At 41.4% G+C, this 516817-nt stretch overlaps 1 protein-coding gene, 1 non-coding gene and 1 pseudogene across 6 annotated transcripts; all 3 read left to right on the top strand.

The window, feature by feature from the left end:
- Positions 1 to 143362: 143362 nt before the first annotated feature.
- LOC126091958 (uncharacterized) lies at positions 143363 to 492731 on the top strand. Of its 5 annotated transcripts, none has more exons than XM_049907299.1 (14): positions 143363 to 143482; positions 266365 to 266532; positions 267699 to 267938; positions 269837 to 269932; positions 428748 to 428897; positions 431156 to 431251; positions 447962 to 448039; positions 449008 to 449333; positions 452005 to 452103; positions 463201 to 463313; positions 467284 to 467432; positions 467606 to 467850; positions 474417 to 474577; positions 492244 to 492731. In XM_049907299.1, the coding sequence occupies exons 2-13, from the start codon at positions 266395 to 266397 to the stop codon at positions 474562 to 474564; spliced, it is 1878 nt and encodes a 625-aa protein (XP_049763256.1). In that variant the 5' UTR covers positions 143363 to 143482; positions 266365 to 266394; the 3' UTR covers positions 474565 to 474577; positions 492244 to 492731. The 5 variants fall into 5 exon arrangements, with proteins under 5 accessions (XP_049763256.1, XP_049763255.1, XP_049763257.1 ...); XM_049907298.1 differs by lacking the exon at positions 143363 to 143482 and adding an exon at positions 265252 to 265396; XM_049907300.1 differs by lacking the exon at positions 143363 to 143482 and adding an exon at positions 265252 to 265492 and having other exon boundaries at positions 467293 to 467432.
- LOC126092645 (uncharacterized) lies at positions 260556 to 263293 on the top strand (annotated as a pseudogene).
- On the top strand, positions 274804 to 274876 carry Trnaa-cgc (transfer RNA alanine (anticodon CGC)). The gene has a single exon. It is a non-coding gene; the product is annotated as a tRNA-Ala (tRNA).
- Positions 492732 to 516817: the final 24086 nt, after the last annotated feature.

Below are 516817 nucleotides of genomic sequence, written 5' to 3'. Positions count from 1 at the left end.
AAATTTTAATTTATATTGAGGAAGCCAGAAAATAATAAATTACTTCCAATAATTAAAAGCTAAAAAGTAAGATGTATCCACATCGGAGATCGCAAGTTCTGTATACCGCTTGGTGTGCGCACTAAGTGGTCCCACAACTTTAAGAAGATAAAACACTCTGACAGTTACAGTGTCCACTAGCACAATAAAGAGTGCTTCACAAAGCTAGGATGTCAACACTTGGATGTAGATTATGATGCCTAAGTTAATGAAAATTGCAGATTCAATATTTGACTCCGTTTACAAAAATTTAATTGCAACTGTTCCAAACAACCTTGAAGCATAAAATATGAATTCATTTTCATAACAAAAGAAAGTGAGGCTCTCATACCAAGTTTGTTGACCAGTCTGTTTCTGTTGTGTTGCACATGTCGTATAGGATGTTACACAATCCATATTGTTGCTTTGACAGTAACTTCCTATTCAACATTTAACAGAACACCACCTATTGATTTGTTGTAGCCTTCAAATCAAACATTGGTGTGGTGCATCCTTTGCAAGCCACAGTCTCTCTCAATAATTACTGCAACGTACATCTGTTTGAACTTGGTTACTGTATCCATTTCCTAGTCACGTTCTACAGTTTTTACCACTCTTACTTCCTTCCAATACTAAATTGATGGTTACTTAATGTTTCAGAATGTGTGCTGTCAACTGATCCCTTCTTTCAGTCAAGTTATGCTATAAATTCTTTTATCCCCATTCTATTTAGTACATCCTAATTAAATTAAGTGACCTACTCGTCTAATTTTCAGCACTGTTTTTTGACACCATATTTCAAAACCTATTTTTTCTCTTCTGAGCTGCTTATCATCCATGTTTCAGTTCCATACAAGGCCACACTCCAGACAAATACCTTCAGAAAAGATTTGATAACAAATTTATATTCGATGTCAACAAATTTCTCTTCACGAATGCTTTTCTTGCCATTTCCAGTCTACATTTTACATCCTCTCCAGTTCCACCATGGGCAGTTGTTTTACTGACCCAGCAACAAAACTCATCTACTATTTTTAACATCTTATTTCCAAATACACTGAAGTGCCAAAGAAACTGGTATAAGCATGCGTATTGAAATACAGAGATATGTAAATAGGCAGAATAAGGCGCTTCGGTCAGCAATGCCTATATAAGACAGCAAGTGTCTGGCGCAGTTATTACATTGGTTACTGCTGCTCCATTGACAGGTTATCAAGATTTAAGTGAGTTTGAATGTGGTGTCATAGTCAGCACGAGTGATGGGACACAGCATTTCCAAGGTAGTGATGAAGTGGGGATTTTCCCGTATGACCTTTTTACAAATGTACCGTGAATATCATGAATCCGGTAAAACATCAAAGCTGTGGCCGGAAAATGTCTTGCAAGAATGGGACCAACGACGTCTGAAGGGAATCATTGAATGTGACAGAAGTGCAACCCTTCTGCAAGTTGTTACAGATTTCAATGCTGGGCCATCACCAAGTGTCAGGATGTGAAACGTCATTGATATGGGCTTTTGGAGTTGAAGGCCTGGTCATATATCCTTGATGACTGCATGATACAAAGCTTTACACCTCCTGTCAGCACCGACATTGGGCTGTTGATGACTGGAAACATGTTGCCTGATCGTCAGAGTCATTTCAAATTGTATCAAGAGGGTGGATGTATATGGGTATGGAGACAACCTCGTGAATCCATTGGACCCTGCATATCAGCAGGGGACTGTTCAAGCTGGTGGAGGCTTTGTAATGGTGTGGGGTGTGTGCAGTTTGAGTGATATGAGACTCCTGATAGGTCTAGATATGACTCTTGATAGGTGACACAACCGTAAGTGTCCTGTCTGATCAGGACTTCTATTCATCTCCATTGTGCATTCCGACAGACTTGGACAATTCCAGCAGGACAATGCAACTCCCCACATACCCAGAATTGCTACAGAGTGGCTCCAGGAACACTCTTCTGAGTTTAAACGTTTCTGCACCAGACATTCTGTTCAGAAGAGAGCTCCAACCCCTTGTACTCGTGGATTTATGGACAGCCGTGCAAGATTCATGGTGTCAATTCCCTCCAGCACTACTTCAGACATTAGTCGAGTCCATGCCACATTGTGTTGCGACACTTCTGCATGCTCATGGGGACCCTTCATGATATAAGACAGGTGCACCAGTTTTATCTCTTCAGTGTATAATTACCTCAGCATCACCAGATTTAACTCAACTACATTTCATTACCCTTGTTTTGATTTTGTTGAGGTTCATCAGATATCCTGTCAAGCCTGTCCATTCCAGTCAACTGCTCTTCCAAGTCCTTTGCTGTCTCTGACAGAATTACATTGTAAGTGGCAGATATCAAAGTTTATTTCTTCTTCCTGAACTTTAATCCTATTTCTATATTCTTCTTTGATTTCCTTTACTGCTCACTCACTGTACAGACTGAATATCTGGGATGGGCTATGGTCCTGTTCTCCCCCATCTTAACCAGTCATATCATTTCCATCATCTCTTGCAACAACTGTCTGGTTACTGTACAAGTTGTAAATAACCTTTTGCTCCTTGTACTTTACCTCTGCTACCTACTTAATTTCTAAGAGTGTATTCTAATCAACATTGTCAAAAGCTTTTTCTAAGTATACAAATGCTCTAGATGTAGGTTTGCCATTCCTTAACCTATCTTCCAAGAGAATTTATTGGGTCAGTATTGTCACATATTCCTACATTTATCCAGAACCCAAACTAATCTTCCCTGAGGCTGTCTTATACCTGCTTCTTCATTGTGCCGTAAATACTTTTTGTCGATATTTTGCAACCATGATTTGTTGAACTGTGGGTTTGTTGATATTCACAGTTGCTTTCTTTGGAATTATTACATTCTTCTTGAAGTGTGGGGGTATTTTGCCTGTCTCGTACGTATTCTACATCCACATGCATACTCCGCAAATCACCATACGGTGTGTGGCGGTGGGTACCTCGTACCACAACTAGCATCTTCTCTCCCTGTTCCACTCCCAAACAGAATGAGGGAAAAATGACTGCCTATATGCCTCTATACGAGCCCTAATCTCTCTTATCTTATCTTTGTGGTCTTTCCGCAAAATGTAAGTTGGTGGCAGTAAAATTGTACTGCATTCAGCCTCAAATGCTAGTTCTCTAAATTTCCTCAGTAGCGATTCACGAAAAGAACGCCTCCTTTCCTACAGAGACTCCCACCCGAGTTCCTGAAGCATTTCCGTAACACTCGCGTGATGATCAAACCTACCAGTAACAAATCTAGCAGCCCGCCTCTGAATTGCTTCTATGTCCTCCCTCAATCCGACCTGATAGGGATCCCAAACACTCGAGCAGTTCTCAAGAATAGGTCGTATTAGTGTTTTATAAGCGGTCTCCTTTACAGGTGAACCACATCTTCCCAAAATTCTACCAATGAACCGAAGACAACTATCCACCTTCCCCACAACTGCCATTAAATGCTTGTCCCTCTTCATATCATTCTGCAATGTTACGCCCAAATATTTAATTGACGTGACTGTGTCAAGTGTTACACTACTAATGGAGTATTCAAACATTACAGGATTCTTTTTCCTATTCATCTGCAGCAATTTACAGTTGTCTAAATTTTGAGTTAGCTGCCATTCTTTACACCAATCACAAATCCTGTCCAAGTCATCTTGTATCCTCCTACAGTCACTCAACGACGACACCCTCCCATACACCACAGCATCATCAGCAAACAGCCGCACATTGCTATCCACCCTATCCAAAAGATCATTTATGTATGAATATAATAGAGGGAAACATTCCACGTGGGAAAAATATACCTAAAAACAAAGATGATGAGACTTACCAAACAAAAGCGCTGGCAGGTCGATAGACACACAAAATTCAAGCTTTCGCAACAAACAGTTGCTTCGTCAGGAAAGAGGGAAGGAGAGGGAAAGACGAAAGGATTTGAGTTTTAAGGGAGAGGGTAAGGAGTCATTCCAATCCCGGGAGCGGAAAGACTTACCTTAGGGGAAAAAAGGACAGGTATACACTCGCGCGCGCGCACACACACACACATATCCATCCGCACATACACAGACACAAGCAGACATTTGTAAAGGCAATTGCCTCCGACTAATATAGCATGATCCGGGTACTTCTGCGATTCAGAATGTAGACTCCCTTTGAATGATACTAGAACTGTCACGGTGGAACCTGGTGGCCGGTAATAACACCCCACAATTAACTTTATTTCCTGTAGCCCTGTTAAACGTGTCCAGATAACTTCACAATCACACTTTACTTTGACCTCAGTAGACACAATATTCTTGTCAACTGCAATGAAGACACCACCTCCTACGGTGTCTAATCTGTCTTTCCGATACACGTTCCAACCCTCACTAAATATTTCAGAACTTCCTATCCCAGGGTTCAGCCAGTTCTCAGTCCCGAGAATAATTTGCACGCCACACACTCCCTGGAGGGCAGTAAATTCAGGAACTTTATTCCAAACACACTGGAAATTTACTGCTAATATCTTGATAGCTGAAGTGTCTTTATACTGAGCGCGTCCTGACTTCCCTGCCTGCAGGTCGACCGGTGAGTGTTCATCAGGACACCTCGCACTACTGCCTAGCCTAAAAAAAAAAACCATGTACACGCCACAAGTATTCTGCTACTAAGTGGGGTAGTTTTGTCTTGGCTGGTACTCCCAAGGGTATCAGTATTTCTGAAGGAAATGCCATCTACACCTGGAGCATTGTTTCCATTTAGGTTTTTAGTGATGTGTCAGATTCTTCTCAGAGCATCATATCTCCCACATCTTCGTCTACTTTCTCTTCTGTTTCTAAAATATTGCCTTCATATTTGTTTACCTTGTATTGCCCCTCTGTATACTTGTACCATTTTCAGTTTTTGCTTCTTTGCTTGGTACTGGTTTCCAAAAAAAGTCTTAAGTTCTTGATATTAATGCAACTGCTTCTCTTTTCTTCAAGGGCCTCTAATTTTCCTGTAGGTAAGATCTATCTTTCACCAAGTGATACATGCTTCTATATCCTTACATTTGCCCTTTAGCCATTTTGCACTTTTCTGTCAACCTCATTTTTAGGTGTTTGTATTCCCTTTTGCATGTTTTTATCTCTTGTGATATCCAAGGATTTGCACTAGGCCTTGTCTTTTTACTTATGTGATCCCCTTCTGTCTTCACTATTTCATCTCTCAAAGCTAGTCATTCATCTTCTACTGTATTCCTTTCCCCTTCTTCAGTCATTTGTTGGCTAATGACCTCTGCTTCTTTCAGCTTATCCAGGTTCTGTTCTCCTCAATTTCCTGCCTTCAGAGTTTATACCTGTCCCAGGAAATGTCTTACAGCTTAAAATTATGTTTCGAAATCTTTGTCTTACCATTATATAATAAGTCTGAAACTTTCCAGTGTCTTCAGATCTTGTCATGTAAATCTTCTTTCATGATCTTAAACAAAGTGTAAGCAATTATTAAATTATGCTCTGTGAAAATGTCAACCGTGTGGATTCCTCCTTCAGTCCTTTCCCCAGTCCGTATTTTCCCACTATTCTTCCTTTTCCAGCTATCGAATTCCAGCCCCCCATCAGAATTAAATTTTCCTCTCCCTTATCTATCGGAATAATTTCTTTTATCTTGTCATAACATGTATTCAATATCTTCATCATAAACTTGTGCTACTGTGGTGGGTGTTGGCTTTGTGTCTGTCTTGGCTCTGATAATGCGTTCACTATGTGCTGTTCATTGTAGCTTACCTGCATGCAGTTTTTAATTCATTATTAGACCTACTCCTGAATGACCCTTATGTATTTTTGTATGTATAACCCTGCGCTCATCTGACCAGAAGCTTTGTTTCTCATTCAAGCCAACAAACTTCACTAATTTGCACTACACCTGACTTCAACCTATCTATTTCTCTTTCTAAGTTTTCTAACCTACGTGCTGAATTAAGGGATCTAACCTCCCATGCTTCAACCCATAGAATGCCAGTTTTATTTTTCCAGATGACGACATCCTCCTTAGTATGCCCCACCTGGAGACCCAAATGAGGAACTTTCTACCCGACAGGATGCCGTCATCATTTAATCATACAGTAGAGCTCCATGTCTTGAGGATAAAGATAGCTGTAGTCTCTCCTGGTTTTCAGCCATACCAGCAGAGCAAGGCCATGTTGTGTGGTGTTACAAAGCCAGAACAGTCAATCACTGAGATTGCTGCCCCTGCAACTATTGAGAAGGCTGCTGCCCCTCTTCAGGAACTGTTTGTTTGGTCTTTCCAAAGATACCCCTATGTTATGGGTGCACCTACAGTACAGAGATCTGTGTCAGTGAGGTATGCAAGCCACCCCACCTCAACAAGTCCCAGGTTTCATGTGGGCTGGTCCATTGACTGGAATGATTTGTAATAACCATATGTTCTTCATTTGCCCCCAAAAAATTGGTTATTTTGTAGCATAGATATGTATGAGAGAGTGTTTAAGAACACTGTTAGATTCTCTTTTCTCCTAGCATTATACAGTGATCTCATCCATGATATATAATACAATTATTATCATTAATTTACATGTACAATAATTTAAAAATTAGCTTTTTTGGTTTCCTGATAACTCTTTTTGTCACAATTATTGAAATTATAGTAAAATGGCAGGGACAGAACAAATACCTCAAGTTGAAGAAAGTAGAAAACCAAAGGACTCTTGAGAGAATTTCTTTCACATAATTCAGTGCCTCTGTCATCAACCCTTATGGAAGTTTTAGACTAGTAAGAGGTTTGCTCTAGTGCAGTTAAAATTAGCTGTGTTGTCTTTGTATAGTAGTTATTCTGGATTCCAAAACTATCACAAATAGGTGCAGCATAATTGGTTTTGTCATCTATGTAGATAAACAATATTGGCATTACTATCATTTGCGCAGCTAGTAAGCTGAGGACTGGAACTCAGAAGTGCAAACATTGACTGGGAATGTATGTACATCATGTCCTTAATTTTTGTGTTTAGTCCAGGGTGAATGTTACATTGTATAGCAATCGTAGGAGGAGTGTTTGAATGAGGTTTAATATCTGTGGTGCCTGTTCTGAAACATATATGTATAAAATGTACTTTAAGTAAAGTAAAACTTCTTGCTAGATGGCAGCAGTAGTAGACAATTGGTTCAAATTTCCATCCACCAATCGTAATTCAGGCTTTCTGTAAATCAAGTAAGGTAAATGTTTGGGTGCCTCCACTGGAAAGGTTAAAAAACTGCACACCCTAAGGTGACCGCACGGGTGGTCTTAAAACCATTGTGGCTGCTATAACTTAAGGTTTATTTGATGCAGTTCTCCAATCATACTTTTATCAATCTACCATTCTCCTGTATCAACACATCTGCTGTTGTTCTTATTTTAAATCCATTCAGAACTGCACCTAATAGGAATTTTCATGACTCAATTGTGGTGTCGAGGTTTATATTTTTAAATGTTAGCAGTTCCTTCTTTTCATAGAATGCCCTTTTGCCTTGTGCAGTCCTTGCTCCTGATTCTTCTTTCATTTCACCCTCTTTGGGATACACAGGATCAATCATTTCTTTGCGCGTTGTTCTTTTCTTAGGGCCCAGTATTTCTTCATTCTTCCTGATCTTCTTTTCCTCTCTTCTTCCGAAATGCAGGGTTTGGACTTTTGTGTAGATTTGTCTTGGAACTTTATGTTTTCATCTTTAGTAATTAATTTAGCTGTTCGATCAATAAGTGAATTTTCTGAAACCTTTAATTCTATGAGGTCTTTCTCAGTTTCTTTAAACCAGTTGGGAATTGCTACTGATATCTATATTGGTGCTTTTTCTTCTCCTTCCCCATCCCAAGATGGCAAAATTTGCCCATTTCATTAGGAGTGTATTGACCAAGTTTAATATGTATGTTTTACACTTACTACACACACATCTTCATTAGCCTTCTTTTTTCCTGATGTGATTACTACAGCTGTCAGCTAGCATACATTATGTTCCATAGTCAAATCATGAAGGAGAGCATTCAGGGGTGTGGAATGAATTGAGTAATATATTAACAGTAAGAAGTAAACACTGCAGGCTGTTTATGTAAATTGTGACTATTGCTGATTCATTCACAGTAATATTAAGGGAACTGCTTCTGAATCATCTTATGAAAATACAGGGTGATTCCATGTCACATGGTCTAGTTTTATGCTGATAATGTCGGCATTGTGCACCTGTAAGCTCCATGGTCTAGTTTTAGAGATGTCCTCCCCCCCCCCGCCCCTTAATATTTTGTATTTTGTGTGGAAGATGGTTAAATTATGAAAGGGATATATACATATTTTAGCCCTCAACTTTCTATACTTTTTCATTAGCAGTCCCTTAAATGACAGGTGAAAGAATCTCACAGTGACATTTCATAAATATTGACCAAGTATGAAATGCTGTACTTCAGTGAATAATTGTGTTAAAGCTGCAAAATGGTTGAAAAATTTGTATTGTGTGCACACTGTAAGTTTTATGCTATTTAATTCACTTTAACATCCAAGTTTCATTCGAAGTCGTGAATAAATTTTGTCACAACAAAATTTCTCCTAAATATTTGTGATTTGAGCTTGTCACATAATTGATTTAGCAAGCCCTTATTTTGTAGTTTTTTTGTCTAATAGCTGTGTACAAAAAAATGTAAATTTTATGACTTTTGCTTAATAGTTATTCAGATATATGGCTGAAGCTAGCCAAAAAATCATTTTATCTCAGAATGTTCAGTCATGAATTTACATTTATCTTCTTCATAAAGCCATTTTCCTGACAAAATCTTTACCTCAGCGAATATCATGCTGTAATCCATTTTCAAAGTAGAATTCCTCACTCGAGAGGGGGAATCAAGTGTGACTCAGATGGGTAAAAATTATATTTAAACTGTCACATAATACTATCTAACAAATTTGCTTCTCTTACAGCTGCATCGGATGATTTGAGTTGTCTTGGAGCTGTTTAAATCAAATTTAATTGACCCTTCAACTTTTAAGACAGTAAACTCTAACAGAACTCAAATTACTATTAAGATTTTCACATACTTCCATTTTGAGGTCTTCATCAGATAAACCTGAAACTGTAGCAGAAGCCAATTCAAATAGACTAGGCAAACTGCTGAGGGAAAAATGAATGACTGCCTTATAAACAAAATTTTATTTTTCATTCTCATGTGAGTAAAAACTAATTTTGAACTATTTTGAAGTTATCAGATGATACTTGATCATGTTTACATAATACCTCATGATTGCTCCTGTCCTGACCTGTCTATCAGCTTGTTCATTGCCACTAATTCCTGAGTGACCAGGGACCCACATCAGGTTTACCCTGTTTCTTTCCTCTAGTCTCCCAAGAACTTCATGCCATTCTGCAACTATATTTGCTGCTGTTTGAATAAATGTAAATGCTACGATTCTTGTAACATATGCGCAAATTCCCCTCCACACACATTCTGATGTGAATATTTCCACCTGGAATACTGTGCCAACTCCCCTAGAGAGACTGCTCTGTCTAGTCTGGCCTGTACCATATCTCCCCAGCCTAGCCTCTTCATCTGTTTTCAACCCATCAGTAAACCAAACCAACTCTCCTAACAGTGTCTTGGTTCATTGTTCCACTACTCCCTTTTTCCAGTTGTTACACTGAAATGTTTATTGAAGCAGCTGGAACATATTTCCCTGACCATTCCTATATTTCCTTTTTTCATAATACTGGTGTGAGATTCACTATATTGGTGTGAGATACTGGGATATCCTAAGAGAATCCAGTTATTTCCTCCATTGTAATGCAAAGATGTAATGGGGAAATGTCCAGTGTTGTCTCCATTCCAGCAGTGGGTGTGCTGCTAATTCTACCTGTAATGCCTAAGCAGGACAATTTCTGCACCTTGCCAAGCTCCATAGTGGCCATCTTCTGTTCTACTTTATTCCACCATACAGCCCATAAGTTATCATAGGTCATCTTACAGCAGTGTACCTCCAGTACATACTCCTAGGTTTTAGACCTCCATTTTTACCATGGGTCCTTGTAGTGCTCATAAGAGTGCTTTTTGCCTTGGAACATATGTTCTTTATATGAGGGGCACATGACAGTTTTGCATCCTGGATTATTCCTAGAGGCTTCACTACCCACTCTGTTGGCACAGTTTCATCGAGGGGCTTGAGATTGCAGTAAGTGTGCTGGATTTGCTTCCTCATAAACGGTACAACAACAGTTTTCTTGGGACTAAGCCTTATATCATGTTTTCTGCACTAGTTTTCCACAATGTCTAGTGCACATTGTGCCGTTGTTCTACTAGTATTAGCAACTTTGCCAAGTATCACTGTGACTAAATCATCTGTGTATCCTTGGCAGAAGTAGCCCCTAGTATACTCTTCAATGAGCTCATTCACTGCTAGGTTCCACAGTAGTGGGGTAAGTCCCCTCCTTGTGGACATCCCCTGGTAGTGCTGATCAACATTTTTCTCATTTATCTTAGTGACTTCTGCCTTTCTTCTACTTAGCACGGTCTTAATCCTACTGCATATGGTGGTTTCAATGCTGTGCTCTTCTGCAGCTCTAGCCATGGTGTTCAATGGTCATATTATTAAAAGTCCCCACGATATCTAGGAAAATGCATAGCCATTTCCTGAAAGTGTAGAGCTTTTTCTACCTCCATAACAAGTTGGTGAAGCGTTGCTTCACATGATTTATCTGGATGATATGCACATTGGTTTCCACGTAGAGAAACCAGGATTACCCCCTAACATGCACACTAACCATTTTTTCTAAGGTCTATAGAACCTTGTATCACTACTAGTCTTTTCCTTTCCTGTTCCACTCACAAATAGAGCAAGGGAAAAACAAGTGTCTGTGCCTCTGTACGAGCCCTGATTTCTCTTGTCTTCACAGTCCTCACATGAAATGTGTGTTGGCAGCAGTATAATCATTCTTCAGTAAACTTCAAATGCCACCTCTCTGAATTTTCTCAATAATTTTTCAGAAAAAGGACAACATCTTCTCTCCAGGGATTCCCATTTGAGTTCATGAAGAATCTCTGTAACACTTGCGTGATGATCAAATCTCCTGGTAGCAGCACATTTTTTAATTGTTTTGATGTTCTCCTTTAATCCAGCGTGCTGAGGATCCCAAATATTCTAACAATACTCGAGAAATGATCACATTGGTGTTCTATATGTGGTCTCCTTACAGATGAACTGCACCTTCCTAGAAATCGCCCAATAAACTGAAGTCAACCATTTACCTTCCATAGATTCAGATTCTTAATTGGTCATTCAGCATTATTACATGCAATAGACTTCGTCAGTTCACTTAACCTATAGTTTTACAAAATAAATTTTTACATATTTAAGTTGATATTGGGCATTTATAAAAATTCTTCTAATGTATAGAATGGATTAGTTAACAAGAAGTTATTTACATTTTCTTTGAATAATTTGTCAGGCTCGATTGATGCATTCTTAGACAGTTTGTTATATATTTTAATTGCCATATACTTATGGCTATTGTTAGTTTTAGCTAATCTATTTTGTGGCAACAGCAGAGAAGTACAGGTTCTTGTATAGTAGTCATGCCTTTGATTTGTTACACTTAAATTAGGTAGTTCAGCAAGTATGTAGTTAACACTGTCAAGAATATATAAATTAATAAGTGTTAAAATTCTATATTTAATGAACAATGGTTTACAATCTGTCCTATTATCTACCTTAGCCATTACTCTGGTTGCTTTCTTCTGGATCACCATAATTTCATTTATTTTTCTGCTGTTTCCCCAGAGTATTAACCCATACCTTAAAACAGATTGAAAAAAGGCAAAGTATGCTGTCCTTACGTACTTAAATGTCACACAACACATCAGTCTCTTCAACAAATATGTAACTCTTGACAACCTAATCACTATGTGATCAACATGAGAGTTCCATTTTAGACTGTTGTCAAGTATGATACCTAAAAACTTTGCCTTTTGTTTTTATATTTTTGTAGTCTTCGGTAGATTGAACCACATATTCTGGGTCTTTTACTCATTCAATAGTAGACCATTTGCATTAAACCATGATATTGCATTTTCTTTTGCCAATTTCATACCACTTACAATTTTATCAAATGCATGGTTTACAGATAGAAAAGTTGTATCATCTGCATACGTATACATCTTTACATCTATATTTCCTGGTAAGTCATTTATGTGTACAAGGAAGAGAAGTGGTCCTAATTTAGATCCCTGTGGCACTCCGTGTTGAACCTCGAGTATGTTTGACGGACGACTTCCTGAACTCACCACCTGTTTCCTTTTATTGAGGTATGATTTGATAAGTTTTAAAGTTTTATCACATATTCTATAGCACTCAAGTTTAGAGAGCAAAAGTGAGTGGTCAACACAGTCAAAGGCTTTGCTCAGATCACATAAGGTTACCTGTGTGTGAGCATGGTCCTCAAATGCTGCTAAAATGTCTCTGACTAAGAGGTCTGTGGCATGAATTGCTGACCTTTTCTGTAACCAAATTGTGATGCACTTAACATATCATTTAGTTCTACGTGCTCATACATTATGCCTTCGAAGACTTTTCCTAGTACTGGAATTAGTGATATTGGTCTGTAGTTTGCAGGATCTGATTTGATACCCTTCTTAAAGACTGGAGTCACCTTGTATGGTTTGAGAGGATCAGGAAAAATTCCTAATGATGATCTGGCCCTATTATGATTTAAGTTTGCACTCTTAAGATAATCTATATATGTTACATTGGGTTTACTGATCAACTTTTTGATATCACAAGCTCAGCTTACAAAATATTTGTTGAATGTATCTGTTGGTATTGGAACTGTCTTGTCAAAGTTTCTGACTTCACCTGTAACATTACTAATTACTGACCAGGCTGTTTTGCATTGGTTTTTACTAATTTTTATGAGATTTGTGTTGTATCTTTGTTTTGTCAATTGTAACTCTTTCTTATACAGTTTCTTAGTGTTTTTTTCGAGATCCTTAATTTCATTATAATTATTTACTTTGCCAAGGTGCTTCAACAGCAGCAGCTTATTTTTTAGAGTCTCCAGTTCTTTGGTGTACCACAATTTACCCTTTATTGTATTATGATATTTCTTTTGAACAAGATGGGCTTTTAAAGTACCTATTAAGTAATTGTGGAATGTTTCATAGACTGTTTGGGCACTGGAATCACAGTTTTCAAATAATTTGTCCCAGTTAGTTATGCTCAGTTGGTGTGTTAGTTTTCTGAGATTGTTCGTTTTTTTTTTTTTTTTTTTTTTTTTTGTTAATATTAAGGTTTTGTTAACTTTTGTGCAGCCTTGCTCTCATCCCCTTTTATAAAATGTCTTAACTCTACTGTTAACATGGAGTGGTCTCAGAACACAAACTCCTTTAGCTTGGTGGAGTACATATCATGAGCACAGTTGACAATATGATGGAAATTGTGCTGCCTTAGCATATTCAGTAACTTATTTACACTGGGTTTGTTACATGTTACATCAAAGCTTGAATTAAAGTCTCCCCCAATAACAGTAACATATTGTTTCCACTTTGTTATGTAGCAGAGTACACTGTCTAAATTATCTAAAAAAGTTTTATCATCTGAGTCAGGGGAATGGTAGATACATACTATGATAAGTTTCATTATATCACATATGATCCCGGTAATTTCAAAGTGTTTCTCTACACATATTCAACTAAGATCTAGTGCTCTACACTCTATTTCATTTGAAACATAGATAACAGTACCACTATTACGGTACTGAGATGTGCGAAAACTGTTTCCATGTTTATAACCTTCTGGTACGTAGTATTGTATTTGTTCTGGTTTAAGCCAATGTTCAGATAGACATAAGAAAGAATACTTATTCTGTGGCAATGACTCCTCGAGAATTTCAGCTTTACTTTCAAGAACCTCAATGTTTAAAAATAGATGTTGCTGTGACTTATCTGTGAGTTAGCAGGCTGGTTTTTCACTTTTTTTTTCTTGGCTTGAAACCATAAATTATCACTGAATGGCACAGGTGTATTTTTCCTTTGGCTCCTCCATAAGCATTGCTGTGTTGCTGCTCCAGTTATTGTTGGTTCTGGTAGTGCTGCTGCTGTTCTTGTTGCTGTTGCTGTTGCTGTTGTTGCTGCTTCTGATGATAATGATGGTGCTGCTGCTATTTCACTTATTTCTGGTGTTTGTTGTTCCACAACTGCTGTGCCTTTCTGTGAATTGTTAACATTTGGGGTGTTCACTTGCATTAATAAAATTTCACATTTGTCTTGGAGAGGTGTAGCTTCACTGAAAGCAGTTTTCACATTTGAGTCTCCAGGTAAAACACACTTCCTGTCCATGAGAGGTATGACTTTTCTGTCGTCACACTGCACATTTGAGATTTTATTTACTAGTTCTAAAATTTTTGTTACTATTATGTTTTTTTCCCCAAGTTCATTTAGACGAGAACCATGTGTTGTGTGAAATGTTTTCCCTAAATTGCTGATGTTCACAAATGTTACATTTTCAAACTGCTTGCAAATATTTTGCATCTCTTTATTTTCAGTTTCAATTTCTTTATTTACACAGGACCATTCTATCAGGTAGTAATGGTGTGCCACTGAAAAACCGATAACATTTGTTCCTCTCAGCTCATACAGTTTTCTTTTTAGTGAGATATACTACCATCCTTAACTGCTGATTCCATTTCATAACACTTTGCAACACTACACCTAGATATTTAAGTGATGTGACAAGCAGCACACTGTTAATGCTATATTGGAACACTATGGAATTGTTTTTCCTATTCATGTGCATTGACATATGTTTAGAGCAATCTGCCATTCGTCATGCCGACTAGAAATTTTGTCTAAGCCATTTCTACCATCTTACAGTCACTCTTCACAGACACTTTTCTGTACACCACAGTATCATCAGCAGACAGCTACAAATTGCCACTCACCCCGTCGCATCAGGTCATTTGTTTGTATGGAAAATAAGAGTGCTCCTATTACACTTTTCTGGGGTACACTCGACCGTACCCATGTCTGTGATGAACACTCACCATTGAGGATGATGTACTGGATTCTATTACTTAAGAAGTATTTGAGCCACTCGCATATCTAGGAACCTAGTCCACATTCGTGTAACACTCTACAGTGGGTCACCATGTCAAATACTTTCTGGAAGTCTAGGAATATGGAATTTGCCAGTTGCCATTCATCCATGGTTTGCTGGATATCATGAGAAAACAGCAAGCTTAGTTTTGCACAAGTGATGCTTTCTAAATCTGTGATGATTTGTGGACAGAAACTTTTCCATATCAAGGAAATTTATTATATTCAATCTTGAAATATGTTCAAGAATTCTGCAACAAACTGATGTTAAGGATACTCGTCTGTAATTTTGCAGGTCCATTCTTTTATCTTGCTTATATATAGGAGACATCTGCACTTTTTCCATTCACTTGGGACTTTGTGCAGGGCAAGAGATTCATGATAAATGCAGGTTAAGTAAGAGGCCAAAGCCAAGTATCATCTGATGATGAATTTGTAAGAAGTCAAAACTATTAGTTGTAGCAAAATTTGTTGCGATTTTTCATGAGAGTTCAAATACAAATTGTTTCGATCTGAATTATGCTTGCTGTTTTATTAGTATATTTATTTTCTTAATGTGATAATCTTTGCAGAGATTCAAATTTTGTCAGGAAAATGACATTATGATGAAGATAAACTGCAGGTCCATTCCATGCCAGAATGACTCAACAACAATTCCTTTTATTTGGGAGAAAAGTCTGAAACATTCTGCAATGTTTCTTTGGAACTGAAACATCCAAATTGCTAAAAGTACATTTTGGCACAACATACTCGCTTGCTATAACCAACAGATTTTCAAAACAACAAGTGACCTGTGAAAATAAAATTTGTATAATTATTTTAACAGTAGATTACTTTTTCTTGTAACAGATGGTTAAAAATGTTGTAAAATTACATATAAATTCTATTGTTTCATTTTTCATTCAAGGAATATCAAATTTATGCGTGCATTTAGTGCTTTCCATAAAACATACTGATGAAAAAAAATCACAACACCAAAAAATAAGTAATGTAGAGCAATGAAATTTCAGGATACATTTGTGTAGGTAACATATTTAAGTGATTAACATTGCAAGATCACAGGTTAATTTAAGCACACGACAAGCCATTGCAAATGTGAAATGCTGGTACATTAACAACCGGTGTAACTACAAAGCATGCAAATATGCATGCATTGTGTTGTACAGGTGCTGTACATCAGTTTATGGGATGGAGTTCCATACCAGCTGCAGTTGGTTGGTCAATACAGGGACAGTTAACACTGTTTGTGGATGACACTGGAGTGTCGACTGAAGATGTCCCATGTGCTCAATTGGAGACAGATCTGTTGACCGAGCAGGCCAAGGCTCTGTAGAACATGTTGGGTTACAACTGCAGTATGTGGGTGGGTGTTATCCTGCTGGAAAAGAACCCCTGGAATGCTGTTCCTGAATGGCAGCACTACAGGTTAAATCACCAGACTGACATATGAATTTGCAGTCAGGATGCATAGGATAACCAAGAGAGTGCTCCTGCTGTCATACAAAATTGCGCCCCAGACCATAACTCCAGGCGTAGGTCCAGTGTGTCTAGCACACAGCCAAGTTGCTTGTGGGCCCTCAACTGGCCGCCTCCTGCTAATCAACACCCAACCATCACTGGCAATGAGGCAGAACCAGCTTTCATCAGAAAACACAACAGACCTCCATCCTACCCTCCCATGAGCCCTCCCTTGACACCGTTCAAGTCACAAATGGCAGTGGTTTGGGGTCAGTGGCATGAATGCTACAGGGCATCTGGGTCAGAGCTGTCCTTGAAAAGTAACTGATTTGTAACAGTCCATTGTGTTACTGTGTGCTAACTGCTGCTGCAGAGGCAGTACAATGCACCAGAGCCGTATGTTAAACACACTGGTCTTCCCTCTCGGTAGTGCCACATGACCATCCAGAGCCCGGTCTTCTTGTGACCGTACATTCTAGTGACCATCACTGACAGCAGTCGTGTACAGTGGCCACATTTCTGCCAAGTCTTTCTGTGATATCACAGAAAAAACATCCAGCTTTTGTAGCCCTATTACACGACCTCATTCAAACTCAGTGAGGTGTTGATAATTGGGTCTTTGTCACCTTAAAGGCATTCGTGACAAGCAACAACTCGCCATCTCCAATCTGAAAGGTAACTGTTGTTCATGACTGTTACAGCATGTTTGTAAAGTGATCCTGATCTACATCTTTGTAGCGGCACTACTAGTGCCATTTTTCTGTGACATGTGAAATCTGAAGAGACACCATCTTTCAGATAAGAAAAGTTCCTACCAAATTTCTTGCACAACTCCTTCTTGGTGTTGCAATTTTTCCCCCTTCCACCCTTCCATCAGTGTAGTGCCATTTTATAACACAATGCTCCTGAACAGAGCTTCTCATGAATAATTTACTGGATATTTGTTTGACTTTTTGGGAAAAAATTGATAATGGTAGTGGAAATTTGATACTTTGTAGAGAAAAGAATGCTCTTTTAATTGGTGGTTAATGCAAGTAAGGCTAATGCATTCTTTAGAGGTACAAGGATTTAATGGTCACTTATTCTTATGATAAAAAGGATCGGGGTGTGTGGGGATATGGTATAGGAAATCTGATTGCAGACTAGGTCTGGAGGGATAGTGTCCGTTTGTGAAGGCCTTTGTGAGACCTTCAACATACTAAGAAAGGGAGTTCTTGTCACTGCAGATACACTGTCCCTGGTTGGCCAGCCTGTATGTGAGGAATTTTTCAGTGTGGAAGTGATGGCACCTGTGAAAATGTGTGTACTGTTGGTGGAACCACTGAACTACTTTTTTTTTGTCAGGGCTTTGCTTATTGATCATCATGCCCTGAAATGAGGCATACCCTATCCAAGATCCTTCTCACTACTCCTAAAGTGGTGTTCCTTTGGCCACCCAACCTCCACAACATCCTAGTCCATCCCTGTGTCACTCCCACTCCCAACTCCTTGCCACAGGGATCATATGCTCATGGTAGACTCGGGTACCAGACCAATCCACCCACACAGCACTTCCTATTCCAGTATTGTCACAAGCTTATTCTACCCCATCAAACACTGAGTCGCCATTGAAAGCAGCCATGTCATATAGCAGATCTACTGCAATCATTGCACAGCTCTTCATCTTTTTGACTACCAACCAGCTGTCCATCAGGTTGGATGGCCGACCACCACAAAACTGTGGCCAAGAGCAAAGTGGACCACCCGTGGCACAACATGCGATTGAATATAAACATACTTGATTTCAGTGGCTGCTCCACAACCTTGGCTATCTGGATCCCCCCTCTACCATCAACTTTACTGAACTGTGCATATGGGAGTTACCCTTATAACACATTCTCCACTCCCAAAATCATCTGGGCCACAACGTACGATAATCTTCTGCCCCCCACCCCTCGCCCCACTCTCCCCACAGTTTCCAGCACCGCTCCCTGCCAACATATTCACCAGTCTTTTCCCCTTCTCTGCTCCTCTTCTTTTCCATTCCCCATTTGCCCCCCCCCCCTTCTTCCTCCCCCACAGTTTCCTCACACTGAGGCTGTTTGTCCTGTCACCTAGCCATGGCACGCTCCGCCAGGCGACACTTGACGCTCTTCCTCCACCCATACCTTGCTGTTCCTTCCCCTTCCCTTTCCCACTCAAGACTGCTGCTTCCACTCAATGTGACACAGTTGCAGTGTGTGAATGAGGTGTGCTTGCTTGTGTGAATGTATGTTTGTTTTGGCATAAGGTGTAGTGAGTAACAGTCTTTTTGTTGTACCTGTCTGCAACCCAATGAGTCATCTTTACGGTATCAGTCTATCCTTTTCATAATGTTTTGATATTCAAATCTGAGCTTACCATTGTTATATCTTTCTATGATTATTTAGTAAACATAAACATGAAATTTGAACAAAACATGAGATTTTTGAGCGTGACAGTCCTATATATTAGGAGAAACACAGCTACTTTGGAAAAGTCCTGTTCCTTCTCTTAAGCTATACGAGATGTGATTGGAAAGTTTTAAGAATGTAATTGTACAGTGGTGGTATTTAAATGCTACTGTGATGCTTCTCCTACAAAATAGTCCCCTTCTGACTGAACACGCCGACTCCAATGGTGTTTCCACTTTTGGAAACATTCCTGGAATTTTTTTTCCTGAAGCGTGTTAAGGACGCTCTCTGTATTTGCATGGATGTCTTCAATCAAGTCAAATCGGTTCCATTTCAGTGGAAATTTCAGTTTAGGAAACAGGTAGAAATCTGAAGGGCCCAAATCAAGGGAATATGGCAGTTGTGGAAGCACAGGAATTTTGAATTTGGTCAAAAATTCAACGATGGAGAATGCACGATGAGCTGGAGCATTGTCATGGTGTGGCACCCAACTCCTGTCTTACCACAATGCAGGACTTTACTTCCGCACCTTTTCACACAAACACTCAAGGACACATTTATAGTATTCCTGGTTAATTGTCTGTCCTCCAGGGGTAAATTCATCATGCACAATACTGGTAGAATCGAAAAAAACCACCAACATTGTCTTCACCTTCAACGACTTTGCCGTGCTTTTTTTGGTTGTGGTGAACCTGGAGTCTTCCACTGTGAAGACTGCACTTTGGTTTCAGGATCATATCCATATACCCATGATTTGTCACCTGTAGTTACCCTATTTAACAAATCTGGGTCATTCTTAGTCCGATTAATCAGTTCTTGGCACACTTCCAAGTCGGAATTGTCTCTGGTCACTTAACAACACTTTTGGAATGAATTTTGCGGACACTCGACGCATGTACAGATATTCAGTTAAAATTGACTGAACTGCATAGAAACTTAAATTAATTTCATCAGCCATCTCCCTAATTGTAAGTCTATGATCAGAGTACACTATGCCGTGAGCTTTCACAACATTTTCATTCGTTTTTGAGGTGGAAGGATGGGCGGACCATGGTTAACCTTCAAATGATTCGTGGCCATTTTTAAATTTGTTGAAGCAGACAAAAGCATTTGACTACCTCATAAAATTATCTCCAAAAGCTGTTTTTAATAGTTTGTAAGTCTCAGAAGCTGATTTCCCAGTTTTAAAAGCAAAATTTCACACAAACTCATTGCTCCGTTTTTACGTCCATTTTCCCCAAGACAGAATCTGGCAACAAGCCCTAACAGACCCACACTCAACCAGCTGCCACAATGAACTGAATAAAGGAAATTCAGTTTCCTGTCATAGGGCATTAAAGGACAAGGCAATGACTCACTCCCCATTCTCCATGTACCTGCCCACCAAAACAGAAATCAGTAGCAGATCCATTCTTAAAACTTTCCAATCACACCTCTTATAGTCAATGCTCAAACCAAAGCATTTATGTCACATTACATAAAGCATTGTTCACTTCTGGTGATCACTGTTATGTTGTCAGTGAACCATCTCACGCAGAGATTCTGTATGTGAGAAACAGCTCCCACATTGAGCTAGGAAGGCCATCTGCAACTTGTACAGAAACCAAACTGCAGCCTGGACATTGGGCACACAGTAAAGGAGACTTAACTAGAAATGTGGAAAAGGAAAAATGACACTAATTCTGTCAGAGACAGTAATGGACTTGAAAAAACAATTTAATGAAATGGATGTCTTGGGTAGTGAAATTAAATCAGGTGATTCTGAAGAAATTAATTACACTTGGAAATAAGACAAAAAAGATAGAGGAATTTTTACATTTGGACAGCAAAATAATTGACTTGACAGAAGTAAAGATATAAAATGCTGACTAGCAGTAGCATGTAAAGTTTTTCTAAAATTCAGAACTATGTGAACACTGAATAAAAGTTTAAGTAGTTGGAAGTTTTAACAAAAGACTTTGACACCTTAGATGTATGTGTGCTACCTTATATGGAAGAAACGTGAACCATAAACAGTGCAGATGAAAAGAGTATAGAAGCTCTTGAAAAGAGATGTTACAGTAAAATGCTGAAGGTAAGATGAATAGCTAGGATAGCCAAGGAAGATGCACTAAATTAAATTGGTGAGTAAAGAAATTTATGGGACAGATTGATTAAAGAAGGGATAAGTTAAAAAGTATACCTTGTGTGGCATCAAGGAATAGTTAATTTGGTAATGGAGGGAAGTGTCAGGGTGGAGGGAACTGAAGGCCTAGCTATAGCAAGCAATTTCAAGTGGATGAAGGCTGCAGTAGTTCTGCAAAGTTAAAGAGACTAAAATGCAGAGCTGCATCAAACCAGACTGATGATGGAGATGTTTTATTTGTGGGGTGTTCCAATCTATCCACTGTTACGAATGACGATGATTAAGAAATGATGAGGACACACGGATACCCAGGCAGAGAAAATCCCCAACCCAGCCAAGAATCGAACCCAGGACCCCATGATCCAGGGGCAGCAATGCTAGCCACTAGGCCATGAGCTGCAGACAAACCGGACTGATTACCACAGCACCACCACCTCCTCTTACTTTCTTTTAAATGTAATATTTATAGTCTTTCTTATAGCTGATGGTGCTTCTCTAATTACATGAATTTCAACATAAGACAGTGTCCATACAATATTTATTGTCTACATGTGAATAAATAAATAAAATAAAAATGAAATGTGCATGTGGCTAGGACCTTCCATCGGTAGACCTGCCTGGTGCAACTTTTTTTAGATGATGCTAATTTGGTGATTCGCCTGTTGATGATGATGAAGACAACACAACAACCAGTCCCTGGGAGGAGAAAATCTCCAATGCGTCCAGGAATCAAACTTGGACCACTGGCAAGGCATTCTGCTGTGTTGACCTCTCAGCTATCAAGTGGACAATAAATAAAATTTAAAAAATCACAATCTTCTATAGATCTTGCCTTGCCTTTTGCTTGATGCCCATAAGAATTCTGCTAGTATTTAATCAATATCTGGGCATTTGTTCCTTCTTGTGTGAAGATTTTTGGAATTCAGAAATAAGGATTGGAGCTCACTGTATTCTTGTCTGTGACCTCTTCTTTAGTTGGCGTAATTACTTCAGGGCAACATAGTTTCTCATTTTCTGCTTCCAGGACTCCTTTACCTTTTTCATCTGTAGTCATTGTACTGCTTGTTCTAAAGTAATTGTTTGTTAGTCTATATGTAGCATGGATATTCTATTGTTTCACTTTTATATCTTTCTTATTACACTTCTCCATCCATTGTTCATTAGTTTTTACGTTAAGTTAATTTCATTTCTGAGTGGCCTATGTCGCTGCTGTTCACGCTAAACAGTTTTGCATTGTCATCATTTCTTTATTAATTACAGTAACTCAAAGCTTGTCTTGCTAACCATTTTGAATCTTTGGTTTTCTGTGTTAACTGCTCTTGGAAGTTTCTTGATTTCTTTTGTCACATGTTTTTCTTAGGCAGTCTAAGAGTTTAGTTCCTTCAGTTTGTCTAGGTTCTAATGTTTCACCTGTTTCCCCTTTAACTTCTTGAATTTCACAAAGCAATGTATTAGTACTAGGTCATGGTTGCTATCAATGTCAGCACCTGAATAACAGGTCCAATCATTAACTTGATTTCTGAATCTTTGTTTCACCAAAATATACTGAAACCTATATTTTCTTTGAACCCTGGCATCTTCTACGTATACATTAAATTCAATAACTTTATTTGTAAAGACTAACTCATGCACTGATAGAATTCTTTTAGTTTTCCTGCCTTCTCATTCCACTTACCGAGACCAAACTCTTCTGTCATTTTCTGTTCCATACCTCCACAACTGAATTCATTTAAACTATTTTTTGTCTCTTTTGACATATTTTAGAAGTGCATTAATATTATCATACACTTAAATTTCATTATCTTTTACTTTATAGGATATCCATTAAGTTTCAACATCACTTCTTCCTGATTGTTGCAGGTTATGCCTTTACTTTTTTTTGATTTCCTGTTCATTGTTAGTTCTCCTCCTGTTCTACCACTGTCTGGCCCAATATGACTGAGCTAGTAATGCTGACTCTAGCAATCCCCCATTACGACTTTCTCCTCTCAATGATTCCTAAAATATTTATCTGCATCTTATCCATTTTTGTCTTTAGATGTTCTAGTTTCACACATTATTGAAGGTTCTAACGTTCTATGTGCCTAACCTAATCAGTATTCTGTTATTGCCTGATAGTTCCTCATGGGTAGCACCCATCCCTGGATGTCAGTTCCTCATGGGTAGCACCCACCCCTGGACGTCCAGATTATGACATTTGTAGCATCAAATAACATGCACAAAGGAAAGATTGTGTGATGGTTTTCCATTCCCTTCCATAGCACAGTATTACAACATGTACTGTCACTCAGGCCACATCTGCAGGTATCATCACAGTTGCCATACCAATCTTCTTGACATTTGCCTACAGAGAGTATCAGTCTTCACTGTAACCTATGTCACTAAGAAATGTTAATGTTCCTGGCTAAGGAAATGATGAAGGAAGTCCAGGAAAATATTTTAAATTTATATTATGCCTGCTATGAGAAAGTGCATGTTGGCACTAACTAAACACTCGTTGTTCTCTGATCTTGAGCCACAGTGTAAGGAATGTATTCTAGTTGCACAACTGAACCAAGACACACAGGAATTTTTTTAGTGGATTAGGAGAATCATTCCTGTAACTGAAGTAAAACAATGGTGGATACAGCTGGGGCATAACTCTGATAGTATTCCACTGTCAAAGGTAACTTTGTTGGTGGCAGATAACAATGACAAATTTTTGACAGCACATCTGCTTATGAGAATCTGGTATTCTGCGTGACATGAGCAAAGTAATGGAAATCATAGTGAAAGAGGGAGCCACATATTAACATTACTGTGCACCAGAGGTATCCACTGCCATGAATAGACCTGACTACTCCACAGAAGGATTCCACTGCTTGGCTGGCTACATACAGACATATTACAAAACACTGTCTCATATCTTTCACCTTCCTATGTGTGGATTAGAATTCAAGGGTTGAAATGAAGTATCATTTGCCAGTGGGCTCACAGTTCTGTCAGAGAGTAGTTACATAAAATATTTCAATTAAGAAGTATTTTTAATAGACAGTTTTTAGATTGTTTTGAGGGAAAGTAATATCGCGTAAACAAGCGTACTGATTTTTTGCCAAAAGGTACAAAACTGTAGATCTGAACAAGAATGTTCTTCCATATGTGATTCCACCATATGCGGCTGAAAGTGTAAGAGACACCTACAGCACAGAAATCTAAATCACATATGTAGCACTTTTAATCCACTAATAAGGTCTATGTAGGTATATTATTTGTATTAAAGAACGTCATGAAAACATGCTGCAGTAATAAGTTATTATTTTGCCTACGAGACTCACACCACACCACACCAGCTTCTTTTTGTTTTGCTCCTCCATTTGACTTCATTTCACAGCCTATGGCAGCTCATTTCATTTAAGGCCTAACATTTAAAGTAGTTTTTTAATGACACTGGAGCTACACAATATAAGGAATGAATTAACAATAATAATTACAAAAAATTGATCTCTATTTTTGAATACATATATAAGTACCCCATATATGAACTAAATCACTGATATAAACATTTTTTTAATACTGCATTGGGAAAAGCCACATCTCTGATGTCTGCTGAGTAAGATGACAACTCAAAGTCATGTTACTGTAAAGAACAAATAACAAAAAAAGCAGAGATCCCTTGAAGGACTTTGGAGTTCTTACACTTAAATGGAAGTACATTTTGTAGTTAAGAGCATTTATCATTAAAATTATAACTCAGTTATCTGTAAACTGTGATATACAGGAATTAATAGGTATAATTACAGATATTTCTATTGATGACTGAGGACAGTGTACTGAACAACATTTCATCAGTATTTACTTCATTTTCAGGCTAATAGTTACGGCTATTAGGAGTACTATATTTTTAGATTGGTTAGTACCTCCAAGAACGTGTGACAAGAGCAAGCCATTAATGCTTTTTTTCCCTGGACAGCAGCTAATGTGTGGAAATGTAGATCCAATGTAGTCCACTTAGTGGTGCACTTACAAAAATGCAAAAAACATCAGATCATAAAATTTATTATGTGTTTGTGGGAAGACTGTTTCACAGAGAGAAATAACATGTTTGTACATATTAAGGTACCACATATAAAAATTTCTGCACTTATACGCATTGCAACCTGTACACACACAAAATATATAACAATCTCCATGATGTATTTGCATACTTTTATCAAGTTCCCCATAAATATAAAACAGACAATAAGAAATCCTTGTAATTTTGAAACCAGTTTATAATGATATATCATTGGCAACTTCTGATTGGAGTAAATGGCTTGCTGGGACTGCCAGTTCTAGTAATTACTGCAACAAATAATAAATATAGTTGAAGAAGTCTGCATTCTCTCAGTTTATGGATATCTGTTTTCCATTAATAAGCTTTTGCTTATTAATGAAACACTTCATAGTGACTGTCACATAAAAAATATTATCCAACTTTTTGAGCCACTTCATGTAGTGCAATAGCAATGACTGTCTTTTGTTTCTAATTGAACTTTGTATATTCAATACTTCACTCAATGTTTCCTGAGCTCAGTCACACTTTTTTTCTGAAATGGTTCAAGAACTTTTTCTTACAGCCCATTGGGACAGACACATTAGTATCAGCTTCAGATTTTGGTTCACATCACTGACACCAGATGATAGCACAGCATTTGCTTATACATTTTTCATTTCTGTGGACTTCAGAGTTATATTTTAGACATGTTTCATAGTAACCAAGACATGGCACAATGGCTCACAGTTTCTTGAAGCTTCAAGAATTGCAGGGTTCAAACAATGATTACTGCAGTGAGTGTAACAGCTGGCCTGGAAGAAGGATTTCCCTCATACCATTGTTACGCCCAGGCACATTAACTGCTCTACTGGAATGACGGGCACTCAAAAACTCCATTCCTAATGAGAGTCTTAGAGGATGTCTTTAATGGTATTTGCCAGCATTTTTGTCCTGAAGTCCAGTGGATTATATAAACCTGGAAAAAGTTCTTTTACTTCAAGCATCTCAGGGTTGATGCAACTTACACAAAGTGTGAACCACTCCTGGCCAGCCACATTCATCACTGAGTCTGCCATAATTCCATACAATTTTTTATTTGGTGCAAAATGTTTTTCTGTATCACATTAGCCATAATTTTCAGTATTTCATTTTGCATTGCTGAAGCCAGCCAGATATTGCAGTGCTTCAGCCAGATCTTCAGTTTTGGTATATTAATCTTCATCTCTTCAACAAATGTCCAGTGATTATTTCATGATGTCTCAGAGTGTTTTCTGTTTGACCTAGGAACCTGAGTGAACTGATAATTACTAGTAAAACATTCTACATTCCTCCTGATGCCCAACAAATGTTATGCAGCTTAAGTGATTACCGATGTACCATTTTCACGTTGCTGAATAACTGTGACAGATTCTCAATAAAATGACTCTTCTCATCTGTTTTGAACTTTTCTGCAAATTTTTCCCATACAAAAAAATTTGATAAGAAAAACTGTTTCTTTTTGTAGTCTTCTATTGCTCACTATATTGATGCCACTAATGCACTCATAGCAGGCGACACTGTCACTCTTTTCTACATAATGTAGCCACAAATAAGACACAAACCATTCTGATTTACACAGTCTTCCATTCTTTCACAGAAACTTTTGAGTGAACAGGACAGAATGTAGTTGGAGTTAAAAATTTCTGACATTGTTTGTGAGATAGTAGCTTCAAGGATGCAATGGTTTGATTCAGTCAAAAGTAAAAACGCCTCTCAACCAAAATACCAATCACACACATATTTGTTGACATGCAGCATAATTTTTGTCACTGGCTCTGCCTGTAAATCATGTGCAGCCCCAAGTGAATTTGGAGGGGGGGGGGGGAGGGGGGGAAGAGGCAGAAACTAACCTTACCCTACTTTGAAGTGGGGAGAAAGGCAAGTACAACCCCTGTCCTCTCAGCTGATGCAGTGTTGTTCTGTGTGTGAGTCAGTCCTATAAGGAATGCAAGGATAAGATTAGACTAACTATAGCATGCACACAGTCATTTAGCAAACTTCCCTCCCACATTCCATATGAAAATGGAACAGAAGGATCCTTAATGTGCAGCATGATGAAAAACACTCACTGCCATGTACTTCACAGTGGTTTGCAGAGAATGGCTGTAGATGTATATGTAGAAACACTATCAACGAATTGCTAAATTGATGGAAAAGCCCAGTCTGGCATGTTCTGCAATCAATATGTTGACTTGCACACAAAGGAGTTCAAATAATTTTTATATTTGATATCCCTCTTGTCATGTTGCATTCCCTTCTGGGTGATAAACTAAAGAAAAAATCGCTTATGGGTTGATAAACTGTAGTCCATAAAATAACTATTAACAAAAGAAGAGTCCAGAGGAGAAACCTAGCAAGTCACAATTCTCATTTTTTTCAGGGGATGAAATTTAAAGTTTCAAGACTCATAAAATTTTGGTTTTTCGAGTTATATTCTTAATTTTGTTTAAGGTTGTAACATATATTCCAGAAAAACAGTGTTGCTGAAATTATACACATGTGATTAAGTTTTACAACTATACAATGCATTTTTTTTCATGACTACAGCTTGTACAGAGGAAAAATATGACAAGTCCACAACATATTGCAGGTAGCTACAAGATTTCAAAGGCTTTACACTTATTTAAATTCTCATTGTGTCAAGTTAGGTAATTCAATGTAATCTTCTAATAATACACTATGAAATGTTCAGTCCTCATCAGTGGATGGGATTGATGATGAAGATGATCAAAATACACTTGCACTTCACTATGGCTAAATCTTTTCAAGTCCTGCAAATCTCTGTATTTTTCAGTAGATATTTTAAGTTCACCTGTAAAGTAATCAGAGCACCTAAATTCAAATAGTTATGTGCCTAATACTTAAAAAAAACTTATTTTAAGAAATAAAAAAACACTTCAACACATATTGTTATAAAGGAGCTACCGTACCTTCATATCGAGCAGATGGGAGTTTGAATTCGCCTTCTTTCATGTTAGTAACTCACCTTTTCTTTTCTGGAAGAAGTAATAAAGTGTGCTCATATGCTCCATTGTAGCTGCTTCTAAACGGAACCAGTCCTGCATTATGTAGTGTGACTTCCAATTCTAGTATTGGCCTGGATTGGAAAGGGAGTTTCTTCTTGTATATCATGTTATCCAGATGCACTGTCCATTGTTTGATTATTTCTGACTGCTCCTCAACATCAGTGACAACAAATGGCAAAGGGTGTACATGAGTTCCGGAAAATCTGACACCAGTCATTCAGCATTTGACATTTCCGAGTTTGGTCAGTCATATCAATATTTTTATCACATTCGAGGTACAAATGACCTCTTATGAGGAATGTCATCTTTACAAAGTCCAATCATTTTTCTGTGTGACTAGATGGTGAAGGAATCTGAAAACAGTGGCTCTCTTGTTTTGATCTCCACAGGAGTCACAAAAGATCTCCAGATGTCTGACTTCTGAGTGTAGAAAATTGTGTACAAATTGAAGAAGGAATGATGAAACTTCATTTGCTCCTTTCGGCCTCTGGCCACTGGATACACATAAAAATAACTGTCCCTTGTTACTAAAATGTGAACATTGAAAATAAATACAGACAACTGACATTTATAATAAACTTCATTTATCTCTATATTTGGACAAGAGAAATTTTTGCTGCAATCCATTTTTATTGTAACCTTTGATGGATTTTTTTCACATTCCTTCTTTGCTCTTTTCTTCCAGTCATAAAACACTTTTTGCTTTCTAAGATGCAATTCATGAGCTGTTTCATTGGATCAAAGTCCAAAATGAAGCCTTACTTTATTTTCAGTAGATGATGTTAAAGTCAGCTCCTTCTCCAAATTTTTCTTCTCGGCCAAATACTCATTACGGGAACCACGAGTATCAGACCTTGGATATCCAAAACTAATACTGAAAATGTGAATTGAATTGAATTGAATATCGTGCAGTATGTTTCATATGCTACAGTCTGATCCTTAAACTTCTCCTTAAACATATTGAACATTTTTTTTTTTATATTCAAAGACTCTGGTAGGTAAATTTCATCAAACTGTAGTGGCTTTTGTGACTTTCAATGTTTAATGTGCCCTCTTATTATTTCAAGTGTTTCATCCGTTAAAGTCTATGGGCAGGTTTTATGTTTTCTTTGGCCATCTCACAGAGATTGGACAAGTTTCTTGAGTAAATCTACATCTACATCTACATCTGCAAACCAGTGTGAGGTGCATGGCAGAGGGTACATTCCATTGTACCAGTTATTAGGGTTTCTTCCTCGGCCATTCACATCCATGGGAAGAATGATCGTTTGAATGCCTCTGTGCATGCAATAATTATTCTAATCTTATTATCATGACCCCTGTGTGAGCTTTATGTAGGGGGTTGTAGTGTATCCCTAGAGTAATCATTTGAAGCCAATTCTTGAAACTTTGTTAATAGACTTTCTTGGGACAGTTTATGTCTGTCTTCAGGAGTCTGCCATTTCAGTTCCTTTAGTATCTCTGTGATGCTTCCTATGGATTAAACAAACCAGTGACCATTCGTGCTGCCCTTCTCTGTATACATTCAATATAACCTGTTAGTCCTATCTGGTTCGGGTCCCACACACTTAAGCAATATTATAGGATGGATCCCTTGAGTGATTTGTAAGCAATATCTATTGTAGACTGATTGCAGTTCCACAATATTTTATCAATAAACTGAAGTCTACCACCTGCTTTACCCATTACTGAAACTATGTGATCATTCCATTTCATATCCCTGCAAAGTGTTACACCAAGGTATTTGCATGAGCTGGCTGATTCCAGCAGGACTCATGGACATTATAGCGATGGACACTACATCATTTCGTTTTTTGAAGTGCAAAATTTTACATTTCTGAACGTTTTGAGCAATTTTCCAGTCTCTGCACCATGTTGAATTCTTATCAAGATCTTATTGAATATGTATGCAGCATCTCTCAATTAGTACTTCATTATAGATAACTGCATCATCTGCAAAAAGCTTGATTTTGCTATTAATATTGTCTGCAAGGTCATTAATATACAACGTGAATAGAAAGGGTCCCAACACACTTCTCTGGAGGACACACAAAGCTACTTCTACATCTGATGATGACTCTCCATCCAAGATAACCTGCTGTGTCCTCCCTGTCAAAAAATCCTCAATCCAGTCACAAATTTTGCTTGATACCCACATATGATTGTACTTTTGACAATAAGCATGGGTGTGGAACTGAGTGAAATGCTTTTCGGAAATCAAGGAACACTGCATCTACCTATTTACCTTGATCCCTTCTTTTTTCCATGTAATGACATAAATGTTTGCTTGCACACGTGTATTTCTTGGACAGTTTCATTAAGGGTAATATATATACAGAATTTATAAGATGCATCACGAAATTGTGCCTCCTGCTCTTCTCTTCTAGGATGCCTGCTCCGTACAGGGACCACTGTGATTAAACTACTTAAACAGAGTTTTATTTCATCATGATTTTCAAATTGTTTCATACTATTAATAAGATTCCTTTTATTTTCATTGCTGACAATACACAAACAATTGTTTTTGCACTTACATGATTTTCCTGTTTCATGTGACTGCAGTCTTAAATGTTTTGTAGCATCACTAATGTGACCAAAGTTCTTCCTTTCCTTAGTCAGCTTCACCAATGACATTCTATATTTTTCTTCATGAATAGATGAGTCACTGTCTTCTTTATTCATATTACACTGACGAATCACAATGCTAGGTTGAACTTCCTTCACAATCTCCACAAATCTAACCACAGTGGTCAAATTATACACAACAATGACTGTGACAACAATGATAATGTTAGCAGTAACAGAGCTACACAGGCTAGGAATCATTATATCATACCACTTTGTCATTGCATTCCCTGGACTTGTCAGGAAATCCCCTGTTTTGCTAGGACTTGCAAGATTTTTCCCCTGCACACATTTACAAGATATTGAAATATCCCTTGACTTATCAGATTTTTGACCACTGGCTGAAATATTGAATTATGAAAAAGAACCCAAGAAAATCTGGAATATTGGACTTCTGGACTTTTCTTTAGAGCAAACTATAACAATACTGTGTAAGACAAGTAATCTTCCAATGTGTAGAGGCCCCCTTAAAGATTTTTGAGTTCTTACATTATAACTACATTTATCCTTAATGTCATTGAAGGCTAATAATATTTTGCTGCAGAAGTTTGTGACGGACTGCCTATACATATAATCCAAATATTGGGAATATCTGATAATTCAAGTGAAAACTGAAAACAACTTTTCTAGACCTTACGTGGTTATCCACAAATGTCTCTGAGCACTATGGGACTTAACATCTGAGATCATCAGTCCCCTAGAACTTAGAACTACTTAAACCTAACTAACCTGAGGACATCACACACACCCATGCCCAAGGCAGGATTCGAACCTGCAACCATAGCGGTGGCGCAGTTCCAGACTGCAGCACCTAGAACCACTCAGCCACAGGGGCTGGCTGATTATCCACACCCAAGGATGCAGAACTTATGTAGGTTGTTATTGTGGGTGAGAATGCTGATTCTGAATAGTCAAGTGTTCTCATAACTGGTCGATAAGTACATGACTGCTGTATGGATTTCCTTGAGCACGTGACAAATGACCCACTTTCCTTGTGAGAATGAACAATAAATTAACTGCAAACTAAACATACGCCACACTGTGCAACTATTTTACTACTGTATCATGTACTTATTGTTAATTATCTGTTTGATTATTTATTTGTCATTCACTGAACTATGTAACTTGCAACTGATCTGTTAGGAGACTTTTTTTGTTATTGACAACAAAACAATGTGCACACATCGACTGCAACAAACTATGGAATAAAACCATCTAACAAAATTATGGTGCAAAAAACTATAAGTAAACAAACAGGTGTGTGCACAAACAGTTATAGTGTGTCAGTGGAAAATAACGGCCAAAAGCACGCAAACGAATCATACTTGCCCCACAATAATCTCAAAGTGTCACATTCTCAAAGAAAACATGAACCTAATATCATATGCAAAAACAGATTCAGTGTGCTAGCAGAAACAATGAACAGACTAAGTGAGGCAAATATTCAACCAAAAGTTTCAAAAACTGCAAACAACAACCAACAGTCAACGTGTAAAACAAGATGCTGGCATTATTTATCTGCTTGCTGATAATCATGGAAAAGGATTGGCAGAAATTATGAATGAAAAAATAATAAATCAAAATGTTGTTGGATTCATGAAACCAGGTGCCCCACTACGAGAAGTTACTCGATACATTGATACGTGTCAACCAAGGAAGTTGTAACTCTTGCATTATTTTAGCTGGAGCAAATGATGTCCACAAAAACAAGGCAAAGTTTGCCTTGAGATCTTTAAGGGAATAATTGGAAAAGGTTACAGACATGAAAGTGTTCGTAACAAGCATACCTATGAGACATGACTTCATGAAAACATCGTGTGTGAATGCAGAAATTGAAACAACTAATTGAAGATCGAAAAAATTTGTAACTTTATCAGCAATGCAACATATATTAATGCAGACAGCCATAAAAGGGAAGACTTCACTACCCATGGGTTGCATAGAAATATGAAAGGCAAAGAAGCACTATGCAATGTAATACTGAAACAACTGAATCAAAATCAGCCTGGCTTATTGCGATCTACAATTATAGCAGCAGCAATGGAATCATCAGCTTCAACTGAAGAACCAGATACTCCAATGATTTGAGACAAAGCTGAGGAAACAAGAAGAGGATCTCCAACAAGTTTAGCTACAGTGCCCAAAGTTAAAACTTCAAAAATCACATGTGAAACGCCAACTCACTACGCATCAATGCGCACCATTCATAAAAGGAAAGAAACACAACATTTTTTTACGGTAAGTGGCTCCAGAGGAATGTTACACCAATCGTGTAAAACATCGCTCTGCAAAGAAAACCTCAAGTGAAGGGGGCTATTCAAGGGAAGATGTGTTGGAAACTGTAAGTAAGCGTAAATCTTCATTCCTAATGCATTGGTACATAAACAGCCTAAATGCAATATATCCTCACAATAAAACCACAAAAACTGATGAGCTGCAAATTATTCTTTCACAAGGAAGAAATATGAGAGGTGTTTGCCTAAAGGAACACTGGCTCACGAATGATTCAATCACAGTTTTAAATAAGTCAGAAAACTTTAGGATAGCTAGTTGTTTTTGTGGACAAAACAGAACTCATGGAGGCCCCAGTATATTGATTAACAATTCGTTGGAATATAAAGAAAGAGACAATTCTAAAATTCTAAATGAAGAGCTTGTATTTGAAAGTTGTTGTGTAGAGCTAGAACAACAGAATATCATCATTATCTCTATATACAGAATTCCGGGTAGTGATGCAAATACATTATTCTTAGATAAATTCCAGTGTCTCCTATATAAACTCACTAAAGAAAATAGGAAAAAATTGTAATTGCTGCTGATTTTAACATAGATACAGCAAGCAAAACAAGCATGTCAACTAAGTTTATTGACATAATTCAAGAATATGGCTTTAGATTAAATTTCACTGACTTCACCAGAGTGAATGAGCAAACAGCAACATGCATAGACAATATTTTAACAAATTATACATTTGAGGACACTGCAAAATTCTCTTTAAATCTAGGTATCTCAGATTATCAAGATAGGATACATTTGTTTGGCTCAAGTCAGAGCAAGAAAGAGAGTGTAGTTAAATTTAACAAAGTAACAATAAAAGACGTAGAAAAAACTATACTAAACCTAAAAAATAAAAATTCTGTGGAATGGGATGAAATACCTGCCAAAGTCAGTAAAGCAGCTACAAATATAATAGCATACCCACTACACAAAATAATTAATCGGACACTAAAACTGAAAGACACAAATTTCAGAAAGGTCCAAACTGAGGCAGTAAAAAGAGAATTGTATAGCGCCCTGGAGAGGAAATGTTATTACTCTGTTGGTGAATTTCTTAATTATCTGACCATTTGAGCAGGATAAAAACAATAATAACAAATAATATTCAGATTTTATTGTGATTATATTATGGGAACGGGATCAATAATCCGCATATAGAAAACTTAATTCCCATAGATGTCGTAGCTTGTATATATGAATATAATAGAGGGAAACATTCCACGTGGAAAAAATATACCTAAAAACAAGCATGACGTAACTTACCAAACGAAAGTGTTGGTATGTTGATAGACACACAAATAATCACAAACACACACACAAAATTCAAGCTTTCGCAACCCATGGTTGCTTCATCAGGAAAGAGGGAAAGACAAAAGGATGTGGGTTTTAAGGGAGAGGGAAAGGAGTTATTCCAATCCTGGGAGTGGAAAGACTTACCTTAGGGGGAAAAAAGGAGAGGTATACACTCGCACACACACACATATCCATCCGCACATTTCTCCTTCCCTCTTTCCTGATGAAGCAACCGTGGGTTGCGAAAGCTTGAACTTTGTGTGTGTGTTTGTGTTTGTATGTCTATCAACATACCAACGCTTTCGTTTGGCAGGTTACATCATCCTTGTTTTTGATGTAGCTTGTATATATTTACACTTGACACTGCATCCATAAAGAATTAAGTATAACAAAGAACTGACTAAAGTAAAGTTAAGATGGAGGCCTGACAGAGCACTTAGAGTTCACAGATATTAAGTGTCGTGGTCGATACAAACTATCAAAGCCTCAAGATGTTCTGACACGAGACATGTGGTGGCTCGAATGCCTGGGTGGGCTAGGTTATGCAGGGCACTGAAAACCTGTCACCACAGCCCAGGTGGGAGCAAAGGGCGTAGGGTGCTGGTCAAAGAATCGCATCACACATTGTCGGAAACGCCAGGAAATTTAGCGTTTGTGAAAACAAGTGATGTTCGTGGGTCTCGTAGGAGAGCCTGAGAATCTTCATTAGATGCTTGGAGGGAGGCCAGATCGGAAAGATCAACGATGTGGGAAGCAGCACTGATCCACAAGAAGAAATCCGCAGCAACGTTATCTGCACCCTTGGTGTAACGGACATCCATTGTGAATTGAGAAACCAGGTCAAAGTGGCGGTAACGTCTGGGGGGTGGGTCCTCAGGTGGGTTGCAGAATGCTTCTGCCAGTGGTTTGTGATGAGTGAGGACAAAAAACGAACATCCCTTGACGTCGAGGTGTAAACATTTGATTGCCTCATAAACAGCAATTAGCTCTCTATCGAATGCAGAATATTTTCTCTGAGCCATAGACAGTTTGTCGAAGAAGAAATGAAGGGGAGAAACTGTGTCACCCTTGCATTGTTGCAACACTGCCCCCACCGTGAGGTTGCTGGCGTCCGTAGTGATGAATAACTCGGTCGAGGGGTCGGTGTGGGTGAGTGTCACAGCGTGAGCTAAAGAAGACTTCAGAGCCTTGAAGGCCTCTAGCATCGGAGCAGTCCAAGAGATGGGTTTGATGCCGGAAGTTTGTCTGCCTCTAGCATCAGAGCAGTCCAAGAGATGGGTTTGATGCCGAAAGTTTGTTTGCCTCTAGCATCGGAGCAGTCCAAGAGATGGGTTTGATGACAGAAGTTTGTTTGCCTGATAGCGCGTCCATCAGGGGTGCCTGAACAGCGCCGGCGGAAGGCAGATGGCGGCGATAGTAATTGATGGTGCCGAGGAAACAGTGTAGCTCTTTGAAACTACCCAGGGGCGGCAGAGACATGATAGCCTGCACACGAGATTTGGGAGGCTGTATTCTGTCAGTGGAGACGGTGTAACCTAGGAAGGAGACTGACGCCTGGGGCAAATGAAACTTGTCTTTGTTGACCTCGACAATGTTGGAGTTCAAGGTCTGGGGGACCGTAGACAGATGATTTTCATGGTCCTCTGCTGAGCTGCTAAAAACGAGAATGTCATCCAGATAAGCAAAGCAAAACTCGAATTGTCGCAAGATAGAGTCAATGAAACATTGGCACATTTGTGCCACATTCTTTAGGCCGAATGGCATGAAGTGGTATTGGAATAAACCAAGCAGTGTGATAATAGCCATCTTAGGAATGTCTTCCGGCGCCACGGGAATCTGGTGGTAGGCGCATTTACAGTCAATAACACTGAAAATTGTGGTGCCCGATAACATATGAGTGAAGTCATTGATGTTCAGAACTGGGTAATTGTCCATGACGGTACAAGCGTTTAAGCATCTGTAATCGCTGCACATTCGAAAATATCCGTCGTGTTTGGGGACTGGAAGACCAGTTGCTGTCTGAAGGTTGCACAACACCTGCCGCCAAAAGTTCATTAATCTGCTGTCGGGCCGCGTGCCACTTGATAGGGTTGAGGCGTCAGACCTTATGCCTAACAGGAGGGTCGGCAGTGGTAACTATCTTGTGTGTCATTCCATCAGTGATGGAAGAACCTGAGAACTGCACATAAGATTAGTGTAGTTGGCTGTAGTGCATGTGAAGGGCTACCGAGGCAAGGTAGGGGGTCCATGTTACGTAAAACACTTAATTGTGCATGTAAATTTGACACAACCGGAACACCACATGCGTGGAGTGGATCCAGCATGGTTTGTAGTAATGGCGGCGTTGCACACGGCCTGACAGTAACTGATGTAGCATGCCAGTGGGTGGCTAAACACATGTTCGAATCGAGATCACTTTGTTCTTGAAACACTCGATTTGAAGAGACACAATTCGAAATATTGTTCAGTTAACATTTCACTGTCGGATGGGCATAAGCCAGGCAAAGCCTGGGTCCATTGTTCGCTCTAACGGCGTAATTGTCGACTGTTGAAAACTAATGAGGTTAGCACGTGGCATTGGTTGAGAATGCAATCACTGTGCATAAATGATGAATACGCCGTTGGCGAAGAAACGACAAAACTCAGCAAGCGGAGTTGTGCTTCCATATCTTTGAACAAGGCATTGTTTGGTGTCGTCATTGCATAGTGCATATAACCTGTTGCATAAACACCGGTGCGGAAGATGCGAAACATGAACGAACTGTGGGGTCACCACTACGGGAACGGGATCAGTAATCCGGATATAGAAAACTTGATTCCCATATATGTCATAGCTCATATATATTTACACTTGACACTGCGTTTGTACAGAATGAAGTATAACAAAGAACTGACTAAAGAAAAGTTAAGATGGTCGATATGAACTATCGATGCCACAATATAAAAAATATTGTATTCCATGCATAATTTATCATAGTTACAAGCTGATGAGTCTCCTGTACATAAAATCAATGATTTAACTTGTATGTTATGAGACAATAAAATTCTGATTCTGAGTTTGCATAAATATGTATTGTATTCATCTTGGATTATTACACTGTAGTTAATGTCATTTGTCCAAGTTTATATTATTGTTATTGTTATTATTATTGTATTAATACTGATGACAGCAGTTGCATGTAATTAAACTCAAAGGTGGAATAAAACATTTGTATCCGTGAACTGTGTATATGGGGATATATAGTGGCTACTGGAAAACAGTAACTATCAAAGTAGTGTCTTTTCTGCTAACTGTATTATATTCATATAAGGCCATTCTAACACAAAGAAAATATGCATACTGAAATGGTTTTTACACCTTCTATAATAGTTTCTAACAGTTTAAAAGACAACAAGAACATTTCTCAGCCTCATCTTTCATGTGTTTTCTATAAGAATAGCATCTTTTCAATGTCAGATGCCAGAAAATACTAGCTATTACCTTTATGGCTAATGAAATTGACTTAGTTGTTTGTAGTTGTGACCCATGAGCATCCTGCTCTTGCTTTCACTGTTGTTTAATATCTGGCATGAAATGTTTGACCCACCTCTCTTCCGGATCAAATTTTGACCAACAACAAGCAAATGCTATGTCCATCTTGCACAAAGAATTATTATATGTAAAATGTACCATACTCTTTCTTCTAATATACCCAACATCACCAATTATTCATTACTATTTTGCACATGTTCTCATTGGTTTCATATATGATTACAGTTTTTAGATGACATCCTTGTGGGTTATTGTCAAGGACAGTACAAAACAACTGATATCACTAACATTTCTTAAATGTTAAAAATGAAGGAGCAAATTCTTGCAATGTTTCCTGTTATATTCTTTACTTTGAATATACTCATTTTTTGGCATACCAGTTTTGATTTGCAGTTTAACTGTAATTATATCTTGACCATGATGGTAAAAAGCTTTCAGACTACATTTCTGCAGAAGTTTTGATTAATGTACGAAGTAAGATTGTTCAACATTACATTCATTCTCAAACATAAATACAAAGAGTTTCTTCAGCAACAAACTCCATATATCTTTCTGTAATTATACAGTAAACACTTTTGAACAAGAGTCTCTTAACACAGGAAACATGACATATACTATCACGTCAAGATCTTACACAATGTGCAAGTGTCAAATTGACACTTCATTACATAACAAGAGAATGATATGAATGAAAGACTACTATCTTTTTTTAAAAAAAAAAGAATGAAAGACCTTTTTTTTATTGTTCCCATCATTGTTACACTGAGGGATTTACTCTGGGCGTTCTGGTCTTCTCTGATGTGGGACGATGATACATGGAGTGTCCACAGATGCCAATACAGTTACTTCATCTTATGGAGTTACTGAAATCGCCACCCCACCTTGGAGACAAGGAATGTCTCTCAATATATTCACCACATTTAAGAATATCTAACAGAATCATAAGCAGTGGAATCAGAATCAGAATTTTATTGTCTCATAACGTACAAGTTAAATCATAGATTTTATGTTCAGGAGACTCGTCAGCTTATAACTATGATAAATTGTATATAGAATACAAGTTTTTTATATAATCACAAAAAAATCTGAATATTATTTATTATTGTTGTTTTTATCCTGCTCAGATCATTAAAAAATTCATCAACAGAGTAATAACATTTTTGCACCAGGATGCTATACAGTTCTCTTTTTACTGCCTCAGTTTGAACTTTTCTAAAATTTGTGCCTTTCAGTTTATTGTGGAGTCTGTGCAAAAAGATTAAGCCTGTGTGTAAGCAGCATGAAGCTTTCTTTATTTACAGTTTCGTAACAATGCTGGAAATTATCTGACAAAAAGAGTTTTGGGTTATTACTTGTCAAAAGAATTACTTCACACAGATACAATAAGGGAATGCTTAGTATCTTAAGATCTCTTAAAAATGGCCAACAAGATTCTCTTGGTTTTGCACTGCCTATGTTTCTGATAATTTTTTCTGCAAAGTTAATGCTTTTGTCATGTTGCTAGCATTCCCCCAGAAGACAATACAGTATCTCACTCAAAGTAACTATGGCATACTACTTTTTTTGTGTCTATACTAGTGACATTGGCTAAGATTGTCAGAGCAAACACCAGAGTGTTTAGTTTATTTTTTAGATAATCTATGTGTGAGGACCATGAAAGGTTTCTGCCCAGTTGCATTCCTAAGAATTTAACATGCTCTGCTTCTTTTAGCTCCTGGCTCCTGTGCATAATGTGAGTATCAATTATTCGAGACTGTTTTGTCTTAAATTGCATCAGTTGTGTTTTTGATATATTAGCTTTAGGCCATTTAGATGGAACCAAACATTTAGGTTTTCTAGAGTTTCTATGAGATTTTCAGGAATTTCTTCTGTGTTTTTATTTTCTACCAGTACTGATGTGTCATCAGCAAATAAAACTGAATGATAATTTATATTTATGGGTAAGTAATTTACATAAAAAAGAAAGAGGATTGGGCCCAGAATTGACCCTTGTGGTACTACCTGTGAAATGGTTTTCCACTTCAAGGAGTATTTCCCTTTGCTTGATGTTATGACATCCCTTTGCTTTCACTCTGTTAGATATGACTTACACCACTGTAAGGTGCTACCCATAATTCCATATTTTTTCATTTTATATAATATTAAGGAGTGATGCACACAGTCACATGCTTTGGATACGTCACAGATGATTCCTGCAGCTTTTTGTGACTTGTCCAAAGTGGAACTAACTTTATTCACAAATTCATTGATTGCCTTTCTGGAATCCAAATTGATTTTTTGAGATTACATTGTATTTGTAGCAGAAATTTTGAATTTGAATTGCAGCAATCATTTCCAATATCTTAGAAAACGCAGAAAGAAGGGAAATTGGACAGTAATTTCCCATTTCATGTTTGGAGCCTTTCTTGAATACTGGTTTGACTTCTGCATATGTAAGAAATTATGGAAAGTACCCTTCTTCAAGTGACTGATTAATTATTTTGTGTAGTGGGTGTGCTATTATATTTGTAGCTGCTTTAATGACTTTGGCAGGTATTTCATCCCATCCCACAGAATTTTTATTTTTTTAGGTTTAGTATAGTTTTTTCTACGTCTTTTACTGTTACTTTGTTAAATTTAACTACGCTCTGTTTCTTGCTCTGACTTGAGCCAAACAAATGTTCCCTATCTTGATAAGAGTCTACATCAACATCAGATTTTGCTACATTTATGAAGAATTTATTAAAATTTTCTGATATCTGAGCAGGATGTACAATTATTTTGTCTTGTATCTTTATTTTAGAGGTTTCCCGGTTGCTAGGTTTGATTCCAAGTTCAGATTTGACTACTGTCGATACTGCCTTGAATTTATTTGTGTGTTTCTTAATGGATTTAGTGTTTGCCATTTCCTTTGCTGCTTTTGCAACCTTCTTAAATAGTTTTTTATACGCTTTAACATAGTTTATGAACTCAGGACTCTTATTTGATTTCAGCTCAGCATCTAACTCTTTCTTTCTATTGCTAGATATTTTTATGCCAATGTTAATCCACTTTAGTTTATTTGTTGCCCTTTTTGGGCAAGCTGTGGGTGGAAATGTTTCATTGAAGGCATGTAAAAAGCTGTTTAAAAACTTATCAAAATTTTCTGAACATGAGTTTTCTTTTTGTAATGACCAGTCTACCTCATTTAATCTATAACAGAACAAGCTTATGTTTTCTCCACTGAACTGTCTTTTTATGAAGCATATCCTCCCATTTTTTTTGCTATTTATTTTTTGTAAGTTTAATTCTATAAGCATAGCAGAGTGATCTGAGATACCTAGATTTAAAGAGAATTTTGCAGTGTCCTCAAATGTATAATTTGTTAAAATATTGTCTATGCATGTTGCTGTTTGCTCATTCACTCTGGTGAAGTCAGTGAAATTTAGTCTAAAGCCATATTCTTGAATTATGTCAATAAACTTAGTTGACATGCTTGTTTTGCTAGCTGTATCTATGTTAAAATCAACATCAGTTACAATTTTTTCCTATTTTCTTTAGTGAGTACATAGAGGAGACACTGGAATTTATCTAAGAATAATGTATTTACATCACTACCTGCAATTCTATATATAGAGATGATGATGAAATTCTGTTACTCTAACTCTACACAACAACTTTCAAATACAAGCTCTTCATTTAGAAATTCAGAATTGTCTCTTTCTTTATATTCCAATGAATTGTTCATCAATATACATGTGTTCTCCTAAATATTAAATCCTTATATTTTATAGTTTGCTACCATCATTCATTGGCAAAGTAGACTGTGAAGGTTTGTGCCGATGAAGTGCAACTACCTGCAGTTAAGCCCCAATGCTAGTGAGATGAAAACCCTACTAAATCTCAAAAAATCTTTTTGAAATGATTTCCAAGCTACTAATAGAAATTCCATGTACTGGTTAACAACTTAGTTAATTAACCTTGCATTAAATCATAAAACACCAGAATATTTATTTGACAACTTGGATATATTTTCCAGGTTGGGTCAATATTAAATCCGAACTAACTAAATGTCTTATATCAAATGTCCTATATATATTTCAGTTGTTGAAAAGTCTGTGGCAAGGAACTTCTCCATCATATGGTGCATGGCATTGCGAACTGAATGCACATGTGCTGATGATGTAAACATACTGAAAGGAGATCTTGCATCACCACATGATGCCCAGGAGTACCTCAAACAAGTAATTACTACCAAACGAAAACAGTGTCACACTAATATTTTCACTAATAAACAACAATTACATTTTGGCTGAACCTAGTTCAAAATATCCATGCTTACTCAGTCATAAGAGACCATGGAAGGTACAAATGGTACTCAAATACTCATCTACATTTCAAAAAAGATACACCAATACTTGCCACTCTTTATGATTCTAGCACATTGCATATAAATTAGCGTATCATTTGTTACCCTTGAAACAGTGAATTAGATTCCATAAGGACTGCTACTGTCACATTAACTCATTACAGTGTACAATATTTCCAGTGGGTCAGCTTATGTTCTGCTTCTATATGTTTTTAATTAATCTTTTTCATCATGGTCGTTGACCATAACCAAATATTTATATATGTTGTCCCATATGAGGAAGGCTCTGGTTCTCTATACTTTTTCTTTTATAATTAATATAATGGATTTCTTCCATTTATAGGAGGAAGGACTTTGTTTCCACTATCAACTATCTTCTAAGAATTAACTTACATTAAATCGGTTGGAGTTTACTCAGGCCTCCACTATCTCTGACAGTCTAACACAATTTGACCAGAAATCCTTCGGTCCAACTGGTGTTCTGTGTAAGTCCTTAAATTATTCTTATTAAGTGACTGAAGTCTACAGTCAAGTCCAGATACTCTACTTACAACTCCCTTTCCCCAGAAATCCATACAGACTTCACCCAACAATTGGGCTTTTCCAAAAAAATGTACAAACTTCTTACACTATAAAATGATTTTTTATCTCTAAATAGATAGTGGTCATAGATTATTAACCTCTTTATAGTGTTGTTTCAAAGTGCAGTGATATTTTTGAAAGGTGACTGGCAGCTAATGGACAAACATGTTATTTACTGTGAATATCCTTTGCAATGCGATCAAACTTAGGATCTCATAGAGCCATTAAATAAGTTCAGTCCTTCCACAGCACACTACAGTAACTGTAGAAGTGAAAATTTCCATTTTTCTCAGGGTTTTTGTATTCTTCACGAAAAGCAAACATTATCTCTTATACAAGAGTCATTGCACAAGCAGTACTTACTATGTACCATCACACGGATGTCCATCAATCACAAACAAGCAACTTCCTATCCCACAAATTCCTGTAAAGAACACGTCTCGGAGCAACCTCTCACCTCTACTTTTTACACTCATCACCTCCTTCTTTACTACTACTTACTTCGCATGCCACCCCTCAGCATGTGGATAAGCTAACCAAAATGCTTAGCTCTACCCACTTTGCACCTAGAAATCTTTTCTAGGTGTGTTGATCTGCAAGTGGGACTGCTAACATATTTTATATGCTTTCACTTGATACTGCCATATGACATAATTTTTCATACTACCATATGATATAATCTTTTGTAATTAAGAACAATAAATTATTTATTTTAGAGAAGAGTGCAATCATATTATTGTGTAAAGTTGATAGCAAAAACATCTAAAGCCACTGCTTCAGGAACCTTAGAATTTTTAGAGTCCTGTGGACTAACTTCCCAATTGAAGTTGTAGTTAATAATAAGAGTGAAAGGGTGAATTCAGAACCAACTGTTGAATTCACAACGTAAGCAAAAATAATTTCCGAATTGTATCCCCCACTGGCCCCAAATCATTTGTCAACCTTCAAAACTCTGGCCCCTGCAGAACTCTCAGTACTTTCTAAGGCACTAACCTTTAGCCCAAAACCAGGTGAAATCATGCTGGACTTGTAAAGGACCACCTTTCCTTTACTCATCCTCTGCAGTGGAAACATTTCTTCGAGATGCCCTGCACTGACAACAGCCAACCAAAACTGCTCACAGAGCCTTGTTTAAAACTGTTCCAGCCTCCCTCCTCCCCTTCCACACAGTCATCCCTTGGAAATCTTTCAAGAATTTCTCACTTGTAACCTGGTCTCACCTTTCATTTCCAAATTCTTCTACAGTGAATCCAACAATGGAAATCACAGCTATCCGTAACCTGAAAACCAACCAATCCAGACTTTAACGTCCATCCCACATAGAAATGCTCCACCACAGTGGTCACAAATCATAGTAACAACATGGTTGAGGGTCTATGCCAACTTTCTGATACATTTTCATACAAACCTTGAGACCATGATACCATACCAGAATTCTGACATCACCTCCAGCAGCTCTTCAAGTCTGAAGATCCATTCCAGAAACAGAGACCTGAATCCATCTCCCTCCTCACATCAGCAACCTTGCCACTCCTACCTTTTACCTACTCCTCAGACTCCCAAATCCAACTTCACAGGCCTCTCCACTGGCAGTCCCACTGTGGCTGGATTCAGTGCTCCCACACAACTAACCTCCAACTTTTTTGACCAACACCTCCAAACCATTGTCTGTAACCCCCATACTGCACTCAAGACACTGCTCACATCAGTCACTGCCTCTCCACAGTTCATGTACATTACCCCTGCTGGTCATCTTTCACAACATCCTCCTGGTACCAAACCCACCACCTACTTCCTAAACCTCCTAGCAAACCACATCCTGACCCACAATTATGTCACTTTGAGAGCCCAAATCTATAAATAAATCCGTGGTACAGCCATGGGTACTCACAATGCACTCTCCTATGCCAACGTATTTATGGGTCATCTGGAGCAATCTTTCCTGTCAAATCAACATCTAAAGCCCCTTGTCTGGTTCAGATTCATTGATGACATTTTCATGATCTGTATTTATAACAAGGACAACTTTTGCTCTTTCCTGCCTAACCTCAACGCTTACTTCCAGATCCAATTCCCTTGCCCTGCTCAACTCAATGAGCCACTTTTCTAGATGTTGATCTCTGCCTCTCACATGGTTCCATAAATACAACTAAGTGCACCAACCATGGGCAGAGCCTCTACTTTGACAGCCATCTCACAATCTATGTCAAAAAGTCTCTTGCTTACGGCCTCACTACCTGTGGCCGCCACATGTCCAGTGGAAAGCAGGCGTTGTCAGAATATACTGATAATCTTACCAGAGCCTTGACAGTATCCTACCCAGCTCATCCATAAACAGACCTCCTTTCATCTCCTCCTCTAATACCAGAAAACCTATTAACCAGCCACTAACCAGCACTTCTCTGATCACCCAGGCTCAGCCACTTCCCCCACCAGGGCTTTGACTGCTTTTCATACTGTCCTGAGATGAGGGATATCCTACCCAAAATCCTACACACATCACCAAAAGTAGTGACCTACTGCCCATCAAATATACAGAATATCCTTGTCCATCCCTATTCCAACCCTGCTCTCAGTCCTGCACTCCATAGGTAATTATTTCATGGTTAGCCCAGATGCAAGGCATGTCCGTATACCCACCCAACAAACACACACATTTCCTACCCAATAAAAGGCAAGGTTATGTGTGAATCATCTATTTTGCCATTATTCACAGCACTCTATGTGGGCCTGGCAAGTAGCCAACATTTTACTTGCAGGAATGGGCACTGCCAAACTGGCAGCCCACAAATTATATCATCCAGTTGCCAAAAATGTTGCACACCGTAAAACAACTCACTTCAACAGCTGCTTCACTATAAGGGCCATCAGATACTCCTTTCCACCACAAGTTTCTCTGAACTATGTACATTGTCCAGAATAAGATTTTCACTCTGCAGTGGAGTGTGCGCTGATATGAAACTTCCTGGCAAATTAAAACTGTGTGCTGGACCGAGACTCAAACTCGGGACCTTTGCCTTTCGCGGGCAAGTGCTCTACTGACTGAGTTACCCAAGCACGAATCATGCCCCGTCCTCACAGCTTTACTTCTGCAGTACCTCATCTCCTACCTTCCAAACTTTACAGAATCTCTCCTGCGAACCTTACAGAACTAGCAATCCTGAAAGAAAGAATATTGCGGAGACATGGCTTAGCCACAGCCTGGGGGTTGTTTCAAGAGATTCTGTAAAGTTTGGAAGGTAAGAGACGAGGTACTGGCAGAAGTAAAGCAGTGAGGATGGGGCGTGAGTCGTGCTTGGGTAGCTTAGTCAGTAGAGCACTTGCCCGCAAAAGGCAAAGGTCCCGAGTTCGAGTCTCGGTCCGGCACACAGTTTTAATCTGCCAGGAAGTTTTATGTACATTGTAATTGTCTGTCCAACATACCCTGCACACCCTGGTCTCAGTCTCAACTAATCTGCTTCCCACAGCCTCACAATACCTTGCCCCTTTACCTTCTGTCCCCACACCATTCCTCCCCCATCCAGATCATGAACTTCTTTTCCTCACCATCCCCCCCCCCCCCCCCCCCCAGTGTGGTCATTCTCCCTCTCACTCTACAGCTATTAAGTGTTCTACCCTCTGAACTCCATCTCATTATGCAGTCACTGAGTCATCTGTCGAAAGAGCTGTCTCACTCTGCCCCGCCACCCCGTGCCTGCCTCACACATCCTTCCCTACCACCTACCCACCTCCATCAGCCCAGGCAACTGCTTTCAGTAATTAATAATGAGTCTCGCCATGGGAGCGTCCATCTGAGTGTCTGTGTGCCACATGAATGAGTGCACTTTTACCAGAAAAACAGCAAGAGCTCAAAACCTATTGGTTTCATTTACATATTTCTATGGTCCTCTGTAGGTGAGTGGTCATCTTTTTTTTATTTTATGTATTATTCCAGTCCACAACTAAAATAATGTTCTCACTCAATTCTGGAATCACAAGGCATCCCTGCATGATTTCCACATTCCCTCTTTTAAATGAAAGAAGAACCTGTTTCTTTCCTATGTCACTTTTTACCCTCCCCCCTCCTTATTTTAGTCACTACTACAGGTATCTCATCAAATTGTGAACTGTGCTTAATTTTGTCCCTCAATTTTTAAGAGCTCCCATAGATAGGATTGCCAGTGTCAGTCAAACAGTTACATAACCAGTTGTCTGTTTGAATAAAAATATAAGGACTCCCCTGTACCTCATATTCATTTTTATCACATGCTTCATACAAAATGCTGTCTTCAATTTCCCTGAAACTCATACTTTTTGCCTCATCTTTATCTGTGAATGTTTCCTTTTCTAGTTGTATGGCAGTCACATGCGCACCAAATCTACCAACATTATCCAAATTAATCTTCGCTTCTTCACACCAGTCTGGATGCACCTTCTCAACAATTCTCCCATAAATTAGCTTTCGTTCTGCTGTTATTACTACTGTAATGATTCCAAGCTTCCCCCAAATTACAATCCTTACACTCTTTTCGTATTCTTAATTCTCTTTGCAAGAATTCACTGACTTACTATACTTTATATATTTATTTATTTACAGGCAATATCTTGTTCTTATATACATCCCTATCAATATCTATGATTCCCCAATTACTGTCATTATTGTTAACAGAAAACAATATTTTTTACTTCTTCTTTATCTTCAACATAAATCATACCATCTAACTCTCCATCAACATTAACCTCAGTTCTAACGTCTTCAGTATCAGATTCACATCTGCTCTCATTATAACTAACTGAAATAACTTCTTCACTACTTTCATTACAACAAACTGAACTAACCTTTTCACCACATCCATTACATTTAACTGAAATAGCCTCTTCACCCCCCCCCCCACCCCCCCCCCCCCCCCCGCCCCACCCCCCACCCCTTACCACACCCCAGAACATGATTATCAGATACATCAGCTTCAACATCAGAAACAAGACATTCACTTTTTTATTCCTACTCCCTCATTACTCATCAAATTGCTTATTCCACAGTTATCAAAATTATTATCAGACACCACTTCTGCAGCCAGCTCCACTTCATTAGCATAAGTATCTTTAATTCTCCTATCATTATACATATCAGTTTTCGTTGCTTTCCAAAATTATCTATCAAAACATAGTTTATTCACCTGATATACTTCCCTATTATGCTGCCAGTATATCTTGAATTTGTTCTCCCCTAAAATTTTTGAATTACAATGAATTTTATTTGATCATGTAGGATTACATTGTGTGCAGGAAATATACACGTAATAAAGGACAAGTCAAAAACAGAAAACATTCATCATCACTTCTTTACAAACCATTTTGTTTATATTATAACAAAAATGGTTCAAATGGCTCTGAGTACTATGGGACTTAAGTTCTAAGGTCATCAGTCCCCTAGAACTTAGAACTACTTAAACCTAACTAACCTAAGGGCATCACACACATCCATGCCTGAGGCAGGAATCGAACCTGTGACCATAGCGGTCGCGCAGTTCCAGACTGTAGCATCTAGAACCACTTGGCCACCCCGGCGGGCTACATTATAACATAACTGAGTATAGATAACAATATATACAAATTTAACATGATAAATACTTTCAACACTGTCAAATTCCCTTTCCACCATACAGTATTTTGAGTCTTTCTTTTGTTTTTTATGTTAGTGTAATGTATACTATCATGCAGATGCCCACCCTGTTGGCCGTGCGGTCTAACGCACGGCTTCCTGGGAGGGAAGGAGTGCCTGGTCCCCGGCACGAATCCGCCCGGCAGATTTGTGTCGAGGTCCGGTGAACCGGCCAGTCTGTGGATGGTTTTTAGGAGGTTTTCCATCTGCCTTGGCGAATGCGGGCTGGTTCCCCTTATTCCACCTCAGTTACCCGATGTCGGCAATTGCTGAGCAAAAACAAGTTCTCCAAGTACGCTTACACCATCATTAATCTACCACGCAAACATGGGGGTTACACTCGTCTGGTGTGAGACGTTCCGTGGGGGGTCAACTGGGGGCCAAACTGCACGATAACCTTGGGTTCGGTGTGGGGCGGCGGAGGGGTGAGGTGGACTGCAGTAGTCATCGTGGGGTTGTGGACCACTGCGGCTGCGGCGGGGACGGAGCCTCTCCGTCGTTTCTAGGTCCCGGTTAACATACAATACAATACAATCATGCAGGCTCTTAGGCAGACTTCCTAGTAATTTAATAACTAAGTACTAAGGTCCTTTTTCAATCACTGTGTCAGTGGGGTATGCTTCATATATCATTCTTCCTGTGTGTATTGTGGGTGTGTACACTAGCAATTGTAATCCACTCTGCACTATCTTTTGTGATGTGTACAGGGTGGTCCATTGATAGTGACTGGGCCAAATATCTCACGAAATAAGCATCAAACGAAAAAACTACAAAGAACTAAACTCGTCTAGCTTGAAGGGGGAAACCAAGTGGCGCTGTGGTTGGCCCACTAGATGGCACTGCCATAGGTCAAACGGCTATCAACTGCGTTTTTTAAAAAATAGGAACCCCCATTTTTTATTACATATTCATGTAATAAGTAAAGAAATTTGAATGTTTTAGTTGGACCACTTTTTTCACTTTGTGATAGATGGCACTGTAATAGTCACAAACATATAAGTATGTGGTATCACGTAACATTCCGCCAGTGTGGACGGTATTTGCTGCGTGATACATTACCGTTTACCAATTGTGGAAAAGGTCGATATCGTGTTGATTTATGGCTATTGTGATCAAAATGCCCAACGGGCATGTGCTATGTATGCTGCTCGGTATCCTGGATGACATCATCAATGTGCCCGGACCGTTCACCGGGTAGTTACATTATTTAAGGAAACAGGACGTGTTCAGCCACATGTGAAACGTCAACCACGACCTGCAACAAATTATGCCCAAGTAGGTAGTAGCTGCTGTCGTGGTTAATCCACACATCAGAAGCAGACAAATTGCGTGAGAATCAGGAATCTCAAAAATGTCGGTGTTGAGAATGCTACATCAACATCGATTGCACCCGTACTATATTTCTATATACCAGGAATTGCATGGTGACAACTTTGAACGTCATGTACAGTTCTGCCACTGGGCACAAGAGAAATTACGGGACGATGACAGATTTTTTGCAGGCGGTCTATTTAGTGACGAAACGTCATTCACCAACAGCGGTAACGGAAACCTGCATAATATGCACTATTGGGCAACGGAAAATCCATGATGGCTGGAACAAGTGGAACATCAGCGACCTTGGTAGGATAATGTACGGTGCGGCATTATGGGAGGAAGGATAATTGGCCCCCATTTATCGATGGCAATCTAAATGGTGCAATGTATGCTGATTTCCTACGTAATATTCTACTGATGTTACTACAAGATGTTTCACTGCTTGACAGAATGGCGATGTACTTCCAACATGACAGATGTCCAGCACATAGCTTGCGTGTGGTTGAAGCGATATTGAATAACATATTTCATGACAGGTGGATTGATCCTCGAAGCACCATACCATGGCCCGCACATTCACCGGATCTGATGTCCCCGGATTTTTTTCTGTGGGGAAAGTTGAAGGATATATGCTATCGTGGTCCACCGACAACGCCTGACAACATGCGTCAGTGCATTGTCAATGCATGTGCGAACATATGTGCTGTACCATGCAGCCAGAATTACAGGATGTGTTCAAAACAATTTCCACGTGCCTCAATGTGTGTGTGAACGCACCATAGCATGTTCTGTCTCACACGTTCACATAGGACAGGCTGTATCCGAACAGTGTCGAAGGCAGCATGAATACATTCCTCCAGTGTCTGCACATCTGGAATGGGCTCTGCATACAGTTTATTAACTGTAAGACGGCAGAGTTGTGAGGGGACTGCAGGTAGAGGAGGAAGCAAGCATTGGCTGGCGAGGGGAGAGGAGCCGTTGAGGAGAGGACAAGGCAAGGCTACCAGTTGCAGTGCTGGAACTACAAATTGCGCGTCATGCTTACACGAAAGCAGACGAAAGGCTTGGAAGTAAAACTCGCTTTAAATGTTGTTCGTATACGAAATGGAAATCGTCATGTACATTAAAATATATATATATATATATATATATATATATATATATATATATATATATATATATATATGTTTGTCTACTATGCGCTCCCCCATGTAGTGACACCAACGACACTCTCTTCACGTAAGTCACCCTTCCTCTGCCAACATTTATTAAACGTTAAGTTATTATCGATCCATGATTCATCGAGATGAAATATTTCTCTGCCTGCTTTCCTGAAGGTCTTCATGTCAACATTGAAACGAGATCGCCAATGCACAATGTCTGGACGTTCCAACAACACATTCCTCTTGTTTTCCACTTTACGTCATATGAATCCCATAGACAAAAGTACTTTTCTCAGCGAGACAATAATCCACTTCCAGCCTATTTTGACTTGCAAAACTGGAAGCAGTGTTCGCAGGCTCGGCACAATCTTCCGCGCTGAATAAAATTCTGCTATCGTGTCGTGAATGACACGCTGATTGAAATCATCGATCATTACTTTGATTTCTCCACTTCTTTTTCTAAGTTAAAAGAGAAAGAAAGATTTATAGGAAAATGCCTTCTGCACTGCATGTATTTTTTTGAATTTGGAAATGTACTGTAATATGAATGTGTTTCGAAATAATACAGTAACCAGTGGTGTTTCCATACAAAGCAATACAGTAGCAAGGAAAAATGAAATATAAGGAAATTCGGACGAAATAGGGGGCTCCTTCAAAGTGATCGTGAACAAAATATCTGAAATGGAAACTCACCTTTTCTTGCCAGGTGTTTGTGGTGATACGCCAGGATGATTCTCTGGAAAACTGTTTGAATCTTCCAATGCTACGCATGCTTTGTCCTGTGTATGTAGCAGCTCTCACTGAAGATTTGTAAATGGGGTGAAGCAATTTTTTTCTGCTCCCTTTCCCTTTCGCAGCATTCAATCACATGCAATATAATTTTGCGAGCATCGCTACGTAATACTGGTTTCCTTCTAACCGTAGGCCTACCGATAGGGGTTGTTGGCGACTCCCGAGATGGGCCATCAAGTGCCTCTTCACTCATTTCGATAATGTTTAGCACAACTGCACAATAAAAACACACATAACAGTACAGCGCAAAACAATAACGAAGCAGACAACAATGGCTACCTTGTACAACACAGTCAGCTATGTAATGTTGGCAGCAGTCGAAACTGCGTGCCTACAGAAGCCTCCCGACGTTTACCGACTTCTACCGATTCAGGACTAGGGAGAGGTCTGCCATCTAAAAGTTTACACACTGTACACGATGCTTTTGAGATGGCTCCATAACTAGAAGTCACACAGGTTGAGATCCAGTGAATGAGTAGGCCATGCAACTGGATCCCTTGCACAATTCATCAACCAGCCAAGACATGACTGAGATGTGTCCAGAGATTAATGGCACAGTGGGCTGGACACCATTGTGAGCAGCCACGTAACCCTTCAAATTATCAATGGCGTTTCTTCCAGCAGTCACCCGCAAGAAATGCCGATAGTTCTGGCTTGTTATGTGATGTGGAAGGAAGACTGGTCCCAAAATATGGTTGCCACATGCTCAGGCTGCACTGATGCTGATGATTCACTGTCACCATACCATGGGGGTTCGGTATACTATGCCACAGATAACTGTTATGAAAGTTGAAAATAGCACTTCATGTAAAGGTGGCCTCATTTATGAAGAAGATGGATGATAGAAATCCTAGACTCATTGTTGCCTGGTGAAGAAACCAGTGACAAAACTGCTCATGATGTGGACAGTTTGTTGTTAGTTGGTCGTGCACATGCTGTAAGTGATAATGGTAGTAACAAATGTGATGGAGAAGATTCCACATGGTCGTCTGGCTTACCCTGTATTTGTGGGCGAACTGCCTAATACTGACAAGGCAGTCACCTTTGACAGTGTTAATCACATTTTACTGAGAGTCTGGTGTCTGAACATTTCGGGTACGTTTTTCATGATTTCCTGCTTCCTGAAACAACCCTGTCTCAGAGAAACAGCAAAATACTGTTGCAAATATTGAATGCCATGGTTGTTGTCGGCAGGGACAGGTCACCTGATACAAACTTGCTGCCCATCACCTAGTGCCATGCCAGTTCGTAAGTAAACACCATGTTGGCAAGCTCTGAATCTGAATACAGAACCATTGTGTACAACGCTGTATGCATCCACTACAAGGTTAGTCAGCAAGAGAAGTGAATCGGGCACAACACTACCAATTATTATGGGAGGAGAGGGTGCTAGGGTAGGACGTATGAGGAGAAAACCATGTGTACTGTAATTGTGGCTGATGGTACTGTACATATTAGACTACAGTCTTTGTAACGAAGTATGATCGATTGAATAAATGGTCTCTAGTGTGGAAACTATGCCTTTCCAGACATAAGTTCATTAGACCTTTTTTGTTTCGTATTCTTTTGTTGGTCAGTCCCTGGAGTTTGTACACGGTGGAAAAAATCACCCTGTATACATACACTTTGTATGGAACTTATGATTGATGTTCTCTTTAAAGAGATTTGATAATTCCAAGTGTGCTTATTTGTGTGTGTTACAAAATACGGGGTGCTCAAAAAGTCTCTCCGCAGTGTCATACGACTGTTAGCCACGCATGCTGTATGAATGTTCGCCTTCCTGGGTTACTTCTCTTGAAGTGGACTCTCCCAACATTCTACTGTTTTGTTTATCTCAGTCAGCATCAGTATTATCATTGGTGTTTATTTTTTTATTATTTATTTATCATTAGCAAACATAAGTTGAAATAGACAATTACATACATAAAAGTTGATCACATTTGACAGTTTACATGTTTAGCTTTACTATATACATTCATTCCTTAATACTATACGCACACGTATCAACTAACAATTTATGAATGTGCTTATGGAAGGTATCACATGGTAAGTCTCTCACTGGTGGTGGTAGCTTGTTGTATAATTTTATCCCTATTTGTTTAAAGCTACTTTGGACCTTACACAGTCTTGTGAAATCTACATCTACGTTATTTCTGTACCTAGTTTCACGCGAATAGATGTCTGTTCTGCAAGATAGTATATGTATTTGATTTTTTGTAGAGAGAAGACGTGTTTTAACGTAAAGGGAAGGTACAGTCAAGATGCTGAGGTCTTTAAAATGCTTTCTTCTTGAATCTTGGTTTGTAATGCTTGTAATTGCTCTTATGGCTTTCTTCTGCCACATGAACACTGTCTGAGCACCATGAGAGTTGCCCCATAGTTTTATTGCATACTGGAGGTGACACTGAAAGAAGGCAAAGTAAGAAGTTAAAAGTTGTTGTTTGCTAACTAATGTTTTTAATTTCTTTAACAAGAAGACTACTCTCGATAGTATGGTACATAACTGTTCGGTATGGCAGTTCCAAGTCAGTTTAGGATACAGGTGGATTCCAAGAAGCCTTACTGAGTCAGATTCACTTACTTTTTCGTTAAGCTTGTGCAGGTAGAAAAACATCGTTTCAGTTTTGCTATTGTTTAGGATTAGCATGCAACTGTGGAGCCATATGGCAGCCTTTTCAAGACTAGCTTTTGTTTTTTGTTTCACCTCCTCCAATTTGTGGTCCACAGTGATCTGGGTAATGTCGTCAGCATATATTATTGGCTTGTCAGGCAAGAAAGTAGGCAAGTCATTCATGTATATTAATAAAAGGAGTGGCCCAAGCACTGATCCTTGTGGTACACCTCTAACAACTGGCAGGGCATTTGATTAAAGGTTATTTACCATGATCACTTGAGTTCTGTTAGTCAAATATGATCCAATTAGTGCCAGTTCATTATTCTTGATACCATAGCTCTCCACCTTATTTATGAGTATTTTCTGAGACACAGTATCAAATGCTTTACTCAGATCTAGTAGTAAGGCACACGTGTAGGAATTGTTCTTAAAGCCATTAAGAATGTCTGTTACAAGATTTTATACTGCATTTACTGTAGGCTAGACAAACCTGGCCTAAATCCAGAGTGATGAGGAGATAAGATTATGATCATCAAAATAGTTGCAAAGTTGTAATTTAATACAACATTCTATTACCTTGGATATTATAGGTATGAGAGATATTGGGCGATAACTATAATTTTTGTTTTTTCCCCTTTTTTTTATAAATAGGGACAACAATAGTAGCCTTCAGGAACTCAGGAAATTTTCCAGTTTTAAAGGTATTATTGATCAGAATGGTAAGAGGGCAACAATTATGTCAATTATTTGTTTCAGGGTGTTGTTTGAGATATCATACAGATCATCACTGTAAGACAGTTGTAGGTATGCGACCACTTTATGTACAATTTGGCAGGTAACCTATTTCCATTTAAAGGATAAGTTATTGTCAGGTATGTTACGGTAAAAGCTTCCAGAAGTTGCATCATTGGGTGCAGAGGTAGGAGCAGCTTCATACTTAGTGCTGTTTACAAAGAATTCATTCAATTTATCTGGCAATATTGGAATTTCTTGTCTGTTTTTATGTTTTCCTGCTATTGTGTTGATTACCTTCCAAGCTGCTTTGCATTTGTTACTGGAACTTTCTATGAAAGCATCATAGGCTCTTTGCTTTGCTGCCTGTATTTCTGTCCTGTACCTCTTCCTGGCTTCTTTGTTCCTCTGTTTCCATTCTAGAATACCAGTTTTAGCCGTTTTATATAGTGGAATACGAGTTTTTCTCTGGTGATGCAGGTTTGATAGAACATGTGTTTTCAGCTTTTTAGTTGCTTGTGGGCAGCAGCTTTGAACTAAACTCATTGGTATGTTAAAAAATATGTTAAAAGCACTGTCATTGCTATCACTGTTACATACTTTATCCCACTCAAGTTCTGATCATTTTTGTCTTAGCTGTGTGATGTTGGCTGGATATAAGTCTGATCCTCTTAATGTGTTTAGGTTGCTGAATAGGGTATGTTTCACGGTTGACCATCATCCATAGGCCATGGTGATCAGATAATATTGGATCTATCACTCCATACTGATATTCATATTTTGTTAAATTGGAAATTATGTTATCCAGGCATGCCGCTAATCGTGTTGGCTGGTCATTCACACAGTACAAGTTGTTGGATCTTAGCAGGTGTTGCAAATGTGTGACAGTTGGTGTTTTTTGTAGAATGTCAGCATTAATGTCACCAATGTATACTATCTTGTGGTGCCTGTATTTTACCATCAGGTACTTATTTAGAGTCTCCATTTGATCAATAAACTGATTTGTATCAGAGCTTAGGGTGCGATAAATAGAGCTGAGCACTAACTTTTGTTATGGAAGTAGCACAACAACAATTTCAAAAAGTTGGTCTTTGCAAAACTGATCAACTTCCAGTGCTACATATTCAATGTTGGAGTTTTTGTTTACAAAAATTGCCACTCCTCCATGTCTGCTTTTGTTTCTACAGAATGAACTTGCTAACTCAAATCCTTCAGGGATATACAGAGGAGTCTCATCAGGTGTGAGCCAGTGTTCATTTACACAAAAAATGTGGCATGGGTTTGAAATTAGGAATACATCTATTTTGTTTCTGATTGACTGTACATTTAGATGCAAAATTTAAATTCTGTTGTCAGCAAGGACAGGAAAAGAATTTGATACTTCTGTATTTACAGTTTTTGTGGCACTGACTGGGGCATAATAGTCCATAAAAAAAATCTTCACTACAGCTAGTCACTTTCCTGATCTGGTAGATGAGCGAGTGGCAGCATTATCCTTCCTCTTGGATGTTGATGTGGCTGTATCTGCAGTTCTGGCTGGTACACTTCTTTTGCAGTCTGGTGAGGTGTGTAACGTTCCCTGGCAAACTCACGCTATTAATAAACAAGAGTTTATTTGTACCATATACGCCGCTCTGAGCAAGTTGTATATACCGTAATTATTGAACAAAAAATATTATTGAATTTTGTGTAAAAGACATTTGTTATTATCGTAATATTTTTTGTAGTAATATTCTCTCTGTATTTAGGATAGTAATTTTTCTATATTTATTATGTGATTGTGAAATGTGTCAGTATCTGCGATAACAGAGATGTGAAATTTAGCCAGAGGAGAATAATATTGTCAAATTACAAAGAAATGTTAATAGTCAGCAGTAGTATAAAAGCACAACGTATTGTGTATTCTTTGGTCTTCTCTGTGTAGAGCTGAATGCGAGAGGAAGCTGTGTCGAAGCGATTTATGAATGGGTAGACTTCTTTTGTCTCTGTCTAGATTTAGCCGCCATTAGAGGAGGCGTTACAAATTAATGTGAGTTGAATTATTGTTTGATCTAAATATATCAGAATTTATCAAAAGTGTGTATTATTAATGTAAATTAGCTTGCCCATATCATCTATAAAAATTTCTTTAAAGAATTTTCAGCATTTTTAGCGGTGTTGCTGGGCTGTGCCGCGACCGATCAATTTGCAGCGGCGGCACATTTGAAAAATTGTTCCGCTAAAGGAAAAATCAACCAAACCCGTAAATCGGGAATAGATAGATAAAAATTAACAGTGAATTAAGCAATTGTTCTTCTTTTACAGTGATCCTGAGACTGATGAATTTTTTTAAAACTAATTATACGTTTGTGCATTCGTAGGCGGATAGTTAATGTTAGTTAACATTGAAATTAAACAATTTTGGTTCTTTCAAATAACTTAAATGTATAGCGAAGTAGGTTTGATCAGTGATAATTAAATGTCGGCTTGGCAATAATTAACCATTTTCTGATAATAGAGATAATCTTGTGCTCCATAGTTAATGCCGGGATAGAATTCAGTAAATATTTAACAGAAAAAACCCACTGCATTTAGAAAATGTGTGCCAAGGCCGAATGATGTAAAGGATTTAAATTTCAACTAAATATTCTTAATCAGTTAATATGAGTTCACGTAATTTTTAAATGTACGTAATTCTTCTGAAAGTGAATTTTTTATTACCACACGTAAATAAGAGAGAGGTTCTACAACAAAGTTCGTACTTACAGAAGAAAGTTAAAGAGAGGCAAATTAAGTAACTAAAAGCAACCATAATAAATAATAATTAATAATTCTGTCTTTAACGAAAATAATAACAGCAGTTATTTCGTTAAATTGGCGCCCAGCGTGGGGCACGAATATGCAGTGGCCACTAAATACCCATGAGATAACTAGGGAATTATTATAGTCGAACTTTGTTGGAGAACAATTAATAATTTTTCCATGTATTGAATGTATTGCATAACCAATATTGTGTGGTAATACCTGTATATGATTTTTTGCATGAGAACACTATATACCCAGAGGCAAGCTGAAGAAGAGAGCTCATTATTTCGAAAAATTAATTACCTACCACAATATCAGGTGGCAGCTGCACCCAAGATAGATCACCAAAAGGTAAAGCTACAGTGTAGTTTTCCTGTGGGTAGTAAAGTAGCCTCAGTGCAGTGTTCTCGGATCATTAGTGGTGTGCTTGTTGTTAGTGTTTTTTTAAAATAACAGGACATTTGTGTAGTTAGTCACTGTAGTATATAATAAGTGTGTTTTAACAAATGACCATTTCTTGTGTGTTTATGTCAGTGAAACCTGAGTGTTAGGATACTTAGTTCAGATTTTACTTCTTTTGTTTACTATGGTTAGATTGCGTAGTCAGAAGGATATCAACATGGATAATGAACAACAGTTAGTAAGTAGTGATACCGAGTTAGAAAGTGGGACACAAAGTAATGTTAGTGGCGTAGTTCAGTAGGTACAATGTGAGAATCTGGGGGCAGAAGAGCAAAAAATGTTGCCACTGCCAGCCAGTGATTCAGCTGATAGCGGAAATACTGTGCCACCCGCAAGCACTGGACACGGACGAGAGAGTGGTGAGGTGTCAGAAGTGCAATCATTAAGAGTTATGTTCGAGCGCATGCTCAATTTCCAAGCTGAATTTGTACGTGTGCAAGCAGAACGTGAAAGAGAACGTGATGCTAAATAAGCAGAGCATGAAAGAGAACGTGATGCTGAACAAGCAGAGCGTGACCAGAGATTGGTAGCTGAATTTGCACGTATGCAAGCAGAACGCGAAAGAGAACGTTATCGACGCCTGCATGAGAGAGACTTGCAGTTAATGCAGTCTTTGGAAGCTATGCAAAGTGAGATAGTTAGTTTGAGACAAAACTACGAAACCATACCCAAAACGGTGCAAGAACTAAGCGAAAGAGTAGATAGTATCCAAGTGGCTAACGCCAGTATCGTAGAGGAAATCAGTGTACTGACCAACAGGGTGGAACAATTAGAGATTGACACAAATCAAGTAATTGAGCACAAAGTGTCCGAACAAGTGCACAAAATAGAAAACGAAGTTATAAAAGAAAGAGACGAGAAAGTGCACGCCGCGATTGAAGCCAAAGATGTGGGCTCAAATGCGGAAGTGCAGAACCTGAAAAAGGTGGTACACACTGACATTCCGCTGTAACAGCGGAATGTCAACAGTCGTCTTGCCGAAATAGAAATCAGCTTGCGGTATGACGATTCACAGCTGTATGTCACGCCAGCCAGGTCCAACAATGATAGGCATATAAATACAGCAGTAAAAAATTGCGACTGCGAGACAGAACAGACAACCAATGTAAGCGAAACAAATAAATGTCATTCCAAAATAGTGATTGAAGAAAGCCTGATTAGAAACCGACAGTTTCAGATCTTTACAACGGAGAAGAAATCTGTTCACCCTGTAGTGTTTATCAAGGGATTTAGAAACATTTTGCCTAGCGTTTGGAGTCATACACAGAAAATACAGTTCGTTATGTCTTACATACAAGGAGATGCTGCATTATGGGCAACCGAAGCAGCTGACAGTTGCGATACATATGAGCAATTTGAAAAGGCATTCTTGGCCAAATATTGGTCAACTTGTATTCAGGAGAGATTACGGAACGAGGTATACAATCCAGAGCCGTATTCTCCACGATTAGGCAATTTGCGAAAATATTTTGAGAAGTACATTAATAAGACCCGTTATTGGGACGAGCAGATTTCATCCCGGGATTTGATCAGACTTTTGAAATCACACTTGCCGATACACATAAAGGAAAAACTTATACACGTGCCGGAGAATGACATGGAACATTTCTTGTCTGTTCTGGACTCAATTGACCTGATTCAGGAGGATGTTAAGGCAGCCTCTGAACAGGCTAGAAGTAACGGAAACGGTTACAGAAATGGTCGAAATAACACGCCTCCACCAAATAATGGAAACGGCGGAGGTAACAATAGGAGACAAGATTATGTACAAAACGGGAATAGAGGTAGAGACCGGAACGGCAATAGTCCGCCGGTGAATAATGACCGGAAAAGGAGGTCTGATGACCAATATGAAACAGGCCCACCAAGCAATAGTAGATGGAAAAATGCCAGGGGACCGTGGAACACTAATACCTATAATGATGCAAACCGAACTTGGCCACAGAACCAGAGGCCCAGTACGGACCGGCCAAACAGTGAAGGATATGACAATAACCGACCGCCACCACAAAATGCGCCAATTGCGCAACCGTGGCGGCCGACGCAACACAACTTACACATATTGGAGGTCAGTGACACAGAGCATCCACTTGTAATAATTCAACAAACTAGATTCAGCCGAGATACGCTCTCCATCGTCGGCTGAGGTTTGGAGTGAGAGCAGCCCGACACTGAACAAAACATTGGGAATCTGTATCCTCAGGTATAATGACGGCTTACAGATGGGACATGAATTGATAACTGAACCATCCACGTGCATAAAGGAGCACAAAGACAAAGTACAAGCGATAATAGAGATCAAAATTAACAATATTGATGTGCAAGCGATCGTAGATACAGGTGCTACTGTCAGTGTCATGAGTATGGACTTATTCAAAGTACTGGGGAAAGAAAGGCGTATGCTGACTTTTCCTGTGAACAATTGTAAAGTCACTGGAGCCATAAGTGCACAGCGACAAATAATTAAACTCCAAGTGCGGGTAGAGATGTATATAGGGGAAGATGCCATAGTGTGCTCATTCCTGGTAGTAAAGGGTTTAAGGGTAGCCTGCATTTTGGGGGTAGATTTTTTGAGAGAAAGGGACGCAGTAATCGACCTTTCTCGGGGAAAATTAAGTTTGATGAACGCTGGTAGGAGGATAGAATTGTCCATGCTCAGATCTGAAGAGGTACCTGTGCCTAATTATAATGCTATTAACATAAAGTGTAGGAATCAGTGGATACTACATTTAGACAATCATTGTCAAGGACAAAATCTCTATTATCCAGACGTACAAAGTGATCAATTAAAAGCAAATGTGGACGCACTAGTGAACAAAGTATCACAGTCCGAAAATTTGAACTCAATGCAACAGCAGGATTTGGTACAGTTATTAACTAACTATGCAGATGTATTTTCAGAACGACCAGGAATTGTTAAGGGATATCAGTACAATATCGAGGTGAAGCCTCACAAAACCTACTGTCGAGCCTTATACTCCATTCCTTGGTCCAAGAAGGAAATAGTAGCTAAAGAAATAAGAAAACTGATCGAGTGGGGAATAATAGAACCGTCTTTGTCCCCTTATAGTAGTCCTTTGGTGGCGGTAGCAAAAGCAGACGGACAGGTACGGTTAGTATTAGATGCGAGAGACATAAACGAAATTATTGTACCTGTCAGGACTCATCCGGAAAACTTAGATGAGCAAATTCAAAAATTCCACGGAGTGCAATATTTGACATCTATTGATATGAAAAGTTCATTCTGGCAAATACTGCTCACACCCGAGTCGAGGAAATATACTGCATTTATATTTGGGGGAAGGAGCTACCAATTTAGGGTACTACATTTCGGCTTAAATGTAAGTGCAGGAGTTTTCATAACAGCCCTCGACGCGGTTTTAGGTCCGGATTTGCTGCAAAGGGTAACAGTGTATGTAGACGATCTGGTGATTGCTACTGCTACCTGGGAGGAGCACGTAGAACTACTGGGTAGAGTCTTAGAAAGGTTTAAGCAAGCGGGGGTAACAGCGAATCCTGAGAAATCCAAATTTGGACGTAATCAGATTAAATTTCTAGGTCACATAATAACACCACAAGGCATCAAACCTGACAGCAAAAAACTTGACGCAATTCGTGGGTTTCCTAGTCCGAGAACTAAGAGACAACTCAAAGCCTTTATAGGTCTTGCATCCTTTTTTAGACGGTTTGTTCCAAACCAATTAATGAATAACGAATCTTTATCGAGCCTGTTGCGTAAAAATGCGCACTGGGTGTGGACAGAAGAATGTCAACGCGCATTTGACGCTATCAAAAACCCCTTGGTGAATGCGAACATACTGCGACACCCAGACATGACAAAAGATTTTTGCATAGCGACAGATTCGTGTTCATACGGTCTGGGCGCTTGTTTATTTCAGTGGGACAGGAGCAACGACCCCACAACAATCAATGTAATCGGATTTGCCAGCCGCACACTAAACAGCTGTGAGAGAGCATATTCCGCTACCGAATTAGAGGCTCTTGCAGTGGTTTGGGCGGTAAAGAAATTCAATTATTACATCTATGGTAAAGAAGTCAAAGTATTCAGTGACCACCAGGCTCTGAGCTATTTAATGTCTTGCAAATTGTACCATACCCGCTTGCTAAGATGGAGGTTAGCATTGCAGGAATATAAAATTAAGATTATGTACCTAAAAGGACAAGATAATGTTGTAGCTGACGCCTTGTCGAGGCTCCCACCAGGGCAATCCTCAATGTCAAAGATTTTGGAACAATCGGAGGAATATCGAATACTCTTAGTACAAGATAAGGTACATAGGAGGGACTTTTTACACATGTGTAAGAATATGGCTATATTGCAGGAAACTGATCCGATTTGGCGAGATATCATTAGCAAAATTAAAGAAGGAACCAATCTTAAAAGTGTTCAGAATTTCAAAATAGTAGATAATATTCTATATTATAAAACAGGTGTGTCAAATGACCGTGGAGTCGTGTGTATACCGCAACAGGCTATCCCAGCTGTAGTGTGGCACACGCATTTAGCATGGGGTCACGCTGGGATAGGCAAAACAATAAGGATTTTATCCAGATTCTGTTACTTTAAGGGAATAAGCCAGCAGACTCGCACCATTATCAGGACATGTCCTCTGTGCCAAAAAGCTAAGTTTCAAAATAAATCCACAATGTTTGAACTGCATCCTATAGTGCCTCATCGGCCACTTCAGTTAGTATCTATAGACATAGCAGGACCCTACCCACGAGCCAGGGGTGGATTAAAGTACATTTTAGCGGTGTATGACCTTTTCTCTAAATACTTAAAAATATACTGCCTTAAATCAGCCACTGCTCGTGGAATAGTTAAATGGTTAGGGAAATAATATTTTACACAAGTGGGTAAGCCTGAAGCGATAATATCGGATAATGCTTCCTATTTTACAGGCCATACCTCGAAAAACTATTTACATGAACAAGATATAAAGCACATACTAATATCCCGTTTTCACCCACAAGCAAGTTTAGTAGAGAGAACATTTGGAGAGTTAAATAAATTTTTCAGGTTATACATTGCATATAAGCACACAAGATGGCCAGATCTGATACCTAAGTTTTTGGAAATTCACAACGCAACCCCGCATGCTTCTATGGGGTATCCACCAAACGAGATTATAATGAATAGTAATAGAGTTCTGAATGAGTGGCTGGCACCTTTGCCTAAGGTCCCAGTCATTCCTGAGCCTAAGGAAGAGAAGATAAGAAAAGCAGGGTGCAACCTTACCAGGTGCGCTCAGAAAAGGAGAGAAAAATATAATCGACATGTGACGAATAACCAAAAATTTAGTGTTGGGGACTTAGTACTCTTACGCAATCATCCTAAGTCCTCGGCATCCTTGAAACAGAATAGCAAGTGGCAATTGGTGTACAATGGACCTTTTAGAGTAGTAAGTGTGCCACATGAGTGTAGCTATCTCTTAGCAGATCCCCACTCAGGGAGAGTACGGGGACTGTATCCGCGTAAGGATGTAAAAATATTCCTACAGTAAAAGACTAATAGTCCTATGTGGACACCATTCTTTTGTAAATGAATGAACATTAATGATGTGTGATCTGCGGAGATAATGTACTAGTGTAGAAGTATTTAGTTATAAGAATATGATTGACTTTCTCTTTTGTTTATGAATATTTGTGTTATGTCTTCTTTTAATTAATGTTAGCTTAAACATGTTCTAAATGTCTGCACAGATAACCTGATTAGTGCAGTTATTTATAGTGTTAAATTGTGACAGAGACCAGACAGGAGGAACATTTTAGTAATGATTAGTTTGTGTACTGCATAATATTCTATATGTGTGTCAAACTTGAAATATTTCTTGTACAATCTTTTCTATTATATGTGTATATATGTATATATGTGTAGCTGTCAGATTGACAGATTAGAACCCAGAATAATATTAATAATATGAGGCCCTGAGAACTTTATTATCTAACCAATGTTATCAGAGAGAATAATGCACCCAGTAGTGACCCGAGGGCACCATGGGAGGCAAACTTATTGCAAATTTAAGTAGCGTAAAGTTACGCACAAAGAAGCTTCAATTGAAGCATGTGCAGATTCAATCAGTAAAAAAGGAGCTAGCATGATACAGTCCAAGTCAATTTTAGCCTACAGAGACTACGCTGTAGTTACGTAGGAACTTGCAAGTGAAGTAAGACATAATTTCAAAGGAGTTATTGAACAATATGCCTGAATCCGGCTGGAATGCACAAATAAAATCTACTCGAACACGAATATAGATGATTTTTGGGCAAACTAATACGAAATTTTAATATTTGTTACCATGTACGCAAATATCACACACCTTGGTAAAGAGTTACGAATGTACTGTTACAAAACTTGCACAACGGACATTGTAAATAAAAATAAAGGAACTTGAACAAAAGTACAGTATTGTGTGGCAGAGACAGACAGTGAACCTGCAGCAATACGTCACGAAGTTGTTGTGTATAAGTAATAAAAAACTGTAGCATCGCCGTGTGTGCAAGTGGACAAGGAACTAGCACGACACGAACAGTGAGCCGATAACGGACGGTGGACCAAGTTAGTGTCAAACTTTAATTCTTTGTGTGTCAAGGGACGCTAGGAAAGCGCATTGACTACAGAGATACATTTTGTCCTAAGGCGAAAACTTGCGTGTGACTAATGACAAGTCATGACATGGTGAAAAATATTGTGTGCCCATAAAACGTGTTACTGTGACAACGAAACATTGTGCAAACCAGATTAGTGAAGGCCTACTGAATAATAACTGCCAATAACTGTGTGCGTTTTTTCCCACAGCAGAAAAAATGCCCATATGGATAGTACACTGTTTGTGAACTTGTTGCAGGTTTGCTGGAGCACTGCAAGAAGACGTCACACGGGCGAGCTGATATACAACGCGCATCCGGCTACATCAGCCATGCAGCGGCCGCAGCAGCCCGTAGCAGACCAGACAGCCACACGCCTCTCCGTGCCGTAGCTGTCAACACCGGGGGCGGTGACCTACACGGAGCCGACGCGCCGCGCCGAGCGCCGCTCAACAATCACTCCGCACCGCTCACCAACTACAGCATTATTGACTGTTTCCAAAATATTGACATAAACTGCATAACATGTCAATGACTCCATTTTGATAAACATTGAACATTTATTATGTATGTCCGTAAACTGATAAGAGAAAATGAACACTAACCAGTGCAAGAGATGAATTTGTAACACGTAGGTAGTGGAAACATTATGAAAAGTGATCCTGTGCTAAGTGATTTAAAATAAAAAAAAAACTAAGTGATATATCCTAGGTCAAGTGACCTTGCAGTATATCCCAAAATTAATAACGAATTGTTAATCACACACACAAAACTTTCGTTGAACTGTATGTGACTGTGATATTATGTAACCGTTGGTGACAAACTGCTAAATTAATTCAAATGAATGACTGTTAAAGGGACAATATTAATCATGAACCAACTGGGATGGCTGGGCTCCGGCACAGTTTTGCCCAGGTTTCCTGCCTGCCTTCGCCCAAATGGGTACACTTCTTTTGCAGTCTGGTGAGATGTGTAACGTTCCCTGGCAAACTCACGCTATTAATAAACAAGAGTTTATTTGTACCATATACGCCGCTCTGAGCAAGTTGTATATACCGTAATTATTGAACAAAAAATATTATTGAATTTTGTGTAAAAGACATTTGTTATTATCGTAATATTTTTTGTAGTAATATTCTCTCTGTATTTAGGATAGTAATTTTTCTATATTTATTATGTGATTGTGAAATGTGTCAGTATCTGCGATAACAGAGATGTGAAATTTAGCCAGAGGAGAATAATATTGTCAAATTACAAAGAAATGTTAATAGTCAGCAGTAGTATAAAAGCACAACGTATTGTGTATTCTTTGGTCTTCTCTGTGTAGAGCTGAATGCGAGAGGAAGCTGTGTCGAAGCGATTTATGAATGGGTAGACTTCTTTTGTCTCTGTCTAGATTTAGCCGCCATTAGAGGAGGCGTTACAAATTAATGTGAGTTGAATTATTGTTTGATCTAAATATATCAGAATTTATCAAAAGTGTGTATTATTAATGTAAATTAGCTTGCCCATATCATCTATAAAAATTTCTTTAAAGAATTTTCAGCATTTTTAGCGGTGTTGCTGGGCTGTGCCGCGACCGATCAATTTGCAGCGGCGGCACATTTGAAAAATTGTTCCGCTAAAGGAAAAATCAACCAAACCCGTAAATCGGGAATAGATAGATAAAAATTAACAGTGAATTAAGAAATTGTTCTTCTTTTACAGTGATCCTGAGACTGATGAATTTTTTTTTAAACTAATTATACGTTTGTGCATTCGTAGGCGGATAGTTAATGTTAGTTAACATTGAAATTAAACAATTTTGGTTCTTTCAAATAACTTAAATGTATAGCGAAGTAGGTTTGATCAGTGATAATTAAATGTCGGCTTGGCAATAATTAACCATTTTCTGATAATAGAGATAATCTTGTGCTCCATAGTTAATGCCGGGATAGAATTCAGTAAATATTTAACAGAAAAAACCCACTGCATTTAGAAAATGTGTGCCAAGGCCGAATGATGTAAAGGATTTAAATTTCAACTAAATATTCTTAATCAGTTAATATGAGTTCACGTAATTTTTAAATGTACGTAATTCTTCTGAAAGTGAATTTTTTATTACCACACGTAAATAAGAGAGAGGTTCTACAACAAAGTTCGTACTTACAGAAGAAAGTTAAAGAGAGGCAAATTAAGTAACTAAAAGCAACCATAATAAATAATAATTAATAATTCTGTCTTTAACGAAAATAATAACAGCAGTTATTTCGTTAAATTGGCGCCCAGCGTGGGGCACGAATATGCAGTGGCCACTAAATACCCATGAGATAACTAGGGAATTATTATAGTCGAACTTTGTTGGAGAACAATTAATAATTTTTCCATGTATTGAATGTATTGCATAACCAATATTGTGTGGTAATACCTGTATATGATTTTTTGCATGAGAACACTATATACCCAGAGGCAAGCTGAAGAAGAGAGCTCATTATTTCGAAAAATTAATTACCTACCACAATATCAGGTGGCAGCTGCACCCAAGATAGATCACCAAAAGGTAAAGCTACAGTGTAGTTTTCCTGTGGGTAGTAAAGTAGCCTCAGTGCAGTGTTCTCGGATCATTAGTGGTGTGCTTGTTGTTAGTGTTTTTTTAAAATAACAGGACATTTGTGTAGTTAGTCACTGTAGTATATAATAAGTGTGTTTTAACAAATGACCATTTCTTGTGTGTTTATGTCAGTGAAACCTGAGTGTTAGGATACTTAGTTCAGATTTTACTTCTTTTGTTTACTATGGTTAGATTGCGTAGTCAGAAGGATATCAACATGGATAATGAACAACAGTTAGTAAGTAGTGATACCGAGTTAGAAAGTGGGACACAAAGTAATGTTAGTGGCGTAGTTCAGTAGGTACAATGTGAGAATCTGGGGGCAGAAGAGCAAAAAATGTTGCCACTGCCAGCCAGTGATTCAGCTGATAGCGGAAATACTGTGCCACCCGCAAGCACTGGACACGGACGAGAGAGTGGTGAGGTGTCAGAAGTGCAATCATTAAGAGTTATGTTCGAGCGCATGCTCAATTTCCAAGCTGAATTTGTACGTGTGCAAGCAGAACGTGAAAGAGAACGTGATGCTAAATAAGCAGAGCATGAAAGAGAACGTGATGCTGAACAAGCAGAGCGTGACCAGAGATTGGTAGCTGAATTTGCACGTATGCAAGCAGAACGCGAAAGAGAACGTTATCGACGCCTGCATGAGAGAGACTTGCAGTTAATGCAGTCTTTGGAAGCTATGCAAAGTGAGATAGTTAGTTTGAGACAAAACTACGAAACCATACCCAAAACGGTGCAAGAACTAAGCGAAAGAGTAGATAGTATCCAAGTGGCTAACGCCAGTATCGTAGAGGAAATCAGTGTACTGACCAACAGGGTGGAACAATTAGAGATTGACACAAATCAAGTAATTGAGCACAAAGTGTCCGAACAAGTGCACAAAATAGAAAACGAAGTTATAAAAGAAAGAGACGAGAAAGTGCACGCCGCGATTGAAGCCAAAGATGTGGGCTCAAATGCGGAAGTGCAGAACCTGAAAAAGGTGGTACACACTGACATTCCGCTGTAACAGCGGAATGTCAACAGTCGTCTTGCCGAAATAGAAATCAGCTTGCGGTATGACGATTCACAGCTGTATGTCACGCCAGCCAGGTCCAACAATGATAGGCATATAAATACAGCAGTAAAAAATTGCGACTGCGAGACAGAACAGACAACCAATGTAAGCGAAACAAATAAATGTCATTCCAAAATAGTGATTGAAGAAAGCCTGATTAGAAACCGACAGTTTCAGATCTTTACAACGGAGAAGAAATCTGTTCACCCTGTAGTGTTTATCAAGGGATTTAGAAACATTTTGCCTAGCGTTTGGAGTCATACACAGAAAATACAGTTCGTTATGTCTTACATACAAGGAGATGCTGCATTATGGGCAACCGAAGCAGCTGACAGTTGCGATACATATGAGCAATTTGAAAAGGCATTCTTGGCCAAATATTGGTCAACTTGTATTCAGGAGAGATTACGGAACGAGGTATACAATCCAGAGCCGTATTCTCCACGATTAGGCAATTTGCGAAAATATTTTGAGAAGTACATTAATAAGACCCGTTATTGGGACGAGCAGATTTCATCCCGGGATTTGATCAGACTTTTGAAATCACACTTGCCGATACACATAAAGGAAAAACTTATACACGTGCCGGAGAATGACATGGAACATTTCTTGTCTGTTCTGGACTCAATTGACCTGATTCAGGAGGATGTTAAGGCAGCCTCTGAACAGGCTAGAAGTAACGGAAACGGTTACAGAAATGGTCGAAATAACACGCCTCCACCAAATAATGGAAACGGCGGAGGTAACAATAGGAGACAAGATTATGTACAAAACGGGAATAGAGGTAGAGACCGGAACGGCAATAGTCCGCCGGTGAATAATGACCGGAAAAGGAGGTCTGATGACCAATATGAAACAGGCCCACCAAGCAATAGTAGATGGAAAAATGCCAGGGGACCGTGGAACACTAATACCTATAATGATGCAAACCGAACTTGGCCACAGAACCAGAGGCCCAGTACGGACCGGCCAAACAGTGAAGGATATGACAATAACCGACCGCCACCACAAAATGCGCCAATTGCGCAACCGTGGCGGCCGACGCAACACAACTTACACATATTGGAGGTCAGTGACACAGAGCATCCACTTGTAATAATTCAACAAACTAGATTCAGCCGAGATACGCTCTCCATCGTCGGCTGAGGTTTGGAGTGAGAGCAGCCCGACACCGAACAAAACATTGGGAATCTGTATCCTCAGGTATAATGACGGCTTACAGATGGGACATGAATTGATAACTGAACCATCCACGTGCATAAAGGAGCACAAAGACAAAGTACAAGCGATAATAGAGATCAAAATTAACAATATTGATGTGCAAGCGATCGTAGATACAGGTGCTACTGTCAGTGTCATGAGTATGGACTTATTCAAAGTACTGGGGAAAGAAAGGCGTATGCTGACTTTTCCTGTGAACAATTGTAAAGTCACTGGAGCCATAAGTGCACAGCGACAAATAATTAAACTCCAAGTGCGGGTAGAGATGTATATAGGGGAAGATGCCATAGTGTGCTCATTCCTGGTAGTAAAGGGTTTAAGGGTAGCCTGCATTTTGGGGGTAGATTTTTTGAGAGAAAGGGACGCAGTAATCGACCTTTCTCGGGGAAAATTAAGTTTGATGAACGCTGGTAGGAGGATAGAATTGTCCATGCTCAGATCTGAAGAGGTACCTGTGCCTAATTATAATGCTATTAACATAAAGTGTAGGAATCAGTGGATACTACATTTAGACAATCATTGTCAAGGACAAAATCTCTATTATCCAGACGTACAAAGTGATCAATTAAAAGCAAATGTGGACGCACTAGTGAACAAAGTATCACAGTCCGAAAATTTGAACTCAATGCAACAGCAGGATTTGGTACAGTTATTAACTAACTATGCAGATGTATTTTCAGAACGACCAGGAATTGTTAAGGGATATCAGTACAATATCGAGGTGAAGCCTCACAAAACCTACTGTCGAGCCTTATACTCCATTCCTTGGTCCAAGAAGGAAATAGTAGCTAAAGAAATAAGAAAACTGATCGAGTGGGGAATAATAGAACCGTCTTTGTCCCCTTATAGTAGTCCTTTGGTGGCGGTAGCAAAAGCAGACGGACAGGTACGGTTAGTATTAGATGCGAGAGACATAAACGAAATTATTGTACCTGTCAGGACTCATCCGGAAAACTTAGATGAGCAAATTCAAAAATTCCACGGAGTGCAATATTTGACATCTATTGATATGAAAAGTTCATTCTGGCAAATACTGCTCACACCCGAGTCGAGGAAATATACTGCATTTATATTTGGGGGAAGGAGCTACCAATTTAGGGTACTACATTTCGGCTTAAATGTAAGTGCAGGAGTTTTCATAACAGCCCTCGACGCGGTTTTAGGTCCGGATTTGCTGCAAAGGGTAACAGTGTATGTAGACGATCTGGTGATTGCTACTGCTACCTGGGAGGAGCACGTAGAACTACTGGGTAGAGTCTTAGAAAGGTTTAAGCAAGCGGGGGTAACAGCGAATCCTGAGAAATCCAAATTTGGACGTAATCAGATTAAATTTCTAGGTCACATAATAACACCACAAGGCATCAAACCTGACAGCAAAAAACTTGACGCAATTCGTGGGTTTCCTAGTCCGAGAACTAAGAGACAACTCAAAGCCTTTATAGGTCTTGCATCCTTTTTTAGACGGTTTGTTCCAAACCAATTAATGAATAACGAATCTTTATCGAGCCTGTTGCGTAAAAATGCGCACTGGGTGTGGACAGAAGAATGTCAACGCGCATTTGACGCTATCAAAAACCCCTTGGTGAATGCGAACATACTGCGACACCCAGACATGACAAAAGATTTTTGCATAGCGACAGATTCGTGTTCATACGGTCTGGGCGCTTGTTTATTTCAGTGGGACAGGAGCAACGACCCCACAACAATCAATGTAATCGGATTTGCCAGCCGCACACTAAACAGCTGTGAGAGAGCATATTCCGCTACCGAATTAGAGGCTCTTGCAGTGGTTTGGGCGGTAAAGAAATTCAATTATTACATCTATGGTAAAGAAGTCAAAGTATTCAGTGACCACCAGGCTCTGAGCTATTTAATGTCTTGCAAATTGTACCATACCCGCTTGCTAAGATGGAGGTTAGCATTGCAGGAATATAAAATTAAGATTATGTACCTAAAAGGACAAGATAATGTTGTAGCTGACGCCTTGTCGAGGCTCCCACCAGGGCAATCCTCAATGTCAAAGATTTTGGAACAATCGGAGGAATATCGAATACTCTTAGTACAAGATAAGGTACATAGGAGGGACTTTTTACACATGTGTAAGAATATGGCTATATTGCAGGAAACTGATCCGATTTGGCGAGATATCATTAGCAAAATTAAAGAAGGAACCAATCTTAAAAGTGTTCAGAATTTCAAAATAGTAGATAATATTCTATATTATAAAACAGGTGTGTCAAATGACCGTGGAGTCGTGTGTATACCGCAACAGGCTATCCCAGCTGTAGTGTGGCACACGCATTTAGCATGGGGTCACGCTGGGATAGGCAAAACAATAAGGATTTTATCCAGATTCTGTTACTTTAAGGGAATAAGCCAGCAGACTCGCACCATTATCAGGACATGTCCTCTGTGCCAAAAAGCTAAGTTTCAAAATAAATCCACAATGTTTGAACTGCATCCTATAGTGCCTCATCGGCCACTTCAGTTAGTATCTATAGACATAGCAGGACCCTACCCACGAGCCAGGGGTGGATTAAAGTACATTTTAGCGGTGTATGACCTTTTCTCTAAATACTTAAAAATATACTGCCTTAAATCAGCCACTGCTCGTGGAATAGTTAAATGGTTAGGGAAATAATATTTTACACAAGTGGGTAAGCCTGAAGCGATAATATCGGATAATGCTTCCTATTTTACAGGCCATACCTCGAAAAACTATTTACATGAACAAGATATAAAGCACATACTAATATCCCGTTTTCACCCACAAGCAAGTTTAGTAGAGAGAACATTTGGAGAGTTAAATAAATTTTTCAGGTTATACATTGCATATAAGCACACAAGATGGCCAGATCTGATACCTAAGTTTTTGGAAATTCACAACGCAACCCCGCATGCTTCTACGGGGTATCCACCAAACGAGATTATAATGAATAGTAATAGAGTTCTGAATGAGTGGCTGGCACCTTTGCCTAAGGTCCCAGTCATTCCTGAGCCTAAGGAAGAGAAGATAAGAAAAGCAGGGTGCAACCTTACCAGGTGCGCTCAGAAAAGGAGAGAAAAATATAATCGACATGTGACGAATAACCAAAAATTTAGTGTTGGGGACTTAGTACTCTTACGCAATCATCCTAAGTCCTCGGCATCCTTGAAACAGAATAGCAAGTGGCAATTGGTGTACAATGGACCTTTTAGAGTAGTAAGTGTGCCACATGAGTGTAGCTATCTCTTAGCAGATCCCCACTCAGGGAGAGTACGGGGACTGTATCCGCGTAAGGATGTAAAAATATTCCTACAGTAAAAGACTAATAGTCCTATGTGGACACCATTCTTTTGTAAATGAATGAACATTAATGATGTGTGATCTGCGGAGATAATGTACTAGTGTAGAAGTATTTAGTTATAAGAATATGATTGACTTTCTCTTTTGTTTATGAATATTTGTGTTATGTCTTCTTTTAATTAATGTTAGCTTAAACATGTTCTAAATGTCTGCACAGATAACCTGATTAGTGCAGTTATTTATAGTGTTAAATTGTGACAGAGACCAGACAGGAGGAACATTTTAGTAATGATTAGTTTGTGTACTGCATAATATTCTATATGTGTGTCAAACTTGAAATATTTCTTGTACAATCTTTTCTATTATATGTGTATATATGTATATATGTGTAGCTGTCAGATTGACAGATTAGAACCCAGAATAATATTAATAATATGAGGCCCTGAGAACTTTATTATCTAACCAATGTTATCAGAGAGAATAATGCACCCAGTAGTGACCCGAGGGCACCATGGGAGGCAAACTTATTGCAAATTTAAGTAGCGTAAAGTTACGCACAAAGAAGCTTCAATTGAAGCATGTGCAGATTCAATCAGTAAAAAAGGAGCTAGCATGATACAGTCCAAGTCAATTTTAGCCTACAGAGACTACGCTGTAGTTACGTAGGAACTTGCAAGTGAAGTAAGACATAATTTCAAAGGAGTTATTGAACAATATGCCTGAATCCGGCTGGAATGCACAAATAAAATCTACTCGAACACGAATATAGATGATTTTTGGGCAAACTAATACGAAATTTTAATATTTGTTACCATGTACGCAAATATCACACACCTTGGTAAAGAGTTACGAATGTACTGTTACAAAACTTGCACAACGGACATTGTAAATAAAAATAAAGGAACTTGAACAAAAGTACAGTATTGTGTGGCAGAGACAGACAGTGAACCTGCAGCAATACGTCACGAAGTTGTTGTGTATAAGTAATAAAAAACTGTAGCATCGCCGTGTGTGCAAGTGGACAAGGAACTAGCACGACACGAACAGTGAGCCGATAACGGACGGTGGACCAAGTTAGTGTCAAACTTTAATTCTTTGTGTGTCAAGGGACGCTAGGAAAGCGCATTGACTACAGAGATACATTTTGTCCTAAGGCGAAAACTTGCGTGTGACTAATGACAAGTCATGACATGGTGAAAAATATTGTGTGCCCATAAAACGTGTTACTGTGACAACGAAACATTGTGCAAACCAGATTAGTGAAGGCCTACTGAATAATAACTGCCAATAACTGTGTGCGTTTTTTCCCACAGCAGAAAAAATGCCCATATGGATAGTACACTGTTTGTGAACTTGTTGCAGGTTTGCTGGAGCACTGCAAGAAGACGTCACACGGGCGAGCTGATATACAACGCGCATCCGGCTACATCAGCCATGCAGCGGCCGCAGCAGCCCGTAGCAGACCAGACAGCCACACGCCTCTCCGTGCCGTAGCTGTCAACACCGGGGGCGGTGACCTACACGGAGCCGACGCGCCGCGCCGAGCGCCGCTCAACAATCACTCCGCACCGCTCACCAACTACAGCATTATTGACTGTTTCCAAAATATTGACATAAACTGCATAACATGTCAATGACTCCATTTTGATAAACATTGAACATTTATTATGTATGTCCGTAAACTGATAAGAGAAAATGAACACTAACCAGTGCAAGAGATGAATTTGTAACACGTAGGTAGTGGAAACATTATGAAAAGTGATCCTGTGCTAAGTGATTTAAAATAAAAAAAAAACTAAGTGATATATCCTAGGTCAAGTGACCTTGCAGTATATCCCAAAATTAATAACGAATTGTTAATCACACACACAAAACTTTCGTTGAACTGTATGTGACTGTGATATTATGTAACCGTTGGTGACAAACTGCTAAATTAATTCAAATGAATGACTGTTAAAGGGACAATATTAATCATGAACCAACTGGGATGGCTGGGCTCCGGCACAGTTTTGCCCAGGTTTCCTGCCTGCCTTCGCCCAAATGGGTACACTTCTTTTGCAGTCTGGTGAGATGTGTAACGTTCCCTGGCAAACTCACGCTATTAATAAACAAGAGTTTATTTGTACCATATACGCCGCTCTGAGCAAGTTGTATATACCGTAATTATTGAACAAAAAATATTATTGAATTTTGTGTAAAAGACATTTGTTATTATCGTAATATTTTTTGTAGTAATATTCTCTCTGTATTTAGGATAGTAATTTTTCTATATTTATTATGTGATTGTGAAATGTGTCAGTATCTGCGATAACAGAGATGTGAAATTTAGCCAGAGGAGAATAATATTGTCAAATTACAAAGAAATGTTAATAGTCAGCAGTAGTATAAAAGCACAACGTATTGTGTATTCTTTGGTCTTCTCTGTGTAGAGCTGAATGCGAGAGGAAGCTGTGTCGAAGCGATTTATGAATGGGTAGACTTCTTTTGTCTCTGTCTAGATTTAGCCGCCATTAGAGGAGGCGTTACAAATTAATGTGAGTTGAATTATTGTTTGATCTAAATATATCAGAATTTATCAAAAGTGTGTATTATTAATGTAAATTAGCTTGCCCATATCATCTATAAAAATTTCTTTAAAGAATTTTCAGCATTTTTAGCGGTGTTGCTGGGCTGTGCCGCGACCGATCAATTTGCAGCGGCGGCACATTTGAAAAATTGTTCCGCTAAAGGAAAAATCAACCAAACCCGTAAATCGGGAATAGATAGATAAAAATTAACAGTGAATTAAGAAATTGTTCTTCTTTTACAGTGATCCTGAGACTGATGAATTTTTTTTTAAACTAATTATACGTTTGTGCATTCGTAGGCGGATAGTTAATGTTAGTTAACATTGAAATTAAACAATTTTGGTTCTTTCAAATAACTTAAATGTATAGCGAAGTAGGTTTGATCAGTGATAATTAAATGTCGGCTTGGCAATAATTAACCATTTTCTGATAATAGAGATAATCTTGTGCTCCATAGTTAACGCCGGGATAGAATTCAGTAAATATTTAACAGAAAAAACCCACTGCATTTAGAAAATGTGTGCCAAGGCCGAATGATGTAAAGGATTTAAATTTCAACTAAATATTCTTAATCAGTTAATATGAGTTCGCGTAATTTTTAAATGTACGTAATTCTTCTGAAAGTGAATTTTTTATTACCACACGTAAATAAGAGAGAGGTTCTACAACAAAGTTCGTACTTACAGAAGAAAGTTAAAGAGAGGCAAATTAAGTAACTAAAAGCAACCATAATAAATAATAATTAATAATTCTGTCTTTAACGAAAATAATAACAGCAGTTATTTCGTTAAAGGTGGCTGCTGCTGTTGGCTCAGTAGTGTGTTCACGCCACCCTAGTTCTCTGATGGTCTTTTGGGACTTGCATTTAATAACTTCATTTATCATCTTTCCTAATGTACACTTTCCTTTATTGTTCAAGTGAAGTCCATGTCTGACGAAGCATGTTCTGTCAAGTGAGCTGACATTAGTCAGACATTACTGAATGTGTTGCAAGTGCTTTTAAGTTTAACATTTATATTATGTATTTCTTTGTTTACTGGTGAGCTTTCAGGCAGGTCATATCTGAGGCTAAAGTTCACAACTACAATATTTGTATTTGTTAAGAATAATATGAGTCTCATGAGCTGTTTAAACATGGCACTGTTTTTGTAGATGTCATTTGCTCCAGAACAAATCACTACATTGTCTTTTCCAGTCTAGTTATTTATTGCGATATTTTTCGTCACTTCTTTGAAGTATTGATACTTTTAAGTTCTTGTGAATGTCCCTTGGCGTGACTGTCTCCATATACATCGATTTTTGTTTCTTTCTTCTTCATGGTGCATAGTTAATTTTTATTTACATTTTTTACTTGTCTCTTTGGGTCATTTCTTCTGGAGAAATTTGCAGAAATGGTATTGCTCGTTCGTCGCGTTTTCTTCATATTGCTCGCATCTAGAGATGGGAATGAACTTAAATCGTTCACATCTACAGGTGGGAAAACACTTTCATCATTGTTCGTCGCGCTGCATTTTTATTCAAGTTCAAGAGCATCGAATTTATTTGTGACAATATGTGTCCGCACTTTTAGTTTTGTTCTGCACAACATTCCGTGATACACTGTTTTTTGGTCGGCGCCACGTATCATTGTTTACATCAGAATTGCTGAAACGGCAACGGTCTTTTTGAGGAACTTGTTTCTCTAAATTTGCATATTTTTCACTCAGAGCTTTGTATTTCGTTTCTAAAGAGTCGATTTCACTTTGAAGTTTTTTCATTAACCCATCTTTGTCCCTTAAAACATTATTAATATCTCGTTAGCACGTTTCTGTAATGCACTCCTGACATGACCACATGAGATAATTTGTTACAAATTTTACACACACTTTTGAACACTTCTCATGGAACCAAAAGTTACATATGGAGCACCGAATGCCTTTCACTACCTTTTTTACGCACAGTTTACACTTGATACCGGTATTAATTTCATTTTTCTCATGATCGTTCTCACTTGCCTCTTTAATCTGCGCCATCTTGTATGTGTGTCGTAAGTCGTTACATGTTGACGTGAACGTTTAAGTTTACTTCCTTTGTTTGTTTATTCCGTTTTCTCACTATTAAAATGCTGACCATTGAAGAACGTGTGTTTTTAGTCGAATAACAGTTCAAAGCTGTCGGTAAATACACAGCTTCAGTTCGTCAAACATTTAATTCAGTTTTACTGGAGACAACACTCCTACATCGCGGTACTCTGCGAGATTTGATAAATTTCAAAGTACGGGATCAGTGACAGATCACCAAAAAGTGGTCGCCCTAGCATTTTGTCTGAGGATAAACTACTCGATATTTCCTATAAAATGTCCATGACTCCGAACAAGTCAGTAAGAAAACTCACCCAAGAAATCGATGTTAGTATCGGAACGGCCCACACAGCTGTAAGAAAAAAATTAGAACTTTTCCCATACAAATTGACAATTGTGCAAGAACTGAAAAATACTGATCATAGCAAGAGACTGCATTATTGTCAATGGTTCAAAAATTTCGTTCAACAAAATGGAAGGGATATTCCGAATGAAAATGTTTTTCACTGATGAGGCATGGTTTCATTTATCCCGGTACATGAACTCAAAAAATTCTCGTATGTGGAGTACTGCAAATCCATTGTGTATTCATGAGGAACCACTTCATTCTGTGAAAATAGGAGTTTGGATTGTGATTGTTAGACGTTGGTTTGTGGGTCCCATATTTTTCAACGAAACAATAAACGCACAACGATACTGCAGTGATATTCTGTACCCATTCATAGGAGAACTTGTGTTAAGTGAAATACTGAACGGTTATTTTCAACAACATCGCGTAGCTGCGCATACAGCTCGCGTTTCAATGTCACTGCTTGCTGATTTTTTGGTGATCTCATCATTTCACAGGGACTTTGGCCTCCACGATCGTCTGACCTAACACTACCTGACTTTTTCTTCTGGGGTGCAAGCGAAAGTAACTGTCTTTAAAATCCTCCAAAATCCATCGATGAATTGAAAACTGCAGTATCCACTTTCACTGCTTCTGTTACAGAAGAAATGTTACAGCTTGTGTTTGGAAACATGATTAGATGAAACTTCGTGGCAGATTAAAACTGTGTGCCAGACCGAGACTCGAACTCGGGACCTTTGCCTTTTGCGGGCAAGTGCTCTGCCGACTGAGCTACCCAAGCACGACTCACGCCCCGTCCTCACAGCTTTACTTCTGCCGGTGCCTCGTCTCCTACCTTCCAAACTTAACAGAAGCTCTCCTGCGAAACTTGCAGAACTAGCACTCCTGAAAGAAAGAATATTGCAGAGACATAGCTTAGTCACAGCCTGGGGGATGTTTCCAGAATGAGATTTTCACTCTGCAACGGAGTGTGCGCTGATACTAAACTTCCTGGCAGATTAAAACTGTGTGCCGGACCGATTAGATGAATTGTGTATTAAACAATAAGGGGGGGGACACTTTCAACATTTAATGTGAAAATTTGCAAGTAATAATGAATATTCAATAAATTAATAACTTGTATTTAACTGAGTTTCATTTCGATATATTCACTGCAGCATACGGCACATACGGCTAACAATCATACCGCACTGCAGAGAGACTTTTTGAACACCCTGTGGTTGGTGACAAGCACAGTCAATTATTCACATACATTTTCTGACAGAGCTGCAATGTTGACAGACAAATCTTTGGAGGTTGTTCCTCAGAGTTTACTGCAGCTGCAGAGCCAGAGTTGGTTAGAAATTCAGCAGCAGAAACACATAGCCATAGTGGACAGTGTTGACAGGCCTCTTAACGCAGCCTCAGAATTTTCTGGCCTACTTGTCATCTTCCCTTGCCTAGGACATATCTGTTGAAGACGGAATTATACGAGTAATGCCTACGGCTGTACATTGTGGCCTTCCAGATAGGAAATACTGACTCTCTTAAAGACCTCTTCCTATCATGGATCCCTCCCCATCATATCACTTGTTAGGCAAGTTAGCCCCCATTCAGTATCCTATGTCTGTCACACGGCATTACAAACATATTAATGTACACTACTGGCCATTAAAATTGCTACACCACGAAGATGATGTGCTACAGACGCGAAATTTAACCTACAGAGAGAAGATGCTGTGATATGCAAATGATTAGCTTCTCAGAGTATTCACACAAGGTTGGCGACGGTGGCGACACCTACAACGTGCTGACATGACGAAAGTTTCCAACCTATTTCTCATACACAAACAGCAGTTGAACGGCGTTGCCTGGTGAAACGTTGTGATGCATCGTGTAAGGAGGAGAAAAGCGTACCATAACATTTCCGACTTTGATAAAGGTCGAATTGTAGCCTATCGCGATTGTCGTTCATCGTATCGCGACATTGTTGCTCGCGTTGGTCGAGATCCAATGACTGTTAGCAGAATATGGAATCGGTGGGTTCAGGAGGGTAATACAGAACACCGTGCTGGATCCCAACGGTCTCGTATGACTATCAGTCGAGATGACAGGCATCTTATCTGCATGGCTGTAACGGATCGTGCAGCCACGTCTCAATCCCTGAGTCAACAGATGGGGACGTTTGCAAGACAACAACCATCTGCACGAACAGTTCGACGACGTTTGCAGCAGCATGGACTACCAGCTCGGAGGCCATGGCTGTGGTTACCCTTGACACTGCATCACAGACAGGAGCGCCTGCGATGGTGTACTCAACAACGAACCTGGGTGCACGAATGGCAAAACGTCATTTTTTTGGATGAATCCAGGTTCTGTTTAGAGCATCACGATGGTTGCATCCGTGTTTGGCGACATCGAGGTGAACGCACATTGGAAGCATGTATTCGTCATCGCCATACTGGCATATCACCCAGCACGATGGTATGGTGTGCCATTGGTTACACGTCTCGGTCACCTCTTGTTCACATTGACGGCACTTTGAACAGTGGACATTACATTTCAGATGTGTTACGACCCGTGTTTCTGAAAGTATTTGTGTGGAGTATAGCCATCTATGTAAGTGAAACATGGACGATAAATAGTTTGGACAAGAAGAGAATAGAAGCTTTCGAAATGTGGTGCTACAGTAGAATGCTGAAGATTAGATGGATAGATCACATAACTAATGAGGAGGTATTGAATAGAACTGGGGAGAAGAGAAGTTTGTGGCACAACTTGACAAGAAGACGGGACCGGTTGGTAGGACATGTTCGGAGGCATCAAGGGATCTCAAATTTAGCATTGGAGGGCAGCGTGGAGGGGAAAAATCGTAGAGTGAGACCAAGAGATGAATACACTAAGCAGATTCAGAAGGATGTAGGTTGCAGTAAGTACTGGGAGATGAAGAAGCTTGCACAGGATAGAGTAGCATGGAGAGCCGCATCAAATCAGTCTCAGGACTGAAGTCAAAACAACAACAATAACGACCCGTGGCTCTACCCTTCATTCGATCCCTGCGAAACCCTACATTTCAGCATGATAATGCACAACCGCATGTTGCGGGTCCTGTACAAGCCTTTCTGGATACAGCATATTCTGCAGATCTCTCACCAATTGAAAACGTCTGGTCAGTGGTTGCCGAGCAACTGGCTCGTCACAATACGCCAGTCACTACTCTTATTGAACTGTGGTATCGTGTTGGAAGCTGCATGGGCAGCTGTACCTGTACACGCCATCCAAGCTCTGTTTGACTCAATTCCTAGGCGTATCCAGGCCATAATTACGGCCAGAGGTGGTTGTTCCGGGTACTGATTTCTCAGGATCCATGCACCCAAATTGCGTGAAAATGTAATCACATGTCAGTTCTAGTATAATATATTTGTCCAATGAATACCTGTTTATCATCTGCATTTATTCTTGGTGTAGCAATTTTAATGGCCAGTGGAGTAATTTCTGTGAGAGTGGAGTTTTATCAATGCAGAAAGCAATATCATCAGCCATATTGGACTTGAGCTATGGAGTTGCAAGGTTTAAGTAGCAAGTGTTATTTTGTTACTCTTCAATCTAAGAAATCTTAAGCAGATTAAATGGTCCGGGAAACTTCATTAGGACACTCCTCGATAAAGAGGTCCGCCAGTGGCCATTGCAGTTTGACGACCAGCTGCTTAGAAAAAATGCTTAAGGTAGCACAAGCATTTGAAGTTTCCTATGCTGCAGGCCATCAATTAAATTTCTTGACTGATGTGACCACTGTCAACTTAAACGACAGTAGGGACCCATGTTCCAGCATGCCTTCAGACATGGAAGATGTGGTGTACAACGTGGCTGACCACAGTGCTCCACAACACTTGACCATGGCTGAAAAACTTCCACAGGTCCCTGCCTTCCCGGCCCACTTGTTTTGTTCAACATCACTGGCCAGCCTGCCCTCAGCGTTGGGCTTCTTGCTGTCACCATCAAAGGAAAGATTCAAATGGTTCAAACGGCTCTGAGCACTATGGGACTTAACTTCTCTGGTCATCAGTCCCCTAGAACTTAGAACTACGTAAACCTAACTAAGCTAAGGACATCACACACATCCATGCCCGAGGCAGGATTCGAACCTGCGACTGTAGCGGTCGCGCGGTTCCAGACTGTAGCACCTAGAACCGCTCGGCCACTCCCGACGGCCAAAGGAAAGACCACACAGCAAAGATGCAACTCTTGGCCAGCTCCGGCTGTGACTTCAATCCCTGAAGGTATAGACATAAATGTTATCCGTGCAAGTGATAATTTTGTAACTGTTTCTCACAGCCTGTTGATCATTGTGCATATCAATGGCATGCTCCTTTGATTGCAGGGAGATACAAGTGCAGTGGCTTTGCTTCTGAATCATAACAGTCGACTGCATTTTGGCTCCCTTCCACTGTCTCCTGTTTCACGCTCTCTTGTCAGTTATAACTAGCCACAAATTCCTATTATGGGACAGTTTGTGGCAGAGATGACATACAATGCGGTGGTGCACTCGTTGACATTCCTTATGGTGGACAGTGCCTTTACAGGAAATTTGTTTGGCTTGGATGTTTTCACAGCATTCAGATACGTGGTCACTGATTCAGTGTCAGACTTCATAGCCTATCAAGAACTGGATGACCTGTGCAACGAATTTTCCATCCTTTTCTTCATCTGGGCTAGACAAGGAACAGATTATGTAGTGCGTATCACCCTCTAACACACTACACAACCTCATTCCTTTCATGCTTGTCCAGTTCCCCTGGCACTTCATGGTCAGGTAAAAGAAGAACTAGACAGTGTAACACCTCGGTTCAGTTTACAGTGAAAAATGCTATAGAAAGAATAATTTAAAATTAAGACTAGAATTTTTAGAGGGAAAAATAGTGTAGAATCAGAGTTCGGTACGGTAATTGCAGATCAAAATTATAGTATATCAGCAAGTAGTTTAACGTCTAAGTACAGCAAGCCACGAAAGCTACGTCATGGAGAAGGCAGTGACGTTAAACTCTTGTGATGAAAAACCTATAAAAAGGCCTGACCGTCATTATTCCTTGATTGTTTCGTTAAAGGAAGGAAAACCCGAGTCAGTCAGCGAGACAATAATTAGTTTGGACTTTATCGTGTTAAGATTCACGGTAAACTGTTAGAATATTACGGAGATTAAAAGTGATGTAGTGTACGATCTCTGACCCAGAAACTATCAAACATTACAAAAACTACTGTGTTATATTAAGAAAAGTTATTAAAAAATCCAGAAGTATGTGTATCATGTCTGAAATCAGCAACTCTGATAATAAAATTAAAACAATTTGGAATATTATTAAAAGAGAAACAGGTCAACCAAGAGCACAGGAAGACAGTATTACCATCAAATTGAATGAAAACTTTACGAACAAAAAGTCAGAAGTTGAAAATATTTTTAATAATCATTTTCTAAATGTTGTGGATATAGTAGGATCCAGGTGTTCATTAGAAGATGCTAGGCTGTTAATGGAAGAGGCCATACCTATGCAATTTGATACAATTGAAATCTCACCCACTTCTCCCTCTGAAATTAGGAAAATAATAAACTTGCTTAAAAGCAAAAACTCACATGGAATTGATGGCATTTCCAGCAAAATACTAAAAGCTTGTTCTCAACAGATAAGTAAGATTCTCAGCCACCTGTGTAATAGCTCTCTGGAACAGGGCATTTTCCCTGATAGACTGAAATATGCTATTGTTATACCTTTGCATAAAAAGGGGGATAGATCTGATGTCAACAATTACCGTCCAATCTCCCTTCTAACAGCTTTATCCAAAATTTTTGAGAAAGTAATGTATTCAAGAGTAGCTTCACATATCTGTAACAAACAAGTACTAACAAAATGTCAGTTTGGTTTCCAGAAAGGTTTTTCAACAGAAAATGCCATATATGCTTTCACCAATCAAATTTTGAATGATCTGAATAACCGAACACCACCCATTGGGATTTTTTGTGATCTCTCAAAGGCTTTTGATTGTGTAAATCATGAAATTCTGCTAGACAAGCTCAAGTACTGTGGCATGAGTGGGACAGTGCACAAATGGTTTAATTCGTACCTAACTGGAAGAGTGCAGAAAGTTGAAATAAGTAGTTCTCATAATATGCAAAGATCAGCACATTCCTCAAACTGGGGAACTATCAAGAATGGGGTTCCACAAGGGTCAGTCTTGGGTCCTTTGTTGTTCTTAATATATATTAATGACTTGCCATTCTATATTCATGAAGAGGCAAAGTTAGTTCTCTTTGCTGATGATACAAGTATAGTAATCACACCTGACAAACAAGACTTAACTGATGAAATTATCAATACTGTCTTTCAGAAAATTACTAAGTGGTTCCTTGTAAACGGACTCTCACTGAATTTTGATAAGACACAGTACATACAGTCCTGTACAGTGAATGGTATGACGCCATTAATAAATATAGACCTTAATCAGAAGCATATAGCTAAGGTAGAATATTCCAAATTTTTAGGTGTGTCCATTGATGAGAGATTAAATTGGAAGAAACACATTGATGATCTGCTGAAACGTTTGAGTTCAGCTACTTATGCAATAAGGGTCATTGCAAATTTTGGTGATAAACATCTTAGTAAATTAGCTTACTACGCATATTTTCACTCGTTGCTTTCATATGGCATCATATTTTGGGGTAATTCATCACTGAGGAATAAAGTATTTATTGCACAAAAGCGTGTAATCAGAATAATAGCTGGAGTCCATCCAAGATCATCCTGCAGACATTTATTTAAGGATCTAGGGATATTCACAGTAGCTTCTCAGTATATATACTCTCTTATGAAATTTGTTATTAACAACCAAACCCAATTCAAAAGTAATAGCAGTGTGCATAACTACAATACTAGGAGAAAGGATGATCTTCACTATTCAAGATTAAATCTAACTTTGGCACAGAAAGGGGTGAATTATACTGGCACTAAAGTCTTTGGTCACTTACCAAATAGTATCAAAAGTCTGACAGATAACCAACAAGTATTTAAGAAGAAATTAAAAGAATTTCTGAATGACAACTCCTTCTACTCCATAGAGGAATTTTTAGATATAAATTAAAAAAAAAACAAAAAAACAAAAAAATATTAATAAAAAAATAAAAATAAAAAAACACAAAAATGAAAAAGTTGTTATATTAACTTAAGTATGTTGTTTAAATTAACTTAATTATGTCTTGTATTGGAAAATTTGACTCGTTCCACATCATTACGAAATATCGTATTCATGATCCATGGAACTAGTATTAATCTAATCTAATCTAATCTAATCTGACTGTTGGTAGCAACGAAGTATTAAGGGGATTTTAGGACTTTAGTGCTAGATTGGAACTTTACGGACATATAGACGACAGAAACTCAAATTATCTGCTGATACGAGTAAATTCAGAGGTACCGGTATCCAGATATTAACGTGTGGACTTTTGAAAGTATAGTGTGCTGTTAGTTGCGAATTTGGACGTAGAGCGCATGCATATCGGCATTTGCGGATTATTTAGATTCCTCCAGGCTAGCAACCTTTTAAATAGACTGTCATCCATCACCATCTTAATCCTTGAATATGGAGTGAAAGTGAAATACAAGAGTGTTGTACTTATTTCATTTATCAAGCACTAATCAGTCAAGGTTTTACGGAACCAAAGCTATTCAGCAGTAAGTCAGCACCATCTAGCGGAAAGCGTAGGCATTAACTAACACTCTAACTGAAGTGAACGTTTACGTGTTTTACGGACTGCTTAATATGAACTTTTGTGACTCTTTGACGTCCCCACTCCCTCTGAAAGGTGGCGCAGGCTGTCTTAATCATAAAAGGGGAGAGTTTTAGCTCGGCAAATTACTAAACAAAAGCGGTATTTACAAGACTCGCAGTAATAGCAAAACACAAGGCCCGTACCTCAGCGGAGAGTCATCACTGTCACGTCGGGAAGTAAAGCCGGAAAACCTACCGACGATATGTATCTACGAGCAGACGTCGACATGGAGTACCTAAAAAGGGAACCACAAGAGAGTTGGGAATGCTTCAACAGGTTGACAGCATTGTGTGTCGTGGAACCCATGTCATCCAGTCAGTGGGCTATGCCATTAGCGATTACAAGTGACCAACAGGAAAGCTCCATCTTTGAGGTGATTTCAAAGTGATAGTCAGTTCACGGTCTACAGTCAATATGTACTGTATTCCCCACACGGAAGAGCTCATGACAAGACTGTTGGGGGACAATATCATATTTATACTGAAGCAGATTTACGGCTGCCACTTGATGAAGAGTCATGTAAGCTTCTTGTTGTCAATACATCATAAGGCCTCTCTCAGTACAACTGGCTGGGTTTTGAAGTTACTAGCACTCCAGCTCTTTTTCCAACATTATTTGGAACAAATCACACAACAAATCTGTTGTTGTATCAGCTACCTTGATGACATTGTCATCACAGGTCTCACCAGTGAGGACTATCTTTAAAGCCTTCGACTTCTGTTTCAGACCTTGCAGAATGCAGGTCTCAAATGCAATTTGGAGAAGTTGTATTTCTTCCAGTCCTCTTGAGTCATGTCATTTCCCATTGGGGGATATAGTTGACAAGCAATCTTACTGCAGTTATTGAGGCCCTTCCACATCCTATGAATGAGAAGGAGCTCCAGTAATTTTAGGCAATGTCGTGTATTGCCACACGTTCTTGCTGTAGGCAGCAAGGGTAGATATCCACTCAGTCCATTCCGGTGAAGAAACATTCCAGAAATTGAAAGGCAGTCAGCATTATATTAATAAATAGAGTAAGTTTGAGCTGTATTTGTCAGGGAAAATTCTGTAGATCAGAAATGAAATGATAAAAAGTAGCAAAGTGACACTTACATTCAATTTCACTCACCAATTTCAGAATTAAATAACGTAGAAGTTTCGCCTTCTCAGTTATTGCAACTGAAGTAAAAATCTATTAAACAAAGAAGTTTCACTATGAACTCCCAGCTAAGCCTGTCAGTGCGAATTGCAGAGTAGTTAAGTAGGTGTAACAAACAAAATGTTTTTGAGAGTGGAATTTTATGTGGTCTTTCAATGGAACAGTTCTAAATTAGTGCAGAGGACACTGGGGCTGTCTGCTTTTTAATCCCAAGGCATAGAAAAATGCTGCAGGTATTCGATTGGGACATCTACAGATGTTATTCATCGTCAATGAAAACATTCTGTTGTCAGTGGGAACATCAACTAAAATTTTGTATGCCATATGGCTTGGATAGTATGCCACGACGAATATAGGTATGCATCAATGCAAGAGGACATGCTACTGGGTATTCGAGGTACTGGCGTGTACAGCAGTCTGGACCACCACCTCTGAAGGTCTCGCTTTATGGTGGTACAACATGCAATGTGTGGTTTTTCATGAGCAAGAAAAATGTCGGAAATGATGTTGATCTCTATTCCAATTTTCTGTACAGGTTCCGGAACTCTCGGAACCGAGGTGATGCGAAACTTTTTTTGATGTGCGTATATAACACCTTTTTATAGACCTTGCAGTGTTCGAAAGACCGCCTACCTGTCTTCATCCGTGTGTGGAGTGCCCCTAAGCTTGGATTGTTGCACGTTTTGTCGTGGGGTCATTTGGGATGTCGGGTCGGTAATTCTTTGGATGTTTTATAGGATTTAACGGTGGTTTCCGTTCTTCTAATTGGGGACCTTTACCCTTTTATGTAGGTCCTCCTCTGTGAGAGGCTTTCTAGTATTGTAGAGGATACCCTCTTGCATGCCATGTACTAGGGTTCAACCATTTTTACATACAGGGTGTTTCCGAAAGGACCATTCGATTTTTTAAAAAATCATAACTATTACGTTATTTGATATATGTGCGTGAACCACATACTCTTGTGAAGAACAAACTCTCGAGTTTTACATGGTACAACAAATTGAAAAACAGAGAAGTAGAGAGATGCAGAGATGATAAATCCCTTCCCTCAAAAATATTTCCCTACTTCATACCTCCTGTGTTACCACAGATGGCGTGTCACTGATCTCATTTGTACTAAGATAGCAGTACAAGTGAGATGCCTATTTGCTTCCATCACCCTGAGTGGAATGCATAAATTCTAATAAATGTGTTCACCAACTTGCAGTCTTTAATAGTTGTTGTACCCTGTGCAGAAAACAGCATGTAGGTCGTGAATGGGTGAGGCTGTAAGAAACTCTTAGGTAGGAACTGTTATTAGAAATAATTAAATTTCCAATCAATTTGTTTATACGGGACACCACTCACTTTTTATTAGCAGAACACGAGAAACTGCACAATTACATTCCACTTTAGAGTCACAAATGATTTCTATTTTTCAACAAATTAATGAACTGCATATTTCCGTAATTACCATATCTTCGTCGTTTACCAACCGTGGCTGGACAGACTGCGTCACAAATACAATTTTTATCAACTAACATTTATACAACACCATATACAAAATTTATATTACAAGTAAAAGAAAATATTTATGCAGTGCACAAAAACACATAGAACATAGAGAAAATGAAATATAACTAAACAGGAAAGTAAAACTTCATAGCAGCAAATGAAAATACCATAAAGCAAAATGTGTACAAAACCATGAAGATCACACACATAAAGTTTCGTTTTGGCAAAATATGTACTTTAAGTAAAGCACAAAATTAAATGTGCAAGTTAACTGAGAACATAAAAAAGATTAAATTTAGGCAAAATTATATATAAAACATAACAATATTTATTATTTTGTCTATTCACTAGAACCACTCTTGAAAAACTCTTCCAAGGAATATAGTGGATGTTGTTTCAAGTCCTGAGCAATTTTTTTCCGAAATAATTCAGGTGGCAGGGATTTCACTTCTGGAGGCTCGACTAGAAGAACTGCATGAAGAAACAGAGCTAATAGTTAACGCCATAAAACAAGTATTTTACAGGAAGAAAATTAGATATGTATTAGAATTCGAGAATATACCTTCTCTGCATTTGTCAAATTACTGGTTGGAGAAAGAAATAGATAATTCAGATGTGGATTTAAGTTATAAGTTAAAAATTAAATTTTACATGATTAAAACTACACCTAAGAAAAATAAAGAAAGAGTTGTTTTTTGTGTGTAGATGTATATACAAAGTTAATAAATATTTTGTACGAGAATTTAGACCTGTCTTATTTGCTAAGCGAAAATCCTAAGACATTTCCCATATACAACGATCTATGTGCTTGTATTTCGGACGTGAAACTTAGCGGTTTGATGACCTTGAAAAATAGTTGAAACTAGGTGGTTGAAAGCATAGCGAACCCCTTTTCGCACCTATATGAACATAAATCATAATAAATAATAATAAATGAACATAAATAATAATAAATGATAATAATGAACATAAATAATAATGAATGATAATAAATAATAATGAGAAGCCCACCATTATCCTGTTGGAATTCAAACTTCCCGCCATTTTTCCTTCTGGAGTGTTAGGTTAGTGGACACAGCCCAATTGACCTATTTTCCTGCCAAAATTCAAACTTCCCGCCATTTTTTTTCGAGGGTTAGATTAGTCGACATAGTCCAATTGGCCTATTTCCCCGCCAAAATCCGCCATCTTGGATGACGTCATGCGCTGTTGCCAATCTACATGCAGCCATCTTGGATGACGTCATCGCTGCCATCTTGAATAGATTTGGCAACAATGTAGAGTGGGGCACAAACCGCTTTGTTCCACTACTCACAACAACATATTCACTTACATGGTTTAGTGTCGTCCTCTTCTTCTGCAGTCTTCAGCTTATTTTTATGTGTTTTTTCATCTGTGTTGTGTGTAATAGCGCTTTCTTACTTCACTACTCTTACATTATTCTCAATCAAAGTTTTGCTTTTCGTTGTTGTAAGTATTAAAAAATTGCTCCAGTAGATAATTTATAATATGTTTTGTTCATGTGTATTTGTCTGGTAGTGGTGTCTTGTTTTACCTATACACTGTGACGTCTTGTTGGTGCATCTGTAATCCTATCTATCGCATTTTCTGGCCTGTTACATTCTGTCAAATGTTTATTCTGCTGGGTTACTTTGTTTGTTACATAGCTTGTTTCTTTGTTGGCAAGTTAAGTGTAAGGAATATTTACTCATCTTAACCTATGATAATGAAGAATGTTAAAGAAGACAGATATAGTTCTGAATGAAAGAAGCTGAAGAACTAACAGCAGAAAAAGAAAATGAAGTATGCTGTCAGTTAACTCGGGCATCTGGTGATCGTCAATTACCTAGCAATACAAAGAACGTTATTGCCCCCTGAGGTTAGTGTTCCTAATATTTTTTCAAGTCATTGATTAACATTTCATTTAATAACTGTTGTGGCGGTATTTCTGTGGCAGAACGAGGCACTTCATTCAGAACTTTCTCAAACTCAACCATGTAATCTACCTCCATGTGATGCTTCTTACAACTGAACTGATAACTTTGTCTCCCATAAACGAATGCGGTATACATTTGAACATTTTTTGCTAGGGGCCTCTGACAGAACTATGTTTATTGATATCTTGACACCACTGTACATCAGTACAGGACCTTTACTACCTTACACCTATCCATTTCTGGTATAATGACTTTCTCACTGTCAAGCCTTCTGTCAATATATACTTCACCTGTAGCTCTTTTTTTGTGTGCTGCAAAACCAGCTTTGATTCAAGAACGGTTGAACAAATTCTTTATATGTTTTACATGTATTACTGACCCTTGTTCCCCATTATTTTGCTTCTCCTTCTAACCTACTGGACACGAATTTGATTTTTTGTTGTTCAAACACGTTTTCAGGAAAGATGCCTTCAAACTGTTCAATGAAGGCTAGTGGGTGTACAGTTTCCTTACTAGAGGTCGCAGGTTCGAAGCCTGCCACGGGCATGGATGCGTGTGATGTCCTTAGGTTAGTTAGGTTTACGTAGTTCTAAGTTCTAGGGGACAGATGACAGCTGTTAAGTCCCATAGTACTCAGAGCCCTTTGAACTGCATATTTCCGTAATTTGTATCACACTGTTCTCAACTATATGCCTAAATAACCATACATTGTTAATAAAGTCTTAACTAACACCGACCGCAGCAGACTACATGGACCGCTGCGGTCGCAGGTTGGAATCCTGCTTCGAGCCTGGATGTGTGTGATGTCCTTAAGTTAATTAGGTTTAAGTAGTTCTAAGTTCTAGGGGACTGATGACCACAGCAGTTCAGTCCCATAGTTACAAGTGCTTCAGTAGTTATGTTTTTGAATATCTGCATATTATTAGACACAGTTCGTGCGTTTTCATCAGGGTCTACAGTAGAGTTGCGCAGCACGTGCCTATAGTCTGTTCATCTGCATAGTTTAGTTTTCCACGGTCTTTAGTATGGACAGGGACTGCGATTGTTGTGTGCAGATGCGAGCCGAGTTGGTGACACTTCGCTCTCAGCTTCAGGCTGTGATGGCTTCGGTTACACAGCTTGAGGCTGTAGTGGATGGGCACCACTGTTGCGGGCCAGCTGTGGGGATCCAACGGACGTCCAGCACGTCCGAGTCCTTCGATCGGCCCTCACCAGTGGCCAACCCAGTTACTGCTTGCACTGAGTCTGATCCCTCACCTGTGGTAGAGTGGGAGGTCGCCTGGGGGCGAAGCAGGCGGCGAAAGACTTCCCAGGCGGCCACACGTAAGGCCTCCCCTATTTGTCTGACAAACAGGTTCCAGGGGCTGTCTGTGGCTGACACTGTCACTGAGCCGGATGCTGTGGCCTGTCCTGTTTCAGAGGTAACCACTCAGCCTGCAAGATCCGGGCAATCACGGAGGGTGGGAGCTCCAATGTTAGGCGCTTTATGGGCCCCTTAGGGACTTGGCTGACAAGAAGGGTAAGAAAACCAATGTGCACTCCGTGTGAATACCAGGTGGAGTCATTCCAGATGTGGAAAGGGTCCTCTCAGATGCCATGAAGAGCACAGGGTGCAGCCAACTGCAGGTGGTTGCTCACGTCGGTACCAATGATGTGTGTCACTTTAGATCAGAAGAGATTCTCTCTGGTTTCGAGCGGCTAACAGAAGTGGTAAAGGCTGCCAGTGTTGCTTGCAAGATAAAAGCAGAGCTGACCATTTGCATCATAGTCGACAGGACCGATTGCGGACCTCTGGTACAGAGCCGAGTGGAGGGTCTGAATCAGAAGCTCAGACGGTTCTGCAACCATGTAGGTTGCTGATTCCTCGACTTGTGACAAAGGGTGGGTGGGTTTCGGGTTCTGCTGAATAGGTCAGGTGTCCACTATACGCAGGAGGCGGCTACACGGGTAGCAGGGGCTGTGTGGCGTGGACTGGGCGGTTTTTTAGGTTAGAGGGTCTCGGAAAACACAAGAAGCGCTTCAGTCACAAAGAGTGCAGGCTGAACACAGGAAGAACGTAGATACTGGAACCATTGGAATAACAGTTGTAAATTGTCGTAGCTGTGTTGGGAAAGTACCAGAGCTCCAAGCACTAATAGAAAGCACTGATGCTCAAATCGTTATAGGCACTGAAAGCTGGCTATAGCTGGATATAATAATAATTGGATCCTTTTACCGACCTCAATATTCAGATGATACAGTTGCTAAAAGGTTCAAAGAAAACTTGAGTTTGATTTCAAACACGTACCCGACTCATATAATAATCGTTGGTGATGACTTTAATTTACCCTCGATATTTTGGCGAAAATACACGTTTAATTCCGTACGTACGCATAAAATATCACCCGAAATTGTGCTAAACGCATTCTCTGAAAATTATTTCGAGCAGTTAGTTCATGAGGCCACGCGAATAGTAAACGGTTGTGAAAACACACTTGACCTCTTAGCAACAATTAATCCTGCGTTAATATCGAGCATCAAAACTGATTCAGGGATTAGTGAACACAGGGTTGTCGTAGCGAGATTGAATATTGTAAACCACAAATCCCCAAAAAATAAGCGAAAAATATACCTATTCAAAAAAATCAGATAAAAATTCACTTGACGCCTTTCTGAGAGACAATCTCTACTCATTCCAAATTAATAATATAAATGTAGACCAGATGTGGCTTAAATTCAAAGAAATAGTATCGGCAGCAATTGAGAGATTTGTACCAAATAAATTAACAAACGACGGAGCTGATCCTCCTTGGTACACAAAACGGGTTAGAACACTGTTGCAGAAACAACGAAAAAACATGCCAAATTTCAACAGACGCAAAATCCCCAAGATTGGCGATCTTTTACAGAAGCTCGAAATTTAGCGCGGACTTCAATGCGAGATGCTTATAACAGTTCCCACAACGAAACTTTGTCTCGAAACCTGGCAGAAACTCCAAAGAGATTCTGATCGTATGTGAAGTATGTTAGCGGCAAGAAAAAATCAATGCCTTCTCTGCATGATAGCAATGGAGATACTATCGAAGACAGTGCTGCCAAAGCAGAGTTAATAAACACAGCCTTCCGAAATGCCTTCACAAAAGAAGACGAAGTAAATATTCCAGTATTCGAATCGAGAACAGCTGCCAACATGAGTAACGTAGAAGTAAACATCCTCGGAGTAGTGAAGCAACTTAGATCACTTAATGAAAGCAAGTCTTCTGGTCCAGACTGTATACCAATTAGGTTCCTTTCGGAGTATGCTGATGCATTAGCTCCATACTTAACAATCATATACAACCGTTCGCTCGACGAAAGATCCGCACCCAAAGACTGGAAAGTTACACAAGCCACACCAGTATTCCAGAAAGGTAGTAGAAGTAATCCACTAAATTACAGGCCCATATCGTTAACGTCGATATGCAGCAGCATTTTGGAACATATATTGTGCTCGAACATTATGAGTTACCTCGAAGAAACCGGTCTATTGACACACAGTCAACATGGGTTTAGAAAACATCGTTCCTGTGAAACACAACTAGCTCTTTATTCACATGAAGCGTTGAGTACTATTGAAAAGGGATTTCAAATCGATTCCGTATTTCTGGATTTCCGGAAGGCTTTTGACACGGTACCGCACAAGCGGCTCGTAGTGAAATTCCGTGCTTATGGAATATCGTCTCAGTTATGTGACTGGATTTGTGATTTCCTGTCAGAGAGGTCGCAGTTCGTTGTAATTGACGGTAAGTCATCGAGTAAAACAGAAGTGATTTCTGGCGTTCCGCAAGGTAGTGTCTTAGGCCCTTTGCTGTTCCTTATCTATATAAACGATTTGGGAGACAATCTGAGCAGCCGTCTTCGGTTGTTTGGAGATGACGCTGTCGTTTATCGACTAATAAAGTCATCAGAAGATCAAAACAAACTGCAAAACGATTCAGAAAAGATATCTGAATGGTGCGAAAAGCGGCAGTTGACCCTAAATGACGAAAAGTGTGAGGACATTCACATGAGTGCTAAAAGGAACTCGTTATACTTCGGTTACATGATAAATCAGTCTAATCTAAAAGCCGTAAATTCAACTAAGTACCTAGGTATTACAATTACGAACAATTTAAATTGGAAGGAACACACAGAAAATGTTGTGGGGAAGGCTAACCAAAGACTGCGTTTTATTGGCAGGACACTTAGAAAATGTAACAAACCTGCTAAGGAGACTGCCTACACTACGCTTGTCCGTCCTCTCTTGAATACTGCTGCGCGGTGTGGGATCCTTACCAGATAGGACTGACGGAGTAAATCGAAAAAGTTCAAAGAAAGGCAGTACGTTTTGTATTATCGCGAAATATGGGAGAGAGTGTCACAGAAATGATACAGGATTTGGGCTGGAAACCATTAAAAGAAAGGCGTTTTTCGTTGCGACAGAATTTTCTCACGAAATTCCAGTCACCAACTTTCTCCTCCGAATGCGAAAATATTTTGTTGACACCGACCTACATAGTGAGGAACGATCACCACGATAAAATAAGGGAAATCAGAGCTCGTACGGAAAGATATTAGGTGTTCGTTCTATCTGCGCGCTATACGAGATTGGAATAATAGAGAATTGTGAAGGTGGTTCGATGAACCCTCTGCCGGGCATCTAAATGTGATTTGCAAAGTATCAATGTAGATGTAGAGGTAGATGAGTTCTACGTTGGCTCAGTGCTAGTCAGTAGTAACTGTTCAGCGTGACTCCCGTACTAAGTATGGTGAGGATCCTACTACAGCACAGAGCGTTAGACGATGGCATGAACAATTCCCAGAAACTGGTTGTTCATGAAAGGCAAATCGCCACGCCGTCCCCGAGTACCTGACACAGACGTCGAACGCATCCGCCATAGTTTCACAAGGAGTCCGCAGCAATCCGTTTGCCGTGCAGCATGACAGCTCAACGTGTCCCTGATGTCCGTCTGGCGTATATTGCGTAGACGTTTATACGTGAAAACATACAAAATTCAGCTGCTGCAAGTTCTTCGTCAAGATGACAAAAAACAACGTGTGGCTCTCTGTAACTTCGTTCTTGGCAAGATGGAGGATGAAAGTTTTGTTCCACACTTAGTGTTTAGTGACGTGGCAACATTCCATTTAAATGGAAAGGTGAACTTTCATGGTGCGAAAATATGGAGTACAGAGCAACCACATGAAGTTGTACAACATAAGAGGGACTATCCAAAATTTAATGTCTTTCTTGCAGTTTCACGGGAAAAGGTTTATGGTTCATTTTTATTTGCCGACAACACTGTTACAGGAAGCCACAGTTGGAGACTGATTCGATCGACTTCATTTACCAACACGATGGGGCACCGCCACACTGGCATCTGGAAGTGCGAGAATTTTTAAATCAAACTGTTACTGAACGATGGATGGGTCGCACTGGAACAAATGATTCAGCCTTACATTAGTGGCCTCCAACATCACCGGACCTAACTGTATATGATTATTTCTTCTGGGGTCCATAAAAGACTGTTTTTATGTGCTTCCGTTGTCAACAACAGTGAATGAACTCAGACATCGCGTAACAGCAGCTGTGGAAGCTGTAACTCAAGACATGGTCGCTGCAAATTGGCAACAATTTGAATACCGCATTGACATATGCTGTGCATCTCAAGTCGGGCTTATTGAACACATATGAAAACGTATGAAAAAAACTATACTGTCGCAAACCAGCACCCAGCATTATGCTACTACCAGTAATGATGTAACTTCCCGGATTCTGCCGAAATCAGCTGAAGATGAACCTGAAAGGGTTCGAAAACCGGTTAATGTAATAAAGCATTATTAATGAAAAAGTGACTGGTTGCAGTTGTGTATAATTTATTTACATTAATATACAGTCACGGTTCTAAAATATCCGTAATGGATAAGCATAACTTTTTGAGTTTCCAGTTCATAAAAAAACAAAATTCATTATATATGTTCAGTAGTTTCAGAAATATAGACGTGCCAAACCGAATGATTCTTTTTGATACACCCTGTATTTTAACCTTACTTATGCATGCTTTGCAGACTCACGTTTTAGTGTACGTATAGGGTATTTTTTGTAAGACTTTCTGTTGGTTCTGTTTAGATTTGACAATCTTAACCATGTGGGTAGGTATTATTCTTCATTTAACTTTTCGCAGATACACTCGAAGATGGTGCATATGTCTTGAAACTGGGTAATGCTTTCCATTTTAATAATTAATAATTTTCACAACTGTAACTATCACTGACCAGCAGATATCATCGTATTGGCGATTTCAAAATAAAACCCAAGATCTTTCTGTGTTTTATCTAGAGAGTAATGCTATCCAGGGCTGCATCATTACTGTGGCTTCATGGCCTGCTTTCAACCAGTCTCTTATACAGCAGACAAGAACCTACAGGGTCAGTAAACATTCGCTCGCCACGTCTTCCTTGTCTCACTTGTCTGGCACCGTGTGCGAGCCGCCGTCTTGTTGTATGTCTGATACCACTCGGTAGCAAAACGGTTGATTTTGCAGTTATTCTTCGTATTTTGTTGTCCTTATTAATACACGCCGTTCAACCAGACGTCACACTAGACTTATTTGGGACCGACCTATAGAATGCACACTCAAAATGTTAGTTGAAAAAGATTCTGTTTGTCACAAGAAACAAATCGACCTTTGCTGAGTGTCACTTGAAACACGTGATGAGCAGTATTTGTTTTGGCTGACTCGCAACTACATATTTCAAAAACAATTTGAAAATGTCTGCCGTAACAATAGAGAAAAACCAACTGGCGTATCTTAGGAGAGATATCTGTTATATAAATTGTTCGGTACACATGAGTTGATTAACAAGTAGTGACAATACTGTTGCAATTCATTCCCAGCTTTACTAACAGCAATTCACCGTACTAAACTAAAGAGCCAAAGAAACTGGTACACCTGCCTAATGTCGTGTAGGACCCCCGCGAGCACGCAGAAGTCCGGCAACACGGCGTAGCATGGACTCGAATAATGTCTGAAGTACTGCTGGAGGGAACTGACTCCATGAATCATGCAGGGCTGTCCATAAATCCACAGGAATACGAGGGGGTGGGGAACTCTTCTGAACAGCACATTGCAAGGCATCCCAGATATGCTCAATAATGTACATGTCTGGGGAGTCTGGTGGCCAGCGGAAAAGTTTAAACTCAGAAGAGAGTTCCTGGGCCACTCTGTAGCAATTCTGGGCGTGTAGGATGTCGCATTGTCCTGCTGGAATTGCCCAAGTCTGCCGGAATGCACAGTGGACATGAATGGATGCAGGTGATCAGACAGGATATTCTTACGTACTTGTCACCTGTCAGAATCGTGTTTAGACGTATCAGGGGTCCCATATCACTCCAACTGCATACGCCTCACGTCACTACAGAGCCTCCACCAGCTTGAACAGTCCCCTTCTGACGTGTAGGGGCCGTGGATTCATAAAGTTGTCTCCATACCTGTACACTTCCATCCGCTCGATACAATTTGAAACGAGACTCGTCCAACCAGGCAACATGTTTCCATTCAAATACAACCGTCTAATGTCAGTAGAAGCCGACCTCGGGGAAGATCAGTTTGGATTCCGTAGAAATACTGGAACACGTGAGGCAATACTAACCTTACGACTTATCTTAGAAGAAAGATTAAGGAAAGGCAAACCCACGTTTCTAGCATTTGTAGACTTAGAGAAAGCTTTTGACAATGTTGACTGGAATACTCTCTTTCAAATTCTAAAGCTGGCAGGGGTAAAATACAGGGAGCGAAAGGCTATTTACAATTTGTACAGAAACCAGATGGCAGTTATAAGAGTCGAGAGACATGAAAGGGAAGCAGTGGTTGGGAAGGGAGTGAGACAGGGTTGTAGCCTCTCCCCGGTGTTATTCAATCTGTATATTGAGCAAGGAGTAAAGGAAACAAAAGAAAAATTCGGAGTAGGTATTAAAATCCATGCAGAAGAAATAAAAACCTTGAGGTTTGCCGATGACATTGTAATTCTGTCAGAGACAGCAAAGGACCTGGAAGAGCAGTTGAACGGAATGGACAGTGTCTTGAAAGGAGGATATAAGATGAACATCAACAAAAGCAAAACGAGGATAATGGAATGTAGTCGAATTAATTCGGGTGATGCTGAGGGAATTGGATTAGGAAATGAGTAGTAAAGGAGTTTTGCTATTTGGGGAGCAAAATAACTGATGATGGTCGAAGTAGAGAGGATATAAAATGTAGACTGGCAATGGCAAGGAAAGCGTTTCTGAAGAAGAGAAATTTGTTAACATCGAGTATAGATTTAAGTGTCAGGAAGTCATTTCTGAAAGTATTTGTATGGAGTGTAGCCATGTATGGAAGTGAAACATGAACGGTAAATAGTTTGGACAAGAAAAGAATAGAAGCTTTCGAAATGTGGTGCTACAGAAGAATGCTGAAGATTAGATGGGTAGATCACATAACTAACGAGGAAGTATTGAATAGGATTGGGGAGAAGAGAAGTTTGTGGAACAACTTGACCAGAAGAAGGGATCGGTTGGTAGGACATGTTCTGAGGCATCAAGGGATCACCAATTTAATATTGGAGGGCAGCGTGGAGGGTAAAAATCGTAGGGGGAGACCAAGAGATGAATACACTAAGCAGATTCAGAAGGATGTAGGTTGCAGTAGGTACTGGGAGATGAAGAAGCTTGCACAGGATAGAGTAGCATGGAGAGCTGCATCAAACCAGTCTCAGGACTGAAGACCACAACAACAACAACAACAACAACAACAACAATGTCAGTGTTGACGAGCCCAGGCGAAGCGTAAAGCTTTGTGTCGTGCAGTCATCAAGAGTACACGACTGTGCCTTCGGCTCCAAAAGACCATGTCGATGATGTTTTGTTGAATAGTTCGCAAGCTGACACTTGTTGATGGCCCAGCATTGAAATCGGCAGCTATTTGCGGAATAGTTGCACTTTTGTCACGTTGAACGATGCTCTTCAGTTGTCGTTGGTCCCGTTCTTGTATGATCTTTTTCCGGCCGCAGTGATGTCCGAGATTTGGTGTTTTACCGGATTCCTGATATTCACGGTACACTCGTGAAGTGGTCGTACGGGAAAATCCCAACTTCATGACTACCTCGGAGATGCTGTGTGCCATCTCTCGTGCGTCGACTACAACACCACGTTCAAACTCACTTAAATCTTGATAACCTGCCGTTGTAGCAGCAGTAACCGATCTAACAACTGCGCCAGACACTTGTCTTATATAGGCGTTGCCGACCGCAGCGCGGAATTCTGTCTTTTTACATATCTCTGTATTTGAATATGCATGCTTTCGCGCTCCAATATTTTTTCTGTACATTGGTTTACTTTGGTTAATTGTATGTTGCGAACAAATAAGATTAATTATTATAATACTGGAACTGGCTTCTTATTAAATGAACAGTTTTGTTACTGTAACTCAATAGAATGCACAACATATCCATCTCTGCTACAACCATCGTAAAAATGTTCTGAAATTATTTCTGTTATCAAAAATAAGGAAGTTACCGTACGCAATGCTTAAAGAACGTCAAACCTTGCAGTGGATTTTTCGTCAACATTAATTATTATCCAGTGCCACGGCTAACAATAGAGCAGGAGACTATCATTATTAAGCAGAAAATGATTTTTCTATAACTTTTACCAGTCCATAATTTTTTCATAAAAATGCAGTAAATGAAGCAGGAAAAAAGAATACAAACGTTTCAAAAATGAGATCGACAGGAAGTGCAAAATGACTAAGCAGAGATGGCTAGAGGACAAATGTAAGGATGTAGAGGCTTATCTCACTAGGGGTAAGATAGATTCTGCCTACAGGAAAATTAAAGAGACATTTGGAGAAAAGAGAACCACTTGTATGAATATCAAGAACTCAGATGGACACCCAGTTCTAAGCAAAGAAGGGAAAGCAGAAAGGTGGGAGTATATAGAGGGTCTATACAAGGGCGATGTACTTGAGGACAATATTATGGAAATGGAAGAGGATGTAGATGAAGATGAAATGGGAGATACGATACTGCGTGAAGAGTTTGACAGAGCACTGAAAGACCTGATTCGAAACAAGGCCCCGGGAGTAGACAACATTCCATTAGAAATACTGACGGCCTTGGGAGAGCCAGTCCTGTCAAAACTCTACCATCTGGTGAGCAAGATGTATGAGACAGGCGAAATACCCTCAGACTTCAAGAAGAATATAATAATTCCAATCCCAAAGAAAGCAGGTGTTGACAGATGTGAAAATTACCGAACTATCAGTTTAATAAGTCACGGCTGCAAAATACTAACGCGAATTCTTTACAGACGAATGGAAAAACTAGTAGAAGCCGACCTCGGGGAAGATCAGTTTGGATTCCGTAGAAATATTGGAACACGTGAGGCAATACTGACCCTATGATTTATCTTAGAAGCTAGATTAAGGAAAGGCAAACCTACGTTTCTAGCATTTGTAGACTTAGAGAAAGCTTTTGACAATGTTGACTGGAATACTCTCTTTCAAATTCTAAAGCTGGCAGGGGTAAAATACAGAGAGCGAAAGGCTATTTACAATTTGTACAGAAACCAGATGGCAGTTATAAGAGTCGAGAGACATGAAAGGGAAGCAGTGGTTGGGAAGGGAGTGAGACAGGGTTGTAGCCTCTCCCCGGTGTTATTCAATCTGTATATTGAGCAAGGAGTAAAGGAAACAAAAGAAAAATTCGGAGTAGGTATTAAAATCCATGCAGAAGAAATAAAAACCTTGAGGTTTGCCGATGACATTGTAATTCTGTCAGAGACAGCAAAGGACCTGGAAGAGCAGTTTAACGGAATGGACAGTGTCTTGAAAGGAGGATATAAGATGAACATCAACAAAAGCAAAACGAGGATAATGGAATGTAGTCGAATTAATTCGGGTGATGCTGAGGGAATTGGATTAGGAAATGAGTAGTAAAGGAGTTTTGCTATTTGGGGAGCAAAATAACTGATGATGGTCGAAGTAGAGAGGATATAAAATGTAGACTGGCAATGGCAAGGAAAGCGTTTCTGAAGAAGAGAAATTTGTTAACATCGAGTATAGATTTAAGTGTCAGGAAGTCATTTCTGAAAGTATTTGTATGGAGTGTAGCCATGTATGGAAGTGAAACATGGACGGTAAATAGTTTGGACAAGAAAAGAATAGAAGCTTTCGAAATGTGGTGCTACAGAAGAATGCTGAAGATTAGATGGGTAGATCACATAACTAACGAGGAAGTATTGAATAGGATTGGAGAGAAGAGAAGTTTGTGGAACAACTTGACCAGAAGAAGGGATCGGTTGGTAGGACATGTTCTGAGGCATCAAGGGATCACCAATTTAGTATTGGAGGACAGCGTGGAGGGTAAAAATCGTAGAGGGAGACCAAGAGATGAATGCACTACGCAGATTCAGAGGGATGTAGGTTGCAGTAGGTACTGGGAGATGAAGGAGCTTACACAGGATAGAGTAGCATGGAGAGCTGCATCAAACCAGTCTCAGGACTGAAGACTACGACAACAACAATTTTTTCACAGCAAGATTTACTTTTGAAACATGAAATTATTTTAACTTTGACACTGTTAAAGTTTACAGTATTAGCAACCCTCGTCCGCCTGTGAAACAGAACGTAAAATCTGCTGCTTTGTACTCCGATCTCGAACTGCTGTAAGAAACAATTTTAAGTTCACTTTTTACCTGACCGCTTACTGCGGTATGATTGCCCTTAGTATTAGATTTGAATCTGCCGCGGCGGCGGCTCGTTCCGCCGTGTCGCAGCTCTGCACCACGAACACTGCTTAAAAAGCTCAAAATGTCTTAAATAAATGGGTAAAATACCAGGCAATAATACCATACGAATTCTCATTAAATAACTATATTTCTCATTAAATAACTATATTTAAAACACGAATATTAACAAGTTCACACACCTTTCCTTACTATCAGCACCTAATGGCGTCCAGCTTACAATCTTGACAAATGAAAGCTACCTATGCGTTAAGCATAGCGTCACAGGTTCCTCTCATAGAGTAAATATCTCTGGATTGAGCATTCACATGCGCAGAACAGATTTTGTGTTGTCAACATACATTGCCGGTATGGTCACGTGTTCTCGGGACGCCGTGTGTTTGTCCGTATAGCGCCCTGAATATTTAGAATGTCACTACATCCCTAGTACAGATGGATTCTTTTCGTACGTGTCGTGGATTATTTATATATGTTGCGCAGACATTTTAACAGTATCCATTTTCTACCGGGAATAAACCAATTACGTAACTTTTACGGGCAAGTGATATTGCATTCTGCTTCTTTGCGATAGGTGTCACAGTTCAGATGCACTCGATTTTTGGTAGTTTTCGGTTGATACGGCACTTTATAGTATTACAGAGCCTGACATCATTTTTACGGTGATAGTGTTTTGAACATACTTTGGAATAGTTTGTGGGGACAAAATTAATCCTCCATATTTTCTGGAGCCATATCTTTACTCGTTGTTCATCCTTCGGGAAACTAAAATATAAATCACACCTAATCATTCTTCATGTCATAGACACACTTATCATGGTCTCCTACTGTAACTTTATAGTAAACAGAAAGGTTTGGACACACATATTATACGAAGACAATTACAGACTCCCACTCTATTGAATTTATCTGTCTCTCGTCTTTCAAATCTATATACATAATCGACAAGTCACTGATAAATGCATGGAGGATAAAATTTGCTGAATCAACTAACCATTCCCTTTCCTGTTCCACTAGCAAATTTACGAGAGGAAGCGATTGTTTGTAAGCTTTTGTACGAGCCGTAATATCTATTATATAGTCTAAAACCGTAGAAAAATAGGTCTACTGAATCAAGCCTTAATTATAATGCATCTCGAAATTTTTAAACATATACAGTATCTCTTACTAATATGATAACTATAATTAGAGCTACATGGTATGTACCCATGAAAAGTTACAATACCTCCTTTCACATATTTTTCTTTGCATCCGTAGCAACAACAGTAATTTGCCGTCGCTATTACACTATTAACAAACGGTGAAAACACAACAAAAACTCTTGATATTACAAACTTCAAACTCTGCGGAAAGCACACACGCACAGCGAAGTCCCGAAAACACGTGACAATCCTGGTTTAATGTTGACAACATGCGCAGAACGCAATGCTCACTCCAGAGATATTTACTCTATGGTTTCTCTCCTCTACGTGACTCCAAGAAGACGACAACGACAATATTATTCTTACACTACTATTTATACAGTGGCTGATTGTCATGAAATCTTTGAGTTTTTGTTTATTAATTCTTTTCTGTGGCGGTTTCAGAACTCACCGACACAGATATTAATTCACAGATCCACTACTTAATCCTTTACAAATACAAAATATAACATAATTTTCTCTATGCTATTATTATTCAGAGTCCACAGACATAATCAGTGACTATATATACATAAATAAAATTGTAGCTGCATAGTTATAAAGCACGTTTTACGAGGAAACGTTATAATGCCTATACCAGTTTCTGTGGTGATTCAGTATACATGCCCTCAATATAACCGCCTCGTATCTAGATCACCTCCCCCACAGGGTCGGAAGGCGTCGTAAACCACCAGCGCGTCCATCTTGGTCAACGTCTCTCAACGACCACCCCATGACACAGATGATGTCTTCTCCTGTGTTGTAGCACGTGCCACTAAGAGGTTTCTACATTTTGGCGAACGAGTCGTAATCACACGGGCTCATATCAGGTGAATACAGTGGATGTTCCGGTATCTCCCGTCCTCACGTACGCAGGAGTTCCTGCGCGGGATTCCCCGTGTGGCATCGCGCACTGTCAACGATGATGGGGTGTAGTGCCTGAAAGAAACATTGTTGTGCGCTCCGACCAAGTGCCAGTTCAATCTTGATCCACTATTTTTATCTAACAAGGAGACGGCACGAGCGTGGGGTCGGGGATTTGTCCGAAATTTTGTGTGGTGAAAGAGGACCCCTAACACCTCACGTGGTTAAAATATTAGGACGCACTACCCGGAAAATCCCGGGAAAAACCGATCCAAACCTTCTTAGGTGCCTTATGAGTATAAAATGTTATTCCATTGCCGAGCCGCCGTCCGGCCTAGATGTTTGGGGCTCGGACTTTTACCCCAGAGGTCTTGGGTTCTATTCCTCCTCTGGCACTTTTTTTTCTTCTGTTTCATTTTCTTTTGTTATTCCACCAATTATTCAGAAAGTTTCCCAAACCTACATTATCTTTAACAAATTAGTTACATTACTGAATAAAAATTAATTTCTTTTTGTCCAACAACACAATTCATGGCGGTGGGTTTTCCATTTGTAAAGTATATAAGGAGAATCATTGGGTTTTTAATCAGAATAACAAATTCGACTGGGAAACATTCAATTTTTATACATATAATAATTATAAACAAGAACCGCAGTGGTAATTACCGTAAAGACAAAGCAATAATTTTTCCGACATCTTGCGCAACATATAAAAGCGGATTTTTTACAATCACAGGGCGTTTGCAATAAACCTATACAAAAATATGCCCCATTAACATTTACGAAAATGTATTGAGTTTCTGATAATTTTGAGGCAAACCAGGCATCATGTCTCGGAATATTGGTGACGATTATTGATGGTGAATTATATAATGAATTTTTATACAGTCTTCCTGGGGATTAGTTTCACGATTCTCCTGTAACAATGCGATGCAATTTTGCAAGCAACAGAAGAAAAAAAGATGCCAGACGAGGAATCGAACCCGAGACCTCTAGCGTAAGAGTCCGACCGCTAACTATGTAGGCCATGCGGCGGCGCGGCAATAGACTAACATTTTATACTTATAAGGCACCTAAGAAACTTTGGATCGATTTTTCTCGGGATTTTCCGAGTAGTGCGTCCTAATATTTTAACCACGTGATGTGTTGGGGTCCTCTTTCACCACACAAAATTTCGGACAAATCCCGGACCCAACAGTCGTGCCGTTTCCTTGTAAGCCAAGTGTTAGTATTAGCGGCGTTAAGAAACAGCTGAAATCGTTAAAACTGAACAAAACTGCACAGCGCAATGGAATTCCTACACCCAATTTGAGGCTGTGGTGTCACCGCCAGACACCACACTTGCTAGGTGGTAGCTTTAAATCGGCCGCGGTCCATTAGTACATGTCGGACCCGCGTGTCGCCACTGTCAGTGATCGCAGACCGAGCGCCACCACACGGCAGGTCTAGAGAGACGTTCTTCCACTCGCCCCAGTTGTACGACGACTTTGCTAGCGACTACACTGACGAAGCCTTTCTCTCATTTGCCGAGAGACAGTTAGAATAGCCTTCAGCTAAATCCATGGCTACGATCTAGCAAGGCGCCATTAACCATTTCTAGAGAGAGTCTCACTTGTATCATCAAGAATGCTGTATACAAATGATGGATTAAAGTTAAGTATTCCAGCAGCTACGTACTTTTCTTTATAGCATTCATTACGTATCCGGTTTCAGACCTAACGCCAGCCGGCGTGTGTAAACGCGTGCCTTTCGGTTACCCGTTGTAAGTAGGCTGTTTATGTTTTCTTTATGTAAGTAGGCTGTTTATGTTTTCTTATTGGCAACGTTACGTAGCGCTCTGTATGAAAATCACTGGCTGTGCTGTGTGCAGCCTGTGGCTAGTTTGCATTGTTGTCTGCCATTGTAGTGTTAGGCAGCGGCAGCTGGATGTGAACAGCGCGTAGCGTTGCACAGTTGGAGGTGAGCCGCCAGCAGTGGTGGATGTGAGGAGAGAGATGGCGGAGTTTTGTAATTTGTCATGAACTGCTATATATATTATGACTATTAAGGTAAATACATTGTTTGTTCTCTATTAAAATCTTTCATTTGCTAACTATCCCTATTAGTAGTTAGTGCCTTCTGTAGTTTGAATCTTTTATTTAGCTGGCAATAGTGGCGCTCGCTGTATTGCAGTAGTTCGAGTAATGAAGATTTTTGTGAGGTAAGTTATTTGTGAAAGGTATAGTTTAATGTTAGTCAGGGCCATTCTTTTGTAGAAGACACTAACTATGATGACTTGGAAGAAATGTATTGAGAAGCTATATGAAAATGGTTTGGGCAAAAAAAAAAAAAAAAAAAAAAAAAAAGTATACTGTACAGTGGAGAAAAACTATTTTTGACAGAGGATGTGAACAGAATACAGAAGGCAGGCTTAGATAGGACTTTTGGGAATGATGATGAATGAAGGGAGATCTCCAAGAAGCAAAGAAAGTTTTGTTTGCAAAATACTGCAACGTAAAAAACCCTGTCCTTTCCTTTTGTGTTATCCCACTATGTGTTTGGGTACCCGTGTGTAATTATGTTCTTCCTGTCTTTATATGTTTATCTGATAAGACTTATGTTGTAGACATTTTCTAATACTCTGTTATTTACTTTGTAAAGATGTTTAGACATTATTTATACTGTTTGGTTGCTCACATGTGAAGGTGATGTTTCAAACGTTCTTCTGATCTTTTATGTATTTACTTATGTCATAATTCCTGTAACACTGATGTATATGTTAGTTCTATTCTGTTGTAAAGCCTTTACTACAAATGTTATCTGTATTGTTATGTTCTTTAATGATGTATTTTGTACCTTTGTAATTGTATTCTCATGTTATAATATTGTAATTGACACCAGTTCATCGAATTAAGTAACTTGTAAGTTACATTTCACTGCACACGTTTCTGTTGGTCATAGTATATGGACAATATGTGAGAAGTTGGGACTGTTGTGTTTGCATGGGTGTTAATAATTCAGCAAGGGACTGGATAACAGCATTGCTGGTTCTAAGGACAATTCCAAAAACTTTGTGAGTGCACAAGTGGTGTTTATGGACTTGCTATCTTCTCTGCAAGACTCTTCGATGGTGATTGTGCACCTGCACAGTCGCAACAGATGGCTGCTGGCCGTCTCTACAAGGACTACAGTGGGTCTACACCTTTGATGACTCACCAATACCATTATTTCTACAAGGACTGCAGTGGGTCTACACCTCTGGTGGCCCACCAATACCGTAATCTCTACCAGGACTACAGTGGGTCTGCTCTGTGATGACCTGCCTACCAATCTTCTTCAAAACGTCGAATGACTCTGCTGTGGGTTTGCTCTGTTGTGGCCCATTACCTGTCAGCATGTCAAGAGTCAGCACTGTCTTTCCGTTAGAAGGACAACACTTCTTCTTCAAGACTGCATGGAAATCCACTACTTCTGTGTGCAATTTCTTTTACTAATGAGACTTTGTGGAAAAAAACTGTAATTACTACTGTGATGAATGATCAGGACTGTCTTTATGGACTGTGAGAAAATTTTAGCTTTTGACCAACATTGTATTAATAAGTGTATGCATTTGATATCTTTCTTACTGTAATTATGAAAAAATTTTTCAAATCTGTATTGGCCACTGCCCAAAAAAATTTGTAAATTTTTTTGTGGGAAGCATGGGGGCTATGTAAGTAGGCTGTTTATGTTTTCTTTATGTAAATAGGCTGTTTATGTTTTCTTATTGGCAACGTTACGTAGCGCTCTGTATGAAAATCACTGGCTGTGCTGTGTGCAGCCTGTGGCTAGTTTGCATTGTTGTCTGCCATTGTAGTGTTAGGCAGCGGCAGCTGGATGTGAACAGCGCGTAGCGTTGCACAGTTGGAGGTGAGCCGCCAGTAGTGGTGGATGTGAGGAGAGAGATGGCGGAGTTTTGTAATTTGTCATGAACTGCTATATATATTATGACTATTAAGGTAAATACATTGTTTGTTCTCTATTAAAATCTTTCATTTGCTAACTATCCCTATTAGTAGTTAGTGCCTTCTGTAGTTTGAATCTTTTATTTAGCTGGCAATAGTGGCGCTCGCTGTATTGCAGTAGTTCGAGTAATGAAGATTTTTGTGAGGTAAGTTATTTGTGAAAGGTATAGTTTAATGTTAGTCAGGGCCATTCTTTTGTAGGGATTTTTGAAAGTCAGATTGCGTTGCGCTAAATAATATTGTGTGTCAGGTTAAGCACAGTCGTGTATAATTTGTTCTAAGGGGACGTTTCACCGCCACTGTGGACTGGCTGTCTTGTCAGTCCACTACAGTGGCCAAGTTAGCTGCTCTGTTAATTATGATCTACCGTAGATCCCTCGAACTGCAAAGCGTCCAGTAGGTGGAAGAAAGCGTAGGTCACATCTGCCTACAAGAAGGGTAGCAGAAGTGATCCACAAATCTACCTTCGAATATTCTTGACATCCATTTGTTGTAGAATCTTACAACATATTCTGAGTTCAAAAATAATGAGATGTCTCGAACAAAACGACCTCCTCCAAGTCACTTAGCAGGGGTTCTGAAAAAATAGACCATGTGAAACCTAATTCGCACTTTCCTCACATGACATCCTGAAAGCCATGGGTCAAGGTAATCAGTTAGATGCAATATTTCTCGATTTCCAAAAAGCATTTCATTCCGTACCACCACTGCTCTTATTGTCAAAAGTACGAGGCATATTTTTTTTAAGTAAGTACCATTTTGAAATTAAAAAAAGACGTGCTAAGATATCTCAATAATTTTATTTTTACATGAAAGCCTATACCTTAATCTACACACTGTCGCCGTTACAGTCTGATTCTTCCTTATTTACATTGTGTACTGAGTGTTTAAGATGCCTCCGATAATCGTGAGTCCCTCCGACTGCGAAGTACGGGCTGTTATAAGATTTCTTAGTGCTAAAGGCCTAAAAGCGATCGACAGTCATCGTGAGATCTGTGCAGTTTACGGAGTAAACATTATGAGTGGTGGAATGGTAAGAAAGTGGGTGAGAGTATTTAAAGATGGCCGCACAAATGTGCATGATGAACAACGGACTAGGCGTCCTTCGGTCGTTAATGAAAGTTTGGTGCAGGAAGTGGACAATAAGGTGAGAGAAAACAAACGCTTTACGATTTACTCCTTGCGGGTTGACTTTCCTAATGTTGCTCCTAGTGTTTTGTATGCCATTGTGACCGAGCACTTGAATTACCGAAAATTGTACGCACGTTGGGTACCGAAAATGTTGACGGAAGTGCACAAAACCAAACGTTTAGACAGTGCATTGACTTTCCTTGAGCGGTACCACAACGACGGTGATGATTTCTTAAGCCAAATTGTTAGGTGCGATGAAACTTGGGTGGCCTACGTCACACTAGAATCAAAGCAACAGACCATGGAAGTTGAGCAAGGGCATCGCTTTGCTGCAAGACAATGCCCGTCCGCATGTGGCCAATCAGACCAAAGATCTCATCACATCTTTTCGATGGGAAACTCTAGATCATCCTCCGCACAGCCCCGATCTTGCGCCCAGTGACTACCATCTGTTCCTGCACTTAAAGAAACACCTGGGCGGTCAGCGTCTTCTAGACGATGACGAAGTCAAAACAGTGGTGATGCAGGGGTTAACAAGTCAGGCGGCAGACTTCTATGAGGAGGGTATTCAAAAACTGGTACAACTTTATGACAAGTGCCTCAATATTGACGGAAATTATGTAGAAAAGTAGATTAAGGTACAGGCTTTCAAGTAAAAATAAAGATATCTTAGCATGTCTTTTTTTAATTTCAAAACGGTACTTACTTAAAAACACGCCTCGTACGATCGTGTTAGGTCACGGGTAAAACTTGTGACTGGACTCAAGATTTCTTGGTAAGGTGGATGCTGCACGTTATCTTGGACAGAGAGTCATCGACAGATGTATGAGTAACTTCGGGTGTACACCGGGAAGTGTGTTGGGACCCTTGCTATTTATGTTGTATATTAATGACCTTTGCGATCAATATTAATAGTAAGATCAGGCTTTTCTGCTGTCTGAAAGAAGCAGTATAAATATTCAGTCAAATAGTTATAGGATTTCAAGTGGTGGAAAGGTTGGTGACTTGCTTTACATGTTCAGAAATGTAAAACTGTGCACTTCACGAAACGAAAAACGCGTAGTATCCTGTGCTTGTAATATGAGTGAGTCGCAGTTGGGATCGGTAAACACATACAAATAGCTGGGTGTAACACTAGGGACATGAAATGGAACGCTCATACAGGCTCAGTCGTGCGTAGAGCAGGTAGTAGCCTCGATTTATTGGTAGTGCAGGCTACAAAGGAGTCTGCTTACAAATCACTCGAGCGGCTCACCCTAGAATATTGCTCGAGTGTGTGGAAACCATACCAAGTAGGACGAACAAGAGATACTGAACGTATAAAGAGAAGGACAGCACAAATGGTCACAGGTGCGTTTGACCTGTGGCAGAGTTCCGCAGAGATGTTGAAACAAGTAATGTGACAGACTCTTGCAGATGGATGGAAACTATCCCAGGAAAGTATGCTAACAAGAACCTAGGAATATACTACAACCAGTTACATACCACACCCATAGGTATCGTCAGGACAAGATTAAATTAATTACAGCACGCTCAGAGGCATTTAAACAATCATTCTACGCGCACTCCATACGCGAATGGAAAGGGGAAAGCCCTAATAACTGGTACAGTGGGACGTATCCTCCGTCATCCACTTCACAGTGGTTCACAAAATATGGATGTACATTGACGGGAAAAAGATCGCATCACCAAGAAGGAGTTGTGCAACATAAACGAAAATTGGTAGGCGCGTTGCCACACCTCGAAGATGACGTCTGCTCAGATTTCATGCGAGTCGCATACGAGTAACGCTAATAGTGCCGCTACCAGATTGCAAGTTAGGTTTTTATCAGGAAATTTTATACGGTCGTAACACATCATGACCAATACTGTTGGCGAAATCATCATTAATATCCAAAATAGTGGCTATTTCTACATCTAGATCTACATCTACGTGATTACTCTGCTATTCACAATAAAGTGCCTGGCAGAGGGTTCAATCAACCACCTTCAAGCAGTCTCTCTACCGTTCCACTCTCGAACGGCACGTGGGAAAAACGAGCACTTAAATTTTTCGGTGCGAGCCCTGATTTCTCTTTATTTTATCGTGATGATCATTTCTCCCTATGTAGGTGGGTGCCAACAGAATGTTTTCCCAATCGGAGGAGAAAACTGGTGATTGAAATTTCATGAGAAGATCCCGTCGCAACGAAAAACGCCTTTGTTTTAATGATTGCCACTCCAATTAACGTACCATGTCTGCGACACTATCTCCCCTGTTTCGTGATAATACAAAACGAGCTGTCCTTCTTGGTACTTTTTCGATGTCATCCGTCAGTCCCACCTGATGCGGATCCCACACCGCACAGCAATACTCCAGAATAGGGCGGACAAGCGTGGTATAAACAGTCTCTTTAGTAGACCTGTAGCACCTTCTAAGTGTTCTGCCAATGAATCGCAGGCTTTGGTTTGCTTTATCCACAATATTATCTATGTGATCGTTCCAATTGAGGTTATTTTTAATTGTAATCTCTAAGTATTTAGTTGAATTTACAGCCTTCAGATTTGTGTGACCTATCGCGTAATCGAAATTTAGCGGATTTCTTTTAGTACACATGTGAATAACTAAACACTTTTCCTTATTCAGTGTCAATTGCCATTTTTGACACCATACAGATATCTTATCTAAATCATTTTGCAAGTCGTTTTCATCATCTGATGACTTTACAAGACGGTAAATGACAGTATCATCTGCAAACAATCTAAGACGGCTACTCAGATTGTCTCCTATATCGTTAATATAGGTCAGGAACAACAGAGGGCCTATATTACTTCTGTTTTACTCGATGAATTTCCGTCTATTACTACAAACTGTGACCTTTCTGACAGGAAATCACGAATCCAGTCGCACAACTGAATGGTTCAAATGGCTCTGAGCACTATGGGACTTAACATCTGTGGTCATCAGTCCCCTAGAACTTAGAACTACGTAAACCTAACTAACCTAAGGACATTACATACATCCATGCCCGAGGCAGGATTCGAACCTGCGACCGTAGCGGTCGCGCGGTTCCGGACTGAGCGCCTAGAACCGCTAGACCACCGCGGCCGGCCGCACAACTGAGGCGATGCTCCATAGGCACGCAGTTTGGTTAGAAGGCGCTTGTGAGGAACGGTGTCTAAAGACTTTCGGAAATCTAAAAATATGGAATCAATTTGACATCCCCTGTTGATAGCGCTTATTACTTCATGAGTATAAAGAGCTAGTTGTGTTTCACAAGAACGATATTTTCTGAAACCATGCTGACTATGTGTCAATAAATCGTTTTCTTCGAGGTACTTCATAATGTTCGAATACAGTATATGTTCCAAAACCCTACTGCATATCGACCTTAGTGATATAGGCCTGTAATTCAGCTTATTACTCCTATTTCTCTTTTTGGGTAATGGTGTGACTTGAGCAATTTTCCAGTCTTTAGGTACGGATCCTTCTGTGAGCGAGTGGTTGTATATAATTGCTAAATATGGAGCAATTTTATCAGCAGACTCTGAGAGGAACCTGACTGGTATACGATCTGTACCGGAGGCCTTGGCTTTATTAAGTGATTTAAGCTGCTTCGTTACTCCGATGATATTTACTTCTATGTTTCTCATCTTGACAGTTGTTTTTGATTGGAATTCAGGAATATTTACTTCGTCTTCTTTGGTGAAGGAGTTTCGGCAAACCGTGTTTAATAACTCTGCTGTGTCTGCAACAACGGTCTGACCAGTATTGTGTACCATGGGGGACCAGTACCATCACTTATTAATTTATGTGGTATTTATGTGGTATATATCTCTCAATTGCTGTCGATACTATCTCTCTGAAAACATTTCACAACTTTTCTACACTTACAGGATCAGATCGGAAGTAGTAAAGACTGTCTCTTAAAAAGGCGTTAAGAGCATTTTTATCAGCTTTTTTTTAAATAGATATACTTTGCGTTTCTTCTTGACGGTCGTAGGAGTTACGGTATTTAGCCTAGCAACTACTGCCTTGTGGTCGCTAATCCCTGTATTCGTCACGATACTCACTGTTTGTCCAGGAGCATTTCTTGCTAAGAGGTCAAGTATGTTTTCGAAACCATTTACGCTTCGAGTGGGTTCATGAACTAATTGTTCAAAATAATTTTCTGAGAAAGCATTCAGTACAATTTCGGATGCCTGCCGCCGGCTTTAAACGTATAATTTTTCCAGCATATCGAGGGTAGATTAAAGTCACCACCGACTATAATTGTATGAGTGGGGTACTTACTTGAAATGAGACTCAAGTTTTCTTTGAACAGTTCAGCAACTATATCTTCTGAGTCGGGGGCTCGGTAAAACGATCCAGTTAATAGTTTAGTCCGATTGTCAGGGTATAAGCTCTACCCATACTATTTCACACGAACTATCTACTTCAATTTCGCTACAAGCAAACTACCTGTGACATCAATAAATACTCCACCACCAACTGTATTTAATCTACCCTTTCTGAACAGTGTTAGATCGTTTGAAATAATTTCTGCTGAACTTATTTCCGGCTTTAGCCAGCTCTCTGTATCTACAACTATTTGAGCTTTAGTGCTTTCTATTAGGGCTTGGAACTCTGGTTCTTTCCCAGCACAGCTACGGCAATTTACAACTACAATACCAATCGTTTCTACAACTACCTTAGTGTGTTTAATTTCATTAACAGTAATACGTCTGTTTTCCTTCACAAGCTCTTACAGTGTGCAATATTTTCATTCATCACTAAGGGGGTGTGCCTAGCCCGAACGTGGAGGTTCTGCACAGAAGCTACGCTTCTTTTCAACTTGCTACACTGGTACACTTGCTGCGGGGACGTACCCGAATCTATGTTTCCATCCTGCGATGCAGTTGCAAAGGTTTAAAGACTTCACTACCCAAAAAAATATCACAACTGCGTGATACATACGAGGAATGGTTACCACAGCCACGACTGGCTGACGAACTACGAAACGGCGTAGAGGAGGAATACGCGTTGCCGCGCCGCCGAAAGCCCCAGCGTAGAGAATACGGTAGCCGATGCACATTGACCAAAGCGCTGGCCGAGTTAATTCGTTTGTTCGGAAGGAGAGAGTGACACTGTCCTCCCCCTTTCGGCCGGTCGACAATGACAGAAGCGAAGCGTGCACCCTGCAGTCTTTCTCAATCGTTTTTACAGAAACTATTCGGCAAAAAAATTCATATTTGCGTTACTTGTAGCTTTATATGCCAGGTTCATTATGATGTGCCCATAATTTCGTCAATAGTCATAGTTATTGTATGTTTACGTGGAAGTGAGACACTTGCGATGAAAAATAGGAGTCACTGTGATTTTGCGTTTGGTGCATATTACTTAATATGTGTTGTGACTTGGCAAGACAGCCAAGCCACTATGATTGGTACGCGAAAGGCACGCGTTAAGCTCACACAGGCTGGCGTGAGGTCTGGAACATTTAAGGAAGTTAGGCTTTAGCAAAAAAGGTCGTAGCTGTTGGAATACTTAACTTTAATCCATAATTGGTGAACATCGGTCTGACGGTACATGCATCACAAGATAAATAGCCTTGCTAGCTCGTAGCAAATGACGTAGCTGAAGGCTATGCTAACTATCGTCTCGGCAAATGAGAGCGTAATATGTCAGTGAACCATCTCTAGCAAAGTCGGCTGTACAACTGGGGCGAGTGCTAGGAAGTGTCTCTAGACCTGCCGTGTGGCGGCTCTCGGTCTGCAATCACTGACAGTGGCGACACGCGGGTCCGTCGTATACTAACGGACCGCGGCCGATTTAAAGGCTACCACCTAGCAAGTGTGGTGTCTGGCGGTGACACCACAAACGAAATTTAGCTAAGATATGGAATTTTTCTTTAGGCTTTGGTGGAGGTCTCCGTCTGTCACCAGTCTCGAGAAAACTGATCTAATGTAGCATGTCATCTGCGATCGCACCTCGCCAGTGATAAAGCCAGAGTGAAATATCTACGATATACACTACTGGGATTGCAACACCACGAAGATGACGTGCTACAGACGCGAAATATAACCGACAGGAAGAAGATGCTGTGATATGCAAATGATTAGCTTTTCAGAGGAATCACACAAGGTTGGCGCCGGTGGCGACACCTACAACCTGCTGACATGAGGAAAGTTTCCAACCGATTTCTCATACACAAACAGCAGTTGACCGGCGTTGCCTGGTGAAACGTTGTTGTGGTGCCCCGTGTAAGGAGGGGAAATGCGTACCATCACGTTTCCGACTTTGATGAAGGTCGGATTGTAGCCTATCGCGATTTCGGTTTATCGTATCGCGACATTGCTGCTCGCGTTGGTCGAGATCCAATGACTATAGCAGAATAAGGAATCGGTGGGTTCAGGAGGGTAATACGGAACGCCGTGCTGGATCCCAACGGCCTCGTATCACTAGCAGTCGAGATGACAGGCATCTTATCCGCATGGCTGTAAAGGATCGTGCAGCTACGTCTCGATCCCTGAGTCAACAGATGGGGACGTTCGCAAGACAACAACCATCCGCACGAACAGTTCGACGACGTTTGCAGCAGCATAGACTATCAGCTCGGAGACTGTGGCTGCGGCTACCCTTGACGCTGCATCGCAGACAGGAGCGCCTGCGATGGTGTACTCAACGACGAATCTGGGTGCACGAATGGCAAAACGTCATGTTTTTTCGGATGAATCCAGGTTCTGTTTACAGCATCATGATGGTCGCTTCCGTGTTTGGCGACATCGCGGTGAAAGCACATTGGAAGCGTGTATTCGTCATCGCCATACTGGCGTATCACCCGGCGTGGTGGTATGGGGTGCCATTGGTTACGCGTCTCTGTCATCTCTTGTTCGCATTGACTTCACTTTGAACAGTGGACGTTACATTTCAGATGTATTACGACCCGTGGCTCTACCCTTCATTCGATCTCTGTAAAACCCTACATTTCAGCAGGATAATGCACGACCGCATGTTGCAGGTCCCGTACGGACCTTTCTGGATACAGAAAATGTTCGACTGCTGCCCTGGCGAGCACATTCTCCAGATCTCTCACCAATTGAAAACGTCTGGTCAATGGTGGCCGAGGAACTGGCTCGTCACAATACGCCAGTCACTACTCTTGATGAACTGTGGTACCGTGTTGAAGCTACATGGGCAGCTGTACCTGTACACGCCATCCAAGCTCTGTTTGACTCAATGCCCAGGCGAATCAAGTCCGTTATTACCGCCAGAGGCGGTTGTCCTGGGTACTGATTTCTCAGGATCTATGCACCCAAATTGCGTGAAAATGTAATCACATGTCAGTTCTAGTATAATATATTTGCCCAATGAATACCCGTTTATCATTTGCATTTGTTCTTGGTGTATCAGTTTTAATGGCCAGTAGTGTATCTCATATTTTATAAACAGTTTGAGAGATCGAAATGAGATTTTAGCAAATGATAGCATGCAGAGACGAGAGCATTTTTCCATATGGTTATTCCACTAACTACAGACTTTTTCGATGAATGGATGTAATTTTTATGGACCATCGTTAGCTGGTGAAACGAGAAATCCTATGGGTTTTGGTACAATGTAAGTGAAGATACTACACGTTTATCTTGTACCGTGGATGTGCTTTTTCAGAAGCTACTAACTTTACTTTTTTTCATTTCCTCACTTAATAAACTTAATAAACCACTCACTGTTTTAGAATTCTCTCGCAATTGTGTCTACACATCATGTTAGTGAGCTGAAACGTGTAAACTCCGCTGTTTTTGGCAAAAGAATCAACTTGTAACATAGCAACAACATAAATATGTAGGTTTTACTCAACATTTCTCTAAAAGTTACAAATGGTTAACAAGCCATGGGAAAATAAATCGCTGTATTTTCAACGGAACTCTTTTTCGGTACTAACCAAGTAGGGGCTCCACTTAATATTTACAAAAAATGTGAGCGTAGGTTTCAGTTTAGAGCGACACTTCACCTCCACTGCTCGGCATTTCTCCTACAGAATCGGCCAGTCAATCGCACCATTACCGCTCGTCCCACGCTTACCCTGCCGACTGCGCATCTACCGGCCACGGTATTCTGCGCAAACTCTACCGTGTACCGCACAAATAAAAACTGCGACTATAGACTAAAAAATACTTTTTTTCTGATTGTGCTGGTCGCTGTTCCAGCGGGAGTAGTATCACAAATCGCTGCTCCAAAGCGGTGCAAATCGACAATGATGCAGTCATTCTCGCACTGACAACTTTCTTTTATCGGAGGCGACGACAAAGCTGCCAATTGTTGGTCATGTGCCGAAACATAAGGCTAACTCCTATCAACTGCAAAATCGATAGCACAATTTTAGGAACTTTATTCCACTTTTAAAATTTTCATTTAAACGTACATTAGGCGGTCGATGTAGTCACCACTCATTTCCAAGCATCCTTCAGCTTGTAAGTAGGCTGTTCAGGTTTTCTTATTGGTAACGCCACGTAGCGCTCTGTATGAAAAATTACTGGCTGTGCTGTGTGCAGTCTGTGGCTAGTTTGCATTGTTGTCTGCCATTGTAGTGTTGGGCAGCGGCAACTGGATGTGAACAGCGCGTGGCTTGCGCAGTTGGAGGTGAGTCGCCGGCAGTGGTGGATGTGGGGAGAGAGATGGCGGAGTTTTGAAATTTGTAATACTAGATGTCATGAACTAATATATATATTATGACTGTTAAGGTAAATACATTGTTTGTTCTCTGTTAACATCTTTCATTTGCTAACTATGCCAATCAGTAGTTAGTGCCTTCCGTAGTTTGCATCTTTTATTTAGCTGGCAGTAGTGGCACTCGCTGTATTGCAGTAGTTCGAGTAATGAAAATTTTTGTGAGGTAAGTGATTTGTGAAAGGTATAGGTTAATGTTAGTCAGGGCCATTCTTTTGTAGGGATTTTTGAAAGTCAGATTGTGTTGCGCTAAAAATATTGTGTGTCAGTTTATGCACAGTCGTGTATAATTGTTGAAAGGGGACGTTTCATATGTCGACCCTTAGCCGAGGATACCTCACTGGAATCTTCTGATTTTTTTTCTTGTAGTTTGTATAATTAGTGTAGATTTTGTTTATTGCTAGTGCGTAATTGTAGAGAGAATCTCCTTTGTAGTTGCAGTCTTTCATTGTTGTACAGTAAAACAGTTGTGGCATGCATGTGTTTTTCTGTGTTATCATGTGAAATATTGTGACAATAATGGCGTGTGAAAAACGTAACACTAGGCTTCAAAGTAAACTGAGAAATAATAGTGACGACGAGCGTAGCTTATCAGCACAGTAATTTTTTCATCACAACAATAACCATAATAACTAAGATATCTATACGCAAAGCATTTCACTTTTGTTTATCATGAGGTAAGTACATTGACTTCTGCAGAACTTAGCTTTCGGAGGACAATAACTACGACATTTCCACAGAGATTATCTTACAGCAAGACGCACATTTAACGCTACAGGACACGTATTTGAGTGATTAATTTTGTACTTAAATCATTTATTTTTAAAGATATTTGAAGTACAATGATATAAAGGTTTTCTGTAATACATTTCATTCCATTCTTGTAATCTGTAACACCTGAGGGTATAATTACATTAACCCTCAGGGGGGTACACGCTTACTTTGTGTATCATGTGTTTGGCAAGCACAAGGAGCCCTAGCTAATATGGTATTTGCTTATACAACTTTACACATCGGTACCATATTCCTCTAACACATAAATTACATAGCTATCTGATCATTTAACTGAGAGAGACAAACTTTTTTTACTACGGCAGTGCCAGATGTTTACGTAATTACACCGTTGGATAACTTCACACTTACGAAATTGTATTTTGTCTGTACTTTGTGAACTGTTCATATTTTTTCGGACCCATTGTGATATTATGAGAGCTTTGAATGATATATTTGGTATGGGATCACGATTTTTAAAGTACGTTTGAGGCAGATGACACTTTTGACATGAGCAGAGAATTTTTTAGGTTTTGAAATTATTGCAGAAAGCTACGACGTTTTTGAGATTAGACTGAGGTTTTATGATGATATTATTACGATGACGATATGTATTATGCTGTTGCGGTATGTTTATGATCAATAAGCTGATGCTATATGAGGAATTTGATTATGCTATGTATTTATTATGATGAAATATTGAAGTGTCATCACAAGATTGACGTGTCGACGAATATATATATATATATATGTGTGTAATAAGGTAAGGAGTAATGACTAGTGGTTAGGGACTCTGATTTGTGGAAAAGGATGTTGGAAACCAAGAATCATACTTTAAGAATTATGAAATGTGTGTACATGCACGAATGTATTACAATGCTGTCGAAAATTTTTTGGACACTGTTATATTTATAGGATTTTATTTTCTACACATTTGTAACACAAATTCTCAACCTGTGAAAATATTTTTGTATGAGATTGTCACTGTAATGCAAACTGGTGTTGTAAATATTTCAGTAAGAAAGTTAAGTGACCACATTCACGTAATGAGTCGTGGGCACCCAGCTGCGTGACAGTCGCCTGGAGAAAAAGCCATTAGTAAGTGCCTTTTCAGAGGCATGGGGGGAGAAAAAAGGAGGCCATTATCCTCGCTATTGACATTCCATTGTAGAAAGCATCGCAAATACGACATGCTCATTATTTGGAAACATATCGTTCTTTGTGCTACTTACTGAAATGCTTATGAATTGATGGGAAATATTCTTACATCTGCAAACCTGATTATGACAAGTGTCTTTCTACGAGAGTTGAGAGATTTTTTTACTACCTTATGAAATGCCATATGGCTAATGAATGATGTTTCATGCCTTCCTTTGTACATATTTGCTCATTTTCTTTAATATCTAGTTCCTAGCTGCACTGCAGCATTGGTTAAAATAAAATTTTATAGATGTACTAATATAAATATTTTATGCCTACAGATCCAGTAAAAAAAAATAACTGTATGATGTACTTAAAAAAAAACGAAGGAGCACAAAAACATTTCACAGGAATTGCATACAGAATTTTCTTTTCAAGTACTTGGTAATTTCTTTTGTAGAATAATTTGTGGTGCACCACTTTAATTACATAGACATTAAGATGTGAATATACATTTCCCTTGGCTGCACTGTTGTCTTTAGTGTAATATTTTTTCTGCTTGAGCTATGTCATGTTTAGATATAAGTTATTTCATTTGCTGCTGCTGTTTGCCAGGCATAGTGTTACTAAATTTGACTTTGTGTTACTCTTCTAAGCCAGTTTACTACTGATTTATTTTTCTTGTTTGCTGCTCATTGCCTTATATTAGTTGTAATATTGCAATTGCTTTGACATTTTCCAATTGTTTTTCATTGTTGTTTGTATTAATTGTTTTGTGCTGCTGCATTGCCTCGTCCCTTAGTTTAGCATCTGAGCTCAGTAGATTTAAGTTAGCTTAAGAGGGGTAGACTATATAAGAAACTGACTATGGAGAATAGGTAAAGAATGCATTGCGAAGTTATATGAAAAAGATTTGGGCCAAAATGAGTATTGTACAATGAGAAATAATTATTTTGAAAGAAATATGAATAGAATACAGGCAGGAGGTATAGACAGGACTTTTTTGGGAATAATGATGAATGAAGGGAGATCTCCAAGAAGCAAAGAAAGTTTTGTTTGCAAAATACTGCAATAAAACAAAACCTGTCCTTTCCTTTTGTGTCATCCCACTATGTGTTTGTGTACCCTTATGTATTTGTTTTCTTCCTGTCTCTGTGTAGTTTCATAGAATTTTTTTCTTCTTCTAATACTAAGCTACATTCACTATGATGAGGAATACTGTTATCCTCAAATATAATTGGCATTAATAATATGTTATTTACCTTGTAAATATGCTTAGACATTATTTATTCTGTTTTGTTTTAATGCTCATGTGTAAAGTTGATGTTTCAAAAGTTATTCTGATCTTTTATGTATTTACTTATGTCATAATTCCTGTAACACTGATGTATATGTTAGTTCGATTCTTTTGTAAAGCCTGTACCACAAATGTTATCTGTATTGTTATGTTCTTTAATGATGTATTTTGTACCTTTGTAATTGTATTCTCATGTCATAAATTTCAAATGTAATTGACACCAGTCCATCAAATTAAGTAACTTGTAAGCATTCATTTCACTGCACACGTTTCTATTGGTCATAGTATATAGACAATATGTGAGAAGTAGGGACTGATAGTGTTTGCACGTGTGTTAATAATTCAGCAAGGGACTGGATAACAGCATTGCTGGTTCTAAGGACAATTCAAAAAATTTTGTGAGTGCACAAGTGGTGGTTATGGGCTTGCTGTATTATCCACAAGACTCCTCAATGGTGATTGTGCACCTGCACAGTCACAAGAGATGGCTGCTGGCCATCTCTACAAGGTCTACAGTGGGTCTGCATCTTTGATGACCCAACAATACCATTATTTCTACAAGGACTACAGTGGGTCTACACCTTTGCTGACTCACCAGTAGCATTATTTCTACAAGGACTGCAGTGGGTCTACACCTCTGGTGGCCCACCAATACCGTAATCTCTACCAGGACTACAGTGGTCTGCTCTGTGATGACCTACCTACCAATATTCTTCAAAACTTCGACTGACTCTGCTGTGGGTTTGCTCTGTTGTGGCCCATTACCTGTCAGCATGTCAAGAGTCAGCACTGTCTTTCCGTTGGAAGGACAACACTACTTCTTCAAGACTGCATGGACATCCACTACTTCTGTGTGCATTGTCTTTTACTGCTCAGACTTTGATAAAAGAAACGGCAGTTTTACTGTGATGAATGACCAGGACTGTCTTTATGGACTGTGAGAAAATTTTAGCTTTTGACCAACATTGTATTAATAAGTGTGTGAATTGGATATCTTTGTTATTGTAATTATGAAAAATTTTTTTCAAATCTGTATTGGCCACTGCCCAAAACAATTTGTAAAATTTTTTGTGGGGAGCGTGGGGGCTATGTAAGTAGGCTGTTCAGGTTTTCTTATTGGTAACGCCACGTAGCGCTCTGTATGAAAAATTACTGGCTGTGCTGTGTGCAGTCTGTGGCTAGTTTGCATTGTTGTCTGCCATTGTAGTGTTGGGCAGCGGCAACTGGATGTGAACAGCGCGTGGCTTGCGCAGTTGGAGGTGAGTCGCCGGCAGTGGTGGATGTGGGGAGAGAGATGGCGGAGTTTTGAAATTTGTAATACTAGATGTCATGAACTAATATATATATTATGACTGTTAAGGTAAATACATTGTTTGTTCTCTGTTAACATCTTTCATTTGCTAACTATGCCAATCAGTAGTTAGTGCCTTCCGTAGTTTGCATCTTTTATTTAGCTGGCAGTAGTGGCACTCGCTGTATTGCAGTAGTTCGAGTAATGAAAATTTTTGTGAGGTAAGTGATTTGTGAAAGGTATAGGTTAATGTTAGTCAGGGCCATTCTTTTGTAGGGATTTTTGAAAGTCAGATTGTGTTGCGCTAAAAATATTGTGTGTCAGTTTATGCACAGTCGTGTATAATTGTTGAAAGGGGACGTTTCATATGTCGACCCTTAGCCGAGGATACCTCACTGGAATCTTCTGATTTTTTTTCTTGTAGTTTGTATAATTAGTGTAGATTTTGTTTATTGCTAGTGCGTAATTGTAGAGAGAATCTCCTTTGTAGTTGCAGTCTTTCATTGTTGTACAGTAAAACAGTTGTGGCATGCATGTGTTTTTCTGTGTTATCATGTGAAATATTGTGACAATAATGGCGTGTGAAAAACGTAACACTAGGCTTCAAAGTAAACTGAGAAATAATAGTGACGACGAGCGTAGCTTATCAGCACAGTAATTTTTTCATCACAACAATAACCATAATAACTAAGATATCTATACGCAAAGCATTTCACTTTTGTTTATCATGAGGTAAGTACATTGACTTCTGCAGAACTTAGCTTTCGGAGGACAATAACTACGACATTTCCACAGAGATTATCTTACAGCAAGACGCACATTTAACGCTACAGGACACGTATTTGAGTGATTAATTTTGTACTTAAATCATTTATTTTTAAAGATATTTGAAGTACAATGATATAAAGGTTTTCTGTAATACATTTCATTCCATTCTTGTAATCTGTAACACCTGAGGGTATAATTACATTAACCCTCAGGGGGGTACACGCTTACTTTGTGTATCATGTGTTTGGCAAGCACAAGGAGCCCTAGCTAATATGGTATTTGCTTATACAACTTTACACATCGGTACCATATTCCTCTAACACATAAATTACATAGCTATCTGATCATTTAACTGAGAGAGACAAACTTTTTTTACTACGGCAGTGCCAGATGTTTACGTAATTACACCGTTGGATAACTTCACACTTACGAAATTGTATTTTGTCTGTACTTTGTGAACTGTTCATATTTTTTCGGACCCATTGTGATATTATGAGAGCTTTGAATGATATATTTGGTATGGGATCACGATTTTTAAAGTACGTTTGAGGCAGATGACACTTTTGACATGAGCAGAGAATTTTTTAGGTTTTGAAATTATTGCAGAAAGCTACGACGTTTTTGAGATTAGACTGAGGTTTTATGATGATATTATTACGATGACGATATGTATTATGCTGTTGCGGTATGTTTATGATCAATAAGCTGATGCTATATGAGGAATTTGATTATGCTATGTATTTATTATGATGAAATATTGAAGTGTCATCACAAGATTGACGTGTCGACGAATATATATATATATATATGTGTGTAATAAGGTAAGGAGTAATGACTAGTGGTTAGGGACTCTGATTTGTGGAAAAGGATGTTGGAAACCAAGAATCATACTTTAAGAATTATGAAATGTGTGTACATGCACGAATGTATTACAATGCTGTCGAAAATTTTTTGGACACTGTTATATTTATAGGATTTTATTTTCTACACATTTGTAACACAAATTCTCAACCTGTGAAAATATTTTTGTATGAGATTGTCACTGTAATGCAAACTGGTGTTGTAAATATTTCAGTAAGAAAGTTAAGTGACCACATTCACGTAATGAGTCGTGGGCACCCAGCTGCGTGACAGTCGCCTGGAGAAAAAGCCATTAGTAAGTGCCTTTTCAGAGGCATGGGGGGAGAAAAAAGGAGGCCATTATCCTCGCTATTGACATTCCATTGTAGAAAGCATCGCAAATACGACATGCTCATTATTTGGAAACATATCGTTCTTTGTGCTACTTACTGAAATGCTTATGAATTGATGGGAAATATTCTTACATCTGCAAACCTGATTATGACAAGTGTCTTTCTACGAGAGTTGAGAGATTTTTTTACTACCTTATGAAATGCCATATGGCTAATGAATGATGTTTCATGCCTTCCTTTGTACATATTTGCTCATTTTCTTTAATATCTAGTTCCTAGCTGCACTGCAGCATTGGTTAAAATAAAATTTTATAGATGTACTAATATAAATATTTTATGCCTACAGATCCAGTAAAAAAAAATAACTGTATGATGTACTTAAAAAAAAACGAAGGAGCACAAAAACATTTCACAGGAATTGCATACAGAATTTTCTTTTCAAGTACTTGGTAATTTCTTTTGTAGAATAATTTGTGGTGCACCACTTTAATTACATAGACATTAAGATGTGAATATACATTTCCCTTGGCTGCACTGTTGTCTTTAGTGTAATATTTTTTCTGCTTGAGCTATGTCATGTTTAGATATAAGTTATTTCATTTGCTGCTGCTGTTTGCCAGGCATAGTGTTACTAAATTTGACTTTGTGTTACTCTTCTAAGCCAGTTTACTACTGATTTATTTTTCTTGTTTGCTGCTCATTGCCTTGTATTAGTTGTAATATTGCAATTGCTTTGACATTTTCCAATTGTTTTTCATTGTTGTTTGTATTAATTGTTTTGTGCTGCTGCATTGCCTCGTCCCTTAGTTTAGCATCTGAGCTCAGTAGATTTAAGTTAGCTTAAGAGGGGTAGACTATATAAGAAACTGACTATGGAGAATAGGTAAAGAATGCATTGCGAAGTTATATGAAAAAGATTTGGGCCAAAATGAGTATTGTACAATGAGAAATAATTATTTTGAAAGAAATATGAATAGAATACAGGCAGGAGGTATAGATAGGACTTTTTTGGGAATAATGATGAATGAAGGGAGATCTCCAAGAAGCAAAGAAAGTTTTGTTTGCAAAATACTGCAATAAAACAAAACCTGTCCTTTCCTTTTGTGTCATCCCACTATGTGTTTGTGTACCCTTATGTATTTGTTTTCTTCCTGTCTCTGTGTAGTTTCATAGAATTTTTTTCTTCTTCTAATACTAAGCTACATTCACTATGATGAGGAATACTGTTATCCTCAAATATAATTGGCATTAATAATATGTTATTTACCTTGTAAATATGCTTAGACATTATTTATTCTGTTTTGTTTTAATGCTCATGTGTAAAGTTGATGTTTCAAAAGTTATTCTGATCTTTTATGTATTTACTTATGTCATAATTCCTGTAACACTGATGTATATGTTAGTTCGATTCTTTTGTAAAGCCTGTACCACAAATGTTATCTGTATTGTTATGTTCTTTAATGATGTATTTTGTACCTTTGTAATTGTATTCTCATGTCATAAATTTCAAATGTAATTGACACCAGTCCATCAAATTAAGTAACTTGTAAGCATTCATTTCACTGCACACGTTTCTATTGGTCATAGTATATAGACAATATGTGAGAAGTAGGGACTGATAGTGTTTGCACGTGTGTTAATAATTCAGCAAGGGACTGGATAACAGCATTGCTGGTTCTAAGGACAATTCAAAAAATTTTGTGAGTGCACAAGTGGTGGTTATGGGCTTGCTGTATTATCCACAAGACTCCTCAATGGTGATTGTGCACCTGCACAGTCACAAGAGATGGCTGCTGGCCATCTCTACAAGGTCTACAGTGGGTCTGCATCTTTGATGACCCAACAATACCATTATTTCTACAAGGACTACAGTGGGTCTACACCTTTGCTGACTCACCAGTAGCATTATTTCTACAAGGACTGCAGTGGGTCTACACCTCTGGTGGCCCACCAATACCGTAATCTCTACCAGGACTACAGTGGTCTGCTCTGTGATGACCTACCTACCAATATTCTTCAAAACTTCGACTGACTCTGCTGTGGGTTTGCTCTGTTGTGGCCCATTACCTGTCAGCATGTCAAGAGTCAGCACTGTCTTTCCGTTGGAAGGACAACACTACTTCTTCAAGACTGCATGGACATCCACTACTTCTGTGTGCATTGTCTTTTACTGCTCAGACTTTGATAAAAGAAACGGCAGTTTTACTGTGATGAATGACCAGGACTGTCTTTATGGACTGTGAGAAAATTTTAGCTTTTGACCAACATTGTATTAATAAGTGTGTGAATTGGATATCTTTGTTATTGTAATTATGAAAAATTTTTTTCAAATCTGTATTGGCCACTGCCCAAAACAATTTGTAAAATTTTTTGTGGGGAGCGTGGGGGCTATGTAAGTAGGCTGTTCAGGTTTTCTTATTGGTAACGCCACGTAGCGCTCTGTATGAAAAATTACTGGCTGTGCTGTGTGCAGTCTGTGGCTAGTTTGCATTGTTGTCTGCCATTGTAGTGTTGGGCAGCGGCAGCTGGATGTGAACAGCGTGTAGCGTTGCGCAGTTGGAGGTGAGCCGCCAGCAGTGGTGGATGTGGGGAGAGAGATGGCGGAGTGTTGAAATCTGTAATACTGGATGTCATGAACTAATATATATATATTATGACTGTGAAGGTAAATACATTGTTTGTTCTCTATTAACATCTTTCATTTGCTAACTATGCCAATCAGTAGTTAGTGCCTTCTGTAGTTTGCATCTTTCATTTAGCTGGCAGTAGTGGCGCTCGCTGTATTGCAGTAGTTCGAGTAATGAAGATTTTTGTGAGGTAAGCGATTTGTGAAAGGTATAGGTTAATGTTAGTCAGGGCCATTCTTTTGTAGGGATTTTTTAAAGTCAGATTGCGTTGCGCTAAAAATATTGTGTGTCAGTTCTAGGGGACTGAAGACCTCAGCAGTTAAGTCCCATAGGGCTCAGAGCCATTTGCACCATTTGAACTTCGTTTCCATAACAACTCTAACAAGGGGAACCCGCCATAAGTCGCTCTGTGATACAGTTGAAACTTGGCAGCGTGATGGAAGGTTGAAATTAAAAGGAATACCTGTTTTGGCTTAGGTGCCAACACCCAACAGCTTTTGAGAAAATGACGGTCAAACCTCCGACGCTACTTCTTCAGCCAACTTATGCATCGTAAAACTAACAAGGGGAGGCCACGACGTTTTAACGCGGATTTACTGCAGACTTCGTACACTCGTAGTACTCCATTAGGACAACAAAATGTGTGAGCAATAGCGCGTACTTCTCTAGCGTTATTGAGAAAATCGCAAGATAATTTCGACCGTCAAATATATACACCTGTGCGTGGCCATTTTTACCAGGAAGCGCCGGCAGCCGAGTGGGCAGTTTTTTCTATATATATATATATATATATATATATATATATATATTCAAGACAGTCATTTTCTTTACTATTTATATTACAATTGATATAATGGGAAAAATACGTGTAATCGGATGAACTTTTATTAAATTTACAGTGTTATTTGGCAGTCTACAAATTTTTATTATCACAAATAATATAATATTCATAACTTTAAAAAAATTGGTTAGTGTTCAAGTCCCGTAATCGCTGGATCGAGTCCCACTAGTCAGTTTTTTTTTTAATAATTTCTGACACAGTCATTTTCTTTACTATTTATATTACGATTGATGTAATGGGAAAAATACGTATAATGGGATGAACTTTTATTAAATTTACAATGTTATTTGGCAGTCTACAAAATTTTATTATCACAAATAATGTAATATTCATAAATAACTACCGATTAGTAAACGACCAAATGCATAAAGTGATACTGAAAATGTGTGCTTGTCTTTGTCTTAAAAATTGTTCGTTTTTAATCGAAAGAGAACGAGAAATTGTTTCTCGTGAAGGCGCTATTAAAATACACCCGATACTGCATGAGCAATGATCAGCGCCGATATTTAAGGAAATGCTGCGTTATGCATGGTTTGCTTCCAAATTATCGGCTGAAAGAGAGGTTTTTGATAATGTTAAAGAGGTTTGTTTTTCCACGGAAAACCTCAAAACACCTTGCATGTGCGGAAACATAGCATTTATTCGATGCAGCTGGTGCCGTGTTACTTTGTTTTTCATGTTTTTATGAAAAATACCATCCCGCAACTTGTAATCGTAATGTCGAAAGCGACGATTAATTGTACATCTTTCGAAAGCCGTCTGTGCCGGTCAAAACTTGGAGGTAACAAGTCGTTTCGGGCTCCTTCCAGGTATAAGGGATTTCTCAAATCACGGACAAGCATACATTTTCAGTATCACTTTATGCGTTTGGCCATTTATTAGTCGGTAGTTATGAATATTATATTATTTGTGATAATAAAAATTTGTAGATTGCCAAATAACATTGTAAATTTAATAAAAGCTCATCCGATTACAAGTATTTTTCCCATTACAACAACTGTAATGTAAATAGCAAAGAAAATGAATGTGTTAGAGATAAAAAAACTGACGAGCGGGACTCGATCCAGCGACCCAGCGATTACGGGGATTGAACGCTAACCATACTTTTTTTTCTTTTTTTGTAAATCTGATTTTGCCCTTTATTGGTCGATGAATTTGTTCGTGGCACGCACAGGTGTGTATATTTGACGATCGAAATTATCTTGCGATTTTCTCAGTAATGCTTGAGAAGTACGCGCTACAGATTACACATTTTGTTGTCCTAATGGAGTACTACGACTGCACGAAGTTTGCAATAAATCCGAGTTCCAAACGTCGTGGGCTCCCCTTGTAAGTCAGTGGGGAGCGCAGTGGCTAAATTTCGTGCCCGTATTCAGTTCGTCTTATGTTTCGTTTTGCTTATGTTGTCACGGAAGTATGTCACGCCAATATTTTTGTGACATTGTAAAATACTATGGCATTATTGACGAAAGAAATAAGCATTTCTAATCTTATTAAAAATAGACTGTATCATCATGTAAGTAGGCTGTTTATGTTTTCTCTATGTAAGTAGGCTGTTTATATTTTCTTATTGGCAACGTTACGTAGCGCTCTGTATGAAAATCACTGGCTGTGCTGTGTGCAGCCTGTGGCTAGTTTGCATTGTTGTCTGCCATTGTAGTGTTGGGCAGTGGCAGCTGGATGTGAACAGCGCGTAGCGTTGCGCTGTTGGAGGTGAGCCGCCAGCAGTGGTGGATGTGAGGAGAGAGATGGCGGAGTTTTGAAATTACATATATTATGACTTGTGATGATATTAAGGTAAATACAGTGTTTGTTCTCTATTAAAATCTTTCATTTGCTAACTATCCCTATGAGTAGTTAGTGCCTTCTGTAGTTTGAATCTTTTATTTAGCTGGCAGTAGTGGCGCTCGCTGTATTGCAGTAGTTCGAGTAATGAAGATTTTTGTGAGGTAAGTGATTTCTGAAAGGTATAGTTTAATGTTACTCAGGGCCATTCTTTTGCAGGGATCTTTGATAGTCAGATTGCGTTGCGCTAAAAATATTGTGTGGCAGTTTAAGCACAGTCGTGTATAAATTCTTCAAAGGGGACGTTTCATATGCATCACAAGTCATAGTATATGTAATTTAAAAACTCCGCCATCTCTCTCCTCACATCCACCACTGCTGGCGGCTCACCTCCAACTGTGCAACGCTACGCGCTGTTCACATCCAGCTGCCGCTGCCTAACACTACAATGGCAGACAACAATGCAAACTAGCCACAGGCTGCACACGGCACAGCCAGTGATTTTCACACAGAGCGCTACGTAACGTTGCCAATAAGAAAATATAAACAGCCTACTTTCATAGAGAAAACATAAACAGCCTACTTACATAGCCCCCACGCTCCCCACAAAAAATTTTACAAATTTTTTAGGGCAGTGGCCAATACAGATTTGAAATTTTTTTTTATAATTACAGTAAGAAAGATATCAAATGGACACACTTATTAATACAATGTTGGTCAAAAGCTAAAATTTTCTCACAGTCCATATAGACAGTCCAGATTGTTCATCACAGTAAAATTTCAGTGTTTTTTTTTTTTTTTCAAAGTCTGAGCAGTAAAAGACAATGTACACGGAAGTAGTGGATTTCCATGCAGTCTTGAAGAAGTAGTGTTGTCCTTCCAACAGAAAGGCAGTGTTGACTCTTGACATGCAGACAGGTAATGGGCCACAACAGAGCAAACCCACAGCAGAGTCATTCGAACTTTTGAAGAATATTGGTAGGTAGATCATCACAGAGCAGACCCACTGTAGTCCTGGTAGAGATTACGGTATTGGTGGGCCACCAGAGGTGTAGACCCTCTGCAGTCCTTGTAGAAATAATGGTATTGGTGAGTCATCAAAGGTGTAGACCCACTGTAGTCCTTGTAGAGATATGGTATTGGTGGGTCATCAGAGATGCAGACCCACTGTAGTCCTTGTGGAGACGGCCAGCAGCCATCTGTTGTGACTGTGCAGGTGCACATTCACCATCTAAGAGTCTTGCGGAGAATATAGCAAGTCCATAAACCACCACTTGTCCACTCACAAAAAAATTTGTTTGAAATGTCCTTAGAACCAGCAATGCTGTTATCCCGTCTGCCATTGTAGTGTTGGGCAGTGGCAGCTGGATGTGAACAGCGCGTAGCGTTGCGCAGTTGGAGGTGAGCCGCCAGCAGTGGTGGATGTGAGGAGAGAGATGGCGGAGTTTTGAAATTACATATGTTATGACTTGTGATGATATTAAGGTAAATACAGTGTTTGTTCTCTATTAAAATCTTTCATTTGCTAACTATCCCTATGAGTAGTTAGTGCCTTCTGTAGTTTGAATCTTTTATTTAGCTGGCAGTAGTGGCGCTCGCTGTATTGCAGTAGTTCGAGTAATGAAGATTTTTGTGAGGTAAGTGATTTCTGAAAGGTATAGTTTAATGTTACTCAGGGCCATTCTTTTGCAGGGATCTTTGATAGTCAGATTGCGTTGCGCTAAAAATATTGTGTGGCAGTTTAAGCACAGTCGTGTATAAATTCTTCAAAGGGGACGTTTCAATCACTCTGAGACAATAAAAGCGACACATTATTCGAATGGGACGGAAATCGGTACATGTGATGTAGGTGTACAGATAAACAAATGATTACAATTTCAAAAAAAAACAGGATGTCTTACTCAAGAGAAACAGCTGCATAAATTGAGCTAGTCAATAACGCGTTGGTCCACCTCTGTCTTGCTGAAATGTAAGCCCAGGATGGCTTGCCATGAAGGGCAACGAAACGGGGCGCAAAATTCGTCGATGTGCTGCTGTGTTGTAAGGGTGTCGCGGATGACAACCAAATGTGTCCTGCTATGAAAAAGGAGTGGCGCTCCAGACCACCACTTCGGGATCTCGGGACTTACAGCGGGCGACACTCGGATCTGTATCGCATTGCTGTCCGTAGTGTCTCCATATACGTCTTCGGCCTGGAATCTCATTGACTGTAGTAGAGTTGTTTTCAGTGAAGAGTCCCACACCGAACTGATCCCCGATGACGTTTCCAAGAAGGGACGTCGAACAGATGTGCAGAACTATAGACTTATACCTCTAACGTCGATCAGTTGTAGAATTTCGGAACACGTATTATGTTCGAGTATAATGACTTTTCTGGAGACTAGAAATCTACTCTGTAGGAATCAGCATGGGTTTCGAAAAAGACGGTCGTGTGAAACCCAGGTCGCGCTATTCGTCCACGAGACTCAGAGGGCCATAGACACGGGTTCCCAGGTAGATGCCGTGTTTCTTGACTTCCGCGTGCCGGCCGAAGTGGCCGTGCGGTTAAAGGCGCTGCAGTCTGGAACCGCAAGACCGCTACGGTCGCAGGTTCGAATCCTGCCTCGGGCATGGATGTTTGTGATGTCGTTAGGTTAGTTAGGTTTAACTAGTTCTAAGTTCTAGGGGACTAATGACCTCAGCAGTTGAGTCCCATAGTACTCAGAGCCATTTGAACCATTTTTTGACTTCCGCAAGGCGTTCGATACAGTTCCCCACAGTCGTTTAATGAACAAAGTAAGAGCGTATGGACTATCAGACCAATTGTGTGATTGGATTGAAGAGTTCCTCGATGACAGAACGCAGCATGTCATTCTCAGTGGAGAGAAGTCTTCCGAAGTAAGAGTGATTTCAGGTGTGCCGCAGGGGAGTGTCGTAGGACCGTTGCTATTCACAATATACATAAATGACCTTGTGGATGACATCGTAAGTTCACTGAGGCTTTTTGCGGATGATGCTGTGGAATATCGAGAGGTTGTAACGATAAAAAATTGTACTGAAATGCAGGAGGATCTGCAGCGAATTGACGCATGGTGCAGGGAATGGCAATTGAATCTCAATGTAGACAAGTGTAATGTGCTGCCAATACACAGAAAGAAATATCCCTTATTATTTAGCTACAATATAGCAGGTCAGCAACTGGGAGCAGTCAATTCCATAAATTATCTGGGAGTATGCATTAGGAGTGATTTAAAATGGAATGATCATATAAAGTTCATCGCCGGTAAAGCAGATGCCAGACTGAGATTCATTGGAAGAATCCTAAGGAAATGCAATCAGAAAACAAAGGAAGTAGGTTACAGTACGCTTGTTCGCCCACTGCTTGAATACTGCTCAGCAGTGTGGGATCCGTGCCAGATAGGGTTGATAGAAGAGATAGAGAAGATCCAACGGAGAGCAACGCGCTTCGTTACAGGATCATTTAGTAATCGCGAAAGCGTTACGGAGATGATAGATAAGCTCCAGTGGAAGACTCTGCAGGAGAGACGCTCAGTAGCTCGGTACGGGCTTTTCTTGAAGTTTCGAGAACATAACTTCACCGAGGAGTCAAGCAGTATATTGGTCCCTCCTACGTATATCTCGCGAAGAGACCTTGAGGATAAAATCAGAGAGATTAGAGTCCACACAGAGGCATACCGACAATCCTTCTTTCCGCGAACAATCCGAGACTGGAATAGAAGGGAGAACCGATAGAGGTACTCAAGGTACCCTCCGCCACACACCGTCAGGTGGCTTGCGGAGTATGGATGTAGATGTAGATGTAGACGTGTCTGAAGACGCCCGCCATAGAGCCCGACAGCCGGGAGTGAAGGACTGCAGCGCCATTTCTTTCCATATCAGGACTCCTAAGTTTGTCAACGCGGCACCTTTAAGGCAAAGTGATATGTCGACGATCTTCTATACCCCGTTTTGTTGTCCTTCAGAGGAAACCATCCTGGGATTACATTTCAGCAAGATAATGCCCGCCCGCGCACGGCGAGAGTTTCTACTGCTTGTCTACGTGCTTGCCAAACCCCACCTTGTCCAGCAAGATTGACGGAATTCTCCCTAACACAGAACGTTTGGAGCGTTATGGACAGGATCCTCCAGCCAGCTCGGGATCTTGGCGATCTAAAGCGCCAGTTGGACTAAACTTGGCACGATGTCTCTCAGGACGGCAACCAACAACTCTAGGGTCAATGCCAAGCCGAATAACTGCTTGCAAATGGCCGGTGCTGAATCAACATGTTACTGACTTGCTCAAGTTGTGAAGCTCTTTCTCTAAAATAAATCATCCAATTTTCCTTAAATTATCATTGATTTGTCCTTTCGTGTACATCAGATCTACCGATCGCCGTCCTTATCGGATAATTCCTTCGTGATGCGTCGTTTTTATTGTCTCAGAGTGTATAATCTAATATACATTACTGGCCGTTAAAATTGCTTCACCAAGAAGAAATGCAGATGGTAAACGGGTATTCGTTGGACAAATATATTATACTAGAACTGACATGTGATTACATTTTCACGCAATTTGGGTGCATAGATCCTGAGAAATCAGTACCCAGAACAACCACCTCTGTCCGTAATAACGGCCTTGATACGCCTGGCCATTGAGTCAAACAGAGCTTGGATGGCGTGTACAGGTACAGCTACCCATGCAGCTTCAACACGATACCACAGTTCATCAAGAGTAATGACTGGCGTATTGTGACGAACCAGTTGCTCGGCCACCATTGACCAGACGTTTTCAATTGTTGAGAGATCTGGAGAATGTGCTGGCCAGGGCAGCAGTCGAACATTTTCTGTAACCAGAAAGGCCCGTACGGGACCTGCAACATGCGGTCGTGCATTTTCCTGCTGAAATGTAGGGCTTCGCAGGAGTCGAATGAAGGGTAGAGCCGCAGGTCGTAACACATCTTAAATGTAACGTCCACTGTTCAAAGTGCCGTCAATGCGAACAAGAGGTGACCGAGACGTTTAACCACCCCATACCATCACGCCGGGTGATACGCCAGTATGGCAATGACGAATACACGCTTCCAATGTGCGTTCACCGTGATGTCGCCAAACACGAATGCGACCATCATGATGCTGTAACAGAACCTGTATTCATCCGAAAAAAATGACGTATTGCCATTCGTGCACCCAGATTCGTCGTTGAGTACACCATCGCAGGCGCTCCTGTCTGCGATGCAGTGTCAAGTGTAACCACAGCCATGCTGTCCGAGCTGATTGTCCATGCTGCTGCAAACGTCGTCGAACTGTTCGTGCAGATGGTTGTCGTCTTGCAAACGTCCCCATCTGTTGACTCAGGGATCGAGACGTGGCTGCACGATCCGTTACAGCCATGCGGATAAGATGCCTGTCATCTCGACTGCTATTGATACGAGGCCGTTGGGATCCAGCACGGCGTTCCGTATTACCCTCCTGAACCCACCGATTCCATATTCTGCTAATAGTCATTGGATCTCGACCAACGCGAGCAGCAATGTCACGATACGATAAACCGTAATCGCGATAGGCTACAATCCTACCATTATCAAAGTCGGAAACGTGATGGTACGCATTTCTCCTCCTTACACGAGGCATCACAACAACGTTTCACCAGGCGACGCCGGTCAACTGCTGTTTGTGTATGAGAAATCGGTTGGAAACTTTTTTCACGTCAGCACGTTGTAGGTGTCGCCACCGGCGCCAACCAGTGTGAATCCCCTGAAAAGCTAATCATTTGCATATCACAGCATTCTCTTCCTGTCGGTTAAATTTCGCGTCTGTAGCACGTCATGTTCGTGGTGTAGCTATTTTAACGGCCGGTAGTGTAGTTGGTGCTCGTAATGTGGGTGCTTCCGTAACCAAAATAGCGGGAGTGTTTCGTATTTCAAGAGCCACTGTATCGATGACTTTTACCGCGTATAGGGAACAAGCGGTCATCAGACAAATCACAACGCAGACAAAGTGCGTGTTGAGTAATCGTGACCGATGGACACTAAAAATGATTGTGACGAAAAACAAGAGGACGAGAGCTGCAAAAGTCAGTACAGAACCTAATGCCCAGTCGCGAATCCTGACAGCATCGAAGCAAAAAAATTAAATGTGTGTGAAATCTTATGGGACTTAACTGCGAAGGTCATCAGTCCCTAAACTTACACACTACTTAACCTAAATTATTTTAAGGACAAACACAGACACACTTGCCACATGGAGGAGTCGAACCTCCGTCGGGACCAGCCGCACAGTCCGTGACTGCAGCGCCTGAGACCGCTCGGCTAATCCCGCGCGGCTCCAGCAAAACAAAACAAAGGGAGCTCCATAAGCAGGGAATGGCAGGGCGAGGTGGAATTCCACAACCATACATCAGTCATGTAAGTGACCCTAACAGGAAGACGTACTGCCGTAGACATAAAACCTGGACTATGGACCAGTGGAAGATGTCACTTGGTCTGATGAGTTTTGTTTCACACTGTTCCAAATTCTGGCGGATAATTCTATCTCAAGGATGGAAAATTGCGGGGGTTCGGTGATGATTTGGGCAGACTTGTTGTGGTGTTCTATGGACGTGTAGTGTCCCTTTTGCAACATTCACCATTATCGAGGTGAAACATAAATAAAAATGATAGTATGTGACTCAAAATGAACTGCAAACATCGATTTATCTGCGAAAGGTAATAACACAAACTGTAAAAATATACAATATAGATCGATAGATGCAGAAAAGATATTATTTTTATTTTATGAGATTATAATGTGTAAGTAATTAAAAGAAGCATTATTAGCTTTGTAAGAGTATAAAACACAATGCAATGCTCATTCTTCTGTCTAGTCCGTTTTGTTCTGTTCGTTCTGGTGTTAGCTGGAATAAGGTACGCAAGCTATTGTGCTGCGCTAGCATTTGTTTCTGTCGTAACATAATTGCAAATATTTAATGGTGTAAACTGTGTCCTAGTAAGCATATACACTATTATTATAAAGTGATCTCCGTATGTTATTTCAAGAACCTACGCCACATTTATCTTATGAAAAGAATATTTAATGAAAATTATTTAGCATGTTTCCAGCTGCTGCGGAGCGAGTAACAGTGATCACTGACTGTTAACAATTAGCCGCCATTACGCGGTACATTTAAAAATATTTTTTCACAGCATAATGTCTGATAGCCGGCGCGGAAGAAATTATGTAAGAATATTCAGTGAGATTAATTAAAGGAACCCAGTGAAATAATTTTATTAAAACTTGTCTATTTTCTGTGATAGTAATAATTTCAGATCAGTGAACTGGAGCTGAGTAATACTACGCTATTGCATTTACAGTAATTTGTAGGGAGCCTGGCGCTCGATAAAACCAGATATAATACGCAATTGGCTACCTACGAAATTCATTATTTTGCTTATTGTATCTCTTTTGTATTTTTTTGAAAGCTAAACGTAAAAACTAACTTCACTAAAAATCAGTAACAGATCACGATAAATCAAAGGACAAACAAATTTACTAGGAGAGTGTTTCCTCTAAATAAATAGTTACATTATATTTTAAGAGATCTAATAAACGCCATGATTACTCTGCAAGGCCGCATTTCACCAACATCATATGACCATTTTGAGTGGTCTGGTCCATTCTATAGTACACTGTTCGTTCCCCAATGGTGAAGCTGTGTTCCAAAGCGACAGGCCCCCAGTTCACACAGCTTGCACCGTCCGGGACTGGTTTTGATAGCACGAGCACGAATTATCGCATCTCCTCTGGCCACCTCAGTCGCCCAATATCAATATTAGCGGTTCTCTGTGGACTACTTTGAAGATAAGGGCGTGTTATTGCTGTCCACCTCCATCGTCGTCACCTGAACTTGCCACTATTTTGTAGAAAGAATGGAATGAGACTCACTCGAAAACCATACAGGACCAGTACTTAACCATTCTTCAGGCCACAAGTGGCCCATCGGTACCATCCGACCGCCGTGTCATCCTCAGGTGAGGATGCAGATAGGAGGGGCGTGTGGTCAGCACACCGCTGTCCCAGTCGTTATGATGGTTTTCTTTGACCGGAGCCGCTACTATTCGGTCGAGTAGCTCCTCAATTGGCATCACGAGGCTGAGTGGACGCCGGAAAATGACAACAGCGCATCGCAGCTGGATGGTCACCCATCCAAGGGCCGGCCACGCCCGTCAGCGCTTAACTTCGGTGATCTCACGGGAACCCGTGTACCCACTCGGCAAGGCCGAATGCCAACAGGTTTCCTACACAGCATTAGGCATGGTAATCTGGTGCGTTTTGGGGGTTTCCGTACTTTCGTCCAGTTCCTGTACATGAAATTGTCCACCTCCGTAGCTGAATGGTGCATGGGGGCTTAATTATTTTTTTATTATGCAAATATTTTTACTGTCTGTCCGGTTACGCAGCCTCGTAACCGGTTGGCCCTGAGTAGTATTAGTACGCAATCTGACTGCATAAAATAACAACAAACAATGAAAGTAAACTTCCGTTAACACAAATAATTAATTAAGTCCTCAGCAACTATAAAACCTAGGAAACAACAAAACACAAGTGTAGCTGTTCTGTGTGTGGAAGTGTGATACAGCGTACACATCTGGCACGGTTCTTCCTCAATAAGACCAGATATTTTAAACACCATTTATATTGAAGTAATTAAAAATAACAGAAATACTATAATTGCACATAGAAACCACAAATACAGTCTAATACAAGAACACGAGCCAGATGCTTGTTGACTGAACCTGTTACCAAGAGGCATTATTGTTTAAGACTTTGAAATAATAAAAAAAAGGAATTTTTTTACCTTCATATATATATTGACGAAAAGTACACACTAGTCCATCACAGCAATATGACAACATCTGAACAAGCACTCTCCATGGGATATTCTCAACAACGACACGCTACTGCAACATCTCCACGAGCACTCTCTACCACCGCCTCTCGACAAGAACAGCCTACCACCGCTTCTGAACAACTACTGCCTGTGGAGGCGGCTAAATAATACTCTCTGGCGCAATCTCTGGCGCTGTGACTCAGTGTAGCCACCTTTCAATGGTCATAACAGATGGCTGCCATATGGGGAACCCCGTTCCATTCCCGGGACTGCCAAGCATTTTTCCTTGGTGGGAGGACTGCCTCAGGGCTCAGGGTACACTCCGCCTCCTGGTGCCAACCGAGGAGCTACTAGACCGAAAACTAGCGGCTCCTCGATCTAGAAAGTCTGCATCACGGCTGTAACAGCGGTGTGCTGACCACGTGTCCCTCATACTGCATTCGCATGACACCGCAAGGCAGAAGATGACAAAGCGGTTGGTAGACATTCCTTGGCCCTTCGCGACCTGGACGAGGAGTTCGTTTTAGTAATTGTAGGTGACAGTTGCAAGTTCTACATCTGACAACAGCATCACAGCCAAAGGACTAAACACAGAGGCAAACACACTCAATAAGAAGTGATCAATGGATGTCAATAGGAAAACAGTCTACACCATGTAGTACAAACTCTTCTCGATACAAGTAAAATTCCCCATACCTCAACAAGTATTTGTTTCCAGTCATATGTTTATAGGACGTTTTTCTGATTTTGAACAGTAATATCTCCTAGAAGAATGTGGGTAATTTTCTGTTATATACCCTGTGTAGACTCCCAGAAAGGAGATATTTAGAAATATTCTACTATCAACACATTGAATAGTTTGTATAGTAGCAGAGCATCGATCATGTGAAACCTAACACGCACCTTTCTCACATGACATCCTGAAACCCATGTGTCAATGTAGTTAAGTAGATACAATATTTCTCGCTTTCCGGAAAGTATTTGACTCAGTACCACACTTGAGCTTATTATCAAAAGTAAGATCAAATGGGCATCAGACGAAATTTGTGACTGGACTGAAGATTTTTTGGTAGGGAGGATTCAGAATGTTATCTTGGATGAGGCGTCATCGACAGATGTAGAAGTGACTTCAGGTGTACCACATGGAAGTATGTCGAGCCCCTTGCTGTTCATGTAATATACTAATGACCATGCAGACAATATTAATAGTAACCTCAGACTTTTCGCAGATGATGCAATTATCTACTGCGAATTACAGTTTGAACGAAGTTGTATAAATATTCAATGAGGCCTTGTTAAGATTTCAAAGTGGTACAAGAATTGGCAGCTTGCTTTAGATGTTCAAAACTTTAAAATTGTGCACTTCACAATATGAAAAAAATAGTATCCTATAAATATAAGGTTAGTGAGTCATAGCTGAAATCGGTAAACTCATGCAAATAATTGCGTGTTGCACTTAGCAGTAACATGGCGTGGAACGATCATACAGGCTCAATCGTGGGTAAAGCAGGTACCGTTTATTGGCAGAATACTAGACAAATGCTGTCAGTCCACAAAGGAGATTGCTTACACATCACTCGTGCGACCCATCCCATAATATCGCTCAAGTGTGTGGGACCCGTACCAAACAGGGCATGTTGAACGTATACAGAGAAGGACAGCAGAATACTAGACAAATGCTGTCAGTCCACAAAGGAGATTGCTTGCACATCACTCGTGCGATCCATCCCATAATATCGCTCAAGTGTGTGGGACCCGTACCAAACAGGGCATGTTGAACGTATACAGAGGACAGCACGAATGGTGCCAGGTTTGTTTGAACCGCGAGAGCGTGTCTCTGAGATGTTGAAGAAGCTGTACTGGCAGGCTCTTGTTGATAGACGGAAACTATCCCGAGAAAGTTTACTAATAAAATTTCACGACTTGGCTTGAAATGACGAGTATACTACAACCCCCTACATACCGCTCCCATAGCGATCGTGAGGATAAGATGAGATTAATCACGACATTCATTTAGACCAGGGCTTCACAACATACGTGCTCGCGGAGCAAGCTGTGAGCAGCAAGGCGCGAGCACGGAGCAGCGCGAGCACGCTACCCCCACTACCGGACCAGAGCGGAGAGTGGGGAGAGTCATGTGAGGCACACAACAGCTGCCGCCAGTCAATGTAAATCCGCGGCCACCTACAGGGATATCACTCACGAATTATACTGCGACAAATGAAACAAATAAAGGAGAATGTACACGTGCCAAATAATTTTATTAGCTTAGTGTATGCCTCTACATTCGTATTAATTTGTGAACTGTTACACAATAAAAGGTGTCACTGAAGTGTGGGATTCTCGGTTATCTTGTACTTTTTGCCCTTTACAATTGCGTTTATGTTCGGAGTAATTGTTCTTGTGCATTGTAGGCGCAGCGTGCAGTTTAAATTTCGATCAGAAAATGCGTTTCTCAGGCGCGTCTTGTTACACTTCATTGCAGAGAACAGTTGTTCACAAACATACGTGGAACCGAACATTGATATTATTGTAGGCGCCAGTTTGTGCAAACGAGGAAATCTATGCTGAGGGAAGTGTCTGTAGAATTCCAATGTTTTTCTTGTTCTGGAATTTGTCTCCGTTTCTCTGTCACACTGCAGGTCAATAATTTCTAGTTGCAGCTCAGGATGAATCTCTTCAATATTCGCTGAATATGGAGAGGAGAACAGATCAAAATCACTGTCTAGTGCTGTCAGATCTTGAAAGAGTTGATCAAATTCTTCCTTAAGGGCAACTAAACTAAGTGAATAGCGTTCACAGTTTTTGTGAACATCTTGCATGGATGGTAATTCAGGAACATGAGCTAGATTTCCTGTTTCCAGCTGACTCACCCAAAGTGTCAATTTCATTTTAAAAGCTCGTATTCGATCTATGAAATGAGTAATTAGCAGATCTTTACCTTGTAGTGAAATGTTCAAAGCATTCAGATGGCTAGTTAAATCTGCTAAGAACGCGAGATCACATTTCCATGAAGGCTCTTTCAATTCAGGAATACACATGTTATTTATTTCCATGAACATATTTATCTCATCTAATAGGCAGAAAAATCGATTTAATAATTCGCCACGACTAAGCCAGCGGACCTCGCTGGCAGCCTACCATACTGGTTTTCTACATCCTCAAGAAAGCTTTTAAATTGTCTGTGTTGTAGCCCATGCTTCCTTATATAATTGGTTGTACGAACAACACTCATCACATTTTTTAGAGTGATACTCTTTGCACAAAAGTTTTCCTGGTGGATCACACAGTGAACGCCCCTTATTTTATTCGGCACGGTCAGTTTTTGCATTTTCTCCTTCAACAGCGCAACGAAACCTAATTTTTTCCCTGTCATCGCTGGTGCACCGTCTGTAGACACTGAAACTAAAGAATTCCACGACAATCCTATATTTTCAACACTTTCTTCAACACTACTTAAAATATCACGTCCAGTTGCAGTGTTCTTCGTGACTACTACCTCGAGGAGCTCCTCCCTCACCTGAAGATCTCTATTAACACCTCTAATAAATATGGCAAGCTGTCTGTTCCAGTGATATCAACACTTTCGTCCAAAGCTAGAGAATACGCCATAAAATCTTTACAGATATTTGCAAGCTGGCTCTGGACGTCGTCTGCCATGTCCTGTATGCGACGCATAATGGTCATGTTAGATAATGGCACAATCAGAAACTGTTCAACTTGAGATGGACATAAATGTTCCGCTGCAGCTACCAAACATTCTTTTATTAAATCGCCATCAGTGAAGGGGCGCAGGGATTTTGCTAAAAGCAAAGCAATTTTGTAACTCACTCTGAGAGCTGCCTCAGTTGATTTTTCTTCGTCGTCCAGATCTTCTTCAGATAGCTTCCTTTTAAGTTTAATAACTTCCTGTGCACGATCTGGTCCATCACATTTTCCACTTCCGTAGTCTTTCGCGTGGTACGACATATAATGTCGCTGCAAATTAAATTTCCTAAAAGAATTCAGCGTTTTGTGACATACTAAACATTTTGCAACACCATCTTTTTCTGTAAACAGATACAATTCCTCCCAATGGGGGTTGAACTGCGAAAGCATGGTTGGGGTTACACAACGGCGACTTGACATGATTCTTAACCAGCGAAGTGACTATTAGAGCTGATCGTAGTACTTTAAACGTTACACAGTCGGTGCGAATTCAATAGGCATGCTGCGGCCCTATGCAAACGTGCGCGCCCATTTCCCCTCCCTCCCCTCCTTCCCTACTCCGCGACCTTGCACCTGCTCGCCAGCACGTGCCTGAGTAGACGCGAGTACTCGCGCTCAAAACCGGCCAGTTGTTAAGCCCTGATTTAGACAATCATTTTTCCCGTGCTCTATACGTGAATGGAAGTGGGATATACCCTTTGCCACGCACTTCACAGTGTTTGCAGGGTATAGATGTAGATGTAGATGCACAATGGGAGCGTGTCCGGTACTGCCAATGCAACGGATCGTCAACCTAGCTGGAGATGACACTTAGAAAACTATGAAATCCGCATTAGCTCTTTGTCTGAAAATGTGAATGTACCCGCCTGTTGCAATATCGTTTCTGATTATCTCGATTCCGATGCTGCGTAGCTCCCAAGATGGGAACAGCACGTCTTGTGGCGACGTGCGCAGTTGCTGCGCTAACATCTACATATTGTGACAACGACCGCTGCTGGTGCGCTCTCGGCCAAGTGTGCGTTATCTGCGACGCCCTTATCTGGGCTCAAGTGCCGTTCGTTCGCAGTCCGGCCTAATTCTCTTCGCAGCGTCCCTTCAGTTCATTGTGGATGTTCGCGACGAGCGCACCATGCTGGGATTTGCTGCAGACTGCGTTCTCGTGTTCTCGAGGTACGCAACGAGCACGTAGTTTATCACTCCAGCTGTTGACGCTTTCTACTCAGCCTTCACATCTGCATCATCATCTACAGGGTGTTTCAAAAATGACCGGTATATTTGAAACGGCAATAAAAACTAAACGAGCAGCGATAGAAATACACCGTTTGTTGCAATATGCTTGGGACAACAGTACATTTTCAGGCGGACAAACTTTCGAAATTACAGTAGTTACAATTTTCAACAACAGATGGCGCTGCAAGTGATGTGAAAGATATAGAAGACAACGCAGTCTGTGGGTGCGCCATTCTGTACGTCGTCTTTCTGCTGTAAGCGTGTGCTGTTCACAACGTGCAAGTGTGCTGTAGACAACATGGTTTATTCCTTAGAACAGAGGATTTTTCTGGTGTTGGAATTCCACCGCCTAGAACACAGTGTTGTTGCAACAAGACGAAGTTTTCAACGGAGGTTTAATGTAACCAAAGGACCGAAAAGCGATACAATAAAGGATCTGTTTGAAAAATTTCAACGGACTGGGAACGTGACAGATGAACGTGCTGGAAAGGTAGGGCGACCGCGTATGGCAACCACAGAGGGCAACGCGCAGCTAGTGCAGCAGGTGATCCGACAGCGGCCTCGGGTTTCCGTTCGCCGTGTTGCAGCTGCGGTCCAAATGACGCCAACGTCCACGTATCGTCTCGTGCCCCAGAGTTTACACCTCTATCCATACAAAATTCAAACGCGGCAAACCCTCAGCGCCGCTACCATTGCTGCACGAGAGACATTCGCTAACGATATAGTGCACAGGATTGATGACGGCGATATGCATGTGGGCAGCATTTGGTTTACTGACGAAGCTTATTTTTACCTGGACGGCTTCGTCAATAGACAGAACTGGCGCATATGGGGAACCGAAAAGCCCCATGCTGCAGTCCCATCGTCCCTGCATCCTCAAAAAGTACTGGTCTGGGCCGCCATTTCTTCCAAAGGAATCATTGGCCCATTTTTCAGATCCGAAACGATTACTGCATCACGCTATCTGGACATTCTTCGTGAATTTGTGGCGGTACAAACTGCCTTAGACGACACTGCGAACACCTCGTGGTTTATCCAAGATGGTGCCCGGCCACATCGCATGGTCGACGTCTTTAATTTCCTGAATGAATATTTCGATGATCGTGTGATTGCTTTGGGCTATCCGAAACATACTGGAGGCGGCGTGGATTGGCCTCCCTATTCGCCAGACATGAACCCCTGTGACTTCTTTCTGTGGAGACACTTGAAAGACCAGGTGTACCGCCAGAATCCAGAAACAATTGAACAGCTGAAGCAGTACATCTCATCTGCATGTGGAGCCATTCCGCCAGACACGTTGTCAAAGGTTTCGGGTAATTTCATTCAGAGACTACGCCATATTATTGCTACGCATGGTGGATATGTGGAAAATATCGTACTATAGAGTTTCCCAGACCGCAGCGCCATCTGTTGTTGAAAATTGTAACTACTGTAATTTCGAAAGTTTGTCTGCCTGAAAATGTACTGTTGTCCCAAGCATATTGCAACAAACGGTGTATTTCTATCGCTGCTCGTTTAGTTTTTATTGCCGTTTCAAATATACCGGTCCTTTTTGAAACACCCTGTACATCCGTGTTCTGTAAAGAGCTGTAAAGTACGTGTTGAATGTGCTCCCTGCACTATCACGTTGGACTATTTACTCACGTTCCATTTACACGATATGGAGCGTGGGGATAGTGACGGTGTACTCGTCTTTAGGAGCCAACTTTATCTTCACGACCCTCATCAAAGTGATAATATGTAGAAGAACGTTCTTAGAGTTCACTGAGAAAATCGAGTCTTGACTTAATTAAGTGTATTTCCGCGTTATGCTGGACATTTTTCTTCGAGCGTTACTGAAATATATCGGCCTTTCTGTCAGACTCTACAGTTGGGCAAACATGCCTTTGTCTTTTCTATCCGGTCGATAGATTGTGCAGTTTTTTTCCGTAATCTCCGCCGCACCACATAACAATACAAATGAAAATACAAAAAAAAACCTATGTAACCGTCTCAATTCAAACCCCTTGATATCGTCACTCCCAGGTATTTGTATCTCGTGACTGACTTCACTACAGTCCAAAGAGTACTCAAGGGTGACGACATGTTTCTCTCTCGAGAAGTTCAAAACCTTACATTTAGGTGCATCAATGCGTACCTGCCAATTTTTGTATCAGGCTAATGTTTTGTCATTCTGCTATCTTGGTGGTACAATGAATAATCATAATAAGAATTTGCCTTTAATGGGAGAAATGACTTTGATGTGCCACAGACTGTGCACCAATGTATGGTGTTTAGTTCCAGGTACTTCTGTACGGTATCTTTGCGTGAGGAGCATATTGCGCAAACGACATTGACGCCGTAGACTTAAATTCTGTTGCGCTTTTCGCATAGTGAGGGGGTTGCCACCTTTCACTGTGTCCATAAACGAAGGATATTGTGACGTACATCATTCGAATCTCAACGATATAAAAAATTGCTTTGGTATAGGTATCAGCCACCGTGTTGAAATCCATTTTTATTTGTTTTCAAACTGCAGTGGGGTACCCATCCCCAGCAGTTCAAATGGTTCAAATGGCTCTGAGCGCTATGGCACTTAACATCTGAGGTCATCAGTCCCCTAGAACTTAGAACTACTTAAACCTAACTAACCTAAGGACATCACTCACATCCATGCCCGAGGCAGGATTCGAACCTGCGACCGTAGCGGTCGCGCGGTTCTAGACTGAAGCGACTAGAACCGCTCGGCCACTCCGGCCGGCCCCCAGCATTTGTTTTCATTTAAATTACATAATATTACTACGTGCATCTAGTTCTTCCTTTTTTAAATTTTTTCTTATTTATTATTTTTAGTCCTCTGTGCCAATCACACGCGATTACCAAACGCGTAATAGCGCATCTAGCATTTTTAAAAGAGAAATTGAAAGTAAAAACTAGTTTACACATGAAAAGTCATTACGAACACAACAGCACTAATGATTATAATAAAGATAAAAAATATTTCATTTTACGAAGCTTAAATTGTGGTTCCTACTCAAGGTATCGTGGAAGCTAAGCATATTATTACTAATCAGCAAGATGTCGATAAATTTCACTTGATTTCCTAGTCTCATAATTTGATGGATAAAATCCTTATCGGACACATTTAGGGTATTCCTGATCGACAAGACAGGCCCATATCACTAACGTCGATTTGCAGTAGGGTTTTGGAAAATATACTGTATTCGAACATTATGAAGTACCTCGAAGAAAACGATTTATTGACACATAATCAGCATGGATTCAGAAAATATCGTTCTTGTGAAACACAACTAGCTCTTTATCTCATGAAGTAATAAGTGCTATCGACAGAGGATGTCAAATTGATTCCATATTTTTAGATTTCCAGAAGGCTTTCGACACCGTTCCTCACAAGCGCCTTCTAACCAACAGCGAGCCTATGGAGTATCGCCTCAGTTGTGCGACTGGACTCGTGATTTCCTGTCAGAAAGGTCACAGTGCGTAGTAATAGACGGAAAGTGATCGAGTAAAACAGAAGTAATATCCGGCGTTTCCCAAGGAAGTGTTATAGGCCCTCTATTGTTCCTGATCTATATTTATGACATAGGAGACAATCTGAGTAGCCGTCTTAGATTGTTTGCAGATGATGCTATCATTTACCGTCTTGTAAAGTCATCAGATGATCAAATCTATTTGCAAAATGATTTAGATAAGATATCTGTATGGTGCGAGAAGTGGCAAGTAACCCTGAATAAAGAAAAGTGTGAAGTTATTCACATGCGTACTAAAAGAAATCCACTAAATTTCGATTACGCGATAAGTCACACAAATCTGAGGGCTGTAAATTCAACTAAATACTTAGGGATTACAATTACAAATAACCTAAATTAAAACGATCACATAGATAATATTGTGGATAGAGCAAACCAAAGACTGCGATTAATTGGCAGAACACTTAGAAGGTGCAGCCGGCCGGAGTGACCGAGCGGTTAAAGGCGCTACAGTCTGGAACCGCACGACCGCTACGGTCGCAGGTTCGAATCCTGCCTCGGGCATGGATGTGTGTGACGTCCTTAGCTTAGTTAGGTTTAAGTAGTTCTAAGTTCTAGGGGACTTATGACCACAGCAATTGAGTCCCATAGTGCTCAGAGCCATTTGAACCATTTTTGAACTTAGAAGGTGCAACAGGTCCACCAAAGAGACTACTTACACTACGCTTGTCCGCCCTATTCTGGAGTACTGCTGTGCGGTGTGGGATCCGTATCAGGTGGGACTGACGGATGACATCGAAAAAGTACAAAGAAGGGCAGCTCGTTTTGTATTATCGCGAAATAGGGGAGATAGTGTCACAGACATGATACGTGAATTGGAGTGGCAATCATTAAAACAAAGACGTTTTTTGTTGCGACGGGATCTTCTCATGAAATTTCAATCACCAGTTTTCTCCTCCGGTTGGGAACACATTGTGTTGGCACCCACCTTTATAGGGAGAAATGATCATCACGATAAAATAAGAGAAATCAGGGCTCGCACGGAAAAATTTAAGTTGCCCGTTTTTCCCGGGTGCCGTTCGAGAGTGGAACGATAGAGAGAGAGCATGAAGATGGTTCATTGAACCCTCTGCCAGGCACTTTATTGTGAATAGCAGAGTAATCACGTAGATGTAGATGTAGATCACGTATGCGACTTGAATATGGGTAACTGGTGTTCTCTACCTCCGGTCACGTATCAACGAGCTGCACAGCCCAAGTCACGACAAACTACAGCTGCTGTACACTCAGGTGACAAAAGTCTTGCGATACCTCCTAATATCGCGTCGGACCTTCTTTTGCCCAGCGTAGTGCAGCAACGCTTCGTGACAAGGACTCAGGTCACCGGAAGTTCCCGGCAGAAATACCGAGCCGTGCTGCCCCTACAGTCGTCCGTAACTGCTAAGGCAGGGGCGGGCAGGAATCCTGCACGCGTGCGGTGCACTTGCACGCGTGCAGTTAACAGGTGTTCTGCGTGCACACAGGGGCAAGCTGGCCACCCGCTTATCTCCCCTCCCCACCATACCTTCTGTCCGCTCCTTCCTCTGCAATGCGTTTTGTTTGCTAGCTTGCTTTATTGTATGTAGGAATAAGTTTAGTAGTAGTAGTGCTTGAAAGATATCGTGGTTTGAAAGAGTACCTATTACCTAAGATACGTTTTATTTAATTATCACAGGTGGGGTGGAACAAAATAAGGTCAGTAGGAGTGCTTGAAAGATGTCGTCTTTTGAAAGAGTACCTATTACCTACGATACGTTTTATTTAATTATCACAGGTGGAGTGGAACAAAATTTTTACATACAGACAAACGCAAGCAGTTACTTAAATTTTCATCACTGATGTTTGCTCTTAACCGACACTTACTAATTCAGCAAATGGTTTTCCAGCTCTCGCTATATTAAGCTCGTACCGCTGGGCTATTATTGTTGTCGTCCTGAAAAATTGAAAACGATGCTCCATAAAATGTTAAATCAGTTACATGAGAGACATGACGAAAGGAAGTCGCAGATCTCTCGTGGCCACAGCAACTACGACAGATTCATCTAGTATCGTCAGATCGCTCTTCTGAAGCTCAGTCAATTTCCCCATCCGCTCAGAATCCGACAATAAATTGTACTCGTCCTTGTGAAATTTGTTATAATGGCCTTCAATACTAAACTTCCGCTGACCAGCGAGAATACTGCCACATATTAAACATTTTGAATTTTCACGTTTTTGCACAAAGAAAAAATGATTCTCCCATTACTTTTTAAAACATAGCAAATCTCCACTTCTCCGTTTCCTTGTTTCACTCTGCATTTTCCGGTTCTTGAAATACAACGTTGACTACGTAGTGGTCGCTACGCATCAACGTCCGCGGCTTAGCCTTGTACTACACTGCCGCAACCTGCCGGCTGTCGCCACTGCCCCAGTCGACGATTGCACGCCACGCGAGCAGCACACGTGCAGCGCTGTGCGCTCATGAGCCGCGTGCAACGTTTGCCCGCCCCTGTGCTAAGGTGTTGCAGGGGTTGGTTTTTGTGCACGGACTGACCCCCGATTATGTTTGACAGGATTCATGATGGGCGATCTGGATGGCCATATCATTCGCTCGAATTATCCAGTGTGTTCTTCGTACGAATGGCGAACAATTGTGGTCTGGCAACATGGCGCATTGTCATCCATAAAAATTCCATCGTTGTTTGGGAACATGAAGTCCACGAATAGCTGCAAATGGTCTCCAAGTACCCGAACACAACCATTTCCAGAAAATGATGGGTTCAGATGGACCAGAGGACCCGGACCATTCCACGTAAACACAGCCCGCACCATTATGGAGCCACAACCGTGTTGCGCTGTCCTAAGGGATACGTTCGTCATACGTCCCGCGATGGTTTCTGGTGCTATTTCACGCTGTGTTGCTTGTCTCTTAGCACAGACAACTCTACGCAAACGCCGCTGTTCTCGGTCGTTAAGTGAAGGCAGTCGACCATTGCGTTGTCCGTAGTGAGAGCTAATACCTGAACTGGGTATTCTCGGCACTCTCTTTAAGCTGTGGATCTCGGATTATTGAATTCCCTAACGATTTCCGAAATGGAATGTCCCATGTGTCTAGTCTCAACTACCACTCTGCGTTCAAAGTCAGTCAGTTCCTGTCGTGCGGTCATAATCACGTCGGAAACCTTTTCACGTGAATCACCTCAGTACAAATGACAGCTCTGGAATGCACACAGACCCCAGCAGAAGAGAATTTTACTGGTAGATTTTATGCACTATTTTTCTGTGTTAAAAGAACATTTTTTGAAAGTAGTGAGGGATAGTCGACGAATGATGGACACTGTTTCGAACACACCACACGAAAATAACTATCAGCTGTTTAGATACTACAAATAAAGCTTTTTGCTAGTGGAAGAGGGCCTGTTAATAGCGTGATGTCTACGTAAATCAATAGTCAAGCTGGACGCGAAGCTGGGGAAGGATTAAGGGTGTGTGCTGGTAAAAGGAACCTTTTACCTGCCTCGGGCATAGATATGTGTGATTTCGTTAGGTTAGTTAGGTTTAATTAGTTCTATGTTCTAGGGGACTGATGACCTCAGATGTTAAGTCCCATAGTGTTCTGAACCATTTGATTATTATTGCCCCCGGACATTATAGTGCGCGCAAAATGCCCTGGCCGCTAGATGCACAGTCGGCTGGGGTAGCGTGCGGAGAGCGGCAATGGTGGGGGCTCGCTCAGAGCGCTGTAGGGGAAATGCCATTCTAAACTGAAATCTAGACTCACATTTTTGATAAATATTAAGCGGGGCCCCTCCACGTCCACACTTGCTTGGTGACCGATCAAAAAGATTTATCATCTCTTCTTTGGTCAGTGTCTAAAAAGAATTCCGCCGAAAACGCAGCGATTTATTTTCGCCTGCTCTGTTAACCATTTATAACTTTCAGAGAAGGATCACGAGTGGGGAATTCTGAGTAAAACCTATACATTTCTCTTGTTGCCATGTTAAAATTTGCTTGTTTTGCCAAAAATCAGCGGAGTTTACACAGTCTCAACTCAGTGACTTGTTGTGCATCCCAACTGCGACAGAATTCTGAAACAGTGGTTCATAAATTAAGTGACGAGCTGAGGAAAAGTAAGGTCAGCATCTTATGAAAAAGCACAAAATAAACATGTACGGACTTCACTTACGTTGTTCCAAAACCCACAGCATTTCTCGTTTCACCAGCTATCGATGGCCCTTAAAAATTACATTCTTTCATCGAAATATCCTGTAGTTAGTGGAGTAACATAGTAGATAATGAAGTTCTGCGTAGTAACCATACAGAAAAATACTCTCTTGTTTGTGAGCTATCACTTGCCAAAACCTCGTTTCGATATCTCAAACCGTTCATGAAATATGAGAAATGTTGTGGATATTTCACTCTGGCTTTATCGCTGGCGAGGCGCGAGCGGAAATGAGTGTGCTACGTCAGATTAGTTTCCTCGAGATTGGTGACAGATAGAGACCTCCAACCAAGACTGAAGAAATATTCAATATGTCAGCTAAATTTGATACGCAACAACATATTATGTAATATGCACCAGACGCAAAATCATAGCGACCCCTATTTTTCATTGAAAACAATTTCGAATTTCACCAAGAGTCTTACTTCCACATAAATATCCCAATAACTATGACCATTAACGAAATGATGAGCACATCATAATAAAGCAGACATAAAGCTACAAGAAAAGCAAAAATGAAACATTTTTATAGGATAGGAATAGCTTCTGGAAAATCGTTTGAGAAAGATTGCAGGGCGTGCGCATCGATTTTGTCATCGCCGACCGGCCGAAAGGTGGCAAATGACTGTCGGCAACCCTTTCTGAACAAAAGTATGAAATCGCCCAGCCCTTTCGACGAATAATGGTCACTGCGCATCGGCCACTACGCATCGATCACCGTATCCTGCGCGAGCTTAAAAACGGTGTGACATGGTTCTTAATAGGGTGTGTGATCACCACGGACGGTAACGCTCTGCAACGCGCTCCCATGCTATCCACATGTTTGGTAAGGGATTCTCGTGGTAGGTTAGAATGCGCCCCTGAAGAAAAGCACACAGGGAAGGAATACAGCGTTACAGCAACGTCGGCCGGTGACTGTACCGTGTTCAAAGATCTGGAGGACAGAATGCCCGAGCAACGTAATGCTTGTAACCTCCCCCTCACTTACCGACCTTAATGACAGTGAAAAATTAAACCGCGTGTACCTAATAGAAATTTGGGAAAAGCAATCGTCACCGAAGTTAATCTGTCGGTAAAGAGGGAGGAAGGGTTACATCTAAATGAAAGGAAAAATGCAAATGAAATTGGTGGAAATTAATTTTGAAAAAGGGTAAAGTTAATAAAGAAAGTAAATGTGCGGTCGTTACGTTAACAATTAACTGGCGTTAATCAGATATTTGAGATTTGGGGAAAATTTCGGTCGCCAGTCCCATGGACAACTACTATAATAACTGAAAAAGAAAGGTTAATGTACATATAATTAGCACTAAAAGCGTGGCAACTGAAGGTTGACACGTGTTGTGTGAAAACTGAATGTTTGTCAGAAGTAAGAAATTTCGCTACACTCTGACTTAATTTAGCCAAAGAACTAATAAAACCGGAAAACTGAAAGTTAATTTAGTGACTGAAATTAATAGTGAACTTTGCTTCTGAAGCACTACGAAATCAAATAAAATTAGGTTAGTCTTGGGCTACCTCAACAATCATCTCAAAAGCTACTTGAATCTACGCAATTTAGAAATAAAAGATTTAATTTTGAACTTGAATTAAATGATTTTGAACAATTAACAATAATAAAATTTAGCACGTACCAAGCCGAGCTGCAGTCACAGATAAGCTAAAATATGGTAACAAAACTCGCACTCTTAATTTGTGCTTGTGTAATCCAAATATTGTAGCCAGCTATGAATACTTTAGGCTAACTGAACTTTGAAATTAAAGCAATGAAATGGAATGATATTACTTTAATGCTGGCGTTTGAATTTCAACGACACTCGGGTTCATTCCGGAAAAGGAAGGGACCCTGCTTGGTAATGCAATCGGGACAACGAGCAACAAAGGTTCATGCTAAGTTGCTGTATTTTTGTGATGCAAATGGAACTGCCATACAGTTCTAAAACATTACGTGCTTTCAGTCTTCCTTGTTGGTTCATTGAACGTTTGAAGTCGTCGATCGAGGAGGTAGCAACAATCACTTATTGTCGGCCGTCGCTGTTGCAGAAGCTGGATGTTGGCGCGCCTTCTTCTCGACACGGTCACCAGGCGAAACGGGCTCTTGATGTGCGCCAGCTAATGCTTCCCGCCCGCGACACCGTGTCAGAAACTATCATAGCAAGTCGAGCGCGATTACATGCCGCCAAACCCCGAAAGCGCGGCAACTCGCGGGAGCGTCACACTACACACCTGCTCCACCGCCCTACTCCAGCCAGACTCTGCTCTGCCCGCGCTCCACGCGGCAGAGCCAACACTCCCAAAAGATCCTAAACACTTTGGTTCTCCACACGACCTATCGATGTATTCGTTCGATAGCATAGTTTTCCCTAGGCCAGACCCAGCGTATAAATACAAATAATATTCACAAAACAAACCAACATAAATGCATAAATATATATATATATATATATATATATATATATATATATATATATATATATATGTGTGTGTGTGTGTGTATATACAAACAGTAAAACAATTACAATATATAAAGACACAGAAATATCATATCTTCAGGTAACAAAATAAGGAAAAAATTTATAGTACAATAGATGGAAATATGAGGATATGCATTTCCGGCGTTACATGCATCCCCTCATCCAAACGCTCACATTAGAGAATTACCCTGGGACCATTACGCTTTCCCAACACCCAGGAAGAGCACGCGCCCCACTCCTCGTTAAACCAGCCCGTGTGCACTTAGTACCATGCCAAACGGTGCAGTCGATGCGCGGGTGTCAACGAGACATAACGCACTGGTCGTGGGGCCAAGTGATCACCACTATTCAGTCGAGGTGCCACTGCGGAGTGTGAGATTGCGTGCTTTGCTGTCCTGTTTAAATGTGGTTGCAACTGCACCTGTTGTTCGAAGTAGGACCTCTCTTGCCTGCTGCACAATATTGCTGCTGTAGTTGACCACCTCCACTCCTTCGGACAGCAATGCTTGAGGCTTGGGACGGTCGACAAGCACGTGAAATAATACTGTGAGCAATACCAATCTCGTGGGCTAAACTCGCCACACTTCAGTTACCCCATGATTCTTTCCCATGCGGAGTCATCAAAATGTTGTTTCCGGACCACCAGCCATCTACACTACTGGCCATTAAAGTTGCTACACCAAGAAGAAATGCAGATGATAAACAGGTATTCACTTGACAAATATATTATACTAGAACTGACATGTGATTACATTTTCACGCAGTTTGGGTGCATAGATCCTGAGAAATCAGTACCCAGAACAACCACCTCTGGCCGTAATAACGGCCTTGATACGCCTGGGCATTGAGTCAAACAGAGCTTGGATGCCCATACAGCTTCAACACGATACCACGGTTCATCAAGAGTAGTGACTGGCGTATTGTGACGAGCCAGTTGCTCGGCCACCATTGACCAGACGCTTTCAATTGGTGAGAGATCTGGAGAATGTGCTGCCCAGGGCAGCAGTCGAACATTTTCTGTATCCAGAAAGGCCCGTTATGGACCTGCAACATGCGGTCGTGCATTATCCTGCTGAAATGTAGGGTTTCGCAGGGATCGAATGAAGGGTAGAGCCACGGGTCGTAACACAAGTGAAATGTAACGTGCACTGTTCAAAGTGCCGCCAATGCGAACAAGAGGTGACCGAGACGTGTAACCAATGGCACCCCATACCATCACGCCGGGTGATACGCCAGTATGGCGATGACGAATACACGCTTCCAATGTGCGTTCACCGCGATGTCGCCAAACACGGATGCGACTATCATGATGCTGTAAACAGAACCTGGATTCGTCCGAAATACTGACGTTTTGCCATTCATGCACACAGGTTCGTCGTTGAGTACACAATCGCACGCGCTCCTGTCTGTGATGCAGCGCCAAGGCTAACCGCAGCCATGGTCTCGGAGCTGATAGTCCATGCTGCTGCAAACGTCGTCGAACTGTTCGTGCAGATCGTTGTCGTCTTGCAAACGTCCCCATCTGTTGACTCAGGGATCGAGACGTGGCTGCACGATCCGTAACGGCCATGCGGATAAGATGCCTGTCATCTCGACTGCTAGTGATACGATAAACCGGAATCGCGATAGGCTACGATCCGACCTTTATCAAAGTCGGAAACGTGATGGTACGCATTTTTCCTCCTTACACGAGGCATCACAACAACGTTTCACCAGGAAACGCTGGTCTACTACTGTTTGTGTATGAGAAATCGGTTGGAAACTTTCCTCATGTCAGCACGTTGTAGGTGTCGCCACCGGCGCCAACCTTGTGTTAATGTTCTCAAAATGGTTCAAATTGCTCTGAGCACTATGGGACTTAACATCTATGGTCATCAGTCCCCTAGAACTTAGAACTACTTACATCTAACTAACCTAAGGACATCACACAACACCCAGTCATCACGAGGTAGAGAAAATCGAATGTTCTGAAAAGCTAATCATTTGCATCTCACAGCATCTTCTTCCTGTCGGTTAAATTTCGCGTCTGTAGCACGTCATCTTCGTGGTGTAGCCAGTAGTGGCCAGTAGTGTAGTATAGCGTACCTGGCTACTTTAGTCTAACATTCATCGAAACAATTACATATTTGCGAAGGTAGTCCTCACATTGGTTAGTAGCCGACTACGTGGTACGGCACTGAACGACTTTCGCAAATTTAGGAAGACAGAATCTACTTGTTCATCTGCATCTATAGTTTGCAAGATCTGCTTCTTCTTCCTAGCGCCTTTCCGTTGCAACAGTGTCATTTTTAGGATAAATGCACGCCATTTCTAAAGAACTAACGCTTCCCGTGGGTTTAGGCTTATTGGTCTAAGATCTGCATGCTTATTGTGTCCAGCCACCGTAATTTAGGTCTTCCACGTTATCTCTCGCTTTCAACATTGAAATGATGGACTGAGCTGATGAGCGAGTCGGGCGGTGCTTGTACAATGTGCCCATACCAAAGAAGTCTCTATTCCTGCATCTTCTGAATGATTAGAGCCACTCTAGCTAGTTGTAATCGTTGTCTTGTTGATATGGTCGTACAGAGAAATCAGTTATCTTCTCACTATTCGCAATTCCATGTCATATAGAGATTGCTCGGTGCCTCTAGGCGAAGGGCAACAAGTGATAAAATCGAATGCAGTTGTTTTCTCCATTGTGCGGTATATCTTTGATTTTAGGCGGTTAGGCATCTTATCGCAAAGAAGGCAATGACTCTTCCGAATCGCATCCGCTCGCTGTGGTTCTTGTGCGCACGCCCTCTTTCAGATAGCAGTCACTCCGTAGTCGGCAACCTAGGAATCGAAATGTATCCACCTTGTTGAAAGGAGCTCCATTAACTTGCATGCTTCCAGGAGATGGAATCTTTTCGAGGTACTCAGTCTCCTGGCTTTTTAAATGTTTGTTTAATACACTACTGACCATTAAAATAGCTACACCACGAAGATGAAGTGCTACAGACGCGAAATTTTACCGACAGGAAGAAGATGCTGTGATATGCAAATGGTTAGCTTTTCAGAGCATTCACACAAGGTTGGCGCCGGTCGCGACACATACAACGTGCTGGCATGAGGAAAGTTTCCAACCGATTTCTCATACCCAAACAGCAGTGGACCGGCGTTGCCTGGTGAAACGTTGTTGTGATGCCTCGTGTAAGGAGGAGAAATGCGTACCATCACGTTTCCGACTTTTATCGTATCGCACATTGCTGCTCGCGTTGGTCGAGATCCAATGACTGTTAGCAGGATATGGAATCGGTGGGTTCAGGAGCGTAATACGGAACGCCGTGCTAGATCCTAACGGCCTCGTATCACTAGCAGTCGAGATGACGGGTATCTTATCCGCATGGCTGTAACGGATCGTGCAGCCACGTCTCGATCCCTGAGTCAACAGATGGGGACGTTTGCAAGACGACAACCATCTGCACGAACAGTTCGACGACGTTTGCAGCAGCATGGACTATCAGCTCGGAGACCATGGCTGTGGTTACCCTTGACGCTGTATCACAGACAGGAGCGCCTGCGATGGTGTACTCAACGGCGAACCCGGGTGGACGAATGGCAGAACGTCATTTTTTCGGATGAATCCAGGTTCTGTATACAGCATCGTGATGGTCGCATCCGTGTGTGGCGACATCGCGGAGAACGCACATTGGAAGCGTGTATTCGTCATCGCCATACTGGCGTATCACCGGGCGTAATGGTATGGGGTGCCATTGGTTACACGTCTCGGTTACCTCTCGTTCGCACTGACGGCACTTTGAACAGTGTACGTTACATTTCAGATGTGTTACGACCCGTGGCTCTACCCTTCATTCGATCCCTGCGAAACCCTACATTGCAGCAGGACAATGCACTACCGCATGTTGCAGGTCCTGTACGGGCCTTTCTGCGTCAAAATGTAATCACATGTTGGTTCTAGTATAATATATTTGTCCAATGAATACCTGTTTATCATCTGCATTTCTTCTTGGTGTAGACATTTTAATGGCCAGTAGTGTAGTTTGCAAGGTAGAGTGTTTGAATAAATCAGATGTGTAGTTATCTGACATTCTCAGAAGGAAAGCGACCTGTATATAGACTTAAAAACACTTTCAAAATAGAACTTTTATTGCCCAGATCGCAGTTGATGTACAACATGATTACTAGTTTCAGCAAAGTCATATTGCCATCTTCAAATCTTCGGACACGTGAAGATGGCAATAGAACTTTGCTTAAACTAATAATTACGATACATATCACCTGAGATCTGGGCAATGAAACTTCTATTTTGTTAGCTTTTTTACATTTAACCAAGCTGCATTTCACACAAATTTTTTTCCTGAAGAAAGGAGCTTGTTTTTCTTGAGGAAGATCATAATGTTAGAACTTATGATATGCTGCAGGATCCTGCAACAGACGGACATCTGAGATATTAGTCTGCCATTCTGTGCATCCGATACCTTACCCCTTTCGTAAACAGCAGTGATAACTAACTGCTCCTATAAGAGTGTTGTGTTCGCTAATCCCCCTTCCATTGTTCACACTCCACAAAGTCACTAATCTTGTTCTGATGCCAGTACAATACTAAATCGATACGTACGGAATGACTGATGTGGGGTATCGCTACCCAAAATCTGCGAGAATTTGAATATTGCACGCAAACCATGAGTAGTTCTAACTTGCGCCACTAGGCGCCTCTGTTTGTGTCCTCTCAGCTGCCAGATAACGTTATTCTTCGGCCTGAACGTTGTAGCTGGCTGTTGATGAGCATATTTCGAGTCAAGTAATAACATGGTAGAAACAACCGTTGCCATCACAGCAAAATCCTTTCTGTCCCACACCATCGCTAAGCCACTTTCTCGAAATCCTTTTCGGTAGTAGGAACTCGATGGTGGTGGTGGTAAGTGTTTAACGTCCCGTCGACAACGAGGTCATTAGAGACGGAGCGCAAGCTCGGGTTAGGGAAGGACTGGGAAGGAAATCGGCCGTGCCCTTTCAAAGGAACCATCCCGGCATTTGCCTGAAACGATTTAGGGAAATCACGGAAAACCTAAATCAGAATGGTCGGAGACGGGATTGAACCGTCGTCCTCCCGAATGCGAGTCCAGTGTGCTAACCACTGCGCCACGTAGGAACTCGATCCTGGAATAATCCTCCGCGTTACCTTAGAGAACTAAATAACATCTCCAGCTTCAGAAGACAGTTGATGACATATCTACTGAAGCAAAAATAATAACTACTATGTCCCTGTACGCACTCATTACCCTTTACATCTTTTTTTCAGCCAGATCTTCCCGATTTCCCAGTGCTCTCAACAGGTGTAGTCTCCTTAAAATTCCCTTCCCCAGCACTCGTTGTATCAAGAAATGCCTATAGGGTGCACATAAAGTCCGGGAACATTTTCAATTATTTATTGCACAAGAACAAAACATTGTACAGATGTCATACATATTGCATTTTGAAGAGAAACTCTGAAAGGTGTTTTTTTTTGTTTTTTTTTTTTCACAAACATTCGATACGCGAACCATGAGTGACCCAGCACATGCCAATACGGTATTCTTGCCATACCTGTCCCAGCATGGCGACATCGACTGTGGCAGTCCCTTCCCATATTCTCTCCCTGAGCTCTGCTACATCACGTGGTAGAGGCGGTAGATACAACAGATCTTTAATGTGTCCCCGCCGAAAAAAGTCACATGGAGTGAGATCTGGTGATCGGGGAGTACATTTCATGAAACAGCTCGCACCGCACATGAACTCGCTATTTTGGCGATTAACGCCGAGTATCTGCAAATTACCAAACTACGCTTTGGCGGTATACATGAAAAAAAACTTTCAGGGTTTCTCTTCAAAATGACACATGTATGATATCTGTACAATGTTTGGTTCTTGTGCAACAAATAATTGAAAGTGCTCCCAAATTTTATTTACAATCCGTACTTTGAATAATTCTAAATTCTTTTTATAAGTGCCACTACCATTGTTATTACGATTATTATTATTATTATTATTGGTATTATTATTATTAGTGGCAGCAGCAGAGCAATAGTAGAAGTACCGCCAATATTAATGTTATTAGTTCTTAGTTAGTACTTTTATTCACATTGTCTCTACAGACTCTCAAATTATTTTATTACTATTTGTCACATTAAAATTATTGTTATTTCTATGATGTGAAAAGGTACTGTGAAACCCTGGTCCAATGTAACAGAGGGCATGAAGGCAATTGTCTGATCAAGTTAAATAAATAAATAAACGATTTAAAGATGACCGGGAGTCTTTGGGGTATAGCAAACGCTCGGACCGACCGTCACCATGCACAGTTCAGAAAATGACCGGGGAAAATGCGTAAAGGGACCCAAAAGGAGAGAATATATTGTCTTTGTGAAATCATTGGAATTTGATGCCAGTCATGTCAACGAATCAATTGAACACGGGAGGAATCGCAACTAAGTTCATTCCTTGTCCTTTGAACACTGACCAACGAGACCATGAGGTTCAGGTGTGCACTGAATTGCAAACAACAGTTCAAGATGATCCCAATTTTCTGTCCAGGATTCAACTGCCTACGGATCATGGGTGTACGGTTATGATCCTGACAACCCCGGATCTATGATATTTCCGAACTGGGGCAAAAACTTGATAGTATCACCGCCTATTTCTCCCCATCCCACTCGAGCGTTTGAGATAGGACGTCAAAAATTTTAAGAAAAATCGATTTTTCAAAAATACGTTCATTTTGTAGTGCTCATCTTTCTGAAGAGGTTGATGTATAAAACATATATGTTCGAGGAAATGTAAGACATGTTATTTGGTGTCAAGTGTGCCAAAGTGCAATGCCACGCCTCTTTACACAGCATTCTTCTATCGCACGTCACTGTATTTCGCTATGGAAACCAAACGTGGATTTTTGTAATGGAAGCCATCAAGCCTACATTCAGGACAGTGGAAATTACAATGGCTTGTGGTGCCTCTCTTGCTTCCAGTCAACCTATTTGACATCCTACGCCCGCTCCCCCCCCCCCCCCCCCCCACCATTAAAAAAAGAAATCAGAATTCATACTGGGTGGAATTATTTGTGACCGGGAGAATAAGAACTCTTCAGAAAAAGAACTCCTCAGAAAATTTTGCACTCTTTCTCGCCTATTAGCTAATAACTTCGTCTTTTGTGTGGCATAAAATTAAATATAGGAAACATAAAGTCATGAAGACAAGAGACAAGCAAGACAGTACACATTTCTTCAATCCTTAGGTCCCAGCATTTTCTCTCTCTAATCTTGCTACAGTTTTACACGGCTTGCTTTCCTTTCTGCGAAAGAATCTATTCCCCCGTCAAAGTTCGTCAAACGTTTTGCTAAATGAAAAATCAAAATGCCTACGTCTGATACTGAAAAAGGTGTTAATACGAATAGTACCCAAGACTGGGGAGGTTTCTCGATTTGATTACGTCTATTTTGTCATTGTCTGCCAGATACAACGAAATATGCCTTTCCGCAACAATAGTAACACACGCCAAATAGGCGAGACTGTTTTGGCATAAATGGTCTTTTTTATCTACCCCATTTATATAAATAACACGACAGAATATAATTCATGAAAAGTCAGTATCAAATGCCTATTAGGCCTGAAACGTCCCCTTTAGAACAAATTATACAAGACTGTGCTTAAACTGACACACAATATTTTTAGCGCAACGCAATCTGACTATCAAAGATCCCTGCAAAAGAATGGCCCTGACTAACATTAAACTACACCTTTCAGAAATCACTTACCTCACAAAAATCTTCGTTACTCGAACTACTGCAATACAGCGAGCGCCACTACTGCCAGCTAAATAAAAGATTCAAACTACGGAAGGCAGTAACTACTGATAGGGATAGTTAGCAAATGAAAGATATTAATAGAGAACAAACAATGTATTTACCTTAATAGTCATAATATATATAGCAGTTCATGACAAATTACAAAACTCCGCCATCTCTCTCCCCACATCCACCACTGCTGGCGGCTCACCTCCAACTGCGCAACGCTACGCACTGTTCACATCCAGCTGCCGCTGCCCAACACTACAATGGCAGACAACAATGCAAACTAGCCACAGACTGCACACAGCACAGCCAGTGATTTTCATATAGAGCGCTACGTAACGTTGCCAATAAGAAAACATAAACAGCCTACTTACATAAAGAAAACATAAACAGCCTACTTACAGGCCTACTGTACGCAAAAAGTTTTATGTTCCGAAATTCAGTGCACTCCATGGCTTGCTTTCGAATACACGATCGACCACGTCTGTCGAGTCCTCTTTACAGCCGCCCGCGCTGATGAGCGCTCAAAAGGAACCCACTATAAAAATCAGTGATGAGTCTAGAGATGTTTAACAGTGCGCCGCCCCGCCTCATGGAGGCTGTGTTAATCTGTCTAGATGCAACAGTGACTTCATACGACCTACAACGTTGTCGACGCTGCGCGCCGTGACTTACAACTTTTTGTTTGAGAAGGTGCATCTGTCGGCAAAAAGAACATTGGAGAAGAAGTTATGGTTCGGCGAGAATTTGCTGCTGTGCCCACACTAAAAGAACTGTATACAGTGATTAGGGTGAACTAGTGACGTGTTAGAAAGCAATGTCCACTATCTGACCAAAAGTATGCGAACACCCTATGAAATGCGGAATTGGCCGCGAAATATCACGAGAGACGGTCCCACCATTATGGTAGGTGACGGGGAGTAATGCGTCGTCAGTAGGAAAGCAATAACAGAAAATCGGTCCGTTGGTTGGTTGGTTGTTTCGGGGAAGGAGACCAGACAGCGAGGTCATCGGTCTCATCGGATTAGGGAAGGAAGGGGAAGGAAGTCGGCCGTGCCCTTTGAAAGGAACCATCCCGGAATTTGCCTGGAGCGATTTAGGGAAATCACGGAAAACCTAAATCAGGATGGCCGGACGCGGGATTGAACCGTCGTCCTCCCGAATGCGAGTCCAGTGTCCAACCACTGCGCCACCTCGCTCGGTAAAATCGGTCCGTCCAGAGAGCTCAGTAACTTCGAATGTGAACTAGTCACTGGATATCACTTGAGTAACAGATCCGCCAGGAACATTTCTAATGTGAGTGTGAAGTGGAAACAAGAAGAAACAACCATAGCAAAATCAGTACATAGAAAGAAGGATCCTTTATTGTATGATTATATGATAGCAGAACAAACACTGGTAGCAGTTACTTTTGTAAAATATCTGGGAGTATGCGTACGGAACGATTTGAAGTGGAATGATCATATAAAATTAATTGTTGGTAAGGCGGGTGCCAGGTTGAGATTCATCGGGAGAGTCCTTAGAAAATATAGTCCATCAGCAAAGGAGGTGGCTTACAAAACACTCGTTCGACCTATACTTGAGTATTGCTCATCAGTGTGGGATCCGTACCAGGTCGGGTTGACAGAGGAGATAGAGAAGATCCAAAGAAGAGCGGCACGTTTCGTTACAAGGTTATTTGGTAAGCGTCGTAGCGTTACGGAGATGTTTAGCAAACTCAAGTGGCAGACTCAGCGAGAGAGGCGCTCTGTATCGCGGTGTAGCTTGCTGTCCAGGTTTCGAGAGGGTGCGTTTCTGGATGAGGTATCGAATATATTGCTTTCCCCTACTTATACCTCCCGAGGAGATCACGAATGTAAAATTAGAGAGTTTCGAGCGCGCTCGGAGGCTTTCCGGCAGTCGTTCCTCCCGCGAACCATACACGACTGAAACAGGAAAGGTAGGTAATGACAGTGGCACGTAAAGTGCCCTCCGCCACACACCGTTGGGTGGCTTGCGGAGTATAAATGTAGATGAAGAGCAGATAGACCTCATGTACTGGAGGACAGGGGCCGACAAGCAATGCGGAGGGTGGCTGTAAAAAGTCACATGGAGTACGGTGGTCGAACAGCTGCTCATAAGCCACACATTTCGTTAATCAGTACTAAGCGATGCTTGAGGTGACACCACTGGACGATGGACGACTGGAAACGAGTAATTTGGAGTGATGAATCACGTTATACTCTGAGGCAATGCGATGGAATGGTTTGGGTTTGGCAAATGCCAGCACAACGTTACCTGCCATCATGTGTAGTGCCTGCAGTGAAGTCCGGAGGAGGTGGTAGTGTGTGTTTTTCGTGCTCAGGGTATGGTCCCCTTATTGCACTTTAAAAAACGCTAAATGCGGGGGGATATGAGCATATTTTACAGATTCATGTACGGATTACAGTAGAAGATCAGTTCGGAGACGATGATTGTATCAGCACTACAGTACACCGTGCATCTGTGAGGCAGTAGTTGGTGGACAGTAACACAACTGGCCTGCCGAAAGTCCCGATTTGAATCCAATGGAACGCCTTTGGACTGATTTTAATACTGTCATGTTTGCTTGAATGGTACACTGTGACGCGTTTTGGAACAGGTTTGAGGAAAGGAAGTGAATTTCGCTTCAGGCCCAAGGATCTAACATCAGTAGCTTCTCTGGTTTCATCTCATGAGGGAGAATTGTGTGCCACTGCCCCCCTTCATTGAAAGTGTCCTCAACGGAGTGCAAACTGTCAATAGCGCGAAGAGTGGACACACCTCATATTAATGTCCACCAACAAGTTTCTGGATATTTATGATGAGATAGCGCGCATTGGTTTCAGGAATGCTAGCCTCCTGTTCTTGCTACCGGATACACACATGTGGAATCATTGTAACAAAAGCGAGAACAATAACATTTATGTTGCAACTTCCCGTTTCCTGAAGCGTTACAAGACTAGAAAACATCCGTAAGGAAGGTGGGTTCTTGTCAGGACATCCCTCTTTGAGAGTTATTCTGCATGAGTAGCACCACCTCTACCCTCAACCACAATAAAAGACAAGTACTGACGATGCAGTTTTTAATCAAAGACTGCCTTTACTACATACAGTATATCAATTAAAAGTACGAGGGCAGTTCAATAAGTAATGCAACACATTTTTTTTCTGAAACAGGGGTTGTTTTATTCAGCATTGAAATACACCAGGTTATTCCCCAATCTTTTAGCTACACAACACTATTTTTCAACGTAATCTCCATTCAATGCTACGGCCTTACGCCACCTTGAAATGAGGGCCTGTATGCCTGCACGGTACCATTCCATTGGTCGATGTCGGAGCCAACGTCGTACTGCATCAATAACTTCTTCATCATCCACGTAGTGCCTCCCACGGATTGCGTCCTTCATTGGGCCAAACATATGGAAATCCGACGATGCGAGATCGGGGCTGTAGGGTGCATGAGGAAGAACAGTCCACTGAAGTTTTGTGAGGTTCTCTCGGGTGCGAAGACTTGTGTGAGGTCTTGCGTTGTCATGAAGAAGGAGACGTTCGTTCAGATTTTTGTGCCTACGAACACGCTGAAGTCGTTTCTTCAATTTCTGAAGAGTAGCACAATACACTTCAGAGTTGATCGTTTGACCATGGGGAAGGACATCGAACAGAATAACCCCTTCAGCGTCCCAGAAGACTGTAACCGTGACTTTACCGGCTGAGGGTATGGCTTTAAACTTTTTCTTGGTAGGGGAGTGGGTGTGGCGCCACTCCATTGATTGCCGTTTTGTTACAGGTTCGAAGTGATGAACCCATGTTTCATCGCCTTTAACAATCTTTGACAAGAAATTGTCACCCTTAGCCACATGACGAGCAAGCAATTCCGCACAGATGGTTCTCCTTTGCTCTTTATGGTGTTGGTTAGACAACGAGGGACCCAGTGGGAACAAACCTTTGAATATCCCAACTGGTGAACAATTTTGACAGCACTACCAACAGAGATGTCAAGTTGAGCACTGAGTTGTTTGATGGTGTTCCGTCGATCATCTCGAACGAGTGTGTTCGCACGCTCCGCCATTGCAGGAGTCACAGCTGTGCACGGCCGGCCTGCACGCGGGAGATCAGACAGTCTTGCTTGACCTTGCGGCGATGATGACACACGCTTTGCCCAACGACTCACCGTGCTTTTGTCCACTGCCAGATCACCGTAGACATTCTGCAAGCGCCTATGAATATCTGAGATGCCCTGGTTTTCCGCCAAAAGAAACTCGATCACTGCACGTTGTTTGCAACACACATCCGTTACAGACGCCATTTTAACAGCTCCGTACAGCGCTGCCACCTGTCGGAAGTCAATGAAACTATACGAGACGAAGCGGGAATGTTTGAAAATATTCCACAAGAAATTTCCGGTTTTTTCAACCAAAATTGGCCGAGAAAAAAAATGTGTTGCATTACTTATTGAACTGCCCTCGTACTACAGAACTGTACTACACGTAGCCTTATTGTAAATAAGACTACGTTACTGCAATTACTGCTCTGATAACTTGCATTCTCCGTAGATGAGTAGCATTTCTACCCTCTGTTCGTCGGTCAATACTGTAATCAAACAAGCCTTCAACTAAATACGCTTGACTGAACGACCAGTGTGCATTTTCCTTGTGCTTCCATTTGTTTATTGTCAACTCCACGAAGTAGGCATGTTACGTTACCGCATGTAAAAAAAAAGCACTCCGTCTTCAGGCCACAAGTGGCCCATCGGGACCATCCGACCGCCGTATCATCCTCAGTTGAAGATGCGGATAGGAGGGGCGTGTGGTCAGGACACCGCTCTCCCGGTCGTTATGATGGTTTTCTTTGACCGGAGCCGCTACTATTCGGTCGAGTAGCTCCTCAATTGGCATCACGAGGCTGAGTGCACCCCGAAAAATGGCAACAGCACATGGCGGCTGGATGGTCACCCATCCAAAAGTGCCGACCACGCCCGACAGCGCTTAACTTCGGTGATCTCACGGGAACCGGTGTATCCACTGCGGCAAGGCCGTTGCCCTTACCGTATGTACAGTCGTGGACAAAACGAGCGAGACCCCTCGCCTTTTCGTTATGCTGATCCGCACAGTTTTAAAGTCTGCTACACAGGCAAGGCGACTAAGTGCTACCAACATACTACACACAGGCGTGAAATTGAAAAACTATCAAAAATTTGTCAGACTGTTTTCAATCATGTGTAAGACTATATTAATGCTGATTCTTGTGTTAACCACAACACCTAAATATAAGATATAAATGAAAGAAGAAACGCTAATTAGTATGAACTGTACTAATAAAAGTGAATTTCAGCTTATCGAGATAACATAACGGTTTTAGTAAGACAAAGTACCCCAGATCGTTACGAATTAGCAAAATATTATGCGCATTCGACCGCGAAATGGTCTGTGTCAATGTTCAGACCAGTCATACTGGATTACCGTTGCTGACCTACCACGAAAGTGTGCAAATTTAGCAATGCGTGAAGATTTATAACGAAATTCAGTTACAAATCATTCAGTGCCACACTTAAGTCAATTCAATTATTGACAGAAGCGGAAAAAGTAGGCAGTAACAAGTATGAAATTCTACAAGAGTTTCATATCGACATCCACAGGGCGCCGATACAGAATAAAGGTAGCAATAAAACGTATTGAGGGCGCGAGAATTTCTTAAAATTCCTTTACTGATAGTCTATCTGCCTCCATCGACTTTAGAACCGAAAACAAAGCAGACCTCCCTTGCAGTAACAAACACCTTTCACTACGCTAGCAGACAACCCAGGCAAACAGCCCTTTATTATTATCCCAGACATGAATAAGCCGGCAATTTCGCAATGAAAATGGCAAAATGATCTGCAGTTTCTGTTGCATAGAGCTTTCTGGACTCAAAAACATGAATTGTCTACCTTTATGTCACCACTTATGTGACAATCATTCGGCATGTTTACCGAAATAACAAAAAACTGTTATTAGCGAGTAAATTTAGTAGGATAATTCTGCACCATCACAGGAAATAAACGGCGACGTAGCTGCCAAACGTATTCTACAATGTTTCTAATTCTCCATTAGACGTGCCACAGCCAGAAAACGTTCATTAGCAGAAGTGTTCCTTAAGGTAGCTAGCAATGGGAATGCTCGCACATCTAAAACGCGGTGGCATTAATAGTGGGATCTGAATTACCACGTGTATAGTAAATGGATTTTATTTGCATTCCTGTAAACGTGATTTAGATCGAAAGCGTAGCTACGATTAATATGCTGATGTGTCGGCTGCAACTGAAACATTTCGAATAAAGAGTAGGGGAAATTATTATATGGCCCTCATCTTCAGTAACTGTGATCGCTATTTTCGTTGTTACGATTTTGTCACGTAAATCGGTAAAAATGGAACCCTAGTAGTCTCACTTTCTTGACCGTCTATCTGACTACCCAACCCTTAAAACCCGTTTACCATGAGTACGGGTGGACATAATATGCGGAAATGTATCGTACTTCCTGCGGTATACGGTCTCTTCGTGGTGTAAAAAAGTGAGCTATGTCAACGCAATCTAAAGATACGGCCGTTTATGTAAAGAAAATTTACGCGAAAGGTCAAAAAATGGCTCTAAGAACTATGCCACCAAACTGCTTAGGTCACCAGTCCCCTAGATCAAGAACTACTTCAACCTACCTAACCTAACACACATCCATGCCCGGGGAAGGATTCGAAACTGACGGCGCAAGGAGCCGCGCGGTCCGCCATATGACGCCGGCTAACCCGCGCCGGCAAGCTGTTATCATCTGGTGTTACTAAAAAGTTATTCACTGCTGGTGAATGATTTTCTGCGCAGTGCATTTAAGAAAGAATAACTAAAATATATTTGATGTTACGGAAGAGAAAGGACGCCTAATTCATTTCCCCTTGTCGTCATTCATGATGTTAGATCCGCAATCTGAGCATACGTACTATCCATAACCACACTTCAGATCCAAGCCATAGTCACATATATGCGAGTACAACACATTGGCTTATACTTGAGGTATTTCGTTTCGCACGAAGTGGTGGCAGACGATGCTGTGGCGTCTTCGAAGCGCGATTTTCGCCAGTGCTAGCTATCTCAGCACATCAGCTGAGCGAACTTGCATGGTATGTTGGTAGCACTTCGTCGCCTTGCCTGTTAAACTGTCTAGCAGACTTTAAAGCTGTGCGGATCAGCATAACGAAGAGGCGAGGGGTCTCGCTCGTTTTGTCCACGACTGTACGTGCCCTGCGTGCTGTTACAAGAGAGTAAAAGTTAGTTTTCTGTTTCGTTTTTAATAATCTTATGTTTACGTGAATGGTACACTGTGGTACTTTTCTGAACGTGAATGGTGCTCTGTGGTACATTACCGTGTTAAAAAAATGGCGTCCTATGTAAAAAAGACGTATCGCCGTCTATATCTTTGTAACGAACGAAGTTACAAGAAAAGCAAGCAGGTTGGTTAATGTTCCGAGATAGCTAAACAACATTTGCTTGATACTTTTTTTTATTTTTCTGTTGAACAAAAAATTATTTGGAGCGGTCTAGTAAATAGGACGCCCTGCATAATTGCAGAGCTCAATTTCTTTTGCAAAAAGGACTGAGACTCCAGCTACTAGCGCACGTAATGATCTTCTGTCTCATTAGGACTCTCTTCCGCGTAATTCCTGCCACACCGTCTACTCTGACACCTGCAATCCCCACCGTGTTTTACACACATTCCGCTACTAAAACTGCCTTTCTTTTCTTTCTTAATATTTAGTATCACTGTCACTGCAATCTTATCTTTCAGAAGATACTAGTAGCGCTTTCTAACAATTTAGGTTATTCGTATTATCGACATTCTAAGTGTTTGCTTGTATCACACTTACTTCTTTCTATATTTATCTATTACAAATGGATGGTGAAAGCCTGCGAGTGTAAACATAATGGGTTTGTTTGTAAAATATCTTTTCCGGTGCCAGTCGTTTTTTTCTTTTCATTTATGTTCTCCTAGTAAAGGAGTTTTGCTATTTAAGGAGTAAAATAACCGATGATGGTCGAAGTAGAGAGGATATAAAATGTAGACTGGCAATGGCAAGGAAAGCGTTTCTCAAGAAGAGGAATTTGTTAACATCGAGTATAGATTTAAGTGTCAGGAAGTCGTTTCTGAAAGTATTTGTATGGAGTGTAGCCATGTATGGAAGTGAAACATGGACGATAACTAGTTTGGACAAGAAGAGAATAGAAGCTTTCGAAATGTGGTGCTACAGAAGAATGCTGAAGATAAGGTGGGTAGATCACGTAACTAAGGAGGAGGTTTTGAATAGGATTGGGGAGAAGAGGAGTTTGTGGCACAACTTGACTAGAAGAAGGGATCGGTTGGTAGGACATGTTTTGAGGCATCAAGGGATCACAAATTTAGCATTGGAGGGCAGTGTGGGGGGTAAAAATCGTAGAGGGAGACCAAGAGATGAATACACTAAGAAGATTCAGAAGGATGTAGGTTGCAGTAGATACTGGGAGATGAAGCAGCTTGCACAGGATAGAGTAGCATGGAGAGCTGCATCAAACCAGTCTCAGGACTGAAGACCACAACAACAACAACATGTTCTGCTTTTCGGAAAATGACATCCATTTTTGAGTACGTTTTTCGACTTTTAAAGTGTTCTATTGTTTTTACTGTAATGCATAAAAACATGCACAATTTTTAAGCTAACGAACTATATTTATAGAGTTAATTGCCGATTTGCAAAGCACCACTACTTACAGTTTTCTTGTGATCCACTTGTACAGAAACATGCACGTATTAAACATCCAACTCCATTTTTTGCGAACAATATACAATGACAAAGTAAAAAACAAAAAAAAGTTACAAAGATATTCTTACACATTGCAACAAAGATAACGCCATAGAGTATGATACACGATTCCTTCATACAGATGGGATTTATCTTAATAATCTGCATTAATGGGAATCATTTCCCGGAAAGTATCGAGTAAAACACCATTAAAAAAATAGTAACTGGTAAGAGAAAAATTTATTTCATAAATAAACCCTTCATATCTCCTATTATTCCGTCTCTAATGACTCCGGTGTCGACGGGACGTTAAACCCTAATCTTCCTTTCCTCCTTCTTCTGTTATTGTTCATCGTAAGTGTTATACATAACTGCTTCACAAGGGGCAAATGGGCGGGGCTTGTGCAAATATCCGGGGCTGTCGCTAACGTTTGCTGTTTGTTGCACCTCTCTACGAGACGTATTACAGTGACGTTAGTACAGAGACGATAGTTGAGGCGGTTGAGGAATTCACCGCCACTGTTTATTGTTTGTAATTTACTGTTTGTCATAGTTTAGTGTTTATCAGAGTAATAATAAAGATTTGGTTTTAGGGTTTGACACGAATCTATTAATCCAGTTATTTCGGAAAATGGTGAGCGACTGCACTGATGGCCCAGATCGAAAATAGTGCAAATCACAAATAAAAAGCAGTGTAGCACAACGATGGCAGAGCAAAGGGTAAATACGAGCTTACAGTCGTATTCGGCAAAATGATAGCTTCCACTACAGCAATCAGAAGTACGACTACAACATTACGTTTCCCGAAATTTTGGAAAACATTACCAAAACAGTGGTTTGTAAGAACGGAGAAAATTTTCCGGCAATATAATGTAAACAGCGACAGTGACAAACTAAGCTATATTTTCACGAATATGGACCAAGAGCTAGCAAACGCAGCACAAGACCTCACTATGAAGCCAGTTCATGAGAAATGATATCAAGCCTTCAAAGAGACAGTTATAAAACGGTTAGTATTCCCCAAGGAACAACGCATGCAGCTTGTTTTGTTTCAGGAAGCAATCGGAGATCGTATTCCCTCAGAATTACTGCCACATTTGCGCAACTTAGCAGCACATAGTCTATTTTCGGACGAAACATTACGCACGATTTGGCTCAACCGTCTTCCAACAAAAATCGGATTAGTACTGGCAGCCCACGACAACTTGTCGCAACCAGACTTGGCGGAAAAAGAGGACGTGATCTCCCAGCGGTCCTCAGCATCAAGGAAATGCACCGCAGTTAAGGGGGAATCAGAAGATAGACTTCAAGAGAGGACGGTGGAAGTGGCGCGTATATAAACTAAAGAAGAAGAAGACAACAAACTGTGTGGACCGTTGAGAGACCTACAGCGCCACTTCACGATAGTGGAAAAACTCATCGCTCGTCGGCGCCAAGGGAGACGTGGTTTTCTCAGCTGTACGGCCACAGGCCACGTTCGAGAAGGGAAAATTCGGTAGCGTGGTGTTGGTATCACAGCAAGTTCGGTTTTCGGGCTAAGAAGTGTGAACACCCACGCGTGTACCCAAACGACAAGAGCGGCTGATAAGAGCCGTTATCGATCGCCAACAACGGTTTTATCGCCACCACAAACCTCAACGAGAGACAGGAGCAACACAACGTGACTGCCGCGCGAAGTGCTAATCAACAAATCAGCAATACTAAAGGCGTATTTTTGTCAAGGACACTTTGAACGGGAAAGAATACCTTGTTGACAGTGGATCAGATACTAGCATTCTGCCACAACAGTGCATTGCGAAGATGTGACCCAAGCAAATGTTTACGATACGGACATATAGACGTTGTGGTGATTTCAGTGTGTTAAACGCCAGGACAGTACCACAACGTTAAGCAATCCCAAACTTTCGGTATTTTACGTGTTATGTTATAGGCGCCAACAGCATTCCGTGCCATAGATTATGATAAGCCGTACACCCAAATCGCTATGGTTCTTTGTGATAGTCCAAAAACAGCGGTTATAACACCTTTCGGCCTATTTTAATTTTAATTAATACCATTTGGGTTACGGAACGCTGCGCAAACGTGGCAAAGATTCGTAGATGAGGTCTAACCTGGATCAAATTTTTCTTTGCCCTATATCGATGATGTTTTGGTGTTTTCACGAGACGAGGGAGAACACAAGAGACATCTACGACGACTGTCCCAGCGTTAACAAAAATTTGACGTCCTTTTAAACTCTGATAAACGTACATGAGTAAAAAGGAAGATCAAATTTCTGGGGTACAAGGTAACAGAAGAAGATACACTACTGGCCATTAAAATTGCTGCTCCAAGAAGAAATGCAGATGATAAACGGGTATTCATTGGACAAATATATTATACTAGAACTGACATGTGATTACATTTTCACGCAATTTGGGTGCATAGATCCTGAGAAATCAGTACCCAGAAAAACCACCTCTGTCCGTAATAACGGCATTCACACGCCTGGGCATTGAGTCAAACAGAGCTTGGATGGCGTGTACAGGTATAGCTGCCCATGCAGCTTCAACACGATTCCACAATTCATCTAGAGTAGTGACTGGCGTATTGTGACGAGCCAGTTGCACGGCCACCATTGACCAGACGTTTTCAATTGGTGAGAGATCTGCAGAATGTGCTGGCCAGGGCAGCAGTCGAACATTTTCTGTATCCAGAAAGGCCAGTACAGCGGTCGTGCGTTATCCTATTGAAATGTAGGGTTTCGCAGGGATCGAACGAATGGTAGAGCCATGGGTCGTAACACATCTTAAATGTAACGTCCACTCTTCAAAGTAAAGTCAGTGCGAAAAAGAGGTGACCGAGACGTGTAACCAATGGCACCCCATACCATCACGCCAGGTGATACGCCAGTATGGCGATGACGAACACACGCTTCCAATGTGTGTTCACCGCGATGCAGCCAAACACGGATGTGACCATCATGATGCTGTAAACAGAACCTAGATTCATCCGAAAAAATGACGTTTTGCCATTCGTGCACCCGGGTTCGTCGTTGAGTACACCATCGCAGGCGCTCCTGTCTGTGGTGCAGCGTCAAGGGTAACCGCAGCCATGGTCTCCGAGCTGATTGTCCATGCTGCTGCAAACGTCGTCGAACTGTTCGTACAGATGGTTGTTGTCTTGCAAACGTCCCCATCTGTTGACTCAGGGATCGAGACGTGGCAGCACGATCCGTTACAGCCATGCGGATAAGATGCCTGTCATCTCGACTGCTAGTGATACGAGGCTGTTGGGATCCAGCACGGTGTTCCGTATTACCCTCCTGAACCCACTGATTCCATATTCTGCTAACAGTCATTGGATCTCGACCAACGCGAGCAGTAACGTCACGATACGATAAACCGCAATCGCGATAGGCTACAATCCGACCATTTATCAAAGTCGGAAACGTGATGGTACGCATTTCTCCTCCTTACACGAGGCATCACAAAATCGTTTCACCAGGCATCGCCGGTCAACTGTTGTTTGTGTATGAGATATCGGTTGGAAACTTCCCTCATGTCAGCACGTTGTAGGTGACGCCACCGGCGCCAACCTTGTGTGAATGCTCTGAAAAGCTGATCATTTGCATATCACAGCATCTTCTTCCTGACGGTTAAATTTGGCGTCTGTAGCACGTCATCTTCGTGGTGTAGCAATTTTAATGGCCAGAAGTGTATAAGGCCCCTTCTAGAGCGCGTCCAAGCAATAGTACAGGGTTATTACAAATGACTGAAGCGATTTCACAGCTCTACAATAACTTTATTATTTGAGATATTTTCACAATGCTTTGCACACACATACAAAAACTCAAAAAGTTTTTTTAGGCATTCACAAATGTTCGATATGTGCCCCTTTAGTGATTCGGCAGACATCAAGCCGATAATCAAGTTTCTCCCACACTCGGTGCAGCATGTCCCCATCAATGAGTTCGAAAGCATCGTTGATGCGAGCTCGCAGTTCTGGTACGTTTCTTGGTAGAGGAGGTTTAAACACTGACTCTTTCACATAACCGCACAGAAAGAAATCGCATGGGGTCAAGTCGGGAGAGCGTGGAGGCCATGACATGAATTGCTGATCATGATCTCCACCACGACCGATCCATCGGTTTTCCAATCTCCTGTTTAAGAAATGCCGAACATCATGATGGAAGTGCAGTGGAGCACCATCCTGTTGAAAGATGAAGTCGGCGCTGTCGGTCTCCACTTGTGGCATGAGCCAATTTTCCGCGGGCTACGCGTGAAACTTGCCCGCACGCGTTCAACCGTTTCTTCGCTCACTGCAGGGCGACCCGTTGATTTCCCCTTACAGAGGCATCCAGAAGCTTTAAACTGTGCATACCATCGCCGAATGGAGTTAGCAGTTGGTGGATCTTTGTTGAACTTCGTCCTGAAGTGTCGTTGCACTGTTATGACTGACTGATGTGAGTGCATTTCAAGCACGACATACGCTTTCTCGGCTACTGTCACCATTTTGTCTCACTGCGCTCTCGAGCGCTCTGACCGCAGAAACCTGAAGTGCGGCTTCAGCCGAACAAAACTTTATGAGTTTTTCTACGTATCTATAATGTGTCGTGATCATATGTCAATGAATGGAGCTACAGTGAATTTATGAAATCGCTTCAATCATTTGTAATAGCCCTGTAAATACGCGCCAACCAGAAACATACCAAGAGTTACGTCGTTTCTTGGGACTGATAAATATTACAGACGTCACTTACCACATTTAGCTGAGATTCAAGAGCCCCTTAACGCAGTGCTAGCAGGTAAACATCTCAACAGTAAACGTCAGGTGCCTGGGTCACAGCAGATGACAGGAGATTTCTCTAAACTCTTTATTCTTTGGTGTCGGCTACTCTGTTATGTCATTCAACTCATACCGCAGAGCTGGCTCTAATGTTTGGCGCAAGCCAGAGTACCATTGGTGCAGCAATGCAGCAGCGGGTAGCAGGGGTATGACAGCCATTGGCATCCTTTGTAAGAAAGCTCACGCCAGCTTAAACTCTGTGGTCAGCTATCGATAGGGAGTCATTGGCAATGTACGAAGCAGTAAAATATTTCCTTACACATTTAGAGGCAAGACCCTTCTCTGTTTATAGACCACCGCCCACTAGCCAACGCCTTTGTCAGGATCCACCAAGAGAGTCCCCCGCGTCACACCAGACATGTGGAATTCTTAGGACAATTTACAACTGACATAGTGGGCCGGCCGGGGTGGCCGAGCGGTTCTAGGCGCTACAGTCTGGAACCGCATGAACGCTACGGTCGCAGGTTCGAATCCTGCCTCGGGCATGGATGTGTGTGATGTCCTTAGGTTAGTTAGGTTTAAGTAGTTCTAAGTTCTATGAGACTGATGACCTCAGAAGTTAAGTCCCATAGTGCTCAGAGCCATTTGAACCATTTTTGACATAGTGGCTATGGCGACACTGTGGCGGACTGTCTATCAAGAGCGTGTACAGCGATTCAAGGAATTTCATGACCAGCTATTGCGTCGTCGCAAAAAGTGGACCAGGAACTCCAGAGATTAAGGGAAGACAAAAATTCGAGTTATGATTTGAAAGAAATTTATTTATCGGCCGCTCAAACTACATGGCTGTGCGACACAGAACGCGGTCAGGTTCCTGAACAATACCGTAAGACTATATTTCACATGGAACATGACCTTTCACATCCAGGACTTCGCGCAGTTTTACTTGGCCGAACGCAAACGAGGATTGTCGACAACTGCCAAGAGAATGTTTACAGTCTCAACAATGTAAGGTCGGACGGCTTGTTTTTGCACCCATTGGCAATATCAGTACTTCAGCAAAAAGACTAACCCCTATACGTGTAGCCAGCGTGAGACTATTACCCTTGTCGGAGAATAGAGGTACATCCACATCTACATCTACATCTATACTCCGCGAGCCACCTTACGGTGTGTGGCGGAGGGTACTTATTGTACCACTATCTGATCCCCCCTTCCCTGTTCCATTCACGAATTGTGCGTGGGAAGAACGACTGCTTGTAAGTCTCCGTATTTGCTCTAATTTCTCGGATCTTTTCGTTGTGATCATTACGCGAGATATATGTGGGCGGTAGTAATATGTTGCCCATCTCTTCCCGGAATGTGCTCTCTCGTAATTTCGATAATAAACCTCTCCGTATTGCGTAACGCCTTTCTTGAAGTGTCCGCCACTGGAGCTTGTTCAGCATCTCCGTAACGCTCTCGCGCTGACTAAATGTCCCCATGACGAATCGCGCTGCTTTTCGCTGGATCATATCTATCTCTTCTATTAATCCAACCTGGTAAGGGTCCCATACTGATGAGCAATACTCAAGAATCGGACGAACAAGCGTTTTGTAAGCTACTTCTTTCGTCGATGAGTCAAATTTTCTTAGAATTCTTCCTATGAATCTCAACCTGGCGCCTGCTTTTCCCACTATTTGTTTTATGTGATCATTCCACTTCAGATCGCTCCGGATAGTAACTCCTAAGTATTTTACGGTCGTTACCGCTTCCAATGATTTACCACCTATGGCATAATCGTACTGGAATGGATTTCTGCCCCTATGTATTCGCATTATATTACATTTATCTACGTTTAGGGAAAGCTGCCAGCTGTCGCACCATGCATTAATCCTCTGCAGGTCTTCCTGGAGTACGTACGAGTCTTCTGATGTTGCTACTTTCTTGTAGACAACCGTGTCATCTGCAAATAGCCTCACGGAGCTACCGATGTTGTCAACTAAGTCATTTATGTATATTGTAAACAATAAAGGTCCTATCACGCTTCATTGCGGTACTCCCGAAATTACCTCTACATCTGCAGATTTTGAACCGTTAAGAATGACATGTTGTGTTCTTTCTTCTAGGAAATCCTGAATCCAATCACAAACCTGGTCCGATATTCCGTAAGCTCGTATTTTTTTCACAAAACGTAAGTGCGGAACCGTATCAAATGCCTTCCTGAAGTCCAGGAATACGGCATCAATCTGCTCGCCAGTGTCTACGGCACTGTGAATTTCTTGGGCAAATAGGGCGAGCTGAGTTTCACATGATCTCTGTTTGCGGAATCCATGTTGGTTATGATGAAGGAGATTTGTATTATCTAAGAACGTCATAATACGAGAACACAAAACATGTTCCATTATTCTACAACAGATTGACGTAAGCGAAATAGGCCTATAATTATTCGCATCTGATTTATGACCCTTCTTGAAAATGGGAACGACCTGCGCTTTCTTCCAGTCGCTAGGTACTTTACGTTCTTCCAGCGATCTACGATAAATTGCTGATAGAAAGGGGGCAAGTTCTTTAGCATAATCACTGTAGAATCTTAAGGGTATCTCGTCTGGTCCGGATGCTTTTCCGCTACTAAGTGATAGCAGTTGTTTTTCAATTCCGATATCGTTTATTTCAATATTTTCCATTTTGGCGTCCGTGCGACGGCTGAAGTCAGGGACCGTGTTACGATTTTCCGCAGTGAAACAGTTTCGGAACACTGAATTCAGTATTTCTGCCTTTCTTCGGTCGTCCTCTGTTTCGGTGCCATCGTGGTCAACGAGTGACTGAATAGGGGATTTAGATCCGCTTACCGATTTTACATATGACCAAAACTTTTTAGGGTTCTTGTTTAGATTGTTTGCCAATGTTTTATGTTCGAATTCGTTGAATGCTTCTCTCATTGCTCTCTTTACGCTCTTTTTCGCTTCGTTCAGCTTTTCCTTATCAGCTATGATTCGACTACTCTTAAACCTATGATGAAGATTTCTTTGTTTCCGTAGTACCTTTCGTACATGATTGTTATACCACGGTGGATGTTTCCCCTCGCTTTGGACCTTAGTCGGTACTAACTTATCTAAGGCGTACTGGACGATGTTTCTGAATTTTTTCCATTTTTGTTCCACATCCTCTTCCTCAGAAATGAACGTTTGATGGTGGTCACTCAGATATTCTGCGATTTGTGCCCTATCACTCTTGTTAAGCAAATATATTTTCCTTCCTTTCTTGGCATTTCTTATTACACTTGTAGTCATTGATGCAACCACTGACTTATGATCACTGATACCCTCTTCTACATTCACGGAGTCGAAAAGTTCCGGTCTATTTGTTGCTATGAGGTCTAAAACGTTAGCTTCACGAGTTGGTTCTCTAACTATCTGCTCGAAGTAATTCTCGGACAAGGCAGTCAGGATAATGTCACAAGAGTCTCTGTCCCTGGCTCCAGTTCTGATTGTGTGACTATCCCATTCTATACCTGGTAGATTGAAGTCTCCCCCTATTACAATAGTATGATCACGAAACTTCTTCACGACGTTCTGCAGGTTCTCTCTGAGGCGCTTAACTACTACGGTTGCTGATGCAGGTGGTCTATAGAAGCATCCGACTATCATATCTGACCCACCTTTGATACTTAGCTTAACCCAGATTATTTCACATTCGCATTCACTAATAACTTCACTGGATATTATTGAATTCTTTACTGCTATAAATACTCCTCCACCATTGGCGTTTATCCTATCCTTGCGGTATATATTCCATTCTGTGTCTAGGATTTCGTTACTGTTCACTTCCGGTTTTAACCAACTTTCCGTTCCTAATACTATATGCGCACTATTTCCTTCAATAAGAGATACTAATTCAGGAACCTTGCCCTGGATACTCCTGCAGTTTACCAATATTACGTTAACTTTTCCTGTTTTTGGTCTCTGAGGACGGACGTTCTTTATCAACGATGATAATGTCCTCTCTGGTAAGCCGTCAGGTATTTTATCGTTTCGCCCAAGGGGGGGTCCCTCTAACCTAAAAAAACCCCCGTGTGCACGCCACACGTACTCTGCTACCCTAGTAGCTGCTTCCGGTGTGTAGTGCACGCCTGACCTGTCTAGGGGGGCCCTACAGTTCTCCACCCAATAACGGAGGTCGATGAATTTGCAACCATTATAGTCGCAGAGTCGTCTGAGCCTCTGGTTTAGACCCTCCACACGGCTCCAAACCAGAGGACCGCGATCGACTCTGGGCACTATGCTGCAGATATTAAGCTCAGCTTGCACTCCGCGTGCGATGCTGGTTGTCTTCACCAAATCAGCCAGCCGCCGGAAGGAACCAAGGATGGCCTCAGAACCCAAGCGGCAGGCGTCATTCGTTCCGACATGTGCTACTATCTGCAGCCGGTCACACCCAGTGCGTTCAATAGCTGCCGGAAGGGCCTCCTCCACATTACGGACGAGACCCCCCGGCAAGCACACCGAGTGCACACTGGCATTCTTCCCCGACCTACCCGCTATTTTCCTGAGGGGCTCCATAACCCGCCTAACGTTGGAGCTCCCTATAACTAATAGGCCCGCCCTCTGTGACTGTCGGGACCTTGCCGGAGAATCGGCCACTGGCCCAACAGGCGAGGCATCCTGTGGTGGCTCGGAAACGATGTCATCACCACTAGGAAGCACCCCGTACCTGTTGGAAAGGGGTAAGGCAGCTGCCACGCGGCCAGATCCCACCTTCGCCTTTCGGCCAGGCACGCGCGAGCCCACCACTGTCCGCCATTCACCCTGGAGTGATGGCTGACCGGTAAGATGCTCACTGCCGGAAGACGCAGCGACATCAGGGGTTCCATGTGATTCCAAGGCCACCGAAGTAGGCATAGGTCTCACCACAGTTGCCCCAACGCCACTACGAGCCGACGCCTGCGCCTCGAGCTCGATGAGCCTAACAGACAAAGCCTCCACCTGCCCCCGAAGAGTGGCCAATTCTCCTTGCGTCCGCTCACAACAACCACAGTCCCTACACATGACTATGTTTACCCTACCCTATATGGTGACAAATTCCCAAGATAATCTTCTGATGAGCTACTCTGATAATCAAGAAACACTCACTGAAATACGAGACGCGAAAACTACGCTAGGTTTTCCCAGAAAAACTATTTAAAAGCTAAGCGCAGCAAATAAGTACAAAAACGCTTTATACAAACAGTACTCGCTGCTGCTGGTGCTCTCGCTCTGGCTGTCACAAGACAACTGCTGATTCAAGTGACTAGTGGCTAACGGCCGCGAAACAAACAAAGACTGTTTTAGGGCGCTTTCTGTTCTAAACGATCAAGAAAACACTAAGAAATCTAACACGAAAACTACGTAAAGTTTTATCAAGAACTGTTAGTTACTATGCAGAGCAGATAAACACAAATAGAATCCCTTCCTTAGTGGAAGGTCGTAAACAAAATGCAAAATAAACGCTTTATACAAACAGTACTCGCTGCTGCTGGTGCTCTCGCTCTGGCTGTCACAAGACAACTGCTGATTCAAGTGACTAGTGGCTAACGGCCGCGAAACAAACAAAAGACGGTTTTAGGGCGCTTTCTGTTCTAAACGATCAAGAAAACACTAAGAAATCTAACACGAAAACTACGTAAAGTTTTATCAAGAACTGTTAGTTACTATGCAGAGCAGATAAACACAAATAGAATCCCTTCCTTAGTGGAAGGTCGTAAACAAAATGCAAAATAAACGCTTTATAGAAACAGTACTCGCTGCTGCTGGTGCTCTCGCTCTGGCTGTCACAAGACAACTACTTACTATGACTGACCGCTCTACATGTTGGCCAGAAGCTGTACCGATTACAGACATCTCGGTAGAGAGGGTGGCTAGGAACTTTTTCAATGTGTGGATTGTCAGATTTTGAGTCCCAACCACGGTAACAAGCGACCGGGAACGTCAGTTCGAGAGTGAACTTTTTTCAGAGCTTACTAGATTATGTGGAATTTCCCAAGCTATATTCCTGCCAGCAATGACGTGGTAGAAAGACCCTACAGAACTGTTAAGGCTGCACTCACGTGTCACCAGAAGACACGGACCGAAGCTTTGCCGGTAGTGCTGCTCGGATTACGAACAGCTGTTAAAACAGATACCGACCTAGCACCAAGTCAACTGCTTCTTGGCCAGCAGATTCGTGTTCGGCCGATTTAAAAGAGCAACGAAATACAATGATACTTTCAGCTAGCGTGCTACAAGACCTCTAACAAAAATCACAATGTTCAATGCAAAACTTCGTCTGGAGGCTCCTATGCGTCACAGTACGAAACCTGTTTTTATGTATGAAGATCTTCACCAATGTCCACATGTGTGGTTACGAGTAGATACAGTCAAACCACCACTGTGCCCGCCGTATGTGGGACCATACCGAGTACTGAAGGGTAAGACACATACTTCTGTCACAGTGCAAGAAGGCCCGCCTCACGCATGTGGGACCCGAATGGGCGCCTGTGTGTGATTTGAAAGCTGACAGCCACGGAACTTCACGGGGCTGTCACTAGCCTCCTGTGTGGTCTAGCGGACAGGGGGCTGTGGACGGTGTCTGCATATGTTGTTTGCGTGTCTGTTGATTATTTTGCGAGTGGGTCTGTTGGCTGTGCTATGTGTTGTTTGGACAGTTTATCAGTTGATTTCTTGTCTGCACGTCTGTGTACTGCGTTATTTAGGGGGAGTTTGCATGTCTGTACTTAAATTACTTCGGTAAGTTAGAAGTTGCTTACGTGTCTGCAGAGCATTGTTTAGGAGTAGTTTGCAGGTCTGTGTGCTGTGTGGCGTGACCCCAAGCATGTCAGAGTGTGTGTTTTGTATCAGTATGATAAATAAACTATCTCAAATCCATCCCTAAGGAAGTTGTTCCAAAATAAATAAAGTACACTCCTTAGTATCTCCTGCAGCCCAGTGCAGACAGTCATCTTGGATTATGTCACGGAATGGACGACAGCGCAATCTGGTGATAATAGTTTGTACTAGCTCCATACCTCGTGGTGACGACACTGTTTCCCGCCATTTTCCCCCCACCGTCTCGGATTACGTTACGGAATGGACGATAGCGCTCTCTGGTGGCAGTACTGTGTACTAGGCCTGGACCTCATGGCGAGCATACTGCTTCCCCCCCATCTTGGATAACAGTACTCGCATGATGAGCTGACATCATGACTGCCATCTTAGACGACAGCGCCCTCTGGTGGCAGAACTGTGTACTAAGTGAATTGGAGGCCGGACCTCATGGTGAACACACTAGATAAGTGTATTGCATCATATTGCTTAAATAAATAGTGCTTGCAAAATAATAAAGACTTATGTTCACCACAGGTCGAGTCCTTTTCCCACAAATCCCTAGGAGGAGGCAGTGGTCAGGTGAATTATGTTATTGGAGGTGACCTTTCTTTCCCACCATTTTCTTAGGTTAATAGAGATATACCAATTGATCTATCTTCCCACCAAAATTCAGACTTGGCGCCAGTTTCTAGGTCGAGGTGGTGGTTGGATGACTTAGGTTAGTGGAGGTAGCCCAAGTGACCTATCTTCCCGCGAATTTCTCACGTTAGTAGAGATCATGGAGTGATTCATTATCCTGTTGGAATTTGAACTTCCCGCCGTTTTTCTGGGGGAGGGGAGTGGAGGGGGGTTAGGTTAGTGGATGTTGGCCAATTGACCTATCTTCTTGCCAAAATTCAAACTTTAGCCATTTTCTTAGGATACTAGAGAAAGCTGAATTGACCTATCTTCCCGCCAAAATTCAAACTTGGCGCCAGTTCCTAGGATGAGGTGGCGGCCGGATGACTTAGGTTAGTGGAGGTAGCCCAAGTGACCTTTTTTCCCCACGATTTTCTTAGCTTATTAGGGGTTGCATTGTCCTGATGGAATTTGAACTTCCTGCCAGGGTGACATGGCAGGGGGTGGCACTTTCCTGCCATCTTGGATAACGGTACTTGCGTCATCATCTGACGTCACAGCCGCCATTTGGATGACGTCATCAACTGACGTCATGGACGCCATCTCGGATAACGGTACTTCGGGGCCGTACCAACCTTGCCCCAATACTTACACTGCTTGACAAAACAACCAAAGCATTCGGAAGACATAGTCGAATTTCAATGTAACTTTCTATACGTGCACATCATCGGTGAATATGTAAATGATTAGAGCTGGAATTGGCAGATGGAAAGGCCAGCACAGCCACATGTCTTGGAAGTTACCAGGTCTGGTAAGGTACATATGTGGAGCTAACAGTGTCAGATGTTGAGCCATCACTGTGAAGGACGCAGTCATGTCGCATACTCGTGTGACACAGCATTATCATCACCTGACACAATTTAAAAGGGGCCTCATTGTGGGTTTCCATTTGCCCGGCTGATCGAATCGTGTAACACCCACATTTCTGGGGCACTCGGATATCACAGCAGTCCGGTGTTGGACTGCACGGGAACGTGAGGGCAGGCGTACTCGTCGTCGATATTCTGGTCAACCACATCTGAACACCATGAGGGAGGATCGCCGTACTGTGCACCGAGCACCTTCATGTCTGCGTCTGCAACATTCTGCGTGCTCCAAAATCATTGGTCAGAGAATAGCAGCAACCGCAATAGGAAATTACCGTTGACGAGCTAGGCTGACATTAACACCATAACACAGACGGCTGTGACTGGGAAGTAAGGACTGCTGATGAACGGCGTCGCACTCTGTTCAGAGATGGAACGCGATTATGCAATAGCACAGACTACCAGTGTCGGCGAGTACGACGGTTATCTGGCGATAGGTCCCATTCTTTCAACGTTTTGGAGAGGCACCGCGGTGTTAGTACCAGCATCATGGTGTGGGAAGACAGAGGGCATAACTACAGGTCACGGCAGATAATGATTGAGGGAACTATGATGGTATTTCATGGACATCCTGCGTCGTCATGTATTACCTCCCATGCAGCAGTATAGAGGTGTCATTATTCGACAGGGCAATGCTCGTCTACACGTGGCACATGTCTCTATAAATTGTATGTGTGATGTTGAGAAGCACATCTCTCTTCGTTAGATCTTCCGTATCTCTTCTATCAAACCTACCTCGTAAGGATCCCAGACTGATGAAAAATACTCAAGAATCTGTCGAACACGTGGCTTGTAAGCGACTTCTTTCGTGGATGAGTTACATTTTCTTATAATTTTTCCTATGACTCTTAGTCTGACATGTGCTTTTCCTACTATTTGTTTTCTGCGACCATTCCACTTAATACGATAGTACAGTGCCTGTGTTATTCTGAGGGGACTGATGACCTCAGATGTTAAGTCCCATAGTGCTTAGAGCCATTTTGTTATTATGATTACGATGCAAAGTTCCTTTGACATACATGCATGGCACTGCGGCTGCTACAGCAGTAATGAAATACAGTAAATAAATTCGCAGTCACGAATGAGGACAACCATCAGGTGTAGAACGGAATGACGACAACGCAAACTTTTGCCAGACCGCGACGCTAACCCAGATTTCCAGCTTATTGCCAGCGATCGCCTTACCATTTGGCTACGCGTCCACGAGCCCCGGCCACACCCAAACGTCTATATGTCGTCAGTCATGTGTCTACGACCTGTTCTTGTACATCAGTTATGTATATTCCCGTACAGGTCAGGCGTTGTATTTGAAAGTTGCTTGCCCGGTATCAGCAAATAAATACGATATTGCAGTTCCTGTGTTATTCAAATTATGATGCGTACTTCCTTTGGACATGCATGCATGGTTTCTGGAGGGACGAGACATGGTGGCCAGGACTCGGGTTGCGACCCCTGCCCACTTAGCCCTCCCACCCCAACCCTCCCTTTGGAAAAAAAAATGAATACTATGGTAAGGCGACCGCTCACGATAAGTGGGAAACCTGAGTTCGAGTCTCGATCCGGCACAAATTTTGATTGTCGTCATTCCATTCTACAGCTGATAGTTGTCCTTATTCGGAATTGCGAATTCGTTTAATGCTTTCCACTTAAGGTCGGTCTGGATAGATAGTCCTAGATATTTTACAGTAGATTCTGTTTCCAGATATTTGCCGTCAATTGTGTAGTTGTATGGTAGCGGATTTCTTTTCCTATGTGTGCCCAGTTGTTAGGTTTTTTTTTATGTTAAGGGTCAACTGCCAGAGCCTGCACCATTGATCAGTCTTGTGTAGGTCATTGTGCAAACCGATATGATCTTCTGGCGTTGCTCCTTTCTTGTAGGCAATGGCGTGATCTGCGAACAATCTTAAAGAGCTTCTGACACTAGAAATAGTAGATGAGTTTTGCTATTTGTGCAGCAAAATAACTGACGATATGAGAAGCAGAGATGATATAAAATGCAGAACGGCAATAGCACGAAATCCATTTCTGAAAAATAGCAATTTGTTACCATCGAATATAAAGTTAAGTGTTAGAAAGTCTTTTCTGAAGGTATTTGCATGGAAGGTAGTCTCTTATGAAAGTAAAACTTCATCTACATCTACATGGATACTCTGCAAATCACATTTAAGTGCCTGGCAGAGGGTTCATCGAACCACCTTCACAGTTCTCTATTATTACAATCTCGTATAGCGCGCGAAAAGAATGAACACCTATATCTTTCCGTACGAGCTCCGATTTCCCTTATTTTATCGTGGTGATGGTTCCGCCCTATGTAGGTCGGTGTCAACAAAATATTTTCGCATTCGGAGGAGAAAGTTGGTGATTGGAATTTCGTGAGAAGATTCCGTCGCAACGAAATACACCTTTCTTTTAAAGAACTCTAGCCCAAATCCTGTATCATTTCTGTGACACTCTCTCCCTTATTTCGCGATAATACAAAACGTGCTTCCTTTATTTGAACTTTTTCGATGTACTCCGTCAGTTCTACCTTGTAAGGATCCCATACAGCGCAGCAGTATTCTAAAAGAGGACGGATAAGCGTTGTGTAGGCAGTCTATTTAGTAGGTCTCTTACATTTCCTAAGTGTCCTGCCAATAAAACGCAGCCTTTGGTTAGCCTTCCTCACAACATTTTCTATGTGTTCTTTCCAATTTAAGTTGTTCGTAATTGTAACACCTAGGTATTTAGCTGAATTTACGGCTTTTAAGTTAGACTGAATTATCGCGTAACCTAAGTTTAACGAGTTCATTTTAAGCAATCATGTCGCGGACCTCACACTTTTCGTTATTTAGGGTCAACTGCCACTTTTCGCACCATTCAGATATTTTTTATAAATCGTTGGACTATAAGCAGTTCAGACAAAACGAAAATAGAAACTTTTGAAATCTGGTGCTACGCAAGAATGCCGAAGATTAGATCGGTGGATCCAATAACAAAATGAGGAGGTAGTGAATCAAATTGGAAAAATAAGAAATTCATGGCACAGCTTTACTAAATCAGGTGATCGGTTGATAGGACACATCATGAGGCATTAAGGAATGGTCAGTTTGGTAATGGGAGAAAGTGTGAGGGGTCAAAATTGTAGAGAGAGACAATACAGTACAATAGGTAGTTTCAAATGAATGTAGTTGCTATAGTTGTGATATAGAGATGAAGACACACACGCACCGAGAGCTCCATCAAACCAGTCTTCGAACTAAAAGCCGCAACATCAACAAATAAACGGATAAACAATATGTAAAACCTTGAGGTATTCTGGGGAAATTACAGAAAACTTATATCAAGACGAAAGAACAGGAATTTGAAGTCCGTTCCTTATCACAGTAAGTTCAGTGCCTTACACACGGCACCAGCTCCCTAGGTGAGTCGTCTGGAGTGCCCTTCAGTGTAACATATGCAGGTAATATCCAGAAGATTGGCAGCGTCGACATAAGAAAATGTTCCGCACTGAAGGAGAGACCACTGCTCACCAGCGACCAAGTGTGCTCGCTAACACCTCCACCTCTCGAATTACAACACATCCACATGTTAACGTCTGAGCATCTCACACGTACTCTGTATACATGCATAGCGAAACCGTTCCCAACCATTTCCGCCAAGTGGCCTACCATTTACAAGCAATCACAGGTTGGCAAGTTTCATCCGCAGAAAGACTGCAGAAAAATGATATCTCCGGAAATATAGCATGAGAAATGGAAATCCTTCTATTATATTACGGCAGCAATCAGCACTGTGCATCTTCGGAATTGTTTGTGACAGGAAATGTGATTTCCTGTCATGTCAGCTAAGATGAAAACTAAGATCTACTGTAAGACTCCGGTGAAGATATCTCAGATAACATGCGAAAGATAATGAAAACCCTCTTCGCTTATTGCTGAAACAGCAGAGAGCACGATTTGAATTGCTATGATTAAGGTAGGCTATCTAACTTCCCGTCGTGCTAGTTAAGATTACGACTAATAATCTCAGGAAATGCAGCCACGTCCCTGTTTTCTTTACCAGCTGTTTACACATAGAAACGTGGAATTCCTATGCCTAAAATAATTTGACGCATGGTCATCCAGGATGGTGGGGAGTACTTTAGAGATGATGAAGATCGCAGGTATGGGAACCATGACTGACTCCGTGTTTCTTGACCTACAGAAAGCTTCCGACACAGTACTGCACCAGTACCTACTAAACAGATATGTGCGTGTATCCCAGCAGATACGCAACTGGATAGAAGATTTCTTATAATTACTAAGTTAATTAATTAGTTTCATGTTCCATGGATGATTTTGGACGATATCGTAATGGTGTAGCATGAGTAATTTTACATTTACATCGCAAATTAATTTTTAAATATGGCTATATGCTGAACATTTATAAGTTTTTTTTTATTTTATTAATTTATTTATATACCTTTTATTTTTTTAAACATACATATGTGAGTTAGCAATTCCTGCCTACCATCTTTTACACATTACAACAACAGAAATTCTTCTACGAAACAGAAGGAGTCGACAAGCAGAATTTTTTTCAAATTTTACTTTGCTGTCTGCCAGACATTTTATATTTTTGTTGTAGCATTGCGCATCCCTTTTTGCGCTAAAGACAACTTCAACGTGGAGTAATGAATATCTTTTTTTCTTCTGGAATTGTAATTACGTACATTAATGTCTCTTTTGAACTCTAATGGATTATTTACAACGAACTTCGTGAGAAAATTAATATACCATGAAGCAGCAGCCGGAAACCCTAACTTCTTAAACAGATGTCTACAAGATGATCGCAGGTGAGTCCACATATTATTATTCCAGCACGTTTCTGAGCAATGCGAAGATATTCTTTCTTAAACATGAGTTACCGCAGAACATTTTTCCTAATGACATTATTGAATGAAAATATGCATCACATGTGAAGTTACTGATTTGTCTGTCCCCAAGATTTGCAATGATTTTAGGTGCAAGTTTTTAGCGAACTAAGGTGTTTTAGAAGTTCCAAAATGTTCTTTTTCCCATTAAAATTTTCCACACTTTTTATTATTTCCACACAATGTTATACACTTATCATTAGAAGTTCCAAAATGTACTTTTTCCCATTTAGATTTTCCACGCTTTTTATTATTTCCACACAATGTTTTGCACTTATCATTGGTGTAGTATTTCTAGATGTGCAGAACTGAATATATTGTGTCGGTTTAAAAGTGAGAATGAGGCCATTCGCAGAAAACCAGCCAATGGAACTTTTAAGACCATTCTTTACCATTTCTTCTGTTTCTGTACGTATGCCTGGATTGATTACAATCCTAGTGTCATCTGCAAAGAGTACCATGTTTTAATAGGGCAATGCTCGTCCACACATGGCCCATAAGTTTACGAACTGTCCGAACTCCCGTGGTCAGCAAGTGCCCCAGATCAGTCCTTGATACACGTTTCCGACTTTCATAAAGGTCGGAGTGTAGCCTATCGCGATTGCGGTTTATCGTATCGCCACATGCTGCTCCCGTTGGTCGAGATCCAGTGACTGTTAGCATAATATGGAATCGGTGGGTTCATGTGGGTAATACGGAACGCCGTGCTTGATCCCAACGGCCTCGTATCACTAGCAGTCGAAATGACAGGCATCTTATCCGCATGGCTGAAACGGATCGTGCAGCCACGTCTCGATCTTCGAGTCAACAGATGGGGGCGTTTGCAAGACAACAACCATCTGCACGAACAGTTCGACGACGTTTGCAGCAGCATGGACTATCAGCTCGGAGACCATGGCTGCGGTTACCCTTGACGCTGCATCACAGACAGGAGCGCCTGCGATGGTGTACTCAATGACGAACCTGGGTGCACAAATGGTAAAACGTCATTTTTTCGGATGAATGAAGGTTCTGTTTACAGCATCATGATGGTCGCATCCGTGTTTGACATCATCACGGTGAATTCACATTGGAAGCGTGTATTCGTCATCGCCATATTGGCGTATGCCCCGGCGTGATGGTATGGGGTGCCACTGGTCACACGTCTCGGTCACCTCTTGTTTGCACTGACTTCACTTTGAACAGTGGACGTTACATTTACTTGTGTTACGGCCCATGGCTCTACCATTCATTCGATCCCTGCGAAACCCTACATTTCAGCAGAGTAATGCACGACCACATGTTGCAGGTCCTGTACGGGCCTTTCTGGATACAGAAAATGTTCGACTGTTGCCCTGGCCAGCACAGTCTCCAGATCTCTCACCAATTGAAAGCGTCTGGTGAATGGTGGCCGAGCAACTGGCTCGTCACAATACGCCAGTCACTACTCTTGATGAACTGTGGTATCGTGTTGAAGCTGCATGGGCATCCAAGCTCTGTTTGACTCAATGCCTAGGCGTATCAAGGCCGTTATTACGGCCAGAGGTGGTTGTTGTACTTATTTCTCAAGATCTATGCACCCAAATTGCGTGAAAATGTAATCATATGTCAGTTCTAGTATAACATATTTGTCCAATGAATACACGTTTATCATCTGCATTTCTTCTTGGTGTAACAATTTTAATGGCCAGAATTGTAGTTGCCGGCGTGTCTGGCCGAGCGGTTCTAGGCGCTTCAGTCTGGAACTGCGCGACCGCTACGGTCGCAGGTTCGAATCCTGCCTCGGGCAGGGATGTGTGTGTTGTCCTTAGGTTAGATAGGTTTAGGTAGTTCTAAGTTCTAGGGGACTGATGCCCTCAGCTGTTAAGGCCCATAGTGCTCAGAGCCATTTAAGCCATTTTTTTTTTTTTTGTGTAACTAGTTACATTTAGCCCTGTTTGTGTATTTCAGCTGACCTCTCATAGGTACGTCACTGTCTCTCGTCCGTCGGCCGTCGTAATTTAATTTATCATTTACCATAGAATTTGATTGGTAATGGTGATGTTGCCGACTTACGTGGTGGGCCTTAATCAAAATGATATTTCATTCAGTTCTGATTTACAATTAAATGCTTTTGTGAAGTTGTCTCTTTTTTAACATTATTAATCTTCAATGGTAATTATTTGTTACGTTAGTGACGTAAGACTCGCTGACTCTTAGAACACGAGCATGTAAGTTGAATAATGGAATAAACTTTTCATATTGATTTCCTCTGCTAATCAGTTCACTTTAAAGCAAAAAATCTTTAGTTATTAATTACAATTGCGGTCCACACAACAGTATTTTTCCTTACCTCCGTTAACCATTGCATTGTAGTCGGAGTCCTGGCTCTGGCTCTCGGCTGTTGTACTTAAAATAAGAATCTTAGAGCTACGTATTTTCTGCAACGTCGGGCGGCTGTGGAGAAAAACGTATATTATGTTAATAGCGGGCGAGTTTTTCGCTTTCGCTAATTTTTATAAGGTAATATCGCCACGTAATGGCGTCGTTTGCTGCATCGGCCGCTGCGATTGTTGCACTGTAAATTACTCGAATGCAGGTTAATTCAAGGAAGGCGGACATGACATCGGGATCACCTCTTACAAACTAAAGGTGAACAATAATATTAAATCAATATATTATTTGCTTAATTAGTACAAATATGCTTACATTTGCCATCACTCGCAAGATGCCCGTCTATACGCAACTAAGACAAGAGAAGTGAAGACGACTAAAAAATTAACATAAGAGCGCATCTTGTCACCTCTTTAGATCATTTTGTTTCGAGTGCATTTTTATATTTCTTTGCCCTCGAAATTTACACAGAGAAATTATTATAAAACGGATACATGAGAAAAGTACATGTTCGCCTGAGCGGCTAGTGTCCACTTATTACTCAATTTTTAAATGTCTCTTCTTTTTAAATACTGTTTTTAAGTCTTTTCTTAGTATTTCACTGGGGACGGTATAACTGCCAAACATGTGTGACTAAAAGCAGTAGCCCAGATGGAGACTGAGATTCATTGGACGAACCCTAAGGAAATGTTATTCACCTACGAAAGAGATAGCTTACAGGGCTTAGTTCGACCGATTCTTGAGACTGCTTGTCCAAGTACAAGGAACAAGAGGAGATCTAAAGAAGAGAGGCGCGTTTTATCACCAGTTTATTTAGTAAGCGCATGAGCGTTTCAGACATCCTCATCAGTGGCAGGTGACACAAGAAAGTCGTTGTGCATCATGGAGATGCTTATTGCTAAAATTCCGAGAACGTTCGTTCCCGGATATGTCTGACAACAAAGACTTCGTGAAATGAAGATGACAGAAAAAACAGAGAAATTGTATGTCATACTGAGACTTCCCGCACAGAAAGAGGGGTAAAGCATAACGATACCGCTACATACCGCCATGTAGCTTGCTGGGCGAAGATATACCTATTCATGTACACCGTGTCCTCTATTAGCAGTCTGTTGTCGTGGAAGAGTTTTTTTTAAGTTTTATTTTTAAATTTTTCCCTTTGGCGAGTATATTTTTGGCTGCAGACTTTCATCTGGTTATATGATTTGATCATTGTTATATGCCAAATGTCTTGTGATTAAGTTTCATATTGTTCTGCAGCCTCTTAGACATACATATAAAAACACGTATTCTAATTTCGAATTGTATTTGACGTGAATGTAATAAATCAGAAAGCTAGTCCCTCACAAACAAGGTGTCTGTAGCTGCAGATAAGTTAGGTACAAGTAATAGTTCTGGAATTTCCAACAACCTACAAGACACAATATTCGTATTTGTTAAGTATTCTTCCAACTATTGGAACCTGACGTCATCAACGTAACGTGTAAAAAATGGTTCAAATGGCTCTGAGCACTATGGGACTTAACATCTGAGGTCATCAGTCCCCTAGAACTTAGAACTACTTAAACCTAACTAACCTAAGGACGTCAGACACATCCATGCTCGAGGCAGGATTCGAACCTGCGACCGTAGCGGTCGCGCGGTTCCAGGCTGAGGCGCGTAACGTATAACAATGATGTGATTCCTCTGTGACGTTGCTGCGGTAACTCCCGGCTAAATATGACGTGAATCCCAAACAGGGCTGGACTCAACGTTTGGCCTTTCTGCAAATGGTAAGCGTGCATCTGTTGCCCTCCTACTATTTTCGGGATAATTCTAGTGTGCGATTCCATTTCTTGGCTTTAAACCACGACATCACGTGTGGCGTCAGGAATGTACGACGCGTAGGGTGTATCAGTAAGTCGTGGATGTAAGCAGCCTGTTATTAAACGTTGTATGAGATTGTCTCAATAAATGGCGTGAACTATGCTGTTTATTCCGAATATTTCGCAATTTCCGAGTGTGTGGTTATGCTGGAACCTAAGAGCACAGCTTAAATTGCTGCGAGTGAAACGAGTAGCGGTGTTCACAAATATTTGGCTGTTTCTTTCCGAACGTAGCACGGTTTCCGATTCTCAAGAATGTTTTTTTTTTTTTCGAGTATGACACGATTTCTTTTAGGATTTATTTTTTTATTATCGCTCTGTCTACTTCAGCTGAGATTGTTGATTCCACGTTCCATTATTTTCGGGAATTTTCCTTAACGTGTAGTGCGTTTTATTTTATGATTTTTGTTGTTGCTCTGTCTACTTGAGCTATACAGCTCGAGCCGAGTTGTCGACTCCACGATTCGTTATTTTTCGTGATTTTTAGCTGTATCTTGTTCCGTCTCTGCTGCGTTCCTGTATTGTACTGTTACTGCGGTGTAGCCGCGCAGTTTAACGGCTTGCCGCGGTTCGCGCGGCTTCACCCGTCGGAGGTTCGAGTGCTCCCTCGGGCATAGGTGCGTGTGTTGTCCGTAGCGTAAGTTAGTTTAAGTTACACTAAGTAGTGTGTAAGTCTAGGGACAGATGACCTCAGCAGTTTGGCCCCATAGGAACTTACCACAGATTTTAAATCTTTAAACGGTCACTGTGATTCTGATGTTCTGACTTTTTCTCCTCTCACAACCCCATTTTCCGCGACTGCCTCGTTATTTAGCCGCAATTCTGTAATTCGCGAATACATTTCGACGCCATGGAAACGTTTTGAAATATTGTGTGTGTTGCATCTTTGGGTCCGTGTTACTGATCAAAGTTGACGGGTGGTTCTCGCTTCCCACGCCCGGGTTCCCGGGTTCGATTCCCGGCGGGGTCAGGGACTTTCTCTGCCTCGTGATGACTGGGTATTGTGTGATGTCCTTAGGTTAGTTAGGTTTAAGTAGTTCTAAGTTCTAGGGGACTGATGACCATAGATGTTAAGTCCCATAGTGCTCAGAGCCATTTGAACCATTGACGGGTGGAATCGCACGCTTGAATTTATCAATAATTTCACAAAGCGCTCTTAGTTACACAAATTTCACTAAAAACAGATCGAGTACTAATTAACAGTTGTTTGGCAACACACTAAAGTGTCGTTTTTTAAGAAGCAGTAAGTTAAATTTTCTCCTTCCCCTTTTCGGTATATTTGAATCAAATTTGTTTTGTTTCTCGCAATAAACTGAGTGGCCATAAGTCAAGGTAAGGGTTGTCCCATCTGACGATGTGGCGAGCATGATGGCCGTATGTTGCGGACAGATGTCGCAGGTCATTTAGTTTCTCCTACTTACATCTCACTGTTCATCGACTACCGGTCGAAGTGGCCGAGCGATTCTAGGCGCTTCACTCTGGAACCGCGAGCCCGCTACGGTCGCAGGTTCGAATCCTGCCTCGGGCATGGATGTGTGTGTCGTCCTTAGGTTAGTTAGGTTTAAGTAGTTCTAAGTTCTAGGGGACTGATGACCTTAGATGTTAAGTCCCATAGTGCTCAGAGCCATTTGAACTTTTTGTTCATCGACTGTTGACAAAAGTTTGTAGGGTGTTGCCGGCCGGAGTGGCCGAGCGGTTAAAGGCGCTACAGTCTGGAACCGCACGACCGCTACGGTCGCAGGTTCGAATCCTGCCGCGGGCATGGATGTGTGTGATGTCCTTAGGTTAGTTAGGTTTAAGTAGTTCTAAGTTCTAGGGGACTTATGACCACAGCAGTTGAGTCCCATAGTGCTCAGAGCCATTTGAACCATTTTTGTAGGGTGTTGCATCAGGACTGAAGTTCCGTATTGTACTTTGCTGCATTCGTCTCTCTTCAAATTCCATGATAGTTTCTCAATCATCACGAAAACAGCCCTTATATCAGCAGACGGACTGCATCGGTATTCCATATTCGGTCTAGTTGTTTCCTCAGTATGAATCATTAGGATTTCTTTGTACGGAAATGACAATAAAAGAATATTCATTACAGTAGACTCCATCTTCACACCAGGAGCAATAATCCCAAGTACAGTTCTAGAAAAAAGGATGATATTCGCTTTTTCTTAATGAAAACTATTAATCAGAAAACTCTCTTATGGCAAACTCGGGGAAATAAAATATTCAGTAGACTATAGAGAGGCTATTAAAGTCGTCTCCCTGTTAGAACCCTTCCTGTTGTTGTTGTGGTCTTCAGTCCTGAGACTGGTTTGATGCAGCTCTCCATGCTACTCTATCCTGTGAAAGCTTCTTCATCTCCCAGTACCTACTGCAACCTACATCCTTCTGAATCTGCTTAGTGTATTCATCTCTTGGTCTCCCCCTACGATTTTTACCATCCACGCTGCCCTCCAATACTAAATTGGTAATCCCTTGATGCCTCAGAACATGTCCTACCAACCGATCCCTTCTTCTGGTCAAGTTGTTCCACAAACTTCTCTTCTCCCCAATCCTATTCAATACTTCCTCATTAGTTATGTGATCTACCCATCTAATCTTCAGCATTCTTCTGCAGCACCATATTTCGAAAGCTTCTATTCTCTTCTTGTCCAAACTATTTACCGTCCATGTTTCACTTCCATACATGGCTACACTCCATACAAATACTTTCAGAAACGACTTCCTGACACTTAAATCTATACTCGATGTTAACAAATTTCTCTTCTTCAGAAACGCTTTCCTTGCCATTGCCAGTCTACATTTTATATCCTCTCTACTTCGACCATCATCAGTTATTTTGCTCCCCAAATAGCAAAACTCCTTTACTACTTTAAGTGTCTCATTTCCTAATCTGATTCGCGCAGCATCACCCGATTTAATTAGACTACATTCCATTATCCTCGTTTTGCTTTTGTTGATGTTCATCTTATATCCTCCCTTCAAGACACCATCCATTCCGTTCAACTGCTCTTCCAAGTCCTTTGCTGTCTCTGACAGAATTACAATGTCATCGGCGAACCTCAAAGTTTTTATTTCTTCTCCATGGACCCTTCCTAACAGAATTACAATGTCATCGGCGAACCTTAAAGTTTTTATTTCTTCTCCATGGACCCTTCCTATACCATACACAAATTCTTTAAGGATACACGGTACTTATAAATGGTGGAAAAATCGAATTTTTTATGACTTTATTAAATTCTGCAGTCTTTCCTGGTTACATTGATATACACGTTATAGGGTTTCAAATGAAAAAAGTCCTATATATACCATATTTTGAAGTTATGGTATGTATGCTGCCATGCCCCCTTTATTTCTGTTACAGAATTAGTTCGAAAAGAACATTTCACTGAATGTTTGTTGCCCAAGTGCTACATATATTTGTGGAAGTACATATCCTTTAGTGTGTAATAAATACAAACTATGCCACGCATCAAGAATTCAATAAAAGGAAATTCCGTGGTAACCAGTTCACAAACAAAGCAAGCGAACCTGTTGAAAGTAACCTATGTATCAGTTCTTCAGGGAAGAGCAATAATGCTGTTTGTAGTGGGTTTGTTGTTGTTAATGTGGGCATCTTATCTTCTTTGATAAAGGAAGTTGCGAAATATAAACAATGTGATGGTGTATGGTTTCTGGAAATAACTGAACAAAAAAGTAGCAGGAAGAGTTTAGCATCAAAATTAGTTGTTCAGCGCAAATCCTGCAATAAATCTATCTCAAAAATGACTTCGAACAATGTGCATGATTCATATGACGTGTAATTGATGTTAGTGTATGCAACGCATGCAATAGGAAAAGGAAAAAAGGCTGCTTAAACGTTTTGTGGTTTCATGGATCTTCCTCCTGCCCCCAGTAGGTTCAGCAAGTACATAAAAATACTTTTATGTGCCTTGACGGTTGTGTCTATAGCATCTATGAAACGTGCGGTAGAAGCAACTGTAAATATTAGTGGAACCAGGGACATTGCTGTTGCACTTGATGGGACATGGCAACGTCGAGGACATCGTTCCTTGAATGGTGTTGTTAAATCTAAATTGAGTGCTTATCTAAGTACTGCCACACCTGCCATGGTAACACCGAAGGGCGTATTGAACACCAGTGTCCTAAGAATTATGATGGTTACAATGGAGGTATGGAGTCTAATGGAAGTCTAAAAATATTTCAGAGGTCGGTGCCCATTCATAACGTTAGATATACGAGGTATCTAGGCGATGGGGATCTAAAGCTTTCAATAAAATTAATGACTTCAATGTTTATGGTGATACCTTGGTAACAAAAGTGGAGTGTTGTGGACATGTGCTAAAGAGGATGGGTGCTGATCGAGGAAGCTAAAAAGAGAAATGAAAGGAAAGTTGCAATCTGACGGAAAATCTGTCTGGCCGAGGCAGATTGACAGAAACTGAAATAGACCTTCTTCAGAGTTATTATGGGCTGACCATTGGACGAACTGCACGTCTGAATGATGTTACAACAATGAGAAAAGCAGTAAGGGCCATCTACTTTCATAAGTTGTCCACAGATGAACACCCTGTTCACGGAATTTGCTCTAAAGGAGCAGATTCTTGGTGTGGTTACCAAAAAGCAAAAGAAAGTGGTCAATATACCATCATAAGCATTCTCTTCCTGAGCCTGTTTACCGAGCGAGATGGCGCAGTGGTTAGAGGTTCAATCCCTCGTCCGGCCATCCTGATTTAGGTTTTCCGTGATTTCCCTAAATCGCTCCAGGCACATACCTGGATGGTTCCTTTGAAAGGGCGCGGCCGACTTCCTTCCCCATCCTTTCTTAATCCGATGAGACCGATGACCTCGCTGTTTGGTCTCTTCCCCCAAACAACCCAATCCAATCCTGAGCTTGTTATGAATGAAATAAAACCAATTTTAGAGACCTGGGAGGCCCTGTTTTGCTCAGTAAATGTCTTCATGGGGGCACTCAGAATACAAATAAAAGTTTCAACCATTGCATTTGGGAAAGATTAGTTAATAAAGTTTTTTTAGGACTAAATACATTAAAAGTTGGAGTACTATATACAGTGATATGTTTCAACGATGGAGTAAAAGGAAGGTTGGAAGAAATTTAGGCACAAAATGTGGCTCTAATACGAAAGATCAATTGCTTGCATGTGACAGACAACGGGTGCATGAAGCTGAAAGATTCGTTCTTCAAGTTACCAAAGAAACAATCGGTGCTAAAAGGAATGCCAAGAGGAAACTTGAAGATGAAGAAATGCTGCAGGATGAAGACTATGCTTCAGGAATGTTCTGAGGCGCAGTTTAATTGGACTCATATCCTGATTCGCAATTTCCCACAAGTTGTATTTTTCAGAATTCAGGTACAAATATTTCCTAATGTTTATAAAGCATTGCTCTAATTTTTTTCTGTAACTTGCATTAGTACATACTTATGTAGTAGTTCTAATCATTATTGCAGAATCAACTAAATTATAGAAAACATTATTATTAGGAAAAAAATTACAAAAATTAAAATTTAAGATTAAATTTTTTTTCTTTGTAATACACATATTAGATGGAATTAAATAGGTCTAGTACCTCAGCCATCATGTCATGCATATCTAGTAAAAATTTGTTCCCCTTCAAATGTATAACATTGGATTAAATGGCACCTCAATTTGAGGAAGCATTTTGTTAAAAAAATGCATCAATTTCTTTGTATTTTTTTAATAACCCTAAGCAGGTTCAAAAATATTCAAAATTCTTCTAATCTGCATAGAAAGTGTGCTGCATTGCCTGATATCAACAAAAAATCTGTCATCATCATCATCATCATCATCATTTAAGACTGATTATGCCTTTCAGCGTTCAGTCTGGAGCATAGCCCCCCTTATACAGTTCCTCCATGATCCCCTATTCAGTGCTAACATTGGTGCCTCTTCTGATGTTATACCTATTACTTCAAAATCATTCTTAACCGAATCCAGGTACCTTCTCCTCGGTCTGCCCCGACTCCTCCTACCCTCTACTGCTGAATCCATGAGTCTCTTGGGTAACCTTGCTTCTCCCATGCGTGTAACATGACCCCACCATCTAAGCCTGTTCGCCCTGACTGCTACATCTATAGAGTTCATTCCCAGTTTTTCTTTGATTTCCTCATTGTGCACACCCTCCTGCCATTGTTCCCATCTACTAGTACCTGCAATCATCCTAGCTACTTTCATATCCGTAACCTCAACCTTGTTGATAAGGTAACCTGAATCCACCCAGCTTTCGCTCCCATACAACAAAGTTGGTCGAAAGATTGAACGGTGCACATATAACTTAGTCTTGGTACTGACTTCCTTCTTGCAGAAGTTAGTAGATCGTAGCTGAGCGCTCACTGCATTAGCTTTGCTACACCTCGCTTCCAGTTCTTTTACTATGTTGCCATCCTGTGAGAATATGCAGCCTAAGTACTTGAAACCGTCCACCTGTTCTAACTTTTTTCCTCCTATTTGGCACTCAATCCGTTTATATTTCTTTCCCACTGACATTACTTTCGTTTTGGAGATGCTAATCGTACCATAGTCCTTACATTTCTGATCTAGCTCTGAAATATTACTTTGCAAACTTTCAATCGAATCTGCCATCACAACTAAGTCATCCGCATATGCAAGACTGCTTATTTTGTGTTCACATATCTTAATCTCACCCAGCCAGTCTATTGTTTTCAACATATGATCCATAAATAATATGAACAACAATGGAGACAGGTTGCAGCCTTGTCTTACCCCTGAAACTACTCTGAACCATGAATTCAATTTACCGTCAACTCTAACTGCTGCCTCACTATCCATGTAAAGACCTTTAATTGCTTGCAAAAGTTTGCCTCCTATTCCATAATCTTGTAGAACAGACAATAACTTCCTCCTAGGAACCCGGTCATATGCCTTTTCTAGATCTATAAAGCATAGATACTATTCCCTGTTCCACTCATAACACTTCTCCATTATTTGCCGTAAGCTAAAGATCTGGTCCTGACAACCTCTAAGAGGCCTAAACCCACACTGATTTTCATCCAATTGGTTCTCAACTAATACTCGCACTTTCCTTTCAACAATACCTGAGAAGATTTTACCCACAACGCTGATTAAAGAGATACCTCTGTAGTTGTTGCAATCTTTTCTGTTTCCATGTTTAAAGATTGGTGTGATTACTGCTTTTGTCCAGTCTGATGGAACCTGTCCCGACTCCCAGGCCATTTCAATTATCCTGTGTAGCCATTTAAGACCTGACATTCCACTGTATTTAATGAGTTCCGACTTAATTTCATCCACCCCAGCCGCTTTATTGCACTGCAATCTATTGACCATTTTTTCCACTTCCTTAAATGTGATCCTATTTCCATCATAATTCCTATCCCATTCTACCTCGAAATCTGAAACATTACTGATCGCATTTTCACCTACATTGAGCAACTCTTCAAAATATTCCCTCCATCTGCCCAAGGCATCCACAGGATTCACCAGCAGTTTTCCTGACCTGTCCAAAATACTTGTCATTTCCTTCTTACCTCCCTTTCGAAGACTGCTAATTACACTCCAGAATGGTTTTCCAGCAGCTTGACCCATAGTCTCCAACCTGTTTCCAAAGTCTTCCCACGATTTCTTCTTCGATGCTGCAGTTATCTGTTTGGCTTTGTTTCTTTCTTCAACATAACTTTCTCTGTCTACCTGGGTTCTGGTATGTAGCCATTTTTGATACGCCTTCTTTTTCCTTTTACAGGCTGCCTTGACTGTATCATTCCACCAAGCTGTTTGCTTCATCCTACTTTTACACACTACTGTTCCAAGACATTCTTTAGCCACTTCTAGTACTGTGTCCCTGTACCTTGTCCATTCCTTTTCCAATGACTACATTCAACTAACTGGTACCTTTATGAGATCGCTGTTATGTACTTGTGCCTGATTTCCTTATCCTGAAGTTTCTCCACTCTTATCCTCCTACATATGGACCTGACCTCCTGCACTTTCGGCCTCACAATCCCAATTTCACTGCAGATTAAATAATGATCAGTGTCATCAAAGAATCCCCTGAATACACGTGTGTCCCTCACAGCCTTCCTGAATTCCTGATCTGTTATTATATAGTCAATGACAGATCTGGTTCCCCTGCCTTCCCAACTATACCAGTGAATGTTCTTATGTTTAAAAAAGGAGTTTGTGATTACTAAGCCCATACTGGCACAGAAATCCAAGAGTTGTTTCCCGTTCCTGTTGGCCTCCATATCCTCTCCAAATTTACCCATAACCTTTTCATAAAATCTGTAAAACATATAAATCATAAACAGTGCCGGAAAGAAATATGTGTTGATTTTTAGATAATATTGAGCCGGAAAAGTACCCTGTATCCTTAATAGAACTAAGTGGTCAGTAACTTGTCTGTAACAGACCAGCCTGTTGCCGTATGTACTCTAATGACATGTTTGTAAATAATTTACATTTATAGTACGATTTACTTTGAATATTGTTTGTGCACTTGGGCCTAACTGACCAATTACTTATTTTCACAAAATTGAAGTTTTAGGTAAAAAAGACGACCGACGTCTCGTTTGTCAGTGACCTCCGAACCAAATTTTTGCTGATAATGCCATTGCTGTTACTTCCCGAGCAACTCTGATGGATCGAACGCGGACATGCGATAATATCGCCGAGTTTTATTCTTCTATGGACATGGACGGGTGTGTGGTGGTTAGCAGGTACATAACAAGCGGTTATTCTGAGAATTAACGTAGAATAATCCGTTATATAAGTTGTAAGAATAAATGTATTGGAAACACATAAAAAATACTTCCTTTTGTTACAAATATTCGTGCTTTATTGCATCACACATTGCATTTCAGAGCCTGTGATTGCATCTTGAATTATAATGCGTTCACTTCCATACTTTTCTTTGCGTCTGACCGAGTTGGGTTTGTAGAAGTAAGCACTCTTGTTACAAAAAGGCCCTGTGCTACATCTTGAAAAAATTGACTCATAGAAGACAACATACGAGGAAAGGAAATAAAAAAGTACGAGAAAAATGTACCAGAAAAGACAGGAAAACATTTATTGTTTTTGTATTTCTAACTATAACTTCACGATGACACTTCTCGATTGAAGTACATACGTTTTCTTAGATTTCGGAAACTTAACAGGTATATTTGTGGCAGTCCCCTTCCAGAAGAGCGGAATATGTTATATAAAGCCGGCCGAAGTGGCCGAGCGGCTCTAGGCGCTTCAGTCTGGAACCGCGCGACCGCTACGGTCGAAGGTTCGAATTCTGCCTCGGACATGGATGTGTGTGTCGTCCTTAGGTTAGTTAGGTTTAAGTAGTTCTAAGTTCTAGGGAACTGATGACCTCAGATGTTGAGTCCTATTGTGCTCAGAGCCATTTGTTATATAAATAAATAACTTACATACGATTGTGTACTCAAACTGGCAGAAATGCTTTGAGTAATTAATTGGGATACGATGACTTGAAATTGAGACATTTTACCCGTGCTCCTTGAGTGTTGAACGAATTAGTTTGAGATGTGGACTACACAAAGAACGTTTCAACAGGCTATGTCTGTTACCAACCACGCATTAGTGTAGCTAGAATATAGGATACTCTTTCTTATCAGCCATTTGGAGTTTTTAAATCTTTTTTTCTGTTGCCACTATGAAGTAATGGATGGTCAATTTGATCAGGTCTTAACTTGTTAAGAGTCTTCAGAATTTCCACGCTTTTCACCTGTTCTGTTTAATTTCTAGATTTGATAATAGGTCACAGCGTTTTTTACTTCTGGAAGCCGATACAGTATGCAGAAGGTCTTCGCCTGTTTGGGTTGTCTCCTCAGAGAATGGGTCATTGTCAAACAGTTGTTCGTATCTCTCCAAGAGAGGCTTGGAGCTCATGAACTCCTGGGATATATTTCGTTCTGCGTCCTCTTGGGATAAATTTGCGTGAGTTGACGTGGACTGATTTAATAAATTCATCATACATCTCTGGAGATAATAATAATAACATTGTCCATGCACGATCTTCGATAAGGCTCCCCCCTTGTACTCTCTGTCTTTACTGTATTGAATTTTGTCTGAATCCGATACTTTATAGGTAATTAATCTCTTTATGTTATTAATGCTGCACCAGTATTGTAATAATTTCATGTCCTGGACAAGTAAAATAAATAAATACTGGTTAATCTTCGTATTTTTTGGCCCTGCTAATATATGTCTTTAAACTAAACATGGCGTTAGACTACTCTGAGACAGCCTATCGAATAGATTTATAAAATTGCACTTAAAAAATATTTGAAAAGAGAAACAAACCGGTGTTTGTTATTCACAGTGGACGTCGTATAAAACACAGGATTAGCGCTATTCGTATGGGCTGCTTCCACCTATATACTTCAAAAACAAAGTTCCTGAAATTTGCCAAAGTGCCTGGGGAAATGCAGTTGACGACTCTTTAAGGGAGACATCCGGTACATTAATTTACAAAAAAGATTTTGCACTATCAACGTATCTTCTAATGTGGGTGGTCTTAGATTGAGGGGAGCAAGCAACGAAAGAATAAGACTAATGAAACTAAAAAATATCAGTACTGTGAGTAAAGAGAAAAGTAGCAACTAAAATAAGAGCAATCTCTCTAAAGTGCACATCTTTGTACATCCGCCAAACAAAATTTGCTGCTGGATAACATTCAGTACCGTTCTGGGATACTCTTTTCAATGCTACCCATACTCTGGTTGGGGCGTTGCTGCTCATTTCCCTCCCACTCTTCGGCGACAGCTCCCACGTGGTCATTCAGGATTTGAAGAGGGATCCTACGGCGACGCGATGAAGGTTTCAATTGGACTCAAATACACTCGATACGTCTCATGTCAGCAGATACTGCAAACCATTCCATTCAGCTGAATCCTGCCTCATGGAGGAAGCTGTTGACGTGGTGGTCGCAGTGTGTCGTGCATTGTCGTCTTGAAAGGCGAATCCATCGCCGAATTGTTGACTGTAGACAGGGCAATAAGCTGAAGTATCCTATCCACCCCGCGTTAGCGACTGGAGGTGCCCAACATCCGTAGATGATTCTAGTTCAAAACATGTCTGACCCAGTAACATGACTCCTATAAGACTCTTCTTAAAATGTTCGATAGTTTTTGTTAGACTCAACCCCCCCTCTCCCCCAAGTCTGATTCCATTCCATATACAAATGAGCTGTGTGAAAAGTGGGCTCAGTAGGCTAAAGGAAAAATGTGCTCTCGGAAAGTCCTGAAAAAACCACCAACTTAACGAAATATTACTTCTGCACAATGAATACATTCATTTACATAATGTGGCATGTTGTTTACTTTATTCACCTTAACTGAATAAGTTTTCATTTCACAAATCACATTGGTCATGTGATGTGACGGGTCAGTGACCTCAAGTCAGGCAGAGACAGGACAAACCACATCGAACCGCCCCTCTTTAATGCCCAAACCTTCGATGGAAGGAAGCATTAGTAGTAAGTACATATATATTCATCCACATATGGTTTGCTTTGGTATTACTCGCACGAAAAATGGAAGCAAGCTGCCATCTGCCAAACAAATGTTAATGGTTTTCTTTTACACTCTGCCTGTGTAAATTAAATCTGCGTAAAACTGTCAACACTAATTGAGAAAAGCAGAAATTCCGACAAAGGAACTTACAAACTGCATCTCAGAATCAGAAGATTCGTATCGACAAAGGACGTAACAACAAAAAATGCTGGAATACTGTCAGCGAAAAGCAACCTTTTTTTTTTTCAAAAAGAAGACATTTCACGTGCTAATGCTTTGAATGGCCCATTTTTGACTAATAAATGTTTAAAAGGGATACCAAGGTTCATATATGGAATCGACCACCAGTTATTGTCCGCAGCTCGTGGTCTGGTGGCTAACGTTGCTGCCTCTGGATCACGGGGTCCTGGGTTCGATTCCCGATCGGCTTGGAGATTTTCTCTGCCCGGGAACTTGGTGTTGGTGCTGTCCTCATCATTTCATCATCATCATTCGTGACAGTGGCTCGATTGGATTGCGTGAAAAAATTGGACTGGGTAAAAATTGGGACTTTGTGTGGGCGCTGATGACCGCGCAGTTGAGCGCCCCACAAACCATACAGCATCATCATCATCATCATCATCTCGAGTTATTTGAGATAGAAAGAGAGAGAGAGAGAGAGTTTCTGAGAAGAAGAGGCAGTTGTGAAGAGAAGAAAGCTAAGCGAATAAAAAGTTCGACAATTCAATATTTTACATATTTATGTACTTATGATACAAATTTTGCATATGTAAGTATTTGAAAATCTAATAAAAGGAAAAAAACACTACTCAATTATTGCAGGGAATTTTACGTATATTTCGGTCGCTCAACTTACTACGGAAAAGACGGACAAAATTGTCTATGAAATTCTCATTAACGGGACTTTAGCCAAATGTTAAGCAATTAGTTTTCACCATAATATTGCATACAGGCGGTTTAGAGACGCATGTACTTTGAGAAGTTGTATTTATCTTGACATGTCAAGGAAATGATATCATTGTCAGAACCGTTTTTGAAGTAAAGAAAAGCTGTAAAACAAAAGTCTGACTAACCTAATATTGAAAAAAAAAATTAAAATGCTTCGTCTGGAATCAATGTTAAAATTTACGAACTAAAAGTCAGCACGGAAAGTTCAAGCAACAGTACGATCAAATAGATGTATCTCCAATCCATGGTTTTATTTGAGTAACTTGCACACCACAGCGGCCTATAGAGGATTATACTGAAGTTTTAGAATTAACTGCTATCTGTTTTGTGGTAACATCATCTTTTGGAGTATATTTTATGCTCCAGCGGCTATTCATCATGCAATATAGATAATGAAAGCTATTTATTGCTTGAAAATCTTTATGTTCCGTGATTAATCTAAATTATCGCCACAAGCAGATGATGCAAGTTGTGGCATTTGTATTTCCGTTAGCACTGTGTATATAGATGCATGATTCTGTGCGCCGTTTGAAGCCGAAGCATCGTATTATTTCAGAAGATTATAAACACCAATTTGTCGATTGTGATGTATTTCGTGTGCGTCCTAAAAACTGAAAAATCGTTTTCGGAACGTATATCGTGTTCTGCCGCTTTGGAGATGTTTGATCCTAATTTTTCTCCTGAAACAAAAAATAAAATACTCAGTGTAGGACTATCAGACTAAAAAAACGAAAGAATTCACCTAGGAATTGATAAAAATCCCATATCAATAATAGGACTGAACAGTATGTTTCTAGGACAATTGGGTTTCTATGCCATATTTGACCTCAGGGTCAGATTCCTGAAGACAGATCCGTTGGAACATCATGAAAACAACGTTGTCGTGAACGAGCCAAACCTAATTAAGAAACCGAAAGTTCTAAATAATGTGACAGAGATGGGCAACAGACTTATGGAGGACTATATTTAATAACTTATAAAAAGCGAGAAATATAAGCACTAAATGCTTCATGTTGTATCGAAGTATCATCATAAGGTTCCACGGCATAAAGAGAAAAATTATCAAAGAATTAGGAATTTTACATGAAAATGTGATTTCATCATCACAGATTCATATGTTGTTTTCTTAAAATTAACACAGCATCATTAATAACGTAGATGAATATAAAAAAGTTAGTGCTTAATCAGCTACTTCTGAACGATATTTTTGGGGATAAGAAAATAAAAACGTTTTTATGCGATTTTTTGTTCCTTATAATGTAGTGGACATAATTACACACATCTCATATTTTTGTATAACGGAATCAAACTTAACAAAGAAAAAATAAAGCTTTATAAATAAGAACTACTCTCTTCAGCCACCCTCCTGCTGAACCAGTCGACCAGCATGACAGAGCCGAGCACCTGTACCTGACCGCCTCCACAGTCATCAAGCGCCAGGCAAATCCAGCGCTCGTTGGTGAAGAAAACCCGACGCCACTGCTGTGGACACCATTCCCAGTGTTCATGTTTCCACCTTATTGGCGCACCACGGTGCTAGGGAGGGGGCGGGGGATACTGTCATAAATGTGCGTTTAAATGTGCATACTTTACGGGTGCATCTGGCAGCAATAACATTGCCGTAATCATATTTTTAAAGTGGCTGCATAGGACGGCAATTTTGCGGTATGGCTGGACAAGATTGCTGATGTTACAGGCTGTTGCAGATAGTTCCAGACGTACTGCCTAGGGGTTGCCGGTGTTCTCCTCCAAGGGTGGAGAGAGCGATATCTCTCTCCGTCCTTGTTTGTAAATGCTTCTCTCTCACTCTCACCTATGTTTCCTACTTGTCTCACCGCAAGTGCTGCAGTCGCGAATCTGAGCGAAAACTATATCATTTCCCTCTTGTTCGAAAATTCGCACATGAACATTTAGACACATGTGTTGTAGCTGTTTGCTCTGTACAGTAATAGAGAAGTGGACAAGAGAGGAACTGAAAAATACTAATACAAATGTTTTATTTTATTCCACCGTTGAGCATATTCACATGCAATTGGTAATAATAATAACAATAATAATAATATAAACTTCGACATGACAAATGTTATGAACTACAATATAATAATCCAGGATGGATGCAAAACATATTTGTGCAAATGTAAATAACGACAAGAAGTTTCCTAATAGATCAATTACGAGATAAATGAACTACGTAGTTCAGTGAATGACAAATAAATAATCAAACCGATAATTAACAATAAGTACATGAAACCGTTACAAAATAGTTGCACACTATGGCATATGTATAGTTTGCAGTTAATTTATAGCCCATTCTCATAAGCAAAGTGGGTCGTTTGTCACATACTCAAAGAACTCTTGGGCAGAGTAAATTACTTAACTTTTGATCCACCTCGAAAGACTAGTTTTAAATTTATTTACTGGCACTGTGTAGACATATTCAGGTAATTTGTTGAAGTAGACAGGACCAAGATATTTGTAGCTGTTATGTGTCTTTGCAAGCCTAGCATATGGCACATTAATTGTATGCCCACTTCTTATGTTATGGTCATGAACTGTACTCCTTAAGTCAAATTTACTCAGATTCTCTTTAAAGAAGACAAGGCAGTTGTAAATATACAGGCCAGGCACAGTCATTATATTTAGTTTCTTAAAATAATCTCGCCATGATTCATATGGGCTAAGTTCTGTTATGCACCTTATGGCTTTTTTGACATTTAAACACTAATTGTGAGCCTATGGAATTGTCCCATAATAGTATTCCATAACTCAGGAGTGAATGGAAGAATGCAAAATACGCATACAACAGATGTTCTTTACTGACACTGCTTCTCAGCTTGTACAGCAGATATATGAAGGGCTTATTTCAATAGTGGTACAAGTCCATCTTTGTTCATTCTGAGATACAGAGTCCTAAAGTTAAATGAGGGCTGAAAAATCTGCAGTTGAGATACCAGAAATATTCAAGTATATATACGTGAAGCTGCAAAATCTGTAGTTGAGATACCGGAAATATTCAAGTATATATACTTGAATGTTTCTGGTACCTCAACTGCAGATATTTCAGGGCTCATTTAACTTTAGGACTCTGTATCTCAGAAAGAACAAAAATGGATTTGTGCCACTATTGAAATAAGCCTATCATATCGCATGTGCCAATTTGCCACATATCTTCACTGTGTGAGTATCCCAGCTGAGCTTTTGATCTACACTCCTGGAAATTGAAATAAGAACACCGTGAATTCATTGTCACAGGAAGGGGAAACTTTATTGACACATTCCTGGGGTCAGATACATCACATGATCACACTGACAGAACCACAGGCACATGGACACAGGCAACAGAGCATGCACAATGTCGGCACTAGTACAGTGTATATCCACCTTTCGCAGCAATGCAGGCTGCTATTCTCCCATGGAGACGATCGTAGAGATGCTGGATGTAGTCCTGTGGAACGGCTTGCCATGCCATTTCCACCTGGCGCCTCAGTTGGACCAGCGTTCGTGCTGGACGTGCAGACCGCGTGAGACGACGCTTCATCCAGTCCCAAACATGCTCAATGGGGGACAGATCCGGAGATCTTGCTGGCCAGGGTAGTTGACTTACACCTTCTAGAGCACGTTGGGTGGCACGGGATACATGCGGACGTGCATTGTCCTGTTGGAACAGCAAGTTCCCTTGCCGGTCTAGGAATGGTAGAACGATGGGTTCGATGACGGTTTGGATGTACCGTGCACTATTCAGTGTCCCCTCGACGATCACCAGTGGTGTACGGCCAGTGTAGGAGATCGCTCCCCACACCATGATGCCGGGTGTTGGCCCTGTGTGCCTCGGTCGTATGCAGTCCTGATTGTGGCGCTCACCTGCACGGCGCCAAACACGCATACGACCATCATTGGCACCAAAGCAGAAGCGACTCTCATCGCTGAAGACGACACGTCTCCATTCGTCCCTCCATTCACGCCTGTCGCGACACCACTGGAGGCAGGCTGCACGATGTTGGGGCGTGAGCGGAAGACGGCCTAACGGTGTGCGGGACCGCAGCCCAGCTTCATGGAGACGGTTGCGAATGGTCCTCGCCGATACCCCAGGAGCAACAGTGTCCCTAATTTGCTGGGAAGTGGCGGTGCGGTCCCCTACGGCACTGCGTAGGATCCTACGGTCTTGGCGTGCATCCGTGCGTCGCTGCGGTCCGGTCCCAGGTCGACGGGCACGTGCACCTTCCGCCGACCACTGGCGACAACATCGATGTACTGTGGAGACCTCACGCCCCACGTGTTGAGCAATTCGGCGGTACGTCCATCCGGCCTCCCGCATGTCCACTATACGCCCTCGCTCAAAGTCCGTCAACTGCACATACGGTTCACGTCCACGCTGTCGCGGCATGCTACCAGTGTTAAAGACTGCGATGGAGCTCCGTATGCCACGGCAAACTGGCTGACACTGACGGCGGCGGTGCACAAATGCTGCGCAGCTAGCGCCATTCGACGGCCAACACCGCGGTTCCTGGTGTGTCCGCTGTGCCGTGCGTGTGATCATTGCTTGTACAGCCCTCTCGCAGTGTCCGGAGCAAGTATGGTGGGTCTGACATACCGGTGTCAATGTGTTCTTTTTTCCATTTCCAGGAGTGTATATGAAATCCTAATAATTTTACTGTTTTGTTACCATGACTGGGAGCATTCAGATTGAATACAATAACTTCAGTTTTAATATCATTCTTCTGCAGTACATTTGCCTCAAACCAAGTAGTGCACCTCTCCATTGCGACTGCCATGCTGTGTTGCACATTTTCAAGATTGGTATCACATGTGATGAGTGTTGTGTCAGCAGCATATAACACTGCATCACATGATACAAGTACAGACAAATCATTTATATAAATAATGAAAAGGAAAGGTCCAAGAACAGATCCTTGAGGTACACCATAAACAACTTGGAGACGTTCTGACATTTGATTATATACCTTAACTAACTGTTTTCTATTGTCCAAGTATGACTGCATTAGGCATAGAGCATTCTCTCTCACTCTGTAGTGTTAGAGTTTTTATGAGAATATTGTTGGAGACCATATCAAAAGCTCTCCTGAGGTCCAACAATGTTGCACACATAATAGCTTTATTTTCAAAACAATTGTATATTTTTGCTACATACTCTCAACTGCTTTGACTGTAGAAAGGCTAGATCTGAAACCATACTGTGAGGAGGTGAGTATGTCATTATGTTCAAAATATAGACTCATCTGTTTATGCATGCAGTATTCTATTATTTGTAATATTATGGGTATAAGTCATATTGGTCGATGTTATCTGGTGATGCTATATCTTCTTTATTATGTACTGGTTCAACTACAGATATTTTTAAACATTCTGGATAATTACCTTCATTTAAAATTTTATTGATTGTTTTAGTCAGTGGCGTTTCAATTTGATTTCTGCTGTATTTAATAACATAATTTGAGAAACCATAGTAATCCTCTGCTCTAGAATTACTGAGCTTAGCTAGTGATTCATTGACCGTCTTCTCAGTTACACAAGTCCAGCAAAAGCTGTCTCTCTGCTTACTGTTCATTTCTGGATGCAGTGCCTCTGCCATACTCAAGTTCTCCATTATGCTGTTATCTGATTAAGGACTGACAAAATGCGCATTTAGAATATCAGGTGGAATTGGTGTCTGGTATTTTTTGCCATCACAGTTTGTTTCTGTTTTTAATAATTTCCCATGCAGCTTTGCATTTATTTACTCTACGATCCATCTACAACCAGAGCTACGGTACGTCGATGTCAATGTGTACTAAAACCGCAGTCTGAGAAAACCGTTGGCCAGCTGTTGCCGATAAGCTCAGAATCACGGTTGATGGAGCGTATCCGGACAGGCGTGTCCAATTTTCGTCCAAAGCGCTAGACCAGTTCATGCGTTTGTTCGGAAGAGGCGGCCGACAGTGTCCGCCATCAGTGTAGACCGGTCGGCGATGACAGAATCTAGGCGCACGCCCTGCAATCTTTCTCAAACGATTTCACATGAACTATTCGGTAAAAAAATTCGTTTCTGCTTTACTTGTAGCTTTCTTTATATGTCAGGTTCATTACGACGTTCAAATGGTTCAAATGGCTCTGAGCACTATGGGACTTAACTTCTGAGGTCATCAGTCCCCTAGAACTTAGAACTACTTAAACCTAACTAACCTAAGGACATCACACACATCCATGTCCGAGGCAGGATTCGAACCTGCCACCATAGCGATCGCGCGGTTCCGGACTCTAGCGCCTAGAACCGCTCGGCCACCTCCGCCGGCCCATTACGACGTGCGCATCGTTTTTTTTAGTGGTCATAGTTATTGTGATATTTACGTGGAAGTAAGACATTGCCCGAAATTCTAAAAGGTTTTCAGTGTTGCCGCTATGATTTCGCGCATGATGCATATTACAAAATATGTTCCTGCATTTGAAATTTAGCTAACATATTAAATTTTTCTTATACTTGGGTGGAGGTCTCTATCTGTCAACAATCCAGAGAAAATTGATATGACGTAGGAGACTCATTTGCAATCGCACCGCGCCAGCGATAAAGCTAGAGTGAAATATCCACAACATTCCTTATGTTTCATAAACGATTTGTATACCGAAATGAGATGTTAGAAAATGATAGCACGCAGAGTATTTTGCCATATTGTTATTACGCAAAGCTTCATTATCTACTGTGTTATTCCACTAACTTGTAGCCTCTCCCCGATATTATTCAATCTGTATATTGAGCAAGCAATGAAGGAAACAAAAGAAAAGACGAGGATAATGGAATGTAGTCGAATTAAGTCGGGTGAGGCTGAGGGAATTAGATTTGGAAATGAGGCACTTAAAGTAGTAAAGGAGTTTTGCTATTTGGTGAGCGAAATAACTGATGATGGTCGAAGTAGAGAAGATATAAAATTTAGACTGGCAATGGCAAGGAAAGCGTTTGTGAAGAAGAGAGATTTGTTAACATCGAGTATAGATTTAAGTGTCAGGAAGTCGTTTCTGAAAGTATTTGTATGGAGTGTAGCCATGTATGGAAGTGAAACGTGGACGATAAATAGTTTGGACAAGAAGAGAATAGCAGCTTTCGAAATGTGGTGCTACAGAAGGATGCTGAAGATTAGATGGGTAGATCACATAACTAATGAGGAGGTATTGAATAGGAGTGGACAGAAGAGAAATTTGTGGCACAACTTGACTAGAAAAAGGGATCGGTTGGTAGGACATGTTCTGAGGCATCAAGGGATCACCAATTTAGTATTGGAGGGCAGCGTGCAGGTAAAAACCTTAGAGAGAGACCAAGAGATGAATACACTAAACAGATTCAGAAGGATGTAGGTTGCAGTAGGTACTGGGAGATGAAGAAGCTTGCACAGGATAGAGTAACATGGAGAGCTGCATCAAACCAGTCTCAGGACAGGAGACCACAACAACAACATTCCACTAACTAGAGACGTTTCCGATGAGAGAATGTAGTTTCCGCTTCATGCTTTCACTTGCATGGTGTTGTACAGTTCCGCGCGCCGTTGATGGATTTCTTGTGCTACCAGCACAAATTTTGTGCCGACGGCGAGCGGTTACGACTTCTCTGACGACCGGTGGTGCGTCGTCTATAACGCGTGGTCGGTTCCGATAGCTGCGACTGGAGCGATGCTGGTGTCACCGCAGACGTGTTGTCAGTGTTTACACGTTTCTTGCTCGATATATCTCGGTGACCCTGTCCGCTGTTTGTGCTATAGTTGGAGGCACGAACAGTGGCGTCGAGTTTAGGCTCGTACTGCACATCTACGTCACGCATACTCCCACAGCCAATGAGCGTCGAGTAGTGTTCTGAGCGCTCTGATCTGAATGCCGTAGCTAATGCGAGCATTAAACGTGATCGTAGGGAGTTGTTTGGTGAATTTATACACTACTGGCCATTAAAATTGCTAAATCACAAGGATGACGAGCTACAGACGCGAAATTTAACCGACAGGAAGAAGATACTGTGATATGCAAATGATTAGCTTTTCAGAGCATTCACACTAGGTTGGCGCCGGTGGCGACTCCTACAACGTGCTGACATGAGGAAAGTTTCCAACCGATTTCTCATACACAAACAGCAGTTGACCGGTGTTGCCTGGTGAAACGTTGTTGTGGTGCCTCGTGTAAGGAGGAGAAATGCGTGCCATCACGTTTCCGACTTTGATAAAGGTCGGATTGTAGCCTATCGCGATTGCGGTTTATCGTATCGCGACATTGCTGCTCGCGTTGGTCGAGATCCAACGACTGTTAGCAGAATAAGGAATCGGTGGGTTCAGGAGGGTAATACGGAACGCCTTACTGGATCCCAACGGCCTCGTATCAGTAGCAGTCGAGATGACAGGCATCTTATCCCCATGGCTGTAACGGATCGTGCAGCCACGTCTCGATCCCTGAGTCAACAGATAGGGACGTTTGCAAAACAGCAACCTTGTGCACCAACAGCTCGACGACGTTTGCAGCAGCATGGACTATCAGCTCGGAGACCATGGCTGCGGTTACCTTTGACGCTGCATCACAGACAGGAGCGCCTGCCATGGTGTACTCAACGGCGGACCTGGCTGCACGAATGGCAAAACGTCATTTTTCGGATGAATCCAGGTTCTGTTTAAAGCATCATGATGGTCGCATCCGTGTTGGGGACATCACGGTGAACGCACATTGGAAGGGTGTATTCGTCATCGCCAAACTGGCGTATCACCCAGCGTAATGGTATGGGGTGCCATTGGTTATACGTATCGGTCACCTCTTTGAACAGTGGACGTTACATTTCAGATGTGTTACGACCCGTGGCTCTACCCTTCATTCTATCCCTGCGAAACCCCACATTTCAGCAGGATAATGCACGACCGCATTGTGCAGGTCCTGTACGGGCCTTTCTGGATACACAAAATGTTCGACTGCTGTCCTGGCCAGCACATTGTCCAGGTCTCTCACCAACTGAAAACGTCTGGTCAATGGTGGCCGAGCAACTGGCTCGTTACAATACACCAGTCACTACTCTTGATGAATTGTGGTATCGTGTTGAAGCTGCATGGGCAGCTGTACCTGTACACGCCGTCCAAGCTTTGTTTGACTCAATGCCCAGGCGTATCAATGCCGTTATTACGGCCAGAGGTGGTTGTTCTGGGTACTGATTTCTCAGGATCTATGCACCCGAATTCCGTGAAAATGTAAACACATGTCAGTTCTAGTATAATATATTTGTCCAATGAATACCTGTTTATCATCTGCAGTTCTTCTTAGTGTAGCAATTTTAATGGCCAGTATTGTAATTATTCACAACCGGTTTGGATCACTGATCATCTTCGCAGTGGAAAAATATTGTGGCATCTTCATATGTCATACATGCTACTTAACCAGAAAAGATGCCATAGATGACTTACAAACATCAACACTTGTGTGTTAACCTACTGTTGTGACTGAGCAGTGGTGCTGGGCACTTACTGCTGTCTCATGGTTTCGTTTTTCAATGATTTCTCTTTGCTTAAGCCGGCTTTGGCGTGAAGCATCTTTTTCTGATGTTTGTGAATAAATACGAGTATATTGTCAGACAGCACAGTGTTTACCATGCATTTCTCCAAGTTATAGAAGAGACATTTCTGTTGCGTGTAGTTGTGTGGATATTGATCCGAGGACATTTATTACTGAGTTTCATTTTGTTTATAAAGTTATTTTTTTTAAGTGTCTTCGATCACTCCTCATATGAGGACGCTTTAAGAAGTGCTGTTTGGTATGAGTTGCACACACTTGAACAATATTGTAAGATAAAAAACATAAGTGATTTGTAAAAAGTCCCCTCTGTAGACTGCCTGCATTTTGCCGGTATACTGCCGCTGAACAAAACCCTATCGCCTGCCATACCTATGATGGAACTTATGTGATCAATCCATTTCATGTTCCCACAAAATGTTACACCAAAGTATTTGTGTAAGTTGAATGATTCGAACTCTGACTGATTAATGTTGTATTCATAGAACACTATATTTGTGCGTTAAGTGAAGTACATTGTTTTGAACATTTAAAGCAAATTGCCAATTTGCTTCATTATCAATATCTGACTGGATATTTGTGCTACTTTTTTCAGAGAGTACTTTATTGTAGACAACTGCACCATCTGCAGGTTTTCATTAATATTGTCTGCCACGTCATTAGTACGTACTGTAAATAAATAGTGTCCCAACACGCTTCTCTGCGGTTAATTCTCCTTTTGTCGACGGCTCTCCGTCCCAAGTAGCATGCTGCGTCTTCCTTAACAAGAAATCTTCAGTCAAGTGAAAAATTTTGTATGACACCGCATATAACCGTATTTTTGTTCGTAATCGTGGTGTCGTCCCAAGCCAAATAGTTTTCGGAAGTCAAGAAGTATTTTGTCCCCGTGATTGCTTTGATCCATGGTACTGAGCAAGCATTGTAAACATTTGAAACCCTTACAGACTCCCAGAGATCCACTAATTAAGTCCCGTATGTGCACTCAGTATTTCGCTGTCCTCTACTCTACACATTGAGCTAAAAACAGGCAAAGGTTAAGTTAAAAAATAAATCACTCAGCAGCCAGAAGGATACATCGAACACCACTGTACTCCAAGATGCACAATCATACTGCCTGTGTTATGCCTATGCCTTCCTACAACATTGTAACGAGATACAGTGGTTAAGACAAAGCATTCGGGAGGATCGAGGTCCATGTCTTCTTCTAGAAGTCCAGATTACATTTTCTGTGTTTCCTCTAAAACACTTAAGGCGAATGCTGGGATAGTTCATTTGGAAAAGGCATGTTGTAATGTTGTTGCATTAATTTGTTCTGAAAGCGGTGCTGATATTCAAGACCATAAAAGTGGGTTAAAAGCTGTGAGCTGTCTGGGGAAGTTAACCTTCATTACTGAGCAGCTGTTTCACCAGGTATCCAGTCTAGCTTACCAAATTCCCAACCAGACTAACATTAATTATAATCTTTAAATAGTCATACGACAACCGGTGATATATATATATATATATATATAAGAGAATTTAAATAAAAAGAAATAAATCAGTTTATATTTGGAAATTTATTTTAACATTGATCATTGAAATTTCAGCATATTAAACTTGATTCATAACTAAACTGGTGCCTTATTTAGGATTGTGAAAATGTGAGTTTGTAATCTTACGGAACACATCAAATATGGAGTCAAGATTGGGAGACTGCATACAACACTGCATTCATAAAATAATACACGAAGAATGTTGAAACATATGCAAGAGGAACTTAACCACAACCAACCGATTCAATTTTCACCCGAAGAAGTTAAGTTCGTAGCGCAATCCTGTCCGTCACGTAATTACCACACACTGGTATACTAAATTCATACTAACTCTCTGTAAAATCTTCCTGAAAAGAATAGCTGAGGGCTACTTTGATGATTACACCACATGCTTCACGTGATCAACTTGGTTTACACAAAGAGTGTAACTCCACAATAATTTTGATAGTTAAAATAAATTAGATCGAAAAGCAATTTACAAAAGAAAAACCTTGAACTGGTTACTATCGTCTTACTATTAACCTGATGGGTCAAACAATTGTATAAGCACGTGGTACTGGTCTCACAAAGCACAGCCCACGTGGGTTGAACATAAAGAAAAGTTGCTATATTGAAAAATATTGTCAAGACGAGTCATTATAATCTCACGCACATTCGCATTTAAGATTGATGATCTTAGTTAGAGTTACTGATCAATACGTGGTTCCACTTTACTCACAAAGTAGTGACAAAGCAACTAGCGGAAGATATTCTGAACTTCACACTCGAAATACAGTGCGTTGCAATTTAAGATAACATTAGATATTTTAGAGCTAAACCTGAAATAAAGGTGATTAAATTTTCAGTTAGGCTGAACTTAAGAAATCCATTGTCCTATGGACTTAGCAGATACGCGCTTAGCCGAAGACCTTACCACTTCAGACGCTCGCCGCGGACAGACTGACCTGGGCTCCTACCGAGCGTGCTTAACAAATACAAACGGAAGTGACCAGAGAGGCAGCTTCCTATACCAACATGACAAGGGACGGACAGGACCATACTAAGAATAGAAACCTCTCTGCTTTTAGAAAGCGTAGCTACCTGTTCCGACGTTGGTCCTACTGTTCTCTAGCAGACAGGCTTGTCTGCTACCGTCAAGTATGTAACTCGAAATACATTTGCTCATTCATCCTCTCACACAGAAGGGAAGGGAAATGACAGTATTTTATCATATACAGTATATAAAAGAAAGCGGTTGAAGGTTCCGTATGAGACTGTGTGACATGAATTACATGTAAACTGTGTTTTAAAGTGTAGTAGTGTGACAGATCGTTCTTGTTTATGTGTAAAAGTATCATGTTTCACTGCTCAGTCTCCTCCCAGATAGTCAGAAACACCACAGTAAATTTAGAAGAGGAATTTATGCCGTAAATGACAACAGATTTAAGAAATTAACATGAAAGGAATCCAACAGAGACCTTTCATAACCCAACGCTCCGGGAAAAGACTCTGCAGCGAATTTTCTGGCCATGCTAGGACATTTCCAAGCAGGCTTCTCACACCCAACTTAAACCAAAAATGTAAAGAAAAGGCAAAAGGTCACCAGCTACTTGCTAAAACACAATAATTTCAACACATCTGTAGAATCTACCAATTTCAAAGAGGAAAAAAAACCAGTTTGTGACACCTATTTAAAAGATAGTGTAGACCTAATTCGGTCAGCAAGTAAAAACAATGGTTCCTGTGTCATTAATATGAAAACAATTTCTGGTTGTTACCCTTATGGAGATCACCAGTATTTGCTCATTGCAAGAGCCAACTGATCACAGGAAATTTTATGACTGTTTATTAACAAGTAAAATTTATGAAAATAGCAAAGGTGCCACAGCAATTTAAAAAACATGAAAATAACATCAGTATTATAAAGCAGAACATTACAATGCACAATCCGCAAAAGCAAAAAAAAAAGATAAGAGAAAAAACATGATTTACTAAGTGGTTATCACAAAAAATTGTATATTTTATAAAACTAATAATTTGTAGAATTAAAATAACTTTGTGGCACTAATTTAATCACTCTACTATGTTTCAGTTAGTTAGCAAACAATGATCTCTGTGTCATTACACTGAAACTACAATTAATTATGTGATTGTTACCCTTAAGGGGTTCCTCACTATAAATATGCCCCATGCAACGGCTAATCGATCACAGTCCATTGAGCATGAATAGCTGTCTGACTGATAAACGAAGCAATGCCACAGGAATGAATTTACGAAACAAAATATCACAAATCAAATACAACACACAAAAACAAACATTGAGAAATAAAACAGCTCTGAAAGTACAGTAGTCAATGTCTAAAAAAAACACCAATAAATAAAACACCTGCAAAATACAAGAGTCAGTCTAATAAAAAAACACCAATAAATCGAACCCCTGCAAAATACACAATCAAAATTTCTCTGAAAGAACACACGTATATGCATTGGATTAAGAACCGTATAATCACTGTTCACTGGCACACTCAGTAGCTCCACTGTTCCGAGGCACAATATAAGGGGCGGGAGGGTGGGGGGGGGGGGTTCGTCGCCGCAGCTGTCGGTAGGGTTTTTTTGTCCATCTGTTGCGTGCAATCCCGCCGTCTCTGCCCACTCATGAAGTTTCTCTTGGTGGCCCGTGTCACGTACACCTCGATTTGGTTCCATGTTTGTGTTGTCAAATTCGTGCGGTATCCTCGTTTGACACGCCAGGTTGATTTTCCTGGGCAAGAAAGACACTTAATGGCTCTTCTTTGTGCCACCCTTAGCTACCAGAGAACATCGAACTATGATTTACTGTCGCTTGACAGTGGGCATCCGCCAGGAAATGTTGATAGGCGTCGTTGAAGTCTACCAGTTTCTCTGGACAGTATGTGTCAAAAGTCTCCACGCCCCTTGTGTTGTTACATTCTTGATTTATCCTCAATTTGCTCGCCGGTTTGATATTCCTGGGCAAGGAAGACACTTAATGGCTCTTCTTTGTGCCATCCTTGGCGACCAGAGAACATCGAACCATGATATACTGTCGCTTGACAGTGGGCATCCGTCAGGAAATGTTGATAGTCGTCGTTGACGCCTGCAACTTTCCCTGGACAGTACCTGTCAAAAGGCTCCACGCCCCTTTCTCCCCTGTCTTCTGTCGTTTCACCGTGGCCGACTCGTCACGGTCGCGTGCGTGTGGTGCGTTGCCAGCAGATGGATTTCCGCGCGGTGGACCACTCGGCCATTTCAGGTCATCGCCTCCACGAAGGATTGCACTGGTGCGGCCGGCCATTAGCTCCGGGTGCAAGGGAAAGTGTTTGTCCTTTACCCTTCTTTTGTTGTGACTGCGCTCCCGAAGTGGCCCAGTTGACAGCGTGTCCTGCTGGGAAACCCGCCTGTTTACAACTAGTCCTCCTCCTCGCTGCTCCCACTGTCTCATAAGAGTTGAGCTGGTTCGCTTTCACGTTCTCAACTGCATTCACAGAAATTGTTCATCATTGTTATGTGATTACACAATGTCATACATAATACCACTTAGTATTGTCTTTCACAATTTTTAAGAACAAAAGTGAGACTTAATTTTTTTTAATAAAAAAGTTAGATGAATCGACAATATAAAAATAAAAGTTAAATGACTTGACGATATAAAAAATAAAAGTGAAATGACTTGAGAGTATAAAAATAAAAATTAAATGAACTGACAATATAATATCTAAATCCACATCACTAATGTGGTTCACTTGCGTTTTAATAAATCAAATGCTACTTATTAATTCACTAAAATGAATACGATTATGCCTTGTGCAAGTATAGGTCAGGACAGCATAGGGTTCACATGTTATTTACACACACATACATGCACACCTGTTGTCTACACTACAAACTAACTACCCATAAACATGTATTACTCAAAATTCTACTCCAATCCACTACTAGTTAATCCAACAAGCTACTTCAATGCTACTTCAACACAGTGTTTATACCACTACAACATTGTTCTAATTCGTCCTCTTCTTGACGCTCGCAGCATATGTCTTGTCACATGATAAATATGGAGAAACTTTCCTTAAACATACATAGTAAAAAGAACAATGGTTATTTACACGCCAAAACATTTATATCAGTTGACACACCTGATAAGAGGTTCGCAATTATACATTTATCATACGCATGTGTTCATACATAAAACAGTAAGACAATTTCATTTAAAATTACGTTATCACAAGAATAAATCACGCAGATGACTCTGAGAAGGGTGAAAATATTTTCATCATACAGGTTATACTACATTTTCTTACCCATTTTGCTCCCGTTTCGTTCCTTCTTTAAGTTACCTTTCGCTTCCAAATCAGTTATTTCGCCTGTGGTGGTTATTCTGGATTCATTTCTCATGAAAGGCAAAATTGTGGTCTCGTCTATTCTGAAAAACAGTTTCATCTTAACATCCTATTGAACTTACAACTGACACAAAAGATCCGAATCCTCCTGTAGTTTAAATGACGAATGTTTTGCTTCATCCGTATTACATTAAACCAAGCTTTCCTTCGGTCCCATAATCAAAATTATTTAATCGTCCTCTACCTTCAAGAGGGAAATTTCTTCAGTACAACTCATATAGGCTGCAGTGCATCCCACACCAGCGAAAACAAAAAGCTGTAATGCTCACAGCATCAGCACAACACATAAACGTCACTTTTCTAGGACAAGTATTAACGCAGAGTAATTTTTCAGGCTCTGGCTCAACAACAATCAAGACTACAAAAAGGATCCCTATTTCTGTTCCATTCTCCATTTGCTGGAAAACTGCTCATCATTTGACTACCACAATAATAATTCAGGGCCACGTAAATTACACAAACCACAATTCTTCTTTCACCTTGAAGGGAATCAATCTACTTACGAAATCCACAGACAACACTTTACGTACTCAGCTATAAAGAACAAAAAGGATATATCATCAATATTAACATATTAGCGCATATTGGGAAGCCATTGGTTAAACAATCGTATTATCGCATCCTGTTTTCAAGATTCCAAACTTACTCATTCCTTTCTCAGAGTTATCCTATCTTAAAATATTCATACAGCACGCATACTATAGTAAGAGATCCTCATTTATACTGACAGATATAGAATAGTAATAGATAGATAGTAGCACTGAAAGCAGAAAATCGGAAACAAGGCTGCTAACAGCTGGGGACCTGGGTTTGGCAGACCCATAATACCCACAGATCTGATATTCCCCTGAGTTTTGCATTAATTCAACACAGATCTTGCTTCCCTCAGGAGCGACTCTTTTCAGTTTACACAAAAAACCATAAACAGCATTTCACTCGTTCACAAAGAAACCTTTTATCTTCACATTTGAACCAACCTAAATCCTAATTGCACAAGGAAAGAAAAAAAACCACAAACATCACTTCAATCAATCATATACACTCCTGGAAATGGAAAAAAGAACACATTGACACCGGTGTGTCAGACCCACCATACTTGCTCCGGACACTGCGAGAGGGCTGTACAAGCAATGATCACACGCACGGCACAGCGGACACACCAGGAACCGCGGTGTTGGCCGTCGAATGGCGCTAGCTGCGCAGCATTTGTGCACCGCCGCCGTCAGTGTCAGCCAGTTTGCCGTGGCATACGGAGCTCCATCGCAGTCTTTAACACTGGTAGCATGCCGCGACAGTGTGGTCGTGAACCGTATGTGCAGTTGACGGACTTTGAGCGAGGGCGTATAGTGGGCATGCGGGAGGCCGTGTGGACGTACCGCCGAATTGCTCAAAACGTGGGGCGTGAGGTCTCCACAGTACATCGATGTTGTCGCCAGTGGTCGGCGGAAGGTGCACGTGCCCGTCGACCTGGGACCGGACCGCAGCGACGCACGGATGCACGCCAAGACCGTAGGATCCTACGCAGTGCCGTAGGGGACCGCACCGCCACTTCCCAGCAAATTAGGGACACTGTTGCTCCTGGGGTATCGGCGAGGACCATTCGCAACCGTCTCCATGAAGCTGGGCTACGGTCCCGCACACCGTTAGGCCGTCTTCCGCTCACGCCCCAACATCGTGCAGCCCGCCTCCAGTGGTGTCGCGACAGGCGTGAATGGAGGGACAAATGGAGACGTGTCGTCTTCAGCGATGAGAGTCGCTTCTGCCTTGGTGCCAATGATGGTCGTATGCGTGTTTGGCGCCGTGCAGGTGAGCGCCACAATCAGGACTGCATACGACCGAGGCGCACAGGGCCAATACCCGGCATCATGGTGTGGGGAGCGATCTCCTACACTGGCCGTACACCACTGGTGATCGTCGAGGCGACACTGAATAGTGCACGGTACATCCAAACCGTCATCGAACCCATCGTTCTACCATTCCTAGACCGGCAAGGGAACTTGCTGTTCCAACAGGACAATGAACGTCCGCATGTATCCCGTGCCACCCAACGTGCTCTAGAAGGTGTACGTCAACTACCCTGGCCAGCAAGATCTCCGGATCTGTCCCCCATTGAGCATGTTTGGGACTGGATGAAGCGTCGTCTCACGCGGTCTGCACGTCCAGCACGAACGCTGGTCCAACTGAGGCGCCAGGTGGAAATGGCATGGCAAGCCGTTCCACAGGACTACATCCAGCATCTCTACGATCGTCTCCATGGGAGAATAGCAGCCTGCATTGCTGCGAAAGGTGGATATACACTGTACTAGTGCCGACATTGTGCATGCTCTGTTGCCTGTGTCTATGTGCCTGTGGTTCTGTCAGTGTGATCATGTGATGTATCTGACCCCAGGAATGTGTCAATAAAGTTTCCCCTTCCTGGGACAATGAATTCACGGTGTTCTTATTTCAATTTCCAGGAGTGTAGAAACATCTTTATCATTATTTTTACCAACATATTATACAAAATGCATATGTCACAAATGTAAACTAATCAATTCTTACTCCTCACCGTCCTCTCTACTCCTCACTGTCCTCTCTATGTACCCTATGTACTCATTTGCCATGTCGCTCATTTGTTCCGATTGGGCGCCTTCTTCGCTGATCATTTGTCATTGCCGGTTTTGTTCATTTCCATTTGCTGGATTATGTCTAGGGTTAGCCGGCCGAATTTCAACATCATGTGGTGCTCCACTTACAGTCCTATTCCCACCGTGTTCACGGTAGTATCGATTCTGGTTGCCGTAACTGTTGCGTTCACGATCTTGTCCACGTCCTCGATCATTTCCGTTGTTCCACCTGTGTTCGCGACTGTTACCTTAGTTTCTATACGGCCGGTCCCGATTATTGTTCCGTTCGCGACGCGACGACCAGTCACGCCGTTGATTAGTACTACGGCCACGACTGCGATCGCGCTGCTGTGCCCCGTAATAACTTTGTGCCTGATTAGGCGGGCATTCTCCTGTATTGTATTCCAACTCTTGCAGAAGTGTCTTAAACGTTTCCACGTCCTCTTTGCATCGTCTCGCAGGAATGACGTGGCGCAAGTGTTTCGGCAATTTGGTGATGCATATCCTAATTAGTTCCGCAGGCCCGTATGGGTCGTATAGAAATTGATTTGCCTGCAGCATGTGGTCGAATAGACATGCTGGGCTGCCGAAACCAGACTGGTTCAAATTTGGCAGCATAATTATGCCATGCTTGACCCTATCTTGTGCCGCTTCCGAACAATAGGAGGACAGAAAGGCTTTTCGAAACTCCCGAGTGGAGTTGCAGTGACGCGCTGCCGACCTCATGCGAATCGCCGGTTCGCCTTCCAAATAGCCACACATATATTCTATCTTATGTGAACTTGCCCAGTCGGGGGGAAGACAGAACTCAAATTGCTCGAGCCATGCTCGTGGATGTATTCCTTTTTGCGAATTTCGAAATATCTCAAACTTTCTCACCGTAAGGAAATGTTTGAAATCAAATCCCCGCATTTCCTCCTGGTGAGGCCCTTGAATGTTTCTATTATTCTCATGTCTGCTCCTCAAAATGTATTCTTCCCTGTCGTCAAAATCTCCCTCGTGGCCGGAGTCCCTCTCTGCACTGTTCGTACAGCTGTTTTTAGTGCTATTGGCAATTTCGGAATCACACCCCATGCGGCTTTCCAGATGCGCCACGCGTTTTTGTAATTCGCCTGTTACAGTGTTGTGCCGCCTGTTCACTTCGAACTGTCCCTTCTGAAATCTAAGAAGTGAACGTACTTCTTCGATCTCTACGACCGCTACCGGTGTAGTATTGTTATCGCTCTCCGTCACCTTCATCGTGCCTACGATGTCCGCTAATGCCGCAATCGTATTGTGTATTTGTCTGTTGTCCTCCGCCCCAGTCTGCTTCAATTGTTCTACTTGCTGTTCGAGTGCGTGAATCACTTGACTGTTGTCCGCTACTGTGTTGCTAACGGACGCGGGACACTGCGTTTCCGCCTCCTGGACCCTGGCGAGTACCTGCTGGTATTCCCTTTGGCATTCTTCTCTCAGTGCTTGGAAATTCCTAAGTAGCTGTTCCTCGCTCTCTTTCGATTCCGCATCGCGACTCCGGTTGCACTGTTCTAAAGCTTGCAGACGATCATCGATTTGTTCAAATGTACAGCCTAATTCTTTCATAATATCACTTTTTATTTCACTTGCCAGATTGTTTATTCTTTGTGAGATATCATCGGGCACTCTCTGCATCGACTTGTCGACTTTATTTGTCTGCTGGATTAGTTTTTCGTCTATTTGTTCGCCTAGTTCGCAGATCGCTTTTTCAGATTTCTGCGTCATTTGTTCACCTAGCTCTCTGATCGAGTTTTCAGATTTTTGCGTCATTTGATCGCCTAGCTCTCGGATCGAGATTTCAGATTTCTCTGCGTTTTCTTTATTTTGTTGCAATAAGGCTTTCATGAGTTCTGCCAAATCAATTTGGTTAGTTGGAGGCAAATTAATTTCTGGCTCTGATGTGAGCCCGTTCGTCCTGTTTTGCATCTCCTCTGAAGTATTCCCCAATGCATTTTCGGAACCGTCCGACGCGTTAATATTCGAAATCAAATTATCTCCTTGGTCCATGTCGCTTAAGTTGTTGGACCGTCTACTTCTAGCTGGGTTACGTGTCTGCATTAGCTCAATTTATACCCGGTACGCAACACACTAATCAGAATAAACGTATCCCCCAAAAATTACGCCAGTCACACGAAAGGTACCCAACCTAGTACGCACTTTTTTACACGAAAAACAAATTTATATCTTTGATCGAAGTCAGTGGAATTTACAAGCGAGAAAAAAAAACACACACATATAAAACACACAAATATAGAAAACAAAACAAGACAAACAACACAACGCCGATCAACAACGCCGTGAATCTTTTGAAAGTCTGCTCAGAAACAACGCAGAAGTTGTTTGAGCGCTGCAGGGAAAAAAAATTAAGATTATGCAACGCTCGCAATCTAACGTTTCAGAGATTCCAGAGTCTAGCGGAATCGCAAAACGGGGTCGCCATGTGTAATGTTGTTGCATTAATTTGTTCTGAAAGTGGTGCTGATATTCAATACCATAATAGTGGGTTAAAAGCTGTGAGCTGTCTGGGGAAGTTAACCTTGCATTACTGAGCAACTGTTTCACCAGGTATCCAGTCTAGCTTACCAAATTCCCAACCAGACTAACATTAATTATAATCTTTTAATAGTCATACGACAACTGGTGAAATATATTTAAAAAACAGAATTTAAATAAAAAGAAATAAATCAGTTTATATTTGGAAATTTATTTCAACATTGATCATTGAAATTTCAGCATATTAAACTTGATTCATAACTAAACTGATGCCTTATTTAGGATTGTGAAAATATGAGTTTGTAATCTTACGGAACACATCAAATATGGAGCCAAGATTGGGAGACTGCATACAACACTGCATTCATAAAATAACACACAAAGAACATTGAAACATATGCAAGAGGAAATTAACCACAACCAACCGATTCAATGTTCACCCAAAGAAGTTACGTTCGCAGCGCAATCCTGTCCGTCATGTAATTACCACACACACTGGTATACTAAATTCATACTAACTCTCTGTGAAATCTTCCTGAAAAGAATAGCTGAGGGCTACTTTGATGATTACACCACATGCTTCACGTGATCAACTTGGTTTATACAAAGAGTGTAACTCCACAATAATTTTGGTAACTAAAATAAATTAGATCGAAAAGCAATTTATAAAAGAAAAACCTCGAACTGGTTACTATCGTCTTATTGTTAACCTGATGGGTCAAACAATTGTATAAGCACATAGTACTGGTCTTACAAAGTACAGCCCACGTGGGTTTAACATAAAGAAAAGTTGCTATATTGAAAAATATTGTCAGGATGAGACATTATAATCTCACGCACATTCGCATTTAAGATTGATGATCTTAGTTAGAGTTACTGATCAACACGTGGTTCCACTTTACTCACAAAGTAGTGACAAAGCAACTAGCGGAAGATATTCTGAAATTCACACACGGAATACAGTGCGTTGCAATTTAAGATAACATTAGATATTTTAGAGCTAAACCTGAAATAAAGGTGATTAAATTTTCAGTTAGGCTGAACTTAAGAAATCCATTGTCCTATGGACTTAGCAGACACGCACTTAGCCCGAGATCTTACCACTTCAGACGCTCGCCGCGGACAGACTGACCTGGGCTCCTACCGAGCGTGCTTAACAGATACAAACGGAAGTGACCAGAGAGGCAGCTTCCTATACCAACATGACAAGGGACGGACAGGACCATACTAAGGATAGAAACCTCTCTGCTTTTAGAAAGCGTAGCTACCTGTTCCGACGTTGGTCCTACTGTTCTCTAGCAGACAGGCTTGTCTGCTACCATCAAGAATGCAACTAGAAATACATTTGCTCATTCATCCTCTCACACAGAAGGGAAGGGGGATGACAGTATACAGTATACAGTATATAAAAGAAAGCGGTTGAAGGTTCCGTATGAGACTGTGTGACATGAATTACATGTAAACTGTGTTTTAAAGTGTAGTAGTGTGACAGATCGTTCTTGTTTATGTGTAAAAGTAACACGTTTCACCGCTCAGTCTCCTCCCAGATAGTCAGGAACACCACAGTAAATTTACAAGAGGAATGTATGCCGTAAATGACAACAGATTTAAGAAATTAACATGAAAGGAATCCAACAGAGACGTTTCAATGTGCTGCTTTCTTTTTCCCGACATGAACTAATGATTCGTCTGTAACGACTCACCATCGAGCTTACGTTATACTCTAATCTCTTTCTCTCTCTCTCTCTCTCTCTCTCTGATCATGGAAACAGAGTGTCCTCCTCCGTGACAACCCACATGAATTCCGACAACATCGGCCGCGCGAAGTACAACCCTCACTTTCCTCAAATGATATCCTGAAAGCAAAGGAACCAGGTAGTCAGGTCAATGCTAAATTTCTGGTCCTCTGAAAAGCACACTCAGTCCTACACCAGTGCTTATAAATGAAAATACGATCTTAAAGAGTATCAAATAAAATTTGTGACTGGGCTGAGGACTTTTTCGCAGGGAAGAGACAACATATAATTTTGGATGAAGAGCAATCGACACATGTAGAAGTAACTTCAAGCGTAGCCCGGGAAAGTGTCTTGGAACCCTTGCTGTTCATGTAGTACATGAATGATCTGTCAGACAAAATTAAAAGTAGCCTCAAATTTTTCGTAGATGGTATAGTATTCTACATTGAAGCGCCAAAGAAAGTGGTGTAGGCATGCGTATTCAAATACAGAGATATATTCATGAGCCTACTCGAAGCGTAAATGGTTGCGAAAGCATACTTGACTTCTTAGTAACAAATTATCCTGGACAAATAGGGAGTATCATGAAGAATACAGGGATTAGCGACCACAAGGCAGTGCTGCTAGGCTGAATACCGTAACACCCACAAACATCAAAAATAAACGCAAAGTACATCAATTTAAAAAAGCTGATAAAAATGCTCTTAACGCCTTTTTAAGAGACAGTCTCCACTCCTTCCGATCTGATGACGTAAGCGTAGAAAAGATGTGGAATGATTTCAAAGAGATGGTATCGACGGCAATTGAGAGACATAACCACATAAATTAATAAGTGTTGGTACTGATCCCTCATGATGCTTTTAATAGTTTCCACAGCGAAACTCTGTATCGGAATCTGGCAGAAAACCCAAAGAGATTCTGGTCATACATAAAGCGCACCAGTGGCAAGACGCAATCAATATCTTCACTGCGCGATAACAACGGTGAAGTCACTGATGATAGTGCCACCAAAGCAGAGTTATTAAACACGGTTTTCCGGAACTCCTTCACCAAAGGAGACGAAGTAAATATTCCCGAATTCCAATCAAGGACAACTGCGAAGATGAGAAACATAGAAGTAGATATCCTCGGTGTAGCAAAGCAGCTTAAATTACTTAATAAAGGCATGGCTTCCGGTCCAGATGGTGTACCAGTCAGGTTCCTTTCAGAGTATGCAGATGCAATAGCTCCATATTGAGCAATTGTATACAACCGCTTGCTCACAGAAAGTTCCGTACCTAAAGACTGGAAAGTTGACCAAGTCACACCAATACCCAAAAAGGGAAATAGGAGTAATTCGCTGAATTACAGACCCATATCACTAACGTCGATTTGCAGTAGGGTTTTGGAACATATACTGTATTCGAACGTTATGAAGTACCTCGAAGAAAACGATTTATTGACACATAGCACGGATTCAGAAAATGTCGTCCTTGCGGAACACAACTAGCTCTTTATGCTCATGAAGTAATGAGTGCTATCGACAGGGGATGTCAAATTGACTCCATTTTTTAGATTTTCAGAAGGCTTTCGACACCGTTCCTCACAAGCGTCTTCTAACCAAACCGTGTGCCTATGGAATATCGCTTCAGTTATGCGATTGGATTCGCGATTTCCGGTCAAAAATATCACAGTTCGTAGTAATAGACGGAAAGTCATCGAATAAAACAGAAGTAATATCCGGCATTTCCCAAGGAAGTGTTACAGGCCCTCTATTGTTCCTGATCTATATTAACGACATAGGAGACAATCTGAGTAGCCCTCTTAGATTATTTGCCGATGATGGTGTCATTTACCGCCTTGTAAGGTCATCAGATGACCAAAACTAATTGAAAAATGATTTAGATAAGATATCTGTGTGGTGCGAAAAGTGGCAATTGACCCTGAATAAAGAAAAGTCTGAAGTTATTCACATGAGTACTAAACGAAATCCGCTAAATTTCGATTACGCGATAAGTCACACAAATCTGAAGGCTGTAAATTCAACTAAATACTTAGGGATTAAAATTACAAATAACCGAAGTTGGAACGCTCACATAGATAATGTTGTGGGCAGAGCAAACCGAAGATTGTGATTCATTGACAGAACACTTAGGAGGTGCAACAGATCTACTAAAGAGACTGCTTACATTTACTTGTCCGCCCTACTCTGGAGTATTGCTGTGTGGAGTGGGATACGTATCAGGTGGGACTGACGGATGATATTGAAAAAGTTCAAAGGAGGGCGGCTCGGTTTGTATTATCGCGAAGTAGGGGAGATAGTGCCACAGACATGATACGTGAATTGGAGTGGCAATCATTAAAACAAAAAGCGTTTTTCGTTGCGACTGGATCTTCTCATGAAATTTCAATCACCAGTTTTCACCTCCGATTGCGAAAACATTCTGTTGGCACCCACCTACATGGGGAGAAATGATCATCACGATAAAATAAAGAGAAATCAGGTCTCGCACCGAAAAATTTAAGTGCACGTTTTTTCCGCGCGCCGTTCGAGAGTGGAACGGTAGGGAGACAGCCTGAAGGTGGTTCATTGAACCGTCTGCCAGGCGCTTAATTGTGAATAGCAGAGTAATCACGTAGCTTTAGATGTAGATGTAAACAGGCAGAATACGGCGCTGCGGTCGGCAACGCCTATATAAGATAAGTCTATGACGCAGTTGTTAGATGGGTTACTGCTGCTACAATGGCAGGTTATCAAGATTTAAGTGAGTTTTAACATGGTGTTATAGTCGGGACACGAGAGATGGCACACATCTCCGAGGTAGCCATGAAGTGGGGACTGTCCCTAAGACTACTTCACGAGTGTACCGTGAATATCAGGAATCCGGCAAATCGCCAAATCTCCGACATCGCTGCAGCTGGAAAAAGATCCTGCAAGAACTGGACCAACGACGTCTGAAGGGAATCGTTCAACTTGCAACCTTCCACAAATTTTTGCAGATTTAAATGCTGGACCATCAGCAAATGTCAGCGTGCGAACCATTCAACGAAACACCATCGATATGCCTTTTGGAGCCGAAGGCCCCCTCGTGTACCCTCGATGACTGCATGACACAAAGCTTTACGTCTCGCCTGGACCGGTCAACAATGACGTTGGACTATTGATGACTGGAAACATGTTGCCTGGTCGGACGAGTCTCGTTTCAAATTGTATCGAGCGAATGGACGTGTATGGGTATGGAGACAACCTCAGGACTCCATGGGCCCTACATCTAAGCAGGGGACTGTTCAAGCTGGTGGAGTCTCTGTAATGGTGTAGGGGGTCTGCAGTTGGAGTGATATGGGACCCCTGATACGTCCAAATACGACCCTGACAGGTGACACGTACGTAAGCATCCTGTCTGATCACCTGCATCCATTTATGTCCACTGTGCATTCCGACGGACTTGGGCGATTCCTGCAGGACAATGCGACACTGGGCACCAAACCTCCCAGACGTGAGCATTATTGAGCATATCTGGGATGCCTTGCAACGTGCTGTTCAGAAGAGATCTCCGCCCCATCGCACTCTTACGGATATGTGGACAGACCTGCACGACTCCCTACAGCACTACATCAGATTTTAGTCGAGTCCATGTCACGTCGTGTTGCGGCACTTTTGCGTGCTCACGAGGGCCGTACACGATATTTGGCAGGTGTGCCAGTTCCTTTGGCTCTTCAGTGTATAATAAAGTACCGTTTGAAAAAAAATCTGAGTAAATATTGATCTTGATAAGATTTCAAAAGAGACAACTCATTTTCAATGTTCAGAAATGTAAAATTTGCGGTTCACAAAATGGAAAAAAAGAACTCGTATCATCTGACCACAATGCCAATGAGTCGCAACGGATACCAATCAAATATCACAAATATCTGGGCGTCAACATTTGTAGTGACGTGAAATGGAATGATCACGTAGTCTCAGTAACAGTTAAAGCAGATAGACTTTTCATTGACAGGATTCTGAGAAACTGAAATCGGTCTACAAGGGGATTGCTTACAAAATACTCCGCCAGCCGTTCTAGAATACTGCTCAAGCGTACGAGACACGTTCCAAATAGAGCTAGGAGGGGATATTAAATATACAGGGTGATTCAAAAAGAATACCACAACTTTAAAAATGTGTATTTAATGAAAGAAACATAATATAACCTTCTGTTATACATCATTACAAAGAGTATTTAAAAAGGTTTTTTTTCACTCAAAAACAAGTTCAGAGATGTTCAATATGGCCCCCTCCAGACACTCGAGCAATATCAACCCGATACTCCAACTCGTTCCACACTCTCTGTAGCATATCAGGCGTAACAGTTTGGATAGCTGCTGTTATTTCTCGTTTCACATCATCAATGGTGGCTGGGAGAGGTGGCCGAAACACCATATCCTTAACATACCCCCATAAGAAAAAATCGCAGGGGGTAAGATCAGGGCTTCTTGGAGGCTCGTCCTCGGCCGTCCAGAACTTTTCCCTTTGCATTAACACCCATTCTCTGTAAACTGTTTATACCAACGTTTAATACACCACCTATCAGGAGGTTTAACACCATACTTCGTTTGAAATGCACGCTGAACAACTGTCGTCGATTCACTTCTGCCGTACTCAATAACACAAAAAGCTTTCTGTTGAGCGGTCGCCATCTTAGCATCAACTGACGCTGACGCCTAGTCAACAGCGCCTCAAGCGAACAAGTGTACAACTAAATGAAACTTTATAGCTCCCTTAATTCGCCGACAGATAGTGCTTAGCTCTGTCTTTTGTCGTTGCAGAGTTTTAAATTCCTAAAGTTGTGGTATTCTTTTTGAATCACCCTGTATAAAGATCAACATGTATGTTTAAAGGTTTATTTGATCTATGGGAAAGCTTCGCCGTAAGGTAATTAATCTAGGAGTCCACTACAAATCTTTACGTATAGCTTCCATAAGGACCACGAAGACAAGATTAGACGTTATAGTTACACCGCGCGCAGAGGCATTTAAGCTATCTTTCCTTCTACGTGCGATATGTGAATGGAGCCATAATTGGAAGTACACTCTGTCATTCACATAAAAGTGTCTTGCAGAGTACAGATGTAGATGTAGATACAGGCCTGTGAACCATTTCATTTAATTGCGGGGGGGGGGGGGGGGAGGAAGGTTCTATTTCTTTCCCCATGTTTGTTCTCTCTGATCTTACGCTTCATCTATAATGACTTCGTCGTAGACGGCACGTTATACCCTATTCTCCTACTTTTTTTCTCTGACATTTGAATCAATTCACCCAGGTAGTTACAGGAGTAGTGTTTTAATGTGGGATTCGGACACTCGGGTAACTTAAGGATTTTTATTGCAAAAAGACGATCATAACAAGATGTTGGAATCATATTAAGTGCCAGAAGGAAAACTAGATACAATCTTGAAGCCCATGTTAAAACTTTGAATAAGAAACCTGACATTCGTTGAGCCAGCTTCGTTGTGCGAGACAGCGTGTGATGAATATTATCTTGTGCCTAAGTTGCTTTTCTTGGAACCACTATCAGTCGGACCGATGTTTATTACAGTCAATCATCAAGTCGGGTGCCAAGTAGTAAAACCAATCGGTGCATGTATAAATGCTGGATACATTTACTGAAAAGCAATTAGTGACTCAGTAAAAGCAGCGTAAAGCAGTGTTTATGCTTAACCAGAATGGTCTAAAACTCCTTGATTTCTGTATTCCTATTCGACCTGTATATATGTTGTTACAAAATATTTCCATAAGGCTCATCTCAAAGACAGGTTCTCTCGTATTGGTTGTAGGATACAGTATCCGATCCTAGCGAGTAAATCGGTAAAAAATGAACATAAAGTCGATAAAGTGTACGACACACTTTCTAAAGTAGCCAATGTTTTTCCTCAGCATTCAAGCTATCTCCATACCAAATTTGATCAAAGTCGGTTTAGCGGTTTAGTCGTGAAAGCGTAACGGAATTACTTTACATGTTATAATGTTATACATGTTTAAGAAAAGCTTTTATTGCTCAATTTTATGGACCAAATATTATATGTATGAAGGCCTCTCGAAGGTAAATTATGTGCATAAAATGCAACAAATGAATAAATGATTTTTCAGAATAAAATGAAAAACATGACCCCCCCCCCGCCCCCTTTGATAATATCCTGGCTACGTCCATGAGTCTGTAACTCGCTTTTATGAAACACTGATACTTCGAAGCGTCTTTTCAATCACGGCAAGTGCTTGGTAAGAATGACGAGCTGCCTAAGTTTTTATAACTCCGAAACATTTTGAGAATCTTGACAGTGGTACTGATTTCAGTGCGCCTGTGTTATCATTGTACAAAAAAAGTCAGCTTTCCCTTGCAGATTTTTATTCCTTCAAATAAGCGTTTCGGGGTTTCACAAAACAATAATCTGAAGATTGGGACTTTGTGAAACCCCGAACTAGTCATTTGAAGAAATAAAAATTTCCATACGGAAGTTAACTTTCTTTCTTTGTATAATGCAGAACATCTATTCCTCATCGTACCCCTATCTGCATCCCTGCACTTCTGAAATACCCTGTGGCCGACAGCAGTAGATAAAGGGATCAGAAAATAAAGTACAAAAAATTAAAAACAAAAACACACCTCCATTTGAGAATAACTGGAAATAGTGCGTCATTTCCAAAAGAAAGACTCAAAATCGCTGCGTCTGTTGGTGCCTTTAGTAGGAAGCATAAAATGATGTGCTGCCGCACTTGGCGTAGAGACTAACAGTGACCGTTTACTGCAGAAAATTGTTAATAAACGGGGAACGTTACTGCCCAATAAGTGAATGGCTTATTTCCGTCAATCTAGTATTTTTTCCGTCCGTAGGGACTTTAAAGATGAACGTAGGTACCTTTCATGTGTCGTGTAGGGACATAGTCGATGAGTTGGCTGCATTGAATTCCGAACGATAAGACCTTCGACCATAAATATAATAGACTGGCCCGGACGTCATTTTCGTGGCTCCAACATCTCTGGGCTGAAGTCACGTGAATGTTGGCAAAACATGGTTTTTTCGTGTTGCGCTTATAGCTGCATTCAGCGTTTTGTCGGGGGAAATGGCATTACATTTCACGTGTAAGTGTTTCTATGATAGTGCAGATCCATTTATTGAAACCTGCTGAAGTGACTTTTATATGTTTTTTACGCTTGAAATAGAGTATCACGTAAATTAAAATGTTGAAAGTTATGCCTGTAAAGTCAGACTCATATTACATTTTGTAAAGTATCTGTGATAATTCGGTTACACAAGTAAGTATAATTGTTTCTCGTCCCTACTCATAGTTCCCTAAGGATGAAAACCGAAGGCAGCTTTGGATACAGGCCCTGAAACGGAAAAACTTTAAGCCATCTTCACATACGCGCCTTTGCTCGAAGCAAAGGTTAGTTATTATTTACAATGTATATTTATAATTTATATTTACAGTTTCTGTCATTTTTGAACCTAGGATCCAAAATGATTTTCTGAAACTTCAAAGTCTCACCTTTCATCTAAAATATCATTTTTTTTAAACTGATAGTTTAAACTTTTGTAAAAATAGTGGGAACTGAACCTTTGAAGTGCACCTAAACTTGATACTCCAAAATGGACCTGCTCCTGAAGTCGACAATTTTGGCACCTATAGTAGACATAATTCCCATATCCCATTTTCTTTTATAAGTGACTAGAGCTCATAACGCGGCGAATCCAATGTTTAAAGTTTCGACACGAGCCCACTCTTACTTTTTAAAATAATGTTAACGACATTTTACTTTAATTGATAGTTTACAGTAATTTCGTCCCGCTGCCCACCAGAGTGGCGTTCGCTGTATTTGTTAGATTTTATAAATGGTACTGTGAACAAATCCAGGTCAACTGTAGTTCTGGCATAATTTTTCGCAAATTAAAAAGAAATTTTCGTTGGAAGCGTTTGGCAGTCAATTGAGAAATGTGGGGAAAATACGATCAAACATAGGATGGCAGACCGCTGATTTGAAATCCCGCCACGTTTTGCCAACAGTCACGTGGTTTATGTTGGAGCCACACCAGCCCTATAGCTTCTGCACAGCAAGGCCAGTCTACTAGTATCTATGGTCGAACGATAAGACCTTTATTTATGAAACAGTTGCGGGCCGCAGGGAGAGGGCGCGAGGGTGGCATGCGGCCCGCGAATCGCGTCATGGCGACCGCTGGTCTATAGAAACGTTACCAATAGCAGCACTGTTGATTTCCGTACATATTAGAGATGGGCAAACTGAAACACGTAAATGTTTCGAAACAAATGAAAGAGTACAATGTAATGTTTCGATACGGTGTTTCGAAACAGTGAAACAGTTTGTTTTGTAATCTAATAAACCTACACATTTTATCATCTTGAATGTCTACTGTATAAGTATGTCCATATAAACACAAATGAGGTGCGAGAGCGCTAATCATATCGCAGAAAGTATGAAACTATCACTTAGGCATCTTGGCAGTTTCGTATTTCCTGCAGCAAATGCGCTGCTTTTGTGTCATGTGACTTTCATACTTTTCAATTGGCTGAGGAAAGCCTTAGCTGAAGACAGAAGAACCACCACGAACGGAACTGGAGGTGGGAGCAAACTGCAGAAACAACAGATATGCTACTGGGATTCCCACATTCCATTAGTATGACTAATATACCCATCCTGTTAATTTCCATGCACACAAAGGGAATCATTGTGGATAATAGAGACAGTGACTATAGACACAAATAACGCCAAATAATTCGAATAAATAACAAAATATAACAGAAAAAAAATTTTGTGTTTCAAGGTGTTTCGAACCGTTACTATGAATTTACGATGCTTCCCGTTCACCATTACACTATCAGTGATATGTCAAACAGACTGCTTGCAATTATACCTACATCAAATTTATATACATGTCTAACAACTGTCACTCTACGCCTTTTTTTATTTAAAATGTTGTAGTCTTACTTGCGTTTCTTAATATGATTACTGTACATGAACAGAGAAGCATATGTTATAAAAAAAGTGTAATTTAACTGAATGATTTTCACATATTTATTATTTTGAATGCGAATAGTATGCGTTGTTTTATTGTTTGGTTAGTGTTTATAAAGCAGATGTTACGCCATTTCGGAATAGGACAGTCAGCTAGAAACGAAGCTTTATTTTCGGATATCTTGAGCTTCATGCTATTGCTTGTCAAAAGATTTCGACACTCTTGAAAGTGTTTCATGAAGTGGTATGTTGTGTTTCAGTACCTGTGCCGAGCCCGAATCTCGTCCGACACAGAGCGGTATGAAACATCACTGTTTCGATACAATTAGTCCGTTCCAGGCGCAGGTGGACTGAAACAGTCTTATTTTGAAACAACGATACAGTTTCTGTGTCTGGCTCGAGATCCGAGACAAGGGCGGAATGAAACACCACTGTTTCGAAACAGTGAACCATAGCCGTTCCGAAACACTGAAACAGTTCCAGGTATCGATACACTGTATCGAAACATAGAAACAGTGGCCAAGTCTAGTAAATATTGTTGTTAAATAAATTGTGTGAAGGAGGGTCAGATTATATGGTTTTACAAGGGACTTACGTATAGCACTAGCATTAGGTATGCCCTAAACCAGGTACGGTTCTAGGGATGGGATCTGTGTAGCGAGAGAGCTGGGTGGCTGGGGGGGTTAGAGAGAATCACAGTTTCTTACTTTCTTCTCCCAACCGTTACCAAATATAACTTGCTGTCACTTTCAGATTTAACGCACCACGGTTGGCTAGTATCGGTCTCACAGACCGCTAGCGTTTATTGTTATTCCGTTGCTCATACACAGTGGTGGGGTAGGAGATTACAGCCTTGTCTAGTTGTTCTTCCCCGAAGCTGACGTAGTTTCCTTTGTCAGTAGTCACTTGAATGTGACGTGGATCTACAGTATACTATTACTGCTTCTTTCGTGGTCTCTGAGGCGGCACACGGGACTTTGCGTTATGGATTCAGTAGCCAGATCTTTGTCTACTGACTTTGAGGATACTACACTCCTGGAAATGGAAAAAAGAACACATTGACACCGGTGTGTCAGACCCACCATACTTGCTCCGGACACTGCGAGAGGGCTGTACAAGCAATGATCACACGCACGGCACAGCGGACACACCAGGAACCGCGGTGTTGGCCGTCGAATGGCGCTAGCTGCGCAGCATTTGTGCACCGCCGCCGTCAGTGTCAGCCAGTTTGCCGTGGCATACGGAGCTCCATCGCAGTCTTTAACACTGGTAGCATGCCGCGACAGCGTGGACGTGAACCGTATGTGCAGTTGACGGACTTTGAGCGAGGGCGTATAGTGGGCATGCGGGAGGCCGGGTGGACGTACCGCCGAATTGCTCAACACGTGGGGCGTGAGGTCTCCACAGTACATCGATGTTGTCGCCAGTGGTCGGCGGAAGGTGCACGTGCCCGTCGACCTGGGACCGGACCGCAGCGACGCACGGATGCACGCCAAGACCGTAGGATCCTACGCAGTGCCGTAGGGGACCGCACCGCCACTTCCCAGCAAATTAGGGACACTGTTGCTCCTGGGGTATCGGCGAGGACCATTCGCAACCGTCTCCATGAAGCTGGGCTACGGTCCCGCACACCGTTAGGCCGTCTTCCGCTCACGCCCCAACATCGTGCAGCCCGCCTCCAGTGGTGTCGCGACAGGCGTGAATGGAGGGACGAATGGAGACGTGTCGTCTTCAGCGATGAGAGTCGCTTCTGCCTTGGTGCCAATGATGGTCGTATGCGTGTTTGGCGCCGTGCAGGTGAGCGCCACAATCAGGACTGCATACGACCGAGGCACACAGGGCCAACACCCGGCATCATGGTGTGGGGAGCGATCTCCTACACTGGCCGTACACCACTGGTGATCGTCGAGGGGACACTGAATAGTGCACGGGACATCCAAACCGTCATCGAACCCATCGTTCTACCATTCCTAGACCGGCAAGGGAACTTGCTGTTCCAACAGGACAATGCACGTCCGCATGTATCCCGTGCCACCCAACGTACTCTAGAAGGTGTAAGTCAACTACCCTGGCCAGCAAGATCTCCGGATCTGTCCCCCATTGAGCATGTTTGGGACTGGATGAAGCGTCGTCTCACGCAGTCTGCACGTCCAGCACGAACGCTGGTCCAACTGAGGCGCCAGGTGGAAATGGCATGGCAAGCCGTTCCACAGGACTACATCCAGCATCTCTACGATCGTCTCCATGGGAGAATAGCAGCCTGCATTGCTGCGAAAGGTGGATATACACTGTACTAGTGCCGACATTGTGCATGCTCTGTTGCCTGTGTCTATGTGCCTGTGGTTCTGTCAGTGTGATCATGTGATGTATCTGACCCCAGGAATGTGTCAATAAAGTTTCGCCTTCCTGGGACAATGAATTCACGGTGTTCTTATTTCAATTTCCAGGAGTGTACTTTAAAATGATTTGAGGAAAATCTAGGAAGTGACGTTGGATTAGATAGCGACAACGAAACTGAAAGTGAACATAGCTCAGAATAGGAAACAGCGCGAAAGTGAAGACGAATTTGTTTTGCAGCCTGTGAATTCCTTGAAAGAAACAGGTTATAAAAGTAATGAGGACAGAAGTGTAGAGACTGAATCTTTAGCTAAAGGTTTTGATACAAACATATTTAGTTGAAACAAATATCACTGGTTGTCGAAGACTCTTCCAACTATGGCCAATGGAATTATTTTTCGGCATGTTAGACGTAAGTGGAGTGAATGAGTTTGTCCTTCACACTTCCTGCAAAGATGGTACTCGGGTGAGCCGCTTTAATTTTTTGAAGAGGCTTGCACACTCGTTGGTGCCACTACAGATAAAAAGGGAGTCAACAACTATCATTAACCTGTGATTCACCATTCACCGAGGGTTGAGTGTAGCAGAAGAAAGAGTAAGAATATTTGTAGAAATGTTGGAAAAACGCAAAACATACTCCACCCATGACCCCCCCCCCCCAAAAAAAAAAGAGAGGGACGCCTTATGTTTGTCATTGCTGCAAAAAGACAATCTAATCTGACTTATCTACAAAAATTTCCACCTCGTGCAAAGAAAACCTCTGAGATGGAAACTAAAAGCCTGAAAAAGTACTAGTGTAATTTTCATTTTTTGACTGTTTAGAGGGAGATTTTTCTGTTTTTGTGTTTACACTATAATAAACAATAAAGCGATGGCAAAAATTAAATTTAAGGCGCAGGTGTTTGAGTTTTTATATCATTAACATTATCATGTAATATTATGTTGATTTTGTGCAGTTTTTTATTTAAATGCATGTTTTGTAAAAATGAGCTTTAAAATTTATTTAGCTATAATTTTTGTATGGTATTAATGTAATCTTTCACGTAAAACGCTGAACTGTATCACTGAAATTGCTGAATGCAATTTTTATGGCTATTTAAGTATAGCAGTCTGTCAGACCACACCTTGGACAGTGTGTGACAAGAAAATGCCCGGGGGATGCTAAGGGTTAATAATAACTAGCGGACGCGGCAATGCTTCGCAGTTGCGAAATGTGTATGGGAATTTGACATAGGTCCTAACCTCCCTCCCCCCCCCCTTTCCTCTGTCCTTTTATTCTCTCCCCCCCCCCTCCCCCGTCTCTCTCTCGGACTTCAGCCTTGTTTATTGTTATTGCCAATGAACCCTTCATTGGGAATTGATGTCGCTTAAAAGGAACGGGTAAGATGGTTGGGAACATTGATAACGGCATATGAAAGATCTATCCTGTTTCTGGATTTGTGAGGATAGTAGTTTCAATACCAATGTTTCGCACAGTTTTAATCTGCAAACGGGTCGAATTAAAAAGTTTCGCACGATTCAGATTCCGCAAGAGGTGTTCTTATCATAAACCGATACTGCAACATCAATTTTTACATAGGAACCCACGTCTGTAAACGTCATCCAACAATGCTTCAGAGCGTCAACGTCATAGGCGCCGGCGCCTATAAATGTATGATGTTGTGATGATGTTACAAACTTTCTAGGATGATGGAGAAAGTATAAATGTATCAGTTTGATGTAAAAGTCCCCGTGTCGGAGACGCAGCAGTCGACAGTTATAAGTGGAAACTATTCTCATACCTCTGACAGTGGAATACTCGTACTGATACTGTTGTTGCCAACATTGCAGTGTAGGCAACGTTCAGAGGTGTTAGTATGGACCGAAACAAGAAAAAAGTCTAGTGAACGTGGTCTTTTAACTGCTGCCTTAAGAGCTTTGAGGACATGTTGAACACAAGTGATGTGTTTCACAGTAGCGAAGATGAACAAGTGAAACTTCCTGGCAGATTAAAACTGTGTGCCCGACCGAGACTCGAACTCAGGACCTTTGCCTTTCGCGGGCAAGTGCTCTACCAACTGAGCTACCGAAGCACGACTCACGCCCGGTACTCACAGCTTTACTTCTGCCAGTACCTTCTGGAAACAACCCCCAGGCTGTGGCTAAGCCATGTCTCCGCAATATCCTTTCTTTCAGGAGTGCTAGTTCTGCAAGGTTCGCAGGAGAGCTTCTGTAAAGTTTGGAAGGTAGGAGACGAGGTACTGGCAGAAGTAAAGCTGTGAGTACCGGGCGTGAGTCATGCTTCGGTAGCTCAGTTGGTAGAGCACTTGCCTGCGAAAGGCAAAGGTCCTGAGTTCGAGTCTCGGTCGGGCACACAGTTTTAATCTGCCAGGAAGTTTCATATCAGCGCACACTCCGCTGCAGAGTGAAAATCTCATTCTGGAAACAACCCCCAGGCTGTGGCTAAGCCATGTCTCCGCAATATCCTTTCTTTCAGGAGTGCTAGTCCTGCAAGGTTCGCAGGAGAGCTTCTGTAAAGTTTGGAAGGTAGGAGACGAGGTACTGGCAGAAGTAAAGCTGTGAGTACCGGGCGTGAGTCGTGCTTCGGTAGCTCAGTTGGTAGAGCACTTGCCCGCGAAAGGCAAAGGTCCTGAGTTCGAGTCTCGGTCGGGCACACAGTTTTAATCTGCCAGGAAGTTTCATATCAGCGCACACTCCGCTGCAGAGTGAAAATCTCATTCTGGAAACAACCCCCAGGCTGTGGCTAAGCCATGTCTCCGCAATATCCTTACTTTCAGGAGTGCTAGTTCTGCAAGGTTCGCAGGAGAGCTTCTGTAAAGTTTGGATGGTAGGAGACGAGGTACTGGCAGAAGTAAAGCTGTGAGTACCGGGCGTGAGTCGTGCTTCGGTAGCTCAGTTGGTAGAGCACTTGCCCGCGAAAGGCAAAGGTCCTGAGTTCGAGTCTCGGTCGGGCACACAGTTTTAATCTGCCAGGAAGTTTCATATCAGCGCACACTCCGCTGCAGAGTGAAAATCTCATTCTGGAAACAACCCCCAGGCTGTGGCTAAGCCATGTCTCCGCAATATCCTTTCTTTCAGGAGTGCTAGTTCTGCAAGGTTCGCAGGAGAGCTTCTGTAAAGTTTGGAAGGTAGGAGACGAGGTACTGGCAGAAGTAAAGCTGTGAGTACCGGGCGTGAGTCGTGCTTCGGTAGCTCAGTTGGTAGAGCACTTGCCCGCGAAAGGCAAAGGTCCTGAGTTCGAGTCTCGGTCGGGCACACAGTTTTAATCTGCCAGGAAGTTTCATATCAGCGCACACTCCGCTGCAGAGTGAAAATCTCATTCTGAAGATGAACAAGTGTTCATAGCTCCTCAGGTATGCATTTTAGAGCCTATGTTTAACGGAATCACTCTGTATATATACATACATTTACAGGCACCGACCCCTACGACTTTGACGCTCTGTAGGGTCTTTGAATGTTGTTGTTGTTGTGGTCTTCAGTCCAGAGACTGGTTTGATGCAGCTCTCCATGCTACTCTACCCTGTGCAAGCTTCTTCATCTCCCAGTACCTACTGCAGCCTACAGCCTTCTGAATCTGCTTAGTGTATTCATCTCTTGGTCTCCCTCTACGATTTTTACCCTCCACGCTGCCCTCCAATACTAATCCCTTGTTGCCTCAGAATATGTCCTACCAACCGATCCCTTCTTCTAGTCAAGTTGTGCCACAAAATTCTCTTCTCTCCAATTCTATTCAGTACCTCCTCATTAGTTATATGATCTACCCATCTAATTTTCAGCATTCTTCTGTAGCACCACATTTCAAAAGCTTCTATTCTCTTCTTGTCCAAACTAGTTATCGTCTATGTTTCACTTCCACACATGGCTACGCTCCATACGAATACTTTCGGAAACGACTTCCTGACATTTAAATCTAAACTCGATGTCAACAAGTTTCTCTTCTTCAGAAACGCTTTCCTTGCCATTGCCAGTCTACATTTTATATCCTCTCTACTTCGACCATCATCAGTTATTTTGCTCCCCAAATAGCAAAACTCCTTTACTACTTTAAGTGTCTCATTTTGTAATCTAATTCCGGCAGCATCACCCGAATTAATTCGACTACATTCCATTATCCTCGGTTTGCTTTTGTTGATTTTCATCTTATATCCTCCTTTCAAGACATTGTCCATTCCGTTTAACTGCTCTTCTAGGTCCTTTGCTGTCTCTGACAGAATTACAATGCCATCGGCGAACCTCAAAGTTTTTATTTCTTCTCCATGGATTTTAATACCTACTCCGTATTTTTCTTTTGTTTGCTTTACTGCTTGCTCAATATACAGATTGAATAACATCGAGGTTAGGTTACAACCCTGTCTCACTCCCTTCCCAACCACTGCTTCCCTCTCATACCCCTCGACTCTTATAACTGCCATCTGGTTTCTGTACAAATTGTACTTAGCCTTTCGCTCCCTGTACTTGACCCCTGCCAACTTCAGAATTTGAAGGAGAGTATTTCTCTCAACAGTCTACAGTCTTGCAGTCTACAAATCATAACTTGTTGCTCCGCGCTATCACCGCAGCAGTGCAGTGCCTGGTCGAAAGTATCCAGGCATCGTATTTGTGGACGTTAATATGGTGTGTGTCCTCGCTTTGCCTTTATGACGACTTGTACTCTACTGGGGACACTTTCAATGAAGTGTCTGTACATTTGTGGAGGAATGGCAACCCATTCTTCCTCAATAGCTGAAACCAGAGATGGTAGTGATGTAGGAGGCTGGTTTATGGAGCCAAGTCGACCTTCTAATTCATCCAAAGCTGTTCCATTGACTTCAGACCGGGACCCTGGGCAGGCCTGTCAGGAATGTTGCTGTCCACAAACCACTGCCCTATAGATGTTGCATTATGATAGGATGCATTGTCGTGCTGACACCGTCATCGTCCCCTGACTGCTCCTCTACCGTACACAGTACACATGTGTTCATATCCTTCCGTATTTAGAGTTTCCTTAAGTGCAATAAGGGAACCACACCGTAGCCGCGAGAAACAACCCCATACTGCACCACCATCTCCTCCATATTTCACTGTTACCACTATACATAATCGCAGGTGACGCTCTCCAGGTATTTGCCAAACCTAAACCCTTCTATCGGACTGCTGCAGGGTATAGCATGATTCGTTATTCGAAATCACTCGTTTCCACTAATACACTATCCAGTGGCGTTACTCTTTGCACCAACTCAAGCGTCGCTTAGCACTGAGCATAGTGACATATGGCTTACAAGGAGCTGCTACACCATTTTACGCCATTGTCTTTTGCTTCGCTACGCAGTAATTGTGCTAGCTGGACTGCTGGCAGCACTTTAGATCTCAAGGGAGATCCTCTCCACTAACTTCGTGCAATTTTTTTGCAACTGGTCCCCGCTAAGCTCGATGTTCCTTATCCGTCAGCGCATAAGGTCTCCCTGCTCTTGGTTTAGATGTCGTTATTTCTTCGCGTTTCCGCTTCACGACCACGTCACCAAAAATCTGCTAGGGCTGCTTTAGAGTGTTTGAAATGTCGCTGATGGTTTTATTACTCAGGTGACACCCAGTAACTAGTTCATATTATTCTCATTGAGATCTCAGGACCGATCCACTCTGTTGTTACTGATTCTCTACTGTCAACACTGCCTTGGTTCGTCTCTTCAGTCATTCAGGTTGAAACCCTCCCGTCTCCTCAATACCTTTTTTGTTACGCAACCTTTCCTTCTACAATAACCTATGAAACCTTCCCTTGGGATTTCTATCTCTTGCTTAATAATAACAAATGAAATCTTCCCTTGGAAATAAACTCTCTTTCTCAATAATAATAAGTGCAATCTTCTCATACAAATTTAAATGTTGCTTATTAAAAGTGATTTGCTGATTATTTCGACGAAACATGGAATGTGTCGTCGTCGTGGCCCTCTGTCGTTACCTGCAATAACCCAAAACTGTTCCTTACCTTTTTTACTGTTACTGGATCGCCATCTGACTGCTACATCGAACTGCGACATGAATATACTTACTCTGTTTTCCTATACTCTATTAGCTGCTGGTGGGCTGTCATAATAAGTTGCTGTATTTATTACCAAAGCTGACGTTATTCTTTAATAGCAAAGCTGACGTTATTCTTTAATTAATTTGACTGAAGTTACGTCATTCATAGTTAAACTTTTTCTAGACAACAATAAAATTTTGCAAAGTTTTACGTTGATGGTTTTTGGGATGGATTATAATCAGTAATGCAATATTGCTGGCAAAAATTAATTATATTTTGAAAACGATTCTTCAAATATTTACTGTTGGCAATGAAATGGTTTTACAAACGTTCAAGCGGGATTTACTCTTTACAATAATCTTACAACCAGCATTGCGCAAAACATACCTTCAGTCGTCTCGAGTTTCTAAAAAAATAATTCAATAATATTAGTTCCTCTTATGATAATAGTTATCTGATGTCTCTGTACATTCGTTTATAATCTCTTGTAAATCATAGCTGGTGGCTGGCAGGCACACCGCTCCTCTCAACCTCTCGCTTCAGACCTGCTACCGACTCGCTTCACATCTCGCTTACTACTGACTGACAACGGTATGCCGCTGTGTAGAGAACGTGTAAGAGAGGTTACATTATGGCTCCTTGAGGCACCCCTGTTGGTGGAGTGAAGCCATTTGATACTTGGTCGCCTATGTGTACCCTGCATTGGTTTGACGTTAATCTTATCGTTTTGGTAGGGATTTTAAGGTCTCCCAGTTTGTGTAATAATCCTTTGCGGCATAATGTTGTGCTTCTGTGTGTGCCGAGTTGTTGTTTCCATTTTATACAGAATATTTGGATGACCGACCCAGACGTCTTCTTAACATGCTGCGCGTTCTGCTGTTTTGTATACTATGCTTTGGCTCCAACAAGACTGAACTATTGTCGGTCTCACGCTGTTATTTATAGCCGACTGCGTCCTGCGATGCTCTCTTATTTTTCATAGTTCGCACTGATATCCCCTGAAACGCAAAATTCTGTCAGCGTTTCCACCTCTGGTGGATATGATATTCCGCGAGATTTTAATAAACTGGAGCCAGACTCCAAGCGTTATTTAAATTGAAACCTTCGTCCTTGTTTATTAGTCTTTCTGACATTTTTACTTCGATGGACTCCTTAATAATGGTGTTACGAAGGAATGAATACTAAAATCGCCGAATTGAACATGCGATATAATCGAAATCAAAGAGGCTGAGATCACCACCGAGGAAGAGAAGCAAAAACTCGCTCATACATCTTATGCTGGGCCAATATTAGAAAAGATCGGTAGACCCATACGGAAGCGTGGCATTCAGTGTATTTCACGCCCTTCGACCGAAATAAAAGATTGTTTGTTGTTGTGGTCTTCAGTCCTGAGACTGGTTTGATGCAGCTCTCCATGCTACTCTGTCCTGTGCAAGCTTCTTCATCTCCCACTACCTACTGCAACCTACATCCTTATGAATCTGCTTAGTGTATTCATCTCTTGGTCTCCCTCTACAATTTTTACCCTCCACGCTGCCCTCCAATGCTAAATTTGTGATCCCTTGATGCCTCAAAACATGTCCTACCAACCGATCCCTTCTTCTGGTCAAGTTGTGCCACAAACTTCTCTTCTCCCCAATCCTATTCAATACCTCCTCATTAGTTACGTGATCTACCCACCTTATCTTCAGCATTCTTCTGTAGCACCACATTTCGAAAGCTTCTATTCTCTTCTTGTCCATACTACACTCCTGGAAATTGAAATAAGAACACCGTGAATTCATTGTCCCAGGAAGGGGAAACTTTATTGACACATTGCTGGGGTCAGATACATCACATGATCACACTGACAGAACCACAGGCACATAGACACAGGCAACAGAGCATGCACAATGTCGGCACTAGTACAGTGTATATCCACCTTTCGCAGCAATGCAGGCTGCTATTCTCCCATGGAGACGATCGTAGAGATGCTGGATGTAGTCCTGTGGAACGGCTTGCCATGCCATTTCCACCTGGCGCCTCAGTTGGACCAGCGTTCGTGCTGGACGTGCAGACCGCGTGAGACGACGCTTCATCCAGTCCCAAACATGCTCAATGGGGGACAGATCCGGAGATCTTGCTGGCCAGGGTAGTTGACTTACACCTTCTAGAGCACGTTGGGTGGCACGGGATACATGCGGACGTGCATTGTCCTGTTGGAACAGCAAGTTCCCTTGCCGGTCTAGGAATGGTAGAACGATGGGTTCGATGACGGTTTGGATGTACCGTGCACTATTCAGTGTCCCCTCGACGATCACCAGTGGTGTACGGCCAGTGTAGGAGATCGCTCCCCACACCATGATGCCGGGTGTTGGCGCTGTGTGCCTCGGTCGTATGCAGTCCTGATTGTGGCGCTCACCTGCACGGCGCCAAACACGCATACGACCATCATTGGCACCAAGGCAGAAGCGACTCTCATCGCTGAAGACAACACGTCTCCATTCGTCCCTCCATTCACGCCTGTCGCGACACCACTGGAGGCGGGCTGCACGATGTTGGGGCGTGAGCGGACGACGGCCTAACGGTGTGCGGGACCGTAGCCCAGCTTCATGGAGACGGTTGCGAATGGTCCTCGCCGATACCCCAGGAGCAACAGTGTCCCTAATTTGCTGGGAAGTGGCGGTGCGGTCCCCTACGGCACTGCGTAGGATCCTACGGTCTTGGCGTGCATCCGTGCGTCGCTGCGGTCCGGTCCCAGGTCGACGGGCACGTGCACCTTCCGCCGACCACTGGCGACAACATCGATGTACTGTGGAGACCTCACGCCCCACGTGTTGAGCAATTCGGCGGTACGTCCACCCGGCCTCCCGCATGCCCACTATACTCCCTCGCTCAAAGTCCGTCAACTGCACATACAGTTCACGTCCACGCTGTCGCGGCATGCTACCAGTGTTAAAGACTGCGATGGAGCTCCGTATGCCACGGCAAACTGGCTGACACTGACGGCGGCGGTGCACAAATGCTGCGCAGCTAGCGCCATTCGACGGCCAACACCGCGGTTCCTGGTGTGTCCGCTGTGCCGTGCGTGTGATCATTGCTTGTACAGCCCTCTCGCAGTGTCCGGAGCAAGTATGGTGGGTCTGACACACCGGTGTCAATGTGTTCTTTTTTCCATTTCCAGGAGTGTAGTTATCGTCCATGTTTCACTTCCATACATGGCTACACTCCATAAATAAAAGGTGTTCTTTGTAATATTAAAGACGATCGAGATCTCTGAAAGCCCCATTCCATGCGGATGCGACATGTCTTACGTGGGGTAGACGAGGGCAGATGTAAGGAATATCAGCGCCAGGCCCGACTAAAACAACCAAGCAGATCATCTGTCGGCGAGCCCTGCCTCGAATATGATCATGAAATGAAATACGATAAGACCAGGATCGCGGTGTGAGCGCCAAGTTGATGGAATGGTATAATTAAGGAGTCCATCGAAATAAAGATGTCAGAAAACCTAATAAACAGAGACAGCGATTTCAGTTTAAATAACGCTTGGAATGCGGCACTCAATTTATTAAAATATCACCGACCATCACATCCACGAGAGTTGGAAAACGCTGAGAGAATTTACATTTCAGGGAATATCACTGAGAGCTCTGAAAAACAAAAGAGCATCAAAGGGCGTAGTAGGCGTACGGGAATCGAATTCGGCTATAAATAGCGCCGCGACACCAACAGTAGTTCACAGTCTGGAAACAAGGCAGCGAGTACACATAACAGCAAAACTCGTTGCACCTAAAGAAGACTACTTGGTCGGTCGTCGAAATATTGTACCTAAAATGACAATAACAACTCGGCCGCACACCCGGAACCTCACTATTAATCAATCGCGTCGAGAAAAACCTGAAAGATCACATCACTTTGTTCTATATCTTGTCGCAGTGTCCGCTATTATGGTTTGTGTGCAGTGGCCTCTGCTCATAGTTCCAGCGATATCTGTGGTGAGTTTTCCTAGAGAATCATTTGTCGAATTTTTTTCTGACGTCTGTTTTGTGGGAATTATCTACTTTTCTTCTGCGTATTTTCTGAGGTCGTCTCTCATGATTTTCACGTATGTCTTGGGGATGGTCTTCAGCAGTGATATTGGACGGTGTGACTGAGCGTCAGTTTTAGGTTTATTTGGTTTTGGAGTCATTACAAATTTGCATATTTTCCGTCTCTGGCATTACTTTGTTTGTTATGGTGAAGTTGAACATAATGAGTTGCGTCGGGATTGTGATGTCAAGGAAGGTTTTTCGTAGGTGGAATCTTTTTATACGTACCATTTCCGATGGTTATTGCGTCTATTTGTCTTCTGCGATGTTGCTGATGAGGTCTCCGGCCGGTTCTAGTCTACTCTCGGCGCTTTAAGTATTATTGTGAGGTATTCTTCTAGTGTGTACAAAGGAAGTAGGTTACAGTACGCTTGTTCGCCCACTGCTTGAATACTGCTCAGCAGTGTGGGATCCGTACCAGATAGGGTTGATACAAGACATAGAGAAGATCCAACGGAGAGCAGCGCGCTTCGTTACAGGATCATTTAGTAATCGCGAAAGCGTTACGGAGATGATAGTAAAACTCCAGTGGAAGACTCTGCAGGAGAGACGCTCAGTAGCTCGGTACGGGCTTTTGTCAAAGTTTCGAGAACATACCTTCACCGAAGAGTCAAGCAGTATATTGCTCCCTCCTACGTATATCTCGCGAAGAGACCATGAGGATAAAATCAGAGAGATTAGAGCCCACACAGAGGCATACCGACAATCCTTCTTTCCACGAACAATACGAGACTGGAATAGAAGGGAGAATCGATAGAGGTACTCAAGGTACCCTCCGCCACACACCGTCAGGTGGCTTGCGGAGTATGGATGTAGATGTAGATGTAGATGTAGATTTGTTGTTGGATTTTGGATTTTCTGCGAAGGAGAGTGTTCCTTCTAACACTACCTTGAAGGCCTCAACCATGTCTTGATGGTCTATTGTGGGTTCCTTATCTAATATGGGGCAGTGTTTCGTTGGTTTATTCTGCCCTGTGGGCGTTTTGACTCGTTTCCAGTATTTTGCGCAATCTTTGTAGTCGAGTTCTTTGCACGTGTTTCTCACTGAGTACTACCATCTTGTCCCTTCTGGTTGTCAGTGTTTCCATATATTCCTTCCCTCGCTGATTCTCCGGAGAACCTCCTGATTCCCTACCTTATCGCCGGCCGGAGTGACCGATCGGTTCTAGGCGCTACAGTCTGGAGCCGCGCGACCGCTGCTGTCGCAGGTTCGAATCCTGCCTCGGGCATGGATGTATGTGTTGTCCTTAGGTTAGTTAGGTTTAAGTAGTTCTAAGTTCTAGGGGACTGATGATCTCAGTAGTTAAGTCCCTTAGTGCTCAGAGCCATTTGAATCAACCCTACCTTAAGAAAGTCCACGTAATTTTCAACATTCTTCTGTAGCTCCACATCTCCAATGCTTCGATTCTCTTCTTTTCCCGTTTTTCCACAACCATGTTTCACCATCACACAGTGCTGTGCTCCAAACGTACATCCTCAGAAATTTCTGTCTCAGATTAGGGTCTATGTTTGATACTAGGACTTCTCTTGGCCAGCAATACCCTTTCTGCCCGTGCTATTTTGCTTTTAATGTCCTCCTTGCTCCGTTCTTAATGGATTATTTTGCCGCTTAGCTAGCAGAATTCCTTAACTTCATTTGCTTCGTGACCATCAATTCTGATATTAGGTTTCTCGCGGTTCTCATGTCAGTTACTTCTCATTACTTTCGTCTTTCTCCGATTTACTCTCAGTCCATATTCTGTACTATTTAGGCTGTTGTTTCCATTCAGCAAGTTCTGTAATTCTTCTTCACTTTCACTGAGGATAGCAATGTCATCAGCGAATGTTATCACTGATATCCTTCCACCTTGAATTTTAATTCCACTCTTGAACCATTCTTTTATTTCCATCATTGCTTCTTCGATGTATATCTTGAACAGTAGCGGGGAAAGACTAAATCCCATTCTTGCACCCTTTTAATCTGAGCACTTCGCTCTCCGTCTTCCGATCTTATTGTCCCCTCTTAGCTCTTGTACATATTGTCCGTACCCGTCTTTCCCTATAGCTTACTCCTATTTTTCTCAGAATTTCGAATGTCTTGCACCGTTTGACATTGTCGAACGCTTTTTCCACGTCGACAAATCCTATGTGTCTTGATCGTTCTTTAGTGTAGCTTCCGTTGTAAACCGCAACGTCATAACTGCCTCTGTGGTGCCTTTACCTTTCCTAAAGCCAAACTGATCATCATCTAACAGATCCTCAATTTTCTTTTCCATTCTTCTGTATATTATTCTTGTTAGCGACTCGGATGCATGAACTATTTAAGCTGATTGTGCGATAATTCTCGCCTTTGACGGCTCTTACAGTTTTCGAAATTGTGTGGATGATGTTTTCTAAAAAATTAAATGGTATATCACCAGAAATATACATTCTACACACCAAAATGAATAGTTTGTTTTGTTGCCACTTCCCCCAATGACTTTAGAAATTCTGCCTTTTTGATCTTACGCAGTGCAAAGCTCTTTTAAATTCTGATTCTAATACTGGATTCCCTATCTCTTCTGCATCGACTCCTGTTTCCTCTTGTATCACGTCATCAGCCAAGACTTGCCCCTCATGCGGTCTTCAGTGTACTCTTTCCACTTATCCGCTCTCTCCTCTGCATTTAATAGTGGAATTCCCGGTTCACTCTTAATGTTACCACCCTTACTTTTAATTCCATCGAAAACTGTTTTGACTTTTCTGTATGCTGAATCAGTCCTTCCGACAATCATTTCGTTTTCGGTTTCTGCACGTTTTTCATGCAGCTATTTCGCCTTACTACCCGGCACTTCCTATTTATGTCATTCCTAAGTGACTTGTATTTCTGAATTTCCCTGGACATTTTTGTACTTTCTTCTTTCATCGATCAACTGAAGTATTTATTCTGTTACCTTCTTTGTACCTATGTTTTACCGAGCGTGGTAGCGTAGTGGCTGGCATACAGCACTCTCATTCGGGAAGACGACGGTTCAAACCCGCGTCCGGCCATCCTAATTTAGGTTTTCCGTGATTTCCCTAAATCGCTTAAGACAAATGGCGTAATGGATCCTTAGGAAGGGTACGACCGCCTTCTTTCCCCATTCATTCCTTATCCAGGCTTGTGCTCGGTCTCTAATGACATCGTTGTCGACGGGATGTTAAACACTAATCTCCTCCTCCTCCCCCTCCTCCCTGTACCTAGATTTTTCTTTCCAACTCCTGTGATTGCCATCTTTGGTTCAACAAAAGCAAAACGAGGATAATGGAATGTAGTCGAATTAAGTTGGGTGATGCTGAGGGAATTAGATTAAAGTAGTAAAGGAGTTTTGTGTTTGGGGAACATAATAACTCATGGTGGTCGAAGTAGAGAGGATATCAAATGTAAACTGGCAATGGCAAGGAAAGCGTTTCTGAAGAAGAGAAATTTGTTAACATCGAGTATAGATTTAAGTGTCAGGAAGTCCTTTCTGAAAGTATTTGTATGGAGTGTAGCCATGTATGGAAGTGAAACATGGACGATAAATAGATTCGACAAGAAGAGAATAGAAGCTTTCGAAATGTAGCGCTACAGAAGAATGCTGAAGATTAGATGGGTAGATCACATAACTAATGAGGAGGTATTGAATAGAATTGGGGAGGAGTTTGTGGCACAACTTGACTAGAAGAAGGGATCGGTTGGTAGGACATGTTCTGAGGCATCAAGGGATCACAAATTTAGTACTGGAGGGCAGCGTGGAGGGTAAAAATCGTAGAGGGAGACCAAGAGATGAATACACTAAGCAGATTCAGAGGGATGTAGGTTGCAGTAGGTACTGGGAGATGAAGGAGCTTGCACAGGATAGAGTAGCATGGAGAGCTGCATCAAACCAGTCTCAGGACTGAAGACCACAACAACAACAACAGTTGCTCTGCAACTGAACTGTGTACTGAGCTATTCCTTATCGCAGTATTAATAGCCTCAGATAACTTCAAGCGCATCTCTTCACTCCTTAGAAATTCCTTATCCCATTTCTTTGCGCACTGAATCATTCTCTTAAACTTCAGCCTAGTCTTCATCCATACAAAATTGCTATCTGAATCTATATCTACTTCTGGGTACTCCTTGCAATCCAGTATCTATTCAAAAATGGCTCTGAGCACTATGGGACTTAACATCTGAGTTCATCAGTCCCTTAGAACTACTTAAACCTAACTAACCAAAGGACATCACACGCATCCATGTCCGAGGCAGGATTCGAATCTGCGACCGTAGCGGTCGCGCGGTTCCAGACTGAAACTCCTAGAACAGCTCGGCCACACCGGCCAGCGCGTGACTATTAGATATTCATTTCGCTTTACGTACTGAGTTACCCGTTCAATATCCTCATCTACCTTCTATGTATTTTGAACTTCGGCTTGCGATGTCGGCATGTGCACCTGAAATATCGTTGTCGGTGTTGGTTTGCTGTCGATTCTGATGAGAACAACCCTACCACTTTACTGGTCAGAGAAACTCACTCTCTACCTACCTACCTATTCATAACGAACCCTACTACCATTATACCATTTCCTGCTGCTGTTGACATTACTCTGCACTCATCTGACCAGGAATCCTTGTCTTCTTTCCATTTCACTTCACTGACCCCCATTATGTATAGACTGAGGATTAGTATTTCCCATTTCAGATTTTCTAGCTTCCCTACCACGTTCAGCCTTCTGACATTCATGCCCCGATTCGTAGAAAGTTATCTATTCGTCGGTTATTTAATCTTTTTCTCGTGGTCACCTCACACTTGTCAGTCTTCTCCCGGATACCCGAATGGGGAATTAGTCCGGAATCTTTTGCCAATGGAGACATCATCATGACACTTCTTCAATTACAGGCCACATGTTCTGTGGATACACGTTACGTGTCTTTAATGCAGTGGTTTCCATTGCCTTCTGCATCCTCATGACGCTGATCATTCCCGATTCTTTTGCCTCTAGGGGCAGTTGTCCATCCCAAGAGCAAGAAAGTGCCCTGAACCGCTGTCCACCCCTCCGCCTTCTTTAACAAGGCCGTTGGCAGAACGAGGGTGATTTCAGCCGGAAATCTTTGCCCATCACCTTTGACGATTCTTATTTAAAATTTAAGCGGTGGCCGTGTTCGAACCCGTGACGTAGGACGTTTTAATTTCTAATCGAAGATGCTACGCCTAGAAATCTGATATAATCCATTTTATCCTGGCATTTATTCCTTTGCAAATGGTTTTCGCCTTAGGATTGTATTCTCTTCTAATTTTCCAGTACAGCCTTTTATTTCTGCGGATGAGTCTTGAGGCTGATTGAGGAATTGTGTGTTTTCAGTTGTTTATTGTTTGTTGATGACTCGTTATAGTACGCCCTCTAATGGACCATTTCCTGGGTCCAGTTCATTTTTAGAAGTTTTGGCTAATGGTTCCTCTACCAGTAGTTCTTCACGGATTACGTCTTCACAATTTTGCCAGTCGGCGTTGCAGTGTTGGCGTATTTTTTTATTGGTCGCTGCGCCGAATGTGGTGTTGGTGGTGGAAATGGGGGGGGGGGGGGGGGCAGTGGTCCTGACATTTAAATCTATATTCGATGTTAACAAATTTCTCTTCTTCAGAAACGCTTTCCTTGCCATTGCCAGTCTACATTTTATATCCTCTCTACTTCGACCATCATCAGTTATTTTGCTCCCCAAATAGCAAACCACATTTACTACTTTAAGTGTCTCATTTTGTAATCTAATTCCGGCAGCATCACCCGAATTAATTCGACTACATTCCATTATCCTCGTTTTGCTTTTGTTGATGTTCATCTTGTATCCTCCTTTCAACACACTGTCCATTCCGTTCAGCTGCTCTTCCAGGTCCTTTGCTGTCTCTGACAGAATTACAATGTCATCGTCGAACCTCGAAGTTTTAATTTCTTCTTCATGGAATTTAATACCTACACCGAATTTTTCTTTTGTTTTCTGTACTGCTCGCTCAATATACAGATTGAATAACATCGGGGATAGGCTACAACCCTGTCTCACTTCCTTCCCAACCACTGCTTACCTTTCATGCCCCTCGACTCTTATAACTGCCATCTAGTTTCTGTACAAAGCCGGCCACGGTGGCCGAGCGGTTCCAGGCGCTTCAGACTGGAACCGCGCGACCGCTACGGTCGCAGGTTCGAATCCTGTCTCGGGCATGGATGTGTCTGATGTCCTTAGGTTAGTTAGGTTTAATTAGTTCTAGGTCTCGGGGACTGATGACCTCAGATGTTAAGTCCCATAGTGCTGAGAGCCATTTGAACCATTTTTTTTCTGTACAAATTGTAAATAGCCTTTCGCTTCCTGTATTTTACCCCTGCCACCTTCAGAATTTGAAAGAGAGTATTCCAATCAACATTGTCTAAAGCTTTCTCTAAGTCTACAAATGCTAGAAATGTAGGTTTGCCTTTCCTTAATCTATTCTCTAAGGTAAGTCGTAGGGTCAATATTGCCTCACGTGTTCCAACATTTCTACGGAATCCAATCTGATCTTCCCCGAGGTCGTCTTCTACCAGTTTTTCCATTCGTCTGTAAAGAATTCGTGTTAGTGTTTTGCTGTCGTGGCTAATTAAACTGATAGTTCGGTAATTTTCACATCTGTCAGCACCTGCTTTCTTCTTGAAGTCTGAGGGCATTTCACCAGTTATTGTAGTCCACGTATTTGTAGTCCTCTGCCGCTAGAGCTTTTCGAATTGTAGCGTGTAGCACGGCGGTGTGTAACGTAACTACGTCGGTGCGTGAGAAAAAGTTTGCTGTAATCGAGTTTCCAGTGCGAAGAGTTCGTCTACACTTGGACCACCCCCTCCAGAATGACAATGCCAGAAGACGAGCGTTGCGACATCTACAACAATCTGACGCCTTGGGTTCACTGTCATCGATCATTATCTACACAGTCCCGACTTCGCCCCATCCGATTTTCATCTGTTTCCAGAGCTTAAAGAACACCTTCGAGGACTTCACTTAGATAGTGATGAAGCGGCGCAAGCAGAGGTGAGGTTACGGCTCCGCCAAACTGGTCTCTCCTTGTGAGAAATGTGTTCCTTGCAGGGTGACCATGTTGATAAATAAATATGTACACATGAAGAATAAACCCCCCCATGAACCATGGACCTTGCCGTTGGTGGGGAGGCTTGTGTGCCTCAGCGATACAGATAGTCGTACCGTAGGTGCAACCACAACGGAGGGGTATCTGTTGAGAGGCCAGACAAACGTGTGGTTCCTGAAGAGGGGCAGCAGCCTTTTCAGTAGTTGCAAGGGCAACAGTCTGGATGATTGACTCATCTGGCCTTGTAACAATAACCAAAACGGCCTTGCTGTGCTGGTACTGCGAACGGCTGAAAGCAAGGGGAAACTACGGCCGTAATTTTTCCCGAGGGCATGCACCTTTACTGAATGGTTAAATGATGATGGCGTCCTCTTGGGTAAAATATTCCGGAGGTAAAATAGTCCCCCATTCGCATCTCCGGGCAGGGACTACTCAAGAGGATGTCATTATCAGGAGAAAGAAAACTGGCGTTCTAGGATCGGAGCGTGGAATGTCAGATCACTTAATCGGGCAGGTAGGTTAGAAAATTTAAAAAGGGAAATGGATAGGTTAAAGTTAGATATAGTGGGAATTAGTGAAGTTCGGTGGCAGGAGGAACACGACTTCTGGTCAGGTAACTACAGGGTTATAAAGAGAATAGAAGTTTTCGAAATGTGGTGCTACAGAAGAATGCTGAAGATTAGATGGGTAGATCACATAACTAATGAGGAAGTATTGAATAGGATTGGGGAGAAAAGAAGTTTGTAGCACAACTTGACCAGAAGAAGGGATCGGTTGGTAGGACATGTTCTGAGGCATCAAGGGATCACCAATTTAGTATTGGAGGCCAGCGTGGAGGGTAAAAATCGTAGGGGGAGACCAAGAGATGAATACACTAAGCAGATTCAGAAAGATGTAGGTTGCAGTAGGTACTGGGAGATGAAGAAGCTTGCACAGGATAGAGTAGCATGGAGAGCTGCAACAAACCAGTCTCAGGACTGAAGACCACAACAACAACATGAAGAATAATGATGTAGAACATTAGTAAGGTTTGTTTTATTTAAAAATTTCTAGGGTTTTCATATAACAGATTTTAAGGCTGTAATTTGCAGCACGTTCTCCCCAATGATTGAGTGCCGGAGGGCTGGGATGAGTGTCTCCCGCAGTCTTTCCGCTGTGTCTGGGATGCGGGAACTAGTACCCGCTTTGTGTGTCTGTTTAACTATTCTCCTCCTTCTTTTATACTGACTAGTCCGCCTCGTGTAACGTCTTCTGATCATTTCGCATTACATAGGGTGTCCAGATACTTTTGATCAGGTAGTGTACACATCTTCAAATGATATTTGTAATGTATCTACAGTGACTGTACAGTATAACACGGTTACATCAGAGTTGCTTTCGCATTGCACCAGTGAATTATGGGAGAGCTTATCTTTCACCTGGTAATAAACGAGGGTGACTAAATGCCTTATTCTGTCTCAGAATAATATCTGGGGAGGATACTGACGCGATTTGTAAAACAGTTCGGTTTTTATTATATTTCCACCGAAATGTATGTACCTCATTGTCATCTCAGGAGGATGTAATTTAAACTGAATTTCTTTTTAATTTAATTTACATACATTTTACTCCGATTAACAGCAAAACTCTCGCAGTGTTTGACTCTTGATACTTTTGGCTGTTGTGAATATGGTTGAAGTCGATGCTCAAGGATTTTTTTTAGGTACGCAAATAAATAGATGCAACACTCAGTGTATTGTTAATTAATAAAACTACTATACCTTCCTATTGTTTGTATAAACTTGAATGAAAACACGTTGATCTACTATCATTTATCTCTTTCTAAGTTTAATAGAGAAGAAAATGTTTTTTCATCGCTACTAGTTTGTTCGCTAACAGTCAACAAGCCTACATCAGTGAACCAGGAAAATCGTGAGACATTAAGAACGGCTCAGAACAGTATTTAAGGTGATTTAAGACCTATGTCTTTAGCATGTTAGAAAGCAGATTTAAGTAATTGTTTGGGCATGTCCGCGTGACACATGTCATCAGAAAATTCCAATTTACCATTTAGATAAAATTCCAATTTACCATTTAGATGTCCTGTGTATGGTTTTTTTTTAAAAAAAGAAAAGATGGGAATGTCGGTCTTCAACAATAACCACATTATTTATGGGTCATTAGAATATTAATTTTTCAAAATAGTCACTACGAATATGTATTTACGTATGTTATATCAATTTGTATGTTGACATCTTCACTTAAGATAATCCCAAAATGACTTTTTTGTGTGTTTATGTTTTCGCTATAAAATTCAGGAAACAGTGTAATAACACTTTTCTATTCCATAGATATCACCCACCCTACAGAGACGTACGGTTACTCTTAGAAGAAAATATTAAGCTGGCGATAATTATATATGCTTGAACAACAGTTTTTTTTTCATTTCTATCCATTCTTTGTGAATTATTGTGGAGTGTACACGCAATATATGTACGCTTCCCGTTATTCACCACGTTGCGTCCCCTAAAATTCTGTACACTATTGAGCCAAGAAGTTTTAAGACATGTAGAAGTACAGTTATCAAATATTTAAAAAGAGTGTAAAGCTGTATCTGCTTTATAAATAAAAATATAATCATTTTTATGATATTTTAAACGGAGAACGTTGATTTTGCCTGACACATAATGGAAAACCTGAATATGAGACTGAAATCTTCATTGATTCTGCTGTTGTTGATGGTGCAAGATTTTATGACTGTCTGCGAACATGGATGGATGGGTAGTGAGATTTTGTTGTTTCATAGGTGGCTTGGGCTCAATGTGGAAAACAACGTTGCCAGATCCTTTAATTTGTAGGAAGATCTTCCGATTTTTCGTGTTCTGTCGGAAATACTAAGTTTCCTCCGAAATTAACTACTCTTTATAAATTAATTTTTAATGAGGTGATACGTGGTACTGTACGGATGATATAATACTAACATGTGTGAATCATCTGCTTGTACTTCTTCTACATCTACATCTACATCTACATCCATACTCCGCAAGCCACCTGACGGTGTGTGGCGGAGGGTACCTTGAGTACCTCTATCGGTTCTCCCTTCTATTCCAGTCTCGTATTGTTCGTGGAAAGAAGAATTGTCGGTATGCCTCTGTGTGGGCTCTAATCTCTCTGATTTTATCCTCATGGTCTCTTCGCGAGATATACGTAGGAGGGAGCAATATACTGCCTGACTCCTCGGTGAAGGTATGTTCTCGAAAATTTGACAAAAGCCCGTACCGAGCTACTGAGCGTCTCTCCTGCAGAGTCTTCCACTGGAGTTTATCTATCATCTCCGTAACGCTTTCGCGATTACTAAATGATCCTGTAACGAAGCGCGCTGCTCTCCGTTGGATCTTCTCTATTTCTTCTATCAACCCTATCTGGTACGGATCCCACACTGCTGAGCAGTATTCAAGCAGTGGGCGAACAAGCGTACTGTAACCTACTTCCTTTGTTTTCGGATTGCATTTCCTTAGGACTCTTCCAATGAATCTCAGTATGGCATCTGCTTTACCGACGATCAACATTATATGATCATTCCATTTTAAATCACTCCTAATGCGTACTCCCAGATAATTTATGGTATTAACTGCTTCCAGTTGCTGACCTGCTATTTTGTAGCTAAATGATAAAGGATCTATCTTTCTGTGTATTCGCAGCGCATTACACTTGTCTACATTGAGATTCAATTGCCACTCCCTGCACCATGCGTCAATTCGCTGCAGACCCTCCTGCATTTCAGTACAATTTTCCATTGTTACAACCTCTCGATACACCACAGCATCATCTGCAAAAAGCCTCAGTGAACTTCCGATGTCATCGACCAGGTCATTTATGTATATCGTGAATAGCAACGGTCCTACGACACTCCCCTGCGGCACATCTGAAATCACTCTTACTTCGGAAGACTTATCTCCATTGAGAATGACATGCTGCGTCCTGTTATCTAGGAACTGTTCAATCCAATCACACAATTGGTCTGATAGTCCATATGCTCTTACTTTGTTCATTAAACGACTGTGGGGAACTGTTCAGCGCTGATGATCGGAATAAAACAAAGCAAATTGCCGTTGCGCATCATGTCGTTTGTATTGAAAGTATCTCAGTTGAGATGGCTATGTGCATTAGGTGTTAAACAGTTAAATGAGGATACAAGTAATGATTCCGGTGCCTCATTGAGAGTGCTAAGAAATAAGAAGACATAATACAGCACGAAATATAATGGAAATGGGCGTTTGGCGTCATTGGCCGGGAGGCCCCTTACGGGGCAGTTCCGGCCGCCTTGGTGCAGGTCTTATTACATTCGACGCCACATTGGGCGACCTGCGCGCCGGATGGGGATGAAATGATGACGAAGACAACACAACACCCAGTCCCTGAGCGGAGAAATTCCGCGACCCAGCCGGGAATCGAACCCGAGCCCGTAGGACGGCAATGCGTCACGCTGACCACTCAGCTATCGGGGCTGACAAACACTGTGAAAATGATCCTCTTTTTCGTTGGTGGTTATTGGGTAAGTAAAATTAACAGATGTTCTTTTTTTTATTGTTGTTTCGCGTGTGACCAACATTTGAGCTTAACATCCGGGAGGAGTGATCTCAAGAAACATACTACAGTGAAAAACCATGTGAAAAATTGCGGTACTGTTGCGAAGCAGCTTATATTAGCTCAAATGACTTCTGTGAGCGTTAAATCCAAGTTAAGTTAAAACATTAAGGAGGGTGAAATGCGCCTCGTTAGTTTTGTTTGCGAACACGATCTACCAATAAGAGTAATCGAGTACTTGCCCAGTTTGATAAAAACAATGTGTCCAGATTCTGAACGAGTGCGGATTAATAAAATTAGCAGCCATTATAAATAATATGACTGTGAAGGAAAGTTGACTCAATCCGCTGAAATTCTCAAAAGAAACATACTTCCCTTATTGTAGACGATTGCGCTGGCGAGGGTGGTGTACAATCTTTATGTATGGCAGTTCATGTAATGACAAATAGTAAAATCAATGATGAGTTCCTTGGATTCATTCCTCTGTGTGGTGCTACTTGCAGCACTCTGTGTGAATGTATCGTTGCATTTTTAATGACCAAACGTACCATACAAAAAACAAAAACAAAAAAAAACATGATAGGTTGTGCTGCAGATGGTGGGGCCCACCATTCATTTTGTAAATTGCTGACGTAGGACGTATTGCATCTTTTCACAATGAAATGCATTTTGTTGTTGTGGTCTTCAGTCCAGAAACTGGTTTGATGCAGCTCTCCATGCTACTCTATCCTCTGCAGGATTCTTTATCTCCCTGTACCTACTGCAACCTACATCCTTCTGAATCTGCTCAGTGTGTTCATCTCTTGGTCTCCCTCTACGATTTTTACCCTCCACGCTGCCCTCCAATGCTAAATTTGTGATCCCTTGATGCCTCAGAACATGTCCTACCAACCGATCCCTTCTTCTGGTCAAGTTGTGCCACAAACTTCTCTTCTCCCCAATCCTATTAAATACCCCCTCATTAGTTATATGATCTACCCATCTAATCTTCAGCATTCTTCTGTAGCACCACATATCTAAAGCTTCTATTCTTTTCTTGTCCAAACTATTTATCATCCATGTTTCACTTCCATACATGGCTACACTCCATACAAATACTTTCAGATCCGACTTCCTGACATTTAAATCTAAACTCGATATCAACAAGTTTCTCTTCTTCAGAAACGCTTTCCTTGCCATTGCCAGTCTACATTTTATATCCTCTCTAGTTCGACCATCATCAGTTATTTTGCTCCCCAAATAGCAAAACTCCTTTACTACTTTAAGTGTCTCATTTCCTAATCTAATTCCCATCAGCATCACCCGGCTTAATTCGACTACGTTCCATTATCCTCGTTTTGCTTTTGTTGATGTTCATCTTATATCCTCCTTTCAAGACACTATCCATTCCGTTCAACTGCTCTTCCAAGTCGTTTGCTGTCTCTGACAGAATTACAATGTCATCGGTGAAACTCAAAGTTTTTATTTCTTCGCCATGGATTTTAATTCCTACTCCGGATTATTCTTTTGTTTCCTTTATTGCTTGCTCAAATACAGATTGAATAACATCGGGGACAGGCTACAACCCTGTCTCACTCCTTTCCCAACCAATGCTTCCCTTTCATGTTCCTCGACTCTTATAACTGCCATCCGGTTTCTGTACAAATTGTAAATAGCCTTTCGCTCCCTGTATTTTACCTCTGCCACCTTCAGAATTTGAAAGAGAGTATTCCAGTCAACATTGTCAAAAGCTTTCTCTAAGTCTACAAATGCTAGAAACGTAGGTTTGCCTTTCATTAATCTAGCTTCAAAGATAAGTCGTGGGGTCGCCATTGCCTCACGTGTTCCAATATTTCTAGGGAATCCAAACTGATCTTCCCCGAGGTCGGTTTCTACTAGTTTTTCCATTCGTCTGCAAAGCATTCGCGTTAGTATTTTGGAGCCGTGACTTATTAAACTGGAAATGTTCACAGCTATTTTCAGTCAAGTCCTAAGCGTGTAGCTGAGCTGAGAGAATTTCAGGATTTCGTAAACGTAAAGCCTAAAAAGATAGTAATCCGTGTGAAACAAGCTGGCTTTCTTTAAATCTGGAGCAATATGGGTCCTTAAAGATGTATTTTACCGAGGCCGTCTTGAGCGAACGGCTTCTTGCCTGTGACATTGTGTAGCAGATACTGAACAGCCCTTCTACGAAACTGTTTCTTTAATCTCTGGACTTCATACTATCCTTATTCAACGATCTGAACTTGAAAATACAGAGTGAAGCACCACAAATTCATGCTATTTACCGCTATATAGCTAGTACACAGAGAACAAATTAAGACTGCTTCATAGAATATAACTATCTTTCTAAGTCAACGATGGAGAACGTGCAGTATAAAAATACCGGTTATTTTAAACTATTAGATGATATTAATTTTGTTGCTAAAATCCCCCTCACAGTAGGCAAAACCTAAGCCCCCAGGAACTAAAATATTTCAAGCTTCGATGCTTAGACTTCTGCATCGAAGATGTTCAACGAATAAGTAAGAGATTTCATTTCGATGACCATCTGTTGAAGTACTTATAGGCTCTTGACGCTGAAAATGTAAAGAACAAATCTAACTCGTCATCGGACTTGCATCACAGTTTCCGATTTTTATTGAAGACGACGAATTACAAGAGCTAGACACAGAGTGGAGAGAGCTGCGAAATAGTGATATTAAGATTGTCACCATAGTTGCGACAGACTTCTTGGTTGCGGTTCGATATGTAAAGAAATGCGACAGAGAACCAATGTTTCCAAAATTATCTAAATTAATGATCTCATTTTTGTGCTTGCCTCATTCATCGGCTAGCGCTCAAGGAGTGTTTTCTTCAATGAATAGAATGAAAACCAAGACAAGGAATCGACTGAACAGTGGAACAATTTCAGGCCTTCTGCGTTCCAAGAGGTTATAAAAATTAGTGCCCGTTACGACTTCATTGTAAACGCTGAATATATCAAAGTAATGAACAGTGAAATGTACTAAAATGCTACAAGAAGAGGATGATAAAATAATAAGCTCAACATTGTACACAAAAATCAAAGTGGGACAAAGTTAAATTTTCAAAGCGTTTTAATTATGAAATATAGATAAAAATAGTTGTGTAATAGTGTGAAATCGTCGCAAACAATACCGTGTATAATAGCGGTTGTCTACTGGTTTCTATTGAACGAGTTGTTACGAGATATTGGGGAAATTTAGTACAGTAATTCCACGGCTTTCCGGACTGGGAAGGAACGCCTGGTCCCCGGCACGAAACCCTCCCGGCGGATTTGTATTGAGGTCCGGTGAGCCGCCCAGTCTGTGGATGGCGGTTTTCCATCTGGCTCGGCGAATGCGGGCTGGTTCCCATTATTCCGCCTCAGCTACACTATGTCGGCGATTGCTGCGCAAACATGTTCTCCACGTACGCGTACACCACCATTACTCTACCAAGCAAACATACGGGTTACACTCGTCTGGTGTGAGACGTTCCCGGGAGGGGGGGGGGGGGGGTCCACCGGGGTCCGTACCGCTCATTAACGCTGAAAGAGTGGTTAGCTGTGGGGCGGTGGAGGGGTGAAGTGGACTGAGGTAGTCGTCGCGGGGTTGTGGACCACTGCGGCTGTGGCGGGGACGGAGCCTCTCCGTCGTTTCTAGGCCCCCGGTTGACATACAATATAATACAATACAGTAATTTCACAAATTTTATTTCTCTCCTAATAATGTATGTTATAGTATTACTGAAGAATTTTTATATTACAGTTATAAAATACAGATTTTTTCCCGCGATCTTCGGCTTTTTCTTATTACTTTTGATTTAATTTTTTGCATCTGCGAACAATAATGGAAAAGCAAAGGAATTGAAGTGGTAGATGGGTGGGAACGAAACCCCGAAACAAGGTACTGGAAAGGGCAGGGAGTAACGAAGAGGAGAGACCTGACTTGGAGTCTAAAATCTGTGAAAGTGGAAACATCTCTGGGTACATTACGTGGTAGGGTAGGAAAGTTAGGGAGAGATAATTAAAACTTCACTGGCATATGATAATGTGTACCATTGTTTAAAGTTGGGGGAGTAGTGAAATAAATACTAAAGAGTAGTAAAACTGGAAACGAATGTTGAAACAATTGCGTGGTTGGTGCTAGTGAGGGGACATGCATGGAATTCCAGGATTCAGATAGAGCATGAACCAAGTGTCCTGCTGTGTGTCTTGCAACTCGACGACGCCGTAAAAGACATAAAATCTTTATCGTGTCCAAAATAATTTTATTTCATTGCTTATTAAATAGACCCCTCAGGTTGGGTTAAGTGTGCGCAGATTGTAGTTAAAAGTACCGTAAAATGAAAGAACTTCTTCTTGTGTGACCCGTCCTAGAATATTGCTCAAGTGTGTGGGACCCGTACCAAATAGGATTAACAGAGAAAGAAGGGAAGGACAGATGATCTAAGATTTGTTTGTTTTACCTAAGGGAGAGCATCTCCGAGATGCTGAAAAAGCCGAACTGGCAAATGCTTGAAGATAGAAGCGAGTTATCCCATAGAAATCTACTTAGAAAGTTTCAAGAATCAATCCTAGGTGGTGAACTAACGTATCGTTCCGCAAGGATCGCCAAGGCAAGTTTAGATTATTAACAGCGCGCATAGAGGCATTTAAGCAGTTATTCTTCCAGAGCCCATACATGAATGGAACGGAAAAAAGCTCTAACAGCACGTACATTGAGAGCACCCTCTGTCCTCTGCCATTCGCTTCACAGTGGTTTACCGAGTGTGGACATAAAAGTAGATATTCGAATAATGAGCGTGCGTATCATCCTTCGACTCACGTATCGATTCTATCGTCTACGACACTGCCTGCTGCGATAGCTCGACTGAACAGTTGTCGATAGCAGTAACGTCGTGTTGTGGTTGCAACACAGTTTGTCGTCGGACGTTAACTGTGATGTGTGGGTGTACGTAGTGAAGTATGCAACACGAAGTGACGACTGTCAAACGTGATGCATCTTTCGCTCGACAATATGATACGAATACGTCTGTGTGGTAATAACAAATTGTCAGTTCCTTGAAACTAGTGGCGCATGAATGCTTGAATATTAACTGACCTTCGAGCAATCCTTTGTTTAAACTGTTTGCAAGGTGGGTTTATTGTTTATGTACCAGTAACAACTAGTAACAAGTAAGAAAATTTATATTTTGCTCACATCTATGCAACTCGTCAGCGTCAGACAGTGATATCCAAGTGCATGCATGTAGCTACTTATTCTGATGTAAGTTTCTAAGACAGAGAAGCGCTATCAAAAGAGTATCCGATTTGTGTTTTAAAATGTTCACTGTGAAACGAGATTTCGATTTTGAAATCCCGAACGTGATATGCATTAAAACTGTTTCTAAGTGACAAAACATTATTGTTTTTGTGATGTCCTGTTTACATACGAATTTTGTACATTTTTACATTGATTTCCATGCCTTGCAAGATTCCTGAATTAAGGATTGCAATGCTTTATTCCTTGTACTATTTCGTTAGATGAATCTGTTGTCAGATTTATACCGACTCGGAATTCTGTTTACACGTGTTGGTTCGTAATGTTTCCCTGTCACTTGTTTACCATATTTTGTTGTGAAGATTAGCTGTATTTGAGCATTTCGATGTTTGGAGCAAGTGCGCCCCCCCCTCCCCCCCCCCTACACACTACATGAATGTTGTTCATTGTTTTGTGCCTTCTTGGTGCAGGGTGTTGTCATTAACAGCTTTATCAGTAGTACTTGCATGGTTGCATGTGACAAACATTTTTGTGCGGGTGTAAGTTAATTGTTTCCTTGTAGCTTTTTAACCAAAATTTGCTGAAACCAAGTAAGTTGATGCTAACAGTAAATTATTTCTAACTGTATTATGTCAATTGATGTTTCAAAATAAAGCATGATATACATCAAAATGATATTCTCAAAATTACACATTTCAGACTGATTATTTACTTTGTTGTGAATGTGTATGCATTAATCTTTTGTAGGAGTACTAATTTCCTGAAGTGGATAGCAATATGGAAGAGATGTTAATGCTGTCCTCCCAGAGTCCTCTTTCCTTGCTTGTGAAGTTTGGAATAATGGGGTGGAATGACAGTTGTGCGGAAAACTGTTCTGGACATGGGGAATGCCACAATGGGACATGTCTTTGTGAGGTGAGTGCTCTTTTCTTTTATGTTCAACAGTGATTTTATTGTAGAGTTACATAATCATAAAATATCAAGAGATGTCATTATAAATATGTATACTAGAGGCAAGTTCCCAGATGTTACTGATAGTTTCCTGAATGCAAATTTGAAATTGGTGTGCACTACTTCTGTGTTGTTAAAGGGTAGTGGAACACAGTAAAAAAGTTTGTGAAGAGTTCTTGTGTGAAAGTGGGTTATCCATTTTATAACAACAGTTCCTCCATAAATATTAAAGAGGGCTACTGAAATGCTTTGATATTGTCTGGCTTACAAGATGAGGATTAATGAAGAAAGGGAGAAACATTATATTAGTAATGTGATAGGTGACATAATTAAGTCTTACTGATATCAATTTTTTCTTCTGTTAGGCATTCCAATTCCTGTCTTCTCATTCATTATTCCATAGATCTACAGATCTAACTTCCCGGATATATTACGGGTTGTCCAAAGCGTCCGATCCCACCCATATATTTGTGACGTCATGGGTCAGAGCAGACGGGCTGGATCGGACGCTTCCGTATTTCCTATATTACTTGTTTTTGGTGACGATTTATAAATCGTTTTGTAATTTACATTCTTAATCTTTGATTGTTCTTTTTACATTCAACCTATCACCTACACACATGAATTCTCACTGATAGACCTTTCTAATAACTGTCCACATCGAATCTTCTGCACACTTTTTACAAATTTCTTTATCAACCTTCCCTACAGTATCTCATTCTGTCAAGGATTTGACTGTGTTTCAGTTCTTAGTTATAAATTTTCTACTTAAAATTTTATTGTTCATACTCTTCCACCGCATCTCTGGAAGAAATATGACTGTTTTTCAAAGGTCCAGTTTATTTATTTTTGTTGCAGTAAGACTTCTTGTTTATTCAGCAAGCAGTATTATTGTTTTCAAAAATATCAGGGAACCTCCCTACCTGGAAAATCTGTAGAATTTTTAATAACTTCATGTAATAATTCAGTAATGAAATTTCATCATTTAATATTTATATGTGTACATAAGTTTCAGAAGTATTACTTGCAAATTTATTCTTTATTTTATAGGTTAATAAATTAAAATAGAAGAGATTTAAATTTATTATTCAGATTTTTGCTTATTACTTAATAGTAAAACATTGTTTCAGATTCAGTTTGATGGGAAAGACTGCCATGTACCAAACCTCAGTTACTTCGTTGCATTTGCGACCGTTTTCTTCCTGCTTGCATTTGTGTGCCTCGTGCAGCTAGTAATGTGCATTGTAGCAGAATGGCAGCGCATGAAGGCCCCATCCTTTCTTCGTGCCTGCCGAATAACTACACAGAAGCTGTTATACTTTGTAGTCTTCTTGGCTGCTGTCATTAGGGGTGCATACTTCACGTCTCCAGTAAGTACTTGTAAAGGTTAACAGATATATACACTAACTTATTGTAATAATTTTGCTGCTTTATCATCACAGATGAATTTTGCCTGGATGCTCCATCAGTAGTAGCGATTAAATCAGACAGTGCCTCAACTGTTTTGACAAGACTTCAGATTTGTTAAACTTCAGTATATTTTAATATTAAAAACGACATTTAAACTTTCTGTAATTCTCTAAGCACTACCATAAGAGGCAAGTATAATGATAACTTTTGTAATAAATAATTAATTTGTTGTGCAGTATGAGAAATGGGACATTGTATTCACAGTAGGCAAATTAAAAAAAATTCAGCTTTATGCATTTGGATATTACGATATCCAAGGAGGTATTGCGATTCTTTGTGTCAACAAAACTATTGAAAGTGTTCTATTGAAACTACATAGTAAACTAAAATACCAGTCTGTAGGATGCTAGATGGCTTGTAGTCAGCTTGTCGGCCATTGTTTTGTATTTGTGATGAAAAATAATGAGCTGTGTCATTATTTCTTTCTGGAGAACATAATACAAACATGTGTCTTTGGTACAACAGGAACTGAATGTTAAGAGGTGAACAGTGACATTTGTCTTTGACTAAAGTGCACCTACAGTGTGGTACCCTTGGGTTGCACACAAATGGTAGTACTTTGCTGACATTACTCATAGGCAATCGGGTAACAGTGAATGATAACCAATGAGAATCACTGAATCTAATGATTCCTTTTGGTGGTATATACAGTAGGATAAGGCCGCCTCCGTAGTGCAGTGGTAGCGTTACCGTGTACCACGTAGGGGGCCTCGGTTTGAATCCCAGCAGGGGACTGGGTGTTGTGTGTCCTTCATCATCATTGACTCGCAAGTCACCGATGTGGCATCTCCTAAAAAGGACTTGCAATACGGTGGCTGAACTCCCCTGAATGGGGCCTCCCAGCCAACAATGCCATACGATAATTATGTATAACAGTAGGATAAAATACCAGCTAAGTTTATTTACTAAACATAGAAGGTGAATTGACTCAAGATTCGTCCTATTGAGTTCCCATCGTCTGCCATGCTAGTTGTTACCAGCATCAGCGCACAGTGCAACTGCAGACAACACAATAAGCTCACTTGTACCTTGTTCTTCACCCACCTTGCAAAATGAATATATCTCTGAAGTACAAACATCAGAAATGAAAATATGATATCTGAGACAAAACATTGTCTGCTAACCAAGTGACTAAAGGGAAAAAGAGAGAAAAAACCTTTGCACAGGAGGTACAGGTACACAAATTGAGAGGGACCCGGGATTTTGAGGCATCAGAATTGTCAATCCATTTTTCTATTTGTTTGGTTCTGCTCTTGCTGTTCTTACTTCAGTGGCTCATGGACAGTTGTTTTACCATTTCAGGTATGCAGTTGGTTACACAGTGACTCTTTTTGTTATGTTCAGGTTTAATTCAAATTGAAATTATTTGGGAACAGTCAGTTGGGGCACATGAAATTTTGAAAATAAGCTTCATCTTTTGTAGTTGTTTGGGAAAGTAAAGAATAGTGTACATGTAAGTGGAATCCTACTCCTTTGCAATACTGTCTTTGATTTTTTACCTGATTCCGATGTCGTCTGTTAGTCTACCACTGACCAATTCATTTGTTAAACAGTCCTTACATCTGTTGATGATGCTGTGGGACTTAATAAAGTTTCTCAGCCATAGTTACATAAAATTATACTTGGAGGTACTTAGCTGAAATTATAATAAGGTAAAACGTAATTATACCTACTTAGGCTGCATTAGACTTAAGACAGTTCCATAATTAGTGTTGTAATGTAATGCTTAGTGACAATAACATTTACTGTTTCAATAAATTGTACTTAGACTGAAAAAGTTAATATTTTGTATCTACAGACTGCATTTGAAGAGGGGTGGTCAAGTAGTCTAATGAGTGCTTACTACCCCCTTGTTCTTTCTGGTGCATCGCTCATTGTCTGTTTCTGGGCTGAGGTAAGTACTAAAATTCTTTCAGCTTGCATATTTTGTCAAATGATATATTTCTGTCAATAACTTTGGAATTTATATTAAAAAAAATGGTTCTGTTTCTGGTTTATGGGCTGTAATCTGGGGATTACGGAAGTGTCCGATTCCACCCGTCTGCTCTGACCCATCATCAGTGTGGCGGAAATTACTATTATGCGCGTCTCCAATATGGCGCCTATCATGTCACAAGATATACACGGCAAAAAAGATGACAATACGTATAGATAAGACAATAACATCTGCCTCCAAATATACAATCAAACTAACGGGACAACGGACACTTCCCTTGATCTATGTAGGTCAACCATAACTATTGATACAAAAAAACCAACACCTACAAGTACAAGAAACAGAACCAAAACCACAACACTTCAAAAATTGAAAAGTCAAACAGCCCTGCGTAAATGAAAACACATTCGATACACAATGAATACACGAAACATTACAACTCGAGAAAAATAGAACCAAACAATTACTTACCACCAACAAATTTTGGCACTGCGAAGTACCTCGGCAAACACACACACACAATGTGCCATCCAAGACAACATCTACAAACACAACCAACTCATAGACTCCGCGCCTTAATGACCTCACACCACAACACTCTTACGTCATGGCTCAAAGCAGACGGGTGGAATCGAACGCTTCTGTTGACCCGTAATCTGCTAACCATATTGCAGTTCAAATGACCTCACATAATTAACTGTTTCACGGTTCTGAAAAAAATAAAATGTTTCATTTTATACTATCTCTAAAGAGTACTTTTTTATACAGCTGTTATGTAAATGGGATGGCATTCATTAAAGAAATAGGAAAAAAGAGTGAGGTTGATGATTTGCAAGGACCTTTTTTAGAGTGATTTGTTGGTTTTGACAGATTGATTGTGTAACTTATTCGTAATAGTAGTGTAACAGACTCACTCACTTTGTAGATGAAATACATGGGTGATAGACATGATTGTAAACAAATAATTTAGTAAGTAGCTGAATGAAAAACTTCCTTGGTTATCTCTGCCTTCTACTTCATATTTACTTTGTGCGCTGAGTGGCTGTCTTATCATGTACACACATTGTGGAGACAAAGTACGAAGTGATCACTGAAATAACTCAATAGTAATACCAACATTTTTGGGACTTCGAATGTCTAGAAAATTTCTGAATCTACACACACACACACACACACACACACACACACACACACACACACACACACACACACACACACATTCCTGTGTGTTTGGGCAGAATTGGTAAATATTTTGTCACCAGTAATTGTTTGTGTACGAGGATCTGTGTCAGTAAAAGAGAGAAGTTGTTTATCAGTTTGAAAACTTGCCACCTGTGCAAGATATAATGTTGTTGCCAGACAGTTAAATTTTGTCAATTCACCAAATATTTCAGCCTTATGTATATTTCCATCTCATAAAAATAAAAGGTGCCTCTCTTCAATTATATAAAGGAAATGTATCACTTTTCCACATTAAACAACATTCTAAAAACCAAGTAGTCTTTTGACAACCCATATGTGTCAGAGCATTTACATAGCTTGAAAATTATTGTGAAAGCTAAAAACCAATATTCAGAACCATAATTCTTGAATCAAAATTGGAGTGGTTATGTGACTTGCAAGAAGCAGTTATGGGCTAATTCATTTGCTAATAACCTAATTTGGGAGACCATGTGGAACTAGTGAACAGGCAGTAACATTCGTGAAAATTGTTAACAGAAAAAAAGAAACCCAAATGAATCAAACAATTTGGGATGTATAGAACAGTGGACCAGCAGTAGTTAAGATTGTAGCTCATAGGCCCAGCATGTGTTCCTTCTGTGACCAGAAAAGGGATGTGATGGATAGCTCAGTGGTATTTATGCAGTCCAGTGAAACAGATATGTGAAAAGTTATGAAACTTTACAGTCGTCGTTGAGTTATCACGAAGAATTGGGGAAACATTGCTTTGTCATTTATAAAACTGTAAATCTACATAGAAGACACTCTGGACCGTATTGTTGAAAATTCATCCTCAGACATCACTTTCACACATACAACAATATAATGAGACTTCTTGCACTACTATTAGTAATCTAAATTGGCTGGAAGAGTACAATATAGAATTCAAAGTACCTCTCCTATCACTCAAAAATTCCACAAAAGTTAATACAACTGAACACCATTGCAGTCATCTCAATTGCCATTTCAACATGTGAAATATCTACCTTGCAACATATAGAATCTGTGGGAAACATTTAAGACAACCGATTCCACACAACAATGCAGTACTGAATGTGCCTAACTGATTCACACGGCAGCTATCCTCTTTATATAATGCCAGCGGGTAGTCCTACATATGGTTGACGCACTTTATCTTTCCCGCTCCATAAAATTTACTCTGTTGCAATGCACATAAATTGTATTTTCATTATTACTTGAATTGTTTCCTGCTCAGAACAAATTACATGAAAACACAGGTTTTAAATACTTTTACGAGTGTGTCAGGAGGGTCCGCACCCACACTTTCTCTGCCCTACTCCACTCTCTCCTCCCCTTCACCTTCTTTTCCCTCTCCCTTTCCATGTCTCTTTCCTCCACCTCTTCCCTTCCTTTACTCACTCTCCACCTCTACTCCCACTTCCCTACCCCTTACAGGCCCAGGGGTTAGAATAGGCCCAAGCTATTCCTGCCTGTCACAAGGGACGACTAAAAGGAGTCTCTCACCTTTTGGCCTGCATGTGATGGTCCCCTGTAGGGTTTGACCTCCAGTTTTCAATGTTTTCCCCAAGAGCGAGCCAATTGGGGAAGGGCGCCTTACACAATGCATCTTGCATTGAGCTCTTCAGCCTACTTTCTCGTCGGGCGAGGAAACCTTCCTGGGTGTGTTTACCTCCACCCACTATGCAGTGCCGTTTTCTGCATCTATGGGGACCACGGAATTCTTTGCACCTCATATCCAGCACGGTATCCAGTCCGTTGTGGTGGGGCTGCCATGTACCCTGTTGGTTGTTGCCCCCCTGACTACACAGGGATCGCACTGCCGATGCCTGCACCATTAACTCCCCACGTATGCCAAGAAGTAGATGCCTGTCACCCTGGGGCATCGAGACTCCTGGCGATGGCCATCCTGCCAGGTGCCCTTTGCTGCGGCTGGGTGGCACCCGTGGGGAGGGTCCCTGGTCATAGTGGGTGGCACCGGGGTGGATGACGCGCGATGACGTGTACCACGTCATCACTTGCTGGTGATCAAACGTGGCAGTCTCTAAGTGTTCCCAAGTCTCAGTACAATGCAAGGAAATATGACCCTAAATCGTTCTTCTCAATGGCCACACCATGGGAGGAACGCGAGGCTAAGGATGGCAGTGAACGTTATTCGCCCCGGTACCTCATATGTACGAGAGCTGATGGGGATCCCTTTGTCTCGATGAAGCCTCAGTTGTTTGTAGAGCATTTAGAGTACAAGTTTGGAGAGGTGGAGGGCTATTCCAAAATGCGGTCAGGGTCAGTCTCTGCCCACTCATGGGCATTACTCGCTTGAGACAAGCTGGGGGATGTTTTCGTTACCATCATGCCTCAGAAGAGCTTGAATACGCTCCAGGGCCTTCTTTTGCAGTCTGACGACAAGCTGCGTGCCAATTTAGAGCGACGAGGGGTTCATTTTGTCTGGTGCGTGCATCGCGGTCCAAGGCATAATCAGGTTGCCACTGGTGCCTTCATTTGGCCTTGGAGGGTGACACATTACCTGAGAAGGTCAAGGTGATGGTCTACCGCTGCGATGTCAAGCCATATATCCCTCCCCCAATGCAGTGCTTTAAGTGCTGAAAGTTCGGCCATATGTCTTCCCGTTGTACTTCATGCATCACATGTCGGGATTGTGGTCATACATCCCATCCCAATACTCCGTGTGCCCCACCTCCCATCTGTATCAGCTGTGGAGAGCATCATTCCCCTCGCTTGCCAGACTGCAGGATTTTACAGCGACAAAGGCAAATCGTGGAATACAAGGCCCTGGACCGACTGACCTACACTGAGGCCAACAGCAAATTTGAGTGCCTACATCCTTGTGGCTATGACCACCTCTTATGCCACCACTGCGAGAACAGTTGTAGGCCCATCAGCTCAGCGAGTTCCATTCGGCTCTCAGAGCCAGAAGACTGCCTACCCCCAGGATGGTGGGGGCACTTCCCTCCCTGTTGCTCCTGCGCCACCTACTTTGGGAGCACTGTCCCCCCAACCATTGGGGACACCAGTTCCACTTCTCAGCCGGAGAAGTGTAAGTTTTCTTCGGCTCCTCTCGCTAGGAAGGGGTCCTTTGCATCACTCCCTTCCCAGGTTTCTGCTAGTGGGAAAGATTACACCCGCCAGTGGCTGAAGTGGCCAAAGGCAACCGTCGTAGGGCTTCACGATCATCCTCAGTCCTGGAGACTGAATCAGCGAAGCCCTCCCAGCCAGAGGATCCCAAAGATCATCGAGAGAAATCCTGAAAGAAGACCCCAAGACTGAGGGAATTGTGGTGGCACCCACATCTCTGCTGCCTACGAGCTCTGCGTCTGAGGATGAGGTGAAGATTCTGGTAGCCACTGGTGACCTAGATCTTGCCAGACCCTCAGACACAATGGATATAGCCTGTTCAGGAAATAAGTCGGTGGCAGCAGGTGACCCTGAGGCGTAGACTACCTCATTGATTGTTTTCATGCCTTCCCAGTCTCACGGTGACGTCATCCTCCAGTGCTCCAGTGGAATTGTGGCAGTTTTTTACACCACCTGGCTGAGCTACAGCAACTGTTAAGCTTTACACCTGCTTTGTGCATTGCCCAGTGAATTCTATAATGCCCCATTTACGACCGGGCGAGGTGGCGCAGTGGTTAGCACACTGGACTCGCATTCGAGAGGACGATGGTTCAATCCCGTCTCCGGCCATCCTGATTTAGGTTTTCTGTGATTTCCCTAAATCGTTTCAGGCAAGTGCCGGGATGGTTCCTTTGAAAGGGTACGGCCGATTTCCTTCCCAATCCTTCCATAACCCAAGCTTGCGCTCCGTCTCTAATGACCTCGTTGTCGACGGGACGTTAAACACTAACCCCCCCCACCCTCCCCATTTACGGAGTGGGAGCTTGTCAGTGCCCTTGCACATTGCCCATCTCCACGCCCTTCTGTCCACACCCCTTCTACCCTTTCCCTACTCTCTCTCTCTCTCTCTCTCTCTCTCTCTCTCTCTCTCTCTCTCTCACACACACACACACGCCTTGTGACCACACATGGCTGTGTCCCCTATCCCTGGCCGTAGACATTGCCAACTTGATTTATCTCAGTCCACTGGTAGCTGTTGCCTCAAGTTACCTTAATGCTTCAGTTGCTAAAATAATAAAAGTGAGGCACTAGTAACTGTACTCATATGAATGGAATGCCATCCATTGATTACAAGTTCATGAAACTTGTTGTTTTGATTAGGTAGTCTTTTCATTGTGGGTGAATGACTTTGGAAACGTTGCTCCTGCCGGGTGCAAAAAGCGTGGTGTAATTCGACTTTTATTTGCGAAAGCATCTACAGCTGCTCAGATTCATCCAGGGTTATGCCTATTAGATGAGCCTGCAGTGATTAGTGAAGAAAAGGCTTGACAGCGCGTTAGAGACTTCAGAGGTGGCCATACAAATGATCCTGGTCACGAGCGGAAAGGCAGGCCTAAGCGGACTAAAAATTGCGATCAGGTCAGCTATTTGTGCCCAGGTTGATGAATTTTCCGGTCTTGGACGTCCCACTATTTGCATGGTTGCCACGAAAAATCTGAGGTTTCGCAAAGTGGGTACCGAATACGCTTGAGTGAATTTCATGCGAACCACCGTGTTTGGACTGCTATCGACTTGATGTAGATGACTTGTTTTACCCCATATTGCTACCGGCGACAGGCAAAACAGCCAATGCAGTAGCGCCATTCACAACAAAAAAATGGTTCAAATGGCTCTGAGCACTATGCGAGTTAACTTCTGAGGTCATCAGTCGCCTAGAACTTAGAACCAATTAAACCTAACTAACCTAAGGACATCACACACATCCATGCCCGAGGCAGGATTCGAACCTGCGACCGTAGCGGTCACGCGGTTCCAGACTGAAGCGCCTAGAACCGCGAGACCACACCGGCCGGCCATTCACAACACCAAACCGGAAAAATCAAATAATCTTCTAACTCAAGTCGAGAAACGGTGACTACCGTTTGCTGGGAAGAAAAGGGAAACTTTAACCGCGATAGTCCTCGACAACACAGTCCAGCCACCACTGTTATTATCGATGATAAGATTCACCATTTCCGCAGGGGACGCAACTACCATCCAACCACCTACCCTATACTCCCGATATTGCACACAGCGACTGTTACGTCATTTTGCACGTGGAAACAATGGTTTAGTGAGCAACATTCGAACGTGACGATGGACCAAAACCGCTGGTGTCAATTGATTCAGTTATCAGGGACAAAACTGAACAGAGGGGATGAAGAAGCTAGTGCAGTCGTACGAAAAGTGCGTAGACGTGTACGGTGAACACGTAGAAAAGAGAAGAAAGCTTTTCCTAACGCATATGTTTACGACCGAATGGCTCTTTCGGAATACTCTCCGTAACTGCATAATCAGAGATACTGTAGTATCCGGACATCGTTATGATTTATTGTATCTCCTGATAAGTGGCGTGCAAACAGCCACAATCCGGACAAAAGTAACTTGATTCGCCAGGTCACTTGGACAAAAACTCGGTCACCCCCACTCAGTAACGCCACCTCTAACGTGGATGAAGGCCACCATTCTCCAGACATGCCATATGCAGCTAAAACCATCCATTGTTGATTAAATCCCGCCAAATGGTGGGGGGGGGGGGGGCGGGGGTAGTTGTTAGTACGTTTCACTTTGTTTCCAAATATTTCCCGACACTTTCTATGCGGGCGATATAATGGACTAGGACAGGTGCGCTAGATGACCGAGAATTCATAAAATCAGGAATGTATGGACGCAAGCAGTGAACACGGCAGCTATTGTGAAACTTAAAAGTTTCCCGGCGAATTAAATATTCGAAGAGATTTCGGAATTGCAACCGGTTTACGACGACCTTTTGCAATCCCGAAATCTCTTCGAACGGCAGCTATTGCCTTGAAAGGAGGGACTGTCCACATCTTACTCATAATGAAGATGTAGAAGATAGGGCAATATTTGGTCACTGAGAATGTTGAAATAAAAATCGTGGTTCGTGCAGGAATAGGTCCAAGTCATGATACGAAAAGCACCCCCAAAACATCATAGCGCTGCCTTCGGCCTGAACTGCCGCCTGTACGCACAGCTGGTTAAACGCCTCGTCGGGCCGTTGGAGCATTCCACGCCACGCGTCTTTCGAAAACAGGCAAAACCAGGACTGCTCTGGGCACACTGTTCGCCTACAGCCAGCCGCGAACTGTTCCTGTGCATTTTGGTCCATCGAATGCGTGCCGGTTTATGTTAAACTGTGAATAACGAACTTCTGCTAGGAACCCGACTTCAAATGTTCGTTGCGTACAGTTCCCTTCGCAAAGTTGGCTCATATACTGGTTGAGGTGCACCTCTATTTACGGACAGCAACAATTGCTGTCGGGTTTGAAACAGCTTGCCACTGACAAGTTGTAACAAACGTCTCTAGTCACTGTCAGTTAGGGTTCTTTATCGACAAATTCTCTTATACAGTGTGGCGTGGCTGCGAGTATCACACCATTTCCTGTAGACACTTTGGATAGTCCCCACTGCTACACCACAAAATTGGGCAACTTCATTCACAGCATGTTCATGGACACGACCAAACACGAACGTTCCTTCCGTCAGTCTGTCGCGTCTCCACGTCGATTCATCTTACTGCGCCTGGTTCCAGGTCTATTGAGCCTGTATAGGAAAGCTGTACGTTGCCGAATGGTTATCCCAGGGAAGTGCCCCGCACGGAGTGCACGTGCGGCCCACGTGTCAGTGCAGCGCGGGTGCAGGCGCACCGGAGCGCAGCCCTCGGACTCGGGGTCGCTTGCCTCTCTCTGATCGATTGCAGAGCGCACTCCGCGCCTCCTTACAGATCTTTGTTCGCAACACCAGCGGCCGGCGGGGCGCACGGAAAAAGTTCGCTTCCACTGAGACGCTCTGCACCCCATCCGCTGTCGTCCACGAAGTAGTGTAGGGTGTTAGGTCGCCTTCCAGAAGGCTGAATCAGCGTTTTCCTCAACGTCATGACGCGTGACCGGTACAATACAGTGGGGCCTTTGTGTTCTCGGGCGTGCCACCGTCCTTGCACTGACGAAGAACTCGTGTGCTCACGGAATGCTCTTTAAGATAAGAGGTTGTACTAGGTACGTATACACACAAAAACAGATTTTTACGCGTTAAGGAAGGTAACAAAAAATAAAAAACCCGAATAAACGCTGCAGCATGGTAATGTCAATAAACTGGGATATTCAAATCGTTGCCCTTCTACAATTACGTCTACATAAATACTCTGCAAGCTATTGTACACTGCATGGCAGAGGGTACATCATACGGGTATAATTATCGATTTTCTATTGCATTCTAACACGTGTTGAGCTAGGGAAAAATGACTTGACTAAATGCCTCTGTGTATGCACTTTTTTTTAAGTTCCCTACGCGACATATACCGTATTTTACGGACAATAAGACGCACCCTAATTTTTAGAATTTTTATTCTTAGATTGCAAAACCAGACTAAAAGAAATCTTAACTTATAAAACCGAACTGACGTTTAAAATTTCTGAAAATAGCGATCGGCCCTGGAAACTTTAGGGGCTGAAGCGGGAATATTCCACGCTGCCCCACAACAAATTCCACATTTTTTCAACTGAGATTGATATTGCGTTAGTTGTTGAACGCCCCTTGTGTGCCCCGTGAGGCCTGGTAAAGATAATAAACACGAAAAAGTCTAATGGACTTTGCTGGCCGTCGTACCTGTCACGAGAACTGCAACCCTTAATCATTTACATATCTGCCGATGGTGCGTTCCTGCAACATCCCTGCAGAATCCATCTTTATGTCTGGACTATAAATCCGATAGCATGCCGTAAAGACAGTTACAGTCCATGTTATTTAAGACTTCGCGAATAATTCTTTGAGAAACGTTACAGTTTCCGCAAATGAAAACGGCTGCGTGTTCTGCAGTTGTGTCGGAAGAACAGTAGACAAGTCCACAGTCAGATAGTGTGGGATTTCAGTTTCGTACAAAGCTTGCAGGCTGTTTCTTGATATAAAAAAATTAAAACTGTAAACTTAACAAAAATGCAAAATGTTCTCGTGATTCACAGTCAGTCGTACCATGCAAAAACCAGGGACTAAGAATGCAGTAGAATATCAAATGGGAACGATCAGGTCCAGTAGTGGATCAACCAAATGGTAGGATTCACTCCTACGATGAAAAGTAGAGTTTGGTTAAAGCATATATTTACACTGATGTGACAAATACTCATGTGATTCAGGTGCATAGATTTCATACGTGATTATGGCCATACGACGGAATAAACAGACTTTGGAGGCGGATTGGTAGTTGGAGATAGACGCTGTAATATTTCTCGCTTTGCAGCCATCATATTCATGTACAAGCTGCGCTTAGAATATTTGAGAAGGCAGAAGTGGCAAGATAACATAATGTGATGTAGGTACCGATGACAGATGGTTTGTTTGGTGCTGGTCTCGGGTGAGAAAAACCGCCTAAATAGTGGTCATTCTCCGCGATTGGCTGCAGCGTTCCGAAGTTGCGCGCCAAAATGATAATCTGTTATTTATATTATACAAACTAAACAGCCTATTTACTTGCATTTCTCATTAAAGGATCTCTAAATAGCGTTATCATTCCATTGTTTCACAAATATGGATAACCAGCAGAATGACAAACAACTGCTAAACGAAAAGGCAGGCGAAGCACTTCGATAGGTCTTCGGATCGTGCCTAACTTGACGGCCGAAGTGGTTCGGCAGTGTTGGACAGACATGTTGCCTGCCGCGGTCAGTGTCAGATATTTCATTAGCAATCCATGGTTTTTAAAAATAGAGCTGGTTTGGCAGTGTAAGAGGACAGACATGTTGTCAATCGTGGTATCAGTTAATACTTACTTTGCAATGTCTAGTTTGTAAATGTGAGAGCTGTAAGTATGGAAATGAGCAATTCATTATTTTTTTTTGAGGAAGGGAAATTATTTGTGACTCTACAGTGGAATGTAATAGTGCAGTTTCTCGTGTTCTGCTAATAAAAAGCGAGTGGCATCCCGCATAAACAAACTTATTGAAAATTTAATGATTCACATAAGATCAGTTCTTCGCCAAGAGTTTCTTACAATCTCAATATAACGGATTCACGACTTACGTGCTGTTTTCTGCGCAGGGGACAACTACTATACAAGACTGCAGGTTGGTGAACATCTATTAGAACTTAAGCATTCCACTCAGGGCGGTGAAAGCAAATACGCACTTGGCATGTAATGCAGTATTGGTACAACTGAGATCAGTGACACGTTGTCCGTGGTAACACAGAGGAGGTATGAAAGAGAAATATTTTTGAGGGAGGGCGTTTATCATACGCACGTATATAATTCTCCCCCCCCCCCTGCTTTTTTCAACTTACCATAACGTACCATAACGCGTGGGACATTCCATGTCGGAAATCGTTTCGGAAATCAATATGCCGAGATTCGCAGTGTCAAGAGTCCGCCGAGAATACCAAATTTTAGGCGTTATCTCACCACGGACAACGCAGTGGCGGACGGCGTTCACTTAACGACCGATGGAAGCGGGTTTTGCTGAGAGTTGTCAGTGCTAACAGACAAGCAACACTGCGTGAAATAACAACAGAAATCAAAGTGGGACGTACGACGAACGTATTCGTTAGGACAGTGCGGCGACATTTGGCGTTAATTGGCTGTGGCAGCAGACGACCAACGCGAGTGCCGTTGCTAGCAGCACGACATCGCCTGCAGCACCTCTCCTTGAGTCATGACCATATAGGTTGGACCCTGTATAAATGGAAACGCATGTCCAGTTCAGATGAGTCCTGATATCAGTTAGTAAGAGCTATCGGGTAGAGTTAGTGTGTGGCACAGACCCCGTGAAGCCATGGCCCCCAAGTTGTCAACAATGCACTGTGCAAAATGGTCGTGGAAGCAAAATGATACGGGCTGTGTTTACACGGAATGGAATGGACTGGGTCCACCGGCCCAACTGAACCGATCACTGTCTGTAAATGATTATGTTCGGCTGCGCGGTGATCGTTTGCAACCACTCATGAACTTCACGCACAATGCGCGTTCAGTGTCCATACGTTACCTCTTTGCGCAAGCAGTCTGCTATGCATCCCCTTCTTTGCTCGAGATTTTGTGGCGGGTTTATTGTGATGAAAAGGCAACAGAGAAGAAAAACATAAGGCGACTGTGGGTAAAAAAAAAAGTATCTAAACAACAAGGTACGAGATATTCAAAGTGACGGCGACGTTATATTTGCAAAAATCATAAGGTCACAGCGAGGTTTTAGCTTTTATATTTGGGAAAGTGCAGCGATAAGTCTGGCAGTAACATTTCGTTAGCTAAAAACCAGCTTGAAATGTTTATTTCGCATTTAAAACAAAACGTTTCAGTGATTATTCCTGAAACTGAGAAATACCTAACAGAGGTTCTTAGTCAATATGTATAAGGTAATTGGCTTTCAATACCGTACGTCGTTCATACTTTATTTTACGAAAACGTTGTTTACCTAGTTTTAACAATAACAGAATATATCCTTGGACTCGACATTCTTGAATGTCACAAACGTCAGAATTTACAACAACAAATGTTGTATTTTCCAGTTTTGTATATTTTGCGCAATCAGTTTCCTTCCTTTCAATTTCTAGTAGTTTGTTGAGGAGCAACACATGCCTCAATTTTTCTTTTGTTGAGATTTGAGGCTCCTCAGTTGTTGTTTTATTGGGTCGCCACGGCATGAATATTCGCCCACAGTTTTCATATAACATTTTTAATAAATTTTTAAGCTGCATCTCTGTTTTCCTAGTTAGAGACTCACTTTATTTTTTTACAGTAATATGATCGGAGAATTTTTATCTAGTACTTGAAGCTCAGGCCAAGACATCTCAAATTTTTGTGTAAATAATCTTCAGAAGTAGCGTTCCATGTGATTTCTCTTTGTCTGTAAGCATCTATAAATTCCGGAGGACGACGGTTCAATCCCGTCTCCGGCCATCCTGATTTAGGTTTTCCGTGATTTCCCTAAATCGCTTCTTTGACCCACGATAGTGTGTCACAGAGATGCTGAAAGGTCTGGACTGGCAGATGCTCGGAGATGGAGACCAATTACCTTGCGAAAGCCCGATTGTAAAGTTCAGAAACCAGCTTGGTCAGGGATCTAGGGATATGCTACAACTCGTAACATATAGTTTTCGTAACAATTACGAAGGCAAGATTTAGAGTAACTGTTAGAATACGCCTAGGCAAATAAGCATTCTTCCCACGCTCCATACGCGAAAGGAAGCGGAATAAGCCTTAATAAGTGTTACAAGCGAAAATATGCAGTTCCGTGTTTTTCGGAGTGTAGATGTATTTATGCGTGTACTCTTTGTTCTGAAATAGGACAAGTGACAGCACGCGTCCTCATTTAAACCAGCTATAGATTTCGATAGGTGGTACGTGAAGATCCCATACGTGTCAGTCGCGTGTATGTTATCTGATCCAACCGTTGCCTCCCAGATGACCCCCTCGGGCAAGCACACGGCTGTGCCTCTCAGCACTCGTCTCTTCATTTGTGTGCAGTCCCTTGGCGTCGGACAGCTCGTCCATCACGAGTGCGAGCGTCCACCAAGCCTCGACCTCCCGTGTCTTGCGTACGATGCACTCGGACAAATTGCTGCTCGCTGGTGACAATTTCAGCTCGGCGGTATCACCTTCATTTCCGGCGGCGTGTATCTGCTATATTTAGCCAGCTGCTTATCTCCATATTTCCTGCACTGCCGGCCAGTCCATACTTCCAACGTTTCTCGCTACGTGACGTATTGAGCCGTGTCCGAAGAACAGTCGCCTTACGCATACGACTTTGCCCAGCGAGTGCGTTCCGTTTGGCATCGAGAGTAAAGTTGGCTTGCACTCACTGTTTCGGTTATTGTCTCATCAGTCGCCTCACCCACCACACGTTTCGAACCGATGAATTATGAGTGAACACGAAAGACAAAGAATAAAATTCATGTCCTATGCGAGGTTGCCAGGCATAGTACGAAGCGCTTTATCATGCTGGTAGCTAATGACAACAATTCACTTAAAAGTATGTATAGTTATCACAACATTTGTACTCGTTTTCATCAACAGTCTACAGTGGTGTTATTTGACAGCATACACCACATAACGGCTTACACTTTGGCGGTATGATGCGGCTGTGTATGGAGATTAAAAATCCCATGATTGACTTGATGTCATTATTCTGTATAATAACACAGTTTTTAAAACGGCTCCTCATTTGATCTCACGAAGGTCAGCAGACCTTACTAGAGCCCCTTCCACCGCAGAAAAGTACGAAAAGGGCAGTGCGAATCGAACGCGGTACCTAAAAGTCACTAGACAGCGTTGCGTAACTACCGGGCCATTGAGGCGACGTAGTACGGCCAATTTCGTTATCCGGGAATAGTCCTAGAATACTCAGCGCAGCCGGCCGTTGTGGCCGAGGGGTTCTAGGCGCTTCAGTCTAGAACCGCGCGACCGCTACGGTCGCAGGTTCGAATCTTGCCTCGGTGTCTCGGGCGTGGATGTGTGTGATATCCTTAGGTTAGTTAGGTTTAAGTAGTTCTAAGTTCTAGGGGACTGATGACCTCAGATGTTAAGTCCCATAGTACTCAGAGCCATTTGAACCATTTTATGCTAAGCGCAGATATTTTTCCGTAAGTTGTAGCCTAGCATTTCCGGTTACTATCCATTACAAAGACAGTCGTTTTTCATCGCTCAGTAGACGAATGGAATAGGACAGAAAATCGGTTATGTCTGTACGAGGTACCTGCCACCATTTGCCTTGCAGAGTATATATGTAGACGGAGACTCCTGTTCAATTCCTAGTTAGGTACAAATTTTCATTTATCACGAACGGATGTGTTCATGGAAACTTTTCATTGATTGCGTGCCTGCGTTATCGAGGCAGCGATTTATAATCGGACTTTACATGTATCAGCTTGGTATAATCTCCCGTTTACAAAGCAATCCCCACTCCGCCTTAGTTAAAAGAAAACGTGATGGATTTTCTATTCTAGCCTGCTCAGAAACCCAATCTGAATCCTACCACGTGTTCTTTACATGAACCAGAGCGTCACTAACGTACCCTATTAGTTTATTCGATCCAGAGCTCTGTGAGTACTACATATTGCAGGAAAAAGCTGTCTTTGTGTCGTTGATCGTAGTGGAACGCCCTTCTCGAAAATTAAACGATGCAGTAACAACTGCGAAATCTGTAACTAGTAAGTACACGGCTTTGTCATCTCTTTATGGATCACTATGTGTGAGTGAAGCTACTTCCCCTCCCTTGTCCCGCCCCTCCAATCTTCGTACAGAAAGTGCCGATGAACTGTGGAGTCAGACCGAAACAGCCGGTCGGGTAACACCTAAACCTCGTGTAAAGCTGTTTGGTCACTTGATTTGGTAGTACCAATCAGCCTGAAACGTTAATCATATGTTGTTCGCTCCGGCTACATTAAAAGCTAATTAAAATGAAGAAATCATAAACTGGACGCCAAACTTAAGTAGGACTCTAGAAATATAGCGCAGCCATAGTTGTGAATAACAACAGTAGCATTGAACACTCGATAACCATTCAAATTATCACACTACAGTAAGACTAATGAGATGTTTCCAAAAGCCGCATGGCTGTACGGAGATTTTGGAAACACCTCATCATCCTTGACTTTATTATGATAATTTTAATGGTTACTGAGTGTTGTTATTGTTGTTCACAATGTCTCTGAGCTGTGGCTGCCCTCTCCAGAAATAGTTTGCGATCGCAATTCGTACTTACACGGCTATATAGTGATCGTCTAGGTACTAGGGGCATTAATCACACTGTACATACGTAATTAGATTGCAGCCAGTGTGGATTTCACGATCGCAACTGCCTTAATTCTTGACATCAAACGCAGAATCGACTTTTAAGCTACCTGAATAGCGTATAAACTCCTACATGGCTAACGACCATGCATTCTTACGTTAGTAAGATCCAAGCAATTCCACAACACACCAGAGCAGTGTTGCCTTCATATAAATGCAGAGTGCTGTAGCTGCGATTTATATTTTCCATCTCACATACTTTCCAATTTCATATTAAATACACTACTGGCCATTAAAATTGCTACACCAAGAAGAAATGCTGATGATAAACGGGTATTCATTGGACAAATATATTATACTAGGACTGACGTGTGATTACATTTTCACGCAATTTGGGTGCATAGATCCTGAGAAATCAGTACCCAGAACAACCATCTCTGGCCATAATAACGGCCTTGATACGCCTGGGCATTAAGTCAAACAGAGCTTGGATGGCGTGTACAGGTACAGCTGCCCATGCAGCTTCAACGCGATGCCACAGTTCATATAGAGTAGTGACTAACGTATTGTGATGAGCCATTGGCTCGGCCACCATTGACCAGACGTTTTCAATTGGTGAGAGATCTGGAGAATGTGCTGGCCAGGGCAGCAGTCGAACATTTTCTGTATCCAGAAATGCCCGTACAGGACCTGCAACATGCGGTCGTGCATTGTCCTGCTGAAATGTAGGGTTTCGCAGGGATCGAATGAAAGGTAGAGCTACAGGTCGTAACACATCTGAAATGTAACGTCCCCGTTCAAAGTGCCGTCAATGCCAACAAGAGGTGACCGAGACGTGTAACCAATGGCACCCCATAACATCCCGCCTGGTGATACGCCAGTATGGCGATGACGAATACACGCTTCCAATGTGCGTTCACCGCGATGCCGCCAAACACAGATGCGACCATGATGATGCTGTAAACAGAACCTGGATTCATCCGAAAAAATGACGTTTTACCATTCGTGCACCCAGGTTCGTCGTTGCGTACACCATCGCAGGCGCTCCTGTATGTGATGCAGCGTCAAGAGTAACCGCAGCCATGGTCTCCGAACTGATAGTCCATGCTGCTGCAAGCGACGTGGAACTGTTCGTGCAGATGGTTGTTGTCTTGCAAACGTCCCCATCTGTTGACTCAGGGATCGAGACGTGGCTGCACGATCCGTTACAGCCATGCGGATAAGATACCTATCACCTCGACTGCTAGTGATACGAGGCCGTTGGGACCCATCACGGCGTTCCGTATTACCCTCCTGAACCCACCGATTCCATATTCTGCTAACAGTCATTGGATCACGACCAACGCGAGCAGCAATCTCACGATACGATAAACCGCAATCGCGATAGGCTACAATCCTACCATTATCAAAGACGGAAACGTGATGGTACGCATTTTTCCTCCTTACACGAGGCATCACAACAACGTTTCACCAGGCAACGCCGGTCAACTGCTGTTTGAGTATGTGAAATCGGTTGGAAAATTTCCTCATGTCAGCAGGTTGTAGGTGTCGCCACCGGCGCCAACCTTATGTGATTCCTCATTTGCATATCACAGCATCTTCTTCCTGTCGGTTAAATTTCGCGCCTGTAGCACGTCATCTTCGTGGTGTAGCAATTTTAATGTCCAGTAGTGTAGTTATGCGCCCTTTCCTACATTGTACATTATATATTATTAACGTTCTGCACACTTTCTTAACGCCAGTAATCGCTCAGCCACACAGTACATTAATAAAGGCAAGTACGCTGCTGGAAGCAACGATGCTAAACCTTTTCATTTCTGCTTTTGCTATGGTGCTCATCGTGCAATTCTCAAGCCTTTTTCGAGCATAATATTTTCTATGAGTAATACTTTGTACCGTGGTGTGGTTCTTTTTTCTTTAGGCGCGAACAAACGAAATTTTCGTTTGACATTGTGAAAAATTGAAGGTATGTTGGATGTGTGGGTATGTTGTTAGCAGGCAGGCTCCGCTAGGGCGAACATTGAAGCGTGGTCGTATAGTGCTGACATAGCGCCGTCGAGGTCAGAGCAGCGCGGGTTCTCTTGCTTTCGTTTTACTGCCCGAGAAACCGTGGGCTAGGGATGGGAAACTGGTACCGGTATTCTAGTTCCGAATAGCCGGTATTTTTCGGCATTTGTTTGGTCTTGGTTATAACACAAGTTTTTTTTAAGCAGTAACCTGGTGAAAAAACCGGAATGTCAGTTAACTGTAGCAGTGATGCTAAAATTTTACATTATTAAATAAACTTTTTTAAAATGTGAATGATTTTTATTCGTTAACCTTGCATTGGTTTGAAATATTGCGTTATTATACCAAAGGCGGTAAGTGCTGTTGTAATAATAGTGCCGACAAGGATGAGCAATGAGGGCCTGGTACAACGATAGATACATATTGCTGAGATAACAACGTCCCTCCCGCCTTGTGTTGTGCCTTAGGTACGCGTGTACTTACAGTGTGCCAAGAGTTTGGCCCTATTTACTATAGGCCTATACGGTAGTTAGTTTCTCGCTGTCGTCGCCAGATATCTTTTGGATTGCAGAATGGCTCCAATACGTTTATGAAGCGTGTAGCAAGGAAGTACAATGCTCAATTTGATTTAATAGATTAAAATATTTGTCTGCCATTGCTATAAAACAATAAGAAGAGAAATGAACAGAAATTCAAAAATAAAAAAAAAGGATCAGTAGGAGAGTACTGGTGATTTTCTCTGTAATATTCAACCACTTAAAGCAGCGAATGGTGGACGGACTAAGCTTTCTTTTATTTGTCTCTTCAGTTTAACATTTTATTCTCTGCATCTTGAAACCGAGTCAAAAGTTTTCAGTCGACGTTCGGTTTTTACGTTAGTATAGGAAGTAATAGGAATAAAAAGCGGAAATCAATTATTTCAGAATCCGGTTATTCTGAGCGGTTTTAAAAGTCACGCTAAACTGGTGCAAAAAAAAAAAAAAAAAATCGAAACCCGGTTGTTACAGCGATAACCGCCATGCCTACCATTGAATTGCCGAATTTCCAACGTAATCCGGTTAGACGACGAGGAAAACTTGTACCAGCATAAGACTCTACAGCCATTAAGCTGCCAGCAGTGCATATCTCGCTAAGTGATCATTGTAATGAGATGAGAGATTACCACGCGTAAAGAGGAAATCCGACAGACTTTTTCTCTTCTACAATGCGCAAGTGGAAAAGGGAAGAATATCTGTTGTAACACAGGCTAGCGAAATACATATGTAAATGTAGATAGATAGAGAGAGAGAGAGAGAGAGAGAGAGAGAGAGAGAGAGAGAGGAGGAGGAGGAGGAGGAGGAGAGCAGAACGCTTCATAATGGATTTGTCAAGTCAGAGTAAAGACGTAAGACGCTGTAGAAGCGTTCTGGAAACTAACATGGGAAACCCTATGAAAAGGCATTTCGCATTGGAAAGACCGTTAATTCCAAACATGTCACGAAAAGCTGCAATACGAAGCACGAAACAACCTTCTAAATTACATTTTGCGCAATGAACACGGGGAAAATTTCAGACTTACAGTAGGACTATCATTAAAGCTTCTTCCCATGTGCCATGTGAGAACACAATAGGAAAATGGAAATAATTATCGTAAACGATCTAGCCTCCGGCATGCTCCGTACGGTGACTAGCGGAGTGTGGTACAGCTATGAAAAGCAGACTTTTCCAAACTCTTCGTAGCTAGAGCAAGGGCCTAGCAAAGAAATCCTACCCTACAACGTTGTCGGAGACGGAAGACTGAGCTCTAAGGAGACGACCCAGAATGGCATTTTGCGGTGGCGGGCTTGGGTAAGACAGCTCCGAGGCAGCTGGGACACTGCGCAGAACTGGATAGGACCAGCTGCTAGCACGCGAGGCCGCTCCAGCCTCTCTCTCTCTCTCTCTCTCTCTCTCTCTCTGTGTGTGTGTGTGTGTGTGTGTGTGTGTGTGTGTGTGTGTGTGTGTGTGATATGCTGCTTCTAGGTGCGGCTTCTGTGAGAGTTCTGAAGACTGCTTGCTTAGCAACGCGCTAATAACAGATACGCTACATTTCCTGTCTCGAGAGATAAGTATCACCTATACCGTGACGACCTTCAGTAACACCTAAGGTTGCAACGACGGTGTTTACCGACAACGGTCGCCGGACGACGTAGCCAGGCCAGAGGTCACTCGATAACACCGACCGACAGCACGTTGGTCACAGTGTGTCATACCTTCTCCCCTAGTTTTTGGCGGGATCAAGGAGGTTAGAATCTAAAATGGAGCATGCTGTACACTCTTTCCTCAGTTACTAGAATGACCAGATAAAGTGTACGAATATATGATGTGGATGGAAAAACGTTCAATTACATTCTCGAGACGATTCGTAGTGACACACTGAAAAGCGCAATTACAAACACACTGCACAACTTGAAATAAATGCAGCAAATCACACATATGCCAGTCTTTAATGACTGCCACTCAGCATTAGGGTGAAAGACAAAACTTTAGAAGATACTCTGAACACGTAAAGCAGTGAAAAAGGAAGCAGCCATAATAGTTCGTCGACAGCTATTGCGCACCTATCACAATCGAGAAAAGATCCACTACAGTAACTTTAAGTATTAAAATTGACATCTGCCACTTTCTCCTTTGAACATACAATTTTTTGAGGTTATAAACTTGGCCTAAGACTTCCCTGACAGACTTGTCTGTGTAGTTGATCACATGCTGCATTTTTAGCACAGGTGCGAGGCTAAAATGGCTAGACAGCCAGAGAAGGCGCACAATGTACTATAAGGCAAAGTTCAATTATTATTAAATTTTCAAGCTGTTCGAAACTTGTGGTAAAAAAAAAACAGGTGCGATAATGACTTGAGCACTCAGGGTTCCGTACATACTTAACTGCATATTTAGTCAGTTCATCCATCCAGGGAACGGAGAACCTCGACGATTTTTGTCTGTTTTCGACGCCGATATGGGCAGATATAGGGCCTGGGGATTCCAAGACTTTCGACAATGTTTTAAGTTGAAACTGGGACAACAAATGACAATATTTTTTCTTGTTATATAATTAGAAATTCACATTTTTCCGATTTTTTCCCCGTTACTTGTACAGTTAAGCCTTGCTTCTTCCCAAATTTCATCCTTCTAATTCAACGGTAAGTTTCCTATAGGTTTTTCATGTGTGAGTTTGCGAGTATGAAAATACGTGACGTAAATGGCCGTAATTTTTGATCGTACTAACTGAAGCTTACCAATTTTACACCGCCAAGGGATCATTAACAAATTTCAACTTCATAGGTGAACCCGTTCCTGAGAGAAAGGAGTTTTAACAGACGGACACACAATGTTTAATTATTCTAAGTCAATGGGAAGTATCCTACAGGTATTGATGAGTGAGTCTACGAGTTTCAAAATAAGCGACATAAACGGCCGTATCTTTTGACGGCGTTGGCTTGGAAGCATCTTTTTTTCTTTTTTTTTTTTTTGCACCAAGGGACCATAGACCTTAGCACATGACACACATTTCGACTTTAATACGTCCATCTGTTTTTGAAGAAACGGGTTTTTAACAGTCGGACGGACAGACAGACAGTACTGACTGCAACGAAGTGACCTTGCAATCTACGTCTACATGATGCTCCGCAAGACACCTAATGGAGTGTGGCGGAGGGTACTAGACCAAACATAGCGCCATGCGATTGTCATGTATTCGGCAACCTGATTAATAATCTCGGTGGACGACGATTCCGAAACGATGAGCTAGTGAGAGCAGCTGTATCTAGGTGTTTGCAAAGCGTGGGAGGTGATTTATACGCATTCGGAATCGGCGAGTTGGTTACCCGTTCCGAGAAATGTTTACAGTGTATTGAGAACAATGTAGAAAAGTCATCTTACATTATATGTTGTCATAGCAGTGTTGCCTATGTGTATGTGGTTTAACAAATGGCCGTATCTTGGAAATGTAACTTTTTGTTTCGCCCTCGTAGCTTGGTGCATAAGTTCGTAGCGTTTTTGTTTTGCATGTCGGTATTCCGATTGCTGTGGGTTTATTTTTCGATTGCTATTTTTTTTACTTGCAATGCACTTTTTCTATGTGACTTGCCATTTTCTCATTTAGAGATAGTGGGTGGAGCTGTGACACTAGAAAATGGAATATCAAGTAGAGAAATCTGAACTTTCCGACATACTGTTCTGTGTTTTTTTTCTTCTTTTGTTTTGAGTTCAACAGAGGGGTGAGAGCAGTGGACGCTGCCCGAAACATTTGCGCCTTGCGCTCTGTATGGGGATATTACCACTGGATGGAGCACATCAAGCAAATGGTTGCCTCGTTTTGAGGGGGGTCGTTTTGAGATTACTGACTCTCTACGTTCAGGACGACATTCGAGGTATGATGAAGGTCGTTTAAACTCATTAATCCACAATGATCCACGTTAGTGTACTCAAGAAGATGAACTGTGATCACTCCACCATCGTGCGACATTTGCGTGCATTGGGGAAGGTTCAAAAATCGGTTGAATGGGTACCGCATTCTCTAAGCCAAAATCACAAAAATCAACGTGTGGCCATATGTGTCTGCTTGCTCGTCATCAAGTGGTTCGTGAACAACACTTTGTCTCGTTACCAGTCAGGGGAAATGGTGTCTTTATGTTATCACAAGGATAATAAAGTAAAGGTTGGGCTCAAAAAAAGCAACAACTCCCCGTGCAAAGAGCTGCGGACATTCATAAAGACAATGTTTTGCATCTGGTGGAACAGCGACGGTGTGGTGTACCATGAATTGCTTCCCCGAGGTGTAACCGTCACCGCTGACATTTAGCATCAGCATCTGAGGCGTACTGCAGACGCAATCCAAAAACAACCACCAAGAAGGCTGCGTGAAGTGACACTACTCCATCATAACGGCCGCCCGCATACTGCTAGACTAACGAAAGACACTATACAAGAGTTGGGTTGGGAAGTCATTCCACACCCACCTTATTCACCTGCTCTCGCGCCATCAGATTTTCACCTTTTCCGCTCTCTCTATCGAACGAATCTCCTTTCCGGTTGAAATTGCGCGACGAACATGGCTCGACGAGTTCTTTTCCTCAAAATCACGTGATTTCTACGAAGAGTTAGCACAGCGACAGCTTTGGCAGCCTGTTGTAAGTAGTGAATGAGAATATGTGTTGTGTTTAGTATACTAACGGAAAAACACTACGAACCCAATAAAGAAATAAATAAATATCGGAGCCTTGTGACACTTCTGTGATAAAGAACACACCATATTCATTACTGACAAACTGGCTTCCAGCTCCATAACTCCAAGTTCTCTTATACGATTTCAACTTTGGAGTAAATCTCATGGTTATTAATTCACAGGTGCATGTTCTAGCTACATATGACTCAAGCTGCCGTCACTACTGCACTCTCCACCAAATCCCACCAACTCAAAACACCATCTGTCTCACTGCCTGGACTGCGACCATAATCTGAGGTATTGTTGGCGTTAAGTGCCTATTTATACGAGAGTTCGACTCCCGATGCCAGATACGTTCTTTGATTCCAATTCTTTCTGTCTCCGTTCCTTGGTTCAAATGGCTCTAAGCACTATGGGACTTAACATCTGAGGTCATCAGTCCCCTAGACTTAGAACTACTTAAACCTAACTAACCGAAGAACATCACACACATCCATGCCCGAGGCAGGATTCGAACCTGCGACCGTAGCAGCAGCACGGTTCCGGACTGAAGCGCCTACAACCGCTCGGCCACAGCGGCCGTCTCGTGCCTTGGTTCAATGAAACAAATATCCATCAGACTTTTCCCGCTCTGATGGATTACGATAGTGGTGGGATTTTACTATAGCGGTTCTGGCGCTGCAGTCCGGAACCGCGGGACTGCTACGGTCGCAGGTTCGAATCCTGCCTCGGGCATGGGTGTGTGTGATGTCCTTAGGTTAGTTAGGTTTAAGTAGTTCTAAGTTCTAGGGGACTTATGACCTAAGATGTTGAGTCCCATAGTGCTCAGAGCCATTTGAACCATTTTTTTTTGGATTTTACTACACCGAGAATCGAAGTCACAAACCGTGCTTAAACTGAAAACTTACGTATTTATTTTAGGTTTACTGACATTATAGTCCCGACAGAATCCTTAATTACGGTGTCCCAGTAAGTGGAAACTTAACATTTACGATGCTAGTCTTGTTACACCTCATTTAATGGTGAGACTCCACCGTGGAAATCAGTAGATTCCCGGCTTCAGAAGGCCTCGACAATCGCTGTCAATGTCTACTTTCTTCTAGAGTTACCCATTTAAGTTCTCTGAGCATTCCTTTTACACGTTCCTATGGACTACAGCGACCATTACGATCCTAGCACCGTGCCCTTGAATGCGTTCGGATGCATTGGTTTTCCCAGATCTCTTTCAACAAATCTGAAGCTTGCATTTGACTTCGAAAATTGTCAGTTTACGCGGTAGCCCTATTTCATATCGCTTCTTTGTATTGTCCGTAAATATTTGTAAGGTGTGTTATTCTCAAGATGTTCACCATTAATTTCGTAATAAGATACTAAATGGTTCTTTCTGTTTGTTATATACATGATCTTACATTTACTCACATTTAAACGTATCATTAATAACACCAGTGAAAATGTTGTCAAGTCCTCTTCCGATTGCAACCCGTCGTCTAACTACGATACTTCGCCATAGACAATAGCATCGTCAGCAAACTATCTTATAGTTCTGCTGGTCCTATATAATAAATCGTTTATACATGTTCATTCAGCTGCCCCTACCTCTGGATTTTACGCAGCCCGCAACGCTTCAAATACCTCTCGCAATATTTCTGTGGCTTGGTTCTAAAAGGGCAAACGTCAGTATTTGTCAAAACTGCTTTTATTGGTGTACGCCATATAGTTTCATGTGCTCTTCATAATGTTAAAACGGCCAATGTCTAAGCCACATATGATGAGATACTCGGGTTTTAAGATGTAAGCCCCAAAGTGTTTTATCAAGTTTCCAGTCATCATAAAAGGGCCAATTTTGACATTGGCCCTCCCTCTTATTTTACATTCGTTGTATGAACGGCCAATGTCGACGTTGGCCTTTTTTGCTGACAGATGGTTTCAACAACTGAAACAGTGCTGTTACATTGAACTTAAATCTGGCGGGAATACACAATAATAAGAGTTGTTTCTTTAACATTTCCCACAACCAATCGACGCATTGTTGGTGAGGAGTGTAGACAATCTTGGTGGACACAAACAACATGTTTCACAGAGGCGACAAGGAAGAGCTTGAGGAACACTCTGCACCTGAAATATCACCGCTGAAGTCACTTTGCCTTGAAGGTAAATTAAATAAACTGGTATCAGGAGCATTTACCCCAATTTTTCCAACACAAGACCATAAATTGACTGGTATCGCTACTTAATGTCAGTCTAAAATATTATCAACCACCTTTTTATTTCATTTTTATTTTCTTTGTCATCCTAATAACAGTACAGAAGGAAATGCATGTTCGTCATTAATGACAAACGTGATTTCAAATTCAACAGCAGCCTGGCAATGAAACAGCAAAGTTCAGTGGAAGGGGGAGGAAAAAATGTGATCCACAGGATTCATCCAGGAAAAGAAAGCGAAACGAAAAATTATGGGAGAAAAATCGGAGAAAAGAATTGAAAACAGCAGGAAAGGAATATGTGACGTCGAAAGGAAAAGTTATACCTGCTAAAGTTCAGAAATTCTCGTGCAAGTGCAGGAAAAATTGTGGAGGAAAAGTAAATGACGATAAGAGAGAGGAAATGTTCATTGTCCCCAGAAGCTCAAAATCAGTTCATAGCTAATCATGTGTCTGAGGGAAAGAAACATGTGGAGCGTTAAGAAACAAAGCTGAAGGACTGCAAGCAGGCGAAAATATTCCAGGAAGTGCTTTCTTTATAGTCCTTTGCAGACTAAGATAGAAGTACGTCAGAGTCTGTTCCTTAGTACATTTTCTTTAACACAAAAGAAAATAAGAATAATTGTGGCGAAAAGACGGGGCTCTGAAGGACGAGTGTGTTCTGAAGATGGACGTGGTACACATTCTAATCATCTGAAAATTCTATATGACGACACTGATTTAATAAAGGAACACATTATCTCCATCTCATTCTTCTAAAAAATATTTATTTCAAGACATGAGTATTTCAGCAATATACCGGCTCTATTAAGAATTTTGCCATACCAAAGGTATGAAGCCAAGAAGTGAAGCATGTTATCAAAGATTTTTTTGTGACTTGTTTCAATCTTAGCTTCCACAAACCGAAGACTGACACTTGTGCAAAATGTGACAAATACGACATGTTACTTAAGAATTGTACTGATGATGCTGAACGTTGTAAGATTGAAGTGGAACGACAGCAGCATTTGGCTTTAGCGCAGGCTGCTTACGATCAGAAAGACATGATAGAAAGAAAGCTGAGCAGAATTCCATTGTAGTAACCCTGGCCTTTGGTTTGAAGAAATGTCTACCCACTCCTTTTCTACGCTGTGGTGTGGCATTTTACAAAAGATAACTTTGGGCCTTCAACTTGACCATTTCTGTAAAGAGATATAAAGAATGTTCACCAGTATGTTACATTTGGCATGAAACAGTGGCAGGAAGAGGCGGCCAAGAAATAGCTTCTTGTCTATATGATTATTTGATGAAACTGGTCGACGAAATTGTTGAGGTACACCTGTACAGCTGTTCGTGTGCCGGAAAAATAAATATTTTTATTGTCATCATGTTTCTGAGAGTAGTTGAAGGATTCATGATTTATGGAAGACTTTTGGAAATCAACCATAAGTTCCTGGAAGTTGGACATACTCTCTTGGAAGCTGACTCAGTTCACGCAGCCATTGAGAAGACAAAGGAAACGACAACGGCTGAAGTGGAACTGCCAAGAGGCTGGACCAAATTAATAAGCATGATTCTCAGAAGCTACCCATAACTGCAATATAGATGGAACAAAAGGACTTCTACAACTTTAAAGACTTGATGAGAAGTAATTATCTGCACAAGGAAGTTAATACAGAAAGGAATCCTATTGTTTGGAACAAGATAAAATGGCACACCTTGGCCTGCTCGTTCCCCAGACCTCATTCCCGCCGACTTTTGGTTATGGGGACACTTGAAGGAATTTGTCTAAGCCACGCCAGTCAACAGTGTGCTGACGCTACAGGGTTAGGTCTTCAATGCATGCCAGCAGGTACAACCAGAACCAGGTATACTGCAAAGGGTCCGTCATTCCTTTTGGCAAAGGGGTGCATTGTCATGAATGGACCCCACGTTGAGCATATCCTGTAAATACGTGTTTATCGCAAAAAGCATGCGTTTCCGAAGCTATGTTTAGTGGACTTATTTTTCTTGTTTAGATGAATACTACCACCTCTCACTGTACTAGACACTTTTTTTTTTTAATTTTTACAACCTGTACGTATGTACCTATCTTTTGGTTTCATAGACTGGCTGATGTTTGTATCTTGCCAGTAAATATCATTTTCAGTGGTGGTGAGCAGCTTCGGGAAAAATGTCTCCCATTTAAATGAAATTATTAAACTATTCTCGATCGTGAAATACGTGACGAAGTACCTTAGTTCAGAGTGATGCTAGTCAATGCAACATGGAGAATATGGATATTATGCATGCACGGACTGAAATTAGACACTGTACTTTAACTGTATTCAACTTAAAACAAAAAAAAAATGGGATGAGAAGATTCAACTGAGTTGACGAATAACTTCCACTATTACACTGAGGCGACAAGTCATGGGACAACGACATGCACATATACAGATGGCGATAGTGTGGCGCACGCAAGGTGTAAAAGGGCAAGTGCATTCGCGGAGCTGTCATTTTTACTCAGGTGATTCATGTGAAAAAATTTCCGACGCTATTATGAACGCACGACGGGAATTCAGACGTCGAACGCGGAATGGTAGGTGCAGCTAGATGCATGGGACATTCCATTTCGGAAATCGTTAGGGAATTCAGTATTCCGAGATCCACAGTGACAAGAATGTGCGCGACAATAACAAATTCCAGGTGTTACCTTTCATCACAGACGGCGCAGTGGCCGACGGTCTTCACTTAACGAGGAGAATCGTTCATATGATCTATGGAACATGTACCTAACTTAATAACTAAATTGTTGATAAACTGAAGCTCTTTATTTCTATGATTTTCTCGTCATGGTCATTTCGCGAGACGTGCTGGAGGAAATAATATTTTGACCGGCTCTCACAATTTCAACAGAAGACTTCTTGTTGATATACTAAGACTTAATAGCGTCTACAACTGGAGTTCGTTGAACATCGCTGAACGCTCACGCGCTGACTGAACGATCTCGTAACGTGACGGCAATCTTCTCTCTTCCGTTAATTAAACCTTTCAGGGCTCACAGACTGATGATGAACAACATTCAGGAATAGCTCGAAAGAGGGTTTCGTAAGCCATTTGCTTCGTGGGTAAGCTAAATTTCCTCAGATGCTTGGCAGTGGAACTCAGCTTTGCATCTGTTTTTCCTACACTAGTTTCATTGGGTCTTTCCACTTTAGATTGCCGCTGACGATTACTCCTAGGCTTCTTACAGTTATTTCTATTCCAGATGGTTTATCGCCATTAGTGTAACTGAGCAATAGCGGAACAAAACTTCTTAAGGTTTTTTTTAACGGTCTGCAAAAGTGTCCTTTCTAATTAACTTTATGGGTTTAAAATATACTCTAGGATTCTGCAACATACGAGCATCAGTGATGTTGATCTGAAATTCTGTGCGTTTGATGTTTTATCTTTTTCATAAACGCGGGGCTATGTGATGATCAAAAGATTCTTAATGGTTATGGACTAGAAAAATGGATAATTCAGTGGTGCATGTAATGTAAAATCTGAAAGGAGTTCTATTGTGGTTGGTGCTTTCTTTGCATTAGGTAGACTTAATTTCTTATTTTCAGTCCCGATCGATCTCTTTTTGTTTGTATCTCTCTCTCTCTCTCTCTCTCTCTCTCTCTCTCTCTCTCTCTCACACACACACACACACACACACACACACACACACACACACTCCTCCTACTACTACTACTACTACTACTACTATCTGCCAAAGTCGGTCTCAGTCGGGAAGGGCTCGAATTCCCATCTGATCATCTTGATTTCGGTGTTACACGGTTTCTCCGAATCAGTAAAGCAAATAGATGAATGATTTTTCGGTTGCAGCCAGTGTCCTTCCTCATCGCTTTCTGAGTCAGACCACCAGCGCCAACTAATAAAGTGACGATTGAGCGTGAAACTTTTTTAACTCTTTCTGTTCGTCCTGGTTCTCGAAATCTTGTAACTGGTGTGTGTGTGTGTGTGTGTGTGTGTGTGTGTGTGTGTGTGTGTATTTGGGAGGGAGGGGGGGGGGCAGCATATAGTGACGAGGGATTTGCGTTATAGGCCTTGGTCATGTCGTCGTAACTGCCGTCTGCTTCACATCTCCTGTGCAGCAAGCTACATAAATTTAAGTATTAACTGTGTTTTTCTTACTTGTCACTCCTTTTTCCGTGTGTTTTTGCTTTTAGGAAGGTTTAATTTTCGAGTACTAGTAATAGTGTTCCATAGATTTCGTGTTTGTTTTGAATTCAGTCCAGAGACAGCTAGTGCTTATTTTCATTGTTTCCAACAAGAAGTGTCTAGTAAACACACTTTAGTCAGCTATCAGCCGCCTTTAGTGAATTAGTAGTCTAGTTAAGGATGGATAGGATGTGCGACTGCTGTGCAAGGACGCAGGAGGAGCTGGTCAATGTTCGTGAACAGCCGAACGTGATGATGACCGCGGTCAGCCGTCTTCAGGCTGCTGCCTCCTAGTGTAGCGGCAGTGGGGAGTCTGGTGCGTCGCATGGTGCGCCCCAGCTGTTACGTGCTTCACCCACAGTCTCTGCTATAGAGACATCTTCGCGGGTACCGGGCGCGGTTGGGCCACCCTCTCCTCAAGGAGAGTGGCGGGTTCAACGGTGTTTGTGTCGCACGAGGCGGAGGGTCAATGTGGAGGCTGGCCGTATGGCATCGCCCGCTCTGCCTGTGAGTGGACATGTGGCCGCTCCTTCAGCGAGGTCCGAGCAGGCGCACAGGGAGAGGGGTTTATTAGTTATTGGGAGCTGCAACGTTAGGCGGGTGATGGAGCATCTTAGGGAAATAGCGGAAAGGTCGGGGAAGAAGGCCAGTGTTCACTCTGCTTGCCGGGGGGGTCTCATTCGAGATGTGGAGGAGCCCTGCCGACGGCAATAGAGAGCACTGGGTGCACCCGACTGCAAATTGTTGCTCATGTCGGCACTAGTGACTCCTGCCGTCTGCGTTCAGAGGTCATCCTCAATTCATACAGGCGGTTGGCGGACTAGGTAAAGGAGGAAATCCTCGCTCGCGGGGTGGAATCTGAGCTATTTGTAGTATTGTTCCCATAACTGATCGCGGTCCTCTGGTTTGGAGCCAAGTGGAAGGCTTAAACCAGAGGCTCAGACGATTCTGCGGAGATCTGGGGTGCAAATTTCTCTACCTCCGGGTGGAAAAATGTAGGGTCCCCCCCAATAGGTCAGGCGTGCACTACACGCAGGAAGCGGCTACAAGGGTAGCGGAGTACGTGTGGAGTGCACATGTGGGTTTTTTAGGTTAGAGAATTCCCTCCCTAGGTCCGACAAGACGCCTCCTGAGACCCGACAAGGTAGCAGTAGGCAAAACGCAACAGGGAATGACAATAATAATGTGATAATAGTAAACTGCAGGAGCGTCTATGGAAAGGTCCCAGAACTGCTCTCATTAATAAACGGCCACAATGCCCACATAGTACTAGGGACGGAAAGTTGGCTGAAACCAGATGTAAACAGTAATGAAATTCTTAACTCAGATTGGAATGTATACCGCGGAGACAGGCTGGACACTGAAGGGGGAGGCGTGTTTATAGCGATAAAAAGTGCAATAGTATCGAAGGAAATTGACGGAGATCCGAAATGTGAAATAATTTGGGTGAAGGTCACGGTTAAAGCAGGCTCAAACGTGGTAATTGGATGTCTCTATAGGCCCCCTGGCGCAGCAGCTGTTGTGGCAGACCACCTGAAGGAAAATTTGGAAAATATTTCGAGTAGATTTCCCGACCAGGTTATAGTTTTGGGTGGAGATTTTAATTTACCAGATATAGACTGGGAGACTCAAACGTTTGTCGGGTGGCAGGGACAAAGAATCCAGTGAAATTTTTAAGTTCATTATCTGAAAACTACCTGAATGACTTTTCTGGATGCTAGAAATCTACTCTGTAGGAATCAGCATGGGTTTCGAAAAAGACGATCGTGTGAAACCCAGCTTGCGCTATTCATCCACGAGACTCAGAGGCCCATAGACACGGGTTCCCAGGTAGATGCCGTGTTTCTTGACTTCCGCAAGGCGTTTAATACAGTTCCCTACAGTCGTTTAATGAACAAAATAAGAGCATATGAACTATCAGACCAATTGTGTGATTGGAATAAAGAGTTCCTATATCAATGGAGAGAAGTCTTTCGAAGTAAGAGTGATTTCACGTGTGCCTCAGGGGAGTGTCGTTGGACCGTTTGTATATTCAATATATATAAATGACCCTGTGGATAACATCGGAAGTTCACTGAGGCTATTTGCGGATGATGGTGTAGTACACCGAGAGGTTGTAACAATTGAAAATTGTACTGAAATGCAGGAGGATCTGCAACGAATTGACGCATGGTGCAGGGAATGTCAATTGAATCTCAATGTAGACAAGTGTAATGTGCTGCGAATACATAGAAAGATAGATCCTTTATCATTTAGCTACAGTATAGCAGGTCAGCAACTGGAAGCAGTTAATTCCATAAATTATCTGGGAGTAGGCATTAGGAGATGCTGTCCGAAACCAAAGGAAGTAGGTTACAGTACACTTGTTCGCCCACTGCTTGAGTACTATTCACCGGTGTGGGATTCGTACCAGATAGGGTTGATGGAGGAGATAGAGAAAATCCAATGGAGAGCAGGGCGCTTCGTTACAGGATCATTTAGTAATCGCGAAAGCGTTACGGAGATGATAGATAAACTCCAGTGGAAGACTCTGCAAGAGAGACGCTCATTAGCTCGGTACGGGCTTTTGTTGAAGTTTCGAGAACATACCTTCACCGAGGAATCAAGCAGTATATTGCTCCCTCCTACGTATATCTCGCGAAGAGACCATGAGGATAAAATCAGAAAGATTAGGGCACACACAGAGACGTACCAACAATCTTTCTTTCCACGATCAATACGACACTGGAACAGAAGGGAGAACCGATAGAGGTACTCAAGGTACCCTCCGCCACACGCCGTCAGGTGGCTTTAGGAGTATGGATGTAGATGCAGGCTTCCAGTCAAATTGTCGTTTGTCGTTTTAGGCAATCTTTATGTGAAGCTGGTAGTAATTTATTTTGTGTTATCATTTTAGTCACACACGTAATATTAGATGGTGTGGATTACGTGGATTATTAGCTCCGACACGGAGCGTGCACCGATCTTGTCCGTGAAGCCAATTAAAGTGTGGTTCATGTTCAGCAATTGCAGCTTTGCACAACTGTACATTGAACGAAAAAGAAGTGAAAGTGGAAGGCTGAATCTCTTAAGGAGTAGACAGTATGACAGTACTTACCTCCATCGACCTTGCAAGTACATTAGTCTTTGCTACGATACACTTCTATTTCTAAATTTTGCATTGCAGTATCCAGGGTGTTTCAACCCACCTTTACTTTCTAGACTTGTCTGGCGGTAGTCCCACCTCCATTAAGAATGGTGACCATTATTTTAACCGAAATTTCCTGCCATTATAAAACTGTGTCGCACTCTGGACTAGAAGCGTGAACGTTGATTTTCACCGGCAGTAGTGTTAACGACCGAGACATTCGGGCACGTGCTCAAGCAACGCCTGCGAATGTCAAGGGTTCTGGGTTGCAGTCTCCGTTTCAAAACATCACCACAGAACAATGAAAAATTCATTCTAACATGTAACTTTCATACTTCTCTTTAGCGTAAAAGCATGAGGTTTCTCGCGGCGGATTTATTGTATTCGCCGTTTTCGGTGCAGTTGTAGCGTTAATTCTATAAGAAACTTCGAGCTTTCGGCAAAAACCATTTTGTCTTCGACCAGGCAAGAAACTGACTGTCGTAGAAGTAACGGAATCACGAGGATGTAATATAGTCCATCGCGGCCAATACTAACACTGGGCTCTGCGAATGGCGTTTCATCGTAGTGTCCAGTGTTGCATTTTGACTGCGGTAGGGACCACTGCAAGTTGAACATCCGTGTGATTCCGTTATTTCTTCGACAGTCGTTTGGTTTCGTGACGCATTTTGACTGCGGTAGGGACCACTGCAAGTTGAACATCCGTGTGATTCCGTTATTTCTTCGACAGTCGTTTGGTTTCGTGACGAAGAAAATGGCGACTATTGTTGAAAGCTCGGATTTTTATTGAGAATTGTCGCGACAAGTTCACCGAGAAGAGTTTTCCTTGAAATGATCGCTTGCTTCCACGACCTTGGGAGCGCCAGTGGCACAAGTAAAAAGCTTCAGCTTACAACAAGAAAGAGAGCCACAGTAGCATTAAACAGGAGGCGGCAAGAACCACTTCGACAAGACAGGCGGGAAGTGGGTCAGATAGCGGTACGGAATTGCGTGCTACCCACCTCAACGTGTTGTTTCCTGCTTTTTTTCTGGGCAACGCGGACGTTCTCATGTTTGTTCTACTCCTTAATATACACTGGCGAGCAGCTGAATTGCAGACATACTCACTTAATAAGTGCGTAGGACTCAGTTGGAATTTTGTGTGGCAAATATGACGACCACCAGAAAGCATCAGCAAGGTGGCAATTCTTCTGGAGAACTTGGAATTCTCAAAGAAGAACATTTTATCTCGAAAAATCAAGGAAATCGGGGAATTTCAGGGATTCCATAAAATCTCAGACTTGTGTGTTTTTAGCAAGCACTGTAATGTAATTTTATTGGCATTTATAAATCACAAATTTTAAAATACTTAATATGTAGAAGTGCGTTATTTACAAGAATATTGTTCCATATAAATTATCAATGTTTAAAAACTGTTGGTAGTATAACCCAGTCGAGAGGAAAGAAAAGCTATTGTTGTGGTACGACTCCCCCACCCGCCGCTCACCATTAATTCATCAGGAGCTAGGAGCTTCTCGGCGCCATCTTCATTCTCACATCTGGAATCTTAGTGAATTTGTTTTTCTTTCTTAAACTTTGAGTAGCTATCCATATTAGTGTTGTTCGTGTTTAGTGTTGTTACCAGGCCTAACTACAATATGGCATGCAAAAATTCAGTTTTCGTTGCAAATATAAATTCTTAATTACGATCTTTTATAAAAAGACTAGCTTAACACCTGCTTTTTCGCTCGCGTAGACTGTATGGTCTACACAGTTATTTTGTTTTTCTTTAATCGAATTTTTGCGTTGTTCACAAATTGTAACAACTTCTAAACTTTTCACGCTAATTGAGGCCATATAAACGTAGTCTTTTCTGAATGTATTTCTGACCAAAAAGCGATTCTGGTAACTGGAGTCCAAGGTTTTTGTTAATTGTACCTGTTGCGTTCGTGCGATATTTCTAAAGAAGCTTTCATCTACTAACGCATATTTCTATATATTTAACCGATAAGTAAGTACCACTTTTCATACATTTAGCCTTAAAAATTTTATAACATAAAAAAATATTTTCTTAAAGATTGTCATCCCCTATTTCACCCCCTTACGGTTTGTATTTCCCGAAACAGTGAAAGACATATTTTTTGCCCTAACATAGAAACCAAATGCCAATTCTTGTAGTTCTATCAACAAAAGTGTCTTAATAGCGACATGTTTTCGAAAAGCCTTTCATCCCCATTTTCTCTCCTTTAGAATTGGAATTTCGAACAGTCCATTCTTAAACGATGTGTACAGAATAAGATCCGCGCCCTCTCCAGGTTCCAAGTTCCTATCCTTGGCGGTTTGGGCTGGGCGATGATAAGTTATTGGATCAGACTGGTCCTATTTCATCCCCTTAGCGGTTGAATTTCCATAAACAGTGAAACGTGTATCTTTTTTACTTTGTAACCGAGAAGCCAAATTCAAATTTTGGTAGATTTAACTTTGAAAATGCTTCCGTAATTAAATGTTTTCATAAAGCATTTCATCACCTATTTCACCTCCTTAGGGACTGACTTTGCAAACATACTAAAACACCATTTCTTTATTTGTATCCGAGAAGTCAAATACCAGGTTTCATAGATGTAGCTTTAAAAATATTTCGGTAGTTCTTTAATAGTTTATTTTAGAAAAACTTTCGTCCACTATTTCTCCCCCATAGCGGTTAAATTTCCAAAAATGCTGAAACACGTATTGCTTTATTTCTGACAGAGAAACCAAATACCAATTTTCGTAGCTCTAGCTTCAAAATTGCTTTAATAGCTACATATTTTCAAAAAACCTTTCACCCCATCAGGGGTGGTATTTCAAAAAATCCATTCTTAATCGGCACCCACAGTATAAGCTCAACACCCTCTGTTAATTTCAAATTTCCATCCTTAGTGGTTTGGGCTGGGTAATCAGGATTTAGTCAGAACATTCCGTTCCATATATATATATAGATCGTTAATAAAGAGTGTTTAAATTAAAAAGAAGACATTACAGATTAATTTTCCGAATTTTTTTATATTTTACCCTTCACGCAAAAGCTCTTCGAACATGCTTCCTTGTTCAAAAATTTACCACAATCGGGAATCGAACTTGGACCGCTCACGTTGCAAGTGAGCATTCTACCAGAGAGCCAGAAAATTCGATATTCCTGTAGGCTGTTAGAGACGCTTAGAAAACTTCAAAACCGATTTCCACGAGAATTTTTTAGAGTTGCATTGAACTGAATTGGGTGAGCATTATTTGAACACTGATCTTCACGTACCATAAATATAAAAGAAATACAAAATTTCAATTTCCGGGTGGTCGTCTCCTTGTATGACAACAGTCGGCGAAATTCCTCAGGAGAGAGTTCGAATAGAAGTGCTGGAGACATAGAGGACCTCCGAGAAGATACCCGCACTTGCCACGTGTATATTTCTGCATTGTTGATAACAGAAACAGTACCTACATTGCAGATACAAATGAATACGATGTCCTGTGCTGTATTACGATTACGGAGATCAAGCTACGTAGTTTACAGAGTATCTTCCCGTGACTTTCGGCGTCCCACTGTGTAAGCCACAATCAAGTGTCCTGTTAAAATTGAAGAAGTCGCTTCCCAGCGTTTTACCGTTATTACGTCAGCATTAATTGCTGCTTGACGGTGAAGCAAGCCGCTTCTAGCATCGGAGCTTCACACGTGTTGGCCCATGACCTTGCGGTCATCTGACGTTCTCGGGCCAGGTGACGTAATATTTTATTGCGACATTAACCAGGCACGCATTCCGAAGCAGATCTGCATCACAATAAGACGCACACACGCCACTGCCTATCAGTGAATCCATGTATTATTCATGGTCAGATAAGTTCCGAGGCGTCCTGTAACGGGGTACATTGTTTTGCGTTAAACACTAATCGCTCATGCTTTGCTGTGCTGTCTCCGTGTTCTACCTTCCGTTAGTTTTGTTTCCATCTCATGATGGATGCAAAAAAACTTGGCAAAAGACCCGTTGAAAATAAATGTCTTCGGCTGTTGTCAGCACGTAATAATGGACCTGTGAGTTTTAGCAATAACAGTTTTGGCGATTAGTGGTTACATTGATATTGGGTCTTCCCTTCTAAAGCTCAGGTTTCTTACTCTTTCCAACAGTTTTTTAAAAACTGTGATATGCCTTGTACAAGGATTATGATGAAATTTAGGACTTTTCAAAAAGATTCATCCCATTTAACATGAAAGACATACAGTACTGGCCATTAAAATTACTACACCAAGGAGAAATGCAGATGATAAACGGGTATTCATTGGACAAATATATTATACTAGAACTTACATGTGATCACATTTTCACGCAATTTGGATGCATAGATCCTGAGAAATCAGTACCCAGAATAACCACCTCTGACCGTAATAACGGCCTTGAAACGCCTGGGCATTGAGTCAAACAGAGCTTGGATGACGTGTACAGGTACAGCTGCCCATGCAGCTTCAACACGATACCACAGTTCATCAAGAGTAGTGACTGGCGTACTGTGACGAGCCAGTTGCTCGGCCACCATTGACCAGACGTTTTCAGTTGGTGAGAGATCTGGAGAATTTGCTGGCCAGGACAGCAGTCGAACATTTTCTGTATCCAGAAAGGCCCGTACAGGTCCTGCAACATGCGGTCGTGCATTATCCTGCTGAAATGTAGGGTTTCGCAGGGATCGAATGAAAGGTAGAGCCACGGGTCGTAACACATCTTAAATGTAACATGCACTGTTCAATGCGAACAAGAGGTGACCGAGACGTGTAACCAATGGCACCCCATACGATCACGCCGGGTGATATGCCAATATGGCGATGACGAATACACGCTTCCATTGTGCGATCACCGCGATGTCGCCAAACCCGGATGCGACCATGATGATGCTGTAAACAGAACCTGGATTCATCCGAAAAAATGACGTTTTGCCATTTGAGTACACCATCGCAGGCGCTCCTGCCTGTGATGCAACGTCAAGGGTAACCGCAGCCATGGTCTCCGAGCTGATAGTCCATGCTGCTGCAAACGTCGTCGAACTGTTCGTGCAGATGGTTGTTGTCTTGCAAACGTCCTCATCTGTTGACTCAGGGATCGAGACGTGGCTGGACGATCCGTTACAGCCATGCGGATAAGATGCCTGTCATCTCGACTGCTAGTGATACGAGGCCGTTGGGATCCAACACGGCTTTCCGTATTACCGTCCTGAAACCACCGATTCCATATTCTGCTAAGTCATTGGATCTCGACCAACGCGAGCAGCAATGTCGCGATACGATAAACCCCAATCGCAATAGGTTACAATCCGACCTTTATCAAAGTCGGAAAATTGATGGTACACATTTCTCCTCCTTACGCGAGGCACCACAACGACGTTTCACCAGGCAACGCCGGTCAACTGCTGTTTGTGTATGAGAAATCGGTTGGAAACTTTCCTCATGTCAGCACGTTGTAGGTGTCGCTACCGGCGCCAACCTTGTGTAAATGCTCTGCGTATGCTGCTTTTGGATAACATAGTGAGACATCTAGTATGCTGCTTTTGGATAACATAGTGAGACATCTAGGGACAGCACGGAATGGAAGCTTGCGTTGTAACCTCCCCCTGAAAAATTAAAAGCTGTGCTCCCAGCAGACAAGGTGATGCTCACCGTCTTTTTCGACGTCCGTGGACCGATACTCACTTTGTTCCTCTGGCACGGAAAAACCATCACCAGTAACGTGTATTGTGAGACGCTCCTTAACCCACGCAGCAAACGGCCTGGGCTGCTCACGGAGTGGGTGATTCTGCTCCACGAAACGCGCCTCCACACATCTCCAAGGTGACACAAAGTGTTAACTGCCAAGTTCAAGTGAGCACTTCAGGCAGCCACCCTACAGCCTGGACATATCTCCCTGAGACTTGCATGCTTTTTGTCCGCTAAAAAAAAAGTTTCAGAGGGAATCGCTTCAACTCGGCGGACTGGCTACTGTCACAGCCACAGGAATTCTGGGAACAGAAAATTCTCCAGCTCTTGGAACGGGGAGATAGCTGTGTCATTACTTTTGAATAAAGATTCAGTTATACTCATACATTCAACAATAGCGTACTTTTCACATTTCGTTAGTGATCAGTTTTCATGTACCATTCTTGGATTTTTTGTGTGGCCTCCACCGCACGCGCAACAAGCATCCAGACGCTAGTCAAAAGCCTTCCATATTTTTGCAAGTGCTGCAGCCTGCATCTACGTCTGTAGACCCCATCTACACACATACCCCTCAAGGGAAGATGATGTCCATATGCCTTCATGATTTCTCGTATCTTCGCGGTTCTTACGCGAAAATTACATTTCAGGAAGTGGTATCATTCTGCAGTGAGCTTCAGATGCCGATTCTCTAAATTTTCTCAATAGGATTTCGCGAAAAGAACGTCGTCTTCCCTGCAGGGATTCCCATTTGAGTTCACGAAGCATCTCCATTATAGTCGCGTGTTGATCAGACTCACCAGTAAGAAACCTAGCAGCCCGCCACTGAATTGCTTCGAAGTCTTCCTTTAATAGGACCTGGAGGGGATCCCAGGCACTCCGGCGGTACTCACCTATACGTCGCACTGGTGTCCAACGCGCAGTCTCCTTTACAGATGAACCACACTTTACTAAAAACTCTCCCGGTAAACGGAAAACGACCGCTCGCCTTCCCTACTGTCGCCCTTGCGTGCTCGCTCCATTTCTCATCGCTTCGCAGCGTTACGCCTAGCCCTTTAATAGACGTGATTGTGTCATGCAGCACATTCCTAATGCTGTATTACAACATTGCAGGATTGTTTTTCCGACTCATCTGAATTATTTTTACATTTTTCTACAAATAGAGCAAGCAGCCTTTCATGACACCAACCAAAAATGTCTTAAGGGGCTCCGGAACTCCCTATACTTGAAATGTTAAAATAACGCTTATAAATTACATCTTTCCTCACAAAGTATTTGAGGTAGCAAGTTGAACTTTTTACAGATTATTTATTGGAATATGGGCTACAACTTAACACAGGGATTTTACAAAATTTTAGTTCAGTTATTAAAGATAATTTTTTTCAATTGTAATGAAAATTCACAACATTTTTTTGCAATTTTTATTTATATATTCAAAAATATACAGTTTTTTGGGAAAAGGCTGTGTTAAATTATGCAGAAGGTACTGTGTAACATTTACTGAAAGTTTGAAACAAATATGTTTGGAAGATCCTTAGAAAACATGTAATTAGTATGAGAAAATAAAAGTTTTGGGAATCGAGCGACAAAGATTGGATTAACTTTTTAGTGCATTCCAGGTCCATAGGATGGATTATCTTCATCCTCTGCAAACTCCTCCTCCAGCTTCCTCTCGTTCCTCCTCCTGTTTACTCTTGCTTGTATTTCTAGACTCTTTACAGCCCTGTCTGCAGCCCGAAGGCGTTCCTTGTCTAAAGCAAGCATCGCTCGTACCATGTTAGAATGTTATTATTTACAGTAATAACACATACCTTTGGCTTTCCAACATTTCTCCTTTTCTTAAAAGCCTTCAGAGGATTTCTAATAACTTTACTTTTACTCATTATTATACTTCAACAAAACAGACACTCAAGAAACAGAATTAATTACGAATATTTTCGAGATAACGACAGAGGAAATAAACATGAAACAATCGACAATCACACCAGCGATATATATTGAACCATCACAGGTTAGCCACAACACATACTTTATCTCACATCACTAAAATGTACCTGATGAACACGGACGTTAATAATACCATTTGACAGCAGTTTAACAGCGCCACAGTTGGTCACCCCCATGTAGAACACATTTCAAAAAAAAATTTAGAAGTAATTTTAGTCTTCGGAATTGAATAAATTATATATCTATTAAAAGGTAATAGTCTGCAGATTCAGAAAACGCAAAAAAGTAAAAATTGAACTTATCATGATTCTGAGCCTTTCCGGAGCCCCTTAACTCGTGTCCTCTTACAGTCACTCAGCGTGACACCATCCCGTACACAACAGTGTCATAAGCAAACAGCAGCAGATTCCTGCTCACCCTGTGCGTTAGATTATGTATGTGCGGCGTTCCTGTTCACCCAAGTTTATTGGACAGGGAGGTACATAGACGGGGTCTTTCACGAAAGCGCGCGCACACAAAAGAAAGGTCGCATACCGCGAGATCAGGGACGGTGGAGGCCAGTGTTGCAATGCGAGATCCGTATGCCGCTCGCGCTGTAAGAGGTGCAATGCCGTAATCTCGATGAACATCGCGACGCACAGTTGTAACTGAATTGCACCTGTTGGAACGCAGAACACAAATAGTCTTTTCCTGTTGTAATAATGGCCATCCCGGCTCTACATACGTTGGGCAATGAACGATCTGGCTGCGCAAGCCATTCCTTTGCCGGCAACCACAAAAAGTGAGAGTTTACAACTGGCGTGTAGGTAAACCTTGCAGCCCTTTGCGTCGTAAGTTAAATTTTGCACCTAGTTTCTTGTCTTCATTCGTGAAGATGAGATAGTCTTGTGAATTGGATGAATCTTTCTGAAATCCTCTGTGTGAGCCCTAGCCAACACAGTATATTAAGAACACTGAGTCGGATCCTCAGTTACACTACTTATGTCGAGATAATGTCCGCTGTAAAATGTTACACACGTTGATATTTCAACGTGCGCTATTATAGACCTTCATACATTGTCGGGCCAATATCTCCCAGCCTATAAAGAATAACCTAAATTCCCCAGCCTCGACCAATGGTAGGCAGGTTTCCGCTGGCCATTGGTTAAAGCAAACGCCGGAACTGGAAATTCACCCACCAGCGCGTCTAGTATTTGGCTGATAAGGACTAGGCTCTGCAGTGACTCCGAAAAGTGTAAGAAGACTCCCTTGAAATTACACAGTAGATATTTTTCCGGATTGTCACAGACAAAAGATGAGTGAGAATGAACAAATAGGGTATGAAGCTGACCGGCATAAAGGCTAGTTTCGGGAAAGAGATTTAGTTGATTGAAAGTAATTAGGGTAATTATGAAAAACGTAATTGGTGATTTGAGAGAAAATTGAAATATTCCACGAACAGCTACTGCTAGCTATGTAAATGAAGTGTTACAAAGGTCATATCTGCAAGGCCCTAGGTATTTTACGCATAAGAAGTTACATTGAAGTTATATTTATTGAAAATAATGTAGAAATTTCATATAAAAATATTGAAAAATACGTTCAGATAATTTGTGAAATAATTCACCTAACAGAAAGAAACAAAATGGATTACAGAAACATTTAAGACGCCTGTGAGTGATATTCGAACTCGTGTACAGCAAATGAGGTGCCGATTGAGAACTTAATGTTCAGTGTTTAACATAGAATCTTGGAATTTTAAAGAGTAATGGCGCTACCCTCGATGTTATTCAAGCAAGCTATAAATAAAGCCAAGGAGATCTGAAGAACGAATCAACGTTTAGTTTCAGGTTTGCCAATGACATTGTAATTCTGTCTGTCAGCTAAAGCAAAACGAGGGTAATGGAATGTAATCAAACTAAACCAGGCGATGCTGAGGGAATTAGATTAGGAAATGATAGGCCTACACCGAAAGTAGTAGATGAGCTTTGTTATTTGGGCAGCAAAGTAACTAACGAATGCCGAAGTAAAGAGGATATAAAATTTAGACTGACGCAGGAAAGAAAAACATTTCTGAAGAACAGAAATTTGTTTTTTGAAGATATTTGTGTGGAGTGTAGCCTTACATGGAAGTAAAACGTGTACGATAAGCAGTTCAGACAAGAAGAGAAAAGAAGCCTTTGAAATGTGGTGAAAAGTAGAACGTTGAAGATTAGATTAGTAGATCACGTAGCTAATGAGGAGGTACTGAGTGTAATTGGGGAGAAAAGAAATTTGTGGCACAACTTAACGAAATCGGTTGATCTAGATAGTTTCTGAGATACCAAGGGGCCACCACTTTACCACTGGGTGAAAGTGTCTGGGGTAAAAATTGGAGAGGGGGTCAAGAGATGAATACAGTAAGCTTGTTAAAGTGGATGTTGGTTGCAGTAGTTGACGGAGATGTAGAGGCTTGCAGAGGATAGAATAAGGTGGAGAGGTGCATCAAAGCAATCTTTGTGCCGAAGACAGCAGCAGCAGCAGCAACAACAGCAGCAGCAGCAGCAGCAGCAGCAGCAGCATGTGGATATGTAAATCGTGCAACCTGAGTTGCTGTACATTATTTCGAGCATCATTCAAAGGCGCATAAATTGTTATTTCTACTTTTCCGCAAATAATTTCGCAATAAATTTGACTTTTTTAAAATTTTTGTTATTAAACCTAGAGGTAGTCTGCTGAAGCCCTTGGTTTTATCTATTTAGTAACCATTATTTTAAGAACTTTCAGCATTGCAGCGCGTCAGCAATCGTAAGTATAGAAATAATTATGAAACGTCCGCCTCGATTGCACAAACTACCTGGTGTTTACCTAGGTTTCAGCGTGGATAACCACGCCTTCTTCAGAACAAATATAAAACAGCTTGCCTAAATAGGCATAGTCAAAGGCTAAAATCAACACCTAAAGCGGCAAGACCCCATAAAATTTTTTTACAAATACACGGTGTTGATTTTAGCCTTTGACTATGCCTATTTAGGCAAACTGTTCTATATTTGTTCTGAAGAAGGCGTGGTTATCCACGCTGAAACCTAGGTAAACACCGGGTAGTTTGTGCAATCGAGGCGGATTTTTCACAATTATTACTATTATTTTACAACGCGGCGCGGATCTACATCCCGAAAATCCCACAGTTACGAAAATCAGCTGTAGTAGAAGAGGCAGTATTGCGGGAATAGGAGTGTGCCGGCCGCAGCGAACTGTGGCAGCAGAGCGCAGGTTTCTACTGGGGAAACCGGCGCCGGTCGCGGCTTTTGCACAGCGGGGGGAAAAAAAATTGGCGTGCTTAATCTGGCGGGCGCAGCCTGCAGCCGTGTGCTGCTGGTGTCGGAGTGAGTGTGGAGGCCGTCCAGCTAGCGGAGAAAGCGGGCCGAGCCTCCCGACTGCCTCGCGCGGCGGTCTGCGCTCTCCAGCCAGGGCCGGGTTCGCTCCCAGCCGGCAGCCGGCTTTCTACGTGTTTGTCAATACTTGGCAGCCCACGCGGCTGAGCGCCGCTGCTGCGAACAACCGGCGCACCACTCCGTCCGAGGCTGAGCAAAGCGGCCTCTTCACTGGCAACAGCCTGCACCACATCTCAGTGAGGAACTTGTAACGTTCAGCATAGACCAGCAACATGTAGAGGAACCATGGTTCGAATTTAAAGGAATAGTCGGCCATGCAAAAGATAGATATACCACTACTGCCCATTAAAATAGCTACTCCACGAAGATGACGTGCTACAGACGCGAAATTTAACCCACAGGAAGACGATCCTGTGATATGCAAATGATTAGCTTTCCAGAGCATTCACACAAGGTTGGCGCCGGTGGCGACACCTACAACGTGCTGACACGAGGAACGTTTCCGTCCGATAACTCGTACACAAACATCAGTTGACCGGCGTTGCCTGGTGAAAAGTTGCTGTGATGCCTCGTGTAAGGAGGAGAAATGCGTACTATCACGTTTCCGACTTCGATGAAGGTCGGATTGTAGCCTATCGCGATTGCGGGTTATCGTATCGCGACACTGCTGCTCGTCTTGGTCGAGATCCAATGACTGTTAGCAGAATATGCAATCGGTGGGTTCAGGAGGGTAATACGGAACGCCGTGCTGGATCCCAACCGCCTCGTATCTCTAGCAGTCGAGATGACAGGCATCTTATCCGAATGGCTGTAACGGATCGTGCAGCCACGTCTCGATCCCTGGGTCAACAGATGGGGACGTTTGCAAGACAACAACCATCTGCACGAACAGTTCGACGACGTTTGCAGCAGCATGGACTATCAGCTCGGAGACCATGGCTGCGGTTACCCTTGACGCTGCATCACAGACTGGAGCGCCTGCGATGGTGTACTCAACGACGAACATGGGTGGCGAATGACAAAACGTCATCTTTTCGGATGAATCCAAGTTCTGTTTACAGCATCAAGATGATCGCATCCGTGTTTGGCGACATCGCGGTGAACGCACGTTGGAAGCGTGTATTCGTCATCGCCATACTGGCGTATCATCCGGCGTGATGGTATGGGGTGCCATTGGTTACACGTCTCGGTCACCTCTTGTTCGCATTGACGGCACTTTGAACAGTGGACGTTACATTTCAGATGTGTTACGACCAGTGGCTCTACCCTTCATCCGATCCCTGCAAAACCCTACATTTCAGCACGATAATGCACGACCGCATGTTGCAGGTTCTGTACGTGCCTTTCTGGATACAGAAAATGTTCGACTGCTGCCCTGGCCAGCACATTCTCCAGATCTCTCACCAACTGAAAACGTCTGGTCAGTGGTGGCCGCGCAACTGGCTCGTCACAATACGGCAGTCACTACTCTTGATGAACTGTGGTATCGTGTTGAAGCTGCATGGGCAGCTGTACCTGTACACGCCATCCAAGCTCTGTTTGACTCAATGCCCAGGCGTATCAAGGGCGTTATTACGGCCAGAGGTGGTTGTTCTGGGTACTGATTTTTCAGGATCTATGCACCCAAATTGCGTGAAAATGTAATCACATGTCAGTTCTAGTACAATATATTTGTCCAGTGAATACCTGGTTATCATCACCATTTCTTCTTGGTGTAGCAATTTTAATGGCCAGTAGTGTAGGTTTAAAACAAAGCATTTGGCTGTCAAGAGTTCAATGTGTGGTGCCTTCAGTGACTACCGTAGCAGAATATCGTCAAGTGATATTTTAAAAAACGCAAAGAAATTCTGGTCGTATGTAAAGGTTGTTGATGGCACCAGAGTTAGTATCCAGTCCCTAGTGAATGGGACAGGAACTGAAATTTAGCGTAGTAAAGGAAAAGCTGAAACGCCCATCTCCGTTTTCAATCGTTCCTTTACGAAGGAAAACCCAGGGGAATTGCCTCAATTTAACCCTCATATCACTGAAAAGATGGTTGAGATAAGTATTAATGTCAGTGGTGTTCAGAAACAGCTGAAATTGTTAAAATTGATCGAGGCCCCATGGCCCGATGGATTCCCTATCAGATTGTGTACTGAATTTGCGGCTGAGTTAGCTAGCTCCACTTCTAACTATAATCTGTCGTAGATTTATCGAACAAAAGGCCGTCCCCAGTCTTGGAAAAAAAAAAAAAAAAACACGCGGGTTACACCCGTCTCCTAGAAGGGTAATAGAAGTGATCCACCAAGCTATCGTCCAATAACCTTGACATCGATGTGTTGTAGGATCTTAGAATATATTCTGAGCTCAAACATAACAAGGTACCTGGAACAGAATGACCTCCTCAGTGCCAACCAGCATGAAATCCGAAAACATCGATCAAGTGAAACTCAACTTGCTCAATTCTCGCACGACGAACTGTAAGATTTGAATCAAGGCACTCAGGTAGATGCAGTATTTATTGATTTTCGAAAAGCGTTTGACTCCGTACCACACCTACGCTTATTGTCGAAGGTACGATCATATGGGGTACCAAGTGAAATTTGTGAATGGATTGAGGACTATTCGCTAGGGAGGACGCAGCATTTTATCTTCGATGGAGAGTCATCGTCAGATGTAGGAGTAACTTCGGATGTGCCCCATGGAAGTGTGACTGGGACCCGCATATTCATGTTCTATATTAATGTCCTTGCAGACAATGTTATTAGTAACCTGAGGCGTTTTGGCGATTATGCAGTTATCAATAATAAATTAGGATCTGAAAGAAGATATTCAGTCAGATGTTGAAAAACTTTCTAAGTGGTGCAAAGCTTGGCAATTTACAGTAAATTTTCAGAAATGTAAAACTGTGCACCTCACAAAACGAAAAAAAAAAACCGTAGTATCCTTTGACTACAGTATCAGTGAGTCACTATTGGAATCGGCCAACTCATACAAATACCTGGGTGTAATAATTTGTAGGGATATGAAGTGGAATGATCACATAAGCTCAGTCATGGGTAAAGCAAGTTGTAGACAGCGGTCTGTTGGTAGAATACTGGGGAAGTGCAGTCAGTCTACAAAAGAGATTGCTTACAAGTCAGTCGTGCGACCCATTCTATGATATCGCTCAAGTGTATGGAACTGTACCCAATAGGACTAAGAGCTGATATTCATCTTATAAAGAGAGGAGCAGCACTAACGGTCACGGGTTTGTTTATGGGAGAGTGTCACAGAAATGGTGAAGAAACTGAAGTTTAAGTCTCTGGAAGATAGACATAAACTATCCCGAGAAAGTCTAATGACAAAGTTTCCAGAACCGGCTTTAAATGGTTACTCTAGGAGTACATTACAATATCGCTCACATAGGGATTGTGAGAATAAGATTGGAATAGTTGCAGCATATGCTCCATACGTGACTGGAAAGGGAAGAAACACTAATAAATGGTGCAATGGGACGTACACTCGTCCACGCACTTCAGTAGTTTGCAGAGTATAGATGTAGTTGTAGACATTCAGGTTAGTTGAAGTCTTCGATACCACTTGTCTGCTTGCTCTATGACGTCATCAAAATGGCAGACATAAACACCTCACCGAAATCTAAATACGTTTGACATAAGCGCGATAACGAGAGAGTTCTAATTATCTTCATGATACAACATTCGTTGGCCCTGCCAACTCGGAACCAAACTCTCATCTTCGAGCCCAATGTCCGTCTAGCAGTACGTTACAGATTGTCTGTCACCATATCCTACATTTCAAAATGAAACGTGTGCGCAAAACCAAATTTTCAGCGTTCCGTTCACCTTATCCGCGTGTGAGTCACATCGCTTGCGCCGCATTGTACTATGGCAAGTGCTATGAGGATACTGAGTTACTTGTGACACGCACATGTTATGTTTTTCCTTATATGAGACACCTACTGAAGTTACTCGGCACGGCACTACCTCTTCTTCTGTCCCCTCCTCCCCCCCCCCTCTCCACTTCACCCCTCCGCTGCCCCACACCGAACCCAGGGTTATTGTGCGGTTCGGCCCCCGGTGGACCCCCCCCCCCCTCCGCCCCCCAGGGAACGTTTCACACCAGACCAGTCTAACCTCTATGTTTGCGTGGTAGAGTAACGGTGGTGTACGCGTACGTGGAGAACTTGTTTGCGCAGCAATCGCCGACATAGTGTAACTGAGGCGGAATAAAGGGAACCAGCCCGCATTCGCCGAGGCAGATGGAAAACCGCCTAAAAACCATCCACAGACTGGGCGGTTCACCGGACCTCGACACAAATCTGCCGGGCGGATTCGTGCCGGGGACCAGGCGCTCCTTCCCGCCCGGAAAGCCGTACGTTAGACCGCACGGCCAACCGGGCCGGCTTGTCCTTAGGTTAGTTAGGTTTAAGTAGTTCCAGGTCTAGGGGACTGATGACTTCAGATGTTAAGTCCCATTGTGCTCAGAGCCATTTGAACCATTCAAGTCCGGTGACCAGTGTCCTGGTGGAGGCAAAAGTCCCTCCATTGAAGGTTAGGTGTGCACAACTGCTCGCCAGTTACGTTCGTAGTTCTCCTGCGCATCTGAATTACCGTCTCCTTTTTCCAATCACGGCGGTTCATCTCCCGCATCGGCGGCCCAGGTCAGGGCTTACGTTTGCAGTTCGCGTCCGGTCCCTTCTGTCTTGAGTCCTTCCCTTTGCCACCTCTCCTCGACGTGCAAATCGCATGGCCCTAAGTACTCCGTTAACCCTGCGGCTCTCCGCTGTCACTTCCTCTCGATTCTCGACATGTACGGGGTCATGAATTGCTTTACACAGACGGCTCGATGACTGATTGTACGTAGGCTTTGCGTGTGTTCACGGAGGACATATTGAACAGCACTTCTTGCCAGATGATTGCAGTGTTTTCACTGTAGAGCTGGCGGCCATATCTCGTGCTCTTGAGCACATCCACTCATGTCCTGGAGAGTTATTTCTCCTGTGTACTGACTCCTTGAACAGTCCACAAGCTATCGACCAGGGCTACCCTCGCCATCCTTTGGTAGTGTCCATCCAGGAGTCCGTCTATGCCCTGGAACGGCCCTGTCGTTCACTGGTGTTTGTGTGGACCCCAGGACAGTTCGGAATCCCAGGCAACGAACTTGCCGACAGGCCGGCCAAACAGGCTACGTGGAAACCGCTTCTGGAGATGAGCATCTCCGAAACGGACCTGCGTTGTGTCTTACGCCGCAGGGTTTTTCGGCTTTGGGAGACGGAATTGCATAACAGTAAGCACAACAAACTGCGTTTCATTAACGAGATTACGAATGTGTGGAAGTCTTCCATGCGGTCCTCTCGCAGGGAATCAGTTGTCCTCTGCCGGCTCCGCATTGGCCACACCATGGCTAACGCGTGGTTACCTCCTCCGTCGCGAGGACCCCACCTCGGTGTCGCTGTGGCTCACAAATGACGGTCGTCCACCTCTTGCTGGACTGCCCGCTTTTAGCCGCTCTGTGGCGGACTTTTAACTTTCCAGCACCCTACCTTCGGTGTTGGGCGACAATGCCTCAGCAGCAGCTTTAGTATTATTCGTGAGGGTGGGTTTTATAAGTTGATCTAAGTTTTAGCACATGCCCTTTGTCCCTCTGTGTCCTCCACCCTAGTGCTTTTAGCGTGGAGGTTTTAATGTGTTGCAGAGTGGCTGGCTTCTCCATTTTATTGTCATGGTCAGCCAGCCAGGGTAATCTGCCCCCTTGTTTTGATCTGTACTACATGTTTCTTGCGTCTCTGTGGTTTCCTTGTCCGATTTTGTTCCATTTTAGTGTTTGTTGGCCTTCTGTCATTCTTGTGGTTTTCTCCTTTCTTCCAGCTGTGTTTTGTATGTCTCGATTATTTTACTCCCACCGTTGTGAAATTATTTTAATCGGAACGAGGGACCGATGACCTAGCAGTTTGGTCCCTCCCCCTTCTTGTAAGCCAACCAACCAACCACGCGCTATTCGAGAGTGGAATAACAGAGAATTATTGTGAAGATGGTTCGATGAACCCTCTGCCAGGCATTTAAGTGTGATTTACAGAGCATCTATGTAGATGTAGATCCAGAGCTAGATTAACTGACGCCGTCAAGATCAATCTAAGAAGAAGGAATCTGGATTGGAGATAAATCGGTATAGGAGAAGAACGACGAAAGACGGGAGAAGTGAAGTATTGTGAATGTCCCACCCCGGCCTGCTACTATCTCAAAGGGAAACGAAGATGACTACGACGACGACGACTCCAAGCTGTTTATTAGTTACGTGATTGTACTCTCGCTCTTGTCTTTATCTGCCCTAAATAGAAAACATTATCAACTAGAACTATTACTTCATTGTCAAATTGAACTATTTCATTTTCGGTATATTTTTTATACGTTGTTTCATTCCTGCTTTAAAAATTGCGTTGTTAAATTCTTCTGTTTGCTGTTGAAGTTTTCCTGCTCTAGAGGCAAAAATTTTACATGGCATCACTACAACGAAGCCGTTTTATTTCTCCTTCCTGTTTATTCCTTTGCAGTCACCAACACATGTACCCGTTTCTCATAGTCTTCAAGTATAGAGGACACACAGCGTATATAACTAACGGTACTTTAAAGAGCCCTTTAGTTCAACGTCGTCCTGACATTTTTCCTTTCGTATCCTTTTCCATGAGATTTAGTTTTCCATCCGCAATGACCACGATCTCGGCGATACGTTAGGCGCTTTTTTTTTCTTCTTTTTTTTCCTGCATCATGGAAGCCACATCTATTCGGCTGTGTGCAGCGCTACAGATCGACGTGTACGTGCTCGTTAAAACAGCCAGTGAACAGGTCAGTAGGACTGTAGCCAAGGACGCCAGTGTGTCCACAACTCAAGTCTTCATCGCAGTTTCCTATTTGTAAGATGCAGATTCAAGAGACTTGACGATGTGTCTGCTTAGAATGTTAGAATCTTTGTGTGTTCACAGGGAAAACGTGGGTAATCGATTTGTCTCTTATATTAGTCACCTTACCACTTTTGCCTTGGTGGTTTTTTACTGCTAGCCAAAAAATTCAACTACCCATCCGTCCAGTTTCATTCAAGTTAATTTCACATCGGGAAATAGTTTCTTATATGAAGGAAACGGCCAATTTGTTCGCAGTGAGACATTCTTGGGAAAATGTAGGTCATCTTATGACACTTGGTCTTCGGTCAAGAGACCATCCGCAGTAGGACGATGCTTAGCAGAACACTGTAGTACTCAGCCGAACCTTCATACTTACGAGAGTTCCATTATATCTGGAAAGCTTTCGGTGCCTAATTGTGTTTTTGCCATGAATTATATGCAAAACGGAAAGGAATCAGGTTAACACACAAAACTACGCTCTGAGCCTTCTTCACCGTGATTTATCTGGACAGCTGGAATCTGTAACGGCGAAGCGATCGAAATATCCAGTTCCTTAATCCACATGAGAGTCAATCGTGGATGATACCGAGCCGTCTCCATCGAAAATAAATCACAATTTCTTTGCAATTGGACTGTGTGAAAACCAGCAAACGGAATTCACAAATTAGTTAACCTGATGGTATCAGCAACTATGCACCGATAAGGCAGTTTTCCTTCATCAAAATGATTATTAATTAAAAACCAATAATTAAGTTTTTCTAACGGCTTAGAAAATTCCTAAATCATTAAGATGACTCTGCGTCCTGTAGGACAAAAGCCAATAATTAATTAAAAAGATGAAAAGTCCAGAAATCTAAAGACCAGTTAAAGAAGACAATAAGTGAATTACTGTGCCTGTGTTATTCCGAATACGACGCAAAGAAGAAACAGGCACTACTGCGACTACAGCCGTTACGAACTAAATTAAATGTATTCGCAATTGCGAGTATGGACAATGAAAATTCGTGCCGGATTTCCCACTTACCGCGGGCGGTCGCCTTATTATTTGGCTATCCGTGCAAAACTCACGGCCAGACCCAAACTACCACATGTCGTCAACCACGACCCGTACTCGTACATCCATTATGTACAGGGTGATTCAAAAAGAATACCACAACTTTAAAAATGTGTATTTAATGAAAGAAACATAATATAACCTTCTGTTATACATCATTACAAAGAGTATTTAAAAAGGTTTTTTTTCACTCAAAAACAAGTTCAGAGATGTTCAATATGGCCCCCTCCAGAACTCGAGCAATATCAACTCGATACTCCAACTCGTTCCACACACTCTGTAGCATATCAGGTGTAACAGTTTGGATAGCTGCTGTTATTTCTCGTTTCAAATCATCAATGGTGGCTGGGAGAGGTGGCCGAAACACCATATCCTTAACATACCCCCATAAGAAAAAATCGCAGGGGGTAAGATCAGGGCTTCTTGGAGGCCAGTGATGAAGTGCTCTGTCACGGGCTGCCTGGCGGCCGTTCCATCGCCTCGGGTAGTTGACGTTCAGGTAGTGCTTGAACCAATTTCAGACGATAAGGTTTCATAACTAACCTTTTTCGTAGGACTCTCCATACAGTTGATTGTAGAATTTGCAGCTCCCTGCTAGCTCTGCGAGTCGATTTTCCTGGGCTGCGAACAAATGCTTGCTGGATGCGTGCTACATTTTCATCACTCGTTCTCGGCCGTCCAGAACTTTTCCTTTTGCACAAACACCCATTCTCTGTAAACTGTTTATACCAACGTTTAATACACAACCTATCAGGAGGGTTAACACCATACTTCGTTCGAAATGCACGCTGAACAAATGTCGTCGATTCACTCCTGCCGTACTCAATAACACAAAAAGCTTTCTGTTGAGCGGTCGCCATCTTAGCATCAACTGACGCAGACGCCTAGTCAACAGCGCCTCAAGCGAACAAATGTACAACTAAATGAAACTTTATAGCTCCCTTAATTCGCCGACAGATAGTGCTTAGCTCTGCCTTTTGTCGTTGCAGAGTTTTAAATTCCTAAAGTTGTGGTATTCTTTTTGAATCACCCTGTATATTTCCATACAGGTCAGACGTTGTACTTGAAAGTCGCTTGCCTTGCATCGACAGAGAAATATTGCAGTGCCTGTGTTATTCTGATTACGATGCAAAGTTCATTTGGACAGAGGCACTGCCGGTGCCGGGCAAACGACTTTAAAGTACAAAGTCTGACCTTCACGGAAATATACGTAGTGGATGTACCAGTACGGGTCGTAGACGCGTGGTTGACGATAAATGGAAGTTTGGGTCTGGTCGTGAGTTGTGCACGGATAGCCAAATGGTAAGGCGACCGCTCGCTATGAGCGGAAAATTCTGGTTGTCATCATTCCGTTCTACAGCTGATGGTTGTCCATATTCGCAATGGCGAATACATTTAATTTAGTTCATAACGACTGTACTTGCAGTCTGCATGCATGTACAAAGAAGCTTTGCATCGTAATCAGACTAACATAGGCACTGCACTATCGCACAATAAATGGAGGTACGTAGGTTAACTCTCTCGGAGAATTCCAATATTTCCTGTGGCGACACCTTAAGACGTATTCCATATGGGCAGTCGCCTAGCCGCAACTTTATTCTACACATGTTCTTTTCTGTATGTATTGCCCTTTAAGGACTCCGCCAAACGGTTATCGCGCATCTGCTACAGGGTGTTTCAAAAATGACCGGTATATTTGAAATGGCAATAAAAACTAAACGAGCAGCGATAGAAATACACCGTTTGTTGCAATATGCTTGGGACAACAGTACATTTTCAGGCGGACAAACTTTCGAAATTACAGTAGTTACAATTTTCAACAACAGATGGCGCTGCAAGTGATGTGAAAGATATAGAAGACAACGCAGTCTGTGGGTGCGCCATTCTGTACGTCGTCTTTCTGCTGTAAGCGTGTGCTGTTCACAACGTGCAAGTGTGCTGTAGACAACATGGTTTATTCCTTAGAACAGAGGATTTTTCTGGTGTTGGAATTCCACCGCCTAGAACACAGTGTTGTTGCAACAAGAAAAAGTTTTCAACGGAGGTTTAATGTAACTGAAGGACCGAAAAGCGATACAATAAAGGATCTGTTTGAAAAATTTCAACGGACTGGGAACGTGACGGATGAACGTGCTGGAAAGGTAGGGCGACCGCGTACGGCAACCACAGAGGGCAACGCGCAGCTAGTGCAGCAGGTGATCCAACAGCGGCCTCGGGTTTTCGTTCGCCGTGTTGCAACTGCGGTCCAAATGATGCCAACGTCCACGTATCGTGTCATGCGCAAGAGTTTACACCTCTGTCCATACAAAATTCAAACGCGGCAACCCCTCAGCGCCGCTACCATTGCTGCACGAGAGACATTCGCTAACGATATAGTGCACAGGATTGATGACGGCGATATGCATGTGGGCAGCAATTGGTTAACTGACGAAGCTTATTTTTACCTGGACGGCTTCGTCAATAAACAGAACTGGCGCATATGGGGAACCGAAAAGCCCCATGTTGCAGTCCAATCGTCCCTGCATCCTCAAAAAGTACTGGTCTGGGCCGCCATTTCTTCCAAAGGAATCATTGGCCCATTTTTCAGATCCGAAACGATTACTGCATCACGTTATCTGGACATTCTTCGTGAATTTGTGGCGGTACAAACTGCCTTAGACGACACTGCGAACACCTCGTGGTTTATGCAAGATGGTGCCCGGTCACATCGCACGGCCGACGTCTTTAATTTCCTGAATGAATGTTTCGATGATCGTGTGATTGCTTTGGGCTATCCGAAACATACAGGAGGCGGCGTGGATTGGCCTCCCTATTCGCCAGACATGCACCCCTGTGACTTCTTTCTGTGGGGACACTTGAAAGACCAGGTGTACCGCCAGAATCCAGAAACAATTGAACAGCTGAAGCAGTACATCTCATCTGCATGTGAAGCCATTCCGCCAGACACGTTGTCAAAGGTTTCGGGTAATTTCATTCAGAGACTACGCCATATTATTGCTACGCATGGTGGATATGTGGAAAATATCGTACTATAGAGTTTCCCAGACCGCAGCGCCATCTGTTGTTGAAAATTGTAACTACTGTAATTTCGAAAGTTTGTCTGCCTGAAAATGTACTGTTGTCCCAAGCATATTGCAACAAACGGTGTATTTCTATCGCTGCTCGTTTAGTTTTTATTGCCATTTCAAATATACCGGTCATTTTTGAAACACCCTGTACTTGTAGAGCCTATTGCATTTGCTGCGTGTCGTGAAGCTCATTGTTTTTCGGAAAGCGCCGCTAAACAGTGGAGTTGTTATCGGATCCTTGCTTGCGGTGTTTGTTGATTACTGTGTTTCCGCCGCCCAGCTGGCTTCCGTGGTGTTCGTCACGTACCACCTTTCGTGTGCAATAACACAAAGCAGATTTTTTCCAAGGAAAAGAAGAAACACGCAGTTTCTTTCCTATTTCATACGACACATTAACATGAACTTAACCAATTCCGTGTGTCTGTATTTTTATCGCCACAATAGCTTAATTTGGGACGTTGTGGGGGGGGGGGGGGGGGTGGAGGAGATAAGAACCGAAGTACGAGGTTTGGCAATACAGTTCATTGACCTGAAAAAAGATGAAGATAACATGAGCCAGAATTGCTGCAGAGTGAAAATCTCATTCTGGAAACATCCCCCAGGCTGTGGCTAAGCCATGTCTCCGCAATATCCTTTCTTTCAGGAGTGCTAGTTCTGCAAGGTTCGCAGGAGAGCTTCTGTAAAGTTTGGAAGGTAGGAGACGAGGTACTGGCAGAAGTAAAGCTGTGAGTACCGGGCGTGAGTCGTGCTTCGGTAGCTCAGATGGTAGAGCACTTGCCCGCGAAAGGCAAATGTCCCGAGTTCGAGTCTCGGTCGGGCACGCAGTTTTAATCTGCCAGGAAGTTTCATATCAGCGCACACTCCGCTGCAGAGTGAAAATCTCATTCTGGAAACATCCCCCAGGCTGTGGCTAAGCCATGTCTCCTCAATATCCTTTCTTTCAGGAGTGCTAGTTCTGCAAGGTTCGCAGGAGAGCTTCTGTAAAGTTTGGAAGGTAGGAGACGAGGTACTGGCAGAAGTAAAGCTGTGAGTACCGGGCGTGAGTCGTGCTTCGGTAGCTCAGATGGTAGAGCACTTGCCCGCGAAAGGCAAAGGTCCCGAGTTCGAGTCTCGGTCGGGCACGCAGTTTTAATCTGCCAGGAAGTTTCATATCAGCGCACACTCCGCTGCAGAGTGAAAATCTCATTCTGGAAACATCCCCCAGGCTGTGGCTAAGCCATGTCTCCGCAATATCCTTTCTTTCAGGAGTGCTAGTTCTGCAAGGTTCGCAGGAGAGCTTCTGTAAAGTTTGGAAGGTAGGAGACGAGGTACTGGCAGAAGTAAAGCTGTGAGTACCGGGCGTGAGTCGTGCTTCGGTAGCTCAGATGGTAGAGCACTTGCCCGCGAAAGGCAAAGGTCCCGAGTTCGAGTCTCGGTCGGGCACGCAGTTTTAATCTGCCAGGAAGTTTCATATCAGCGCACACTCCGCTGCAGAGTGAAAATCTCATTCTGGAAACATCCCCCAGGCTGTGGCTAAGCCATGTCTCCGCAATATCCTTTCTTTCAGGAGTGCTAGTTCTGCAAGGTTCGCAGGAGAGCTTCTGTAAAGTTTGGAAGGTAGGAGACGAGGTACTGGCAGAAGTAAAGCTGTGAGTACCGGGCGTGAGTCGTGCTTCGGTAGCTCAGATGGTAGAGCACTTGCCCGCGAAAGGCAAATGTCCCGAGTTCGAGTCTCGGTCGGGCACGCAGTTTTAATCTGCCAGGAAGTTTCATATCAGCGCACACTCCGCTGCAGAGTGAAAATCTCATTCTGGAAACATCCCCCAGGCTGTGGCTAAGCCATGTCTCCTCAATATCCTTTCTTTCAGGAGTGCTAGTTCTGCAAGGTTCGCAGGAGAGCTTCTGTAAAGTTTGGAAGGTAGGAGACGAGGTACTGGCAGAAGTAAAGCTGTGAGTACCGGGCGTGAGTCGTGCTTCGGTAGCTCAGATGGTAGAGCACTTGCCCGCGAAAGGCAAAGGTCCCGAGTTCGAGTCTCGGTCGGGCACGCAGTTTTAATCTGCCAGGAAGTTTCATATCAGCGCACACTCCGCTGCAGAGTGAAAATCTCATTCTGGAAACATACCCCAGGCTGTGGCTAAGCCATGTCTCCGCAATATCCTTTCTTTCAGGAGTGCTAGTTCTGCAAGGTTCGCAGGAGAGCTTCTGTAAAGTTTGGAAGGTAGGAGACGAGGTACTGGCAGAAGTAAAGCTGTGAGTACCGGGCGTGAGTCGTGCTTCGGTAGCTCAGATGGTAGAGCACTTGCCCGCGAAAGGCAAAGGTCCCGAGTTCGAGTCTCGGTCGGGCACGCAGTTTTAATCTGCCAGGAAGTTTCATATCAGCGCACACTCCGCTGCAGAGTGAAAATCTCATTCTGGAAACATCCCCCAGGCTGTGGCTAAGCCATGTCTCCGCAATATCCTTTCTTTCAGGAGTGCTAGTTCTGCAAGGTTCGCAGGAGAGCTTCTGTAAAGTTTGGAAGGTAGGAGACGAGGTACTGGCAGAAGTAAAGCTGTGAGTACCGGGCGTGAGTCGTGCTTCGGTAGCTCAGATGGTAGAGCACTTGCCCGCGAAAGGCAAAGGTCCCGAGTTCGAGTCTCGGTCGGGCACGCAGTTTTAATCTGCCAGGAAGTTTCATATCAGCGCACACTCCGCTGCAGAGTGAAAATCTCATTCTGGAAACATCCCCCAGGCTGTGGCTAAGCCATGTCTCCGCAATATCCTTTCTTTCAGGAGTGCTAGTTCTGCAAGGTTCGCAGGAAAGCTTCTGTAAAGTTTGGAAGGTAGGAGACGAGGTACTGGCAGAAGTAAAGCTGTGAGTACCGGGCGTGAGTCGTGCTTCGGTAGCTCAGATGGTAGAGCACTTGCCCGCGAAAGGCAAAGGTCCCGAGTTCGAGTCTCGGTCGGGCACGCAGTTTTAATCTGCCAGGAAGTTTCATATCAGCGCACACTCCGCTGCAGAGTGAAAATCTCATTCTGGATATGCTTCATGATTAAACTGTCTCCGTGGTGGTCGTACTTACTGATTTTGCTATGACTTGTGGAAATGAAATGCAGTCAAGCCTGGTACTCTATTTCCGTTGTTCATGCGGACTCTGCTTTACGTTTATTAGCTGCTTGTTTGGAGAACTTTCTGTCTCGAGATGTATTGGTGTATAGTACTTTTGTAGTTACCCAATCTGAAGTCGCAACACGAACAGGTTATTCTTGAAACTTTTTAATTTATAAACCAGTTTGTATGCGTACTCGTCGTACGTATAAATAGCCAATCGAACTGCAGCCTTTAGGATGACTTGGGAAAAGATATAAGATCAGAATTACCGTAAGAAGTCTGACACATTGTTGTGTTATCAGAGTGATTTCTAATCGTTATTCCATTGATTAGCATGATAGAGAAATATTTTCTCTGTGCAATCGTGTTTCTCGAATACTCTGTCCGTCCCTAATTACCTCGTCGTCGACAAGACGTTTAACTCTAATCTGTCTTCCTTCATTTTTCGAATATTGTGTGCCAGACGTAAACACAACGCAGAACAACTGTACCCACGGCTACTGAGCACACGTGTTCCAGGTTCGCTAAGAGGAATCGTAATAATGTGCAATGCTTTTCAGTAGATCTCGAACATCTTGTAGCTTGTGTGTTTTTGGGCTACAAACAGAACAACACTTCATACATTCATTTTTGCTTTCGTTTTGATATGCTCCCCTTACACATTCCTGTTGGCCAATTGTAGATATTAACACCCACGGTTGGACTCAACACACGTTAGCTTATAGTTCTCACTTGCCTCTGCAGCGTTGTGAACCGGTGAGTTTTATTTTGGTGCGCTCTCTTTGTAATGCCGTATTAAATGACACATTAGAATGAATTTTTAATAAAACGTTAGAGATTCCGGTGTCCATTTACAATACGCGGGTGTTTTACATGACTCGTTGTGTGGCCCGAACTATCCGATTGGCGAAATCTGACTTGTGCTAAATGTACGGCAAGACATGACAGCCCAACATTTGTGATGTAGGCTGACACAGAAGTTGTTAGAGACGCACTCCACCAGCTCGGTGTTTGCCTCGTAGGAAATAAAACGTAAGAAAGTTAAGGATACACGGTACTTTTCCGGCTCAATATTATGTAAAAATCAACACCTATTTCTTTCAGGCACTGTTTATAATTTGTGTTTTAGAAATTTTTTGTTGATATCAGGCAGTGGAGCACACTTTCTAAGCAAATTATAAGTATTTTGAATATTTTTGAACCTGCTTAGGGTTATTACAAAAATTAGAAAGAAATTGATGTTTTGTTTTTTTTTACAAAATGCTTCCCCAAATTGAGGTACTATTTAATTCAGTGTTTATATTTGAAGGAGAACAAATTTTTGCCAGATGTTCATGACATGATGGCTGAGGTACTAGACCTATTTAATTCCACCTTTTATGTGTATTACAAGGAAAAAATATCATCTTACATTTTAATTTTTATAAATTTTTCCTAATAAAATGTTCTCTATAATTTAGTTGATTCTGCAGTAAAGATAAGGTCTACTACGTAAGTATGTACCAATGCAAGTTACACAAAATAATTAGAGCAATGCTTTATAAACTTTAGGAAATATTTGTACCTGAATTCTGAAAAATGCAACTTGTGGGAAATTGCGAATCAAGATATGAGTTCAATTAAACTGTGCCTCAGAACATTTCTGAAGCGTAGACATCATCCTGCAGCATTTCTTCATCTTCAAGCTTCCTCTTGACATTCCGTTTAACACTTCTTGCTTCTTTGGTAACTTGAAGAGCGATTCAAAAAAATGGTTCAAATGGCTCTGAGCACTATGGGACTTAACATCTATGGTCATCAGTCCCCTAGAACTTAGAACTACTTAAACCTAACTAACCTAAGGACAGCACACAACACCCAGCCATCACGAGGCAGAGAAAATCCCTGACCCCGCCGGGAATCGAACCCGGGAACCCGGGCGTGGGAAGCGAGAACGCTACCGCACGACCACGAGATGCGGGCGAAGAGCGATTCTTTCAGCTTCATGCACCCGTTGTCTGTCACACGCAAGCAATTGAACTTCCATACTAGAGCCACATTTTATGCCTAAATGCCTCAGAACTTCCAACCTTTCTATGACTCCACCATTGGAACATATCACTGCATCTATTGCACCAACTTTTAATGTATTTAGTCCTACAAAAACATTATTGCTAATCTTTCCCAAATACAGTGGTTGAAACTTTTATTTGTATTCTGAGTGCTCCCATGAATACATTTACTGAGCAAAACAGGTTCACTCAGGTCCCTAAAAATTGGTTTTATTTCATTCATAACAGGCTCAGGAAGAGAATGCTTATGATATTATATTTGACCACTGTCTTTTGCTTTTTGGGAACCACACCAAGAATCTGCTCCTTTAAACCAAAGTCGGTGAACAGGGTGTTCACCTGTGGACAACTTCTGAAAGTACAGGGTGTTTAAAAATGACCGGTATATTTGAAACGGCAATAAAAACTAAACGAGCAGCGATAGAAATACACCGTTTGTTGCAATATGCTTGGGACAACAGTACATTTTCAGGCAGACAAACTTTCGAAATTACAGTAGTTACAATTTTCAACAACAGATGGCGCTGCGGTCTGGGAAACTCTATAGTACGATATTTTCCACATATCCACCATGCGTAGCAATAATATGGCGTAGTCTCTGAATGAAATTACCCGAAACCTTTGACAACGTGTCTGGCGGAATGGCTTCACATGCAGATGAGATGTACTGCTTCAGCTGTTCAATTGTTTCTGGATTCTGGCGGTACACCTGGTCTTTCAAGTGTCCCCACAGAAAGAAGTCACAGGGGTTCATGTCTGCCGAATAGGGAGGCCAATCCACGCCGCCTCCTGTATGTTTCGGATAGCCCAAAGCAATCACACGATCATCGAAATATTCATTCAGGAAATTAAAGACGTCGGCCGTGCGATGTGGCCGGGCACCATCTTGCATAAACCACGAGGTGTTCGCAGTGTCGTCTAAGGCAGTTTGTACCGCCACAAATTCACGAAGAATGTCCAGATAACGTGATGCAGTAATCGTTTCGGATCTGAAAAATGGGCCAATGATTCCTTTGGAAGAAATGGCGGCCCAGACCAGTACTTTTTGAGGATGCAGGGACGATTGGACTGCAACATGGGGCTTTTCGGTTCCCCATATGCGCCAGTTCTGTTTATTGACGAAGCCGTCCAGGTAAAAATAAGCTTCGTCAGTAAACCAAATGCCGTCCACATGCATATCGCCGTCATCAATCCTGTGCACTATATCGTTAGCGAATGTCTCTCGTGCAGCAATGGTAGCGGCGCTGAGGGGTTGCCGCGTTTGAATTTTGTATGGATAGAGGTGTAAACTCTGGCTTATGAGACGATACGTGGACGTTGGCGTCATTTGGACCGCAGCTGCAACACGGCGAACGGAAACCCGAGGCCGCTGTCGGATCACCTGCTGCACTAGCTGCGCGTTGCCCTCTGTGGTTGCCGTACGCGGTCGCCCTACCTTTCCAGCACGTTCACCCGTAACGTTCCCAGTCCGTTGAAATTTTTCAAACAGATCCTTTATTGTATCGCTTTTCGGTCCTTCAGTTACATTAAACCTCCGTTGAAAACTTTGTCTTGTTGCAACAACACTGTGTTCTAGGCGGTGGAATTCCAACACCAGAAAAATCCTCTGTTCTAAGGAATAAACCATGTTGTCTACAGCACACTTGCACGTTGTGAACAGCACACGCTTACAGCAGAAAGACGACGTACAGAATGGCGCACCCACAGACTGCGTTGTCTTCTATATCTTTCACATCACTTGCAGCGCCATCTGTTGTTGAAAATTGTAACTACTGTAATTTCGAAAGTTTGTCCGCCGGAAAATGTACTGTTGTCCCAAGCATATTGCAACAAACGGTGTATTTCTATCGCTGCTCGTTTAGTTTTTATTGCCGTTTCAAATATACCGGTCATTTTTGAAACACCCTGTAGATGGCCATACAGATTTTCTCATTGCTGTAACATCATTCAATGGTGCAGTTCGTCTAATGGCCAGTCGATAATAACTCTGAAGGAGGTCTATTTCAGTTTCTGTCAATCTGCCTCGGCCAGACAGAGATTTTCCATCAGATTGCAACTTTCCTTTCATTTCTCTTCTTAGCTTCCTCGCTCAGCACCCATCCTCATTTGCACATGTCCACAACACCCCAGTTTTGTTACCAAGGTACCACCATAAACACTGAACTCATTAATTTTATTAAAGCCTTAGAGTCTGTATCACCTAGGTGCTTCGTATATCTAACGTTATAAATGGGCACCGACCTCTGAAATATTTTTCGAGCTGCATCACATTCCATACCTTCACTGTAACTATTATAATTGTTAGGAGAATGATGTTCAGTATGTCCTTCAGTGTTACCATGGCAGGTGTGGCAGTACTTAGATAAGCACTCAACATCAGTAACTTTCCCATTTTCCAGAGAAGTAGCACTTACAACACCATTCAAGGAACGATGGCCTTGATGGTGCCAGATCCCATCAAGTGCAACAGCAATGTCTCTGGTTTCACTAATATTTACAGTTTCTTCTACCGCACGTTTCATAGATGCTTTAGACACAACCGTCAGGGCACCTAAAAGTATTTTTGTGTGTTTGCTGAACCTACTGGGAGGAGGAGGAAGATCCATGAAACCACAAAACGTTTAAGCAGCCTTTTCCTATTACATGCGTTGCAGACACTAACTTCAGTTTCACATCATATGAATTATGCACAATGTTCGAAGTCATTTTCGAGGTAGATTTATTGCACGATCTACACAGAACAACTAATTTAAACCCTACCTGTTACTTTTTTGTTCAGTTATTTCCCGACAGCTTACACCATCACATTGTTTACATTTCGCCACTTCCTTTATCAAAGAAGATAAGATGTCCACAACAACCACTACAAACAGCGTCATTGTTAACACATAAATTTGAATCACCAGAAGGCGTGCCGTGTGAGAGTTTCTTCCCTGAAGAACTGATGCATAGGTTACTTTCAAGAGGTTGCCTTGCTTTGTCTGTGAACTGGTTACCACGGAAATTCCTTTTGTTGAATTTCTTGATGTGTGGCATAGTTCGTATTTATTGCGCACTAAAGGATATGTACTTCCACAGATATATGTAGCACTTAGACAACAAACGTTCAGTAACACGTGAGCAAACTGCTTCAGCGAAACAGTAGTAAATACTAGCAAAGATAATCATTGACAGACACTAGAAACCTGCACTGTTACCAACATATACACTGTATCATACGTATAATCGCTGGAAACAGAAAGTTCGCAGTTCTTTTCGAAATAATACTGGTTTCTGTTACAGAAATAAAGAGAGCGTGGCGGCATACATGACCGTAACTTTAAAATTTGGTATACATTGATCATTTTTCATTTGTAACCCTGTATAATATATATCAATTAATTCAGGAAAAACTACAGAATTTAATAAAATCATAAAAATTTTCAATTTTTCCACTATTTATTAGTGCCCTGTACCTTTAAAGGAGTTCCATACACCGGAGATATGTGAATGGACCGAAGAGCAGCATTGGAACGTTAATTGTGGCCTACGGCGTGAGCCTGCGTATGCAGTAAATACACTTTAAACTTGTGTTGCTGGACCGTTTAAATGCCGGATGGTGGTACAGTGCCTAACTGGGTTTGAGGGCCTGCATTCCTAGCATACTCCTCAACATCGGACTCAACCCCCTAACAAGTGATCTCTAACCTGTCGTTGCCGCAATGTTTGTACGAATATTTTTGGAGATGCATGCAGGAACATTTAATCATTTCATGCCTTATTGCTACAAGCGAGGCTAACGACATTTGGAGAAACCAGTGCGGCTTGCGATGGACTGCATTGCCAAACAGTACTAAGAGAATACTGTCGATTAGCTGAGTGGTTCGTACTGTTGACTACCCTCACAGCGTATCAAGCGTAAACAGAAACGCCAAGTTTGTCAACGTCAGCACCCGCTTAAACGTCAACAAGACCGAGCAAATACTGCAGGGTGAACAGCCGTGCAACACGGTGACTTAGCTACAGCTGGAAGAAAAAGAAACGTCTCAAAATCCCAAAATAGTAGTTTCTTCTTAAAATTATTCACTTGGAGAATTTCAAAATACGAATTAAAGGGGGAAACTTTATATAGCCGTAATACTTTATATTTTTTTTCGGGGTTGGGGGCGGGAGGGGGGGAAATGTGTGTTTTAGCTCCGCGCACTTGGACCTTTGTTTCTCTAGTTAGTAGATTCCGTCCCATAAGTGTGAGTCTGGAAGGTGAGCAAACTACGCCCATGTGGCTGCCATAACGACTTCACTGTACAGAAAACATTGTCCGGCCACAAAATTTCTTAAACTGTGGGGCTGGTCGCAAGTATGGGGATGTTAAATCTGGAGAAAATTTTGGATGTTCCAAAACTTCATATTTCAGTGTCCTAAAAATAACCAAAGCACATTTGTGGGTCGCGCAGTGTTTTCATCAAACGGGCCCAAAATACTTGTGTAGTAGTCACCAGCCATTGCTTTCCCTTTTTCAGGTAGTGTACGTCTCGTCCTGAGTAACAAATAATTGCTCAACGTCAGTTACTCTTTTTGGTCCATATGTTACTGTCGTATACTACATCTGTATAGCACAAAGCTTTCTTATAGTAATTTAAGTCTTCGTGTAGAATGTATCTTATTTTTCTTCTCTGCCCAACGGCACTCAACTTGAATAGGACCATGCCAAGAACGAGAGAGAGAGAGAGAGAGAGAGAGAGAGAGAGAGAGAGAGAGAGAGCACACGACCTTTGTGTTGACGAGCGCCTTACCTTTGGTGTGTGTCAGGGTACATAATAAGATGTAGATTTTTCCTAAAACTGGTTGGGTAAATGAGTTCAAGATGTCGGAGGGACGCAAGGACATACCGTTTCCAACAAGACCATGTCTTGTAAATTACGGAGGTGATTAACTCAACCTTCGCATTACAGACCACTTTACCTTACTCCTATGGCATCCGCTAGCTCAGACAGCTATAATTTTATTGCTAATCGCGCTGTACCTTACTGTGCACTTTCTCGGTGTTTTAGTGTCTGGTTGAATTTATTAGTGTTCTTCACGTTGGTCACGTTCAAAATTCAGCCCTTTAAGTGTCTGATATGGAGAGCAGGTTACTAATAAACCTTTATTTACTTTACAAGATTTTTTTGTTAGCTGTAACCGTTAAATAACAATTTTTATGACAGCGCTGTATTGCAGTCTACCTGTTTTTACTACACGATTACGAAAAATCTGCTTTTAAAAAAAGTCCTATAAAACAACTTCCGCAGATAACGTTGGACTTATTGTGATAGTGCGAAATATATAACAGCATAGCAGGAACGAAATTTCGTTTATATCAACATCTTTTCTGGCCTAAGCTGGGTAATTTTTACCTTGGTTTCACATTTTAGAAAAGGAAGGAAGATTAGGAGTAACGTCTCGTCGATAACGCGACCGTTAGAGATGGATCTCACTCAGATTTGGTAAGGAAATCTGCCGTGCCATTTCAAAGGAATTATCCCGGCTTTTGCCTTAAATGGTTTAGGAAAACCTATTGAAACGTAAACAGCGGTGTGTACTGTCCTCTTCCGGAACAAGTCCTTTGTCATATCATTGTCTTTGATGGGAGTGTGTATATTTGGGGAAGAAATAAATAAAAATAACGTGGGATCGCAACGAATTACCGCTCTTTCGGAAAAGGAAAGGTGCGGACCCGGAAGTGGACGGGCTTTCTTCATCTCTTCCTGTATTCCGCACAGCTGACCTTCAGTGCAAGGCGCTCCGCTTTTCGACAAGCGTAATAAGGCAGGTCTGTATTACCAGAACTGTGCGTGTTCTCTACAACAACAGGATTATATGCAAGACAACTGTTTTACTTTCGAAAATTAAACAGATTCCTAAGTCCACACTCCCCTTCAACACACCTCACAGCAAGCGTTTCACTAAACCACGTAGGTCATAAGTGTTTTCAGTTGTTTCGGCTTACAGGGGACTATACACCACCTCATCACAACTTCCATTCAACATACGATAAATATACCGTTGGAAACGAAAGTATTTGTCACATACCTTCGCTTTATAATAACAAAGACGGCTATTCTGGAGTTCTGTTCTTAATAAATATATTATGAGTAAAAATAATTCCAACGTTTCCGTCGTCGTCGTCGTCGTCGTCGTCGTCGTCGTCGTCGTCGTCGTCCACCATTATCATCTACCACTATTTGCAGGCTAGCCAAGACTGCTTGTTCCGACGTGTAGCTTGGTCAAAGTCTTTCTCTTTTTTCAACTTTGCTTGATATTGCCACATTAATATCGGGATTGTCCTATCAACAGTTCACTGGAGATGGGACTACCATTTGTCTCTGTTCTGTTTTATTATATCTATTAACGATTCGAAATTTACTTCTTAAAAAGAAGCCTTCATTACCAGTGTGGTCTCGTCTTGTAAGTTTCTTGACGGCTCCCAGAAATTGTGTTCCAGCAGCTGTATTTTTTTTCCTTTCTGCCCGATAATGACCGTAGTAAAATTCATTCCTGTATTCCAGATGAGTTACAGTAACAGTATACAGGGTGTATCGTAGTTAATAGCGTAAACGCATACAGTTGAAAATACACGATACTAGAAGCAAGAAAGTCTCAGTAAACATAAGGTCGAAAATGCATACCTTAAGAGCTACGAGCAATTTTTCGTCTTCGGTACTGTGAAACAAATCTCTTCTACTGCAAGGTCTTTGCTCCCATATTTTGAGACGTGGTAGTATGGACCACAACAAAATGCATGCCTTAAGATCTATAAGCAATTGCTCAGTAGAAGAGGGTGTTTCATAGTACCAAAGATGCTCGTAAGATATGCATTTTAGAGCCCACGCTTGCTAGATGTTTTTGTTAGAGTGACCGTTCCTGCTATATCAGTGAATATTAGCCATTCTTCCTTTAACACCATGTATGTAACTTGCATATGTGTAACATCCCTATAACACCACTCGGTGATTCAGTGTGTAGGAACGACCAGAAAAGTGTGGAAGTGGAATTATAGAACTTATCAATAGTTGTAATTAATACTAACTTCAATTTCAGAGAAACACTGATAGTCACTGACAGTGTCACAGTGATGACGAAACAAATTTTTCAAAAAGAAAAAATAACCGTTTTACCTCAGGAGACCTTACTTTCAAGGAGCATTCCACGAAGATTAAATTTAATAATGGTGAACTAAGGTAACCCTTACGATACGTCATCATTAATAAGAACGTTCGATTAACTTAGTGTGGAATTTGAAGCAATCTCCAACAAGTAAAACGGTTAATACACTTCGTATCGACATGTGACTATATTTGTCTTGGTACGCAACAAACGAATGAATCAAGTGCTCTGAACCATAGCCATCATAATCGTCAATGCACAGGTAGCGTGAATTAACTGTGACTGGTTTCATGTCAGTGAACTTATTTGCACGCTGGCGGTTAGCACTTTTTGATTATACGAATTAACACGTGGAACAACAAATCACCTGGGTTATCGCTTGCGCGGGATCAATAACTCGTTGCGTGCCATTGTGTTAACATTTCAGCCTAAAATACTTCCAGTCATGGAACGAAGATGAGAGGTGTAACGGTTTTCTTCTCGAAGAGAGTTCTTGAGTCACCGTTGGGGGTTTACGATGTGGTGCTTTCTTTGAGAAGTGTCGTTAACTCGCAGCTGTGGTGACACATGAACGCGGCCCACTTTCCACTGTGTAGAGCGCCACACATTGTGTGCAGAGCTTTTCTGTCTTGCAGCTGACTGTGTAACAGCCTGTACTCGCGCAGTTGAAATACACCACTGGCCACTAATATGATTATGTGCTGTGTTGTTGTTCTGACCTCCAGTCCGAAGACTGGTTTGATACAGCTTGCCACGCTACTCTACCCCGCGCAAGCCCCCTCATCTCCGAATGCTGCAGCCTACATCCACCCCGCGCAAGCCTCCCCATCTCCCAATGCTGCAGCCTACATCTTTTTGAACCTGCATACTGTATTTATCGCTTCGTCTCCCTCTACAATTCCCTATCCCCCACACTTCCCTGCAGTATTAAACTTGTGATCCCTTGATGTCTCAGAATGTGTCCTACTCAACCGATTTAATAAAGTTGCACCACAAACTTTATTTTTTTCCCCGGTTATGTTCAGTACCTCCTCGTTAGTTACAAGATCAACCCATCTAATCTTCAGCATCCTTCTGTGGCACCGTATTTCAAAAGCTTATGTTCTCTTCTTGTCTGCACTGTACATCGTCCACATTTCACTTTCATCCAAGGCTACATTCCAGACAAATACCTTCAGGAAAGGCTTCTTGACACTTAAATCTGTGTTTGATGTTAACAAATTTCTATTCTTCAGCAACTTTTTTTTGCCATTGTCAGTCTGCATTGTACATCCTCTCTACTTTGGCCATCACCGGTTATTTTACTCCCCAAATAACAAATCTCTTCTACTGTACTGCCTCATTTGCTATTCTGATTCCCTCAACATCACCTGATTTAATTCGACTGCATATCACATCCAAATTTTGCTTCTGTTGATTTTCATCTTACATCCTCCATTCAAGACATTGTCCATTTCGTTCAAATACTCTTCTACGTCCTATGCTGTTTCTGACTGAATTACTATATGATCGGCGAACCTCACAGTTATTTTTCCCGCGGAACTTCAGTTCCTTCTACAAATATTGCTGTGGTTTCATTTATTGCTAGCTCATTGTATAGATTAAGTAACATAAGGGATAGGCTACAATCCTGTCTCACACCCTTCTCAACCACTGAAATGCTCGTATGATGTTATTGGCCGGGAGACCCTATTTTGATTATACGAATTAACACGTGGACCAACAAATCAGCTCGACTCTCATAACTGCCATGTGATTTTTATACAGGTTGTAAATAACCTTTCGTTCCCTGTATTTTACCCGTGCTATCTCCACAATTTCGAGTGAGTATTCCAGTCAACATTGTCAAAAGGTTTCTTCATATCTACTAAAGCTAGAAATGTAGGTTTGAATTCCTTAACCTTTCTTCTAAGATAAGTTGTGGTAGGGTCAGTACTGCGTCACGTGTACCTACATTTCTCCCGAATCCAAACCTATTTTCCACGTTGTCGGTTCCGTTCTTCTGTAAATAATTCGCGATATATGCAACAGACTTCGAACTGGCTGAAACATGCTTTGATGTGTAAATGATAGCAATTTGGGGCAGTTACGTAGAAGGAATGCCATATACATTGCGCATACTAGGACATATTACACTGTGGGTTAGTCATTGACAAGTCCCATTTGAATGATGTTTGTTTGTGAGAAGATCGTGTTATACCTCTTGTAAGGAGGCGACACCTCTACCAGTATGTGTTGGAACTTAACAGCGGCAACATCATGGCCTGTCGAGAATGCGTTCGTTGACATTCCTGCCTGCCTTGGTCGGTTTCCCACGACTGTCATATGAAAATGAAATCAAAAAATGGCTCTGAGCGCTATGGGACTCAACTGCTGAGGTCATCAGTCCCCTAGAACTTAGAACTAATTAAACTAACTAACCTAAGGACATCACACACATCCATGCTCGAAGCAGGATTCGAACCTGCGACCGTAGCGGTCGCGCGGTTCCAGACTGTAGCGTCTAGAACCGCTCGGCCACTTCGGCCGGCACGAATATGAAATCGATAGGTATAAGAGAACCATGCTCAATGCCACGAACCATCACGGTGGTCCTGCGCGACTAGCGCCCGAGAGGACAGGTAATTATTGACAGTACTATGCAGGTTCACGCAGCTGTGTCACGTACCTTCATTCAGGAAACAGCAAGACTAGTGTCCAGGTGGGTAGTTGCAACGACGTTTGGAGAAGTACCAGTACGTTGCCAGATTGCATTCATGATTGTCATCGATTGCCATTTAGTACACAGCACTATCACCTATTTTTCGCAGAGCCGCTATTTTGGACAGCAAGTGCTACAATTCTGACATGTTACTTGTGGTTGTGGCCCCCATCTTCGAGGTTTCCGTGACGTTATATGCAGCAAGATAGTGCAAGACTGCATGTCGTCATGCTGTCCTGTCCCACCTCGATACACAAGGTGTTCGAATGTCGCCCTGCCAAGTGCGTTCTCCACCACCTCTCGACTAGGGATGGCAGTTATCATTGAAACAACCGATTTTCGTTTATATCGGTTACTTTCGACGCCGGTTAACCGATATCTGAAATAATCGAGTTTCGGTTTTTTATTCCTGTTATGTCCTGTAATATACGTATAAATTGTACAAAGACTGAAAAAAATTTACTCCCTGCGTTTCAAGATACATGGAATCAGTCTTAAATTAAATAGACGAATGAAAGAAAACTTAGCATGTCCACCATTAACTACTTTTCTCCAAAAATGAAAAGTGGTTAAATACTACAAAAATCGGCATTATTCTCCCATTGAGTCTAATTTTGTGATATGCGCTCAAAACTAATGTAATCGAGGATTATACCTGTATCTGGGCATTACGAACAGTGAAACTTCATGGCAGATTAAATCTGTGTGCCGGACCGAGACTCGAACTCGGGACCTTTGCCTTTCGCGGGCAAGTTCTCTGCCAACTGAGCTACCCAAGCACGACTCAAGCCCCGGCCTCACAGCTTTACTTCCGCCAGTACCTCGTCTCCTACCTTCCAAACTTTACAGAAGCTCTCCTGTTTTGTACCGTCTCAGCAGTGTCGTGCTTGGGTAGATCAGATGGTAGAGCACTTGACCGCGAAAGGCAAAGGTCCCGAGTTCGAGTCTCGGGTCCGGCACACAGTTTTAATCTTCCAGGAAGTTTCATATCAGCGCACACTCCGCTGCAGAGTGAAAATCTCATTCTGGGTTACGAACAGTTATTGCTAAAGGGGGAAAACTCAGGCTGAAGAATAATTTTCTGGTTAATTACTACGGTTTCAAAAGCGCAAACAGATAAAGACATATTTTGTAGAGTAGACTCAGATAACAGATCAGCTATTTCTATTTTTGTTGTAAACCACGATTTAATTAATAATTTTTAATATTCTCCTTATATGCTGTCGCAAGTTTTTTGTGATTCCTTCCGTTCTTAATCGGTGAGGCATTCGTCTCACACTGCATGCACACGCGTACCAACCTATAGGCCATCCACATGATAACAGGTACAGTACCCTCTCAGCAGTGTTGTATCAATTCTTATGCCACGTGTTTGTTGCTCGTTTATGTCGGCATTGTTATTAAATTACCACTGATCACTTTTCTCATCTTCTGTAATAACGCAGTATTTCAAAGCAGTGGAAATTTTATGAAAGAAACTACTCCATTTAAAAAAAAAGGAAATATTTTTTGTACTGCTGCTATGGTTGGTTGATATTTTAGTATTTTACCGGGTTATTAGTAAAAATAAACACTTGTTATAACCGAGATAAAACAAATACCGCACAATACCGGGTATTCAGAACTGAAATATCGGTAATGCTTTTAACCAGCCGGTTTTTCCCATGCCTTCTCGCAACCATTTAAAACGTCAGGCTAAGGATTGCTGAGAGACTGGCAAAGACGTAACCGTATCTGTCATCCAAGCTCGGTTCGATTCCATGACCAGCCATGTTAGAGCCTTTGTTCCTGCAAGAGTTGGCACCACTGTGATCTAAATCACGCAAGCTGTATGGCCCCAAATGACCAAAAACTTAGTCGTGTATTCTTCGCACTGAGCGGTGTTAATTTTGGCGGCTAGGTGAACTGTAAGATATTCTCGCTGTATTTTCCGTACGCGTGGGAGTCTGAGGAACCATCAGCTACAAAAATATGTCCACCTCGTAACCCTGACCAGGTCAGCAAAAAGCAGGTGTACGTCAGACTGTCAGAGAGTGTGTCCTTGACAGGTGGAACAATGGTGGGAATTCTTAATATATGTTGCTATGAACAATAGCAAAGGAAACGCCACTTATACTTTAGTAAACTCGCTGTTGCTAAGGATTTGATTCCTTATAGTTCTTAATATGGTTGAAGTAATTTTGCAAGTGTCATCTGTCCCAGTACGAAGAGTTCGATGGCGACATCAGTACTGCGGTCGAGTTCGCCTACGCGTTTAGGCAACCCGCCAAGGCTAATGACAGAAGTCGTCGGGTCAGATCTCGATGCATGGAGTCTCATCACTAGTTGGCATAGTTATCACTCTGAGTTGTACTCCTGTTCCCAAATTAGCTGACGATGCGACGTGTTTCGGTGCGGAACATGCTTTACCTCGTCATCAAACATCTATTGCTGGACAAGGCCTCCTGTACACTTTCCTGTGCTTTACAATAAGCTACATGTATCGATGTCGACAGTTACTATACACGCTCTGATGCCATCTGCTAGTATTACATCAGAACGGCATCTCGGGCTAATGTTATCTTCTGGAATCCAGCAGAGATTTCATTAGTCACTCTGTCAGCTATTTGATTGCCTATTGGCTACATGTCTCGCTTACTACATACTCTTTCTTCGTTACGCCCAGGTGAAGAGCTCGTTTCAGCTTGGTAGCTCTGACTGACAGCTTCTGTTTCTTCTTCTCTTCCCAACATCTATTCATGAATTCACCGTGTTGCTTCAGGCGTTGCTCTATCCACTACTTTCCAGTATTTTGTAGCTTTATGAGCGAGTGTGTGATTTGCAAGTAGGATTCCAAATGCTTTGCGTTCTCTGTTGATATCTTCTGTGGTATTCATTTCTCGTAAGTCCTGTCTGACTTTTTCTAACTGAGTCATTTTACGTTTTTTGAATTTACTAGTATTACATTAAGTAGTTTTGTTTGTTTGTTTACCTACTGTTTTCCATTCTGTAGATGTGACCATAGAATGCTTTGCGCGAATCCGTCGTCTTCCAGATAAACAACTCCCTGACACCTGTACTGCATAACGGAGACAAGCTGTTCCATTATGCTCTGGTGAACGTTCACGTGGGCATCCATGGGTCCAGTAGAGCTCGTGCAAGGCACCGTGACAGCCAAGGAGTATCTTACACTGGTTGCAGACTACGTACACCCCCTCAATGACGATCATGTTTCCCGACAGCAGTGGCATTTTTCAACAACCATAATGCGTCATGTCACAATGTCAGGAGTGTGGTGGAGCGAGTCGAGGAACACAGTGACAACTTCGTTGATGCTCTGCCCCCCCCCCCCCCCCCTCAACTCGCCAGATCTGAACCCGATCGAACACATGTGGGATGTGATTGAACGGGGCGTCGGGGCTCGTCGCCCACCCTACCCAGAATTTACAGGAGTTAGGGGACTTGTCTGTGCAGATGTGGTGCCAACTCCCTCCAGCTACCTACCGAGGCCTCACTGCTTCCGTGCCACTACACATTGCCGCTGTTATCCGTGCCAGAGGTCGGTAAACTGGTTATTACGTAGGTAGTCATAATGTTACGGCTGATCAGTGTGTGTTGGCGGCACCATAAATTTTTCAAAGAATTTTTCGCGTTTTGTTTGCAGCTTCATCAGTTTTTGAATGGTATCCAATTTCTGAGGCATATAACGCTCCAGGCAAGACATCTGTCTCCTAATGCTGAAGATTCGCATAGAGGATATAACTTTTTTTATATATAGTGATTCCTAGTTGTTCTATACGCTTTCCGGAGTTCGGTAGCGCTTTCTACATTGGCTTTACGGTCTAGTCCAGATGGTACTAAGATTTCTCCGTGATATTTAATAGAAGACACAGGTGAAATTGTCCTATATTTCGATTTCGTTTGTAGTGGAGATCTGATATTCTCATGTAAATTTTCCATCAAATTAGTCTTCTCATATTATATACAGTGTAGTCCATTGATCGTGACCGGGCCAAATATCTCACGAAATAAGCGTCAAACGAAAAAACTACAAAGAACGAAACTTGGCTAGCTTGAAGGGGGAAACCAGATGGCGCTATGGTTGGCCCGCTAGGTGGCGCTGCCATAGATCAAACGGATCTAAATTGCGTTTTTTTTAAATAGGAACCCCCGTTTTTTTATTACATATTCGTGTAGTACGTAAAGAAATATGGATGTTTTAGTTGGACCACTTTTTTCGCTTTGTGATAGAGGGCGCTGTAATAGTCACAAACATATGGCTCACAATAATCAGCAGGTATCATGTAGTTTCCTTTATTGTCTGTCTCTGGTTTTACATTTATTTGACGAAAACACGATGTTGATGGTTTACACCCAGGTAAAGTCTCCTGGAATATCTTGTAAAAATTCCAGATGTTGTTCTTCTGGAACTCCTGATCTACTTTTATGATCCTGCTTTTGTCGCAGGTACTTCTTTTGCGACGAATTGTTTTTTAGGTTAATTTTTGTATCTTCAGGAAGGACTCTCATGTTTCAGGTGTTCCATTGCAGTGATTCCTTGCTTTGATTCTCTCGTGGATGGCTTCGTCGTAGGTCGTGTTCCACCATCTGTGTTTACGTTTGCTGGTTGGCTGTGCTAATTTCATAGCTGATGTTTATAATGTGTTGCGGAGTTGTGGCCGTTCCTTGGGATCCTGTGCCTCACGAGCGAAAGGCTCGGTGTTTTTCTTCAGGCAACCTGTATCAGATCTTGGAAATCGGTCTGGATCTGTTTGTTTGGAGCCTAATTTTGATTTGTGCTAAGTAGTATTCCGAATGAACAACTCCCTTTCGTGCTCTGAGATTTTGAATCTCAGGCATGTGCTTTGTAGAAACTGGCACATTATCACTCTGGAATTCCCCATGATATAATAGATTTGGTGACGTCCATGATTTCTTTTTGTGTAAACTTTGTAGACGTAAGACTCAGCGAAAAAGAGATATAGTAGTTTATTAGATATTATCCAACGTATTAGTCCGCCAATGCGTTGAATGAAATCCTACTTTTGATCTATATTTCTTCTCCATGCCGGCCCATGCTTTTGGCTAAGCAAAAAGATGGAAATAGCAGCAGGGCGCAAGACCTGCAGCAGCAGACAACGCCTGTGTTCTGTGTAGCCTTGTCCACAGTGGTTGGACCCGTAGTGGCGCTGCACTGCAGTTCTGGAGTAACGTAACGGCGGTACAGCGCTTGGAGCCGAGTAACCGTCAAACGTAACATGTGACACGGTACAAGACATTCCAATGAAGCGCCACGGCGGCGACGTTTCCGTCCGCTGAAGATAACACATTATCTATAAACGTCGATACGTGTCCAAGTCCATTATCTTGCAGTTGCGATTGCTTGATAATCCGTGTCACAACAAAACAAAAACACAAGTGTTTTGACTCTCCAGTGCGCCAGTTTAACAAGAAATGAAACTGGTTTATCGCAGCTGTGGGATCGAAACTGTTGGCAATAAATTATGAGTGCTGCTTCAGTCAAAAAATAATTGCTACTTTTTGACTATTCATAAAATTTTTCACTTTCGTTTCCCTTCCTGATAACACATAGGTAAAGAAATGAACACGTGTAAATGGAACCAGTCTCTATAGTCTTCATTTTGCTGGTGACGTACTGTTTCCTCTTGTGCAGAAAAACTCAACAATGAACGAAATAACTCAGAGAAAGTTTGAAACGAGGCTTCAAAATCAGAACTAGGGTAATTACACTCAAGAGTTTGAAAATAAAATACTGCAAATTAACGATCAAGTTCTTATAATCACTTGATGAGTTTTTGTACTTGGGGCAGTTAAGGACAATGACTGGACGGGCAGCTTGAGAAATGAACTAAAGAGTAAAAATGGTCTCGCGTGCGATTGCTAAACTAGATATGGTCTCCAAAAATAAGTTTCTCATGTGGCTATAAACAAAATATCACAAAATGTCTGAATTGCCACCTACACGAGTGAGTCTCAGGCATAATTACGACAGTAATGAAAATAAAATAGATATAGTTTCAATCGACTTAGAATATTTCGGATATTTAAAGGTAAATCGGTCATAAAAATCAAAGTTATCATTACATGGGATTGCCTTTGCTGCAAGAAAAACGATTTAGATTCAGTTATCGACTTTACACCTTCAAGTGAAAGAATCTCAGTTCTTATAGTGAAATCAAGCAACAAAGCACAAGCCTGAAATAAATACTCAAGGTAAAAGTGATAACAAGAAAGATCCTCAAGAGAGTAGGCGGCTTTTGGGAAGCCCTACAGGAAACTACAAGCATGATTCCCAAACACTATGTGACAATCCTACTGGGCCGGCATGGAGAAGAAATATAGATCAAAAGTAGGATTTCATTCAACGCATTGGCGGACTAATACGTTGGATAATATCTAATAAACTACTATATCTCTTTTTCGCTGAGTCTTACGTCTACAAAGTTTACACAAAAAGAAATCATGGACGTCACCAAATCTATTATATCATGGGGAATTCCAGAGTGATAATGTGCCAGTTTCTACAAAGCACATGCCTGAGATTCAAAATCTCAGAGCACGAAAGGGAGTTGTTCATTCGGAATACTACTTAGCACAAATCAAAATTAGGCTCCAAACAAACAGATCCAGACCGATTTCCAAGATCTGATACAGGTTGCCTGAAGAAAAACACCGAGCCTTTCGCTCGTGAGGCACAGGATCCCAAGGAACGGCCACAACTCCGCAACACATTATAAACATCAGCTATGAAATTAGCACAGCCAACCAGCAAACGTAAACACAGATGGTGGAACACGACCTACGACGAAGCCATCCACGAGAGAATCAAAGCAAGGAATCACTGCAATGGAACACCTGAAACATGAGAGTCCTTCCTGAAGATACAAAAATTAACCTAAAAAACAATTCGTCGCAAAAGAAGTACCTGCGACAAAAGCAGGATCATAAAAGTAGATCAGGAGTTCCAGAAGAACAACATCTGGAATTTTTACAAGATATTCCAGGAGACTTTACCTGGGTGTAAACCATCAACATCGTGTTTTCGTCAAATAAATGTAAAACCAGAGACAGACAATAAAGGAAACTACATGATACCTGCTGATTATTGTGAGCCATATGTTTGTGACTATTACAGCGCCATCTATCACAAAGCGAAAAAAGTGGTCCAACTAAAACATCCATATTTCTTTACGTACTACACGAATATGTAATAAAAAAACGGGGGTTCCTATTTAAAAAAAAAAAAAACGCAATTTAGATCCGTTTGATCTATGGCAGCGCCACCTAGCGGGCCAACCATAGCGCCATCTGGTTTCCCCCTTCAAGCTAGCCAAGTTTCGTTCTTTGTAGTTTTTTCGTTTGACGCTTATTTCGTGAGATATTTGGCCCGGTCACGATCAATGGACTACCCTGTATATAATATGAGAAGACTAATTTGATGGAAAATTTACATGAGAATATCAGATCTCCACTACAAACGAAATCGAAATATAGGACAATTTCACCTGTGTCTTCTATTAAATATCACGGAGAAATCTTAGTACCATCTGGACTAGACCGTAAAGCCAATGTAGAAAGCGCCACCGAACTCCGGAAAGCGTATAGAACAACTAGGAATCACTATATATAAAAAAAGTTATATCCTCTATGCGAATCTTCAGCATTAGGAGACAGATGTCTTGCCTGGAGCGTTATATGCCTCAGAAATTGGATACCATTCAAAAACTGATGAAGCTGCAAACAAAACGCGAAAAATTCTTTGAAAAATTTATGGTGCCGCCAACACACACTGATCAGCCGTAACATTATGACTACCTACGTAATAACCAGTTTACCGACCTCTGGCACGGATAACAGCGGCAATGTGTAGTGGCACGGAAGCAGTGAGGCCTCGGTAGGTAGCTGGAGGGAGTTGGCACCACATCTGCACAGACAAGTCCCCTAACTCCCGTAAATTCTGGGTAGGGTGGGCGACGAGCCCCGACGCCCCGTTCAATCACATCCCACATGTGTTCGATCGGGTTCAGATCTGGCGAGTTGAGGGGGGGGGGGGGGGGCAGAGCATCAACGAAGTTGTCACTGTGTTCCTCGACTCGCTCCACCACACTCCTGACCTTGTGACATGACGCATTATGGTTGTTGAAAAATGCCACTGCTGTCGGGAAACATGATCGTCATTGAGGGGGTGTACGTAGTCTGCAACCAGTGTAAGATACTCCTTGGCTGTCACGGTGCCTTGCACGAGCTCTACTGGACCCATGGATGCCCACGTGAACGTTCACCAGAGCATAATGGAACAGCTTGTCTCCGTTATGCAGTACCGGTGTCAGGGAGTTGTTTATCTGGAAGACGACGGATTCGCGCAAAGCATTCTATGGTCACATCTACAGAATGGACAACAGTAGATAAACAAACAAACAAAACTACTTAATGTAATACTAGTAAATTCAAAAAACGTAAAATGACTCAGTTAGAAAAAGTCAGACAGGACTTACGAGAAATGAATACCACAGAAGATATCAACAGAGAACGCAAAGCATTTGGAATCCTACTTGTTGATTAAATTATCCGCCAACCTAATCTCAATGCACAGTGCACGACAGGTGTGTGGAACATCGCCGTTATACGAGGCTACAACAGCCGGAAAAATAGGCAGTAGTAGAACACTGCTTAAATGAGAGACACAGTATGAAATTTGATGAAACTGTGGTAGTTGCCAACATTTCCGGTTTTTGGAACAGTGTCTATAAAGAGGCGATTGAAATTAGGTTGGCGGATAATTTAATCAACAGAGACAATGGGTTTCCTCTTGGTAAGACGTAGTATCCTGTATTGTCTCGCATCAAAATTGAACGTTTTTCGGTGCGGCCGTGAGTGCGATATATCGTTGCCAGCAGTGTTCCACTAAGGGCGGCGCCACCTCCTTGTCTCTGAAGGCAGCAACCGTGATGGGCGGCGCATGCGTCGTCTACTGAACGGTGCCCTATATAGGACGTCGATTTGCAACCTGGCGTCAGCGGGACTCATCAGCAGAAGCAGCATTTTCCTGAAGATGACGACCAGCTGGATCGCCGAAATATCGAGTCAAGTTGATTTTAGGATCCGGCAGCAAACCCGAAGAGATTTTCAATATGGGCAGTGTTCTTTAATGTGGTCAGACAAACATCAACAAAGAATGCGTTTTCGTATTTCAGTAGTTGATGTATCGCGGATAGTTCCTGATGTCTGCTGTGATTTATGCCAAGTACTAAACTGTCTTATTAAAGTAGCTATGAGGAAGCTAATTTCGATAAAGAATGATTAATGAAATGTAAGATACACATACGACTTGTCACTTGATAAAATCTACTATAAAGTTCGTTGGAAGAAAGAGAGCACGATCGCGGAAAAAGGATTTATAAAAATGCTTAAATAACAGTGATACATCTGTGATGTAATTACAACTGCCATGAAAGTAAGCCACGCGAATTATCAGATCTTTCATATATTTTAAATTTTACATTAATCGACATAATAAATACATATTCGTGTTTTCTTACATTCAAGGATATTTTTTTAGCTCTTTTAATGAAAAGTACAAAATTTTGTACTTCTGCCTTTTTTCCGCACGATGGAAGAAACTAATGAGGTTATTTATCATTATCACATCCCCTGCCCGACATTTATGTGATGTTTTTAGCTTGCAAATTTCATTATAATAAAATAATATATTGTCCGTTCTAGGCTGTATTGTGCTTCATGAAAATCATGCTGTTAGCTAATTCCGGCTGTGAGTCATTACGAAGCGCCTTCGTATCACCTAGTTTTGCAGACGCTTCTTATTAAACCGTATACATTCGTTCATCGTTAACATCGTTATCCAAATACATTGGTATTTAACGACGTTATACCATGTCGCAGTAGGCAGAGTCGTGAAGATTTTGCTTTCTTGAGGATCCACAGCCTCTTAGGTGTTTAATAAAAGAATACATTCTCCGCTGTAGGCTGTATTGTGCTTTATTAAAATCGTGCTATTAGCTGATTACCAACCTACTTGGATAAAGATGTTAAAGGCGAATGAATGTATACGGTTTAATAAGGAGTGCCTGCAAAACTAGGTGATACCAACGTGCTTGATAATGGCTCACGACCAAAATTAGGAAACAGCATGATTTTATAAAGCACAGTAGAGCCTACAACCGACAATTTAGTCTTTTATTAAACGCTTAGAGTTGTGGATCTCCGCGTAATCAAAATCTTCGAATTTCATTTTGTTTGGCATTTTGTGCTGTGGTTTTCTTAGATTTCATAGGCATCTACTACGGTACCCACATTTTTCTGTCAACAGCACTACATTCTCTTGCGACTACTCCATAGGACACGCAACTCAAAAGTACCGGGTGTTTCAAAATGAATATCGGAATTTAAGATTTTGTAGCGTCTGTTACATTCCACCTAAAATTATAAGTAACGTATCAAATGAAAGAGCAATTCAAACAGTTTTTCTTTCAAGTGTTCAGTGTGAGCACCATTCGTCATACGACACACATCGAATCATAGGCGAGCTGTTCCCAAACCTTGATCATTAGGTCTGGAACAGCGGTTGCAACAACTGCTCGAATCGTATTTCTTAAGCCAACTGAATCAGCTGGTAGCGGAGACACATACACATTATGCTTTATGAAGCCCGAAAGGTAAAAAGCGCAAGGCGGCAGATGGGGTGAACATCGAGGCCATGCCGTACAACCTCTGTGATCTAGCCCCTTGCGGCCAATCCAGCGATCCGATACAACGTCCTTCAACCAGTCGCGTAATGAGTTACACCAAAGAGGCGGCGCACCATCTTGCTACCAAATAAAGTTAAGCGGTTCAGTTCCTTCCAATTGAGAAAAGAGCCACTGATGTAGTACATCAAGGTAAGAAACACCATTTATAGTAGCTTCACCGAAAAAGAAAGGCCCATAATCTTTATGTCGTGAAATGGTACAAAAAACATTGTTCTGGGGAGTCCCATTGCAACTGTACCATCTCGTCGAAATTTGCTGACTCCTAGATATGCACATTATGTTTGTTGACATTTCCATCTGGGCGAAACATAGATTCATCACTGATTACGACACTATTCAGAAAATGTTCGTCGTGCAGCGACATCTCGTTTTCAGAGTTGGAACATAAACCGTAGACTGTAGGCTTTGGAACTTGTAACGACTGCAAACGGTATGGACTTAGCTGTAAGATTCTCCTTAAAAATCTCCCCAAAGACGTTACTGAAATTGCAAATTCGCTAGTAGCCTACCGAACTGATTTCTTGGGGCTACTCGTGAATGACTCCCTCATTCGTTCAACACGTTTTTCTGTCACTCATGGTCGTACAGTATTCTTCCCTTTGCAAAGACAGCCGATTTCTTCAAATTGATGATAGCATGTAGGAATGTTATCACCACTTGTTGGATTGGAATCTAATTTAGCACGGAATGCACGTTGCGCTGTAAAAACAGATTGTCATTTCATACTGGAAAACACAAGGTGGTTTCTGTTCACTAGTCGCCATCTTCGCCACTTTCTAACGGAAGACACAGTGACACAAACAAAACTGTTGGAGTTGCTCTTTCATTGGATGTAGTATTTATAATTGTAATTTAAATGTAATAAGTGCTACAAAGCGTTAAAACCCAGATATTCATTTTGAAACACTCGGTAGTTATCGCACAAAACGGTTTGCTTGCACTCGCATGCCGTTTGCACGAGAGAGAATGCTCGTATGCTCATGCACAATCCAGTGTAAACCAGACATTGAGTCGCATGAGGTGAAAGAGTACTGTTCCAGCACTTGCGGAAATTGGTGCAAAATATCTCTTACTCGCGTTATTTTGAAGTGAAGACTAATGTAGCTTCAGGTGTGTCACAGACCAGTCGGACATATTATGAAGGTCGTAGTGAATATCTTGGTGCTCCAGCTCCCGACGCTGAACACGTGGCCAGACTTTGACCTCAGGTGTGTCACGACATTCTTCCAGCTGAGGCACCTGTCATATGTTACCTGGTGCGCGTCCCCGCAGACATGTAAGCCATTAGCATTTCAAATATGTTGCAGAGTTTGTTACGATGGACTGTTTGTTGTCCCGCAGTGCTGACTGGCTGTGAGTGCGGACTCGAGAGCGGCGAGTGTGCCTCAGCTGTTGCCGACAGCCGGCTTCCCGTAACCCTTTCCGCCCTGGCTCGCACAATCTGCGGGTTCGATTATAAATTTTTCGTGTTTCAGCTACGTCACGTTTCTGCGTCACTCCAGACTGCAGCGATGGTGCGAGCTCGCGATGGTGCGAGCTCCCAGCTTCCGTTTGGCAGCTGTTTTATTTCATGCTGTGACCACCAGAGTACAACAGTTCATTTAAAACTTCAACTTACCGAGATAAATGCATTCAGTTTTCCTACATTTCATTAGTTTAAGGAAATTCCTGTATCATTTTAGACTGAGAATCTTTCACTTAAGGTGTGTAAGGTGTCTAGACACTTCCATGAAATTCTACTTGCGTTTTATACATGTTTGAATTTTGAGTAGCACGATAATGCCGGTGACTTCTTGAACAAACTATCACTATGCGAATTTTTTCAGTATTTTTACCTGATTCTACACGTAATAAAGTATGGTGATTGGTACATATCAGATAAAATTTTAAGAGATTTCCTCTCAGTGTGGAAAGGGATATTTCGTTCACAGTCGTGCGAAAGTTCGGGCGAGCGGTTGAGCACGTAGAACCGTTCAGCTGTTCGGTCTGGACAAATTGGATCTAAGATCCTCACTAGGTAGGATTAGTAGAGGAGATATAAGAGCGACGCGTTTCGTCATGGGCGCCTTCAGTTTACATGAGAGTGTTACGGTGATGGTCATCACTAGAAGACGTTACAAGAGAGGCTTCGTGCGTCACGGAGAGGCTTGTTGTCAGAATTCGGAGAGCACCACGAGACAACAGGCACGATATTATTTTCTCCCTTACACGTATCACAAAATAATCGTGATGGGAAAATAAAAGAAATTAGAGTTCGTACAAAGGCTTACCAACAGTTTTTCTCCCCATGCAGCTTTCGCGAGTGGAAGAGGAAAGGAGGTGGTACAAGTACTTTCCGCCACACATCGCAAGATAGTTTGGTGATTATAAATGTGTAGAGAGCATTGAACCGCATTTCAGTTACGTTCGACAGTTGACGATGGTGGTTGTATTTAAAGATTTAGCAAGTTTCACACTCTTCTGACGAGACTTAAGCGGTTTTACAGTTTTAACGAGAATGGACAACACTTGACACACTAAACTTACATTACACCTTAAGTATACAAAATGGTTATCTATGCGGTATGGCAGCTAAAATGACGTCGGTTTATTATCATCATCCATAAGTGCAGCACATCACGAGCTGTAGATAATTTTATGGACCCCTCAAAAACTTCATTCCATTCCTTTTTTTAATTTATTTTTTATTTATTTATTTATTTATTTTTTTGCAACACTCCGTTTAGGGCGGCAGTGGTCTAGGATGAATGAATGCAGGTACCAGAGTCGTAGCTAGAAAGGTGCAGTCCACACCGGCTACCGGCTCCTTGGCGTGACAAAATTTGCCAGGTTCTGTGGCACGAGTTGTAACTATAACCGACAAACTGCGGGGACGTATTCTTGACTGGAAATGGAGGAAAAAAGGTCTTTACAAACATGGGTCCGAAAATGCATCGTTGCCATGGCGATGACGAATGAAAGTTCCTCTGATTACGTACCGTGTGTTCCTTGGGTGTTGCAGGCTGTGCGATTGATGCAGCGTACTGAATGTAGCAGAATGATCCGGCATTCACGTCGGGAACAAGCAGAAGTGGTGTCTGTGTACGGCCAAGCAGATGGAAGTGGGCGAGAGGCAACCCGTAGAGGCAGATCCGTTTGCTGATAATCCCTGCACTCGTTGCAGGTGATAGCGATAGTAGCAGTTGTCATGCAGCTTACACATAATCGTACTGTGGCTTGCACCGTGTTGGCGGGAGCTTGTACTGGGGTTCATCTCAATATCCTGTAGAACTCGGCCCTCCAAATCTGGTGTACACACAGTCCGCCCCCCCCCCCCCCCCCCGGCCCGTTCGTCGACCCACCATCACACAAAATGTTGCGTGATGTGTCCATGTCTATGAGGGTACATGTTTCGGCATAACAGTGCTGACTCTCGACAGTTTCGGTACACAAACACAATTTCTGCTTGTTCCCGACATGAATACCGGACCATTCTGCTACATAAGAGTACGCTGCGCCAATCACACAGCTTGTAACAAAAGGAACACGCGGCAAGTTGTCAGAGGAGCTTTCATTCGTCAGTGCCATCTACCGTGGCAGCGATGCAAGTTCATAGGACCTTTTTCTCTCCATTTCCAGCCCGTTAGGATATATACCCGTTACATACTTATAGGACTTGTAGAGGAGAGTGAATACATAGTAATTTGAATAGGAAACTATGTCCGGAAACGTCATCCAACGACGCTTCATAGCGTTACAGTTTAATAGGCGCCAACGCCTGTAAATGTATGTATATACAGGGTAATTCCGTGATGATGTTGTAGTCTTTCTAGGACGATGGATAAGGATAAATGTATCAATCTGAGGTAAAGGCCTCTGAACAGGAAACGAACGAGTCGAAAGTTATAAGCGGAAGTTCTCATATCTCTGACTGCGGAATACATGAGGTGGTACTGTTGTCGCTGAGATTGTAGGGTAGGCAACTTACAGAGGTATGGAACAAAACAAGAAAAAATGTGTACAAAACATGGGTTCTAAAATGCATACCTGAGGAGCTATAAGCTTCATCTACACTTGTATGAAACACATCTCTATTGAACAAATGCTCACTAGACACAATTGTTTACTAGACATTTTCTTGTTTTGGTCCATACTACAAACTTTGAAAGTTGCCTACCCTACAATCTTAGCAACAACAGTACCGGTACATGTATTCCATTGCCGTTTCCGAAAATAGGTTCCATAGTTTGCAACGGGAATTTCCGAACACTATATAGCGGGTGGGAGCTTATGGACTGAGCCTGATGCATTTGTATGGATAATTGCAGTTTCCACTAAACTTTTTTTCCGATTTGGCTGTGGTGTGAAGGTTTTCGTGCTGTTAGTATTTTGTGGAAAGTGGAGGTTTGAAAATTGTACGATAAAGAAAACTTAATCTTTATTAGCGAAGGTACTGAAATCGTAAAAAAAGGAAGAGATATCGGGATTAGGGTCTCCTTGATTCGAAGGAGTGTTTTTTCACAAAATGTGTAAGTGAATATATCTACCGAAGTAACCATATTAAATCATAGTTCCCTTGAACATCAGGCCCTTATTCGGTCCTATGTGTTTACAACAAAGACAAGGCTGATACGTTTGTGAAATCACGTAACTGCGATAGCATGTGCCTGGGGACGACGTCACTCCCAGAATCGTGTTACAAAAAATGGTAGCAGTAAAGAAAATTAAAAACCAGCTAGAAAGTATATTGACAAGAAACTGAAACACTCTCAGCAAATGTAGAAAATCTTGTAGACAGTTGTAATATAAAATATGGAAATAGATTGGAAGCAGTGCACCAAATGAAGGGGGGGGGGGGGGAATTAAGAAGAAACTACTAAAGGTATTAGTAATATTTTGTTTTCTACATCTGTTAGTGACCTTTCCCATTTCCAGGTAAGAGGATTTTAGATATACGACCGAATGCTCAGTACGATGTTGTTAAGCACGTGTTTCAGTGCTTAAAAAAGTTATCGATGCCACCGAGAAGCTGATTGTCTGAAACTATAGAAACCAGAGGATCTGCTCAGACGCTGTTGTCTGCAGTGTGTAATTTCTCCTTTTCGTGTTTTTTTTTGTGTTTTTATGAAGCGTTGTCTTAGATGTAGTCAGCCATGTTGTAAAATAAGAGTATTTACAGATTCTTAGAGTCGGTTTCGGATTGTGTATTGCTAAGATAAGTCTAAAGCACTTTTTGAAAGACAAAAGAAATTATTTTGTTGGCGAAGCACCTCGATTTTGCGAAGGACACGTGTTACGAGATGGGCATTCCTGTGGAAAAAAGCAAAACTATCAGGAAGTAGAAAATGATGCCTGGAGAAAAGGTTGCGGTCGAAACTGTGAAGGTCATTGTTAGAGGCCATCGACAGGTTTCTACAAGAAATCGATACACATTGCAAAACCATGGAGCGCGTATCAGATCGTTTTGCATTTTTAGAGCACAGAAACCTGGTTAAAATCCCAGATAGAGAACTTCCCACGATTGTAAAAAGCTGAGTTCACAATTGTAATGAGATTTTTGAAGGTGGTATCCTTGCACAAATTCCAGGCCTAAGAAGATTTCTGTTGGCTGCGAAAGCTCCTTTAAAAGGAGTCTGTTGGTTAGACGTGTTTAATAAGATTCTCACAGTTCGTGATTGAATATGAATGTTTCCAACCTCATTTGGGGGTTGAGAAGTTTCTTCAGTTCGTCTGCTACGGTAGCGACATACGAGAGATTTTCAAAACTCATACTAAATAAGAATTATCTTAGACCCACTGTGACCCGGGCACAGCTCTCTGGAGTGACAGTTTCGTCAATCGAAAATCGTATAACTAAAGGTATCGACACTGGTGACGCAATTTCAAAATTGTAAGGAGAAAAAGTACGAAGGAAAATATCCTAAACTGTATGTCAGTGATCTATTACTGAGATGATCTTTGTTTATTTATACTGCTTTATTATTATCTAGATCTTTGTTTATTTATACTGCTTTATTATTATCTACTAAGCTCTGTTATTTATAAAAACTGTGTACAAAGAAGGTAACATTATACTTAGCTTATTTTAACCACTTAAATCAAAAAATTGCTTCCCCACAAAAATTATTTGGTGTGTGTCTGGGATTGGTGAGAGGGGGGTGGGGGGTGACAAGTTAAAACTCAGCACCGGGTGAGAAACTACCTTGCTACGCCACTGGGCAGCTCAAGCTTACCAAGCATACTTTCCAGGATTGACATCTGGATATGTCCCCATGCTGTCAATTTTTAGTTTTTGAAGATATTCAGTAGACGAGTTCTGTATGGTTGAGCGCTGCCTTGTAGGGTGGAATGATCACCTGCACAAGTACAGAGGCTTCAAGGGGGTCAGATCTTTAGACTTCACAATAATACGCGGTGTTCAGAAAGTCTCTCCGCAGTGCTGTATGAGTGTTCACCTTGCGTGGGTTACTTCCATTCAAGTGTGCTCTCCTAACATTCCACTGTTTCGTTTAACTCAGCCAGCGTCAGTAGTATCGTTGGTGTGTGTCGTTACGTATCGATGTAAACGTTTTTAAGTTTAGTTCATTTATTCGTTTGTTTCATTTTTGTCACTGTTCAAATGCTAACCAATGAAGAACGGGTGTTTTTAGTCGAACAAGTGTTCAAAGCTGGAGGTAAATACACAGTTTCAGTTCGTCAAACATATAATTCAGTTTTCCGGGAGACAACACTAAACATCGCGATGCTGTGCGAGATTTGATAACAAATTTCGAAGTACGGGTTCAGTGGCAGAAATACCGAGAAGTGGTCGTCCTAGCGTTTTGCCTGAGGATAAACTACTCGATATTTCCGATAAAATGTCCATGAGTCCGAACAAGTCAGTAAGAAAACTCGCCCAGGAAATCGATGTTAGTGTCGGAACGGCCCACACAGTTGTAAGAAAAAAATTCGAACTTTTCCCATACAAAGTGACAGTCGTGCAAGAACTGAAAAATAGAGATCATGGCAAGAGACTGCATTATTGTCAATGGGTCAAAAATTTCGTTCAACAAAATGGGATATTCTTAATGAAACGTTTTTCACTGATGAGGCGTGTTTTCATTTATTCGGGTACATGAACTCGCAACATTCTCGTATGTGGAGTACTGCAAATCCATTGTTTATTCATGAGGAACCACTTCATTCTGTGAAAATAAGAGTTTGGATTACAATTTCTAGACGTCGGATTGTAGGTCCCATATTTTTAAATTTTTAAACGAAACAATAAACGCACAACAATGGTACAGTAATATTCTGTACCTATTCATAGGAAAACTTGTGTGAAGTGAAATACTGGACGGTTATTTTCAACAAGATGGTGCAACCGCGCATACAGCTCGCGTTTCAGTGTCACTGCTTGCTGATGTTTTTGGTGATCACAGGGACTTTGGCCTGACCTTACGCCACCTGACTTTCTTCTTGGGTGCAGCGAAAGCAACTCTCTATAAAAACCGTCCAAAATCCATCGATGAATTGAAAAGTGCAATATCTACGTTCACTGCTTCTGTCATAGAGGAAATGTCACGGCTTATGTTTGGAGACATGATTAGACGAATTGAATTGTGTATTCAACAACAGGGGGGACACTTTCAACATATAATGTGAAAATTTGTAAGTAAAAATGAATATTCAATAAATTAATAACTTGTATTTCAGTGAGTTTCGTTTCGGTATATTCACTACGGCATACGGCACGCGCGGCTAACAATCATACGGCACTGCGGAGAGACTTTTGAACACCCCGTATTTCTACTGTGAAAATCATCCGTCAAGATAGGTTTTACCAGGCCCAGTATTAGCTGACAGAGTTCAACAGTATTAAGCAGCGAAGACGTATTATTGGCATCAAACAAAAGTACGAAAGTAATATGCAGGGTGTTATCATAATTAATGGCGTAAACGCATACAGTTGAAATGTACATGATACTAGAAGCAAAAATGCCTCAGTAAAGATGGGGTCGAAAATGCATACCTTAAGAGCTACGAGCAATTTTTCATCTTAGATACTGTGAAGCAAATCTCTGCTACTGCAAGTCTTTGCTTTCCACATTTTGGGAAGGAGTAGTATGGAAAAAAACAAAAATTGTCCAGTAAACATTTGCTCTAAAATGCACATCTTAAAAGTTATGAGTTCATTATAAGAGTTGTGTTTCCAAGTAGTGAAGATGAGCACGTGCTCATAGCTCTTATATATATGGGTGTCCCAGCTATCTTGTCCACCCAAAATATCTCTGGAACAATAACAGCTATTGGAAAACGACTTTCACCGGTATCAATGTAGGGCTGGGGTCCATGAATGTACATATTTGGAAACATTCTAAAACGAAAGCATATGTGTTTTTAACACAAACTTATGTTTTTTTAAATGGACCTTCTATATTTTTTCTTCAGCAATCCATAGCATGACAAAGCACATACACAATGGCGTTGATTGCATCGCAATTTTCCCATTACATCCCGAGATATTGAGACGCGAAGTTGACGCTTGAAACACCCGACATGCGCTGCTCAGGCGTGAACCCCATGCTGCCCGTAATCGCGATGTGATTGACATGTGTAATCACACCTCCATACTTATCAAGAGGTCCGAAACGAATAATACTGTCTGCTGCCATCAACTCTCATAAGCGCACAATGGTTTCCCTCTTGCGCGTTTTACGTATCTATGTACACAATATGAACCAGTACCGATCGGTGTACACCCGTCAGGTTGTCTTATTTATCCTGCACACCCAAAATAAGGTTTATCTAATGCGTTATATGACCCATTGTGCCTGTCATGTTACAGAACCGCATCACCCCTAGCCTATGGGATAAATACCTGCTGGAATGTACGACGTTAATGCAGGATGGCAGCAGACCGTATTATTCGTTTCGGACCTCTTGATAAGTATGGAGGTGTGATTACACATGTCAATCACATCGCGATTACGGGCAGCATGGGGTTCACGCCTGAGCCTCAGGACGTGCGCTAGCAGCGCATGTCGGGTGTTTCAAGCGTCAACTTCGCGTCTCAATATCTCGGGATGTAAAGGGAATATTGCGATGCAATCAACGCCATTGTGTATGTGCTTTGTCATGCTATGGACTGCTGAAGAAAACTATAGGTCCATTAAAAAAACCATAAGTTTATGTTAAAAAACACATATGCTTTCGTTTTAGAATGTTTGCAACTATGTACATTCATGGGCCCCAGCCCTACATTGATACCGGTGAAAGTCGTTTTCCAATAGCTGTTATTGTTCCAAAGATATTTTGGGTGGACAAGATAGCTGGGACACCCTGTGTTTATATATGTATGGGGGGGGGGGGGGGGGGGGTAGATGCCCGCACTGATTTTCCACGATCGTTCAGTTTTGTGTCCGTTCTTAGTAGTGGCCTTAAATACCAATACAATGTGACATTGTCAAGATGGTCACCGACCGCTGCCGTGGTTATACTAGTATAATTGTATCTTTCACTCGTCCGAAAATTGTTTCACATTTAACGTCTCTAAATGAAAGAATGTACCCTCGTGGTCATAAAATTGTACACATTTGATGTGAATAGAATATACAGACGGTTAAATTGTGCAAATTACGCATGCGTATGAACAGAAACAATATAAATAATTTGCCACGTGATTCTTTGTAACAATAAATGAAGTCCTTCTGGACACACAACGTTGCGTTTGGCAGCACTGAAACACGGTTGTAAATAACTTATTGTTGTGTTTCATTGTCGTCATATTTTCTCTAGCATCTGAATCGGAATTTTCTCCGTGATTATCATGGAACCTTTGTTCCAACAACAGCTTTGCCCACAACAACGTGAACAGTCGAAAACCCCTGAACAAGAATGCTGGTAAAATTTTTGGACATACGAAATTTGGCATGCTATGCAAGCGATCGTCAAATGGTAATTTCGGAACATTATGCTTCAGGTAATCAGTATGTCAAATTTTTTTCTCGATTGCGAATTCTAAAGTTCTACATCAGCTGATTTTAATCGTCTAAAGGATTTGATTGGGACTATACAGAATACCCGTGGAGTTGCTCGATCCAAAAAAAGCAACATTCGCTATTAGTAGAATGTTGATATTGAACCAGGGCGTTGGGCGTGTTAGTTGGGAACGTAAGGTTCCTGCTGCCTCTAACATTGTACGATTCTGGGAGAACACAGTCGCAAATCTCTGAGAGGATCTGCGATGTGCTGATAACAGCCGTCGCTCGGTTCATGTTGATTTCCAGCAACTGACAACGAACGGGAGATGGGATGGGAGGGAAGGGGGGAGAGAGAGAGAGAGAGAGAGAGAGAGAGAGAGAGAGAGAGAATAAGATGTTAAGTGTCCTATCTAGACAAAGTACTCAATTTGTCACATGCCCACACGAGCGGCGTTCGTTGCGACCTTCTGCCATTTCGGTCGAGGACTGTTGGACGTTCACTCTGTATGCTGTGCACGTTGGCGACCATGCATGAGAAGCGTGCCTAAACAAATACAGCTGTGCTGCGCCTCTGAAAGAAGACAGCGCAACCCTCACCAAAACTCACACACTGATTTTCTTGTTTGTTCTTCACCCATACATCTTTCGGCGAAGTTTCGCTATCATTGGAATGTTCCCTGTACCTTTCTGTCGAACAAAGAAATATGTTATAAAAAACAATTGTTGATGTATGAACTTCAAGCATGCTGGTGTAGCTGTAGGTTAGCAAATTCTGTTATTCAGTACAACGAAAAACCAGTCCAAAGTTGCAAATTTTACTTTTTTATTCACTCGATGACTAGTTTCGGGCCGAGACCCATTTCCAGATCATCGTAACATAGTCAAAGATTGTTCCACATTTTTGATATGGTTTTCACATAATCGGAAATGATGATCTGAAAATGGGTCTTTAAACTAGTCATCCATTGAATAAAAAAGTAAAATTTGCAACTTTGGACTGGTTTTTCGTTGTACTGAATTATTTGTGTGGTCTGCAAAACAAAGACTGATATGATACAGTTTTCCATGCTGGTCTATCTTGTGCAAGCTTGTCCATCTCTTGTCCGTAACTATTGCACCATAATTCATTTTAATCTGCTTACCTGGCCTCCCTCCAAAACCGTATTCCCCCCCTCCTCCCCCCCCCTCCACACACACAGACACATTTCCATTCAGTACCATATTTTTGTAAAGTGCTCGCGTCTTTTAGTCAAGCTGTGCCACAAATTTCTTTTTCTCCCCAGTTTGATTCATGACCACCTTATTAGTTGCCCGATCCACCCGTCTAATCCGCAGAGGGTCGCCAGGCGACTTTGGGTGAGTTACATGCATCCTTTGGCCTCTCGAAGACTGCAGTACTTTCGATTTTGCACTGACAGTTAACTCTGAAAAGATATGTTCCCGATCGATTACGCACAGTTTCAACGAAGCTCAAAATTTTGTCAATGGGCATAAGCAAATGCTCAAAAAATTTGACCAAGGAAACGCAAAATACATATAAAACGTTGTAACAGGTGACGATAGTGGGTTATATTCGTACTAGCTGTGGAATGCGTCTCCACCATCTTCAGGCGAAGATGATGGAGACGCATTCCATCGAAACGTTGCTACGAGACGATGATGCTACTCGGCTGACAACCCGTGAAGACTTCATATATGAAATTCGCCGAGAAAACCTGCACTCGCATACAGTTAATTATAAACTGTATACACCTCTTTCTTTGCCACACACCTACAGGGTTATTACAAATGATTGAAGCGATTTCACAGCTCTACAATAACTTTATTATTTGAGATATTTTCACAATGCTTTGGACACACATACAAAAGCTCAAAAAGTTTTTTTAGGCATTCACAAATGTTCGATATGTGCCCCTTTAGTGATTCGGCAGACATCAAGCCGATAATCAAGTTCCTCCCACACTCGGCGCAGCATGTCCCCATCAATGAGTTTGAAAGCATCGTTGATGCGAGCTCGCAGTTCTGGCACGTTTCTTGGTAGAGGAGGTTTAAACACTGAATCTTTCACATAACCCCACAGAAAGAAATCGCATGGGGTTAAGTCGGGAGAGCGTGGAGGCCATGACATGAATTGCTGATCATGATCTCCACCACGACCGATCCATCGGTTTTCCAATCTCCTGTTTAAGAAATGCCGAACATCATGATGGAAGTGCGGTGGAGCACCATCCTGTTGAAAGATGAAGTCGGCGCTGTCGGCCTCCAGTTGTGGCATGAGCCAATTTTCCAGCATGTCCAAGGGGCCGTAAACTTAAAACCGTGAGATTGCACAAAACACGTTAACTTTTAGTGAATTGCGAATTTGCTGCACGAATGCGTGAGGATTCTCTACCGCCCAGATTCGCACATTGTGTCTGTTCACTTCACCACTAAGAAAAAATGTTGCTTCATCACTGAAAACAAGTTTCGCACTGAACGCAACCTCTTCCATGAGCTGTTGCAACCGCGCCGAAAATTCAAAGCGTTTGACTTTGTCATCGTGTGTCAGGGCTTGTAGCAATTGTAAACGGTAAGGCTTCTGCTTTAGCCTTTTTCCTAAGATTTTCCAAACCGTCGGCTGTGGTACGTTTAGCTCCCTGCTTGCTTTATTCGTCGACTTCCACGGGCTACGCGTGAAACTTGCCCGCACGCGTTCAACCGTTTCTTCGCTCACTGCAGGCCGACCCGTTGATTTCCCTTACAGAGGCATCCAGAAGCTGTAAACTGCGCATACCATCGCCGAATGGAGTTAGCAGTTGGTGGATCTTTGTTGAACTTCGCCCTGAAGTGTCGTTGCACTGTTATGACTGACTGATGTGAGTGCATTTCAAGCACGACATACGCTTTCTCGGCTCCTGTTGCCATTTTGTCTCACTGCGCTCTCGAGCGCTCTGGCGGCAGAAACCTGAAGTGCGGCTTCAGCCGAACAAAACTTTATGAGTTTTTCTACGTATCTGTAGTGTGTCGTGACCATATGTCAATGAATGGAGCTACAGTGAATTTATGAAATCGCTTCAATCATTTGTAATAGCTCTGTATTTGTTTGCCTCAAGTCTTTGGTGAAATAAGTTAAACGCTCGAAAATGCCCTATGATGACAAAGACAGCTGTTACACATAGCGTCAAACAACAAATTATTTGAAGGGTAAAAACGTGGAGCTAATGTCTCACAGTCCATACTCGCCTGCTTTATCAAATAACGCCTTCCTTTTTTTCCCTCGTATGTCAAGCCAAACTTAGATTGGGCGGTGTTTTTCATAGCCATAAGAAGCTGTTGAGTGTTTCCTAAACAGCGTTTCTCGGGCACCAATCTCAGAGTGGAAAAAAATATTTCCAGAATAGGTTAGAACGTTTCAGAAACGGTGTATACACTGAGGTGACAAAAATCATGGGATATCGGGATGCACGTATACAGCCGGCGGTAGTATCGTGTACCCAAGGTAGAAAAGGGCAGTGCATTGGCGGAGCTATCTTTAGTGTTCAGGTGATTCATGTGAAAACGTTTCCGATGTGATTGTGGCTGCACGACGGGAATTAACAGACTTTCAATGTGGTATGGTAGTTTGAGCTAGACACGTGGGACATACACTACTGGCCATGAAAATTGTTACACCAAGAAGAAATGCAGATGATAAACGGGTATTCATTGGACAAATATATGTTATGCTAGAACTGACATGTGATTACATTTTCACGCAATTTGGGTGCATAGATCCTGAGAAATCGGTACCCAGAAAAACCACCTCTGTCCGTAATAACGGCATTCACACGCCTGGGCATTGAGTCAAACAGGGCTTGGATGGCGTGTACAGGTATAGCTGCCCATGCAGCTTCAACACGATTCCACAGTTCATCAAGAGTAGTGACTGGCGTATTATGACGAGCCACTTGCTCGACCACCATTCACCAGACGTTTTCAGTTGGTGAAAGATCTGGAGAATGTGCTGGCCAGGACAGCAGTCGAACATTTTCTGTATCCAGCAAGGCCCGTACAGGACCTGCAACATGAGGTCGTGTATTATCCTGCTGAAATGTTGGGTTTCACAGGGATCGAATGAAGGCTAGAGCCACGGGTGGTAACACATCTGAAATGTAACGTCCACTGTTCAAAGTGCCGTCAATGCGAACAAGAGGTGACCGAGACGTGTAACCAATGGCACCCTATGCTATCACTCCGGTTGATACGCCAGTATGGCGATGACGAATACACGCTTCCATTGTGCGTTCACTGCGATGTCGCCAAACACGGATGCGACCGTCATGATGCTGTAAACAGAAGCTGGATTCATCCGAAAAAATGATGTTTAGCCATTCGTGCATCCAGGTTCGTCGTTGAGTACAACATCGAAGGCGCTCCTGTCTGTGATGCAGCGTCAAGGGTAACCGCAGCCATGGTCTCCGAGCTGATAGTCCATCCTGCTGCAAACGTCGTCGAACTGTTCGTGCAGATGTTTGTTGTGTTGCAAACGTCCCCATCTGTTGACTCAGGGATCGAGGCGTGGCTGCACGATCCGTTACAGCCATGCGGATAAGATGCCTGTCATCTCGACTGCTAGTGATACGAGGCCTTTGGGTTCCAGAACGGCGTTCCGTATTACCCTCCTGAACCCACCGATTCCATATTCTGCTAACAGTCATTGGATCTCGACCAACGCGAGCAGCAATGTCGCGATACGATAAACTGCAATCGCGATAGGCTACAATCCGACCTTTATCAAAGTTGGAAACGTGATGGTACGCATTTCTCCTCCTTACACGAGGCATCACAACGACGTTTCACCAGGCAACGCCGGTCAACTGCTTTTTGTGTATGAGAAATCGGTTGGAAACTTTCCTCATGTCAGCACGTTGTAGGTGTCGCCACCGGCGCCAACCTTGTGTGAATGCTCTGAAAGCTAATAATTGGCATGTCACAGCATCTTCTTCTTGTCGGTTAAATTTCACGTGTATAGCACGTCATCTTTGTGGTGTAGCAATTTTAATGGCCAGTAGTGTATTTCGGAAGTCGTTAGGGAATTCAGTATTCCGGTATCCACAGTGTCAAGAGTGTGACGAAAACGCTACCTCCCACCCCATACAACGCAGTGACCGACGGCCATCACTTAACGACGGAGAGCAACGGCGTTTGCGTAGAGTGTTCAGAGCTAAAAGACAAACAACACTGCGCGAAATAATCGCAGAAATTAATGTGGGATGGATAACGTACCTGTCTGTTAGGACAATGCGGCGAAATTTGGTTGCTATAGCAGCAGATGACCGACGCGACGAGTGCCTTTGGTAACAGCAAGACGTCACCTGCAGCGCCTCTCCTGGGCTTGTGACCATATCGGTGGCACATTTGAGCACAAAGTCCTGCAGTGGCGACACTTTCTCAGCTATGGACAGCTGTCGAGGCAGCATGGTTCAGTATTTCTGCAAGGGTCTGACAGCTACTTATTGAGTCCATGGTACGTTGTGTTCGTGCACTACGTCAGCCAAAAGGAGGTCCGACACGAAATTTGGAGGTATCCCAAGACTTTTGTCACCTCAGTGTACACTGTCTGATCGAGAGCATCGGGACACCTGTTAGTAAACAATGATACGGAGGGTGTCCACCCTTCACCTTTATGACGACTTGAACTCTCCTGGGGACACTTTCAGGAGCTGTCTGAATGTCTCTGGTGGAATTGCAGCCCGTTTTTCCTCTTGAACTGAAACCAGAGAAGGTATTGATGTTGGACGCTGGGGTCCGGAGTGCAGTCGATGTTCTAACTCGTCCCAGACTGTCCCATTGGGTTCAGGTCGAGACTGGGGGCAGGGTAGTCCATTTCAGGAATATTATTGTCTGCAAGCTATTGCCTCACAGATGACTGGATGCATTGTCATGCTGATACAACCAACCATCGTCTCCAGACTGTTGCTCTACTGTTGTTGTTGTTGCTTCAGTCCAGAGACTGGTTTGATGCAGCTCTCCATGCTACTCTATCCTGTGCAAGGTTCTTAATCTCCCAGTACCTACTGCAACCTACATTCTACTGAATCTGCTTAGTGTATTCATCTCTTGGTCTCCCTCAGCGATTTTTACTCTCCACGCTGCCCTCCAATACTAAATTGGTGATCCCTTGATGCCTCAGAATATGTCCTACCAACCGATCCCTTCTTCTAGTCCAGTTGTGCCACAAATTTCTCTTCTCCCCAATTCTAGTCAATACCTCCTCATTAGTTATGTGATCTACCCATCTAATCTTCAGCTTTCTTCTGTACCACCACATTTCGAAAGCTTCTATTCTCTCTTGTCTAAACTATTTATCGTCCATGTTTCACTTCCATACATGGCTACACTCCATACAAATACTTTCAGAAACGACTTCCTGACACTTAAATCTATACTCGATGTTAACAAATTTCTCTTCTTCAGAAACGCTTTCCTTGCCATTGCCAGTCTACATTTTATATCCTCTCTACTTCGACCATCATCAGTTATTTTGCTCCCCAAATACCAAAATTCCTTTATTACTTTAAGTGTCTCATTTCCTAATCTAATTCCCTCAGCATCACCCGACTTAATTCGTCTACATTCCATTATCCTCATTTTGCTTTTGTTGATGTTCATCTTATATCCTCCTTTCAAGACACTGTCCATTCCGTTCAACTGCTGTTCCAAGTCCTTTGCTGTCTCTGACAGAATTACAATGTCATCGGCGAACCTCAAAGTTTTTATTTCTTCTCCCTGGAATCTAATACCTACTCCAAATTTTTCTTTTGTTTCCTTTACTGCTTGCCCAATATACAGATTGAATAACATCGGGGAGAGGCTACAATCCTCTCTCACTCCCTTCCCAACCACTGCTTCCCTTTCATATAATAACTTCATAAATTTCATATAATAACAAGTCCAATTTCGAAGTCGCTGAGTTCCCCTGACCGACCCATTTCGCTGTTAGTGCATCTCTGCTGACAACGCACTACACTGGCGGGTCCGCGTCTCGTGGCATCTAGTGGCGTATGACATAGGTGTGTCCGGATACTTTTGATCAGATGGTGTATTTTAAAGAATGAGAGTTGTAACAAAAACTTTTTTTTAGTATTTTTGTTAAATTTAAAATCCCGCCCTTGCAGTAAGAGCGCAGTGAAGTTGTTCACGCCTCAAATTTGCAGAAATGTTGAGTACCCTTCTTGACTGGTTATCGGTGGAATGCGCAGCTCCGGTGCCGCAGTACGCTTCTGTCGTAATTCTTACTTGTTTGTGACGTCTTGCCTCGTTTAATCTCGTGGAGCATAACAAACGGAGTGGGGAAGTCTTAATTGCTTTCACTTGACTGTGATAACGGTGTGAAAAGTTTCCTGCGTGCTTGAGTTTCAGCGCAGAATGTACGGACGTTCTTAGTGCAAGTAACGATTGGATGATGACTTCTTTTTGGGGTTATCGTTAGAGAAGATCACGAGCCGTATCCAGCTATAGAGAATAAGATGACTTGTCATAAGTTAAAACTGTAAGACCTGGTGGCGATCCATTGACATTGATTTCGCGGCCAGTAAACTTTCGGTGGAATGTGAAAAGCAGTGACCTTGAAATTAATGTGTCGGATCGACCCACAAATTTAACTTTGGGATGGATGGTCAGTTAAGCGGAAACCACACAAAATGTAAAGTATTTCGATGTAGGGTCCTTCTCAGTTTTGTAGCATGGAGCTACGAATCTTTTACAAGTAGTTAAATTTCAGATTTGGACAGTGGGTGGTTGGTCATGACACGTGTCATTACGTGTAAAATGTTTTATTTAAGGAGATCATAAATTTCAGATACAATATTGCAATTAAGAGAGGCGGGGTGCGTGAAAGAGAGCTAGTAGCGCAGAATGGGATGAGAGAGGTTTTCAGTCATTTCTAGCAGTAAAGGAAACTAAGGAGAAATAAAAGGGGATTGGAGTTCGAAGAGAAGAAATAAGAACTTGGGTTTGCTGATGAAGGGGAAATTTTGTCAGAGACAGTTAAGGACTGGGAATATCAGTTGAATGGAGTGGAAATTGTCTTGAAAAGAAATTCCCCATGTTGCTGGATAAGTATCCATGGTTGATATTCTACTAACTGTGGGGCAATGAACTGTTGCAAAACGTCTAAGTAAATGTTAGCGGTTAAAACTGTCCAAAAAACCTTGTTATGCGTGAGGCCGCACCAAACATTCACTTTTTTGCTTTCCCGCTGTACAGTAGCATGTGGAGACTCTGAACCCCCATATACGGACATTATGCCTATTTTCCATTCCACTGACATATATCGCTTTATTGATTTAACGTCACGAGGGCTGCGTCCATAAAAAGCCCGAAAATTACGCTAAACACTGATGGGCGATTTCTTTTTGTGAAACCAAAGCACACATTGAGCTTTCTCCTGCTTCGACGCCATTTCGCCAGCAACTAACGTGACCTAACAGACCGCGTCGGTGTTGTGGAGCACTAGCGCCATCTGTTGGTCACAACAACTAGTAACACTAACCTATGTAACGGCAACAAATGTATCTTATTATGTCAAACGGTTATTCTGTTATAAATTTTCATAAACAGGGCAAGACTTAGTGCTCACCCTGTACTTACAAGAAGACTTCAATATCAGAATCCGTGTGGATACGTAAATAACATTCTATCCCACTCCACATAACTTCGTGTTTTTGAGCAAATTTTGACGGCATGTAATGTGGTACGGAAGTCATACCTTTACAAAGATCTGTTCATTTACGGCCGACCGGGGTGGCCGAGCGGTTCTAGGCGCTACAGTCGGGAACCACGCGACTGATACGGTCGCAGGTTCGAATCCTGTTTCGGGCATGGATGTTAGTGATGTCCTTAGGTTAGTTAGGTTTAAGTAGTTCTCAGTTCTAGGGGACTGATGACCTCAGCAGTTAAGTCCCATAGTGCTGAGAGCCATTTGAACCAACCAGTGATGGGAAACACTATTCCTTTCCACATTATCAAAACCTTTTCTAAATCTAAGAGTGCAATGTATATTTCCTTTTTTTTCCCTAAATCTGCCTCTGCCCGTCCCAAATTATCAACAGCTGTGCTAAAATTGCTTCTTGATACTTCTGCTAAAAGCCAATGGGCTTTCAGTATTTCGTTCCGTTCTTCGATATATTACTCTTGTGAGAATTTCTAGCTCGTGTGGTTCTAGACTGATCGTGCTCTTGGTTTCTTCAAATGTGTAATGACTATATTATTGTAAAAGAGTAATTGTGTGTCAGGCATTTTTATGTAGTTTGACGACATGTTTCGAGGACCGACATCCTCATCTTCAGGTGGATCAGTTTACTATAGAACTTCTCTTCCAGGACATAGTCAGTTATCAGTCTTAACCTGTATTTCACTCTATATAAGTTGTGGCACTAAAGTCATACATTATAAACAATAACAAAGCTACTTACAAGACTTTCCACCAAAAATAAACCAACGATCATTATGAAGACACATTTGTGTCCTATTTATAATGTTCTTCAGTGTTGTTTCCGCTGGAACACCTTGTAAGTAACTTCGTTGTTGTTTGGCGAAATGTAAGATTCATTTGTAGCGAAATGAAGGTTAAGACGGACAGCTTGCTACATCCAGAAAGAGAAATTCTGTTGTAATTCAATCATACGCCTGACTGATACAAATTCAGTATCCTTTGATCAGTTATCCAACCTACCCATTCAGCAATCTTCTGTAGCTCCATGTTTCAGAAACTTTTATTCTCTTCTCGTCTAAACAATTCATGGCGTACGCTTCATTTTTCCGTACAAGAATGCACTCCAAACAAAGAATTTCTGATGCTTAAATGCATATTTGGCGTTAAAAAATTCCCCCTTTTCAGAAATGATTTTCTTGATACTTGATTCCATTAGCAAGTTCATGCTTCACGACCAAACAACACGTATTGAAAACGAGGGAGATTCCAGCATTGGTCGTATAAATTTAGACCATTATTATTATTATTTCTTTCTTTCTTTCTTTTCTCAGACGTTATGTCTGGTCAAAAATGGAAAGTGACGCGGACCTTGATCAAGCTCTCCTGCGAACCATGCAGGACTAGCACTCCTGAAAGAAAGGATATTGCGGTGACATGGCTTAGCCACAGGCCAGGGGATGTTCCCAGAATGAGATTTTCACTCTGCAGCGGAGTGTGCGTTGATATGAAACTTCCTGGCAGATCAAAACTGTGGTTCGCAGGAGAGCTTCTATAAAGTTTGGAAGGTAGAAGACGAGTTACTGGCGGAAGTAAAGCTGTGAGAACGGGGCGTGAGTCGCGCTTGGGTGACTCAGTTGGTAGAACACTTGCCCGCGAAAGGCAAAGGTACCGAGTTCGAGTCTCGGTCCGGCACACAGTTTTAATCTGATTTGCTTAATAGGATGTTTATCCGTCTTTGGAACGAAATACTTCACTGGTCCTGCGTTCCAGGGATTCGATATGTTGTTGGGAGGTTTATGGAGGTATGTGGCACAGGTCATGTAATTCGCATAAATAATGGTCCGCTGATTTGCGTACGCGGTTGTGGCGGCCGATAGCGACCCACATGGGTTCCATGGGATTTACATCCTATCTCAGATGTGTATAGCTTTTTTCTTTTTGTAAAAAAGAAAGTAAGGTGAACGCTGTAGCGATAATTTGAGGAGAATTTTGTCGACGAGACATGAACGTGAGTTCCCTACAATGCTCCACAAATCCTTGTAGCACGGTTCTGGCTCCGAGACACGGACAGTTACACTGCTGAAAGATGACATCGCCGTCGGGGAAGACATCGAGCATTAAAGATGCAGGTGGTTCGCAGCTGTCGGCCTGTCTTCGATTACTGTCGCAGGTCCCATGCAGGCGCTGGAGAATGTCTCCCGTGGCACAATAATGCCTGCGTCCGTGGCGCGCTGCACGTTTCGATCCACCGTTCACCTCGATGAAGGCGTTAGTGAAGACGACCATCGACGTCGTGTACCAAAAATGTGATTCACACGGAGAGCCGACACGTTTCCACTGATCGACGGTCGAATCTCGACGTTCCCGTGCCTACTGCAATTGTAATTGACGATGTCGGTGGGTCAACATGTGAAGGCGTAGGTTAGCTGCGGACCTCCAAGTTCAACAATGTACGGTGAAAGGTGTGCTCAAAAACACTTGTGCGTGCGCCACCATTGTGCTCTTTCGTCAGAGATGCCACAGATCACCATCTGTCCTGCTTTACAGAGCAGACAAGCCTCCGAGTCGTGGAGTACAACCATTTAGTGCGTAGTGGTAGTTTCCTGTCCTACCTCTTTTCGTAGACGCTCACGACAGTAGCATGCCGTTTTCGAGATATTCGTTCACAGGCTCTGCTAATATAATAATAATAATAATAGTAATAATAATAATAATAATAATAATAATAATAATAATAATAATTCTACACACAATTGGAAAGCCCCTGGAAATGATAAAATAGCAAATTTCTGCCTAAAGAAGTTCACCTCAACACATTCACATCTAACTAAATTATTTAACAGTTACATTGCAGACCCATACACATTCCCTGATCCACTTACACATGGAATAACCTATCTGAAACGTAAAGATCAAGCAGACACAGCAAACCCAGCTAAATATCGCCCCATAACATGCCTACCAACAATATACAAAATATTAACTTCAGTCATCACACAGAAATTAATGACACATACAACACACAGAACAAAATTATAAATGAAGAACAGAAAGGCTGCTGCAAAGGAGCACGAGGATGTAAAGAGCAACTGATAATAGATACAGAGGTGACATATCAAGCTAAAACTAAACAAAGGTCCCTACACTACGCATACATTGATCACCAAAAAGCCTTTGATAGTGTACCCCACTCATGGTTACTACAGATATTGGAAATATACAAAGTAGATCCTAAATTGATACAGTTTCTAAACATAGTAATGAAAAACTGGAAAACCACACTTAATATCCAAACAAATTCAGATAACATCACATCACAGCCAATACAGATTAAGCATGGAGTATACCAAGGAGACTCATTAAGTCCTTTCTGGTTCTGTCTTGCTCTGAACCCACTATCCAACATGCTAAATAATACAAATTATGGATACAATATTACTGGAACATACCCACACAAAATCACACATTTGCTATACATGGATGATCTAAAACTACTGGCAGCAACAAATCAACAACTCAACCAATTACTAAAGATAACAGAAGTATTCAGCAATGATATAAATATGGCTTTTGGAACAGACAAATGTAAGAAAAATAGCATAGTGAAGGGAAAACACACTAAACAAGAAGATTACATATTGGATAACCACAGCGACTGCATAGAAGAGATGGAAAAAACAGATGCCTATAAATATCTAGGATATAGACAAAAAATATAATAGATAATACAAATATTAAAGAAGAACTAAAATAAAAATATAGACAAAGACTAACAAAAATACTGAAAACAGAATTGACAGCAAGAAACAAGACAAAAGCTATAAATACTTATGCTATACCAATATTGACCTACTCATTTGGAGTAGTGAAATGGAGTAACCTTACACGTTCACAATGCCACAAATATAGAATACATCACATACATTCAGCAACAGAAAGATTCACATTAAGCAGAAAGGAAGGAGGAAGGGGATTCATCGACATAAAAAACCTACATTATGGACAGGTAGACAATTTAAGAAAATTCTTTCTAGAACGAGCAGAAACTAGCAAAATACACAAAGCAATCACACATATAAATACATCAGCTACACCATTGCAATTTCATAACCACTTCTACAACCCTTTAGATCACATAACATCAACAGATACAAAGAAAGTAAATTGGAAAAAGAAAACACTACATGGCAAGCACCCGTATCATCTAACACAGCCACACATAGATCAAGACGCATCCAACACATGGCTAAGAAAAGGGAATATATACAGTGAGACGGACGGATTCATGGATGCAATACGGGATCAAACAATAAACACCAGGTATTACAGCAAACATATTATTAAAGATCCCAACACCACAACAGATAAATGCAGACTTTGCAAACAACAAATGGAAACAGTAGATCACATCACAAGTGGATGTACAATACTAGCAAATACAGAATACCCCAGAAGACATGACAATGTAGCAAAAATAATACATCAACAGCTTGCCTTACAACATACACTTATAAAACAACACGTTCCCACATACAAGTATGCACCACAAAATGTACTGCAGAATGATGAATACAAATTATACTGGAACAGAACCATTATAACAGATAAAACAACACCACATAACAAACCTGACATCATACTCACCAATAAAAAGAAGAAAGTAACACAACTAATCGAAATATCCATACCCAATACAACAAATATACAAAAGAAAACATGACAAAAAATTGAAAAATACATCCAACTGGCTGAGGAAGTCAAGGGCATGTGGCCTCAGGATAAAGTTGACATTATACCAATTATACTATCAACTACAGGAGTCATACCACACAATATCCACCAGTACATCAATGCAATACAGCTACATCCAAAGTATGTATACAACTACAGAAATCTGTAATTATTGATACATGTTCCATTACCCGAAAGTTCCTAAATGCAATGTAACATATACCGTATAGTTAAAAGGAAGTCACGCTTGATCAAGGTCCGCGTCACTTCCCATTTTTAACCAGATATAACGTCTGAGAAAGGAAAGAATAATAATAATAATAATAATAATAATAATAATAATAGTAATAATAATAATAATAATCTGTTCTTTGTCAAAGTCGCTTATCTCAATTCATTTCCTCATTTTCAGCCCATGTCTTCGCTAGGGTGATCCACCGTTCGCGTCTCATCCGCTTACATTCTTTTGTTACCGCGTCACGTGCCCCAGCGCCACCAGGCGGAATCCAACGTCGCGGTGGGCAGTGGTCATAATGTTGTGGTTTATCAGTGTATGAGTCAACAGGAATTAGTCTTGCAGTGAAGATGATCAGGCTGTCATTGAATCGATATGTAATTTAGAAAAAAAGGTTTGAATTTATACGAGCAGTGCAGGAGTTCCCCTTGTGTGTAATGGTTTTCTTGGTACTGCTGTTAGACTACTTTCCATGAAGATTGTTTATTTTTGTTGTTATTTATTCTTGAACATGATTGTAAGGGACTATCGATACCGTTCAGATGATTTTCCAAATTCTACATCTACATCCATACTCCGTAAGCCACCTGACGGTGTGTGGCGGAGGGTACCCTGAGTACCTCTATCGGTTCTCCCTTCTATTCCAGTCTCGTATTCTTCGTGGAAAGAAGGATTGTCGGTATCCTTCTGTGTGGGCTCTAATCTCTCTGATTTTATCCTCATGGTCTCTTCGCGAGATATACGTAGGAGGGACCAATATACTGCTTGACTCTTCGGTGAAGGTATGTTCTCGAAACTTTAACAAAAGCCCGTACCGACCTACTGAGCGTCTCTCCTGCAGAGTCTTCCACTGGAGTTTATCTATCATCTCCGTAACGCTTTCACGATTACTAAATGATCCTGTAACGTAGCGCGCTGCTCTCCGTTGGATCTTCTCTATCTCTTCTATCAACCCTATCTGGTACGGATCCCACACTGCTGAGCAGTATTCAAGCAGTGGGCGAACAAGCGTACTGTAACCTACCTACTTTGTTTTCGGATTGCATTTCCTTAGGATTCCTCCAATGAATCTCAGTCTGGCATCTGCCTTACCGACGATCAACTTTATATGATCATTCCATTTTAAATCACTCCTAATGCGTACTCCCAGATAATTTATGGAATTAACTGCTTCCAGTTGCTGACCTGCTATATTGTAGCTAAATGATAAGGGATCTATCTTTCTGTGTGTTCGCAGCACATTACACTTGTCTACATTCAGATTCAATTGCCATTCCCTGCACCATTCGTCAATTCGCTGCAGATCCTCCTGCATTTCAGTATAATTTTCCATTGTTACAACCTCTCGATACACCACAGCATCATCTGCAAAAAGCCTCAGTGAACTTCCGATGTCATCCACAAGGTCATTTATGTATATTGTGAATAGCAACGGTCCTATGACACTCTTTCCTTCTCTCAGAATTCTGACGTTGGCAGAACTCGATAGTTTTTATTTCTTCTTCTTGAACTTGAATTTCCTTTCCAGATATCTCCTTGGTTTCTATCAGTACTTGCTCAATGTACAGAATGAGTAACGTAGCGGATAGGTTACAACCCTGCTCCACTCCCTTCTCTTTTACTGTTTCCCTGTCATGTCCTTGAATTCTTGTAACTACAGTCTGGTTTCTGTACAGTTATATTTTATATCTGCTACCGTCTGAATTCGAATTAGTGTATTCCAGTCAACATTGTCAGAAGGTTTGTCTAAATCTACAAATGCTCTAAATGTGGGTTACCTCTCTTTAACCTATTTTCTTAGAAGTCGTAGGGTCACTACTACTTCGCGTGTTCCAACATTTTTCCGGAGCCTCAAATTATATTCCCCGAGGTAGGCTATTACCAGTCTTCCCATATTTTTCAACCATAGAGAATCAAAAATTGTGGTTCATTAACATTCATACCTGCCAATGTCGGCCTTCTTTGGAGTTCAAATTCTTGTATTCTTCTTGAAATCTGGGGATATTTCGGCCATCTCATATATTTTGCACATCGGGTGGAATAGTGTCCACAGCCCTCGCTCTTCCATGGATCTCAATAAGTTTGAGGTAATGTGGTGCACGGGAGGTGCATTGTTTCGATTTACGTCTTTCAATGATCTGTGAAATTCGTTTCGCAGTATAGCATTTCCCATTCGTCATTATTTACTTCACGTTCCTTTCCTACAATATTGTGTTAAAGTTCGTTTCCTTTGTGTAGCCACGAAGTACATTCCCAGCGCCTTTCTGCCTTCCCATCTTTGTGTCTTACTGGCTCATCATCTTAGGCTCATGATATTCACACAACTGCTATTCTAATGTAAACAGGCTCAGTTGCAAGTCGTCACCAATGGTAACTATTTTCTATCGCTTACTTATCATCTTCAGATCTGATTAATCACAAGTTGTGAAGCAAATTTGTTTTTATAAAGGAACAGTCATTAGCTATAAGATAAGAGGCTAGGGGACTTCGACATTCGGTGGTAGCCTGCTCTTTCCCCTCCAAAGTAATTGATGTTTGCTATGATAATAGCAGTCAGGGTGTGAACACAATATGGAGAATTTCAGCCATGTGACTATCTGTAACAGAAGGGGGTGGCGTCAGACAAGTGTATGTGTACACCATCAGTGCAAAAAGTCCAGGGACTGGTTTTGTTTCTGGCGTATAAGCGACATAAGCGCAGTAACTACGGCGGCAGCGCAAACTGACAACTGTGAACAGATGTGCGTTCCGGTTGTGAGAAAGCAGTGTTTAAGTAGTGGACGTGCGGCCATAGTGTGCCACCGTTGTTATGTCACAAATCGAGATGGAGAAATGTCTCTAAATCGAGTGTTAAAGACATTCTCCAGAATGTTGCAAAGTTTTTTTCCACACACATTGACTCCGGAACAAAAACAACGACGCATGTATGTACGAGTGCCGCAACTTGATTGAATTGCAAAATGCGAAAAATTCTTTTCTGGAAGAAATCATCACGGGTCACGAAAATTGGTGTTATCAGTACATATTTACTACGAAATGAGAAAGTGCAGAAATTAACACAAAGAATCAACGCTGACGACATAACCGACTTTCAAGCGAATGTGATGTTAGATGCAACAGATATACTAAAGAGACTGCCTGAACTAGGCTTGTCCGTCCTCTTTTGGAGTACGGCTGCACTGCGTGGGATCTTTACCAGACAGGATTAACGGAGTACATCGAGAAACTTCAAAGAAAGCGAGCACGTTTTGTACTATCGAGAAATAGGGGGTAGAGTGTCACGGACATGATACAGCATTTGGGGGTGGACGCCATTATAATAAAGGCGTTACTCTTTGCTGCGGGATCTTCTCAAGAAATATCAAACACCAACTTTCTCCTTCGAATCCGAAAATATTTTTTGACGCCGACCTACAAAGGGAGAAACGATCATAATCTACATCGCTACTTTGAAAATCACATTTAAGTGCCTGACAGAGTGTTCGTCGAACCACCTTCACAATAATTCTCTATTATTCTAGTGTCGTACAGAGCGCAGAAAAAACGAACACCTATATCTTTCCGTGCGAGCTCTGATTTCCCGTATTTTATTATGGTGATCGTTTCTCCCTATGTAGGTCGACGTCAACAAAGTATTTCCGCATTCGGAGGAGAAAGTTGGTGATTGGAATTTCGTGAGAAGATTGCGTCGCAACGAAAAACGCCTTTGTTTTAGTGATGTCCACCCCAAATCCTGTATCATTTCAGTGACACTCTCTCCCATACTTCGCGCTAATACAAAACGTGCTGCTCTTCTTTGAACTTTCTCGATGTACTCCGTCAATCCTATCTAGTAAGGATCCCACACCGCGCAGCAGTATTTTAAAAGACGGACATGCTTAGTGTAGGCAGTCTCTTCAGTAGATCTGCTACATTTCCTAAGTGTCCTGTCAATAAAACGCAGTCTTTGGCTAGCCTCCCTCCACAGCATTTTCTGTGTTTCCTTCCAATGTGCGTTGTTCGTAATTGTAATTCTTATGTATTTAGTTGAATTTGCGGCCTTTAGATTTGACTGATTTATGGTGTAACCGAAGTTTAACGGATTCCTTTTAGCACTCATGTGTATGTCCTCATACTTTTCGTTATTTAGAGTCAATTGCCAATTTTCACACCATACAGATATATTTTCTAAATCGTTTTGCAATTTGTTTTGATCTTCTGATGAGCTTACTAGTTGATAAACGACAGCGTCATCTGCAAACAATCGACGACGGCTGCTCACACTGTCTCCTAAATCGTTTATATAGACAATGAACAGCAAAGGGCCTATAACACTACCTTGGGGGACACCAGAAATTACTTCAGTTTTACGCGATGACTTTCTGTCAATTACTACGGACTGTGACCTGTCTGAGTGGAAGTCACGAATCCAGTCACATAACTGAGACTATATTCTATAAGGACGCAATTTCACTATAAGCCGCTCGTGTGATACAGTGACAAAAGCGTTCTGGAAATCTATAAATATGGAATCAGTTTGAAATCCTTTGTCAGTAGCACTCAATACGGCATAATAAAATAAGGGAAATCATAGCTCGCACGGAAAGGTATGTTGTTGTTGTTGTTGTTGTTGTGGTCTTCAGTCCAGAGACTGGTTTGATGCAGCTCTCCATGCTACTCTATCCTGTGCAAGGTTCTTCATCTCCCAGTACCTACAACAACCTACATCCTTCTGAATGTGCTTAGTGTATTCATCTCTTGGTCTCCCTCTAAGGTTTTTACCCTCCACGCTGCCCTCCAATACTAAATAGGTGATCCCTTCATGCCTCAGAACATGTCCTACCAACCGATTCCTTCTTCTAGTCAAGTTGTGCCACAAACTTCCCTTCTCCCCAATCCTATTCAATACCTCCTCATTAGTTATGTGTTCTACCCATCTAATCTTCAGCATTCTTCTGTAACACCACATTTCGAAAGCTTCTATTCTCTTCTTGTCCAAACTAGTTATTGTCCATGTTTCACTTGCATACATGGCTACACTCCATACTATTACTTTCAGAAACGACTTCCTGACATTTAAATCTATACTCAATGTTAACAAATTTCTATTCTTCAGAAACGCTTTCTTTGCCATTGCCAGTCTACATTTTATATCCTCTCTACTTCGAGCATCATCAGTTATTTTGCTCCCCAAATACCAAAATTCCTTTACTACTTTAAGTGTCTCATTTCCTAATCTAATTCCCTCAGCATCACCCGAATTAATTCGACTGCATTCCATTATCCTCGTTTTGCTTTTGTTGATGTTCATCTTATATCCTCCTTTCAAGACACTGTCCATTCCGTTCAACTGCTGTTCCAAGTTCTTTGCTGTCTCTAACAGAATTACAATGTCATCGGCGAACCTGGATTTTAATACCTACTCCGAATTTTTCTTTTGTTTCCTTTACAGCTTAATCAATATACAGATTGAGTAACATCGGGGAGGGGCTACAACCCTGTCTCACTCCCTTCCCAACCACTGCTTCCCTTTCATGTCCCTCGACTCTTGTAACTGCCATCTGGTTTCTGTACAAATTGTAAATAGCCTTTCGCTCCCTATATTTTACCCCTACCACCTTCAGAATTTGAAAGAGAGTATTCCAGTCAACATTGTCAAAAGCTTTCTCTAAGTCTACAAATGCTAGAAACGTAGGTTTGCCTTTCCTTAATCTCTTTTCTAAGATAAGTCGTAGGGTCAGTATTGCCTCACGTGTTCCAATATTTCTACGGAATCCAAACTGATCTTCTCCGAGGTCGGCTTCTACCAGTTTTTCCATTCGTCTGTAAAGAATTCGTGTTAGTATTTTGCATCCGTGACGTATTAAACTGATAGTTCGGTAATTTTCACATCTGTCAACACCTGCTTTCTTTGGGATTGGAATTATTATATTCTTCTTGAAGTCTGAGGTTATTTTGCCTGTCTCATACATCTTGCTCACCAGATGGTAGAGTTTTGTCAGGACTGGCTCTCCCAAGGCTGTCAGTAGTTCTAATGGAATGTTGTCTACTCCGGGGGCCTTGTATCGAATCAGGTCTTTCAGTGCTCTGTCAAACTCTTCACGCAGTATCGTATCTCCCATTTCATCTACATCCCCTTTCATTTCCATAATATTGTCCTCAAGTACATCGCCCTTGTATAGACCCTCTATATACTCCTTCCACCTTTCTGCATTCCCTTCTTTGCTTAGAACTGGGTTTCCATCTGAGATCTTGATATTCATACAAGTCGTTCTCTTTTCTCCAAACATCTCTCTCTTTAATTTTCCTGTAAGCAGTATCTATCTTACCCTTCGTGAGATAAGTCTCTACATCCTTACATTTGTCCTCTAGCCATCCCTGCTTAGCCATTTTGCACTTCGTGTCGATATCATTTTTGAGACGTTTGTATTCCTTTTTGCCTGCTTCATTTACTGCAGTTTTATGTTTTCTCCTTTCATCAATTAAATTCAATATTTCTTCTGTTACCCAAGGATTTCTACTAGGCCTCGTCTATTTACCTACTTGATCCTCTGCTGCCTTCACTACTTCATCCCTCATAGCTACCCATTCTTCTTCTATTGTATTTCTTTCCCCCATTCCTGTCAATTGTTCCCTTATGCTCTCTCTGAAACTCTGTACAACCTCTGGTTTAGTCCGTTTATCCAGGTCTCATCTCCTTAAATTTCCACCTTTCTGCAGTTTCTTCAGTTTTAATTTACAGTTAATAACCAATAGATTGTTATCAGAGTCCACAACTGCCCCTGGAAATGTCTTACAATTTAAAACCTGGTTCCTAAATCTCTGTCTTACCATTATATAATCTATCTGAAACCTGTCAGTATCTCCAGGCTTCTTCCATTATACAACCTTCTTTTATGATTCTTGAACCAAGTGTTAGCTATGACTAAGTTGTGCTCTGTGCAAAATTCTACCAGGCGGCTTCCCCTTTCATTTCTTAGCCGCAATCCATATTCACCTACTACGTTTCCTTCTCTCCCTTTTCCTACTACCGAATTCAGTCACCCATGACTATTAAATTTTCATCTCCCTTCACTATCTGAATAATTTCTTTTATTTCATAATACATTTCTTCTATTTCTTCGTCATCTGCGGTGCTACTTGGCATATAAACTTGTACTACTGTAGTAGGCGTGGGCTTCGTGTCTATCTTGGCCACAATAAGGCGTTCACTATGCTGTTTGTAGTAGCTTACCCGTACTCCTATTTTTTTATTCATTATTAAACCGACTCCTGCATTACCCCTATTTGATTTTGTATTTATAACCCTTTATTCGCCTGACCAAAAGTCTTGTTCCTCCTGCCACTGAACTTCACTAATTCCTACTATATCTAACTTTAACCTATCCATTTCCCTTTTTAAATTTTCTAACCAACCTGCTCGATTAAGGGATCTGACATTCCACACTCCGATCCGTAGAACGCCAGTTTTCTTTCTCCTGATAGCAACGTCATCGTGGGTAGTCCCCGCCCGGAGATCCGAATGGGGGAGTATTTTACCTCCGGAATATTTTACCTAAGAGGACGCCATCATTTAGCCATACAGTAAAGCTGTTTGCTTTAGGTATAGGTGTTCGTTATTTTCGCGCCCTGTTGGAGATTGATATAAGAGAGAATTGTTATGAAGATGGTTCGATGAAAACCCTGTACCAGGAACTTAAATGTGATTTGCAGAATAACGATGAAGGTGTGTTGAACATCATCCAAATAAGGACACTTCTGGCAGTTCCACGCGGTTGTACGAACGTTCTGGGCTTTATACTCGAGAGGGGGAGAGTATGTAGAACACCGGAAGCATTGAGACCGTCACCCTAACTTTTCTCTAGTATTAAAAATTAATGCAGTCTCGAAACTGTTGGGTGTGACGGGGCGGGGTATTGTGCTGGGAGCCGTGCGCGTTGCCCGCGCGCTCGCCTACGGCTGGTCCGGTCCGGGCTCATCCGGTTTCGCAACGGACGGACCGCGCAGCCAGCGGCGCATCCTGACTCAAGCAGAGATGGCGCTCCACGCCGCTGTCGGTCGCTTCCCGTATGAACTTGAGTGCGCATGCGCTGCGAGCCGTGGCAGCGAATTGCCCTACCCACAGCTGAGAATTTTACTTCGCGGAATACAAACTTCCCGGAAATGACTTATTAGCTGACGCGGTGGTATTGCTAGCTGTGACACCAACCAATCCAGAGTGCTGCAGTTGCTTTGGCTTAAGGGGCTCCGGAAAAGCTCAAAATCATGAAAAGTTCAATTTTTACTTTTTTGAGTTTTCTGAATCTGCAGACTATTACCTTTTAATAGATATATAATTTATTCAATTCCGAAGACTACAACTATTTTTAAATTTTTTTTGAAATGTGTTCTACATGGGCGTGACCCACTGTGGCGCTGTGCGATATGTTAATTACCTTGGTGACGGTGATTCTAAAAGTTTCAAACATGTTCAAGGACTGAAGCCCTATGGTGATGATGTTGTCGTGCAGAAATTTGAGTGTATTGGACACGTACAGAAGCGAATGGGAACAAGACTTCGGCGACTGAAAGCTTCGTACAAAAAACAAAAACTCAGTGATAGTAAAGGGTTGGATGGGAAGGGAAGGTTAACTGACAGTGTAATTGACAAAATACAGAACTATTATGGAATGGCTATTAGGCAAAATACACAAAGTGTCGACGAAATGAAGAAGGCTGTTTGGGCTCTTTTTTTTCATACTTCTTCAACCGATGAAAATCCCCAACATAGCTTGTGTCCCAAAGAAGAAGACAGTTGGTGTAAATATAACAAAGGATTGCTAACTGGTGAAGTGAACACTCATAAGCATAGTCTGCCTCATGCAATAATGGAGGGGATAAAACCTATTTTCAGAGACTTAGCAGCACCTGAACTGTTGAAAAAGTGTATTCACGGAAAAACTCAAAACCCCAATGAAAGTGTAAATAGTGTTATATGGTCGAGAATCCCCAAGACTGTATTTGTTGGAATAGAAACACTTCACTTTGGTGTGTATGATGCTGTGGCGACTTTCAATGATGGCAACATTGTAAGGTGCAAGGTATTTAGAAATATGGGAATGAAGATAGGTTCTAACATGGTACGAGCGAAGCTTGCTTTAGACAAGGAACGCCTTCGGGCTGCAGACAGGGCTGTAAAGAGTCTAGAAATACAAGCAAGAGTAAACAGGAGGAGGAACAAGAGGAAGCTGGAGGAGGAGTTTGCAGAGGATGAAGATAATCCATCCTATGGACCTGGAATGCACTAAAAAGTTAATCCAATCTTTGTCGCTCGATTCCCAAAACTTTTATTTTCTCATACTAATTACATGTTTTCTAAGGATCTTCCAAACATATTTGTTTCAAACTTTCAGTAAATGTTACACAGTACCTTCTGCATAATTTAACACAGCCTTTTTCCAAAAAAACTGTATATTTTTGAATATATAAATAAAAAATTGCAAAAAAATGTTGTGAGAATTTTCATTACAATTGAAAAAAAATCATCTTTAATAACTGAACTAAAATTTTGTAAAATCCCTGTGTTAAGTCATAGCCCATATTCCAATAAATAATCTGTAAAAAGTTCAACTTCCTACCTCAAATACTTTGTGAGGAAAGATGTAACTTATAAGCGTTATTTTAACATTGCAAGTATAGGGCGTTCCGGAGCCCCTTAAAGAAGAAGCGTACACCCAACGCGTCACCGATTTTGTAGACAGGGTGTTCCAGGAGGAATTTTCAATATTCGGAGACATGGCAGGAAAGTTCATTTGAAGCAAAAAAGTCTGGTAAACATGGGCTCTTAAATGTGTTCCTTAAGAGCTGTGAGCACTTCCGCGTCATCGAGAATGTGAAACGAATATTCTCTACTGGAAGCTTTTGTTTTCCATATTTTGAGAGGTGTTGGTAGTATGGCCCAAACGAGAAAAAAAGTCCAGTAAACTTCTGAAGTGCATAGCTTGGAAGGTGTAAGAGCTTGTTCGTCTTCGCTATTGTGGAACAATCTCTTCTGAACAGGTGCTCGTAGCTCGTAAGGCATGCATTTTAGAGCCTAGATCGTTTTGCTTCAAATGATCTTTCCTGTCATGTCCCTGAATATTGACCATCCCTCTTGGGACACCCTGTATATAAACTATAACTGCGCCGTAACACTTCTTTGGACATTCCCTACGTTACCTTTACATCTGCCGATTTCGTCCAGTTAAGAACAACGTGTTAAGTTCTGTCTGGCAGAAAGACCTGGACCCAGTCACAAGTCCCGTCCGTTACTCGGTAAGCTCGTATTTCGTCCACTAAAAGACTGGGCGGAACTGTATTGAATGCCTTTCGGAAGTCAGAGAAGTCTTGTTTCATCAGAGGTAGTTGTTAACAATCAGGCAAATAACCTACCGATGGGAGAGTTTCTGGTAACTTTTCCTCCGGAATATTTTTTGTCGAATATAGTGAATATCAGATTCACTTCAAAAATGGGCGGCATTAACCTTGAGTGACAGTTATAAAAAATACTATATTCTCTTTCCAGCGTGCTTCTAAATCGTTGTCTTTCATCGTAGTCATTTGCCAAGTAGTCACTCATTGAAAAATGACACGGGGAGTGGTTAGGCTCTCTGCGTAAAGACAGTTAACTTCGCACTCACTTCCCTTCAAAGGTAGAGCGAGATATTTGACAACAATGAGGTTTGAGAGTTTCATATTTTCTTCACTTTTGCGGGTTCATGCGTTCGGTTGGTGGCGTCCTCTACATAAGACTCCGTACTTTAGTCAGTTTATTTATCCTATAAAACACCTATTATTGTCATTCAAAAACTATTGTACGTCTTCCCTGGTTTGCAATACTATTGACAGTTTAAGTAAAAGAACATACAAGTTTCTTTCCGTTTATAATTAGAAATAAAATTACGACAGTAACTACGGACGCCGTTAAACTTCTTCGACTGTCCCTCAACCAGCAACCACAAAGTGCTTCTGCAGACTCTCGAACAGCCACGTAAATATATCCCCAACAAGTCATAAGGAGCGTATGTATCGTCATTTAGATGACTTGTCTTCCCTGAAAGAAGTCCAAAATGGGATTAAACAGTTAAAGAAAACAACGCAACTGCTATTGATAATATTGTTTGAGTGCTCTTAGAGACAAGAGGCAGTACCGTTAGAGACAAGAGGTCAAGCTCTAAATCAAAGTGCGTATTGAAAAAATACGCAATAATATACACTCCTGGAAATGGAAAAAAGAACACATTGACACCGGTGTGTCAGGCCCACCATACTTGCTCCGGACACTGCGAGAGGGCTGTACAAGCGATGATCACACGCACGGCACAGCGGACACACCAGGAACCGCGGTGTTGGCCGTCGAATGGCGCTAGCTGCGCAGCATTTGTGCACCGCCGCCGTCAGTGTCAGCCAGTTTGCCGTGGCATACGGAGCTCCATCGCAGTCTTTAACACTGGTAGCATGCCGCGACAGCGTGGACGTGAACCGTATGTGCAGTTGACGGACTTTGAGCGAGGGCGTATAGTGGGCATGCGGGAGGCCGGGTGGACGTACCGCCGAATTGCTCAACACGTGGGGCGTGAGGTCTCCACAGTACATCGATGTTGTCGCCAGTGGTCGGCGGAAGGTGCACGTGCCCGTCGACCTGGGACCGGACCGCAGCGACGCACGGATGCACGCCAAGACCGTAGGATCCTACGCAGTGCCGTAGGGGACCGCACCGCCACTTCCCAGCAAATTAGGGACACTGTTGCTCCTGGGGTATCGGCGAGGACCATTCGCAACCGTCTCCATGAAGCTGGGCTACGGTCCCGCACACCGTTAGGCCGTCTTCCGCTCACACCCCAACATCGTGCAGCCCGCCTCCAGTGGTATCGCGACAGGCGTGAATGGAGGGACGAATGGAAACGTGTCGTCTTCAGCGATGAGAGTCGCTTCTGCCTTGGTGCCAATGATGGTCGTATGCGTGTTTGGCGCCGTGCAGGTGAGCGCCACAATCAGGACTGCATACGACCGAGGCACACAGGGCCAACACCCGGCATCATGGTGTGGGGAGCGATCTCCTACACTGGCCGTACACCACTGGTGGTCGTCGAGGGGACACTGAATAGTGCACGGTACATCCAAACCGTCATAGAACCCATCGTTCTACCATTCCTAGACAGGCAAGGGAACTTGCTGTTCCAACAGGACAATGCATGTCCGCATGTATCCCGTGCCACCCAACGTGCTCTAGAAGGTGTAAGTCAACTACCCTGGCCAGCAAGATCTCCGGATCTGTCCCCCATTGAGCATGTTTGGGACTGGATGAAGCGTCGTCTCACACGGTCTGCACGTCCAGCACGAACGCTGGTCCAACTGAGGCGCCAGGTGGAAATGGCATGGCAAGCCGTTCCACAGGACTACATCCAGCATCTCTACGATCGTCTCCATGGGAGAATAGCAGCCTGCATTGCTACGAAAGGTGGATATACACTGTACTAGTGCCGACATTGTGCATGCTCTGTTGCCTGTGCCTATGTGCCTGTGGTTCTGTCAGTGTGATCATGTGATGTATCTGACCCCAGGAGTGTGTCAATAAAGTTTCCCCTTCCTGGGACAATGAATTCACGGTGTTCTTATTTCAATTTCCAGGATTGTACTACGCCTGCCGGGGCGGGGACACCGAACGTATTGAAACGTAGCCGACACACACTGCCTTTATATGCATTACAAATCGCAAGAGAGATGCTCCGATGGGTATTAGCTTTGATTGAAGTTGAAAAAAAGGATGAAGATTGTTCGTTTGTCTTGTGATAACGTGACTGGTACTATCCATTCAAGTGTGAGCTTAGTAATTACGTAATTTAATATCGCAAGGGTGGCGAAAAGTAGATGTTTAATTGCTGAAACTTTGCTCTCTACGTTTATTGAAACTATACTTAAGCCTCTCGATGGACAGCTCCTTCCAACTGGCGTTGAAGTAGAGAACTGAGTTGATGGTAGTGGTTTAATCTTAGCGACTTACAAGTTGAGTACAAGACATGTATAACATCTAGACTGACTTTCAACAGTCAGGTACTAATGTTTTGAACAGTTCATAAGACGAGCTACGAAGCATTCTGGATGCTTTTAATGATGCATACATCAGTTGAATTTTACTCGTAATATTGAACTGGAAGTTGTTTTATTCTGACCTGAACTGCTACTAAACTTGCCATTTCAATGTCTTACATAATGTCAAGCATTTCACTTACCTGTTCTCGTTGCTGTTGAAATTCACTCATGTGAGATTTCCCTGCTCTGCTTTTGTTAGTGTCCGAGAAAGAGTCAACAACCACTTCAACGTTAGTACTCAAACTAAACACTCGCTGTATAAGGCTTTCCTAATAGGTGCTGTCAGCTGTGGCTGTGAAACATGCATTACTTGTAGAAGACATTTGAAGGAATTCGAGAAATATCACCAGTTGTTTGACTTAAATGACAAGACCTGTGTATAAATTGTAAGAAGCGTCAATCACGACAGTTGTATCTGTTATCATTAACCACCAACAAAACTGGTTAGATCATACCGCCTGGCACTCGCCTCCAGAATCAAATTTCGTATTATCAGCTTAAGACTGGCCTGCGAAGACAAGGAGGGCAGTAAATAAATAGGCACACAGAAACCGTGAGGTCCAGCCTGAAGAAATGAAAAGCCAGCGGCGATATTTGAAAGAATACTGCTTCTATTCACCTTGAGTAGCGTTAGCTGCGCGAGAAAGCCACAGCGTTTCGGAGAAAAATGTCGAAAATACGAATCAGGTCAGAGGTAAGTGGGATATAACTGATACAATATGATGTTAACTGAATCTTCCATCAGTTCTTGGTAGAACAACATTATAATAAATGAAAAGCGCTAGTTTGCTTTTGTTCTACAGTATTAGTTTTATTGTGGTAACCGGTTTTAGGCTTACAAGGCCATCTTCAGACATTTACTACATCAGCCGAAGAATCCTCTTAAACTGTTCCAGATGTAGACAACACGTGCCACTACTGTGAACGAGTCTCTCTTCTAGAATAGGACCTAAGGAACCTCAGTCGCAAGAAAAAACGTGAAGGCAGTCGTCGTCGCTACCGAGTGTTCGCTTACAATGGTGATGACGTCTATCAACAATCGTAATATTAATTTTTGACTATCTCACCACCATCTCTTAGTTATAGATTCAAAAGACAAGGAACATTAGCTTGATTAGGGGCTATAAAGCCACGAAGTTCGTTCAACAAAGAGTGCAACATATTTTTTTTTTCTCAAAGCAAGTTGGTTTTATTCATGGCACTGCATATTGTTCCCCAAATATTTGGCACGAAAAGCCTATTTTTAGTTCTGTGGCATAAGGCCTTCGTAATGTGAGAGCCTCTGTGTTGACATAGTATCACTGCTGGTCTGCGTCTCATCCAAGTCCTTGCTGAATCAATAATTCCCCCGTCATTGCTGAAGTAAAGTGTTGAGCACGGTGTCCTGTCTTCAGTGTACTAAAGAGATGGAAGCCAGATGGTGCTATATCCGGGCTATAGGGCCAATCCAACGATGTGATCTCCTCTCGTATGCGCAGAAACATCTGAAAATATTATTCCATAGCGTGTTCACTCGATGTTCTGTAAAGGAAACGAAAGGGCTGATCGGTGAGTGTATCAGGCCGTGGGTGCTGAAGGAAATACCATTGACCATAAAAAGTGTCCGCCCCAGTAGCTGAGTGGTCAGCGTGACTGATTGCCGTCCTACGGGCCCGGGTTCGATTCCCGGCTGGGTCGGGGATTTTCTTCGCTCAGGGACTGGGTTTTGTGCTGTCTTCATCATCATTTAATCCCCATCCGGCGCGCAGGTCGCTCAATGTGGCGTCGAATATAATAAGACCTGCCTCCCGGCCAATGACGCCAAACGTCCATTTCCATTTTTTTTTACTATGAAAAGTATTACTTTAGTTTCCACCTTGTGATTTTGTACTAAAAGATGCTGTTTGTAATGCAATGCTCAAACAGTGAGATGCGACCCGCGATCCGTCTGATTGCTTTCGTACAATGTATGTTACCCTTCCTGACACGCCGTCTCTAAAACAGAAAATACACAGCATAAAAACATATGTGAGGAATCTTTGGTAGACATTTTTGATTATTATACCAAGTTATTATTTGGAACAATATAAGGTACAATATACGCCTCTTACATGTACGTAGGTCTCTATTGCAAGACAGAACAAGCGAGTGTCATTAACGGAAAAGAGCTTCTTCCCTCAACAAACTCCTACTGTTTTAACAACTGACAGTTTGAACCTTTCTGGCAGATTAATACTGTGTGCCGAACCGAGACTCGAACTCGGGACCTTTCCCTTTCGCGAGGAAGTGATCTGCCACAGTTTTAATCTGCCATGAAGTTTCAAATCAGCGAACACTCCGCTGCAGAGTGAAAATTTCATTCTGGAAGCATCCTCCAGGCTGTGGTCTCCGCTATATTCTTTCTTCCAGGAATGCTAACCTTGCAGGTTTTGCAGGATAACTTCTGTGAAGTTTGGAAGGTAGTACACGAGGCACTGGCGGAAGTAAAGTTGTGAGGACGGGTCGTGAGTCGTGCTTGGGTAGCTCAGTCGGTAGAGCACATGCTTGCGAAAGGCAAAGGTCCCGAGTTCGAGTCTCCGTCCAGCAACAGTTGTAATCTGCCAGGAAGTCTCATATCAGCGCACACACTGCTGCACAGTGAAAATTTGATTCTGGAAACTGACGGTTTTTTTACATATCGATACATTTATCTGAATTTGTTTGCTTACGTTAATAGTTTGTTTTTGTACCCTTATTGAAGCGTCTGGTGTTTTCTAAAAACCTTACTCTTGGTTGGATACATTTTATCATGACAGTAAGAATAAATAAAAATTTCATGTTATTTTCTTACACTTTAAAATGGTTTAAGATGGAGGTTGGAAATAGCAAAAGCGTAAACGCGCAGCGCGCTAGCTTGTGGGACTGGAAGGTGGAAGGTGAGTCAGATCCGAATCGAATGTGCGGCGGATTAACGACCAAGGCTGGTGCTCTGAAAAGCCTGACTGTGGTTTTTAGGCGATTTCCCACTCGCATTTAGGCGAACGCTGGGCTGGTCCTCACTCTCAGCCTCAGAAAATACGATACACAAACTGGTACAGTATGATCACACACAAACTAAATTTACTCGAGTCCCTGACAGGTCTCGCAGACGGCATCCGTCCAACGGATGACACATCTGGGAAAACAGGAAAGGCACCCGGCCGCAGCTGTGAAATAAAACAAATTTGCCGAATTCTGGGTACAGCAGAGACCGTAATGCGCGGGTAGATGCTACTAAGACCAAGAAGAAGAAGAAGAAGAAGAAGATACACTGAGGTGACACAAAGTCAAGGGGTACCTCCTAGTATCGTGTTGGGCCTCCTTTCTTCCCGTTGTAGTGCAGCAGTTTCACGTAGCGTGGATTCAACAAATTGTTAGAAGACTCCTGTAGAAATATTGAGCCGTGCTGCCTCTACAGCCGTCCATAACTGCGAAGGTGTTGCCGCTGCAGGATTTTGTGCACGAACCGATGTCTCGATTATGTCCCATAAATCTTAGATGGGATTCGTGTTGGGCGATCTGGATGGCCAGGTCATGCCCTCGTATTGTCCAGAATGTTCTTCAAATCAGTCGCGGACTGTTGTGGCCCGGTTACATGGCGCATTGTCATCCGTAAGAATTCCATCGTTGAATGGCTGCAAATGGTCTCCAAGTAACCGAACATAACAATGACCCAGTCAATTCATGTAAACACAGCGCACACCATTATGGAGCCACCACTGCTTTGCACAGTACCATGTTGACAACTTCAGTCCGTGGCTTTGTGGGGTCTGCGCTAGACTCGATCCCTACCATCAGCTCTTACCAACTGACGCTGGGCCTCATCGGATTAGGAGAGGCGCTGCAAAGCGATGTCGTGCTGTTATTAAAGCCACTCGCGTCGGTCGTCTGCTGCCATATCCCATTAACGGCATACTTCGTGGCACTGCCCTAAGAGGTACGTTCGTCGTACGTCCTGCATTGATTTCTGCGGTTATTTTACGCAGTGTGGTTTGTGTGTTAGCACTAACAGCTCTACACAAATTCCGCTGCTCTCTGTCGTTAAATGAAGGTCGTCGGCGATTGCTTTGTCCGTGATGAGAGGTTGTTGTTGTTGTTGTTGTGGTCTTCAGTCCTGAGATTGGTTTGATGCAGCTCTCCATGCTACTCTATCCTATGCAAGCTGCCTCGTCTCCCAGTACCTACTGCAACCTACATCCTTCTGAATCTGCTTAGTTATTCATCTCTTGGTCTCCCTCTACGATTTTTACCCTCCACGCTGCCCTCCAATACTACACTCCTGGAAATGGAAAAAAAGAACACATTGACACCGGTGTGTCAGACCCACCATACTTGCTCCGGACACTGCGAGAGGGCTGTACAAGCAATGATCACACGCACGGCACAGCGGACACACCAGGAACCGCGGTGTTGGCCGTCGAATGGCGCTAGCTGCGCAGCATTTGTGCACCGCCGCCGTCAGTGTCAGCCAGTTTGCCGTGGCATACGGAGCTCCATCGCAAGTCTTTAACACTGGTAGCATGCCGCGACAGCGTGGACGTGAACCGTATGTGCAGATGACGGACTTTGAGCGAAGGCGTATAGTGGGCATGCGGGAGGCCGGGTGGACGTACCGCCGAATTGCTCAACACGTGGGGCGTGAGGTCTCCACAGTACATCGATGTTGTCGCCAGTGGTCGGCGGAAGGTGCACGTGCCCGTCGACCCGGGACCGGACCGCAGCGACGCACGGATGCACGCCAAGACCGTAGGATCCTACGCAGTGCCGTAGGGGACCGCACCGCCACTTCCCAGCAAATTAGGGACACTGTTGCTCCTGGGGTATCGGCGAGGACCATTCGCAACCGTCTCCATGAAGCTGGGCTACGGTCCCGCACACCGTTAGGCCGTCTTCCGCTCACGCCCCAACATCGTGCAGCCCGCCTCCAGTGGTGTCGCGACAGGCGTGAATGGAGGGACGAATGGAGACGTGTCGTCTTCAGCGATGAGAGTCGCTTCTGCCTTGGTGCCAATGATGGTCGTATGCGTGTTTGGCGCCGTGCAGGTGAGCGCCACAATCAGGACTGCATACGACCGAGGCACACAGGGCCAACACCCGGCATCATGGTGTGGGGAGCGATCTCCTACACTGGCCGTACACCACTGGTGATCGTCGAGGGGACACTGAATAGTGCACGGTACATCCAAACCGTCATCGAACCCATCGTTCTACCATTCCTAGACCGGCAAGGGAACTTGCTGTTCCAACAGGACAATGCACGTCCTCATGTATCCCGTGCCACCCAACGTGCTCTAGAAGGTGTAAGTCAACTACCCTGGCCAGCAAGATCTCCGGATGTGTCCCCCATTGAGCATGTTTGGGACTGGATGAAGCGTCGTCTCACGCGGTCTGCACGTCCAGCACGAACGCTGGTCCAACTGAGGCGCCAGGTGGAAATGGCATGGCAAGCCGTTCCACAGGACTACATCCAGCATCTCTACGATCGTCTCCATGGGAGAATAGCAGCCTGCATTGCTGCGAAAGATGGATATACACTGTACTAGTGCCGACATTGTGCATGCTCTGTTGCCTGTGTCTATGTGCCTGTGGTTCTGTCAGTGTGATCATGTGATGTATCTGACCCCAGGAATGTGTCAATAAAGTTTCCCCTTCCTGGGACAATGAATTCACGGCGTTCTTATTTCAATTTCCAGGAGTGTAAATTGGTGATCCCTTGATGCCTCAGAACATGTCCTACCAACCGATCCCTTCTTCTCCCCAATTCTATTCAATACCTCCTCATTGGTTATGTGATCTACCCATCTAATCTTCGGCATTCTTCTGTAGCACTACATTTCGAAAGCTTCTATTCTCTTCTTGTCTAAACTATTTATCGTCCACGTTTCACTTCCATACATGGCTACACTCCATACAAATACTTTCAAAAACGACTTCCTGACACTTAAATCTATACTCGATGTTAACAAATTTCTCTTCTTCAGAAACGCTTTCCTTGCCATTGCCAGTCTACTTTTTATATCCTCTCCACTTCGACCATCATCAGTTATTTTGCTCCCCAAATAGCAAAACTCCTTTACTGCTTCAAGTGTCTCATTTCCTAAGCTAATTCCGGCAGCATCGCCCTATTTAATTCGACTACATTCCATTATCTTCGTTTTCCTTTTGTTGATGTTCATCTTATATCCTGCTTTCAAGACACTGCCCATTCCATTCAATTGTTCTTCCAGGTCCTTTGCTGTCTCTGACAGAATTACAATGTCATCGGCGAACCTCAAAGTCTTTATTTCTTCTCCATGGATTTTAATTCCTACTCCGAATTTTTCTTTTGTTTCCTTTACGCTTGCTCAATATACAGATAGAATAACATTGGGGAGAGGCTATAACCCTGTCCCTCTCCCTTGCAAACTACTGCTTCCCTTTCATGTCCCTCGACTCTTATAACTGCCATCTGGTTTCTGTACAAATTGTAAATAGCCTTTCGCTCCCTATATTTTACCCCTGCCACCTTCAGAATTTGAAAGAGAGTATTCCAGTCAACATTGTCGAGGGCTTTCTCTAAGTCTACAAATACTAGAAACGTAGGTTTGCCTTTTCTTAATCTCTTTTCTAAGATAAGTCGTAGGGTCAGTATTGCCTCACGTGTTCCAATATTTCTACGGAATCCAAACTGGTCTTCCCCGAGGTTGGCTTCTACCAGTTTTTCAATTCGTCTGTAAAGAAGTCGTGTTAGTATTTTGCAGCCGCGATTTATTAAACTGATAATTCGGTAATTTTCACATCTGTCAACACCTGCTTTCTTTCGGATTTGAATTATTTTATTCTTTTTGAAGTCTTAGGGTATTTGTCCTGTCTCATACATTTGGTTCACCAGATGGTAGAGTTAACGCTCGAAATTTGGTATTCTCGGCACAATCTTGACACTGTGGATCTCGGAATATTGAATCCCCTAAAGATTTTGAAATGGAATGTCCCTATGCGTCTAGTTTCAACTGCCATTTCGCGTTCCAAGTCTCTTTTTCCCGTCATGCGGCCATAATCACGTCGGAAACCTTTTCGCATGAATCACGTGAGTACAAATGAGAGCTCCGCCAATGCACTGCCCTTTTGTACCTTGTGTACGCATTGCTACCGCCATCTGTATATGTGCGTATCGCTATTCTGTGACTTTTGTCCGCTCAGTGTATATCCAGATTGTAGCCTTGTACGGAAGTGAAACGTGAAGGATAAACGGTTCAGACAACAAGAGAATAGAAGCTTTTGAAATTTGGTGCTACATGGTAATGGGGAGGATTAAATGGTTAGATCGAATAACTAAAGAGGAGGTACGGAATCGAATCGGGGGGGGGGGGGGGGAGAAACATTCGTGGTGCACCTTGATTAAAAGAAAAAACTTATTGATAAGACACATCCTGAGCCATCAAGGAATCTCAGTTTCGTAACGGAGGAGAGTGTATGATAACTGGCGAGAAATACAATTGTTTTAGATTGTTGAGGGTCTGGGGAAAAGTAAATACGGGCACAATTAGACGAATTAGTTCTGAAGTGATATTCCGATATTGTCTTCTGGTAATACCACAGTTTCCATAAGGATGATGATGGATGGAGAGGGTTTTAAGGGTGCACGACGGCAAGGTCTTCAGCGCCCGCTCAGTAACAGATTGAGATGGGTGTCAAGAAAAGACTCAGAACAGTAAGATAAAATAGAACGTAAGACACAGGTAACAAGGTTGGAAAAATATGTGCCTACCCACACCGCAACGTGGGACAAGCATGCCGCCAGCAGTAAAACATGGACAACCCAGGAAGAAAGTGGTAGAGGGAGCTAAAACAATATAGCAGATGGAAGTGGCTGGCTGACCGCAAGGAAAAAGGGAGGAGCCAATCACTTTGCAATACACTAAAACCTCCAGCCTAAAAGTTTAGGCCAGACACATCACAAAACTTTAAAACCCTAGACACACATTAGCGAAAACACAGGGCAGATCCCCATCAACTTGTGCTTCTGCCCTTCCATCAACTTGTTGTGTAATTCGTTGTGAAGCCTTTTCACCTGTCCCTGATACGGTACAATCGGTCTCTTTCGGAACAAACACTGTATTGCTTGTGCAGGTTGCAATCTATTATAAAGTCCATAATCATTTTGTAAGTAGCGGCATTTCTGTGTGAGGGTAGTGCTATAATTATTAGGAAATTAGTGTTTCAACTTCCACACTCTTGTACGTAGTGGTTGCTGGTTGCGATACCGTTCATAGTAAAAGAGCATCCGGTTTAAATTGGCTTCTGAACTTAAGTAACACGAATGATGTGGAGAGCCTCTGGCGCCTATCGTGACAAGGTGGTGAATGTGGAAGTTTCTTTCTGGAAGCTCACCCTGAAGTCAGACAGGACCAGTGCGTGGCTAAACCACGATTCTCCAGGGGTAGTGACGGTTCTTCCCAACACTTCGGCGTTGTTATACGACGCTTCTACATTTTTCTTCTCTGCGCTATACTTACTGGAGAATATTCTCAAGACATTCAGCTGATATCAGATTTATGATTATTTACACTGTGTTTCACTATCTGTGGGAAATGTCTTCTTGTGCGATTAAGAATTTTTGTGGAAATATTAGGACAATTTTTAGAACACTGGCCGCAGGAAATGATCAGCTTCAGCTTAATTTTATGTCCGTCGTGAAATTGGGTGTTTGTACGATACTTGCGATTTTCATGCTAACTTAAGGTTTGCTGTTTGTCATTATTTACTAATTAAATTAAACCTTAGTGACTACCCTTAGCTCCGCACGTTATTTTCGTCAGTAAATAGTGGTTTTCAGACGGAGTTCAGATTTGTGGTGTAGATGCGTTTAACAGAAAACTTCACGCTAATGCACATCTAGAAAATTTTCATTTCTGTCTTCGCCTATTTTCAAAGCATTTCTTCGTGATTTCTAAAGGCATTTCCGAATCAAATAGGCAGTTCTGACTGCAGGGTCGCTCATTTATGGCCACCTTCTGCTTAAGTCCCATGGCTCGAAATCCAATACGTCATTCACTTCGACCCCAAGCTCGGCACTTATTTATATTTCATATTTATTGATGTCGCTCCCATCAAATTATGTAACGTGGCAACAACTTTATATAATGATTGTAGTATTTGTTCTTTTACGCCTTAGATATTTTTCAAAAATGTCGCGCAAGGCCACCATAACGCGATTATTCGCGTTTTGGCTCGTTCACTTACTACTAGAGGCAAGTGTAGAATAACGCAAAAGAAAATTAAATCACCGTTGCGTAACTGCTACGATACTGAAAACATTCTCGTATGTATTCCCAAGGAATTAATCTATTTTTCTTGTCAATCAGTAAAAGGGCCGAAGTCTCAGCCAAGATTATTGAAAATAACACACCTTTTTGCTGAAAAAGTGATTTGGTATGTAGTAGGGAGTTGTCGTTTGTAGCGCAATTTTGATATCCAATTGATATGCAAATTAATTAAATTGATCAACTAATCACCCCCGCCCCAGCCACCCCCACCCTCGACCTGCCAAAATTCGAAATTCCCGCCAATAGGGTAGGTTGGGGGAGGCGGGGTGGGGAGGGAGGTGGAAGAGGGGTCGGGGCACACATGCAGCTGAGAAAAACACGTGAAGTCATCCGGGGGGCGGGGGTGGGGTGATTAATTGATCAATTTAATTAATTTGCATATCAATTTGATATCAAAATTGCGCTACAAACGCCAATCCCATACTACTTTGGTACCCCGTTATTTAAGTGTTATTTTAAACTTAGTCATTTATAAATATTAGTATGATCCGATCGTGAAGCTGCGAGAAATGGCCAGCGATAGATGTCAGACATACCTGTTCGACCCGACGCCAGCATGGGCAAGAGACTGTCCCGATCTGCACTGAAGAGAAATTATTATTTAAATAAAACACTTTTTGATCCAACACCTTTTGAAAACGGACCAAAAAGTGTAAAATAATTTCTCGCAGCCCCGTACAGATAGTTTTGAAATTTTGAACGGAAAGCATGGGTTGCACGCTATAGATAATTGATGCATGAATAGACCACATAAGTCACTAACAATTTTATTGCACTGCAAATGATATGGACTGTTCTGTGATTTTTCTCAAAGACAGCTACTGTACACTCATTATTATAGCTATGAAAAATTCGCTAGCACATTTTCATGGCTATTTGCCTGGGGTTTTGGAATCTATATGTGGCTAGGAAAAATTATTTTATACTTACTTGCCCTTTTTAAAAACATGTTATATTAAAAATTGTTTTAATAAAATATTATTTTCTCATTTTTAGTCTTGGGTGTTGAAAGTTTTCAGTCGATTTGAAACATTTTGATGAAATTACAGCTGAGACATGTGGTAAATTTTGGGTTTATTTCAGTTTCTCTTCATCTGAGTCGATCAATATTTTGCTTCCTTTCTTCGTATAACCCGCGAAAAGACGGTGAAGGTAAAAATTGGAGAGATTCGCGCTCACACGGAGCAATCGTTCTTAACGCGAAACATTTCGCGACTGGAACAGGAAAAGGGGAAGACGTGCACGACAGACCTTCCGCCACACACCAGACAAGAAAGCGAGTTAGAGTAATGTTGCATTATCATCCAGTTCTGAGCTATGTTGTAAGTATCAGTTGCCTAGCTCGTCGGAAAGTTTGTTCAAAATCAATTGCAAAATTTGTACAGACATACAAAGCGACATAATAAAATTTTGTTAAAGTATACAGGAGGGGGGTGTCGCACACGATGAGGCGAAGGAGACGTTGAAAGCCATGAGGCCTCCGACGTTCGTGGTAGAAACAGTCATACTGATTAAAATAATCAGGATGTGCGCTGGAGTTGAGAAAAAATGAGGCAGATTTTTGTATGTGGCGGCATGTACCTGTGATACCATTATGACTTCCCCTCTCTCGTGTTCAGTCCGTGAATTTTGCACAGGAACAATGCCTGTTTGTATTCCTCCCTATTTCCCGTCGCGATCATTTCGTAGACAGACGAAGTAACTGGAAAGGTATCTATCATGAAGTAATTTTTCAGTTCATCCCTGTGGTTTTGACAGACCATGTTAAAGTACAATATGAACTGCTTCTAACTTATGTGGTGTTCGTCTGCTTCAGACCGTGGACTTCACGAAGCTGCCTTTCCGGCAGTGGTTAGGTAACCTAGACGGCGTCTTGATCATACTTTCTTTTAACAGTGTGTTTCCGACATAAATTATTGTTATGAAGATAACAGGTACACCACGCCATATTAACATACGATGTTATTGTATTGTAGACTGCTGGATCAATCAGATTGATTGTTACTCCTCCAAAATCTTCTTCGTAATAATAATAATAATTATTATTATAATTATAATAATCGTTTTAGAAAAAAGATCATGTTCAGAGCAGATTCTCATCGGAAATTCGATAATAATGTGTCTAAAAGGAAGATCTAAAAATTTGGTAATAACTGTAGTTGAGTTCAGAAAAGGCTATGACTCAGTCGATAGAAGGTCTCTGCTTGAAAGCTCAACAGTAGCTACTGGTAAGCAAACGCTAACAAACACCCATTTTGAAGCGAAATTTCTAGAAGTTTTGAGATTAGATCTGGACTCAGACAGGGAGATACACTCGCTGCTGCTCTTTAACTGTGTTCTAGAAAAGGTCGTAAGGGAATGGAGAACGTCATTAGGTGAGAGCCAAATCAGTGAGAGTTGGATAAGGAATAGACTGTGTAACGTTTGCAGACCTTTTTTTCCCTTTTTTCTTTTGACTTAATGGAAACAGCCACTTGGTAGACAGAATTGCTGAAAGAAGCAGCTGAAAAACCAGGCTTACAAATGAATCACTTTTTTCTAAACGGAGCAACTCAGATTTGATGTATTATTCAGGAGGGAGAAGAAACATTCCACAACATTGTTCGGCAATTGAATGGTGAATTTCTTTATGTTGTGTGAACAAGTCATTTTTTGGAATGTGTAAGGCTAATATCAGCTAGTTCGAAAAGCATTTGGAGCTGTTATGGTGATTATTTTTTTTATCACATGGAGTCATCCCATTATCGCAATAAATGAAGAAGCAAGTATACACTGATGAGCCGAACCATTATTACCACTGCCCATAGTGAAATTGAATGCCTCCTGGTTTTGGTGCGAGCGCGTGAAGCAGTAAGGAAAGAATGTTAGCGGAAGAGAGGCGAATGGGCAGTCTTATAGCGAAGATAGGGCCGCAGATGCGGAAATCCACTGATGTAAGCAGTTCTGACCGAGGGCACATTGTTGCGGCGCTTGTAACCTCCCCCTCACTTATCGACCCTAATGACAGTGAAAAATTAAACCGCGTGTACCTAATGGAAATTTGCGAAAAGCAATCGTCACCGAAGTTAATCTGTCGGTAAAGAGGGAGGAAAGGGTTACATCTAAATGAAAGGGAAAATGCAAGTGAAACTGGTGGAAATTAATTTTAAAAAGGGGTAAAGTTAATAAAGAAAGTAAATGTGCGGTCGTCACGTTAACAATTAATTGGCGCTAATTAGATATTTGAGATTTGGGGGAAATTACGGTCGCCAGTCCTAAGAACAATTACTATAGTAACTGAAAAAGAAGGGTTATTACACATATAATTAGCACTAGAAGTGTGGCAACTGAAGGTTGACACGTGTAGTGTGAAAACTGAAAGTTTGTCAGAAGTAATAAATTTCGCTACACTCTGACTTAATTTAGCAAAAGAATTAATAAAACCGAAAAATCGAAAGTTAATTTAGTGACTGAAGTTAATAGTGAGCTTTCTTTCTGAAGCACATCGAAATTCAGTAAAATACGGTTAGTCTTGGACTACCTCAACAATCATTTCAAAAGCTACTTGAATCTACGCAATTTAGAAATAAGAGATTTAACTTTGAACTTGAATTAAATGATTCTGAACAATTAACAATAACAAAATTTAGTACGTACCAAGCTGAGCTGCAGTCACAAGTAAGCTAAAATACGGTAACAAAACTCGCACTCTTAATTTGTGCTTGTGTAATGTAGATATTGTAGCCAGCTATGAATACTTTAACTGAACTTTGAAATTAAAGCAGCGAAATTGAATTATGTTACTTTAATGCTGGCGTTTGAATTTCAACGACACTCGGGTTCAATTCGGAAAAGGAAGGACCCTGCTTGGCAATGCAATTGGGACAATGAACAACAAAGGTTCATGCGAAGTTGCTGTAATTTTGTGATGCAACAATTTTAAAAGTTTGAAAAGCTGAGGTCTGCCATACAGTTCTAAAACTTTACGTGCTTCCAGTCTTCCTTGTTGGTTGATTGAAGGTTTGAAGCCGTCGATCGAGGAGGTGGCGACAGTCACTCATTGTCGGCCGTCGCTGTTGCAGAAGCTGGATGTTGGCGCGCCTTCTTCTCGACACGGTCACCAGGCGAAACGGGCTCTTGATGTGCGCCAGCTAACGCTTCCCGTCCGCGACACCATGTCAGAAACTATCATCGCAAGTCGAGCGCAATTACATGCTGCCAAACCCCGAAAGCGCGGCAACTCGCGGGAGCTTCACACAACACACCTGCTCCACCCGCTACTCCAGCCAGACTCCCTCTCTGCCCGCGCTCCAGGCGACAGAGTTGACACTACCAAAGATCCCACACACTTTGATTCTTCACACGACCTATCGATGTAATCGTTCGATAGCAGTTTTCCCCTAGGCAAGACCCAGCGTAAAAATACAAATAATATTTACGAAACAAACCAATTATACATCGACATAAATGCATAAATATATATATACAAATAGTAAAACAATTACAATATACGAAGACACAGAAATGTTATATATTCAGGTAACAAAAATAAGGAAAACAAATTTATAGTACAATAGATGGAAATAGGAGGATATGCATTTCCGGCGTTACACGCTGCGGCTGGAAACTGGAATCCCTGAAACGGCGAAGCCGGTTGCCTGTTGGCTTTCTGCTGTCGGGAGCACTTAGGGAAAGTGGTTGAAGCATGGCGAAATAACGAGTAGGCCGTACGGTGTTGGACTACCGTGTCTCGTCACAAAACGCAGAGATCGGAGGATCCCCCACTGTGTGTAAAGCCGCGTACACACTGCCACTGGAAACATGTTTCTGCCGGAAACATTGTTTTCTGCGATGTTTCGCAAATGTTTCCGACTTTGTTTCTGGTCTCTGTTTCCACTGGCGGCAAACATTTCTCGTGTGTTCACGCCGTCTGCAGTGCCCCTTGTGTTATTGTGTTCGTATCGTCTGCTGCTGCGTTATGTCTGGTGTCGAAGAAACAATAATGATATGTGGAGCTGCATTATTAATGCTAGAAGGTTTACACGAACAAAATGAAAGGCGTCCTCGTCGTTGGTGGAGAAAAACATTCTATAGAAGAACTGGCGGAAATAACCTGCTACGTGAGCTGAGTATGGAAGACGGCTCCCAATGGTCGAAATGTGGTTAAGATTGAGTGCCTGTAGAGACTAGGCTTCCATCCAGGTGCAGTTGGTTGGTTGGTTGGTTGGTTAAAGGATTAAAGGGACCTTTGGCTCATGTACATCGTCCAAGAACTGCAGCAGCCGATAGCCGAACCAGTTCGAGTCATATGCAGTGTCTGCACCACTACCAGATGGTCTGCTGGCAATAATTTTTCTTTTCTCGCGCCTGTACGCAACCACGAGCGATCGTATTTTCTTCTCAACACTTCCCTTGTCCGTGCCAAAAGCTGCTGCAATTTTTGCAAGTCCATCGTGTTTTTTAACGGTATTTTTGTAATCCTTGCTCCGGACGTTCCATAAACAATCCTCCACCTGGTACATTGCAATTAAATCGACAATTTGTTGCCTTGACCACTCCATTATTCTACAAAAACAAAGCGAAAACGAAAACGACAGTAAACAGAACACCGCTAAAAAGTTGACGACACACACACACACACATACGCTAGCGCCGTGCAGCGGTGACAAGTGGTAGCTAGCCGGAAACATTGTTTCCCTTGATCTGTACCGACACTGCTACGGATAGATGTTTCTGTGTTTCCAAACATGTTTCGAAACATGTTTCCAAATGGTGTCCACATCAAGCTACCGGAAACATGTTTTGAAGACATGTTTCAGTCTCAGTGTGTACGCGGCTTAAGGCACGACAGGCAGCGGTCTGTGGCAGATCTGACGACAAGGTACAGTGCCGGTGCAGGCACAAGTGTTTCGAAGCACACCGTTCAAAAGCCATTGTTGAACTAGGACCTTCACATCACACGACCCTTACGTGTTCCTGTGTTGACCCAACGACATCGTCCGTTACGACTGCAGTGGGCACTGCATCACACAGTTTTCACCGTGTGTCGACAGGAGCGTGTGGCCTGTCGAATGAATCGTATTTCTTATTACGCCATGTCGACGTTTGGGTTCTTAAATGCCACTATCCAGGCGAATGGTTGCACGAAACACGTACAGCGCCATAGGTGCTGGCTGGTGAGGATAGAATTATGGTATGGGGCACACTGAGTTGCGTGGGAATCGAAGGCATCGTGACAGCAGTGAACAACGTAAACATTTGTAAATAGTAGATTCCAGCTATCAGTCGTCTTTTGGAATTTTTATTGGCAGATCTAGATTTCGGCTAGAAACTAGCCATTCTCGGTGCTAAGAATACAAGAGATACGTAGTTAGATGATGTCATAAAAAAGTTGCAATTAATGGCTTAACTCGTATGGTTTATATATTACATACCACTATCCTTTTTTTGGTCAATGCATGTAATGCCTGTTTGTCTGACTTTGTACACAGTTCACTGAATACTAATGTTTGCGGAAGGCCGGCTGTGTGGAGAACACATCTGTTGTTTATATGGCGCCATCTGAGTGCACTACATATAAACCTCAATGGAAGTAAAGCACTTCAAATTTAATTACATTAAATGGAACATAAGTAAAATTCTTACATTGTCGTCCGACTTATTTCATATTTATCGTCAAGTAATAAAATTTCCATGTTAACTCCTTATGAGTTCCGTTATTATTATTAAAACATTTAAATTACGTCAGGTGGGTAAAACTTCTTTAATTTAAAAAAAAATTATAATTTATAAAACGCTGGAGGACACGTGCTGTATACATCTATTGGTTGATATGGCTTAAATATATTTATTTTTATATTATATTCCCTTTATTAAAACCTAATAAGTACCTGGTTCGTCATATTTACTAAATAGTTAATAGATTGCGCCAAACATCAGTCAGATGCATGGTTATTACAATTTGGCTATTCCGCTGTAGATATAGAGGGTGCTAACCTCTTTCTTCCTTAAAGCCGATTTTCGTTGTAAATGTAAAACAACCAATATATGGAATTGCTGTTAATAATACTGTTTTTGCATCTGACGTAACATATCATGGAAGAAGTTCTATTGGTTCAGAATTATACTCATCGTACTCGTATAGTATACTGCAAATAGTTGCTACATATTGGTAAGGCGGTAGGTGTTACCTCGGTCCCCCTGGGTCAAACCCTACACCAGTTCCCAGCAACAAGTCCTCCAACAACCCCCAGAACCGTGCATTTTTCACAACGACCTGATCAGGTTGCTGCCGGTATTTTTGTGATGGCAGAAGATTTCGAGCTCTTCCAGGAGGTCGAGGAACCCGCCCTTCTCACACTTATGCAGCAACCTCACATTGGATGTCAAAGTCGGCACCTTATCTTCTGTCGTAAGCAAATGTGCCACCATACTCGATTTCTCCGTGGTATCTTCTCTTCCCAATGCGACGCGTTCCCCAAATCTGATTTCCAGCCTCCTTCCTGATTGGCCAACATAACAGGCCTTACAGTCTGCGCAATCAATTTTATAAACTCCAGGTGCATGAAATATGTTTTTTACATCTACAGAGTGTTCCAAAATACATCCTAAGTTATTTTTGGTACCAAAAGACTCTGTCATATCGTATTTTCTAAGGATAGTTGCAATCCTAGTGCTCATTTTTCCGTAGTAAGGTAAGCTTTACAAACTTACTGTGTTCTTTAGAAGCCGTATTATTATTGTAAAGCGTCGTCCTGTTTTTGTATTTCTAGCTGAAATCTAGATCTGCCAATAAAAATTCCAAAGGACGACTGCCTGAAATCTATTATTTACAAATAAAAAAACGGTCCCTGCGTGCAACAGCTTCTGAATGGAGGGTAGCCTGATGAACGTAAACATTACTGCGGGCCACCGGCATTGCTTGAAATTTCTCCCTAAAGCGATGACATCTTCCATCAGGATAACTGTCCATGTTGCAAGATCAGAAGCGTGCTACATTGGTTTGAGGGACACTTTGATGCCTCGGTCAGCAAATGTACCTGGTCAGCACCCATTGGAACGCACATGGGACACCAGCTGCTTTCCCGTTAATCACCATCCGTGATTTGCGGCAACTGCTTGACCTGTGCGCAGAGGTCTGGAGCCACATACTTTTGGAATCTTGTCAGGGACTTCTGGAATCCATGCCAACCAGAAACTCTTGTGCACTGTGTTTGAGAAGTGGAACAACGAGCTATTAAAACAGGTGGTGGAAATGTTTTGGCTCGTCGGTGTATTTTATGACATTTAAAGTACATGAAAAGTAAGAATCAGTATGTAATGAATGAGAGTATTTCGAGTGCAATAAGGGTAAGGTATATATGGCTGTCTGAAGTGTACTCATACACAGAAAAATTACCGTACATAATCTTGATATGACGTACGTTTAAATGATAAACTGATGACTTTGTTTCTCATGCTTATGTACATCGACACTCCGGAAGTCACCGTAAGGTGCATGGCGGAGGGTGCCCCGTACCACTGCTAGTTACTTCCCTTCCAGTTCCACTCGCAAGTAGAGCGAGGGAAAAATGCTGTCTGTATGCCTTCGTATGAGCCCTAATTTCTCATATCTTGTCTTCGTGGTCCTTACGCGCTTTGTGTGTTGGCGGCAGTAGAATCGTTTGGCGGTCAGCTTCAAAGCCGGTTTTCCGAACGTAAACCAATGAGTATATTTAATATTGTCGTTATAACTTTGTGTGTTCACAAAACTGCCTCAAGTTCGTACAAAAATGAACGCAAAATATGTTACTAATGATGACTGACCACTTGTTAACATAACTATATTACTTTTATACAAAAATGAACCCCAGCCCCTGAACCATGGACCTTGCCGTTGGTGGGGAGGCTTGCGTGCCTCGGTAATACAGATAGCTGTATGCCGTAGGTGCAATCAGACAAACGTGTGATTCCTGGAGAGGGGCAGCAGCCTCCTCAGTAGTTGCAGGGGCAGCAGTCTGGATGATTGATTGAACTGGCCTTGTAACGTCGACCTAAACAGGATTGTTGTGCTGGTTCTGCGAACGGCTGAAAGCAAGGGGAAACTACGGCCCTAATTTTTCCCGAGGGCATGCAGCTTTACTTTATGGTTATTCTATACAGACGAATGGAAAAAGCTGGTAGAAACCGACCTCGGGCGAGATCTGTTTGGATTCCGTACAAGTGTAGGAACACGCGAGGCAATACAGACCCTACGATTTATCTGAGAAGAGAGGTTAAGGAAAGACAAACCTACGTTTATAGCATTTGTAGACTTAACAGAAAGCGTTTGACACAGGGAGGGAAAGGCTGTTTATAACTTGTACAGAAATCAGATGGCAATTATAAGAATCGAAGGGCACAGAAGGAAAGCAGTGGTCGAGATTTATTATTATTTTTATTATTGACGACGACGACGACGACGACGACGACGACGACGGTGATTAGACGGCATTCTCTGATCTTTGTGCAGAGAACCCAGGGGTATCAGTGGTTAAATCACATTGATTTGTTGAGTGGTCATGCATCATTCAGTATAAGTTGAGCTATACCTAGTTGTTGTTTTTTTTTCATTTCTTTTTCTCCAGTGTGTAAAATACTGTTGTTGTTTTTACAGCTTAGCCAAGTTTATCTCTGTCAACAGCTTCAGGTATTTCTGTCTGGAAGAACGAACCACCAACATCGTGTGGTGTCATGTTATGTTACTTCCTACCAGTATTCTTTCACTGTGAGGCTTGGTATAGACACGGGTATATTAAAATTTCTTCGTTCGACATGTTTTGACACTCTATAGGTACTTTTTTGTTTGTAAACCAACTTTTTTTCCAGTGAGTTCTTGTGAATGTGTTGCAGCTGTCACGTAGCTGTTGATTAGTTATACCTACCACAAACTTTTCTATCTCAGTTAGTAGTAAAATTTTCTAACCCCCCCCCCACAGATTCCATAGTAATGGTGATTTATAAAGCAAGGAAGTGACTTTATAAAATATATAAAGCTAAATTGCAGCAAATTAAAACATATAATAATTACTTACCAAATACTTTATCAAATTTCATGATAATCTGACGAAAATGTTTTTAAAATTCCTACAGCTCACCGTGAAATCTGAAATGCCCTTTAGTGGGCGGTAGGGACGAGGTTGACTATCAGTGGTTTAGACCCTGTATAGATGATACCGCCGTTATTTCTTCTTGAAAACTATTGTCAATCGCTCCGAGATCCTAACGTGTCAACGGCGGGCGGGGGTAGTGTCCAGACAGCTGCACCGTGAGCTGTTGCGTGGAAGAAAGGGAATAAGTCGTTAACGTGACGTAGGCTTGCCCGAACTCCGCGTGACGCGCGTGTTTAGGTGTTGTGGCGTAGTTTACTTCGCTAAGGTGGAGGGTAAAGGGGGGGGGGGAGGAGGAGGAGGAAGCATCTAGTTATTGCTGGCGCTCATTATTACCTCGGTGGGTAGCAATTGTAAGTTGGCCGACAGCCTGCAAAGCGATACGTGCAGCGGATTGCTTAACAGGAAAACCTACAGTACATGTGGTAACTTTTAGATGCAGAAAAGCTATAGCAGACTAGTCGGCCGCACAGCACAGTACGTCGTTAGTGTACAGCGGATGGAAAGAAAATAAACTCCTACTGTGATACCAAAAAGTACTGGCACACACCTTTTCGCACCTAATACAAAATGTATAAATACTAGGGACATTGCTTGTGCATTCCCACAAGAAGGTCAGTGGCCGGGAAGCCATATTTTAACTATATATGACGGTAGTTCAAAAATGGTTCAAATGGCTCTGAGCACTATGCGACTTAACTTCTGAGGTCATCAGTCGCCTAGAACTTAGAACTAATTAAACCTAACTAACCTAAGGACATCACACACATCCATGCCCGAGGCAGGATTCGAACCTGCGACCGTAGCGGTCACGCGGTTCGAGACTGAAGCGCCTTTAACCGCACGGTCACACCGGCCGGCTATGACGGTAGTATCTGCCCGAAATCGTTCGGGACTTGATAGATTAATCTGCCACGAGCAGTGAGTATGATGGGCAAACATCTATTAGGCGCACTACGAATGTAATGGTGTGGACATGTTGGGAATGCGGGTCTCACGGGGAACGTGCAAGGGGTAAGTCCCTGCAGGTGCACTAACCTCTGTGCCCTCAGTGGCTCAGATGGATAGAGCGTCTGCCATGTAAGCAGGAGATACCGGGTTCGAGTCCCGGTCGGGGCACACATTTTCAACATGTCCCCACATCAACGCCTGTTTGCAGCTAGGTTGTTCATTTAATTATCATTTCATCTACGGTAACTATTCTTTCGGGTACAGATGCTACCGTCATATATATTCTATTTTTTAAAAAATTTGCAACATCGCTTGATTTGACGATTAGTATCCACTCCCACTTTTGATAAAAAGAAAGTAAGCATAGATACCCGAAGTGTCGATTCTTATCTTTCGCTGCTTATAAGAGTACGATACTTTTGTTACGATACTACTCATGAGTAAAATATAAATACTTTTCGTACGATACCGTGTCCCTAGGAGGGGCAAATGCGTTCCACCCGTCGGCCCAGGCTAACGTCTATGATACGCTTCAGTCCTCCGGTTGCCTTGAATACGACGCCGAGGCTGAGTTGCCGTCTTATATCCCGATGGATATTATTGTACTATTACTGGCAATGGCAGAATAGATTGTAGCACGGTGGAGGAAGTAACAACGCCAAGAGCACGTAGCACCTCGTGACTTCCGTGTGTGTCCGCATCTGCAGGCTTCGCCTCTCTGCCATGTCTGCCCGTCACAGCGTTTCCTGGAAGCGGCAGCTCGCGTTAAAACATTCTAGCAGCGCAGCGCCCGCTGTCCACTTTCCCGTGCAGGCTGCGTTTCCCTACTCAGCGCTGTGTTGTTTCTGGGGACGTCTTCGTATGACGGCGCGAATGTACCTGCGTCTACATCCATTCCTACAAACCGATTTGAAGTGCTTGGCACAGAATACTCACTGTTTTACCGCTTATTAGGGTTTCTTGGCGTTCCAGCCGCAGATGGATGCGCTATGCAGTTAGTGTAATGCTGTCTCCTCGGTCTCTGCGGGGTCGAAATTTGGCGGGCTGTAGAATATTCCCAGATACGTCAGTGAATAACCTTTCTTGAAAATTTGAAAGTAATTCCATCGAATTTTGCGCTCGAAGCACCTTAAAGAAGGTGGCTAAGAAAGCAGCCGAAATATCGTTTAAAAACGAATTATTTTGTTTGCTTCATGTGAACTTGACAGCATACTAGGTAATTCCGACTTTTTCGTTTCATCAAGGAAAGCTTTGCATTTCGCTTAGTTACGAGTATTACCTGTTGTTATGTAAGAGATTGAGGTCATTCGGTTCTTGAAGGCTTACTGACTGTATCTGTTGGCCTCTGAAGAAATTGTTACTGGACTTCAACCAATTGTGTTCGATTAGATTAGATTAGTTTTTCGTTCCATAGATCCGTGCTGAGGAGATCCTCGTGGATGTGGAACATGTCTTTTTTTTAAGCTGAAATAACAATACTAATAGTATGAATATATACAATACATCATTTGTTTCTATTAAAAAATTCGTCAATGGAGTAGAAGGAGCTGGCCACTAGTAAGTTTTTCAGGCACCTTTTAAACTGATCTTTATTTGTAACTAATTTTTTTATGTTTGCTGGCAAATTATTGAAGATGAGTGATCCTGAGTAGTGGACCCCTTTTTGAACTAAAGTAAGTGCTTTTAAGTCCTTGTGCAGATCATTTTTGTTCCTAGTATTGGACGTATGAACTGAGCTGTTTGTTGGAAAAACAGGTATATTATTTAGGACAAATTTCATTAAGGAGTAAATATACTGAGAGGCAGTAGTTAGTATATCCAGTTCTTTGAACAGGTTTCTACAGGACGTCCGTGAATTTACTCCACAAATAATACGTATTACACGCTTTTGGAATCTGAAAACTTTTGACTTGAAGAGTTACCCCAAAATATTATACCATATGACATTATGGAATGAAAGTAAGCAAAGTATGCAAGCTTTTTCATTTTTATGTCAGCTAACACTCGAATTGCAAATACAGATTAGTTAAGGCGTTTCTGCAGTTCAGTGGTGTGCTCCTCCCAACTGAATTTATTATCAAGTTGTAATCCCAGGAATTTAAGACTGTCAACCTCTTCTACTGCACTTCTTCATACTTTATGCATATGCTGGGTGGAAACCTCTTACAGGTTCTGAATTGAATATAGTGAGTCTTTTCGAAGTTTAATGTCAGTGAGTTGGCTTTAAACCATTTATTAATGTCCATGAAAATATCATTAGCAGATCTTTCTAGAACTACACTCGACATTCTATTTATTGCAATACTTGTGTCGTCTGCAAACAAAACGAACTCTGCTTCTGGCAGTGTAACTGATGAGAGATCATTAATGTACACAAGAAAAAGCAATGGTCCTACGATGGATCCTTGTGGGACACCACATGTAATTTCTTCCCATTCTGATGATGATTGATGACTTAATTCACTAGTCCCTTGCACTGACACCCTTTGTTTCCTGTTAGCGAGTTATGACTTGAACCATTTTGCAGCACTGCCCTTGACCCCCATAGAATCCTAATTTATTTTAAAAGGATGTTGTGGTTCACACAATCAAATGCCTTTGACAAATCACACAAAATACCTGCTGCTTGTAATTTGTTATTTAATGAATTAAGTACATTTTCACTGTAGGTGTAAATAGCCTTCTCGATATCAGAACGCTTCAGAAATCCAATCTGTGTTCTTGATAATATGTTATTTGTGGTCAGATGGTTGAGAAGCTGCCTGTACATTACTTTTTTTAAAATTTTTGAGAATGCTGGCAAAAGTGAAATCGGTCTGTAGTTTGATCTCTTTATCCCCTTTCTTGAATAGAGGCTTAACATCTGCATATTTTAGCCAGTCAGGAGACGGTACGGAAGACGATGAATCTTGTGTTTGTGTACGGACAGACGGAAGGAGTGCAGCAGACCGTGCGCACTGACTGAGCGGTGCGCCGGCGGTCGGTGCACACGGGCGGGGGGGGGGGGGGGGGGGGGCGAACCCGCGAGTTCCCCGTCCCGCAGTGTCCTGGCCGGCCGGTGCACGTGCACCGAGCCCGGTGCAGCCGTACCGACGGGCGGGTGCGCGCGCACACGCCGCACCTCTCCCTTCCCTCCCCGCCCACACCACACCCCGCGCAACCGACCTCTTCTCGTGCCAGGCGCTGCTACTGCTATTACCGCTGTTGCTGGAATCTAGGGGAGGGACTGAGGGGAAGAGAGTCGTTCGCCAGTTACGTCACTGGCACGACCCCTTTTAGTTCTCCTCAATGTGCCGCCCTAGTCGTGGCATTAGTGTAAGATCGCTGAGTAATAGACCGGCGAACTCACACAAATCCAAGCAGTCTTCATGATCGTTCTATCCGCATTCATTTATATTACTGTGAAGCAAAATGTTTAAGTTTTTCATTCCTTGCACATTGCTTATTCTCGCTGCAAAATACGGACGCGAATTCTTTACAGACGAATGGAAAAACTGGTAGAAGCCGACCTCGGGGAAGATCAGTTTGGATTCCGTAGAAATGTTGGAACACGTGAGAGAATACTGACCCTACGACTTATCTTAAAAGAAAGATTAAGAAAAGGGAAACCTACGTTTCTAGCATTTGTAGACTTAGAGAAAGCTTTTGACAATGTTGACTGGAATACTCTTTCAAATTCTAAAGGTGGCAGGGGTAAAATACAGGGAGCGAAAGGCTATTTACAATTTGTACGGAAAGCAGATGGCGGTTATACGAGTCGAGGGGTATGAAAGGGAAGCAGCGTTTGCGAAGGGAGTGAGACAGGGTTGTAGCCTCTCCCCGATGCTATTCAATCTGTATATTGAGCAAGCAGCTGTGGCTTATTAAACTGATTGTTCGGTAATTTTCACATCTGTCAACACCTGCTTTCTTTGGGATTGGAATTATTATATTCTTCTTGAAGTCGGAGGGTATTTCGCCTGTTTCATACATCTTGCTCACCAGATGGTAGAGTTTTGTCAGGACCGGCTCTCCCAAGGCCGTCAATAGTTCCAATGGAATATTGTCTACTTCGGGGGCCTTGTTTCGACTCAGGTTTTTCAGTGCTCTGTCAAACTCTTCACGCAGTATCGTATCTCCCATTTCATCTTCATCTACATCCTCTTCCATTTCCATAATATTGTCATCAAGTACATCGCCCTTGTATAGACCCTCTATATACTCCTTCCACCTTTCTGCTTTCCCTTCTTTGCTTAGAACTGGGTTTCCATCTGAGCTCTTGATGTTCATATGAGTGGTTCCTTTTTCCCCAAAGGTCTCTTTAATGTTTCTGTAGGCAGTATCTATCTTACCCTTAGTGAGATAAGCCTCTACATCCTTACATCTGTCCTCTAGCCATCCCTGCTTAGCCATTTTGCACTTCCTGTCGATCTCATTTTTGAGACGTCTGTATTCCTTTTTGCCTGCTTCATTTACTGCATTTTTATATTTTATCCTTTCATCAATTAAATTCAAAATTTCTTCTGTTACCCAAGGATTTCTACTAGCCCTCGTCTTTTTACGTACTTGATCCTCTGCTGCCTTCACTACTTCATCCCTCAGAGCTACCCATTCTTCTTTTACTGTATTTCTTTCCTGTCAATTGTTCCCTTATGCTCTCCCTGAAACTCTGTACAACCTCTGGTTCTTTCCGTTTATCCAGGTCCCATATCCTTAAATTCCCACCTTTTTGTACTTTCTTCAGTTTTAATCTACAGGTCATAACCAGTAGACTGTGGTCAGAGTCCACATCTGCCCCTGGAAATGTCTTACAATTTAAAACCTGGTTCCTAAATCTCTGTCTTACCATTATATAATCTATCTGATACCTTTTAGTATCTCCAGGGTTCTTCCACGTATACAGCCTTCTTTTATGATTCTTGAACCAAGTGTTAGCTATGATTAAGTTGTGCTCTGTGCAAAATTCTACCAGGCGGCTTCCTCTTTTATTTCTTAGCCCCAATCCATATTCACCTACTACGTTTCCTTCTCTCCCTTTTCCTACACTCGAATTCCAGTCACCCATGAATATTAAATTTTCGTCTCCCTTCACTATCTGAATAATTTATTTTATTTCATCATACATTTCTTCAATTTCTTCGTCATCTGCAGAGCTAGTTGGCATATAAACTTGTACTACTGTAGTAGGTGTGGGCTTCGTATCTATCTTGGCCACAATAATGCGTTCACTATGCTGTTTGTAGTAGCTTACCCGCATTTCTAATTTCCTATTCATTATTAAACCTACTCCTGCATTACCCCTATTTTATTTTGTGTTTATAACCCTGTAGTCACCTGACCAGAAGTCTTGTTCCTCCTGCCACCGAACTTCACTAATTCCCACTATATCTAACTTTAACATATCCATTCCCCTTTTTAAATTTTCTAACCTACCTGCCCGATTAAGAGATCTGACATTCCACGCTCCGATCCGTAGAACGCCAGTTTTCTTTCTCCTGACAACGACATCCTCTTGAGTAGTCCCCGCCCGGAGATCCGAATGGGGGACTATTTTACCTCCGGAATATTTTACCCAAGAGGACGCCATCATCATTTAATCATACAGTAAAGCTGCATGCCCTCGGGAAAAATTACGGCCGTAGTTTCCCCTTGTTTTCAGCCGTTCGCAGTACCAGCACAGCAAGGCCGTTTTTGTTATTGTTACAAGGCCAGATCAGTCAATCATCCAGACTGTTGCCCTTGCAACTACTGAAAAGGCTGCTGCCCCTCTTCAGGAACCACACGTTTGTCTGGCCTCTCAACAGATACCCCTCCGTTGTGGTTGTACCTACGGTACGGCTATCTGTATCGCTGAGGCGTCAAACTATTACAGGTGCATATTATTCGTCGTTATTGCACCGTTTGAAAACCGAGCTGCAAGAAAAAAAAAATGCCGGCGATTGGAGCGCAAAAAGTCTTTTTCCATCTCGACAATGCACCAGCACACACCTCAACAGTTGTGGTCGCAAAATTAATGGAAGTAGGATTCTAACTCGTTTCACATCCCCCCTATTCTCCAGACTTTGCTTCCTCAGACTACTATTTGTACCCCAATTTGAAGAAATGGCTGGCGCGACAAAGATTTTATTCAAATGAGGAGGTGATTGCAGTAACTAATAGCTATTTTGCAGACTTGGACAATTCCTATTATTCGGAAGGGATCGACAAATTAGAACAGCGTTGGACGAAGTGTATAAGTCTAAAAGGAGACTATGTCGAAAAATAAAAAAGATTTACCCCAAACACGTAAGTAGTTTTTATTTTTGCACGGACTTTTCAAACGCCCCTCGTATTTGTTCAGTATTCCCTTTAGATCACGTTGGTATAAGTTCCACACAGTTAAGCAGTAGTCAAGAATTGGTCACATGAGTGATTTGTAAGCAATCTCCTTTGTAGACTGATTCCACTTGCCCAGTATTCTACCAATAAACCTAAGTCTGCCATCTGCTCTACCCACGAATGAACCTATGTTATCATTACATTTCACTTTCCGAAAAGGTGTCACACCCAGTTATTTGTATGAGTTGACCGATTCAAACAGTGACTCATTGGTATTAAAGTCATGGGATACTACGTTTGTAACTGCACCATCTCCAATTTATTTTCTGCAAGGTCATTAATATGCAACATGGACAGCAAGGGCCTCAACATACATCCCTGGGTCACACTTGAAGTTATTTTTACATCTCACGAGGACTCTCCATCCAAGATAACATGCTGTGTCCTTCCTACCAAAAAGTCCTCAATCCAGTCACAAATTTCACTTGATAGCCCATATGATCGTACTTTTGTCAATAAGCATAGGTGATACAGAGTCAAATGCTCTTCGGAAATCAAGAAATACTGCATCTACGTGACTGTCTTGATCGAAAGCTTTCAGTATCTCATGTGAGAAAAGTGCGAACTGGGTTTCACATGATCGATGTTTTCGGAATCCATGCCGGTTGGCATTGAGAAGGTCATCCTGTTCAAGATACCTCATTATGTTTGAGCTCAGAATATGTTCTAGGATTCTACAACAAATCATTGTTAGGGACATTGGACGGTAGTTTTGTGGATCACTTCTACTACTCTTCTTGTAACCTGTGCTTTCTTCAAACTATTGGACACAGTTTCTTGTACGAGGAATCTGCAGTGGATTGTGAAGGGGCTAACTCCGCCACAAATTCAGTGTAAAACCTGACAGAGATTCCATTGGGCGCTGGAGTTTTTTTAACCCTCAGCTACCTGACGTGTTTTCAGGATACACTACCACCTGACGTCGGTCACAGAGGCAGGTTGCATATTTTAAATTTTATGTTAAAGTACGCTAAAATATTGCAATAAATTAAGTCACGTCTTTGTTTTCATTATATTTCAGTCATAATACAACTTCAAAATGTGAAGAAGTATACTTATAGATATAAAAAAATCAGCACTTAAGAAAAGTTTACTCATTTTAGGCAAAATTGTAGGAACTGACATTTTTTAGACCTAGCAGTACACATCCTTATAATATCAATATTCTTATATTTTTATGAGAAGTTCGATAAAATTACAAGGCACAAATACAAATTGCGGCGACTTTCAACACACATTTTTTGACTGCATTCAGCGCAAATAGGAATCTTACATGTAAAACTTACATGATGACAATTATTCAACTATATGAAATAAAACCGTCATAACTATTGAACAATTTGCGTTAGGACGTCCAAACAGCACTGCTCACCTAGGGGCATGATGGTAATTAGTATGCGCATACGACGACGAAGCCCACTTTCACTTGCATGGGTTCATCAGTAAGCAAAATTGGCGCTTTTGGCAGACTGAGGATCCGCATTTCGCGATTGAGAAGTCTCTTAAGCCACAACGGGTGACTCTGTGGTGTGCAGAGTCCAGTCACGGAATAATTGGCGCGATATTCCTTGATGGCACGGTACGTAAAGGTTTTGAAAGATGATTTCATACACATTATCCAAAGTGACCATGATTTCGACAAGATGTGGTTCAAGCAAGACAGAGCTCGACCCCATCGAAGCATGGGTGTGTCTGATGACCTGAGGAGCACTTTGGGGACCACTTTCTGGCTCTGGGGTACTCAGAGGCCACTGGCACGGGCCTTGATTGGCCCCCATATTCTTCGGGTCTGAACACATGCGACTCATTTTCGTGGGGGTATATTAAAGACAAAGTGTACAGCAGTATTGGCTTCTGTCTCGGGTTCTTCGGCCGAGGTTCATCTAATGATTTTACTGACGTTTCGCCAGCACGAGTGGCTGGCATTGTCAAAGCTTCACCATCTATTGCCGGTGGTGAACCGGAGCCGAGCTCGCGGCCGCAGTCTATATGTACGAGGGCAGTTCAATAAGTAATGCAACACATTTTTTTTCTGAAACAGGGGTTGTTTTATTCAGCATTGAAATACACCAGGTTATTCCCCAATCTTTTAGCTACACAACACTATTTTTCAACGTAATCTCCATTCAATGCTATGGCCTTACGCCACCTTGAAATGAGGGCCTGTATGCCTGCACGGTACCATTCCACTGGTCGATGATGGAGCCAACGTCGTACTGCATCAATAACTTCTTCATCATCCGCGTAGTGCCTCCCACGGATTGCGTCCTTCATTGGGCCAAACATATGGAAATCCGACGGTGCGAGATCGGGGCTGTAGGGTGCATGAGGAAGAACAGTCCACTGAAGTTTTGTGAGCTCCTCTCGGGTGCGAAGACTTGTGTGAGGTCTTGCGTTGTCATGAAGAAGGAGAAGTTCGTTCAGATTTTTGTGCCTATGAACACGCTGAAGTCGTTTCTTCAATTTCTGAAGAGTAGCACAATACACTTCAGAATTGATCGTTTGACCATGGGGAAGGACATCGAACAGAATAACCCCTTCAGCGTCCCAGAAGAGTGTAACCATGACTTTACCGGCTGAGGGTATGGCTTTAAACTTTTTCTTGGTAGGGGAGTGGGTGTGGCGCCACTCCATTGATTGCCGTTTTGTTTCAGGTTCGAAGTGATGAACCCATGTTTCATCGCCTGTAACAATCTTTGACAAGAAATTGTCACCCTCAGCCACATGACGAGCAAGCAATTCCGCACAGATGGTTCTCCTTTGCCCTTTATGGTGTTCGGTTAGACAACGAGGGACCCAGCGGGAACAAACCTTTGAATATCCCAACTGGTGAACAATTGTGACAGCACTACCAACAGAGATGTCAAGTTGAGCACTGAGTTGTTTGATGGTGATCCGTCGATCATCTCGAACGAGTGTGTTCGCACGCTCCGCCATTGCAGGAGTCACAGCTGTGCACGGCCGGCCCGCACGCGAGAGATCAGACAGTCTTGCTTGACCTTGCGGCGATGATGACACACGCTTTGCCCAACAACTCACCGTGCTTTTGTCCACTGCCAGATAACCGTAGACATTCTGCAAGCGCCTATGAATATCTGAGATGCCCTGGTTTTCCGCCAAAAGAAACTCGATCACTGCACATTGTTTGCAACGCACATCCGTTACAGACGCCATTTTAACAGCTCCGTACAGCGCTGCCACCTGTCGGAAGTCAATGAAACTATACGAGACGAAGCGGGAATGTTTGAAAATATTCCACAAGAAATTTCCGGTTTTTTCAACCAAAATTGACCGAGAAAAAAAATGTGTTGCATTACTTATTGAACTGCCCTCGTACCTGGCGCGCCAACGTCCGAGGGTTTCTCCGCGGTCATTTCCGGTGCGGTTCTCCTTTTGCTACCTGCGACGGTCGTTCGCTGCAGTACGGGAAGCCACGATCCGTTTACCTTCAGGCTTTCCTCTTTCTTGTTGAAACTGTTCGCGTGTTTTTGTATTTCTACAGCTTCTCGGAACAAGCGTATGTGATAGTGCTTCTCTACAGCCATAACTCCCGTGTCGGCGAATTTTATTACGTGGTCGGTCTCACTCAGTGCGTGCTCTGCCACGGCCGGTTTCTCAACTACCCCAACCTGCTATGTCGCTTATGCTCTTTGATCCTGGTGTTAATTGATTGTCCAGTCATTCCGACATAAACTTTTCCGCATGTGCATGGTATACGGTATATTCCTCTCATTGCAAGTGGGTCCTTTTTCTCCTTCGCCGATCTACGACACTCTTTCATACTCCTTGTCGATTTGAAAATCGTCTTTACGCCATGTTTGCGCAATATACTGCCGATTCTGTCCGTCACTTTGGGAATGTATGGCAGAAAGGCCGTACCCGACATTTCTTTTTCTGATTCCTTACTTCGCCGAGTGTTTGGCTCTGTTACACTTCTAATATAATTTGTGGAGTACCCATTGCTCCTCAGAACACTTTCCAGGTGTTGCATTTCTCGTCATATCACATCGGATGGGAAAAATCGGTTTTAATTGTCCTGAGGCCATAAACCGCATAAAAAGCACCAATAAAAATCAAATCGTATTATTAATTTCCTTGTGACTGGCGCAAAACATGTTCAGATATGCTGTCCACAGTTTTCTGCAACAAGTTTAAATCGAGAAACAGCGTGTTACACAACTGATCGAAGTGTTTCCGGGGTCACCTTCAGAATGTGTGGCGCAGTGCTTGCCTTCAGTGCACCTAAGTTTGCAAGCGGAACACTACTGAACACATCATCTTTGAGGTAGCCTCACAGCCAGAAGTCACAAGTGAACGGGACGGCCAGGATGCAGGCAAATAGCGGCTGATAATTATAGCATTTTCGAAATGGTGCTTCAGCAGCTGCATAACTGGATTCGCAGTGTACGGAGGTGCGTCGTCTTGCATAAAAAATGATCCCATCCACTCAACACGCTGTTGGTGAGCTGGAATGACGTGGTTGCGCAACAGACACTAATAACGCTTACCGGTGATGGTACAGGACTAGAACATCTACATCTACATCCATACTCCGCAAGCCACCCGACGGTGTATGGTGGAGGGTGCTTTGAGTACCTCTTCGAAAAAATATGGTCCTACAGGGTGTTTCAAAAATGACCGGTATATTTGAAACGGCAATAAAAACTAAACGAGCAGCGATAGAAATACACCGTTTGTTGCAATATGCTTGGGACAACAGTACATTTTCAGGCGGACAAACTTTCGAAATTACAGTAGTTACAATTTTCAACAACAGATGGCGCTGCAAGTGATGTGAAAGATATAGAATACAACGCAGTCTGTGGGTGCGCCATTCTGTACGTCGTCTTTCTGCTGTAAGCGTGTGCTGTTCACAACATGCAAGTGTGCTGTAGACAACATGGTTTATTCCTTAGAACAGAGGATTTTTCTGGTGTTGGAATTCCACCGCCTAGAACACAGTGTTGTTGCAACAAGACGAAGTTTTCAACGGAGGTTTAATGTAACCAAAGGACCGAAAAGCGATACAATAAAGGATCTGTTTGAAAAATTTCAACGGACTGGGAACGTGACGGATGAACGTGCTGGAAAGGTAGGGCGACCGCGTACGGCAACCACAGAGGGCAACGCGCAGCTAGTGCAGCAGGTGATCCGACAGCGGCCTCTGGTTTCCGTTCGCCGTGTTGCAGCTGCGGTCCAAATGACGCCAACGTCCACGTATCGTCTCGTGCGTCAGAGTTTATACCTCTATCCATACAAAATTCAAATGCGGCAACCCCTCAGCGCCGCTACCATTGCTACACGAGAGACATTCGCTAACGATATAATGCACAGGATTGATGATGGCGATATGCATGTGGGCAGCATTTGGTTTACTGACGAAGCTTATTTTTACCTGGACGGCTTCGTCAATAAACAGAACTGGCGCATATGGGGAACCAAAAAGCCCCATGTTGCAGTCCTATCGTTCCTGCATCCTCAAAAAGTACTGGTCTGGGCCGCCATTTCTTCCAAAGGAATCACTGGCCCATTTTTCAGATCCGAAACGATTACTGCATCACGCTATCTGGACATTCTTCGTGAATTTGTGGCGGTACAAACTGCCTTAGACGACACTGCGAACACCTCGTGGTTTATGCAAGATGGTGCCCGGCCACATCGCACGGCCGACGTCTTTAATTTCCTGAATGAATATTTCGATGATCGTGTGATGCTTTGGGCTATCCGAAACATACAGGAGGCGGCGTGGATTGGCCTCCCTATTCGCCAGACATGAACCCCTGTGACTTCTTTCTGTGGGGACACTTGAAAGACCAGGTGTACCGCCAGAATCCAGAAACAATTGAACAGCTGAAGCAGTACATCTCATCTGCATGTGAAGCCATTCCGCCAGACACGTTGTCAAAGGTTTCGGGTAATTTCATTCAGAGACTACGCCATATTGCTACGCATGGTGGATATGTGGAAAATATCGTACTATAGAGTTTCCCAGACCGCAGCGCCATCTGTTGTTGAAAATTGTAACTACTGTAATTTCGAAAGTTTGTCCGCCTGAAAATGTACTGTTGTCCCAAGCATATTGCAACAAACGGTGTATTTCTATCGCTGCTCGTTTAGTTTTTATTGCCGTTTCAAATATACCGGTCATTTTTGAAACACCCTGTATGATAAATGATGCGTAAACCCGCACCACACAGTGACCTTTTCAGGATGCAGTGTCACTGATTGTTTTGCGTGTGGATTTTCCGTTACCCATATTCGACAATTCTATGTATTGACATATCCTGTCAGATGGAAGTGGGCTTCGTCTGTCTACAAAACCTTCCATGGCCAATCATTGTCCACTTCCACGTGTATAAGAAATTCTGAAGCAAAGGTCTCTCTTGCTGGCAGGTCAACAGGAGGCAGCTCGTGTACATGGATAATTTTGAATGGCCAGCAAAGAATTTCGTGGGATTTTACGCACCGTGCTCACGGGTATGTCCAGTGTTCGAGCAATGCTCCGTGCGCTACACCTTTGTACACCACCACTCGTCTCCTCCTGCATTGCAGTGGCAGTGCTTCCACTGACATCGAATCAATTCGTTTCCTCCCTCTACCAGGTTGCACGCCAAAAGAAAAACGCCTTCTAGAATTTCCGAATAATTTTTTTCCAGACTCACGGCAGTCATCGGACCAACGCCTTTTTTCAAACCCTTCAGTGTCCGGAACTTCTGCAGAGCGACGTGTGCTCAGTCACCATTGTTGTAATACAGCTTTACAAGCAGAGCACGATGCTGCATTGAGACAGTCATAGCGAACGTTGCAGACGCGAAAGGAGGAAAAGCCATGTACCTCTCGTGTTCGTACCAACCTCAGTGGGTCGTGCGCATGACAGGTGTTGTTTGTCATTTACGTATTCTGACACGTACAATGCCATCTGTTGATCAATTTTCACACTATTTTTTCTTCTTCTGCCATACGTTTTCCCCTTCTCCGATAATATTCCGTTGCAATTTGACGTCATTCTGACCAGTGGTATTATTTCTAGAGCGTTGTGAAAGTTTAATTATAATCACCCTGTACATTTTGAATTTGCACTTTCGTGGAGAGCTACTAGTATTTCATCAATGCATGCATAGCTTCCGAGGGAACAGACGTCTTTGCAGTTCTGAATAAACATTTGAAAAGTTTGCGATATAGTTGTAGCTAAGTCAGTGCTGCGGCGTTCAGTTCGAGTATTTGCATCATGAAACGGAAGACAGTTGAGCAGTACTTCAAACATGTTCTTACTTATAATGCAGAGACATATTTCTCTGCCTTCGACGTTTGAATCGGACTGATGTTCGTCTTCAATGAATCCAATGGAACATCTTTTACGTCACTACAGTCTTCATTCGGAAGTTCTGGTATGAATAATAAGTCTTCAGAATCTACACTATGTGACCAAAAGTATCTGAACACCTGGCTGAAAATGACTTATAAGTTCGTGGCGCCCTCCATCGGTAATGCTGGAATTCAATATGTTGTTGTTGGCCCAACCCCAACCCCAACCCTTAGCCCTGATGACAGCTTCCACTCTCGCAGGCATAATTTCAATCTGGTGCAGGAAGGTTTCTTGGGGAAAGGCAGCCCATTCTTCACAGAGAGCTGCATTGAGAAGAGATATCGATGTTGGTCGGTGAGGCCTGGCACGAAGTCAGCATCCCAGAACATCACAAAGGTGTTCTATAGGATTCAGGTTAGGACTCTGTGCAGGCCAGTCCATTACAGGTATGTTATTGTCGTGTAACCACTCCACTACAGGCCGTGCATTATAAACAGGTGCTTGATCGTGTTGAAAGATGCAATCGCCATCCCCAAATTGCTCTTCGACAGTGGAAAGCAAGAAGGTGCTTAAGGTCTGTGCTGTGATAGTGCCACGCAAAACAACAAGGGGTGCAAGCCCCTCCATGAAAAACACGACCACACCATAACATGACGGCCTCTGAATTTTACTGTTGACGCTACACACACTGGCAGATGATGTTCATTCGACTTTCGCCATACCCACACCCTTCGTCCAATGTTTGCGTCGTTCGGCCTTTACCTGCGTCATGTGTGGCTTATGAGTAGCCGCTCGAACATGAAATCAAAGTTTTCTCACCTTCCGCCTAACTGTCATAGTACTTGCAGTAGATCCTGATGCAGTTTGGAATTCCTTTGTGATGGTCTGGATAGATGTCTGTCTATTACCCATTACGACTCTCTTAAAGGTGTCAACAGACGAGGTCAGCCTGTACGTTTTTGTGCTGTACATGTCCCTTGACGTTTCCACTTCACTGTCACATCCGAAACAATGGACCTAGGGATGTTTGGGAGTGTGGAAATTTCGCATAGAGACGTATGACACAAGTGACAACCAATCACCTGACCATGTCGAAGTCCGTGAATTCCGCAGAGCGCCCCATTCTGCTCAATCATGATGTCTAACGACTGCTGATGTCGCTGATATGGAGTATCTGGCAGTAGGTGGCAGCACAATGAACCTAATATGAAAAACGTATGTTGGTGGGGATGTCCGGATACTTTTGATCACATAGCATATGTCAACTTCCTCTAACCATCAGACTATATTTTTTCCCCAATTGAGATATTGTTGCCCTATAAAAATAAAAAAAATGCATGATTTAACTAATGTTACCTAACCTCCTAACTTCGGTCACAAGGAGCGCATACAGAAAAACGTTAGCGACTTCGCACACGTCTAGCACGAACTGGCGGGATAAGGGAAAAAGTACGCTCACTCACGATTACGTCATGTGAGTAATAGCGGAAAAAATTTAAAAACAAAACCTTGAGAATCACTTAGACCGACATCAGATGGTTAAGGGTTAACGATTTCAGCTGTTTCTCAACACCACGGACTCAATACTTTATTTCACTCATCTTTTCAGTGGTACAGGGATTAAACTGGGGCAATTCTCCTGGGTTTTCGTTTTGTAAAAGAACATTTAAAAATAAGAGTTAAGCATTTCAGCTTTTGCTTTGCTACCTGCAATTCAAGTTCCCGTATCATTCACTAGAGACTGGGTACTAACGTCGGTGCCAGCGACGGCCTTAACATATGACCAGAATTTCTTTGGGTTTTGTGAAAGATCATTTGACAGTATTCTGGTATGGAAGTCACTGAAGGCTTCACACATTGCTGTCTTTACTTCCATATGCATTTCATTGAGCATCTCTCTACCTATATTCCTATGGTTTGTTTTACATCTATTACGCAGTTGTCTCTTGTTTGCTTAGTAGTTTGTTTACAGTGACTATACACCACGAACATCCAATTATGAACTTACCAGTGCTTGGTCAACTATGCTTTAAAATGTGTGCCATTGTTTCTTTACCTCTACATGCTGCGCCCCTGTGCTGAAAGTTTAAAGTTACTCATTGAGATACGAAGGCATTGATTTTTTATCTAGTTTGATAAACATGGATATCTTTCTGCTTGTTTCAGTTGTCCTTTGTACTTCACTTGTAATTCAATTAATATTTGGCCCACCCCTCGAATCAAGAGGTCTTTCAGTCAGTGAAACAGCATCTGGAGAAGATGACTTCACAATAAAACATTTTGTGAACAATGTGAACAAATTCACGAAAAGGGGGGGATAACCTCTGCTCCACCCCTTGTATCACCATCACTGTCACCATCGGTGGTGGTGGTGGTGGTGGTGGTGGTGGTGGTGGTGGTGGTGGTGGTGGTGGTGGTGGTGGCGGTGGCGGCGGTGGTCGTCATATTTGCTGTAAATCATTGTCGTGTGTCTGTGGTTGGAGCCTACTTGTCACAGTGAGTTAGAATTTCTGTTCTTTAAATTGTTTCAGGCAAATTCTGAAACAATTCTTTCAACAAGGCCATGGCCAATACTCTCCCCTCCTGACCCCCTTTTTTCTCTGTTATAAATATCCTTGTTTCCAGTTGAATCTCTCTCTCTCTCTCTCTCTCTCTCTCTCTCTCTCTCTCTCTCTCTCTCTCTCTTTTATTTGCCCATGGTACCTTCCCAATTAACTGAAATAATCTGTTCTTACTTCAAAATTTGTGTTCTATCAATTGTACTATGTCAGAGTTCCTCTCAGTATTCGTTATTTTTGTTTCAGTTTCATGTTCTGATCTTGAAATGAGGGTACTATATTGAAACAAAATAAAAAAAATGAAATCTGGTAATCATTGATTTCCTTTAGGAATGAAGGCAGAACTTTAACAAGTCACTGCACTATGTATTGGAGCAGTGGAGGTGATGTATCTCAGTGTTGACTCTAGGCGTTATTGATACCAAACACAACATTGTAAGAAGTCATAATGTGAAAATCACATTTCTTTAGTGCCACTAATTTTATCCAGAAATGTGTTGGATGGTTTGACTTGTTGCGAAATCTCATTGTTTCCTTGTAGTACATTGCAGTTACATATCTGTGTCAAATTACTGATAGAGTAACTGACAAGTGGACTGTTACAGTTCACAGCACAACATGCTACTACAACGTTGGTTTCAGGAACAGTCTGCTGCAGTTCTTGGCAGTGAGCTATTTCTTTGTACAATTTCACTGGAGACTGACTATAAGCCATCATTCTGGACAATTCAAGGGGTTCGCTAAAGAAAGTACCACCCCACAAGAATGTCTTTTTAGCTACTGCATGTTATACAATTTGTTAAATTGAAAGACAATGACATCAATACAATAAGACACCTGATTCCACTGTCACAGTTCTAGAGACATTAAAAAAAGCCTACAGTAAGTAGTGCATAAATACCCGGAGCACGCAATATTAGTTGGAGGCGACTTAAGACTGGGACATCTATGGATCCATTGTGGGGGATACAGTCAGTCAGTCTTGTGAAGTACTTTTTAACATGTTTCCTGAAAACTGTCTTGAGCAGCAAGTTCAGCAGCCTACACACAATCGAAATATCTTAAGACATTGTAGCTACAAAAAGGCCAGACCTTATTGACGGCCTAACTATAGAGATGGGGATTAGTGGCTGTGATGACATAGTGAGAGAGTGGTTTTGCTAGAAAGAGCAGTTGTTAGCAACTCATGTAGACAATAAATTGATGTCATTTAGTACCAGTATAATGACTGTAGAAGAATTACAGGCAAAGCTTAAACAAGTGGTAAATCATGCTCTGGATAAGTATGTTCCTAGTAAGTGGATGAAGGATGGAAAAGACCCACTGTGGTTTAAAAGCAAATTTTGGAAAATGCTAAGGAAGCAAAGGCTATTGTGCCTTCAGTTCAAAAGAGAATGCACAAATGATGACAGACAAAGGTTAGTAGAGATTCATGCATCTGTGAAGAGATGCATGTGCAAACTATACAACTACTGTCACTGTCATACCCTAGCAAAATATCTGTCTGAGCATATAAGAAAATTATGGTCCTATGTAAAATCACTAAGGTGGTCTAAAGTTTCCATCCAGTCACTTGTTGACCAGTCTGATGTGGCAGTAGAAGATAGCAAAACAAAAGCTGAAGTCGCTCAGGCAGGAAAATTGTACAGACGTACAAACTGTCACACACAGTTCCATAAGGACAACATAGTAATTGTAGTAATAAGCATCCCTGGCATAGAAAAAACCAAAAGAATTGAAAACACATACGTCACCAGGTCTGGATGGAATCCCAATTCAGTTTTACAGAGAGTACTGTACGCATTGTCTCATTGCTCAGCTTGTAGTTATCGTGAATATCTTGTCCAGTGCAAAGTCTCAAACAACTGGAAAAATATACAGATGACACCTGTATATAAGAAGGCCTGTAACATTACAGACCAATATCCATAGCATCAAACTTCCTGGCAGATTAAAACTGTGTGCTGGACCGAGACTCGAACTCGGGACCTTTGCAGGAGAGCTTCTGTGAAGTTTGGAAGGTAGGAGATGAGGTACTGGCGGAATTAAGGCTGTGTGGATGGGGCGTGAGTCGTGCTTGGGTAACTCAGTTGGTAGAGCACATGCCCGTGAAAAGTAAAGGTCCCGAGTTCGAGTCTCGGTCCGGCACACAGTTTTAATCTGCCAGGAAGTTTCATATCAGCGCACACTCCGCTGCAGAGTGAAAATTTCATTCTTGATCCATAACATCAGTTTGCTGCAGAATACTTGAATGTATTGTGAGTTCAAATATAAAAAATTTCCTTGAGACCAAAAAGCTTATGTCTACAAATCAGCATGGTTTTAGAAAGCCTCACTAGTGGAAAACTCAGCTTGCCCTTTTCTTACATGGTATACTGCGAGCTATGGATGAGGGGCAACAGGCAGATTCCATTTTTCTAGATTTCTTGAAAGCATTTGACATTGTGCCCCGCTGCAAATTCTTTCCTAATGATGCTGTGGTGTCCGGGAAGGTATTGAAGTTTAGTGAGAGTAGGAGGATACAAAATGAAGTAGACAAAATTTCTATTTGGTGTGATGAATTGCAGCTTGCTGTAAATGTAGAATAATGTAAGTTAATGCAGATGAGTAGGAGAGTCAAAGCTGTAATGATCGGATACAGTATCAGTAATGTCATGTTTGCTACAGTCGTGTTGTTTAAATATCTGGGTGTAATGTTGCAAAGTGATGTGAAATGGAACAAAGATGTGAGGATTATGGCAGAGAGGGTAAATGCTTGATTCCAGTTTATTGGGAGAATTTTGGGAAAGTAGAGTTCATATGTTAAGGAGACCATCTATTCTTGAGTACTGCTAGAGTGTTTGGGATCTGCATCAGGTCAGATTAAAGGAAGAGATCAAAGCAGATCAGAGGCGGCTGCTATATTTGTTACTGGTAGGTTCGAAGAACACACAAGTGTTATGGAGATGCTTCAGGAACTGAAATGGAAATCTCTGGAGGGAAGACAACATTCTTTTTGAGAAACACTTTTGAGAAAATTTAGAGAAACGGCATTTCAAGCTTACTGCAGAATGATTCTGTTGTTTAATGTAAGGACCACAAAGATTAGATACGAGAAATTAGGGCTGATATGGAGGCATGTAGGTAGTCATTTATCCCTCACTTTACTTGAGAGTGGAATGGGAAAGGAAATTACTAGTAGTGGCACATGGTGACCTCCGCCATGCACAATATGGTGGCTTGTGGAGTATGTATGTAGCTGTAGGTGTAGAAATTATATAGCAGACAGGCTTTTCTAGCGGTACATGTGGCAAGACTTGTTACCAGCAACTTGTACATTTGAAAATACAATGTATAATTTGAGCAGACTAATCTTTACTAAATTGAGGTTAGGATTTTCTTCCACCAACCCCTTCAGTTGACCCCTTCAGTTGTGGTAATGGAATGGCAGTTAGTTGGCCTAAGATAAGCCAAATACAGTAAGTTACAAATACAACTGGAGCAGCAAGAAGTGAGAGCTCGTTACTGAAGAAAGATGCTGCTGATTGAGGAGCCATTATGTATGCTGGTTATGGAAGCTACAGGTGCTACTTGGTGGAGATCGTGGTAGAAATTTGAAAGTTGACTGTTTTCAGAAAATGTTCCACATTGAAAAACACCTTGTGATTATTCTATAAACACCTGTGATGCAATGCTTTCCATGCTAGAGGGTGGAGGAAGCAGGTGCTGGGAGTTGTGTAAGATTAATATGGGTCTGAGGTAAAATCTAATACCACAAAGAAGCAATGTGGGTGACTCTATCCTGTGCAGAATGAACTGAGGCACTGTTGACAAAAAGATAGAACACATGCTTGGACAGCTTCCTGCGATTGTTAAGATGAAGCATCTTGTAACCTCGTCAGGAGCACACTATGGCCAAAAAAAAAAAAAAAAAAAAAAAAAAAAAAAAAAAAAAAAAAAAAAAAAAAAAAAAAAACCTCCTTGCCCAACATTGGTTGAGTCTTCACTTTTTCTTAATGATCGATTAGATGACTAAGGAAGTTATTTGGATTGACCTTATACAGCTGCAACATAAGTGGGAGCAATTGCAGAACTCAGAAATTGCCAAATTTTATCATGTTCAAAATGAAGTGCAAGATGTGGAAAATTGATCCATAGTTGATTTTCACTTTTTTTCCATTATGCGGAAGAAATTAAGAACTGGGACCTCCACTTTGCTTACATTCCTGTTGTTCCACAGAGAGCTTTGCTACTTAATTCTCCATCATTCAGTCTTATTTAACCATACTGGAAGCATCTGCATCAGCTAACCACTGTGTCATTTTATGATACATTGTTACCACACATACACACACACCAACTGTGTGTGTGTGTGTGTGTGTGTGTGTGTGTGTGTGTGTGTGTGTGTGTGTGTGTGTGTGTGTGTCTTTTGTCTATATTTGACAAATGCGTTGTAGGCCAAAAGCTCATTTTCTGACAGTCTTTTTGTTGTGCCTGTCTGTGACTCAACATCTGTGCTATATAGTGAGTAGCAACTATCCTTTTCATAATACTGTTACATTCCATCATTGGATTTTCCACTGCTTACGTGACTTTGGGGAGAGGGGGCTAATAAAACATTTATAATTAAGAATCTGGTATTTTTATGTTATAAGTGAAATATCAAATAGGAATATCTGTGGTGAAACTTCCTTGCAGTTCAAAACTGTGACTCAGACTGGGACTCAAACCTGGGGCCTTTCCTTCTGGAACACCTGTGCTATTAATAACATGAATGACAGCACCTCACAAATATCCTTTGTCATTTTCTTCATCAATATTTTTAAAATATTTTCTTATTGCTTTAAAGTTCAAGCTGTAAAAAGGTTTTATTACTTTTCTGCAAATCTGTTTCAAAATAATACTGTTACCCCTCTTAGATATACTGCATATATATTTGTTGCTTTCTATTAGAGAAAAAGTTTCTTTCTGAGGATTTTATGCACAGTTAATTTATTATTTGCAGGTTCTGTACCCCATGTTCTTAACATCTCAGTTTAGCGTAAACCATTTCAAGCAATCAATTTCATGATGAATATGGACCTGCATGCAGACCATTTGCAAGAATGATTCGTATTCATATTTACTTTAAGCTTAATGTTGATTTAAATTTGCTGAAAACAGACACACACACACACACACACACACACACACACACACACACACACACACACACACACACACACACACTCAGTTGTATGCATGGTCTGAGTTGAAAACATTCCATTTTTGTGTGTGGGTGTAATGTCCGACAGCCAGAGTTTGATGTGTTAATGTGTATGCAAGCTGTTGTGTGACCTTGCCTGTGAGGAATGACAATGAGGACTGCTAGGACATTGCCTTTTCTTTTACTTTTAAACCTTTGGAAATACAAAGCCTCTCATATAATAGCTAACACATTTCATCTGATCTTACAAGAAACCCCCACCCCATCCCCATGCTCTAAAACAGTGTGGTTGTAATTGAGAGTCATTGAGGATTATGTACTTGGCATGAAACCATACTTGGAACATGAGGCATTGAGATAAGGAGTTACTTAAAAGGAATGAGCAGCAATATAAATTTAATTACTTCATTGTCCCAGTCAAGGAGTGGGTGGAACCCAGAGTGGGGGTGAGGTAGCACTAGAGCTCTTGTACAGTGCATGTTCTGTTGTATGACTGGCCACATCACACAGTTTGTATCTGAAGTTGTTATACTTAGTGCCCATCCAAACTTCAGACATCCACATCCTTCAGATTCATAAGTGTGAAGTGAGTAAGCACAGTATACTGCAGTATCAGTGACAATAGTGATTAATCATAAAACGTGGGCTTTGTAACAGTAGTTCAGAAATGATATTCCTCTTAAAACTATTTCTCTAATGTGTGCCACACTGGTTCATTGTATTAGATAAAACTGAATATGTCTGTGGTAAAGTATGTTTAGTGTTTGTTGGTAATAATAAAGTAAGTTGTCAATAGTAATAAACATTATTGGCACTAATAACTTACACATTTCAATCAGGAAGGTACTTCAATTAATAATAATCACCCCAGCTAAAGTATCCAATTGCACATTTCTTTTCTCCTTTTGCAGGTGTTCCATTTGCGAGACATCAGCTGGGAGAGGCCGCAGTTCCTGTCAAAGTCCTTTTTGGGCTTTGTAACATTTAACATTATAAATTATTCCCTGTTACTGGCAGAGTTTATTACAACTCAGTTTACACATCCAACATCAGAACAAAAGGTAATGCTTTATCCATTTTTATTATTGTTTTTCACTAAATTTGTTGTAGTATTATCAAAGACTGAATTTTGAGACAGCTAAAATGTGTACAGAGACTAAATTTTTACTAAATCTCGGGCATATATCTTATAGTGCGTATTTTTAGCAGCTGAAATTAATGTGATGAAGAAGGAAAGGTATTTCACTGCATTGTGCAATGAGATAAAAGTGATAAAACTCGAATTAAGAAATTTGCTGCAAAATTAGGCGAGGCATTGAAGGAGAGAAAATTGGCAAGCAAAGAAGTTGGAAGGTTAAGCGTTAGTTTAACAGAGTGCTTACTCTTTCGAACTTGGGATGAAATCAGCTAACTAGAGTTCAACTATGTGGTGCTGTAATAAAAACTTGTTTTAAAACAGTTAGTTTTCATTGTTTGTGTAATAATGGTTTTTGTACCTATTATTAGTGTCCCAACTTTGAAGTGTACAGTGGTTTTCTTTGATCTTTCACCATACATGTGTTTCCTTAGAAGTTTATTGGCCTATTCAGAGTTAGATAAGCGTGAATGGTGTACAGCTGCATGGATTCTGTGATCAAGTCAGGTGATAACAATGGTTTGAGGCAAGATAGAAGTAGAAATAAAAAAGAAACTAGATCATTCTCATGAAGAATTCATGAAAATCAGTCTTAAAGTAATCAAAAGCAAGACATTTGGTTTGGTGCTGTGTAGGAACTCTCCAACAGCCCATCTAATAACCGGAGATGAGAAGATGTATACGGTGGACAGTTTCCTGTCTTGATTAATTCTACCGCACAGTACGTTAGATACTTTGGGATGGAATATTTCCACAAATTTCTAAGATTTGCCTATACAGAAAATAAGTCAAACCAATACTAACATTTTAGACGAGCAGCAGCAACGGTTACTGGACCAAATAAGAATATTCAACAGGCAATAGAAATTAATTTACTCAATTTTTGTTCACAGAAAACACAAACAGATGAAATTAGGAATCAGGATATCTGATAACAGCTAGGATTAGAAAGAAGCTTGCTGGAGACCCCTTGCAGTACAGTGATTCTAGTGATACAGTCGTACAGAGCCAAGGCACACTTTGTAGCTATGCCAGGAAATGGCACAGTGGGGGGAAATCATGACCTGGCACAGAAACAGGCACAGATCTAGGTATAGCTCAATATATTACATTGCTCAGCATGTGCTGTAGAGTCATGAAAATCTTACAAGATGGTTGCCATAAAGGTTGATCACCAGATGTTGGTGTGTGTGATGAATCTTTTTGAATTAAACATATTGGCTTCTTAAAAAGAATCATTGCAGAATATGAATCTCGGATGTACCATCACATCATCACCAATTCAGAAACAAGAAAGTGGTGAGGCATGAAGGCAATGCATGCAAAATTTCACACCCAGCTGTCAGGAGGAACTTTACCTCACATCTTTGTTCAGTGGAATAGGTAATTTTGAGTCTCTTCATAGACAGTGATGCAGTGGTGGGCAGGTTATGTATCAGTATCTGCTGATGACCAGTTGTGCCCTAAAACCAGAAGTAAATACTGTTAATTACCAAATTAAAATGTTAGTTTTCTGTTATGTGGCAAGACCTGACCTCACAATGTCTTTTCAGTTGTTGCTCAGCAGACATTACCTCTCTGTTGAAAGGATATAAAATTTGTCATAAAAGACAGCCCTATTAGCAGTCTCGACAATTAGTTGCACCTTGTTGTGATGGTGGTGTGTCCAAAGCTCATGTTCTTACTCAAAATTGAATTGTTGTTGTTGTTTATTCATCCATGAATAGCTTTCAATAAGGTTATTGGAAATGTTGTGGTATTTCATTTTAAGAATAAAACCACCTAATTCATATATACAGGCATTCAGATATACATAGCTCGACAAGGCACACACACTTTCCATGCCTTTATAGAAGGAACCATCTCAGTATTTGCATGTCATCCTTTGAAACAGTGTCAGTATGAAAAGCTGGGTGCTACATAACTAGGAGACTAGTGGCAGGAGACAGACGACTGTGCAACAGAAACTATTCTCCTGTTCTCAAAACATCTAATCTATTATATTGGTGACAATTATATGGCATATTTATTGGTCTTGCTTCTGTGTGTCTATTTAGTTGCATTTGATCTGCATGATAGATTAATTTAATTTAAGCTTTGTGTCATATTTACTGTAAGTTACTTGCACTGTGGATGATATTCAACTCAAGCTGATGAAATTGTATTTTTTTCTTTCTCTTACAGAATTTCTATACAAACCTTTTCAATGGTTGCTATGCCTTCCTGTTGTTCATTGTTGTGATATTTTTCCTCATTTACGGCGTAGAAGTCTTCTTTAAGGTTAGTAAAAGTGATCCTTCATATACCTATTGAGCTAAAGGTGTTGCCAATAGTGAGTAGAACCCTTGAGTTAATGGCTGTTAGGACATGCTGTGTGTGAAACAAATTGTCTGTGTTACTCAATATTTTTCGTGATAAGATCAATTCATGTCAGAATGGAGTACTTAAGTTTGCTTGTAAAAGGCTGCACGCAATCGTGTTGTCAAGTTCACTCGGCACCTGAATCTTGCTCCTACGAAACCAGTGTGCTAGCCAGATGACTAAGAAGCCTAAATTCATTACATTCACATTAGAATAGTCAAATTCCTTGGGTGTTGTGGAGGTGGTCGCAAGTGTATAGAGGAAGTAGAGGATGTAAACTTTATTTTGATTAAAGGATGTAATCTTCAGTAAAGTAAAGAAAATACCATACAGAAAGGTTTTTGCATTAGTTGCATTCATATTACCCAAGACACATTTAATATACTGTGGGAGGTTGATGAATGCACATGTGGTCTATATTTAACTCATTCCAATACTTAAGATTAAAAAACCTTAAGTCTTTCCAGAGAGTGTTAATTCTTTTAAATGTTTAAGTGTTCAGCATCTTGCATTTAGTGGTACTGTTTCTTTTCTTTAATATTATATCTTGTTATATGTGTATAATTTTGTTACACAGTTGACTTGGTATAGTTATTATTATTATTATTGTTATTGAAAAAGTGGCAGTAGTGCCTTTGTGACAGATGCAGAACATGTATTTTTTGTTTTCTGAAACCAGAGGAACTGGAATGAAAATGGTATTAATTCAAGTGGGTAAACTTTCCAGAAGCAGAGTTTTGTTAGCAAGAGAGAAGTAGAAGATAGGGAAGGGAAAATTGAGAGAACAAATGCATGTATAAAACTAATCAATAAAAGTTAATCTCACATAAAGACACACATTAGAAGTGCAAGCAGACAATTGAAAGTGTCAGTAATTTTATAAAATTCTTCTTAGGTACATTTTGTTTTATTAATACGTCATCCTTGATCTAGTTGTTTTAGTGTCTGTGATTGAAATGTAAGTGCTGTTCTACCAAATAATTTTAACTCCCTGTAGGTGTAGTAATCAGCAATCGATTTTATGATTATAAAAATATACGGGGTGATTATAATTAAAGTTGTAATTTCAAAATGCTGTCAAGAAAAAGAACCATTGCTCAGAATGTCATTAAATTTGAACAGACTATAATCAAATAGGAGGGGGGGGGGGGGGAAGCTGTGGAAACAAAAATTTAGCAAACATTTTCCCAGTAGATGGCACTTTAAGCATCATAACACAAATGCGGTCCGATGCAAATGGCAGATGAATTACAATATGGCAGTTATATTTTGAGTTGCACATTATGCCAACCTTACTGTGCAACGCGCATGACCACCGTGTGCATCTGCAGAAATTTTTGCAATGGGTAAGTGGGGGGGGGGGGGGGTTAGTGAAGATTTAAAAATTCTCATTTTTTATGTAATCGTTTCAGTCAGGTGAAAGTGTCACAAGCAGCAAATTTGTCAATAAGTACACAAAACTTATTGTATCTGGGAAGAGTGATTGTTGTCTACTTAGTACTTTCGACATAGATTACTTTGGTACCTAAATGACAAGTTTACTTCAGTAGCACATGCAAAGTACATATTTTATGTTATTAATATGAATAAGGATGCCAATTTTTGAATCAACTATCTGAAATAATATCCTCAAATGATTAAATCCAGGATATCCAATGAGATATGAAATAAAGCTAGTATATATTGATAAAATAATTAATTCATAATCCCATGATGTTGGGTTGAAGCTGAAAATTTTAGAAAATAACGTTGGATATCGTGTTTTGGTTTGTTTTGGGAAGAGACCAAACAGCGAAGTCATCGGTCTCATCGGATTAGGGAAGGATGGGGAAGGAAGTCGGCCATGCCCTTTCAAAGGAACCATCCCAGCAGTTGCCTGGAGAAATTTAGGGAAATCACGGAAAACCTAAATCAGGATGGCCGGATGCGGGATTGAACCGTCGTCCTCCTGAATGCGAGTCCAGTGTGCTATCGTGTTTTGCCTTTCACTTAGTTGCAAAGACGGAACATATCTCCACGAATTTTGAAGCAACCAAGGAACAACAGAAAATGGAAAAAAAATGAGTGAATAAACTTTTCAAAAAGGCTTATTTAACTTCGATGCCATCTATAGCACTTTTATTTGGTTACCGGTACACAGCTTCACATAAACTCACATTGATAGGTTTATTGCATTGCTTTCATGATTTCTATTTTTTAGTGATAACTAGAGTAGCTGAAGCTGAACAAAATGTGTTTTGAAAGCTACAGTCATTTGGTTTGAATGTGAAAGTATAGCCTAGCGCCATTAAATGACTAGATGAACGTGGGGAAGCCTCCCAAAACCAGCCTCAAATTCGCTAGTAGAATCAACTTTCAGCAGCCTAAGTCTCCACCAAAGTTATTCTGATCTCTTCAGTTTGTCACATTATTGTGCAGCACACCAACTGGAATGCAAGGTCCCAATCCAGGGGCTAAACGAGGAAGTGACGTAAAATGATAGAAGACATTATTTTGGCACTCTTCTTGACTGCAGATCAGTGCCATAACTACAGCCACACCGAGGAATTGGCATAATTTCTCATGAACAGAGTCATAACTAAGAAACCTTAATGTGTTTAATGATTACTAAAGCTGCAGTATTTTTCATCTCGGTTAGCAATGTTAAATCTGCAGTTAAGTTGAATTGCAGAGTGATTGCTAAAAATTTGAGAGAATTATTATACAATGAATAAATTCTCTACTCAGAATGCAGGAGGTGGCAATTGCTCCCCCGCCCCCCACCCCCTCCCCCTTGCAGATTCCTGTAGTGACCACACCAGTTTCTCACTTAACAGTTGTGGCACTGTTACTTAGGTAAGCCCATTCACCATGGCAAGGTCGTACTACATTGCATGGGAAAAATTGGTTTTTAACTGTCCTGAGCCAAAAAATTGCATAAAAAGCAACAATAAAATCAATTTTTAACTGTCATTACAGTAGAATGAGATATGTTCAGTTTGCTGTCCACTATTTTCTGCCACAAGTTTGAATCAAGTAACAGCATGTTCCACAACAGATCAGAATGTCTTAAGGTGTCAGATTCAGAATGCGTTGCATAATGTATTCCTTAAGTCCAGCTTTGTTTTTAATGAGAGCGCTGAATGCAGCGTCTTTCAGACAACATCACAACCAGAAGTTACACGTATTAGGATCATATGATTTGAATGGCCAAACTGTAGGGATATGATGGCTGATAAAACTAGGTTTTCCAAAATGCCTATGCAGCAGCTGCTTCACTGGCTGTACATTGTACAAAGGAGCGCAGTCTCGCGTAAAAATGATCCTACCCACACATCCACCCTGTTGAAGGCTCTCGTAGCATTTACAGTGACAGACCAAACATGTTCCATAAATATGAGGGGTGTTCAATAAGTAATGCAACACATTTTTTTCTCTCTGAAAGCAGATTGGTTTTATTCAAGATTACAATACACCATATTATTCCCCACTCTTTTAACTACAAAACCCTACTTGCAGAACCCATCTCCTCGAAAAAATGTGGCCCTATGACAAAAGGTGCTGCAACCCGTACAGTTACCATTGCAGAATGAAGTGGTATCAGTTGATATGTGAGCAGATTTTTTCTTACCCATATTCTGCAGTTACGTGTGTTGACATGGTCGTGAAGGTGGAAACGGGCTTTGCCTGTTCACAGAATGTTCCATGGCCACTCATTGTCCACTTCCACATGAACAAGAAATTCTAGAGTAAACGTTTGTCTTACTGGCAAGACAGCATGAAGCAGCTCCTGAAAACGGGTAATTTTGTATGGATAGCAGTGCAGAAAGTTTCGTAAAATTTTATACAGCATGCTCTCGGGCATGCCCAAAGTTTGAACAAATCCTCACACACTATGTGTTCGCACATCACTGCTCAACCCCTCCTGCAGTGATTTGGCCACATCTTCTACTGATGTCTGATCAGTTGTTTATTCCTCCCGTTGCCACATTGCACTTAAGAAAAAAACCTGTCTCTTCAAATCGTAACCATTTTCTCCAGAACTACAGCAGACATCAGGCCAATGCCTTTTTTCATACTCTTCAGTATCTGGAAGAGCTACTGATGCACGTTCACTGTTCTTGTAAAAAATATTTTACCAGCTGTGCATGATCATGCTTTGAGACAGTCATGCTGAGCATCTCAGATGCAAACTGAGGAACGGCTGTGTACTCTGCATCTTCTATTTTGCATATTCTGCTGCTTACAATGCCATCTAGTGTTTTTTTTCCCCTCCCTATAATGTTTGCCCCCTTCTTTGATAATATTCCATTCCATTTTGATGTCATTCTGAGCAATGGTCATTGTTTTAACAGTGTTTTGGAACTGGAAATTTAATTATAATTACCCTGTACTAATTACTGTATACTTTTCTTCTTTGTGTTGCTTACTTAAAACTTTTCTGTTGTTGTGCTCAGCATAAATCTCTACTTGTACCTGCTTTTTGCTTACAGTGTTTCATGATGGCTCAAATGCGTTTTCAGATTTTGAATGTGTTTTCTGTTGAAACTATCAGACTGAAAATGATTCACAAAAGACTAATAGCTAATGATTGCTTTTGGCAATGACGTAACATGCCTTCTTTGTTAGTTTCTCCTGGTGTAAACAGCTGCCTTTGTTTTCAGAATTATTTTAAGGTATGGAGTTAGTTGCTACTTTCTTCATGTACATGTTTCAGTAGTAGCCTCTTTCAGATAGCCACTTGTTAATTTCTTAGAAGCACCACAACTAGTTTTGAGTTATTTGCTTATTAGCAGATGACAGTTTTTAATCAGTTGTGATCCTGTCTTTCACTGTTGTTTGTCCATATAGTGTTCTATTTGGTCAAATGTTGATGTGTGGGACATATTACATTGTATTAGCTGCAGCTTTTTTGACGTTTATTAAAAAATACAAGGAGCATTCATAAAAGGACCAAATATTTCCATAAATATGAGGGGTGTTCAATAAGTAATGCAACACATTTTTTTTATTCCCCACTCTTTTAGCTACAAAACCTTGTTTTCCAACATCATCTCCATTCAGTGTGATGGCCTTACACCAACTTACTATGGGAGTGCCTATATGCCCACATGGTATCGCTCTACTGGCCGATGTCGGAGCAAATGTCTTGCTGCATCAATGGCTTCCCCATCATCCACATACTGCTTCGCATGGAGTGCATCCTTCTTTGGGCCAAACAGTTGGAAATCGGAAGGTGCGAGATCCGGGCTGTAGGGTGGATGAGGAAGAACAGTCCACCGAAGTTTTCTGAGTCCTTCATGCGTGTACAGACTTGTGTGAAGCCTGGAAATCCTGTTATGCAGCAAGGTGTTTGATCATGATCCATTGATCACCTCGAATGAGTGTGTCGACATGTTCCAACACTGCAGCAGTCACAGTCGTATCCGGCCATCCGGCATGCGGTAGATCGGACAGGTTTGGAGGACTGTGTTGCAATGATGACAGGCGCCTCCCCCAATTATTCACCTCAATTTTGTTCACTGCCAGGTCTTCGTAGGTATTCTGCAAGTGCCTATGAATATCTGCAATGCCCTTGTTTTCTACCAAAAGAAACTCAATGACATCTCTCTGCTTTGAACACATCTGCGTACCAGATGCCATTTTAGAGGCTATGTATAGCGTCACCGTGTATCAGAACTTAATGAAATTATAGAGGCTGAAGCAGGGACATTTCACAATGTCCCACAGCAAATTCTGCATTTTTTTTAATTGAGACAGGCTTAGAAAAAAAGATATTGCATTACTTATTGAACATCCCTTGTATTACATACATCATATTTGATACAAATTTTTGGGTATTTATTTAAAAAATTGCAAGGAATGTACATAAAATGACCAAATATTTGCTACAAATATGTTTTTTTTCATGTATTTTACATACTGTCACTTTCAAAGTAGTTCCAACTCTCAACCTGTCTTCCATTGTAATTATGTTTCTTAGAGGGCAAACCTCAAAGTATTTTGAGATATTTTCTATTATTTTGGAAACAGTATTTTAGCATGGTTTTGAGTTTGATAAACTGTACGATACTTAGATGCAACCAAGACAAGAGAATAAGGTAGCTGGACACAACTAGTGTGCAGTTTTCTGCCAGAAAACTGCATATAGAAGCAATGCATGAGCTGACGATTTGTCCCCAGGTGGTTTCTCCACAGTTTACGCCTCTTCCTGAATGCAGCTTTTGGCAGTCCCTTAAATATCTACAGTATATTTCTACTTTCATTGAAGTTGAAATCATCTCTCCCAACCCACTGTGATGAGTACCTTTTCATTTCCATGTGTAGCCATGAACCTGTGACTCTTTTTCCCTGTCACAAATCATACAATCTCCCCCTCCCCCCAACTCCCCTTCCTCCCTGCCACCCCCTCTCCCATCCCCAGAAGTTTCCTCAATCGTAAAGTGATTGAGTATGATACTGTTCTCTTTCTGTTCATCATTAGTGATGGAGTAACAGTTTCTGTAATGATGTAGTTCATGTGAATTTCACATGCACAACATAACACCAAATTGATGCCCAATTCAGTGGCAATTACATCACATTACATGAAAGTTTTCATTAATTGCTGGTCAGATGCTCACTGCATCATGTTCATCTTTCATTGTGGAGATATTCTGCACCACATTCATTCCTCGTTAAAACATTTGAACTTCTAACAGCATTCTGTGTACCTTACATAATCATCACTCATGCTTTTTAAGCAGTTCAGACTCTTCTTTAAATTTTTTTATCTAGCTTGCAGCAGCAAATCTCGTGCACCTCTTGTACTTCCAATTTTTTCTTTGTAGAATTTCTCTAACATAAGGTGTACATAATCAGTTGTTCAGTTTTTTCCAGCTGTTCATATACACTCCATAAAACCAGCCACGTATCAGTGTGCCCGAAGATTTGTAAAAATAAATGGGCTGTGGAAAAGTAGTAGTATGGTATTCTGCATTACAGCAGATCTTGTCGTGAGTTAAGCCTCTTCTACTTATGTCTGTCCATAGCCAGTCTTTTCATTTCTGAATATTTGTCTCCTTTTATATTGTCCAGCATTTGATATCTTCTTTTCCCTCTTCCCCTTTTTCCCTCCACCATTCTTTCTATTCCTTCCTTCAATAAACAGTCGCTCCTCAAACAATGTCCAATCCAGTTCCATTTTCTCTTTCTGATAACTTTCAGTATGTTTCTTTCTTCCCCAACTCTTCTTAATACTTCTTGATTCCTTACTCGGTCTTCCCATTTCACTTTTTCCACTCTCCTCCATATCCACATCTCTAGTGCCTCCAATCTTCTTTCATCTTCCTCCCTCAATGCCCAGGTCTCCGCACCATATAGTGCAACACTCCGGATGTAACATTTGCCAAGTCTTTTCCTCAGATCTTTGTTTAGTGGTCCACAAAGTAATTTCTGTTTCCTCTTGAATCCTTCTTTTGGCATTTGCAATTCTTTTCCTAATTTCTGTTGAGCAATACATATTATCCATTATTACACTTCCCAAGTAATTGAAGTCATTCACTTGCTCTATTTCCTCTCCCCCTATTTTCATATGGCATTTTCTCCTCTTTTCTCCAGTTACCATGCTTTTTGTTTTCTTCTTGTTAATCTTCATTCCATATTCTTCTAATTTTGTGTTTAGATTATCTAACATTTGTTCCATCTCTCTTGCACTCTCTGCCATCACAACCATGTCATCTGCAAATCTTATACACTCCACTCTCTGACCTTCTATACAAACTCCTCTCTTTCCATCAAAACTTTCACTAATAATTTCCTCCAGATATATATTGAACAGTGCTGGTGACAAACAAAAACCTTGTCTTACACCTCTTCCCAGTTCTATTTCTTCACTCATCATACCTCCTATTCTTACTTGTGCTCTCTGGTTCAAATATAAATTTCTAATTCCACTCCTTGCCTTAAACCAAATTGTTCATCTCCTGTTACTCAGTTCAGCTTTCCATGTAGCCTTCTGTTGAGCGTCCTCAGCAAGACTTTGGCTGCGTGCGATATCAGGCTCACTGTTCTATGTTCCTCACACTTTTTGCTGTTCTTTTTCTTTTCCATAGGTATTAAGATGCTTTCTGTAAAGTCCTTTGGCCATTTTCCTGTCATGTATGTTTGATTACACAATTCAATCAACTCCCTTTTCCCTTCTTTCTCCAATGACTTTAACTGTTCCACAGAAATCTCATCAGTTCCTATTGCCTTTCCATTTTTCACCTCCTTCATAGATTCTTCAATCTCACTAGTTAGTATTGCATTTCCTTTGTCATCATCTGCAACATTATCTTCTTCTATCCCAAGGTCTTCTTCACTTGGTCGGCTGTCTGCAGCCTATATGGAAAACGGGTTGTGGTAAATTAAATGAGGTTTAACTGGCAAAAGCTATTGGAAATAGACTGTGAAGAGAAAATATGTGTCGTATTCTGTATAGAATGTGGTTCAAATAAGATCAGTACTATGAAACCAAGAATAGCAGACCTGTTCCAAACCACATGTTGTAAAACCGTATAAAGTGCTACTGGACACAGTCTTGTTCTGTATAGTGTCTGTATAGTGTCCATTGCCTTTGTCTGAGCTATGAACACTCTAATCCAGTCATTGAAATGCCAAGATATCATGTAATGAGATACTAAAGTCAATACTAAATTCTCATCATTTTTAAATCTGAAACTTGAGCGATTAGTAGGAACATACAATCCTAGAAACAGTAATAGGTTAGGTACTTACAGTTAAGAAGTCACCAATGTAACACATGATAAAGGAACACTAGATACTAGTAATAAAACTACTTTCCATGTAAAAGCTGCTTGTATTAAATTAACGTGTTTCACTTGTATCATGGAGTTTGCTCATGAGATATGTAGACCTTCATTATGTACTGAACTAAATAAATTACTGACAGATGTAGCTGTGAAAGGATGAAAGCATTGTGTCCAAGTTCTTCCAGACTGCTGTTAGAACTGTAATGAAAGCTTTGGAGTTTTGGGGTCACTAATTGTATGAATGTTAGTGTGGTTATGAGATGTCAAACCTGTCTGCCATGCTCTGTTGCTGTCAAACATAATTGCAGTCAAGTCCGTGATCTTTTATGGAGTACAATGTGAAGGCTTTGCTCTTGTTGTGGAGTTAAACATGAGGAAGAAAACAAAAAGAAGCAGCAAATGTAGTATATAGATTTAGTTGCTGGGAGCTTGTGATTTAATATGTAGAGAGCAAGTTTTTTGAACATTTCATTATTTTGCAGTCATTATTTTAGGATTAACTGTAAGACTGCACTTTTAGTTTAAGTAAGATGTTTCCAAATCCTTATCAACAGAAACCACATATGCACATAATACTGACAAAATATTGTTACTGAGTTTACCAAGTGTATTTAAACATGAGAGCTTGTTATCAGTTTGTAACCTAAAGAGCGAGCATGAAAGTCAGTACAGTCATATATTTCTGTAAAAGTCATGGTGTGCACAAGATGTAGTATACAGGGTAAAAATTAATAAAATCAACAAACTGCAGGGATGGATTTGTGACTGGAAATGGAGGAAAAAAGGTCCCATGAACATGTGTCCAGAAATGCATTGTTGCCATGGTAGATGGCATTGATGAATGTGGCTGCGTGCCATATGTTCCTTGTGTGTTGCAAGCTGTGTGTTTAACACAGTGTACCGTAAGCAGCAGAATGGTGCGGTATTTATATCGGGAACAAGTTGACATGGTGTTCGTGTACTTCCAAGGAGAAGGAAACAGTTGAGAGGTTATATGAAAAAAAGTACTGTCACAGGTATCAACCACATCACACAACATTTTAAGCCCTTTTTGAGCAATCGTGTGATCTGTTAGAACTGTAATGAATGCTGTAGAGTTTTGGGGTCACTGATTGTATGAATGTTAGTGTGGTTCTGAGAAATCAAACCTGTCTGCCATGCTCTGTCGCATCATACAGAAACACCACCTCGGCACATTCCCGACGTGGATACCAGACTCTTTTGCTGCTTACAGTATGCTGTGTCAGTAAAACAACCTGCAACACACAAGGAACTCGGGGCACGTGGTCAGAACAACTTTCATTAGTCAGCACCATCTACCACGGCAACAAGGCATCTCCAGACACATGTTTGTTGTTGTTGTTGTTGTTGTGGTCTTCAGTCCTGAGACTGGTTTGATGCAGCTCTCCATGCTACTCTATCCTGTGCAAGCTTCATCATCTCCCAGTACTTACTGCAGCCTACAGCGTTCTGAATCTGCTTAGTGTATCCATCTCTTGGTCTCCCTCTACAATTTTTACCCTCCATGCTGCCCCCCAATGCTAAATTTGTGATCCCTTGATGCCTCAGAACATGTCGTGCTAACCGGTCCCTTCTTTTTGTCAAGTTGTGCCACAAAATCCTCTTCTCCCCAATTCTATTCAATACCACCTCATTAGTTGTGTGATCTACCCATCTAATCTTCAGCATTCTTTTGTAACACCACATTTCGAAAGCTTCTATTCTCTTTTTGTCTAAACTATTTATCGTCCACGTTTCACTTCCATACATGGCTGCACTCCATACAAATACTTTCAGAAACGACTTCCTGACATTTAAATCTGTACTCGATGTTAACAAATTTCTCGTCTTCAGAAACACTTTCCTTTCCATTGCCAGTCTACATTTTATATCCTATCTACTTCGACCATCATCAGTTATTTTGCTCCCCAAATAGCAAAACTCCTTTACTACTTTAAGTGTCTCATTTCCTAATCTAATTCTGTCAGTATCACCCAACTTAATTCGACTACATTCCTTTATCCTTGTTTTGCTTTTGTTGATGTTCATCTTATAACCTCCTTTCAAGACACTGTCCATTCCGTTCAACTGCTCTTCCAAGTCCTTTGCTGTCTCTGACAGAATTACAATGTCATCAGCAAACCTCAAAGTTTTTATTTCGTCTCCATGGATTTTAATACCTACTCTGAACTTTTCTTTTGTTTCCTTTATTGCTTAATCAATATACAGATTGAATAACATCGGAGAGAGGCTACAACCCTGTCTCACTCCCTTCCCAACCACTGCTTCCCTTTCATACCCCTCAACTCTAATAACTGCCATCTGCTTTCTGTACAAATTGTAAATAGCCTTTTGCTCCCTGTATTTTACCCCTGCCACCTTCAGAATTTGAAACAGAGTATTCCAATCAACATTGTCAAAAGCTTTCTCTAAGTCTACATCTACATGTTTACAGGACCTTTTTTCCTACATTCACAGTCAGGAATCCCTCCCTGCAATTCGTTGGTTTTATTGTATTCACTCTGTATATGTAGAAAACATGTCCCATCACATCCTCGATGTATATTTTTAAGCAAATTATTTTTCTTGACACCACCTTTCTATAACCGTCATTTTTTCTTTTCTTGCAATGAAACCTATTGATCTAGAAGCTCAGGATTCGTCCAAATATTACTTAATTGTGTCATCTTCATAATGATCTCAATTTTTGTATGACAGATTTGAAAATGCATTATGTTAGAGCTCATTCTGAAACAAATTTCAGAAAATTGAAACTGAAACTATTGTAAATATGTTTAAACCACACTAAGTTTCATCTGAAATTTTCAAAAGACTATTGTAATAATGCTATTTCTAAGTAAAATATGCATGCAGCAATGTTATGTAAGAGATGTGCAGTATATTTTAATGGGAGCATAAGACACAAAAAGCAATAGATTATTACTATGATGATAAAATATTCAGGAGCCAGCTTCCATTTGAGCACCAGCGGAGAGTAGTTCATTTGTGAATTATATTACTTGCTCTTAAGTAGAAGAGAGTTACAGTGTAATTTTGTAGTTTAATTCTTAAGTTCATTGTGCGTTTGCGTGTTTAAGTGGTATAGACTCACGTTTTAGCAACTCTTTTAAGTTTTGATTTACGCTATATGTATCACCACTATCATTTGTTTTGGTTTGAACAGCCAGTAACTGTTGCAGAAAGCTCAGTCTCTGGTCATGAATTACCAGGAGAGTAGATTGTTAGTGTATGCCAGTGTGGGAGAGTAGTAGCATCAGTAACAGGCACAGTGTTTTTCTAGTAACTTGCATTTGTGTTTTTAACAAGTGTGGTAGTGCAGATCCTTGCCTGATATTCATCTTATTTACCTGCTGTTTTCATCCATATTTTAGGAGTAGGATGGATAGGGAGTGTGCATGCTGTGTGTGGATGGAGGAGGTAGCTGTAGTTCTATAACAGCTGAAGATGATGTTGGTCATAGTCAGCTGTCCACAGGCTGCTACTTTGGGGTGTAGCAGCACTGAAGAAAGTGGTGCTTCATGTGGGGCAGCTCAAGTGCCATTTGTTTCACCCATGGGCTCTGCTGCTGAGGCACTTTACAGTGTATCCGACGTGAGGAAGCTGTGCTCACTGCAAAGGGAGTGGCAGGTTGTAACACATTTGTGTTTCTCAAGGGAGAAAGTCAATGTGGGGACCAGCCATATGGCCTCACGCCTATTCCCCCTGTTCCCCCTGTGAGTGGACAAGTGGCTGCTCCTTCAACAGGGTCTGAGCAAGCGCATGGGGGGGGGGGGGGGGGGTGTTATGCTAGTTATTATCAGAAGCTCCAATGTTAGTACTTTATGGAGCCCCTTAGGTAAATAGCATCCAAGATCACAAAGAAGTCCAATTTGTGCCCTGCACGTCAACAGGTGGCCTTATCTGAGATGTGGAGGAGGCACATTCTGTGGCTGTCGAGGTGACAGGGCACAGTCATCTTCAAGTCTTGATTCATGTCATAAACAGAGGCACGTGTCACCTGTGTTCCAAGGCTGTCCTCAGTTTGTAACTTGTGCTAGAAGTGATGTGCAAGCAGAGCTCACAACAGTGCGACACCCAGAATTGACCAGGGCCCTTTAGTTTGGGGCCAAGTGCAGGGTTCCAACCAAAGGCTCCATTGATTCTGTTATGCTCTCAGCTGCAGGTTTCTGGACTTAGGTGTTATGACTCGTAGGACTCTCTTTGATCGGTCAAGGTTGCACTAGACAAAGAAACCAGCTACTCACATAGCACTGTGCTTGTGGAGTGCACATAGTTTTTCTTTTCTTTTCTTCTTCTTCTTCTTCTTCTTCTTCTTCTTCTTCTTTTTTTCTCCAGGCTAGGTGGTAGTCTGAAGTCCTCTGATGAATGCTCACCAGTCAATATACAAGGAGAAAAATGAGATCATGTACAAAGTGAAGAAACTTCAGCTGTCAAAATTTAACCATAAATTGCTGAAGCATTTGTAACAAAGTTCCTTAATTTACCACCCTCCAGTAACAGTGTCACACTCACATTATGATTGGAACAGAGAGCTGGATGAAACCCAAAGTAGAAAGGTCTGAAATATTTGACAAGGCATGGAATGTGTGTGGAAAAGATGGGACAGATGCAAAAGGAGGGGCAGTATTCATTGTAGTCAAGGAAAACGTTGTGTCTATAGAGGCAAAAAAGAAGTCTAAGTGCCTCATTATGTGGATGTGAGTAACTGGGACAAGTGAACTCAAGTTAATCATCGGATATTGATTCCACCGGGTGTAACAGTTGTATAATCATTCAGAGAAAATCTACGCTTAGTAATGTGATGTTACCTTAATCATATAAGATTAGTTGGATGTGACTTTAATCTACTGAATATAGACTGAGATATCTATGAATTCATTCTCTTTGGTACGGACAGACAGTCTTGTGAGGTAATTCCAAACACATTTTCCGAAAACTGTTTTGAGTAGCTTGTTAGGCAACCCACATGGAGTGGAAATATTTCAGATGTTTAACTACAGACAGGCCTGCCCTTACCATGAGTGTCAGTTTAGAGACGGGGACTAATGACCACGATGTCGTCATAGTGACAATGGTTATTAAAGTTAATAAAGGCGTCAAGAAGGGTGGGTGATGTTTCATGATGAAAAGAACAAATAAGCCATTGTTAGACTCCTACTTAGATAATGAATGGACATCAGATATGTGTGTGGTTCAAAGACTTCTTAAGTAATAGAACTTAGTATATTGTCACGGGCAGTGACTGTTCTTCACAGACAAGGGTATTGTCAAGTGTGTCCTGGGGAAGTATGAGAGAACCACATTTCTTCTCAATATACATAAATAATCCGGCGGATAGAGTGAGTAGCAATCTGTGATTGTTTGTTGATGACACTGTAGTGTCAGGAAAGAGTTGTTGTGTGACTGTAGGGGGATACAGGATGCCTTAGAATTTCTGTTTGGTGTGATGAATAGCAGCTCACTCTAAATGTAGAAAAATGTAAGTTAATGTGGATGAGTAGGAAAAACAATCATGTAATGCTCAAATAAGTATTAATGGTGTGCTGCTTTATACAGTCTTGTTGATTAATAACTAGACATATCATTGCAAAGCAGTACGAAATGGAATGAGCACACGAGTTCAGTGCTAGAGAAGGCGAATGTTCGACTTTGGTTTATTGGGAGAATTCTAGAAAACTGGTTTATTGGGAGAATTCTAGAAAACTGTAGCTCATCTATAAAGGGAGACTGTATAGAACACTAATGTAACCCATTCTTGAGTACTGCTAAAGGGTTTGGAATCGCTACCAAGTAGGAGTAAAGGAAGACATCGAAGCAATTCAGATGTGTGCTGCTGAATTTGTTACTGGTAGATTCAATGAGCATGTGACTATTACAGAAATGCTCCGTGAAGCCAAATGGGAATTCATGGAGGGAAAATGATGATCTTTTTGTGAAACACTGTTGAGAAAATTTAGAGCACTGGCATTTATGGTTGACTGCAAAATGATTCTACTACCACACCGAAGGACCATGAAAACAAGATCAGAGACATTAGGGCTTTTATGGAGGCTTATAGATAGTTATTTTTCTCTGCTCCATTTTTACTGAAACAGGGGAAGGAATGACTGGTAGTAATGCAAGGTATCATTCGCTTTGTATTATATATGTATATAAATGAATTATGTCTGCCTCGAGGAACACACACCGTGCAGAATCTACGGCTGTGAAACATTATACATAAATTAAAGGGTGATCACTACTATGAGCTGCAACAGGACAATAAGCAGAGTCAGTGCCGATGAATGAAAAGGTGTACCAGTCCAGGAATTCAAAACCAGAATCTCCTGCTTTCTAGGCAGGTGCGGTAAGCACTGCACATCTGGGACACAGCACTATCGCAACTGCACAGACTATCTCGGTATGCCTCACAACTGATTCACACTTCCACAGAGCGCCACCTATCTACATTCCCGGTCAATTTTACTCCTGTTCGCTACTCAGAGATTCCAACAGGAGGACAGATGTATTTTTGCACTCACACAGAAGAAGGGATCCATTGCATAGTTGGGCTTAGTGATTATATGATTACATGTTGTCTGCAGCTGATAGCAATGATCCCCTTCAATTTACATATAGTGTTTCACAGCTGCGGATTCTGTGTGCTGTCTGTTCTTTCCAGCAGACACCACAACTTCATAAATTGCTAACCTAGCTGGGCAATGGATCCCTTGCGAATTCATCAAACGTGTCCGATCATGTTGGAATCTCTGAGTTGCAAACAGGAGTGTAATGAACAGGGACTGTGGATAGGTGGCACTCAGTGGGAGTGTGGATCAGCCGTGAGGCGTACCGAGATGGTCTGTACAGTTGCGATAATGCTGTGTCCCGGATGACGCAGTGGTTGCCACACCTGTCTAGTAAGCAGGAGATCCCAAGTCTGACTCTGGGTCCGGTACACATTTTTGCTCATCGCTGCTGATTTTGCTTAATGTCCCATTGCAGCTGATAGCAGTTTCAAATTTGCATTGTATCATATTTTGGCTTGTGAAGTATGGATCTAGATGTAGATATTTAAGCACTCCGTCTGCAGGCCACAAATGGCCCATTGGGACCATCCGACCACCGTGTCATCCTCTGCTGAGCCTGTGGATAGGAGGGGCATGTGGTCAGCACACCACTCTCCCGGTCATTATGATGGTTTTCTTTGACCGGAGCCGCTACTATTCAGTTGGGTAGCTCCTCAGTTGGCATCACAAGGCTGAGTGCAGCCCGAAAAATGGGAACAGCGCATGGCGGCTCAGGTGGTCACCCATCCGGGTGCTGGCCACACCCTACAGCGCTTAACTTCGGTGATCTGACGGGAACCGGTGTATCCACTGCAGCGAGGCCATTGCCCAGATGTAGATATAGAAATAGAAATAAAATAATTTTTTATGACTCACAAAATTAAACAGCTGTGACTAGTTAATAATTCCAGTGTGTTGACTTACTTGTAGAAGATTATTATTATTGTTGTTATTATGATAATTATGCTGATTTATGCTACTTGGCTTTTGGTCATCACAATAGTCACTCCTTATGTAAAGTAATGCAGTTGTAATTGTGTGTTGCTTTATTGCTGCAATGCAAACATCTTGGCTTTTGGTTCTGTCTTGGGTATATTGTCATTAGCTAGATGGTATTCGTGGATTGGTGTGTATGCATATATAATATACATATTTATTATTAATTTGGAGATTAATTGAAGGTAGCATACAGAAATACATCATTGTTTGTACTTGTAAATTCTTTTGTAATGGTTAAAGTAACTGTTATCCCAAGACAAGACTGAAAAGTGTTGATGTTGGTGTTGCAGAGGGATGTGTTAGCAAGATACAATACTTTAAACAACGATGAGGCAAACACAAAAACACAACCAGTGGAGTCGTTCGAGGTAAGTGTTAAGGCAACAATGTACACTGTCTTTCTCATGTCTGTCAAATCTGTGTGCTATGGAATAGTCTTAAGTGTCCTTTCCAGAATTTGTTCATAAATTGTTCTATTTATTTGGTTCTTATTGCAGCAATTTGTGCCAAACCTCTAAATGTTTAGGCTATTTGTTTTTAACTTCCCATTCATAAACATGTGAACATGATTATTAACAAATTTTTTAATGAATTCTCTTTATTCATAAATTTTTTACCAACTTAGCTTTAAAAACTTCATTGTTTTAAATTACTTGTACCAAATGGAGAGTCCGATTGAGGAAACTATTAAAATTACAAGGGGAGAAATTGGCTGGACAATATTTATCTTCGGGAGGCCAGTACTGCTGATAGAAACATTCAAAGTAAACAATAATAGCCCTAGGTATTAGCACCAAATAACGGAATATTCCTCCTTTGGAAGAGAAAGAGGGGTACGGTGCGTGTGTGGTGGAGTCAGGTCCTCACTATGTCAATACATTGAGAGGAAGCCATCTATTGTGAGGAGAAAAGAAAACAAAGATGAAACGAGGAGTTTGAAAGAATAGGTCAAAGATCATACATTGGTTAACATTGTAGACCAGTTTCCAGCAAGCTCTGCAATTCATAAAAAACTGTGCAACACAGTAAACAAAAAATATTTTAGAATTTGCTGAACCAAGTATGAAATTTTATGCTTAAGTACCAACAAATAAGAAAACAAATGCTGGAAAATGATATTTGACTGAAACCAGTCACACAATAAAGAATTAACTGAACAACAGCTTAGTGTTACATAATATTATTTCCAGTATTTATAAAATCAGTGTAACACAAGCAACAAAAAATAGTTTGGAATTAATAATGCAGTTATTCACAACTTCTGCCATTGTCACTAGTAATAGTTCCACAAACAAAACAAAAAAAACTAATTTATTTGTTTTTCACTGTTTTACAGCTCCGTGCTGGCTTTCTGAGTGGGGAGCAAGTTACAACTATAGCAGCATCCAGTCGAACACCTGCAGGAGAACGAGGCGATGGGCCGGCATCTACACGGCTAGTGGATGCAGATGCAGACGGAAACACCAGCACTTCTGCGGACACAGATCCGGATGCTGACGCACGTCTGTCAGCTGCCTCTAGCCCCTCTCTGCCATTGCAGCAGAAAGTGGACATCTCACAGCTGCACCAGTCACGCATTGGCCTGCTCTCTCAAGCACTCATGCTTAGCATTGTTGTAGGCTTCCTCTTCAGTGAGACACTGTCAGAATTGTGGAAGAAAAAGTGAGTACATCTGAAATTCACTTCACAAGCATGTGTATATATATTTCTACCATCTGCATTCTTTTCGTTCATTGCTGACTGGGAGCTGTGTCAGTGAAATGACAAAGAGCTTCAGTTTGCTTCATGATGAAAAAATATCCTCCCTTTACCCGGGCAGCACTGCTGGCAAGGGAAACTGGACTGGCAGTTTGTACTTTGTCTGAGTTAAATCTACCGTGTAGTAATAAAAAAAATAGTTAAATTTTTTCATCCATTGTAGATGTGCTGACAGCTGTCAGTGTAATGTAAATTGGAAAAAATTCTGGAAAAAGCAGCATCCACCAGAAATTTTTGTTCAAATGCTTTGCCTGTAAGCTAGCTTTCAGTTTTTAGCATGCTCATTTTCAGATGATAATATTTACAGACATTACACTTAAACAATTTGTAGATCATCGTAGAAGTTGTGGTGTTTTTGTAAAAACCTGGAGGAAGTTAGACTCAGTTTGATTGATTCTTTCATACTATACATCTATGCTGACCCTGACCCCTTTCCAGCTCTCCCGCTAATATAAAACTTTTTTTAATCTTCCATTTGAAGGACGAAGAAGTTTTATCTAACACACACACACACACACACACACACACACACACACACACACACACAGTCCCTGAATTAAGAATTGTTTACTCTCTTTACTAACTATGTCCACTTTCGAAAAAAATGTTCTATCAATCAATCTTTGCCTGTGTCTAATCAAAAGAATGATGGAATATTTTTGATCCTAAACATATGTTTCCAACATATTTTTCCTGTCCTTGTTGTTGAATCAAACTTCCGCAACAATATGGAAGCTGTCTATGTTGTAACATACCCTAACATCACACTCTGGAGAGCTTTTCTGAGGGTTGGAAGCTAACAGCAAAACAAAAGCATAAAGAAAAAATTTGGCAGGTGGTTTCTAAGTTTCTTAGTATAATTCTCAAATATTGAAGTTTTCATGTAATCTTAGGTGAAATGTTCCTTGAATGGAGGCTATTGGGAGACCCGGAGGCCATGCACCAGGAACTGATTCAGTGCCGATTTCCACATAGGGTACTTATAACAAAATGAAGAGTGATGGAGAGAAGATAGGATCAAAACAGCACTGCGGCTGCTGCTGAATTACAGTATTGTTTACCTGCAGATTAGCATATACAGCGTCCGGAAACAATATTTCTTTTGATTCAGTATTAGGGTCAATAACCAAAAAGAGAAATGTGTGGATAGCATCTTTCAGTTGAACTGGAATAATTGTACCTAGTGTTACATTACACTACTCTTCTCTGATTTAGTTCTTATGGTACTCAAATAACATAATCGTGGCAACCTGCTAGCATCCTAATAACGACCATTTGCAATGCTCTTTCACCTGTGTAAACTGGAATGTAGTCTGGTGCTAATATACCTGCACAGGTATATCAAGCCATAGTGCCAGCCTTGCTTACCACTGCTATGTACGGACATGTGTGAGAGCTTTTCCATAGTGAACATGGTCGCACAAGTTTTCATATGGATTAAGATCTTGGGGTTCTGGAAGCCACAAAAGAGCTTTTATTCTTTATCCTGCGTATCCATTTGTTGTTAGCTGTGTAGTAAGGTACATTATCTTGCTTTAAGAGCCTATCATCAGGTAAGCATGAATGGCATCTCTGAGTGAGTATGGATTGGTAGTCAGATCAATTTAGCATAGCTTCTACATGAATTATGTCTTGAATAGTTTTGTCAAAGCATAACATTTGTCCGCACTGCCCATGTTCTTGTCACAAACTTTTAAGATGCATAGCTTTCCACTGTCTGTCACTTGAAAAAACAATGACCTACTGTCTTAAAATGCAAAATACGTGGGTTGTAATAGAAAGCAATGCATCACCAATCACTAAATGTCCACAGTACTGTACAAATACAAGCCTTTGCTGTTCAGGTGACATCAGCAGGATGGGTACAGTCTGCAGTGGATATTCGTGAAGTTTTGTGGTAGAGAAAAATATGGCTGCCAATATTTATTTGGATACTGTCGTTTATAGTCTGGTCACTGTGCACCATTGTCACAATTCTTGGTGCCATTGGCAATCTGCCTATTATCGCTGATTTCCCGAGTATCATTCTCAGTGACAACCTCAGTTTTTTCTCCTAGTACAAATGACAAGTGTCTTGGATAAATGAGTAAAAAAAATTGATCTGCAAGCTGCTGACAAATTGGTGTCAGTGAGTAAGACTTGCACAAGACCACAGCACATTAAGTTATTTTTACAGTGGTTTTCCAAGAGAGTGACAGTGCAGGCATCTTAAAAAGTTCACAGATTTTGCTGGCTTTCAGATAATAACCGCTGTGCCTGAAGACCCATTTTGAAACTCAAATAATTCGTATCCTCCACCTGTGACAGCAATGAATAAATTGGATACAGTCAGTCTGGTAGAAGCTTTCTACATCCAACTGACCAATGCCATGTGCTACATGTTGTAGGTAGCATGTCTCTGAAATGGACTTAATGATGCAACTTGATAGTTTCTGTGCAGCATGCCATGCTACATGTTGCAGGTATCATGCCTCTGAAATGGACTTAATGATGCAACTTGTTAGTTTCTGTGAAGCATGTAACATCCAATCTTTTCTTAGTTTAGATGTCTACAATATCAAAATTAATTTTACAGGGTTCCACTTGTAAGCCGCAACTGGCACGACATTGTCTTCAGAGTTGTGGAGATAGGCGTGGCACTCTGGTTTCCGTGTGTCTTGTGGAACTGCATGAGGTAATTAGAAGTATACCCATTACAGATTTTATTATATACTCAGTTAATGCCTCCATCATCCCTTATATTTATGAAGATATTTTACTAAAGTCAATGATGTGATTAAAGTTTGCAGTTTCTTTTTATTGAAGTAGGTATATGAGATTTATTGATATTTTATTTGTAAATATACTGGTTACATCAATATTTCAGAAACTTGGGGGTATCTTTTCCACCTTGTAATTACGCAATTCTGCAGTCATGGGAATTGAATTTTATTTATAAACCAAATATTTTAGTGATATGTGTTGATAACTTCTTGGCTATATTGAGAGATTTTAATTTGGGTTTCAAAAAAAGCAAATACACAAGAAAAGCTTGAAGTTACACATCTGTTAACACCAGTCCTCATCTCTGAGAAACTATTCAGAGCTGCGATTGGCATGGAAACAGTAAAAGACATCTTTAATCTCTAAAGACAATAATAACCTCGGTATTTCATATTTCTGGTTAAATATTCAGACAGATATTAGTAATGTTTCTTTGCAAATGTATTTATAAATCCTTCTGTTTCTGGGACTGAGATAAAAATTTAAACACTGGTGGTGTTTGAATGCAACATGAGGCTCTAAATTATGACCAACCTTTTGAAACTCACCAAATTAATTATTTAAGGTTTTCTCCTAATGAAGGAACAGCTGCAAAAGCTGTGGAATATAGTCATATGGTGTCAAATTTTTAAAGTTTTCTTTCTTTTTTTATTTATATGTGTCAATCCTTCACCAGCTGGTTGATTATCCTATAAATGCTTCTCCTCTATCACAAATAGTCTTAATTCCTGTTTTATTGTTGTTATTATTATTATTATTATTATTATTATTATCATTATTATTATTATTGTATTAGAGCATGGCGGGTTGGAAAAAAAAATCAGAGGAGGATAGACTGTTTTACTGTTTGCCACACAGATGTTTTCCTCATCAGCCTTCTTCCTAGGTTGTGGATTAGCATTCAGTGGTTAACTTTCTTGTTGTTTACGTTCTTGCGCTTTAAAAAATTATCATCATCATCATAATCGTTTACGATATTAACAGCTCATTATTATTTGTATAAGCAACATTTTAGCAACTGCTATCATACATATTACTTCCTCCCACACATATATTGTGAAATAATGACGACAAGAAAATTTGAGAAATTATATCTAATCTAGGTTTGCCAACAGTCTTTCTTCCCATGCGGCATTTGTGAGTGGAACAGGGTTGGGGGGAGGGAGGGGGGGGGGTATTAGTGGTACCAGAAGTTTCTTCTGTTACACATAGATGTGTGGCTTGCTGAGAATGATGTAAATGTAGATGCGAATGAAAAACAAATGGGTATTGAGTTTTATGGAAATCCAGGCACACTGAAACTTTTAAGAAAAGGAATGCAGTGAAGGTAACTAAGTTTTGCCAATCATGACTGGGATTGGTTACAGTCTACATTGCCTTCCACAATTAAACATAATGACATGAAAGATGTCTTCAACACCAACAAAAGTGTCTTATTTTACCAGTAAAACTTTTTCGTTGAAAAGGCACTGATGTTCATTGGGGGAATCCCTAAGGAAAGATCTGTCCTGTTGACAGGATGCAATTTGGATGGATCTAAAAATCTATCATTATTTGTCATTGTGAAAAGCTTAAAACCATGATGTTTTAAAAAAGTAAAAAAATTACCAGTAGAATATGACATCAAAAAAAATATGGATAGTTGTTGCCACATTCACCAGTTGGATGCTCAGTTTGGATAAGTGATTTTTATAAGAAAAATGTAAAGTTACACTTATTGCTGATACCAGTCAGGAAGACTCAATATTAAATTAGAACCTACGGAACTTACATTTTTGCCTCCGCAGTTGTTTTTACTTTTTTCCAGGATAAAATTCAGCCGTGAGTTGCAAATAAATTTTATTATAGTTTACTGGTTTCAGTAAATTAATTTTCCATCTTCAGAAATGTACAAAATTGGCGATATTACAAATCCTCAGACCGTGGCAATACATTTATGTGAACTGTAAAAAGAGGAACACACTCTCCCTCCTCCATCCGTGCCCAAATCCAATTTTTCATATAGCTGACAACTGCTACAAAATGAACCTTTTAGAAGAATTTAAAATATAAAACATATTCTCACCTAAATTCAAAAGATTTGTTGAATGATCGACTTGCCTTAAAAAACGCACTATTTTGAGTGCGTATCACCTCTTATGAAATGTGAAACTTAGCTCACTCCTTTCATATAGAACTCTGTGTCATCTTTTTTCAAATGTATTATAGGGAAACATTCCACGTGGGAAAAATATATCTAAAAACAAAGATTCTGTAACTTACCAAACGAAAACGTTAGTACGTTGATAGAGAATACCAAACACAAACACACACACAAATTTCAAGCTTTCGCAAACCACGGTTGCTTCATCAGGAAAGAGGGAAGGAGAGGGAAAGATGAAAGGATGTGGGTTTTAAGGGAGAGGGTAAGGAGTCATTCCAATCCCGGGAGCGGAAAGACTTACCTTGGGGGGAAAAAAGAGACACACACACACACACACACACACACACACACACACACACACACACACACACACACACCTATTCCTTTTTCCCCCCGAGGTAAGTCTTTCCGCTCCCAGGATTGGAATGACTACTTACCCTCTCACTTAAAACCCACATCCTTTCGTCTTTCCCTCTCCATCCCTCTTTCCTGATGAAGCAACCGTGGTTTGCGAAAGCTTGAAATTTGTGTGTGTGTTTGTGTTTGTTATTGTCTCTATCAACGTACCAACGCTTTTGTTTGGTAAGTGATCGGCTATCAGCTATCAAATTATGTTAGCATTTGTTACGGGCCTGTCACAAGATTTCATGTGCGTGTACTGCAGATTTACAAAACTATGTCATTCTTGGAATGATTTATTAAAATTATTGCTATAATAAAATCTCATGTAATGACCTCATGATCTACATCTACATCCATACTCCGCAAGCCACCTGACGGTGTGTGGCGGAGGGTACCTTGAGTACCTCTGTCTGTTCTCCCTTCTATTACAGTCTCGTATTGTTCGCCGAAAGAAGGATTGTCGGTATGCCTCTGTGTGGGCTCTAATCTCTCTGATTTTATCCTCATGGTCTCTTCGCGAGATATACGTAGGCGGGAGCAATATACAGCTTGACTCCTCGGTGAAGGTATGTTCTCGAAACTTCAACAAAACCCCGTACCGAGCTACTGAGCACCTCTCTTGCAGAGTCTTCCACTGGAGTTAATCTATCATCTCCGTAACACTTTCGCAATTACTAAATGATCCTGTAACGAAGCGCGCTGCTCTCCGTTGGATCTTCTCTCTCTCTTCTATCAACCCTATGTGGTACGCATCCCACACTGCTGAGCAGTATTCAAGCAGTGGGTGAACAAGCGTACTGTAACCTACTTCCTTTGTTTTCGGATTGCATTTCCTTAGGATTCTTCCAATGAATCTCAGTCTGGCATCTGCTTTACCGACGATCAACTTTATATGATCATTCCATTTTAAATCAATCCTAATGCATACTGCCAGATAATTTATGGAATTAACTGCTTCCAGTTGCTGACCTGCTATATTGTAGCTAAACGATAAGGGATCTTTCTTTCTATGTATTGGCAGCACATTACACTTGTCTACATTGAGATTCAATTGCCATTCCCTGCACCATGTGTCAATTCGCTGCAGATCCTCCTGCATTTCAGTACAATTTTCCATTGTTACAACCTCACGATATACCACAGCATCATCCCCAAAAAGCCTCATTGAACTTCCGATGTCATCCACAAGGTCATTTATGTATATTGTGAATAGCAACGGTCCTACGACACTCCCTTCGGCATACCTGAAATCACTCTTAGTTTGGAAGACTTCTCTCCATTGAGAATGACATGCTGCGTTCTGTTATCTAGGAACTTTTCAATCCAATCACACAATTGGTCTGATAGTCCATATGCTCTTACTTTGTCCATCAGCAGTTAATGCCTTCATATAAGAGGGCTCTCTTAGGAGTGAGATGATATTATCAATAATTTACAAATTAAGAATGAAACACACTTACTTTACAATTTGCAGTCTGCCGTTTCAATATAACAGAGCAGTGAAAATTTATCAGAAACACATCACCACTATCAGTAAATGTCACTTAATATGCATCAACAATACCAGCCTTAAAGACAGAATATGATAACTAACACCACAGTTAAACATTGTATGATTAAGTGCTAGCATAATTAATAACATTGTGGTTTCTGTAGTTAAAAGTTTTTGGTTTGCATCCTGTTACATGGATTTTTTTTTCTGTGTTAGCGTTGTTAACGAGTTCTGTTACTTTCTTATGAATGTAATACAAGTATGGGATATTCCAGGTAAAGTAGGACACACTTGGCGATATTTAAAAGTTTAAAATCTTGTACGTTTTATAAATTTTTTGAAAAGGCTGGACTGTATGCAACAACGGTTTGTGGCTCATTATTGCTTTCCCTCGTAATTTGTAGCCATTTTTGTAACGCCATATGTGTTTCGTCTGATGAGAGTGTGAATTATTAGAGACTTTGGACCTTCATTTTAACTAATTGGCAGGTAAGAATTAGCACATCATTATTTATATTACTGATACATACCCTAATGTATTGCATAAAGAGTATAAAACTGAAGTAAGTAAATTATAGGTTGGGGTAAACAATGTAATACAACAGCATGAACTTCATGTAATATGAGTAACTTTCATGTAATTAAGTTTTTATACCAATAGAGAGATTTGAGAACTTTATCTTGTTCAGTATTTTACTTCTTGGTATGAGTGTGTAACCAATATCACTACTAAAAATTTCCCAATATCAACCAATATTGTAAAAACAGAAAATTAAATGTGTAATGTGCGTCATGCAATCTGAGTCACAGTTGTATTATTTTAAAATTAGAAGAATAGGATGGTGTTAGCAGCAGCAGCAGAAAGACAGAGTAAGAGGAGGGACAAGTTAAAGAGTGAAGGAAAGTATGAATAATTTAAGAAGCAGCATCTGGAAGCAGCTCAAAAAAGCCAGCAGAAGCAGTAACTAAAGTTTCTACAGTTGAGTCAACATAAGCAAGGACTAATATTAGAAGAAAGAAGATCTAAAAATAAGGAGAGAGTTAGAAAACATAGGCAACATACGATGCAAGATCAGCAGCCTAGTAATGCATGTTTGTCACCATATAAGTCACATAGTCTGCATAAAGCCATGACTCGAGTGCTGCAGTTGCTTACATTACTGTCAACTGTACCTGAAAGTGTGAGGCTAACTTCAGTTTGGCCAGATGGACCTGCCTCACAATTTAAAAACAAATATATTACTGCTGCTGTACCTCAGTTTCAATCATTTCATAATGTTGTTCTCAGAACGAACCAACCAGACACCTAAGCCATAACATTCAGATTTTACAGCTCAAGATCGAAGGGCTCAGCTGATCTAAATCCCGTGGTAAAGGAGTCGTAGATGGAATTGATGCACTTGCAGAATGGCTAGTGGGGAATGCAGTAAAAATGCGAAAATTCGTAGTAGGTGATGCATCAACTTTTGCTCAGGTAGCCCCAAGTACCACGACTATGCAGGTTTTTTAAGCCACAAGTGCCATGACTAGGCAGGTTTTTCTTGTGTCTGTTGTTGAAATTCAAGGAATCAATGTGAAACTTAATCTGGCTCAAATGTTTTCTTCAGAACCATCAGTATCAAACATTAAAAGCATTCATTTGTTTCACTACAAGAATGGAGTACTACAAACATATCTGCTGTCTCCAAAGAATTTTGCTGCTGCAGATCATCATACTGAAGAAACTATAGAAAGTGCGAAAAATGGAGACTGGTACAAAGTAGAATATGATGGTAAATTCAGTGCCAGAGAAGTACTTGCAGTTTTTGGAAATACTTACTTAATCAGTGTGCTGGTCACTATTGGAAATGGCCTGTAAAATGTGATGAAATTTTAAAGAAAAGTAATCCACTTGGTGTTGTCAATGCAAGAGGATATTTTCAGTTCTCTGACTTTTAATTGAATTTAAAGTTCAGTTTCCCAGGTGTCATGCTCTTATAATTTTTTATAGAGTTTGAAAAGTGAAATGTTAATGTTAAGTTGATCTTACTTGGCAATTAATGTCATATTTTCATTTCTCTGCTTGCAGGGAAATAGTTTTTCCAACAAGAAGTAGCAAGTAACATTGAGTCACGCACCTTTTTCAACATATTACAATATTTCTCATGGAATAAATATTTTTAGAAATCTGTAACTCTGTCACTTGAATGCCAATGTAATATGCATTTTCTATGATAAAAACCTGATCCATACTCCTAATAGTTTGAGGACACTTTTGACCCAAAATGCACATTAGGAATAGGACGTCCCAAATTCGTAACGATAGTCACAACATAAATTACATTCTTGTTTTCTAATTTTAATGCTCTTTCCTGCTTAAACAACACTTCAAGATCTTTCCTTGGATAACATGATTTATAATGATGATTTGCAAAAGAAAATATGGGTTTATAGATTGGTAACAAATCAACATAATGTTGTTGTTGTTGTTGTTGTTGTTGTTGTTGTTGTGGTCTTCAGTCCTGAGACTGGTTTGATGCAGCTCTCCATGCTACCCTATCCTGTGCAAACTTCTTCATCTCCCAGTACTTACTGCAACCCACATCCTTCTGAATCTGCTTAGTGTATTCATCTCTTGGTATCCCTCTACGATTTTTACCCTCCACGCTGCCCTCCAATGCTAAATTAGTGAACCTTTGATGCCTCAGAACATGTCCTACTAACTGGCCCCTTCTTCTTGTCAAGTTGTGCCACACACTCCTCTTCTCCCCAATTCTATTCAATACTTCATCATTAGTTATGTGATCTACCCATCTAATCATCAGCATTCTTCTGTAGCACCACATTTCGAAAGCTTCTATTCTCTTCTTGTCTACACTATTTATTGTCCATGTTCCACTTCCATACATTTTACACTCCATACAAATACTTTCAGAAACGAGTTCCTGACACTTAAATAATACCCGATGTTAACAAATATCTCTTCTTCAGAAACGCTTTGCTTGCCATTGCCAGACTAAATTTTCTATCTCCTCTACTTCGACCATCATCAGTTATTTTGCTCCCCAAATAGCAAAACTCCTTTACTACTTTAAGTGTCTCATTTCCTAATCTAATTCTGTCAGTATCACCCAACTTAATTCGACTATATTCCTTTATCCTCGTTTTGCTTTTGTTGATGTTCATCTTATATCCTCCTTTCAAGACACTGTCCATTCCGTTCAACTGCTGTTCCAAGCCCTTTGCTGTCTCTGACAGAATTACAATGTCATCGGCGAACCTCAAAGTTTTTATTTCGTCTCCATGGATTTTAATACCTACTCTGAACTTTTCTTTTGTTTCCTTTATTGCTTGCTCAATATACAGATTGAATAACATCGGGGAGAGGCTACAACCCTGTCTCACTCCCTTCCCAACCACTGCTTCCCTTTCATACCCCTCAACTCTAATAACTGCCATCTGCTTTCTGTACAAATTGTAAATAGCCTTTTGCTCCCTGTATTTTACCCCTGCCACCTTTAGGATTTGAAAGAGAGTATTCCAATCAACATTGTCAAAAGCTTTCTCTAAGTCTACAAATGCTAGAAACATATGTTTGCCTTTCCTTAATCTTTCTTCTAAGATAAGTCGTAAGGTCAGTACTGCCTCACGTGTTCCAACATTTCTACGGAATCCAAACTGATCTTCCCCGAGGTCGGCTTCTACCAGTTTTTCTATTCGTCTGTAAAGAATTCGCGTTAGTATTTTGCAGCTGTGACTTATTAAACTGATAGTTCGGTAATTTTCACATCTGTCAAAGCCTGCTTTCTTTGGGATTGGGATTATTATATTCTTCTTGAAGTCCGAGGGTATTTCGCCTGTCTTATACACCTTGCTCCCCAGATGGTAGAGTTTTGTCAGGACTGGCTCTCCCAAGGCCGTCAGTATACTCCCGGGGCCTTGTTTCGACTCAAGTCTTTCAGTTCTCTGTCAGACTCTTCACGCAGTATCGTATCTCCCATTTCATCTTCATCTACATTCTCTTCCATTTCCGTAATATTGTCCTCAAGTACATCGCCCTTGTATAGACCCTCTATATATTCCTTCCACCTTTCTGCTTTCCCTTCTTTGCTTAGAACTGGGTTTCCATCTGAGCTCTTGATATTCATACGAGTGGTTCTCTTTTTCCAAAGGTCTCTTTAATGTTCCTGTAGGCAGTACCTATCTTACCCCTAGTGAGATAAGCCTCTACATCCTTATGTTTGTCCTCTAGCCATCCCTGCTTAGCCATTTTGCACTTCCTGTCGATCTCATTTTTGAAATGTCTGTATTCCTTTTTGCCTGCTTCATTTACTGCATTTTTATATTTTCTCCTTTCATCAATTAAGTTCAATATTTCTTCTGTTACCCAAGGGGTTCTACTAGCCCTCGTCTTTTTATCTACTTGATCCTCTGCTGCCTTCACTACTTCATCCCTCAGAGCTACCCATTCTTCTTCTACTGTACTTATTTCCCCCATTCCTGTCAATTGTTCCCTTATGCTCTCCTTGAAACTCTGTACAACCTCTGGTTCTTTCAGCTTATCCAGGTCCCATCTCCTTAAATTCCCACCTTTCTGCAGTTTCTTCAGTTTTAATCTACAGTTCATAACCAATAGATTGTGGTCAGAGTCCACATCTGCCCCTGGAAATGTCTTACAATTTAAAACCTGGTTCCTAAATCTCTGTCTTACCATTATATAATCTATCTGATACCTTCTAGTATCTCCAGGATTCTTCCATGTATACAACCTTCTTTTATGATTCTTGAATCAAGTGTTAGCTATGATTAAGTTATGCTCTGTGCAAAATTCTACCAGACGGCTTCCTCTTTCATTTCTTAGCCCTAATGCATATTCACCTACTATGTTTCCTTCTCTCTCTTTCCCTACTGTCGAATTCCAGTCATCCATGACTATTAAATTTTCGTCTCCCTTCACTACCTGAATAATTTCTTTTATCTACTCATACATTTCTTCAATTTCTTCATCATCTGCAGAGCTAGTTGGCATATAAACTTGTACTACTGTAGTAGGCGTGGGCTTCATGTCTACCTTGGCCACAATAATGCGTTCACTATGCTGTTTGTAGTAGCTTACCCGCACTCCTATTTTTTTATTCATTATTAAACCTACTCCTGCATTACCCCTATTTGATTTTGTGTTTATAACCCTGTATTCACCTGACCAAAAGTCTTGTTCCTCCTGCCACCGAACTTCACTAATTCCCACTATATCTAACTTTAACCTATTCATTCTCCTTTTTAAATTTTCTAATCTACCTGCCTGGTTAAGGGATCTGACGTTCCACGCTCCGATCCGTAGAACGCAAGTTTTCTTTTTCCTTATAACGACGTCCTCTCGAGGAGTCCCCGCCCGGAGATCCGAATAGAGGGCTATTTTACCTCCGGAATATTTTACCCAAGAGGACGCCATCATCATTTATCCATACAGTAAATCTGCATGCCCTCGGAAAAAATTACGGCCGTAATGTCCCCTTGCTTTCAGCCGTTCGCAGTACCAGCACAGCAAACACTGATTTCAAAATGTACTGTGAGTCACCGCGGAATCCCCTGTATGTTCTCAAATATTGGGCGTTATTTACATTCAGTCTGATCTGGCGATAAAGAATGAAATAAGTATTTGGTGATTTATGAGTATGAGGTTAGGCAAGAACCTAAGAGGGCAGCTTAAATTGCTGCAAGTGAAATGGGGAGCATTAGCATTCATATTCTTCCTTGTCACAAATATTTTGCCATTTATTTATGAATGTGCGGCATTTTCAGAGAGTGTGGTTAGGCGAGAACCTAGGAGGACAGCTCAAACTGCTGCAAGTGAATCAAGGCGCTGTAATATTCATATTGTTCTTTGTTGCAAAGTCAATGGCCGATGATGCGGTCGTCAATACTGCGTGCAGACGTCAAAATGATGATACAGTTGTGGGAATTGTTGTGAAAAGAGCATTACCCATATTTTTTCACAGGACTCAATTACTGTAAATTTTCAGTCAGTGCTTAAAATAATCACACACAGTCTGTACATTTCTGTACGTGCCATGGCATTATGCTTGTATGAAGAAGATATTGACATCTGCTAAAATATTTGTCGAAACTGGTAAAACATAATAAAATTTATTTGCAACTGTTGACAGAATTTTATCCTGGAAAAGTAATACTACAGGACTTGAAATTTTGCTGTGAAAGGAATTGCTCCAAAAATATTTACTTAAAATTGAAGAAACGATGATTGAGAAACCAACATCTTAGATGTATTAATTATTTTGAATTCTGCATTGATTTTTTTGACACCTAATATGATTGGAAATTGTTTTTGCCCTGCTAAAGAAGTTGTCTGAATTGACTTGACACAGCTGCAACATTACCACTGCTTCCAAAAATGTTTTGCCAAACAATACTTCAGTTTATCTATAGGCTGTACCATTTTCTTTTGACTCTTCTTGTTGCATGGTGCAGTACTGTAGTGTGGTGATTTTAGTGTATACTGGGACTGTGGACATGTACCTCCAAATGAACAAAATATTAATTATGTAACTTTATTTTTTTGCAGTGCCAATTAAAACTTAATGACTGCCTCATGTGCTTACGTGGTTTGCATCACACATTCACCCTGTGAATTTAAGACTGCATGAGTACTTTATATGAACCAATGCATCTTGAAAGCCTTTAATATAATATCCCATCAATTCAATTCTATTGCAAGTGGTACATGAATTGAATTATTTAGCTAAAAAAGCAACTTTATATTTAATATGCCTCGTCACTGTTCAGTCTTGAATTTTTTCATTAGTGCTTGTTACATCATATATCCATTCTTCATTATCGATGGCAGATTTTAGATGGATTATTTTATAACAATAATTAATTAAGATGAATCAAACAATTTTTGTTTAAGAAATATGTGTACTCTTTGATGAAAGTTTCATAGTGAAAGACAAATATTTTCACATATGTTGCAGCCCAGAGCAGTTATGGATTTTGAACCCAAAAAGAATTTTGAAGAAATTGGAAGCCGAGCAGCAACAGTCATCACAGCCTGGTTGCCGACTTGAAACGCCTCCAAAGCCAGATGGTAAAAATATGAACATACAGATAAAGTTAACTGTATATAATAACATTCAGTATGCTTTAAATCTTATGATTCAGTGCTGTTCCTATAAATAATACATACAATGAAAAATTCACAATTTTCATCTGAAGAATGGGGTTTCTGGTAATGGGATGGTCTTAATTTTCATGTCTCTTTCAGTGCTATTGTGCACAGGGGACGTTGTTAGTTGTTCACTTACGTGTAATTATTTATTTCTGTACTAATTTTATGAACTCAGACAGGTAGGACAAACTTCTGAGACACCTTTTTTCCAAATTATTGTCATAAAATCACACAAATTGACTGAGAATAACAAATGTTTGACATATATTTGAGTAAAGGTGTTGCATTTCATAAATATCGAGTGTACAGTTGTGATATGACACAATTATATGTGCCACATGGTTGAGTAATTGAACCAGTGCTTTATTATTGTTCACAAGGAGACTTAGTGCATTCAGTTTTCTTTCAGAGCTGTCAGTTTGGGTTAATTGTAGATAGATAGTTAATCAGAAATACACATGCTCCAGTAGAGCTCATTAACAATAATGAGCCCGTCCACAGAAACACATTCTCATCATGGACACTGGTCAGTTCCGCCCTTTGTTCTGAAGAAAAATGGGTAACACTAACTTTCCAGTTCTTGCTCCATTTTTAGTAAGGATATCCCCCCTCTTCCTCTCAACAACTCCCCACCCTCCACCTGTCCACCATGTATAAGGCATTTAGCTTTCCATTCTTATTAACTCTTGCACAATTTTTTTTCAGTAATCTTTGTCTTGCTTATTACCTTATCTTGCACATTTGAGCTCTCTGGTTTTCAAGTCTCATCCAGTGCAGTATCCAACAATTAGTCTTTCTTTCACATCCTGTTTCAGCAAGTTTCTCTGACCTGAGGTTTTGGGTGACCTTTCTGTAACACTCTACATTTCCTAAGTCTCACAAGTCCTTTTCCTTCATTCCTCTTCCTTCCACTTCAACCCTTCTTCCAGAAGAAGGAGGTAATAGCTCCAAAAGCTTGCACATCCAGTTACATTATATATTCAAAAATTGATTATTTTCATTGAAATGTATGTTTGAGAGGGTTGCAGGAACAGCTAGTTACTTCAGTCACACAACAAATAGAACACATGAGTTGCAAAATATTGCAAAAAGTGCTTTCCAAGGCTTCACTACTTCAAGAATATCACTGAAGAGGTAGAAGGAAACTTTATAGCTAGATACTATTGCCAAATAAGTTGTCAGGTAGCTGACTCATAATTTCCATGTTACACAATATAGCTAGATAATATTGCCAAATAAGTTGTCAGGTAGCTGATTCATAATTTCCAAGTTACGCAAGTTCTTTATTGCAGTTTGACATTATCATAGTGATGGCTGTAATGCTACATTTTACTACTTTTTTGTTTTATGAGATTGCCTCTTGATAACATTTGTCAGATTAGTTTAGCTTTGATTCTTTATTTATACACGTATTCCTTTGTTGCTACTATAGTGAGGAACTATTTGAAAATGTTGATCATACTGGAATAACCTGTTAGCATGATTGTTTGTTGACTCACTAGCTGTAGCTTGCAAGTTATGCATTTGTGCTAAGGCTGCAGCTGTCAAACTGCACCTTCCAAACAATGCAGTGCCCTTTCACAATGGAGTGCCCACCTCTACTGATGTTCGTTCTCCCACCATACCATCTGCGCAGGTAGTGGCCCTACACACATTAACGTTACTGAGCATTGAAGTTGCTACACTATTTGAAATCAATTCAGATAGTGAATGGTGCATTCTGCGGCAGCAAGGGTACTCTTTGTGCCATTGTACTGCCACTTTCTACATTTCAGTCATCCCCCTTTTCCTGCCTCAAATGAAAGATGTGACACATAACTGCTTCTTCAAGTCTTGACATGCACAAATTTTCCTTATCTTGTTTTTATTGTTTGCTTATTATACGTATGTTAGCCCTTGCTTAAAACCATTGTTCTTCCATGACAGGTTCATCAACTGTGTTTGCTGTAATTTTCTGGTGTACTCAGTTTTGATTTCATTGTCTTGTTAAACCCTAATGGAGATCTTTGTCTTGGAATACTCTTGATTTCTTCCTTCTGAATGATTCAATAGTGGTTTTCATCACAACAAACAGTACCCAATAATGCTTTTTCCCAGAGTTATCTCAAATAGAAATATCCTTATGTCCTGCTTACAGCTGATTTTGGACGTGCATTCCAATTTGTGAAGAGTGCCACTAGCCAATCTGCGAAAGCCACATGGCTGTCCACCTGTACGAGCAGACCAATTGGAGAGAATATAAAGCATGACGTAGGCAGAAGGTGTCATTAAAGAGAGCCAAATGAGTTAATGGTAGGAACTGAAAACAGTAAATCACTTTTTATGTGCTGTGGTCTGAGGCATATTTCTATGCCTGATGTTTCACCTTCCAGTGTTGGAGACATAATCAAATGCTTGTTTATAAATGATTAGGCTTTCTGAGTTAGTTTGAGACTATAAATGCTTTCTGAGCAGCTGTAGCCTCTGATGATGTTATCAGCATCGAAAAGTGAAACATTAGGCGAAGAAATATGCATTGGACCACTCCCTAATTCCAAGAAAACAAATGTCATCCAAAACACAAATACTGGCTAAGAAAGCCAGCATTATGTGATTATACTATATCATTTTAACATTTTAATAAATCTCCTGTTGAAGAGAATACTGTAAGTCGGGGGGGGGGGGGGGGGGGGGGGAGTGACTGTCCAGTGTCACTGCTCTGCTGTTGCATGAGAAATTTATGTTGCGATGGAATACAGTTGCCCAATCAGTGGCCAAATATTTCACTAAATTATTGCTATTACTTGTCAAGATTTGGGTTTCACCTGCCCCTTCCTTACTTTAAAATATTTACTGAAATGGCTCACTAAAAATTAGCAGTGGTACATACAACTCTTTTTGCTCTGCTCATTCTAGGAGCTTCCTAGATATGTGGAACAGTGAATAAGCTGCTGGGTTCACATATGGGGGAATGCAGAAGAGTGAGGAATAAAGATGTTCAGGCTACGAGTTACTGGTTATTGACTATGGTTCATTGATGGTGTGTAAGCAGCACGTGTCTTGTCAGCTGAGGTCATATCCCCAAGCACTTTTAAATGTAATTATATTTCTCGCCCAATCCATTCCTCCACATCATGTGCCTCAAACAACTTGCCACACCTGCATCAGGGCGAACTCATTGGTGTCCTGTTCCTGCCCTGTTCCCTTGCTGTCTCTCCATCCTAGCCCTTAACCTCACCTCTCTTTTCCTACCACTACACTTTCCTCTCCCCGCCTCCTTTTTCCTTTCACCTGTTCCATTCATTAAAACCTGGAACAATGTAGCCATGTGTATGTATATGTGTGTAAGTAATTATATCTAAAAACAAAGATGATGAGACTTACCAAACCAAAGCGCTGGCCGGTCGATAGACACACAAACAAACACAAACATACACACAAAATTCGAGCTTTCGCAACCCCTGGTTGCTTCATCAGGAAAGAGGGAAGGAGAGGGAAAGATGAAAGGATGTGGGTTTTAAGGGAGAGGGTAAGGAGTCATTCCAATCCCGGGAGCGGAAAGACTTACCTTAGGGGGAAAAAAGGACAGGTATACACTCGCGCACACACACACACACATATCCATCCGCATCCCGCCTAAGGTAAGTCTTTCCGCTCCTGGGATTGGAATGACTCCTTACCCTCTCCCTTAAAACCCACATCCTTTCATCTTTCCCTCTCCTTCCCTCTTTCCTGACGAAGCAACCAGGGGTTGTGAAAGCTCGAATTTTGTGTGTATGTTTGTGTTTGTTTGTGTGTCTATCGACCTGCCAGCGCTTTTGTTTGGTAAGTCTCATCATGTTTGTTTTTAGATATATTTTCCTACGTGGAATGTTTCCCTCTATTATATATCATATGTGTAAGTAATTAGCTTTTTCAGGTGAGAGCGTATCGGGGCAGGACTGTTGGATTTGTTATGATACTGACCGCCGAGATGCTGGCCCTCTGATACAGCCTTGCGACTGTCGTGGAGATGTCAGCACAGTACATCACGACTGCTTAAGGCGCTGGCTGGTTGAGGTGGGTAAACAGCTGTACTCATAATCATTTTATTCACTACTATTAGCTCCCTATATTTGTAGCTTTTGTTGTAGTTGGTGATAATTCACTTTTTACTATATTCCTGTTTTAAAGCTGTTGTCAAATTCGTCTATGTTTACAAAATATTTATAAAATATATATATTTTTTTCAGAGTTCTGTGAATTCAGACTCCTTGAAATGTAAAGTATGTGGTGCAGCATATCAAGTGGAGCGAGGAAGCCGCCTCGACTGGCAGCACGGATTCACCACAAAGCACTGGCTGCAGACAGCTGCCACAGTGACCTGTATGTGCCTGTCTGCAGCAGGAGCCTGGGTCACCATCCAGTTGTTTGAAGACTCTGCTATACGGATGCTTGCTGCTGGAGCTGCACTGCTCGTACAGTATGCGTGCGTCAGGTCTGTAGTGTTGAATGGTCACATTAAGTAAATCAGATGACTTTGTGTTCTCATTTTCAGACTAAAAACATTACTGATAAGTATTAGCTGAAGGTGAAAAATTTAACTGTATTTAAAAATGTTCAGGACAGATATGTATGTATATAGGTCAAAGTAACCAACTTAAAACAAATGGTCATAGGTAAAGTTGCCAATGTTGAGAAAATTTCTTCAACTTATGAGTTTTTAATGCAAGAGCAAACGTACGCGTAATGCTTTTGAATGACAGAGAGAAAAATTAGAATTGATAGAAATTACGCCATGTGGAGGGCATGAGGAGCAATAAGTAGACACACACTTGAATTTATGGGACTCTTCACTATTTGTTTATCCTTACCTTTCTCCTTTGTTGCTGCTCACCTATGCCACACATATAGCATTACTTAGCAATTGAAAATCTAGTAATGCAAGTAGAGGGGAGACGACAGTCAAATTACTGATCTTTCTTGGAGTGTACAAACTTATTGCCTTTCTAATTTGTGATATTTATGCCACATTGGAAAAATCTCACCTTGCAGCTTCCTCTTAAAAATGAGCTAGCGTTAGGTGATTGAGTACTTGAATAGCTGTGTATCAGAATGTGTAAATATCAGTATACTGTGATGATTTTTGTGATATGTGCATTAGGCCATGGGCCAGGCCAGGCCACAAAAACATGCCTCGAATTTCAGTGTAATTCCCATGCAACAAAAGTCATCAAAGATGTAAATATCAGCCATGAAAGCCAAGATTGTGTAATAGTGTCCTTGTAGCTTACCCATTTTCTCTGCACAGTTAGCCTCAGTAGCAATGCCATTATTAAAACGGGCTGAAATGTTGTTGGTGGGAAAATCTATTGTCAGTAATATAGTCCACCCTAAAAATTAGAGTTGACACACTTTAGTTTTGTTTGTATGCTATATAAACTACTGTATATGGCCAGTTTTTGTCTCTTCTACTTTAATTATGTGCCGTTAAATGAGAGTAAACACATACTACACTCTGTTGATGTCCTATCATTTGTTAGAGTGCAGTAACCTAACCATAATGTAATCAGTCACAATTATTCACATGTGACAAGTAAATCATTAACACAATCATGGTACAAATCATTCATTACTCCATTCCTCCAAATACATAATCATATCAGAATGAATAAAATATACACAGTATCAGTTTTGGGGAAAAAAAAATACTGTTAATGATGTAGCTCCATTGTCACAGTTGGTGCTAATCATTATTGAAGTTTAACACAGCCCATGAGAATAATTACACATTCACAGTCCAGTTAATAATTTAAAACAGTCACTACATAATTGAACAATCTCCCAGATGTGAAATTTAGATGACAAACGGTACATTTTCCGGTTTGTAATCTGTACTAAATCGAGTGTGGTACACTTCACCATAGTGGCGGCAACAGATGTAGTTCCATTCAGGACTCATTACAGATTGAACTCAAACTGAACTGAAATGAAATGGCTTCCACATGCTCCTTTTATGTTTGCAATAATCAAAACTGAATTTATATACTGTTGTTTGCCAGATTTTAACAAATTTCAGTTAAGTATTTACATTTCTCTATAACTGAATAAAGGATGGAGATTGATTTAGACATGAACTTTCAGATGTGCTAATAATTCCTGTTGAATTTTACTGATTGGTTTGCACAAATATGTGATTTTATTGGGTTGGTGCACACGTTCATTGTGTTTTTCCAGTAGGTTTATTAAACAGAACAGATACACATAATATATACTCTTTCACTATTTACAACAGTCTACCAACACTGGGGTAACTTTTCAAATCTATGACTAGAAATCACGTGGTTTTGAGGTGAGGAGCTCATCAAGCCATGTTTGAAGTGCATTTTCATCCAGAAAGGAAGTTCCTTGGGGGTTGTTCAGTAGAGCAGAAAAGGTGAACGACTTAGAATGTAAGTCCTTTGCTATGTTTCCATGACTGAAAGACAAGACTATATATTATAAATGTTATGTCGATGACATCTTGTTACTGTTAGAAGGGGATGAGAATGAGGTTACTGCATTTGCTCAAGCCATAGGCAGCATGCACCAAAAAATAGTGTTTACTACAGAAATAGAAGAAGCGGGCTCCATTAACTATTCAGACCTTACTATTAAGAAAGTTGATAACAGATGTAAATTTTTGATTTTCAGAAAGCCTACATGTACAGATACTATTATCGGAGCCAGTTCATGTCATCTGCCACAATATAAAAGAGCCTTTTTCACCTCTATGATCCACCGACTTTTTCGATTACCATTGGCCGACAATGAAATACGCCAAGAACTTAATATACTAAGTTCTGCAAACTGCAGTAGCCAATGGTTTCTCAGCAAATGATGATATGCGCCCCTACAATAGGATAAAAAAACAGAAAGTAAATAGTAGGCAGACCCGCAATCATCTAGAAAAAAGAAATAATAAAGAAAACCTGAAAACTATTCCAATGAAATTTTACAGAACAATGTTCCAACAAATAGAAAAGTGTTTGAGTAAATCTAATGTTAGATGTGGTTTACAAGTTAACAACACTCTGAAACTCCGTGTAATACATAATTTGAGTAATGATTCTGATAAGTTTGATGGTTCTGGGGTTTACAAGATTGTTTGTAGTAGTTGTGACAAATTTTATATTGGTCAAACTGGCTGTTCTTTTAAAATAAGATTCAGGGAGCATTTGCAAGCACATAACAAAACTGCACTGGGAATGCATCTGGCAGAAACTGGCCACACTGTAGGCAATATTGAGAGTTGTATGCATATTCTACACAGGGCAGAGAGAGGTTGTGCTCTTGACTTGTTGGAGGAGTTGGAGGTTTACAAGACCAAAAAGCATGAGCCAACTAGAGTACTCAATAGAGAAAGCGATTTTGTGCCCAACAGCTACATTGCTTTGTTTGATAACATACTACGATACCCAATTAATGCCTCACGTATTTATACCTAGCCTTGCTTGATGATTTATGTTGATAACAGTAGGCATTTGACTTACTTCCATACATTCGTCGCTCTAATCCTGTAACTGATTATGTCCTACCAATCTGCGTATTCATAGTTGGTATGGCCAGACTATATAATTTTATTTATTGACTGTTAATACATTGTATAAACGTTTTCTGTGAGAGACATATCACAAAGTGTGAAAAGCCCTCTAGTGGGAAAGTTCTTACAATCAGTGCACGCCTACATAACATCCTGGCGGCCGACCCAACAGAGGTCTTTTCTCAGTTGTCATATAGACATTTTATGTTTCATAGGTAATTTATAGGTTGCTACAGGCAATGTATTACGTATATTTATTTTTGACCGTAAATTCACTATAAAAGTGTCAGATCTTTTATCTTTATATATTTCCTTGTAATTATTTTATATGGGCAACTGTATTCGTCTTTTACTGTATCACAATTGGTTTCTATAATAGTTATCGATATTTAAAAGTCTGATACATGTATTTTATCTAACGTGTTTTTATCGGATTATGTTCCTTACGTAAATGATGACTACATCTAAGCTCACAGTAGCGACATCTGTGTAGGATGCAGGCAAACAGATTTCTGGTGGCTACTGTACTTCAGTAGCCAGTTACAAAAATGACTGTGTGGACGATGTGGCCTATTCTACACCTTATTTTAGATCTATGTGACGATGCTGTGCTGAGTATTTTTATATGTTTTGACAATGCCATTATGGCCTTATCACAGTAGGACATGGTGTAGAGCAGGTACGTTTTACTGAATTTTATCTCCCTGGTTGTATGATAGTATATTGGGATACATTATGCTGTAATGTGTTGAGACACACTGCCCACTAGGTGTATATATTTTTGTATTGTAGATCTGAGGATGGTTATTACGGACTGAAACCGGTCATCGTCAAAAGAATTGATATTGTGGTCAGAGACTGGAATAAAAAACATTAAACAATTCTCTTGTTGCCATGTTAAAATTTGCTTCTTTTGCTAAATCACAACACAGTTTACATAATGCCACCTCACTAACATGTTATGCAGATGCAACTGCCAGAGGAATCTGAAACCATGGTTTATTAAGTGAGTAAAGCAGGAACAGTAAGGTCAGTAGCTTATGAAAAAGCACATCCTCAGTACAAAAATACACGTGTAATGTCTTGTCTTATGTTGTCCCAAACCCCGTAGCATTTCTCAATCCACCAACTATCGATGGCCGTTAAAAATTACGAGAGAGAGAGAGAGAGAGAGAGAAATACTGTAGTTAATGGAATAGTGCAATAATCATGCACCAACAGGGATAGTTGTGCAGGTGCATTATCATGATGCAAGAGGCATGAATTGTCTGGCCACATTTCAAGCCATTTCCTTCTCACTTTCTCTTGCGGGCATCACAACAGTACCATCGATTAACAATTTGTCCTTGTGGCATGAATTCATGATGAACTAATCCTTCAGAGTCAAAGAAAACTATCAACATGGCTTTGACATTTCACCTGACCTGACGAGCTTTTTTTTGTCTTGGAGAACTTTTCCCAACCCATTGTGAAGATTGAATATTGGTCTCAACATCATAACTGTAGATGCTTGTCTCATCACTAGTTATGATTCCCCCTAAGGAACATCTTGTTCTCATTTGCATGATCCAAAAGCTCTTCTGAGATTGCTAGGCAAAGGTCTTTCTGGTCTAGATTTGTGAGCTGTGGGATGAACTTGGCAGCAATACGATGCATTCGAAGATGCTGTGTCAGGATTTATGCATTTCGAGATGTTGTGTTAGGATTTCATGACATGATCCAACTGAAATGTTACATTCTTCTGCAATCTCATGGACAGTCAGTCTTCAATTGGCATGTTGACATGAGCATCATCGGTAGATGTCAAAGGGCGTCCTGAATGAGGGTCACCTTTACCTTCCATCCAGCCATTTTTAAACCATGTGAACTGTTCTTAACACCAGTATGGTGCACTTATAACCGTAGGCTTCCTGCATCATGTGGTGTGTGTCTGTAAATGTTTTCTTGATTTTCATGCAAAATTTAATGCAGGCTTGTTGCTCCTCTAAGTCTGCCATCTCGAAAGTCACAAACTGTGTGACAGATCATTCTACTCAATACAGCACTGAACAATAACTTACAGACATATAACAATGAAACTTCCAGCAGTTACACATTAAGCACAGGCTGTGCAGGGATTCCAACCGCATTTCACTCCAACACACCATTGGTGCGAAATTATGAATGTTCTGTAATTTTTTGTACAGACCTCATGTGAGGAATGTTGTAAATATTCATTAGGTCTTTATCACTGGTTCACACGGTTGCAAATGAGTGCAGTACGTCATATCGATTTTGTTGAGATTGATGATAGACAGAGACCTCCACCCAAGTCTGAAGAAGAATTCAATGTCTTCGCTAAATTTCATACTCCGTATCATATTATTTAATATACACCAAATGCAAAATCATAGTGACCCCTGTTTTTCATTGCAAAATTTTTCAAATTTCGTGCAGTGTCTTACGGAAAGCAAATATCACAGCAACTATGACCATTAATTAAATGGTAGCCATGTCACGATGAAGCTGATATTTAAGCTATAAGTATTGCAAAAATGAAGTTTTTTACCGAATAATTTCTGTAACATCATTTGAGAAAAATTTCAGGGCATGCACCTTGATTCCGTCATCACAGCATATCGCTGATTGGCCGAAAGTGGGCAAACAGTATCAGCGTCCTCTTTCAAACTGATGAATTCGTTTGGGCAAAAATTGGTCGCTGTGCATCAGTCACTGTATCCTGTGCAGATTATAGCTGTTGACCGAGCAAGGTGGCGCAGTGGTTAGCACACTGGACTCGCATTCGGGAGGACGACGGTTCAATCCCATCTCCAGCTATCCTGATTTAGGTTTTCCGTGATTTCCCTACATCGTTTCAGGCAAATGCAGGGATGGTTCCATTGAAAGGGCATGGCCAAATTCCTTCCCCATCCTTCCCTAACCAGCTTGCGCTCCGTCTCTAATGACCTCGTTGTCGACGGGACGTTAAACACTAACCACCACCACCACCACCACCACCACCACCACCACCACCACCACCACCATATAGCTGTTGATTCACTGTAGATACTGTGCACGAATAGTGTCCTTTTTGGATCAGCAACCCAAGTGGAGTTAGTGTTTAATCCATAAATATTTAAGTTGTCTACGCCATTTCCTGTCTTTTGCCATATTAAGGAACCTGTATATCTGGAAAGCTTCTCTCCCCCTCCATTTGTTTTTGTTGTATGTTTGCTGCTATCTTTTGAGTGGAAGTTGATTGTAATCGAAACCGAATTTGTATCAGATTTATGGTGCTCTCTCTGTGGCTAATTTTTCATCTCTTGCCATTGTGCACATATCAGAACATTAATGATGAATCTGAGTCTAGGTACCTTGTTTGTTAATCAGTTCTAGCACATTGTTTTTAACTATTCATTAGATAGGGCTTAAATTGGCTTTGTGTTTCTTTTTTTTTTTTTTTTTTTTTAACTTTTTAATTTCCTTGTTTTCTTTTTATACAGATTCCTTGGGTTGAATACAGTCGTGGCGTATCAACGTGCAAAGGTATCGGCACTAAACATCATGGGAGGACATGTGTCTACAATCAGTGAGACTGTAGCTGTTGATATACCCAATCGTGATAGAGAGAGACAACAAGCCAGTATATGAGAAACGAACACAGGTGAGCAGGCTTGTGCCTCCTACGACAATATGTAATGTGGACTATGCGAGATGTATCGCCACACTGCCTTCTTTGAAGTGAAGTGCACACTACAAGAAGCTTATTGTAAAAGATCATTACAGAAATAGCGATTCTGAATTCCCGTATTAATTTAATTAAGTTGTTAAGAAGTTATCAGTAAATTTAATTAGCTTACGGAAACAGAACACAATTCCTGACACAGATTTCATGTAAAAGTGATATTTTATTATTAAAAAATAATCGTTGAGGTTTAACATTTTAAATTTAGAGTACTGAAAAAACTGCAACTGAATATTGCTCTTCTACCTTTAGTATGCTCTGCAGTGCAGAATAGGGACATTAAATGGATGTTACCATTGGTTAACCCTCACAGCCATGAGAGACAACATATTTTTACATTATTATGTATTTGCAAGGTGCAGAAGTAAATTTCAAATGAGATTTTGATGACCAGCATTTATTATAAATAACATGAAATACGAAAATCCGTGCCAGATTAACACTGTGTCTGGACCGGGACCTGAACGTGGGACCTATTCCTTTCACAGGCAAGTACTCTATGACTCATAATCCATGCTCACAGCTTACTTCTGCCACTACCTCTTCTCTTAGATTCCAGGCTTAAAAAAAGATTTGAATCCTTTTTGGGACTAGCACCCCTGGAAGAAAAATAGGACAGGTCATGAGTCATGCTTGGTTGGCTCAGTCGTTGGAGTACTTGTCCATGAAAGGTGAAGGCCCAGGTTAGAGTTCAGCTCTGGTACACAGTTTTAATCTAGCAGAAAGTTTCATATCACCACTTGCTCAGCTGCAGAGTGAATATTCATTCTGATTGTAGCACTTCATTCGAAGATGCCCATATAACTAGAATAATTACTTCCTTCACAGATGATATGAATTTTACAATCTCCCTTGAAATTTTCTTTCTGTGAGTGGTAAAAAGAAATTTAGTGCTCCAGAAACATTTTGTGTGCTTTATGTTTTTGTCTTTACCGTGTATATCCTGACTGAATTTGACAGACATTTGAGTCACTATTCCCAGAATTCAGTATCTGTCATCTTGTACATGTTTGTTCACAAATTAGATCAGCTGTAATGCCCAGAAATGTGGATAGTCCTCTTGAAGACACATTATTTAATATCATGGCAAGAGATGTATAGCGTGACATTTGCAGTAATACAGTATGTAATTTATTGATTTGTACTGCATCTCATGCTGTTGTTAGGTGGAACAGTAGAATATATGAATAAAACATAAGTTAAATAAAGCAGAATCTGTTTCCTGAACAGCCTGTAGCGTACTTCACTTCAAATGTCTAGGCTGATATGAAAACAAGTGGTTTTGATGGACTTTATTTTTTGCTGTTTTATCTTCGAAAATGTCTCCTGCAGTCAGCAATGAAATGTCAGAATTGTTTTATGTATCTACTGCTGCCTCTCAGCCTAGAAACTTTAACTGAAGTGTGAGGAGCTTTGTCTCATACGCTGAAACGTCTGCAGTTCAACAGCTAGTCAGCTAGAGATCACTGATCTAGACATGGGAAAACACATTCGAGAATATATTGCATTCATGATGGAGATCTTACAACATGTCAGGGTAACTGACTGCTGGAATTAAGTATTTGGAGATCTCGCAAAAATATTTCAGAGAAATTGCTAAAATAGTCATAGTGAAAGCCTGACTATGAAGTCTTTCGCGACGGAGTCCTTGCATAAAAAGTTCTCGGTTTACTTGCCGCGTCAAATTTGGATAAAATCCCAAGCTTTCGATGACTACCTCCGTCATCTTCGTCAGGGGTAAAACTGACCCCTGACGAAGATGACGGAGGTAGTCATCGAAAGCTTGGGATTTTATCCAAATTTGACGCGGCAAGTAAACCGAGAACTTTTTATGCATAGTGAAAGCCTGTCTGTTTATCAAGTATATGATCACCCAATCTTATTTTATGAACATATTTCTAGACCCTTTAGAAAATCTAATGTCTCTAATTTAATTATGCTCAAAGGAATTAAACATTTTTGTCTCTACATATAGCAACAATTCTGCCAGGCGATACCTAAATATTGTATGCTTACTTATAAGCTTTAATGGTTTTGAGTTTTATTTTTATTGTATTATGAATGTTGTGTATAGCAACCTTTTTAACTTGATTGAGCAGTCATTTGCTCGGATGGTTTTGATCGCGTTTATTTCTTCTAGTAGTATGTGTTGTTTTAATGGTAAAGCATGTAACCTAATACTACTACTGCACAAGAGAGTTTTGGTGATACAACAATTTGGCTACTGTAAAGTCTGTGGCTGTTGGTTTTCTGCCAAAGCTGAAGTCATGTTGCCATCTTTCATGAGTGACTACTAGATCCAAATATTCGTGTAAGAGTTCACTTCAGATGCTGCATGGAGCTTCTTCCTTTTTGTAGAGTGAAACTGCTTTTAGTAGTCATCCAATTTTTGTGTGTTATGTGTGTTTCAGCAACACATCTTTCACAATAAACTCTAGGGTGCTTAAGAATGATGTCAGTTATTTTCTGAGGTGGTTGTACTCATAAAAGACAAGGGGGAAAAAATCAAATAAACATCGATCTGGAAGCACATACTTTTCGAGACTAGAACGCTTGGTCATAAAAGACCCCCAATGTGACTTCCACTCCCATCTTCTACCCTATGGCATAAGGAATTGCACACCCTTTGAAATAGGCATGGTGGTGGTTATTATTGTTGTTGTTGTTCATCCTGACATACATTGAAGAACTATCCTGTAGGATCTGCAAATTTTTGATTGGAATGGTGTAGGCTAGTTGCTTCAAGTGTCCACTTAAACTAAAGTCTAAGCAATTTATAGGACTAAGCAATGATGAGGCCAAGGTATCAAGTTTGAAAGGCAATTCTGATCGTTAGGTTTTATACTCAAATTATGAATAATTGTTTTTCAATGTATAACTTCTCTTTTCCGAATTTTCAAAACCAGTTTGTCCCCTCCTGATTGTTGCATCTTCATTTTTCAGTAGTAAAAGTAAAATAATAGGAAAAGTGAAAGTAAAATAATGATTTAGTGTTTCATTATTCTTCTGACTTTCATTGAATAAAATAATTATTTCTGAATGTCGATTAACTTCTGTTACATATATGTAAAATAAAGGAAGGGCTACCATGCGCCAATAGCTGACTGATATGTAATGTAAAGAAACATGGAACAGAACATTATTTATACTACCTTTTGCGGCCTTGTTCTTTCTCTAGCGGAAGTACACACATTCACACACGGACACCGAGGCGCACATGACTGTAGGCACTGAGAGTGGTTGTCTTTCATTTATTTTACAAATTATTCTATTCAGGCATTTCCATTGCTTTTATTACAGATATGGGAGAGTGAACACCCTGTTTGAACAGTAGCTAGGCTCATACTCGCAGCTTTACATAAGTTCTTATCTTCTTTCTTAATTACCACTGTTTCCTTACATGTCTGTGCCCCCCAGAGGGCTCACGGTTCTTTCGTGAGTTCCTGCATTGCGCACACGGGGCCCCGAGCTGTTGCAGCCAATTCTTCCTTCCCTGGCTGCATTTCATTCACCCTGCCCTCCCTCCCCATTCCTCACTCCTTTCCTGTTGTCCCCTCCTTCCCCTCTCTTGGTGTTCTGATTGATATTGACCTGACTATCCTCTGGGTTCCTTGTATTCCTTGTATTGCTTGCATTTTTGTTCCTTCTGCCTGTGCTTTCATCTTTTTTGGCATTTAGGTCCCCACTTGAGGTTTGACCTCCTCTTCAAAATTTTCTGTTTTTGATGTGAGTCATTTGGGGGAGAACTCTGTCCCTAGCGTCTACGGTGTGGATTCCTCTCCCCCCTTCCTTTCCTGCTATAGCCCCCCCTCCCCCCTGCTAGTGCTAGGTCACCTGCATGTTAGCCAGAACGTGTTGTGGGGCCATTAAGTACCCAACTGGCTGAGCACCCTGATAACACAGGGATCTTACTAGTGATACCTGAGCTGTTCCCTCTCCATGTATGCCAAGCAGTGATTGCTTGTCTTTCTGGAGCATTGGAACTCCCAGCAATGGCCTCTGTGCCAGGTGGCCCGTGCTGTGGCAGGGTGGCTCCCATAAGGAGGGCCCCTGATGTGAGTGGGTGGTATCAGGGCGGATGCTTGGTGCATGAAACATATCAAGCTGTAAAAAATCTGGCTATTCTCAAATGGCCGTCTCTTCAAATGGTGAAGGGTCATTGAATTCTGCTTCGTATGACCCAGCAGCCTTCCCTTCCCTTCCCTTCCCTGGCTACACCATGGGAGGAGGGGCAGGCTCACCGTCTTGAGAGGAAACACTTTCCCCGCTAACTCGGATGGATGGGGACACATTCGCTGCTACAAAGCCATTGTTTTTTGTGGAGAATATCAGGGACAAGTTTGGTGAAGTGGAGTCTCTCAATAAGATTCGGTCGGGCTCCCTGTTTATCAAAGCTTCTTCTACCACTCAATCTGTAGTTCTTCATGTTTGTGATCATCTTGGCAATGTCCCAATGTCTCTTACACCTCACTAATCTCTGAATGTGGTTCAGGGGGTGATTTTTCATAGGGACCTCATCCTGCAAACTGATCAGGAACCCCAGGCTAATCTGGAGTGACGTGGCATTCATTTTGTTTGACATGTGCAGAAGATTCATAAAGACAACCGCAGCAATACACACGTCTTCATTCTGTCTTTTGAGGCGGATACCCTCCCAGAGAAGGTAAAGGTTATGTGCTTCAGATGTGTCGTGAAGCTGTACATCCCACCACCCATGAGGTGGCAAGTCTTCTTGTCCAGACTGTATACCAACTAGGTTCCTTTCGGAGTATGCTGATGCATTAACTCCATACTTAACAATCATATACAACCGTTCGCTCGATGAAAGAACTGTACCCAAAGACTGGAAAGTTGCACAGGTCACACCAATATTCAAGAAAGGTAGTAGGAGTAATCCACTGAATTACAGGCCCCTATTGTTAACGTCGATATGCAGCAGGATTTTAAAACATGTATTGTATTCAAACATTATGAATTGCCTCGAAGGAAACGGTCTATTGACACACTGTCAGCATGGGTTTAGAAAACATTGTTCCTGTGAAACACAACTAGCTTTTTATTCACATGAAATGTTGAGTGCTATTGACAAGGGATTTCAGATCAATTCCGTATTTCTGGATTTCCGGAAGGCTTTTGACACTGTACCACACAAGCAGCTTGTAGTGAAATTGCATGCTTATGGAATATCGTCTCAGTTATGTGACTGGATTTGTGATTTCCTGTCAGAGAGGTCACAGTTCGTAGTAATTGACAGGAAGTCATAGAGTAAAGCAGAAGTGATTTCTGGTGTTTCCCAAGGTGGTGTTATAGGCCCTTTGCTGTTCCTTATCTATGTAAACGATTTGGGAGACAATCTGAGCAGCCGTCTTCAGGTGTTTGCAGATGACGCTGTCATTTATCGACTAATAAAGTCATCAGAAGATCAAAACAAACTGCGAAATGATTTAGGAAAGGTATCTGAATGGTGCGAAAAGTGGCAGTTGACACTAAATAACGAAAAGTGTGAGGTCATCCACATGAGTGCTAAAAGGAACTCGTTAAACTTCGGTTACATGATAAATCAGTCTAATCTAAAAGCCGTAAATTCAACTAAATACCTAGGTATTACAATTATGAACACCTTAAATTGGAAGGAACACATAGAAAATGTTGTGGGGAAGGCTAACCAAAGACTACGTTTTATTGGCAGGACACTTAGAAAATGTAACAGACCTACTAAGGAGACTGCCTACACTACACTTGTCCGTCCTCGTTTAGAATACTGCTGCGCGGTGTGGGGTTTTTCATTGCGACGGAATCTTCTCTCGAAATTCCAATCACACCAACTTTCTCCCCCAAATGTGAAAATATTTTGTTGACACCGACCTACATAGGGAGGAATGATCGGCATGATAAAATACGGGAAATCGGAGCTCATACAGAAAGATATAGGTGTTCATTCTTCCCATGCGCTATACGAGATTGATTTTAACCGCAGAGGTAAAACAGCTTAGGTCTAAACCTCCACTGCCCACACCGAAACTAGGGTTATTGTGTGGTATCACTCCCTGTATATCTAGTAAAGCCAACCAGTGCCCTTAAATAGTGCAAGGAGTCCCTCTACCAGGTTTTTGTTAGACACAATTTCTTCAGGTCTAGTTGTCCCGAAGATTCTGTATCTTTTACTCTCCAATTACATGCATTCAAAGATTAGGTCTGATGCAGTTTCTTCACCCTCATCACAGATCCTACATTTAGGGTCCTCTTCCATTATACCCATTGTGTGTAGGTGTTTTCTGAAGTTCTCATGGCCAGTCATCAGTCCAGTCATGAGTTTGATCTCTTTCCTGTTCAGTCCAGGATTACAGAGCTTCTTTTAAAACATGGCTTGGCCGTCATTGCCTTACCATGTTTTTGTTTATGGACCTTGGTCCAATATCCTACGTGCTGTTTCCTAAGCCAGTTCCATAGTTCTAATTTGATCATAGCCTTGGTGATTGTCAGGACAGGTTCCGGTCCAATAAATGGAGTTGTTGCCCCCATCCTAGCCAATCTATCGGCTTGTTCATTGCCACAGATCCCTGAATGGCCAGGGACCCACACTAGGTACAGCCTATTGCTTCCCCCTAGCTCCACCAGAGCCCTGTGGTAATCTGCAACAATCTTAGATCTTGTTGCAGGAGCTGCCAATGATTTCAGGGCTGCCTGGCTGTCTGAATAGATGTAGATGCTACGGTCATTGTAGCACCTACTCATATTCTCCTCCACTCATGCCCTGATTGCAGTAATTTCGGCTTGGAATACAAGGGCCAGTTTCCCTAGAGAGATACTGCTCTCCAGTCTTGGCTGAACCCCGTACAACCCTGCTCCAACGCCTTGATCTGTTTTCGACCCATCGGTGAACCAAACGATGTCCCCCGTACGGTGTCGAACTGTTTTCTCCCACTGCTCCCTACTTCCAACTATTATGTTGTAAGGCTTGTCGAAGCAATTCGGAGTTATTATATAGTCAGCGGGCATTTCCCCAGCCATACCTATATTTACCTCACTCACTATGTTAGTGTGTGATTCTGGATATCCAAATGAGACCCAGTTTTGGCCAGTTTTAAGTCTGTATGCCCCAGCTACTGCCTCCATCTTAACCCAAAGGTGAAGTGGAGGTATATCCAGCATGGTTATATCCAGCATGGCTTCCATTCCAGCGGTTGGTGTGCTGCTAATTCCGCCCGCTATGGCTAAGCAGACCAATCTCTGCACCTTAGCAAGCTCTTTAGCAGCAACCCGCTGTTCTACCTTCTTCCACCACACTACGGCACCATAGGAAATCACAGGTCTAACCACTGTGGTGTATATCCAGTGCATAACCCAGGGGCTTAGGCTTTTGCCACAAGCCCTCCTAGTACTCACTAAAGTGCTTTTTGCCTTGGAGCAGATACTCTCCCTAGATATTTCACGGCCCCCTTCACAGGTAGAGTTTCATCGAAGATGGCACCACAACAGTCTTCTTAGGATTAACTCTCAGATCCTGTTTAATGCACCATTTTTGCACAATGTCCAGCCCTCCTTTTGCCATATTCCTGACTGTGTCAGTGAATTTGCCAAGTATTACTATGACAAGGTCATCTGCGTATCCTTGGCAGAAACATTGTCTGGAATGTAGTTCCTCAGTGAATTCGTTCACCACTAGATTCCACAATAGAGGAGACAAAACTCCTCCTTGTGGGCAGCCTCTAGTTGTCTTAATTACCATCTTTTCATTCATCATGGTATCCTCTACCTTCCTTCCACTAAGCATGGCTCTGGTCCAGCTACATATAGTGGTCCCCAGATCATGCACCTCTGCTGCCCGTACCATGGAATCGAAGGTCGTGTTACTAAAGGCCCTCTCGATATCCAGGAAGATGCAGAGGGCTATTTCTTGGAAGTGAAGTGCTTTTTCCACCTTCCCAACGAGTTGGTGGAGAGCTGTTTCAGATGATTTACCTGGTTGTAATGTGTTGGTTCAGGTGTAGAGGGACCCTACATAGCCTCCTCTCCCCAGTGTATACATTAACCAGTTTTTCAAATGTTTTGAGAATGGAGGACAGACTGATTGGTCTCATATCCTTGGCCTTGGTATGATCAATTCTCCCTGGCTTTGGAATGAAGACAACCTTCACTGCCCTCCAAACATCGGGAATGATTCCTACTGCTAGGCTAACCCTAAATAGCCTGCATAGGATTTTTATAAGCTTTCCTCCTGCCTGTTGCAGGAGAGCTGGAAAAATTCCATCTGGGCCAGGTGACTTGAACGGCTGGAATGTTCCCACCGCCCACTGGATTTTGTTGAAGTTCACACACTCCTTGGCCGATTCCCAGTCCTCTCTTCGAGTGTCTGAGAACCATTGTCTCTCTGGCGTCACATACTGGTCTGTGTTATCCAGCAGAGCATATTGAGGAAAGTGAGTTTTGAGAAGCAATTCCAGCGTCTCATGTGTTATCTTTGTATATTCCCCATCCTCCTTCCTCAACATACCACCTGGATTAGTTGGTACTCTAGTGCCTCCGAGGCCAGATACACCCCCTTTGTATAAATAGGGTTCTTGTATCAGGGCCATGTCCACTTCCTGTCTCCCCAGGCAGCAGCTCAGATCAGCAGAGGCCCCTTTACTGTGCTGCAGATTAATCTGCAGCACCTCCAGGCTCTGTCTTACTGCCATCTTTGAGGTCTTTGAGAACCCTGACGGTGACCTGCGAGAACCCTAAAAACTGTTTCAGGTCCTGCTCCCGCATCGCCTTCAGGGACTTCTCACCAACCTCCACCATCAGGGTTCGTCCTTCCGGAGCAACCTTCTGGTTAATCACTCTCCAGTCTTCTGTCGGGACTTTTGGGTTCTGGGCCCCTATTTTCCCGAACAGAGTCTTGGGAGAGACTCCCTTAAGGATCTTGGGTACCCATAATGATATCTTTGCGGTCTTAAGAAGCTCCGCTGCCATCTTGACCAGCAGCTTCGCATCTTCCCACGGGGATATCAAGGGGTACCTTGTTCTTGAGCCATTCTACTGTGTGCATCCCCTCACAGACAAAAATGAGTGCACCACGATCCAGATAGACCCTCCTGAAGTTGGGACCTGGGTCAGCGTCCCCCCCAATCTTTTCAAAGAGGGCCATCTGTACTAGTTCCTCCTGCTGTGAGGTAATGGCCACCAGTGGATAACCTTCCTGGATAACTGCCATCCTAAAAACAGAGACTGCAGTACTATAGGTCTGTTTCCCTATTTCTTGCCTAAGTTTTTTCTGGACTCGCTTATCCAGGGACGAGGGAGTCTTTGATTCCTCCCTTATCCGCTTACTACCTGTCTTTGACGTTGTGGGGGGTCTGCGTGTCCCCTTCGACCTGAGCCAGTTTTTTCTGGTGGTCTTGGGTTCTAGTCCCTTTACTTCCCTCCATTTGTGTTTAGAAAGCCATTCTTTTCCTTCCTTTTCGCTCTGTTCCTTGGGTAGCTTCCTCCTTCGGGCCCCAGACAAGCCTTTGATCTTAATCTGGTCTAGCTTCTCGGTTACAGTTCCCACTTCTGGCTCAGGTCTAGACCCTGATTCAGTAGTGGAAATGCCTTCCATCAGTTCAGTCCCCAATGTTTGGGTATCTGAGGTCTCAATTTGCCCCTCAGTTTCTTTTTCTTTTTTTTGTAGTCGTGTCCATGTTGGACCCACAAGATTTGGGGATCTAGAAGTTCCACACCACAAATACCCCAAGCGGTGTAAGGCTAATTACTCAGGGAGGTCGCCCGGTATCCCTGAGGCTCCGTTTGCGACACATCTTCCCATGCGCCACGCACCCCTCAGCACGGATCGCATCACACCGTGGGTTGGGTCAGGGAATAGGGTAGAACTAGTAGTGGATAGGGAAGAGGGGACGTTGTGGAACACTCTTAGTCTGATCCATCGGCTGGGGCCTTTCCGGCAGTAGGTCCTCTACCTTCGGCATAGCCCTCAGCTTCCTGTGAATACGCAATTCTCTCCACCCACACGGACAGTGCTTTGTCAAGGTGGTGTTTCCCGGAGAGGAGACATACAAGATTGGAATAATAGAGATTTGTGAAGGTGGTTCGATTAACCCTCTGCCAGGCACTTGAATGTGATTTGCAGAGTATCCATGTAGATGCAGATGCTGATGTAGGTGTTTTCGGTGATTGCATTCTGGGCATATGTCTTTCCACTGTACGGCAGGCCATTTGTGTGGTGACTGTGGACACCCACTCCATGAGGGAAGGCCCTGTATTCCACCACCTCAGTGTGTCAGTTGTCATGATCACCACTCCCCTCGTTCACCAGATTGCCCGGCTTACAGCAGACAAAAGAAGATCCAAGAGTACAAGTCCCTGGATTGCCTGTCTTATACTGAGGCTCGCCAAGAAAATGAGAGATTACATCCAGTGTCACTTTCTTCAACTTTTACCGCTGTTACATCCTATCCCCTTCCTACCTCTTCCTTACCCAAGCCCCGTCCCCTCTCTCCTCCCCCTCCCCTGCTGGTAATGGGATTCCCCCCTACCCCCCTTCCTGGGACTCCTCTCCCCAGTGTCTCCCAGGCCGGTAGCTTCCTAACACAACTCGGTCACAAAACGCATCTGTGCATCCCAAGGTTTCTCACTCTCTTTCCGTTTTGGATCTCAGAGACCCCTGTACTCCCTCTGTGCCCTGCACTACTCCACCTCTGAAAAAGAAGGAGAAGACACTTAAGTCCCAAGACAAGCCCCCCTCTGGTGCCCCCAGAGGTGCCATCTCCCCATTCGCAACCTGTGTTTGACATCTCATTTATGGATGTCACACCATCCTTGTCAATGACAACCACTGAAAGAATGACATGACCTCCTCTCGGCTTCTTTATGTCTAACCTGGACTCTCACTACACGATCATGCAGTGGAATTGCAATGGATACTGTCGTCACCTGTCGGAAATACAATATCTTGTTTCCTCCTGTTCTGTGTTCCATCTTGCTCTTCGAGAAATGCACTTCCGTGATTACCACTCTTCAACATTTCATGGTTATCGGGCATTCTGACAGAACTGTGCCAGCCCCGGGGTAGCATCTGCCGGGGTTTGTGCTTTGGTTTGCTCCGATGTCATTAGTGACTGGATCACGCTTCATACCAAACTGGAATCGATGGTGCTTAGAGTGCAGATGACTCTGGCAATCATTGTTTGCAATGTCTACCTCCCTTCAGGTAGGCCACTTCCTTATGTTGAACTGTCTACCTTAATACTGCAACTCCTGCTGCTGTTTCTCCTTCTTGGGGACTTAAATGCCCATCACCCACTGTGGGGGAGTGCCACTCCAATGGGTAGAGGTATCCTGATTGACCAACTTGTTACAGATTTCGATTTTTGTCTCCTCAATGACGGTTCCCCTACCCATTTCAGAGCCGCTCATGACACATTTACTGCTACCGATCTCACAATCTCCTCTCCTGCTATCATGGCTTCCCTACATTGATCATCCCATGATGATCTTTGTGACAGTGACCACTTTCTGATTATTCTATTGTTCTCCTCCTGCCACCAAGCAGATAGGCCCCCACGATGGGCATTCTGCAGGGCCAATTGGCCTTTATATATGTCTGCTACGCACTTAAACACCTCCCTCTCGAATTGCATTGATGTGGTCATGCAAGATGTCTTTGTCACTATTCTTCATGCTGCTGGAACTGCTGGCCCCCTAGCCACAGGTCCCCCTCGTCGTCAACCGGTACCACGGTGGAACGGGGGTGTAGCAGTTGCTGTCCAGGACCACTGACGGGCGCTGCAGCGATATAAGATATAAATGACACCCTTCACAGACCAACCTCCTCGCTTTTAAGCATCTCCATGCTGAGGCTCGTTACCTTATTAAACAGAGTTTCCTCCCTGGGGACGTATGGCTCTTCATCACGGGTTTGGTACAAGCTCTGTAGCCTTCTGGGCTGCTAGCGACAGTCAACTGTCCTGGGTCTTAACCTCCAAGATGCTCTGTGCACTGATCCATTGGTCCTTGCAGAACACGCCGTGACACGCTTTGCGACAGCATCGACATCCTCTTCCTATCCTGCTATCTTTCTCAGGCAGAAACGCTAAATTGATCAGACCCCCCTGTGTTTCAGCTCGCACCATGCTGAACCCTTCACTGAATGTAAATCCTTGCAGACTCTTATCTCTTCACATGGCACTGCCCCAGGCCCAGATTCCATCCACAACCAGAGGCAACATCTCCTCAGGGTCTTCAACTGAATTTGGCTCATGGGTGCTTTCCTGTCCCAATGGCTAGACAGTATAGTTATCCCCGTCCTTAAGCCTGGGAAGAACCCAACATCTCTCGACAGCTACTACCTTAATAGCCTGACAAATGTATGTTGTCAACTGCTCGAGAGAATGGTTAGCTTCAGATTATATTGGGTACTCAGATTTTGAGGTCTTTTAACCCCGTATAACTGTGGCTTCCAAGAAGAACAGTCTCCAACTGACCATTTATTCCGATTGGAGACAGCAATCCGAAAGGCTTTTACTAATCACTGGCACCTTGCTGTGGTCTTCCGTGACCTACATAAGGTATATGACATGCTTTATGCCATAACATTTTAGTTACCCTGGAACTTGTGTGCCCCCTTTCGATTGTTATCTGTGAGTTTTTATCTCACTGCCTCTTCTGGGTTCGAGTTGGCACTTCACTCAGCACCCCTCAGATTCAGGAGAACAGTATCCCACAGGTTTCCGTGTTAAATGTCACACTCTTCCTTGTAGCCATTGTTGGGGTTGTAACCTCTGTTGGGCCTGTGGTTACACCGGCATTGTACATTGATTTTTGCTCCCACTCAGTAGCATCTACTGAGTGCCAGCTCCAAGGCACCATCCGATGGGCCTGTGTGTGGGACATCTCCCATGGCTTCCAGATTTCTCCCTCCAAAATGCGGGTTATGCATTTTTGTCATCGACCCACAGTACACCCCAATCCAGAACTTTATTTAGGTGACCAACTCCTTGATGTTGTAGCACAGTCCCATTTCTTGGGCCTTATTTTTGATAAAAAATCTGATGTGGCTGCCCCATATTCACAACCTAGAGACTTAATGCGTGTGGAAGTGTATTGCTCTCCGCCTCCTCGCCAACACATCTTGGGGTGCTGACCATTTGACTCTCCTCCATCTTTATTGTGCTATGGTCTTGTCCAAACTAGATTGTGGTAGCCTGGTTTATGGCTCAGCAGCTCCATCCACTCTGCAAATACTCTACCCTTTTCACCATTGTGGGGTGCGTCTGGTTATTGGTGCCTTTCGCACTAGTCTCGTTAACAGTCTCCTTGCAGAAGGGGATACATGATGGAGCTAACCCCTGGTTTCTTATGCATTCACCATTTGCCAATTCCCTTACCATCCTGTGTACCCTGTCCGCTTTGCAAATGAGGGATGTCCTCCTCCTGCCGACCACCCATGTGTGGTATTGCCCTGTTGGGGTGTCCATCTCCACTCACTGGAATGCGCCCCATGTATTTCCTTCCACCCCCTCCCTCTTGGATGGTGCCTAGACCATGGATTAGGACCGACGTATCCAGGGTTCTAGGGCCTCTGTCGTGGCTATGGTTTTCTGGTGTCTTGTACGTGCCATCCTTGCAGATTTCCAGGGTGTCACCTTCTTCTAAGACAATAGGTAAGGTGGGATACACTTTCATGTCCCCTACCAGCTTAGAACACCAATTTTTACTGGGATAATGTAATGTGTTTACAATAGAGCTTCTAGCCATTCACAGAGTCCTCCAGTTTGCTTCTTAGGCCTTCTTCCTAAGTGTTTTAATTTGTACCGACTCAGTGAGCAGCCTGCAGGCTATCGGCCAATGCTACTCTCTTCACCCTTTGGTCTCTGCTGTCTATGACCTCCTCTCTGCCCTTGGCCATGCCGCCTGCTCAGTTGGCTTTCTCTGGGTCCCAAGTCGTGTGGGCATCCCAGGGAACGAACTGGCTGATCGTTTGGCTAGAGATGCAGATACTTGCCCCCCATTCCCTTTCATGATCCAGCTGCGGATATTCTAATCTCTGTCAAATCTCTCTTTGCCCAAAAGTGAAAAGACATCTGGTGCACTACACAGTTACTGGCGGAAGTTAAGAGAACAAAACTAACATCCAACTCTCAAAATAAATATGAGGCTTCTCAGTAACACCATTTTGTATATTGTACTCCTGTTTACAATAACTTCATTACAAAGTTATTGAGTTATGTGAAAAATCGTAAAAGTATTGATAAGGACAAAGTCGAAGAACTTTCTGTCTTCATTAACAGATGTCAGTTGTGAATGTATCTATATGCCCCATGATGTTATAGACATTGGCACGGCCACTCTTCCTGTACATCGTGCATCATATCTCCAAGGCAGGAACCGAATAAACTGCCCAGCAGATACTGTGAACATGGTATGATGTTTATCGTTGCCCTGCCTGCAGATACACTGCGCCCATCCATCTCACGATACATGGTGCATAAATAAAACATCCAAACAATAGATTATCTAATAGATTATGAAAATAAACTTTTTATAGTGATTAACACCATTTGTCGGTTTAAAAAGTGCCTGTGCAACACATCTCTTCATGAAAGTGATATATTACGCTACAGAAGCTACTTATGTATGACGGGATGGGAATTTGAGTCTGATGAGAAGCATGCCAGAATAGCCAAGGCAGTCAAGGTGACTGCTCACGCTAAGCAAGACATCTGTGTTTGATTTCCAGTCTACCACAAGTTTTCACTGTCATGTTTGGATTTATTTCAAACCTCGGATGTGGCTGATGTCATTGGTTTCTCTTAATTCATGTAATTAACAGCCATTGTTTCACGTAGTTGTGTCTGTTCTGTTGGACATGTCTGACAGGAAACACAGGCCACACATGCTTACAGTCCCTGGCCAATTTATTAGATGTACTGCAGTTTCTAAGCAAATTTTGATTTATGTCTAACCAAATTTGTTTTCTTAATGCATAAATTGTGATAAAATGATTATGTAGTCTACTTCATAACTATGGTGATATAACAAATAAATAAAACATATTATTTGTTGAAAATGTTTTATTTAAATGATTACAACAAAAATTAAAATATTGTGAAAGTGGAAACATTAGCTTTAATATCTTGTGAGCCACCTTTTGCAGCTATGAGAGCCTTAATACAACATGGCGTGCTGTTGATGCAGGACTGTACTGTGTTCTGCATTTGTGGATGATACCACACATGGATGATCTTCTCTAAGAGCTGTGTTTTTGTTGTGGTGACATCTTTTGCCCCCTCTCTCTTCATTTGTTCCCATACTTTTTCTATGCAGTTCATGTTGGGACTATTACCTGGCCAGTCTAACAGAGGGATATTTTGTTCCTTCAGAAAGTATTTCACTGACCTGGCTGTGTGACAGGGATCTCCATCCTGCATAAAAATAAATGGTTCCCCATATGGGAACCATTCTCTGAGCTGTCATAGTAATCGGTTTTGCAGGACTTCCTTATACTGATCTTGACTCATTATGCCTTTAACCACGTAAAGATGTCCTGTATCCTTGCCACAGATGACAGGCCAAATCATCATCTTAGTTACGTGTTTTACAATCTGAATAATACAGTCAGGATGAAATTTTTCTCCTGTTCGATGGCATACATACTGAGATTTGTTAGTTAAAATTTCAAATGTGCTTTCATCCCTGAAACGTACCTGTAAAAATCAAGAAACATAATTAATATACTGTGAATAAATGTACATAGGTTATATCATATAATAAATAATAATTTTAAAGTTAAATTACCGATCTCCAGAAGTCCACATCCTTATCACACCACTGTTTAGTCCACTTCTGGGTTGACAGGCCTTGAAATCGTTATCCTTCAACTTTCTGCGAACACTGCGTTCAGATGCATTCACATTACCCTCTTCCAGTTGAGATTTTACCTGTTTCATTGTTGCAAATCTGTTTTCTTAGCAAATTATTTTGACAAAACTTTCTAACCTTGGGATGAAAATTGGTTTTCTTCCACATTTATTCTTCGTTCTGGGGCTCATTTCTTCAGCTGAATGAATTTTCTTCCTTATGCACCTCATGCTAGCTTCTGACATTTCCAACCTTCGTGAAATTTCCTGATTGGAATACATTTTCGTATTAACAAGGGCTTTGACCTCAACTTTTTTACGTGTTGAAATGTCCCCTCTTTTACCAATTTTTAAAGGTCACAATTAGTAATATATGGCTGTTAAACAATCAATTGTGATGTCGATATTACGAAATTGATAATGAAAGCGAACCATATATTACACCAGTTACACGCGAGAATGCCACTGAACATGTCTTTATGCTGTACTCTGCACATTGATACCTACAATAAGTCAACAATCCAATGTCAAGTAGCAACAACAGGTACAAAATTCAACAGTGTGATAAGTGCCCTGAATAACTGTCATAAATTTTCCAATTAATCGTATTAAATGTAGTCCTCAACATGTAATTATTACAAATAACATTAAAAATGTGCAGAGCATCTAATAATTTGGTCAGGGATTGTATGTGTATCTTCATTTCTGCAAATGATCTCACCCTCAATTTTAAAAAGATACCACATATTCAGTTCTGCACATCTAGGGAATACTACACCGATGAAAAGTGTAACACATGGTGAGGAAATAAACAACAGGTTGAAAACTTCAAAATACTGTCTCCATATTGATGATAATTAAACTGGAAAACAGCACGTGTTATGACTCCGAAAACAATTTAGTTCAGCTACACTTGCCCTTAAGATCATTGCATATCTTGGGGAGAGAAAAATCAGTGAGTTGACATATTTTTGCTTATTTTCATTCAGTAACGTCGTGTGGAATAACGTTTTGGGGTAACTCATGTTTAAGGAAGAAAGTCTTAGTTGCTCAAAAACGTGCTCTGAGAATAATATGTGGTACTCACCCACAATCATCTTGTAGGTATCTGTTTAAGGGATTAGGCATTTAGACTACTGCTTCATAGTGTGTTTATTCCCTCATGAAGTTTCTTGTAAATAATCCACTGGAGTTGAAAAGGAGCAATGATGTTCACAGTTACAATACCAGAAGGAAAAAGACATTCATTAATTTGCATTAGGCAAAAAGGTTGCACAATGCCATAGCTAAAATTTTTCCTCAATTACCCAGTGATGTAAAATGTCTGAGAGACAGCAAAGTAACATTTTAAAATGAAATGAAAATTTTTCTCAAAGTAACATTTTAAAATGAAATGAAAAATTTTCTCCTTGACAGGCCCTTTTCTGTAAAAGAATTTCTAGTACTGTAACATGTAAAAAATGGTGTATAGAATTACTCACTCAGATCTGTAAATTAAGTAAAAAACAAAAACACTTTCAGCGATCTGCATGTAGCCATATTTACAAAATAATTGTGATGTGAATATAAAACAACTTGTTCCCCATCATGATGCTTTATAAGTGCAAATGATTCATGGAACATGAAATTAGCTAAAAAAAACTGACTTCCTTACCATTGCATCAATAAAATTAAAAATTTTATATTGGTTTTAACTGCACATGATGGGAGTTTAATAATGACTTTTGTCCTTTCTTTCTTTCTTTTAAGGTGATAAATGTGGCTCTGCATTTCTGCGGTGTGGTTGTGACAGAAGAGGACTTTTCTTGCCATGATATGTAAACAGACATATGGATTGAAAAGTATTGTACTCCAGTTCAGCAATAAGAAATGTGTGCATGTGATGACTTGCTGTATGTGGACAGTAATAAACAACAGTTTATGTATGTGTAAAACCAAAGAATAGTGGTAGTAGCGTATTGTCGATTTCAATAACATTTAAGATTTTTGTTATTGTATGTAGAAAATAGAGAAGAGTGCAGAAGTTGCAGGGACAGAAGGGGCGAAAGATAAATGCACACATTTAAATTTTAAAAAAGAATGTTTCTTATAAAGTAAACATCACACATTTCAGATTGATATTGTACAATAATTTCCTGAAAGCATTATTCAGTGCTACAGTTGGTTTAAAATATAGTTGTATATATATTTATATTTGTCAGTTTGTCATAAAAAGACATTAAAATTATTTGTTTATACACCATGAATTAAGTGAATTTGGGGTGAACAGGAGAGGGTTTAGTTTCACTAGTATGTTTTCAGCTAACCCTGTCATTGTATATTGAATTATTAAAAAGCACAGATCATTATTGAAATGAAATCTGAAATAAAACGTTACTAGTTTTGCCAGGAATTATCACCTACAAGATAACTTATTCTAATTTACAGTGTGTGTTTATTTGTCTGTATGTTATTCCAACATCAGGAGTTTGTTGGGCCAGCTGATGGAGCTGGCCACTTTGTACTTAACAGTCTTGTCAGTCGCTAAATGGGACAATCTTTCTTTGAGTCATAAATATAGCTGTGTAATATTTTATATGTACAAATGTGTTAATAATTTTATCTTTAATAATCATAAAGTAATAAGGTGAAATTGTCTGCGTTGAATTTAATTTCTTTTCACAACTTTATTTCTTCACCTCATGTGTTAAATGTTCCGCATGAGAGTGATTTGGATAAACATATTATTTGTAAGAATAATAAACAGTGAGTTTGATGTCTACAGTATGAAACTAGTGTGTACCTGAAAGTATTGTGCGCCTTTGCCACAATCCGATTTGAGTGTTAGGAACTATTAAGAATTTTCATAATCCTGTGAGGAAACAGCCCACTACACTGTTTGTTTTATAGTATTATTTTGGAATTTTTGATTTAAATGCCTTGCTGTTGTATCATTTAAGACTGTTAATCTTTCACAAGAAATGAAAATATATTTTTAAGACCTGTACTATATATATATATATATAAAAACTTTAAAAGGCCTCAAGTATGGAATTTTGACTGAAGACATTTTGGGATGTATAATGAAAGTATAAATACTGAAATACTGCCAGATTTTAAAAAAAAAAGTGCTGAGGTTGTATAAGATGTTTTATTGAAATGCCTTATCTGTATAGCAGAGGGCGTCATTTTTCAAAGGCTTGATAGGGAAGATATCTAATTATTGTTTTGTACAAGAATTTTACGTATATAAGCAATAGTACTGCAAGTGTTTTTAATTAAAAGAGTCATGAAATCTTTTGATGGTTTTGAAATTTTACAGAAAAATTAAAATGAGATTCTTGAATAATCAGTAGAAATTTCAGATATCAGTAATTACAAAACTGCTTTATAAAAGTGTGTATGTTACATAGGAAAATGAAGTTGAAATTATGCTCTAGCTAATATCAATACTGACTATCTAATGTTCTTACTAGACCATTATCTCTTTGATATGAAGATAAATAATGAACTCGTGCAAAAACACCAGTCTAATCTTTTAGGAAAAAGAAAATAAATATAATTTTATTGCATTGCTTGACCTGTAGATTACTATGATTAGAAGCTTGACACCCCCACCCCGTCCCCCATATACACACCATATCCCCATTACTCTTGTTATACTGAGGCTTGATCACACTAGATTACATGTGCTACTCACTGTAAAGTGAGGAAGCTACGGTACGGGAATGTATCGGGAAAACAAAAATACTGTAGTTGTTCATAAAATAAGTGATACTCTGGATTGTAAGTGAGAAGGCCATGAAGGACGTGGGAAAAAAGTTCTATACATTTTTTGTGTACACATTACAGACTTGTTCAGATTATTAGACTGAAGACAATTTCTTCTGTATTTACCGTTATTTTATCCTTGAACAGTAATACATAACAACAGAGGCTGTACTAACTTTCATTTACAGTATGTTTCTTTCTTTGAAAGTTTTCTGCAGTTATACTACAACAATAGTTCTATGCAACATTGCTGCACAGTTTTCTAAGAATGGCAGGTTCCCCCCATTTCTCTCCACCTGTGCAGGGTATGGCATCAGTCGAAGCATAATTTTTTAACCTTAGAGATGTTAGAAGTATTTTCTTGTTTGTTGTTATTTTATTTCTTTATTTTATCATTTTAGTTACAGATAACATCATTACCTTTGTGCGTATGAGGCAGATTTGCACTTGTTCCTAACATTTTACCCAGAAAAATTATTGCTAGTGCCTCATTGCTTATCAATAAAAGCAGGAACACACAGCATGAATGCACTGGTGATTTTATTGTCAGTTGTCAGTGTGGGCAGTGCACGACCTAATTTGTTGGTTTGACTCACTACGATGTAGGGGGGATCATTCGTGCACAGTTGCCTTAAAGCTCGGACACTTATTACAGATTTGCCAGATTTAAAAAAAAAAGTGCTGAGGTTGTATAAGATGTTTTATTGAAATGCCTTATCTGTATAGCAGAGGGCGTCATTTTTCAAAGGCTTGATAGGGAAGATATCTAATTATTGTTTTGTACAAGAATTTTACGTATATAAGCAATAGTACTGCAAGTGTTTTTAATTAAAAGAGTCATGAAATCTTTTGATGGTTTTGAAATTTTACAGAAAAATTAAAATGAGATTCTTGAATAATCAGTAGAAATTTCAGATATCAGTAATTACAAAACTGCTTTATAAAAGTGTGTATGTTACATAGGAAAATGAAGTTGAAATTATGCTCTAGCTAATATCAATACTGACTATCTAATGTTCTTACTAGACCATTATCTCTTTGATATGAAGATAAATAATGAACTCGTGCAAAAACACCAGTCTAATCTTTTAGGAAAAAGAAAATAAATATAATTTTATTGCATTGCTTGACCTGTAGATTACTATGATTAGAAGCTTGACACCCCCACCCCGTCCCCCATATACACACCATATCCCCATTACTCTTGTTATACTGAGGCTTGATCACACTAGATTACATGTGCTACTCACTGTAAAGTGAGGAAGCTACGGTACGGGAATGTATCGGGAAAACAAAAATACTGTAGTTGTTCATAAAATAAGTGATACTCTGGATTGTAAGTGAGAAGGCCATGAAGGACGTGGGAAAAAAGTTCTATACATTTTTTGTGTACACATTACAGACTTGTTCAGATTATTAGACTGAAGACAATTTCTTCTGTATTTACCGTTATTTTATCCTTGAACAGTAATACATAACAACAGAGGCTGTACTAACTTTCATTTACAGTATGTTTCTTTCTTTGAAAGTTTTCTGCAGTTATACTACAACAATAGTTCTATGCAACATTGCTGCACAGTTTTCTAAGAATGGCAGGTTCCCCCCATTTCTCTCCACCTGTGCAGGGTATGGCATCAGTCGAAGCATAATTTTTTAACCTTAGAGATGTTAGAAGTATTTTCTTGTTTGTTGTTATTTTATTTCTTTATTTTATCATTTTAGTTACAGATAACATCATTACCTTTGTGCGTATGAGGCAGATTTGCACTTGTTCCTAACATTTTACCCAGAAAAATTATTGCTAGTGCCTCATTGCTTATCAATAAAAGCAGGAACACACAGCATGAATGCACTGGTGATTTTATTGTCAGTTGTCAGTGTGGGCAGTGCACGACCTAATTTGTTGGTTTGACTCACTACGATGTAGGGGGGATCATTCGTGCACAGTTGCCTTAAAGCTCGGACACTTATTACAGATTTGCCAGATTTAAAAAAAAAAGTGCTGAGGTTGTATAAGATGTTTTATTGAAATGCCTTATCTGTATAGCAGAGGGCGTCATTTTTCAAAGGCTTGATAGGGAAGATATCTAATTATTGTTTTGTACAAGAATTTTACGTATATAAGCAATAGTACTGCAAGTGTTTTTAATTAAAAGAGTCATGAAATCTTTTGATGGTTTTGAAATTTTACAGAAAAATTAAAATGAGATTCTTGAATAATCAGTAGAAATTTCAGATATCAGTAATTACAAAACTGCTTTATAAAAGTGTGTATGTTACATAGGAAAATGAAGTTGAAATTATGCTCTAGCTAATATCAATACTGACTATCTAATGTTCTTACTAGACCATTATCTCTTTGATATGAAGATAAATAATGAACTCGTGCAAAAACACCAGTCTAATCTTTTAGGAAAAAGAAAATAAATATAATTTTATTGCATTGCTTGACCTGTAGATTACTATGATTAGAAGCTTGACACCCCCACCCCGTCCCCCATATACACACCATATCCCCATTACTCTTGTTATACTGAGGCTTGATCACACTAGATTACATGTGCTACTCACTGCAAAGTGAGGAAGCTACGGTACGGGAATGTATCGGGAAAACAAAAATACTGTAGTTGTTCATAAAATAAGTGATACTCTGGATTGTAAGTGAGAAGGCCATGAAGGACGTGGGAAAAAAGTTCTATACATTTTTTGTGTACACATTACAGACTTGTTCAGATTATTAGACTGAAGACAATTTCTTCTGTATTTACCGTTATTTTATCCTTGAACAGTAATACATAACAACAGAGGCTGTACTAACTTTCATTTACAGTATGTTTCTTTCTTTGAAAGTTTTCTGCAGTTATACTACAACAATAGTTCTATGCAACATTGCTGCACAGTTTTCTAAGAATGGCAGGTTCCCCCCATTTCTCTCCACCTGTGCAGGGTATGGCATCAGTCGAAGCATAATTTTTTAACCTTAGAGATGTTAGAAGTATTTTCTTGTTTGTTGTTATTTTATTTCTTTATTTTATCATTTTAGTTACAGATAACATCATTACCTTTGTGCGTATGAGGCAGATTTGCACTTGTTCCTAACATTTTACCCAGAAAAATTATTGCTAGTGCCTCATTGCTTATCAATAAAAGCAGGAACACACAGCATGAATGCACTGGTGATTTTATTGTCAGTTGTCAGTGTGGGCAGTGCACGACCTAATTTGTTGGTTTGACTCACTACGATGTAGGGGGGATCATTCGTGCACAGTTGCCTTAAAGCTCGGACACTTATTACAGAATTGATCCTTAACCATTTTAAGTGGGCAAGTTAGTGATGACTGGATAAATCCCATAGGATGAATGATGGTGATGAAACCAGTGAATTATGGCTTAAACCAAATAAATCTTTAGCGAATCATGTTCAAACATGTGAATGGTGGCCTTGCATAAAGACAATGTACAATGTACATAGTGCAAGCAGGACATCAGAACCAGAAACACATGCTAAATGAACTTTTCTAAATGATGATTGATTCATGAAAACCAGCAACAAACACTCAAAATTTGACAATACGGTTTCCCACTATCACTCACGAACATTAGGCTAAAGTTAATTATGTTCAGTAACTGTCACGAAAACGTGCAACAGGTCAATCACGCATGAATAAATATTTAAATTGCAGCAAATAATTACAGTTCACAGCTGCCTCAAATACCACGAACCAATATTAAGGTTCGTTAAGTTGCACAAAGTCAGTCACCAAAAATACAGTCAAATACTCTTTAAGTGTAGTGAAGGCACCAGTGTGTCTGTCACTCAAATTGTGAGACCATCCTTAGTTCCTACAGGTGAGTAGTAGAACTGCTGGCCTAGTTTGCAGCGTCCAAGCAATGCTCACAATTTGCACCATCTTTCCCAGAGTTGTTGGGGTGCTTCAGTTTGGAGACAACTGGAGGGTCTTGACCAATGGCTCCAATGGTTCTGTGTAGGTCTTGGTAAAAAGCAAAATCAGACTGCATACAAAGTAAAGACACTTGGACTTTCAAAATTTTAACAGTAAATTTTCAATGTATTCGTAACAATGTCCGTAGGTTACTACCGTACAGGAAGCTTGTCACGCGAAAATTATTCTCGGAGGAAATTGTTCATTACAGGCAGAAAAGTATTGTGTCTGTCGTGGTCAAAATTGAGTCAATCTGGGAAGTTACTTAGATGCGAGTAATAGGCCTAGGTGAACTCAATTATAGGATGTTTTTACTGACCACCTAATTCCACCGTGACAGGTTTAGAATACTTCAAAGAAAGTCTACCCACAGTAGTGCAGAAACATCGAGAGCATGCGGTATTAGTTGCAGGTGACATTAACGCACCGAGTAGACTGTGACAAATACGGATTCGTTGCAGCATGTGGCACAGATAGACACACTTTCAAATTAGTTTTGAACACGGCTTTTCGAAAACCATCTTGAGCAACTAACTCGTGCATAATTTTGTAGCATTTTTATTTTACATAATGGTATTCTGGTTGTTATGGGTTTATTTATTGAGTGACATTTTTTATTTGTCTGTTACTATTTGAGTTAACATTTTGTCATGTGGAGATAGTGAATGGAGCTGTGTAAGGTGGAAAATGGAGTGACAAGCAGAGAAATTGGAACATTTTTTTACTGACCACCTAATTGTTTTGTTTGAGTTCAGTAGAGTGGTAACAGCAATGGAGGCAGACAAACACTTCTCCTGTGTATGGGGATTAAGCTGTTGTATAGAGCTCAGCAAGAAATGGTTTTCTCATTTTGAGGAGGATCATTTTGGCATTAGTGACTATCCACATTCAATAAGATTTTCGGGGTTTGATGATGATCATTTAAACTCCTTAACTCACAATGATTCACAGCAGTGTACTGGTGAATGTTATGAACTGTGATCACTCCACCATTGTGCAACAATTGCATGCAAGGGGGAAGGGTAAAAAATCAGATGTATGCGTACCACATGCTCTAAACCAAAAGCACAAAAATCAGCGGGTGGCCATATGTGCATCTGTGATTGCTCATCCTCAATTGCCTCTTGAACAACACTGACAAATCCTTAGATAAGATTAGATTATTTTTTCGTTCCATAGATCCGTGCTGAGGAGATCCTTGTGGATGTGGAACATGTCAATTTTAAAAAAAAAAAATTTTAAAGCTGAATAACAATAGTAATAGTATGAATATATACAATACATCATTTGTTTCTATTAAAAAATTCGTCAATGGAGTAGGAGGAGCTGGCCACTACTAAGTTTTTCAGGCACCTTTTAAACTGATCTTTATTTGTAACTAAATTTTTTATGTTTGCTGGCAAATTATTGAAGATGAGTGTTCCTGAGTAGTGGACCCCTTTGTGAACTAAAGTAAGTGCTTTTAAGTCCTCGTGCAGATCATTTTTGTTCCTGGTATTGTATGTATGAACTGAGCTGTTTGTTGGAAAAAGAGATATATTATTTAGGACAAATTTCATTAAGGAGTAAATATACTGAGAGGCAGAAGTTAGTACATCCCGTTCTTTGAACAGGTTTCTACAGGACGTCCATGAATTTACTCCACAAATAATATGTATTACACGCTTTTGGAATCTGAAAATTTTTGTTTGACTTGAAGAGTTACCCCAAAATATTATACTATATGACATTATGGAATGAAAGTAGGCAAAGTATGCAAGCTTTTTCATTTTTATGTCACCTATGTCAGCTAACACTCGAATTGAAAATACAGATTAGTTAAGGCGTTTCTGCAGTTCTGTGGTGTGCTCCTCCCAGCTGAATTTATTATCAAGTTGTAATCCCAGGAATTTAAGACTGTCAACCTCTTCTGTCTGCTCTTCTGCATACTTTATGCATATGCTGGGTGGAAATCTCTTACAGGTTCTGAATTGAATATAGTGAGTCTTTTCGAAGTTTAATGTCAGTGAGTTGGCTTTAAATCATTTATTGATATCCATGAAAATATCATTAGCAGATCTTTCTAGAACTACACTTGACATACTATTTATTGCAATACTTGTGTCATCTGCAAACAAACCGAACTCTGCTTCTGGCAGTGTACGTGATGAGAGATCATTAATGTACACAAGAAAAAGCAATGGCCCTAATATGGATCCTTGTGGGACACCACATGTAATTTCTTCCCATTCTGATGATGACTGATGACTTAATTCACTAGTCCCTTGCACTGACACTCTTTGTTTCCTGTTAGCGAGTTATGACTTGAACCATTTTGCAGCACTGCCCTTGACCCCCATAGAATCCTAATTTATTTTAAAAGGATGTTGTGGTTCACACAATCAAATGCCTTTGACAAATCACACAAAATACCTGCTGCTTGTAATTTGTTATTTAATGAATTAAGTACATTTTCATTGTAGGTGTAAATAGCCTTCTCAGTATCAGAACCCTTCAGAAATCCAAACTGTGTTCTTGATAATATGTTATTTCTGGTCAGATGGTTGAGAAGCTGTCTGTACATTACTTTTTCTAAAATTTTTGAGAATGCTGGCAAAAGTGAAATCGGTCTGTAGTTTGATAGTATCTCTTTATCCCCTTTCTTGAATAGAGGCTTAACATGTGCATATTTTAGCCAGTCAGGAAATGTCCCAGTTATAATTGACTGAAACTTCCTGGCAGATTAAAACTGTGTGCCCGACCGAGACTCGAACTCGGGACCTTTGCCTTTCGCGGGCAAGTGCTCTACCATCTGAGCTACCGAAGCACGACTCACGCCCGGTCTCACAGCTTTACTTCTGCCAGTATCTCGTCTCCTACCTTCCAAACTTTACAGAAGCTCTCCTGCGAACCTTGCAGAACTAGCACTCCTGAAAGAAAGGATATTGCGGAGACATGGCTTAGCCACAGCCTGGGGGATGTTTCCAGAATGAGATTTTCACTCTGCAGCGGAGTGGGCGCTGATATGAAACTTCCTGGCAGATTAAAACTGTGTGCCCGACCGAGACTTGAACACGGGACCTTTGCCTTTCGCGGGCAAGTGCTCTACCATCTGAGCTACCGAAGCACGACTCACGCCCGGTCTCACAGCTTTACTTCTGCCAGTATCTCGTCTCCTACCTTCCAAACTTTACAGAAGCTCTCCTGCGAACCTTGCAGAACTAGCACTCCTGAAAGAAAGGATATTGCGGAGACATGGCTTAGCCACAGCCTGGGGGATGTTTCCAGAATGAGATTTTCACTCTGCAGCGGAGTGTGCAGGCTGTGGCTAAGCCATGTCTCCGCAATATCCTTTCTTTCAGGAGTGCTAGTTCTGCAAGGTTCGCAGGAGAGCTTCTGTAAAGTTTGGAAGGTAGGAGACGAGATACTGGCAGAAGTAAAGCTGTGAGACCGGGCGTGAGTCGTGCTTCGGTAGCTCAGATGGTAGAGCACTTGCCCGCGAAAGGCAAAGGTCCCGAGTTCGAGTCTCGGTCGGGCACACAGTTTTAATCTGCCAGGAAGTTTCATATCAGCGCACACTCCGCTGCAGAGTGAAAATCTCATTCTGGAAACATCCCCCAGGCTGTGGCTAAGCCATGTCTCCGCAATATCCTTTCTTTCAGGAGTGCTAGTTCTGCAAGGTTCGCAGGAGAGCTTCTGTAAAGTTTGGAAGGTAGGAGACGAGATACTGGCAGAAGTAAAGCTGTGAGACCGGGCGTGAGTCGTGCTTCGGTAGCTCAGATGGTAGAGCACTTGCCCGCGAAAGGCAAAGGTCCCGAGTTCGAGTCTCGGTCGGGCACACAGTTTTAATCTGCCAGGAAGTTTCATATCAGCGCACACTCCGCTGCAGAGTGAAAATCTCATTCTGGAAACATCCCCCAGGCTGTGGCTAAGCCATGTCTCCGCAATATCCTTTCTTTCAGGAGTGCTAGTTCTGCAAGGTTCGCAGGAGAGCTTCTGTAAAGTTTGGAAGGTAGGAGACGAGATACTGGCAGAAGTAAAGCTGTGAGACCGGGCGTGAGTCGTGCTTCGGTAGCTCAGATGGTAGAGCACTTGCCCGCGAAAGGCAAAGGTCCCGAGTTCGAGTCTCGGTCGGGCACACAGTTTTAATCTGCCAGGAAGTTTCATATCAGCGCACACTCCGCTGCAGAGTGAAAATCTCATTCTGGAAACATCCCCCAGGCTGTGGCTAAGCCATGTCTCCGCAATATCCTTTCTTTCAGGAGTGCTAGTTCTGCAAGGTTCGCAGGAGAGCTTCTGTAAAGTTTGGAAGGTAGGAGACGAGATACTGGCAGAAGTAAAGCTGTGAGACCGGGCGTGAGTCGTGCTTCGGTAGCTCAGATGGTAGAGCACTTGCCCGCGAAAGGCAAAGGTCCCGAGTTCGAGTCTCGGTCAGGCACACAGTTTTAATCTGCCAGGAAGTTTCATATCAGCGCACACTCTGCTGCAGAGTGAAAATCTCATTCTGGAAACATCCCCCAGGCTGTGGCTAAGCCATGTCTCCGCAATATCCTTTCTTTCAGGAGTGCTAGTTCTGCAAGGTTCGCAGGAGAGCTTCTGTAAAGTTTGGAAGGTAGGAGATGAGATACTGGCAGAAGTAAAGCTGTGAGACCGGGCGTGAGTCGTGCTTCAGTAGCTCAGATGGTAGAGCACTTGCCCGCGAAAGGCAAAGGTCCCGAGTTCGAGTCTCGGTCGGGCACACAGTTTTAATCTGCCAGGAAGTTTCATATCAGCGTACACTCCGCTGCAGAGTGAAAATCTCATTCTGCTATAATTGACTGGTTACACAAGTAACTTAGAATTGTACTAAACTCACAAGAACATGCCTTAATTAACTTTGTTGATATTTTATCATAACCACTAGAATGCTTTGTTTTTAAACATTTTATTATGGAAGTTATTTCTTTTGGTGAAGTGAATGACATATTCATGTACCTGAAGCTATCTGTAAAGGCTAGTTTCAGATTTTCAAAGGCATTATTTACTGATCCTGACAATTTCATTCTATCAGTAACAGATACAAAGTAATTGTTAAATAGATTTGCCACACGATGAGTGTGTCATCTACCCTTAATGCTATTTGCTCTTGCTCCATTCTGGTTCTGCCAGTCTCCTCTTTCACTATATCTCATATTGTTTTTATTTTGTTCCCTGACATTGCTATCTTCTTCTCGTAGTGCATTTGTTTAGATGTCTGAATCACTTTTTTAAATATTTTACAGTATTCCTTGTATATAGCTTTGGAGATATTCTTGGTCAACAGATACATTTTCCTTTTTGTCTTATAGGAAATCTTTATTCCTTGTGTAATCCACGGTTTTATTATAGACTTCTGTTTAATTTGAGTAACTTTTAGAGGAAAACAGTTTTCAAAACATATGGTACTGACATTGTTCATGAATGTGTTATATTTTTCATTCATGTCATGAGCACTATAAACATCTTTCCAGTTCATATCTTTGAGCAGTTTTCTAAAACACTCAATTTTTGGTTGATTGACTACTCTCCTGTACTCAGATTTAGCAGTCTTGATAATCTGCTTAGAATTTACATCTAAAACAAGGAGCTGCATTTCATGATCTGATAGTCCATTTATTTCAGGTTTTATGATATGATTTTGTTCCTTTAATTTGTATATAAAAATGTTATCAATGGTTGTCCTGGAGGATTTAGTGATCCTAGTTGGAAAGTTTACAGTGTGAGTTAGATTGAAAGACAACATTACTAACTGCAGTAAATGTTTACTGGAAGATTCCATTAGAAAATCTGTATTAAAGTCACCAGCAATCAAAATTTCTTTGTTTCTTCCTGTTAAATAACGCAAAAGAGCTTCTAGATGATTTAGGAATAGATTATAATTTCCTTCTGGTGCTCAGTAAATAGTTACTATTATATAGGGTCTGTTATGGAACTCTACTTCTGTTGCACATGCTTCTAGATGCTGCTCTAAACAGAATTTATTAACGTCAATGTTCTTGAATTTATGGCAGTTTTTAATAAATTTGGCAACTCCTCCTCCATCCATTTGGTTAGATGAATTCATTTCATCAATACAAATGAGTAGTTCATCAACTTTATTTCTGAGTCCCAGAATTTTCTGGTGTAATAAAGATAACTGATACTGCATACTAATGGGATTATAACTGCTTTGGTGAAGATGAACTGGCAGTTTCTGATTACTTTCTGTTAAACATTGTTTAAATGGAGGCTGTATGCTAAAATCTGACTCCTGTTCACCTGTTTTCTCAAACTGAGTGTGTGTGCCAATCTCTCTTAAAACTCGTTTTCTTTCCCCCTTCCCTAACCTAAAAAGGGCATCCTCTGACACCTGTGACCAATGGTATTTTATCACTTGTGACAGTGTCCCCCCTTAAGTTTTCTGCAATCATCCCAGACAGTTTTCCCTTCCCTTTCCTATTGAGGTGAAGGCCATGCCTAGTGTAGTCCCACCTATTGATAGCATCCACAGGAATCAAACCAATATGGGACCCTATATCCGTCCTAAGCAGCCACTCCAACTCCAAGTTCACCCTCCCGACGAATTAGTTCAAATGAGGCCGATCGTGGCGTCTCAACACAGATACAAATCCCACACTCGTATGCTTCGTTGCTGATGCTATCTTCACCAGGTCACTCTCTATGGAATATTCGGAGTCTCTGTCAATGCTATTTCCCAGACAACCCACTATAACCACAGCATCCTCCTCATTGAAATCCTTGCATAAAGAACCTACATCCTCTGTTACCTGACCCAGATCTGCACTAGGCTTGAAAAAGTTTGTGACCTGGTACTCTGGACCTAGATTTTCCTGCAGTAGTTGGCCAACACCTCTACCATGGGCGCTACCTAACAACAGAACTTTCTTTCTCTTTACAAATTTCCCTACCTTTTTCAAGTCCTTGAAAGCTTGTTGTGCCCTCTCTACAGCTACAGCTTCAGCTATCCTGTATTGTTACTGGTAATGAGAAATTATGTATTTATGTTAATGTAAGGAAAAAGAAAGGAATATTTGAGCCCAAACAAAATAGCAGCTCCCTGTACAAAGACCTGCGAGCATCCACAAAAGCTGATGTTATGCACCTAGTGGAGCTGCACAGTGTAATAATTACTTCCCTGAGGAGTGACCATCACTGCTGACATTTATTGTCAACAACTGAGATGTCTTGCAGATGCAGTGCAAGACCAGTCACCAGGAAGACTGCGTGAAGTGATGGTACTCCTTGATAACACGTGCCTGCATTCTGCTAGACTGACAAAAAACTATACAGGAGCTGGTTGCAAAGTCATTCTGCACCCACCTTGTTGACCTGATCTTGCGCCCTAAGATGTTCACCTTTTCATCTCTCTATATCGAAACCTTTGAGGACCTTTCCTTCTGGATGAAAAATGCTCCAAACATGGCTCATTGAGTTCTTTGCCTCAAAATCACATGATTTCTACTGTTGCAGAATCAAAATATTACACCAGCATTGGCAGACTGTTTGTAAATAGTGAAGGAGAATAAATATATTTTGGGACACTAAAGTCTCTGTTGTGTTTACGAAACTTATGGGAAAATGTTATGAAGTTATGCACCAACCTAATATTATAGACCTTGTAGCTACAAACAGACCTGACCATAAAACGTGGTCAGAGTAGAGACAAGGAATTGGTTATCAGATATCATTACAGTGAGGATGGTTACTGAAGTTAATAAATCCATCAAGAAGGCCAGGAGAATATTTTTGCTATAAAGAGCAGATAAGTTGTTAGCATCCCACATAGAAAATGACTGGACTTCATTTAGTTCCAATATGACATACGTACAGGAATTGTGGACAAACTTGAAACAGATTGTACACCCTGCTCTGGAGAAGTATGTGCTGAGTAAGTGGGTTAAGGATGGAAAAGACCAAACATGGTTTAATAAGAAAATTTGGAAAATGCAGAAGAAGCAGAGATTGTATCACTCTCAGTTCAGAAAAGAGCCCACAAATGAGGACAGGTAAAAGTTATTAAAAAATTCATGCATCTGTAAAGAGACTGATGTGCAAAGTATACATCAACTTCCACTGTCACCGTAGCAAAATATATTGCTGAGAACCCAAGAAAATTCTGATTCTACACAAAAATTGTTAAGCAGGTCGAAAGATTCTATTCAATCACTCATTTCCCAGTTTGTTGTGGCAATACAAACAGCAAAAGCAAAGGTGAAATTTTAAATTTCATGTTTAAGAAATCATTTACACAGAAGCATCACACATATGTACTGTTGTTTGACCACCCCACAGACTGCTTTGTGTAGGACATAGTAATAGTTATCCCTGGCATAGAGATGCTACTGAAAGAGTTGAAAAAAATTAGTCTCCAGGTCTGGATGGACTCCCAAGTTGGCTTTGCAGACAGCACTCTATGGTCTTTACCTTTGATCCAGCTTACTTTTATCAAAAATCTCTAGCCCAGCATAAAGTCTCAGGCAACTGGAAAAGAGTGCAGATGACTCCTCTATTTAAGGAGATTGAAAGTGTGGACCCACATAATTACAACCCAATATCCTTAACATCTGCCTTGTGCAAAATTCTTGAACTTATTCTGAGTTTGAATATAATACATTTCCTTGAGGCAGAAAAGATTCTGTTTACAAATCTATAAAGATATAGAAACTATTGCTTGTGCAAAGCAGCTTGCTCTTTTCAAATGTGATATCCTGAGAACCATGGATGAAGGGCAGATTCCATATTCCTAGATTTCTGGAAAGTGTTTGACACAGTGCCTCACTGCAGGCTATTAATGAAGGTCCAAGTATACAGTTTGGTTTGCCAGATGGCCAGACAAACGGGTGGTTCCTAAAGAGTGGCAACAGCCTTTTCAATAGTTGCAGGGGTAGCAGCCTGGATGATTGACTGATCTGGCCTTCTAACATTAACCAAAATGGCCTTGCTGTGCTGGTACTGTGAACGGCTGAAAGCAACGGGGAGCTAAAGCCATAGTTTTTTCTGACGGCATGCAGCTTTACTGTATGGATAAATGATTTTATTTATTTATTTATTTAAATGTCAAGTTCCGTAAGACCAAATTGAGAAGCAAATCTCAAAGGTCATGGAGAGTGCCAGTAAATGAAATTACAACATAAAAGTAATAACAGATAAAAATAACATGTTTATGAACCTGAAAAAAGTCAATCCATAAGTTAAAGTAAACGTAATCAACAATACAAGAAGAATCAGCTTAATTTTTCAAGGAACTCCTCGACAGAGTAGAAGGAGTGACCCATGAGGAAACTCTTCAGTTTTGATTTGAAAGCGTGTGGATTGTGAATTGTGGTTTATTAGTCTCATAACATACATAATCTAAATCATTTGATTTAGGTACAGGAGACACGTCAAAATTTTGGTAAAGTTTTACCATATACATACAACACCTGATTTTAACAAATGGTACCATAACAATAATACAATATAAAAATACACATACATTAAAAAAACTAACAATTAATTACAACAACTGATTTTAACAAATGATATAATAATAATAATAATAATAATAATAATACAATTTTGTTACACATAAATAAAAGACTAACAATTAATTACCGCTTGCTCAAATTATCATGTCATCCTCTATGAATTCTTCTACTGAATAGTAGCATTTCTCCCAAAGAATCTGCTGTAGCCTTATTTTTAGACTCTCTGGCTTCATATTAAATATATTTTTGCCCATTAGCTTGTTATATATTGTCATCCCCATATACTGTGGAGTTCGTGCATATAATTTCAAATGGTGTGTGGGTAACATGAAATTATTTTTATTTCTTGTGTTGTATGTGTGGTTAAAATGATTTTCCTCAAATAATTTTTGTCTGCTGTGTACAAAGATTATAATTTCATAAATGTACACTCCTGGAAATGGAAAAAAGAACACATTGACACCGGTGTGTCAGAGCCACCATACTTGCTCCGGACACTGCGAGAGGGCTGTACAAGCAATGATCACACGCACGGCACAGCGGACACACCAGGAACCGCGGTGTTGGCCGTCGAATGGCGCTAGCTGCGCAGCATTTGTGCACCGCCGCCGTCAGTGTCAGCCAGTTTGCCGTGGCATAAGGAGCTCCATCGCAGTCTTTAACACTGGTAGCATGCCGCGACAGCGTGGACGTGAACCGTATGTGCAGTTGACGGACTTTGAGCGAGGGCGTATAGTGGGCATGCGGGAGGCTGGGTGGACGTACCGCCGAATTGCTCAACACGTGGGGCGTGAGGTCTCCACAGTACATCGATGTTGTCGCCAGTGGTCGGCGGAAGGTGCACGAGCCCGTCGACCTGGGACCGGACCGCAGCGACGCACGGATGCACGCCAAGACCGTAGGATCCTACGCAGTGCCGTAGGGGACCGCACCACCACTTCCCAGCAAATTAGGGACACTGTTGCTCCTGGGGTATCGGCGAGGACCATTCGCAACCATCTCCATGAAGCTGGGCTACGGTCCCGCACACCGTTAGGCTGTCTTCCGCTCACGCCCCAACATCATGCAGCCCGCCTCCAGTGGTGTCGCGACAGGCGTGAATGGAGGGACGAATGGAGACGTGTCGTCTTCAGCGATGAGAGTCGCTTCTGCCTTGGTGCCAATGATGGTCGTATGCGTGTTTGGCGCCGTGCAGGTGAGCGCCACAATCAGGACTGCATACGACCGAGGCACACAGGGCCAACACCCGGCATCATGGTGTGGGGAGCGATCTCCTACACTGGCCGTACACCACTGGTGATCGTCGAGGAGACACTGAATAGTGCACGGTACATCCAAACAGTCATCGAACGCATCGTTCTACCATTCCTAGACCGGCAAGGGAACTTGCTGTTCCAACAGGACAATGCACGTCCGCATGTATCCCGTGCCACCCAACGTGCTCTAGAAGGTGTAAGTCAACTACCCTGGCCAGCAAGATCTCCGGATCTGTCCCCCATTGAGCATGTTTGGGACTGGATGAAGCGTCGTCTCATGCGGTCTGCACGTCCAGCACGAACGCTGGTCCAACTGAGGCGCCAGGTGGAAATGGCATGGCAAGCCGTTCCACAGGACTACATCCAGCATCTCTACGATCGTCTCCATGGGAGAATAGCAGCCTGCATTGCTGCGAAAGGTGGATATACACTGTACTAGTGCCGACATTGTGCATGCTCTGTTGCCTGTGGCTATGTGCCTGTGGTTCTGTCAGTGTGATCATGTGATGTATCTGACCCCAGGAATGTGTCAATAAAGTTTCCCCTTCCTGGGACAATGAATTCACGGTGTTCTTATTTCAATTTCCAGGAGTGTATATGGAGGGAACTGTTAGGATTTGCAGGTTCCGAAATAATGGGCGACAAGATTCTGTTTGTTGTGCACTACACATGTATCTTATAATTTTCTTTTGCATTTTCAGTATTCGAGATACACTACTTGAATTTCCCCAGAAAATGATACCATACCTAATGACAGATTCAAAATAACTATGATATGCTATTTTTTGTGTACTCATGTCAGTAGAGTTTGCTAGTATTTGCTTTGCAAATGCAAAGCTGCTTAGTTTATTTGATAGGAACTCAATATGTGTACTCAAGTTTAAGTTGTTGCCCACATTTAGTCCTAGGAATTTGACTGTGTTAACTTCTTCCATAGGATGATTGTGATGATGTATTTTAATATCCACACATTTCAAATGTTTGGTTTTGAAATGTACTATATTGGTTTTTGCAATGTTCAGTTTCAAGCCATTTAACTGGAACCAGTTTTCTAGAGTACCCATTGTGCTCACAATGGAGCTCTGAATTTTTTCTGCATCATCTTCTATTAAAACAGAAGTATCGTCCGCAAACAGAACTGACGGGTAATTTATATTTATGGGCAAGTCATTTACATAGAACAGGAACAGGATTGGCCCCAAAATGGAGCCTTGAGGCACACCTTGTGATACTGTACTCCATTTAGAATAATAATTCACTGCATTTGATGTGACACTTACCCTCTGCTTTCTGTTGTGCAAGTATGATGTGAGCCATTTCAGAGCTTTGTCCTTAATCCCATATTTGTTTAATTTGTAGATAAGCAAGTCATGGTTCACAGAGTCAAATGCTTTTGAAAGATCGCAGAAGATACCTGCGACTTTACTCCTCTGATCCAATGATCTGCATATCTTCTCAGTAAAGTTATTTACTGCATCCAGTGTGTTTTTTCCTTGTTGGAATCCGAATTGGTTACTTACAATAACATCATTTGATTTGATTTGCAGCTACTTTCTCTAACACTTTTGACAGAATTGGGAGAATAGAAATAGGGCGATAGTTTCCCATATCTTCCCTCGACCCTTTCTTGAACAGAGGTCTCACTTCGGCATATTTTAACACATCAGGAAAGCACCCCTGTTCAAAAGATTGGTTGATTATTTTAGCTAGTGGGGGTGCTATTATGTCATATACTGCTTTAATCACTTTACTTGGTGTCCCATACCACCCAGCAGAATTTTTATTTTTTAATGACAATATAACATTTTTCACATCCTTTATTGTGACTTTTTTAAAATCTGTGAGATACTCAGCTTCTTGGTTGAGTCCAAAGGGATTTACTTTACTCTGATATCCTGCTACATCAACTTCTGACTTTGCTACATTTATGAAGAATTCATTGAAACACCCTGATATTTGAGCTGGGTTTACAACAACATTATCATCTACTTCAATCTTAGTTATTTCATTACTACTGACTTTAACACCTAACTCTGATTTGACAGCAGACCACACAGCCTTTGTCTTACTATTATGTTGTAAAATAAACTTATTGTTTGCCATTGTTTTGCTGCCTTTACAACTTTTTTGAATATGGCTTTATGTTTCGCCTACACAGCAAAATGGCTGTTTTTGTTATATTTCAGTTCATTATGTAGTTGCCTCTTTCTGGCACTAAAAATTTTTATACCCTGAGTTATCCACTTAATCTTCCTAGTCGTTTTGTTACATTTGGTTTTAAGTGGAAAAGTTTCATTAAATATTTCAAGAAAGCTACCAAGAAATTTGTTAAAGTTAGTACTACTTGAGATCCAGCTGTCATAAGGCCATTCAACCTCTCTTAACTTATTGCTAAATATAGTTACGTTTTTTTCATTGAAATTCCTTTTCACGTGGCTTTTGTTACATGAAATTTCTTTATAGAGTTTTGGTAGTTCAATGAATAATGCGGAGTGGTCAGAGATTCCTAAATCTAAGAAAAATTTATTAACATCTTCAAACACATAATTCAATCTTTATCAATACAGGTCGCTGACTGTGCATTGATACTAGTGGGTTGCATGAAGTTTGCTTTGAAGCCAAAGTTTTTTATTAAGTCATTGAATTTGGACACATCATTGCTGTCAGCTATGATATTAATATTGAAATCAGCAGCTATTATAATATTTTTCCTTTTTTGTTTATTAAGATTTTCAAGAAGGCATTTAAATTTGAGCAGGAAAGCTTCAATTGTAGTTACTCTGTAAACAGAAACTACTAAGATCTTTAGGTCCCTTAACTCGATACAACAGCTTTCAAATATACATTCTTCATTCAAATGATTACAATCGTTCCTTATTTCATATCAGAATGAGTAAGTGTGCAAGAACCTCCACGTGATTTCTCTCGTCTACAAAAACTGTTAGCTAATTCGAAATTTTCGATTTTGTTAAGAATTGTAATATTACCACATGTAAGCCAATGTTCATTGAGACAGATAACTTTAATATTTTTAAATTCTGAAAGAATAATTTGTAAGTCGTCAAGTTTATGATTTTTCCAGAATGATTTTTGTTTGAAAAGTCGGCACTGAGACCGTTTATATTCAAGTGTATTATAAATGGACACACTTTTTTATTTATGGGTTCAGGCATAGGCCTACTCTTTCTTGCGTACTGTTTCGGTCTCGCCGTTTTTGTTAGCAAACACTGTTTGCCATGCCCATCATTACTTACAAGTTTCCCTTATTATTCAGAATTTTACATGTATCAGCGAACATTTTACTGAGAATTCTGGATCCTAGCCTATTTAAATGAAGACCGTCTTTACCCAAGCATTTATTGTTTAAGAACTTGTTCGGATTTATAAACACGGCTCCTAGATTGTTACAGATTTCGTTTACATCACGGTTTATTCTGTCTATGTATTGATCACTGACGGATCGTCTGTATACAATACCACTCAGTACAAGTCTAGATGTTTTGTAGAGATTACTGGCTGATCGAATTAAGTTTTTTGTTTCACTTACAATTTCCTCTTCAGTGTTGCTTCTAAGAGAATTTGTACCTACGTGAATGAAGACTCCTTTATAATTCTTACGAAAAGCCTCTGCTGGACCATTCTGCGACCTATGTATGTTGCTGAAGTGTTTGTTCAACGGGTGAGTCTTGATTCCTGGGCGAACGTCTACTTTGCATTTTGGCACTACCACATTTTTGAGCAGAGAATCGCCAATAACAAGGAAGTCATTTGTTTCATTTTGTTTTTCGTTATTCAGGCGCTTCGAATTCTTTTTACTATATGTTACACTTGTCCACTTATATTTGTTTTCGGTTTTTGAGACTTTTGCGTGCGTTTCTTCCGTAGGTGCAGCAGAATCGTCGTTTAAGCGAACAGATGTATCATTCTGCCTCTTTTCGATATTTTCATCTATCGCCTCAACTGTTTTGCAAAAACATTTTTTCCCACGCTTCAGATCACTGTTTTCTTGCTTCTGCACTGATAATTCTGCTTCTAAAGTATCAAGTGGATTACTGCTAAGATTTTTGGATTTGTGTGGTAGCTTATAGAAGATGGATGCAGCAGTTTACTGCACAATTTTCTGAACAAAAGTTAGGAAGTCCGATCCAAATGCAGATTTGATTTCTGTTGAGAATTAATTGAGTGAAAGCTGCTTATTCTTGGGAATAAGCTAATATTGTTAACAAGAAATGACAGTAAGGAATATATATAAAAAAGCGCTGGCAGGTCGATAGACACACAAATAAACACAAACATACACACAAAACTCTAGCTTTCGCAACCAACGGTTGCCTCGTCAGGAAAGAGGGAAGGAGAAGGAAAGACAAAAGGATTGGGTTTTAAGGGAGAGGGTAAGGAGTCATTCCAATCCCGGGAGCGGAAAGACTTACCTTAGGGGGAAAAAGGACAGGTTTACACTCGCACACACACACATATCCATCCACACATACACAGACACAAGCAGACATTTGTAAAGGCAAAGAGTTTCAACTCTTTCCGCTCCCGGGATTGGAATGACTCCTTACCCTCTCCCTTAAAACCCAATCCTTTTGTCTTTCCTTCTCCTTCCCTCTTTCCTGACGAGGCAATCGTTGGTTGCGAAAGCTAGAGTTTTGTGTGTATGTTTGTGTTTATTTGTGTGTCTATCGACCTGCCAGCGCTTTTGTTGGGTAAGTCTCATCATCTTTCTTATATATATATATATATATATAATAGAGGGAAACGTTCCACGTGGGAAAAATATATTTAAAAAGAAAGATGATGAGACTTACCAAACAAAAGCGCTGGCAGGTCGATAGACACACAGACAAACACAAACATACACACAAAATCAAGCTTTCGCAACAAACTGTTGCCTCATCAGGAAAGAGGGAAGGAGAGGGAAAGACGAAAGGATGTGGGTTTTAAGGGAGAGGGTAAGGAGTCATTCCAGTCCCGGGAGCGGAAAGACTTACCTTAAGGGGAAAGCTTGATTTTGTGTGTATGTTTGTGTTTGTCTGTGTGTCTATCGACCTGCCAGCGCTTTTGTTTGGTAAGTCTCATCATCTTTCTTTTTAAATATATATATATATATATATATATATATATATATATATATATATATATATATACCATAACAATAATACAATATAAAAATACACATACATTAAAAAAACTAACAATTAATTACAACAACTGATTTTAACAAATGATATAATAATAATAATAATAATAATAATAATAATAATAATACAATTTTGTTACACATAAATAAAAGACTAACAATTAATTACCGCTTGCTCAAATTATCATGTCATCCTCTATGAATTCTTCTACTGAATAGTAGCATTTCTCCCAAAGAATCTGCTGTAGCCTTATTTTTAGACTCTCTGGCTTCATATTAAATATATTTTTGCCCATTAGCTTGTTATATATTGTCATCCCCATATACTGTGGAGTTCGTGCATATAATTTCAAATGGTGTGTGGGTAACATGAAATTATTTTTATTTCTTGTGTTGTATATATATATATATATATATATATATATATATATATATATATATATATATATATATATGGTTATAATAGAGGGAAACATTCCACGAAGGAAAAATATATTTAAAAACAAAGATGATGTGACTTACCAAATGAAAGTGCTGGCAGGTCGACAGACACACAAACAAACACAAACATACACACAAAATCCAAGCTTTCGCAACCAACGGTTGCCTCGTCAGGAAAGAGGGAAGGAGAAGGAAAGACAAAAGGATATGGGTTTTAAGGGAGAGGGTAAGGAGTCATTCCAATCCCGGGAGCGGAAAGACTTACCTTAGGGGGAAAAAAGGACAGGTATACACTCGCACACACGCACATATCCATCCACACATACACAGACACAAGCAGACATTTGTAAAGGCAAAGAGTTTGGGCAGAGATGTCAGTCGGGACGGAAGTACAGAGGCAAAGATGATGTTGAAAGACAGGTGAGGTATGAGCGGCGGCAGATTGAAATTAGAAATTAGCGGAGATTGAGGCCTGGCGGATAGCGAGAAGAGAGGATATGCTGAAGGGCAAGTTCCCATCTCCGGAGTTCTGACAGGTTGGTGTTAGTGGGAAGTATCCAGATAACCCGGACGGTGTAACACTGTGCCAAGATGTGCTGGCCGTGCACCAAGGCATGTTTAGCCACAGGGTGATCCTCATTACCAACAAACACTGTCTGCCTGTGTCCATTCATGCGAATGGACAGTTTGTTGCTGGTCATTCCCACATAGAATGCATCACAGTGTAGGCAGGTCAGTTGGTAGATCACGTGGGTGCTTTCACACGTGGCTCTGCCTTTGATTGTGTACACCTTCCGGGTTACAGGACTGGAGTAGGTGGTGGTGGGAGGGTGCATAGGACAGGTTTTACACCGGGGGCGGTTACAAGGGTAGGAGCCAGAGGGTAGGGAAGGTGGTTTGGGGATTTCATAGGGATGAACCAAGAGGTTACGAAGGTTAGGTGGACGGCGGAAAGACACTCTTGGTGTCTGGCTCCTACCCTTGTAACCGCCCCCGGTGTAAAACCTGTCCTATGCACCCTCCCACCACCACCTACTCCAGTCCTGTAACCCGGAAGGTGTACACAATCAAAGGCAGAGCCACGTGTGAAAGCACCCACGTGATCTACCAACTGACCTGCCTACACTGTGATGCATTCTATGTGGGAATGACCAGCAACAAACTGTCCATTCGCATGAATGGACACAGGCAGACAGTGTTTGTTGGTAATGAGGATCACCCTGTGGCTAAACATGCCTTGGTGCACGGCCAGCACATCTTGGCACAGTGTTACACCGTCCGGGTTATCTGGATACTTCCCACTAACACCAACCTGTCAGAACTCCGGAGATGGGAACTTGCCCTTCAGCATATCCTCTCTTCTCGCTATCCGCCAGGCCTCAATCTCCGCTAATTTCTAATTTCAATCTGCCGCCGCTCATACCTCACCTGTCTTTCAACATCATCTTTGCCTCTGTACTTCCGTCCCGACTGACATCTCTGCCCAAACTCTTTGCCTTTACAAATGTCTGCTTGTGTCTGTGTATGTGTGGATGGATATGTGCGTGTGTGCGAGTGTATACCTGTCCTTTTTTCCCCCTAAGGTAAGTCTTTCCGCTCCCGGGATTGGAATGACTCCTTACCCTCTCCCTTAAAACCCATATCCTTTTGTCTTTCCTTCTCCTTCCCTCTTTCCTGACGAGGCAACCGTTGGTTGCGAAAGCTTGGATTTTGTGTGTATGTTTGTGTTTGTTTGTGTGTCTGTCGACCTGCCAGCACTTTCATTTGGTAAGTCACATCATCTTTGTTTTTAAATATATATATATATATATATATATATTGAGAGGCCAATGTCAAAATACCCAGACTCGTGAACAAGGGTTGACAAGAGGTTCATGAACTTACACCACTTACCGTCCTAACCGTCCGTTTCCAAGCCAAAAATATCCTTTTAGAATGGGAAGAGTTACCCTAAAATATAATACCATATGGCATAAGCGAATAAAAATAAGCAAAGTAGACTACTTTTCGTGTCGAACGATCACTCACTTCAGATACCATTCGAATAACAAAAAAAAAAAAAAATGCAGCATTGAGTCTTTGAACAAGATCCTGAATGTGGGCTTTCCATGACAGTTTACTATCTACCTGAACATCTAGAAATTTGAACTGTTCAGTTTCACTAATCATATGCCCATTCTGCGAAATTAAAACGTCATGTTTTGTTGAATGGTATGTTAGAAACTGTAAAAACTGAGTCTTACTGTGATTTAGTAGTAGTTTATTTTCTACAAGCCATGAACTTAGATCATGAACTGCACTATTTGAAACGGAGCCAATTTTGTA

Source organism: Schistocerca cancellata, chromosome 7, assembly GCF_023864275.1.
Source record: "Schistocerca cancellata isolate TAMUIC-IGC-003103 chromosome 7, iqSchCanc2.1, whole genome shotgun sequence".
NCBI lineage: Eukaryota > Metazoa > Arthropoda > Insecta > Orthoptera > Acrididae > Schistocerca > Schistocerca cancellata.
The sequence above is the reverse complement of the archived record's forward strand: the minus strand, read 5'-3'. Positions and strand labels throughout refer to the sequence as shown.

What these genes read in the sequence shown, in the direction of transcription:
- LOC126091958 (XM_049907299.1), top strand. Translation starts at nt 266,395, where the DNA reads ATGGAAGAGATGTTAATGCTGTCCTCCCAGAGTCCTCTTTCCTTGCTT. An exon ending in TTGTCTGTTTCTGGGCTGAG is followed by an intron (nt 269,933 to 428,747) that starts GTAAGTACTAAA and finishes CTCCTTTTGCAG; the next exon opens with GTGTTCCATTTGCGAGACAT. An exon ending in AACCAGTGGAGTCGTTCGAG is followed by an intron (nt 448,040 to 449,007) that starts GTAAGTGTTAAG and finishes ACTGTTTTACAG; the next exon opens with CTCCGTGCTGGCTTTCTGAG.